The 447851-nt window shown below is 40.9% G+C and overlaps 2 protein-coding genes, 1 non-coding gene and 1 pseudogene across 5 annotated transcripts; 3 read left to right on the top strand and 1 right to left on the bottom strand.

The window, feature by feature from the left end:
* Positions 1-6149: 6149 nt before the first annotated feature.
* On the top strand, positions 6150-302721 carry SYNPR (synaptoporin). Its single transcript, XM_069561782.1, has 6 exons — positions 6150-6354; positions 6476-6541; positions 172948-173072; positions 245965-246163; positions 296310-296501; positions 301052-302721. Exons 1-6 carry the CDS (start codon positions 6337-6339, stop codon positions 301307-301309), a joined length of 858 nt encoding a protein of 285 aa, XP_069417883.1. The 5' UTR covers positions 6150-6336; the 3' UTR covers positions 301310-302721.
* TRNAC-GCA (transfer RNA cysteine (anticodon GCA)) lies at positions 221451-221523 on the bottom strand. Its single transcript has one exon. It is a non-coding gene; the product is annotated as a tRNA-Cys (tRNA).
* LOC138424775 (high mobility group protein B3 pseudogene) lies at positions 224744-225359 on the top strand (annotated as a pseudogene).
* A 16492-nt stretch (positions 302722-319213) lies between the features above and the next one.
* On the top strand, positions 319214-367701 carry SNTN (sentan, cilia apical structure protein). Of its 3 annotated transcripts, XR_011250881.1 has the most exons (7): positions 319214-319337; positions 320801-320835; positions 328609-328748; positions 345494-345573; positions 348633-348782; positions 350604-350710; positions 367532-367701. XR_011250881.1 is itself a non-coding variant. In XM_069561781.1 (4 exons), exons 1-4 carry the CDS (start codon positions 319228-319230, stop codon positions 332983-332985), a joined length of 444 nt encoding a protein of 147 aa, XP_069417882.1. In that variant the 5' UTR covers positions 319225-319227; the 3' UTR covers positions 332986-333035. The 3 variants fall into 3 exon arrangements, 1 of the variants encoding a protein (XP_069417882.1); XR_011250882.1 differs by lacking the exons at positions 348633-348782; positions 350604-350710; positions 367532-367701 and adding an exon at positions 357985-359209; XM_069561781.1 differs by lacking the exons at positions 345494-345573; positions 348633-348782; positions 350604-350710; positions 367532-367701 and adding an exon at positions 332827-333035 and having other exon boundaries at positions 319225-319337.
* Positions 367702-447851: the final 80150 nt, after the last annotated feature.

Here is a 447851-nt window from a genome sequence, read left to right as displayed (position 1 = left end):
TCTTGCCTGGAAAATCTCATGGATGGAGGAGCCTGGTGGGCTGCAGTCCAAGGGGTTGCGAAGAGTCGGGTACGACTGAGCGACTTCACTCTCACTTTTCACTTTCATGCATTGGAGAGGGAAATGGCAACCCACTCCAGTGTTCTTGCCTGGAGAATCCCAGGGACGGGGGAACCTGGTGGGCTGCCGTCTATGGGGTCGCACAGAGTCGGACACGACTGAAGCGACTTAGCAGCAGCAGCCGCCGCAGCAGCAGGTATATCAGGAAGACTTCCCCTAAAAATGTTTTGAATGGCCTGATATTCTTAACCAAAAAGATAAGAATTGGAGTGAAAAAGAAATAAGAATTCTGAAAAGAAGAAAGAAAAGAGAAGAAAATGAATGATTTTTCTAAAATGTTTACAGTAAAGTAGTGGTTGTATAATTACTTGAGGTACAAATATCATAGACCATCTCCTTACCACGGGGGTAGGTCATATTTCTTGGCCATTCGGCAGCTTTCTGTATTAGATTCTTCTGCATGCTTACCTTGTGTTAACTCATTTATTCTTTCTGGCAGTGTGATGTGGGTGGTATAGATATTAACCCCATTTCATAGATAAGCAAACTGAGTGACAAGAGTTGAAGGAACTTACGAGGTCAAGGTCATACAACTGGGAAGTGACTGAGCCAGGATATAATGAATTCAGTCGATTTGTTTCCAGAACTTGTGTCATCATCTCTTACACTCATTGGGCTCCACTTCCCTCACTGAAAAGCTGCAGTGAATGTATGAGTTTGTGAAAACAGGGGAGTTGTCCAAGGAGAACATCAAAAATGATGAGCACTTTGAGCAACACAGCTAATGATGAAAGATGACAATAATTAGAATGACTGAGCCTTTTAGAGGCAAGGAATGTTTCTACTTGTGTTCATGGAATACCACTAGTAGTAGTCATAGTAGCAGTAGGCAATGGTGCCCATCTTTACTTTCTTTCTGCAGAGAAATTTTGTTTATGTTTCAGCAAGAAAAATGTTTTTGCCTAAAGCCTGTGACTTTTTCAAATTTGCAACAGAAAACTGCATATCATCTTTTTCTTGAAAAGTTATGATGGTGCGAGAAAAAATCATGACTCTGCTGTTTACCACCCATAAAAGCTTAGCTGAGATTTTTAATTTCTTGGCGCCTGCATTCTCTTATCTGCATAAGAAACAGTAGTACATACTTACACGGTTGATGAGGATATTAAATGAGTTATGCTTACAGGGGTGCTTAGCATTCTGTCCAGGAACTACTTGCTATTTAACACACAATCATTATTATGATTACCATTATCATTACTATTAATTCCTGTGGTCAGTGATAAATCCTTTGACATGAGTTTCAGTCCTCTAATGTGCATGTGTTAAAGCCTGGTCATACTGACACAGATACCTGTTTTTTAAAAACAAAGGTGGAAGTAGAAACAGCAAAAGCATTTTGTGATGTGAATCCACCTTGGCCATCTACCCTTGAAATTTTATATCAGTTCTTATTGTTAATTAAGAATGACTCCATTTGAAAGCTAAAAATTCCATAGGAAGCCTATGGACTCTTATATTGTCATGAAGTTTTAAGCCAAATAGAAACACGCACATCGTTAGATGTTACTGCAGCCATTTAAGACTGAGACATCAGTAAAGATGGTTTCACCTGATCATTGTGTGGAGATATCATCCTACATTTATTGTAAAATGAGAGATCTTGAAAATGTTTCCACACTGTCTCCTGTCCTATGTACCAGTGACTCTATGCAAACCAAACACACCAACAAATGTTACACAGACATGCTATTGGCTTTTGCTTTCACTCTCACTAGTTAAGAAGAGGTTTGGAAAGATCAGGTTAGCAGCACGAGCAGAGGGTGAAATATATACCAAATTGAATGACTTCCATTCATTACTTATTTCCAGTATTTTAAATATCATAAAACATGGTATTTTCTCCTGCATTAAGTTGCTATGGATAAAATATTAATTTTTCTTTTTTGCCAGAGACATAGAATGATGAAACCCAGGTATGTTATTCCCTGAGGATGAGATTTAATTTGCCCGAATAACTCAAGTCCATCTACAGAAGTTTGGTACTTTGTAGGGTTTTGTTTTTATTTTTGTAGTTTTTGATTCAAAATTCACCCTCTTTGAGTTTCAAAAAAAATTTTTTTTAATGTTATTTGCTTGTCTTATCAAATACTGAGCTTGCACAAACTGGGTTTATGGTTTATCTCACTACAAGGTAAGCCCTGTGAAGGCAGGGATTTTGTCAAGCTGTTTACAGCTGACATAGAAATAATAACACATGTTGGCAGGCAGTCCTTACTTGTCCAATGAATAAGTCAAGGTTTCTCAACCCTGGCAACTATTGACATTTTGTTTGATTCTTTGTTGCAGGCAGCTGTCTTCCGCATTGAAGGATATTGAACAACATCTTTGGCCTCTACCCTCTAGATGCCAGGAGGTGCCAGTAGCAACTCCCCTCCCTAGCTGTGACAACTTCAAATATCTCCAATTATTGTTGAATGTCTCCTGGGGGAGGCAAGGGCCCACAATGCCCTTTATCGAAACTACTGCAGTAATGAATTGTTTTGACATGTCAAAGGAAATCTTCATAACTACAGGTTCCTAGATGAAAACAAAAGAAGAATTTGGAAGCTATTTGACTTGTATAATCAATGCTGACTGCTAAGTTGCTTCAGTCATGTCCAACTCTGCAACCCTATGGACTGCAGCCCTTCAGGTTCCTCTGTCCATGAGATTCTCCAGACAAGAATACTGGAGTGGCTTGCCATGCCCTCCTCCAAGGGATCTTCCTGACCCAGGGATCACACCTGGGTCTCTTATGTCTCCTGCACTGGCAGATGAGTTCTTTAATCTAGTGCCACCTGGAAAGCCCTAATATAATCAATACAAGCCACTAAAATGGATCATTTATTCTCCACCAAGTTAACAGGATTGTTGAATCATTTCAAGAGATTTGTTACAGTAAGAGGGAAATTATTTTTCATCATCACGGGGCAGAGGAGAAGGGGTCACTCTCAGTTACTGACAGTAATACTGTGGCAGTCTTTTATCATCTCTCCTATTGCTCCCAATCCAGTTCTTAAAGGAACCTAATGTTATTTCCATATCTGAATATAGAGGTTCTAGCCCAAAATTTACAAAGTATTTAACATTGTAAATAGGATATGGAACTCAGGGTTATTTTGGTGATGCAGCTGTTGGCAGCTCATACATTTCTGGAACGTGAGAAGCATCCTCTGACAATGTGCAATTGTTGTCTAAGCGACTACATTGCCATTTGCCATGATTCTGGTTTCCTTCACATGGTGTTTGGAGGACTTAGAAAATGTGCCACCGTATTAGCAAGGAGGAATGTTGGGTGTGAAGAGAGGCCTGCGGGAATAGGCTCAGTGATCACACTTCATCTTTGCCAAGTTCTCAGCTCAAATGAAATGCAAGTGGGTGGTCTTTTAAATAAATCAATCTCTCTGTCTAAAGAGATACACATGTGTATATGATTTTCTAACCTGGATATACTATCCATAAAAGGGGATGGCAGTGGTGTTAGATGAGGTATTTAGAGCACTTAGCATAGTGGCTGGCAGGTAGTGAGAACTGAGTTGGTGTAAGCTATTATAATTACCTTCATTATTAAACATATGCAGGAGGCGTTATACCTCATAAGCTACTTGACTATGACGGAAAGAGCAATGATGCAAGGACAATGAAGTCATACAGGATGGAATCTTGGTTCAGCTACTTCCTAGCTGTGCACACTCTAGGGTGCACTCAATCAGCATAATTACACTGTATTGTATTAGTAGCAACAACAGACTTCAATATCTAAGTTGCTTGCAACTCTTAATGCCTTTCTTGTTCAAATCCATGTCCATCAACGTCCAACTGCAGCTCTGCTTTACATCAATCTTATGCCAAGACCTAGATTGTGAGAATAGCCTCTGTGCAATGAATACATCAGATTCATCACGGTAGAAGGAAATTAAAAACATGGCAAATCACGAAGGGGTTCTTACAATTTCTGCTTAGAAAGGTAATCATAACATCTGCCCACAATCATTGGCCAAAACAAACAACATGGTAACTTCCCAGTTCAAACGGCAAGGATATATAGTGGAGGAATACTGCAGGAAGTACCAAGATGGTACCACCATCGACTACCCACTTAAGTGGGCCTCGGAGGCCTCATCTTTGCTTTTGCAACAGTGTTAGCAGTTGGAAATGAAACTAATACACTTGGAGATGTTATGATGTGCCAGACTCTGCTCAAGATATACCTACAAAATCTCATAGAGTCCTCAAAACAAGCAGTTAAATTGACATCGCCGGCTCCATTTGACAGATTTTTTAAAACCAGAGATCTTGAGGAGGTTAAGTAACCTCACACACAAAATCATATACAAAAACTGTAGGACCCAAGCTGAATATCTGCAGTTGCATAATCATTTATTTTTGAAATAACTTGTTTCTAATTGTTTTAGACTCTATCTGCATGTAGGAAGAGCAGTAGGAACAAAACTGGCTGGCTGCAGATGGTGCAACTAGCCCTTTGGAGTTCTGACTCACTAACTTTCAGTTTTTCTCCAACAAAATCCATGGGCAGGGGTCATCTACCCTGGCCACTTTTTTTTTTACCCAGTTTTGGTCTGCTGCCTCCCCTTCTCAGACTCCAAGCTATTCATTTCCATCTTTCTCCTCAACTCCTGAAAATTAATTACTCTCCCTCCTTCTTTCCCCCACCCCAACTCCAAACCTTTTTGGCAAATCTTTGTAGTAAACAGATGGGCTATCTGTGTTGCTGGGAGACCACTTGATACATGGAACCCAGTCCAAATGGAGTGAGAAGAAGGTGACGTATCACCTACAGGGTGGAATGCCTCAGAGTGCTAAAGACTCCTCCTCCTCTTTTTTTTTTAACTGAAAAAAAATTTTGGCCCCCTAGGGGTCTAACCTGTGGCCCATGGTGGTGGAAGGGCCGAGTCTTAACCCCTGGGCCATCAGGCAAGTCTCCTTTTCTATTTTGAATTAAACTCTGGCTTCATTCTCCATACTCCCCTCATGGGTCTCAGTTTCATCTCTAAAATGAGAACAATAGTAGTTACTACTGCTAACTACTACTAATAGTAACTATTACTACTAACCCATGGGCGTTTTGTGAATATTTAATGAAATAATGTTTATCAAGCCCATAACACAACTTCTGAAAGAACTCAACTGTTTTGTTGTTGTTACTATTGGTGGCAGGCTCAGGACACTAAGGGAGGAAGAGTGTATGAGGTGAGATGGGGAGCACTCAGTCCTATTTATGATGGATTTGGGGGGCTTAATTTGAGGACTGTATTTTAGGCAGAGGATCTCAGTTGAAACAGCATGAGTTTCACAGAAACTTGAATTCCAATCCCTGTTTAGCATCTCATGAGCTATGTTACCTTGTATAATTCAGCCTGACGAAATCTATTTTCTACTTTTTTTTGTTTTTTTCTACTTCAAAATTACAGGCGTAGTAATTTGCTCCAGACCTGACACAGTGGCTACGGGATTACCTGCCCGGCATACTGCCCCATATTTTTATAATTCGTGCATTTCCAGTCTCCCCGCCAGCCCCCTTCGCCTTGACCTGGCCCCCCGGTTATCCCTGAGGGAATGGGCAGTATTCACCCTGTTCTTAACATCTCTCCCACCACCTGGCACTGCTGGGCCACGCGAAGAACATTCCATGAAGGCTCCAGCGCATGACCAGGGCAGCGGTCTGTCCCCGGTGTCCAGAAGTTTCCAGAACGCACACACCTCTTCACTTACGGTGTGGGTTGCCTGTTTCTTACCTGGAACCCAGGTCTTCAGGCTGGGGGGACCATCCTGCTGAGGGTGCCAGCCGGCTTCTTCCAAACCTACAGCCCCAAAGTTGCCCTGGAGCCTAAGGGTACAGGGCGCGCCCGCGGCGACGCGACTCCAAGGTCGCGGCTTGGCCTCGCCCACCTTCGGGCCCCCGCAGCCGGCCAATCGCAGCCTCGCCCGGGCGCGGGGCGCGCTCCCCTCCCCACCTCCCCGCTGCCCCGCGCCCGCCCGCCCCGCCGGCCCCTCCCACCCTCGCACACCGTGCACGCCGCGCCCGCACGCGCAGGCTTCCAGAACCCGGCCGCTGCGAGCCCGCGCGGGGCGCTCAGCTGTCCACCGCCTCGCTCCCCGCGCCCTTTCCGAAAAGGGGCTCCTGGCCCTGGGCCCTGCGGCCGAGGACGGCGGTGGCCCTCGAACTTCATTTTCAAAGGCGCCGCTGGGTGAGAAGCCCGAGCGAGGCGAGCTATGGATCCCGTGAGCCAGGTAGGACTGACTGGGCAGCGCGGGTGATGCCGCGCGACCCCCGGGGTTGGATGCCGCGTCCCCCAGCCCCTTCCTCACGCTCTCTCTCGCTCTTTCTCTGTCTCGCCTTCTTGGTCCACAGCTGGCCTCAGCAGGTACCTTCCGGGCGCTGAAGGAGCCCCTTGCCTTCCTGCGAGCCCTAGAATTGGTGAGTAGCGGGCTAATGTGCGGGGAGGAACCAGCAGGTGAGGAGAGGTCGGGTGGGGTGCTCTCGTCTCGGCTCTTCTCCAAGCCTGGGAGGCCAGCCGCTGCCTTCGATCCTCCCCTCTCCTCAGGTGCCATTCCAGGATGGCGGGGACAGGATGGAGGGATCCGGCTTGGAGGCGGGAGCGTGGACGAATTTTTGCAGGCGCTTAGACGAGGTGTCATCTCACAGGCGCGCAGGGGCTGAGGAGAGAAGCCTCCTGGGGAGACCGGGAGGAGAGCAGATGGAGGCGCTGCCGCTGGGCTCTGGCTGCTCACCTGCATTTTGCGGGGCTGAGGGCGTGAGAGGAGGGACCGGGGGGTGAGCGAAGTAGGAGAGAGGGCTCGGCCAAGCTGGGAAAGTTGGTGGGAGCGGCAGCAGCTCTCCGCCCCGCCTGGGATACAGGAAGCGCTGTGATCCACGCTCCAGCGAGAGGGAAGCTGAGAAGCTGTGAAAAACAGCAGCGTTGAAGGCAGGACTTCTTCCTCCTGTCCCAGAGTTTCTCTACTCTATTCGCTCTCGAGGACTTTTCTGATTTCTCCTAGAACCTCCCAGCCTTCTTTGGAGCTTTCTTCAGCGCCTGGGTTTTAGGAAGTTGTATTACTCTCATGTTCTGTCCCCTTAAAAAAGAACTTGATAGTCCTAGGACAGCTTATCAGAGGAGTAAGGCTCAGAAAAGCTACCAACGGGGCCACAGAGCTTTGTTAGTATTGCGGGCTTGGATGATCGTTATTCAGAGTGAAATCTGCGGGTCACACATTGTCTCTTGCTAGGAGCTCTGAAAGGCAAGCGAGTCTATCTGAACAGAAAGTTCAAAGCCCGTCATGTAGCATTAATCACAGGCCCTATCACTGAGGAGCTAGGAAGTTATGTAAGAGCGTGTTCGTCCTCCCAGATCTTAGCTCCAAGGGCCAGTATCCGGGTTTGGCAACACAACAGTGTTACATGCTTACATGGTTGATCAGGGTAATCACATCTGCCTTGTTTGTAAACCTGCATTAAAATGCATGAATCTGTCAACTGGACATGGCATCAGGACAGCGTTTGGAAGGCTTGAACCAGTGGTTCAAGGCTGGCTTTTCTTAACTGTTTTCCTCACAGCCAGGTTAAATCATGCAGGACTCAGTCCAGGCAGCTTTCAGTTGACTTTCTCAGACTTCTGTCCACGCTCATTCATTTAGCGATTCAACAAACATTCTCTGTGGAAGAGTGGGTTTTTTTTTTTTTTCCTCTCTCTGTGGAAAGGCTGCATTGTCAAGCCATTGTCTCTCAAAACAAAATTCAAAGACCTGCCATCATTTCTGACACAGTCTCTCCTGGTCTTACACTGTTGCTGTCACCCGCCTGAAACCTTCGTTTGTATTCCCTCCAGTCCTGTGACAATGTTATTTCATGTCACTCCCCCCACACACCCTCAGTGAGTATATTTCAAAGTGTGAATGGTTTTGTTTTCAATGCAGATTTCTGGAAATCAAATAAAAATATTGGAAAGGTGGGTGCCCAGAAATCTGCATTTTTAAGCAACTTCCTAGGTTCTTCTTAGGCTCATTAAAGTTAGAGGACCACCACACTAAGCTATACAAGGTCCCCCAAAACTCAAAAGCACCTGTTAGCTTAATGTTCTTGTTATTTTTGTTCATACTGGATGGAGTCCTGTCACAGCCCAAGCCAAGTACAAATGTTTGTCTTTCAACCTCAGCTTAAATATTACCTTCTCAGTGAAGATTTCTCTCATAATTGCTTCTTTCTCTCTCCTCTACCCCAAATTGAATGATTCACCCCATTCTTTGAGCTTCCATTACATCTTATTCATTCATTTATTCATAAGAATTTATCATCCTGTCTTATAGTTATCTTTTCTTGATGTGTGTGCGAGAGATATATTAACTTAATTTTTTAAAAATTGGAGTATAGTTGATTTTCTCTCTTCTTGGCCTCTAACTCTTTATGGAAGAAGGAATTTTGTTTATAAATCAATGATTAGCTCTCATCTGTGCTAGAGAACCTGAGTAAGGGACCAGTAAAACCTTGAAAGGACGTATACGTTAGTTGATTGCCACCTTTTGAATGAGCTAAGGTTCACAAACGAGAGCAGGGAGATAGAAGGTGTAAGAACGTGTATCAAGGTGGAGAAAGGAAAATATCTCTTCCGTGCATGCCATGGCTGAAGAATCACTCACCGGTCTTTGTTTCCTGTGGAAAATGGTGACAATGAGAGAGAGGTCTAGCTTTGGAAGAAAATTTGTTCTGTTTGTCTCAGTGTTCCCCACAGGTGCCTTTGTATGTGATAAGCAAAAATTGTAAATTGAACATGACAGAGCACTAAAAACATCCCTGTTCCTCCTGTTCTGTGCGGGAGCAGCTTCTCTGTGGGAGAAGCTGGTAGTCTTGAATGTATTTCAACATGGTGCTTTCAGTTTTCAATATTTGTGCTATAAAAGTAAAAGTGTATGTAAAGGTCTGTGTTCAAGCCTATTTAATGCAATATCCTTTGTAGGGGAAAGAACAAAACAATTAGTAAATTTGTTAATAGGAAAGTCATTAATATATGATTCATGCATGCTGTGGAATATTATACTGTCATTGTAAAGGTGAGTTCAATTAATATGTGTTGACCTGGAGGTCAGCATGTGAGATTGTGTTTGATAAAATTATTAAGTGCAGAAAAATGAGTTTCATTCTTATTATTTAATGAAATTGCTATATGGAAAAAAAAGTGGCTTTCAATTTTCCTTCTTTTAATCAACACATGGAAAATGTATTCACTCAGATTTCAGACTAGTGGATAGCATGTAATTTTTTTGTAAATATAAAAAAAACCAAAACATAACTTTGTGAATGTGTGTGTGTGTGTAATTTGTATAAGCATAACATTGATATTTTTTCCCCAAAGGGTGTAATTTGAGGTTCAGTGAGTGAACTCTGGGAGTTGGTGATGGACAAGGGGGCCTGGCGTGCTGTGATTCATGGGGTCACAAAGAGTTGGACATGACTGAGCGACTGAACTGAACTGAACTGAGGAGAGGAGAGTGGGAAGAAAAGCTGTGTTCTGCAGAAAGAATCATGGACATATCCCTTGTTCACAGTTGTGTACATGAGTAATTTAAAAAATAATTCATATTTGAAATGACTTCCTATGGATTGACCATGTGAAGCAATATTACTTCTAAAGACATCTTCCACTTTGAGATTTATTGCCTTGGAGGGAAGCATGCAGTTTATTGATGTGTCCTTTGCTTAGGAAGGGCTCATAGATATAGTAGATTTGAAATTTAAAAACATAAAAGTCAAACCTTCAAGGAAGAAGCTTTAGCCAATTTCAAAGACCTTGAGGCAAAACTTCCAAATGCTTAATCTCTACTTCTGTGTGGTCAAAGGCATTTTCAGTATCTTTTGAGTCAAAACCAAAACTCAGGACACAGCACTGATTCTGATGGTCTGTTTCATGTATTCTCTGATGATTAAAAAAAAATAAAAAATTTAAGGTCCAGAAGAATCTCTTAAAACGTAATTTGAACATAGTAAAAAAAATTTAATTTAATTTACCTTATTTCTCAAACTTACTAAGTTGGTGTGAAATCCTGCCTTCCACTAATCACTCTCATTTTGCTACTTCAATTCTTTGCCAGGAGAACTTTGGCCTGCCTTTTTTCCTTTTAAAACATTTTTGTTAGCGCATTCTTTCTTCTTTTTACCATTTTCAGGGTTCTGCATTTGCACCTGTAGATTTCTGTGTAATGGCGGGTGAGGGACCCCAGCAGTTCCAGGACTAGAATTGGTGCAGATGTAAGAGCATTACTTCAACTCCCCCAGATAATACTTGATGGCTGGCAGGTCCAGACTGCGCCCCTTTAGAGTTAACTGCTAGGTCAGCTTGTTTCATTCCTCTAATTCTTAATCTTTTGCGTCCATCTCCCATTTTTCCATATCATTTCTTCTACAAACCCTGAACTCCATATCTCCATTCTGCCTTCCCAAAGCAGGCCAGCTAATCCAGAGATGCAACATGTCTGATGTAAAAGGTATGCAGTGCCTTGATTTAAATGGAAGGACCTGCTTTCTGAATCATCATTCCTGAATCTAAATTCTGATCTGTTTTCCTAACATCGTACTGCTTGCTTGATATGAATAGCATTTTTGATCATGTTATTGATAATAGCACATTAAGCATGTTTATAACATAACATAATGTAATATAGTTATCATTTTAAACTCTTGAGGAGGAACAGTAGCTACCTCTGTCATGCAGGCTTCATATGAGGCACTGTATTCCACTGCTTTCCATGCATCATCGTATTGAATCTGCATGGCTTATGTTCTCATTTCCATGAAGTTATTAACCATGAAGTTAATAACTCATCAAGGATAAAATAGTAGGAAATGGCAAAGCCAAAATCTGAGCATTCTCATTCTAAACTGTATTCTCTTAAATGCTACAGTGTTCTGCTTCCTTTCATGTGGCAGGCACCTGCCATAGCTTATCCCTAATCCTCAAAGAAACCTAAAAGGCAGATGCTATCCTATTTTGCAGTGTTTATCTCACCCACTCTGATATGTATTTAAAGCCTTTTCTGAAAATGCCACAGGGAGTTTATATTTAGAGATTAGCTCAACAGATATCAATTGTCTTTGATATTGTTTTATTCTCTATTGTTTTTAATTAACCAAAGTAAAGTAGGTTCTAGTTAAGCAGTAGTATCTTTTCATTTAAAATATGTTGGAAAAGAGTTTGATTATAAAGCCAAGAATTTAAACTTATGGTCGTTTTTTTTCTTTTTTCTTAAAAAATACCTGTGCATGAGTCAGACAGCTCTTTTTTTCCCCTAAGCATAAACAGGATAGGAATTCTAACATGCAACTAATTTAAATTATGAGCAGTAATCTGCCATGAGGGTATGATGCAATTGCAAAGCTACATTAACTTGGATTTAATTATAACTTCTAGCCTCTCAGTTAGTGACAAAAGTCATGTGTGCAGTTGGAATATGAATCAATAGATACACTTTTCATAAAAGAGCAACTCCCCAGTGGACTAATGAATTTATCACTTAGTGTTTTTCTGAGTGCTATGAAGACAATTGATATTTGGCCCCACAAATACAGAAAAAAAGATTAAATTACTACTTATGGATTTGAATCCCTATTTTATCCTTTTCCTAGTTTGATAACCTGGGGCAAGTTATTTAACTTTATTAGGCATCATTTTTCTCATCTATAAAATGAAACTGATAATAGTTCCTACTTTAAAATGTTGCCATAAATGACTCAATTCACATAAACCACCTAGCATAGTGCTTGGGCTATCAGAAGTACTCATAAGTGATATTAGGGTGATGATGGTAGTGTGATGATGATAATGGTAACTATTTGAATAATTATGGGATTGATGGAAAGGAGGAAATAGAAATCCACCAGAAAGTAATTTAGAGCATTACGGCAACCTCTTGCAAGTTAGAGTCTTGGCAGAATTCTGACGTAGAAAATCTATCATACACTTGAATGTGCCTCTTTTGAGCTTCTCTTCCCTTATATCATGAGGTCCAAGATTTTTTCTTTTTTACCAAAGCATAAGTGACTCTGTAGGGCATTGATCTTTGGAATATTTGCACTCAAAGAACTTTCCAGAGAGGCTGAGTTTGAACCTAAAGGAACAGGTCTCACAGAAGAATTGTAGGAACTTAGTTCTCAGGAATGTTTTGGTGAGGTGTGGGGGGACAGTTTTCCTGATCTTTCTGAAATCATAATCCATAGACATTGTTTATTCTTGAAAGAATTACCTGTATCCAACTGACCTCTCCAAGATGTAGACATAGGTCTTTATAGTATCAACCACGGGCAGTTACTAACCAAACCATAATAGCCAGGTACACCCGGCCAGTAGGCATCACGCAGATAAAAATAGGAGAAGAACCCTGCACTCATGCTCAACTGGAAACGTGACTTCTAGTTCTCTGTTCCCCAGAGGATTCACATGTCTTCCTGATCCAGGTAAGAAAAAATAGTCTTAAGGAAATAGAAAAAAATAGTGAAAAATCTCCAAGGAATATATCTATAGAACCATGACTTTCCTTTGAATCTTCTTTTTCTGCAGGCATGTATTTGACTTTGGCTGTATGTGTGATTATTCTCATTCATTCAGTTAGCTTAGCCATCCTTTGAGAACCTCACTTCCTCACTGAATTTGGGGGAAAACACCCTTTGCTTACCTTTTCACAATTTTGGAAATTTTAAGGAAGAGCAAGCATGTGAAACACTTCGTAAACTAAAGGTCATCCAGAAGTAAACAATAATTATGATCATGATGATGGTGATGATAAAGGAGTGATCATTTCCAATCGGGTGACTCTGGATATCATGACATACATGGGTGAAGGTTGAGGGTGTGAAGTGATCTCTGCCCCCTGAGGGATTGAGCCCTTCCCTGCCACTCTGCATCCTTGAGCCTCTGCCCCAGTCTCTGTGGTCTCTCTGGAACCCACAAGAAAGAATGATACTGCCTGTTGAAACTGATGCATCATCAAAACTTGGAGAGAGGCCACCCTCACCCATTTTATCTCTTATACCTAAAGCCTGTTTCTTGCTCTGTACACATTTCACATTTATCAGATATTTGTAGGCTGGCGATGGTCTCTTGCACCTGCCACTTTTGCACATGTCACTTCCTTTGCTTGGAACACACACAGTTTTCACTGAACCCTTTTTAGCTGGCAAATTCCTCTTTTTAGGTGACAGTTTAGACATCACTTCTTTTGAGAGGGACTCTCTGAGTAGGGAAGTCCCTCTGGATGAAGTCAGCCTTCTGATGACTACCAGAGCACACTCTTCAATCACTTATATTTTTTGTTTTGTACATATTTTTGCTTCTCAACCAGACTAAAGTTTCTGTGAAAACAAGGATCTTGTTTGTCTTATTCATAGTACGTTCTAAGCATCTTTATACAGTGCTTGACACATGATAGGAATGCCTCCAAAAGCATTTGTAAATCCCACCAAACACCCAGACAGTAGATGCCTAGTAAGGCATTGGTTTGGGGTGAAGAATGTTCCTGCCAATGCAGAAAATGCAGGAGACACAGGTTCAATCCCTGGGTCAGAAAGATCCCCTGGGAAAAGAAATGGCAACCCACTCCAGTATTCTTGCCTGAAAAAAAAAAAAAATCTCATGGACAGAGGATCCCTGGTGGCCTACAGTCCATGGGGTTGCAAAGAGTCAGACATGCCTGAGTGACTAAGCAAAGCACAATAAAGGCTTGGTTGAAGGAAGGAGGGAAAGAAGGGAGGAAGGAGAATAGAAAATGAAGAAATGAATCCCTGATAACACGTTGGTGGGGTGTCAGTTACCTTCCATGATCTCCTGATCTTAATCGTTTTTCCATGTTACCTCCTATTAATAGTGATTGCTCATTACCTCTAGATCTTGAGCTTAAATGGTTTCCCCATTGAAAACAGTAGGGGTGTATATAATTTCTTCTTAAAGTCATGTCTTCTTATTTCTAGTTCAGGTTTCTTTCTACTATCTCATGTTGTCAGAACACAAAGCAAAATTTAAATGCTCACCACCATAATGACTTAGGATGCCCAGACCTTCTCAAGGACCTTCTCCTTCTCAAAAATACTCCTAATCCCTGAGAAAATTTTTACTCATTTATGTATATTTTCTAACAAAATCTTTGTTGATCGTTGCATAATGAATACAGGTTTAGCAATGTGTTGTTGAAACATACTTATAAGGAATTCTGTAGAAGTCAGAAAGGATCTGGATATTTAGCAGCAGAATGAACCCTTAAATTCTTTTGGTTGCCTGATAAATTACCTGAGTCAGATTCCATCCTGGATGCAGGAAGAGCAAATCAATTTTGTCTGCCCATTTGTGTGTATGTGTGTGAGAGAGAGAGAGAGCGCTCCCATCCTTTGAAATTGTTACTCTGAAGGATTTGTGTGCCAAATAAGAAGACATACCCCCAGTGGCTTTAACAAGAAATGATCGCATATCCATCTGGTCTGCCATGAGACTTCCTGGCTCTGCTTTGATGCCCTTAATTCACCTATGGCTTTGCCCGCACCTGATAGACAGTTTGCATTACCCATGAGATCTTTCCTGAAGCTGAGATCCAGAAGAACTGAGAAGGCAGAATGGTTAGATTGGAGCAAAGCATGATACCAGAAAATTACTAGGCACAGACCCATCTTCTGAGTGAAGACTGGAGACCTTGGGAGATGTTTAAGTTAGAAAAGAGAGTGGTTTGATGAGTAGAGATTGTGACTGTGGTTGGGAATGTGTTGACTTTGAAGCCACACTTGCTTGGGTTCAACCATAGACCTTGACTGTGTTCAAGCGCAAATCAACCTTACTGAGTCTCAAGTTCCTCAGGGATCTTAACATACCTAAAACATATGTTTACATATAAAAATAAATTCATTGCTGAAACACCTGGGACATCTACTTTCTGTCCCTGACTCTCAACTTCTTGAATTGTAAAATGAGGATAACATCTAGAATACATTGCTTGTGAAATAAGCTGAACCAACATGTATAAAAGTTCCCATAAGAGGGCTCAATAAATATTAAATGGTCCCAGATCTAGAAAACTGAAGCTCTGGGGACTCTTTACTGTAGGAGCAGTGCCTGATGTATTACCTTTAATTTTCATCTACACCTGCCATTTGAGGAAAGGGGGAAGGCATATTTTCATTTTTTGTAATCATTGACCAGACTGTGTATAAGAACTTTTGTCATCAGAATCATATCACATATTCTATTTATGAAGCAACTGAAAGCAAAACATGATTCTGTGTATTTAAAATCTATTTTAGAACACGTATGCTTTCTTGTTCAGAAAAAAAAAAAACCCTAAGAATAAGTGTGAAATTGTAGCATTAAACACTAGGTGTTGTGGGGGAAAGACTGTTTATTAGCAAGAATGATAAATTTGAAATACAAATATTCATACTTTTATTATTACTTTAAATTGCTGGCTGCTTTTTGTTTTATTTTTAATGCCTGGGCTTATTGATTACACTTCCCTCACTTAGTAACAGAAAGAATACCTAGATTTGAGTGTCAGCTATGACACTGACAGGCTATGTAATGTTGTGCATGTTACTTTAACCTCTCTGGGTCTTTCATATTTATATGAGTAGAAATAATATTAATTAGCAGAAAGAATTATTGTGTTGGTTAAATGAAATAACATTTGCAAAGAGTGATGGCACACAGCAAGCACTCAATACATTTGTATTTTCTTTCCTTCCTTCCCCCAGAATATGTTTTACTGCCAACGTAAATTTCTCAAGGATTTGTGAAAACTTCCCGAGGGAGCCCTTTTGTGTCTCTAGGTGTTCCTAGGTGTTCTTGTGTTATTCTCTGTCACTCACATGCACACACACACGTTCTTTGTACTAAAGACATGAAGAGCACATGCATGAGACAAACGTGTTCTAATGGGAGAGTATGCTTTGGCACACGTGGTTGGAAAGGGGAGAGCGATTAGACTGGATGACCAAGTCTGAGATCATTGTCCCAAACACACTGGAGCCCCAGGCTGTCTACAGGCCTTGGCCAGGTGACCATCAATTTGTGAAGCTTTTCTGAAAGGAATAACATACTCCTTTATTTTAAAGAAAGACAAAGCCTCCTTAAATAGTGGGAGTTCGTTAAATGGCTGTATGTTGTTAGGTGCCAGTCCTAAATCAGTGCTATGTAACTTATACACACAATTTCATTCAGATCTTACAATGACCTCATTAGGTTAACTTGCCCAAAAGTACAGAGCTGACCAAGACAGGATTTCAAGCCCCATCAGTCTGACCTCCTGCCTCTTCCATGCCTTCTGTGACCCAATGATACTAAGCATATTTGTATTGGGCAGTGGATTTCTTTTGATGTTCTATTTGCAACCATTTTTATGCATAAATTATTTGTTTAGTGATTTCAAATTATAAAAATATAAGCAAAAGTTAATAAATCAAAATTACTCAATATCCTTTTACTGAGAGACAACTAAGGTTAATATATCAAAAAATATCTTTCAGCCATTTTAATGTTAATGTACCTTTTTTTCCCCTGTTAGATTGCTAGGACTGCCGTTACTTAATACCATGAACTGGGTAGCTTTAACAACAGAAATTTATTGTCTCAGAGTTCTGGAGGCCAGAGGTCTGAGATCAGGGTGTGAGCAGAGTTGTTTCCTCCCGAAGGCCACGAGGGAAAATCCGCTCTGTACCTTTCTGCTAGATCCTGGTGGTCTGGCTGTCAGTCTTCGGTGTTCCTTAACCTGTTGATAGTGCATCACCTGAAATTCTCCTCTGTCTTCACAGGCTTTTCTCCCTGTGTGTGTGTCTGTGTCCAGACTTCTCTCTTTATGTGACCCAAGTCATATTGGATTAGGGCCTGCCCAACGCCAGTGTGGCTTCATCTTAACTACATTTGCAATGACATTATTCCTAAATAAGGACACATTCTTAGGTACCAAAAATAAGGATTTCATCATGTGAATCTCAGAGGCATACACTTCAACCTGTAACAAATGGGTTCCTAGAATAGAAAAGGCTTTGTTTTCTGCTTTGCCACTACATAAAATACCTTCCTCCACAACTTTGATGGCTGTGTACTATTATATGGTGTGCCTTTACTAGAAATTGTTTAGTTTCTAATCTTAATAGTTTTTAAATGGCTATTATTTTTAAAACCTGCAAAGATTCCCTTCTTAAAGATAAATGTTTACTATAACTCTATTGTTGTTTACTTTATTTCTAGATGTAGAATTTCTGGTTCAAAAGGTTAGGCATTTTAGGTATTTGGAACAATTGCCTGATTGCCCTCTGATGAGGTGGTTCCATTGTGGGCATTGGCAGTTTAAAAGTTTTCCAATTTCATAGACGAAAATGTAATCTTGATTAAATTTGTACTTTAATTTTGCACTGAGATTGCATCCTTTTTCATAAGATGGTTTATGTTCTCATTTTCACTTGGAAACATTTTAATGGACAGAATGGATTTGTAAAGCAGTAGCTGAGACTGCCAAATTCATGAGGCTGTTCACGTGGACTTTTATATAAGCTGCTGCCTTCATCTTTCTAGGTCATTGTACTACTCCACTATTTGGAAATTATTAGATGGCTGTACTCTGACTTGGGTAGAGAGGGAAATACTGAGCCTTCCTTTCTCTGAGTCATTATATAAGAATAGATTTCTAAAGCTTTTAGCATACCAAAGCTAACTTCAATCTTATGAATCCTTAGTAATATAAATAATTTTATAGTATAAAATTGTCATCCAAGTTGCATTGATTTATAATATTAACTTTATTTATCATAAGTAACTTACTGTTATTTTACCTTAAATGATGCTTATAAGCATTGGTCCATACCTGGTACCTTTTTGAAATGTGAAGCTCACGTATATGTGTGTAGTGACTCATGCATACAGATTCATACCCTACCTTCTTTGAGTTTGAGGAACTTGGAACTTTAATAATTCTTTTATGGGAAAAGCAGAGTGGATGGGTGTTATTGCATCACCTGAGGAATCCTGGGGTGTATCTGGCCTTATTTTATTGATAAAATAAAATGAATTCAGCAGTCCCAGATGCCAAGGGCATTTCTTGTATTTCCAGGATCACATTCCTGACCACACTTGCTATTAACAAAGATAACATTATGGATGTACTCTGCCTCTGCCTCACATATGGCCAGTTTGGGCCACCTTGGCCCCTTGGAATTAAAAGAACAGTCGTTATCCATCATTGGGTACTTGCTGAGTTCCAGGCCCTGTGTAAAAAGCTTTCAATAAGCATGCCATTTAATTCTAGCAACTCTGTTACAAGACATGCATCATTGTTTCCCCTTCTTTAGGCAAGAAAACGGAAGATTAGAAAAACAAGTTTAAGTGTATATGGTTTCAGTGCATATAGTAATGACAGAAGAGCTGGGATTTTGAACCCAGATCTTCAGTGGTTCAAAAAGACTCACTGTGCTTCTCCTAGCAGTTGTAGAGGGAGGAGAGGTCCCATTCTCCCCGGAGACTAGATCCCTGTGGGAAGAACTGTCCCAGCCAATAGAGCTGCTGTCTGTAGCCCTAAGTGAACCGACTGCAGGACAGGCCCAGCCATTCTGCCAGGCTGATGGTACCTACCAGGGCAAAATCCGCCAAGGTGGTGGTTTGACTGAACTATTAATACTCATTTGCCTCAGTTTGGTGGGGAATTCTGTTTGGGGGCAGCAGAGCAAAATTCTTGAGCTCTCTTTGCAGTTTAAAGGCAAGTTTTTTTTTTTTTAAGGTATTTCTTATACATTCCCTTGACAACATGATAAATAAAAGGGTGGTTTTGATTTGCTTTGATTTTTCTTATTTTATTTGTAGATATCAGAACCACAGTGGCCTAGGTAAACGATGGAGCATACTCAGAAAGAACCAGGGCCTGGCTGCTGCCTGCCTTTTCAGTTTGTCAGGAACGTTTCCACCACCTTTGAGCTGGCCGCCGTGTGGCTGTGGAAATGCAGCTCTTTGCGCTTGGAAACTTGTGTTTTCTTGCTTTGTTTCTGGGCAACACTCAGTTTCCTCTCCCATCTTGGTTAGTCTGCCTTGGAAGGACCTGGGGAACATTCCCAAGGCCATCAGGCTGGTAAACATTGGGGCCAGAATGCACTCCAGGTCTGCAGGGGGCCTGGTAGCTAATGTGTGAAGAAGCAGGAGGCAGGCTGCTGTCAGAGGCAACGCTGGTGGTGTTTCTGCCTGTGCTGACGTTTCTGCCTATGGAAGCCAGTTGTTGCTGAGCAGGAGCACAGGCCTAAAGTGTCTGGATACTTCCTGTGTTCTTAAGAAGACAGTAATAAGGATTCTGGTGCCATGCTTGGGAGGTTTGAATGCTGGAACTGGCTTGTCTTTTTCAAATACCAGGAGGCCCAGCCTTTGGAGAATACACAAAGCATGGCTGACTCCTGGATGTAGCCTGCAGTCTCCAGCTTGTTCTCACTGAACCACAGAATCCCAGCACCCTGGAGGCTCTGTCTCTGTGCCTCCGTGGACCTGGCCTAGTTCGTCTTGTGCAGAAAGTTCTCAGGAGCCATTTGATTGATGGATGAATGGGAACTTTGGTGTTCAGAAATTAACTCTTGCTTGATTTTTGAAATGATGGAATTAGTGAGTTTAAGGATTTCTTTTGCCATCTTTCAGATAGAATGAAAATTTATTTCTGGAAAGCATGGAAATATAGGGACTATGTCTTGGACCAAAATCACAGTGGGAGGCCATGGCGCCTAGTAGCAGCGTAGGGTAAGTTAGTAATACAGCTCTGGGTCCCAGACAAGCATTGAGAACTGGATTTCTCAGTCAACCCATGTAATCTCAATTCTGTTCATAACAAGTACCATTTGATTGTTTGTAGTTTGAGAAATTATTGAATAAAGAATCCTAATGGGGGAGGATTCTGAAGACTTACGTAGAGTAGGACTGCTCAACAGAGCATTCTGCAACAATGGAAATGTTCTATTCTTCACTGTCCAAAGCAGCAGTCACTCGCCACAAGTGGCTATGGATCACTTGAAACTGAGCAACTGAATTTTTAATTTATCTATAATTAATTTAAATTTAAAGAGCTAGTGGTTACCATATTGGACAGCCCACATGCATAGAATTGGTCCATCTATCTGTTTTGCAAGGGCAATGTGCTAAACTTCAGTAGAATACTTAATAGGAACTGGCTACTATGTTGTGGAATATATTCACTGTGGCTCTGTTCTTTAAAACATTCTCTTTTTTGGTCACACCACATGGGAGGCAGAGAGCTTTAACCATTGGGCTGCTAGGGAAGTCCTAAAAGATTCATTTTTACATTTATTTTTTCAATAGTTTTTCCATATTATACAGTTGACGACAATGAGTTTATAAGCCACCTTCTAAACATTTATTGGACCCTGAAATTTTAGAACTTTATCAGTTCTTTAGTTTGTGCTTTTTATGCATTTGCATATGTTTGTGAACTTTATACATCAATGTTATAGATTGAAATAAAAAGATAAGCTAATCATCTTTTCTGTTTGCCTCCTGGTAATGAAGCAAGATGACAGTTGTGAAAGTTTTTACTAAGTTATTAGCACAAGAATATCTCATAATAATAGTTACTGTTTTTTTAATGAAGATATACATTTTGTTTGGAAGCAGGCTAAAAGTGACATAGATTGCTCAGCGTTTTGTGATGCAGATAAATTTATTTCTTCAGGGTTTCATTATTAAGACATGGTGTTGAGACATTTATTTATCCCAAGATGAGCAAGATAGTCTGGCAATGTTTTGACAGTGGTCTGTCGAGCCATATAATTAGCATTAGAGTATACCTTTAAGAGGAGTAAGAGCCTGGTAATGAGACGAGCAGCAGGGGTACAGGTGCATTGTGACGGTGGTGTCAGCCACACGCACAAGACCCTGAAGCGAGCAAGTCCGCGTGTCTCACACCCTTCACTCCACTGTGTCAGTCACCCATAGACAGTATGAAATTTTCTAGTCTGCCCAAGTGCCCTAGTTTTACAGTGTTTTGTCTGGGTCCCCTTGACAGCAGCATCTAAGTTACAGGCGGCTGGGAAGGGATGCCAGGGAGCAGGAACGAGGGACCAGGGAAGTGAAATGGCGATGGGAAATGAGTCATAACCAGTAACTCACAGGGCTTCCTGAGCCAGCATCACGCATGCATCTCAGAACTCCCTTGGGGACAAATGGGGGGCATGCTAATCCTTTGGCTCCCAGCCCCCCCCCCCCACTACTCAAGGGTGGCCTCATGGAAGTTAACTTCTGTCTTAATTTGAGTTCCACAAAGCAAACTCTAAAGTTAGGGTGACATAGTTTATTTGGGAGTTAATTTCCCCAAACACCAGTAGGAGAATTGAACAGTGGGACAGGGAGTAGAAGGCAGTAGAGAATACAGTGTTACCACCATTGGCGACTGCAGGTCAATCCCAGTGTCAGATGCTGGCTGCTGCTGCTAAGTCGCTTCAGTCATGTCGACTCTGTGCGACCCCATAGATGGCAGCCCACCAGGCTCCCCTGTCCCTGGGATTCTCCAGACAAGAACAGTGGAGTGGGTTGCCATTTCCTTCTCCAATGCATGAAAGTGAAAAGTGAAAGTGAAGTCGCTCAGTTGTGTCTGATTCTTGGCTACCCCATGGACTACAGCCCACCAGGCTCCTCTGTTCATGGGATTTTCCAGGCAAGAGTACTGGAGTGGGGATGCTGGAGACCAGTATAAAACACTAGTTGGCTGTAACTTACTTCTGAAGAGACTGGAACACATTGTTTGGAGATGGGCATGTGGATACCTCCAACAGAACTGTTACTAAAAAAGAGAGTGGGTCTTGGGAAGTTACCAATTTCTGACATAGATACTCAACAGATATTTTCCCAACAGTTTCTGAATCCTGTACTTTACTTTGGCTAAGTTTATATATATATGAACTTCCCAGGTGGCACAGTGGTAAAGAATCTGCCTGCCAATGGAGGAGACGCAAGAGAAGGGAGTTCAATCCCTGGATCAGGAAGATCCCCAGGAGCTGGAAGTGGCAACCCACTCCAGTATTCTTGCCTGGAAAATTCTGTAGACAGAGGAGCCTGGTGGGCTACAGTTCCTGGTGCCGCAAAGAGTTGGACACGACTGAGCGACTGAGCACACGCGCACACATGTAATCTATTCTGATCCTTATCAGATATCATTAAGCAGAAATCATTTGATTGTAAAGAATAGGAACCTATTCAAAGTGACTTAGGGAAGAAACTTGGGATATATTGGAAAGAATCAGGGTTATCAAAAGGCGAGATTCATCAGTCTTCATGAAAGAGAAGAGAAAAGGGAGAGCTGGGAGGTAGAAAATCCAAGAAGAGTTCTTCCCCACTGTCTTGGTACATCCGTGTTTCGTCTGCTTTATGTGCCTCTGTGTGCGCTGGCTCCACTTCTCTGACTTTTACCATCAGTATCTTGCTCTGCTTTTTGTATTCAAGGAAGACAGTGTCTGCCCGCAGCTTGATTCCAGCCACACAGTGCAAGCATCCAGCGCTGTTGTTCTTGCACAGACTCTCCAAAGATGGAGAACGGCTGACTCAGCTTCATTTGTGGCATGGTTCAGCTAGGGTCCCATCACCAGATCTGGGGAGAGGAGTAGGACCATGTAGCATACAGAAGTTGGTGAGTATTGGAGGGAGGGAGATTCTGCTAGAAGGGGCAATGAGTAGGCAGAAAAGGGTTGCTGTCTCTACTTCACTGAGAGTGACTTTTTTCAAGTATGAGAAAATGCAACATTTTTAAGAAAGCAGCATCCCAAGGCAGTGGGTAATCAGTGCTGAATCACAGGCTCCCAGGAGAATGGTGGTAGTGGTTTCACAATAATTGAGAAATAAGCACAAATGAGGTGTCTCTGTGGGTGGTGACTGCCACTTAGATGTTGGGGGACACTCCTCTTCAGACCATCTCCTGTGTAGCAGGAAGAGCCCCTTCCATGTATTGAACATAGCACTGTTGAATTCATTAATCATTAGAGGTGCTTGGTATTAAAATTAGCAGCAAATGATGAGTGTCCTTGATTGCAGAATTGGCATATGTTTTTCACTTGTGGCGCTTAAGAGTGATTGGGATGTATCTTTGATAAGTGTTCCAAGTTTCCCTGCCAGTTTCAGAAGAACTGTTCACAAAAGAGCTGGTTAGGATACAGAAATGGAGTGTGGAAGAAGGAGGGGATATGACTCACCTTCAAGTGATGCCTTGCAAATTGTACTTTGGCAAGCAACATTTTATAAAATTTGTTGCCTGGAATGCTGCTTTAAAATGCTACTTGTGTTCTAAGTATGAAATCCAGAAGGTACATTGTATCTCTGTCTCCCTCCCTTCTTCTCTCTTCATCCATCAATCCATCTTCATTCTAAGGTAAGGTCAGGGTGAATCTGCTGACTCAGATTTCTTGGTTAAAAAAAAAAACAAACATGTGGCATGGTGTTGGTATTCGTGAGCTTGGTACCAGCCTTCAAGTATGCTTTAAGGATTAAATAACTGCACCAGTCTCCTGCCCAAATCCCTTTACCATGCTGCGCATGGCCTTCTTCCTCCCACAGCTGTTGTGAATGTTGATTGCTAAGTCATAGCTGTCTCTTATCCAGAAAATTGCCTTTGGCTGAATGAAAGCCACCAAAACTAGGAACTTATTATCTGCACCAGGGGAAACCTACAGCTGGTAATAGTCTAATACTGAGGTACTCGAAAGACTGGGCCCCTTGCCTCAGGGTGGGACCGTGTCTGGCACAGTTTATACTTGAGAGTGCCTGGCAGGGTCAGATCGAAGCTGCCCTCTAGCTGACACCACATCCTTAAGTAGCCCCTTCATCCGCTCTCTGCTGTCTCCTCTTCCACTTTCTGCTGTTTCCTGGAGAGTACTTCCCCAGTAAATCAAGAGCACTCCTGTCTCTGTCTCAGACTCTGCCTCTACGGAACCTGTTCAAAGAAGGGGATGTTAACTTGGTTGAACACTGTTGTTGTTGTTGTTTTTTGTTTTTTGTTTTTGAAAAGCATATTGGCAAAGGAAGCTGTGGAGAATTAGAAACAGTTCTAGTAAATGAAGTGAAATATGACTTGGTGAGAAGAGAACCAGATTGGAAAAGCCAGCCTTGAATCTCTGTTTCCTCATGTGACCTTAAACAAGTCAATTTCTGAGGCTCCACTCCCTCATTGGAAAACCAGGAGTGTATACTGATTTTCCCTTCATTATGTCTGATGAATCTGGTATTTTGAAGACTTAGCCTTGTTTTTCAGTAGTGTTAGTGTAACAAGTTGGAGAAATAAATCTGGACATGTAGATAATGTTTTGAATGACCTTTACATATGAAATGTGTTTATTTTATTAGCACAGTACCTAATGTACAATGAGGCCCTCCAAGTGGTGTGAATTTTGAGCAATTATTTTAAAATATTTATACTTAAAAAGGCATACATTTGTAACTATTGGTTACCTGAAAAGAGAGCTCAAGCCATAGAACAAAATCTAGAAAAGATTTCATTACAATGATTTAGCTATTTTTTTTAATTGTACTGGTAGGAAGAAGTGGGTAGAGGGCATCGTTTAACCATCTCATATTGAGTTTGATGAATATACCAACATTGACTAATTTGATAAATTTAATTCTATTCTATATATATCAACAATTAAATTTTCCAACAGTATTTCTTCAGCAAAGTAAGTGACTTTCTGTCCTGAGGCTGTGGTATGAATCTTCTGGAAATGACATATTGTAATTTATACAACCCTTCCAAGTTTACTGCGGTAGGCTTATGCTTAAATACATATGATTTGTGGAGGAGAGTTGGACTATTTTAGAAAATTCTCCATAGAAGCTTAGCAGTAACCAGCAGATGGATGCTTTTGTCATGAATTTGTGTAACTGTTTGATGCCTCTGGATTTTGTCAAGTTCCTATCTTGTCTTCACAGCCGCAGCTCACCTAGGGTCTGTCTAATGAGTTAATTTCACTCTAATATGGACTGTTACCATAAGGTTCCCTGAAATATGTGCTCCGTGAGGATGAGCCTGTCTGTGAACTTTACCTCTACAATTCTGTTAACGAGAGCTGGGTCTGCTTCCTGGTAGACGCTCAGATAGTTCCTAAATGAATGGATGTATGAATAAGTGAACTAGCCATTTTCTCACCTGGCACACCCTTCCTCTCAGCATCCCTTGTTTCATCATTTTCTCCCCTCTTGAAATTTTACCCATCTGTATAGAACCATCTCAAATTCTCAGGTTGTTTCTTTATTTGTTTGAAGTTTCATGAAAGAAATGTCTTCCTCTGTTTTGGGAGGCTTATGGTTTCCCTGTCTGCCCTAGTGAGTTAAGTTGGTGTTTCCCATCATAAACTAGGCTTAGTATTCATAGCAGAAATCTCCTCCTGTTATTATTCAAATATAGTGAACATGATGTCGGAAGCCACAGGACTGTAAGTTATTGGGACAGAATTAAGTCTTACAGGTCTGACCCCAAGGTTATTATGCAATCCTGTGCACCACTTTATTTCAGCAGCCTTGAGCTTATCTAAACATACATTTTTCAGTAAAAGATGACTTTTTATCAAAAATTTTAATGTATTGGTTTCCATTATTGAAACAAAGCATCAGTAATATTCATCAGCCACTGTGAATAAATGTGCATAATTTATCCTATTCCTTTAAACACATTTTTATCTAAATGGGAATGTAACAGATAGTCATCTTCCTAAACTTAGAAATTAACAGTGAGTACAATAAAGAATTCACTTTCAAAAATGTATATTTTCAGAAGTGAAGATCATCAAGTATAAAAAGCTGAAAAATCTTCATATAGTAATACTGGCTTTATGGAGAAGGAAATGGCAACCCACTCCAGTGTTCTTGCCTGGAAAATTCCATGGACAGAGGAGTCTGGTGGACTACAGTCCATGGTGTCGCAAAAAGCCAGACATGACTGAGCAACTAAGTAACAGTTCAGATTAAGGTGATTTCAAAAATAAATAGACTTTGTGGCTGATTCATATTGATCTATGGAAAAAATATATAAAAGAAATACGGGCTTTGGAAATATTTTACCCTGTAATTCTGAACTCAGAAAAAAAAAATCTGAGAGTAAAATGTTCTGTATGACTTTATAAACATCTGCCATTTCAGCCCAATTTCTGCATCTCCACCTGCCGTGTCTCAACCAACATTCAAGGCCCAGTTCAGATGCCATGTCTCCATCCTAGATAACTTTTCAAATTCCCCTCTTTTATCCTAAGTGCCTTTAGATTCTCAAAGCGTGTTTCCTTTTATAGCATCTTATGAAAGTAACATTTGTACCTTCTTTATCCTTTGTAAATTCCTGGAGGCAAGAACTTCTGTCTTACTGATCTCATAATTGAATGTCAGGCTTCTTGATTTGAAGTGTGGATTCAAGAACAGGTGCCAGCTTACTGTAGCCCTGAGGAGCAAACCTTTGGGGTAGAGAAGAAAGCATCTTTGGTTAGTGATGTTTCTCAATATGCTCCCTGTTAGTATGTTTGAATGTAAAGCAATCCTGTCTTCCTTACTCTGCAAACAGTAAATAGGCTGCTGTTGTGAATAGGATGCTGCACCAAAGGCTTCTTTCCTCACACCTGATGGATGATTCCTTGCTGGCAGAGTGGACTGACATTTTCCTGGGGACTCATACCCGGCCCCTGTCTATCAGATTTACCAATGATGAAAAACAATATAAAATTAATTTGCAGTTGGCCCCTTAAAATTTGGCGAGAAGTTAATTAAAATGATAAAGATCAAAGGAGCAGGGAACTCAATACGCTTAATTATGACTTCAAAATGCAAAGAAATCCATCAACGCTCTCTCCCTCATCCTTGAAAAAGATTAGATTCTCTCTGCCCAACTTCAGATGGATTCCATACAAAAGGAAGACTGCACTTAGGGGGCAGGTAATTTTAGTCACGGGCTTGACGTCAACTCTTTCGACTTGAGAAAGGCAGATTCATTCAGTTGATCTGGGGAAAGGAGGGAGGCTTTTCTTTTCAACTGTCTTCATTTTTATTGTGCTGGTTCTCCTGAAGCATAAAATGTACATTCTCCATGGTGAAGGCAGAATAACTGAAGGACATTCCAAGGCAATAATAATAATAATAATTCTCATAATATTGAATACTTAGTCTGGCTAGGACCTGTACTAAGTGAGAGTGTTTGTTCTGGGTGAGGTTTCTCATTATGATCCCTTTGTGAATTTAAAGTTGTCTTGTGCTTTATCCATTGTTGTCTGTTTTATGCAACTGAGTTTTCCTAGTAAGACAAAGGGGGAGATAATTGTTACTGTCTGCATTTTACAGGTGAGGAGATAAGAGGCTCTGAGATGAAGTGATTCACCCTGTGTCACACACAAATTCCACAAATGTGCCAGGATTCAAACCCAGGCAATGGGACTTCCAAACCCATTCATAGTCACTGCATTATGCCACCACCACCATACCTTTTTAAATAAGAAGTTTCTGTTGAAATGAGTTTTCCTCTTGATAAATCATTAAAAAAATGGTTACTAATACCTTAGTAAAGTGTCACTTTAATTTAAAGTTTACTTTAATTCACTCTAATTCCTTCATTTCTTGATATGTTTGTTTCATGAGAAGTAGAATACTAAATATTTATATTTTCTTCTTGACTAACATGTTATTTCAGAAATGTTTCATCCTCCTCTCTCACTGCCCTTTAATTAGCAACTTCCTCAGCCCTCTAGCTGGCACTTTTGCAGTCTTTCCTTTCCCTGTCATCTCCTCATTTGAGCCTTTTTGCCAACAATTTTTTTCTAAGTTGAAGGAATTCTTCATGAAAATCCTTTCTCATGCAGATAATCAGCCTTCAATTTACAAGTTCTGTAAATTTTGCTTTTAATATGTTAAACTGTTTTAAAAGAGGTCACACATTGAGATGAAGTGAGACATCCTGTGTTGATAAGATTCCTGGTGAAAGTCTATTTAGAAAGTTCACTTTCAAGGGAGGAAAAAAAAAAAACCTAGGCTCTGGTCTAATTGCAGTTGGTATTAAGGGACTAGTAGAGATCTGATAGCACACTTGGGAAGGGCATGGTTCATGGCTCACATTAGGGAAAAATAATAAGGATTTTATTTTACTTCAAAGTAAAGGACTTTCAAGGACAAAGAGAAAGGGAAGATTATCGTCAATAATATATTTAAAAATATTAAAGAATAGGAAGAATGAGTGCCTGAGTATCCATTAAATATAAGGAACAGTAGAACTAAGAGAACATTGGTACAATTTATGTCAGAGAATGTTTTGCCTGAATTCTCTTATGGGAGTTCTATGGTGTCATGTCTTATACTTACATCTTTAAGCCATTTAGAGTATATTTCTGTGTAGAATGTGAGGGTGTGTTCTAACTTCATTGATCTACATGTGGCTGTTCAGTTTTCCCAATACCACTTATTGAAGACACTATCTTTTTTTCATTGTATATTCCTGCCTCCTTTGTCAAAAATGAATTGACTGTGAATGTGGGGGTTTATTTTGGGCTCTCAGTTCTGTTCCCTTGATCCATGTGTCTGTTTTTGTGCCAGTACCACGCCGTTTTGGTTCCTGTAGCTTTATATTATTGCCTGAAGTCTGGGAGGATTATGCCTCCTGCTTTGTTCTTCATCCTTAGGATTGCTTTGTCAATTCTTTTATGAGTTTTTTATGGTTCCATATAAATTTTAGGGTTATTTGTTTTAGTTGTGTGAAAAAAAAGTCATCAGTCCTTTGATAGGGGTCACATTAAATCTATAGCTTGTTTTGAATAGTATGGCCATTTTAACAATATTAATTCATCCAATCTAAGAGTGTTCTGTTTCCTTTAATTTTTCATAATTCTCAGCATATGTCTTTCAGTTATACACATGTATCCATTCTTTTGTTTATTACTTTCCATTATGGTTTATCACAGGATATTGAATATAGTCCCCTGTGCTATACAGCAGCACCTTGTTTGTATTTGTTTCATATATAGTGGTTTGTATCTGCTAATCCCAAACTCCTTATTTATCCCCATCACCCCCTTTCTTCTTTGGTAACCATAAGTTTGTTTTCTGTGTCAGACAGATTCTTGCTCACATAGTCAAGATAGCTAGGCAGCCCCAGCATATGTCCTCTCGGGTCCAAGTCCAGTGGAAAAAAGGTCTACCCCTATTCTAACATCTTAACAAAAGGTTCCTCCTGCCCCGTGGGCTCTGATGGATTCACGTGCCCAACACTGCACCAATCCTAAGGCTGCTGTGGGAGAACCAACAGAGGAGCCCTGCGTGAACCACATGGCATGAATGTCATTCATTCCTGCTTCAGGTAAACACGTTCAGACCAGAGTGTTAGAGGGGCAGCTGCTGGGCTCATCCTTGCACTCTCTGGCCTGGCTAGCCCCAGGTCATCCAGCATGAACATACACACGTTTCATCAGGTGTCCTTCCCATGTGCTGCCGGAAATCAGGTGTGTACAGTGGAGTGTGCACGTGTGAACAGAAGCCAAGGGAAGGTGGTAGCATTTTTGTTGTTTTGTGACTTAGTTTTATTAATAAATCTTTTTGCTTTGTTTGTGTTTTTAACTAACTTCTGGCTTTCCCCTTAACATCTTACTGTAAGAAGAAATGAGATGAATTATATTCGTAAAAGAATATCAGTTGCTTGAGAAATTTCATCTGTGCCCCTGACAACCACTGACTGACAATGGGGGAAATGATAGTGAAGAAATCTGATCAACTTTTCCATGGAAGTCTCCAGTGCAGTAGCTGTAAAAACAGGTAATCTCAAAGGTAAAAGTGGATGATGTAGGTAATGCAGTCTGAATTTAAAGTTGCATATATGTATGTGTGTACATGTATATGTACAATTATATGCACATATTCATATACATGTATGTATACGGTGAAGTATTGTCATCAAGCAGGATATTTTTATCTGAAAATTACCTTCCATACCCATGTTAAAGCCAATTTTATATGCATTACTTTCAATTAAAAGATGCTTACTCCTTGGAAGGAAAGTTATGACCAACCTAGACAGCATATTCAAAAGCAGAGACATTACTTTGTCAACAAAGGTCCGTCTAGTCAAGGCTATGGTTTTTCCTGTGGTCATGTATGGATGTGAGAGTTGGACTGTGAAGAAAGCTGAGTGCTGAAGAATTGATGCTTTTGAACTGTGGTGTTGGAGAAGACTCTTGAGAGTCCCTTGGACTGCAAGGAGATCCAACCAGTCCATTCTAAAGGAGATCAGCCCTGGGATTTCTTTGGAAGGAATGATGCTAAAGCTGAAGCTCCAGTACTTTGGCCCCCTCATGTGAAGAGTTGACTCATTGGAAAAGACTCTGATGCTGGGAGGGATTGGGGGTGGGAGGAGAAGGGGACGACAGAGGATGAGATGACTGGATAGCATCACCGACTTGATGGACGTGAGTCTGAGTGAACTCTGGGAGTTGGTGATGGACAGGGAGGCCTGGCGTGCTGCAATTCATGGAGTCGCAAAGAGTTGAACACGACTGAGCGACTGAACTGAACTGAACTTTCAATTTAATACTTGTCTAAACTTAGCATATGAATGACCCTTGTGTGGGAGTTAGGAGTCCTGGGATGCAGTTCAATCCTTATAAAGCTTAAAAAAAAGTAGCCTTCCTCCTTCTGCGCCTCACTTTCCTCATTTTTACAAGGAGAAGATAGAACAACCTAGTCCCTTTCGGACATAGAATTCAATGGTTCTCTAAGTCCTTCTATTGGTAACGTCATAAATCCCAGTGCTCTGCAAATAGGAAATAAGTCTAATGGTCATAAGAAGTCATTCAAACAGCAAAGAATAAAGTGTGTATCAAAATCACTCACCTGTGAGTGTATAGTTTTTGACATGATGATGAAATTCCATCTGGATTTTCTTTGCCTGTGTACAAAGATCCATGCACATATAGATTTTACATACATCAAGACTGACTGTGGGCTTCCCTGGTGGCTCAGATGGTAAAGAATCAACCTGCAATGAGGAAGACGTGGGTTTGATACCTGAGTTGGGTAGATCCCCTAGAGAAGGGAACAGCTACCCACTCCAGTATTCTAGCCTGGAGAATTCCATGGACAGAGCAAACTGGCAAGCTGTAGTCCATGGGGTTGCAAAGAGTTGGACACAACTGAATGACTTTCTAGACTGACTATGCTTGCTGTTCTAAAACAAATATAGTCAATCTTAATATACTTCTGTCAGTCAGTAAGTAAGGAATACACTTCCTTGTAACTTAAAGTTTTTAACAGTGGTCTAGCTGGCACACAGAAATGCATTACTCATTCCTGGCAATTACTGATTTAGTTGAAGAATTACAAAAAAAGTTAAATGATTCTGTCCTGTGTATCTCTGTGAAGGAAATTTAGTTTTTACTGAGATAACTTTTATTATATTAATAGAAGGCATATTTGTATAATTTGAAAATTATTGAAATATAGTTGATGTATAATATTATATAAGTTGAAGTATACAATATAGTGATTTGCAGTGTTTAAAGATTTCAGTCTACAGTGTTAGTTGCTCAATTGTGTCTGACTCTTTGTGACCCCATGGAATGTAGCTGTCAGGTTTTTCTCATGGAATTCTCTAAGCAAGAACACTGGAGTGGGTTGCCATTCCCATCTCCAGGGGATCTTCCCAACCCAGGGATCAAACCTGGGTCTCCCACATCGTAGGCAGATTCTTTACCATCTGAGCCACCAGGGAAACATATTCATCAAAACCACAATGAGGTACCACTTCACACCAGTCAGAATATCTGCGATCCAAAAATCTGCAAGCAATAAATGCTGGAGAGGGTGTGGAGAAAAGGGAACCCTCCTACACTGTTGGTGGGAATGCAAACTAGTACAGCCACTATGGAGAACAGTGTGGAGATTCCTTAAAAAATTGCAAATAGAACTACCTTATGACCCAGCAATCCCACTGCTGGGCATACACACCAAGGAAACCAGAATTGAAAGAGACACATGTACCCCAATGTTCATCGCAGCACTGTTTATGATAGCCAGGACATGGAAACAACCTAGATGTCCATCAGCAGATGAATGGATAAGAAAGCTGTGGTACATATACACAATGGAGTATTACTCGGCCGTTAAAAAGAATTCATTTGAATCAGTTCTGATGAGATGGATGAAACTGGAGCCGATTATACAGAGTGAAGTAAGCCAGAAAGAAAAGCACCAATACAGTATACTAACACATATATATGGAATTTAGGAAGATGGCAATGACGACCCTGTATGCAAGAAAGGAAAAAAGACACAGATGTGTATAACGGACTTTTGGACTCAGAGGGAGAGGGAGAGGGTGGGATGATTTGGGAGAATGGCATTCTAACATGTATACTATCATGTAAGAATTGAATCGCCAGTCTATGTCTGACGCAGGATACAGCATGCTTGGGGCTGGTGCATGGGGATGACCCAGAGAGATGTTATGGGGAGGGAGGTGGGAGGGGGGTTCATGTTTGGGAACGCATGTAAGAATTAAAGATTTTAAAATTTAAAAAATAAAAAACTAAAAAAAAAGAAAAATAAATAAATGTTATATTCAATTTATTATTGTTATAAAATACTGACTGCTTTGTAATAGCCCATGACCCATGTTATATAACTTATTCTATACATAATAGCATTTTTAATTTAAATGACAGCTTTTTTCTCAAACTCAAGTGACGCTCTTGTTAAAATTTGGAAAATACAGGAAAAAAAAGTGGAAAACAAACATAAGTCATAATTACAACACCCAAAGATAAGATCTATTTTTAGAACATACAGTATATATATATTCTACAAAATTAGAATAATGCTATAAATATTGTTTTAGAACTTTATTTTTCCACATATTGTAAAAAAGTTTTATGACATTAGGAATATTTTTAAAAGATTACTTTATTAATGGCATAATATTATAACATATTGCTGCATCATAGTTGGTTTAATCAGTCTCCAATTATAGGAAAATTGGGTGCCAGGAGAAATATTAATAACCTCAGATATGCATATGGTACCACCCTTCTGGCAGAAAGCAAAGAAGAACTAAAGAGCCTCTTGATGAAAGTGAAAGAGGAGAGTGAAAAAGTTGGCTTAAAGCTCAACATTCAGAAAACTAGTATCATGGCATCTGGTCCCATCACTTCATGGGAAATAGATGGGGAAACAATGGAAACAGTGAGAGACTTTATTTGGGGGGGGGCTCCAAAATCACTGCAGATGGTAACTGCTGCCATGAAATTAAGACACTTGCTCCTTGAAAGAAAAGCTATGACCAACCTAGACAACATATTAAAAAGCAGAGACATTACTTTACCAACAAAGGTCCATCTAGTCAAGGCTATGGTTTTTCCAGTAGTCATGTATGCATGTGAGAGTTGGACTGTAAAGAAAGCTGAGCTCCGAAGAACTGATGCTTTTGAACTGTGGTGTTGGAAAAGACTCTTGAGAGAGTCCCTTGGACTGCAAGGAGATCCAACCAGTCCATCTTAAAGGAAATCAGTCCTTCAGGAAGGACTGATGCTGAAGCTGAAGTTCCAATACTTTGGCCACCTGATGGGAAGAACTGACTCACTGGAAAAGACCCTGATGCTGGGAAAGATTGAAGGCAGAAGGGGAAGGGGACAAAAGAGGACAAGATTGTTGGATGGCATCACCAATTCAATGGACGTGAGTTTGAGCAAGCTCCAGGAGTTGGTGATAGACAGGGAAGACTGGCATGCTGCAGTCTATGTGGTCTCAAAGAGTCGGACACGACTGAGCGACTGAACTGAGCTGAAACTGGGTTGCTTTTAGTTTTGCTATCTTATAGACAATATTATAGTGAACGTCTTCAGATATACATCTTTGTGCACATTTTTTATTTCCTGATTAAAAATACTAAAAGTGGAGTTAACAAGTCAATGGGAAGTCAAAACAGCTAGGCCTAGTTATTTTTAAAGGATGTCAAGGTCATACAGAAGGAAAAAGCATCTCATGTATGGCTACCATATTCTTTGAAAATATTCCTGTTCATTCAGAGAGAGATTTGTAGATAAAAATAAAATTATATTCAAACTTTCTATTACAAACACCATCATAAAGTCACACCCAAATAAAAAAGAAAATAATACAGAGAAATTTGAGGTCCAAGAACTTATTCTGTATTTCTGCATCTCTAGATCAGGTAGGCAGGATCCAGGTATAGGTCCTGCTTTGTATTCACAGAAGTTAGAAAATTGCCTGGCACATAGCAGTAAGTCAGGAGATGGCTAGTGAATGACAGTGAAAGTGAAGTCGCTCAGTCGTGTCCGACTCTTTGCAACCCCATGGACTGTAGCCTACCAGGCTCCTCCGTCCATGGGATTTTCCAGGCAAGAGTACTGGAGTGGCTTGTCGTTTTCCTTCTCCAGGAGATCTTCCCGATGAAGGAACCATTATTACCAGATTGGTGTAACAGAACTTATAGACCCTAATAGCTCATCTATACATTTCAGACATTGTAATTACTGATTTACTGACTTTCTGCATGAAAATAGCATCACTTTGAAAGACAGAAAAATATTTTTGAGAGACAGAAATCTGAATAGTGGTTTTGTGTTTTACTCTGTGAGCTTGTTGTTCTCATTCTCCCCGCTCTGTAAAAGGACGATGCCATAATTGGTTTTCCAGAAATTCTTGCCATTTCAAAGCAATTGTAATCCAAAAGCCAGGAGTAGTAACAGTGCTAGAAAACAGGTATTATGGAAAAGTCAGGAGAATAAAGGGCATTTCATGGATAAGCACACTAAAAATGGATTGTATTCTTAACTCAGAATAACCTAATTACTTAGATTACATTTAGAAGTTTATACCCATCAGAAATTTCTTTTAGTTATAGACAAGATTTTACATACTTTGGATTTATCTTTTAAATATCAATATTTTACATAGTCTTTTCATTTGGTTAGAATATAACTTCAATTCTGACCTATAATTATTATAACACTTTTGTTTATCATCCTAGTATATAAATAAAACATATTTTATTGCAGAAAATGAGGGTCCTGGGCAAAAGTTCAAAGAGGAAAGTGTGGTTTGCTCTCTCCCTAATCCTGCTGTATTGACAATTGTGGGAGTCACATACTTCCATTAAGGATCCATTTCTATTTCTGGAGTACATCAATGTAATTACTGTTAAAAAGATTATGAAAGTCAAGTTGTGGGCATAGAAAAAGGAGCAATTAATATTGAGCCTCTGAAGGATTGAGTAGTATGTGTGTCCAAATCTCCTGTGATTTTGCTGGTTTCTCAAAAATGCATATTCTGCTCTGCCTGTCGCCTGAGTACCCAGTTCATTACTTAGCACATATAGGTGCTTGGGCTTCCCAGATGGCTCTGCCTGCCAATGCAGGAGACATGGGTTCAATCCCTAAGGTTGGGAAGATCTTCTGGAAAAGGGAATGGTAACCCACTCCAGTATTCTTGCCTGGGAAATCCCATGGACAGAGGAGCCTGGTGGGCTACAGTTACATGGGGTCACAAAGAGTTGGACATGACTTAGCAACTACACAACAGCAGCAGGTACTTATGCTTTATCACCTGGAACAGGAAAAAATTTCCTCTGTTTCCCTTTTAGGGAGAAAAGTTTAAATTTCTAGCCTTATGTGTCTATACGAAAGTTCTCTGTGTATTTATAAACATGTCTCCATATGGGTAGCCAGTCTGAACACAAAGATAACTCCCCTTGAATAAAATCAGCTGCAGGTTTCCTGGTGCCTTACATTAGAGAGCTCCCAGAGAACCATCTGAGGTCTCCCTGGAAGGGGTCTACTGGAAAGCCATCCTGCCAGGCTGACTGCCAGAGAATTTGCAGTTCTCAGCTTGTGGAGGTTGAAGTTGTGGCTGTTCCTGTCACCCAGGGAGTCCACCCTTGTTACTAACCCAGTAAGGTCTGTGACACCAGTCAGTGGGGGGGGGTGGGGGGGGGGTGGGGCGAGGTTGCCTTGCAATGTCCCTGCTTGGCCGGAATACTAGGAAAGACTTCCTAACGGAGGAATAGTAGCAGACCTGACACTGGTTGGAGGTGCTCTTGGAAATTCTCTGTCTTCAGTGCCTAGAGGGATATAGGGTTCCCATGGCATCACCACAAACGTCTGTATAGATGCTGAAGATATGAGCACATAGAAACAGAGAGGATGGACATACTGTGGTAGGCACTTTACTTTCTTTAACTCACTGTTTTCCTATAGATTTTCTGGTAAGTGGTGGTATTTCCACTTTTCAGATGAGGAAACAAAGTCAGAGAGGAGATGCACTAGCCTGAGGTCACACAGTTTGAAGTGGATAAAAGAGAGCTTGGATCTACATCCGCCTGGTCCCCCTAAAATCTGTGCATTTGACCACTGGTCTGTACTGCCCCAACAAGTAGTAAATGTATTTAGAAATATTATGTTACTGATCATATAAAGGCTTTTCAATATATGTCTTTAGGTCTTCAGTCCTCACACTGATTCTGTAAGTTAGGTGACCCTTCCCCATTTTACAAAGGAAACACTACAGTGCTAAGAGCTAAGTCACTTGTCCTTGACATTCCACCTCTTGGGTGTTAGAGCGTAGGTCTGTGTGAGGTCAAAAGCCAAGCCCCTTTTCCACGCAATTCCAGTGTCGTCCCTGCCCTTGAGCAGCTTGTGACCAAGATGAATAGGCACAGATGTAAAGAGATTCACCAGTCCTCATTTAAGATTTACATGCTCCTTAAGAGTGATCTTTTCTGGAAGCGACTGCAAAGACACAGTAAGGGCCATCTGTCCACAGGGCATTTCTCCTGCACAGTCCTCCCCTTAAAGAACGGGGAGAGGCCACTCATTGAAGAGCTTGCTCAATTGGACACTGCAAAGCGAGGAGTGGAAAATAGGACTTTTAACCTCAAAGAGGCCTCTTTTTGAAGATCCAAGAAAGGCTTGAACAGAAGGACATCGATAGAATTTGAAGTGGCATGCCTGTAGCTGCACAGCCACTGTGCCATTTGTCAGGCCAGCGCTTTTGACATTGGTTCCTTTTGAAGCAACAGCAGAGCTTTTGCATCCTCAGCAAGCTTTCTTTTGAGGGCAAAATGCTCAAAAACTGTCTCCAGAGGAAATAAGGAAGGGCTAAATGTGTACTATAGATTGACTTAAGGATTAGCGATGCTCACCTTGCAATGGACAGCCTAACACTTTTCTCTTCACTTTGTGGTTTCAGTGTGTAAACTTCTGGGTCCTTTGGCAAAACAGCTGGGAACTGGATGAGCACAGTCAGTTCCATGAGCATTTACTGAACTCCTACTGTGGAGGTGATAGAAAAAATGAAATTAATTTTCTGTTCTCAAATATGATACACAGTTCAGTGTCAACTAAGGAAAAAAATGCACAACCTAAAAGTTAACAAGTATATTTTATTCCTGGATCTTACTAAGGACTATAACCCAGGAGACAGCCTCTCAGAGTGCTTTGAGGAACTGTTCCCAAGAGGTAAGGGAGGAGCTAGGATATATAGGCATTTTCGCTGGAAAACAAAAGCAAACCAGAAACCTTGTAGTCAGAAGATTACTGCTAATCACAAAGAAACAGACATCTCAGGTTAATGATTTTAGTGCTTTTCTATGAATGGGAAGATGCAGGAGTCTGGCCTCATTGGAATTATTTCTTTGATGTGCATCTTAACTATCTAGAGGGCTTCCCTTACGGCTCAGCTGGTAAAGAATCCCCCTCAGTGTGGGAGACCTAGATTTGATCACTGGTTTGGGAAGACCGCTGGAGAAGGGAAAGGCTACTTACTCCAGTATTTTGGCCTGGAGAATTTCAAGTTAAGTTCAAAATAGGACAGGAAATAATACTTGGCTTTTCTTCAGCACTTACTTTGTTTCAAAAATAATCTTAAGTTTTTCATATGGATTCGCTCATTTAATACTCAGAACCTCCCCATGAGACTGGTATTCAGTTCAGTTCAGTCGCTCAGTCGTGTCCGACTGTTTGCGACCCCATGAATCACAGTATGCCAGGCCTCCCTGTCCATCACCATCTCCCAGAGTTCACTCAAATTCACGTCCATCCAGTCAGTGATGCCATCCAGCCATCTCATCCTCTGTCGTCCCCTTTTCCTCCTGCCCCCAATCCCTCCCAGCATCAGAGTCTTTTCCAATGAGTCAACTCTTCGCATGAGGTGGCCAAAGTACTGGAGTTTCAGCTTTAGCATCATTCCTTCCAAAGAACACCCAGGGCTGATCTCCTTTAGAATGGATCTCCTTGCAGTCCAAGGGACTCTCAAGAGTCTTCTCCAACACCACAGTTCAAAAGCATCAATTCTTCGGTGCTCAGCTTTCTTCACAGTCCGACTCTCACATCCATACATGACTACTGGAAAAACCATAGCCTTGACTAAACAGACCTTTGTTGGCAAAGTAATGTCTCTGCTTTTCAATATGCTATCTGGGTTGGTCATAACTTTCCTTCCAAGGAGTAAGTGTCTTTTAATTTCATGGCTGCAGTCACCATCTGCAGTGATTTTGGAGCTAAAAAAAAAAAGTCAGCCATTGTTTCCACTGTTTCCCCATCTATTTCCCTTGAAGTGATGGGACCAGATGCCATGATCTTCGTTTTCTGAATGTTGAGCTTTAAGCCAACTTTTTCACTCTGCTCTTTCACTTTCATCAAGAGGCTTTTTAGTTCCTCTTCACTTTCTGCCATAAGGGTGATGTCATCTGCATATCTAAGATTATTGATATTTCTCCTGGCAATCTTGATTCCAGCTTGTGCTTCTTCCAGCCCAGAGTTTCTCATGATGTACTCTGCATAGAAGTTAAATAAGCAGGGTGACAATATACAGCCTTGACGTACTTCTTTTCCTATTTGGAACCAGTCTGTTGTTCCATGTCCAGTTCTAACTGTTGCTTACTGACCTGCATATAGGTTTCTCAAGGGGCAGGTCAGGTGGTCTGGTATTCCCTTCTCGTTCAGAATTCTTTACAGTTTATTGTGATCCACATAGTCAAAAGCTTTGGCATAGTCAATAAAGCAGAAATAGATGTTTTTCTGGAACTCTCTTGCTTTTTCCATGATCCAGTAGATGTTGGCAATTTGATCTCTGGTTCCTCTGCCTTTTCTAAAACCAGCTTGAACATCTGAAAGTTCACAGTTCACGTATTGCTGAAGCCTGGCTTGGAGAATTTTTAATATTACTTTACTAGCATGTGAGATGAATGCAATTGTTAGGTAGTTTGAGCATTCTTTGGCATTGAGTTTCTTTGGGATTGGACTGAAAACTGAACTTTTCCACTCCTGTGGCCACTGCTGAGTTTTCCACATTTGCTGGCATATTGAGTGCAGCATTTTCACAGCATCATCTTCCAGGATTTGAAATAGCTCAGCTGGATTTCCATCACCTCCACTAGCTTTGTTCGTAGTGGTTCGAGACTGGTATTAGTATTTTCATTTTACTGAGGAGGACAGTGAGATCCAGAAAGATTAAGTAACTTTCTCAAGTCACAAAGCAGATAGCACACTCATCATTTAACCCCAGTCTGACTGCAAAATCCTGATGCTTAACCACTTAGAGTATTCTGCCTCAATAGGTATTCCTTTTTGGCTGGAATATCAGCCAATAGCAAGAAGTAATACTATTGAAAAATTAATTGTAATCATCACAACTATCACCTGCCTCCATGGAGCATTTTCAGGGTAAACATATAGGCAGATTACTTTGATCTGACTTGATCTCTACAACAGTTGTATAAGTATCGCTAATCTTATTTTAAGATGAGTAAACTGATAGAGCACCTAATGAGAAAAGAATGTTAAGGAAGTAATAGATCTGAACTTTGAAACAGTATCAGTGACCTCAACCGTTACATTGTATTGCCTCCTAAGACTGGGACCAGATGATAAGATCCTTGATGCTAAGCCAGGAAGTTTGCATTTCTCCTGTAGCTAGCATGGAAATACTAAGGTTTTTGAACTAGGAGCAGATGTGGCTTGATCTGGGCTTTTGAATGATTAACGTGGAACTGGCTTTGGATATATTATAGACTGGAAAATCAGAACAGAGGGAGCAGTTATAGGACCTACTGCACAAGTCCATTTAAGAACTCCTATCCAGGTGAGATGTTTGGACAAGGCAATTGGTCCTGAAAGCTCAGTAGAGACTCCTGAAAGGAGAGACAGGAAGCATATGGTATTGGGTTTATGAATGATTAGGGTGCTGTTTGGTGCCTTGAAATCTGGATCTCTTGCTCAAGAGGGAGGCTGCCTCTAGAGAATATGCTGGGAGCTATTTAGTATGGAGAGAACCTGGAGCTGTGATTACCAAGACTCTGGGTTGCAGCTGCAGCCACCCAGAATTAGCCCGGCCAGATGGTGATGGGTAACTGGCTGTTCTCCATGGACCTCGAGAGAACACAACAGATATCACAAGTGAGAGGCACATGGCTTCCCATGGACTCAGAAAACTTGCGTTGTGCATTTCTGGGTCTTTCAAGGTATTTTTCCCCCATGTTATCTCTGTGATATGAACTCAGGTTGATAGCAGTGAAGAATGTTTCGTACAAATCAGAATTTTTTTTTTAATGAGGCCATCTGGTAGGTTGTCTGCATTTATATACCAGTAGCCACAGCAGATTAGAAGCTGAATAATTCTCTGCTTGTACAGTATTAAGAAACTATTTATAGCATGGCAGAATAGCCACTGCAGTTACGACTCAATTCTTGGGTGACATGAGACAGGATGTTAACTAGATCTCACAGATAATAGTAATGACCATTGATTAGTACCAGGCATTTCTCTTTTTTCACGTGTAGTATAAATTCTCAGCATCGCTCACTTGGGGGTATACAAGAAACAGAACTGGTCTTTTAATAAAATAATTTGAGTGCACAATCTACCAAGTGGTCAGAACATTATCCACATACTCTGAAGAAAGGTATGATTCAGAAATTATGTTAGTCAGTCCAGAATTGGAATTCAGTCATGTTGAGAATCACCCTCTCTCCAATTTATTCCTCCTGTTGACCCAGGGAGGGTGCTAAACCCAGGAGATCTTACTCAGGTGCCAGCCTGGTGACAGCAGGGAGTGGGTGTCCACCATTTCAGATGTGCAGACTGTCTGCTAGCCTCCCATGCTCAGTGTAAATTCACTTAGTCAGATCTTTATTCACCTGCAAATCGAGACCAATCTGCTGGTACTCACTGGGTCTCATTAGACCCCCCTGGCTCTGATAACCTGGTGAGGTGATGGTCCTTCCTCCTATTATCCCCCCTGGGCACTGTCCACACAGCTAGTACCTGGCACTTATCTCCTCGAGCTCATATTGGGACCTGTTACAGGTCCATTTACCTCTCCTTCTCAGCCAACTTTCACTTCCCCCTCAATACCCAGGGGAAATTTTGCAGTTCCCATCCCCACAACGAGGTCTTGGGACTATAAGAGGAGATCCATTTTGTCTCCTTACCCCTGTGTGTCTGAGATGGAACCAGAAGTTGAGAAATTGTCATTTTTATTCATTGATCCAATTCTGAGGACTCCAACCCCAGGACAAATGGTGACCCATGTCTCCCCAACTGAATGGGGATGAGGCAGGCTAGAGTAAAGGAAGACACTGGAAAGGACCTTAAATTATGATTCTGCCACACCTGCACGATCTCTGGTCTCCACAGCACCTCTAGGTAGTAGAAACAATGACTTTAATAAAAAAGATGAGGTTTAGAAAAGTTAAGGGATGTGTTAGAGGTCCCACTGAAGCCAACAGTGGTACAGGAGTTCGGGCAGAGCTGTCTGATGCAAACAGTGAGCTCTTACCCATCATTCTACAGGTGGGAGAGGAAGGGATTTCTCATTGTTTATTCCAGATCATTGAGTGGCTGGTCCTGTGATATCCTGTCATGGTGAAACTGAAGGCTGGAAGCCTAGATTCTGGTCCTTGGTCTTTCCCTTCCCACAGTGAGGCCCTGAAACCCATGTGTTCTTCATCCCCCATCGGTGTCTCACTCTGTTAAACAGCACCAAGAAAGGGAGTTGTGCTGGTTACTAACTTTGAGATCTTCAGGAGAAAGCAGAAGTTCATGGCAAGAATTGGACCCAGTAACTCACGGAAGTAATTGAAGGGTTGTGCTTGTACTCTGTTTAATTAAGTTTACATTGGGTTAGTTCTGGGAGTTGTAATATGGAAATATCTTGAATTTAAATGGCTATCAGGTCTACTTCCCTTCTAATAATAAATTAATAGTAATAAATAATATAATAAATATAATAAATTAATAGTAATATTTTCTCAACCCATTAGAAAATTAAATTCCTTCCAGAAATAAAATGAACCATTAACATTTTATTTTTAGCATTTTGTTTTCTTTTTCAATGACTGGATATATATTAATTACTAGCTATGTTAAGGTTGTGATCATTTGTGCAAATTGGGAGGAAGAAAATGGCCACTGGCTATGACGAATGGAGATAAATACACACTATAAAAGGAAATGTGCCCCACTGAAATGACTAAAATGAACTAAACAAAGCAAAGAGATAACATGGATATGGAAAAATGAGTGTTTTCTTACCCTGATGGTTGGGGGTGTCAATGGAAGTAAGTTTGGAGAACTATTTAGCAGTATCTAATAAAGTAAATACATATGTGGGCTCATGTGGAATGTATGTAGGAGTATCATATATGCAATATGGAATTGTATATATGTGTATATTATATATTATTATTTATATTATTATATATAATGTAACTGTGATTCTACAGTATATGTTCCCCGAAAGATACAAAGAAGTATATTCATAACAGACCATTTGTAAAACCACAGATGTTTATAAGTAGCATGACAGGCAAATCCTTTGTGGTGGATTTATCCACTGGACTGCTTACAGCAAGAATAACAATCAGACTGTAAGTTCTCACAACATGGATGAATTTCACCCAGAAAATACTGAACAAAGGAAACCAGATACAAAGGAATATATAGTAGATAATTCAATTTTAAAAATAATCAATGGTCTCTGAAGTCATGACAATAGCCGACTTTGCTGGGAAAAGGATGGGGTATGACTTCTGGGGTTCTGATAACATTCTTTTTGTTGATCTAGGAATTGAGTCCATAGATGTGTTCACTCTGTAAAAATTCACTGGGCTCTTTTGCACTTTTCTGCATGTATGTAATAGATCAAGAGATTTACTTTGAAAAGGGCGGTCTGAGAAAAGGACCAGGCGAGACCCAGATGGAAAAAACAGAACAAACTAAATATTGTTAACAAATTTAAAAGATATAAATTGTGAAATGTTATGCAAATGTAGAGTGTTATGTGTGCTGAATCTAAAGTAGGTTTTATTGGGCCCAACACTAGGTGTTAGCATTACTTTTATGAAAGTCCACAAGTCTCATATCTGTCATAAGACCATATCATTCAAGATGTTCTCAATACAAAGCCATAAAAAAAATACATAATCTCAGAAAAACTGAGATAGAAGTGGAAGGGGAGTTCCTTTTCACTTTCCCCATTATGCCCAGTATTTAGAAGCTCAGAGCCACCCTCTCCGTCTTTGGGTCCATCCAGAATCTCTTATTCAGGCTGTACATTTCACCACAATTAAGTGACCTGTTTAGCATTCCTAGCCTGAGTCAGCCCAATTCATATCAAATGAAACTGGTCTATATTTAAAAGGCGGAATTCATAATGTATCAGCATGATCTAAAAACTTAATCACTGGGTTGAGAGCTCCCAGCCCCAGTTCCCCTAACATGTCTGTTATCTCTAGCTTTGACTCACAATCATGTGTTTTTTAAATGGACAAGAGAATGAGCATAAAAGCAAAATTGCTGGTAACTAAGAATAGTAGCCAGCGATCCTGGGAAGAATATCATGCTCCAGGGCTGAGCAGGAAAGCTGTGGAGGCTTGTGCGCTGTGATCATGCGAGCCAGCATATGACCGCAGGACCCAGGTGACCTCTGAAGAACTGCATTCCCGAGAGCTGGAGTCTGAATCCACTATGACTAAATAAACCTGCGATGTTTGTTAGTGGCTTGTGACACACGAGGACCAGATGGCTTTACATTTTTTTCTACCTTTTGCTCACTAGAATGTCCATGAGAGGCCAGGACCTATATTTCCAAACTTACTGCCATATGTTGGACATTTATCAAATAAGATGTACTCTAGTAACTGCACATTATATTTCTTATTTGTATAATTTGAATACAAGTCAAATCCAACCTGCAGATGATCATAGCTATCCCAGATCTGGAAAGTAGGGCCAGTCCTCAGGTCCTTAGTGCAAAAGTAATGATTATTATTAGTGAGCCTGTTGAAAAACAGAAAAATACACTGCCTGTTCAAGCAAATAAATGAAAGCCTTGACCTGTGCAGCAAACTGACTCGAGAGCTCTCAACTCACAGTCGAGGGTTATTTAAATGTTAAAAATAATAGCTAATAATAATTAAAAATTTACTATGTTTTAGCCACTAGCCACTTATCCTACCTTACAATTTTATTATCACAGTAACCCAACAGTAGCTACTCTTCTTAGGCCTGTTTTACAGGGAAAACTGAGACACAGAAAGGTAACTTGCCCAAAATGGCATAGCCATTTAGTGGTCAAGCCAGAATTTGAACACAGGATCTAAAATCTATAAATATATCTAAAATAGTCTAATCCTTTAACCAACCTGCTCTGCTAACCTTTACCCTGGTCATCATGATGTAATTATTTGGAAAATGAAATTAATTTGTTCTAAATCTAAATTATTTCTTGGATCAGATCAAGTCTTCACTTGTAATGCAATACATATCTCAAGGAGAAGGCCATACTTCCCAATGACTCATAAGGTTGATCATAAGTCTTAAGGACTGTCCTGGTTTACTCCTGAGGGCTGGAGCAATTCACAGCGTTCCTTTTTCATTCCTAACAGTGTCTCTGAACAAAAAACTGTATGGTTACCCTAGAATCATATTTGTCTTTGCCCAAAATACCCAAATGTCTCAATTAAAACTCAAATGTCTATAATAGAGACTCTGTCAGGGATAAGACCACTTTTTTCATCTGTTAGGATCCAGACCAGGATACTGCTTGATTTAGAGGCAAGCTGTCCACGCACCACTGGATTTTACTCACAAAGGTGACCCTAGGTTGGCCAAGCAGCCCCCTGTCTTACCTTCCCCTTATTAGAGCAAGGAAGTAACAGCACAGCCTTCTGAAATCAGGTGCCCTGTTGGGGGAACGATGTAACAACTTGTTTCCAGGGCTGCGGGTATCTGGGCAGAGATTTTTAGCATCACTCTGTGGCTCAGCTGGTAAAGAATCTACTTGCAATGAAGGAGACCTCAGTCCGATTCTTAGGTTGGGAAGATCCACTGAAGAAGAAATAGGCTACCCACTCCAGTATTGTTGGGCTTCCCTGGTGGCTCAGACGGTGAAGAATCTGCCTGCAATATGGGGGTCATGGGTTCGATCCCTGGGTCAGGAAGATCTCCTGGAGAAGGGAATGGCTACCCACTCCGGTATTCTGGCCTGGAGAATTTCAAGGACAGAGGAGCCTGGCGGGCTACAGTCCATGGGGTTGCAAACAGTCAGACATGACTAAGTGACTTTCACTTTGGCATCATTTTGGGCTGGCTGGGCATCCTGTGGTCTGACACATGTCGTGGTCTGACACATGTCTGCTCAGCTGTGTCTGGTGTTGTCAGAAAGCTCAGTGACCCTTTCTGGGCTGTAAAGTACTTCTCAGCCCTCGGGAGCCTTTTTTGAAAAAATCTATTTATTTGGCGGTGTTGGGTCTTCATTGCATTGTATATGATCTTTCATTGCGGCGTGTGGATTCTTTAGTGGTGACACACAGGCTTAGTTGCTCTGTGTCATGTGGGATCTGAGTTCCCTGACCAGGGATCAAGCTTGCATCCTCTACATTGCAAGGTGGACTTTTAACCACTGGACCACCAGGGATGGCCCCTCAGGAGCCTTTTGTGCAACTCATGTGCCCTGTGGAAAAGCAGTCTGGGGCCCTGTCAGTCCTCACTGGTGGGACTGGTCAGTCTCCTCCAGGTCCTTTGGGTGCATTTTTCTGAAACACATGATTTCAGGAACAGCCTTCTATATAAGAGTAAAACATCCCTCATGGAGTTGTGAGGACTCTTCTAATCGAGAGAAAAGAGGAGTATATATACCTTAAGGTATTAACCTTAATATGAAAATGAGACTGACGTTTATTGAGCCATTATGATGTGGCAGGCTGCTTCTCTCATTTCCTTGGCATACAGGTTTCATCATCCCTATTTTATAAATTAGAGGTCAAAACCTAGAAAGGTTTTATAACTCCCCTGGAATCACTCTGTTAGTAGGTGATGCATAGAGGGTTTGAAACTCAGTCTGTCTGACTCCAGGGTCCTTCCTGGAGTCTGTATCATTCATGAGTAGAGTTTCTCACTGTTTGCCCTGTTGATGCTTTGGGCTCCATCATCCTTTATTGCCAAGGCTCCCTTGTGTTCTGCTGGTTGTTTAGCAGCATCCCTGGCTTCAACTCACAGCTGCCAGTTGCACCTTCCCTTACCACCATTTCCAAAAATGTTTGCAGACATGACTGGTGCCCCCTGGGAGACAAAATCATCTTTGACTGAGAATCACTGCATTACAGTAATAAGCCACGCCCTAAAAACAACGTATTGAAATGCATGTTTTCTCAAAAACAGGTTTTTTCCTCATCCTTTTGTTTATTCTTGCCTGGAGAATTTCGCGGACAGAGGGGCCTGACAGGCTACAGTCTATGGGATCACAAAGAGTCGGACACGGCTGAGCAACTAACACTTATGTTTATCTTAACCTTCCTTTGTTGAATTTTAACCAGGAAAACTTTTAAATCTGGTGAACTCTTCGCTGGTTCCACTCTCTCTCTCTGGACCTCTCAAAAACTTGACAAGTAGTAAGTTCCTACTGCCCCCACCTCAGCCTGGTGTCATCTTTGAATCAGAACAGCAACGTGAATGGCCTCAATTTCAAGGGAGGCCAAGCACAAAGTGATGGTTCAGACCGAAAGAGGGAATATCTGATTTACTATCAGATTTTCTCTGTTTCATTCCAAGCAGTTACTAGTCCACAGACAGTTATAAAATTAGATCTGCAACTAAATTTTGTCTTTTTCAGCTAACTTATTTTGCATGGTTATTCACATTGAGTGCAAAGGCGAATTTTTTTTAAAAAAAAGCTCCAATGTTTTACTAAACAAACTCTATTAAGAATGAAGTGATGAAGTTAGTAACAGAAATTGGTGACACCTGGTGGTGGATCACATGAAACTTTTTGGAGTTTTAACAGGGTTATTATTACTTTTCTTTTTTAAAAAAAGAATAATCTGTGCTATTTCAGTCAAGTACTATAAAGTATTTTTGGCTCACAGCTGTTTTAATGAGGAGGGCAGGAGTATATAATTACAAATGGTTTAGCAGTGGAATTCAGAATAGCTTATATTAATACATCTTTTTTTCCAGCCTGTAAGAACCTCATCCTGCCTCAGCAGGCAGGAACAGGGGTCAGAGGCAATCCATATGCTTGTAAGACCTCACCGGGAATTGGCTTTGATTCTTAAAATCAGAAAGTTAACCCTGGGTGACTGTAGAACATGGCCCACCTGGAAAGGGGATGGGTTGGGCATGGTTGCTGCAAGGGGGAGTCTGGTGGAATGGGAGATGAATGCCATCTGCCCAGTGTGGCGAAGGAAGTAGTCAAGAGAGGCCAGGTAGGTACACATAACAGCCATGGTTGCGGCTATTGGATTGGCCAAAAAGTTCTTTTAGGTTTTTCCACAATGTCTTATGGAAAAACCCAAACGAATATTTTGGCCAACTCAATACTTCTCATTAGCTCTTGTGTTCAAGTTTGGCCTGTAATTCCCAGGCAGTTGTCTTGTGTGTGTGTGTGTGTGTGTGTGTGTGTAGGCAGATGATGGTGTTTAGAGGTCCCTTCACTAGTCACAGGCACTCAGAATGAAAGCTAGCTGTCTCAGAGGGAAACGCCTCTCGCTTCTATATACCTGTTGTTCAGACTTTGAATCCTGGGCTGATTCAAAATTGCTATTTCCCTGCAGTTGCTCCTGACCCAGCTTCTTGTTGATGAGTGTTTCCTTTGAATTCTTATAGCTGCTGAAATTAGTTTCACTAGAAGGTGCTCAGAAATCCTGCTACTGGAGTACAGTTTAATTCTGGAACAGAGACAGCCCCCAGTATGGGCCCTGCACTAACCTCTGGGATATAAAGCCAACTGGAAAATAGCCTGCACTAATCTCTGGGATAAAAAGCCAACTGGAAAAAAAAGATGCTCAGGGACACCAAGTCCAGGGGAGAGAGTGGTCATGTCTGGGTTGAGTTTGGTGCCGTGGAGACCGAGCAGCAAGTGCCTGTGGGCATGAAGGAGGGCTGGGCCAGGAGAACCCACCACACCCAGAAGTCCGTGAACTTTCTGCCTTCCTTGAGTTTGGTTGACCTATGCCCTCGGAGTGGTCATGCCTTTGGAAAGCTATTGCTCTGAGTGCTTCTTCTGAGCTCACTAGGCTGTATTCTTCATTCAAGTGTTCTCTTGGTTCATAAAACTCCCTCACCCTTCTGACCTTGTACCTTCTGTCTGGGCCATTGCTCTCTGAAGAGCCTTCTGTTTGCCTGTTTCCTAGTCATCTTTAAAGGTCACTTTGCTGACTGCACTCAGGTTCACAATAGCTTCATTTCTTATGTCTCATTTATCGACAAATAGAAATATTGCAAACAACCTAAATGTCTGGCCATTAGAATTTGGTTAAGTATCTCATGGAATAATAGACAATGACCTAATGTGATGACATGGAGAGTTGCTTTAGAATATATCCGCAATATCTGGTTAAGCGAAAAATAGATTACAAAAGAGTGTGTGTAATATATCCCAGTGGCTACTGCTACAAATTCCTGCTTTAGAATGAAACCAGAAATTGTCCCAAGAAAGCACTGACTGAGGATAAGGGGCTGGAGGGGTAGCGATCATGCCTAATAGGGTTCCAGATACACAAAATGCATGTATATACACACGAAGTGGAGTAAAAGACTGATGAAACATTCACCAAAATGTTAACAGTGATCACCTCTAGGTATTCATAAACATTTAATATTTTATAACCTAAAAATTTTATTTTTAAATCTAGCCTCCAGGCAATCCACTGGCGAAAGGATAGTCTTTTTACAAATGGTGCTGGAACAGCTGGACATTAATGCAAAAAAAAAACACAAAGAAACTAGATACTGATACCTTTCACAGAATTCTAGTCCAAATTGATCAGAGACCTAAATATAAGATCAGAATTATATAACTTCTAGAAGAGGACATAGGAGAAAGTCTGGGTGACTCTGGGTTTAGTGACGGCTTTTTAGATACAACACCAAAAGGTATGATCTATGAAAGAAAAAATTGAAAATTGGACTTGTGATTTGTGAAACGTACTGTTAAGAAAATGAAAAAACAAGTCATAGATTGGTAGAAAATATTCATAGAACAAATATCTGATAAAGGCCTAGTAACCAAGATGTATTAAAAAAAAAAAAGACCTTAAAGCTCAATGAAAGACTGTGTGGACACCTAGCTTAGGAAGATTGTAAATGGAAAATGAGTATATGAAAAGATGCTCAACAGTAGATATCCTTAGAGAACTGAAAATTAAAACAGCAGGGAGATATCACTACATACCTGTTAGAATGGCTAAAATGCAAAACAATGACACCACCAAATGCTGATGAGGATCTGGAACAACAGGGACTCTCATTCATTGCTAGTTGTTGTTCAGTTGCTTTGCCATGTCCAGCTCTTTGTGACGCCCCTGGACTGCAGCACACCAGGCTTCCCTGTCCTTCACTATCTTCCGGAGTTTCACTGGTGGTGGGAATGGAAAATTCTACAGCCACTGTGGAAGGCAGTCTCTATTTATAGTCTGTACTCCAGAAAGCAGTGTGCTAGTCTCTTACAACGCTAAACCTAGACTGCTCGATGATGAAGCAAGTGTGCCCTAGATATTTACCACATGAGTTAAAAACTTTTGTATACGCAAAACACAGTCCACAAATGTTTATAGCAGCTTTATTCACGAATGCCAAATACCAGAAGCAACCAAGATATCCTTCAATTATTGAATGGATAAACAAACTGTGAAACCTTCAAACACTGGAATATTATTCAGCAATAAAAAGAAATGAGCCATCAAGCCACAAAAGAGATTGAGAAGCCTTAAGTATATACTGCTAATTGAAAGAAGCCAGTCTGAAGAGGCTACGTACTGTGTGGTTCCAATTATATGAGGTTTTAGGCAGGGGAAAACTATAGAGATAGTTAAATAATCAGTGGTTGCCAGTGTCTCCAGAAGGATTAAGAGAGGAAGGCATGAAGACGTGGAGGATAAGGGATATTTAGGGCAGTGAAACTATGCTGTGCAATGTTATTGTAGTGGTGTATACATGACGTCATGCATTTGACAAAATCCATAGTATATATTAACACAAAGAATGAATGCTAGGGTTAACTGTGGACTTTAATAGTCAATAATATTGTGGGGGGGGCGGTGGCGGTTCATGTTTGGGAACGCATGTACACCCATGGTGGATTCATATCAATGTATGGCAAAACCAATACAGTATTGTAAAGTAAAATAAAGTAAAAATAAAAATTAAAAAAAATAATAATAATATTGTTTTACCAGTTGTTAACAACTGTACCACATCAATTGCAAGATATTCATAATGGGGGGGAAATGTCTTTTACCATGGAGGAAAGTGGTAGAGAGAGGGTCACTTTTAATGTAAACCTAAAACTACTCCAAGAAATAAAAGTCTATTATAAAAAAAAAATCTGACCATGAATAAATGCTTTGAAAGCTCTCTTCTGACGTTTGGCCCTCAGTTCAGTTCAGTCACTCAGTCGTGTCCGACTCTTTGTGACCCCATGAATCGCAGGACGCCAGGCCTCCCTGTCCATCACCAACTCCCGGAGTTCACTCAGGCTCACGTCCATCGAGTCAGTGATGCCATCCAGCCATCTCATCCTCTGTTGTCCCCTTCTCCTGCTGCCCTCAATCCCTCCCAGCATCAGAGTCTTTTCCAATGAGTCAATTCTTCGCATGAGGTGTCCAAAGTATTGGAGTTTCAGCCTTAGCATCATTCCTTCCAAAGAAATCCCAGGGCTGATCTCCTTTAGAATGGACTGGTTGGATCTCCTTGCAGTCCAAGGGACTCTCAAGAGTCTTCTCCAACACCACAGTTCAAAAGCGTCAATTCTTTGGCCCTCAGCCTTCTTCACAGTCCAACTCTCACACCCATACAAACCAATCTAGCATCTTCTCCGCTCACTGCTGTCTGAGAATTTTCATGAGAGTGCAAGTCGTAAGTGTTGGAAAGTCTAGGACCTGAAAGTGACAGTGTCTGGCTTTCTTGATCATTTCTTCTCTTCTGTTTTGAACATCTTCAAATAACAAATCAAGCTGATGGCATTAGAGTAAATCTCCAAGTATCAAAACCGCCTGCCTCTGGACTCAGATGCATTCTGAATATGTTTCAGAGGCTCCAAATGTGAGCTTATCTCTGTCAACGTCTGATATGTGAGACCATTAGAGAACCATAGGCCAGATCCTAATCTGAGAGTTTTATACACACAAGGGTAGTGTTATTTATTCCATTGATACCTGAGAAGAGCTGTAGCGCAAGGAGTCTGAGTAGTTAGCCCCAGGGCACACAACTGGTGAATACAGTTAGAGACACTGAAGGGACCAGAGATCATCTCTGCTCTGTTCAGACAGGCTTCCCAGAGGCGGGAGCATCTCAGAATCCTACCACGTTCCAGCTCATTTTCTGGCTTCACTTGCTTCCTTCAACATTGCGGCTCCATTGCTGTCCAAAGTGGGGTGACCACACCAGTGAATGTCGGGGTACCCTCCTTTCTCCCCCAGTAGAGACACTATGGATGATTTAAGGGCAGGCAGACAGTCCCTCTTCTAGAATCCTTGCCTCATGCTTATGTTTTTAATTCTCTGGAGAGGATGACTTTTCTTGGCTTCGTCTGTGTTATCTGGTATGCTGTCAGGTGCTTGGGTAATGCTCAATAAACTCCTGTTGAATGAATGAATGAATGGAATAATACCTCTATCCTAACAGTCAGTTCATGCTAACATGTTGTATTGTCGTTGATTAAACACATTCTTATGAAGCACCTGCTGAGTTCTAGGGATCCACAATGGGGCTACATCAGTGAACACAATGGGCAGTGCCCCTGCTCGTGTGGTGCTTGCTTTCTGCTGGGAAGAGACAGACAGTAAGCAAATTAACAAATTTTGTAGAACATTTAATTTTTTAATTGAGTTTTTGTTGAGATAATTGTAGATTCACATGCAGGTGTAAGAAATATATATCCCAGATATTGTACAGTGCAGGGCTGATACTGGGGACTCAGTCCCTGTTCTAGGGTTAAACTGTCTTCCAGTATCAAGACTATAGTACAGTATCACAACCAGGAGAGTGATACTGATGCCGTCAAATACAGTCCTCCTCACTTTTTGAGACTTCCCCAGTTTTCCTTGTACCTGTTTGTGTGTGTGTGTGTCTACACTTCTGTATGATTTTCTCACATGCAGGCTCATGTATCCACCACTACAGTCAGGATAGAAAAAGATCAAGGATCTTTTGTATTGCCTTTTACAACCATATTCACTTCCTTCTCCCATCTCATTCTGAACCTCTGGCAACCACTCATTTGTTCCTTTTTTTCTATTTTTTTTTCTTTTTTAAGAATTTTATATAAATGGAACCTCAGAGTATATAACCTTTGGGATGTGGCTTTCTTCACTCAGGTTAATTCCCTTCAGATTCATCCAGGTTGTTCTGTATATCAGTATTCAGTCCTTTTAATTGCTGAGTGGTACTCCATGGTATAGCTGGAGCTCAGTTTGGCCAAGAATTCACTCCCTGAAGAATAATGAGCCTGTTTTCAGTTCATAGGTATTAGGAATGAAACTGCTGTCCATATTTGTGTATATAGATTTTGTGTGACCATAATTTTTCCTTCTCAATATTTTATTATAAAATGTTTCAAACATACAGCAATGTTGAAATAATTTTGGTGAACATCCATATACTCACCACTTAGATTCTAACGTTAATTTTAAAATTTACTTTTAAAGCAGTATTAGGTTTACAGAACAGTTGATCAGGTAGTGTGAAGAGTTCCCATATAGCCCTTCTCTGTGTACAGATAGTTTCCCCTATTATTAATATCTTGCATTTTTGTGATACATATGTTACAATTAATCAACTAGTATCGATCTTATTAACTAAAGGCCATAGCTTACATTAGGGTTCACTCTGTATTGCAATCTTATGAGTTTGGGCAAGTGCATAGTGTCATGTATACCCCTTTACAGTATCATACAAAATACTTTCAGGACTTTTCTGGTGGCTCAGATGGCAAGGAATCAGCCTGCAGTGCAGGAGACCTGAGTTCGATCCCTAGGTTGGGAAGATCCCAAGGAAGGAGGGAATGGCTATCCACTCCAATATTCTTGCCTGGAGAATCCAATGGACAGAGGAGCCTGGTGGGCTACAGAGGGTCCATCGAGTTACAAAGACTCAGACGTGACTTAACGTCTAATACATACACACAAAATAGTTTCACCACCTTAAAAATTCCCTGTGCTCCACCTGTTCATCCTTCACTTCCTCCCTGCAGGGATCCCTGACAACCACTGATCTTTTTACTGCCTCTGAAATTACACAGTATGTGCCCTTTTCAGACCGGCTTCTTTCACTTCCCAGTATACATTTAAAGTTCCCTCCATGTCTTTTGTGGCTCAGTGGTAAAAGAATCCACCTGCCAATGCAGGAGACGCAGGTTCAATCCCTGGGTTGGGAAGATCCCTTGGAGAAGGAAATGGCAACCCACTCCAGCATTCTTGTCTGGGAAATCCCATGGACAGAGGAGCCTGGTGGGCAACAGTCCACAGGCTCCCCAAAACAGTCAGACACAACTTAGCAACTAAACAACAGCAGTAACAATGTCTTTTGTGGTTTAAGAACTCCTTTCATTTTATTGCTGAATAATCTTCCGTCATTTGGCAGTGCCACATTTTGCTTATCCATTCAACTTTGAATGATATCCTGGTTGCTTTAAGTTTCTGGCAGTTATGAATAAGGCTGCTATAAACAGTTATCTGCGGGTTTTGTGTGAACACACATTCAACTCGTTGGGCTGAGTACCTGGGGACACAGTTGTTAGATTGGATGGTAGATTGGGTTCAGCTTTGTGAGAAACTGCCCAGCTGTGTTCCAGCTTGACTGTACCACTCCGTATTCCCCACCGTGTGTACCACTCCGTATTCCCACCATCAGTGAATGAGAGCTCCTGTTGCTCCTCATCTTCATCAGCATTTGGTGTTGCGAGTGTTTGAGTTTTAACCACATGTGGGTGAGCAGTGGTGTCTCACTGCTTTACTTTGTAATTCATAATGACATTTGCCGTTGAACATCTCTTCATATGCTTTTTTGCTGTCTGTGAGATGTCTGTTCAGACCTTTTCCCCATTTTTATTTGGATTATTTTGTCCATTTTTATGGTTGCATTTTTGGAGTTCTTCATATATCTTGGATACAAGTTCTTCATCAGATAGTGTTTTGCAATATATTCTCCTATTCTGTGGCACATCTTTTCATTTTATTAACAATGTCTTTTGCAGAGCAAACGTTTTTGAATTTTAACATAGTCCAACTTATCAGTTATTTTCTTTCACGAACTGGCTTTTGGTGTCCAAGGTCAATTAGATTTTCTCTGTTGTCTTCTAGAAGTACATAGTTTTGCATTTTATATTTAGAGGCATGATTCACTCAAGTTCATTTTGTGGAAGCTGTAATATCCATGTTTAGATTTTTTTTTTTTTCCATACGGGTATGTATTTGTTCTACCACCATTTGTTGAAAAAATGCTGTTCTTTCTTCATTGAATTGCCTTTGTTCCTTTGTCAAAATCAGTTGACTCTGTTGACACAGGTCCATTTCTGGGCTTTCTAAACAATTCCACTGGTCTCGTCGTCTATCCTTTCTCCTGCGCCGCAGTGCGCTGAACATTGTTGATGTTCTGTACCAACCTGAACAAGTTCTTCTTTAGTCCTAGTTTCCCTAGAGTTTCTAATCATAAATGGCTGCTGGATTTTGTCAGCTGCTTTCTTTGCACTGATTGATATAGCCATATGATTTTATTTGTTTAGTTTGTTTATGTGATGAGTCACATTGAATTTTGAGTGATGAACCAAATATATATGCCTAGAATAAATTCCAGGTACACACTTAGTCATGATCAGTGACCAAATGATGACCAGGTATATACTTGGTCATGGTGTATAATTCTTTATCTACATTGTTGGACAAGTTTCTAATGTTTTGTTGAAGATTTTATACATAAGTTCATGACAGTTATGGGTCTGCAATTTTTAGTTCTGTGATGTCTTTGTCAAGGTGATGCTGGCCTCATTAAATGAATTGAAAAGTGTTTCCTTCTCTTCTGTTTTCTGGAAGAGATGGTGTAAAACTGGCGTTAATTATTTTTTTAATGTTTGGTAGAATTTCTAGCAAAACCATCTGGATGATGATTTCTTCATTGAAAGCTCTTTAATTATAAATTCAATTTCTTTAATGGTTATAGTGCTACCCAGATTGTTTATTTCATATTGATTGAGTTTTGGTAGCTTGTTGTTTTGGAGAGTTCATTCATTTCTTCTAAGCTGAAGAATTTATAAGCATAAAGTTCTTTGTCATATTCCCTTATTATTCTCTTTCACTTGTTTTTAAATAATGATAACTGTTACGAATAAGGAAAGGCCTCTCCAAGGAGGTGATAGGTAAGTTAAGATCTGAAGGAGCCAGCTGCGGATAATAGGAGAAAGCATTCCTGGCAGAGAGAGATGTCAGTGCAGAGGCCCAGAGGACAGGACAAGCTTGGCATGTCTAAGGAAGAGAAAAACAGCTGGAGTAGGAAAAGCAACAAGGAGAGAGGCTGGTGTTGAACCTGAAGAGAAGGACAGGGTTAAAGAATATGGTGGCCTTGGTCTGTGGGAAGGACCTAGATGTTATTGTAGAAGAAGAGGGACATCATTGCATGGTTTTAAGTGAGAAAAACCATGCTTGGATTTATACTGATAAAAGATCAGTGTGGCTGCTGTATAGGGGAACAGATGCTAAGACAGCCATGAATCAGAAGACAAGTGATGAAGAGTTGGCAGCGTTCTCCCCAAAATGATGGTGGCTTTGGGGCAGCTGAGAAGATGGAGAGTTGGAGCCGGAGTGGGAACATGGCTTGAAGACACTTTCTGTTCCTCTTTGTGTAGCTGGCCTGAACGCCTTCTCTTAGGGATGCTTTTTTGTTGCTCTTCCCACAAAGTTATTTTTCAGACTATTGACGTTCACAAAGTTTAGGTAAAGTTTAAGATCATCTCAGTTATATTTTGAATTTTCTTTTTAGTCCATTCAGGCTGCTGTCACAAAACAAACAGACGGGGTGGCTCATAAACAATAGAAATGTATTTCTCATAGTTCTGAAGTCTGGGGAACCCAGGATCTAGGTACGGGCAGGTTTTGGGGTCTGCTTTCTGGTTTATAAGAGGTCCATCCTCTTCATGTGTCCTCTCATGACAGGAGGGGTGGGGAAGCCCATAAAGAGGCTGAAGTGGGTTGCTGTTTCCTTCTCCATTCATATCTTCATCACCTCCCAAAGACCCTCACCTCCAAATACCATCAACTTGGAAATTAAGATTTAATATGTGAATTTTGCAGGGGACACAGACATTCAGCCTGCAGTTTAGGCCATCTAAATCCGTCAAGTTTAAATAAAGATCAGACAATCAAAACAACAAAGCAGCGATATTTGGGGTGTATTTCTACAGTGTAAATGACCCTAAGATTTTTAGACAGGCTCGTGATTCACAGCCTCACATTAGAGGGCTTCTGGAAAAGACTTCAGCCATTTGTTTTGTCAGAGCTTTAGGCCATTGTTCAGTGTTGAGAGATAACAAGAGTACAGTTTAATGTGCTACAGATGTCTGGGGACGGTGACTCAGGCTCCTGGCGGAAATCCAAGCCAGGAAACCTGCGGTTGCAATTCGTATTCTTCGTGTCAGTGCCGGAAACGGCTTGAGCTGTAATTGCAGAGTTTATAGTGATGTAAATGCAGCCAAACCCCAAGTGAAGCCTCGCAGATGTACATCATTAGGAAAGCTCTCTGCCTCGCTCCTGTGCTGTTCAGAGGCAATTCATTTGCAATCAGTTTCAAAGACTCCGTGGACGGGAAGAATGTGCTCTCATATTGTCTAGCCCTCTTTAAGATCCGCCCTCCTGACACTTTGATAAAAGGTAATAACCAAACTTGTTGTATTCAACAGAATGTGCTTATAATAACAAGTCCAACATTAAAAAAAAAAAAGTATCATCACCAGCCCTTTAGATAATATACCATTTTCCATTTGACCCAACTGTCCAGTTGTCTGCAGCCCCTCCTTTCTCCTTACCTATCTTATGGCTAGTAAGAGATGGCCACTTAACCTCCCAAGTCAGAATGCCCTGGATCCTCATTTTAGAAGCTCTGCTTTTTTTTCCTTCTAATATTAAAGTCCCCTAAAATTTCTTTTGGTCAGGTTCATTGTATAAACTTTTTGAAATAGGGAGGAAATTGTTAATATGTAATTATAATGTTAAGTAAAAGTGAAAGTGTTGTCTGGCTCTTTTGCAACCCCACGGACCATCGCCCACTAGGCTCCTCTGTCCATGGGATTTTCCAGGCAAGAATACTGGAGTGGGATCTTCCAGGGGGCTCTTTCCAACCCAGGGATGGAACCTGGGTCTTCTGCATTGCAGGTGGATTCTTTACCGTATGAGCCACTAGGGAACCTCATAATATTAAATATTATCATATTAATATATAGCTTAATTATTTCTCTGATATCTTTGGATCCCAGTGGGAAACAGGTACAGAGTCAAAGAAGATGTTTCACTACGAAAGAGGTATTCCTAAGAGTGTAGCTGGGTGTAGCGGGACCGCACGGGGCAGGGCAGTTGCCTGCGGTTTGTAGCCCCAGAGAGGGATGCAGGAAGAAGCACCTGTGGAAGCTGGAAAAAGGGAGTTCTGGTGACCTCCAGTGAGGAGCATAGCCTGTTTGAGGGGCCCTTGCGGGGAACAAGCCTGAGGAATCAGTCGCTCTCCCCTTCTTCCCCATCCTTTGATCTCGTGCTGGGCTCCCATTGGCTGAACCCAAACCAGAGCCCAAGGGAACTCATGCTTGTGGTCTACCCAGGTTACCTCCTGGGAGAGAGTGGATCTGGAGGGACAAATTCATATGTTTTTTAAAAAAGATTTTTATCCTAACATATTAATTTTGAAATATTGCCTTTGCCAACTGTATCATTTCCTGAGACCATTTTATTTGAACTGTATCGATGCATCAATTTGTTCTCATCAGTAGAGCTGTCTTTGAATCACCTAATACGGTTTTAAGAGATCTTCACTTTTTAAATATAGAACTTCTAAATCTTTCTATGATCCTATTACTGGAATTTTTACCCAAGCCACAAATAGACTTTCAGCTATTATTATTTTTTATTCTTCTTATAGATAAATTATATTTAAATATCAGTACTTTGCTATGTAACTACTTACTGTTTTACTTCTAAAAATGACTTTCAGAGGTTATTTTTAATGGTATTTGTTCCTTATACTGAAGAAAGAAACTGAAAGTAAAAGTCACTCAGTCATGTCTGACTCTTTGTAGCCCCATGGACTATATGGTCCGTGGAATTCTCCAGGCCTGAATAATGGAGTGGGTAGCCTTTCCCTTCTCCAGGGGATCTTCCCAATCCAGGGATCAAACCCAGGTCTCCCACATGGCAGGCGGATTCTTTACCAGCTGAGCCAGAAGGTAATCCCATACTGGAGAGGTCATATTAATAGAAAGTATGATTTTAAAAATGGATTAAATTTCTTTGCTTCTCTTTTGACCAGTTCTCTCAGCTTGCCTTAATAAGTGTCCAAAAGTACAATTGATTGAGATAACTTCAGAAATGTTGGATCATAGAAAAAGCATGAGAATTTCAGAAAACATCTACTGCTCCATTGACTACACGAAAGCCTTTGACTGTGTGGATCACAACAAACTGTAGAAAATTCTTCAAGAGATAGGAATACCAGACTACCTTACCTGCCTCCTGAAAAACCTGTATGCAGGTCAAAAAGAACAGTTAGGACTGGACATGGAACAGTGGACAGGTTAGTTCCAAATTGGGAAAGCAGTGGTCAGGCTGTATATTGTCACCCTGCTTATTTAACTTATATGCAGAGTACATCATGTGAAATGCCAGACTGGATAAAGCACAAGGTGGAATCAAGATTGCTGGGAGAAATATCAATAACCTCAGATATACAGATGACACCACCCTTACGGCAGAAAGTGAAGACGAACTGAAGAGCCTCTTGATGAAAGTGAAAGAGGAGAATGAAAAAAGTGGCTTAAAACTCAACATTCAAAAAACTAAGATCATGGCATTTGGTCTTATCACTTCATGGCAAATAGATGGAAAAGCAGTGGAAACAGTGACAGACTTTATTTTCCTGGGCTCCAAAATCACTGCAGATGGTGACTGCAGCCATGAAATTAAAAGACGCTTACTCCTTGGAAGAAAAGCTATGCCCAACCTAGACAACATAGGAAAAAGGAGAGACATTACTTTGCAGACAAAGGTCTATCTAGTCAAAGCTATGGCTTTTCCAGTAGTCATGCATGGATATGAGAGTTGGACCATAAAGAAGGCTGAGCACCGAAGAATTGATGCTTTTGAACTGTGGTGTTGGAGAAGACTCTTGAGAGTCTCTTGGACTGCAAGAAGATCAAACCAGACAATCCTAAAGGAAATTAGTCCTGAATATTGATTGGAAGGACTGATGTTGAAGCTGAAACTCCAAAACTTTGGCCACCTTGATGCGAAGAGTTGACTCATTAGAAAAGACCCTGATGCTGGGAAAGACTGAAGGCAGGAGAAGAAGGGGACAACAGAGGACGAGATGGTTGGATTACATCACTGACTCGATGGACATGAGTTTCAGCAAGCTCCGAGTGATGGTGAAGGACAGAAAAGCCTGGCATGCTGCAATCCATGGGGTCACAAAGAGTCAGACAGAACTTAGCGACTGAACAACAACAACAAAATTAACAGAAAACTGAGGACATAGTAAGTGCCCACCTTCATTTGGTTTATGTTAATTATTTGCGAAGTCTCTAAATGGCCCTAAATAATCCATTTTTTAAAAGAACTATCCTGACTGATGATTACTCTTCTTCAGACTAGTAGCTAGTAGATTAAAGGTGAAATTTGGCAATAATGAAATATAAACATGTGGCTGAAAAACATTTTCATGCGGTTGCTGTAGATAAATTCCAACATTTCCAGTTTGAATTTTGGCAGGAGGCAGGCTAGTTTTTGGAAGATTACAGTTGGTTTATGAAGACCTGTTTATCTTCTGCCTGAATTCCACATCTACCCAGTGCCTTCTGTAAGTACAATAGTGTACTGAATGTGTACTGAATGTGTACTGCATGTACTTGGACCTCTTCATTGACCTGAGAACTGAAGGATCTTCTGCCTCTTTTTAAGCAATTTCTCTGCCTAGTAGGTGGCAAAGCATAGGTGAACGAGTTGTACCTATCTTAGGTACCAGATGGTGCTGTTTTGCCTTCTTTCTGATACTTGTCTTTTAGTTTCACTTTGGCTCTTTTTCTTGTCTTTCTCATAAAGATGAAATCCAAAAATTGGAATAAGCCTTTGAGTTTGTCCAATTATATTTAAGCTAATGAAAGCTTAAACTGTAAGCTGTTCTTAATACTCTGGCATAACATTTCTAAAAGGCACATCTTTTGTAGTCCCTTCATGCTGAAACTGGTGAGAAGAGCTAACATGTCCTGATTTTCGATTTCAGTAGCCCTTCTACAGCATTGTAGGAAAGGAATCTTAAATATCAGAAGGCACTTTCCACATTTACAATTATACTTAGTACATCCAAATATTAAGAGGAAGGGAAAATACATGGATTAGTCCCCCATCACACATACTAACTTCTGAATGGAGAGGGAGATTTTTCCTTACAATAAGAACCTGTTTCACTATAGTTTCTCATTAACCAAATCCACTGCAAGGTCTGGGGATGGGAGACAAGGGGAGATTCGTTTAAGGTTTTGAGGGTTTTTCTTTTTTTTGCAAATGGGGACAGCAGAGTATATCATGGTAGAGGGAGAAAGAAGGTCCATATTGCTAAAGGGGTGTGTGTGTGTGTCTGTCTGTCTGTCTCTCTGCGTGTGCACATGTGCTTTGGGGTGAAGAAGAGAGAGAAATGTTGCACCATTATAGAGAACATCCCAAAGTCATCAGGCAAACGTGTAAATGCCTCAGGCAGGTCACGTGATGCAGGAAGCAGGCTGGCTATGAGGAATCCACCAGTGTGCTAAATAGAAGTGACACGTGCACTCAGTAGTGGCATCACAGAAGTGTGCATGTGTGCACACGAGGGACGACGTGCTGGAGCAACTTGGAGAGCCCTCGCCTCTCATGGTTAATAGCTTACTCAGCAACGTGTGGGCCAAACCAGATCTGTAGCTTGGAGCTGCCCTAGAGCTTATCGGTGAGTGACTTCTTGACTTCTCGTTGAGGCACAGCTGCTCGCGGGCATCTTTTAATCCCTGCTGTTTCAGCAAGGAGGAATGTGTTCCCCACTGGGGTTCCCTGGGGTCAGCTTCTCACTTTCTTGACTGTGTACCTCTTCTGAGAAACTTTGCTTCCTTCTTGCATATTATTCCCTGTAATACTTAATCCTAATGGTTTCTTAGATTGCCCTAAAGTGACCAGTTATCCCTCATCTTTGTTGATTTTACAGGAAGACATGTTCAGTGTCTCACAGGCCAGAATTCTGAGTGGTCTCCTTACTTGGTCTTGGGAAATTTAACCCTCAAAAACAAATAGGCTCATTTATTTGTTGCAGGTCTTGGTTGTTTCATCTGCTTACTTCATCTGGTTTCAGGAGTAACAGGACACTAATGGGTTTGACAGTTTGAGTTCAAGCTGCAATAATACATACTTCCACTAGAGGGCAGGTGTGCTTTTCAAATCGAGTGTGAATGAGCAGTAGCAGGGAAATCATTTTAGCTGGGGTTCCTCTCTCTGATGCTTCAGGGAACAGGAATTCTTGGTCATTCGTTGCCTTAAGGAAATTTAGGCCACGTTTGTCTTAGCTGAGAAAATTTAAAGTAGACACTGTGGATTTTTTTTTTTTTTTTTTTTTTGCACTTTTAGGCAATAAAGATCAAATTTGGGAGCGGTACATGGTGTGCTGAAAATATTAACGGAGATGACAGATTTCTAAAGGTATACGTGACATTTGGTTTTGTTAATGCCACGCTAGTTTTAGAGTAATGTCCTGTGTAGCATAGTGTTCAAGGATTATCTAATATTCTTGATTTCCTTTATGCAGCAGTAATTGGAACTTGAACTAAGAACTTGCTATGTGATAAGTCACGTTCTAGGCACCGGACACACACTCTGCAGAGAAAAGAAAAAGCTCATCCATGTGGTCATGGGGAGGACAGCAAGTAGGAAGGTCCTATTTGGTTCTTGGAAAAGAACCGAATGCCAGTGAAGCTGGAGTGAGGTGAGCTGGGAGGAGAGAGGATGAAGTAAACTGGAAGAGGTGACGAGGAATCTTGCATCAAGACATGCAGGTGTAGGCAAGCAACTGCTGTTTGTCAGACTTCTAGTGTTGTACACTTATAGTGTTATAAATCCTGCTGTTCTGGAAGCTCACAAAATAATCTCCTGAGGAGCGTGTCAAATAGGCAAAGTCTGCAGAAATGCTGATTCAGAGGTCTAAGATGAGGCCTATGGATCTGTATCTTTAAGCTCCAAGGATTAGAGATGCAAAGGGTCTGTGGACCACATTTTAACAAAATGTTGATTTGTTGGTTAGGGTTCTTTGGTTGCAAGCAATGGATTTGAACTCCAGCTAAGTGAAGTAAACAGAGAATTTATGGAAAGCAGCTGGGGAGCTAATGGAACAAAGGGAAGTCGATTAATAAGACCCATAGAGGCTCTAGGCAGCTAGGTTTGCAGGAAAAATGGAGTGTCTTTTCAAGACACTGTAGTCTAGAGATCAACTCTAAGTCAGGTTCTGTGCCTCCCAGTGCAGATATTAATTACCACATAGTTTAAGCATCTACCAAGGGTCAGGCATTGTGGTAGACACTGGTGATACAGTGATAAACAAGAGGCCTGATTCATTATACCTGTTTAATTTTTTATTTATTTATCATTTTTGGCTGCACTCTACAGCATGTGGGATCTTAGTTCCCCAACCAGAGATTGATTGAACCTGTGCCCCCTGCAGTAGAAGCTCAGAGTTTTAAGCACTGGACTGCCAGGGAAGTCCTCATGCCCTTTTAAAACCTTAGCTCCCTTTCTGCATGTACGTTTATTTGTTAACTAAGCAAGCATTTATTAATCTCTGCTGTATATAAGGTTCTGTGGGTGAAATAGAAATCGATAAAGAAGTCTTCATCATAAGGAAACATACAATCAGGGAAGAAAGGCACAAATAGATTGTTAGGCGAATCCAGATGGGTACGAGGTTGCTATCAACACACAGGAGTTGAGTTATCTTCCCAGGAATGAGCTGAATCATCTTTATTCATCTTCCTCGACAGCGAGGGAGACTTCGTGAGGCTGCCTAGAATTAAGAATGCCTTGGGCTTCCTGCTGAAATGAAACCTCTGACTTTGGCCTTGAGCCTCTTGTGGATTACACAGCACATTCCAGGTTATTTGACATTTGCAATGGATTATCAAGTCCTTGCTCATGCAGCACTGGGTGGAGATTTGGGGATTAGCCAGGAGTTGGATCATGATGCAGACAGATCAGTTGGATGATTCAGGCCCTCAGCAGTCACACTCTTGCCTGACTCACTGATGATTCCAGTCTTCCTCATCACAGCGTCACTTGAAGCAAACCATCCCCTCCACTTATAAATGTTTAACATCACCCTAAGCTGTGAATGCATCCAGCCAGGTGACTAAGGCCGGCTTCTTAATACTGGGAGTGGTGATATGATAGGAGTGCAGTCTCGTAGCATGAAGAAATCTGATTTTTGTGTGGATTTTAATGCATAGAGTGCTGTGAGGTCCTCAGTTTTTACTTATTCACTCTTTATGCTTTGTGTTGTTTATTTAACAAAAATTATTTTATATTGGATATAGTTGATTTACAATGTTGCGTTAATCTCAGGTGTACAGCAAAGTGATTCAGTTACACATATACCTATGTCTATTCTGTTTTTAGATTCTTTCCCTGTTTAGGCTATTATAGAATATTGGTAAGAGTTCCTTGTGCTATACAGTAGGTCCTTTTTGATAATCTGTTCTATGTATTTACAAAGACAGGCTGACACTTTAAATTTGAAGGGTTTGGCTTTCTTATGAGATTATGTATGGGAAAGGTAAGAACACAGATTCTGCAGTCAGGCTGCCTGGGTTCAAATCTCAGCTCTGACACTCACCGCGAGAACTTAGGCAATTTCTGAGCTTCTCTATGCTTCGGTTTCTTCATTTGTAGAAATGAGCAGTAATAATAGCCATCACAGAGTGCATCAGTTAGCGCTTGCCATAGAAGTGCTGCACAACAGGCCACCTGACGACCCAGAGATTGAGCTGTACACATACGTAAGAGAAAAGTGAAGGTCAGCGGGTCCAGCTGGGCTAAGAACAGCTCAGCCGGTTCTGCTCCCTGCGCGGGTTACCGTCTGTTCCTCCCTGGACCAGCAGACTAGCAGCGAGTGCACGGTTCGTGGTGATGACAGTCCTTACAGAAGCGCACGAGGCCTTTTGAGACATACACTAGGCCAGGATTAGACTGTGTCCCGGCGCTGTCCCTGGTTGCACCTGGTGGGTGAGCAGCCCTCAGCTCTCCTGCTGCTCTAAGACTCTTACCCACTCCCCGTTTCCTGGTCTCCTGATGCGCTTTCCCGGCTGAGACGCAAAGATCCCTCCTGCTTTGGACTGCCGCTTGTCAGCCTGTCTACAATCTCCATTTGACTCCTGGAGTCTGACTTGGCTGGCTTCTGGCTGAGCTCGGATGGTAACCAAGCAGTTTGACATTAGAAGCACTTTACCATCTACCCCTCCTTCTTCAAGAGTCTCAGAGTTCCTGTGATACCGTTTACTGTCCTTCCATTCGTGTTTTATGATGCTAAGGATTTTTAAAGCCTTCTATTTTATATTAGGACATTCCAAGTATTTTCCATGTTTTCCTTCAACATACACACATTAAACTGCTGAGTACCCAGCACTGTGCTGGGCCCTGAGGAGGACTTGCATGAACAAGAGAAGCACCCTTCTCCTTGTTCTATATAGTGACCTAATGAAAGGCTGGCTTTCAATAAGGAATCCATAGGACCACATCCTCTATTAATGCTTCCTGGAGATGACTTTTATCAGATTCTCCTGGCAAGAGAGTAAAACCACTTCTGGCTATTTGAATGTGAATTGAATGTCTCTACCTAGCCGCAGAAAAGTAGCTTTCCCCCTTCCTAATAATTCTGTTAGGAAACTTAACCCCAAAGTTGAGTTGTTTGCACTTTGTGACAGAGGCTCAGTGTCAAATCACAGTGTGCTACCAAAGGAGGAAGAGCCGATTCCCTGTGGCTTTGAGATGCCTCCCGAAGTTTCAGGTTGGCAACTGCTGGCTCTCCCGGAGAGATGCTCTATTCTGTTTGAAGCTGTGCCTCTCTCCAGCCCCTCCTCACCACCAGGAAGTCACTTTGAACATCACTGTTGGCTCCAGGCCTTTGAAGGTGTCTTGCTAAAGAGACCATGCAGGCAGGGGCCGTGTAATAGTCTGACTTTATAGAGGGGTGGCTATCTTACAAACACACCTGGCTTCAAGTCCCAGCTCTTTGGGACTACCTTTGTGATTTTGGTCAAGTTTCCTAATGTCTGTGAGCTTCACTGTCCATATTTGCAGAATGGGGATAATGATAGTACTTATATGCATCAGGGTCTTTGGTTAAAGTGACAGAAACTTATTTTTATAATTGGAAGGGGACACAGGTGGAGAGTTTGTTTCAAGATTGTGGGGTAACTTGTAGATTTGGTGAAAATACTAAGAAGCACACTCAAAGAATGAGAATTAAGCAGTCCTGGGGATTTATGAATTAAGGATGAAGAGCTAGTCTCATCAGATTGTCAAATATATATCCCATTTCATATCTCTTCTGAAATCTGGACTTATATATCCAAATGTCATCTGAAATCTCTGCCTAGAGTTACAATAAGCATTTTAACATTAATATTTATAAAATAAAATATTTATCATATTTAAATAAAATCCCTGCTACCCCTACTTTTGTAACCATATTCCCTTTTATCCAGTTACCTTACCCAAAAATCTTACAGACATCTTTGCTTCTACTCACACCTCACATCTTGTCCGTCAGCAAATTCCTTCATGCCTTCAACCTATACATGATTCTGATGGTGTCTCACCTCCCACATGTCAGCACAGACCATGAAGCCCCCCTGTCTTAGCTCGACCATTGCAATGACCTCTTATCTCTTCTCTCAGCTTCACTTTTGCCCTGTCCCAATTATGTTCTGTGCTAAGCAGCTAGATTAATTATTTAAAAAACAAAATCAAAATATGTCACTTATACTTGAACCTCCCAGGGGCTTTCCGTTTCATTGCGAATAAAATCCAGCATGTTGTGTTCAGCCTATAGGACCCAAATTTATCCAGACCCTGGCTGCATCTCCAGACTCACTGTGTAGCTCTCTCCCCCTTGCTAGGCACATTAGACTCCTTCAAATTTATTGAATAGGCTATGGGTTATAGCTATCCGGTGCTGCAGTTTAAAAAAATGTTCCTTTGCACAGCCTCTGTGTAATAGGAAGAAAGATCCACTCCATGATGTTCAGATATTTAGCTATTTTCTCCTAAAGAAGATCAGAGAGATAGTAATAATAATAACAATAATAATAATAATAATTTTTCATGTTTAACATTTTCTACTTTTGAGTGTTAAAAAAGATAAGCAGAGCCAACAACTTTTTTTCCTTTCTTTTGCGTGTGGATATTAAGACTCTGGAAATTTCTGAGACTTTCCCAGGAACTACAGCTGTTAGGTGACTGAAGAGCAAAGTAAATTCAGTTCTTTTGAAACCATGGCTTGCAGACAAATGAGGTGTGTTCACGACCTGGCAGCTGAAATACATGGGCTTAGATTGTTGCTCGTACATCGATTTCTCTCTGTGGTCTTAGGCAAGTCACTTAACCTTTCTGAGCCTCACTTTCCTCATCTAGGACATAGGAAATGATAGCTAACTCCAGGGACTATTATAAGGATTAAATAGGGTGTGCTGCTTCATACTCATGTCATCATTTATTTACTTATTCATTTAAATATTATTTGAACCCCGCTCAGTGCCATGTAATGTCTAGAGACTCATAATACAGCCCTGAGTAAGACTGGCTTTGCTTTTATGTAGCATCGAGACTGGTAGGTAATAGTCAAGTGCTTTAAGGCTCGCATAGTAATATTTCCTTCTGCTCTCCTTTTTATAACCTACTCTATAGAATCATTGCCTGCACCAATTACGAAAATTGTGCAAGATAACGAGAAGGACTTTAAATATTAAAGGGAATTTGTCACCACTACCTTGTTACTACTGCTGGCATTATTACCCCTAGAAGCAGCAGGTTCCTGGGTTTGGAAGGATGAGAAAATGTTAACACCACAAATTTAGTAATAATATTGGAGTTACCATCTGCAAACGCTTTCCCATATTTAGCTCCTCTACTTTTTACCATTTTCTCTGTCAAGAAGAGTGACCATCTGTCTAGAAATGTAAAAACATCACTGCTAAGGATATGACATCTACATAGAAGTGAAATGGCAGAAATCTAGATGAGTCTGTGTGTGTAATCTAGAAGGGGTGAACTTTTGTGCAAGGTAGTAAGTGAGCTTCTCTGTTTGGATATTGGTGATGCTGGTTGTTTTTTTTTTTTAAGTGATGGGAGGGTTAAGTAGATAGTATAACTTGTAGATTCAGGGGCTTAATGTCAATCCACTGGCAAACTGTATAGAATCCAGTAGATAGATGGTTTATGAGCACATAGAGAAGGGAGCGTGTAAACTAGAAGCACAAACTTTACTGCCTCTTTAAAAATTTAAGGTTAGATTTGAAACTAGCACATTTAATGGATATATCTGGATATAAGTAAGGTATTTGGAAAAATCAGTCAAGAAATTCTTGTTGTCAGCTTGGGTTTCAGAGTCAGTGAATTACTTGGTTGAGCTGTCAAACATAAACTGGATTTAATGCAGTCAGAGTTCAGACGGTCTCTGTCCTTGGTCCTGACCAGGCACTGCCGCCCATGCCTTTTATTAAGACCTCAAGAAGTGGTTCCCAAACATTTGAATTACCAAGGACACATGGGGGAGAAAGAGCTGCTTGGATTTGATGTTGGAGATTATGATTCTGTGAGCATGAGATTGGAACTGGGATGCTCTGCTTTAAAGAAGGTGCTTTCATAAATCTTGTAAATGGCATTAGCTTAGAGGATAAATGAATACATTAGGTGGTTGAATTATAATCTGAAGTGACCTGAATAAGATGAAACAAGGACCAAGTTTAATGAAATGACATTTGAAAAACAGGAGTAAATTCAAGCACTTACTTTGGAGCACTTACTTTCCACTTACTTTGGAAACCCATTGGCATAAGTTCATGAAGGGGGGAGTAATAGCTTAAGATTAGTCATGACAAAAATTATGTAGAGGTTAGCTGACTGCAAAGTAAACACATGCCAGCAGAGGGCTGTGGTTTCCAACCTAGCAACTGTGAGCTGAAGCACAGGATATTTGCCAATGGGTGAGAGTTCAACTGTGCAATTTATAATTTCACCAAATGACACCCTGTGTGATCGACAACCAGAATGTCCTAGAAAAATAGAATTTAGAGTTTGGAATGCTCTACAGCCATCTAGTTTGAAGGTATTCAGAGTTCTGTGGATCTCAGGGTTCCACAGGGAGGCTTCCTGACCTGGGGGTTGTGGTGGGAGGTGGTTGGCAGAGCTCAGCACTCCTGCCCTAAAGGGAGCTTCCACCCTAGAAGCTCTGCTGATCTCTGTTTCACATGTTAGGTGTCCAAATAGAGGTTTGTATGAGAAATTTATTTTTAAATTTGTGTGATGGAAGTTTACGATAGGGGAATAAAGCTGAAGAATTCCTGGCAAGTATGTCAACCTTACAATTTGCTGTCAAAAATATCAGCAGGGTATATTTTCTCCAAAAGATGCTGAAAGAGGAAAGAAACATACACAGTGCTCTTTTCATTAATTTGAGGAAAAACTGTTACCCAGGGCAAAAATGCCTGCCACTATCTATCTACCTACCTACCTGTCTTCTGGGACAAAATTTCCTTTTATTGCATTTTCTATTTAGCTGAAAAGCAATGCAAATGTTTTGACCCTTGGTACCACTTCAGTACGATGAATCTGTAATAGGGACACAGATCATTCTCCGATTGTTTCTCATATAAACGTGGTGAGCAAATGATCTGTGAGAAGCTTTTGATATTCTATTCCCCAATATCCTTTGTTGCAGCAACAGCTCTTTGCTATTTTAAATGATACTGAATGTTGCCTGTATAATTCATAAATATTTGCATTTAGTAATTATATCAATAAAAGATTTGAAAGACAATTATGCTGAATCCATTTTATTTTCTGCAAAAGAGGCAGAATCTTAATTAGTTTTACTCCTGGCACTCATTAACCCATATATAATCTCTGATTATGTATTGAATTCAAGGAGAATTTAAATAAATCTTTTCAAGGTTTTCCTGGGACAAAATTGAGGGTTTTCTTTTTTCCCCTATAGGTTTCTTTTCCTTCTAAAATGCTAATTTTATCTGGGAGTAGGGCAAGAAGAAGAATATTTATTGTCTTGGATAAATTTAGACAATCTTTATCACTACAGTTATGCAGCTGGAGGAAAGGAATGAAGGAAGAGGGCCAAGGATGATATAAACCACAGAAGTTCATTCTCAGAAACTTCTGGATCACGTTTTCAAATTAAGAGTGTGCACCTTTATAGATAACATTGTCACCGGGTGACTCATTCATTGTCATTCACTGAGCAAGGGTCTCTTGTGCTTTCTGTGTGCTCTTTGCTACTGTTGGGAAAACACGGTGAGTAGAAGACACAGTTCCTTTTTGCTAGCAGCTCATCAGTCTAGGCTAGGAGCTAGGAGATGGACACACTTGGGACATACATGGTTTTATGATCCCTGTCCAGGATTTACAGTGAGTGATGCCGAGTAAGAGTCGTAGGACCATTGGTGAGAACTTACTGTGTGCCAGGCAATGTCACTCTCATGTATTATCACAATTGCTGCTTACAATGCTCCATTTTGAAAATTAAAATAAAACCCACCCGAGCCACAGAATGGTTAAGAAACTTGCCCAGCATCACACGGCGAGTGTGCAGAGGCAGGATTAAGTGAGATACTGAACAGTAAGCAGGAATCACAGAGCCTGGCTCACAGGCACTCATTAACCCATATATGATGGGTTACAACCCATATATAATGTGCTTCCCATGCATCAGCTTGTACAGCATGTGGTGGTGGCTTTAGTCATAGCATCTGCCGGTGTCCTTCCTATCAACCCCAGGAGCTCCTTTGCAATTTTGATCCTAATGTTTTAGATGAGAAACAGCCCCAGTGAGGGTAAATGATTTGCTTGGGGACACCAACCCTGGAACTGGCAAAGCAGGAATTCAAATCTGTCCGTTCTGTCCAGCCTTCCCAGCTCTGGAGTTTGAATTTTGTTTTTCAGAGGGCTGGTATATTCACTGAAAAACTTCTGCAGGGGATGACAGTGACGACACTGGTGGTTAAGGCTGGTGGTGCAGGGATATCCTGGAGAGACTAGGTGGTGAAGATCAAGTAGAGATTAGAGGTGTATGGAGTTTAGAGATGATCACATCCATCAAGTGGGATGAAATTGATGTAATGAGAAACAAGGTGTCAGGATGTGGATTTTGACAGCATGGAGCAGTTAAAAAAAAAAAAGAGGAGATGAATCTGAGTGATGTGTAGAAGGAGGGAAGGATCTCTGGAAGTTAACGGCAAGCTATGGGACATGAAAAGGAGGGCTGGCTAGACCGAGAGCAGGTGAAGGGCTGTGTCTCTTCAATTCACCTAATATCTGGATTGCTTGGCACAGTGTGTACCTCCCAGCAGGGATCTCCAAGCACTTGTAGGATGTGTTCAGGAAAGACCAAGATAGTGCCAGGCTTCAAGCCTGCGTGTCCTGCACAGAAACAAAGAGAGTACTGGAAAGGGTGCTGGTATGAGGGAAAAAGATATGTGATTTTGCAGATTCTTTTTTTAAAAAATATTATCGGCGTATAGTTGATTTACAGTATTGTGTTAGTTTCAGGTATACAGCGGAATGATTCATGGACACATATGTATATAGAATATTGAGTTGAGTTCCCTGCGCTGTATGGTAGGCTCTTGTCGGTTATCTTTTTTATTCACAGTAGTGTGTTACAACAATTGCAGGTGCAGAGCCCAGCACTGAATGTAAGACACTTCAGCTTGGAGGCAGTCCAGGTCTGGGGAACTCATTTCAGGGCCACCTGTGTAGAAGGTGATGGCTGAAGTGAAAAGGGCAGAGTTTTCTTAAGGAAAGTGAAAACAGAGCAGGCTGAAAGAATGAGGAGCCCTTTGGCATGGAAAGTCATGATCCCCAAAGGAAAGAATGTACTTCTAGAAGGAGGCAGTGCTAACAGCATCCACAGCTACACAGTGAACCAGAGCAAGCAGGATGGAGAAATGGTCCTCAAATGCAGCCAAAGGACTGTATCAGCAGCTTTGGAAAGAGCAGTTCTATTTCTGTGGTGTTGCTGCCAGTAGATTGCAGAGTTGCTGCAGGGACTGCAGAGAAAGGTGATGGCCAAACCTCGATAGACACTCAAAGCCCAGACCTGAGCAGGGGCACTGCCTTCTCAAGTCTAAGGAACTTCAAGGCTTTGTGAAGATGCTGATATTTTCAAGATTAGGAAAAATAATGCATCCGTGCTTCTGGTCTGTGTTGTGGGCTGAATATCATCACCCCCCCACAAATTCACATGTTGATGCCCCAACCCCCAGTAACTCAGAATTTAGTTGTGTTTGGAAATAAGGTCTTTAAAGAGTTGGTTGAATGAAAATGAGCCATTACAATGGGATCCAAACCCAACATGACTGGTGTCCTTACAAGAAGAGGAAGAGGCCAACGGTGTGTGTGCACAGGGGCTGCCCATGACCACATGACAGCAAGAGGATGGGCATCTGCATGCCAGGGGGAGATGGCCACATCCTCTGGGACTTGCAGCCTCTAGAATTGTGAGAAAGTCAGTTTCTGCTGTTTAAACCCCTCAGTCTGTGGCATTCTGGCAGCCAGAGTTGACTAATGCAGTCTGCAAGGTGGTGGTGAGGTTAAGTGTACCAAGAGGGACAGCTGTTATGGGGGGAAATCGATGGAAAAGAGCTTTGTACATGCAGCAGCAGTATAAAGTTGGTTGGGAAAATAAAACAATTAAGTGCTGATTGCCAAATAACTGACCTATGTGATATTTCTTTATTTTTACTTTTCTTAAAACATTTCAATTCTTGTCTTTTCCATTGGATATATCCATCCATTCCTTTGAAATTTGGTGTTCAAACTCCCTAAGGTTTGATCTCTTTTTCTATTCTACTCTCTATTTGCAGTTGTTGTTATTTAATAAATTACTATCTATTGGTGTGAAGGTTAGTGAGAGAGATGTTGCTCTCAAAGCATTCTATGTCATTGCTTTAAATTTGCTCATAATTGGGATATTCCTCAGTCATCTAGTACTATATTTTACTTCTTGCTTTAAAGCGTTTTTTAGACTGTCTTCTTTCTCTTGAAATATTTCTTTAGCTGCATCAGATCTTAGTTGCAGCATGTGGGATCTTCACTGTGGCATGCTGGATCTAGTTCCTTGCCCAGGGATCAAACCTTGGCCCCTGCACTGGGAGTGCAGAGTTTTAGTCACTGGACCACCAGGGAATCCCTAGATGCCCTTTGTGTTTCTTTATCATTGTGTGAAGTTCCGAGGTTGATGCATGCCAGTGAAAACTAAATTGCTTTTTCTTCCCCATCCACAGCATCCAAAGATTCAGAAACTCAGAGCTTGTCCAAGTCCTTTTCTTATCCCCTGAGATTTGTTATAGATGGAACGTTAGTGTATTTGAATTTTCCCTATGTGAGGCAGAGGATAAAACTCAAAAGTGGCTTATGTGGTTTCGTCCCTGTGGTTTAGTCACATTCTTTCTGGCTTGTTGAAGCTGACATGATAAGCAAGTGGCTAGAGGTGGAGGAGTAGTGTAGACCAGTGGTATATCTGTAGATATCATCATGAAGTGGGTGTGTTAATCCTTCTTTATCCTCTGAGTTCTCTGTGGGAGAAGCTTTCCCCGAATCAAGACCAAGATGAGAACAATGATATTTTGAAATACTGGGCAAGATTTCATTTAGAAAAAGCTGGCCCTTGAGAATGTTCTGAAGTCTGAAGGGACTGACTCTACCTATTCTGGGATTTCTCTAATCTTTTGATCATCCTTTAGTTAAGTTAAAAAAAAATTGATAAGCTATCTAGTATTTTAATAGAACTTCATAATCTTCTCTAGAAGTCTGGAAACAGAAATTTGTACCTATCCCAAACATTATCCTGGAACTTTTTTTTTTTTTTAATCCTGGAACTTAACTGTGCCCATTTCATGCTGGGATGTTTAAAGTGAACCGATGCTGCATGACGTTTTCTGTATTATTTGTAGGCATAGTTGGAAGTTTCTAGGTCAGAGGCGGGACTGCAGGATGGATCTCTTGGCACATTTGGGGTTTCAAAACAAGGGAAATTTTTCAAATTTTATGTGTTATACTATCAGGTTGAGCTCTGAATTCATGAGAGAGAACTTTGTAAAAATTTAGTGTTGAGTTGAAGAATCCGGTATAGAGTGCATTCAGAAGCTCAGAAAATACCCTGCAAGACACATTTTTGAATAAAAATTTAAATAATTTCATTTTGTTTGCATGATTAAAGCACTTTTAGACCCTGAGTCTTCAAGTCCTTCAGGGTTTCCTGCTACACTTATATGATATTTTGATTATAGTTGATATAAATGGAAGCTCCTACCATCAGTTTTGGCTGAAGCCTTAGGTTTACAGTTAAATTCTATTCTACACATCTATCCCTGAAGTAATATTTAATGTCAGTATAATAATTTCCTTAGGAACTACTTTAAAAAATATTATCTAGGTGCCAGTGTGTCCAAAACTCCTGTCTCCAGCCTTGAACTGCCCTTGCAACTCCAGCCTTAAATATGTAATGGTCCACCAGACACGTCCACTTGGATATCTTAAGGCATCAGGAAATTAACATGTCCCAAAAGAAACTCTTGGTTCCACCTTAACATCTGCTCTTCTAGAATTCTTCTCCTGTTAGGACATAGCACCATAAACCTAAGAGTCAATCTTGGTCTTTTTCCTTTTCTCCCCATTTCCTTTCAAATTAATCAGCAAGTGCTGTCAATAGCGCTTTTTGGACATATCTCAAATCCAACTGCTTCACTACGCCTACCCTAGACCAAGCCATCACCATCTTTCAAGAGGGATCCTGCAGTAGTCTTCTTTTTTTATTTTTTGTGACTCAGTATTTTTATAGATTTTACCCCATTTATTGTTACTATAGAATATTGACTCTATTCTCCACGCTGTACAATATATCCTTGTAGCTTATTTATTTCACATAAAACATTGTTACTGTTTAATGCCTAAGTTGCAACCCCATGGACTGTGGCTTGCCAGGCTCCTCTGTTCATGGGATTTTCCAGACAAGAATACTGGAGTGGGTTGCCATTTCATTCTCCAGGGAATCTTCCTGACTCAGAGATCAAACCCATGTCTCTTGCATGGGCAGGAGGGTTCTTTACAACCTAGCCACCAGTGAAGCCCATACAGAGTATTTTGTAGTTCTCAATCCCCTGCTCCTGTCTTGCCCCTCCCCTGCATGAGTCTTCCTACCTGAACCTTCTTCTAGTTTTGCCCTTTAAAATCCATTCTAGCAAACAGCTGCAGGAATGATCTTCTTACAGTGCAAATCAGTCCATGTCTCTTCATTGTCAAACCTCTTATGGTTTCTCCTTATTCTTAAGATAAAATATGAACTCTTTCTCATGGCCTGCAAGGTGCTACATGATACAACCTCTTGCCCCTCTCTCTACCTCAGTATATACCTCTCGATACCTTAATCGCTGCTCTGCCTTCACCCCGAGCCTCTTTCTGTTTCTGTGAATGGACAAAACTTCCCACTCCAGTACCTTTACGCTTGCTGAATATCAGCCCAAAACAATGCTCTGCCTGCCACTCCGCTTCTCTTTCATTTCTTCACTTGATTAGATCCTTCTCCTCATCCAGGCTTCAGCTCAGGTACCAAGTTATGGGAGTGACCTTTCTTGGCCATCTCATCTAAAGCAGCTGCATACATTCCCCTCTCTTTTTATCACTTCCCTTTTATTTGATTCATACAGCTGGTTACTATCCAGAATTCTTTTTTTCTTTGTTTATTGACTCTCTCCTCCACTACAGTGCAGGCTTTACAAAGCTTATTTTCTATTGTATTCCTAGTGCATAACACAGCCTCTGGCACATGATAAATGCTTTGATGAAGAGTGTTGTCAGTATTATATCTTCATTTTAATGTTTTTCACAAAGTCATGCCTTAGACTACTTTCCCTTCTTTTCATTCACTTTTAAATGTCCCCTTTTCCCAACTACAGCTTACTTAGCTCTGTATGAGTTGAGGTGATAGCTCATTTTTAAATTGTCAATAAAAATTTTGAGGAAAAACTGGGTCTAATAATGTTTATAGTTTTTAGATTCTGATGCTATATAATAGAGATAACATTTATGAAAAGCATCTTCTGTTCAATGACTTCAACCTTTATTTAACGAAGAGCACTTGAAAATTTTAAGCACCAGAAAAATGTTTTCTTATTGAGTTAGCTGCCCAGAATGTGGCATTTTATTTTCAACTTTTTAGCCAATGGTTCTCTGGTTGTCTGAAGCTTAAACAAAGGTAATGATTCTAGGTTTCATGGGCAACTTGCTCCCATGTTAGAAGTCACTTTCAGGTAAGAAAAGAAGTCTTATTTTATAAGTATAATTATCAGGTTTAAGTGAAACTGATGGCCTGGAAAGGTACAATAAAATAGCTTCAGGACAATAGCAAATTTCAGTAAGGTAATGTCAACCTATCATCTTTAATGAAATCACGTACTTTGAGTTAAAATCTATGTTTTAGTATACTGTAAAAATAAAAGATGAAAAAAAATTTCAAAGAATCAAACAGCAAGGATGAAGCAAACCAAGTGAAATACATTTTAGATGCTTTTAAAAACCTTGGTTCATGAAGTCATAATGTTCCAGAAAATTGGAATCTATGTTATTAAACAAAAACACTAATTCCATGGTTTTATACTTAATAATGCATTGTAGAGTTAGTACACAGAATGTTCTATGTATTCTGATTTTTTTTCCCTTACTTCCAAATGATTCTTGAATCTTTTAATAAACAAATATAATGGAAATTAGAGAAAAATAAGATAAAGGCTGTTAGAATAAGTAGGTACAATATATTCAACAGATCAGCTTCACTTCTTCTTACTAATAAGAAGTCTTATTAGTATTGGTTCAGAGAGTAAAGAGTAAAAGGTTCAAGTTATGATTCTTCAGAGTTGATTTATGAATCTATATTACATTTACTATAAAAATAAAATCAAACCTTTTATAAAAAATTATACAGTCTAGTAGAATATTTTTAATAACTAATAGCAACATATGCATTTTGTATATAAATTACAGATATTAATATTAGTATTTTAAGTGATAGCTAATATAGTATTTCACAATGTGACTTTACATTCCCAAAAAGTCATAGTGTTAAAAAACATTAAATCACAGAGTGGAAAAGGTATTCACTTTCAAATTCTTTCTCCCTTCAAAGCTAGTATAGAATTTTGCAGGCACACACAAAAGAGAGAATAGTACATTCCAGATTATGTCTCTTGCTAAATTTAAGAAATTTTCAGCCATAATTCTTTTGAATACTTTTTCACCTCTGTAGCCTCTTTCTTCTTTCCTTCTCGGACTCCAGTGATGTGAGTGTTAGATCTTTTGTTTTAGCCCCACAAATCCTTCACATCAGGAGATGTGGAAGACACTGGACCACTTTCAGAGAAGTACAGATTTATCAGAGAGCTAAGGAGTTGTTCGCCTTACTCATCCTTTAAATAATTTCCTATCAACTTTCTCTGAAGATGTTCCGATCAGTTCACCTTTGGTTCCAATAAAATAGCCCACTTTTTACCCACCAACATTCTGAACAAATTGATCATAAAATCCAAGAGTAGCAAGCACATGAAGACCGTTGAAGGACTCAGCTGGGGAGAACAGCATAAAATGAGACTCAATTGCTCCCAAGAGAAAGGAGTGGGCCTGAACCAAGATTTTTTTTTAATCCTTCCCGTGTTTACTAAGCAGATAAGTGAGGCCAGCTGTCCCGGAGCAGCAGAAGCAAAGGGCCGGAAGAGGCCATGAGTGACTCTAGTAGGACTCTCTGCTGTCTGTAGGGACAGCCCTCCTCCCTGCAAGAGCTGGATGCACGTCTCGGCTTCTCGTCTCTCTCCTCTCATGCTTATGCTCATTCTCAGTCACTCAGTTGTATCCGACTCTTTGTGACCCTATAGACTGTAGCCCACCAGGCACCTCTGTCCATGGAATTTCCCAGGCAAGAATACTGGAGTGGGTTGCCGGTTTCTCCTTCAGGGGACCTTCCTGACCCAGGGATTAAACCTGCATTTCCTATACTACAGGCAGATTCTTTGCCACTGAGCCACCAGGGAAGACCCATCTCTCTCCTCTGTGTCAGTTTAATAGAGAGCTGGCGATACAGTTTTACTAAAGTTTAAGAAAATGTTTGTTTCTCGCAAATGGCTTCCACTTAGGTTATAAGATACAAGTTTTTAATTACGATAGTAAGAGAAGGTTTCTTTTAAAAATAAATGTATTAAAATAAAAAAACATGAAGTAATATAAAAGTAAAGAGAAGTATGGTGAAATACAGCTATGACAATAATGATAACTAAGCATTATGTAAGTTCTTAATATAAATGTATTTATTTTAATTGGAAGCTAATTGCTTTACAAGGTTGTGATGGTTTTGCCATACACTGACATGAATCAGCCATGGGTGTACACGTGTCCCCACGTCACTCCTCATCCCATCCCTCCCAGTTGTCCCAGTGCACCGGCTTTGAGCGCCCTGTTGTGTGCATCAAGCTTAAACTGGTCATCTATTTCACATATGGCAATATACATGTTTCAATGTTATTCTCTCAAACCAAGTATTTTTCTCAAATCAATGTTGATTTTTTTTTTGTTTGTACCATGCTGTTTTGGGAAGTATTACTACGAACAATGCTAATGGAGGTGATGGAATTCCAACTGAGCTATTTAAAATCCTAAATGATGATGCTGTTAAAGTGCTGCATGCAGTACCTTTCATTCTAAGAATGTGCCCCACAGTTTGAAGATCATTTGTTTAAACTCTGAGAATTTTTTTAAAAAATCAAATGAAAGTATGGAAATGAAGTCACTTAGTAAACCGGAAGTTTCTTTTCAAACTCCTCTCTTCCCAATGAAGAAACATAAATGGATACTCTGACCAATAACATTGATAACACCTCTAGCTCTCCTCTCTGCTGCCACTAATTTATATTTTTCCAACAATTATCTAGAAAATGTTTTCAAATGAGACAGTGGTTGAGAACTGGGAGTATGTGGTCAGACTTTCTATGAGGCCAAGCAGAAGAAAACCCTCTATTGCGAGTTTGGGGAAATACAGGTGATAAGCTGGTTGATGCTCTTTTCAGTAGGAAGTCAGTCAATGACTCCTTTGAAGCACATGTTATATGTAAGTCAGAAAAACTCTGGAGAAAAAGCAAATATGGTCCTTAACCTCATAGAGCTGAAAGTCTTGCATAGACTATCAAAGCTGAGAGACCCAAGTCCAGAAGTTAGCCATGTCAAGATCATAGAAGATGAACGCCAGGTTACATCTTGGGACTAGCTAGATCATTCTCCTTTATTTCATCTTGTTCAACACCTCTGGGGTCCCTATAATGCCTCACATCTATGGTCTGTACTAATTATTGTGGTGGCATACAGCTAGCACATGGAGGGTACTTATTACAAATGAAGCTCCATGGAGGGTGGCTCCCCACATTTCTCAAAACCTGTTATTAATCCATATTTTATAAATAAGAAGTGAAGACACAGAGCCTGCCTCTGCTGAGGGGCTGAGTGGCATTTGAACCCTGGTTTAATTGATGCCTTGGCTCCCACCTTAGCTACTGAGCCCAATTATCGCACTCCAAAAATAAAGAAGGAAACTTCTCCTCTCCAGCAGGAGTCCACATGTTCCATTGTGGCCTGCCATCTTAGAAGGCATGGGGCAGTGCTGAGCTCTGGAGTAATGACAAGGTGTCTGCCTTCCTCGTTTACAGGCTTTGTTTGAATCTTTTTGGTGGCATCCTTAATGTCCCTGAAACTTGCTTTGTGTTTGTGTAATTATAATATAGCCTGGCACTTTGACGTTTCATTTTCTTGTTTGGTTGTAATTATCTTCTATGAGAGTAAGAGCAGAATTGGATTATATTTACTTCCTTTTTCTCTTTTTTTTCTTAACATGCAAATCCGACTGTGACTCACTGTGCTCCAGTGAGCCTTCGTTCTGGGTGACTGACCTGGGCTCAGCCTTAAGGGGTGCAGCAGACAGCTAGCCACGGTCAAGCTGCTGGGCGCTGGGGGCTGGGCCTGTGGAACACAGCATGGGTCTGCCCAAGTTCAGCACATCAGCTGTGCCATGGAGGGTAGCTTGCCGTCTGCATCCATCGCCAATGGTGAGCCTCGGGCCACAGGAGAACCTCGACAAGACAGCGGGGACCCTGCCACTGGCCTCCGCTCTTCTTTCCAGATAATTAGGATTTTCAAAACAAATGATCTTGTCCTTCAAGACTCCCACTTCTCTGGGGTCAGGTTGTATTTGGCCTGAGAGTCCTTTTAGGAAAACTGCCACATCTCTAAATGGGGATTGTCCTTTAACAGATCATGCAGTGTTTCATAGAAGTCAGCAGATGTCTGCCACTCACAGACAGCGTTATGCTCACATAATGATTTGACCCAATCCTCACAACAGCTCCCCACCCCCCGAGAAAGGATTCCTCCATTTAGTTATTTGCATACCACCTTTAGAGCTTCCCTCTGGCTCAGACAGTGAGGAATGTGCCTGCAGAGCTCGGAAAGCCAGGTTCAACCTCTCGGTCAGAAAGATTCCCTGGAGAAGGGAGCGGCAACCCACTCCAGTATTCTTGCCTGGAGAATTTGATGAACAGAGGTAGGCTACAGTGCATGGGGTTACAAGAATCGGACATGCCTGAAGCAACTTGAGCACGCAAGCATACCGCCTTTACAATATTCATTATATCCATGTCCTTCCTCATATCCAAGTAAATGACTTTTTTTCAGTCACTGTTTTTTTTTTTTTTCAAATAAACACGTTTATTTCCCCCACACAGTTGTGTTAACAAAACATTTAGAAGGAAGCGTACAAAATATGTGATTTTCTCATAGGTGGGCTTCACATCTCTTAATCTTTAGAGTTTTCTGTTGACAAGTTCAACTTCATGATCTCTAAATGCTATCCATTCACTGCAGCCCCCACCTTTTTTCCAGACTTAAGTTTACCACTATGTTAAGAGAACTTTAGCATTGCCATGATCCTGTGTGGTTAGACCAACTGTTAGTGTGTTTTCCTAAGTCTGTCTCATCCAGCTAAAGAGTCCTGTTTATCAGCCCAGCTTCAGAATTGGAGTATAAGTAGAGAAAGACGGAGTGGGAAGGAATATAGGAACACAATCATAATCAAAGAGGCCAGGTTTATCAAAGAGCTGGAGGAGGAGGAGCTGGAGAAACAGGAAGAAAGGGGCGGGGACAGGACTACCTGAGCTTGGGGTTTGAAATAAGAGGTATGGAAGCAGCTGTGGGGTGTGAATGGTCTAGGGGAGAGAGGCAGCTTGGAGATATTTTGTTGTGTGTGAAAGGTTAGGTTTCCTAGAAAGCTGACCCTGAGTCAGAGACTAGTACTCAGTACATCAGAGAGGACTTGGGTCCATGCTTCGGGGGAGGAAGTAGAATGGGGCAGAGAAAGAAGGCGAGCCACAGGGTGGAGAGAAAGACCTCAGCCGAGCCTGCAAAAGACCTGGGAACAGAATGACCCTTCAGATCTGGCCCCATCAGTAGTCAGCTATTGAGCATGGGTTGTCCTAGGGAGAGGAAAAGGACTCTGGGCAGGGCTTCCCTCTACATCTAAAGCCACCCCTGAGGGGGCTGCCAGTTGGGTGAGTGAGCTGCACGCTGGCTCACTTCAGTCAGGTGTCCATCTCTGAGCCAATCGCAGAGCTCAGAGGGTAGGGAACACTCATGGGCCAGGAAGGTGCAGTGTGCCACCCTGCAGCCAGGACATCCCATCAGCCCCTCTGTAACCATGTGGATTGAGAATTCAGGGGGGATGATTCCCAAAGGAAAGTCAACATGATGTCCACGAAACAAAAAGGAGTATATGAATGCCAGTCAGATACAAGTACCGAGCATCTACCACCCTTTCAGGCCAAAGTGGAAAAATTCCACCTTTGCCACTTTCATTTGGCAAATTGCTTCCATTCTCCCCCCCCCAATCCCCCCACCCCACTGTTCTCATATATAAAATGGGGCTGATAATTCTGATTTGGCAGGATTGGTGTTATGACAGTTGTTGATATGTATTTAGAAGCTCTTTGGAACATAGTGGGTGCTTACTAATTAAGAACTATCATTACAGCAAGCACACTCTGGGCTGTATGCTGTTTCCACAGTATTATCTCACTTTCCATTAGGAACCTATGAAAGCCTTTAAATTGGACTAAGCACTAATGACTTCCATCTTTTCACAGGATAGTTAATGCTGTCCCAGCACCATGAAGAGAGAAGGCTGTGACATCTAAGCATTTTCCACTCTGCACACAAATTGGCAACAGGGAAATAGTTCTGTCTCTAAAGATTGTGATCAACAAATATGTTTTGCAACCTAATTTTGAATCTTAGTGAAAAGATTGAACAGAACTGGATAGAATTTCAATCAGGCCTTTCTCTTGATGGTGCATTTGACAAACCAGAGTAGCAAGAATACATTCCCCAAATGGTACCCAGGTGGCTGTTAAATACCTCAAAGACAGGAAACCCAGAAAGGGATGAATGACTATGAAATTCGAGTGTGATGGGTTTTGATGTAACTGAAAGGTTAGAGACAAATGTGGCTGTGTACCTAAAAGAAAGGGATCTGGGCTGATCCCTGAAAGAGAATATAGCGATTGCTTTCTGAGGACACATGTCATTTGTCACTGTGGGAATACAATGCCAGCAGCACCATGTGTGAGGAGATAGAGCAGCGTTGTGGTCGACAATCATGGCAGACATCCCCTGTGTGAACTTGGGCAAAATGTCTTAATGCCCTAGAATCCTCATCCCTTCATATATTCCTAGGGATCCTCTGGCTCCAGCCTGATGTTTTTTCGTTAATTCTCTTAAAAAAGCACCTCTCCCCAGTGCCTTCTCTCACAGTGCTCTCTCTGCCTGGAGCAGTCACCTGTAACTCCTCCCACTTACTCACCATGCCTTTCTCCTCCTTGAAAGTTCTGTGCTCCCTGGGTTTCCTGGTGCCTCCACAGTTTACTGTGTTCGTCCAGTCCTTTGCCCTCTGTCTCATGTTTCCCCTTAGCCTCTCAGCCTGTGGAGCCAGGAATCATATCTGCTGTACTACCATGTGTATGCTTAGTGCCACGGATAGTACTGGGCCATACTAAGTCCTCAATACTTTGTGAACATTAAAAGTAAAATAGATAGACTGAATTTCATCACAACCCACCTGCTTCTAACAATAAGCTTTTGGCCCGTTTATGGGAGAAAACATCAAGGGTGGCTCTTCCTAGGCTTCTCTCCATCTCTGTTGAACTTTCCAGCCAGGCTTGAAAGTGGTCCAATGGAGCTCCAACCTCCCACCCGTCCTTTCTGGTCCCTGCCTGGGGCCCACCATAGGCCACTGCAGACTCTGCCTCACTGTGACACGTGAAGTCCATAAAACTGGCATCAGTGTACTTTTATGACTCACCATTTCATACAGGCATTTATTTTGGCCTTCTCGGGACATTTGTATCTGTTTAGGCAATGGCACCCCACTCCAGTACTCTTGCCTGGGAAATCCCACGGACGGAGGAGCCTGGTAGGCTGCAGTCCATGGGGTTGCAAAGAGTCGGATACGACTGAGCGACTTCACTCTCACGTTTCACTTTCATGCATTGGAGAAGGAAATGGCAACCCACTCCAGTGTTCTGGAGAATCCCAGGGACGGGGGAGCCTGGTGGGCTGCCGTCTATGGGGTCGCACAGAGTCGGACACGACTGAAGTGACTTAGCAGCAGCCACAGTCATTCAAGGAATGGGCCTCTGCTGAGTACCACTTTTCACCTCTCCCTGAATGCAGCAATCTGGCCTCATGTTTATCTGAATATGAAAAATTCTCTTTCTGAAGGTCATTAGCAGCAATGGCACCATTAGCACCATTTATTGAGGACTTGCTATATGCTGCATACTCTTAGGGCAGTAATCATAATTTCAAACTCCTGTGAGAAGTTATGCACCACACACACTGTGCACATATCGACGTGTGCATGCGTGCTGTCTCTTCAGCTGTGTCTGACTCTTCGTGATGCTACAGACTGCTGTCCACCAGGCTCGTCTGTCCATGGGATTCTCCAGGCAAGAATACTGGAGTGAGTTGCCACGCTGTCCTCCAGGGGATCTTCCTGACCCAGATATATATCTGTGTGTGTGTATATATGCATACTGGCTTTAATTCTCACAACAACCTTATGAGGTGGGTACAGTTATTACCTCTCATAAAGATGAGAAAAGTTAGACAAACAAGTGACTTAGTGGCAATCACAGGGAAATTAGTGGCAGAGCTGAGATGGGAATCCAGATGAATGGGATCAGAGTCGTAGAGTCTGCTTGAACTACAGATGAGGAAACTGAAACTTAGAAAAAGAAAGTTTATGTACCCAAAATCTCATGGCTGGAAAATAGCCGAGGCAAAATATTAATAATAATTCAGGACCAACTTCTGTGGTCCTTGAGGACCATGTCTATTGCCCTTTCTCAGTCTGTGCTGCCTCGTATCAGATGTGAGTGATGAGCAGAGCCTTGTAAGTGTGAGCTCATGTCATCAGTCATCTCTAGCTCCATTAGGGCTAGTGACTGTACTGCCTAACTAAAATGCACCATCAATAATTAATATATGTGCAATGATAAGTTTATCATGGAGAAGAAAAGATACAGAATCAGTCCCAGCAATGGTACCACAGGTCCCTTCTTCAAGGTCTTACATTAGTATACTCAGAGTGGAATATTAGATTACCTAATTCCAGGCAGTAAGAGTCAAATTTTCAGAAAAGATTACTGCTCTCTGGTTTCAGAGGCAAAAATCAAATAGATTCTCAGGTTACACCATTGTACACAAACTCTCCAGATTACATTTTCCATCCTGCATTTGCCCAACCAGAAGGATGTCCATATACACAGAAGGACCCCTCAAATAAGGTTCTTCATGATCCTTGAGGAAATGGCACAGTGTGTGTGTGTGTCTGTTTATGGAATCTTGGAAGTTTGTTTTTTTCTCTGTGATCTTGACCATCATCTAAGGAGTGGAGCGGCATCCTTATAAGGCTATTGTGAGCCTCCAGGGAGATAATGTATGGGGTAAGTACTTTGAAAACTGCAAAGTGCTGGACAAATGGAAAGTGGTATTATTCATCATCGTCCCAGGAATTCAGTCGCACCTCAGGTGCCTGATGGTTCAGCCATAATATCCAGCCCAAATGGAAACTCTTCCTGGAAAGTGGTGATGAGCTAGGTCTCCATTTCCTTCATGCTGTCACTCAGTAAGCAACATTTTCTTTTTATTGACTTTTCTTAACACAAATAATGTATGAATGAATTATTCTTGGAAAAAAAGCCATACTAAAATATCATAGATATTTTTCTTGATTTACATCCCACTTCCCATCTGGCCTCCTTCCTCAGAGGCAGGCACTGTAGTGAGTATATTTTGATTTTTCTAGACTTTTTTTTATGCTTTTCTATATGCATATGTCTCTGTGAAACTAAATGGTATGAGTGGGAGTCTTTAGCATAAATGATATTCTGTATGCATTGTTCTGTATCTGGACTCAACTATAAATCACTGAGAAATATGTGTTGAACATTTACTGTTTTGTTACATATGGACCGAAATGGTTCGTTGGGAAAGCTGTGTGATATTGAACAGGATCAAATATCCCACCATTTATTTTATCCTTCTCCTTACTGACAAATAGCTGGATTCTTTCTTCCTTCCTTCCTTCCCTCCTTCCCCCACTCCCCAAATTTCTTTCTTTTCTTTTTTATCACGGCAAAACCTCTTACCTTTAAAGCAAATCATGTTCAACCTTTTTGGATTAAAGGAGGCATTCAGTTTTATTCTAAAAAGAAAATGCTCCCCAGAATTCCTTGGGCAGTAAGTACGTTAAATTGCTATAGGCCACACTGCCAAGATCTAACCAAAGAAAGCTGAACACCAAGTCTCATTCTGTTCAGATTCACTGCTCCAGTATTTTAGCTCTGAGAGAATAAAAATATGTTCAAAGAAATAAAAATGTCTTAAATAACGATGTTTTAAACAGTGCACTAACCAAAAGATAATATTAACCACTAGAGAAGTTCTTCTGAGTGTTAGCATCAAATAAAATTTGCAGTTATCTCATGTTTATGGGGAAAAGTTTATTTTAAAAAGTCTTCAGTTTAAATAGGCATCTTCGTCAAGATATGGATCTAATAGTTTATACCACCTTATGAAAAGCAGTGTGCTATTATAGGTTTAAACCAGACTTGCTTCAGGGCTTGACTACTGATTATCTAACACTTCTGATGCTTGAGGAGAAAATCATACTGGATGCTGGCTTCTGACCCCAGTTTCCATGTTATTCAAATGGTTGGAGGTCTATGCTTCTTTGCCTAAACCACAAGATTATTGAAGTTGATGCCACCAAAGGCAATTTTCCTGTTGCTTCTTAACTCTGTTGAATTACTTCCTTATAATAAATTTCTAGAAGTGGAAATAACCTCTTTATGACTCTTAGTATGTGAATTTACTTAGTTGGTAAAGAATCTGCCTGCAATTCAGGAGACCCTGGTTCGATTCCAGGGTTGGGAAGGTCCACTGGAGAAGGGATAGGCTACCCATTCCAGTATTCTGGCCTGGAGAATTCCATGAACTGTATAGTCCACGGGGTTGCAAGAGTTGGACACGACTGAGCAACTTTCACTTTCATGTGACTTTATCCTAGTGTTCTTCCAGAAGCATGGAACACATTTGCAGTGCTGCTGGCAAAACATATGCAGTGATAGTAATAACAGTAACAAAATGGTAGCTTCTGCTTGTGGAGTGTTTATTGTGTATTGGGCACTGTGCTAAGTACTTTACACAACAACCCTGTGTGCTAGGTACAATAATGATGCCTATTTTTGAAATAGGGTGATGAGATTCAGAGAATCAGAGAGGCTATTCAAGCCCCCTTAAGGTCACCCAGCTCATAAGTGTTGTCTCTCCATTACATGTGAATAATAATAGTAATAACTAGCAGTAATAGATAACAAGTATTGTATGTTTAATCTATACCAAGTATTACATGCACCGACATTATATTATATATGTACATTATTTCCGTAATGCATATGCTTTATCACTGTAGCTTTATCTGCAATGGATGCTGTTGCTGCTGCTGCTAAGTTGCTTCATTTGTGTCCAACTCTTTCCGATCCCGTGGACTGTAGCCCTCCAGGGTCCTCTGTCCATGGGATTTTCCAGGCAGGAATGCTGGAGTGGGTTGCTATGCATTCCTCCAGGGGATCTTCCTGACCCAGGGATCGAACCTGTGTCTCATGTCTCTTGCATTGGCAGGTGGGTTCTTTACCACTAGTGCCACTTGGAAAGCCCATCTGCACTGGATATTGTACTTCAATTTTTCTTTCTTTTTTCTCTTTTTCTTATTTCGTAAATACAAAATCATCCCTTAGGATAAAAAAAAAATGTTTCTTAATTGTAAAGATGAACATGCCTCCTATTTTACAGCTTCAGTAATTAAAACCCTAAAATGCATTTGCATCTATCTAAGGCTCTACCCTCTGTCTTTAAATCTTGCTTTACCTCAATTTCCTTGAATTTTGTAAGGATTTAAGAAATGAAATCAGGGAAAGCTTTGAGAGCAGTGTGTGGTCCATAGTAAGTAGCCTAATAAAGTTAGCTATTACTTAAGAATAACCTAATAATAACCACTCAAGCATAACCAGCCATCTATGGTTGAACTACTGCCCCGAGACCAGCTGTTGCTGGCTGCATATTTACCCCATTGGGGTGATTATACCCCCACATTGAACAGTCCCTTGTATGATATCAGATCCCCAATTAATTAATTCTGGGGCTGGCCTGCCTTCTCCATGACAGGACTCTCTGCCCTTCAGTTCAGTGATTCATCACATCACAAGACTCCTCAACATCTTTCTTTCAAGAAAAGCTATTAGCCTAAAAATGAAACTTCGAGAGCTTCCTTTCTGACTAAACAGGTTTTTATAGAAATCCAAGGAAGAAAATGATAAAACCAACTCTGTGAGCAAGTCAACATCCCCCGTCTAGAGGGAGGGGGCGTGGGAGAAGTTTTCAATCACCTTTTCCCGAGACATCCTAAATCAGCTTCTCTTTCAAAAACAATATTAGTTCAGGTATCGCCTCTTTTCAACCAACATCTTCAGTTCTCAGGCTGACAACATCCTTTTTTCTTAACCTGCCGAGAACACTGCTGGTTAAATCTCTAGGCTGTCAGGTCTTAAGTTTGAAAAGATACGTGATGGGTGGGAATTCTCCCTCCAGCTCAGGGACCACCAACACTCAAAATCTGACAAAAAAGCAAACAGTAACATTTAAATGTTTCATACCTATTTTTTTTTTAATTTTATTTTCTGTAAGTACTCTCTGCTTATGATTCTCTAATAATAGAATAAGGGAACAGACTGAAGCCTTAAGGACTTGAACAGGAAAATATGATGGGTGGGTTAGCTCTAAGAAGGTTTAACAAAGGAAGAGAAGGGAAGGTGTTTTGTTGGATGACAAGGTATCTGGGAGTAGTCTTACCATTGCTGTTTGCTGAGGCTTGGAGCTGGGGCTTCCCAGGTGGCTCAGCAGGTAAAGAGTCTGCCTGCAATGCAGGAGACCTGAGTTCAGTCCTGGGTTGGGAAGATCTGCTGGAGGAGAGCATGGCAACCATCTGCACCATCCCTGTTGTAACATTCTTTCCTTTGAAAAGAGTTACATAGTTTAGCCTCCACTTAAGAGGAAGAGAAGTCAGCTCGATCATTCAAAAATAGGTATGTCAGGGAAATAGGGACAGATTTTAAAGCCCCACTGGCAGATACTAGATTAGGTCATTGTTGAAGAAACTGCAGAACAGGTAGCTCCTTAAAATAGAATAAGGGAATTCCCCAAAAAATATTTGAGTAATTCCCCCAAAGAAAATACTATAGAGAGGGAAGTGGAAGCAGAGCAGTCAAAAAATAAACACAAAAGGAGGAAATGTCATGAAAAGTAGGCTTAAGGATGCTCTTTATATGCCCAGAAGAGAAAGAATAGGGCTATGTGTGTAAGAGCTTCAGCAGAACAGAATGGCATGATATATTGTGATGGATGAGATGAGCTTGTGATGGATGAGGTGAGCTTGTGATGTGATGAGCTTGTTCAGAAGAAAGCAAAATTGGCAGTAGAGTGACCAATGGCAGAGGCAAGGTCAGGGTACAAGAACTAGATGTAATACGCGCAGAAGGCTTAATTCTGATGCTGGTGAAGAAGAGATTCCAACATGAGAGACAGGTTTATAGAACCAGCAATGCTTTGAAACCTGTATAAGACAGATGGATAAAGGAAGATAGAAAGATGGAATTCATGTACTCATAAAGGTATGATGAAGAAGTCTGGGAGGGAGTGCCACAAATGAAAAGCAAAGCAAGCACCAAAGAAGATGATTGGATTTGCTCGAGTGGCCTGAAGGCATGCACTCAAGGCATGCCAGGAATCAAATAAAATGCTTGATAAGAGCTGTTCCATTAAGAGCATGCCATTGCTATGGTGAATTAGAAGAAGAAAAGGACGATAATGCTCCTGGTGTTTACCACCAAGTGGAGCTTTACCAAAGTGAGGCCTAATCATGGTGTTGGGGCTCTAATCATGGGTGTTGGTGCTCAGGCCTTGCTACCTCCCACCATGTAACAACTGAGCTGGCTTAAGGACAACAGCAAGAGACTAGGGGAAACAAAGCATCGTTATCCACTCACTGACTTACTCAGGTTGTGGTGTGGAGTCTGAGTGTGTGAACTGTGAACTTTATGTAGAGAGTCTTGCATCTAGTCCAGAGCACTACAGATTGTGGGATCAAGTCAATGTTAGAGTAAAGATTTAGCTGTTCCTTCATGAAGGGATAGCACAACCCTGGTACTGTGCCTGCATTCATGGCAGACATTACTAGTTGATTACACTTTTTTTGCAAGTCTGAATGTGGTCATGGGACTCCTTATGAGAATCAAAATGGTGCTCCAAACAGACACTACCAATTGATCAGAGCTGTGGTGCATGGTGAGCCCTATTTGCCACCCCTAGATCAGTCTGTCAAAGTGGGTGAATTCTTGGTCAGTAGGAGATAAAGAAAGCAGTATCCTTGACAAAGGAGACACCAGAGAACACAATAGTCTCCAATCTGCTCATCCTCAGAGACACACGTTAGTCTCTTGAGGCCCCTGCTGTTTACCCTTAATTTCATATGTTGAAGTGTGTCAGCTGGTGAAGGAAGAGGACTATTGTAGAAGAAGAGATCAGTACTGTCCTAGTTAAAAATGCAGTTGGAAGCAGGGAAAGAGGTTTGAAGAAGACCACCATCTAGGTCAGGTAATATTGGCATTTGGGGCTGGATAATTCTTTATTGTGATGGGGTTGGCAAACTGTACATCATGAGATGGTTAGCAACTTATTGACACCAGTAGTGCTCCCCATCAAGTTGTGACAGTCAAACATGTCTTCACACACTGTCAAGTTTCCTGGGGTGTTTAAAGGGTACAGAATATACTTCAGTTGAAAATCACTGCCCTTAATGATAAAAATCACAGGATCAAAAATTCCAATATGAGTTCCAGTTCCCATCTCAAAAATTAAAAAAAAGAATTTTGTAATACTTCTGTCCAGATGATCAGAGACCTGACGGATTCTATAAACTCTGGCCTGTCCTCATTTTTTTTTTTTTTTTTTTTTTTTTAGCATTAACCCCTCTGGCAGGTTCCTCTTAACAGGAGAAAGGGCAGTCTGTCTGTAAGTGTAGCTGGGGAGGTGCCCTCCTATCTGATGACTTCAAGATATCAGAAGCAGGTGGGGTGGCTGCTTGTGCATTCACTGAAGGAAAGGGAAGGAGTAAGGTCACAAGCCTTAGGTCAGTCCCACCTTCAGTCCCACCTTTGCTAGCTGTTCCCTTTGCCTGGAGCTCTCTTCTCATAGGTATGCATATGGCTGATATGGCTGACTCTTTTTGATTAAACAGGGCCCAGTTGAAATGTCAATTTTTAAAAGACCACCCAACTAAAAATAATGCATCCTGCTCAATCATGCCTTATCTCATTATGAAACTGAACATGTTAGTCACTCAGTCGTATCCAACTCCTTGAGACCCTGTGAACTGTAGCTCCTTTGTCCATGGAATTTCCAGGCAAGAATACTGGAGTAGGTAGCCATTCCCTTCTTCAGGATATCTTCCTGACCCAGGGATTGAACCCAGGTCTCCAGCACTGCAGGCAGATTCTTTACCATCTGAGCCACCATTATAGTGTTGCATTTTTTCCTGTAATATTTAAGCTCTGAATTTGTTTTCTTGGTTTGAGCATGTACTTATTTCCTACTTCCAAACACTCATCAAAGTGTGAGCCCCATTCGAGTGAAGAGCCTAAGCTATTCCATCTTGTAAAAGAACTCCATTTTGTAAAGGTTCCGGGCAAACAGACTTAGACTTTGGATATTGCCTCCCCACTGTGCACGAGCCAATCAGCCCTTAGGTTAAACCTCCTGACTTTAAGTTCAAGAATTTGTGATTTACCTTGAAAGTAATAATTTACCTTTGTGAAGTAATGAGTTACGCTTGTGATTTACCTTGGAAGTAATGATTTACTGTGGAAATAAGAAAACCAATCAGAACCCAACACCTAACCCTTCCACAGAAGGTAACCAATTAGATGTCTCCCAACCCGGAAACTCCCATTTTTCAAATTTTTCATGTGAGAATACCCTATATAAGCAATGTAACCCAGAGCTCGGGGCTCCTCTCCTTAGCCACTGCGTCGGTAATGGTGAGAGCCCCAGCTCGAGCTTGGTAATAAAAACTCTTGCTTTTGCATCGGATACCGGCTCCCTGGTGGTCACTGGGAGATTTTGCAACTTGGGCATAACAGGAGCAAGGATCTGTTTCATTCATTGCTATATCCCTCTGTTACTGGCACTCAGTGGCAGCTCGTTTGAGCTGAGTATGTTTTGTATATGTGAGTAAAGCGTAGGGTACCTGATCTAGTCATTATAACCATGATGGTGTAACGACGTGCAGCCAAATACGTGGCCATCACCGTGCACTTTTACCCTGCACCCTGTTACTACCAGAGCAGGGGCCACTCAGCCATTGGTTAGCACAGCAGTAGGCCCCGCCCACAAGCAACCCGCTGTCAAGGCGCAACCGTTAGTGAGGGCGTTCAGCCACCTGTCAGAGTGGTGGCCTCAGGTGGAGAGCAAGGAAAGAGGCAGATTCCGGCCTTCTCCCCCGAGCCCTGCAGCCTGTTCCCTGGCCTTAGGCTGAGGGGTGAGCTGGGGAGCCTAGGGAGCAGGTTGGGGGCTGTGTCCTGCAGGGCTCCAGAGCCCAGCTCAAGGCTGCTCACTGGCTGGGCCCAGGCCTTGAGGCGATGGTGAACCTCTCCCCCATCCCCACCTCTGGGACCTAACGGCAGTGGCCATCTGCTTGGGTCAGAGCCTGCGGGACCTGGTCCCTCCTTGAGCCACTGTTTGGGTGGCCTGAGGGCAGTTGGGTTGCCCTCTGGCTCCCTCAGCTGGGCGGGGCCTGGGGACCTGGCCTTGAGGGAGGGCCAGTTGAGACCTACCTCCTCTCAGCCAGGACCAGGAGCTCAGAGGGTGAAAGCTGTACCTGAGGGATCTTTCCCTCTGTTGTCAGAACAGAGAATAACATTTGTTTGTTGGAGATTTATGGGAATATTGTTATCTGACCACGACCTGAAGAACAAAGGCTCTGACACCAGAATTCGCAACAACTCGCCACGCCCCTCCCTCACCTTTCCTAGAAAAAGGGCTTTGCTGAAAGCTTTGGGGGAGTTTGAGGCTTTTAAGGCGTGAGTCCCCCATCTCCTTGGGTGGCCCTCAATCCACCTTTCTGTGTTCCAGACCCCAGTGTTTTGGTATCACTTGGCCTCACTGTGAGTCGGGCACCTGGACTTGGGTCTTGGTAACAATGGTAATGCACATATGGAAATACAAGGAGCTATGGGAGTGAGCACGGAGCTTAGAGACCAAAGCTATATCATAATATGAAGGAAAAATGGCCTCAGATCTGAGACCAGCAGTCTCTGGCCAGGAGGAAAGGCTAAAACAGTAAACAGCTATATGTATATTCTAGACTGTACCTATTAACTCAGTCAATCCCTGCAATAACCCCATGAAGTGGGTACCTTTGTTGGATACCACTGCCTTTTAACAAATGAAAAACCCAAATGGGTACCCCGGAGGCTAAGCTAACTTGCTCAAGGTGATACTGCTCGTGGTATGGAGAGCCCGGATATAAAATTGAAAGTTCTAGTGTTAGACCTACACCTTGAGCCATCACACTAATGGAGGAAGACAGGAGTAGCATGCTTGATGTCCCAGAGGTGAGAGACAACAGGATGTTAGAACCTGGAAGGAGAGTCCAGGCGGATCATGAAGAGAGAACAAAGAGGGCGGCAAGGGGTGAAGTAAGCCAGGTAGGAAGGTGATCAAGGAAGGCCTCATCAAGAGACCACACATTAGCAAACTCTGGGAGTCATTCTTAATCAAGCACAACTCTCACATTGCAGTTTAACATCAACCATCCCTTAACCCATTGGATGGGTTTAATTTCCTATGACCAGGTCCAATTTATCAGTTGGTAATATTTAGAAAGGTGTTCATGATAGCTGTCCTCCAACCACCATTTACAGGGAGAACAAAAACACTGAGCCCAGGTGCTTAGCATCCTGGTTTGTTTTATTTTTTAAAGAAAAAGCAACCGAGAATTAGTTTTTATCCTGGAATAGATGGTTTGTCCAGCTGTAGATGCTGTAGAAAGGAAGCTGAATGTTAATTAGATGTCAACAGTAATTATGGTGATTATGGTTTTTGAATAGCTATTGGGAATAGCTGGATCCACATCTAGAATACAATGTGAATGACATTTTAATAGTTTTTAAGAGAAAAAGAGAGCAGCCTGTTACTAAGGAAATTACAGTGAATAGAATTTTAGTAAAATAGATTTCTTAACAAAGGACTGTAACAATGATAATAGTCACACATGAAGTATAGGGGATATATTGAGGAAAATCATGAAAAATAGTTTTTGAGACAGAATCTCATATTTAAAAGAAAACCAATTATCTTAAATCTCTGCCTCAGGGTTTCATTGGAATGTTTTAGACTGTATCTTTCTGATTTTTCTTAGAACTGGGTCATATCACAGATTTTATAAACCTATCATTTTAATGATATTTTAATTACATGCTTTTTATGTACTACAGGGACTGGTTCTGCAATAACTTCTATGATCATTTGCTTCATAAGACATTTTTATTTAATTAATTTATTTTTAGTGTTTTTTTAAAGTCACAATTTGGAGTATCAGTATGTAAAGCAGATATTTATATTTATTTTATTTTTTTAATATTGAAGGAGCCCTCCTTTTTATTAAAAAAAAAAGTCACTTGATTCTTTTAAATAGAGCATCTGCTTTATGTATTTAACACATTTCATATAAACCTTAGGGGTAAGGCAAGATTAATCTGTCTTCTCAAGCCAGAATTTAAAAATCTGCAGACGGGAAAGGCATTGCTCTAATTTCTTGGAGTCACAAATTACTAGTGAGCAGTGTTGACAAACATCCTAGCATTTATTTAGTTGTTTGTTCAACAAATATTTGCTGCAGACCTATCAGGTGTCACATATCAAGAGAGAGGAATAGGCAGTAATCCACACGTTATTTGGTAACTTTCCTAAGGAAAAGGACATATTGGCATTGGTATTAGTGGCTCTCTACCACAGCTACTGCAGTGTGGGTGACCCCTCACCTCTACCAGTTGAGAAATGTGGTTGACATACAGTGATGAAGAAGAGAGGCTCATGTCCATGACCATGTCCATGTCCATGTCCATCTATGGGAGGTCTTCAGAAAACAGTGGGCACAATCAGTAGTCTACCAAAAGAAATACCTGAAACTATGGATCACATGGATGATATGCAGCAAGGGTTAAGGAGACGTTCTGGAAGAAATGAACTATTGACTGATAGGAAGGTGGTACCAAATTCAAGGGGCAAGAGTGGACATCTGATGCAGAGCCCTGAAGGCAAGAATGTGGTACCACCCAAGGAAGTAGCAACAGTTCTGTAAGGCTAGATCATAAAGGATGGAGGAGGTTTTGTTTAGTGTCGATTTCAGATAAGTTCAGGACCCTGTGAAAACCAGGAGTTTTTCTCCAGAGCAATCAGAAACAGATAAAGGGTGTTCAGCAAGAGTGAAGAGATTAGATTAACCTTTGAGGAGGCTCTTTCAGGCTGAGTGGTTTGGTAAGACCAAGATTGCCAGCAGGGAGGGTGGTTAGGTTGTTCCTTCCTGTGAGATGCTGGGTAGAAGACGGGGGTGGCTGGCGCTGAGGGATAGAAAACAATAAATGGGATTTGAAGAGAGCTTTAAGTAACAGAAACTGCAAAACTTGGTTCACTATGGCTTGAATCCTGGGTTACTGGGGAATATTTTGATGTGCCGAATTCAGCAATAATAACGAAGTTAGGTGCCAGGGCTGGGGTTTAGGCACTGGCAGTTTGACTCCAGAGCTCATGTCCTTGCTGGAAATAAATGGAGACCAATAATGGGATTCATATAATATCTGAGTCTTGAGGTATATGGTTTAATAGTGTTTTGTTTTTTTTTTTTACTACCAATACTCTGTACTTGTCAAAACCAATATCCTTGGGTTTGCAGTGAGATTTATTCCTTTTGCTGTGGAGAAAACATAGGTTTAGAATGAGAAGGAGAAAAAGGAGGGACAAAATCAATTATTTTACGGCAAGAGCTAGGTATCCAGTACTTTACCTGTGCCAGGTACTTTTTCTAGGTGCTTCATTTTTATTCCTCACCCTGCCAGTTGCAAGGGATATGTTATCTTTAATCTTCCAAGCAACTCAAGGAGGCAGACGGTGTGTGATGGAGTCAGAACCTGAGACTGACCGTGATTTAGCTTTATGTGGTTTAGGTCTTTCCTCTTGGACAGGCCAGAGCCCAGCCTGGCACTTGTTCTCTTTTGAGAGGCATTCTGCTGCCTCTCAAAGAGAAAAGGAAGACAGATGTGCAAGGCTTGTAGATGGTTAGGCAAAAAGAAACAAGAATGCAAACATCAGAGAAGAAAAGAAAAGCTCTATTTAGTGTAGAATTTGGAACCTGGCAATCTCACAAGCAGGTCTCATTAAAATAAGAGAATTCTCCTTTCTCTAAGTTGGTGCCAAGTTCCTTGATAGAGGGGTAGTGTGTTCTGTTAGCTTTAGTGCTCCGCTTTGAACTCTACAACAGTTAAACGTCAGGACCAACACAGAAGTTCCAGTCTAGATATTTTTACTGCTAGTAGAAATGGTTGGTGCCTTTGAATTGTTAAAGATCAGTCCTTGTTGAATAATTGAGAGTCCAAGGAATGTTAATTTGCCTCTGAGTTTCCTTGGAGTAGGTGATATCTAGATTCAGTTCATCTGTTTCTGGTCCTAGTGTCTTAAAATTGGAGGACTGAAGCATTGGCAGTTTAAATGATTTGCTTACTTATCAAGGGTTACACATGTCCCCGGTGGTAAGCTTAGTCAAAGTTGTCTCTGTTGCATCTTGGCTTTCCATGGAGCTCACCAGAACTGTTCACAGCTGCAGCAGCAATAACCTATTACAGCACAGACTAGGCTGGTTCATGAGTAGTAATGCTATGTCTGGGTGGTTTCTTTATGCATGTGATTAATAGAAGGTATAATTTATAGTAAGCTCTCAAAAAAATGCTTGGGTGAATGAAAGGTAACAAAAGTGATGAGCAGTTTATCCCTAGATGGTAGAAAGGCGATGGTCATCTAGTGCTCAAGCCTCTGGATGCTAAGGTCAGATTGTTTAAGTTCAGATCATCCCAGCTGCCAGCTTGGCAGTTATCTCTCTTGACTTCAGTTTTCTCATCTGTAAAGTGGAGATAATACTATTGTAAGATATTCCACTGAAAGTGCTTAATAGGAACTGATGTATGGTTAGTGCTCAATGTGTTAGCTGTTACTTACTTGTCAGCTCTAATAACTTACAAACGAAATGCCTTACTTGGTAATTTTACACAATTTTGCAAAAATACCTTTGCTCAAGAGAAAAAATAAAAAGGAATACACGTGCATATATCATTCTTTTGAGAGGTGGATCCAGTGCTGCAGTTTAGTCGTGTTGGGGAGCAAAACCAATGGAATGAGTAGAAGGGGTGCCTTGCTCGTCACGTCTGACTCTTTGCCACCCCGTGGATTGTAGCCTGCTGTGCTCCTCTGACCATGGGATTCTCCAGGCAAGAACATAGGAGAGGTTATCATTTCCTCCTCCAGGAAATCTTCCTGACCCAAGAATCAAACCCACATCTCCTGCAGTTCCTGCACTGACAGCAGATTCTTTACAGCTGAGCCACCTGGGTAGAAGGGTACTCAGATGCTAAACTATAAACCACAGTGGGTGTCTCCACTTTCCCAGCCAACTACGGATATTAGGGCTCTCCTGTCAACAGCACCTGTCTCTCAGGAGGTTAGAGTCCCCAGGTCCATTCGAGGGTGTCCACTTGGGTTGGGGTCAGCAAAGACACTGGACATGCTAAGGGCACCTTTCTATCACGTGATTCACAGCACCTTTAGCAAACTGGCTCACTGGTCTTCTGGGAAAGGCGACATGATGCAGTCACGGAAGTTCATAGGCTTTGGCTTGACTTCCCCTCGGCTGCCCACAGAGAGCCTCTGCAGTCTCCCTGCTGACCCCATCCGCTTCTCCTCTTCATGGGGTCTCTCCTGTGTGACTCTGCCAACCTCCCTTAGAATTCTGAGCCCCTCTACTCTCTCATCTACCCCCTGGGGCTGAGTGACCCTTAGTTTGTCTCCCTACAGATGAATCAATCTGCAGCTTCCTTTTTTCCTGTTCAGATAAGGTCACAGCATAAACCCCATCTCCTTCCTTCATTCCTCAGAGGCTTCCATTCTGAGTCTCAAAAGCCCTTCCCTCAATAGCATTCCTTACATATCAAAAGTCATGGTTTCAGAGCTATTATTTCTGATGTTAGTGTGAAGAACATATTTTAGAATTCAGAAACACTGAACATCAATGTTTTTGTTGTTGTTGTTCTCTTTACATTTATGCTGTAACTACACAAGTTCTCCTTGAGGCAATGTGGTTCTTCAGATGGACATAATCAAGGGAGGGAATAAACACACAGTGACTGATGCTTCAAGATCATACCTTGCTGTATTATATCCACTCATTCTGAGTCCCACTTTCAGGTTTCAGCAAGTTGCTTCATACCTTTGACTCTGTGTTGACATTGCTCCCTGGGCTCTGCTGTGTTATCCCCGCCAATGAAGATATAAACCAAGGACCAGGGTGATGGGAATTCACTGAAGTTCACACTCATTCTTTTCAACATCTTTTGGTCCTTATTTTACAGATGAGGAAACTGAGATTCGGAAAAGTCAAGGCCATCATTTTTGCTGTTTATCATATATTTTTCAACTTCCCTTTTAAGTGCTGTTCTACTCCCTTGGTATTAACTATATTTACATAATTTACTTCAGTAAATAAATTATGAGAAGTGGTACATGTTACGTATGGGTGGAAGCTCTGAGAGTCAATGCGCAATTTACCATGCTCTCTTTCTTTGCACTTCGGCAGCAGTCCAAGTGATGGAAACTTGATTCAGTTAAATGCTAGAATAAGGATGACATAGAGCACAGCCCTGTCTAACCTTCAGTGGACAGGTAGCAACATGCAAGAAAGAAAACGTCCTTGTTTTAAGCCACTGGGTTTTCAGATTGTTTGTTAACCCAACTTGACCTTGATCATCCTGATTCACTTAGATGCCATTCATTCATGCACTTATTTATCCAACAAATAATTAGTGAATATCGACTCTGCCAGATATGGGCTAGATACTACAAAAGCAAATCATGGTCCTTATTGTTATAACCTCTGATACTTTGTCCACCAAAGTCATGCAGTTAATAAAATGAGTAAGTTGGGTTTCATACTTAAACCATTGGATTCCAGAGTTTGTACTCTGAAATGCTGCATTCTACTATCTCAAATAGAAATTTCTAGAGTAGTTTGCAAATGACTTTAAAAAACATCTCTCAGGGGCTAGGTCTTGTCTATCTTAGCATAGTAGGCTGAATTCTTAATGTGTTGTCAGTTGAGTTGTAATGGACAAAGTAGATACACTTAGACTTACCATCAAACAGAAACTGAACAAGATGCTGAAACTTTGGCCTTGTTTTAGGGAGATGGCATTCGTCGTGTTTTCTGGGTGTCTAGCATCTTTTAAATTTGCTATTATGTTTACAGGATTTTCCCTCTTGTGGGTTCTGTGCAACCAGAATACAGAAACGTATAACAATTCTCCACCAAGCACATTCACCCCCTCTAATTTAGGGGGGCTGTAATTCAGACTGTGATTCAGAAATGAGCAATCACAGGGAAAAGGCTTACCATGGAATCTGCTTAGCTGATGAGGGGAAACAGAGAGCTCCCTGGTGCTGAGAGCAGGGCTGGCAGGGCTGAGTGCCTGCCATGTGCGTCATATCTGTAATGAGGCTGCAGTGTGGAAAGCAGCTCATTCCTTAGTACCGGTGCTAGGGGGAGCAGCGTTCTTCTCATCAGGCTAGTTCTGGAACATGATTTGGGACATTATTCCTAGAAACTTGGCTTTAAGCCCAGTTCTCTAAACGTCCCAATAACTGTGAGCTACCCGCTATCCTTTAATGAACTTGTTTTCTGCTTAATCAGCCACAGTCAGCTTCATGCTTCTTGCAGGGAAGAACCCCAACTGATGCTGTGTGGAAGCTGAGTCAGAAAAGTTTCAAGCCAGATCCTGGGGAAGGAAAGCAGCAAATGACTAACCTAAAGATGTGTAGGTGGGTGGAGAATTAAAGTCTAGGAAATCTGAGATCAAAGGTGGGAAGGTTGAAAAGGAGGTGAGCCTCAGGTTTCCCATAAACAAACTGGGGTGAACAGCATCCTTCTCCAGGCCTATGGCTCTTAGACCTGTTCATTCAGTCATTGAACAAATATTTATGGAGCACATACTGTGTGCCTGACCTCTGCTCTGGACGGTGGGAGATGTAATGGTGGATAAACAGCATAATCCCAATAGTTCTGTGTAATGGGAAGGCTGGCCCTAATCAAATGATTGCGCTATGAGCAAATACGTTATTACAAAAGGATAATAAAATAATGTGATACTCTGCAAATAATAGGATGATATGAGCAAGTGTGGGAGAGCAGAGAAGCCTTCCCGAGGAAGTGATTTTGAAGCTGAGATCAGAAGAGTAGGAACAAGCAGTGGGTGGGACACAGCAGAAGAACATTCCAGGAGATGTAAACAGCATGTGCCAGAGACAGACTGAACATGATCTATCTGAAGCACTCTAAAGCTAATGAGATTGAAGGGAACAGAAAAGATGATAATGGAGTGAGATAAAGCTGTAGTAACACAGCAGAGTCAGGGAGGACACTATAGAGTCTGGAAGCGCAATGAAAGATTTTGATCTTTTCCCTGAAATCAATAGGAGGCTGTTGAAGAGTTTTAGGTTGTGGGCTAACACTGTCAGATTTGCATTCTGAAATGCCATGCTGGTTATAGTGGGGACAGTGTATGTGGTCCGAGAGTGGCTTGGATATGAGCAAGTGAATAGGAGCCCGTTGCAGTCATCTAGGCATGAGTGGGTTACTAGATCAGGCTGGGGCATCGGCAGGAGAGAGGGAAAAGGTAGAGTAATGAGAGAGGCAGAGAAGAGGAGAATCAGTGAGCTACACAGTGAACCAACATAATGTAATTTGTGGATCTCAGCTCTTCTGACTTGGACAATTTATGAAGAACCATTAAAATGACGTAAGTTTTGGCCACAAAAGAGCAGGGACAGTACATGCTGAGACAGGGGTGTTTTTGTAACATTCAAGGGAGGACGGGAAGTACATAGACAGTTGAATATGCAAATCTGAAACTTTGTGAAGAGTTTTGCAACGGAGCTATCTCTCTAGTCATCTTAAACGCAGAATCTTCTGTTAATCCCATATCCCTAATTTGTCTCCCCTTCCCTCTCCCGTTTGCTAACCACAAGTTTGCTTTTTTGTGTCTGTGAGTCTATTTGTGGTTTGCATATACATTCATATGTATTAATTTTTAGATTCTACAAATATGTGATACCTTATAGTGTTTGTCTTTCTCTGTCTGCCTTATTTCACTTAGCAAAATACTCTCTAGGTTCATCCAAATTGCTGTAGATGTCAGCGTTTCATTCCTTTTATAGCTGAGTAATTTTTTAAATTTTTCATCATATATATTTATAACACATTTTCATATCCTATATATATAAAATAGATAAGGAATAAGCATATACTGTATAGCACAGGGAATTATACCTGTTATCTTGTAATAACCTGTGATGGAATATAATTTGCAAAAGTACTGAATCACTATACTGTATACCTGAAACTAGCATAATATCATAAATAAATTATACTTCAATTAAAGGTAAATAAATAAAATTTTAAAAACTACACAAAACTGGGGAGAGAAAAAACAGAATCTTCTGAAGCTACTATCTGACTACTTCCATACTGAAAAACCCATTTATTTGATGCAGGGTCTTTTTTGTATTTACTTATTTGGCTGCACCAGGTTCTAGTAGTGGCATGCAGGATCTAGTTCCCGACCAGGAATCAAGCCCAGCCCCCTGCATTGGGAGCATGGAGTCCTAGCTACTGAACCACCAGGGAAGTCCCTATTCAATGCTGTCTTATCGAGCATAGACCTAGTACCAAGTGTGGGCATACAAAGAAAGAAAGGGTACACGCTGACTTAGAGGAGCGTATAGTGTAGTTGAGAATTAAAAGGGTCAAGAGGCAAGCATAATAAAATGTAAGCAATGGAGGTATGGATAGAAGTCTTTGGAAAGACACATTTGGAGGTGTATTTTAGGGTTGAGGTATAGGTATGAGTAGTATTCTGGGAATTGGGGACCGTGCTGCAAATGCTTAGAGACATCTGACAGTACATTGTTCTTAAGGAATCACCAGTATTATTAAGTAAGGCTGAAGTAAGGGGATTGGGGACTGGGCAGTAGTAGAAGGTGAGGCTAGAGATTTAGGCAGAATCCTGATATCAGCCACCCTATAAAAATTTATAACTGTAACCTAAAGATTGCCAGGTGTCACAGAATCATTTCAAGTATGGGAGAATGGAATCCGATTTGTGTCTTACATAGATTACTTAGCCAAGGTCTTGGTGGATGGCTTTAGCAAGATATGGATCTGGAATATGCAGACTTGCTCTCAGCCTCTTTTTGATAGAGGATTTTATATTTATTAGTGCCTTTAGGGTTCCAGGTGTCTATATCATTATCTTATCTCATTTGAATCAAGGCAATGAGCAAATGCTGCAAATCAGTGTACTATTATACTTCATCCTTTTCGTGGTTAAATTAGATAATGATCACAAAATGACATTGGCTTGCTCACTTGTTAGAAGCCATAAAATAACCTTCCTCATTAAACAACCATTTTCTCATCACAAAGGAAATTTGGAACAAGGTACAGCGTGTCTTTAATCTCTCTTTAATTGATGTGTATTACCTTCTATCATATTCCATGATTCACGATGTCTTGACTGCAGGTGACAACTATAAAGGCCCTTTATCTTCCTGACACAATTTGCCAAAGGCTCAGAGGGTAGCTTTTGGAGGTAAAAGTTTGGATTTGTTTGGTCTTAATTTAAATAATGAGTAAATAACTGAGAACAAATTCTAAGGAGTCCCTGAAAACTTGTGTAATGTCTTATTGGGCCCACCAATACAGTAAGATAGAAAATTAAGTTTTGTTAGTTACACTAAAGCCATTTTCTATTCCTTCACTGACAGAGGTGATGAGGACAAAAATTAAGACAAGATACTTGAAACGAATAGAGCCCAAGTGCCACTTGAACAGAAAACAGCTCTGCTAAACTAAAACTTGCAAGAGCAATACTAGGGATGTTTCTGGCTTACGCTGTTCAAATCACTATGAGCTCTTGTCTTATGTATGTTGTTACATGTTAAATTGCTGGCAGTTTCTGCTCACAGAAGTTTCTGCTTGAAAAAGAGCTAAGGATCTAAGGGACTGGGGAGGAAGATCAACACCAAGCGTGTTTTCCACTCAGCTCTGATGCTAATGGCTCCAGTGCTATGGAAGTTACGGGGGACTTGACCATTAGCAAAGGAAATGATCTTTTAAAAGCAAGGAGTTGCAGTATCATCAAGTAAAGACATTTCTTAATTTATTCTTTTTTAGTGACAATTGAAGATGAGAATAAATTCCAAGAGGAAAAAAAGACATAGTTATCTCAGAAATAAAAACAAAGACCCATCGGTAACTTGAGTATCTTGATTGACAGCCTCTGTTATGAAGCCAATATTATTCCCACATAAGAATAATGATTCTTGTGTGGGAAGAAAAGCAAAGGAGGCTTACAGTGGTTTAATAACAGCTTTCTGCCGGCTAAGTAGCTGAAAAAATATTGTTGACAGTAATTAGTTTTGTGTTTCTTTTTCTTAAAAACATTAAACATTCAACACCTTTTTAAAAAAAAAACACACACACAATAGAAACCCATCTGATGAATTCTTTAGTCTTTGGAGTTTCATTAAGCTATGAATGTTTCACCTCAGCCTGGGTTCTGAGTCTGTTGATTTGGAAGAAGTGTACAAGGAGTCTTTGCTTGGCAAATCTGCCAAGTGCCTTCATCATGGGAATAGTAATAATAAGATGTCAGCAGTGCTGGGGTTGGGGGAGGGAAACAAAAAACACAAAGCCTATTTCTGCCTCTTCATTATTGCAGTTTAGAAATATTGTGGATATTAAAGGTGATTATAGAAACTTTCAAAGCCATCTACTACTAATGAAAAACTGGAAAATTTATTCACTAAACATTTTGAAACAGTCAAGATCAAATCCACCTGTTATTGAGGGGGTTGTTTTTTGAAGTTAAAATGGTTTTTGGGGTAGAGAATATGAGAGTCTGGCTGCTGAATGTATAAACAGCAGCTTTTCAGGTTAGATATATGGTAATTCAAGCAGTATCATTTGCACATGACATTATTTAGCCAACATGTTCATGCTTAACTCTTCCCATTATGTATATGTGTATATTTTAAAATTTACCACTTTCTAACTTACAGTAACGTAGTTAAGTATTTTCTTTCTAAGCAGTAAATATTTCCTAAACTCAGTGATGTGTGCAGGAGTCTTGTCCTGGTTCCCAGGAGCCAATGGTCAAATTTTCAGGGACTTTGTGAGCTGTTGTTATTTTTAAACATGGTCATTTTTTTTTAATTAAATCATACAGACTTAGAATTGAGTAAGTTATATTGGATGGGAGCAGGGTTGAGGGGAAATTGATATATATATATATATATATATATATATATATATATATATATATATGGCTGAGTCTTTTTGCTGTTCACCTGAAACTGTCACAACATTGTTGGTTAATTGGCTATACCCCGGTAACAAAATAAAAAGTTTGTTGTTCAGTCGCTAAGTCACATCCAACTCTTTGGGACCCCATGAACTGCAGCACGCCAGGCTTTCCTGTCCTTCACTATCTCCTGGAGTTTGCTCAAACTCACGTCCATTGAGTCAGTGATTCCATCCAACCATCTCATCATCTGTTGCCCCCTTCTCTTGCCCTGTCTTCCCCAGCATCTAGGTCTTTTCCAATGAGTTGGCTCCTCACATCAGGTGGCCAAAGTATTGGAGCTTCAGCTTCAGCATCAGTCCTTCCAATGAATATTCAGGGTTGATTTCCTTTAGAATTGACTGCTTTGATCTCCTAGCTGTCCAAGGGTCACTCAAGAGTCTTCTCCAGCACCGCAGTTCAAAAACATCAATTTTTTGGCACTCAGCATTCTTTATGGCCCAACTCTCACATCCATACATGGCTACTGGAAAAACCACAGCTTTGCCTATGTAGGCCTTTTTTGGTAAAATGATATCTCTGTTTTGTAATACACTGTCTGGGTTTGTCATAACTTTTCTTCCAAGGAACAAGCATCTTTTAATTTTGTGGCTGCAGTTACCATCCATTTAAGAAATAATAATAACAATAAATAAAAATCTATTGTGTCAAAAAAAAGAATTTAATGAGTTATATTAGAAAAAGAATAAACACTTAAAAGTCACCATTTTCTAATTATTTCACTACCTCTTACCGTAATCTATACTCTTAGAGTTATTCTTGTGTGTTGTATTATTACATTTCAGTTCACATGACTATATGTAGTAAGAAGCTTGGCATTATATTATACTTCATTCCACTTTATATGAGTGTGTGTATGTCTCACTGCATAGACACACTCATCCTCAGGATATGTATCAAACATGCCTAAAGTATGAATGTTGTCACTATTCTCAGTCTTTCCACCCAATAATCTGGAAAATCTTATTTCATTTACCCAGATTTTAGGCCCATGATCCACTAAGATTTAATGGAATAGTTGGTTTAATAGCACCTTAATAGTTTATATTCATGTTTTAAGACTTCTTTTTATGTCGATCATTTTTGAAGTCTTTATTGAATTTGTTATAGTATTACTTCTGTTTTATGTTTCAGCTTTTTATATACAAAGCATTAGGGATCTTAGCTTCCCCACCAGAGATCAAACTCACACCACTTGCATTGGAAGGCGAAGTCTTAACCTCTGGACTGCCAGGGAAGTCCCTTTGTATATATTTTACATTTGGTCTTGAAGGGCAATGCTTTTGTACCTGTACATTCTTTTTACTTTGTCTAGAGTTCCTCCACATGCATCCTGAAAAGGAATTGTACCTCAGTAGTATGTCACCAGTCAAACTCTTATTTATTGGAGGCCTTATGGGAGGGGGTCCCAGCCTGCCCCTCAGAGGCTCTGTAAGTAATTAGACAGTGTAAGTGGTGGTAAGCCTACTAGATGTGGACTCAGCCCATCTAAGTTCTAGGTTTGGTCTTTTCTCTAGGTCACTGAGTCATCCTGGACTAGACGTTTCCCTGCCTTAACCTCAAAATTGCTATAACCATCAGAATGGAAGTAGGGTTAGACAAACTCTGAGATCACTTACAGCTCACACTCTGTGATGTCTGATATTTAGAGCCAGAAAGTAATTCCCAGGCACATTTTTTGCTGCCCTGCCTACTCTCATGGGCTCAAGGAGTGTGGTACAAGGGAGGAGAGTTAAACTGAGAGTCTTGTCAGGACAGAGCCACCCCAGAGGTCGAAAACTGGCAGCCCTCATATTGTATCAGGTCTCAAGCCTGACAGTTTGTCCTATATAATGTTTAGTATTTTTTAATATTATTTGCCAATGTTTAAAAGTCAAAATTTCATTTCAAAGTTTGGATTCCAAGTTTTCTTGAAAAATGGAAAGATTTAACAACTTTAGTTCCCTCATTTCCTGATTTCAGTGAGATTAGGTGTGAAGGAGTTGCTGATCCTGTTGAGCAGGTCAGGGACTTTATAGGATATCTATACTTTGAATACCAACTATAAAGGATGATTTTTCCAGGAAAGACAGATGGAATTCTCATATAAGGATCACAACAATCTACTTGCTAAACACAAGATAGAGAAAAGATCTTTGTAGACATCAGTTTATTAATATTACTAGGAGTAGCTTCATTTGCTTTGTTGAAAGCAGTCCACTTGGTGAAATTCCAGTTTCTTCACATTAAAACTTTCCTAGGGAAATAGCTATAATGGTTTGCATAAAATTTTAAGACTGTATCTACATAGGAATAAATCTAACAAAGGAAGTATAAGATCTTTATGGGAAAAAGTGCAAAATGTTATTAAGACATCTAAAAGAAGACAGGAGAAATTGGTTAGATTTTTAAAAATGCCCATGGATGAGAAGACTCAATATTGTAAAGATGCAAATTTCTCCAAATTGGTTTATAAATTCAGTGTAATTCAAATACAAAAAATGCATCAACTGTATTTAGGTAAATTTATTCTCCATTTTATCTGAAGAAGTAAAATCCAGGAAAGGCCAAGATAATTCTGAAAGAGAGGGCGAAAGAGGAGCAAATGTTATAAATGTCATATGAAGCTTATTGCAAAGATACTATAATTAAAACAGTATCTTAATGGTTCATTAATAATCAAATACACCAGTGCATCAGAATAGAAAGCTTAAAAATAGACCCATGTTTATATGGGAATTGCTTATCTGACATTGAAAATCAGTGGAATAAAGATGAACTATTTGATAAGTAGAGTTAAGGAAATTGGCTTTCTTTAGAGAAAAAAGTAATTCTATTCCTATCTTCCTTCATACAAAAATAGACTCCAGAGATATTAAAGATGTTAATGGGGAAAAAAAACTCTAAAACTATCATAAAAGATTAGGAGAACATCTTTTTAACAGGTCTGGTAGGGGTTTCTTAAAACAAGTAATAAAAACAAACTTTTTAAGATAAATTACTTGGGCTTTATTAAAATTTACATTTTATATGACAAAGGATTTCTTAAAGGAGACAGTTAAGAAGAAAGGAGAAAGTAAAAGGACAAAGTTAAAGGGGAACAGTCACCTTCGAAAAGACATTTTCAATATGTATAATAATAAGCAAAGAACCTGCATTCAGAATATATCAAGAACTCTTACAAATCAGTGAGGGAAAAAACATGAAATAACCCAACAGAAAAAAGAGAGAAGATGGTAAGCAATAAAATATGCAAAGATAATCACTCTAACCAGTAATCAAGAAAATTCACATTAAAATAAGAGAAATAAAAACATATTTCCACACAGGACTTGTGGTTTTATTTGTAATTGCCCCCCAAAATGCAAACTAACCAAATGTCTCTTAATGTATAGACAAAAGGTGGTACATCCATCCAATGAATAGAGGGGAACTAAGTATTGGAATACAACAAAATGAGTGAATCTGAAATATTTTTATGCTGAGTGAAAATTCAGACCCAAGAAGCAAATATATTTGGAATGATTCCATTAATTTTTTTAAAAATCTAGAAAATGCAAGCTAATCTATGGTGAAAGCAGATCAATCTGATACATTCCTTTTCCATTCCTGCAACACAGTTATTATGTCACAGTTCTTGTGGGATGGCAATTAGCTGGGTTATCTGCTTAGGCTGGAATTAGAGCTGCAAACTCTTCTGAGGCTCTGGGCCTTCTTTCAAGCTCTCTGGTTGATGGCAGAATTCAGTCCTTGCAGCTGTAGGATTGAGGCCCTAAACTCTGTAGGGAAGCTGTCATTATCTGTGATGTGGTCTCTACAACACTGCAATTTGGTTCTTCTTGTCTGCTTTTTCCAATCTCTATGACTTCTTTCTCGGATCTTGCAAAGGGCTCACATGATTAGATCAGACCCAACTGGGATGACCAGCTTAATCAGGTTAATCAACTTGATTGGAGACCTTAAGTCAACTGATGAGGAACCTTAATTATATTTTCAAAATCTCTTCACTTTTGCCACATAGGTAATCACTGGAGTGATGTTCCATCTTGTACACAGGTCCCATTCACATTCAAGGTAAGAGGATTACACAGCATATGTACCAGGGCTGGGGAAACGAGAGCCATCTTAGAATTTTATTACATGATGGTGGTGGGGGGTGGGGTGCAGAAATTGATACATGCAGAAAGGTACATATTACTCCAATTTTATTATAACTATTATATTCTTATTTCCTCAGATGTGTCTGTATCAGGTAAGAAAACCAAAGTATCCAGAATCCTTATATATTTATTTTTCTTAAAGCAAGTTTTTGAATTGTCTCAGTTTAATACACCAGTGGCCCAGGACAGGTTTATAATCCCCTTATTAACAAACATAAAAAAACGTACACAGTGGTAACAGTCCCTTTGACAATATGAGACTCTGGAGAGTGAAGGGATATCCTAAGGTATACTAGACATTATGCTTATGTGGGAGAATTTTCTCTCCCACTCTTCAGAAATCCAAAGCCAAATGTCACTATATAACCCTCTATCCAGTGAGAGAGATCAAAGGGAAAAAATGTATATGCTGGTATCTTCTTCCTTCAGCCGAAGTGAGGGAGGGAGCCAAGGAGAAAGCAAGAGCCCTGGGTGTAAATATTTAACACAGTGATATTTCTTACTAGGATATGTGCAGGATCCCAGTCGCATTAGCTCCATCCTCTTAGGAGGGAGGAGAGGGAAAAAGCAGAGTCTGCCTGCCTTTCTCTGTGGTTTATCTATAAAATGAAATGATGTGCCATTTGAAAGTCCTGTTTTCACAGGCTAGTACATGGAATGGGGGGATATATAGGATATATATAACCATCAGAAGAGGAAGGCAGGATTAAATCCTATTTTCAGAGTAATCTACCTTTTGGTTTAAAAACAAAACTAGTAAGTATTTATTTGCATAGAGTAAAGGCTGGAAGGAACAACTCTTCATCAGAGGAACAGTCATCTAATGGTAGAATTCAGTGAATACTTTCCTGCATGTTTCAGACTATAATAGAATTTGAAAGAGAATGAAAAGAGACAGGTGTAAGTTAATTTATTATTATAGGTATTTGCACAAGGAATCACTAAAGGCAAACATGAAGGTAGCTAGCAGCTCTAGCAGAGGCCTGCCCACATGAATAATTGATCTCAAGGTACTCCGCTGACAATTCAGTTCAGTTCAGTTCAGTCGCTTAGTTGTGTCCGACTCTTTGCGACCCCATGAATCGCAGCACGCCAGGCCTCCCTGTTCATCACCAACTCCCAGAGTTCACTCACACTCACGTCCATCGAGTCAGTGATGCCATCCAGCCATCTCATCCTCTGTTGTCCTCTTCTCCTCCTGCCCTCGATCCCTCCCAGCATCAGAGTCTTTTCCAGTGAGTCAACTCTTCGCATGAGGTGGCCAAAGTACTGGAGTTTCAGCTTCAGCATCATTCCTTCCAAAGAAATCCCAGGGCTGATCTCCTTCAGAATGGACTGGTTGGATCTCTTTGCAGTCCAAGGGACTGTCAAGAGTCTTCTCCAACACCACAGTTCAAAAGCATAAATTCTTCGGCGCTCAGCCTTCTTGACAGTCCAACTCTCACATCCATACATGACCACAGGAAAAACCATAGCCTTGACTGCTGCTGCTGCTGCTGCTGCTAAGTCGCTTCAGTCATGTCCGACTCTGTGCGACACCATAGACAGTAGCCCACCAGGCTCCCCCATCCCTGGGATTCTCCAGGCAAGAACACTGGAGTGGGTTGCCATTTCCTTCTCCAATGCATGAAAGTGAGAAGTGAAAGTCAGCAAAGTAATGTCTCTGCTTTTGAATATGCTATCTAGGTTGGTCATAACTTTCCTTCCAAGGAGTAAGCGTCTTTTAATTTCATGGCTGCAATCACCATCTGCAGTGATTTTGGAGCCCCCAACAATAAAGTCTGACACTGTTTCCACTGTTTCCCCATCTATTTCCCATGAAGTGGTGGGACCGGATGCCATGATCTTTGTTTTCTGAATGTTGAGCTTTAAGCCAACTTTTTCCCTCTCCTCTTTCCCTTTCATCAAGAGGCTTTTTAGTTCCTCTTCACTTTCTGCCATAAGGGTGGTGTCATCTGCATATCTGAGTTTATTGATATTTCTCCTGGCAATCTTGATTCCAGCTTGTGTTTCTTCCAGCCCAGCGTTTCTCATGATGTACTCTGCGTAGAAGTTAAATAAGCAGGGTGACAATATACAGCCTTGACGTACTTCTTTTCCTATCTGGAACCAGTCTGTTGTTCCATGTCCAGTTCTAACTGTTGCTTCCTGACCTGCATACAGATTTCTCAAGAGGCAGGTCAGGTGGTCTGGTAGTCCCATCTCTTTCAGAATTTTCCACAGTTTATTGTGATCCACACAGTCAAAGGCTTTGGTATAGTCAATAAAGCAGAAATAGATGTTTTTCTGGAACTGTCTTGCTTTTTCGATGATCCAGTGGATGTTGGCAATTTGATCTCTTGTTCCTCTGCCTTTTCTAAAACCAGCTTGAACATCAGGAAGTTCACGGTTCACGTATTACTGAAGCCTGGCTTGGAGAATTTTTGTTTTTTAATGTGAACTATTTTTAAAATCTTTCTTGAATTTGTTACAATATTGCTTCAGATTTATGTTTCAGTTTTTTTGGGCTTCCAGGCATGTGGGATCTTAGTTTCCTGACCAGGGATTGAACCTGCACCCTCTGCATTGGAAGGTGAAGTCTTAACCACTGGACCACCAGGGAAGTCCCTGGCTTGGAGAATTTTGAGCATCACTTTACTAGCATGTGAGATGAGTGCAATTGTGCAGTAGTATGAGCATTCTTTGGCATTGCCTTTCTTTGGGATTGGAATGAACACTGACCTTTTCCAGTCCTGTGGCCACTGCTCAGTTTTCCAAATTTGCTGGCATATTGAGTGCAGCACTTTCACAGCATCATCTTTCAGGAGTTGAAATAGCTCAACTGGAATTCCATCACCTCCACTAGCTTTGTTCGTAGTGATGCTTTCTAAGGCCCACTTGACTTCACATTCCAGGATGTCTGGCTCTAGATGGGTGATCACACCATTGTGATTATCTGGGTTGTGAAGATCTTTTTTGTACAGTTCTTCTGTGTATTCTTGCCACCTCCTCTTAATATCTTCTGCTTCTGTTAGGTCCATACCATTTCTGTCCTTTATCAAGCCCATCTTTGCATGAAATGTTCCCTTGGTATCTCTAATTTTCTTGAAGAGATCTCTAGTCTTTCCCATTCTGTTGTTTTCCTCTATTTCTTTGCATTGATCGCACCATTTTTGAACTCTTACTGTGTCTAAGAACATTTCCGAGCACTTGGTAGAGAATATGTTATTTATTCTTTGTAGTAATTTCATAAAGACCTATTCACTCTGGCCTAGTTACTATATGCTTAGGTTCCAGAATCATCCTGCCTAGTTTCAAATTCAGGCTTTATCCCTCACTGCTCATATGACCTAGATGAATTAACCCCTCTGAGCCTCAGTACCTGCATCTGTAAAATGAGAGTAATAATAGCCCTTGCAGCATAGAGTTATTATAAGTATTAGATGAAATAATGGAAACAGAGTCCATAAAATATCTTGGCATATGAAAAGTAAGTGTGCGGCAATTATTCCCATTATATAGATGAAGACATTAGGGCTCAGAGAAGCTGAGTTATTTTCCAAGGGCACTTGCCTCTAAGGAGAGAAGCCTTCAAACACTTGTCTTCTCAAGTGTTAAGCGTTTAATCATTATACTAGGATTTACTTTCTTTCCTGAGCCCATGGAGCTTAACACTCTGCAGATAATTAACTTGGGCTGGAAGTTTTCTTTTTGTCTCTGTAAATAATTTGACTTGCTTTGAGCTGGAAGTCAACTTCCAAATTAATTTAAAATAATGTTTTAAACAACTCTAAAACCCTATCGAGCTTTCTAGGTCTACCAACATAAGTATTCTTGTTGTGATATCAATCTCAACAGCTGCATTTCTTAAGGAAATCACATGACAAAATAATGTCTTCCCAAGCCTCATATTTGGAAGACCAGACAAATGTTATGTTATTTGTTTGAAAGGATAAATCATATGGAGCAATAAACTCTTTATCTTAAAAGAAAATATTACAAAGTTTCAAAGAGACAATAAAATTTAAAAGAATCTGTTATCTTGATTTTATTTAGTGCTTTAAAAAATAAAAATAAAAAAACAGCACTGTATTGATATATAAGATAAACCAGTTCTTGATATATTTCAACTTGTCTGAAAGTCAGTTACTTTGGTTGCAATTCAGAGAATATATTCTCAGTGAAGAATAAAAGATATATTCACATTAATCATTTCCCTAGTGTATAATGTTATGTATCAGCAAGGATGAGGTAGAGGCTGGCCTTGGGAAGAAAAGTAAGTGCTTAGAGCAAGAGTCTCAGCAGATTTCTGTCCTTTGATGAACTCAAGGTTACTCTCCCAGATGTAAGACATATGAAACAGTGGCTAAGAAGTCCCAAGGCCTGAGTTCCAATCCCAGCTCAGCCATTGCTTGACTCCTTCAGGAAATTTGAGCTTCTTATTTCATTTTCCCCAAACTGGCTGCGTAGCAGAATCACACCAGCAAAATCTTAAAATTTACAGATTCTTGGACCCAACTCCAGACCTGCTGCATCAGAATCTCTGGCTTTCTGGCTCTTGATAATCTGTATATTAAATAAGTTCATTGGCTCACTCTTGTACGCCCACTTAGTTTTCACCAGGCACTGGTGTTTGGAAACCACAAGGCTGCTGATTTCTGATTTACAAGGTCCAGGACAGTTTGACTGTTGTAAAACACTGATTCTTGCAGTGCTTCCTCATCTCAAAAATAGCTATATAGATGGAATGAATGGAAGCTGCGTAGAACCATAATTCCCTCTAAGCTCTGGTTTCCTCAGATCAATTGTTGTCTAACTGCTATTATATATATTTAATGTGTGATATTGTGATCTCAAAAGAAATATATGTTCTGGTCTTCATCTTCAGTTCCTTATGCAGATCCTAAAACCTTGTAAATTTCTGAGTGATGGGGTGATCAGACTATCTTACACAGAGCTCCTAAATGCCTTGCAGTTTCCTGACTGATAGGAATGAATTTTGTTCTCATGAGGCATTTTGGCAGCCTCTGAGATAGCTTCGGGTTGGGGGCTGGTCACCAGAAAAGTCAAATCTTGATGAGAAGCTTGAAACTTTTAGCTCCTCTCTCCAACCTCCAGGAATTGGAAAAGAACTAAAGATTGAGTTAATAATTCATCATGCCTGTGTGATGAAACCTCCATAAAAAACCCTAAATGATGGGGCTTAAAGAACTCCTGGGTTTGTGGCTGCATCTACATGCTAGAAGGATAGCATACTTGAACTCCACAGGAATAGAAGCGCCTGTGCTCAGCATCTTCCCAGACCTTGCCCTATGTACCTCTTCATCTGGCTATTCACTTACATCCTTGTTAATATCCTTTATAATGAACAGTAATGGCAAGTGTTTCTCTAAGTTCTGTGAGCTATTATAGCAAATTAGAAGACCAATAACATGTGTTCACTGTGCTGCATCATTGCGTCTCCTAAGTAATGGTAGACAATTTAAATATCTAGTAATAAAGGAAATATTTAAAGAAATCTTTGTATATCCACTATATAAAATATCAGAGGACCATTAAAAAGCATGAGTTATAACATGATTACTACTAGATCAACTCTGTGCATGCATATTTTGTCAGCTATTGATACATAACAAACTACATAAAACTCAGTGCTTAAAGCAGTAGATATTTATAATTTCTCATGGATCTGTGGCTAAACAGGCTTGCTGGTGATCAGCGGGGCTTGCTCTTGCGACTGTTGTCAGCTGTCAAGTCAGCCAGAGACTCACGAGTCTAGAATGGCTTCATGGCCAAATTTAGTGGTCAACTGGCTCTTGGCTGGGCAGTGGGAGTAACTAGACCATGGTCTTTTCCAGATCATTCATCAAGTGATCCCAGCATTATTCACAAGCTTGCTTGGAAAACTTCCAAGAGAGTGGAGACTGAGAACAGGCACAACTTCACTCTTCCACATTCTATTGGCTGCAGCAAGTTACTGGTGAACCCAGACTCACACAGCACAGAAATGAACTCTATTTCTTACATAAGAAGAGCTGCAAAATCTCATTGAATGAGTGTGGGCGAAAGGAATAGCATCACTTTTTCGGCATCAGTGTACCACAGATGTGAACAAGAACTGGACAACCTATTTAAAAAATGCAAAGAACTAAGGTGTTGATGAGTTAGGGATATGGGCTTTTATTCCTTTTCCTTTATATCTTTGTTATTTCATGTAGGTAGTTACAACGTTGTTGAAAAGCAAAAACACAGTAAGGAGAGCCAAAGTGAAAGTAAGATAAACCATTTGTTATTCACTATACTGAGAGAACTGGGTCCATACTTTTCATATCACAAGCCAATCAATAAAGGCTTCTGTAATGTCTACAGGTGGGTAACAATGGAAAGATCCTGAAATTGCCAAAGCAAAGTAACTCCCTAGGATATATCCAATGGCCTTGATCTCAAGTGGAATTTAGCCATGAAATTTCCAGTTATTCTCAGCACTTCTGCACACTCTGCATATTACCAGGGCTGGCACCATCTCAGGTCTGTAGCAATCTCTGGAACCGCTAGGGAAGTGTTCTTTCTTAATTGCTGTGATTTCTGATAGTTGAAGTTTTGCCTGTTTAAGAACCAAAATTGTGGTTCCTTTTTTTTAAAAAAAAAAGACCATTTTGAACAGAAGTCTTTAAAAGTATAAGTTGTTCATGTCCTTGTGTTTTAAAATAGAGTCGATGAAAACTGTTTGAACATAACATGGTTTTTGACAGTATTGTTCTCTGCCATAGTACAATGACATCTTCAGAGCTTTGTGGAGCAAAGTAGGGTTTCTTCGCCCTTATATAAAATATTCTGAGAATGTTATGCTTTCAAGTTCTTGTTTATGCCTTTTTATTGTTTCTGTGCTGTCTCTTGCTCCCATGGGCTCTAAATGTGCCTGCCTTTGACAGTTTGTTCCATTTTACTTGGCTTCTTCTAATATGCTGTCATCTTAGAAAAACCCACTTTATTAAGATTGTTTATAGAATAAGAGTAATTATGCTCTGAGCAAGGACCAGGAAACCTCTAACCTGAGTAAGGCACATGAACTTTAGTGTACAGAAGCTTGGTGATATGTCTTTGGCTGCTTTTCTTGGTCTTGCCTCTATCTAAGAGAAGACAAGAGCCAGATTCTGAGAATCCAAGGCACATTGTATCCAAAGCACATCAGGTGCCAAGGAGGTAAAGATATGAGTGACCTGAATGAATAAATAAAATACATCTAGATGGGCTCACTGTGCTTAGGATATTAGCATTCCACAACCCTGTTTCCCCAAAGGTTAGTACTTTTTCAAAGCATTGGGAAATATTAAGGCAAGTATCATAACAGATATTTCAGTCACTATAGAAGAAGAGAAAATGGAGACAAGATCCCACTAGATCAATGTGTCCCTGTAAAATGTGGTGGATAATATCTAACCGACAGGTTTATTGTGAGGGTTCATTATAACCCTGAGTTAGGACATGCAAACTCAAAGCTTGTTATGAAAAGAATTATATATAAGGCAAGACTTGGATTCAGATCTTGATTTCATCACATATTAAGTAGGTTTTTGCTTAGCCCCACTTTTCTTTTCTGGAGAATGAGGCCAAAGCCTGCCTTGCAGTTTTGTTGGAAGAATAGAAGAACCTCAGTGCTCCACACAGTGCCTGGAAATAGGAAAGTGAAAGTGAAAGTGAAATTGCTCAGTCATGTCTGACTCTTTGGGACTCCATGGATTGCCTGCCAGGCTCCTCTGTCCATGGGATTTTCCAGGCAAGAATACTGGAGTGGGTTGCCATTTCCTTCTCCAGGGGATCTTCCCAACCCAGGGATTGAACCCAGGTCTCCTGCACTGCAGGCAGACTCTTAACCATCTGAGCCATTTAGGAATCTCCTGAAATACTGTGTGCTCCACAAATAGCAGCTTCTTTCTCTTTTTCCTCTTCACCTAAGGGTTAACAAATAAGCTAGGTTTTGAAGGATGAGTAGAAGTTCGCAAACCAAACCAAACAGCAAATCCCCAACAGGGAAAGAGGCTTTTCAACAAAGAATATGGGGAGATTTGCTTCTGGAAGTAGCAGGTGATAAATGAAGATGTTGTCCTTCTTGGCAGAGCCAACAGTGCTTCTTTTATTTCTCACTCTGTCTTTGGTGATGCTCGTTCCCTCACTAGCGGGTCTGTCACCTCAGCTATACCACCTCCTGCTGAAGCGTTACCTGAGCCCTCATTGCAGTCAGACAGTATTGGGCCTTTATGAAGGACAGAGAGGAACATGCTAGAAATCCATAATACTGAATGAACTAACAGAATTTTGAAATTGTACAAAGAGGAACAATATATCCCTTCCACTATCATATGCCCAGGGTCTGAAGGTAAATCATAGGGAAGAAGCTTGAAATTGCTATATTTAGAAGTCATCTGTCCGTCCATTTAAAATACAGGCATTTAGTGAGCACTCATCACTTGTAAAATATTGGATTAAAAGGGAAAGACAAACATGAAGATGGCTAACTGTGAATTAAACCAAAGGAAATAAAGACTATCAATGAAAAAAACTAAAATGGGTAGCAGAGGCAATTGCATTGGTCCCTGAAGAGGAGGTAGGGTTGTATTTATCCAGGAGGAAAAGTGATCGCATTTTATTGGAGGTAACAGCACAAGCAAACGGCTGAGGCATTAAAGCAAAACACTTGACAAGAGAAGCTTGGTCAGGTCCATAAATCACCAAGCCCTTAAAAATCAAACACAAAGGAAAAAACCATGCAGGAAAAACAGACCCGGAACCAACATAGTCTTTCTTTGCTTCCCTCATTGAAGAGTCATGGTTTCCTTCTTCCCTTTTATTTCCTTTCCTGCTGGTGACTTAGGCCTTTCAAAGATCCCCTGCAGGCTCTGGAGCAGTCAGTGTCAAGTCCACACCCTATCCTCGAGCATTCACTGCTCCAACACAGGCCCTTGGCCTCCTCCTTCAAGGACCCAGCTTCCCAGCCTGAGGGCTTCAGCCCCTCCAGTGGGATCGGCAGGGGATTTAAAGCTTGCTGGAGCCTTAAAAGGGATTGGAAAAAGGCCAGGCCAGCCTCCTACACCTCATTAATGCACCCTTTGCTAGCTGCCTTCACCTCCCCAATTCAGTCCCTCCCTGTCTTTCCTGGAATCACCTTCTGAATAAACTACTTGCACTTAGAGCATTGTTTCAGTAGAAAGCTTGATGGAGAGGGCAACTGAAGACAGCTTGTTCTGGAGAGGGTTGGGCCTGTTTGATGGGAGTGGGCAGGATCCAGGCTAATTCTGGGAAATGGCTCAAGGGGCATTTTTGTTGACTGGAGGACTTTTCTCTTTTTTTAAGTTAGTTGTATTTTCAGTTCAGTTCAGTTCAGTCTCTCAGTTGCGTCAGACTCTTTGAGACCCCATGAACCACAGCACGCCAGGCCTCCCTGTCCATCACCAACTCCCAGAGTCCAACCAAACCCATGTCCATCGAGCCGGTGATGCCATCCAACCATCTCAGCCTCTGTCGTCCCCTTCTCCTCCTGCCCCCAATCTTTCCCAGCAGCAGGGTCTTTTCCAATAAGTCAGCTCTTCGCATCAGGTGGCCAAAGTATTGGAGCTTCAGCTTCAACATCAGTCCTTCCAATGAACACCTAGGACTGATCTCGTTTGGAATGGACTGGTTGGATCTCGTTGCAGTCCAAGGGACTCTCAAGAGTCTTCTCCAACACCACAGTTCAAAAGCATCAATTCTTCGGTGCTCAGCTTTATTTATAGTCCAACTCTCACATCCATACATGACCACAGGAAAAACCATAGCCTTGACTAGACAGAACTTTGTTGGCAAAGTAATGTCTCTGCTTTTGAATATGCTATCTAGGTTGGTCATAACTTTCCTTCCAAGGGGTAAGTGTCTTTTAATTTCATGGCTGCAATCACCATCTGCAGTGATTTTGGAGCCCAGAAAAATAAAGTCAGCCACTGTTTCCCCATCTATTTGCCATGGAGTTGTAGTTTAAGAAGGACAAAATGAGTTAATTCATATGGAGTGTTCAGACCAGGGCCTGGCACATAAGTACCTGCCACGGTCATTGTTGTCATTACATTTGTATTGTTTTCCCCTCTTGTCTTTTTGGGTGAGAGAGTACTTACTGAAAGAGGAAACCTTAAGACAGAAAAGAGGTACGAGGAATCCAGTTCCCACCTCCATGACACAGATTCCAGAGGCGGTTTTTCATTCTGGAGGCGAGACTCCTCTTCCTTCTCAGAGTCTTGGTTGAATATGGATCTTGCCTTGTGGAACAAGCACCATGGCTGATGATAATTTACTCCAAGCACTGGCTTCATCCACTGTACAGGGGTCACTAACACCCATGCCTTATCGAATTCCCCCTGGGGAGAAGGAGGTGGGGACCCTTCTGATTTGTGATTCAGGAGGTCTGAGTTTGAAACAGGTAATTCCTCTTGTTACCTGAGCTGCTTGTGTCCAAATGCATAGCCGGGTTTAAGAACCACACTTCTCAGTGGCTTTGATCTCCAGGATCCACAACCCAGAGTGCTGTGGTATCCTAAAAGAAAGAGTAGACTCTTTTTTTTCCAAGTAGAATATAAGGCTGACTTCTGCTATACTACTACAGCTAATGTCAGAACAAGTTGTGTTTCTTGTCTCTTACAGGGAGTTTCTGTGCTCACACTTCCATAGAGCTGGGAGGAAAAGGGCTGCTCTTAGACTTGTGATAAGTGACATTCTGGAAATATCAGAATGTCCTGTTCTTCAGCTCCACTCTCTTAATTTGTATCATTTAACAACTCAGGGATGTTTACGAAGAAACTAACATTTTAAGGGAGACATTGGTAAAGCAGTCTATTTTAAAAATAGATGCACAGCTGAAAAAGAAAACTGGTTTCTCTCTGTGTGAATACACATGGCATGTTGAAGTGTTCTAAGCAGGCTTGCAATAATAAATAATCAAGTAATACAGGAAGTATTGGTTGTGTATTGTGTTTCTGGAGGCAGACACTGAGCACAGACAGTAAGGGTTACTCTATATAGTGCTGTAAATTTCAGTTCTCAGAGTATTTTCACTGAAGAAGTCTTGTGTTGGCACCACAGCTGCCCTGTGGGATAGCCAAGGCTGCAACATCTTTCATGGTAGTCCTGAATCCAAGGAGTTGGGTAAAATATAAATTAAGATTGCAGGAAGCATCCCCAGAGAGGGGGATCTTTTTGATTTCTAAAATTTTAAGAGATTGACCAAATGAATTGGCCAAAAAGACCATTTGTTTTAAGTCAAATGGCCAAATTCCATATGATAGTAATCCAGAGACACTTCTAGCAGAAGATATGCCCAGGCCAAAGAGAGAAGTTTTTCAAAAATTTCAGAAGCCCTTAAATTTAAATAATGCCTCAGGTCTCTTTGATGGACCCCATTCTCTTGCCGTACCTCATGTAACCAGTCACATCCCCAAATTGGGGCGGGCTTGGGAAGGTGGGAGCAGAGTAGGGAGAATAGTTTCAGATAGAATCATAGGCAGATAGCCCATGACTAGAATTTTTGGAACTTCTTGGCTCTCATGTTACAAATTCTACATTTTGTAAAATACATGGAGTAGATGCAGACATTGTTCTCTTTCATACCAATGCCATATTTTATTAAGAGCTGGAATTTGGTGTAGATTTTGGAGGCATGTTTGTTGGGAAGGAAAGGAAAACCAGAAAGCCGTTTTGCAGGCATTTAATTCTTGAATCTCTCTGGCCTTTAGCATTTGCAGTGAGAGAGAGTACACGACACTTGTGTTGTTATAATTACCATCCAGGTTTCCTTCCCTGTTACTTAGAACATGTGGCTGCTGCTAAGTCACTTCAGTTGTGTCCGACTCTGTGCGACCCCAGAGACAAGGCTCCCCAGTCCCTGGGATTCTCCAGGCAAGAACACTGGAGTGGGTTGCCATTTCCTTCTCCAAAGCATGAAAGTGAAAAGTGAAAGTGAAGGTGCTCAGTTGTGTCTGACTCTTCGTGACCCCATAGACTGCAGCCTACCAGTCTCCTCCGTCCATGGGATTTTCCAGGCAAGAGTACTGGAGTGGGGTGCCATTGCTAGCATCATCACTATTATTCCCATTTTACAGGTGAAGAAATTGAAGTTTAGAAAGACTAAAAGGGGCCCACAAGTGTACACACTTGGCCATGATGCCTCTTGTTGTGGGGAACCCATCAGTGAAGTCATGTGTCTCATGACCTGGTTTACTATCCATTTCTCAGTGGACTGCACAAGAATATTGAAAATGGTCTCCATGTTCTTAATTCCCTCCCTCTTATGACATTACCAACAAGACTCATGTAAAAAATGGACCTCAGGGATTCTTTCTGATATAAAGTCTTAATCCTTCATCATAGCAACAGGTATCCATCCTGTGGATCCACACGAGGCTTTAAGTAATATGTGTCAGGAACAGCCAAACTTGTAAGCTGACGGAGCTCCCTCTATTATTTGAAAAAATGGTAGGAAAACATAGAGCTGAGTCTTTGCTCTGTCTGGTTAGAATTATGAATGTGGGCTTAAGGAAGTTTATTCATTTTCTCTTCTTGATTTAGCAATGATGTATTTAGTACCTACAGCAGTAAAGAATCCACTTGCAACACAGGAGACCCTGGAGATGCGTTCAGTCCCTGGGTTGGGAAGATGCCCTGGAGTGGGAAACGGCAACCCACTCGTGTGTTCTTCCCTGGAAAATTCCATGGACAGAGGAGTCTGGCGGGCTAAAGTCCATGGGGTCACAGAGAGGTGGACATGGGTGTGCATGGGTGTGCACGCATGCACACACACATGCAAAGCAGTATTGGGTACTATGCAGTATGAGCAGGAAGAATGATTCTGCTATCTAGAGGTTTCTGGTGAGACTATTTTTAAACATCTACACCAGAACAGCTTCCCTTGTGACTCACCTGGTAAAGAATCTGCCTGCAATGAGGGAGACCTGGATTCGATCCCTGGGTTGGGAAGTTCCCCTGGAGAAGGGAAAGGCTACCACTTCAGTATTCTGGTCTAGAGAATTCCATGGACAGTATATAGTCTATGGGGTCGCAAAGGCTCATGACTGAGCAACTTTCACTTTCACACCAGAACAGCAGGTATTATCATCAGAAATTATGCCATTAAACTACATCATCACTTTTGTTTTCCAGTAAATATAAGCTCAGTCAGAGAAATAATGGTCAGCTACCCACTTTGTATGTTTATGCTAAAATTGCAAACATTAGCAAGGCTGGTAGTAAGATTTACAGCTAGAACTTCTGAGTCAGACAGCCTACGTTCAAACCCTACTTCTAACAGTTTTTAGCTTTGCCTATTTGGATAAGTTCTGAACTATACTAAACATTAGCTTCCTCATTGATAAAATGAAAAAAAAAAAAAAAACCCAATAGATTCTAGGTCAGAGAGGTGAAAGCTAAGCAATCATATGAGATCAGGTATCTGTTGTGTTTATTACCATTGTGGCTGGTACCTGGTAGCTTAATAGGAAGAAAACAAATATAAAGTTGCATTGTTACAACATCTCCGCCCCTCAGTCTCATTTGTTCCAGATACAGCAAGTCTTCTATATACAAACGAGTTCTGTTCTGAGAGCAAATTTATAAGTTCATTTTGTTTGTAAGTCCAACAGAGTTAGCTTAGGTATCCAACTAATCCAATTGGCTATATACTGCTGCTTTCACGTTTGCTTCCAGACATACTGTGCTTCAAATAAAGATACTGTAATACTGTACTTGTATTGTTGGAAGAGGGTGTTTGCTATGACCAGTGCGTTCTCTTGGCAAAACTCTATTAGCCTTTGCCCTGCTTCATTCCATACTCCAAGGCCAAACTTGCCTGTTACTCCAGGTGTTTCTTGACTTCCTACTTTTGCATTCCAGTCCCCTATAATGAAAAGGACATCTTTTGGGGGTGTTAGTTCTCAAAGGTCTTGTAGGTCTTCATAGAACCATTCAACTTCAGCTTCTTCAGTGTTACAGGTTGGGGCATAGGCTTGGATTACTTGACATTGAATGGTTTGCCTTGGAAACGAACAGAGATCATTCTGTCGTTTTTGAGATTGCATCCAAGTACTGCATTTCAGACTCTTGTTGACCATGATGGCTACTCCATTTCTCCTAAGGAATTCTTGCCCGCAGTAGTAGATATAATGGTCATCTGAGTTAAATTCACCCATTCCAGTCCATTTTAGTTCTCTGATTCCTAGAATGTTGACGTTCACTCTTGCCATCTCCTGTTTGACCATTTCCAATTTCCCTTGATTCATGGACCTAACATTCCAGGTTCCTATGCAATATTGCTCTTTACAGCATCAGACCTTGCTTCTATCACCAGTCACATCCACAACTGGGTATTGTTTTTGCTTTGGCTCCATCCCTTCATTCTTTCTGGAGTTATTTCTCCACTGATCTCCAGTAGCATATTGGGCACTCACCAACCTGAGGAGTACCTCTTTCAATATCCTGTCATTTTGCCTTTTCTGTTCATGGGGTTCTAAAGCAAGGATACTGAAGTGGTTTGCCATTCCCTTCTCCAGTGGACCACATTCTGTCAGAGCTCTCCACCATGACCTGTCTGTCTTGGGTGGCCCAACACAGTATGACTTAGTTTCATTGAGTTAGAAAAGGCTGTGGTCCATGTGATCAGTCTCTATACAGTCAGCAAAAATAAGACCAGGAGCTGACTGTGGCTCAGATCATGAACTCCTTATTGCCAAATTCAGACTTAAATTGAAGAAAGTAGGGAAAACCACTAGACCATTCAGGTACCTAAATCAAATCCCTTATGATTACACAGTGGAAGTGAGAAATAGATTTAAGGGACTAGGTCTGATAGACAGAGTGTCTGATGAACTATGGATGGAGGTTTGTGACATTGTACAGGAAACAGGGATCAAGACCATCCCCAAGAAAAAGAAATGCAAAAAAGCAAAATGGCTGTCTGGGGAGGCCTTACAAATAGCTGTGAAAAGAAGAGAAGTGAAAAGCAAAAGAGAAAAGGAAAGATATAAGCATCTGAATGCAGAGTTCCAAAGAATAGCAAGGAGAGATAAGAAAGCCTTCCTCAGCAATCAATGCAAAGAAAGAGAGGAAAACAACAGAATGGGAAAAACTAGAGATCTCTTCAAGAAAATTAGAGATACCAAGGGAATATTTCATGCAAAGATGGGCTCGATAAAGGACCGAAATAGTATGGACCTAACAGAAGCAGAAGATATTAAGAGGAGGTGGCAAGAATACACAGAAGAACTGTACAAAAAAGATCTTCACGACCCAGATAATCACGATGGTATGATGACTCACCAGAGCCAGACATCTTGGAATGAGAAGTCAAGTGGGCCTTAGAAAGCATCACTACGAACAAAGCTAGTGGAGGTGATGGAATTCCAGTTGAGCTATTTCAAATCCTGAAAGATGATGCTGAGAAAGTACTGCACTTAATATGCCAGCAAATTTGGAAAACTCAGCAGTGGCCACAGGACTGGAAAAAGTCAGTTTTCAGTCCAATCCCAAAGAAAGTCAGTGCTAAAGAATGCTCAAACTACCTCACAACTGCACTCATCTCACATGCTAGTAATGTAATGCTCAAAATTCTGCAAGCCAGGCTTCAGCAATATGTGAACCATGAACTTCCTGATGTTCAAGCTGGTTTTAGGAAAGGCAGAGGAACCAGAGATCAAATTGCCAACATCCACTGGATCATTGAAAAAGCGATGCTATTTCTGCTTTATTGACTATGCCAAAGCCTTTGACTCTATGGATCACAATAAACTGTGGAAAATTCTGAAAGAGATGGGAATGCCAGACCACCTGACCTGCCTCTTGAGAAGCCTATATGCAGGTCAGGAAGCAACAGTTAGAACTGGACATGGAACAACAGACTGGTTCCAAATAGGAAAAGGAGTACGTCAAGGCTGTATATTGTCACCCTGCTTATTTAACTTCTATGCAGAGTACATCATGAGAAACGCTGGACTGGAAGAAGCACAAGCTGGAATCAAGATTGCCAGGAAAAATATCAATACCCTTAGATATACAAAATGACACCACCTTTATGGCAGGAAGTGAAGAGGAGCTAAAAAGCCTCTTGATGAAAGTAAAAGAGGAGAGGAAAAAGTTGGCTTAAAGCTCAACATTCAGAAAACGAAGATCATGGCATCTGGTCCCATCACTTCATGGCTAATAAATGGGGAAACAGTGGAAACAGTGTCAGACTTTATTTTGGGGGGCTCCAATATCACTGCATATGGTGATTGCAGCCATGAAATTAAAAGACACTCACTCCTTGGAAGGAAAGTTATGACCAACCTAGATATCATATTCAAAAGCAGAGACATCACTTTGCCAACCAAGGTCCGTCTAGTCAAGGCTATGGTTTTTCTAATAGTCTTGTATGGATGTGAGAGTTGGACTGTGAAGAAAGCTGAGCATGAAAGAATTGATGTTCTTGAACTGTGGTGTTGGAGAAGACTCTTGAGAGTCCCTTGGACTGCAAGGAGGTCCAACCAATCCATTCTTAAGGAGATCAGTCCTGGGTGTTCATTGGAAGGACTGATGTTGAAGCTGAAACTCCAATACTTTGGCCACCTGATGTGAAGAGCTGACTCATTGGAAAAGACCCTGATGCTGGGAGGGATTGGGGGCAGGAGGAGAAGGGGACGACAGAGGATGAGATGGCCGGATGGCAATCCTGACTCGATGGACATGAGTTTGGGTAAACTCTGGGAGTTGGTGATGGACAGGGTGGCCTGGCTTGCTGTGATTCATGGGGTCGCAAATAGTCAGACACGACTGAGCGACTGAACTGAACTGAACTGAATACTATGCTTTATACAGTTGTTGTTCCTGAGTCACTCAGTCATGTCTGACTGTTTATAACTCTATGGACTATCGCCCCCCAGGCTTCTCTGTCCATGGGATTTTCGAGGCAAGAATACCAGAGTGGGTTGCCCTTTCCTTCTTCAAGTTTCCTGACTTACACAGATAAATCAGAAAAATCCTCAGAACCTATTGGCAGGGACCATGTTTATCTATTTCACCACTTTATCCACAGAATTTGGACTACCCTGGTGGCTCAGTGTTAAAGAATCTGCCTGCCAGTGCAGGAAACCTGAGTTTGACCCCTGGATTGGGAAGATCCCCTGGAGAAGGAAATGGCAACCCACTGTAGAATTCTTGCCTGGAAAATCCCATGGACAGAGGAGCCTGGCAGGCTACAGTCTATGGGATCACAAAAGACTTGGACACAACTTAGCAAGTAAACAACAACAATCCACAGAATTTAGCACATGCCTTGCATTTAGCACTCACCCCATGAACAACTGTTGAACTAATTTTTTAAAATGATGAATAATTGTCCTTCCTTTGGAAAAATATCAAAGATCTCATGGATTTGAGATTATTCTTTCCTATTGAAAACATGAGCCCTGAGTGGGCTTTAGCTGTGATATATAAAACCTGAGTCTCCTTCCCTCCAGAGTTAGTTTTTCTGCGATATTGAAGAAGTTTTTCTGGGATATTGAAGAAGTTTCTAAAGGTACTCAATCCCTCTATTGGCTTGAAGTGTTTGATTAGAGTAGGAATGCAAGCAGAAGTTACCCAGCTTGTAATAACACTGGAGTTATTGCCAAAGGTCCAGGAGATCATGGTTGAATATTGGGGAATTCCTAGTCTGCCCTCCATGAAGTGTCAGTAGGAAGCAACTCTCCAATGTCCTGCTCTATAGATTGAGTAGATTGACCCATTTCCTATGAATATTCAGAAATGCAGACACTCAAAGCCAGTTCAACAAATGCTTACTTTAAACTTCATGCCTCAGTTTCACTCCTATTCCTCCCTCATATTCAAGAGAGGAAAATCTGGTAAGTCTTTCTGAACATGGCATGGGCTGTCCTTTCCTTTCTGAAACGTGACAAACTCTTCCCTCTAGAGGAAAAATGAAAGAGCCAGGCGATAATCTCTATAAAGCAAACAGAAGCTGGCAAAGAGTATCAAGATGTAAGTGTCCCCACATTGTTAGATATCATATGTTTGCTCTGTATTTACACTCTGCATGCAGTATTTTATAAGCACTTGATCTTATAGATGATGGAGAGTGAAAACACTACGTGGAGTAAGGGACAGAATGGAACTCAGATCCACCTGTTTGTATAGACAGGTTCTAGGTAGGAAAGAGCTGGCACACTCAAACTGGGTGATTAAGGGGAGTTTTGTTTTTTAAAGGAGGATGTTATATATATATATATACATAGTAAAAAAAAAAAAAAAGGAGTAGGCAGAACTTAACTAAAGCAAAAAGCAGTGGTGTCTAGAGGATAGCAACTGAAAGAAGCTGTTAGCATCCCAGGCCTGAAGGATCAAATGGGTGTAGGGGACAGGAGGGGAGAGACAGAAAGAGAGACAGAGAAAGTGTGTGGAGAAGGCAACTTCACAGCACCTGTATCATTTGCCAGAGAGGCAGAAGCAACTTAGATACACATCAGTAGGAACCAAGAGCATAAGTACCCAGACCTCACTTTCCTCTCACCCTCTGACTTCCTGGCAGTGCTTCCCATTGGCTGCCCCTCCATTGGGAAGCCTCGGAGATGAGCACTGATCCATGTGGTCCAGTTAGGTGGACACAGAATGGATGGGAAAGGGGAGCTGGAGGGACATACAGAAGCTGTCCAAAACGGTGTCTGCCCCCAGATCCTCTGTCCACCTGCATTCAACAAATCGTCTTTGCTTGGCTGCTCTGTGCCAGGCATTTTGCTTTGGAGGAAACACAGAAGAATATGGTGTGATCCTGCTTAGATGCATGGTCTTCAGAGACTGTGTCAACCATTTTTCACTTGCTATTTTTTGTTTTATTATTTTTTAAACTTATTTTTATTGAAGTACAGTTGATTTACAATGTTTAAGGTGTGCAGTAACTTTAGTTATATATATGTGTGTGTATATATACCCTTCCCTGGTGGCTTAGGGGTTAAAGCGTCTGTCTGCAATGTGGGAGGCTTGGGTTCGATCCCTGGGTGGGGAAGATCCCCTGGAGAAGGAAATGGCCACCCACTCCAGTATTCTTGCCTGGAGAATCCCATGGACGGAGGAGCCGGGCGGGCTACAGTCCACGGGGTCGCAAAGAGTTGGACATGACTCTTTACATACACATACATATAGAGAGTCACCGTTCAGTTGGAGAAGGTACTGGCAACCCACTCCAGTACTCTTGCCTGGAAACTCCCATGGATGGAGGAGCCTGGTAGGCTGCAGTTCATGGGGTTGCTAAGAGTCGGACGTGACTGAGAGACTTCACTCTCACTTTCACTTTCATGCATTGGAAAGGAAATGGCAACCCACTCCAGTGCTCTTGCCTGGAGAATCCCAGGGACGGGGGACCCTGGTGGGCTGCCGTCTATGGGGTCGCACAGAGACCTACTCAGATTCTTTTCCATTATAGGTTATTATAAGATACTGACTATAGCTCCCTATGCCATACAGTAGGTCTCTGCTGTTTATCTGTTTTATATATACTAGTGTGTATCTGTTAATCCCAAATTGGTAATTTATCCCTCCCCCTCCCTTTCTGCTTCAGTAACCAGAAGCTTGTTTTCTCTGCATTTCACTTGCAGTTTTCACTATCATTTATGGCCCTTATCTTCCCACTATCATTTGGGGCTACATTTCCACCCAAGCATCCAAACACTCCTCAGACCTTATTCTACTATATTTCTTAGCTTTTGTTGTTTCCACACACTTCTCATCTGTGTGCAACTTCTTTCTGTTTGGCAGCCTTAAACTTGGCTGAGGAAAGCTAGTAACCTAATAAATGTTCAAATGTTACTGACATTATTTTATTGCATTAGGTATTTGAAAAAGAAAAAAGATAAAGTTGGAAGAAATCATTCTTTTTCCTTCAAGAAAAAATTTTAAAAAGAGGTCTAGAAATTTCTCCCCTGATCCTCTCTACAACCACATCAGAATAAATAAATAACTGCATGTTACTCCTGCTAGGAGCTGTTTGCAGTCAGAGTAAGGAAGGCACAAATAAAGATTTCAAGGCTGTCCCATGAGTGGATTGAATGTAAGTGCTCTCATTGCTATAGTTCAAAAGATTTGAAATTGTTTTGGGAGCTAAATGGAAGAAACTTAGCTAACACCCTGGGCCATTTATTAGTGTGGCCAGAGCAGCCTTCTTGTCTTTGATCACCTTGCTCCTCCCACAGGAGCAGAGGGAGAGATTCTCATGGTGCTGGAATTTTCCTCTCAGTGTTTGCTAAATGCTTAGAAAGCTAGGCCTTCCACTGTCTAAACTTGAAGCGAACAGGCCTGGAAGGACCCCTTCTGAGAAGCCAGATGTTTGGAGATAGAAGCTATAAGGAAAAAGAACTGTTGCATTTGCCAGGAGGTATGTCCACCAAGAGGGAGACCAACATTTCAGTTCAGAAAAAAAAAGAAAAATCATTTGAAGTTGTCTGAAGGCCACACTCAGTTGAAAGATCAGAGTTGAAGACCTGACCATATTGGAAATTAGCATTGCTAATGATGTTTGCAGAGACTCACAGATTGTTTTCATCTATTTTACTTTCTTTATAAATGCCCAACTTAGAGAACACTGCACTGTTTTGAACAGTCTAATAATGATAAATGTTATTTTTAAGGCAGTGGTGACAATATTAATATCATTTTTTCAAAATAAAACCTATTAAACAATGGCATATTGCTTTCTTCTTGTCAGTTCCAGTGGCATGTTGGAGAGAGCGGTAGCCGACTGTCTCAGCTGTCTGCTAGAATGGAGGGAAGGGCAGTCTAAGTGGCTGGCCCTCAGGACTGTTTCCTGATGACAGTCAGGTATGCAAATATCCATGTGAGTCTAGAAGAATTGAACCCTGGGCACCCATGCTTCTATAGAACATCTGCTCAGAATGCTTTACAGAAGGAGCTCCCCATTATCTTTGACATGGCTTCCACTTAAATCAACGTAATGCAGAAGTCCACAACCTTTCAAGAAGATTCCCCATTTGAGGAAGTACCAACAGTCTGTGTTCATTAATATGAGTGAATCAGTCACCTCTGTTCACCTGTGTTACATTTCAAGGCTAAGCTCTTTTGAGAAGCAGGTTTCTTTGCCTCTGTGTCAACACTGAGTTGTTCTTGTGTTGATTAATCGATCCATGTATGAGACATTATTAAACATCTACTACATGCCACACATTCTCTTAAACACTGAGAAACAGACTTCCTGGTTTCTCAGAGGTTATCTCAAAGAAAAGAGGATAAGCAATAATTAAACAAGTAAATAAGAACAAATCAGGCAATAAGAAGTACAAAACCCCATATTTCACATACCCACACCCCAACACCACCATGACCACTACAACAAAAATAAAGGGCAATGTGAAAGGGAGTGACTGGGGAGACACAAAGGATGTTTTTCATGTGGTGGTTAGGGAAGAAGGACCCTCTGGAGCAGTGGTCCCCAACCTTTTTGGTACTAGGGACCAATTTTGTGAAAGAAAAATTTTCCATGGAGTGGCCTGGAGTGGAGATGGTTTCGAGATGATTGAAGTACATTTACATTTATTGTGCAGTTTATTTCCATTATTATCACATCAGCTCCACCTGAGATCATCAGGCACTAGATTCTGGAGGTTAGGGACTCCTGCTCTAAAGAGTGGACAGAAGAACCAACTATCCAGTGACAAAGGAAGAGAGCAGGCAAAGATCTGAGGAAAGGATGTTCCAGGCAGAAGAAACAGCAAGTGAGAAGGCAGTAAAGGCTTCTGTGAGCGGAGAGTAGGGAAGGAGAGGGTTGGAAATAGATAAAAACACAAAGGCAGGTGGTAGCAGGTCACATCAGGATGTGAAGGCACAATAGAGTTTGAGTTTTACTTGAAGCCTATTGGACAACAATGGAAATATTGTTTTTTCAAATGAGTGATCTAATCTGTATTCTTAGTAGCTCAATCTGGACAACATGGAGAATGATTTCGTGGGATAGGAGTAAAGACCAGGAGGTCAGTTAGGGATCTATCACAGTAGCCCAGCTGAGAGAGAAGTGGAGGGAAGAGGTGGCAGGGGAGCCAGAGAGAGTGTTGATGTTTTATCTTGAACAAAATAGGAAGCATGGACAGCTCACCCCAGCAGCAGGATAGACTCAAACCCTTAGTCTTAGAACTTTATCTAGTCAACGCTGACCCAGAAAGCCCTTTAGAGATTTCAGTAGAAACCCTTCCATTTACCTTGAGAAAACCTGAAAGATGGGTAAATGAAGGGACATACCCAGGGTCACTGGACAGGCCACTGGCAGTCCCGAAACTGGGTCTTGCGCTGCCCATCTGCCACAGGTTAAATAAGGTCAAGTCCGCACAGAATAGAGAGCCCAGGCTGGGGCTTTGGCAGCTTGGTAGACCTTCTTTCTATTCCGGGGCTTCCCAGTCTCTGTGGTTTGAATCCATGTAGCGGGAAGAGTTGTGGAGTCATTTCAGGGTCTAGAAATCCATGTGTGGATTCTGCACACCCTGGACCCTGAGTAAATGAAAGTGTAAATGCCGCAATGTGGTGTCTGTAACAGAGAGGTTAATGCCTTGGCACCTGGCATTCAACTGGCTTCGAACCGTGGCTTTATGTTATTGACTGTTGCCTTTGGACTTAATTCTTTGCATCTTGGTTTCCTCTTTTTAAACCAGAATGAAAATGGTAACTCCTCACAGTTTTGTGAGGCCCACACATGACAACCATTTACACAGAGCAACAACAGAAACTCAGACTAGTTCCTGACACAAGCAAATGCTTAGGGAATATTTGGCATTGCTATGTGGAAGACAAAACTTTTTTTCTTCTCCTGGAAGTAGGGCTCTTAGTATTCAAAACACTGATAAAAATGACTCACTGTCCACCTGAAGAAACTGGAAAGCGTGCTTGGGTCCCACAGGTGGGTGGCTGTAACTGCGTGTCTTTGACTTATTGGAACACTGCTGATCACCAGCTGCCTGGCAGGCACTGTGACCTTTAGCAAAGGGGCCTTTCTTCCTTCAGTCAGCCTTTCATTCATTTATTCCACAAATGTTTACTGAAAGCTAATGGAAATGCCAGGTGGTTCTCAGTCTTTTTTTTTTTTTTTGCTTGCGTTTTCTGTGTTCATTTGTTTAATTTACTCCACTGTGTAACTTCTCTTCTTGAAATGCAGTGGTTTTTCAGTTGGCAGGTAATGTGTGGCAGAGAGGAGAGTACAGGTGGGGGTGGAATGAGTTTCCTATCAGAATTTCAAAGGGGCCACCTACAGGCTTGAAGCTTTCTTGCAGGCTCCTGGAGGGCGACCTGTGAGGAGCAGACTTATCACAGGAAGAAGTGGAGACAGGTGGCTGGAGGATGCTGAGCCCAAGTTGTACCTGAGTTGAAATACTGTAGCCATTTTTCATTTGCTCCCCACCGCCCTCCACGAACAGCTCTGTGAGATGTGAGCGTGCCCATTTCAAGAAGGGCAAACTGAGGCTTGGAAACCTCAGATACTTCCCAAGTTACAGAACGAGACAATGGAAGACTGAGGCTGGAACCCTGACTCCTCATCAGGTTTGGTTGTTTGGTTGGTCCCCCGACCTCCTCGAGCTGTTATCATGTGTTTGGAAGAGGAAGGAGATGATGACTGTCATGATGCTTGTTGCCGTACTGGTGCTAGTGTGTGTGAGACAGAGAGAGGGACCCAAGGAAAGACTCAGGACGGATTCTGAATTAATAACCACCAATAAAAAGTCTAGCCAGGTGAAGGGAGCTTCGGTCGGGCCATCAATGACCACACAGAAGATGAAGCAGAGATGCCTGGGCCAGCCTAACACTATTCTTATCCCCAGAGGAATCCTGAAGTAGGGAACTTGCTGAGAAAGAGGTTTGTGGGTTTCTCCCTCCTTTGCTGTGGTGCAGACCCCCGAGAGAAGGGCCTCAGGAAGCTGTTGTGGAGAACATCTAACCTTTCGGAGCCTCCCCACGAATTCACTACCAATACCCCCCAAATATGCTGTCTTGGGATGATGTGCAGACTTTCTGGGCCAACCCCCTCCCGCAGAGGCCCATTTGTAGATAAAGCAGACCCAGGTCACACCGAAACCTTTCAAAACCTGCCAGGGAGACTTCTAAGTCACACTCCTGGGAGAGTTAAGCCACCAAGTCATCATTTGTCCTTTCCCCAGTAGCCAGAGCCGGAAAAGCCTGTCTTCTGATGCCATCACCTTCCTCATTATTTAGGTTTGTGGTATGAATTTCCCAAACGGGGATCAGGCATCACATCTAGACTTTTCCATAAAAACAGGGGCAATTTTTAAAACAAATACCTACCCATTTCCCTAATCTATGCAAATCTATTCATAAGGATTTTCTAAGACCACGCTTCCCCCATGCACCCCAGACACAACAAAATCCCAGCTCCTTTTGATTTCCCAGTTTGTTTTTAAGCACTGGGTGAGGGGAGGAGGGGGCTTGCAGAGTCAAGGGGGAGCCCGTGCTCCCTGGGTGATGCAGGCAGCTTACTCAAAGCAGCCAGTCCCACACTTGCAGTTGGGAGCAAAAAGCCAAGTGTGGGATGGTAACCACCTCCCACAAAGCAGGCAGCCTCTCACCAGAGGGAAGTATCAGGTTGCTGTACTTCGGCTGTGGGTTGTCACTGTCTAATAATATGACCGTTTTGCCATCTCTCTGCAAATAAGGCAGAAGCTGCTACCTGATTGGTATAACATCTCCCTTACCCTCCTCATTGATTTTCTCGTTCTCCTCCTTTGCTTCATAAAAAGAGGGACCAGTGGCTGGTGCTGTGGACAGAGAAGCTTGATTTTTAGTATGAGACAGCCTCTATTTTGTTTCAGGAGAGGGAAGTTGGATTATCAATTCTTTTGTAAATGTGTATGGTGATATTTGCTCCGGTAAGTTTCTATCTCTCTTGATTTACATCTGGCTGTGTGTGTGTTTGCATAGATTAGACTGTACAGTCACTTATCTTTCCAAATATCATTTTTTGAAATCTTTAGTGGTAACATCTTTTTTTTCTCTTACTTTGCTTGCTTGTGTTCATCTGTTTAAACCAAAGAGCTGTGCTGTGTGGTAGTCTCATGCTTATCTTAGTTGTTCAAGAATGTGTTGCTTGTCTTTGAACATAGTAAAGAAACTATTAAAGCAAACTTATATCTGGCTTCATAAAAATGTAATGTCATTCTGCCTCCCACCAGGAGTGTTTAATGTCTTAAATATATTCATTGTGCCATAACCTGCCTGCATACCATTTTAATTAAAGTTTCTTCCTTAGTGTCAGAGCAAGAATTTCTTAAACTCCATAAATAGCTGATAAATATTGTGTGCTGTGCCAAAAGGGGTATGCTGACTTCATGAGGTCTTAAACCAGAGTAGGGTGGATGCGTTTTCTCTTAAGATCAGGTACATGCACCTTGAAAAGAACTGAATTTATGGAAAGTGTGCAGATCATTACTCCAGAATTCTGTGAAAAGATCTAATCGTTAAGTGGCTATTGCTTCTCTTCTGTCTTTCTTTGCACTGTGTATTTGTGCCACCATCTGTCAAATGCCCAGCCCTGGCTCTCCTGTTTCTATATCTGATGCTGATCAAGAGAAAAGTTGCTGTTATTAAATTCATACTAGTGCAAATCCATGATCTGCTCACCACTGCTGGTTATGGTTTTTAAAAGGCATTACCTGGTTAACTTCTTTTTTTTTTTTCCAGAAAGTGTTAAAGGATCTGAATTCTTTGTTGTTAATTCAGAAGTCTGAGAGAAAGTCTATTAATATAATTATCCTAGACAGAGATGATAAGATGATTAAGTAATTGCTCTAATGGAAACAAACTAAGGCTTTCATCTTCTTTTTGTTACACAGACAACAAATCTCCACTGTCTTTTTTTCATGGTGAAATGGATTAGAGAATATATTTATAATGAAAGTTAAAGCATCATTGAATAAGAAGCAAGAGGGTTGGTTCTATTTTTCAGAGATTTTGAAAGTAAACTTGGGAACGTCATGTGTGCATAGACCTCTTAGGCATGGACTCTTTTCCATAAGAGCCATGATTCAGATCCTGAGATAGTCTAGGAGCAGCTCATGGAAATATAGTATCTAGGAATCTGGAAATGTGGTCCTCACATCTCCTTCTTTTGAGCATTCAGCCCCTCACACAGTCTTTGCAAGCTGGAATGAAACTACTCATTCTAACAAACAGATTTTTAAATTTTGGTTAATTGTGTTCAGCCTGAAAAATCCTTCAATAATTTTTTTAAGCTATTATATATTTTTTAAAAAAACCTCCAAACCCATATGAACTTACATTGCCTCTTATTGGCCAAATAGGCATGTTCCTAATGCCAACAGTATTAGATGGCATAAACCCTCACTGGAACGAAGTGTTCTTTAGCTGATAATTTGTTGAAAAAAGAAAGCTTTAATCATTGGGCTGTTGGCATTTAGTGCTAAGTAAACTCAACAGCACTGAACATCTTTCTTCATCTTCCCAACACCCACTCTCCCAATGGATCCCTTAATATTTTTGTCATCTTTCTCTTTACATGGCTGTCATAACAGGTTATGTACAAAACTGTTAGGTGTAAAAAGAGTTGATTGTCCTCTGAAGCTGTTCAGTAATAGAAATGAATGCAGATGTGAGGGGGTGACACCTTGCAGGTGAAAGCATCTTGTCCTCCAGGTTGCCAGTTGACAAAAGTGTTAGGGCTCCAAGCAGGCTTACACCCATTGACAGAGGAAGAGCAGTGGGGCGTCTGTGTCTTGAAGACATCAAGACCTTTTGTGTGACTGAGGATTAGCATGCCTGGTCTTAAAAGTATCCCTTTGGAGAAGTCCAGAATGCCATATCCCCCCAGTAATGTTGTAATCTCTTCCAAGGAATAGAAATTTGTGCCACATTGGGAATAACAAAGGGAATTTTTATTTCACGATGAGACCGTTTATTCTGTTTAGCAAGATAAAGAATGCATCTGTCATTTCCATTCGGTGAGTGCCTACTGTATGCCTGGCACTGTGCTAAACACTTTGCATGGCTTGTTTCCTTGAATCTTCACAGCCGTCCCAGGATGGAGATCACATTACCTCCCCGTTTCACAGATAAGAAAACAGAGACAGAGGGCAAATTTGAGGCACAAACACAGTGATAATGATGAAACTCAGAGCCAGGCAGACTCATTCTGGAGTCAAGCTCTTCATCGTTCCCCTCAGTCAAGAGTTTCACTTCATCAGTACTAGCTACAGCCAGTCTGCAGTGATTTGCAGGGGCTTACAATAACACACCATATTTTATTAGTGCTTTTCTCTCTTTTAAAAAACTGCATGGCCTCCTTCTCAGGCTCCGCTTTTGTGACTACAAGCAAATTATGTATTTGTAACTGGAGAATGTGTATTGTATTTCCACTCAACTGTAAAGATGTAGATGTGATGAAAGGGAGCCAGCCTAGGGAGAGCTATATGCAGTAGTGGCTAAATTAAGGTAGCTTTTTAAATTGATCATAAGAAATCCATCCCTTTGCTTTTCAATCTTTCAAACACAGAGTCAAAATAAAGATGCAGTGATAACATACATATCAATACTTCAAGGTATCTGGTTTGTCACTGAGGGAAAATATAAAAGCAGTTGCTGCTGAATTGATGTATTTGTGGAGGATTTGTAGAATTCTCAGCTTTTTTTAATTCACCCTTAGCATTATTTTCTTGCACTTTGTGGTCAGCTGGAAAGCACAGAGGTGGCCCTTCAGGTAGAATATTGCAAAGCATCTATACCACCTGAGTAATTAAAAAATGAAAACAGCTCCCAATAAGCATGATGAGAAGCGTAACAAAGTAGAAATTCAGAGGTCCCAGATGTGTTCTTTTGCACCTGAGCACTGAACCCCCTATTTGAAATTCATTTAAGCCAATAAAATTCAAATGGATCTTTTGGGAGGAAAATGCAACTGACATAGAATCAATATGTTTGAAATTTCTCTCCCACCGGCAGTTTTCAGGCTAGAGGCAGGGCACACCTTTCATAAGGTGAACCTGTGAAATGCTGCATTTTTTCCCACAATGAGAGAGAAAGGATTGTGATTGATGAAAATGTTGCTAGAAGAGAGAGAACTGAGCTTAGGACACTCTTGCTGTGTTTCACCCCAAACCAGAGGGATCTAAAAACACAAGCAAACAAATAATCAAAAACAACCCATCCCAAACTGGGAGGATTAAAAGTCCAGTTTCGAAGTGTTGACACAATATTGACTTCTTGGTGTGGCCTGCTGCATCTACTAGTGATAGCTTTTGAGTTACTTCTAGTGAATTAAGAGTTCAGAGTATAGTACCCAATAAGATGTTTCCAGAATGACTGTTATTTTTGTCAGAGGCAGGTTAGTAACTAATAATTCTCTATTACCTCTTTCCCTTGCTCTTGAAAAATAATAATGGTGTGGTTAATCAGGGTGTTGTATTATAGCCTGGAAAAAGAAATTTAAATCAATCTGCTTTTTCCAACAGCATTTATGAGTTTTAAATATATGAATAATCATCACATGAGCACTTTTAAAAACATACCATTGTTTTCATCCACAGTGTTCATCAGATACTGGCTTACCCCTTCAAACTAAACGTAGAGACAGTTTTATTAAGTGTTATCATATGTCAGTCTTCATCTACAAGATAGATGTTTCTTCCCAGAGGTGACCAAATCCAATATAAATCACACAGAGATTGTATTTCATCTTACCTAGGTTCCCTTCTGCCTTTTCTTTGGCTGTGGATGTGTGTACTTAATCATGTTGATCCTTAAGAGCTTAAATACGATCTATTAAGTATGGAGGAAGCATCTGGTGTTAAGACATAATGAGTGTTGGATGAGGCTTGAATTTGTCATCAAACATTCTAAGCTAGTATACAAACAGAGCTGGTGGTCCTGTTCCATACTTGTCTAAGAAAATGGAATCAGGGAGAATTTTGAGCCTGAAAGGAGCACATGAACTATTCTCTCTTTCAGAAGAAGCTCTTGGTCATTGGTGTGCCCTTAAATGTTTAAAGATTAAGGTTGAATAGAAAATGGAAACACCTCAGTCTCTCTACTCTGCAGACTAATGGATCTGCATAATTAATATATTTTATAGTGATCATTTTTTAACACAGATTCTAGCCAAAAGTCTTAATGGGAAATGGTTCCTGGGGAACTTCAAACACATTCTCCCATGGCTTCTGGAAAGCTTATTCCCAGCAGCACAGGGTAGTCAGTTCACTAGGGAGCTCTGGGTTGGCCAATGTAAGTGTGTAATCATGTCATTAGGGTTTTTCGGGGAGACTGGCAGGTTGGGATAAAAAGTTTCTATTGATAGTCATCATGTGACTTCCTCAGCCCTGCTTACAGAACCTTTAAATCCTCCCAAAGTACCACACATTGTCTCCATGTAGGCTTTCTGGCAAAGACATGACAAATATTTTAGGCTTGTTTTATTTCTGGTAAAACATAGCCTTAAGAACATTCATGCCCAATATAGATTATTATTGTGAGCACTGTTTAAGATGCCATGTTGACGTCCACATCTCAATGATAAACCCATATATCTTTATCTAGTTTTGGATAAGGGAAGACAATGGATATAATTTTTCAAAACCTATGACATTCAATTTGCCTTCCTATGAAACTGAATGGTTGAGACCAAAAATATTTTTTTTTAGTTGAGGGCAGATTTGAGGGAAGGCTTGGAGTGGGACTTCACCAGGCTATTCTTACATTCAGCCAATATTTAAGGATGCCTGCCACGTGCCAGGAACCCTACTAGGCATGGGAGATACAGTGATGAACAGATAGACAAAATATCTGTGCTCTTAGAACTAAATGCCTTCATTTTCCATTTTCTCATCTAAACCTAGTTTCTCTTTCATGGCCAGGATGCATCTTTCTAAAAGCATAATTGAACTGTTCTGGGAAGACATTTGCAGGAAATATGTGCTTTTGGTCCTATGTGTTTGGGCTCAGTGAAGGAACAAGGGTGAATGCGTTTCTTTACTGATGTGATGACTGTCCGGCTGAAAGGGAGTGCTCTGAAGCGGGTAGTTGGAGAAGGCCTTCGGTTGTGCCTTCTAAGCATTATTTATCAGTCCCAGGTATCCTCAGATTTGATAGGCTATTCTTACTCTTACCTGACTTTGGGAGAGAAAAGAAAAGCTCTGACAGAACAGAAAAGTAAAGAAGCTAGAGGAGTAGATAGAGAAGGTGCCTGGAGGATATAAGATTGTCATTGGCAGTATGCATTAGTTCTGTCTGGCATTATCGAGTTCTCTGTGGGTGTTCATTCATTCAGAAAACATGAATATATATATTGGGTGTCTACTTTATGCCAAGTACAGCTCTAGATGCTAGAACACAGGAATACATAAGATACACTCGTTCCTAAAACTCATGCAGGATTTCTCAACTTTGACACTATTAACATTTTTGGCCCAGATAATTCATTGATGTGAGGGCTGTTGTATGTATTACAGGGTGTTTAGCTATATCCCTTGCCTCTACCCACTAGATGTTAGTAGCCAGCTGCCCCCCAACACACCACCAAATTGTGGGAACCAAACTTATCTCTAGGCAATGCCAAGTGACCTCTTAAAAGAAACTGAGTACTCACCACCAGTTTTGATGGAACCTTCCCTGAACATATCTACTTTTCTGACTTTCAGATACTCTGCTGCATGGTTTACTCTAAGATTCTTAAGTGGTTTTCCCCAAATACTCTGTGCAACTTGTCTAGCAAAGATAAGTAAGGCATCTCTAAGTCTTTCTTTTTACTACTATATTCCTTTTTTCTGTATAGCACTTTACCACCATGCTGACTCTCCTTACATTGTCTTATTGAATTTCAGAAATCAACAAAAGCGGAAATGGAAAATATCATAACCTTTTAATAGATGAACAAATGGACATTTAAAATCATTTTATGCCCAAATGCTTGCAACTGATAATGGACAGAACCTAGATTCACACTCAGATATCCTGACTCAAAAATCTAGAGTTTTTCTACAAAATTATATTGATAAAATTTAGTGAGAAAATAAAGGTAGGTATGTCTAAAGCATACAGGTTCTCTTTGAGGTTGTTTGGGAAATAATGGCAGTGTAGCAGCAGATAGAGGTCCACAGGCTTGACTTCTTACTCACTATTTGTTAACTGGGTGGTTTTGTCCTCAGTAAATAGCAGCATCCCTTCCTCATCCTCATCCTTAGTTGCTCAAGGAGTGTGGAGTGATACATGGCAAAAGCCACAGGAAGCCTTAGAGATCAGTCTAGCAGAGTGGTTGGAGCACAGGTTTTGAAGTCAGATACACCTACTTTATGAGTCAGCGTCCCAGCAGGAAGAGATGACATCCTCAAACCGTCTGACAGTGACAGTAAAATATTAAACCTTAGTTTCCTTAAGTCAGAAAATTGAAGCCCTGTAAGGTGAGTTGAGTTTCTCCAGGCCCGATGGTGAATTCAGTGCAGAATGGTGATAACAGCAGAGCTCAGTTGTACTTCCAGCCCAGTGAGCTGAAGAATCATTTCAGATGGAGAAAGGCCAGTTTATGGGCCTGGTACATATGAGAAATATGTGTGTTCTGAGTTATTACCAAATGTCTGGGTGCCTGAGCTTGGACCCTAGTTTTTTGATTAATTGGGTATGCCCAAGAATTTGGGGGGTTAGTTAAACCATATTTCAGCCTCTTTAGAGGCTACAGGAAACATTGAGCTCCTGAATGGATCTAAAAAGCGTCATAGACATGGAGAGCACATCAAAGACAGGTAGTAGTTTGCAGTGGTGCTCTTCACATTTACTCATCAGCTCGGATCGATGTAGGGCTTTCCCAGATGAGGGAACCTGGACCCACATCCTTGATTATCTGATGACTAACTGTTAAAAGATATCTGTCACTAGTGAGACACTTGTCACTTTTGCCAAGATAAAAGGCATTCCAAGCATATTGCCCTAGTAGAATGCCCATCAAGAAAGCTGTCTTCTGCCTACATCATCTTACAGAACTGAACTTAGGAGAGGAAGTATTATAGATCCAAATCTTGGCTCTGCTACATACAAGTATGCTTGGTCTTAGACAGTTCATTAGCCTTCTCTGAGCCTCAGTTCTCTTCATCTGTGAAATGGGAATAATAGGTCCCTTCTCCAGAGTTCTGGAGAGGATTGCTTTCATATATGCTGTGAGAAAACCCTTTTGAGACTACGCAGACTAGACAATAGTATCATTGTTTCCTTCCCTCTCTAATCAAAGTCCATGGTACTGTCAGTTTTCACTCAGTGCCCTTGATGAGTGCAAGAGGTGAGGGGGAATGTTTTCCCCAGTCTACCAAGAAAATGACTGCAGTAATGGGATGGGCCTAAAGTAGCCTAGAAATGGTTTCCTGGGTAATTCCATCTCAAGGGGAGATTTATGTTCATATTATAAATTGCAGAGACAGAGTATCTTCAGTGAAGAATAACCATAATAAAACCAAATGCAATATGGATAAAGCAATTCCCTATGATCAGCTCAGCTCAAAGAATTCTTTTGTATTTCCCTTTCTACTTTCTCGAAACCCTTTCCCTGCCATCTGTTCAGGCATAACCCATTCATTGTGAGAGGTTGGGAAAAGGGGGGTTCACACAACCTCTGACCTAATAATTGTGTGGCCTTAGTCCTCTCCTCCCTCCACATGATCCCAAAAGTCCCTCGGACGAATTGCCAGATCCCAGTTTTTTCCTCTGTGAAGATCAAAGTTCAATAAAGCCTCTTGCTGCCTTCTTTGAGTTTCTCATTGGTCCCTAATGTATGAAGTTCAAAGGCTTCTCATTTATCGTATTTTATTTCATTTAAAAAAAATTTTATTAGGGTATAGTTGCTTTACAGTGTGTGTTAGTTTCTGCTGTATAGCAAAGTGATTCAGCTATACATATACGTATATCCCCTTTTTTGGATTTCCTTCCCATTTAGGTCACCACAGAGCATTGATTAGAATTCCCTAATCAATACACTATTGATTAGAGTGCTATTTACTAGGCTCTCATTCGTTATCTATTTTATACATAGTCTCATATTTTATTTACCTCAAAGCATCTCCGGACGTATTTTTATCTGAAAACTCGGTTAACTCGTATTTTTTCCAGGAACATGCTCTGACTGATATTTATAAATTCCTCATTCTCCAAGGAATTTGGAAGACACCCCCTCCAAACCTTCCCCAGACCAGTTTCCCAATATGGTTGCCTTTTCTCTCTCCCACTGCTTCTATGCTCTAGGAGAGTGTTTCTCAATCCCTTCTCCTCCCTGTGGATCTCTTCAAGAAGGAAAGAATGTTTTCTCTATCCTTCCCTCTTTCATCTGCTCATACACTCCTTCATTTATGTTTCTGTTGTATTTATTGAGCAGCAACTGTGTGCCAGGTGTGGGGTTAAGATGCAGAATACAGAGGTGACTAAAGCAGATGTCATCCCTTCTCTCCTAAGAGTCACGGTCTAATGGGGGAAGAGGTAATTTAAAAGCCCCTCAAAAGTGACTTAATTATAATTGTAGTAAGTGCTAAAAATAAAAGCTAAGCCATCTTGGGTGCTAATTACGTGACAGGCACTGCTCCAAGTGTTTCATGCATATTAATTCATTTAATCCTTATAATGACTCTTTAAGGAAGTTCAAAGAGGGGAGGATTAGAGCCCATAAAGTCCTGAAGGGTATGGACTCCTTTTGTAAGTCTAGGAATATCAGAATGAGGGTCACACAGCAGTATGCTAAGAGTTCATGTATCTGACAATTTGACAGCACTTACTGTTTCCCAGGCATTGTGCTCTGGATCTCACACAGTCTAATCCTTCCCAGCAGCATCCTGAGGGATCATTGTTAATATTTTCAGGATAGGGTAAAGGAGATGTAGATGTAGCTACTTATCACGCATTTTATAAGTGGTGATTCTGAAACTATAAGTTGGTGTTTTGGACCCCAACCTGGGCTCTTAAACACAGATAACCTGTGAAAGCCTGATTAGGACATTCCCCATTTGGTTCATATTCTAGAAAATACTCAACAATAGGGACAGAGTAAGAAATACAGTGATCCTTCTTGGAGTAAATTAGAGCTTGTGGGACCAGGAATGTTGCATCCTTAAATATGTTTAAATCCTTGGGCATGTTTCAAGAGGGACAACAAGCTGCTTCTGCAGTTTCCTATTCAAAGGATGGGATGGGGACAGCAAGCATTGGCATTGCCTGGGAGCTTGTTAGAAATGCAGAATCTCCAGTTGCACTTCATACTACTGAATATCACAGTCCACATTTTGATGATGTCCACATGGTTCACATGTACATTTACAAGGTCGGCTCTAGAACAAGTTAAAAAACTGGGCTTCCAGCTCTGGTTGTGAACTGACCAGTTGTTTGATCTCCCCGATTTTCATTGTTCTGTGTCTTCAGTGGGGATGACTTCAATCCTCCACATGGATGGAATCGAGGGTCACCCCATAGAAGAGGCTGGAGCTATTAGGAAGGAAGATTCTCTAGAAGCTCTAAGTCTCTTTTATCTCCAGAATTGTTTTTTCTAGGCATGGACCACCTACATCAGAATCACCTGGAAAATTTATTTTAAATGATGCTTAGATTAAAGGTTGACTCCTCAAAGCAGCAATAAATGCCAAACTATGTGATGTAACAATGTCTTCAAACACCAAGAGAAAACAACTGTCTAATTAACATTGAGTATCTTTCCTAAGGTTTTTATCCAGAACAAAGATGCAGTAAAGATACAGTCAGATAAACATTAAATCACATTTAATTTTTACATTTAATCAATCTTCTTTGGGGAGAAACTATCTCTGTAGAATGGTCCATCTAAACCCTGGTTTCAAATTCTGGCTCCCAATCCCCACTAGCTGTGCAACTTTTAATTAAGTGACATGTTAGTGAGGAAAGAAGTGAGGAAAGAATTCTCAGCATTGGTAGGGGGGAGGGAGGTGCTCTTTTGAGGTTCTCAATAGTATATATAAGTGTGTGACATACAGTACTACACTAAATAGAATGTAATTATTATTGTTGTTGAGTGAAGGTTTATAAGATCACCACCCTAAAATTATCTATATAATCATGACATAATTGTGAAACTAAAGGCTAGTTGTTATAAAGGAAAAGCTACTTTGAATCTTTTAGAAGTGATGTTTAGATGATTAGATAGCATCACCAACTCAATGGATATGAGTTTGAGCAAATTCTGGGAGATAGTGAGGGACAGGGGAGCCTGTTGTGCTGCAGTCCATGGGGTCACAAAGGCTTAGCAACTGAGCAACAACAACAGTAACTTCTCATAACATTCATTCATATATTTATTCATTCAACAAACATTTAAGATTCTACTAAGTGCAGGTAACTTCCACAGACACTGGAAATGCAGCAGTCTAGTGTGTTACTCAGCAAGATGGAGATGGGGAACAGAAAGCAAAGAAAAGGAATTGTTAGGTCATGGAAAGAGCTGTGAAGAAATATAGATCAGGTAGAGAGGCTGAACTGTTCTTTCAAACCATATTTTTATAAATCAAACTAAGCAATAAATGTATCAAGGGAAACTTCCAGAAATGTTTTAGAAGTGTACGTAACTATTTTTCACATTTGTGAATTTTAGGATTTTTCTCTTTAGGTTTTCTTAAAAATGAAGTCAGCCTGTTGGAAAATCTTAAATCAGTTCAAGACTTGATGACCAAAGGTACCACCTTTCCATCCTCCTAAAACTTGACAAAGTCATGCATCATTTCATGTGATACTAACAATAACCCCAGGAAATAGATGTATTAGCTGTATATTGAGTTTTCTATCAAGGGAGGGAAACTCTGGCTCAGAAAAACCATTTCAGTTGACTAGAGATTTACCTCTGGTACATGGAGATACACAGATCCTCTCTCCTCGAATTCAACGTGGACTCTACAATAAGACCTCTCCTTATTTGACGGTCTCTGCAAAATCTTATAAAATAAAGGTCAAGGCTCTAGGATATTGAATGCAGTGTAGGGACTTGTTGAGGTTATTTTAAGTTCTTACCATTGTCTAACTATGACAGTGCTGAGAATGAAAATGAAATAAATAATATAATGGCAAATGGAATTGATGAGGCATGGAACATCAGCTTCAAAACAGTTTGGAACAAAAGGCGTTTGTCAAAGCAACGTTACTTAAGTTTTAGAATGGGCTTTTAAAGCATTTTATTCCTAAACCTCTCCCTTAACATTTTCTGATTAAAATTCAGAAACAGTTTATTTTTACTGACTCAAAATTGTAATTACATCCTAGTGAATTCTACCAGCTGAACATGCAAATGTACCTTGAAGATATGACATCCCTCCTTCTCATTCTGTTGCTAATTCACAAACAATGCTACAAGAACTATAGTAATAAAATATAAGACATAATATATTAAAAGAGAAGTATATTAGAAATGGATCTAACTTTTATGTTAACTGTTTCAGCTTAGAAAACAGTTGGGCTCCACTGGAACCCTGTTCACCTCTGGACTGTAGAACAGCCTCATTAATTTTCTCATCTTATAACACTGAGGTTAAAATTCACATTACACTGTTCAAACTCTGCTTGCAGTTATTTCTCTAATGAAACAATGAAATTTTCTACAGTCATAATTGGTTATGTTTTTGTTACTTATACACACAGTGCTACATTTTCCCCCAACTACACATGGAATATGATTCAGGAAACAATAGGAAACAGCCAGCGTATTCAGTCATCCTGGATGGCAGAACGATGTAGCACACAAGGTTTGCTAATGTGTGTGGCCCCGAACTCCTGGCAGTGCAAATATTTATCCAGAAATGTGTCGACTTAAGTATAAGTTAAGATAGTCAGTTAAAAAGAAATTGGTTCATAAATAATGCAGTGTGATTGAAGGGCAATTTTCCTCATAATAATGATTTTAAAGACAGTAATGTTTTGAAAGCTCTTTAGCCTCTTTCTTCCAGCTCCTCAGAGCTAAGAGCTGTATAGTTCATCATGGTGAGCCTTGATGTCTGCCGTGTGCAGATGGATTGGTGATAGAAATTAGAACATATCGAGAGTTGGGAGACCTGGGCATAAGGTTTCTGTCAAGTTAGGTGAATAAACTCTATAGAGCTGCTGTGCAACATTGTACCATGGTCAACCGTAATATATTGTAAACTTAACATTTTATTAAGAAGGTAGAGCTCATATTAAGTGCTCTATCCACAATTTAAAAATAGAGTAGAGGGACCTGATGGTGTTAGAAAATACTAATATTTTATATTTTGCAAACACAGTAGAAACTCTTAAAAGAAACTCACTCATTGCACTTGTTGGATTTATCACTGTTCTTTTTTCCCTCTTTAAAAAAAAAAAGTGTTAATTCCTGTACATGTTGAATTCTTATGGTAAGTTGCTACAGCCATGCTCCGCTGAACCCACTAACTGATTTGTATATTTATTCTCACAGTAAGCTAGTTGTACTAAACCTCAAAAAACGTGCCCCCATTTTTTTCTTATTTTGTTTTGTATATAGTTTTGTGTGTATGTGTGTGCATGTGTCTGTATCTTCAAATAATGTCAATATTAAATGGCAATTGTTTTATCCTATTCCTATTTAATTGTTTACTCTGAAATAGACATCGAATAGCAAGGCCCTGTTCTTTTTACTGTCACTCTCTCATGTCTGAGTCATGATACTTGCCTAAGAGTAGACCCTCAGTAAATGTTTGTTGAATGAATAAGAGACAACCATGTAGAATTTGCTTTCTCAGGAGGTACATTCTGCCGTAGGAGAAGGCAATGGCACCCCACTCCAGTACTCTTGCCTGGAAAATCCCATGGATGGAGGAGACTGGTGGTCTGTGGTCCATGGGGTCGCTAGGGGTTGGATATGACTGAGCAACTTCACTTTCACTTTTCACTTTCATGCATTGGAGAAGGAAATGGCAACCCACTCCAGTGTTCTTGCCTGGAGAATCCCAGGGACGGGGGAGCCTGGTGGGCTTCCATCTATGGGGTCGCACAGAGTCGGACATGACTGAAGTGATTTAGCAGCAGCACATTCTGTCGCATCAGTACTTTCACAACTCCTCAGGTGAACCCACTCTCCAACCAGCTGATTTCTCTTTGTTGTTTTTTGTTTTTTTGTGTGTGTGTATGGATTGGTTGGCTTTTGTTCATCTGTCTCATTTAACCATGTTTATTTTTTATTGAAGTATAGTTGATTTACAATATTGTATTAGTTTAAGGTATACAGCATTGTGATTCAGTATTTTACAGGTTATTCTCCATTAAAAGTTATTATGAGATAGTGGCAGTAATTCCCTGTGCTATACACTAGTTCCTGTTACTTATCTATTTTATGCATAGTAGTTTGTATCTCTTATTTACCCCATATTTGCCCCTCCTTCTTTCCCTCTCTTGTTGGTAGCCACTTCTCTCTTTGGTTTTGTTTGTTTGTTTTCCCCTGCCTTGAGGTCCTTTTCCTCATATCCATCCTGAAACCCCTCTCAGCTCTTATAAAATTGGGGCTGTCCACCCCAGATGAAGACCAAACACAAATACCGACCAATACTGCCTTTGATTTTCTGCCAAAATTGGTAGACCCAGGTAAGCTTCCCTCTTTGCTGGGGGGCACCTCAACAGTGGCCTCCTTTGGGCTGTGTTGCACAGCCAGCCCAGCTGGGGGTTCAGCCAGTACTGTTTATTGCCCTGGGCCTTTGCTCATTTTCTTTATCTGCAGTTATCATTCTCCAAGCTAATGATGCCTTCTCTAGCTTGCCTCAGAGCACCTCTCCAGGAGTTACCTGAGGCTCTGATACACACCCAGGCTTTCTTGTTTTCCCTCTCTGAGGACAAGAATTAGCCTCCTGAGATACTCCTTGGTGTTTTCTCTTTATCTAAACTCCGACTTGCCAAGGGTAATTTGGAATTACAGTGAAGTTTTTTTTCATTCTAGTAACTTCATTCTCTTGAATTGATATTTCCACTTAAAATGGTTCTTTTTTTATTATTTCATTTTTCTTCCTTAAAGTCCTAATAGGTCATTGTTTTTCCCCTAAGAACTTAAGGACATGTGAGAACTCACCAGATCATAGCAGGAGAAACACAGAAGGCTCATTTTAATGAGTTCTGCAGTGAAGTTTCTTACATCTGCTAAAATAAATTAGGTCAAAATAAGATTGAAGAGAGCTTGAAGTGCCCCAGCATCTAACAAACTGACTTGATTAGCTAGAAAACAGGAAGAAGTAGAAAGAGCTTGTAGAATAAGAAAGTCATTAAATTCCTACACTTAATAAAGTGTCAAAAATCTCAGTGGAGCAAATTCAAATTTGCATTACCTTAGAAAGAGACAAAAGGTTCCCTGAGAAATTACACAAGCCCATAGAGCTCAAACCTGTTTATGGGCACATTGACTATTTATTTGACTAGTGTTAGTCCAGGAAGGGGAAGATCCCCTGGAGAAGGAAATGGCAACCCACTCCAGTATTCTTGCCTGGAGTCCAGGAAGGGTGAAGTCTTTACCGCTTGGATAATGTTCATGCCTGGCAAGTGGAAGGTTATATAATTAGATGCTTTAGATATTACTAAGCACAATAAATTTTGTATTCACTTGCCTGTCCTGTCTTTGTTTACTCTAAGTGGAAGAAATTTCAACAAATTTCTTATGAATCATTCTCTCCTTTCAAGGCTCTCAATATTTTTCCTACCTGGTCTACTCCTGATCCTAGTTATGCATGCCTTTTGTGAAAATCATGGTATTTGGGGCCCTAAAACTTTGTTTCTGATATAAGGTAGTTGACTTGTTACATTAATAATGTTGCATAAAATCTGCTAACAAGTTTCAATCCTCCTCAGATTTTTGTGATTAACTTCATAGCACTCCCCTCTGTTTTTTTCTTTCTTCTCTCTCTCTCCCCCTCTCTCCTCCCTCCACCATAGAGTTTATGTATCAGTTAGTTTTTGCTGCATAACAAACCACCCCAAAAGTTCATGGCTTGAATCCTCACTGTTTATGTAGTTCATGATTCTGTGGGTCAGCAGGCTGGCCTGAGCTCAGCTGAGTAGTATGTCTACTGGTCTAGACCAGCTCACTCATGCATCCATGGCTGTTGTCTAGTTAACAAGCTGGTTCTTTTTCTAGAGAACCCTTCATCTACTTTTATACCTTCTTTAGTCAACTCTATTTTGGGGGTGATTTAATTGGTGTTCATTCTTCAATCAAACTGTAAGGTCCTTGAAGACAGAAAGCCTCTACTTTTGCTCTTCAGTGCATTTACTAAACATTAGAGTGTCTGGTGCATGTTAAACACTCAATAACTAAAATATTTGAAGGAGAAAATGAGTGAACAAAAGCATGAATGAATGAATGGCCATGTATTTTCTAGACCCGTGCTCATGCATAAATATGCAATAGATGTGGTTTCTGCCTGTAAGTATTTAAATCCTTATTAGGAGGAGATATTGATATGTAAATTATAAAGTATAAAGAGTCCAATAGAAGCTTAAAGATAGAAGGGACAATTTTCCCTTGTAGTGAAGGGGAAGAAGCACAGGGAATGGGTACTAGTTTCCTGCTGCCACAATGACCACAAATTACCACAAACTTTATGACAGAATAACAGAAGTTTATCTTAGAGTTCTGGAGGTGAGACATCCTTAGAATCACGGTGTCTTTGGGCTGCATTCCTTCTGGAGTCTCTAGGGAAGAATTATCTTTCTTTGCTTTTTTTCCAACTTATAGATTCTTCTCCTGCATTTCTTGCAACCCCTTCTTCTAGCTTCAAACCTGATAGCCTGGTTCAGCCGTCTTCACGTTCTCTCTCTCCTCTGCTTCAGTCATCACATCATCTTCTCTGACCTGACCTACCTGTCTCCCTCTTATAAGGAGAGGGAGCTTATGCTTGCATTGAACCCACCCAGATAATCCAGTATAATCTGCCCATATCAGGGTCCTAATTTAATTATTGCGAACTCTTTTTTTATCATGTATGATAATTATGTGGTAGGAGATTAGTATGTGGATTTTTTTTTTGGGGGGGTGGAGGTCGTCATTCTGTCTACCACAAAATTATAAAGGAGTGCTGTAGAGACTTCTCTGTCAGTCCAGTAGTTAAGACTCAGTACTTCCAATGCCAAGGGCAGAAGTTCGATCCCTGGTTGGGGAGCTAAGATCCCGCATTCTGCATGGCATAGCCAATCAGTCAGTAAAGGAGTGATATAAGAATAGCTTCATGGAGACAGTGGCACTTGAACTGAGTCTTTAACATAAAAATAATGAAGGTACTGTAGGAAAAGACAGACATGTGTGAAGGCTTATAGGCAAAGAATGGCTAATAATTCGGTAGCGGTAGCGTGGGTTGTAAGTAATTTGTTGTTCACAGGAAATAATAAGAGATGAGGCCAGAGAGGGAGGCACAGGCCTGAAGACAGAAAGCCTTGCCTACTTTTTCCGGTATGCAAAGGAGGACCATTCAGTGGTGATAATAGGAAAAGGGAGGCAAGTCAAACTTGCATTGTGGAAAGATAGGCCTTGCAGCAGAATGGAGCCTGGATGTCCTGGGGCGAGACTGGAAGCAGGTACAGTTGATAGGTGATCACACCATTACTCTGAGCCAGTGGTGATGGTGGCCTGGACCAAAGCAGGAGCAAGTGAATAGAGAAGCTCTGGTCAATATCAGGAATGCAGAACCGACAAAGCCAGGTGACTGAATGGATGAGATGAAGGAGGGTTCTCAGGTTTTTTACTTTGATGATGGGACAGAAGGAGGTTCCATGGGCTGAGATGGAAGATATCTCAGAGGAGACCGTTCCCGTGGATTTTAGGAGTCACCTTGAAAGGAACATAGCCTTTAAATGCTCATTAAACCCAGAGTCTTAATGCCCTACCAGGTAAATGGATTTGTTGTTTCATTCCCAGTGTTTCACTGAACTTGTAGCATTAAGAAATGAGAACATTATGATAATCATGATCATTAGATATCTGCTTCCTAAGAAGCAAGCTCTCTATTATCCAGTTCTATTAACACTTCCCTCTGGCATTTGTCAGCCATTTCTTCCTGGGGAACATAAACACATCAGCTGATAAAAGCCATATGCCGCAGCTTTTTCCTTTTACTTGAGCAAATCTGACACCTTTTTACATCTTTGTTCTGACCTTTTCCTGGGCTTGTGTCAAAACATCGCTTCTCATCCTTTGGTGAGAACCCCACAGACCATTGGTTCTCTTAGGATTTTGGATTGCATCCCGACATCTGCCAGATGTGATGGAAAGGTTCAGTGAGATCAAAAGAGCCAGGGTGCCCCCAGGTTCTTGTCCAAGGGCAGTTTCTGCTTGTCTCTGATAGCTTCAAGGTAGAGATGAAGTTCAAAAGGAGAATGTCCCTGGATTTGGCTAAGAATTCAAGTCAGACAGTCTGGGGTTTGGCCTATGGCTTTACCAGGTACTCTCTGTATAACATAAAAATTCCCATTTTATGACCCTCAATTTCTCCATTGCAAAATCAGGATAGTACCTACATTGCAGGCATGATCATTTGAGATAATGCATCTAAAGCACTCTGTCCAAGTCTGGTATGCAGGAGATAAATTACTTGGAATAAATAAAAAGCAGATGTCATATGGTAAATGCAGACTCCTAATGAAGACCTGCCTGGTCCTGCCTCAAGCCTCATCTCATACTATTCCTCACACAAGACAGCTGCAACAGCTTCATTTCATTCTTCCAATATGGCAGGCTCTGGTCCTTTTGTAATCTGCCTGGGATGCTCCCTCCCATCTGTAACTGCTCCCAAGGTGAGCTTCTATCTAGTCTTTAGGGCTTGAGTGTTCCTTCCTTAAAGAAGCCGTCCCTGTTCACCTTATCACCTAAGAAAGCTTCACAGTTATTCCATCACTGTACCTGCTCGTCTTCATTTCCTTTATTACAATTTTAGATGAGTTTATTCATTTATTGCATGTTGCTTGCATCGTGGTTTAACCTCCAGGAGAACAGCATCAATATCATCAAGGTGTGCCTATCTTCTCTGCCTATAAATGTATCTCTAGCACCTACACACCTGGCACTTAGTAGGTAAACAATAAATATTAAATTTAGAAATTTTTTTTTATTTTAAGGAAAATATTCACACGCTTCTGATAAAATTATCTTCGATAAAAGATGGTTCCAAGAAAAGCCATATTTCAAATAAAACCTCCAGTTCAGTGCTGTGAATTTATACTCATTGACATCTAATTTAGGTTGCTGAGTTACCCTTTTCTTCCAGATCATAGGGAACCAGATTCCTTAGAGTCATTGGTAACAGAGGTCACTGACTTACCGTTCCAGAAGTGTGCGTTGATGGGAAATGAGCTGGGACTTGTCTCTTTCAAATGATGATATCCTCTCACATTTATTATGACCAGGAAGAGATGAAAACATGAGACTGGGAAAGGATATTTCTTGCATACTTCAGTATGTGTCCATTAAAATATGCGTTTCCAACCAATCTCTGCTAAGGGAGCCAAACACTGCAAGGCTCTCTCGGGCATGCCTTTCAGTTTCCTGCGCGGCAAAGTGTGCTGGCGGGCAGCATCCATGTCCAGCGCCATCAGGGAAGTGGGTGGAGGTCACGGTCTGCTATTCCTGCCGGGGTCCTCTGCTCTGCAGACACAAAAGCTCTGCTGCCACAGCCACTGCTAACCACATTCCTCAGAGATCAGCTTATTCCATTAGAAATCAATTCCATGCCACACAAAGTCATCGAGGTCTCCTATGTGCTAGTAGGTTTCCCAAAAGGATTCTGCCTCTTCTAGAGTTGAGGGAATAAGAGGAAGCTGCTGGTTACTGTGGAGCATCATATACTTTACCTTTACAGTGAATTGATTTTCTTTCAGGTTAAGCCCCCTTTTAAGAAGCAGCCTGTCCCCCCTCCCTGCTGCCTCAAATAAGTCTAGATCTAGCATTTTCATAGTAGTCAGATTTCTGGTGCATACGGAATTAGACGAAGACATAATTCTAAAAGAAGCGATTTATGATGAGTGTTGGAGAAATTTGGAAGAAGTGGAATCAGAAACCTCAGTTGGCAGGGGTCAGGGGAAGGGGGGTGCCTTGGGAAGAGTACTTGTCTGAAAGACAACTGTTGAAAGCATGTGAAGGCCAGGTTTCAGTAGGATATATGGATGGGCTGTCACCAGCTGTGGCACCTGCTAAGTGTGCTTCTTCAAGAACCTGAGATCCTTTGTCACTGGATGTGGTTTATTAGGGAGCCTCAAAGGGTCTCTGAATGCACAGCTTCTATATGATAATTTTTAAATACATGTGGAGATGAGAATTTCCCTGCAAAGTAAGTCCATCACCTTCAGTAGGTTCCTGAAGAGTAGACAGAGGTCCAACACTACTCCTCAGGTATTCCCCTGGTCATCCCATCAGGTGACCTTAGATGACCACTATCACCTTTTTCCCAAAACAGAATGGGAAATTATCTTATTCCAGCTTCCAAGATGATCCCATACCTCAGAATATTGTCAATTAGTTATTATAACCCTTAATCTTTTTTTTTGTCATAGTTTCTGCTTTCTTTCCCTTATCACTTCAAATTTGATGTGGATGGATTTTCTTCTAACTTTTAGGTCTATTTATTTCTCTTCAGACTTTTACTTTTGCTCTGCCCTGATTGGAGGGAGATGAGGGATGTATTTCCATTGTTCAGTAAATTACTCTGAAATGCCTACTATGACCTAAGTATTGTGTTTACCCTGATGACAGTTCTGACATGTTCTTTATCAAAGAACTTTGACTCTGCTCTTCTGTCCTCCTTTTTAGCTTCTTTCTGTGTGCATCCGCTACGTCCCAGAGGTGTGCTCTGGGTGTACTTGCATGGGTTGAGGAGATGTTTAATTTATAGACATGATGTGAGTACTGCTACATTATAAGGGATGTGAAGATAACCAAGAGATGGCCTCTGCCCTCAGAGGGCTTCCTCTTGCCAAGCAAGGCAAGTAGCATCATGGCATTGTGCCCTTTTTAAATTCTCATTTCATTTTTAGTTCATTTCTTTCTGCCTCTTCAGTAGGTAGTCAGACTTCTTTTCCTAGTTCCTCAAATTCCTAATCTCCGCCATCACTTCCCTTCATTATTTGCTTTCACTTATTTCTCCATCTGCTAAGAAAATTAACACCCTTCTACACAGGTCTGCTCAATTTTCCTCCTTTCCAACTCAGTGTAATTCCCTGGAGCCCCATCCAGTGACTACTTCCTGTCTCTTAGAGGAAGAACTATCCCTCACACTCATAAAGTGCATTTTTATTGGGCAGCTACTACTGGCAAAGCAGTTTTTACTTACATTTCTATTCCCACATCTTCCAGTTTTCTCTGCTGCTGCTAAGTCACTTCACTCGTGTCCGACTCTGCGCGACCCCATAGATAGCAGCCCACCAAGCTCCTCCATCCCTAGGATTCTCCAGGCAAGAACACTGGAGTGGGTTGCCATTTCCTTCTCCAATGCATGGAAGAGAAACGTGAAAGTGAAGTCACTCAGTCGTGTCCGACTCTTAGTGACACAGTGGACTGTAGCCCACCAGGCTTCTCTGTCCAGGGATTTTCCAGGCAAGAGCACAGGAGTGGGGTGCCATTGCCTTCTCCACAGTTTTCCCTAGCCCATGAAAATCTCTTCTTTTAGAATTGTGTCACTTTTTTTTTTTTCCTGGCATAACCATCTTTGTGTCCCATGAACAAATAAGATGACTGTCTGCTGGTATTTTAACCTTGCTAGATGTGTTAAAAAGTAATTTAAGTTTAACTTGGGAGCCAGAAGCTAAAATGTTTAGAAAAGGTCACTCTGTTTTTTAGTTCCACAGTTCCACAGTCCATGGCTACATATTTGCAGTGCTGGAGCTGGGATAATATTTCTGTTTGTACTTATGGGTGTGGTCTGTATGAACTCCACTTAACAACTTTAGTACTCAGAAACTAAAGCCAATCTATTGAATATTATTATTTAATATTTTATATATTTTATTACTTTTTGAATTTAGTCAGTAGAAAGACATTATTGAATGATGTTGGGAATTTTTGTCTTGTTGTCTAGGAAATAATGTCCTTTACATGGAATGTATAGCCTTTTAGGCTGTGGTGATCTTTTGTCTCATTAAAACATAATGAAATAAAGCTGCTCTCTCATAATGGGGCAGAACTAAATGGATTCTTGGAATAATCAATAAAAGATTATTAAGAAAGAAAAGAGAGTGTATTTTCCTCTAAGTCTTGCTGTATTATAATAATAAAATGGAATGAGAATTCCTTACTTTTAAAAATGATCCTCTCAGAAATTTTAAGATTATTCTTAAATACCCTTTAAAAAAACCCTTGAAAACTGTTCAGGTATATGTTAGATTTTAAAAACTATTGAATTTTGACTATATACATCAACATATGTATTTAGTTTATAATATGGTCTCAATTTGTAAAAATTTTTAGTAATGGAAAATTTCAAACATATAAAAAAACAAGAATAATATAATCAGCCTCCTTTTCCTCATCACTTGAACTCATAAGTAAGAGTATTCCTTTTATACCCCCAATAATTACCCTCTCCCCAAGCATCAGATCATTTAACATATAATAAATTGGTGTGTGTCTCTCAAAGGTATTGAAAATAAAAACACTAAATACCATTTCACCTATCTAAAAAATGAGCAATAGTTCAGTGTCATCAAAGATCTATAAATTTCCAAATATCTTAATCTCATAATTTTTTTAAGTTTCCTGAAATCTGGATTTTTGATATATCTATTAAGACCTTTTAACCCATAAGCTCTTCTCTCTGTGTCTCCCCTTCGCCTCTGTACATTTTTGTAATTTGTTGCTATTATTCTTGAACAAATGGATGTTTTCACCTGAAGAGTTTCTCAAGGTCTGGATTTTGCTCATTTCATCCTTGTGATGTCATCTTACGTGTGTCCTTCCCTTGCCTGTATTTTTTATAAATTGGAAGTTGGACATAGAAACTTGATCAAATCCAGGTGGTTTTTTGTTGTTGTTGCAAAGAATACTTCACACTTGGTGAGATCCTCTCCCGCGAGAGACACATAACTAGCTGCCTCTCTCTTGTGTTATCAGTTATCATTGCTTAGATTAATTTGTTAAGAGTTGTGTCTTAGCTTGGGCTCCTATAACAAAGTGCCACAGATTGGGTGACTTAAAAATTAGAAATTCATTTCTCACAGTTCTGAAGGCTGACAAGTCCAAGATCAACATGCTTGCAAGGTAGATTTCATTCTGAGGCTTCTTCTCTTAACTGTAAGTGGCTGCCACCATGCTGTGTGCGCATATGATCTTTCCTAAGTCCAAAATGTGATTTTTATTTAATTTTTTAATTAAAGAATAATTGCTTTACAGAATTTTGTGGTTTTCTGTCATACGTCAACAAGAATCAGCCATAGGTATGCCCATATCCCCTCCCTCCCAACCTACCTCCTATCTCTCTCCCCATCCCACACTTTAGCCTGTCACAGAGACCCTGTTTGAGTTCCCTGAGTCATTCAGCAAATTCCCACTGGTTATCTATTTTACATATGGTATTGTAAATTTCTATGTTCCTCTCTCCATACATCTCCTCTTCTCCCTCCTCCCTTCCCCCCGTGTCCATAGGTCTGTTCTCTCTGTCTGATTCTTCATTGCTGGTGTTTCTTCTTTTAAGTACAGCAATCCTATGGGATCAGAGTCCCACCCTTAACCTCTTTTAACTCAAATTACATTGGTTTGTTACAGACGTTAGCAAATTACTTCATCCAAGATGACTTCATGATCTTTCAGCAGCTTGCTTTGGATTTTAAGGTTTCGGGGTTGTTGATAATAGCCGAATTTAACTGGCATTTTATTATTATTTTTTTTCCCCTCTAACTGTTTCCCTGCGCTGTGAAGAGTCAACAAAATAAACATGTAAGGGCCTTAAAAAAATGTTGTCCTTAGAGACAACAACCCCAAATACAGCCATAGTCTGGGGTTAGGTATTTAACATATGAATGCTGCTGCTGTTGCTAAGTTGCTTCAGTCGTGTACAACCCTGTGCGACCCCAGAGATGACAGCCCACCAGGCTCCTCTGTCCCTGGGATTCTCCTGGCAAGAATACTGAAGTGGGTTGCCAGTTCCTTCTCCAATGCATACATGCACGCTAAGTCACTTCACTCGTGTCCGACCCTGTGCGACCCTATGGACAGCAGCCCACCAGGCTCCTCTGTCCACAGGATTCTCTAGGCAAGAGTACTGGAGTGGGTTGCCATGTCCTTCTCCTGACATATGAATAGGGTGTATGTAAATATTCAGTCCATAATAGGTTGCAAAATGGTGGTATTCTAATTGTATTACCCCTTCTTCATTACTAGGTGAATAGTTCTATGAAGGGAAACTCCCTCTTTTCTACTGTTAATAAGGTCACATATAGTAGCATTCTTTTTAAAAATTATTTATTTTTAATTAGAGGATAATTGCTTTCCAGCGTTGTGTTGGTTTCTGCTATACGACAACGTGAATCAGCTATAAATGTGTGTACATCCCCACCCTTTTGAGTCTCCTTCCCACCCTTCTCAGTCATTGCAGAGCACCGAGCTGAGGTCTCTGTGCTGTACAGCAGATTCCCACTAGCTACTATTTTATACATGATAGTGTATATATGCCAATCCTACTCTCTCAATCCGTCCCTCTCTCCTTCCCCTGCTGTGTCCACAAATCTGTTCTCTATGTGCGTGTCTCTATTCATGCCCTGTGACTAGGGCATGAATACTCCCCATTCATTCATGTGACTAGTCTTCTTTAAGTAGATTTGTTCACTAGTATCCTCTGCTGCTGCTGCTGAGTCACTTCAGTCATGCCCGACTCTGTGTGACCCACAGACGGCAGCCCACCAGGCTCCCCCGTCCCTGGGATTCTCCAGGCAAGAACACTGGAGTGGGTTGCCATTTCCTTCTCCAATGTGTGAAAGTGAGAAGTGAAAGTGAAGTCGCTCAGTTGTGTCCGATTCTTCACGATCCCACGGACTGCAGCCTACCAGGCTCCTCCGTCCATGGGATTTGCCAGGCAAGAGTACTGGAGTGGGGTGCCATCACACTAACAGTGACCAATTAGATTTTTATGATTAATTGCTCCTTTTACTATAGTTTTGAGCTCATGGATGCAAACTGTTATTCTCTATATAGCCTTGGATGAGTCATTTAACCACTCTGAGCCAAGGTTTACCTAGCTCTGAAATGGGGCTGATGATGATACCTACCTCACAGAGTTATGAGATTTTAATAAAATGATGTCTGCAAAGCATATTGTAGTCATTAAAGACAATGACTGTGTATTGCTGAACACAAATAGAAGCCTGTAGGTAGCAGCAGCAGTTGTGTTGTTATGATTAGGATTATAATGGGAAAATGTTACTTTAGAATATACTTCCAACTGTTCCTCTAGAATTTCTCCTCTAGTATTTTGGGTAGTTTTCCAATTAATATATGCTACCTTTCAACTGCCTATTTCAGGCTTGCTTCTTCATATATAATCAAAATAATACATGGTAGCAAGTTGCCTGTTATTCCAGAGGTGATCTGATGATTATGCATTATGCTTGGGAGGCCAGACATTGATTCCCAGGTCAAGGATCAGACCCATCAGAACTTCACAAATACCTTGAAATATGAACAGGAGAGAGCTGCAACTTGTAAGTGAGATGTGCAAACAAGTAAAATGTAGAAAGACCTTCAAATCTTTGTACATAGTTATTTGCATGTTTTAAAATTCTGACAATAAAAGGTTTTATGACCATTCCGGGTTTCCACCTTTTAGTTCCTGAACTTAAATATGATGCCTGTTTATATTCTGTACTTTGTAAGCCCTGGACTTTATTTAAAATCGCCACAAGCACAAAACATGCAAAACAAACAGAAAAGACCAACTCTCACTGTCGTTTTTATGGGACCCTGTGCTTGTCTGTCATTAAAGTCAAGATGCATTTAAGACAAAATTTTGTTGTTGTTGTTTTAATTTAAGGAGAGGGGATGAGAGAAACTTTTTGAGCCGTGCAGTCTAATAAAAAGAATTGAATGTGACCAATTAGTTATGGATCAAGATTCCCCCCCCTCCAAAATCCTGCATTATTCTAATTTGCTTGATGAATATAAATATAACTGTAGTTCTTGAAATGTTCAGTTTTTAAAGAAGACACATCAAATACACTGAATTCATTCAGAACAGAATCCAAACTTGACTTTTAGTTTTTATTTAGAGACCTGGTAACTAAAACTTCCTCTTAAAAAGAAAAATGCACTTAAAGGATTGCCACTTTGTTTGTATTTTTTTTAATTCTAAATATTCTACGTTATCATGAAAGCATGGCTTCTGGCAATGAATCATTCATACCAGCATGTTCTATACATGTTATTGAACTGCATAACAGTGACAGTGTTCCATGCGTTTATCTGGCTCTAATTTTCCTATCAAGCAAAAAAGTGGAATTAAGATATCTATCAGTGCTTTTCTTTAGTTATCTAAGATCAGATTTCTCCAGAAAAATGTCAAGTCCAAATACACTACAATAGGCAAGAAATTAATTCATAAGACTCTCAAATCAGCTGTCAGAGAAATGGTTTCATTCTAGGTGAGAAGCTCTAGGGACTTTTCATTTTTTCTTGTTATTCTATTATGATGGATTATGAGAGAATTGGAGTTGATTCCTTTAAACACAGTGACCATCACTGAATCTGATGAAAGATGAGTTAACACTTTTACTCAATAAAGTTTGACACATATGTAAACCGTATGTTCCCATGGCATATTTTGAAATATTCTTACCTTGATTGTAGACAGTGATTTTTTTCAAAATATTTTAATCAATGAGCAAGTCAAATATGTGATTCCACTTACATTTTCTGTAAAAGTAAATAACTTTTTAATAAAAGATTCTTTAAATTCTATGGTACTTTATAATTTTTTAATTTCATATATAGCATTTCATACAATCGCATAATCACTCTTTCCTCACCTACCTTTATATTGCCCCCCCAAATATAAATAATTTGAAGGTATTATTGAGGATAATTCTGAGAGTGAATTTTCTTTGATTTTACATTTTTTCATCAAAATGAATGTTAAAAACAGCATAGCCATCTAATGACAGGCCTGAATTTACTTTGCTCAAGTTATCCAGAGTCTGTCTAAATTTACAGTTTTAATAAAAATCTTATTTTTGATTGAAGAGTATTGATTTATAATATGTTAGTTTCAGGTGTACAGCAAAGTGATTCAGTTGCATTTTTTTTTCAGATTATTTTCCCTTATAAGTTTTTGCAAGATATTGAATATAATTCCCTGTGCTATACAGTAAATCCTTATTGCTTATCTATTTTATGATAGTAGTTTGTGTATGTTAATCCCATACTCCTAATTTGTCCTTCCCACCCCTCCTCCCCTTTGGTAATGGTAACTTTGCTTTAATAAAATGTTTTTTTAATTATGAAACTTACACATGCTTATTGGAAGAAATTGAAGCAATGTAAAAAGAATTAAAAATGCGATTCTGCTTCCATTATTCACTCCTCAGTGTTAACAACTGATGATACTACAGTACAATTTTTCAAAACCTTTTCAAATCCATTAAAAATGTGCATATGTATAAATACTTCCTTTTACAAAAATGCAATGCGCATGTGTCATACTTGGCAATTTGCCTTTTTTTTTTTTTTTTTGCTTTCCATGAGATTACATGTAACTTTCTGTATGTATACTTTTCATACTTTTTAACTATTACATAATAGTTCATTGAATACCTCAAAATTTATTTGGTTAAATTGTTAACAGGCATGAAGATTGTTTCCAATTTATTTTCACTATTTCAGTCATGTGTTTTACTTCAAAGACTTGGGTCAGGCTTTATGTGAGAGAATACAATTCTAACAGAAATTTACACTTCATTTCATGGACAAGTGTTAAATTTAGCTTATAAGACACACAGAAAAAACTCTCTGGGTACTGTCCAGGGAAAAGGAAATAACTGGATGCTGAATAGGCTTGACTATGCTATCTTGCCTTTATAAAATGCCATGAATGCGTTTTACTTCTGCATTTTTCTCCTATTAATTTCTGGAGCAGACAGTGGTGACTGACTGACTGAACAACCGTTCCCAGCCCTTATACCGTTGCCGACCACCCCTCTGCAGCCCAGGAAAGCTAAATATTCACTTCCTAGGCTCCCATGTAGCTAAGGATGTCTCTGGAAATGCCAGCAGCCAATTTTTGGTGATGAGGCAGAGACTACAGGAAATAGAGATGTTGGTTCAGACATCATCATACCAATAGCCACCTAGTTCTGGACTTCTCAATACGTATGAAAAACAAAGTCCTTTTTGTTTAAGCCACTATACATTAAAATTTCTGTTCAGTTCAGTTCAGTTCAGTCGCTCAGTTGTGTCCGACTCTTTGCGACCCCATGAATTGCAGCACGCCAGGCCTCCCTGTCCATCTCTGGGTTGCAGGTTTATGAAAATGAAAGTGGAAACTTCTTATTGATAATTTTGGATTCTCCTGAAGGGTCTTGACTGGGAAATTCCATGAACAGAGGAACCTGGCAGGGTACAGTCCATAGGATCGCAAAGAGTCAGACACAACTGAGCACGCGTGCACACACACACACACCTGCAGGGCCTGGTCAGAATTCCTCAGGTGATAGTATGAAATACCAGTTTTATGCAGCTACCTTTGTTTGGGAAGATTTTATATAAATCACAAAACAGCTAGAAGGGCATAGTATCCAATTTTTGATATGTAGCCTGAAATGGAAAGCAGCATGGAAGATATTGGAACTGGTTAAAAACACAGATAGTTATATACAATGACAAGAAAAAGCATACAGCTCTATAGGAGAGAGCTTTTTGACAACGGTTTTCAGTGCTTCCAAATAAGATAGAATTATATTGTCTTCCAGGGATGACCTGCAGTTTTTATCTTCACAGGAAGGTCTCTTCTGAGGTTTTACAGGGCTCTTCACAAAAACCTTCTGGGTCAGAGTGTTGCAATAACCATAAACTGATGATCAGAGTAGGCACTTGGTCAATTTCTTTGGAAAAATCCAATTATCAACAGAAGAAGAAACACTAAAAGAAAGAAGAATCGGGTCAAAATGAGTAGAAATGGAACATTAAGTTTTAGAGGTGTTCCATCAGTCAGCTAAGGGCCACCTGGGCAGCCCATGGGGTATGAGGGAAGCCACAGTTAATCAAACATTCTTTCTGCACAAGAAAATATCCTGACAGTATGTATTCCTTGCTTTTCCAGGGCTACTAGAGAGTAATCAGCTCCTTTAAACAATTGTGTTCTCAGAAGTGCTCCTAAGGGGTGCTAAGGACCAGTGGCTCATCAACCCAAGACAGATCATAAAAGGAGAAGGGACAAGAGGGAAGGCTTCATCAGAGGGAGTTGGAGAGGCAGGAACTGGGTGTCTTTAACTTAAAAGTGGCTGAATGATGGACAGGAGTGTGAGGGACTTCCCACCCACCGTGAGTAGCTGACAATTAGGAGGAAAGTCTTGTTAAATGTAATTGGCAGAACTCCTCCTGGCAGGCTTCTCCAGCATTCTTACCATCCAAGATTCTCAGTCCTTCCCCCATGATGACCTGTGATGCTGCAGAACAAAGTCTTGTAATGCCGAGGCAAGATCTGTGAGCTACCACTGGCATCCATTTGTATGATCAGGGCTTTGTCTTACAAATGCTTCGTTTAGTCCTCATTTGGCTTTCTGAGCATTGTTGGCCTTAACTAGCCCATGATTGATTTTAGTCTTTCTACAGTCTGCTCTAGCCAAGGGAGACACCCTTCATAGCCCGGGGAGAGTTGGGACAGATGAAGATAAACTTTAGAGAAAGGAAAATCCAAGTTCAAACCATGACTACTTCACGTGCCAATAACCCATGTAATCTTGGCATGCTGTTTGACCCAGTTTCCTCAAGTGTAAAATGAGGGATTATGTTTCTTTCCACTTCAGAGGGGGTTGTTGAGAGGATTAAATGAGTTCATATAAATAATGTATTTTCTGAAGGGCCTGGCCCAGAGCATCAAGTGTGGTTGATTTTTTATTACTGTCATCATCCTCTTCATGGCCATCATCGTCACCATCACGATGTTTATTACTCTGGGCTTCAGTGCCAGGGTACACATTTCCAAGTCCTTTACCCTCTCATCTTCTCTTGCGCCTTCACTGGGTGTTCATTCACTTGACAGCATTCATGAGCCACCTACCATGTTTTGGCACAACAAGAGTACAGAGAGAGTGGAGTGGTGGTCCTGCTGGTATAGCGTTTGCAGGTTATCTGGGGATGCAAGCCAGTTACTCGTCTTCTAGCACCTAGACTTGCTCTCTCTCCATCCACACGCTCCAGTCCAACCAGTGTGGCCTTTCTGAAATTCCTATTGGTCATATCCCTCCCTGGCCAATAACCCAGGCCCCTCCGAAAACCCCAGTTTCTCCTGGGTTTCTGTAAGGGCCAGTTGTAAATAGGTTTGCCTTTCAGACCATAGGGTCTCTTATTGTCCACACTCAGTTCTTTGGTTGAAACCTGAAAGCAACCATAGACCACATGTGTGAATGAGTATATGTGGCTTGACATGGCCCAGGGGCCAGAGTTTTGAGACCCTTGCTACATCAGACCTGGCACATCCCTGCCACCTCCTGAATGGAGCCTCAGCTTTCTTCTCATCTTACAGTGTCTGTTCCTGTCCTGTCAGCCGCACGGCTCATATATGCCTTACTCCTTCACTTGAGTGTCTTTGATTTGCTTCTCTCTCTACCAGAAACACTCATTTTCTCTACACCTGGCATGCTTGCCTGGCATCTGCTTAGCTGTCCATTCCTCGAGTGTCTACTTCTCATGTCTCTCCACTCTGCAAACACACTCCACATTTTCCTCTAGGGGCTCCAGTGACTGCCACCACCAAAAAGCACTGTCACCATACCTGTTCATCCTCTTGTCCACATTCCCAAATAGATAGCAAGTTCCCTGGAGGTGGCGGTGTGCGTCCTTCTAAGTGTAGGAAAGAAACATTTCCTTGGAGAAGGAAATGGCAATCCACTCCAGCAGTCTTGCCTGGAAAATCCCATGGACAGAGGAGCCTGGTAGGCTACAGTCCATGGGCTCGCAAAGAGTCTGACATGACTGAGCGACTTCACTTTCACTTTTTCACTTTCCCTGGAGGTCGCAGTGTGCGTCCTTCTAAGTTGCTTCAGTCATGTCCAACTCTTTGCGACCCTGTGGACTGTAGCCTGCCAGGCTCGCTGTCCATGGGATTCTCCAGGCAAGTATACTGGAGTGGGTTGCCATTTCCTTCTCCAGGGGACTTTCCCCACCCAAGGATCAAACCTGCATCTCCCGTGTCTCCTGCATTGCAGGTAGATTCTTTACCACTGAGCCACCAGGGAAGCCCAGAGGTGGTGGAGGGAAATATATTTATATATTTTAGTCAACAAGTGTTTAGGGAGCACCCACTTCGTGCCAAGAGCTGAGATTCATCAGTAAAGACAAGGGTATTACTTTTCCTCAGAGAAGGGGCCAGGCAAAACATAAACAGGTGAATGCATAATGCCAAACACAGATGTTTAAACGTCTGCTCAGGTAAATAGCAACAGAAGTGAATAATGAGAGTGAGAGCGGGGGTGGGCTGGGGTCAGGTGCCCTTCTCTAGACAGCATAGTCCAAGAAGACTTTCTGTTTGCAGAAGATCTCTGCTTATTTGGAAAGGGCTGCAGAGATGAAAGTGTGTCTAGCTTTAAGCTGAGGGGCACGAGCTAAGGGGTGCTGAGTGGTACCTGTCCTTTCCTTAATACAGTCCTAGGGCCATTGCAGTGCGTGGAGAACAATTGGTACTTGGTCAGTTTTTGGTAACTATCTCAGTTGCATTTCCCCAAAGCAGATCCTGAGATTTGCTTTTGGGAAATGGAAGAATGTAGGCTCAACAAGGTGACCTGAGAGATGATGCCAGGAAGCACAATGATGGGTGAGGAAATGAGAGAGGGAAAGGAAGGCTCCAACCACAGGTGTCGTTCACGAGCAGATTTGCTGTAGGCAATAGGGCTCAATCCCATTGGAAGAAACTGTATTAAACACACCTCAAAATTTCCCCACAGAGAAGGACACTTGGGGGATTTGTCCACCAATTTCCATCCTGCATTGTTTGGAAACTGACATGGAATTGATCCCCGGAACCTTGCACCATGCCCCAGTCACAGGCTGTGTCCCTGCTGCCTGAGATAGCCCTCAACAGACAGAACTGAATGTTTAGGGAGGAACCTTTGATGCATGTGAGGACTGTCCCCGTGACGCTGCAGGTGGCCTGTAGAGAGTGTGGAGGGGATCCTAAGCGGAGCATCAACAGCTTTTCCTACAATAACTAAATCAGTAAGTAAATAATAAGTGATTGAATGTATACAACAAATGAATGAATGAATAATTGAAGTGAAGTCAGCCAAATAAACCCAAGGTGAGTGATATGAAATAAGAGGAAATATGAGCTATGGAATAAGAGGAAATGTGAAATAAGAGACATGAACCATTGAAATCAGCCCCGGGTTCTTGCTCCAGGGGAGAGTCAAGAAAAGTCCTGTGGTTGCTGTGCTGTGCTTGAGCACAGCTGACTCTGCGGTTCTCTTCCCAGTCAAGTTTCAGAGATGTTATTTTGGTGGCTTAGAATTGGCCATGGTGGAAGTATTTACACCATGGAAATTGGCAAATGCTGTATAAGTCAACATGCATTGGAGAAGGAAATGGCAACCCACTCCAGTTTTCTTGCCTGGAGAATCTCAGGGACAGGGGAGCCTGGTGGGCTGCCGTCTGTGGGGTTGCACAGAGTCAGACACGACTGAAGCGACTTAGCAGCAGCAGCAGCAGCAGTATAAGTCAAGGCTGTATCTGTGGAGCTCTGATTGCCAGCACACACAGCTTGGTGGTAAGAGAAATACCACTACTTGGTCCCAATCACCTAATCTCTTTCTAGCCAGTCTCCTTACTCTCACTTATTTCTTCCAAGGGCTCTTTCTTGCCAGAGATTGTGCATGAGACCTTGGAAGATGTCCCCTCCCTGACTTCCTGGAGACCACAGTCCCCATGAGAGTCATTAATCAGCCTGATTTCCTGTCCTCCTCCGACCTATTGCTTTCCACTCTGCCTTGCAAATTAACCAGAAGGATTAATAGCAGCTTTCACTGATATTCCTCGTGTGGTGCAGTTAATTCAAAGGAGGGAGCTGCTTGCACTTTTTTCAGGGGAAAACCTTTGGTATTGTTAACTGTGTAAAGGTATTCCTGCTATGAGGAATTTTGGTTTGTGGATGCTTATTAAGCCAGAAAGTGCAAGGCAATGCTTCTGTTCTCTTTATCCCGGATGTATTCCTAATTAACTGCATGCAAGGGAAATCTCTGCTGGCTAATTTCATCCATTAGAGAGTAATTTTTGTTGTTAGGAACAGAGCCATAGATCATCCAAGACAGTAGTGAAATGAGAGTTCATTGTAGGAGATTTGTTTTACTCTCCTGAACTAGAGGGAAGAGAGTGATTGGGCTGGTGATTATGATATTGATTACCTGAGGTTGTGCTGGAGGCTGAGGTGTCTGCTCTGTTTGAGGAGAATTGGAAAGGTGGCAATGGAAAGATGGCAACACAGAACTATTTTTTTCTTTTTTAATTTTCATTGAAATGTAGTTAATTTATAATATTGTGTTAGTTTCAGGCATACAGCAAAATGATTCAGTTACATATGTGTTGACTATACATATATATAAAAAACATATGTTTTTAGATTCTTTTCCTTTATAGGTTATTACAGCATATTGAATAGAGTTCCCTGTGCTATACACTAGGTCCTTGTTGGTTATCTATTTTATATATAGTAGTGTGAATATTTAAATCCCAAATTCCTGATTTATCTATCCCCTCTCCCTCTTTGGTAACCATAAGTTTGTTTTCTATGTCTGTGAGTCTATTTCTGTTTTGTAAATAAGCTCATTTGTATCATTTTATGAGATGCCACGTATAAACAATACCATATAGTATTTGTCTTTCTCTTTCTGACTCACTTCACTTAGTATAAAAATCTCTAGGTCCATCCATGTTGCTGCAAATGGCATTATTTCATTCTTTTTTAATGGCTTAGTAATATACACATACATACAATGGAATATTACTCATATATAAATAATATCTTCTTTAGCTATCCTTCTGTTGATGGACATTTAGGTTGCTTCCATATTTTGGCTATTGTAAATAGTGCTTTGATGAATATTGGGTTACACATATCTTTTCCAGTTACGGTTTTCTCCAGATATCTGCCTTGGAGTACACCCACTAGATCACACGCTAACTCTGTGTTTAATTTTTTAAGGAGCCTCCTCATTGTTCTTTATAGTGGCCACACCAGTTTACATTCCCACCAACAGTGTAGAACGGTTCCCCTTTCTCCACCTCCCCAGCATTTGTTATTTGCAGACTTTTTGATGATGGCCATTCTGAGTGAACTTTTATAATTTCATCTGATGTGGGTAAATGAACTTTTGCCCCTGGACTGTGCCCTTGATGTCTAGGAAGGTGAGTAAGTACACTGCATTACCAAAAAGAAGGCACAGGTTTGGTTGAGGATGAACGCAGAGCCCGGAGCTTATAGAAACTCTTACATGTACACACGCATACACAGAATCAGTGTCATTAATCTGTCATCATGTTGCATATAGCCTAGAGAGCTGGCCTCAGATGGAGTTTTTCTCTCAGACTCTTCACCCTCCCGAGCCTTCCAGGACCCATCTTCAATTCTCCCTCCATCCTGGCTGCATAACACAAAGTTTTTCCATCTCCCAAGAGAGGATATCATGTCTTAGGAATCAGCATTAGTCTCTCAGAGTCTAACATCTACAAGACATAGGGACCATCCTCTCGCTAATATCCATGGCCTCTCTAAGCAACACTTGTCAAGCTGAGAAAGTCTATGTTCCTTTACAACATCTTCCACAATTCTTCTTCTAAAATCCTCCACCCCCACCAAGGCTGAAAAGAGGAAAGAAGGGAGGGAGATAAGAGAGAAGGAAGGGAGGGAGGAAAGGAAAGAAAGAAGGAAAGGAGAAAAAGAGAGTGTATCACCCATCCTCCTTAGCAGCAGGTTTGCAGTATGTGTTTGTGAGCCCCCAATGAGCAACATGGAAAACCTCAGGCCACCACAGCACCGTGATGCATCTCTGGCTAAAGAAGTATGGACCATTTGACAATCCTTTATCCATGTGGTCAAAAACTGTTCTTCCTGTTATTCTAGAGCTAATTAGAAGACTGCTGACTGAAGGAATTTACAGACCAGGATTCTAGTTCCAGCTCTGCTCTTGCTGAGTTTAAGGCAAATGGACTTTCTTCTCTAGTTCTCAGTTTCTTCAATAGTGTGGTGATAGGGGAGGGGAGGGGAAAGAGAAGGAAGAGGAGGGACGCACTCTAATGGTTTATTGAGAGCTCTGAGCCTGATGCTTTGCATGTGTTCTCTCAGTTGACATACCCAAATCCACGTGACGTAGATTACTGTCAACCTCAATTCACCATCCAGCTGCCACATTGACCTTCCATTGGCTCCTTAAACTTGTCAAGCCTTTCCTTCCTTAGCACTTTCGCTTAAGCTGTGCCCTCAGTCCCTGGGGCTTCTCTCCACGCCACCCTCCCTTGCCTGTGGCTTTCTCGCTTTCATCTGCAAGGTCTTAGCATAAATGTGACATCTTCAGATATAACACCCTGTTCTGGAAGATGTCCCCCAGGACACAATTTGTAATTATGTTATTTGTATGTTCTTTTAATTCTGTCCCAACCCCCTTCCAGCATTAAACTTCAGAGTAGGCAGGGACCTACTTTTTCTTTGTCTTTTCTCTGACTTTTTACCTTTCTGTTTCCCATCATCTGGCACTTGGTAAATACACCATTAAATAGCTGCGGAATGAGCCAGTGAATTAGTCCTGATTTAGTGGATATAAGAATGAGGTTGGGAGAAGTTAAATATCTTGCTCGGTGTCAGGCAGCTAGAAATTGGACTCAGGCTCAGGTCTGCCTAACTCTGGAACCACTCCTGTCTACCACCTAGGGTGGAGTTGTTGGGTGGACTTTCAACTTCCAAGATTTCCAAAGTTCCGTCTGACTCTACATTTCTCTGCAACACTAAGAGAATTTCAGATCCCTAAAGGACTTCTATTTCCCTCTCCTCACTCTGTCCTGATGTATCCTAATTATAGGACCAGGTTCCTGGCTGATATACTGTGAAAGAGTTAATTTCATTCTCCCAGATATTTCACTTTCCAGACTATCCCTGTAATGTTATTCACTCAGCAGGATCTGACTCTTCCGGTGTTGTACAGACATTATCTGTTTAATCCTCACCAGACCCACGTGAGTTTTGTATCAGTCACACAGTATGATTTCTCTTTAATCAGTGAGGACTGTGGGGAATGCAAGGTAACTAGAAAGCCCATAGGTATCATATTTAACTCAAGTTCAGAGCTCAATAGACGTTAAAAGAAAAAGTAGTGGTGTGTGTGGTTTCAGTACTCTGATGCCCTCCTCTACATATCAAATATTTTGAGCTAAATATGTAATTTTAATACATAATTATCTTTCCATCTTAAGTTCACTGCATGGTAGTATTAATAATATTTTACTGTATGTAAGGCGCTTTAATATAAGATGAAAAGCCAAAAGTGGTTTCTTTACAGCCATTAAGCACTGAATTTAAAGGATTTATCTTTGGGTCTTTTACCTCAAATCACTCCAGTTTAATGTTACAGGGGATTTTAAAGAATACTACTGTTTGAAATCCTTATGCTATCCTGCCACACTTTTAATATAGGATTATTAAGCTTCACACACAAACTGTTGTTGTCAAAAGAAAATTTGATCACATATGCTGAGTGCTGGACACGATAGCTAGCCCATTGTAGGTACTTAATAAAGCCAACAACAGATAACTCCTCCTAACCTTTTCATGTACAAGTGTTGATTACACACTTAGGACTCTTGCCTGAGAGAAGTACACGTGTAAATACCACACAAATCTGCATGGATTCAGAGAAGACTGCACATAAATACATACTCCATCTCTTTTCTTCTCTCAGTGATTTGGGAGGACACAGAGGGTATTTCTGTTGTACAGATGAGGAAAGGGCGATCTCCACATCCTACCACAGGGCTCTGGACCCTGCTACTCCATTCTTTCTTTTGGAAGAAATTGTACTAAAGACGCTGTCGTGACATGGCACAAAGGACTGTGCCATCCAGTATTGTATGATGAAACCTAGATTTAAGCATTGAACAATTAAAATCATGTCCTCCTTTTTCCCACCAAAACTAAGAGCTGACAGAAAGAGAACATTTGGTCATGAGCAAATCCATATCACAGGGATCCAGATCTGAGTCCTGTCAGCCTTGGTGTTCTGTGTGTATCGTTCTCAGATTTCACGATGGGTTGGAGTACCTTCTAAATGTCTCCACAAGTCCCATCAGTGATATAAACTAGGGGGGAAAGCTAACAAAGGAAAAAGATAAGGTTTTTCTGGAGTGCTTGTATGTTGGTTCATTGGGGCTGGTGGTCATATAGATTTAGCTAGGGAGGAAGTCTAAACTTCCTATTTCATGTCCTACAAGATCTTACCAAAATCTCTTACACATTTATTTAGAGTAATATCTCTTGTTCACATTTATTAAGTGCTTTTTCTGTGCCAGGATCTGTTCTAAGTGCTTTACACACATTAACACAGATAAACACATTTTGTTTTTACTATGTCTATAATATCATCTGGTCAAGTTGTGTCTATTTTAAATTACTGGATTTAAAAACCAATAACTTGGTGAATTCTGGATCAAGATGGCAGAGTAGGAGAATCCTGAGCTTATCTCCTCCCACAGACACACAAAATCTAGGACTGTCTACAGAACAACTGTCACTGAGGATGACCTGAAGACTAGTAGAATAGGTTTTCTAAAACTAAGAATTTGTAAGGAAAAGTCCTCATCAAGTTGGGTCAAAAGAACAGAAGCATGATCTAGTCAGAACTTACAGACAGAGGAATATCACAGCTATGGTAGTTTCCTCTGTGGAGCAAGGGCTTTGAGCCCCACATTGAGCTCCCTAGCTTGGGGGACCTGTACCAGGAAGACGAGCCTCTGTAGCATCTGACTTTGGAAGCCAGAGGGGCTTATGGCCAGGAAAGCTGGAGGGCTGTTAGAAACAGAGACTCTGTTCTTGGGGAGTACGCACACACACGCTCGCTGCTCAAAGTCTCAGCACAGAGACAGCAGCTTAAAAAGCACCTGTGTCATAGGAGAAAGAGATCCACTGACTAAATTTAGGTTGTGTGCTGGAGGGGTAGAGATCTGGTGGAACTTTCTCCAGGGACAGAAACACTGGCAGGCGCCATTAAAAAAAAAACTCTCCTACCTAGTGGGCTAACCCTGGTGTGTACCACTTCTGCACTCTCCATCAACTGAACTAATACCATGTGTACCAACCTGGTATATCCCTGAGGACCTACCCTGCCCATCCCACCTGCCCCAGCTGGCTCCTCCAAAGCAGCTGCTGCCGCATCCCACCAACAGGCATTTCCATCTGACACTGGCACCCCTCCAAGGTGGCTCCTGCTCCAGGGGCCCGTCCCACATACCAGCAAACCCACAGTAGCCTCTCTTGGGCCTCGAAGCTACTTCAGAGTTAATGGGAGAAGATATTCTATGCAAGTGGAAACAGAAAGAATGCTGGAGTATCAATACTTATATCAGATGAAATAGACTTTAAAACAAAGACTGTAAAAAGGGACAAAGAAAGGCATTATATAATAATAAAAGATCAATCCAAAGGTAAAGCAGATATTAACAGACAAAAAAGGAGAAACTGACAGCAATAAATAATTGTAGGGGACTTTAACACCCCATTTATGTCAATGGAGAGATCATCCAGACAGAAGATCAATAAGAAAACATTGCTCTTAAATGACACATTATAGCATATTGATTTAATATATAAATACAGATTATTCCATCCCCAAAGAATAGGATACACACTTTTCTCATATACACTTAATATTCTTCAGGATAGATCACATGTTAGACTACGAAACCCTTACACAGTAATTCCTCTCACTATGCAAAGTGAGCTAGTGTTGCTAATGGGAACCCAAGCTACTATAAGAAGGTGAATTCCAAAGTTAAAATAAAATAACTGGAGGTACTATAGAAATGAGCAGGATGTTCTTTTGAATTTAGCCAAGCTAAGTGGGCAAAGTTTGGTATTTGTTTTCTTCCCATCTTAGGGCATTCTCACCCTCCCAGGTATATCTTCTTTCCATGGATACTTCTTTGAGTTCCTGCTCCTAATTTTCACTGCCTGATTACCATAGATGCATGTTTTATGCTAGGATAGACTGATATTAATTGGTCATCAGTTGAACCTTTTAATAGTTGACTCTTGAAAGAGCAAGTAAAACAGAGATGAAACCACCGAGGATGCTTTAAGGTTGACATATATGATGTTGTGCTCCAGAATAGTACATTTTAGGTAATCTCCACTTCCTCCACCCATCAATCCTAAAATTCTTTGTGCATTTTTAAAAATCTGTATTAGTCCAAAAGATAAAACATGTGTTTTGCAGAAAATACAGATAACCAAAAAGAAGGAAGCAAGGAAACATCTGAAATTCTTCCCACATGGAGATATCCATCATTAATCCCTCAGTGTGTAGCTTTCCAGAGACTTTGATGTAAGATTACATCTCTACCTTCTGTAGTGTGACAGTTCTTTACACAGATGCTGTTGTTCACTCACTAAGTTGTGTCTGACTCTTTGCGACCCCATGGACTGCAGCAGACCAGGCTTTCCTGTCCTTTACTATCTCCCAAAGTTTGTTCAAGTTCGTGTCCATTGAGTCGGTGATGCTGTCTAACCATCTTTACACAGATATTGGATCTCAAATGCAGATATTTTGTCCCTGTATTTAATTTTTCTGCAAGCAAAATTACTCCAGCTTTCCAGGCAATTTTTCACACCATCCCACTCTCCATCATCATCCTGGCCTTCATTCCAGCCTAAACCATATATGATGCCATACTTGGATGGTCATACTTGCCATCCTAACCTCTCTCAATGTAGACACTAACCTCCTACTGACATATTTCATGAGATCAACACCATTCTAATAGCTGCCTTCTCTATTCTTTCTTTGTTCTCTGCAGCTTTTTGCAATCTTTGCATTTGCAACATGTGGTGGTTATTCTGGAGGCCTGCGGCTGAGTGTGGACTGTACCAACAAGACGGAAAGTGACCTCAGCATTGACGTGGCGTTTGCTTACCCATTCAGGTAGGGAATGGTGCCCTCTTACAGAGAGGCAGGAAACTTTCTTCCTTATGTGGTTTCTTTTAAAAAAGGTGCAACCTCCCAGGAATTTCTGGGTAAAAAGAAAGGATTCTCCCTGAGCCTGCAAAATGCCCAAATAAGTAAAATGCCCATCCAGGACCCTACCCTGGGAAAAGTTATTCTCTGGGAGTTGTAGCTTCAAACCAGAATGAACTCTTTTCTCCAACCCAAACTGCTACAAATGGCCCAATGTTGGAGCCTTATCAATATGGAGACCTCAGTTACACAAGTCCTTCCTCCTCATCCATATTTTCATGCGTTCTCTCAAATTCTTTCTAAAATTGTATGGTCACCTTTCATTTCATATCAACTATGCAATCCTGGCTGATAATACATTTAGTGGTATTAATAGCAAATAGTGTTTCCATGTGCTAGACATTGTGCTTAGCTTTTCACCTGTTTAATCTCATTAAGTCATCACAATGACCTTGTAAGGGGAGTACAGGTACCATAACCATTTCAGATGAGGAAACTGAGGTGCGGGTGCATTTTCCCAGGTTCCCTTGGTCGGTAAGTGGCAAAGTCAGTGTTTGAGCCTACCCAGGGTATGCCCAGAACTCACATCTCTATCCCTGTACTTAAGTTGCTTGAGATAATTCTTTCAACCTCTTTATAAGTTCATGATGAAACATAAGACCTGTCTGTAAAATAATGGCTATATACATACCAAGATTTGTCCCAAGTCAGACATCTTGTGGTTATGATCCAAAGTGGATTAATTGAAATAAAAATCTAAATGATTTGTTTCTGTAAAACTACCAAATGCTTGGTACCAAAAAACTGGTGTGATTTTTGAGAACAACTTTCAACATAATATTTTGGCTTCTTATTAATATACTCTCCTGTGTGCACTTCAAGTTAGCAAACATTTGTCAAGCAGTCATTTTGTGCCAGATACAGTGCTGGCTCTGGAAATACAGAGAAAGGTAGAAATTTGCTCCTAAGAACTTTTCTTAAACAGGTAAGTACAGTGTTTTCCAAAATCTTTCCCATGGAGCCCTAGATATTTAATTTTTCTAAAAAGAAAGGAAGAGAGAAAGAAAAGTAAGAGGAAAGGGTTGGAGAATAAGAGGGAGGGGGGAGAAAGAGCTGGAGAATCATTAAACGATCTGATAAAATAAGTTTAAGAAATACTTCTTAGCACTTTGCCCTTTTAATACACATTTTGAATCACCAAGAACACAATGTTTCTCCAAATGTATTTGACCACAGAAAGCCTTTCTCACTGGACATCTCAGAAGATTAATATATCATGGAACACATCCTTAACATATCGATCTAGTAAACTTTTCCTAGTCCAAAACAAAAATGTCTCAGTTCACAGGCAATGAATCACACAGACGTGGCATTTATACCAATGTATTAAGCGGTTTTTAAGAACTGTACAGTAATACAAGTTACAAACACCTCTGCTCAAGTAGATACTCTCCTAATAAACTAATAAGAGAGTCCAAAGCAGAGAAATACTAACCATAGAATGCCTGGTAATTTAGTAGTAAGAGTTGCCTATGCCAGTGGTAGTTGGGATAGGAATGTCTGAATGTCTGAAGGTTCTGGAGGAACTCCTTGGCTTTTGTGTCCAATGACTGAGGCAATGTGTGCATACTGCCCAACAAAGGGGATCTAGGAGAAGACAGGAGAATTGCCACTGATCATGACTGAATAGGGGGGAGGGGTTAAGGAAAGACAAAGAGAAAATAATAGGGAAAACCGTTTTAAAGTGAAGACGATAAATTTGGGTTTGATCATGCCAGGTTTGAGGTATTTTCTATCAAGAAGTTTCATGCTTAAATCCCAAATAAGGAGTGAGAGGGGAGCCTGCAAATGGGGCTCCAAGATCATAATCATGGAATGAAAAATAGGTCCTGAACAAAGAGAGGCCATCAGGAGAAATAGAAGAGTAGGCGCACAGGGCTAAGCCATGGATGATGCCCACACTGAAGAAATGAAGAAGGAGAGGAATAACTGAGGGAGAATAAGAAGAGCCAAAGGAAAAAGAGATAGGACCACTAGGCAAGTGTAGGCTTCGTGGAAAATAGGGATATGTCATGCATGAGTGATACCACTCAGCACTTCAGAGAAGTCAAGAAGTGAAAACTAAAAGGCCAGTGGATGGAACAAATGGTAGTCATTAAGGAATTTCATGAGATATTTCAATAGGAAAGAAAGCATGCCAGACTGTTGGAGAATGGAAAATAGAATTTGGTATTTTTCCCTCAAACAAGTAAAATGCAAAATGCTAAGGATCAAACCATTTTTCCTTAAGCCCTGGTGACTTAGACGATAAAGCGTCTGCCTGCAATGCGGGAGACCCGGGTTCGATCCCTGAGTTGGGAAGATCTCCTGGAGAAGGAAATGGCAACCCACTCCAGTACTCTTGCCTGGAAAATTCCATGGACAGAGGAGCCTTGTAGGCTACAGTCCATGGGGTCGCAAAGAGTCGGACACCACTGAGCAACTTCACTTCTGTATGACATGATGTTTGTGAAGAAAGAGAGCAAGGTTATTAATGACCTTTTTGTAGAGAAGGCGTTCACCTCTGCTTCTGGAAAGTAATCATCTCATTCGATGACATGGTGATAAACTTGCCACCTTGGCTAGACAGCAATAAAGGTTTCCATAATAAAGGTATAAAAATCTTCCATCACTTGAGAACAACTGAATTAGAGACTAAGAGCAGATTCATCATAAAAATAAATTAAGTTGTTATGTCACTTTTATGTCTGGAGACACCCATCAGAATAAAAAAAATTTAAGTTTTCTATCAATTTCAAGCATTCTTATAGATATGGGATTGGTAATCCTTGCTTTAGATAATTAACAAAATTGTCCTTGATTAATTCATCCTAAGGCACCAGAGATATAGAGAAAAATATGTGCATGAAAATATTTATTATTGAATTATTCTAAGTACTTCAAAATTAGAAATAACTTATGTGTCCAAAAATAAGGAATCAGTTAAATAAAATGTGATAGGCAACCACTAAAAGTCATTTTTTTCAAATAACATGTAAGGACAAGAAATGCTCCCAGCATTTTATTAGGAGAAAAGCAGAATACAAAACTATATATATATATATATATATATATATATATATGTGTGTGTGTGTGTGTATAATATATGTTTATATATACATATACACACATATATGTATATAATGTATATATGTGTGTATATAATGATTCCAATTTTGTTTTAGTTTATACTGGCTGATCATAGGACTATAGCATATATATAGAATATATATATGAATATATATACATATATATATATAATGATTCCAATTTTGTTTTAGTTTATACTGGCTAACTACAGGACTATAGCTTATATATAGACTATATATATGTGTATACATATATATTGTATGTGTATATGTATATATATACAATGACTCCAATTTTGTTGTTTATACTGGCTGACTGTAGGACTAGAGCACATACTGACATTGCCCATACCTATCAGTCACTCACAATTCACATCTCCATCTACACTTTCTATTGTAAACCCATGTGGCTGTTAAAGGGCTTTCTCTAGTCACAGGAACCTGCTTGGTTAGTATGCAGGGCAGGCCGGAAATGCTGGGGAGTTAATGACTCCTAGAGCTGCTCTGATCCAATGACAAGTGTGAGTTGGAGGATAAATATCCCAAATTCCTCAGCTCTCATGGGCTACCACACTAAGCTCTCAGAAGTACCCAGCAGGATAGCTCCACCCTGTGTTCATCAACACACCTTTTCTTACCTGTTTTCCCTTTCCTCTCTCAGTTCTCCACTGCCCTATTGGTGTTTTCAAAGATGAATCTTCCAAAAACCAGTTGCACTCAAATCTTGATCTCAGGGTCTGCTTCCTGGTACCAATCCACCTAAGACAGTACCATTATGTGAATTATGTGGATGGGTGAATGGGTGGGTGGGTGGATAGATAGAGAGGTAAAGATAGATGATAGATCCCTGTTTCCTCCCACTGCCAATCATGTTGAGCACTGCTTCAAATTGGTCAGAAATCAAAACCTCTAGTCCATAACATCTCCTTTAGTGGTTTTCAGTTCAGATTTCAAAGTTGAAGCCACCTTTGGTTTTCTTCATTCATGGTATCTTATCATGCATGATAGGTCTTTTCCAAACGACAGCCATAATACATGTACGTCAGCCTTAGCTTATGAAAATGAAATGATTGCTGAAAGTTGGGAGGTGATCCATTGAGATCCCCCAAATGAATTCTGCCTAAGATGTACTCTATAATCAGTCCACTGCAAATATATTCTCCACATTTGGTGATTAATCACATAGCTTTTCACTTGGGATAACAACAAAAGCTATGTCATATTTATAGAGATTCTGTCATGATCCCTGTATCAAAATGTTCATTTATTTCTAGGTGGTGAGATTATGAGTACAGCAAATATTCTTTGTATACTTGCCCACATTTTCTAGATATTCTGCAACAAGCTTTATGATTTTCGTTACTGTGACTCTACTGAAGCAACATAATGTAGCTTGAACTATAGAGATGGAACTTTGGAATTTACTTATTGTCTTTTTAAAGAGTATTACTCTCTCTTTCTTTATCTATAAAACAGAGACAGTGTTATCTGTTTCATAGTGGTGTTGCATTAAATGAATCATAGGAAATGGTTTAAGCAAGGCCTGGCACTCACAAAGTTCTCTTTTAGTGTATTGTTTTTACTTTCATTATCAAGAAAAGGTAATTAAAAATAGAGAGCTGAGGAAGATAATTATTCTAGTTAATTTGCAAAATTACCCTCAAGACAATATGTTGGTTATATTTTACCCAGAATGAAAGCTTCCCCATCTCTCTCTCTCCAAATATGCAGACATTAAAAGAATGAGTACATATTGAACTATTTCACATTTATTAACTTGCTTTAACTCTTTGATGCTTATTTGGGTTGCCCTCAAAGGTGTTCTCCATCCTCTTTTTTTTTCCCCTCATTAAACTAATGGGAGCATGAAAGCCTCCCCAAAGTACAGAACAATGGAAAAGGCTCACTGGCACAAGCATGATTTTCCCAGGGTTATTTGGCATGAGCAGAAGGGAGAATGAGACTGTGAACCTGATCTTTGTGATCCTTGAAACCGAAGCTGGTGTGGGTCTTCTGTGTTGATGGAAAGGCTCGTCGGGACTGTTTGCTGACCAATGGCTGCCCAGTGCTGTACAGAGAACAGAAGCACTCTTTATGACTGGCCACTTGCTCTGATTCTCACACTTCTTTGTGGAACATAGGGTCAGATGGAGGTTGATGCCAGGAAAGCTGTGGAGTTTAGGCCATTATCTGGTAATGCTGGCTCTGTCATGAGGAAAAGCATTTTCCCCCTAAGATCTTTACCCTAGAGCAGTGGTGATAAACTTTTTTTTATTTTACCATGAGGGCCAAATTGGGAAAAATAAAAATGTTAAAAACCATATTTTTTATATCTTGTGTTTAGGAAATGCTGCATTTGCAATTACATTTAAACATGTGTTTATTGTTTCTCATTACCAGACGGTTTCACTCTTTTTTGACTAAAATTTCAGAAACTTGAGCTTCCCAATGGTTCAGCTCATAAAGAATCTGCCTGAAATGCGGGAGATACAGGAGATGTGGGTTCAATCCCTGGGTGGGGAAGAGCCCCTGAAGGAGGAAATGGCAACCCACTCCAGTGTTCTGGAGAATTCCATGCACAGAAGAGCCTGGAGGGGTTTTCTTTCAGCCCATGAGGTCACAAAGAGTCAGACACAACTGAGCGACTTGCACACACACACTTCAGAAACTTTATAACTATAGTATCTCATGTTAATTTTGTGCCTTACAGTAAATTGTGGATGTGATGAGACCTGCGGGCGGGGTCTCTGGGACAGAGAGTTGGGGAGATTGAAAGACGGTGTAGCCAAAGAATTAATGGTGGATCTCTGGCCGCATCCCTGGCTTCACATCCAGACCTTGTCACCCAGCAGATGCGGCAAGTGATAGCCTCCCTGGACCCAGGGTTTCAAACTCTAAGAAAGAAATAAGAGTGCTTTCCTTGTAGTATGGTTGTGACCATTTCAGTAGGTCATACAAGTTGTATAACAGAGTCTGGTGCTCATCAGGTCTTCACTGAATTGTGTCCTGTCCTTGTTAATTTTATCAGTAGAATTTGGTTCAAGGAACTGGCCCAGAGTACAGTTATAGACCAGGACAAGGACAGTCCTATTTGGAGATTTCTACAGTAAAGAGAGGAACTGTCATTCACAGGGAATATCTGTCTGCAGAGTTCACAGAAAATGTGGCTGCTGCCATGAACCCAGTTAAATTAAAACATCAGAGAATTCATTCACACATGCACACACACATGCATGCACGCACACACACACACACACACACACACACACACACATACACAATCCCATCGCACGATTCCCCTGGCAACCTGAGCAACTGCTAGATGGGAGAGTTTTTGTTGCAACACTTCTCCAAAAGGATAGTGGTGAGGGATTCCATAGAAGGATCTGTTACTTTGGGTTCTCCCAAAAGCACATGCTGAGACAAGGATTTGTAGTTTTCTTGGCAGATGATCCCTGGAAACACCAGTAAGTCATGGGGTAGTGAGACAAAGAAGGGAAGGAGGTCAGGGAACACTGGATTAATGAGCAAGGTGCCCTGGTGGTCATCTGGCACAGCAGAGACTTGTAAGAAACCATGAATAACATGCTTCGCTTCTGGCAAATGGTAAAGCTGGGGGTAGTTGTCTAACAACTCCTGTTGGCTGTCAAAAGCTGCTCCTATAGGCATTAACTCCCCGGCACTGCAGGCAGACCAAGCACACACTTGCAGCCCATGAAAGCCTTCCAGCAGGGGTCATGATGCTTACTTTAGAAAGCCATCATCATATGCAGAAACGGTGAGTACCAGAGAGATGTGGGTGGGCAACCAATGGTCTCTTATACAGGGGGGCCATCTCATCTCTCCTAGGTCTGTGACTGATCACACATTGGATCATTTATTCATTCCCTCCATAAATAGTTATTGAGCACTTACAGTATCCAAGGCCCTGCAGTGTATAGGCACTTGATATGTATTGGGTGGTAAAATGGACATAGCCCCTTCCCTCATGAAACTGACAATCATTTGGGAATGGGAGAAAGACAGTAAAGAGGTAGACAGAGAACACACATCCTCACTCACACACACACACACTTACAGTAGTGGTGGTGTATAAGCAAAAGTGAACATTGTGCAAAAATGTGCAATGGAGAGGGCTAAAGGACACCTACCTATATAGAATGGTCCAGAAGGACCTCCTTGAGGAAAAGGCATTTAAACCAGTCAAAAAAGGAGAGGAAGAGGGGTGGCGAGGGAAGGATTTGGGTTTAGCAGATGCAAACTATTCTGTATAGAATGGATAAACAGCAAAGTTCTACACTATAGCACAAGGGACTATATTCAATATCCTGTGATAAACCATAATGGAAAAGAATATATATGTATAACTGAATCAGTTTGCTGTCCTGCAGAAATTAAACCCAACATTGTAACAATTTAAAAAAAGTCTTTTTTAAAGACGCACAGAATGGAGAGGAAGAATGTTCTAAGTCAAGGGAACAGCGTGGGCCATGCTGAAGTCATAAGACGATGAAGTGGACAGAAAGAGAAGCTGAGCTATGTTAGATTAGCTGGTTAGGGAAACTCTCTCTGATGAAGTGACAGAGGAGTGCAAACCTGCAAGAATTAAAAAGAGAGAGGAAGAGACAGCTGCACACTCCTTGGAGACCCCCGAGGGTATATTCCAGGGACAGGGAGAGCCAGTGCAGGAGCCTGATATCTGAGCTTGGGGAGAGTCTGGGAAGCAGGAGAGGAAAGGAGGCAGGAGACAGGCTTGAAGAAGTGGGCAGCAGCTGGATCACACAGGGTCTAGAGAGAGAACATGACAAATTGGGATTTTATAGTGTGTAAGATGGGAAGCCATTGGTGGTTTTGAGCAGTGGAGCCAAGCAATTTATATTTTTAAAAGACCTGGCTTGCAGCTTTGAAAATAGTCTTAAGGGAGTGTGTGGCAGAGGTGGGAGTCAGGGAGGCTGGTTGGGAGGCAGCTGCAGGCAATCAGGGAAGGGACAGTGGGGGTGTAGACACAGGTGGAAGCAGTGGGGACGGTCCTGTGTGGTATGTAACACATCAGATTTGCATGATCATCCATGCCTTAGCTATTATGGAAATTTGCATCTTTAAGCCAGCCTGGTTTGTCAGCTTTTTCGCAGCTTTTTTCATCACTTTTGTCAGTGATGTTGGACAGCATTTGGTCAGTAGGAGGATCAACTTTAACATTTTTAATTTCTTGTTCCCAGCATTAGCTTGAGCATCTCCTGGGGAGGGGTCACTTGTTTTACAACACTGCATGTCATCCAGGATAGTCAAAACATAGGTAGGCAGCCAGCAGAGTTAACTTGAATGGAAACTTACACAATGCATTTCTGAAAGCAATAAGAAATATATGAAGTAGATAACAATCCCACTCATGGAATACAGTTTGAAACAAGTTATTGCCCATATACAGTCAGGAAAAGAGACCTCATGCCAAGTGATTCCATTTTTTTAAGTTAATAGAGGGGACCAAAGAGGCAGGGCTTTTATGATCATATCAGGAGGCAATTCACAGATCAGAGACTGTAGGGATTCACTACAACCCCTAAGACTAGAACATGGGTGGCAAAGTTAGGCCCTTGAGCTAAATCCAGCCAGCCTACAGCCTGCTTTTACTTAGTTCATCAGCTAAGAATGGTTTATATATTTTTTAATGATTACATTTTAAACATTGTATGTGTACAGTACCTACAAAATATCTTTGGTTTTCCCTGTTGGCCCATAAAGCCTGAAGGATTTACTATCTGTCTCTGAAAAGTTGACTCACCCCTGGGCAAGAGGCTATAATGGGAGAAGCTGGTCTTATTAGAGCACAAGATGGGTTACCGGAGTGAGCAAAAGCTGGGACCACAGATGGAGGAGTGTTCAGAGGAGCGTGAATGAACCAAGGTGGAGATGCAGCCACTCTGGACAGGCTACCCAAAGCAGCAGGAGAAAGGGGGTTGGGCGTGGATGTTAGGTGTTAGGAATGTTAGGTTCTGCTCCAGGGTCCCATTAACCTCCATTTCTGCTTCCTTCTGTTTGGAACCGGAGGAATGTAAGAGCATTCTTTGCATCCCCCAGAGCTATCAAGCAGGCGGCCAGATATTCTGGCTTCTCCCGTGCTCCTGTCCTGTATCCTCCCACCAGATCTTCCCATAGGCCCAAACTAACCGGAAGCCAGTTGGAAAGGAAATCTGACCCCTGAGAATCAGAGCAGAGCAGGCGAGGAGCAGGTCATGGAACTGAGGATAAACAGGCAATGGCCAGCAAAGAGTTCCTCTCTGAACGTCAGTTTCATCTACAAAATGTGCAAATTGGATTGAAGCTTTCTTAAGAGAGTTAGTTAGACCTCTGACTCTGTGAGAGCAGAAATATACTTTCCTAACTTCCATTCCAGAGGAATGGTTATATTTAACCTCGACCAAGAACCTGGGTAGCGCCCCAGCCACTGCTGCTTCAGAGAGAGCAGACAGAAATGTAAAAATTCAACAAAATTACTCTTTGTGTCTTTTTCTTTCAGCCTCACAGGGTTCTGATACTTGTCCTATTCCCGTAAAATCTGAACAGGGCTTTTTAAAACCTAGATTTGGGCACGTATTGAAAATAATTGTAGGTTATGTGATGAAGGCTGTTTCTGTTGAGCTCCCATAGGAGGTGACAAGTGGCAGAGATTAAATCAGTGTATGCTGGGTGAACCTTTTATGTAGCTTTCAGTCTCCTTTTGTGTCATTTTACAGAGCAGGCATGGGGGAGTGTGGTGGGCAGAGCCTCATTACCTGGGACAAGCCCTGCTCCCTAGAAGAACGCACACATTGCTTTTTTTTCGAAGTTACAAAAAACAAGTTCCAGTTCTTCCTTTCAGCTGCTTCCATTCCTAGGATTGGAGGCAGGGGTTGGGGTTTGGGGTTGAGTTGCCTAGAAAAGGATAAAGGAATTTAGCTGCAGCAGTAGCCTAGGGATGTCAGAAGGAAACATCCCACTCATACCTCTCTTTTGTTTATCAGGAATGTTAGGTGTCTGCTCCAGGGTCCCATTAACCTCCATCTCTGCTTCCTTCTATTTGGAACCAGAGGAATGTAAGAGCATTCTTTGCATCCCCCAGAGCTATCAAGCAGGCGGCCAGAAGTCTCACAGTATACCTTAGGATGTTCAGCTGGTGTCAGTCCCTAGCCCTACCCATCCATCCCTAGAAGAATGGCCTCTTATGAGCCTTGAGAGGAACTGAATTCTCTGGAGACTATGGGGTCAAACAAAAAGGAGGGAGATGCTCAACTGCCTTGCTTGCCAGATGCTGGGCAAACAGAGCTGAAAAGTAAATGCATGGGAGCCTGGGGCTGCAAATGGTGACATCTGTGAGGCTAGCATTTGGGTTCCTGATTCCTCTTCCAGGACCCAGCTGTGGGACTTCAGAGACCTCGATGTGAGTCAGAACTGCAGGCTGTCTCTCAAAGCCAGGTTCACTTTTCTAGATTCCACATATAAGCAATATTGTATGATATTTGTTTTTCTCCTTCTGACTTACTTCACTCTATATGATAATCTCTAGGTCCATCCATGTGTCTGCAAATGGCACTATTTCAATATTGAAATAGTAATATATGCATGACTACATAGCTTCCCTGATGGCTCAGCAGTAAAGAATCCACCTGCCAATGCAGGAGAAGCAGATTTAGTCCCTACAGTGGGAAGATCCCCTGGAGAAGGAAATGGCAACTCACTCCAGTATTCTTTGCCTGGAAAATCCCACAGACAGAGCACCTTGTGGGCTATAGTCCATGGGGTCACAAAGATTTGGACACCACTGAACTGAACTGAACTGAACTAGTGACTAAGCAAAAACAGCAACAACATTACTGTATATAAAATAGATAACTAAAGAGAACCTACGTTATAGCACAGGGAACTCTACTCAGTGTTCTGTGGTGATCTAAGGGAGGAGGAAGTTTTTAAAAGAGTGAATATGTGTATACATATAACTTAGTCAATTTGCCATAGAGCAGATACTAACACAACCTTGTAAAGCAGCTATACTAAAAAAAAAAAAAAAAAAGTCAGGTTCAGAGAACTTCCCCCACCCCTTCAGTCTGCATTTATGTCATGTAGAAATCTTAAAATGGAGATTCCAAGATCCTACCCCAGGCCTACTTAATCAGCATGACTGCTGGTACTCCCCAGTTGGAGAACTGCTGATCCAAGGAGAAATAAATAGGTGGAACTTCAATATGCAATTGCCTCACATTTTGTGATAGTTAAAAATATATATATATATATATATATATATTTTGGATTTACACTTTAATTTAAGCAACACTTGCCTTATTTATTATACTTAACAAGATAAAATAGAGAAAAGGAAAGTACCATGACTATGCAAATGGGTGTTTCTGTTTTCTGTTATTCCCAAATTTTCTGTTGTGACATATATTACTCTTAGAATGAAAAACAGTGGGACAAAAAAACAAACAGTAAGTTAAATTTGGTAGTAATGGGCAAACCAGCCATTTCGTTACCTATCCCCCTATAATGTACTTTTGAGCATGTCCTCTCCAAAAAGGGCTGAAGTCCTAGTTGTTTTTCCTCCCTAGGCCAAGTAGCAATTACAAAGTAGTGGTGTATTTTATAGATGTGGGTATGTGTATATACACACACCTGCACATGTATATATATTTCCATATATATAAAATGATTGACAATTACTGGTAGGGTCATTATCCCCTTGACTGTCCCAGTGGCACTGTAATAGAGGCAGGGCTAGAGTATTATTTTTCCCCCTTTTTGCAGGTCAGCACACAGAGACTTAAAACTTTGTTCAAGGTCACACAACTAGTAAAACCAAACCTGGAAACCTGTCCAAGTCTTGTGACTTCCATGGGTGTCTCAGTGGAGACACCTACTTGTAGATGTCTGTTACCAACTGCTTGAACCTCTGTTTTAACATCAATGATGATAGAGATGACGATGGAGGTAATGATCATCATCAATGTCATTATCATCAAACAAAAGCCACTGTTTTTTGGTCATTTTACCACATGTGAGAACCTATACAGAACTCATCACACGTATTGTATGCTCTAGTGCTCACAACATCCCCATGAGGTGGCTAGCTGAACTCCACTTGACAGGTAAGAAAACTGAAGCTCATGGAGGTTGAATAACTTGCCTAAAACCGCACAGCTGGGAAGTGGCAGAACCAGACATGAGGGGTTTGGCTCCCCTCAAAGGTCAGACTCTTCACCATTCACACTGTGGGGAGCCCCAGTGATGTCCTTGAGGTGACAGACCACCACATTAGCAAAGATTCTTTCCTCACTCCTAAATTTTGAGCCTGCTCCCCACCAGCCCACAAGTTGAGCAGGCAAGAAGGATGTAAGGAATGATTGTCAGGGATACCATGTTCCTTGGAACTCAGAATTACCAGCATTTAATTCCCAGTTGATTTCCCAAGCCCGGGAATAAACTCTGAAGGCAGAACAATCCCATGCTGGGGCTATCATGATCGCCCTTTTTCCTTTTATAGCTGGGTAGAATTTGAAAGAAATGAGCTGTTGCTCGTACCATTTGTAGAATGTTTTACTTTTTAATTTGAAAAATTGGATGCCAAAGTAGCAGCTGTCACCGGGAGACTGTTAAGGAATCACATAAATGACAAGGTTTTCTAAGAATGCAGTTACACTGAGGAGTTTAATGCTACAGCAGATTCTTGTTTCCCTGGCAAAGGCTTGGAAGCAGGATCTGGGGAGGGGAGATTTCCCGATATGATCGAGGGAGTTGAATATCTTTGATCACAGTGAAGGAGCATTAGTTACAATGCTCCTTAAACCTAGGACTGAGAAACCAGAAAAAAAGGAGAAAGTGCAGAGAACCATTCTTCTTAAGGGCAGAGTTGAGATTTTCTTCAAGATGGTCTTGCTCTGGGTTTCTTTAGAAATCAGCTGAGAATTATGCTCAACAACCTCTACATAAATAAAACAGGGGGTTCTTTTTCCACTCATTCTTCCGCCATTTGATAATTCATCATCTGACACTTACATTCTGTTATTTAGAACCACATTTTAAAATATCTTTTTTTTATTAGAAAAAGGAACACATTATTTTTCCCATTCTAAAAATCCCATAGTACAGAAATTAATGAATTAGAATATCAGAATTCTTGTTAATGTAACTTCTCAGAGATAATCACTTTTAAGAGTTTCCTTTCATGTGTATCATTTGAGACATTTTCTTTGCATGTACTCATTTTCATGTAAACTGATTTTGGTGTAAATATTATTTGCAAATTTTTATTTTAAAAAAGAAACAATTGTAATATCCTCCCACATCAGCTTTTATGGATCTACCACATTATTTGGCCTCAGAGCCATACCATAATTTATTAAGCCAAGCACTTATTGTTGGATATTTAGATTGCTCTAGTTTTTCACTGATACAATGTGCAATTAACAGAGTTTTATAACTTCATTAGTAAAATAAGTTCCTGGGACATAAAGGTAGATAAGTCTTAGATTTTTAGAAAGTTTGCCAAACTCCTCTCCAGAAAGCAGTTTAGATGTTCACCAGGAGGAAATGGTTCTTTGCATTCTCACCAACAATGGAATCCTATAAAAGTACGTACCTAATTATTAGTAAAGATGAACACATTGTTATATAATTATTAGACATTTATATTCTTGGCAAAATTTTTTGAAGAGCCGTATACTCACCTTTCTTTATATCTGATATCTCCCTAGCATGTGTACCTGATTCCACCCCCAACCCCTTTTTGCCCCATGAAATCAGCGTCCCTCACTGCACATTGATGAGGTTTGCTAATCCATGCAACACTCACTATGGCCCAGGCATAGTGCTGGACAATGATGGAAATTTAAAAATGAAAAGAGAAGAGATTCTTTTTCTGTGGAGCTTAGGCTTTTAAAAGGGTACTTGACATGGATGAAATCAAGACACAGATTACATGGCTTGTCAGTACCCTAGCAAGTCCCTGATTTTACAGGAATCTGCACTAATGTCCCTGAAATCCTTCCCCAATATCACCATTGCACAGAGTCACAGTGCAGATAATTAGAATTAAGGCCCGATTAATATTTACTAGTGACAGTGGGGCCCCGGACAAATTGCCTAAATTGACAAGTTAATATTTACACAGTGTGACTGAGTTTTTTTAATAATCCATATATCAAATTAATTTATGACATGGTGCTCATCTTAACTAACCCTCATTAAATGTTGGCATTGAAAACAGTCTGCCCAAAAGTGATTGCAAAGAGAACTCGTTTGCCAAGCCCTGGTCCCTTACAGATACAAAAATACCATAAAAGATTTTGTCTTCAGGGTTAATTTTTAAGAATTTAGTCTTATTTATCTGTGTGTTTAGTTTATTGCTTGTCAAAATGAGAAGACTGGTTTCTCTGATCTTTTTACCAGTCATCATAAGCCATTATTAAGAAAAAGTGAATGCTGTCAGTTGTACCCCATTAAGTATGATTTTTTGTTACTTAAGTCATCGTTTTAGACTGACTTTGACTTTACCATTTTGAAACCTGAAATTACTACTCTGATTACAATGGTCTTTAGAAATGGAATTTGGGCTCTCTGCAGAGTATTCTCTGGAAAAAAAAAAAAAGAAGAAGTTTAAATTTTAGCATTTCCTTTATGCAGATTTAAAAAAGCAAAGCATAAATACTCCATATTGGAACAAATAGTGCCATAGAAGAAAATGAATGTAAATGCCTTATGTTGCACAAGACTAAATGAAAATGCAATGTGAATTACTTTCTAGCTCAGGCTCATCACTAGTACCCAGATGACTGTATTTCTATAGTTTTAAAAAAATCACTTCGATTTTCAACCAAATACTACTAGCCAAATAAACAGTGTGTCTCTATCACTTTTTACAATACTTTTGGAAGAGATATAGACAATATGGGGGAAAACAGTAAAGCATACTCAGCTCATCTTTCAGAATCTCACTGTACATCACCAGGAGTCCTCAGAGACTTGTTGAACTTTTGAACTTGTCCATTTACTCATCTGATCAATCAGTGTAAGCCAGACATGAATGAACATGATGAGTATAGAGTACTTGTCTTCTGCTGCAGATCCAGCCCAGATCCAGCCATGTTTGGGTCCTAGGGGCCCCACCCATCCCAGCTAAATGGATGAGGGGTAGGTACCAAATGATTAGTTGATCAACAATCTATAAATAGTTGCTGCAACAAAGAGAGACTCATTCATTCATTTAGCACATCTTAAAATTTTAACTTTTTTTTAAAAATTGGAGTATGGTTGATTTGCAATACTGTGTTAGTTTCAGATCTATAGCAAAGGAATTCAGTTATACATACATCCATTCTTTTTCAGATTCTTTTCCCTATAGGCTATTAAAGACTATTATAATAGAGTTCCCTATTACAATAGATCTTTGTTAGACGGACCTTTGTTACCCAAAGTATGTCTCTGCTTTTCAATATGCTATCTGGGTTGGTCATAACTTTTCTTCCAAGGAGTAAGCATCTTTTAATTTCATGGCTGCAGTCACCATCTGCAGTGATTTTGGAGCCCCCCAAAATAAAGTCTGACACTGTTTCCACTGTTTCCCCATCTATTTGCCATGAAGTGATGGGACCAGATGCCATGATCTTTGTTTTCTGAATGTTGAACTTTAAGCCAACTTTTTCACTCTCCACTTTCACTTTCATCAAGAGGCTTTTTAGTTCCTCTTCACTTTCTGCCATAAAGGTGGTGTCATCTGCATATCTGAGATTATTGATATTTCTCCTGGCAATCTTGATTCCAGCTTGTGCTTCTTCCACCCCAGTGTTTCTCATTATGTACTCTGCATACAAGTTAAATAAGCAGGGTGACAGTATACAAAAAGCAGAGACATTGCTTTGCCAACTAAGGTCTGTCTAGTCAAGGCTATGGTTTTTCCTGTGGTCATGTATGGATGTGAGAGTTGGACTGTGAAGAAGGCTGAGTGCCAAAGAATTGATGCTTTTGAACTGTGGTGTTGGAGAAGACTCTTGAGAGTCCCTTGGACTGCAAGGAGATCCAACTAGTCCATTCTGAAGGAGATCAACCCTGGGATTTCTTTGGAAGGAATGATGCTAAAGCTGAAACTCCAGTACTTTGACCCCCTCATGAGAAGAGTCGACTCATTGGAAAAAACTCTGATGCTGGGAGGGATTGGGGGCAGGAGGAGAAGGGGACGACAGAGGATGAGATGGCTGGATGGTATCACGGACTCGATGGACGTGAGTCTGAGTGAACTCCGGGAGATGGTGATGGACAGGGAGGCCTGGCGTGCTGCAATTCGTGGGGTCGCAAAGAGTTGGACACGACTGAGCGACTGAACTGAACTGAGCGACTGAGCTGAACTGAACTGACTGAATTATCTGTTTTACATATAGTAGTGTATATATGTTAATCCCAAACTCCTAATTTAGCCCATAAATTTGTCTTCAAAGTCTGTTTCTGTTTTATAAATAAGTTCATTTGTATCACTTTTTTTTAGATTCTACCTGTAAGTGGTATCATATGATATTTGTCAACTTTCTCTATCTGACTCACTTCACTTATAATCTCTAGGTCCATCCAGGTGTTGCAAATGGTGTTGTTTCATTATTTTTTATGGCTGAGTAATATTCCATTGTAAATGCGTATGCACCTTCTTCTTTATCCATTCCTCTGTTGATGGCCATTTAGGTTGCTTGCATGTCTTAGCTGTTGTAAAAACTGCTGCAGTGAACATTGAGTTGCCTATATGTTTTCGAATTATGGTTTTCTCTAGATGTAGCACATTTGAATGCCTACACTGTGCCAGCAACTATTCTTGGTGCTGGAGAGCAAGTTACACTGGGTCTTTCTGCTCCTGGAACTTAACGTTGTAGTAAGGGCAAGGACTAGAGAAAAGAAAGATGCAAACAAGCAAAAGACCAAGATCATGTGGGGAGAAGCACAGTGACAAAAATTAAACAGAGTGATACAGTGGATAATAACTGGGGATGGAGTTGGCAAGGTCTCTCTTGTGAGGGGACATTTAAGCTGAGATGTGAGTGACAGAAGGATAAACCCTGGGAAGATCTAGGTGAAGAAGAAACAGCAAATACAAAGGCCGGAGGGAACCTGGTGCAGCAGAGGAACAGGCAGAAGAGGAGTGCAGGCAGAACCCAGTGGATAAAGAGGAGGGTGGGGTACAGTGAGGCATGCAGGGGTCAGTAAGAAACAGGGCCTCGTGGGCCGTGTAAGACGCCTGAATTTTATTCTGGATGTAGTGGGAATGCTTTGCTTAAGACTAAAGGAGTGACATGATGTGATTTGTTTAAGAATTATTTTAGCTGCTGTGTGCAAAATATATTTTTCATTTAACATACACAAGAGATGATAGTGGCTTCAATAGGGTTTTAGTGATGAAGAGGGAGAAAACTGGAAAGATTTGGGATGTATTTTAAGAGACGGTACATAGAACTGGAAAGATTTGGGATATATTTTATTTTTAGCTTTGAGAAATAATATGTGGGAAGAAGGCAAGGCCAAGACGGAATCAAGGCTTGGGGTCCAGAAATGGGGAGGATGGTACTGGGAGATGGTGGAACATGGATCAGTTGTTCCATTTTGGACATGTAAAGTTGAGATACCTATTCAATGCAACAGTTGTTGTTTTAAAACAAATGAATGGCTTGTTATAGAAAGCTATGGTAGACCAATCAGATTCCATATTTGCGGTGTTTGCACTGAGAAACTGGAGAGAGAAAAGGAGTGACAGATGAGTCAAAGCCAGAGAGGCCATGGAGAGCTCTCTCTGAGCCAAAGCTCTAAGGAAGCAGAAAGTGAATCGAGAAAGGAAGCCAGTTGGAGGAAGGAAAGTATCCTATCAAAAGAGTTAAATACATCTTGAGGCGTCATCAGGGTGCCTCACCCCAGAGGGAGATGTGAGTTGAGCTGTTGTTCCCTAGACCTGCTTCTGTCTTTCTGACTTTCTAGTTCTGGCCATATGTTCAGTTCAGTCACTCAGTCCTGTCTGACTCTTTGTGACCCCAGGGACTGCAGCATGCCAAGCCTCTCTGTATATCACCAACTCCTGGAGTTTATTCAAACTCATGTCCCTTGAGTCGGTGATGCCATCCAACCATCTCATCCTCTGTCATCCCCTTCTCCTGCCTTCAGTCTTTCCCAGCATCAGGGTCTTTTCAAATGAGTCAGTTTTTCACATCAGGTGGCCAAAGTATTGGAGTTTCAGCTTTAACATCATCCTTCCAATGAACACCCAGGACTGATCTGCTTTAGGATGGACTGTTTGGATCTCCTTGGAGTCCAAGGGACTCTCAAGAGTCTTCTCCAACACCACAGTTCAAAAGCATCAATTCTTTGGCACTCAGCTTTCTTTATAGTCCAACTCTCACATCCATACATGACTACTGGAAAAACCATTACCTTGACTAGACGGACCTTCGTTGGCTAAGTAACGTCTCTGCTTTTGAATATGCTATCTAGGTTGGTCATAACTTTCTTTCCAAGGAGTAAACATCTTTTAATTTCATGGCTACAGTCATAATCTGCAGTGATTTTGGAGCCCAAAAAAATAACGTCAGCCACTGTTTCCACTGTTTCCCCATCTATTTGCCATGAAGTGATGGGACCAGATGCCATGATCTTAGTTTTCTGAATGTTGAACTTTAAGCCAACTTTTTCACTCTCCTCTTTCACTTTGATCAAGAGGCTCTTTAGTTCTTCACTTTCTGCCATAAGGGTGGTGTCATCTGCGTATCTGAGATTATTGATATTTCTCCTGGCAATTTTGACTCCATCTTCTGCTTCATCCAGTCTAGCATTTCTCATGATGTATTCTGCATATAAGTTAAATAAGCAGGGTGACAATATACAGCCTCGACGTACTCCTTCCCGATTTGGAACCGGTCTGTATGTACCTTCCCCAAAATACAGTTTTCTTGATATAATTCAGATGGATTGCTTTCTTTCCAATAAGCTAACCTAGTTGAAATGAATAACTCAACACACTGAGGAACGCAGAGATAAGTCAGATAAAGTCATTCTCCTCAATGAGTTCACAGCCCAGTAAAGAAGATAGTAATATAAAGAATTGTTATATAAAGTCCAAAGGGAATGCTAAGAGTGTTAAAATGTTATTCATCTGACATTTAGTATTACATGTTTCTTATAAGCAAGCAAAAAATTCAGTACAAGTTGTCTGTTGGAATCTGCATCAAGTAATAGAAACTGTAAATAGTGATTTATATTAGGAAATTTATGGCATTGTATAAAGTGGAAGTTTCTTATATTTTGATCATGGGTTTTCCCAAATGTACATCCCACCCAGGACTAATATTTACTTAATGTTTTCATGTAATTAAAATCACTTTGTAGCTGAAATACATGCTGTCGCATCATCCTAAGCTACTGTGCAGTTCTGGGTGAATCAGTCTTTCTCCTTCAGCAGTAAAATGAGTGTATACCTTCCCTGGCCATCTTGCAAAGTGATTATATGGATCATATAAGCCAGAGTATGTTGAAATGCTTTGTGAAAGACAAGTACCTAACAAATTGCAGTGCTTAATAAGAATGTGGACTATAATGATTATACCTATGAGTTCTTAATGTAAGTGTCACTTGGGCAGTGGTGGCATTTAAAAACCAAAAAGTATCTTTTCTCCTCTAAGCTATGCTCCAGAATCTTCCAACCCTTTATATATTTTCACTTATTATCAGGACCGCACAATTTGGACTGTGCTCAAAATAATTTCCAATTATTTCCAAAAAGCAGGCCTTGTCTGCCCAAGTGTATAAGGGAACCCCCAGAGAACCTTATTTTATCAAATGAGTTCATTGTAACAGACTATACATTATAGTATATAGCATGGCATAAACAAAGATTTAGTGCCACTTCTTGGCTACAGTCTTTGAAGCTCTATTTCCTAACTTGTAAAATGGAAATAATAATACCTATTTTGTAAAGGTTTTGTGAATTTTAATGACATAATGACAGTTAATTGCTTAATATAGTGCCTGAGCCATAGCAAGCTCTAAATAAATAATCAGTCACTATTATTTTTACTGCATGAAAGATGAGAATTGCTATTCACATTGGTGACACCTGTATTAGAAGTCTATGGTTCCAAGTATCATAGTACCTACCTTGTAGGATTATTGTGAGAAATAAATCAAGAGTTCTCACATATAAACAATGTGTGGCACATATAAGCTGCTTAATAAATGTGAGCCTTTGCAGTCCTCATCAGCGTCTGTTATCTCAGTGTTTATTACAGTACATCTTATTTTGGATAAAACAGAGTATGATGACAGGATTCTTAGTTGTAGAAAATTCAGTGTTAAATCAGATTGAGTGTCGATGTTATCATCTCTATTCCTTTGTTCAAAAAATACTATAGGAGTTTAACATAGCCTTAGAAAATAATAGGTTTTCAAAAGATACTATGTGATAAACAGAAAAGATGAGCATCATCTCATTGATTTGAATACCTGAAACTTTTTATTAATAAACTTTTAGACTTGTGCTATTATACAGTAACTGCTTGTGGCCACAAACCCTTGAAATGTGGCTAGTCTGAATGGAGATATGCTGTAAAGTATGAAAGCATACTAAATTTCAAAGGCTTCATATGAAAAAATGGTTAAAATTTCATTAATAATATTTTATATTGATTAGACATTGACATAGTAATATATGGGGTATATTGGTTTAAATAGATTATTTTAATTAACTTTACTTGTCTCTTTTTACTTTTATAAGAAAGCTATTAGAAAATATAAAATTAAGCCTATGGCTCCCATTGTTGTTTGCATTATATTTCTGTTGGACAGCACTAATCTAAGCCACCTCATAGTTCAAATGTTGACAAAATATCATGGCTCATCTTACAGTAGCAGTGTTTTTTCAGAATTTCAATGTAAATTATTTTTGTACTAATAGTTTTTATCTGTTGAAGTCACTTTCTAAACATTGTTTTGCAGGCCATGATTTTAAGTGGGTAGAGTTGATAATCTAGTTCTGTTACTTGCTTAGATCTTATTCTAGAGTATTTAAAATATATTATCTTGTGACATCCCCTGGAGGAGAGCCTGGCTACCCACTCATTACTCTTGCCTGGAGAATCCCATGGCCGGAGGAACCTGGCAGGCTACAATAGGGTTGCAAAGAGTCAGACACAAATGAAGCAACTTAGCACACACACATTTTGTGACATAAATTCAAAACAGTCATTTCCACTGAATGAAAGATCTGAAAAAGTGACAGTTTACCTTGAAACTAACAAAATAACAAACACAAAAGTAACTAATGTTATAATTATATAAGTAATCCTGAAGGAGTTTCCGTGGCTAAAATTATTAGGTGATGAGTCTGAAAACAGTGGTGAATTGTTCAGATATTGGTAGTATTTTGATTAATTTATAATAGGAAAATATTGCTTTCAGTAGTTCCATTATGGGCTTCCCAGGTGGCTCAGTGGTAAAGAACTCCCCAGGGAAGTGGAAGATGCAAATTCGATCCTTGGGTTGGGAAGATCCCCTGGGGAAGGAAATGGCAACCCATTCCAGTATTCTTCCCGGAAAATCCCATGAACAGAGGAGCCTGGCGGGCTACAGTCCATAGAGTCACAAAAGAGTCGACGCAACTTGGCAACTAAACAAGTCCCATTATGCCCAGCAATACTGTAGATTATAAATGATTACCATGTCCTACACAATATACCATATTAATTTGTAAATACAGTGGGTTTTTACTGAAAACAATCTTGTATAACATGCAGATCCCAAAATTCTATCAAGTATACAGTACACATATGACAGGAAGACCTTTTAATGAGTTAATTTAGTTCACTTTTAAAGTGAAAACATTTTATAAAGTAATATGTTGATGACATTTAAAATCTCATATGAATCTACCAGCTGTAGGTCTGGGTATTCAAGCTGTAGGAAGGGTTGTAAAATGAAAAGCCCTGTCAGTGAAGGACAGAGAGAAACTGTTTTGCTTTATGGAGATCTTCTTAACAACATTCTAGAAACTTTCTGAAGCATCCAAAATAATGTTCTGAAAAGAAGTGTAGCTTAGAATTCTCAATTCACAAAATAAATGGATATCTCAGTTTCTGTAATCCAGTCCACTGCACCTTCTTCCTTCATTCTACAGGATTTTAATAACCTGTGCATCTCCAAATTTACAAATGATTTATTTTCCCAAAGTTTCTCTCCAATCAGTCATCCTCTTGCAATATAGAGAGTGTTGGGTTCCAATTCTAGTTCACTAAAGCCACATGTATAGCTAACATGATACACATTTACAATGGCCTCAGCAAATGCAAAATAATTAATTAAAACTGATATAGAACTAAAGAACATCTTTAAAAGGTGTCTTGAAGATCCATCCATAAAGAGAAGCAGTTTATAATTAGCAACTGAAAAATGAATAGGAAAGACTTCCATGGACATCCTGAAAACTGCATTGGCAATATTCAGGGACCATAGACTTTACTGCAAAGGTTCTGGAGTTACTAAATAGTATTTCTACATGTTGTCTGTTCACTGATAGGAGTACCTCCCCTCCTGACTCTTCCACTCAGCCATGGTGAGCTGCTCTCATGGTGTAGGTAGAGAGAAGGTTGTGGGGGAAAGGACAGAAAAAGAGTGGATAGCATAGAGAGATTTCTATGGTTGAGAAAGAGGTGAAAGGTGAAAAGGGGGCATTATTTAAAGAGATGGAATGTGAGTGAAAAATAGTAACTGAACTGGGGAAGAGCTTGGAAGAGAGAATGTGGGCTTTACATTGTGCTCAGTGATAACAGCTCATTTTCTGAGCTCCAGCACTCCTCCAGGCCCATGCCATGTGCTTAACATACATGCAGTTGTCACAACTAAAGGCACTGTTCGTCCCATTTATAAATGAGAAAACCGAGGCTCAGAGTCTGAGATGTTACATTGAACTCTGTGAAATCGCCAGTATTTTGTTTGCTGCTGCTGCTCCTAAGTCGCTTCAGTCGTGTCCGATTCTGTGCGACCCCGTAGACGGCAGCCCACCAGGCTCCCCCAGCCCTGGGATTCTCCAGGCAAGAGTACTGGAGTGGGGTGCCATTGCCTTCTCCGTGTTTTGCTTGGCATATGGCAATTTCATATGGTTCAACCTAATACCTTTCCCAGGGACGCAGAATTCGTAAATTGGAATGAGATCACACATGCAGCTCTACCTGGCCCCCGAGCACTTCATCTTCCCCACACTTTGCACACATCTACACAACAGCATTGAAGGGAAGAGAAAACATGTTATGGGGGATTTTACTTCAGACAGGACCCTCCTCTCATTATGAGGGTGCTGACACCATGGGAGGAGGAATGACTGGAGTTTCTCACAGCAAGGTTGAGGGTTAGGTATAGAGCAGAACCAGTCATCTGAACGCACAGATTATTTGTATGTCTGCTATTTGTAGCTTGAAAGTTGTCAATGTTAAATGGTTTGTATCTGTAGAAAAAAGTTAATCCACAGAGTGAAGGCCATTTTTACAATAGCTTATATTATAACATATTTTAGATACTGGACAGACATTGTAATCTCCCCCTCAGCATACAAAAGCATGGCTTTATCAGTTCTCAATAGCTTGCATCTTATGCAAGTTCAGTTCAGTTCAGTTCAGTTCAGTCGCTCAGTCATGTCTGACTCTCTGCGACCCCATGAATTGCAGCACGCCAGGCCTCCCCGTCCATCACTAACTCCCAGAGCTCACCCAAACTCACGTCCATTGAGTCGGTGATTCCATCTAGCCATCTCATCCTCTGTCGTCCCCTTTTCCTCCTGCCCCCAATCCCTCCCAGCATTGGAGTCTCTTCCAATGAGTCAACTCTTTGCATGAAGTGGCCAAAGTACTGGAGTTTCAGCTTCAACATCATTCCTTTCAAAGAACACCCAGGGCTGATCTCCTTCAGAATGGACTGGTTGGATCTCCTTGCAACCAGTCCCTTGGAGAGTCTCCAAGGGACTCTCAAGAGTCTTCTCCAACACCACAGTTCAAAAGCATCAATTCTTCGGTGCTCAGCCTTCTTCACAGTCCAACTCTCACATCCATACCTGACCACTGGAAAAACCATAGCCTTGACTAGACGGACCTTTGTTGGCAAAGTAATGTCTCTGCTTTTAAATATGCTATCTAGGTTGCTCATAACTTTCCTTCCAAGGAATCTTTTAATTTCATGGCTGCAGTCACCATCTGCAGTGATTTTGGAGCCCCAAAAAATAGCCTGACACTGTTTCCACTGTTTCCCCATCTATTTCCCATGAAGTGATGGGAGCAGATGCCATGATCTTAGTTTTCTGAATGTTGAGCTTAAGAGGGTTTGGGTGAACTCTGGGAGTTGGTGATGGACAGGGAGGCCTGGCATACTGCAATTCATGGGATCACAAAGAGTTGGACATGACTGAGCAACTGAACTGAACTGAACTGAATGGAAGACTGGGAGGAAAATAAATGCTTTTAAGAGCACCATTTACTGGCCTGCTCACAGTGTACATTGGAATAGTGAAGGCTCTGAAAGTCCTGCAAAAGAGAAGCCTGTTAACCAGGCTTCTGTTAACTCTGCTAACCCAGCATTTCCCTAACTCATTTGATCATAGAAACTTTCTTTAAATTAAACATCTAGTAACATCACATAACTAGCGTTATACAGAACACACTTTGGAAATGTTGAGTTAGACATTAGTGAAGTTTTATTCCAAATGCAAAAGAGCTATATCTCTTGAAAAGGATCATTTAAAAATAAAAGTTAAAAGTTTCCATGTTGCCTCAGGCCCATACTCTTCCCAGTTTATGAATCTGTCTTTGATGGTGGTGGAAATGATGTTTTGTGGGTTCAGTTCAGTCGCTCAGTCATATCCAACTCTTTGCAACTCCACAGACTGCAGCACGCCAGGCCTCCCTGTCCATCGCCAACTCCCGGAGTTTACCCAAACTCATGTCCACTGAGTTGGTGATGCTATCCAACCATCTCATCCCCTGTTGTCCCCTTCTCCTCCTGCCTTCAATCTTTCCCAGCATCAGGGTCTTTTCAAATGAGTCAGTTTTTCACATCAGGTGGCCAAAGTATTGGAGTTTCAGCTTTAGCATCAGTCCTTCAGTGAATATTCAGGACTGATCTCCTTTACGATGGACTGGTTGGATCTTCTTGCAGTCGAAGGGACTCTCAGGAGTCTTGTCCAACATCACAGTTCAAAAGCATCAATTCTTCAGCACTCAGCTTTCTTTATAGTCCAATTCTCATATCCATACATGACTACTGGAAAAACCATTGCCTTGACTAGACAGACCTTTGTTGGCAAAGTAATGTCTTTGCTTTTTAATAAGCTATCTAGGTTGGTCATAACTTTTCTTCCAAGGTGCAAGCGTCTTTTAATATCATGGCTGCAGTCACCATCTACAGTGATTTTGGAGCCCAAAATATAGTCTGTCACTGTTTCCACTATCTCCCCATGAATATGCCATGAAGTGATAGGACTAGATGCCATGTTAGTTTTCTGAATGCTAAGTTTTAAGCCAATTTTTTCACTCCTCTTTCACTTTCATCAAGGGGCTTTTTAGTTTTTCTTCACTTTCTGCCAAAAGGGTGGAGTCATCTGCATATCTGAGGTTATTGATATTTCTCCCAGCAATCTTGATTCCAGCTTGTACTTCATCCAGCCCAGCATTTCTCATGATGCATAAGTTAAGTAATCAGGGTGACAATATACAGCCTTGACATACTCCTTTCCCAATTTGGAACCAGTCTGTTGTTCCATGTCCAGTTCTAACTGTTGCTTTTTGACCTGCATACAGATTTTTCAGGAAGCAGGTCAGGTGGTCTGGTATTCCTATCTCTAAGAATTTTCCACAGTTTATCATGATCCACAGAGTCAAAGGCTTTGCCATAGTCAATAAGGCAGAAATAGATATTTTTCTGGAACTCTCTTGCTTTTTCTATGATGCAGTGGTTGTTGGCAATTTGATCTCTGGTTCCTCTGTCTTTTCTAAATCCAGCTTGAACATCTGGAAGTTCACGGTTCACGTACTGTTGAAGCCTGACTTGGAGAATTTTGAGCATTACTTTACTAGTGTGTGAGATGAGTGCAATTATCTGGTAGTTTAATCATTCTTTGGCATTGCCTTTCTTTGGGATTGGAATGAAAACTGACCTTTTCCAGTCCTTTTTTGTGGGTTAACACTTTCAAATATATGGTGTCCATTTATTAGTCAGTGTGTTAAATTGAGCACTAACTCTGCTGGCCTGACGTAGTGACGATGCTGAAAGTGATTGATGAAGATCTAAAGATGAAATGTCTAATGTGACTAAAGTGCCAATCAAATGCAAATAGAGGGGGAAGACTATCAGGACATCAAGGATGTCTCCTGTGATTTTATCTTGGGTGGCCAAGTTTATAAATTAGAGGTGTGTCTTAATCATGCTGCATTTTCCTTGATTGTAGATAGACAGTTCATGAGTGTATGGTCAGACAAAATTTACTAATTAGTGGAGGTCCCAGTCTTGTACCGCAGCACTTCATCCACAAAAAAGCACTAGACTTTACCACCTGTGTCCTCCTTTCCCCTACCCTCTGAAGAGAGAAAGTGCAGAAACTGAATTGTGACCCATATAGATGAACTTGAGCTCTTCTGAGCAGCCAAATAAATGTCTCCCAAGAATAAGGACACACTGGGATTTGTATCAGGAGTTGCTGTTGTAGAACCCACTTAATATTTAAATTATTCACATCAATGATTGTCAGTCTAAGTAAGCTACACTCTGTAATATATGACAGTTCATGAACACTGGGCTAAGAGAACCTCAGCTTCATAGATAATGAGCCAGTTTCAAGGAGGCTGCAAACTCAAATACCAGCAGTGCCAGGCAAATACCATCAGTGATGAAGTGGACAGGGTGTGAAGACATCAGAGTGCAAAAGAAATGGAGAAATAGCCACTTCCACTCAAGTCTAAGAAGAACCTCAGAAATAATGGGATCCTCATTGACAGGTGCTAAAAACAGGGCAGGGAGGTTCGAGGAGAAACTGAATATATGCATAATTTTAAATATCTCTTCTAAGATATTTATAAATTACAAAGGGAAAAATAATAAAGTTTACAGTGGAGAAACCCAGTAGACACCACCTTAGCCAAGGTTAACATCACCAGAAATATGATAGCATGGACCCTGTGGTGAGATCAGAAAATTGCTTCTGTGGCCCTTCTTGATACAAATGCATAGCTTCAGTCTAATCATGAGAAAAAGGGAGGCAAACTCAAAATGAGACATCCTGTGAAATAATTGACTAGTAATTATCAGAAGTGCCACAGTCATAAGACTGGGAAGAGTGAGGAGCTGTCATCAGTTGAAGGAGACTGAAGAGGCATAATAACGAAATGCAATGTGGGATACTCTGCTCTAGAACAGAAGAAGGATATTAAGAGAAAAATGATTGAAATTTGAATAATCTCTGTAGGTGAGTTAAAAATATGAGATATTAACATTAAGGGAAAGTGAGAAAAAGATAAATGTGAACTCTCTATGCTGTTTTTTTTTTTTTTTGCAAAGTTTCTGTCAGTCTAAAATTAGTTTAAAAGAAATAAGTAGAGCAGAAAAACAAAGAAAAAGAAATGGTGAGATTCAGAAACCCCAACACAGCACTAGCCTGTAGAACTACAGTGGGAGACATGAGTATGAGTCAGACATGTCATTTTAAATTTTCCAGTAGCAAATTAAAGTAAGAAAAGATTAGTGAGATTAACTTTAGCAATTTAACCCACTATGTCAAAAATATTATCATTTCAACATGTAATCAGTATGGAAAATTACTGAGATCTCTTATATTCTTTCCTGTTCTAAGTCTTCAAGATCCAGTCTCAGTTGGGACTAGCCACTTTGCCAGTTCTCAATTGCCTCATGTGGCTAGCGGCTACCATATAGGACAGCAGATTTACCACCATCAAGACACAGTCTGTTTGCATCTTTTACTATATTTCTGCTTCTCTCTCTGAGGGTTTTGTTCTTTCCTACTATAGACTCCTCTTCCTTCCCTCACTTTATGAGCACATATCTGTTCCAGGCATTGTTCTATGCACAAAGCTGACAAAAATTTCCAGTTTTCTGGAGCTTCCATTCTTGAGGAAATGATTGACTTAAACAGTAGCTACAGTATATTAGTAAATTATACAGTAATTAGAAAACAGTAAGTGCTATGGAGTAGGAGTGTGAGGGGCATGGAGCTGGGTAAACGGACTCCGGTATGCTGGGGGTACAAAAAGCTAAGAGAGGCAGGATCTAAACCAAACCCTTATCACCTATGGCTTCATTCTGGTATTTTCCATTGTTTAGTTTCAACAGACAGTTTTGAATGGAGGGATTAATGGAAAAGTTAAAAAAAAAAGTGTTCTACTTTGACTAATTTAGGACTTAATAAGGTCAAATCCAGCTTAGTCATAAAGGGCAACACCTGACTGCTATTTTCAATGTCTGGTTTAAAGAAGTTGATAACGTCCCAAACGGCCAGCTCTGCAACTAAACAAAGCAGAAATATGCAGGAGCTACCCTGTAAGGACGAGGATATCTCAGGAAATAGAGGGTTTTGAAATTTTGGGCTTCCCTTATAGCTCAGTTGGTGAAGAATCTGCCTGCAATGCAGGAGACCCTGGTTTGATTCCTGGGTCAGGAAGATCCACTGGAGAAGGGATAGGCTACCCACTCCAGTATTCTTGAGCTTCCCTTGTGGTTCAGCTGGTGAATAATCTGGCAGCAATCCAGGAGACCTGGGTTCAGTCCCTAGGTTGGGAAGTTCCCTTGGAGAAGAGAAAGGCTACCCACTCCAGCATTCTGGCCTGGAGAATTCCATGGAGTGTATAGTCCATGTGGTCACAAAGAGTCAGACATAACTGAGCAACTTTCACTCTTTGAAATTATGCAGCCCACTGCAATTTCTTGACATGAGTCCAGAAAGGTTTGATCAATAGTTTGATTCTTTCTTGCCCTGAAATTTGAATACTTATAGCCTGGTGAAGTTAACATATTCAAAAAATTGATTTCTTATCTCTAGAGGATTGTGAATTTTATTTGCTCTCCTTGTGATATAGTAGGAGGTTCATTGTTTTTGTTTGTTTGTTTGTTTTGTTTTGTTTTTAACTTTTGGTCTGTAAGAGTTACTCATTGAAATACCTCCCAATTGCAGTTGGTTCTGTTCTGGGATATGAAAAAAGAGTGACTGCAAGAAGTATGTGTTAGGAATCCTGAAACCTCTGCTTTTCCAAGTCTGAGATACCTAAAGAAGTAAAAAGGCAGGAGTTGCAACAGAAAGAAAAAGATTGTATTGTGTGTATGTTTGTCCTGCGTCTTATTATGTGAGGAGCTTGTTGGAATATAGAATTTGGGGCCTAACCCCAAATCTCTAGATTCCAGATCTTTGGAAGATGCAGCCTGAGAATCTGGGTGGTTCATAAAGTTCTTGAGTAATTCTTATGCCCACAGGGTTTTGAGAACCATGGGTCCTGGTGTCAGAAAGGTCCAGATTTTAATGCTGGTGCCTCTGCTCGTTGGCTGGGATTTTCAGAGGGTCTGTTCTAAGGAAAGGATACTGAAATGCCTCCTGTGTGTTGGGTTCTCAGTCCATCAGGCTGTGTAACAAGAAGACCAGGGGATTTGGATCCAGCATACTAACCCCTACTGTGCTGGGTCCAGCAGGAAAATTCTTCAGAGCTCTTAATTGTGATATTTTAACAAACGATTCTCTTCCTGTTGTTTAATGCAACTGGCGTCAAGACTGCTTTTATCGCTTTGTTTTGCTAAGGGGAATGCAGGCATTTGTTTCTGCTTCTTTTCTTTTCACTTGGTGTACTATATTGCACATATTTATAGTCTGAGGAGGCAAGAAAGAAAACTAGTGCAGACTTGTGCTTTCAAGGCCTGCCATGTGGACCTGGGCAGGGACATGTCAGGCCTCCAAAAACAAGACAGCAAGTGCAAGTGGTTCCCATCTAAATAGCTCTTCTTAAAGGATAAAGCATGTTATCAGGGCCTAAGAAGTAATTATGAGCTCTCGAATGGACTCAGGTACTGTTTAAAAGCACCAAATGAAGAGAAACTTAGAAGGTTTGTGCTCTTTAACTAGACCTTGGAGCCCTGGATAAACTTACTTTTTATGTTACAGTCTCTTGTTTTTACTTCATTTTTAAAATTACAGAAGTAATAGCTGCCCATTGTACAATATTCAAATACTATGGATATACTAAGGAAAAAATGAGAGCTATCACATACCAGTCAATCCGGTTCTATCCTGTGCTGTTCTTTCAAGAGTTTGCTAGACATATGCAAATATCTGAGATCTTTAGATTGCAAATGAGACCAGCCCAATTAAAAAAAATGAAAAACAGGAGGAATCTCTTGGCTTATATAATCATACTTACCTGAGTTGTACTAGCTTCAGGAATGGCCGGATCCAGGGTCTCCAGCAGGGTAGTCTTTGTTTCTCTCATCTCTTGCTCAGCTTGTCCTCTTTCTGTGTGTCTGTCCCCTCAGTTGGCTTTCCCCATGTGTTGGGAAGGATAGCTATCTGCAGACCTGGATTTGCTCCAGATTCAAGACAAAATAATGTCCTATCTCCCTTCAAAAATGTGTAAATCCTAATCCTCCGGACCTGTCAATATGTTGTATTCTCCTGACATAGCAAAGGAGAATTAAAATTGCAGATGGTATTAAAGTTGTTCATCAGCTGACCTATTGGCTTCCCCGGTCACTCGGAGGGTGAAGAGTCTGCCTGCAATGAGGGAGACCCAGGTTTGATCCCTGGGTCAGGAAGATCCCCTGGAGAAGGAAATGGCAACCCACTCCAATATTCTTGCCTGGAGAATCCCATGGACAGAGGAGAGGAGCCTGGTAAACCACAGTCCACGGGGGTCACAGTCAGACACAACTGAGCGACTTTAATCACTCACTCATCAGCTGAACTTAAAATAGGAATATTATCCTGCATTATTAAGGTGGACCCAAAGTAATCACAAGGGTCCTTAAAAATGAAAGAGGGGTTAAGAAGAGTTAGAGTCAGAGGAGATGTGACCATGAACGTGAGATCAGACAGAGAAAACAATGTGAGAAACCTCACATTGCTGGAAACATCTATTGCTGGATTTGAAATGGAAAAATGGGACCATGAGCCAAACAAGTGTATGCCTCTGGAAGCTGGAAAAGGCAAGGAAATGGATCCCCCTCATCCACCCCAGAATCTCCGCAAGGGAACACAGCCATATTGATACGTTGAGACTTTTGTCATATTTCTGACCTACATAATGATAAGATAATAAATCTGTGTTCTTTTAAGCCACCAAGTATTTGGTGATCAGTTCTAGTAGCCATAGAAACCTAATATAGGGCCCCAAAGTCCCCTTAAAATCAAAATTGTTAAAAATCTGTGGAAGGCTTCTGACTAGCCTAGCTTGGATTTCAGGCAACCTCTATCCCTGTCACAGTGGTCAGCAGAACGGGATACTGTGATTGCCTAGATGTGATTATTCTTTATGGCAGGGAAAAGGGATTGAAACTGGCAGCCCAGAAAAGGGATTGACTCAGAACTGCATAACTGGCACGGGAACAGAGAAATTCCCCGAAAAGAAGCTTGTGTGGGTTTGTTGTTTATAGCTTGTTTTTCAGAATGGATTTGTGAGATGTATTTTGTTCTATAATTTTCTTAATTCTCTCTACAACATATTTTGGAGCTATTTCTGTTTCAATTTACTTAAATCCTACTTTGTTGTCTCTAGTAGCTGCCTGTTATTCCATTGGATGTACAAGCGAAACTGATTTAACCTAGTTTCCTGTTGATGGACATTTAAGATGTTTCTAACCTTTTCTTCCAAAGAAGACTGAATGTACTGTCCTTCCGTGTATCTCGGTGCATGTTATAGGACTTAAATTTGTTTTGTTTTTTTTTCCTCAACGTTGGTAATGTGAGAGTGTGGTGAAGAATAGAACAAGGATAGGTGTAGAGGGTAGAATAGTGCTCCCCCCGCCAAAAACATATGTGCAAGCCTGAATCCTCAGTATTTGTGAATGTGAACTTATTTGGAAGTAGAGTCTTTGCAGATGTAATTAAGCATCTTGAGATGAGATCATTCTAGGTTTAGGGTGGGCCCTAAATCCTGTGAGGAGGGTCCTTATTAAGTACAGAAAAGGAGAACGCACAGAGGCCGTGGAGAAGGCCATGTGACGACAGAGGCAGAAACTGGAATGATGCCTCTACAAGCTAAAGGATGCTAAGAATTGCCAGCAGCCACCAGAAGCTGCGAGAGAGGCAGCACTCTCTCACAGAGTTTCTAGAAGGAACCAGTCCTGCTGACACCTGACTTCTGATTTCTGACCCTCCAAATTGCGGCAGAATGAATTTCTGTGGTTTTAACCCACCCAGTTAGTGGTAATTTGTTATGGCAGCCTTAGGAAACTAAAACACAGGTTGTGAAGGCAACTGGTTCTCCTGCCCTCCTTTGTTTGGCTTGTGGGCAGCTGTCAATCACCTGGGAAGACAGAGGAATGATAGGTCAGATCCCCAAAGCCATAAAGCACACAGGGATTATTTCGATGTCTATTTCTTGTGAATATGCTTTATGATTTTTATCTTCCAATGCCATTTTGTTTAAATTATGAAATAAGTTTACACTTCAGAGTCAGCTTCCAATGAATGTATCGAAGAGAGACCCAGTGTGAAAGGAGTAACAAAGAAAAGTAAAGGCTTAGGCAGAATCCTCCCAGGTGATCGATAGCATCATAGATTTTTAGTGGTTTTGCATAGGGGAATCAGTAAATAGATAGAAGGAAGGGAAGGGAGAAAACGAGGGAGGAGAAAAAGACAGATAAAGTAGACCCCGTAATGAGGACTAGTGGACACCTTTGAATGCCCTGCTTATGCTAAAGTTAAGCCCTTTATATTTAATTCACAAACATGGTTAAAAATGCTCATAATGTGCGTGGTGTCCACTCCAGTGACACAAGCTGGCCATGCCTCCACTCTCACTACCCCCACTATTTCTCAGATATTGAAATGTAATGAGCAATATCCCAGGCAAAGAGCTAGGAATCTGATTCTTTTTGATCAGTAAAGCTCTAAAGCCAAAACCAAAAAAAAAAAAAAAGTCAGTAAGGCATACAGGTGTAATCACAGTACACAGGTGTGTTTACTGCACTGAACCGACATATGGGAATTACCTTTGGGCAAGGAAGCTCCTGCTTGGTAATTGTCAGCTGCAGTCCTAAATGTTTTAGGGGAAAAGAAAGAAAGGGCAGATGTTGATATGCCTGTCTGGGTGCTGTATAACATATCACTGCTTGTCCTCAATCCTGCTGAAGGAGACAGAGTAAGTCATGGAAAAAGGAACAGCTCTGAGAAATCTCTGCCTACGGTACCTGCCAGACTGGACATAACGCTTGTCTTTGACTTGGCTTTTCAGCACACACATGGCCTTGGCTCCTGCCGCTGCCTCTTCTGACTTTTCCTCCCTTCATCAAGGCCCATTGCAAATTCTACCTGCTGCCTCCCCTCACCTCCCTGGATATATCTTCAAAGGAACAGATCATAAATCTTATTAAATTGTAATAACTGATATTTATTGTAGGATAAGGCCACTAGGGACCAGCAATTGAATGAAGATGTAAACCAGTTAGTAAGAATCAGACCAACCAAGAATTGCAGCATCCCAAATAAGCATTTTTCTATTTTAGCATTTCCTTGAGCTTCTGATGAATAACTTTCTGCTCTTAGGATGCCTGAGACTTGCTCTTTTTATAGCCTCTGATGTGCTTGTTTTCTCAGTGCATTTAAATTGGGTCACAGGGCAGGAACTGGCAGTGGTCTAAAGCTTCCTCCAAGAACGTGCATCTGTGATTGTGTTTATAATGTTTTCCCTGCTTCAGAGATAAATGTCACCAGGGATTCTGACTGGCAGGGCCAAAATCTAATGCTTTTGGAATTATGTGAGTCCCAGGGTCGCAGGGATCATCCTGCATTCAAATATATAGAAAGCATAATTAAATAGATTAATGATGTGAGGTTCTAGAAACAATATAGTGGTATTGAATTTTCCTGCAGCTTTCTACTAGTTTCATCATTCTTTTCCTCCTCCCTTCTCTATTTTTTCAATTTATGATTTTTGCTTTCAGCCCTCAAAACCTCTGTGAGCTTCTGATATCTCAGACTCTGCATTGAACTTCTCATTTGGCCCATCTTGTTACTGCCCCCTCTGTTAATTTCTTCTCCTCAGTATCCAAAGGCCCCCTCGTGCTTCTTAGATTAAATGCTCCACTGTTGTCATTGTCCTCCATACTTTGCTTAATTAGATAATATCTGAGACAGCTTGGAAGATGTGAGGTGCTGTCCCAGTGCTAAGGGGGATGGTTCTAATTATTCTCTTGAAGCCTTACATCACCATAATCAGCTTCTTCTCTCCCATTCTTTTCTCTCTCTTAATCATCCGGATATGAATAATGAATGCAATCTTTCTTTAAATGGAAGAATGGAAATATAGCTGAGCTCTTTTTTCCAGGTTTCCTGTTTGCAGAAATTGAGGTATATCCAAGTGCTTTTAGCCTGGGAAAAGAAACAGGGAAAGTTGAGATACTAGAATGTGAACTGTGAGTGATCACAGTCTTAAAGACTTTTAAAATGACTTCAGGTTTTATTAGCAAGCCAACAAAAAATTACTGCAGAGGATTTAGATAATTCAGATATATCCATGTGCTTTTGGCCTGGGAAAGAAAACAGGGAAGGTTGAGACACTATAATGTGTATCGTGAAAGATCATGGTATTAGAGATTTTAAAAATGACTTCTCTTTTTATTACCAAACCAACACAAAAAAAATTGTTGCAGAGAATTTGGATAATTCAGAGAAATGGATAATTTGGATAATTCAGAATTTGGATAATTGTTGTACACAGATGAGAAGACATATGACATGTGTTCTCATATTCAAATTTTGTGTGAAAATATATCCATATTAATCTATTTTCACACATGAAATAAACTCAACCTGAGCATAATGTTTTCTAACTTATGCTTAAATTTAATGCACTGTGAACATTTAAATTATATTTTCTTCACATCATCATGACTGTAGGACCCCCTCTTACACACATGGACCATATAGCTTGCTTAACCAGTTCCCACAGGTGAATGATTAGTTGGTTTCCAGTCAACAACTAGTCCAGTAGTTAATTGGACTAAAGTAAACAGTGCTGCAATCAACATCCTTTACACATTGCCAGCATAGTTTTTTAAAAATAATTATTTATTCAACAGAAATTTCTAAAGTTGGGTTTGTTGCTCAAAGGATATGACAGTTTAGTTTAGCATTGAATATTTAGAAAGACACGAAGAAGATGGTACTAACTCATGCTGCCCATCTTAGATGGTTAGAAAAAGACATCCCATTTCAAAGCATCTCTTTCCTGGGCTTCCTAGGTGGCATTAATGGTAAAGAATCCACCTGCCAGTGCAGGAGACATGGGTTTGATCCCTGAGTTGGGAAAGTTCCCTGGAGCAGGAAATGGCAAACCCATTCCAGTATTCTTGCCTGAAAAGTCCCATGGACAGAGGAGTCTGGCGGGCTACAGTCCAATAGGGTCACAAAGAGTCGGACACGACTGAGTGACTGAGCATGCACACACGGTCAGGGTATTTCTGTCCTGTCTTTCCTTAGCTTGGATAGCTAACACTGGGTTGGTCTTTCTGGATGGACATGCTTGGAAATGTCAGTTGTATTCTTAGACTGGTTCTAAAGAATGATCCAGGGCTCCTTGCATCACTCATCAGCAAGGTCCTGTATCCCTGGGAAGTCAGTTGTATCAGAGGCACATTCATGTTTAAAGAACTGCTCACTGGATGCAGTGACTCTGGCTCTTTGACAAGTTAGAAGAAATTCTGAATAAAGAAGAAAGAATGTTAATGCTTAGTGACCACCTATACAGTGCTTTGTTTGCTCTTGACTATCCTGTAAGGTAGAGAAGTTTCACTTTCATTTTATAGTCGAGCTAGATTCAAATCCATCTCTGCTGCTGCCTGCTGCTGTCAAGTCACTTCAGTCGTGTCCGACTGTGCGACTCCAGAGACGGGAGCCCACCAGGCTCCCCCGTCCCTGGGCAAGGCAAGAACACTGGAGTGGGTTGCAATTTCCTTCTCCAATGCATGAAAGTGAAAAGTGAAAGTGAAGTCGCTCAGTCGTGTCCAACTCCTAGCAACCCCATGGACTGCAGCCCACCAGGCTCCTCCGTCCATGGGATTTTCCAGGCAAGAGTACTGGAGTGGGTTGCCATTGCCTTCTCCAAATCCATCTCTACCTGATGCCAAAGAACATGGTCTTTCCTCCCCTCTGTAACTCACTTTTGTAGTTTAACTGCTCAGAGCAGAGTTCCAAAAGCCATGAAGAGTCTGACTCTCACTTAGCTCTATTTATCATCTGTCAATTTTTTCTTTTTCTTTAAATATCAGTTTGGCACATATTTAGCTTTCCTGGTGTTAGAAAGCAACATTTCTCTTATTTTATATGTAGGTCATGTTTTCATTAGATTCCTTGATGTGTTAGAGTACTCTTTTTCTCTTTGCCCCAAAATGTAATATATATTCATGAAGGCTTTGAATAGTGTTATATATAGGATGTCATTTAACCTGCCTGGCAAAGTCTGTGTATAAAAGCAGGAGCTACTACTTGGAGGATATTAACATCCTGAGTCAAAGGGAACATAAACTGTGAGCCTTAGAGTCATCTTTCAATCTATGTATTGACTGAATGCTTAAGGAAAATTTTGACATCTCTAGCTGCAGATGTTTTGTAAACCAAACAGTGAATTAAACAAGTTTGTTTCCATGAGCTGAGGACCCTAGCAACGATGAGTACTATATAGCATGGGGTTATCGGCACAGATTGGCAGCTTTGGGACTGATCTTACCTCTAAGTCTCAGTTTCCTTTGCTGTATTATGGAGGATAATAAGATTTACTTGGAGAATCACCCTAAAGGTTAAATGAGTTAATGTACTTTCAAGTACTTAGTAGGGTGCTTGGTACCTGGTTTCAGTCTTCATGGATCATCATAAAGGAAAAGATATTTTAAGAAGCAGAAAAAAAACCCATACACTAATTGAATTTTTACTGGAAAAGAATTAAAGGGATGTAAAAAAGGACTCTCTTTATGTAGAGGTCAAGATATACCATCCCCTTTTTCTTTATTATAAAATGTGCTATGAAGAGCTCAGAATTACTTCATAAATGTAATTTATTTAATTATAGAAGAAATTCTTTACTTCTTTTGGAACTGTTTTCCCTCCACCCCCTCCCCAATTTGAGAATCTGATGAAACTGTGAGTTCTCCTTGGAAACATGCACATTCACATCACATTTTGCAACTTCAGGGGCACCCATCTATTCTAGGTTAAAATTGCCCCCGAAACATAGAAGTTATAGGATGCATTTTCATTTATCTGAACAGGGTGAGGAGAAAGAGGTCTCTAGTTGGGAATACTCAACCCCAAAGCCAGAGATTCTAATCATTGCTGTGTGCTGGATACATTCCGTGCCCTTGAGCACTCATAATGTCAAGAAGAAGACAACAGGGAATGAATGAGTGCGGTGCAATGTGGCAAGGGTGATGGTAAAGTCTATACTGAAAAGAATGATTTCATGATGCAAACTGGGGAGGGAAGGGCTGAAAACAGTATGAGAACAGTGTTTCCTTAGGCTGATTTCACAGATGCAGCAGTGGCCCAGGGTCTTTCAGAATCTTGGGAAATTCTATGGACCATGTGGCATACATTTCATCAAAATCAAAGTCCCAGATCACAGGTAACTCAAAGAATCCCCCATGTCCTCTCCCATTAAGAGTGATTCCGTCCTCTGGACCATAGTGCCTGCTCCCTGCTGGGCTCTCTAAGCCTCTGCCTCCACATGGTTACCCAATTTGCTCTTTTCAGTCTCTGCTTATATGTTACCTCCTCAGAGAGGCCCTCCCTGACTTCTTTATCTAAATAGTACCCTGATTCCTCTCCATCTCTTTGCCCTGCTTCATTTGCTTCATAGCTTTTCAGTTCAGATCAGTTCAGTTGCTCTGTCGTGTCTGACTCCTTGCGACCCTGTGGACTGCAGGGTGCCAGGCCTCCCTGTCCATCGCCAACTCCCAGAATTTTCTCAAACTTATGTCCATTGAGTCAGTGATACCACCCAACCATCTTATCCTCTGTCATCCCCTTCTCCTCCTGCCTTCAATCTTTCCCAGCATCAGGGTCTTTTCCAATGAGTCAGTTCTTCACATCAGGTAGCCAAAGTATTGGAGTTTCAGCTCTAGCATCAGTCCTTCCAATGAATATTCAGGACTGATTTCCTTTAGAATGGACTGGTTGGATCTCCTTGCAGTCAAAGGGACTGTCAAGAGTCTTCTCCCACACCACAGTTCAAAAGCATCAATTCTTCAGCACTTGGCTTTCTTTATAGTCCAGCTCTCACATCCATACATGACTACTGAAAAAACCATAGCTTTGACTAGATGGACCTTTGTTGGCAAAGTAACGTCTCTGCTTTTTAATATGATATCTAGGTTGGTCGTAACTTTTCCTCATAGCTTTTAGTATGGTATATTTACTGTTCAGCAGTTCATTTTCCATTTTCCCTAATAGAGTGTGAGCCCGTAGAGGTGGGACTGTGTCTCTCTTCCTGATTGTCGTGTCCCAGCTGCTAGTCCAGTGCCTGATAGAGAGTGGATACTCAATGAATATTTGTCAAATAATAAATTTAATAAGGTTTATTCTCACTGTATTCATGGGTATGTTTACCTTGTATTAAGGGCAAGTAATACCAGACTTCTTTTTTAAATTAATTTATTTTTTATTGAAGGATAATTGCTTTATAGAATTTTTCAGTTTTCTGTCAAACCTCAACATGAATCAGCCATGGGTATACATATATCCCCTCCCTTTTGAAGCTCCCTCCCATCTCCCTCCCCATCCCACCCCTTAGGTTGATACAGACCCCCTGTTTGAGTTTCCTGAGCCATACAGCAAATTGCCCTTGGCTATTTATTTTACATATGGTAATGTGAGAGTTGGACTGTGAAGAAGGCTGAGTGCTGAAGAATTGATGCTTTTGAACTGTGGTGTTGGAGAAGACTCTTGAGAGTCCCTTGGACTGCAAGGAGATCCAACCAGTCCATTCTGAAGGAGATCAGCCCTGGGATTTCTTTGGAAGGAATGATGCTAAAGCTGAAACTCCAGTACTTTGGCCACCTCATGCGAAGAGTTGACTCATTGGAAAAGACTCTGATGCTGGGAGGGATTGGAGGCAGGAGGAGAAGGGGACGACCAAGGATGAGATGGCTGGATGGCATCACTGACTCGATGGACGTGAGTCTGAGTGAACTTCGGGAGTTGGTGATGGACAGGGAGGCCTGGCGTGCTGCGATTCGTGGGGTCGCAAAGAGTTGGACACGACTGAGTGACTGAACTGAACTGAACTCAATGTAAGTTTCCATGTTACTCTTTCCATACATCTCACCCTCTTCTCCCCTCTCCCCGTGTCCATAAGTCTATTCTCTATGTCTGTTTCTCCATTGCTGCCCTGTAAGTAAATTCTTCAGTACCATTTTTCTAAATTGTGTATATATGCATCAGAATACGGTATTTATCTTTCTCTTTCTGACTCACTTCACTCTGTATAATAGGGTCTAGGTTCATCCACCTCGTTAAAACTGACTCAAATGCATTCCTTTTTATGGCTGAGTAATATTCCATTGTGAATATGCATCACAGCTTCTTTATCCATTCATCTGTCCATGGACATCTAGGCTGCTTCATTGTTCTAGCTATTGTAAATAGTGCTGCAGTGAGCAATGGGATACATGTCTCTCTTTCAATTTTGGTTCCCTCAGGGTATATGCCTAGGAGTGGGGCTGCTGAGTCATATGGTGGTTTTATTCCTAATTTTTAAGGAATCTCCATACTGTCTTCCATTCCCACCAACAGTGCAAGTGCGTTCCCTTTTCTCCACACCCTCTCCAGTATTTACTGTTTGTAGACTTTTTGATGAGAGCCATTCTGACTGATGTGAGGTGATATCTCATTGTAGTTTTGATTTGCATTTCTCTAATAATGAGCAATGTTGAGCATCTTTTCATGTGTTTGTTAGCCATCTATATGTCTTCTTTGGAGAAATGTCTCTTTAGGTCTTTTTCCCACTTTTTAATTGGGTTGTTTGTTTTTCTGGTATTGACTTGTACGAGCTGCTTGTATATTTTGGAAATGAATCCTTTGTCAATTGTTTCATTTGCTATTATTTTCTCCCATTCTGAGGGTGATAGTTTGCTTATAGTTTCCTTTGGTGTGCAAAAGCTTTTAAGTTTAATCAGGTCCCATTTGTTTACTTTTGTTTTTATTTCCATTAATCTAGGAGGTGGGTCATAGAAGATCTTGCTTTGATTTATGTCATTGAGTGTTCTGCCTATGTTTTCCTCTAAGAGTTTTATAGTTTCTGGTCTTTAATCCATTTTGAGTTTATCTTTGTGTATGGTGTTAGAAAGTGTTCTAATTTCATTCTTTTGCATGTAGCTGTCCAGTTTACCCAGCATCATTTATTGAAGAAGCTGTCTTTGCCCCATTGATTTTCTTGCCTCCTTTGTCAAAAATAAAGGTACCCATAGGTGCATGGGTTTATTTCTGGGTTTTCTATCTTGTTCCATTGGTCTATATTCCTGTTTTTGTGCCCGTACCATATTGTCTTGATGACTGTAGCTTTGTAGTCTAATCTGAACTCAGGAAGGTGGATTCCTCCAGTTCCGTTCTTCTTTCTCAAGACACTTTGTCTTTTCAGGGTCTTTTGTGTTTCCATGTGAATTGTGAAATTTTTTGTTCTAGTTCTGTGAAAAATGCCACCGGTAATTTGATAGGGATCACATTGAATCTGTAGGTTGCATTTGGTAGTATAGTCATTTTCACAATATTGATTCTTCCTACCCAGGGACATGGAATATCTCTCCATCTGTTTATGTCATCTTTGATTTCTTTCATCAATGTCTTATAATTTTCTGTGTCCGATTCTTTTGTCTCCTAAGGTAGGTTCATTCCTAGATATTTAATTCTTTTTGTTGCAATGGTGACTGGAATTGATTCCTTAATTTCTGTTTCTGATTTTTCATTGTTAGTATATAGAAATGCAAGTGATTTCTGTGTATTGATTTTGTATCCTGCAACTTTGCTAAATTCACTGATTAGCTCTAGTAATTTTCTCATACTATCTTTAGGGTTTTCTATGTACAGCATTATGTCATCTGCAGACAGTGAGAGCTTTACTTCTTCTTTTCTGATCTGGATTCCTTTTATTGCTTTTTCTTCTCTGATTGCTGTAGCTAGGAATTCTAGAACTATGTTGAATAATAGTGGTGAAAGTGGACATCCTTGGTCTTGTTCCTGATCTTAGGGGGAATGCCTTCAGTTTCTCACCATTGAAAATAATGTTTGCTGTAGGCTTATCATATATGGCCTCTACTATGTTGAGGTAGGTTCCTTCTATACCCATTTTTTGAAGAGTTTAATCATAAATGGGTGCTGGATTTTGTCAAAGGTTTTTCCTGCATCTGTTGAGATTATTATATGGTTTTTATCTTTCAATTTGTTAATATGGCATATCACATTGATTGATTTGCATATATTGAAGAATCCTTGCATTCCTAGAATAAACCCAACTTGATATTGGTATATGAGCTTTTTGATGTGTTGCCGAATTCTGTTTGCTAAAATTTTGTTGAGTATTTTTGCATCTATGTTCATCAGTGATATTGGCCTGTAGTTTTCTTTTTTTGTGTTGTCTTTGTATGGTTTGGGTATCAGGGTGATGGTGGTCTCATAGAATGAGTTTGGAAGTGTTCCTTCCTCTGCAATTATTTTAACGAGTTTTAGGATAGGCATTAGCTCTTCTCTAAATGTTTGACAGAATTCTCCTGTGAAGCCATCTGGTCCTGGGCTTTTGTTTTTTGGGAGATTTTTGATCACAGCTTCAGTTTCAATGCTTGTAATTGGGTTGTTCATAATTTCTATTTCTTCCTGGTTCAGTTGGGAAGATTGAACTTTTCTCAGAATCTGTCTATTTCTTCCAGGTTATCTATTTTATTGCCATATAGTTGTTCATAATAGTCTCTTATGATACTAGACTTTTAATTCCAGATAAATGGTCTGCTTTTTAAATGAGTTGGTATCAGGAAAAGGGGATAATTTAAAGAAGGATATTAAGTAAATGAAAGCATAAGTGGTCTACAGATCTGACTCATGAGAGTGATGCCAGTGACTCGTGTTTGGGAAATACTGGTCTAGAAACGGATCAGGAAACAAAGAAAGAAGCACCAAGCCTAGAAGTAAGAGGAATATTATCTTAAATTCACATCAGCATACTGAATGATAAACTTTGCCTGCCCACAAATGTAGTCTCTCTTGCAGTGTTGAGGTACTGTTCATCTGGCATTTACTGAATATCAGCTATGAGCTCAGTGTGGTAGGGAGTAAGTGTGATGAAAAATCCAATCCCATCTTCAAAAGTAAACCTCGGAGATAGAGACATGGACACCATGATTGTAGAAATCAAAATGTGATCAATGCTATAATAAAGGTCCAAAGAAGCCATGGAAAAGTAGCATTTGTTTCTCTGAAGGTAATCAGGAAACCCTTCTCTGAAAACAAGAAATTTGAACAGGGCCTTGAAGAATGGGTAAGATTTCAATCAGCAGAAATGGGGGCCAAGGCACTCCCACGGTGGTCCAGTGGCTAAGACTCTGCAGTTCCAGTGCAGGGGCTGCTGGTTCAATCTTTGGCTGGAGAACTAAGATCCCACATGCTGCACAGTGTGGCCAAAAGATTTTTTAAAAAAAGAAATGGGAGCCAAGGCATTCCAGACAAAGGGGACTGCTGAAATAAAGCCAGGCAGAAGAGCAGCCAATAATATGGGGACATGAGCTCACAGGGCACCATGAAAAATATATCTGTGGACTTCAGAGGAAAACTGGTGTTAGCACTTCCAATCTACCTGCTTTCATCTCTTTTTGGATAGCTGATGCCACATGCATTGTTTGAAAAGCATTTCAGGTGCTTGTGTCCATGTCTTCACAGAAAGGAGCTGCATGGCTCCCCTGCTGGCTCACGGGTAAAGAATTTTCCTGCCAATGCAGGAGACATGGGTTTGATCTCTGATCCGGGGAGATCCCATATGCCTCAGAGCAACTGAGCCTGTGGTGCACCCCAGCTATTGAACCTGTGTTCTCGAGCCCAGGAACCACAACTACTGAATCCTCTGGCAGCAGCTTCTAAAGCCCACACACCCTAGAACCTGTGCTCCACAACAAGAGAAACCGCTGCAATGAGAAGCCCACAAACCGCAACTACAGATTAGCCCCTGTTCACCACAACTAGAGAAATGCCCACGCAGCAACGAAGACCCAGTACAACCAAAAATAAATAATAAAATTATTTTTAAAAAGAAGAAAGGAGCTTCAAGAAGCCATCAAGAACCTAGCAGTGCTTCCAAATAACCAACCTCTGATCCCCTCTTTTCTGAAAAGAAAATACCTAGGAAACCCCATCCTTTGTTTCCATTGTAAGCATGCAGGTGGTGATCAATCATGGCTCTGGATTTGCACTAAAGGGATGCCTGTCCTTGACTAGAAATTCCGGAAAATGAGGGCATCACTTGCCAGAACCCTGAGAAGCTCTGTGGACCAGGAGCTGCTCTCCATTAGCACCAGGAATACAAATAAATCTACCCATGAAACTATCAAGAGTCCACATCAAGCACGAAGGCTCTTAATGAAGTCTTTTATCTCAAAGGGGAAAAGAATCCTTGAAAAGAGATTTCCCCTGGTAGCCAAATGCTTAAGCCTCCACCTCCCTCTCGTATAAACCCCCTGTTGGGTAATTAATGTCTTTTGCATGGTGCTATCCTGCTACTTTGCAATACCACACCCACCGTGTGTCAAGCTCATGACCTTAGTGATCATTTTTTAAAGTTAATATGATCTAATCTGCCACTTTATCTTCCCATTGTGCTTCAGAGCTAACATCCTACTTAATTTTATCAAAGGTCTTTGTCTCGAGTTATAGCATGGAACAGAAGATTCTAGGAAGGACGTTATGATGTTAAATAATGCATAAAGAAATGAGCCACTCTTCCCAGTGGTTCAGAAGCTCATGCTGATTCCTAGCTCTTGCCACATGCTAATATCTCATTTTGAGAAAACTTCCACTTTGAAGAATAACCACAGGAGAGAAAGCTCTCTCTCTCTCTCTCTCTTTCTTTGTCTCTCTACCTCTGTCTCTCTCTCAATTAAAAAGCAATCCATGAAGTGAATCTCTCTCTTGATCTCTTTGTCATTAACATCTCATTTTAAACCAGAATGCCCTTCACAGAATGTTAATGGCTATTACACCATGTTAATTCGGAGTCAAATAAACTTTTGGGAAAACTGAGTTAAACCAAGTTGAGTAGGTATATTTACTGAGGTCATGGGACGAAGCCTTTAATAGGTGCTCTCCACCACTAATGTTCCAGAGGGCTGTGTAATTTGCATCATTTCTCAAAATGAGCGTTTCCATGGAACCCTTTTTTAATAGAGTATCTAGAGAGACACACATTCATCCACTAAGTGTTAAAGTAGCAGAAGAAAAAGAAAGCCTATGTCGAAAACAGATGCTCAGATGTCCCTCTGAAATTCCAGCCTCCTGGGCAGATACCATTGTTGCCTGAAAAACTGCTGGGTAGGCCAAGTAGGCATTGTGTTGAACTGGGCAGAGAGGTGGAAATATGAGAATACACCCTGCATTTCCCAATCTAGCTTCCCTCCAATCTTCTCATCCATGTAATAGGTTAATACCTTCCTCACAGAACTGCTAATAGAATTGTCAAAATGACTAATCTGGAAAAATGTAAATAAAAACACTCAGCTAAGTAGCCAATGTGAAGTATACATTCAGTGAATATATGGTATGCTGGTAGGTCAAGGTCCTCTAGGGTCAGCTTCTCAAGTATTTCTATCTATGCAATCTCACAGGAGCTTGTTAAATGCACATTCTGATTTCGGTATGGGATGGGTGCTAAGATTCTCTGAATTTATTCTCCTAATTCGAGAACTGAATTTTGAGAAGCAAGCATCTCAGAGATGTAAAAGGAACCAAACAGAGTCTCAACTTTTAAAGAGTTATGATAAATAACTATATAATAAATAAAGCTACCTAAATGGCAAGCAGAGTTCTGGTACAAATGATTCACTTTGGAGTGCCCTTCGGAGTGATGGGCAACTTTTCCCTTTGAACTGACTTTGAATGATGAGTAGACTTTGAGCAGATTTGGGGGTCACAGGTTCTGGCTGTGCCTGGAAGGTGGCACACTCCCAGAGGTGAGAGAGCATATGGGAAACTTAGGAGATGCTCAGGGAGTGGTGAGGAGGAGGCAGGTATAAAGTGGACCAGAAGTTTCTTAGTCACAAGTGTCAATAATATACAATCTAGGTGAGTTCTGAGCAAATGTATGAGTTTCTCAGGGCTGCTATAACAAAGTACCACAATCTGCATGGCTTAAAACAACAGAAATGTATCATCTTACAGTACTGGAGTCTAGAAGTCTAAGATCAGACTGTTCATAGGAAATTTTTTCTTAAGTGTCTACAGGGCCATGCTCCCTCTGAAACTTGCAGGGGAATCCTTCCTGGCCTCTTCCTGACTCCTGGCAGTTTGCTGGCCATCCTTGGCATTCCCTGGCTTATGGCTGCGTAGGCCAGTCTCTGCCTTAGTCCTCATGTGGCATTCTCCCTGTGTCTTTGTCTTCATGTGGCCATCCTCTTACAAGCACACCAATCCTATTAGATCAGGGGCTCACCCTATTCCAGCATGGCCTCATTTTAATTAATTATATCTGCAGTGACCCTTTTTCCAAATGAGGTTACAGTCTAAGGTGCTTGGGGTTAAGAATTAAGCATACCTTTTGTAGAGGATTCACTTCAACTCATAATAACAAATACATTTGTACTCATTGGGCCCCAGCGATCTCCTGTGCTCTGTCAGATGAAATTCAGAAGTGACTCTTTTCCACTGAGCACTGGAAACAAAGGAATGTCCATAGGGCTGAAGACCTCTGCCTTTTCTGTCTTCACCCCTTCCCAAGTAGGAAAGATCTTCAGGACATCCTAGGGGTCATTGAACTAAGCTGAAATTTCAGGTCCCTGAGACTGGGAAAAATCAGGGCAGCATTAGAACTCCTGCTGAAGCCTTATTTCTCTTTTCCGCCAACTTCTGCAGGAATGTTATGTCATTCCCAAGGAGCTTCTGGTAGTGCGTGCCCCAGAAGTACCCTCCCTAATGTGTTCACACAGCAGGGTCCAATAAAATAATGATGTTACAAAGTCTTTCTCCCTGGACTCTGTGAGAGAGAAGCAATGGCCAACCATTTTTTTGGGGGGGGTTCCCCCTTTGCTCTTGTCCAGTGGAAGCCTAGTGAGAGCACTGTCCACAGTGTGAAGTTTATAGGTAGGCGAAAGTGGGCACAAGGCTACTTATTTTACCAAATTCATTTGTTGTCTTGAAAAAATGGGATCTTTAAAGAAAAGAAGTGACTTTATCTCTTTTAATTATATACTTTCTGACTTCATAGATGAATTCATTGTCACCAAGGTATACAACGTTTTGTAGTCCAAATAACACTGCTTCCTAATGTCTTTGAGGTTAGCAGTGTGAAAGGGGCATTTCACATGAAACCCCTGCCAGTATGGCCATGAGCAGTAATAAGTTTTTCAAGCCTGTTCTGTCAGGTCGATTGTCCATCCCAGATTTATTCAGAGCATCCATTCTCTGTTAAAATGAAGAACGCTGGCTGCATTATGTGGACAGAAGACAGCAATAAAAGGACGGGAAAGAAATATCTGTTTTCAAGGCAGCTGAGAACAAGTTGCAGGCTTGGTGTAGCCGCTGTCCCCATTTGAAGAAAATAAGCCCAAGTGGCTATGTGGAGGTGGTAGTTCATTTTAAGCCATGTTTAAAGACTGCTCAGAGACACACTGGCCTCCATCCAGACCACGGTCAGTCATCTCTTGGTCCCACCAACTAAAATGAGGCAGGCACCAGGCCCCAGACATATTAGGCACAGACCAGCAAGGTTTGACATCCTTATGTTCTCAGTCTCTGTCCTAAGCAATTTAGTACATTTCCCAAGAAGGCATAAACCTTGGAAACTGTAATATGCCATGCTAACAGAAAATAAACGATCCTCTGTGGTCTAGGCTTAATTTTGCAAACTCCATTTCCTGGAGATAATTGGCCACTGGACACTTGCAGGAGGATTAGTCGACTAGAAGTTTCATCTCCTCTCCTGAAATCTTCCCAAATCCTTCCAGCCTGAATTAATCTTCCCTCTGTTGTGCTCCTGTAGCCCTTGATCTCTACCTCAATTGTAACTCTTATCACAGCCTCCATTGGCATTAGCGCTATTTCTGTGTGTCTTATCTCTCCTACTAGACTCTAGGCTCTCTAAGGAACAAGACTCAATCCTAGTAATTCTTGTATTTATAATATCTAGAACAGGGCAGGGATGTCCTCATTAGAAATTTATTGAAAAACTGAAGGATGGATGGGAAGATTTCGTGGTTTTCTCCATCATTATCAAACATCACTTTCTCCTATCACTCGTGGTTTCAGTCAAATCCTTTGGAGGAAAGATTTGGAACACTTGAGAGATTCTGAAACTTAAAAGGAATAGGAGATCGAGAATGGACTTGTGGACACAGTGGGGAAGGGATAGAATGGGACAGATGGAGAAAGTAGCATCAACATATATACGCTATCATGTGTAAAATGGATAGCTGCTGAGAAGTTTCTGTATAACACAGGGAGCCCAGTCTGGCACTCTGTGATGTCCTAGAGGGGTGGAGTCGGGGCAGGGGAGGAAGGCTCAAGAAGTGAAGTCGCTCAGTCGTGTCCGACTCTTTGCAACCCCATGAACTGTAGCCCACTAGGCTCTCCGTCCATGGGATTCTCCAGGCAAGAATGCTGGAGTGGGACTGTAGCCCACTAGGCTCTCCATCCATGGGATTCTCCAGGCAAGAATACTAGAGTGGGACTGTAGCCCACTAGGCTCTCCGTCTATGGGATTCTCCAGGCGAGAATACTGGAGTGGGTTGCCATTTCCTTCTCCAGGGGATCTTCCCTGACCCAGGGATCGAACCCAGGTCTCCTGCATTGCAGGCAGACGCTTTAACCTCTGAGCCACCAGGGAAACCTCAAGAAGGCTCAAGAAGGAGGGGATATATGTATAATTATGGCTGATTCACGTTGTTGTACAGCAGAAACCAACACAACATTGTAAAAAAAATTTTTAAGTGGGGAAAAAGGAATAAGAGAATTTCGAGGGAGTTTATGATGAGTCTTTTTGAAGATTAAATGAGTTAACAGAAACTGGCTGTAAGTAGCTCTACTTCTTTTGGAAGGTCTGGGAGTGTGCAGGGGCTGGAAGCAGACTATGTATGTGTAGGAGTTTGGAGGTTGCAAGAATATGATTTGCCTTTGAGCAACAAGGGAAGTAATTTATTAGAAGGTCTTAGGGAAGTTCACATAATGAAAGGAAATACTGAAAAATTGGGCTCCAGAAAATACAAGAAATGGGGCAACTCAAGACATATATACAGTTGAAACTAAGGAATGACTGTAATTTATAGTCAAATCTGTGCATTGCTATGGAAATGATTCAACTCAACCCCTCATCCCATTCTTATATAATACCACTCAAGGGCCTAAATCCAGAAAAATAATCTATTATAGTTGTCTAAGTTGGACCACACACACACACCCTTGGCTTAGAAATGTTCCTTTTGAGGAAGAAATGCTGTCTCTCAAAGAGATGTGATTCTTCAAAAGAAACCAAGGTGCTACTAATAAGAGAAAGAAGAATAAATGCTTGTCAACCAAAGCACAGCTAATGCCCATTAGAGTTTACCTTGGCAAATGTGCAAATCAGAAAACCACTATAAGGGATGAAACTCCCTTAGAGCTAATGGGAAAGATGAAACACAAGAAAACTTCTATTTGTTAAGTAAATTAGACTTGAAATTCCAGTGCAAGACGTTTGGACAAGTGCTTTCAAATAGTTTATTCATCATTTGTGTTACCCACATATTTCAGGAGATTGTTTCTTTTTCTTTTTTTTACCTAGTACATTTCTTAGGAAGCCTTCTTTTTTATAGAAAGGTGAAAGGGCCAACCTGGAAAGAAGTCATCAAATAATGAATAAATCAGAAATTAGAATTGATGGGAGCATTAAGGTAACTGAAAGTCTGTCAATGTTTTTCTGTATTCTCATGTGGGTATGGGACCAAGTTACAGCTAGGAGGAAAGATGAGCAAGCTGATTTTGTTTAGTGAAATGGAACTTTAGGGATTGCATTATTCCATTTCCAATTTCCTTAATTAACATCTGAAAATTACATTTTGTCAACAGATACTCTTAGTGTATCACCTACTAATATCCTCATGGTAAATGTAAATAGAAAAAGCTAACATCTAAGCCTTTGAAGTACTTCTGTATATCAGATACTCTACTCAGACCTTTACATGCATTTCTCATTTAATGTTTATAAGAACTCAGTGAAAAGAGGTACTCTCAATGTTAGGAAAATAAGAATCAGAGAAATTATATAACTTGCCCAAGATTACACAACTAAGTGGCAGAAAATAAGGTAATAAAGTAAAATCAGAAAATACTGATGAGGAAAATGAATACAATATACCTACATTAATACATATAAACATGATTATTAACTGCAGAAATTATTTTCTGAATTGTTTAGATGAAATATACTTACAACATGCTACTTATGTGAAATATCTAGAATATGCACATTTCTAGAACAAAGTAGATTAGTAGTTTCCAGGGGAAAAAGAATGGGAGGATGGAGTGTGACAACTCATAGGTAGGAGACTTCTTTGGGGGCGATGAAGATGTTCTGAAATTAGACAGTGGCATAGGTTGCTCTGTGAATGTACTAAAGGCTATACAAATATTAAAAGCGAGGATGAATTTTGTGGTACTATATTATGGTTAATTATGTTTCAGTCAAGCTGATGCTTAAACATAAAAACCACAATCAGTCATTATCTCCCTGAGATGGTAAGTTTGTAGAGTGACTTGTAGTTCCCCAAACTTATTATTTTCATGCTTTTCTATAAGTTTACCCTTTGTCTACAGAATTCTTCCCAGTTTCCCACCCAATCCCTTTCCTGCCTTGTAAATTTCTTATTCCTCTTTCATGAACTGACTTAGATTTCATCTCTACTAGGAAATCTCCCTGAATCCCTAGTTCAACCATGAGCTGCATTTATCTGAAGGTTCACATTTTCTTTCCAGCAAAGATCATATTCCATGGTAATTATTTGTTTACGCATCTGTGTCCCCACTAGTGTATAAGCTCCTTAGGTATTTGTGTTTTGAGGCATGCTACAATGTTTGGCAGGTAATGGGTACTTAGAAATGTTTACTGAATGAATAAATGCATGAATGTTTAAAGATAGAAAATGTAATGTTTCCAGGTTGAAGGATTCTGTGATATCAAGGTATTTTCTGATATCAGAAAGTGTCTTGGATTTAAACCTGAAATACTTGGTATGAATTGAGATTACCTATGGAAATCCATGCTACAATGAATAATTATTTGCCTCCTAAATGTGAGATGCTAGCTCAGTCCTCACATGTCCCAGGATAAGCTGAGCTCCCTAAGAGAAACAAATAAGTCTTCCTACCTCAAGGAATGTGGGTGTGCGTGCTCAGTCACTCAGTCATGTCTAACTCTTTTGCAGCCCTGTGGACTGTAGCCTGCCAGCTTCCTCTGTCCATGGGATTTTCCAGGCAAGAATACTGGAATGGGTTGCCATTTCCTTCTCCAGAAGATCTTCCTGACCCAGGGATCAAACCCACATCTCTTGTATTGCAGGCAGATTCTTTGCCACTGGGCCACCTGGGAAGCACACCACATGGAAATTCTTGTACAATTAGCAAACTATGTTGCTGCAGCTGCTGCTGCTGCTGCTAAGTCACTTCAGTCGTGTCCAACTCTGTGCGACCCCATAGACGGCAGCCCACCAGGCTCCCCCGTCCCTGGGATTTTCCAGGCAAGAACACTGGAGTGAGTTGCCATTTCCTTCTCCAATGCATGAAAGTGAAAAGTGAAAGTGAAGTCACTCAGTCGTGTCCGACTCTTGTTGCAGGACCCTAAAATACTTCGTTAGAGTATTTAGCCTTGGTTGTCAGTAATCCAAGATATTTGAAACTTTGAATCCTGGGTCTCTTGTGGTGGGAAATAGACCCTTTGGTGAATAAATTTTATCCAGATTACTGTCCTTCCAAAACAATGTCTTAGTGCTCTGCTACTGAAACATACTGTGGTTTGAAACATTTGAACAAAGTTATCTCATCAACAAATGTATTAAGAGTGTACATACAGACTAGCGAACAATACAATCAAGATGGCTAAAGGTGATCCCAAGAAACCAAAGGGCAAGATGTCTGCTTATGCCTTCTTTGTGCAGATGTGCAGAGAGGAATGTAAGAAGAAAAACCCAGAGGCCACGGTCAATTTTGCTGAATTTTCCAAGAAATGCTCTGAGAGATGGAAGACCATGTCTGGGAAAGAGAAGTCTAAATTCAATGAAATGGCAAAGGCGGATAAAGTGCACTATGATCAGGAAATGAAGGATTATGGACCAGCTAAGGGAGGCAAGGACCGTAATGCCCTCAAGAGACCACCGTCTGGATTTTTCCTATTCTCTGAATTCCGCCCAAAGATCAAGTCTACAAACCCTGGCATCTCTATTGGAGATGTGGCAAAGGAGCTGGGCAAGATGTGGAATAACTTAAATGACAGTGAGAAGCAACAAGGCAGCGAAGCTGAAGGAGAAGTATGAGAAGGGTATTGCAGACTCTAAGGCTAAAGGGAAGTTTGATGGCACCAAGGGTCCAGCCAAAGTTGCCCGGAAAAACGTGGAAGAGGAAGATGAAGACAATGAGGAGGAGGAGGAAGAAAAAAAACTGTTGCTCTTTCACCTTGTGGATACCTTAGAGTAGGGAGCACCATGATTGACACACCTCTCACCCAAGATGTGTCTGTTGCCATCATTAGGTTTAATTACCCAGTTGGCTCACGATCATATCGTAGTCTCTCAAAGTGTTCTAGCAGTTGTCATTGGTTTACATGAAGTGGCCATGGGTGTCCAAAGCACCTGGAAACTGTATCAAAGTTGTACATATTTCCAAACATTTTTAAAGCGAGAAGGCTCTGGTGTCCTCCTCACTCTGTGCACTTTGCTGTGGTGTGACAAGGCATCTAAAAAGGTTTCTGGGTTTGTTTGTTTTTTTAATTTGTAAGGTGATGTGTTGATTTTATGGTCATTGGCTAGAAATCCCGAGTTTTCAACTATACATATCTGTAGTTTGTAAAAAGAGCAAAGCAACCGAGACACACTCTTGATTCTCCTTGCTTGGTATGGAGGCTGTTGGGGTGATGCCTTCCAGAAGGACCGTAGCTCAGGGCATGCACTGTGGGGCTGGACCCGTGGACACTGCAGTGGGCATGCATTTAGCTTCAGGTTGTCTTGTTTTTGTATGTAGCAATATAGCATCCCGCTGCCATTCTTAGCTGTGGAAAAGGGAGGCAGTCAGCTGGCATGAGAAGTGTTTTGGATCCTTTTTAGCTGAAGTGCGGTAGTTTTAAACTGTTTTTCTTTGAACAAATCATAGAACTCTTCATTGTCAGCAAAGCCAAGAGCCACTGTACCAATAAAGTTCAAGAACCTTCTGTACTAAACATGATCTGCAACATTCTTTTTTTTTGTATGTTTAGAATGTTGAAATGTTTCTGAAGTTAAATAAACAGTATTACATTAAAAAAAAGATTATACATAAAAATCTTATATAAGCAGCTGGCGGCATCTGAGAGATAAGAGATCACCATCAGTGAAGAAAATAGACCCTCAAAACATTGCCTTCATGGGGTTTGCATTATAGAAATGGAAGAAATGTAAGGGGAAATAATTTCAAGCAGAGAGAATAATTAGGATAAAGGTGATGCTTGATAAGTCGAAGGAGAACAGGATAACCAGGGCATAATGCACATGAGAAAGCAGTGTGATCATTAATATTATTCCCCCCGAAAGACTTACTGGTCACAGTTCTTTGTCCCCTTCCCCAAACTAGTTTTTGCAATGTCAGTCACCATGGTCACATGAGACAGAGTATATTTCCCTGCCCACTGATGTTTACCTTGTTAGGTGACTTGCTTTGGCCAATGGAATGTGAGCAGAATGGTGTGACATTGTCCACATGCATCCTTAACAGACATGGCATATTCCTGTTTGCCTTCCTGTGCCTCTGCCATCAGCAAGAAAAGGCCTCCAGGTAGACGCGCCCCCACTTCATCCTGAGTGCCAGAATTAACATGAATCATGAAGCAGAGCTACTCCAGCCAGAAACACAAGGGCAGCAGCAGGTGGTGGTTGTTATAAGCCTTTTCTTGCTGATGGATTTATTATGTAGACTTTACAGTGGCAATGGTTACCTCATGCAGTCTTCAAGACTAACTTTACACATTATTGGTATACCTTTGTTTCTATTTTTTCACTTTAAAAAGAAATCATTTATTGTGAAAAGGGGGCAACAGAGGATGAGATGGTTGGATGGCATAATCATCTCAATGGACATGAGTTTGAGCAAACTCCGGGAAATAGAGAACAGAGAAGCCTGGGGTGCTGCAGTCCATGGGGTCACAAAGAGACATGACTGAGTGACTGAACGAGAACAATTTATTGTTCATATAATCTACAGTTGCCTAAACATTTGTGAAAATGGCAGTGTTTGTAAGTCATAAATAGGACAAACATGAGCCTGGCTATTTTATTGCAAAGAATAAACCCCATCTGACTAGACCCCTAATTTCTTCTAGCCATTTGTTTAGTAGAAGGAAAACAAAGGGCTTTTCTCTTTTCCCCACTTCTGTTTATACCTCTGCACCAGGACATCTGCTTTTTCAGTTTCAGAGTTTGACAGATTTCCGTTACTTAAGAAAAAATACACAATTCTAGTTTGTACTGTATATTTTGACATCTTTGTATGTTTGTACTAGTCACTCAGTAGATCAGTGATCCCTCAACAAAGTAAAATATACCACACAAGTGTGAATTTATTTTTATAAATAAACCCAGTTTATGGCTCATTTTCACAAGTTATAGTTCCTAGGCTAAATTTTCCAAAAGAGGGTCAAGCTTTCATACCTATATATCCCAAACTTGAACCATATCAGGAATACAAAAAGAAAATCAAATCTATCAGCTCTGGTGAGAAAATCACAGGACTTCCTTGTCTTGAATCTAAATACTAAAAATTGTCTCACAATATATTGGTTATTCAGCAAGGAATTCTGTGGTGTAGGTTCATAAAGCATGTCTAGCCATAGAGATGTGAGAGTTTTGGGATAGGCAAAATGAGTGAAGGTAGTCAAAAGTTACAAACTTCCAGTTATAAGCAAGTGCTGGGGATATAATGTACAGCTTGGTGACTGTAGTTAACAGTGCTGTACAGTATTCTGTATTTACTAAAAAGCTTTCATCATAAGAAAAACATAGTGACTGTATGTGGTCATGGATGTTGACTGAACCTATTATGGTAATAATTTTGCAATATATATATAAATCAAATCAGTATATTGTACACCCTAAAACAAGGTTAAATGTCAATTACATCTCAATTAAAAGAAAAAGAATTTGATCTCTGCTTTAAGTAAATATACCCTGAGAAATGAGAGCTTCTCAGGTGGCACTAATGGTAAAGAACCCAGCTGCCAATGCAGGAGACACAAGAGAGGCAGATACGATCCCTGGATTGGGAAGATCCCCTGGAGGAGGAAATGGCAACCCACTCCAGTATACTTGCCTGGAGAATCCCATGGACAGAGGAGCCTGGTGGGCTAAAGTCCACGGGGTCACAAAGAGTCAGACACAACTGAAGTAACTTAGCACGCACACCCTGAGAAATGACTTAAACAGTTTAAACTGCTGGGAGCTGTCTTATTTTGCACTCCCTCCAAGCCAGGCCTTTTGACAGACTTGGACACAGGGAGCTCCTGTGTGAGGTGATCCCAAGAAGCACAAGCGAAAGAGTGAAGAAAGTGAGCAGGTAAGGGGGACAAGCTAAAAAAAATTTGCCTACTATATTTAAAATGGATACGCAACAAGGACCTACTGCATAGCAGCAGAGAACCCTGATCAATGTTATATGGCAGCCTAGATGGGAGGGGCGTTTAAGGGAGAATAGATACATGTGTATCCAAAAGGCTGAGTCCTTTCCCTGTCCACCTGAAACTATCACAACACTGTTAATCAGCTATACTCAATACAAAATAAGGTTTAAAAAAATTTTTTTTTAATTTGTGTGCAGGTTATCACTATGAGCAACTCGGACCCAATCCTGCTGGGATCCTCTGAGAAACTGTGTGGAACACACCCAAGAATCCTAAGACTAGGTGCCGGGGAGGCTGGGACTTCTATCCCCCAGTTATTAAAAACTGCATACAAGAGGATTAACCTCGTACCTTCTACTTCCAACTACCCTTACTTGTAGCCGAAAAGGCTTCCTCAGGCCAAGGGAGGCCCTCAGTCAGAGAAGAAAGCATAAGGTAGGAGGTTTATCAGCATCTATAGCAGCTGCCTGAACTCAGATAGGCCAAGGAGACATGGTGCAGGGCACCACCTTTGTCTGCTACAGGGCACACAGCTATTTGTTCCATTAGCTAGAGTGGTATTTAGTGTTTCCTGAGCACTTACTCTGTATCAGGCACAGTGCTAATGACCTGTGTATCATATCAATTTAGTCCTTACATCAACCTCTGAGAGGTAGATACTATGATTTACAAACTCTATAGACAAAACAATTAAGAAATTTGCCAAGATGACAAAGCAAGTAAATGGTGGAGGTTTAAACATGGGTAGCCTGACTCTAGGGGTCTTTACTCATGAAGGGCTAAGTGCAGAAATCAGAAGCATGGGTAACTCAAAGATGGGAAAATAGCGAGGCATGTAATCCTCAGAAAAGGCTTCACTGTGGAAATAGACTTGAGGAGTACTTTAAGTAGTAGTTTAAGTGGGAAAGTGCAGAAAAAGAAATGAGCTTGTATATGATAAGAATAGGGAAAGATGAAGGTAGAAGGGGCTATAATGTGACGAGCATGAGTTCAGCAAAATATCCTCCCTGGAGAGTACACAGAGTTGATCCTTATTATGGAGTGAGGTACTTGTAATATTACATGTAATTCTTTGTTCATTCCACAAACATGTATTGGGCATCTGCTTAATACTGGCCATTGGAGGTACAGAGATTTTTTTTTTTAAACCCAGACATGCTCTGCTAAGGCAGATACCCATTCAGTAGATATTTGTTATTTCTGTTTTTCAGTACTGGACTCTATCTTTCAGTGAATAACCCATTCATGAAAGTCACATGAAGTTCTACTCCATCTCCTTTTACCCCCTACACATACACACACACACGCACACACACACAAACACAGGGCACATGACTGTAGCCTGGCCAGTTATAGCACCCAGCCTCTTGGCTTCAGTGATTGTATTAGAGATAGACTGTGTTGTGCTGTGCTCAGTTGCTCAGTCATATATGACTCTTTGCAACCCCATGGACTGTAACCCACAAGCCCACCAGGCTTCTCTGTCTGTGGAATTTTCCAAGCAAGAATACTAGAGCAGGTTTCCATTTCATATTTAAGGGAATCTTCCCAACCCGGCATCAAACCCACCTCTGTTGTGTCTCCTGCATTGGCAGGTGGATTCTTTACCACTGTGCCACCTGGAAAGCCCTTTAGAGATGGACACATGACTCAATTTAGATTTCTCATCTGGAGCAAGGAGGGATGTTTGCTTCTGGTGATCAGGGTTAATGAGTTGATGAGATGTGGGTATGAAGCTGCCATTCTGCCCACCACTAGGAAAAAAGGTAAAGTCAAGCAGAGACAAGATTTGAGGAATGGTCAGTCTGTGCCCTGCCAATTTGTGTGTTTCTGTATGTGTGTATGCTGTTGGACTCAGTGATAATAGTAAACAAAAGATAAATCTCATCTCAAATTTCTCAAAAGAAGCACTGCTAATCCCATAGAAGAAGGGAGTTTGGTTGGTAAGCTTTTCTTAACATGTCTTCTTATTCAGTTCAGTTCAGTCACTCAGTCATGTCTGACTCTTTGCAACCCCATGGACTGCAGCACGCCAGGTTCCTGTCAATCACCAAATCTCGGAGTTTACCCAAACTCATGTCCATAGCGTCAGTGATGCCATCCAACCATCTCATCCTCTGTCGTCCCCTTCTCTTCCTGCCTTAAAACTTTCCCAGCATCAGGGTCTTTTCCAGTGAGTCAGTTCTTCACATCAGGTGGCCAAACTATTGGAAGTTCAGCTTCAGCATCAGTCCTTCCAGTGAATATTCAGTACTGATTTTCTTTAGGATGGATTGGTTGGATCTCCTTGCAGTCCAAGGGACTCTCAAGAGTCTTCTCCAACACCACAGTTCAAAAGCACCAATTCTTCAGCACTCAGCTTTCTTAATAGTCCAGCTCTCACATCCATACATGACTGCTGGAAAAAATATAGCATAGTCTTCTTATTAAATTCAACCAATTGAAGATGCCAAATTATAGTACACTGGCCCACTCATCACAGACCATTAGACCCACTGAATATTTATATATGTGGGATTCTGAAATAATTGTGTAGATTTTAGATGAAAATCTAAACTTTAGGTTAAGTTTTCCTTGATTGAAGGAGCCAAACTGAGTATTATATCCTAATTATAATCTCCCTTTTATTAAAAATCTTTCCTTTCTTACTCACTTTGGTTCATGTTCACTGGCTTGATATCCAGACTATTAGGGTTGTTACAGGTTGGCCACATGTGGGATTTCTTTCACAAGATTTAAGAAATTAGAGAAACTAAACAGAGAAATGCAAAACTAAAAGTACTTTCAGAAAAGAATGTTCTTGAATCATGGGACATATCCTGATTTAAAACAACTATTTTCTAAAGAGGACACTTGGAATGAAAATAAAAATCTAGAGAAGTAGTGCATGGTAGAGCAGAGAGAGAGGTTCAATAGAAGAGAGAAGAAGTGGATTTTATCCAACTTTGAGATGCTAGTAGGTATTTCTGCAGTTGATGCCTATTCAGGATAAAGGATTAAATGGTTTTATTTATTAAAAGATTTTTATCTGAGATGCTTGAGTCATTTGTAAAGAAGCTAAATTAAAGTCAATTGAATCAATATTTTTGAGCACCTGCTATGTGCCAAGGAATGCTTGGAACACAATCCCTAAATCTAGGGGACTAGAATCCTTTTCTCTTTCTCCACATGTTTTCTTCTGTATTGGCCTCATTGTTTTCAAGTAGGATCCAATATGCCTGTCTTTGGTCTTTAAGTCCAGAGGAGGATACATGACAATTGATCAGGTCTACATCTGACATTTTTCTGGGCTCCAAAATCACTGCAGATGGTGATTGCAGCCATGAAATTAAAAGACACTTACTCCTTGGAAGGAAAGTTATGACCAACCTAGACAGCATATTAAAAAGCAGAGACATTACTTTGTCAACAAAGGTCCATCTAGTCAAGGCTATGGTTTTTCCAGTGGTCATTTATGGATGTGAGAGTTGGACTGTGAAGAAAGCTGAGCACTAAAGAATTGATGCTTTTGAACTGTGGTTTTGGAGAAGACTCTTGAGAGGAGTGCAAGGAGATCCAGCCAGTCCATCCTGAAGGAGATCAGCCCTGAGTGTTCATTGGAAGGTCTGATGTTTTGAAGCTGAAACTCCAATACTTTGGCCACCTGATGTGGAGAGCTAACTCATTGGAAAAGACCCAGAAGCTGGATAAGATTGAAGGTGGGAGGAGAAGGGGACAACAGAGGATTAGATGGTTGGATGGTATTACTGACTCAGTGGATATGAGTTTGGGTAAACTCTGAGAGTTGGTGATGGACAGGGAGGCCTGGCATGCTGTGGTTCATGGGGTCGCAAAGAGTTGGACACAACTGAGCAACTGAACTGAACTGAAGCAAAAACATCAGATGTCTACTCCATGGGGATACTAAAATAAATAACTCTTGATTTCATGTTGCAAATGTCTCCATCTTGAGGCCTCAGTCTGCGACTCACTTGCAGGGAAGAGATAAAGGATGGACAGGGAGCGAGTGCACTGGATAATCATCAGAGTGGAACATCTAAGTCCGATCTCTCTTTTCCTACCTGTAGCCTAAGAGGCCATTTGAGGTAGGATGAAAATGAAATGTCAAAGACCAGGAAGGATTCATAATCTGAGATAAAGGCATATGCCCTCTAGGTGAGGCATGGACAGTCAGTGGGATAGAGGATATCTAGGTAGTATCATCTTTACTTCTCATACAAGAGCCCTTTATTGAGTATTTGCCAAGGACAGGAAGCTGATACATACTCTACACACTCATTGGCTGATGACAGTAAAAACAATTGCTTAGTGTGATGACATCCATATGATAGGTACTCAATATCAGGCCATGCATGTCCATATAACTTGAATATCAAAAATGGACATAAGAAAAATGAAAATTTGGGGGAAAGTAAAAAATCATCATTTAGAGCAGCCATTCTCAAACATTAAGTCCCAGACTCCTCTACATTCTTATAAATGAGGACTACAGAGAGCTTTTCATTTGTGTGGACTATGTCTGTGGATATTTAGAAGATTACCAAATTAGAAATCAAAGCTAAGAAATGTATAAAATGGAAAAATATACATTTTATTAGCCATCAGAACAACAGCTACATCCTATAGCAGTTTTCCTTCTGGAAAACTCTATCATATACTTGCAAGAGAATGAGATTGAAAGTGACAAATAACATGTTAATATTATTGTGAAAATAGTTTTGATCTCATGAACCCCGTGGAAGGCTTTCATATATCCTCAGGGGTCTTTGAGTCACAGTTTGAGGAATTCTGATCTAGAGTTTTCATAAACATTAAGTATTTCCAGGGAGCTAAATAGATATATTGAATATGAAATTACTTGCAAGAATTATTGGCAGCATATGTTCACATGGTTTAGACCTTGATTTCTAATTATCAGAGGAAGAAGCAGGATTTCACTTCTGTTCTCTTCCATTTAAACATTCTGTGAATCAAGGGAAGAAAAACACACACACACATAGAAGGGTATTGGGTTTGGTTTTGTTTGAAATCTTTCCAATGACTAACTACTATTTTTTTCCTTTTGAAGTCTTTTTGGACCCTTCAATAAATAGTTTAGTATCACTGGCCTCATTAAAATATGAGGTAGAATCTTTGCTAGATGTTGTATACAATGGTCTTTCATGGGAGATTGGTTCAAATTGAGGTGACGTATTTGGGAACAGATGTTCTGGAGGATGGCTTGGATAAGCAGGAAGGGATTAAGCAGGACATAGTCAAGGATTCCCTGAGACCACAAACATGAAGTGTATTAGAATGGGTGAGGAGAGGAAGCTACGTCATGCCTTTTCCTGGGCAGCATGAAAAATGGTCTCTTTTTCACTGTTAACTTCAGAGGCACCAAGTCGTCCCCAAGAATTCTTTTCCAGGGATAGACAGTGTGGGGTCACCCTGAGCGTCACTCCATTCATTCCCACTAGAACTAATATGCAAGAAAGCCATTTTCCTTGCATCTGTGTTTTGCCCCAAATTTGACCTGGTGCTCCATCATAGGTAGTGAAAATAAACAGGATCCCTGCCTTCATGCTACTTAGAGCCTAGGAGGAGAGACAGGCAAAACACAGGTTCACAAATAAGCAGTGTGACTTCAGACAGGCACTAGAGCAGTAAACAAAATAAATTAAGCGTGCAGTGGGATAATGGGATGGACAGGCCCTTTAGATTAGGTGGTCCAAGGGAGGTCTCTCAGTGGTGGTGATACTTGCCTTGAGAATCTGAATGAAGAGATAAATCTGACAGTGGACAGCCTGAAGGCCAGTTAGAGGCCCCAGTGGGCAGGGGAGTTGTGTTCCAGGAAGAGAAAGTATCAAGTGGATGTGATGATAGCAAACAAGTGGGCAAGATCCAAATGATGTCAGACCTGTAAGCCATGATAGGTGTTTGCATCTGGCCCTGAGTGGGAGGGGAAGCCTTAAAGGAGAGCATTATGCCACGGAGTGACATGCTCTGATTTATGTGAGAGATTTCTGGTTGCTGTGTGGAAAATGAATTCTTAGATGTCATGTTTCAAATGCAACTTGAAAAAAGTATGATTAATCCCCTGTTGCTGGCAAAGCATCAGGAACGTGGATGACATTATATTTGCTGACAATGAAGAGCAGTTTCCATCCTGAGCTGATAAATTTATTGAACAAACTGTGTTTAGTTAACTAAGATGAACAGTGTTTCCTTATGCCTTGGACGTTTTTTTTTTTTTCCCCAAAAAAAAGAATTTGTGTATTTGCGGTAATATTAACAACCTGAAGAACTGGAAATTTACAACTTCACGGCCAGTTGACAGGGCAATAGCTTTTTCAGTGGTTTAAAGGAGATTGCATTTTGTTCTATATATATGAACGATTCCTGCTTATTTTATTATAATCTGGCAGATATATTGAATTTCCTTCCCAGCAAGGATTCTGTTAGTTTCCCTATCCTGAACATTCAACGAGGTAGTTATTATGTGAAGAATGAAATGACAGCAGGCAGAAGAAGAAAATGACCAAATAACTGCTGATAAGTGTGACTTTTTGACAGTATAGTAATAGAATGCATTGTATTCCTAGGTCTTGGAATTCTTCCTTTTGAGAGCATTTGGATTTTTAAAAAATCAACTTTAGTAATTAGACTTCTGCCTTGAATTTTGAGCTTTGGAAACTGTTTACAATTCACCTAGTAGCAGCAACTGCAATTGCCAATTACATGCGAGCATTCCAATAAAACTTCCCTGGTGGCTCAGACAGTAAAGCGTCTGCCTACAATGTGGGAGACCTGGGTTTAGTCCCTGGGTCGGAAAGAAGGAAATGGCAACCGACTCCAGTGTTCTTGCCTAGAAAATTCCGTGGACGGAGGAACCTGGTAGGCTACAGTCCATGGGGTTGCAAAGAGTCAGACACGACTGAGCAACTCCACTTTCTTTCTTTCTATTACAATAAATGTAATATATTATCTCATAATGTGAGTGTGTCTCATCCGGTCAGTTGAAGATATGATGAGCAAAAACTGAGATTTCTTGTAAAAAAAAAAGGGGGCGGGGGTTGGGGGAGAAATTCTGCCTTCAGACTGCAACATAGAAATTCTGCTTTTCCAGGCTTTGGACTCAAGTTCGTGACATCAACTCTTATCTAGATCTCCAGGCTGCTGGCTTACCCTGTGTATTTCAGACTTGCCAGCCCCCACACTCACATGAGTTAATTCCTTAAAATAGAGTCCTTAAATTCCGTATAATATGTATCCTATTAGTACCAGTTCCCTGGAGAACCCTGACTAATAAACTCCTTTCCCCAGCAGATCTGTTTCTAGAAATTTATCCAAAGAACATACAGATATCCAAAGATACATGTTCAAGGCATTGTTTCAGTGTTTAAAGATGGGAAATAAAATTTCCACCCCTGGAGGACCATTAAGAAAATTATTATGCAATGTGCACTAATATAGAACATTCTAAACAATATGATAATTCATATATCCTCTAAGTATATTGGGCTTCCTTGGTGGCTCAGACGGTAAAGAATCCGCCTGCAATGTAGGAGACCTGGGTTCAATCTCTGGGTTGGGAAGATTCAACCCAGGGATCTTTAGATATATTATAAGACTTAAAAATCTTATTAGGTAATAAACAGCAATTTAAAGACCCTGTTTGATTTCCATCTTTTAAGTTGTTAATACTAATTGAAATTATGAGAAACCTTACATTTTCCTCTCTAATCATTTCTGTGTTGATTGAACTTTTATACATAGCATATTTTGACTGTTAATAAATCAAATCAGTTTGACCTAAACTCTAAACAAAAGGTCAGCTCAGACAGATTTCTGCAGTCCTCTCCCATGTGACCTGTATGTGTTCCAAATATAAAAATCTTTTAGTTGAAGCCTTTAAATTATTTATTTGTGAAACATTTCTGTACTAACTAGATAAAATGGACAGAGAGAGGCAGTTGCTTGGACATTCAAGTGTAAAAAAAAACAAACAAAACTCTGAGACTTGTTTGTTTCGTAATTCACTTGAGTATAACACCATAGTTCAGGGAAGGCAAACAAGAAGGGAAAAAAAATTTCCCTGAAATATACAGATAACGACCTCATTATCTATTTTAATTTGACAATGTAGAGGCAGTCTGAGTTCCCTATGACTCAAACTCTATTTGAAGAAACTAAAATTAATAAAACATAGCTTATGAGAATGGCAGTGCCTCTTTGCAAGTCATTATATGGTTTCAGAGAGTTTTTCTTCCTTCAGTCCTGCTTCAGGCCATGCCCTGGCTTCCACAGATCCATTTCTTTTTAATTACCTTGGAGTCTACCTTTTTAGTTTGAAATGTTTATCTATACAAATGCAAACTTGTGGAGGGGGGATGAAATTTGGAAAGATCCTTCTAGCATAGTGCACTTTCAGTAAATTTGATAAATATCTTTCTGGCCTATGGAACTGACATGCACATACTAGGGAGGCGAGCCAGTCATTTTCCAGCCTTATCTTCATATGAACAAGCACAGCAAATTGCATAAAAAAGAGTATTCTTTGCAATAACCTTAACTGCATTTTCCATGTCTAGCTCAGTTCTCTCTGCCCAATATTCTCCTTAAGAAAAAATGTATCTTCCCTAATGGTAAGGTAAAGAACAGAAAAAAGTAATAGAAAGTTCCTCCCATGGAAACCAATAAGCTTTAGTTCATTTAATGCAGAATCACATCAAGGAGATAAGCCCTTGTGTTTAAGAGCTGGAGTATATACAGTGTTTTTTCTTTCACTTAGTTTTGTTTTCTTCTTTTAGGAAAATATTTTTAGTGAATACCTGATGGGCTTTGGTTGCAAGTCTTGGAGATGAAGCTGATTTTGATTCAAACTTAGGGCAAAAACATCTGCAAAAGTGATTCTGGCTGCCTAAGCAATGCCTTTTACCTGAAAATAAGGAAGCTGGAAATCAGCTCTCATGTCTAGCAGACAGGAGTATAGGTACCACCTCCAGGTCCACTGACCTTCCTGGTAACAGAGAGCATCATTAAATTCCCTAAGGCACTCCTCAAAGGATATTTGTAACCTGGATTGTTTTCATTTTGCCTAGTAATGACCCCTTTTGTCCACAGAGGCATTTCAGGTAAACAGATCCTTTTCAGCTTCTGATCAGTGAGTCCTATGTCTCAAACAGAGTCTCTGCAGGTTCCTTTGCAGGATAAGGACTTCAAACTTGTGTCCAGCTTTAGCAACCAGAGAGCAGATGCTGGAGCCTTCTCTCAGCTCTCAACTGCAACTGGCATGTTTCCCAAGACTCTTCTCAGTCCTCACACTGTCCCCATCTTCTGCCTTTTCCACCCTAAATAGATCCTATACCTAAGGCTCCATGAAGTCAGACACTCCCTAGATTCTGACCACAGGATAAAAGTACACTTTAAGAGGTACTGGTGGCATAAAGGAAATCCTTGCTATAATCAATGTGTGAGTCTTGAGAAACAGTTTGAAACTACCCATGAGCCCAGGAAACGTGGAACAAAATATCACAGATCCCAGACACTCCGACATTCAGCCCATGACCACTCTCCTGCTAAGAAACAACCTAAGGTGGAGATTAATAGAGAGAGGGAAAGTGAAAAGTGAAAGTCACTCATTTGTTTCCAACTCTTTCCAACCCTATGGACTGTAACCAGCCAGGCTCCTCTGTCCATGGAATTCTCCAGGCTAGAATACTGGAGTTAGCTATTTCCTCCTTCACGGGATCTTCCTGACCCAGGGATCCAGCCCAGGTCTCCTGCATTACAAGCAGATTCTCTACCATCTGAGCCATGACTGACTGCAAGAAGTCTCTGAGAAAGGGCAGCCTTGCTGTGGGAAGTCAGTAAATAGGTGAGTGATAAAACCAATGAATAGTATTAAATACTATATTTTTTTCATGTGGGAGGTTAAGAGTAAAAACCTTGGGGTCATATACACTGTGTTTGGGGCCATATACACTGTGTTTGGGGCTTCCCCGGTGGTGCCAGTGGTAAACAACCCACCTGCCAATACAGGAGACGTAAGAGACATAGGTTTGATCCTTGGGCCGGGAAGATTCCCGGAGGATGGCAGTATGGACCCCAGTATTCTTGCTGGAGAACCCCATGAACAGAGAAACCTGGCAGGCTGAAGTCCATGGGGTCGCAGAGAGTTGAACTCTACTGAAGCAATGCAGCACACACACACTCTGTTTGAAGGCCTTTGCTTCAATAAGTTGAATTACCACTGTGCTCCTCACTTTCCTGTCCACTAAAAAGAAGGGAAATAGTACCCACTTTATCTAGTTTAAAGGTATGAGATAATACACAAAAGCCTTTGGCTTGGTGGCTAGCCTAGTATGCACTCAGAAAAGCTGTCAGTCGGTGATCAGCACCCAGCAGTAGCAGAGGTGGGCTCACCATCACTGTTCTAATTAACGTCACCAGATGCCATGCTTCAGGCTCAGTAAGAAAACCAGGGGAAATGGCAGTGAGAGGGGACTTGTCCCTTTCAACCTTCTGTATAATCTTCACTCCCATTCCTCACAACTCATTACCATCCTGTCTTAGCTTCTCTAATGACTGGTGCATGGGGCTCAATAAATCCCTCGTGAATGAATCAAGGACTTGAGCATAGCAGACATTTGCCTCTCTCTTTGCCATCTGGGTGATCTTCGGTGACTCTTTCAAGTTGTCTGACCTCCAGCTTTCTCATCTGTAAATGAAGAAGGTTGCTGGGAAGAGAAAATGAGACGTGTTTAAAAGCATATGTAAACTCACAGGATCTTGTAGTCATTTATGTTGCAAGTCATACAGGCTGAGCAAGTAGAGGTGTCTGCAAATGCACACGCAGATGCACTCATTGTACACACACATACACGCATATGACTAGTAAAGGAAAAGACAATCTAAAAACCAGACAAATGCCAGTATTTCCTGGTGGGAAGAGAGAAAGTAGAGCAAGAGGATTTGAGTCTTTATCAGCTGGTGCAAAGATTGAAACAGGGGCTACAGAAAATTATCTTACGAGGAGAAGCGTGCTCAGCACCACGATTGGCCAGTTGCCTTCTGATCTCCGCTTGGCCACTTTAATCCTGGCTGTCAGAAATTCTGTGGCAGCAACTTTCTCCCAAATACTTTAACGCTTCCTGCATTTACTCCTGGTTGGGGTCACCACCCTTGGGATGTGTCATTACTGTCTTGCACTGAACCAGCCCCAGGTATAATGTTAGGAGCTTAAGTCTTATTTTGTTCCACAGCTGGTGAAACATACTGTCCACAGTTTCAAAAGTCTTATGACCAGATGCCCTTACTGGCACAGTGCTATCTGAAGATGAATCTGTGCTGTCCTTTACTCTCCTCCTGTGAAGAACCACGGATGCTATGATGATCACAGTTTCAGTACCTGAGGCAGTCAGGTTCATTATCCTCTGCTTACTTATAAAGCAAATGTTAGGATAACCCAGGACAAGATTTGGAAACTTGGATGCTTTTAATGACTTCCTATTTGTTGGCCTAAAGGGATTCAACTCCATCATTGCTGGGTACCTTGAATGATGCCTAATTCAAGTGCTTCAAGGTGGAAGCAGAATGAATGTTGGTTTAGAATCTTATTCAGTGAAAACTATCCATCTATCATTAGATTAGATGGCATGGGAAAGCTGGCTCAGCCATTTTTATACAAATATTTGGCTGGAAATCTAAGGATGCTGTCATTTTTGAAGCAGAGAGGCAAGAAAGTGTTGTGCTTACCAGTATAGCTCCTCCTAATCTGCTTGCATCCAAGACTCACCTCTGCCGTTCACTTCCTATTTGACCTCCAGTAAGCTCACTACCTACCTCAAGCCTGTTTCCTCATCTGTGTAATGGGGGCAGATAGTACCTACTTGAGAAGGCTGTTATGATCTTTAAGTGAGACACGAGCAGTAAAGAAGCTAATACAATGCCTGGAGGTTGAAAAATGGTGGTGGTGGTTGACAAAAATATTTTTATTAATAAAGTAACACCAGCTTGCTTAATACTTTTTCAGACCCTACAAATAGAACTAAAAACTGTGGGTGCCCAGCAGTTCCTTTAGTTTAACTGAAGCAGGAGTGAAATGTTTAAAAGGCTCTGTTTAAGTGTTGGTAAATTTTTAAGAAGAAAAGGAAAAATCTATTCTCACATGAAGGTTTTTTGTGGATAGGCACAATGGAGTAAAACCCAATGAAATTCAAGTACCTCTTGATTGAGTCAGGCCAGCCGAGAAGGGCCTTATGCATTTGAAATCAACAAATTGGATTTGGCCCTTTTGCAGTCTCAGCGATGGCTTCCTGACTAGTCCCTCACAAGAATAGAAGTAGGCCCATCAGCTTCCAGATTCCATCAACTGACACTATCTGTACAGAAGAGGTTTCCCCTTGTTTAGGTTCTGAATGAATAATATTTGCTTCCAAAGTTATTATAGCTGATAAACACATGGTGACTCTAAAATCTCTCTCTGCAAAATAAAGCATGCAAATTTATGCATATGTATGTAACTATTGCCTAGAAGAACCTTTCTGGTAAAATATATATGTTTAGTAATAAATGCCATCCCATAGCATTCAAAGTGTTTAGTGACATGAATTATTATGCTCAGACCATTTTCAGCTGACATGCTCTTCCTTTATAAATGATGCCCATTCCCTTCCATGGAACAGGCACCATAATACAGCTTCACTTCTGTTTCCCCTTGGTCCTGATTTTACCCGTGTGGCTTCAAGCTAAGTACCAAGCTATAGATAATTGGTATTAATAAGCACAGGGAATTTGTTAGTGATTTTTTTTTTGTCTTGTGCTTAAGCACCATTAACATTTACTGTAAATCAATACAATAAGTTAGCAATGAGGAAAATGTTGGTATTCAGCTGATTGCGTAGAAAAAAATTGTTTTATTCTCCCCCTCCCTGCTGCTCTCTGTGTACTCAAAACTTGCAGACCCAAACCGCCCATGTGAGCTGAGGGATCTGGTGCGTTAGAAGCGTTGCAGATCCTGACACCTGGACAGGAGGTGTGCATGTTTCTAAATAGTCACCACAGGTGACATGGTCCTGCCTGTTGTTTTTGCTTTACATGTTGTTTATTATAGGGGAATCTTTCCAGTATTGGTCTTCAGATAAAGATTCACTCCTGAGTATGTATCCAAAGAAAGTAGTAATGCAAATAGAAAAGATATATGCACCCTCATATTCACTGCATCATTATTTACAATAGCCAAGATATGGAAGCAACCTAAGTACACATTAATAGATGAAAGGATCAAGAAGATGTGTGTGTGGTGGAAAGTTAGCCAAAAAAGAAATGAAGTCTTGCCATTTTTGACAACATGGACGAACCTAAAGGGTGTTATGCTTAGTGAAATAAGTTAGACAGAGAAAGACAAACACTACATGATTTCCGCTTATGTGTGGAATCTAAAAAACAAAACATGCTCAAACATAACAAAACAGAAACAGAGTTATAGATTCAGAGAACAGGAGAACAATCAGGTGATTGCCAGAGGGAAGGAGGGTGGGAGGGGGAGAGAACTAAATGAGGGAGATTAAAAGGTTGCAAAAAAAATGAGTGACAGGTATGAAATGTACAGTGTGGGGAATATAGTCAATAACTATGTAATATCTTCATATGATAATATCATGGCTAGACTTATCATGGCGATCATTTTGAAAGGTGTAGAAATATCAAATCACTTTGCTGTACAATGGGAACTAATACAGTGCTGTAGGTCACTTACACGTCAAAAATGAACAAACAGATTCATAGGAAAAAATCAGTCAGATTTGTGGTTACTGGGGGTGAGGGAGAAATTGGATGAAGACATTCAGAAGGTGCAAATTTCCAGTTATAAAATAAATAAATACTAGGGACATAATGTAAAATAGGATAAACATACTATATGTTATATGTGAAAGTTAAGGAAATAAACCCTAAAGTTGTCATCACTAGGAAAAATAAAGACGATAAAACACCCGAGTCTCTAATCTGACCCACAGGACCCAGCACTGAGGGTCTCTGGCTACTTTTCCATCTCATCCTACAACATTCATATTCTTTCCTGCCATATTCCAGTTTCAAGCCATATTTCATCATTTCACATGTGCTGTACTCCTTGCTTTTGCAGAATCTTGGTACATGCTCTTTCATCTCTATTTTTTAACAGTTTTAACTGAAATATAATTCACATAGCATAGCATTCATTCATGTAAAATGTACTGTCAAATGACTTGTAATGTTTAACAGCATAAGGCTCTATCACCACAGTCAATTCTAAAGTGTTTTTGTTACCCCCAAAAGAAATCCTGTACCACTTAGCCATCATCCCCAATTCTCACCGACCAGCCCTTGGTGAACACTAGCCTGCTTTTCATTGCCATGAATTTGCCTATTCTGAACATTCCCTTTACATGGAATCATGCAATCTATGGTCTTTTGCGATGGGCTTGTTTCACTTAGCATAATGTTTTCAAGGATCATCTATGCTGTAACATGTATCAGTACTTATTCCTGCTTATTGATAAATAATATTCCACCCTATGAGTATATACCGCATTTTATTTATCCATTCATCAGCTGAAGATGTTTGATTGTTTCCATTTTGGGGCTATTATGAATAATGCTGATATGAACATTCCAGTACAAGTTTAGTACAGACAAATGTTAACACTTCTCTTGGATATGTAATATGTAGGAGTGGAATTGCTGGACCACGCCATAGCTCTATGTTTACCACTTGAAGAACTGCAAGACTGTTTTCCAAATTATGGGATTTCCTGCTTTCTAATGAGTTTGCTATTCTAATCCTGTCTTGTTATTCCAGTCTAATCTTGCTAACTCATTCCAATTTTATAATCATTTTGATTATAACCATCCTACTGGGTCTGAAGTCATATTTCATTATGCTTTTTTCTCAACTTTTGGTCTGGACAGTTTTCTACTCACTTTTCAAGTTGCAGCTTAAATAATCACTTCTACAAGGAATCTTACCTTGACCACCTCATCCCCAAACTAGTCCTGGGCTCCTCTCAGAAAAGCCACTTTTTCCTCTGTAAACTCAAAGTTAAACATGTGCAGAGATGAACCCATATATATCTTTGTTCCCTACTTTATCCCCAGAATCTAGACACTGTGTGAACTACAGAGCTTCTTGTTAAAAATGAGTTGAATGAATGATCCATTACATAACAGTGAGAAAAAAAGGGGGGCTCATTATCTGAAAATCACCTCTATCAGAATAATTGGCATGATTACCTTTTAAATTTATTTCATTTTTCAGCATTCCCACAGACTCAACTACTGAGAAATATTTTAGTATGTCTGGCAAGGGAAAGAAAGAGTCTGTACAGTATAACCATGATGAATGCTTCTCTTTCCATGAGTTTTACTGCAGCTGTACACTTTTCTGGTTTATAAGAAACAGGAGGAGGCTCAGTATAAATATGCAAAATCAAATGGACAATGTAAACAGTTTTTTTTTTATTTTTAAGTCAAACAGTAAATGAAGAAGAATAGATTTCTGAGACATAAGGGGGACTGGCATTTCCTGTTTGGGTTGTCAACTAGGCTACTTCTAACAGTTTCAATTCAGTAGCTCTGGGACAGATCCCAGAATAAACATTTTTAGCAGGACTTATAGTTATGCTAGTTGTCCATGGGCTCCACTTTCTAAAAAATTCATCCTAGTTAATATTTTCAGTAATCAACAGAAGCAAATTAACATAACAGTTTAAAATTTTCTGGCCCTATTTACTAGCCTTGTGGTTTAGCACAAGTCATTTAATCTTTTTTAAGCCTGTATGTTCATGTATAAAGGGGGAAGGGACAATTAAGTGCCTACATCATAAGGCTTTTTATGAGCATCAAATGAAATAATACATATAAAGCATAGTATCTGGCACATAAATGCTTGGGTATGTTAGTTGTATTGGTATTACTCTTTTTAATTTTGTATTATCTGGGAGAATGTACACAACAAATCTGTTTAAAGGAATTAGCTTTTGCTTAGTAAGAGGAATACTCCTTAAGCTTAAGTTGGGAATTTATCAGATTCATCAATGGTTTTATTATCATTGTTACTTTTATAGGTAATTTTTCCAGATGGTCCTTTACTGATATTGCTAATGCTTGTTCATTTCTATTTCCAAGTTCCTTCCAATACTCAAGAAATGATTTAGGCATTTCTGAAGAAACCTAATTTTGGCTGCTATACTACTACCCTCCAAAATCTTATTTTTCTCTATTAAGTAATAGAGAAAGGGGAGGAGAAGAGAGCAACAGAGGATGAGATGGTTGAATGGCATCACCAACTCAGTGGACATGAGTTAGAGCAAACTCTGGGAGATAGTGAAGGATGGGGAAGCCTGGCATGCTGCAGTCCATGGAGTTGCAAAACGTCGGACATTTCTTAGCGAGTGAACAAGAAGAAGTCACTATGACCCTGAATGCTATCCTGATAGGTCTTATTCTCTAAAATAGAAATTCTCAAAGTTCAGTCAAACTAGGGTCCATCAGTCACCTTACAGAATCAAGAGTGTTCGTTTACCTATCCAAGTCCTGTTTACTGAATATCTAACCAGTATCAGGGATTCGTGATTTACAGAGAAGAAATCAAGATCCCAAATCCAGGGAAGACAGAAAAGACAAAAACAAACACAAACAAGAAAATACATCACCAAGGCAATGTAGCTGGTATTGAGTGCTATGAATGACATTGAACAGGTTGATGTCATAGAAATGTCTAAGGGAAAGGAGCTATTTTAGAGTAATTGTCAGGAAAAGACTCTCCCAGGAGATGACATTTTGAGTTGTCACTTGAGGGCTGCAAAGGAACCAGCCATGGGCAATGTCAGGGAACAGAGTGACTGAGGAAAAGAGAAGAGTCAGTGAAAAGACCCTAAACCAGGACCTGATGGGTCATGTTTAGGAGTTAGGGTATGAGTCCAAGTATGGTGAGAAAGCGCTGGAGAATTTCAGGGAGAGGATGTCATAATCTAATCCGTCATCGATTTCAGGTTCGCTTTCCCCTTCCCTTCTTTCTTGTCTTTCATGTAACTAGCTACTGTGAAGCCCAGTGGGATGATGTTTAACCGTAGTATCCACTGCCACAATTTCAACCGCAACCTCTGTAAGTTCTCATGTCACAGAGGCATGCCATGTGAGGTCCCAAATCAAATCTCACGTTAAGGTTTCTTGATATGAACCATTTTTAAAGCCTTTATTGAATTTGTTAAAATATTACTTCTGTTTTATGTTTTGGGTTTGTTTTTTTTTTTTTGGCCCCAAAGCATGTGGGATCTTGAACTCCCCAACCAGGGATCAACCGCCTGCATCGGAAGATGACCACCGGGAAAGTCCTCAGATCTCACTTATTGGCATTCTTGCTTTCTCTCCTTGGCATGTTAATGATTCCCCTCTCTGGTATCTCCGATACTTTAGGTTACACCAGGTGACCTTCGAGGTGCCCACCTGCGAGGGGAAGGAGCGACAGAAGGTGTCCCTGATTGGTGACTCCTCGTCCTCAGCAGAGTTCTTCGTCACCGTCGCCGTCTTCGCCTTCCTCTACTCCTTGGCTGCCACTGTCGTTTACATTTTCTTCCAGAACAAGTATCGAGAGAACAACCGGGGTCCACTCATCGTAAGTGGTTTGCTTTATGAAATAATTTTTTCTGTCGTTTCTAATTTCTTTCTTCCAATGCTTAAGGGGCTTACCCGAGTCCTCAGGGCAGGTATTTGAAAAGCAATCACATTCTTTTTCATCCAGATCCCTTAGATCTAAAACGAAAACATGATGCCTGTCATTCTTTTGTGCCCCTGTACTGGAAAAGTATCATTAGAGTTGCTAGAAACTCTTCTGAAATAGATGGTTGGAAATCTCATGAGGTCATGGAAAGAGTAATGAGGCTTGCTGCAGATTTATTGGTAATTCCAGTATTATGGAATTAATTGACCATTTTTTTCTCGCTGGTTGTTTAGACAGTGTGACTTGTACTTACTTGAAATGTGTTGTTCCTCTAGTATGTGATAGACTGGTCATAGAGTGGTTTAGGGTTAGCTCTCCATCTCTGAATTTCAACCTCTCTCTCTCTCATCTTCTCTCTTTCCACCACCAACCCTGGTGACTCAATGGTAAAGAATCTGCCTGTCATACAAGAAACACCCTGGTTTGATTCCTGGGTCAGAAAGGTCGCCTGGGGGAGAGCATGGTAATGCAGTCCAGTATTCTTGCCAGGAGAATCCCATAGACAGAGGAGCCTGGCAGACTACAGTCTGTGGGTTTGCAAAGAGTTCGACATGACTGAAACAATTTAGCATGCACATACCACCAACCCCCGCTACTTTCTGTTCCCTTACACAGTAGTTCAAGGACTCATCTGGGTGAAACCAAGCTAGCAGGTGAGAGACACATAGACACCTAGGGGGTTGCAGCAACTCCTGGAGCGGTACATGGTGTAGATAACTTTAAAGAAATGTATTTCTCAGCCTTCACATGTACATTTGCCTAAAATTTATCTTACTGAGAATGCCCTGCTTCTGAAAATATCTTTCTTAATCACCTACTCCCCTTTTATAAAAGAAAAGTATCCTCTTTTCAGTTCAGTTTAGTTCAGTTCAGTCACTCAGTAGTGTCCAACTCTTAATGACCCCATGGACTGCAGCACGCTAGGCCTCCCTGTCCATCACCAACTCCCAGAGTTTACTCAGACTCAGGCCCATTGAGTCGGTGATGCCATCCAACCATCTCATCCTCTGTCATCCCCTTCTTTCTCCTCCCACCTTCAATCTTTCCCAGCATCAGGGTCTTTTCAAATGCGTCAGCTCTTTGCATCAGGTGGCCAAAGTACTAGAGTTTCAGCTTCAGCATCAGTCCTTCCAATGAATATTCAGAATGGATCTCCTTTAGGATGGACTGGTTGGATCTCCTTGCAGTCCAAGGGACTCTCAAGAGTCTTGTCCAACACCACAGTTCAAAAGCATCAATTCTTCGGCGCTCAGCTTTCTTTATAGTCGAACTGTCACAGTCTTACACGACTGCTGGAAAAACCATAGCCTCGACTAGACAGGCCTTTGTTGGCAAAGTAATATCGCTGCTTTTTAATATGCTATCTAGGTTGGTCATAACTTTCCTTCCAAGAAGCGTCTTTTAATTTCATGGCTGCAGTCACCATCTGCAGTGATTTTGGAGCCCCCCAAAATAAAGTCTGACACTGTTTCCGCTGTTTCCTCATCTATTTGCCATGAAGTGATGGGACCAGATGCCATGATCTTCGTTTTCTGAATGTTTAGCTTTAAGCCAACTTTTTCACTCTCCACTTTCAGTTTCATCAAGAGGCTGTTTAGTTCTTCAATTTCTGCCATAAGGGTGGGGTCATCTGCATATCTGAGGTTATTGATATTTCTTCCAGCAATCTTGATTCCACCGTGTGCTTCATCCAGCCCAGCATTTCTCACAATGTACTCTGCATAGAAGTTAAATAAGCAGGGTGACAATATACAGCCTTAACATACTCCTTTTCCTATTTGGAACCAGTCTGTTGTTCCATGTCGAGTTCTAACTGTTGCTTCCTGACCTGCATACCTCTTGATTTCTCAAGAGGCAGGTCAGGTGGTCTGGCATTCCCATCTCTTTCAGAATTTTCCACAGTTTATTGTGATCCACACAGTCAAAGGTTTGGCATAGTCAATAAACCAGAAATAAATGTTTTTCTGGAACTTTCTTGCTTTTTCGATGATCCAGCAGATGTTAGCAATTTGATCTCTGGTTCCTCTCCCTTTTCTAAAACTTGAACATCTGAAGTTCATGGTTCACGTATTGTTGAAGCCGGGCTTGGAGAATTTTGAGCATTACTAGCGTGTGAGATGTGTGCAATTGTGCAGTAGTTTGAGCATTCTTTGGCATTGCCTTTCTTTGGGATTGGAATGAAAACTGACCTTTTCCAGTCCTGTGGCCACTGCTGAGTTTTCCAAATTTGCTGGCATATTGAATGGGGCACTTTCACAGTGTCATCTTTCAGGATTTGAAATAGCTCAGCTGAAATTCCATCACCTCCACTAGCTTTGTTTGTAGTGATGCTTTGTAAGGCCTTCTCAGACAGCCATTTTGCTTTTTTGTATTTCTTTTTCTTGGGGATGGTCTTGCTCCCTGTCTCCTATACAATGTCACGAACCTCCGTCCATGTTCTTCAGGCATAGTTCATAGTTCATATAGAGCTTCTCCATCTTTGGCTTCAAAGAATATAATCAATCTGATTTCAGTGTTGACCATCTGGTGATGTCCATGTATAGAGTCTTCGCTTGTGTTGTTGGAAGAGGGCATTTGCTATGACCAGTGTGTTCCTTTGCAGAACTCTATTAGCCTTTGCCCTGCTTCATTCTATACTCAAAGGCCAAATTTGCCTGTTACTCCAGGTGTTTCTTGACTTCCTACTTTTGCATTCCAGTCCCCTATAATGAAGAGGACATCTCTTTTGGGTGTTAGTTCTAGAAGGTCTTGTAGGTCTTCATAGAACCGTTCAACTTCAGCTTCTTCAGCATTACTGGTTGGGGCATAGACTTGGATTACTGTGATACTGAATGCTTTGCCTTGGAAATGAACAGAGATCATTTTGTCATTTTTGAGACTGCATCCAAGTACTGCTTTTTGGATTCTTTTTTTGACGATGATGGCTACTCCATTTCTCCTAAGGGATTCCTGCCCGCAGTAATAGATATAATGGTCATCTGAGTTAAATTCATCCATTCCAGGCCATTTTAGTTCATTGATTCCTAAAATGTTGACATTCACTGTTGCCATCTCTTGTTTGACCACTTCCAATTTGCCTTGATTCATGGACCTAACATTCCAGGTTCCTATGAAAAATTGCTGTTTACAGTATCTGACCTTGCTTCCATCACCAGTCACATCTACAACTGGATGTTGCTTTTGCTTTCACTCCATCTCTTCATTCTTTCTGGAGTTATTTCTCCACTGATCTCCAGTAGCATATTGGGCACCTACCTACCTACCTGGAGAGTTCATCTTTCTGTTCCCTTTTTGCCTTTTCATACTGTTCATGGGGTTCTCAAGGCAAGAATACTGAAGTGGTTTGCCATTCCTTTCTCCAGTGGACCACATTTTGTCACAACTCTCCACCATGACCCGTCTGTCTTAGGTGGCCCTCCATGGCATGGCTCATAGTTTCATTGAGTTAGACAAGGCTGTGGTCCATGTGATTAGACTGGTAGGTTTTTGTGGTTATGGTTTTCAGTCTGCCCTCTGATGGAGAAGGATAAGAGGCTTATAGAAGCTTCCTGATGGGAGAGACTGACTGATGGGGAAACTGGCTCTTGTTCTGATGGGCAGAGCTATACTCAGTAAATCTTTAATCCAATTTTCTGTTGATGGGTGGAACTATGTTCCCTCCCTGCTATTTACCTGGGGTGAGGCTTCCCTGGTGGCTCAGAGGATAAAGCGTCTGCCTGCAATGCAGGAGACCCGGGTTCGATCCCTGGGCCGGGAAAATCCCCTGGAGAAGGAAATGGCAGCCCACTCCAGTATTCTTGCCTGGAGAATCCCATGGACAGAGAGCCTGGCAGGCTACAGTCCATAGGGTCGCAAAGAGTTGGACACGACTGAGTGACTTCACACACTCACACACACAAACTATGGAGAGGTAATGAAGATAATGGTGACTCCCTCAAAAGATCCCATGCATGCACTGCTACACTCAGTGCCCCCAACCCGGCGGCAGGCCACCACCGACTCACGCCTCTGCCGGAGACTCCCAGACACCCGCAGGCAATCTGAGGCAGTCTCCTGTGGGGTCACTGCTCCTTTCTCCTGGGTCCTGGTGCACAAGGTTCTGTCTGTGCCCTCCAAGAGGCTATTTCCCAGTCCTGTGTAAGTTCTGGCAGCTCAATAGTGGGGTTAATGGCAACCTCCTCCAAGAGGGCTTATGCTGTACCCAAATCTGCTGCACCCAGAGCCCCTGCCCCTGTGGCAGGCCACTGCTGACCCACACCTCCACAGGAGACGCTCAAACACAGTTCTGGCTCAGTCTCTGTGGGGTCTCTGGGTCCTGGTGCACACAAGGTTTGTTTGAGACCTCTGAGCGTCTCTGGCGGGAATGGGGTTTGATTCTAAATGTGAATTTGCCCCTCCCATTGTGTTGCTGGGGCTTCTCCTTTGCCCTTGGATGTGGGGTTTCACCACATGGCCGATCCAGCAAAGCACAGCCACTGCTCCTGACCTTGGATGTGGGGTATCTCCTCACGGCCACCGCTCCTGACTTTGGACATGGGGTATCTCCTCACAGCCGCCACTCTTGACCTTGGACCTTTTACATCCCATATTTTATACCCTTCTTTTACATCCCAAATATTTCTACATGGTACATTGTTAGGTTGCAAAGCATTGGAGGCACTGAAAAAAAAAAAAGGACAATTTGAAGTATTGGTGTTGATATTGACAAAAGTGACTGATTCAAATGCCTAGGTTATGTATTCTTTTGCATGTAAGAAGGTTTCCAATTTTTTCCTTTCAATAAAATAGAAAGTCTTAATCTACTGATGAGCTGATAGATCATTAAAAAATAGTTTTGATGACAGATCACTATGTGATCTGGAACATATTACTCAGAATACATTCAGAGAAACTAATGGCATCATTATAATAAAACCCCATTCATTCTCATCTACTCATTTATGCCAGTAAGACTTCACAACACATCTATACAACAAAAATTAAAAATTAAATTTATGCTGAATCATGTCCTATTTTAGAGGTAAATATGTATCCCTCAAAAATGCATAAACCTAAAAAAATTCATAAACTAGTTGAAGAAAAAATAACTCCATATAATTCTAGTAAAAATTTTACTTTTAAAATTTGATAATTATTAACATTTATAATATGTTTATGTTGTTTGGGATTATTATGTGCATTAATAATATTTTTAGTGGTTGTGCAACTCAAAAGAAATTTTTGATACTTAAAGCATTAGGGTTATGGGTAATCAAAAAATAATTTAAAATTAGATATGTATTTTTGTTGCAAAGAAATAGAATGATTGATAAAATCATCCCAAGATAAAATAAATAAATAAATGTTATATGAGGCTGTGAATCAGTGTAGGAAGTATAATGGAAATACAAGTTCAAAGAGAACAAAATGAAATATAAAACTTCCAACTGTTAAAAAGGTGTTTGTTTATTAAATTTTAAATGGGTAATAAAGAGTATCAACTAACAATTTATATAAAACTGGATATAACAGGATATTTTAAAATATCATTATTTATGCCAGAAATTGCATTCCTGCAACTGTTTAGACTTTTAATAAAAAGGAAATTATATGTCAACTTCATACAAATAGGAGGAGTTTTTACAGATCCTTTTAAGGAGTATGTGAGTGAAATACAGATCTCTCATCTATACATTAGGGCTTCCCAGGTGGTGCAGTGTTAAAGAATTCACCTGCCAACGCAGAAGACACAGATTCAGTCCTTGAGTCGGGAAGATCCCCTGGAGTAGGAAATGGCGACCAACTCCAATATTCTTGCCTAGAAAATTCCATGTACAGAGGGGCCTATTAGGCTACAGTGCATGGGGTCACAAGAAAGGCAGACACAACTTAGCAACTAAACACCAAGAATCTGTATATTACAGAGACCAAAGCTTTAAAATAAGTATGTTTGAAGGGTCACTGGGAGAAAGCCCTATCTGTAAAACATCATGATTAAGTTTAAAGGACTGGGGGAAAGATCTATAGCACTTCGGTATGTTACTTTGGAAAAAGAAGAGTAAATCAGCAGAACTTGAGCCCTGGACAAATGTCTCCCCATACCCAAATTGGAGCTACTGCTCTTAACGATTTAAAAATACCTCTGACAGTATCACTCATCTTGGGCTTATTCCTCCCTGATGTGCAGGTAGATACACCAAAGAGGTCGAGGTATGTGTGTGTATGTGTATGCACCGTAAAACTAACACGCATGCACCCGTTCCTGGATACATGTAGACACTCTCAAAGAATTCTAAAGTCTAAGGAAATACTCTTGACTTCCAGAGAGAAGAAACTGACTCAGCTGGTTTGCCCGTAAAGTAGCGAAAGATCTGTTTTGTTATATAAAACTACATTTTCCTCATACGAAGTGATCTTGGAGAAGCCATGCTATTTTATCTCTGTGTAAATAGTCTTTCCCATCAACCAGGATATAATGAAATCCTGAATTGTGTACTACATTGAGTAGGCTTTGTTTTATTAGATCGTAGAAGAAGGGGAGGAGTGGAGAGATAATTCTAGTAATAAAAAGGAAAAAGCTCCTAGGTGAAACTTCGGTGATATTAAAAAACCAATATGCTCATTACTTAGCAGATGAAAGTTAATTTAAAAGTTAGCCCAAATCCTAAGAGTCACAGAGACAAAATGAATACAGACAGTCAGCATGACCATTTGCAGCTGCAAATGGCAAGCCTTTCCATTTCTAATCCCTCCACAACAGGGCCTCACCCTTAACTGTGAGTCAGCTGATTAAGGCCAATCCACAGTGTGAGCAGAATCTCACCAGGGTGGTTCATACCTAAGAAAACCTTCAAATACTGAGCTAACAGTAGCTGTACTTTTTAAAAAGCCAACCCTATTTATTTAGAAAGATAGTTCCTGATCAATACTTGTTCCTCTGATCTTGGTGCTATTTTTTTTGTTGTTGTTGCTTTGTTTTCTACAAAACACATTTTTTCCCCTTTATTCTGTAGTTTGTGATTCTCTATAATCCTCTAGGACATGACAGGATACAACATGCATAGATAAGATTGGTGTGGAGGAAAGTGATGGGGATGGTGATGGAGTTTATAGTAATAATACTATGAACTGGTATTGATTGATATACTGTTTAAAGTTGATTTAATACTCAAAGCAACTGGTTTGTTTTGTTATCCACCTTTATAGATGAGGAGAGGGAGGCTCAGAGAAGTTACCTAATTAACTCTCCCAGGTCACATCACTAATAGTCAGAGGGTAGTTTGAACCCAGGTCTCGCCAGATCTGGGGTCCAAATTCACAACTACCATGCAAGAGGGTCCAAAATCCTAACAGGCAATGTGCTACCAATTTAGAGGGGCATAGGTGGGTAAGACAAATTGATCGATACACCTGGACAGCTCCTGTTATTTTCTTGCTCTGGCTGTAGAGGAACCAAACCCTAGATCCCCTAGAATTTTCTGCTCATTTGACTGTCATAGAGGATTTTTACAGTTTGCCTTCAGAATCCATGTGGAGTTATAGAATGACTGCCATGATGCAAGGATCACGAGAGTGTTCTGCTGTTTATCTCTGTTGTACATGGAGGCTGTTAGTAATAGGAAACAAGCATTAAAATGCCAAGATCAATGGCTGTTATAAATCAGAGACTTATCAGGACTGATTCCTTTACATTTGCAAGCAGTTGTAAACAATTTTAGGCAGACTGGAGCCAAGTTATCAATGGCTATTTTTTAAGGTATCTTTTTCTACTGAATATGCTTGACAAGATTGTCCACCTTGAAGTGAAAATGAGAATATGAATATCTTTAGAAGAAACATAATTGTTAATGACACAATAGCAAGAAAATCAGACCAACAGAACCAGCCAGCTACTGTATGTCACTACAGTAAGTGCCTTTGCCATCTTGTACAGATGAATAAATACCATTCTCAGAAAGCAGAAGTGGCCACCTGAATGGTGCATGATTGTGGAATTGAATTGTCACCTCTGGTTATATCATTTTCTCATGTTTCCTACAGTACAGTTTTAAAGCCAATCTCCTGCCTGTATTTTTGAGTCAGGATGTTCTGAACCATTTTCAGATCTCATGTCAAATAGTGACAATGTGAGGCTTTAGGGGTTTTTATTTTTGTTTTTAATATTAATATAAAATCGGTTAAAAAAACAACTTAACCTTACAGGGCTGACAATGTGCTCTCGGAAGGAGCACCTAATAAACACCACCCCACATTTTGGTGAATCCTTGTCACGAGAGATTTGGTTTAATGTTACAGAGAATCAATATTCACCTGAAGATTTTGTGAAAAGGGAAGAAGCTGTGTTATTCAAGGTCTCCTTTTCCCATGAAGGAGACCAGGTTGACTGGAGGTGGTTTATGGGATTAGAAATGTTTGCTGACATGCAAACCGTGAGTCACCTTTGTTTTATGCCTGATGCATTTCTAATGTTTTCGTATTTCCCATCCAGCCCCCAAAGAATCCTGAGAAAGAAGTGGCACGATTACAGTCAGCCTCATTGTACAGATTCCATTTGACTCCTCTTTATGTAGCACCAGTGCATTTTCTTGGCAAAACTCTACTAGCCTTTGCCCTGCATTCCGTATTCCAAAGCCAAATTTGCCTGTTGCTCCAGGTGTTTCTTGACTTCCTACTTTTGCATTCCAGTCCCCTGTAATGAAAAGTACATCTTTTTGGGGTGTTAGTTCTAAAAGGTCTTATAGGTCTTCATAGAACCGTTCAACTTCAGCTTCTTCAGCGTTACTGGTTGGGGCATAGACTTGGATTACTGAGATATTGAATGGTTTGCTTTGGAAACGAACAGAGATCATTCTGTCATTTTTGAGATTGCATCCAAGTACTGCATTTTGGACTCTTTTGTTGACCATGATGGCTACTCCATTTCTTCTGAGGGATTCCTTCCCACAGTAGTAGATATAATGGTCATCTGAGTTAAATTCACCCATTCCAGTCCATTTTAGTTCTCTGATTCCTAGAATGTCAACGTTCACTCTTGCCATCTCTTGTTTGGCCACTTCCAATTTGCCTTGATTCATGGACCTAACATTACAGGTTCCTATGCAATATTGCTCTTTACAGCATCGGACCTTGCTTCTATCACCAGTCACATCCACACTGGGTATTGTTTTTGCTTTGGCTCCATCCCTTCATTCTTTCTGGAGTTATTTCTCCACTGATCTCCAGTAGTATATTGGGCACCTACTGACCTGGGGAGTTCCTCTTTCAGTATCCTATCATGTTGCCTTTTCATACTGTTCATGGGGTTCTCAAGGCAAGAATACTGAAGTGGTTTGCCATTCCCTTCTCCAGTGGACCACATTCTGTCAGACCTCTCCACCATGACCCACCCGTCTTGGGTGGCCCCACAGGGCATGGCTTAGTTTCATTGAGTTAGACAAGGCTGTGATCCTAGTGTGATTAGACTGACTAGTTTTCTGTGAGTATGGTTTCAGTGTGTCTGCCCTCTGATGCCCTCTTGCAACACCTACTGTCTTACTTGGATTTCTCTTACCTTGGACATGGGGTATCTCTTCACGGCTGCTCCAGCAAAGCGCAGCCACTGCTCCTTACCTTGGACGAGAGGTATCATCTCACTGCTGCCTCTCCTGACCTTGAACGTGGAATAGCTTCTCTAGGCCCTCCTGCGCCCACACAGCCACCGCTCCTTGGATGTGGCATTGCTCCTCCCGGCCACCACCCCTGGCCTCGGGCGTCAGGTAGCTCCTCCCAGCCGCCACCCCTGACCTCGGACATGGGGTAACTCCTCTTGGCCACCATCCCTCGGGCATGGGGTCCTCTCGGCTTCTGCCCAACCTTGGACGTGCGGTAGCTCCTCTCAGCCGCATTGTGTGCGCCAGTCACAGCCCTATTCCAAAAGCTTAGAATCCATAAAACTCCAAATGGTGGTTGCTCAGGGATGTGAACAGTTAGGGCTGAGGCCTGATGACAACACAAGAGAAGACTCTACACATGGACATCACCAGATGGTCAACACCGAAATCAGATTGACTATATTCTTTGCAGCCAAAGATGGAGAAGCTCTATACAGTCAGCAAAAACAAGACCAGGAGCTGATTGTGGCTCAGGTCATGAACTCCTTATTGCCAAATTCAGACTTAAATTGAAGAAAGTAGGGAAAACCACTAGAGCATTCAGGTATGACCTAAATATATCCTTTATGATTACACAGTGGAAGTGAGAAATAGATTTAAGGGCCTAGATCTGATAGATAGTGTGCCTGATGAACTATGGACTGAGGTTCATGACATTTTGCAGAAGACAGGGATCGAGACCATCCCCAAGAAAAAGAAATGCAAAAAAGCAAAATGGCTGTCTGGGGAGGCCTTACAAATAGCTGTGAAAAGAAGAGAGGCGAAAAGCAAAGGAGAAAAGGAAAGTTATAAGCATCTGAATGCAGAGTTCCAAAGAATAGCAAGGAGAGATGAGAAAGCCTTCCTCAGCGATCAGTGCAAAGAAATAGAGAAAGACAACAGAATGGGAAAGACTAGAGATCTCTTCAAGAAAATTAGAGATACCAAGGGAACATTTCATGCAAAGATGGACTCAATAAAGGACAGAAATGGTATGGACCTAACAGAAGCAGAAGATATTAAGAAGACGTGGCAAGAATACACAGAAGAACTGTACAAAAAAGATCTTCACGACCCGGATAATCACGATGGTGTGATCACTCATCTAGAGCCAGACATCTTGGAATGTGAAGTCAAATGGGCCTTAGAAAGCATCACTACGAACAAAGCTAGTGGAGGTGATGGAATTCCAGTTGAGCTATTTCAAATCCTGAAAGATGATGCTGTGAAAGTGCTGCACTCAATATGCCAGCAAATTTGGAAAACTCAGCAGTGGCTGCAGGACTGGAAAAGGTCAGTTTTCATTCCAATCCCAAAGAAAGGCAATGCCAAAGAATGTTCAAACTACCACACAATTGCACTGATCTCACACGCTAGTAAAGTAATGCTTAAAATTCTCCAAGCCAGGCTTTAGCAATACATGAACCATGAACTTCCTGATGTTCAAGCTGGTTTTAGAAAAGGCAGAGGAACCAGAGATCAAATTGCCAACATCCGCTGGATCATGGAAAAAGCAAGAGAGTTCCAGAAAAACATCTATTTCTGCTTTATTGACTATGCCAAAGCCTTTGATTGTGTGGATCACAATAAACTGGGGAAAATTCTGAAAGAGATGGGAATACCAGACCACCTGACCTACCTCTTGAGAAATTTGTATGCAGGTCAGGAAGCAACAGTTAGAACTAGACATGGAACAACAGACTGGTTCCAAATAGGAAAAGGAGTGCGTCAAGGCTGTATATTGCCACCCTGCTTATTTAACTTCTATGCAGAGTACATCATGAGAAACGCTGGGCTGGAAGAAACACAAGTTGGAACCAAGATTGCTGGGAGAAATATCAATAACCTCAGATATGCAGATGACACCACCCTTATGGCAAGAAGTGAAGAGGAGCTAAAAAGCCTCTTGATGAAAATGAAAGTGGAGAGTGAAAAAGTTGGCTTAAAGCTCAACATTCAGAAAACGAAGATCATGGCATCTGGTCCCATCACTTCATGGGAAATAGAGGGGGAAACAGTGGAAACAGTGTCAGACTTCATTTTTTTGGGCTCCAAAATACTGCAGATGGTGACTGCAGCCATGAAATTAAAAGACACTTACTCCTTGGAAGAAAAGTTAGGACCAACCTAGATAGCATATTCAAAAGCAGAGACATTACTTTGCCAACAAAGGTCCATCTAGTCAAGGCGATGGTTTTTCCTGTGGTCATGTATGGATGTGAGAGTTGGACTGTGAAGAAAGCTGAGCACCGAATAATTGATGCTTTTGAGCTGCGGTGTTGGAGAAGACTCTTGAGAGTCCCTTGGACTGCAAGGAGATCCAACCAGTCCATTCTGAAGGAGATCAACCCTGGGATTTCTTTGGAAGGAATGATGCTAAAGCTGAAACTCCAGTACTTTGGCCACCTCATGCAAAGAGTTGACTCATTGGAAAAGACTCTGATGCTGGGAGGGATTGGGGGCAGGAGGAGAAGGGGACGACCGAGGATGAAATGGCTGGATGGCATCACAGACTCGATGGACATGCGTCTGAGCGAACTCCGGGAGTTGGTGTTGGACAGCCAGGCCTGGCATGCTGCGATTCATCGGGTAGCAAAGAATCGGACACGACTGAGCAACTGAAGTGAACTGAACTATGTAGCACGAGGCATGAGAAAATGAGTCTCTGGGAGATTAGGGACCTTGCCTGTGGCCAGGCAAGTTCATGGCAGAACAAGGACTCAAATTCTTAAGCCAGTGATCTTGAGTGAAAACGTGAAGTCACTCAGTCGTGCCTGACTCTTTGAGACCCCATGAACAGTAGCCTACCATGCTCCTCCATCTGTGAGATTCTCCAGGCCAGAATACTGGAGTGGGTTGCCATTTCCTTCTCCAGGAGATCTTCCCAACCCAGGGATCAAACCCGGGTCTCCTGCATTGCAGGCAGACACTTTACCGTCTGAGCCACCAGGGAAGTGATCTTGAGGGTAGTGACTAAAGTACAGCATCCTGGGTTTTAATTCCCCTGAATGACCTACTATTGATCAGTTGAAAGCCTAGAACTGTATCTTTAGGATGACGTTAATAATAATACAAGTCACAGGGCTGCTGTAAGAAATGAAAGTGTTAATGCCTGCAAAGCTCTCTGCAAAGGGAGAGACACACCATTGCATGATGGATCCCTGGTATCTAACTGCAGCACTGTTGTTAGCCTTCATTTTAATTTTTCTCCTGCCCATTACTAAGTGGTACCTTAGCCTCATAAAGGGGAATTACAAACGCCTTCCTTTCGTGGCTTGCAGCCCTCCCAGTTCTTTCCTCCAGTCCCCCTACCCCAGGCAGTTTCTTCTCCCCCGAGTCTCATAGGATCACACTTGAATTAGGACTATGTTTAAGATGCAACTGCTAGGTTGAGCCATCCAGTTAACCTTTCTGTTTCTGGAACCCCACTCTATTGGATGACTGGAAGGTTTAGTTTTTTAAAACCTCCAAACAAAATTAAGGTTCTTCTTTGTGGGATTCCCTTGTGACTCAGCTGGTAAAGAATCCGCCTGCAGTGCGGGAAACCTGGGTTCAATACCTGAGTTGGGAAGATCCCCTGGAGAAAGGAAAAGCTACCCACTTCAGTATTCTGGCCTGGAGAATTCCAAGGGGTCGCAGTCAGACATGACTGAGTGACTTTCACTTTTTTGTCAAATACAGGCTGAGGGCATCACTGAGAAAACAGGAGGCAAGCACAGAGCTGGATGCTCAGAGTATCCAGCACAGGTTCCCACCGTCAACTTCAGCTTTCTCGGCCATCATCAGAAATGAAAGTCATAATTACAGTATCCGAGCTGCTCAGAAATTGTGGAGAAACCCCTGTCTCCTCTCCTCTTTTCTCTCCTCCCATTTCCCCTTCCTTTTTACCTCTTTTCTTCTCTTTCTCTTCTATCATCATATTATTAATTAATATGTATATTAATTATGCTTCACATCTAAGTGTGTGTCACTTAAATATTAATAGTATATCTTCAACAGGCCACGCACTATGCATATACAGGTGAACTAAAAGCATTCAGCCTGGTGAGGAAAATTACTTAATAATTATGATTCTTCTACTGATGACCTCCTAGAGGTTACGTAGATGGGCTCTGGTGACCTAGAGGAGGAAGCATACCTCCATTTAGAAGCCAGGGTACCCCCTCCCAGTTGGGCTGGGCTAATATTAGAGACAATTCCAGATCATCTGATGCTTGTTGAGAGGATAAATGGAGATTGTTTTTGAAGTTCTACTCTAAGAATAATGTATTTGCTACAAAAAAGAACAACATTTGAAGGCCCCCAAATGTGTAACTTGTTAGGGCTTCCCTGATAGCTCAGTTAGTAAAGAATCTGCCTACAAGGCAAGAGACCCTGGTTTGATTCCTGGATTGGGAAGTTCCCCTGGAGAAGGGAATGGCTACCCACTCCAGTATTCTGGCCTGGAGAATTCCATGGACTGTATAGTCCTTGAGGTCGCAAAGAGTTGGACGTGACTGAGCGACTTTCACTTTCGCTATACGCATCAGAATCTGACACTGGCCTGTAAGATGTGTGTGCGTGTCTAGTTTCCACTTCTCATTCTTTGAACCAAGAAGTGTTGGCAATACCAAAAGGCATGGACCTAACCTTCACTGAACTGCTAACCTAAACTACTGTGTATTTTGCATCACAAATACATTGTTCCAGAATTAGCACCACAGATGAAGGCAGATAAATTAAACCACTTTAAATGTTGCCAGCACACAGTCTACACGTTTGATCAGATTTTACACCCTCAGGTCTTTCCCACCTTTCTTATGATTAGTGGATTCTTAATTACAATTTAGATGAGGGTTAATTCCCACCATATTCGGAAAAACGCTTCTCCAGGTAATTAATTAAACGAAGACATGAGCTATAGTCCAATAGCCTTAAAAAAGGCAGTGAACTGCTAATGGAATTAGAATGATTATTCAAGGGTTCAGAGCTCTTCCTTATCCTGTGTTGGAGCCAGTGACTTCAGAAGGCTAGCAGAGAGTGTTTGTCCAAACCCTGTCCTTTTTTGTCAGATTTCCTTGCATTCCAGGGAGCTCATCACTCACTTAGGAAAATCAAGACCTAGTGAAAACTTGACAAAGCCCCAAATGTGTCTTTCCTGTGTGCTTCTTTTTTTATGTTTAAAACAACATGAAATGGGAACTGTGTCTGCTCCGTGGCCCAGGATGCCCAGAGGAAACTGCACAGTTGGTCTTCTGTGTCCCCTCTCTCGGCTGCCCCCAACATATACACATAGACACCAATACAGTATTGTAAAGTTAAAAAAAAAAAAAAAGATAATAAGCAACACTGAAAAAAAAATCTGAACATCACAATGTTGTAGCCTTTTTCTCCAAGCTGCCTTCTGTCTAGCTGACATACTGGAAAGGAAAATTGTGCCAATGCCCAATTCTTTAACCAATTTTAGATGTTACCTCTGAAAGAATGCTTGTATTTTCCCAGAAGACCTCAGGTGCTTTTATACTGCTCCTGAATCCATCTCTAACTGTGACATTAGAGCCAGTTTAAATGTTTCCAGGCAGCTCAGGGCACTAGTTTAAACTCAGGGCTATAAATCATTTCAGCAAGACTCCCAAAATAGTATAAAATCAGGAAGAAAGGGCACTAAGATATTTCCCTATTCATTTGAGAGCTATCTACATTTAAAAAAAAAAAGTTTTTCCTGTTCTAGTTTTCCTTCTAGTATGCTCAGATATTACTGGGTTTTAGTTTTTTGTTTTTCCAATCAGGCCAAAGTTCATGTGGTTTTTCCTTTTTTGATTACAAGACAAAGCTCTTCCTTGGATTCAAGAGTAATGATCATGGCTACCTAGGTCCTGCTGGATCCCAGGCACTAAGGACACAGTGCAGAGTAAGACATAGCTCCTGGCCTCAAGCTCCCTGCTTAATCCTATTACCCTTCTCATGGAATGACAGTAGGGGACCGGCAGTTAAAAATTGAAGCTCTAGAACTGGACATGGACCAAGAGACTGGTTCCAAATGGGAAAAGGAGTGCGTCAAGGCTGTATATTGTCACCCTGCTTATTTAACTTCTATGCAGAGTACATCATGAGAAACTCTGGGCTGGAAGAAGCACAAGCTGGAATCAAGATTGCCGGGAGAAATATCAATAACCTCAGATATGCAGATGACACCACCCTTATGGCAGAAAGTGAAGAGGAACTAAAAAGCCTCTTGATGAAAGTAAAAGAGGAGAGTGGAAAAGTTGGCTTAAAGCTCAACATTCAGAAAATGAAGATCATGGCATCTGGTCCCATCACTTCATGGGAAATAGATGGGGAAACAGTGGAAACAGTGTCAGACTTTTTTGGGGGGGGGCTCCAAAATCACTGCAGATGGTGACTGTAGCCATGAAATTAAAGGACGCTTACTCCTTGGAAGAAAAGTTAGGACCAACCTAGATAGCATATTCAAAAGTAGAGACATTACTTTGCCGACTAAGGTCTGCCTAGTCAAGGCTATGGTTTTTCCAGTGGTCATGTATGGATGTGAGAGTTGGACTGTGAAGAAAGCTGAGCACCGAAGAATTGATGCTTTTGAACTGTGGTGTTGGAGAAGACTCTTGAGAGTCCCTTGGACTGCAAGGAGATCCAACCAGTCCATTCTGAAGGAGATCAGCCCCAGGATTTCTTTGGAAGGAATGATGCTAAAGCTGAAACTCCAGTACTTTGGCCACTGGAAAAGACTCTGATGCTGGGAGGGATTGGGAGCAGGAGGAGAAGGGGACGACAGAGGATGAGATGGCTGGATGGTATCACTGACTCGATGGATGTGAGTCTGAGTGAACTCCGGGAGTTGGTGATGGACAGGGAGGCCTGGCGTGCTACGATTCATGGGGTCGCAAAGAGTCGGACATGACTGAGCAACTGAATTGAAATGAACTAAACTGAACTGAACCAAGACTGCTTGTGTCCTCATGTCAGCACCACCGTCTGTCACCTGTGTGATTTTGGATGCATTATAGAACCTCCCTGTACCTGCCTTTCTTCACCTGTGAAATGCAGATAACTTGGTTCCCAGCCTGTAAAGTTGTTGATCAGATTAAATGCATGATTACATACAAAGCAGTTAGGACAAAGGCACTCATAAATCAAGCCATTATTTTCATCATCTACCCTGGTGTCCATACTGTGTTTTCTGTGTAGCTAGAGTTCATTACATCTCAGTGGACTGATTGGCTGAAAAACAAGTGATGAGTACAAACTCCACTATCACCTTGAGAAATGCTTTGGAAGGCTTGTTGCACTGCTGACATCAAATGCGCTTCTGTATTGTTTTTTGCTCTTTAGTGCCTCTGGCTTCAGCATAAGCTGCTGTCATTAGAGACAGTTGCAGTAGCTCTGAGATGGGTCACTGTCATTGCTCAGTGCCCCTCCCTTCAGCTCTCCCCCCACACCCTGCCCCCCAGCACTCAGATCTCATACTTTAGGGAAAGAAGGGAAAGAACACAGTTCCATTAAACAAACCAGACTCCAGAGAACAGGTGCTTGAATCCCTTATCAGCTGGCAAGTCTGAAAATAGCAGAGTGTGAAGAGCACAATAGTGTAACAGGAAGAAACTTGGAAAATTTGATTGTTTGGGAGCATCCAACTGAAAAACTAGGTTCAGACTTTTACCCTCCTCCTATCAGTTTTGGAAAGTGGTAAATATCGCCGATCTCACCCCGCCCCCATGATGGCAAAAATATCCTACTCTTTGCTAAGTGCTTTTTTTTTTCCTAGAACAAGCAGACTCTCACACATGCAGCTCTGGATTCACTGGGGCTTTCAACAGTTCAAGAATGTCTTGTACTAATACTCACAGTTCATTAAACTTTCAAATAATTGGCACAAAGTCCAGAGCTTGGATTTTTTTTGCAGCCCTTTTAGCCCTTTCTCTCAGCTGGGCATCTTCATTTCCATTGCTTATTAGCAGGACTGTAATCAAAGCCACAGAACCATAGAAGTCTCTGTGCTTCAAAAGTGCTCCAGATTTGCCCTGGGAACACAAAGGATGTGATTCAAGATAAAACTGGCTTGGATCCCTTATGAGGGACACGATAAATTGAAAATACCTGAGAGCTTGGCTAAGCCGTGAGTCCCCCTTCACTCATACACCTACTTATCTGATATGTGCAACTTAGAATCTGTCTCTATTTATTCTGAAATGTCCAAGAAATAGCTAATTGATCCATATACTGTTTCAACAACAGCTCAGCCTGTACTACAGTAAGTTTTGTTTATGACCCAGTGGGTCCACTACACAATTGACCAGCCACACCTATAGGCAGAAAAGTATGTAAATAATGACAATCCAGAAATTACAAGACCAAAAATTAAAAAATTATCATGATGGAAAAAGAACTTAGAAAAATTGCAGTTTAGGCTAGGGAGATGAAGGCTAAAATGCCACTATATGAGCTGCCACTTACTCCTGAGCACTTTCCAGAGGCCAGAAATTAAATAATATAGTAGTTACCTTGTTTAACTCACCAAACACTTTTAAGGAAGGTATTACTGTGCCCATTTTACAGATGCTGGATCATATTTACAGAGATTAAGTAACTTATACCATGATGCACAGACAGTGAGGCTTCAGAGACACACTCTTGACCAGGGTACGCTGCTACCACCCTGGTTTTACCTGACAGTAAGAAAATGAAAATCCAAAAAAATCTATCAGCCTGTTCAGCATCCACTATATTCAAGATCTATAGGGACTGTAGTGAAATGTACAAGCCTTCACTGTGGTGGAACTGACGGTCAAGTCAGTAAGACAGGACAAAGATGCACCATGATAAAAGCACAAGAGAAGTGTGTTTTACTATTGCCAGTGATAGAGACATCATGTAGGAATCAATGGGAAAGAACAAGTGCCATTTATTGGCTTGAGTGATCAACAAAGGCTTATGGAGTCTGTGAGACTTGACAAAGAATAGAGACTAGCTGGATGGAAGGGAGGATTTTTTGACTAGGGGAATGGCTTGAGCAAGAATGTAAGGATAAATAATATGATAGTAGACAGTTTTGTTGGCCTTCCAGCATCCTTCGTTAACTCATACAGCCCTATTGAACTGTCAGTCATGCTGATAACATAAAATGGTCAGAGGACTCAACCCAGGCAGTCAGAGTCTCTTCTGGGATTTATCTGTTAAATTCTTCCTCTGGAATTGCTAGGCTAGAAAGATGTGAGTCTAGTTGATAGTGGTCACATTGCCCACAGTGTGGAAGAAATATGTGAAAAGAATGAAGTTGAGTAGAGATGAGCAGATCCTAGATATGGAGAGAAAGAAAGGTGGAGGGAGATAGAGTGACCAGACCAAAAAAAAAAAGAACACCTGGATTTAGCCATACCTGAAGCCATCACACTCTAGAATTTGTCTTTGTGCTTGCTAGTTTTGGATTTTTCATACTTGCCAATGAGATAATCTAGACCTATACATAATTTCTGCATCCTCTATTAAAAGAAAAAAAGTTTTAAGAACCTGTATGTCAAAGATATTGACTAAGATTAAACAACAAATGTCTAGTATGATGGTCAGGTGCTAAGCACATAGTAAATGCTTAAAAATAGTTTGTTTATTCATAGGACCAAGAAAGAATAACATAGAATAACTCTGACTGTACTTTGATAGTCATCATTATCTAACTCATTATTTCCATTTGTAATATTATACATTCCATAATATTCCATTATCTGGAGATAATATGAACTATTTAACTAACCTCTTATTGTTGGATTTTGAATTATTCATGGCTTTGAATTTTTCCTCTCTCTTAAGCAATGCTGTGATAATCAGGTGTGATTGATTGTACTTCAATCTTGACATGTATTTTAAATCATTTCTTTAAGATAAAAACCTAGAAATGGATTGTTTTCCTGACCTCTATGGCAAAAGTTTCTATATTTTAAGTCCATATAAAATATACCCCTAAGAACCTCTGATCTGAGTGAAAATTTTAAATTCCACATTTTAATTTGCCATAGACCCAGCAGTCTCATGCTGTTGGAGAAGAGCTCTCCCAAAAAGATCTACAAAGAGAATATTCTCTTCTAAAAAAAAATAAATCAAAGAACAATTTGCCCTAAGGAGGCTGCCACGGAAATATTTGCTTTGAAACCTGGGATACTAAAGGAACAGCAAAAATTCAATTCAAGCCAAGTTTAAGTATGCAGAAGCTCAGGCTTTAATTACTGGGGAGAATCCCCACGATGGACATTAACCTGCATGACAGTGTAAGCCTGGCACTGGAGCTGGGCTCTGCATACCGTTTGCTTTGTCAGTCTCCTTTCTCACTGGGCTCAGTAAGTGAAATTTAAGATCATTAACTGCTCCTCTGGCCACAGATGGAAGAAAACAAACATACAGAAGTCACATGTGATGATTTTTTAAAATAATGAAATGCTTCATAGTTTTATCCTGGCATGTCTCTTATGCCTGCAGTTCTGTGTGTGGCAAGACAGCAGATGGTCGGGGAGCAGGAGGATCAGCAGGCGTCTGTGTCCATCCCTGCCGGCTGCAGTCCCTCCCAAGAATTCCTGCATAAATCTGGTGGCTTCCTTCAAACCCCAATTAAGCTGTATCTCACAGCCTTCCTTCCCTTTTTTTCCCCCCCTACCCATTCTGTGAATTGTTGATTCAGGATTAGAAAAAAAAAGGCCAAACTATATGGGATTCATGTCCCTGGTTAGAGATCTGGCTGCTGAAAATTCTATTCTGAGCTTTACGAAACCCTCAGACCAAGAGGACTGGCAGAGTTATAGGGAACAGGTGGTGGGGGAGGGGGATAGGTGAAGGGCAGTTTGTACTAGGTGGTATTTGTGGAGACTCTCCATGAAGTGGTCCTCTACCTCGTGATCCGTTTTTCCAACCATCACTTCAAACACAGCTGTGCTGACGCCATGGGCCATCTCTGGCTCACAGAAAGACTGTCTTCTCACTCTAGCATTCAAGACCCTCCTAAACCATGACCCTTCACCTATTCTCCAAAACCATCTCCTACCATTCCATATACCCCATGATTTTGCCAAACTGGATGACTCACCATTTCCTAAACAAGCTGTTTACAGGCCTGTTTCTGAACAGTTAGTGAAAACTTGCCACCTTGAAGGTTCTCCTCTCCTCTTCCATCTCAGTGTATCAAAATCTGACTCATCCTCAAAGATCTGGCTCCAACACACTCTGTTCCCTGCAGCATTTCTTCATCGTTCTCATCCTTCCTCCAGCAGGTATCTGAGTTCTCCTTCCTCACACCTCCATACTTTTATGTGAAATCTTTCTCTGTATGGAAAGCATTACTGCTTCGTATTTGAATTAGATGTTGTTTTGTCAAATTCCACAACTAAACATCAAATATCTGAAGGGCATGGGCTATTTCTAACATAGCTGCAGTTCTCTAAAGTTGGTATGAAAGTGAGATTAATGATCTTGCAAGTTGGTCCTCAATAATAGAATCTATTGTGTGCATTACTTCAACACGTATTCGTTGAGAATCCCTACTGTGTGCCAGGAATTGTAGCTAGTAGTGGTTGCACACAGAAAATATGTATTCCAAGAGAAACGCAGGAAGAACTGCCGGAAATATAGAATAAGCACTGTTAAGATCTGGGTCTCTGGATATTGGAGGTATCCATTGGGACTGTTTTACATTTCAACAGAATTTCAGAAATCACAATAAGCGTCATTGTTATTAAGACAGCTCCTCAGCTCAGAAGAAACTGAGCTAGCTGTTTCAAAATATTGGACCCTAGCTCATCTCAGATTCTACCTACAACATGCATACTACAATGTATAGGAAGTCTGCCCAACCAAAGGACCTTAGGTATCTCTGCCATTTATTTTCCTCTGATTAGGCATTTTGTAATGGAATCAAAATATCGTACACTAGCATCTCTATCATCGTGTTCCTTTCTGAAAGTGTTAGATTTAGCCTTAATTCATACCATTCATTTAAAAGCAGTATTAATCATTGTGCTTCATCAAGGCAAATTCAAATTTATCAACGTTTGAAGCATCCTTTCTACCACTGGTTACCAATGCCTATCTGCTTTGTGCTTGTGGGGGATTATTTGGGAAACGTGTAATCAGAACACTAAAGAATTGCTCTTGAATAATAGCGATACTCTTAAAGAGTCAGATATAAAGTTTCTCCACAAGAAGTAGAGAACTGGTGATAGTCTATCTTCAGAATTCAAATTGTTTCCAAATGCTTATAAAATAAAAGAAGCATCTTGTCTGTTATGCCTAACAAAATAAAGCTAATTCACCAAGACTTTATAATCTTGCTGATATAAAGTAATTTGGTGATAGAATATATATGAACGGATTACTGGGGTCAGTGGAAATGAAGTCAATTTATTTCTCTGAAACAAATGAAATTCCCTGGAAGAGAACTTTTCCCTGGCTGGATAGGGAGACCCTGTCCACATCTCTGATCCCAGGACAATGCCACATTTTCAATTGTATGCTTCTGTGTAAGTTTCCTATGCTTCTTGAAGGTAAGACTGAGTTTGTTATCGCTGAAGAACCAGCATTAACTGGGACAGAGCAGGAATTTAGTAAATGCTTATTAAAGGAATGAACTCCAAGCTCTGATGTGTGTTTTCATGGTCCTTTAACTAGGATGCCAACCCCCATATCCACTTGTGGGTCACTTAAAGGCAACCATACATCTATCTGAAAGTTCTCTGTGTTACCATAGGTCCTGGGTTAGCAGAACAAATGACTCTTTATATCGTAATTCAAGTCTTTAAGTCTTTCCAGTTGGTGTTTTTTCTACTTACTGAACCAAAGCACTCCAACAGGCCTTTGCTTTCATCAGAATTCCGTTTCTAACGATGCTTTCTTTGTATGTGCTCTTAACTGCCTCATTGCTCTGAGATTAGTCAGCCTTCTCTCCTGTCTTGCACATTGTTCTTGCAGCAAAGATCAGTGCCTGCTGACTGTAAAGCACTGTGCTAGCACCATCACCTAAGCCTATGTCTCTCCATTCTCCTTTGGCCTCTCAGTTAATAGTTTATCTCTCCAAAACAGAAATACTTTCCTTCCCTAAAGCTCTCGAATTAGGGAAAGAGGTCAGAAATTAAATGCTACCTCATCACTCTTGTTTAGACTCACAGAATCCTATTGGTTTGTGACACTGGAAAATAAGAACACATTTTTCCTTCTAAAAATGAACAATAGCTAAGTAGAAGTGAAGGGATAGATTTAAATTAGAAAGACTATATTAAATCAGCCTAAACCAAAGCCGATTTGACTCCAGGAACTGTATGCATGAAAAGGTGTAATTATAAAAATTTGAAATTCTGCTGCCTTTATGCATATTCAGTTTATGAACTTAGACCTCCAGAAACCTCCTAGGACTGCTTCCCCATTTTTAATAAATATTGAGGATGAGGCATTTCCTGAAGGAATTAAAGGAGGGAGGAGGTTTTTTTTTTAAGCTTAGCAGCAACATTAAAACAAAAAACAGCAGCTCTTCTGCTGGGTTTCGTATAGGCTTTAAGAATGCTATGAATAAAATGACCCTTTGGGGAGTCAGCAAAGAACTGATGGTTTGCCCATTAGGTGGACAACCAATTCCTCTGGGTGGGGGAGTAGAATATTATTAACTGCAGTTTCCAAATAGCATCAGTGGGTCTCCTTGTAGTCACTGGGAATATTTACGTTGGGAGAAGGAAGAGGTTTCAGAAAATTCCTAGAGGTTTGTTAGCCAAAAGTCCATGGCTACCAGCTGGATCCTGTTCTGGTCCGTGGGCACCATAATGGTTAACTCAAAACCAACTAGGAGAGAGCTAGGAGCTTGCTCTCACTGACCAGGTCCTAATGCCCATTTATTCTCTGTGGCTGCCATCTTCAGAACTCTGTTCCCTAGGTTTCATCAGATGTCACATCACTGTTTTTTAATTTTTAAATTTTTTATGTAATATTCAATTATAGTGATTTACAATATTGTGTTAGTTTCAGCTGAATAGCAAAGTGATTCAGTCAAACATATACATATATCCAATCTTTTCCAGATCCTTTTTCCATGCAGGTTATTATAGAAAGTTGAGTAGAGTTCCCTGTGCTATACAATAGGAACTTGTTTATTGTTTAACGTATAGTACTATGTATATTTTAATCCCAAATTCCTAGTTTTCCCTCCCTATCACCTTTTTCCTTTTGGTAACTGTAAGTTTGTTTTTGAAGTCTGTGAGACTGTTTCTGTTTTGTAAATAAATTCATTGTCATATCATTTTTTTATTTCACATATAAGTGATATCATATGATAATTTATCTTTCTCCAAATCATGTATGGTAATCCCTAGGTCCATCAAGTTGCTGCAAATGGCATTATTTCATTCTTTTTATGCTGAGTAATATTCCATTGTTGGAAAAGGAAGGAAGGAAGGAGAAGGAAGTGGCAACCCACTCCAGTATTCTTGCCTGGAGAATCCCCTGGACAGAAGAGCCTGGTGGGCCCCAGTCCATAGGGTCTGAAAGAGTCAGACACTACTGAAGCAACTTTAGCACAAATGCAGTATTCCATTGTATATATGTACCACACCTTCTTTATCCATCCATGTGATGATGGATATTTAGATTGCTTTAATGTTTTGTCTGTTGTAAACAGTACTGCAGTGAACACTGAGGTGCATGTGTCTTTTCAAAGTATGGTTTTCTCCAGAGGTATGCCAAAGAGTGGGATTGCTGATTCATATGGTAGCTCTATTTTTAAATTTTAAGAAATCTCCCTACTGCTCTCCATAGTGGCTGCACCAATTTACATTCCCACCAACAGTGTAGGAGGGTTCTGTTTTCCCAACACCCTCTCCAGCATTGTAGATTTTTTGATGATGGCCATTCTGACCAGTGTGAGATGATATCTCACTGCAGTTTTGACATCACAAAACTGTTCATAAGGGTGTCAGGACAGTTGATAGGCTGACTTTTTGACATTTCTTCCCCACCCCAAAAATCAAAATTAATGCTGTGAACCTCTCAATTCCATTAATCTTTAAGGATGTAAAAGTATAAATATTGTCTTAATGAGTGCTGTGAGCAGCTTTGAAATCACTGAGTTCTGTGCCCTCTGTCTTAACAATAGAGGCTCAGGGACGTTGTCATTTGCCTGGAGTCACATAGCTTGTTCTGGAAAGTTCCATTGTTGTTCAGTATGTCCAAGTCCATGAAAACAGGTCAACACATGGATCAAGCTTGTCTTGCAGGTCAGCTGTGCTGTCCCATTATTGCATGTCAGTCTGGGTGAGGGCAGAGGCTATGTGAAAGGAATATGTGGGTTATATTGTGATTTCTTTTTGTTCTCATTTACATCAAAACAATAGCCAACTAGGGGACAAATGCCTCAACCAAAGTTGGGACAGATTTAACTGTATTTTGCAAAGAACATTTACTTCCAAGATGCACTTGGTTTCAAGCTGCCAGGTGGGTGCATCAGTTAATAAAGTCATTAGTTGAATGTCAGGGCTTTTTTTCCCCTTCTTGGAATCTGGGTTCTTTTCTTTCCCTGCTGTGGCTGATGAAATCTAAAATATTTATATGGCTTTGTAATGACTATTTAGCATTTAATGCACCTGATATTTGCTCAAGTGCTTGACAATCAACATTTACTAACAGGAAAATAACTGCTTGAAGATCTGCCCTGTGACATTTAGGGAGCCAGTCCCTTTGGGGCTACATAAGGTGCTTCTGGGGATAGTGTTGGTGCTGATGATTGAGTCAAATTCTTCAGTCAAATTCTGCCCAAGGTCTTGTACACTGTCTAGCTTACTAGACTTCATTCCAAGAATCCTGAAGGGTAGTGTGGTGTTATGCACTCTGCTCACTCATCAAGCCCTTATTATGGATTGAAGAGGTGTTGAGGATGAAAAATTATTAAGACTCTGCCCAAGACTGAGTTAGGTACCCTGCCATTTAGGACTAGGTTTAATGGAATGAGTGATTCTCAAAGGTAGGGGCTGGGGTGGGAGGTCAAGGAGGCTGGAGGGGGTATGAAATCTGGCAATGTCTGATGATATTTCTGGTTGTCACTATTGGAAGGGGTGCTACCAGCGTCTAGCAGTCGAGGGCCCAGGAGAACATCCTAGAATGCACAAGACACTGTAACACAGCTGAGAATTATCTGCTCCAAAATGTCAATAGTGCCAAGGTAGAGGAACCCTGTGGTGAGCCTCCTATCTCTGGTTTGTAATAGTTCAGTTACATATCAAATATATCAGTCTCCTTCATCATATTGTAGGAACTCTGAGAGCAGTAACCACTTCTTATTTTTCACTGTATCCCAGCACCTGACACATGTAAACAAGAACTCTGTATGTAGTGTTGAGTGAGTTAATAGAAACAGTATCCTATTCCTAAAAAGAGTTTATGATCTCAGGAGTGGAGATCAATAGACAGACAATTCAGGGATATAATGTGTCTGATCTTCAAAGTAGTCAGATAAGAGAGCTATTTGGTGTGACCTTACAAGTTATCCTCCAAGCAGGTACACTTTTGAGAATGGAAGGGAACACTTTCAAATATCTGAGGCAGGGTGACAGGTGAAACTCTTCATCAGGCCTACCCTACAACATCTGGCACCTTCACGGGAAACACTAGCTGCAGCCCACGTGTACTGAGAACCCACCAGGAAGCAGGTACTGATGCTTCACAGAATCTGCAACCACACACCTGAGCGAGGGAAGCAGCCTATGGAAGATGCTGTGAGTTACTGGAGAGGTTTACATTGCATGCCACACAAGAAAAAGTTAATACAAATAAATAAATAAAACCTTTATCAGAGGCTCGGTCTTCATTCCAGGCGCGCATATCTTGCCCACCCTCAGGTGCTCTGAGTCCAGCACCTGTCTCCTACATTTCTTAAACCTCCCCTACCAGCCACCCCAGCCTTCCATGATCCTTCTGGTCCCCTTTTTATCACAAACATGTAGCTGTCTCTCAGCTTGCATCTGCACACCCATTAGCCTTGCTCAGTCACCGAGGGGTCCTCTTTGCACAGGAACCCTTTGGAGATCATAAATAAAAGTAACCTTTCATACTGTGGAAGTGGGGAGAGAAATTAGGAGGTTGGGATTAACATACACACAATTCAGTTCAGTTCAGTTCAGTTGCTCAGTTGTGTCCAACTCTGTGACCCCATGAATCACAGCACGCCAGGCCTCCCTGTCCATCACCAACTCCCAGAGTTCACTCAGACTCACGTCCATCAAGTCCGTGATGCCATCCAGCCATCTCATCCTGTGTCGTCCCCTTCTCCTCCTGTCCCCAATCCCTCCCAGCATCAGAGTCTTTTCCAATGAGTCAACTCTTCGCATGAGGTGGCCAAAGTACAGGAGCTTCAGCTTTAGCATCATTCCCTCCAAAGAAATCCCAGGGCTGATCTCCTTCAGAATGGACTGGTTGGATCTCCTTGCAGGCCAAGGGATTCTCAAGAGTCTTCTCCAACACCACAGCTCAAAAGCATCAATTCTCCGGCACTCAGCTTTCTTCACAGTCCAACTCTCACATCCATACATGACCACAGGAAAAACCATAGCCTTGACTAGATGGACCTTTGTTGGCAAAGTAATGTCTCTGCTTTTCAACATGCTATCTAGGTTGGTCATAATCAACAAGGACCTACTGTATAGCATAGGGAACTCTGCTCAGTACTCTGAAATAGCTTATATGGAGGGCTTCCATTGTGGCTCAGGTGGTAAAGAATCTGCCTACAATGCAGGAGACATGGCTTTGATCCCTAGGTAAGGAAGATCCCGTGGAGAAGGGAATGGCAACCCACTCCAGTATTCTTGCCTGGAGAACTCCATGTACAGAGGAGCCTGGTAGGCTACAGTCCATGGGGTCACAAAGAGTTGGACATGACTGAGCAACTAATACACACATACACACAGCCTATATGGGGAAAGAATCTGAAAAGAGTAGGTATATGTTTATGTATAGCTGAATCAAGTGGCTGAACACCCGAAACAAACACGGCATTGTTAATCAACTATAATATAAAATGAATTTTTTTTTAAAGCAACCTTTCCCAGATAAGATGTGGTTCTCATGGCTCCAAGATACAGGTGGGGTTTCTGCCATACTGTGGTTATGGACAGAAGGGCAAGGTTAACACTAGCTAGGATTGAGCTGGTCGGGGGAGGGAGCTTTAGAGAAGATACAGAGTTCAAAAGACCCTCTGGAGTAGGAAATGGAAACCCACTATTCTTACCTGGGAAATCCCATGGACAGAGGAGCCTGGCAGGCTACAGTCCATGGGTTCACAAAAGAGTGGGACATGACTTAGCAGCTAAACAACAATAATGTTCAAACAGACTGTGTTGTCAGTTTATTCAAAGAAAATTTAATCATCAGACCAACCCATGGAAGCATGACAAAAGATCTGGGCCTCCTGCTTTCTGGGTGAGTAGAGTTATCTTGAGCCGTAAGCATTCTTTGTTGAGAGATCAGGAAGATCTTACATAGAAACTTGCTAAAGAGTCAAGTATTTAATGAGTTTGGTTTATGATTTCTCAAAGCTTAAGCTTTGAAAGAAATACACTGAGGCTTCCCATTAAATTTTTACTTTGGTTTTATACTAAACTCTGGTTCAATAAAAACCAATTGTTTATAATTTTGGGTGCAGTAATTATGAAAGTGGACACGTACTTTATTATGATCCAAAGTGTCATAATAAATATCAGAGCAAATATTACAGACAGTAAAGTTACTATCTTTGGGACATCCCTGGCAGTCAAGTGGCTGAGACTTTACCTTCCAACGCAAGGCGTGCATGTTTGACCCTTGGTTGGAGAACTAAGATCCCACATGCCTCACAGCCAAAAATCAAAGCGTAAAACAGAAACAATGTTATAACAAATTCAATTAAAAAAAAAACTTTAAAAATGGTCCATATCCAAAAAACAAAAAAAAATATTAAAGAAAAAGTTACTATCTTTAGGTGAAATCACTTCCTTTATTCTATAGTCCATCTGATATACGACTGTGGTAGAGAAATCCCTACCTGAGACTGTAATGCACTGCCTATTCCTACCTTAGATTAAAAAGATTCTCCTTGACACAAAATCAACAGCAGCCATCATCCTTGTACAGATTTAGAGATTTCACAACTTTGTATCAGGTGGACCTTTCAGAATAAAATGTTACTGGCAGTTGATATCCTCTATTCCAGTTGGCTTTCCTGAGTACATGAAACAAACACCAACTGGTAATTTGTATAAAGATAAGGGAATTGGTGCTAATTTTAGAAAGTTCTTGGCCATTTCTCTCACCCAAAATTAGGAAGGGAATTCTCAGTTGAAATGACTTTCCAAGTTTCAAAAAGCAGCTGTCTGATTTTCTTAAAACTGTGCTATCATTATGCCCAACAGTATGTCAGGCCAGATCGTAGTATTCCATGCATAGAAAACATGGTATGTAAATTTGTTTCCCAGTCATTAATAAACATATTGACCAAGACAGTGGTGCGCTTCAGAAACCTGTGACCAGTTTGCACATTCCCTCTGTCCCTAACCAATACCCTTCTTTTAGAGAGTCAAACTGGATGAGCCCGTTTTTAATCTCTAGTCCAAAGTGTCAGGTGGCAAATATCACCAGACAGGCTCACTGGTGGGGAACTACATGTAAGGTGTAGTGATGCAAAGACTGGGTGAATCCGGGCCTGCTGGCAACATGTAAGACAGATGGCTATGCAAATAGGATTCTCACACTCCGTTGTAAGGTAAACTGTGAACTGGGGAGCAGCAGGTGGCTGGGGAAACAGCAGTGCCTAAATGCTGTCTGGATGTTTACATTTAGCTCTTAGAAGCTGAAATCTTCCTAATTGAATTCAACAAACAGTTATTGGGAAATCGTTATGTGCAAAACGTTGTGCTAGGTTCTGAGAAAGTTAAAGTATAGAGAACCCTGGCTTTAAGGCCCTTTGGTTCACTCTGCCAAGGGCTCTGATAAGGACAAAGTAAATGAGGGAAAAGCAATGGAGAAGAAAGAACGAACAAGGGATTGACTTCAACCAGACAAACTTGGAAAGTTGTCTTTGAGAAGTGGGTCAAAGCAGGGAACAAAGGTTGGCTTCCATGAGTGAATACAATGGGAAGCTTCTTTCGAGAGGAGACAAGTGGAGTGAGGGAGCAGACACAGAAAAGAGCAGCCAGGAGTGTGTATGTGTGAGGGTGAGTATATTTAAAAGTGTGGGTTAGTAGGAAATGAGGTTATCAGAAGTGGGACGAGCCTAATTGTGGAGCCTAGATTTACAGTCTATAAAAGAACTCCTCCCTCCCTAACTCCCCCAGAGGTAGAATGAATTCTCATACACTTATCTGTGCAATTGAAAGTTTTCAGCTGGAGAAAAGGCTTAGCAAACCTGTGTTTTAAAAAGTTTATGTAGGGAATTTCCTGGTGGTCCAATCGTTGGGACTCCATGCTTTCAATGGCAAGTTCCCAGGTTCAGTCCCTGTTCAGGGAACTAAGATCCCACACGCCATGCAGAAAGGCCAAAAATAAATAAATAAATAAAAGTTTAAAACTTGTAAAGAAAAAAAATGTTTGTGTTAACAGTTGAATAGCAATAAGAGTCTAAACATAACATCCACTCTTTCCTGAGCAACTTTTCTTGAGTACCAGACCTAAAATCAAGGGCTTCACATGCATGACTCATTTAAAGCTCACAGAAATCCTGAGCTAAGTGTTTTTACTCCCATGTCGAGAGAGACCCAAGGGTAGTAACGTGGCAGGTGAATGGCTGAGCCAGGAGTGAAACCAGGTATGTCTGATCCAGGGCCTGGGCTGGCAGTCCCCAACCCCACACCATCTAAGGGAGCCAAGAGGGTTGGTTAGGGAGGAGGAGCTTAAGAAGGCTTCCCCATGTGACAGGAGATTCTATCTTCAGCCAAGCTGATACCTGCAGATGGAGAAATAGGTTTAGGGAAAGAGACTTGAAATTCATCTTTCAGCCAATTAAATTGGAGGAGTGTAAGACATCCATCCATCTGTGGAGAGTAGCAAAGAAATGGGATATGGATCCGAAATTCAGAGAAGGTCATGACAGTGGCTAAGAATGAGGAGAGTGAGAAGAGACAGTATGCCCTTACAAACTCCCTTATTTTAGGGATAAACAAGAAAAGGGTTCTCAAAGAGAATTCTTAAGAACTTAAGGTAACAGAACTGACCATCCAAAGATCTCCCATTTGAAAGATTTTGAAATGAATAAATAAGAGGTTTTTCTGAACCATCCCTATTCAAAGAGAATATTTCCAAGACACAGTGATACTTTTTCATGTACTTTTTATGGGGTAGACCAAGCCCAAACCTGTGTCTTGATTAAATGACCATCCAAGAGCCTGACTTGCTTACACCCCTGAACTTACTGAGTCCAGCAGGGTAGGTCCACCAAGCCAATGTACTGAGCTGGTAGAATTTGTGAAGTAGCCTGGAATCAGAGATTCTCAGGGTTGAATCTCCAATAAATGGACTTCTCACCTTTCCAGCCTGAAACCTGGCTGTCTTCTATGACACTTTCTCTCTACCTCCAAATCAAACCCCATTAAATCCATCTCCATTAAATCTATCTCCTGATTATATCTTGCTTGACTCCGACTGCCACTCTTAGAATGCCACTGTCCAGACTTAGGTTAGTCTCTCAGTCACGTCCAGCTCTTTTGCATCCTTTGGGCTTTAGCTGGCCAGGCTCCTGTGTCCATAGGATTTTTCAGGCAAGAATACTAGAGTGGTTTGTCATTTCCTTCTCCAGAGGATCTTCCCGACCCAGGGACTGAACCCACATCTCCTGCATCATAAGTGGATTCTTTACCCACTGAGCCATCAGAGACCGTTGTCACTGTTTTTGAAATTGTGGCCACAATCTCCTACTCCTCTTCCTCATCCTTCCTCCAGATCCAGTTTCCCTGGAACCATATATGTACATTTGTTACCACATCCTTATAAAAGGTCTCTGACCCTGAAAAGGTAAAGAAACCATGTTCAAGTCATTTCATGAGTACGAGCTTTCATTTATCTAGATTAACCCACCAAGCTCTCTCCCCTCTTTGAGCCCTTGTGCCTGCTCGTCTCTTTGCCTAGAAGATTCTATCTAGATGTCCACGTGCCTGGTTCCCTTATTCCCTTCAGGCTTTTACTTGTAGCTTCCTTTCTTAATAAGACTTTCCTGGCCATCCCTGCTAGAATTTCAGCATCTACTTTCCCATCGCATCCTTTTATTCCCTTCTTCCCTGCATTATTTCTTCTCCAATAACACCATTATCCAAATTACTACATAACTTCACTTACCTTGTTCATCGTCTGCTCCATAAGAAAGCACACTCTACAAAGATAGGTATTTTTGTCTGCTTTTGTCCACTCCTGTATTTCCAAGATCTAGAAGCCCACTTTACACATGGTGACAAGTAAATGAATAATCAATGATGTTTACTGAGGTTTTGTGTTTTATTTTTTTGGTTCTTTTATTGTCCTGGATTATTTAGCTTTAGTTAATTTTCCTAGTTCTCATTTGAAATGAATAAGTAATTTCATTTTTATTAAGATTATTTTTGCAGTTGTTTTCTCATATCTAGCTACAAAAACAAACGGAGCATTTATCTGTTGTTGTAAGGAAGAACATTCTGCTATTTCTCTTTAGTTTTGAATGCCAAACCTGGCTGGCATAGGGTGGGGTCTCTGAGGACTGTTGCATTTAAAATTATGGAAAATGAATTAGAAACTTTCATTTGCAAGGTCTTCCCATTCATTAAATTCATAAGTAACTATTATATGCCCCAATGGAGGTAGGTGATCTTGAATAACAGGTGAAATTAGTCCTCACATCCATTTTGTATTTAGAAATGAAGAAAGTGGTAAATATTAGAAAAAGAAATCTATCTCATTACTTTTTTATGAGTTCATCAAATCCTCTTTAGGACAGAACTCACAGTTGTGAGAATATTCCCCTCATGGAAAGTATGTGTATTGAGAAAATGCAGGTAGTTTAGCAAACACAACAGTATCTGTAAGAAAGATTGCATTTCTTCCCAGATTTATGGAATTAAGTGCCCTGGGGCAACTGATAATGTGACTCAGAAAAATAATAACTATTCTTTGCCCGTAGCATTACAAATCCTAATTCAGGCATGGCCTGTGGGGAATTAAAAGGCAGGGTTGTTCTCAGTATAAGGTGAAAAGAAATACCCACAAAAGCCAGGCACATGGTGTAGTACAGACGTCTCTGAGGGAGGAATTCAGCTGGGCATATGCTGCTGATCGTCCAAGAAACCGAAGTCAGTGTCAGCCTTTTCATTCAGATGGTGTCACGGACTTCCCTGGCAGTCTAGTGGTTAAGACTCTGTGCTTCTACTGCAGGGGCCACGGATTCCATCCCTGGTTGGGCAACTAAGATCCCATATGCTAAGGTACAGGCTAAAAATAAAAATAAAATGGTATCAAAACTAATTAGATTTAGTTAACACATAATCAGTCTCTAGTCTTGAAAGCCAAAGGGTGGCTCTAATTCTGGTTAAGTGGGTTGGCATCCAGCATCCACAATCTCACTTTCGAAATCCATTCTTGACAAGTGGGGCTGCTTGTCAAGCAATTCTAGCCTGTGTCTAGCTTACCTGGAAGGGATAATTCTAACAGTTAATCTTTATTCAGTAGCTACAGAAAGTCAGGCATCCTGTGATGAGTGTTTCATGTGTGACATCTCTTTTAATCGTCACTAAAGTTTTGCTAGATAGGTATTGTCCCATTTTACAGATGGGAAAACTGAGGTTGAGAAGGTTCAGGGATCTTGACTAAAGTCACACAGTGAATCAGCCATGAAGAATCCAGAACTGGCTTCAGAACTATGGCAATTAACCCCTACTCTCCCCTGCCCTTTTAAAGAATGAAAGCTAAGGAGATGGGGAAATGGTAACAAATGACCTCTAAGGTCACTTGGCTCCAAGCTGAGAAGTTCGTCCCTTCACAAACTGTTTCAAGGGAGCACTAAGTTGAGATTTTGAAACCTTTGGGTAAGGTAGGGGTAGTGGATTGTCACTATAACAAAAAAGACCTGATGCCCATTCCAAGCCCATAACATAGTGGAGAGCACTGTTTGTTCACTTGACATATGATCATTCCAGGATCAACTTTTCAAAAAGGCAGAAACTAACAAAATATGTACCCATATATAAGAAAGATATGTAAAAATGTAGAACATGTCCAACCTGTAGACACTTCGTCTGCCATTCAACCAGAAAACATCAACACAGCAATATACTGCACCTCACTCCCTCCTGGTCCTCAGTGAGAGTTTCTCCCTGAACTGAAGCAATTCTAGGGCTCACATGTTTCATACATGCCTGCCAAACACAAGCCCACAATCTTATGCATACACAGCAGCAAGGACACTGCTTGATGTGGGAGACTTGAAAGGTTTATCAAAGATTATTTCTACTCTCGGTGATTTTCTTTTTACAGAAAAAAATCTTAGACCCCATCTCCAATTATGCATGACTCAACAATCATATTTCCACCACATCTTTAAAAGTTAGTATTGCCTCTATGGATTTCTCTTTACCTTCAGCTGCACATAGTTACTTTTACAGGTACTGTAATTTTCCTTTCAGACTCTCCAAATCATCAGTCAAGTACTTGCAAAATGTTTGTTTACCAAGAGTTTTCCACTAGGTTCAATACTGTTTGCCATGGTGTATAAATGGAATGAGGGTGGTTCCTGAAATCTGGAACCAGGCCATCATATACTTACCTCCAAATCAGGGGGCAGCTTTCTTTGTGCTCAAAAAAAGGACTCTGTTTGGTTTCATTTTTTTAATAGTGAAGATGAGGTTCTCCTTTTAAAAAAGAAATGATATTATGAGTGGCACTTGGGACCGCTCTGCAAACTGATATGAGATTATTATATCTTCAGCTAATTTCTGCATAGTTGTCTGCAAAGGGTCCTCTTTGTGACTAAGAATATCTTATGTAGAACCTTCACTTTTTTAATAGTTCATTTCTTCCTCTCATCAACAGGATACAATATGGCATATAATGAGATCTCATTATAACAGATTTTAATATACCATAGGTCAAATGGTGCCCACATAGCTAACTACTCAAGACCAGATTCTAATAATATGCAGTTTTACCTAAATGCCTATTATTGGACTTTGTCTGATAATGTTAGTCCTAATCCCCTGATACTCAGCTCCACAGGTTTCATTAAGCAGTCAGTTTGGGGAGGAAAAAAAGGGGAAAAAAAAGCATATGTGTTTCTTCTTTATTTGTATAATAGATTTTGCTGTCTTTGCTTGCATCTATTAAAAAGAACACTGGACTCGGTGAGGCAGTAGTTATAAAAATATATTCAGTGGTTTCAGTAAGACATAATCTAAGCAGAGCTCTAATGATTTGAGGGTCCAGGCTCTGGAGTCAAGGTTGCTGGGTGACATTGGGGGATTTATTCATCTCACTGTGCCTCTGTAGCCTCACTTACTAATTGATAGGAATAATGTGTGCTGTGCTCAGTCACTTCAGTCATCTCTGACTCTTTGCAACCATATGGACTGTAGCCCGCCAGGCTTCTCTGTCCTTGGGATTCTCCAGACAAGAATAATGGAGGGGGTTGCCATGCCCTCCTCCGGGGGATCTTCTTCGACCCAAGTTGAACCCACGTCTCTCTTATGTCTCCTGCATTGGCAAGTGAGTTCTTTACCACTCTTGCCACCTGGGAAGCCCAATGGGAATAATAGTACCTACCTTATCACTGGAGAAGGAAATGGCAACCCACTCCGCTATTCTTGCCTGGAGAATCCCATAGACGGAGGAGCCTGGTAGGCTACAGTCCACGGGGTCACAAAGAGTCAGACACGACTGAGCGACTTCACTCACTCACTCACTTATCAGTGATAACTGAATGAAGTTAACACTCACCACAGTGCCTACCAGACAGAAATTAATACATGCTAGAAGAGAGAAAATAAGAAAGTTATCTTAAAATCGAACTGGGAAAATGAGACCTGCCTATGAAAATGTGACAGGATGGCAATGTGTGCAAAATAGTGTGGGAAAACCCTTGAGAGCAGGAGTGGAGAGCAGTGGATGCTGCAGTGGACTGGGAAGCTTTTATGGGGCAATTTCCACATAGGCTAGGGTCTTCCTTCTCAAAGTTTGTCCCTGGACCAGCAGCCCTGGTGCCACATGAACGCTTGTTACAAGAACAGACCCTCAGACCTACTCCAGACCGTCTGAACCAGAATCTGCAGTTCAGCTAGATGCCCAAGTGACACACGGCACCTCAGGCGCAGAAGCCCTGCTCCCAGACACACGTTGCTCCTCAGAGCACTCACTCTTGTGTGCTCTTTTCTCATACACATCGGCACTTAGAACAGAATAGCACCAGGGGAAAGGGAAGCTCTCCTCTCCAAAACCCCCACTGCTAAAATCTTTGAGTGTTACATTTTAACAATTCCATGTTGGGAATATGATAGAACTGACAAAAATAAGTAGAATCCGCTAAATAAAGCAAGAAACATAAGTTATGATCCATTAATATTTATGCCTCAATAGGGTACAAATCACAAATATTTATTTCCTCCAGACTGGAAATGAAAACCAAGAAAATATATGATGACTTTTTGGGGGAGGGTTTGGGCAGAAGTTCCTGGTCCCCTCAGGTTTACAAAAAGATCGGGGATTCCTGCAGAAGGCAAGGACATTTCAGTTCCATGCATCTCTGTCTTCATTCTCCTCACATACACCCTAAACAACACTGTGTTTCCACAAGTTACACTAGGCACATAGAACACGCTGCAGACAGACACACAGACATATCTACGCCTTGCCACTTTTTCGTGTTTGCCTTCCTTCTGTCCTGAGGCACCTGCTCAAATCTTGCTTGCCAGAGACACAGACTCTTCAATCTGGAATAAACTTATGGGAAACAGGAGAAGAGCAGAAGGAAGAACTGATGGTAAAAATACTACCTGCGATTTATTGGGTACCTAGTTGTGCATGATATTGTCTCACTAATTAGCCCTTCTTTTTGCAGTTCTTACAATAATTCTCTAAGACAGGCTATTAACTGTCTACTCTTTCAGCTGAGGAAATAAAGACCCACAAGGGCAAATAATCAGCCAAAGGCTATGCAACCGAGAACCAGCATGACCAAGACTCAAATGCAGGTCTGTCTTCTTTCCAACTGACACAGTGAAGCCAACATCGATGAATTCAATAACCATCTTTTGAAGAAATGGCTTCTAATTTGTAATGCAAATGTAATATTTTCCTTCACTTCCATTTTGTATGATGAGCAGGCAAGTGGCAAAGAAATTTTCTAAAGTCAGGCTGAATTTAAGCTGTGGATGGTGAAGTGCAGGATAATTTCCTCGCTGGTATTTTAGAAGTTCTTCGTTTTAACCATCTGTTGCGGGCTGACAGATGGGTTGATATGTGACAGAATAATAGGTCTTCAATTCTAGGAAGGCAGGAGGAATGCTTGAAAAATAGCAGCTCTTTTCATGAACCTAACTGTGCTAACACCGCTTGCTCACTTGCAAAAAAAAAAAAGAAAAATGTCGGTGGGAGGGAAGTGTGAAATATAATCATAATCGTTCCCCTAAACAGAAAGTTTCTCACAGTTGCCGAAGGTCAAATCCAATAAAATATGCCTATTCTAAAATGATGCTAAAGTTTTCAAATTCAGTTATTTAAAAGGGTATACGGGAGGATAGATATAAAGAAAAATAGTGAAAAAACAAACCCCCAAACCTTTCTTCCAGTCATTTAATTTTTTATAGGCAGCCAGTGTTTTGAGTTTCTTATACCTTTGAAATAATTTATGAACTGTAAGATTTTTGAAACCCAAATGATTTCCATGCTGCCAAATGTGAAGCCCCTTTCTTCTTGTCTTCAGTGGATATAGAAGAGAAACCATGCCAGACATTTGGCTAGGCACTGGGACACAGGTGGTTAAGATTGCTCCGTCCCCGAGGAACTTACATTCCAGTGAATGAGGTCAACATATGAACAGAATTTAAATAGCTCGTATTATGTGCCTTCTGAGACTGTAGCAAAGACCAACATGTCCATCAATCACAGCAGTGGCTCACTCTCCAGGCAGAACTTCTTTAGATGGCTTTACGTGTCTTAACACAATTATCCCAGTTCTTTCCAGTCATGCATTGTCACCAGATGAAATGTACCCACCCACCCACCCCCCCCACACACACACCCCCCCACACACACACACACACATATTCCTGGATGTTACAAATAGGTTTGATGCTCTCCCCACAAAGAACCACTGGCCCAAAGTTTAGACTGTATTAAAAACAAATTCAGCTATATGAATTTAACCTCAGCAGGATGAATCTGTTTTTAAAAGAACACCAGGATATAGAGTAAAAAAAAAAAAAAAAAAAATCTTATTGCTGAACTCATTGTCAGCTGTCATTGACCATGACGAAATCAGGCCATATCTCTTGAAGGTTACATCCTTTTATCCAGGGTCACTATCTCAACTGTTCATGCATCAGTGAAAATACTGCAGTCCCCATGACTAACAATTGTATTTATAACCCTCGCACCAATTGTGTAAGGCAGGCACTCCTCTTCCATGTTACAGATGTAAACACTGAAGCCCAGAGAATTTTTAAATCTGTGATTAGGTTTTCTTCACTGTTGTTATTTCCAGCCATGCATATCATGTCCTATCTGGAGATTTCAGTAGTGTAGAATAGTAAGTTAATAATAGGATTATGTTTTCAAAGGAGTATTTGACAGCCTGGATTTATCTCGTCGGCAGCTCCTTCCCACTCTAACTTACATAATTCTGGAGAAGGAAGGTATGTACATCTTTCCAGCTTCGAGAAAAGTGATAGCAAGAGAACACAGAGCAGAGTTCAAAGAGGAACCCGAAGGGTTCCAAAGGTGGCCCCTAAAAGGTCTGCTGTCATTTTCAGAATCACAGTTTCTCAGTGTGGCTTACTTGAAATGATTTTGTATAAAATGCATCCATTTTTAAATATGGGTTGGTGAGGGGGCAACTTAAATTTACTTAGACCAATTAGGAAATTTCCTTGGATTGCCTGGTATTTTAAATATTCATGTCTCTACTATTTGTCATTGTATGGAGGAAAAAATGTAGTTGTGTGTTATCTGTTTTTAAAGTGTGTGGGGTGTACGTGTATGCATACACGTAGAAAGAGAGATCTACTGATCTATGTGCGTGCATGCTCAGTCATTCAGTCTTGCCCAACTCTTTGCAACCACATGGGCTATAGCCCATCAGGCTTCTCTGTCCATAGAATTTTCCAGGCAAGAATACATGAGTAGGTAGCCGTTTCTTCATCCAGGGGATCTTCCCAACCCAGGAATCGAACCCACACCTCTTTCCTCTCCTGCATTGGCAGGCAGATTCTTTACCACTGTGCCACCTGGGAAGCATCTATGTATATACATATATATGTATAATTGTGATGGAGTGGTTTTCTTCCGTGAGTGGTAAAGTTCAAATATGGCTGCTCTTGACTTCTAGATCCCACCATATCTCCTATAATACTGTGTTTCCTCCAGATGTTTCATGTATGTGCTGCCTGACATCTGTTGTTTTCCAGAAATGTTTACAGTACCCAAATGTTTATTGCCAAGCAAACAAAGCTGGTGGTTAATTGTCTAAACCTTAGACAAATTTCATCTAGCTAGTTCAATGGCAGGTCAAAAAATATTTTAGAAATGCTAAATAATACAGAAAAATTTATTTTTAAAAAATTGGCAAGATGCTCAGTAAGCATCATTTCCAAATTTCCAGACTCATCCTTAACTACAGATGTGATTTTTCCCAATTATTTTTGAGACACATCTAAATTGATTTCAACAATTGCCTCATCTGCAGCCTAAGACTTAGGCATCTTACTTGTTTCTGTACTTATTGGTAGATGTGTCAAAACCAGTATCCAATTATTTGGAAAGAGTGTCATTTTCTGCATAAGCTAGCAACTCACCTAGAAACAGTAACAGCCCTGGTTGTTTCCCTAGGCTTATAACCCTGTAGAGTGCAAGGGTCCAGAAAGGCAGGACTACTCTTCTGCCAACATTTGGATACATAAACAGACCCATCTCAGGTCTCTTTACCCCGGGTCTCACTCTGTTTATTGCTTGGCTTTCTTAGAGGGAGAGAGTTATAAGTGCAGAGAGCTGATAGCCTCAGCAGACATGTGGACCCCCAGAGTCCCCAGTAAACAAGCATCTTCCCCTCACACTTCAACTTCCCTCTTGGTCCTGATCAGTGTCAACATGTATCCTTCTTGGGCCTGGATTAAGCAGGTAGTAGAGAGAAGCCCAAAGCTTCCTCTGCATGCCAATTCATAGGCCTTCCAGATAAGTCATTCCACAGTGTGTTTATCATTCAACATGAGTCTGCTTTGAGAAGCACCAAAGGGACAAACCTGAAAGAATTCTGGATATGACCAAGTCTGTGTAGCTTTTCTTGTCCCCGGCTAAACTGATCAATGCCCCATATGCATTTTTGTTTATTTTAAGAACACCAGGTCCCTTTCCTGAAAACCCATTATCACCATTTTCAATTACAAATTCTTCTGTGGTTATCTAAGGTTTCTCTCCTCCAAAAGAATGGATACTAGGGTGATGTCTCTTTTTGTTAACTATTGTATTCCTGAGACCTGGCATCTAGTCAGTTCTTACTAGAGATTTACTGAATAAATGAATGAACCACCTGATTTATTTGGCAATCGAAACCCACTGGATAGTACCAATGGACTTTTCTAGACTGCTACATATTCAATTATTACATGTAGAATATGTTTGTGTAAATTCATTGAGGGCTTACTGTGTGTCGAGTACTGAGCAAAGCATTTTATTGAATTAACTCATTTATTCTTGACAAAAATCCTGTGAAAATATATGTCACTATTGTCCCTGTTTACAGATGGGAAAACTGAAGCTTAACAAGGTCCCAGAGCTACTTAGAAAGAGTTGAGATTTGAACCCAGGGCTACCTGATTCCGAAGACTGTAGACTGTACTGTAGGTGATATTTTTTTCTCTAAAAGTCTATATATAAGATCTACCTCACAAATCCTTGGTAAAGATTAAGTGGAATAATGTTTGTAAAGGTCTTAGCATGGGGCCTGACTTACAGTAGGCACTAGATCAATATGCTAAGTCACTTCAGTCGTGTCCGACTCTGTGCGACCCCATAGACGGCAGCCCACCAGGCTCCCCCATCCCTGGGATTCTCCAGGCAAGAACACTGGAGTGGGTTGCCATTTCCTTCTCCAAGGCACTAGATCAATAGCATCTATTAATAGTAATGTTACTACTATTTCTAGTAATTTATTTAAAACAGTAGTTAATTTTCTTATATCACTATTAACTTGTTCGGAAATGTTTGTGCTATTTGTAATGAAAAGCTTAGGCTGAATTGATTAGAAACCAGAGCAAGTTGTAAGGAGTGTTTTTAGCATATGATTTACAACAGCATTGCAGCAAGCTACTGAAGACCTTCTTTCCATTCCAAAAATACCAAACAGCCAAGAACACCTCCTTCTTGCAACCAGATTTTGAAATCAGTTGTCTATGACTGAGCTATAGGGAGGAATGCAGGAGATCTTTTTATTTATTTATTTTCTTTTCATAAGAAACGTTTGAAACAAGAAGAAGCAGGAAGCCTCAGTTCCACATCTGAGCAACCGCAAATTGATAGATAAAGTTCTCTGGGAACAGACTGAAAAAAGTACAGTATGTCAATCATAATCAAATTTAACTTAAGAGAAAAAGAAATGAAATCCTACACTGATTCTCCAGCATAAGCCAGATTCTTCGCACGTGAAACCAGATGACTGATTGCTACCTACCTTCCATAATAGAACATCCCCACCCTCTGCAGCTTTCTTTCTGTGCAGTTCTGATTAGCTGACAGTGCGGCGATAGTGTATTGTCACAGCAGTAATGTAAAATGACCCAGATAGTGCAGAGCAGGCAAAGATGTAAACCACTGGTGGGCCAAGAACAGGTCTTTGGCTGGTGTGGAGCCTGGTGGGCTATAGTCCAAAGGGTCACAGAGTCATCCATGACTGCAACACACACACACACACACACACACACACCATTTTTAGAACAGAACCCAACCCACAGTGGGAAAATAATAAGTATTGAACAGATGATTCAAAGAAGGGACAAGTGAAATGATGGACAAATGAATGAATCCATTGAATTTGGAGTTAGAGCTGAGTTTGGGGCCCAATTCCTCTAATTACTCACCTTCTCTAAGCTTCTTCATCTGTAAAATGGAAAAGCTGATGCTACTTCATAAGGTTGTAGTAAGACTGAACCGAGGTGAAATGTGTGAAGCTCGTTTCAACAGCATGCCCGACACATGGTGAGCCCCCCATCAAAGCTGGTTTGGAATATAATGAGGTTCCGCTTCCAGTAAGAAACACAGACTTTGAAGCTCAACAAACCATAGTGTCAACTTAGTGACTGTGAGATCTCCAGCAACTTACTTGATCTCTCAGAACCTCAATTTCCTCATTTGTCAAGTGGAGTCAGTAATAGCCACCTTTAAGTGTTATTATGAGAACTAAATGTGTTATACATGGGATACACAGTGTCTGGTACATAGTAACTGTTCTCTAAATGACAGCCATAAGTATGAATACTGCAACTTAATTTTTATTATGAGTAAATAAAATTGTTGACCTTTAAAAGCAACAGAGTGCTTTTATAATAGATTAGGAACACAGATTCTGGACCCAGACTCCTTGGGTCTGAATCTTGGCTCTGCATATTTCAAGCTGGGTTTAAGTAAGGTATCCCATCTTTAAAATGGGACTCCTTGTGCCATCCCATTTCACCAGCCACCATCTTGGCACATGTCTTGAGAACAGAGGGGTCACGTCAAACTTTGCCCCTACGCTGAAGCTGAAGTGTAGCTCCCATTTGGCAGGGCTGTTCTGTGGTCCGTCTCTTCCCTTGACTGCCAGTTTCGAAAGCCTAAGGCTCCCTTTGGTCATTGGTCTGCCTTCAGACCTCCATCAGACCACTGAGGCAATATTTCAGTCCATCATATCAGTCCACGTAAGAAATCCTATAGGCCAGGACGGATGCAAAAGGCATGCTGGCCTTGTAAAAGCTAAGCTAAAAAATGGCTTCCAGTGCCATCTCAGGCTCAAGTTCCAAGAAAAATTGTGACGTCAGTGACCCAAAACAAAACCGAGGGCATCACTGTCAGTGGAGCCTGAATGTAAATGTGCTTCCACTTGTTAACTGTAGACTGGAGTTAAACTGTCCCATTGCACATTAACTGTTGAACACTTGAAACGTGGCTGACACCAAAGTAAGATGTACTGTAGGTATCCATTACACACCAGATTTCAAAGACTTAATACCAAAAAAAGTAAAATGTCTTATCTATAATTTTATAATATATGAAATGATAATATTTTTAAATACTGAGCTATATTATATTAATACATATAATGTTTTACTATAATTGCACCAATCTCTTTTTGCTTTTTTTTTTTTTTGAAAAAATGTGGTCATTATTAAACATAAAATTACATGTGTGACTCCCAACTCTGGCTCACGTTCTATTTCTATGAGACAGCACTGGGTTAGAATCTCAGTGTTTCCAGCCCAGGATGGGGCCATGAAGTTCTTTCAAAACCTCAGGCATTCTCTGCCCCACTTCTGTCATGTGGGCCACAAGTTATTGACTGTTGTTCTTTAAATTAAATTATTTTTTAACTTCAATAAAATCTATTTTTGAAGAAAACTCTGTACCACTCCTGAATATAGAAGTCTAGTGTTATTTGACATAATTAGAAGATAAACCCAGAAATGAATCAATGGAAAATAAAGAGTACTGTATTTCAGCTAAGTACCACTGTTTGCCTGAAGGCTCTGAGCCTGGGGCCAATTTTCTTTGATAGGTGGATATTAAGTTTATTAAATAGGTATTAGAGACATATTAGCAGCCATCTGAGACTTTCTCCTTTACTATCCATATAGAAAGAGAATTGTGAAGGAGAAATCATTTTTTTCTTTGTAACTTAGTGTAATTTCTTGCTATGTCTGTGATCCCACAATTAGGTAGCTGAAACTTTAGAACAGCTGGACAGAATGGAAAGCAGCCCAAATTCAAATCTCAGTTACTTATGACAATTTGGACACAATTTGGACAATTTAACCTCCTTGGATCTGTAAGTGAGTATAATTATCTTCACCATCCCTCAGAGATTATGTAGATCAAATGATCTTCTGCCATGAGTAAAAGTCGCTCAGTCATGTCCGACTCTTTGTGACCCTATAATACTGGAGTGGGTAGCCTTTCCCTTCTCCAGGGGATCTTCCCAACCCTGGGATCGAACCCAGATCTCCCGGATTGCAGGCGGGAGATGGTAAAGTTGGATTCTTTACCAACTGAGCCACAAGCATCTTCTGCCATAGCATGTTAAAAACTAGACGTTCTCCAGAAGTCAGATGTCATTTTTATTAGTGTTCAAATGAAATAATGAAATAAACCTGTGAGAGAACAGAAGGTTATCCTATTCAGCCCGCCACTCGGCAATTGTCTCTTCAAAGACAAGTCCAAAGCTCTTCCTTGAACGGAGCTTCTCTCATGCTGTTTGATTTTTGTGTTTCCTAATTCACAGCTTCATCCTGGAGCTCCTGAGAGCTGACTTAGAAAAGTGAATCCAGCTACACTGAGGATGAGGGTGACTCACTGGATTGCCCAGTTTCTAGTGTAGACTCTCGATGTAGGTGTCAGCCATGGTGAAAAGAGCAAAGCTATCAAGTAGGATAGATGATTAAGTCATTGGAGTTGACATATTGTGAATATTTGCTAACAGAAGTGTGAAATTGACTATGTTTACCAATATCCAGTGGAGCTGCAGTGTGCCATTAGCAGGGAGAAATGGAGATAGGTTTTTGTTGTTGATTGTTGTTTAGTCCCTAAGTCATGTCCAACTCTTTGCAACCCCGTAGACTTTACCCACCAGGCTCCTCAGTCCTTGGGATTCTCCAGGCAGGAATACTGGAGTGAGTTGCTGTTTCCTCCTCCAGGGGATCTTCCCAACCCAGGGTTCAAACCGGCATTTCCTGTGTTGCAAGACGATTCTTTACCACTGAGCCGCCAGACAGGTTTACCTGGTTCTAAAAGACCAAATTTTCTGTCACCAAAGATGACTCCCTCTTGTATTCCCCAGACTGATCCAGGACAAGCATCTTTAATATATTTAACTACATTCTAGTAAAAATGAGCTTGCTAACAGTAAGTTAGGAGAGCTGGGGGCAACAAAAGCACACTCAACCAACAAAATGGAAACAAACCACCCAGGCAGCATGAAGCCAGGCTGCTCCCTCTGCTGAGGAAGCTGTTTTCTTGGATCAGTGAGCAGATTCTTAACACATACTGCAGAAACACAACCACATAGCGTGTCGGTGTTCTTTTGGAACAGTGAGAACAAAATTTACAAACCACTTAATGGACCATGGGTACATCATTCAGCCTTCGTGGTCACAGTTTCTTCATCTACAGTATGGAGCTGGTAATGTCTGCTCTGGCTACTTTTTGGGGTCTTATGGGGGCCACATACATACGTTGAGCGTTTTGGGGTAACATTAAAGCACCTTTTGAATGGCAGCCTCTCCTTTCTATGAGAGGAAATAGCACAAGCAAAGCTAGCAGAAGATAGCTTTTATGTGCATCCTGGTAACTTAACGGTAAATGTTACAAATTTATGTCTTGAGTTTCTTCCATGCATATATTATCTCTGTTAGGTAAACAAGGTGTAGCATTTGTGAAAACTGGGTCCTCGCCTGCACCATCAGAAGAAAGTCATTTCTCAAGTAGGAGGCGTTTTTCTCTCCTGGCACAGAAGGTTATTTTAGGCGGACCATTAACATGGCATTAAGTAAGATGAGTGAAAAGTTGCTTCATATTTAGTTTAAGCCTTCTAATTAGGTCATGCTAGTATTTCTTTAATATCCTTTTAACACTCATGAATCTCCTTTTTAACAGAGATCCTAGATCCCAAAGCCTTGTGCAAACATCCCCAGCTAGAATTTAAAGTGTTTTCACTGTATAGCCTTTATGTTTGCAGTTTTCTTTTATCTGTAACAGGTTGGTTGGTTTAACATTTATTGGACACATATAATTTCCTTCTAAGATAACCTTATTTATGTAAAAAGGGTAATTTGCTGTAAAGGAAATGTTGAACAATAACACAAGAGGTATGCACTTAAAATCAGAATTGTTCAGGTAGTACCAAATGACTGAAACTTAGAGAGAATCAATTAAGATAGCTATCTACCTAAAATACACTAACGAAAGTTCACATTATGGCATAGTAGTCCAGTGAGGCACTAGTTATAAGGAAAGCATTTGGCCTGTCTGTTCTTCAGTTTCCTCTCAAAAGCAGGGCTAGCGTAAGGACCTCAGCTACAAGGTTAATGATGTCTGCAAGTGCTTAGCAGAGTGCCTGGCATACAGGAAACGCTCTGAATGTGGCAGCACACAGGTGACAGCAGGTTCCTAAGACAGCCACTAGTTGGGACAGCTTTTAATGCACCCTCTGCCCTCTCTACCATGTTCTGTGTCCAGGAGGTGACTTGCATAAATCACAGGGAGTTCTAGGCAGGTTTGGCCAATTGGAGTGAAACCATGGTTTAAGTCCGTTTCACCTACCTTCCTTAATCACAGTTATTTTTAAGACCTACCTGTCCTCCAAGCAGAAGGAAACTGGAATCAGCAGTGTTTAGTTCCAACTGATCTGATGAAGACGGAATAGAACCCACAGACTTCAACTGGGTATGCGCCAGTGTCTGCTAGTTGACCTTCTGACATCAGTGGGCCAGAAAAACTCCAAGTGCAGAGACCTGTTAGGCCTAGTTATGCCTGTGCAGAACGAGGATTTTTGCACCTTCTTTCAATCACCTTTGCCCACACTTGCTTTGCCTAAACCCACTCTGCTGCCTCACCCATAAATATCTCACCCCTTGCCCTCTGGCAGGCAAATGTGAGATTTGTTTTCCCATCTTCTCACTTGACTCTCTTGCAAAAAAATCTTTTCTTGCTGCACTCCTAGACTTGTCAGGATTTTGGCTTGCTGAGCATTGAGCAAAATGAACCTGGTTCAGTAGATTAAAGCAGCAGTCCCCAACCTTTTTGGCATCAGGGATTGATTTCATGGAAGACAGTTTTTCCTCAGGGAGGGGAGAAGGGATGGGGGAGGGGAGGGGAGGAGGGAAAGGGGAGGAGGGATGGGGAGGGGGAGGAGAGATGGTGGTGTGGAGTGGGGGCAGGGAAGATTTCGGGATGATTCAAGTGCATTACATTTATTGTGCAGTTTATTCTATTATTATTACATCAGCTCCACCTCAGATCATCAGCTGTCAGATTCTGGAGTTTGGAGATCCCTGGATTAAAAGATGAGAAGAAAGTGGGGGTCAGGTTTGCTCCCAAATCTCTCTATGAATGAAGCTTCAAACTTAGATTACACCCGAAGTCCAAAAAATGTTCAGGCTAATTGATACTCGAGCTAGAATTTTGAAATAGTCTCCCAATTGTCACACTTTGCTTAGTTATAGAAAACCCGACTTGAGGCTGCTGTTTTAATTTTTAATAGAAAAACTCAATTCCAATGACATTTTTTTGTTTGATCTAATTATAAACCCTGGTACAAATAGGACACTTGAAGTTTCTGTCTGGGAGAGATATTGATATAATCAATCAGTGCCTTGATCACATTGCCATGCTGTTTTTATTTTATCTAATTATAAAATACGTTTAAAAACATACAAGCTTACATACCACCTGGTAAACTCCTATATAAAAGTTTATAGAGCCAAACTGGGACCATTTTGTATGTTCATTTACTCTTTCTTTCTTTCATTTTCTCAGCAAATGTTGCTGACACCTCTTCTGCCAAGACCCAACAATAGGCAAGGTAGACAAAGTACCCGCCCTCATACAGCTGACATCTTACTGTGGAAAATAGGCAGACGTGCACGTTTTCACTTCTCACAACCATCCAATAAGACAGATACTGTCATTAGCCCAATTTACAGAGAGCAAAATTCAGGCTTCAAGTAAGTCAAAACATCAGGATTCAGTCCCAGGTCAATCTGAAGACAGACTCTGAGCTTTTAATTAGTATTGAGATACTTTATACAATATGCTGATCCCTGTTTATGAAATGGTACTGGGGGGAAAGGGTTGGATTAACTCCCCAAAATAACTCCAAGGACATAGGTCCTGACTTCAGTCAAAAAGTTTATATCGAAAGGGATTCATTACTACTTTTTTAACTGTCTTAATGCACTTGTTTTAAATTAAAAAATAAATGTTCCTGGGACTTCTCTGGTGGTCCAGTGGCTAAGACTTGTGCTCCCAGCGCAGGGGCCCAGCTTCCATCCAGGTCAGGAAAGTAGATCCCACACACTGCACCTAAAAGTTCGCATACCACAACTAAGAGCCTGCACAGTCAAATAAAACATTTTTGTAAAGAAAGAAGATTAAAAAAAAAAAAAAAAAGCCGAGTATTCCTTAAAGCAGACATGAAAAGCTATATAGAATAGTCAAGCTCTCAGGTTCTGGAAGCAGACAGCCAAGCTTAGAATCCTGGCTCCCCCACTTACTAACTCTTGACTCTGAGGATTTTATTTAGCTTTTTGGGCCTCAGTTTCCTCAACTGTAAAATGAGGACAGAATTAGCATCTATTTCATAGGTGTGTTGTCAGGATTAAATGAATTAATACATGTACACTTGGAATTAATACATCTAAACTTGGAATCACATGATAACTGCTCAGTAAATTTTAGGTAGTATTACTGTTATTTTAATATACAAGTCTAAAAACTTCATTATTTTCTATAATTTCCAACTGAGAGTTTTCACATGACTCGGTTCTTCAGCATTTCCCTATCCTGACAGCCTTTTTAAAAGTCTATTTCTTGCAGAGCACAGGGAGCTCACCTTGGTGCTCTGTGGTGACCTAGACTGGTGGGATGAGATGAGGGTAGGAGGTTCAAGAGGGACGGAATATATGTATACATATAGCTGATTCACTTCACTGTACAGCAGAAACTAACACAACATTGTAAAGCAATTATACTCCAATAAAACTCTATTTCTATTTATGATGAGCATAATGCCAGCTACTGTCTTGGAATTACAGAGTGTCTGTGACCACTAATAAATATGTAATCTCAAGAGAGCAAAGTCCATATTTTACATTTGTAAACCCTTGTAAGACCTGGTGCATGACTCAAAAATTATTGTCTGAATAAATGGAGGAGTAATTGAATAAAGGTACCAGATTGAACATGAATAGAAGTTGTATTTGATACAGTCAATCTGGCTTTTTTATTTATAACCTTTCCTCCAATTTTGAATTCCAACCCCAACCCTTGAATTTCTCTATTCCAAATGTTCTTTCTGATTTGAAGCAGCTATAGATACTGCATTTGTTTGCCTTTTTGTTTATACCCCCATCTCTTTCCAGAAACAACTTCAAATTACTTTAAAGGACATATGAAACTCAGGATGAAATTAATTAAAAATGAGAAGGAAAGAAGACAGGAAAGGCAGGATGGGTATATAAAACACAGTTCGGAATAGGGTTAAAATAGCCAGGCTTTTTTTTTTTTTCTTTAAAAAAGCACATTATAAGTGGGTAACGAATTGGCCCTAAGTTTTCTAAAGGCAACATGAAATGGTCAATTGGTGAGTTACATAATTTACAATGACCCCTGGATGGAAAGAGACCAGTTGTTCAGAAGATTCAGTCTTAGCAGTGGACCCTCTCCAAAAGTCACACGTAACAAATATCCACAATAGCATCTTTAGAGTGTAAGTGCTCCTCAGGATCTTGATGGAAAGTAATTCAGTCACAGCATGAGGGAAGGCTAACCAGAGTAAGTGATAGCACCATGGCCTCAGATAGGAAAGAAACAGGTTTGCTACTTGAGGCATTTATCATTTAAAACAATTCCTGTTGCTATATTAAATATACTATTTTCCTTCGCAGATCAGTGTTTTCTTATCTAGGTAAATAGGATGCAACATCTTTCTAGCAGTCAAACATAAATACAGTAAATCTGAGCAATTGTCTCATGTTAGAAAATGATCTGCTGAAGTCTTGGGAGTGCCTCCCAGTCCCACCCTCTTCAGAAAAGGAGGGTCACAAGGAAGGTTATAACAATCAGAACACATCATCAGAAACACAGTAATCATTCATTAATGTTGCTATTATTATTTATTTTCTAGAAATATAAATGAATATCACAAAAATATTATTCATTTTTCAACATGGTTCCAGTGCTATGGGATCTTGGAATTTTTCAAAAGGCAAACCAATTGATTTGTTTCCAGAACTCACTTTTCTCTTCCTATTTTATCTTTCTGTTTGTTCCTGTAGGACTTCATCGTCACTGTAGTCTTTTCGTTCTTGTGGTTGGTGGGTTCATCAGCTTGGGCAAAAGGACTGTCTGATGTCAAGGTCGCTACAGATCCCAAAGAAGTATTGTTACTGATGTCAGCTTGCAAACAGCCATCCAACAAATGCACGGCTGTCCACAGTCCTGTGATGTCCAGCCTAAACACTTCTGTGGTATGTTTCCCTCTCAGATCTTTGTTTGCTAATCATGGGAATCAGAAAAGTGTCCCAGGAGTCATCTGGGAAATGTTTGCCTCTGAATGGAGTCCTGTCTAAAAGGTGATAGTTCACCCTATGGGCTAGATGGTCCTTTGGCCTTCAAGTTTTCTATTGTCAGAACCCGTAGACTTTAATGTGTCCAATTACAGAGTTCTTAACAAGAGCCCTGCAGGTTCGGGCAGCTTTTGCTTGGATGACGGTCAAGTCAGAATTCTAAGGCAGAAGCGGATATAAAATCTGAACTTTAAGACTGAAGTCTGCCAGAAGTTAAAAGGAATATTTGATAGAAGCCATATACCCAGTTGATTGTCTAGAGAAAAATACTCAGACACAGTAGGGTACAGATAGAAATCGGGGAATAAAAAATACCTATAATAGTTATGGTAATTTTTTAATCTTCTCCATGCTCTTGGTGTAGTTGCTTGATAACTTCAGAAAAGCAGAGCTATATTAGTTGAACAAAGTCCAGTATTATCATCAAGTATATGACTTTTGCCAGGAGACAGGACATCTGACAGATAGCAGAGCCACTAAATTGGATTCTTATTTCATGAGTGTAAGAACTTGTGTTATTCCAAAGAAGGAAACTATATCTGAGAGACAGAAGCTATAATGACAGCAAAAAGTAGTAGTTACAAAGAATAGAAGGGCCAGCAGTGTTCAACGAAGGATCGACATTCTTTAGCAACCTTTAAAAAATAATTCTCTTTCCTTCAAGGTTAACTTAAGTTTCTATAGCTTTCTGGAATTTAAGAAGGCATATGAAAAGGGAAAAAGATTGGCTCATCAGCTGCTGATGATTTGACTGTGATCTTGCCTTAGTAATAAGATAATAACATTGAAATAAACTATTATTAGGATCTTACAGTAATGTTTACTTATTTCTAGCCACACCTGTGGATGAATACTTTGAGGTATATGTTAAAATATATTCTACTGCTTCTATAGTTTGTTTACAGGCAGTGCTTAATGAAAATGATTATAACCCTGATCTCAGAATCTAAGAGAGCAAAGATGAAGTCGTTCAGTATGTTTGTTAGTTCTTTTAGTAAATGATGACATCCTCCATAGTCCATTTAATCCCGCTTCTGATGTCTCTTCCAACAAGGCGTTGGAAGTTTTGAATGAGAAACAATGTGATATATGTCTTAAAAACCAAAAGAATAATGGATAGAAAGCAGATCATGTCACGTGTGTGGAGGGGTGGGTCTGGTGCTATTGTAAGTTATCCATAAGTCATCCATGTCAGTGTTCTCCAGTTCCTCGTGGCAGAGAACTCCACCTAAACTGGCTAAACCAAAACAATCTCCTGATCTGTAAAGTCTGTTCTTCGTAGCCCAATTCTGGCACCAGAATCTATATGAGGTGTAATGATTGGGTTGCAAGGAACAGAAAGTGACAAGTCATCCAAAATTTCTACTTCTATTTCTCCACCAATGCAATCTTGATACGTCTTGTCAGATCATCTGAGTGTCCTCTCCCATTCTTTCTCATGCTGTGTAGTCTCTTTCAGCCTCTCTTTCTGTTGTCCCACATCTAAACTAGAATAAAAATACCGACTCTGATTTCAGTTGCAACAAAATGGCAAGGAAAGATTCAAGGGCCCCATGTGCCCCTAAAATGTGCCAGCCAAGAAGTCTGTGATACCTCTGTGATGACAATAGAGTAAGACACCAATTGCAATAGTGATTGATGTCTACCTTGATGATGTAAGAAGACATCACCACTCCTTAAATAGTCCCATGGCAATGCCTTGTTTACATTCTTACTTTAAAGCTGCATTCCCCTGATTTCTAGGTTCTTTTCAGGCTTCCCTTTTTTAGAAATGAAGTAGCATCAGGGGAAAGAGAGTGATCAAGGAATAGAAAACAGATAAAATTATAGTCCTGGATAGAACCATCCCTTCATATCTGAAAAGATTCCACGATAGTTTTTTCTACTCATATCAACCTATACTTTCAGAGGTGTAATTTAATCAAGATCTCCCCCTTAAGGGAGAATACCCTAGTTATTGTACACATGGTTAAAAGGTCCTGTGTGTAAATTAGAGTTGTGTCAGTGATTACCTAATTCATTTTGATCATGCATCTATTATGCTATAGATACCTTATTTATGTTTTGTATCTCCCTTAGCAAAGAGCATGGCACACAATGTTAAATAAATCTCAGTTAACATTAAAGGAAGGAAAAAGAATGGGATGGGGAGAGGGATGGAGGGAGGGTTGGGAGGAGGGAGGGGTGGAGGGTGAGAGGGTGAGAGGAAGGTAAGGAAGCCTGGATAAACTGATTTTCAGTGAGATCTTTTAGGAGTCTAGCAGTGTCTTTTGTTTCTTAAGGTTTGACTGTCCAATCATATTTTTAAAATAGTGCTATCAGTTTATTTTATTTCATTTTTGGCCACACCACACGGCACTTGGGATCTTCATTCCCTGACCAGGAATTGAACCCACAACCCCCTGTAGTGGAAGCACTGGAAATGGGGAGTCCTAACTACTGGACTGCCAGAGAGGCCCCTAGATGCTCAGTTTTGATCTTGACACCTCAAGAACATGGCCTCACTATCAAAAAGCCTTGCTTCAGTTTATGTCTCAGGAAAAGTCAAACGAGTACAATTCATGGAAATATTTTAGAAAGTGATTCAAAGCATAATTTACAGATCAGTGTCCAGTACTGTCTAGCTACTTTACACATGCCCTGTTTGATCCTCACAACTATCCACCAAGGAAGGAATAATTGTCTTCATTTCATAGAATTTTATAAATGCTGAAGTTCAGAGGCTTACTGCCTTGTTCAAAGTCATAAAGCAAAAAGTTGCAGAGCTCAGGCCATTCAGATTCCAAAGACGGAGGAGATGGCTCCAAGGCTGAGATTCAGATAATATGCCCTGATCCACCTGCTGCTAAAATCATGAAGCTTGGAGCTGGTGTTCCAAGCTCCCAAGATCCCTTATCTTGACTCCCTAACCCACCACTTCCATCCCCAGGTCACTCTGTGGTGTCCCACCATCCAGCAATTAAGGGATACATTACTCTGACACAGCAAGGAACTTCTGGAAGCCCACTCCAGAGCTGCGGCTGCTGCCCAAGTTCATTCTGATTGGTCAGCATCCTGCTGTAGTGACTACTCAATATAGTTTAATGTCATCACAGTTTTGTGTCGCATACCCTCCTTGTCCGTTTCTAAGAGGGGGCTGTTAAAACTGGCTGTGCTTAATTTGCAGTCAACTGATCCACTTTGGAAGAGATTGCAACACAACTGTTCTCTTTGGGCCTCTTACAATAGCAAACAGCTCAGTTTCCATAAAACACTCAGGACCCAGGGGAGTGACACCCAGTCCTCTGGCTCACCAAGGACATGCTTCTGGAGAGTGAGAGGAGTTACCACAGGCAAGTCTCACATTCAGTTGTTGAGAAAACATTTCATACTTCTCTGAAACCTGGACTTCAGAGTATTGTTTGGGCATTCACTTCTGACTGTGAGAGGCCCAGAATATACAACTATTCAAAGAGGCACAACTTCTGTGTACACTGCCATGCATGTGCTTGTCTGTGTACCACCTATACCGTTGCTTCCTCCATACTTTTTAAGTTGACTCATTTTATTTCTGTCATTTCAATAAATGGGAAAGTAATATCTCTAGCATTAAAGTGTAGGTAACCTTATAAGTTAATGGTCTATCATTAAAATGAAAATAACCCCATGTCCTCTAAAGATATTTTACACCATTTTACATCATTTGGGGAGATAGTGGTGGATTAGGTAGAGGGTCCCTGGTGGCTCAGACGGTAAAGCGTCTGTCTACAATGCGGGAGACCCGTGTTCGATCCCTGAGTTGGGAAGATCCCCTGGAGAAGGAAATGGCAATCCACTCCAGTACTATTGCCTGGAAAATCCCACGGACAGAGGAGCCTGGTAGGCTACAGTCCATGGGGTCGCAAAGAGTCAGACATGACTAAGCGACTTCACTTGACTTCACTTCAGGTAGAGGCTCAGACTGTGGAGTCAGGTAGGACAGGTCTTATCCCTGGTCTGCTGCTAATCAGTCACGTGGCCATAAAAAAGCTCCTTATCTTTGCTGAACCTGTTTTCGCATCTTTAATATGAGTGTAATAGCACCTTCCATGACTAAATGAATAGATACACATAAAGCCCTTCTGTTGTTGTTGTTCACTTACTAAGTTGTGTCCAACTCTTTGTGACCCCATGGACTGCAGCATGCCAGGCTTCCCTGTCCTTCACTATCTCATAAAGTTTGCTCACACTCATGTCCACAGAGTCACTGATGCCATCCAACCATCTCATCCTTTGTCTGCCTAACACATAGTAAGCTTTCATGAAAAGTCATATATTCTAAACGAAACAGTGACTTCAACACCAGAAACTGGAAGAAGCCTCTGCATGGAGGTGAAAAGTGACCTTTTGCGTTTGAGGGATTTTTCTGCAATTGAGATTTTTCTGAGCTTTCTCTCCAGTCTATCCACTCACTTGCTTTGATCCTCCTTCAGGTCTTTGGATTCTTGAACTTTATCCTCTGGGCTGGAAACATCTGGTTTGTTTTCAAGGAGACCGGCTGGCATTCCTCGAGCCAGAGATATCTTTCAGACCCCATGGAGAAGCACTCCAGTAGCTACAGCCAAGGCGGGTACAACCAAGACAGCTATGGGTCAAGCAGTGGGTACAACCAGCAGGCGAGTTTGGGGCCATCCTCAGCTGAGTTTGGCCAACAGTCTGCTGCCCCTGCTTCTTTTACCAATCAGATGTAACAGGGTAGTTTTGGCATTCTTCTGAAGATCGTTTCTCCCCATTCTATGTCAGTACCAGGAGAATTTTTTAAGAGTTTCAGTCAATTATTAATGTGGAGAGTGTTGAATGTAAATCAGAGATCTGTCGTCCTCATTAAAGCAGAAAGGCCTGGATCGTAATAAATGGCACTTAAAGATGACATGAGGAGATATATTATTCATTACAGATGGCTAATTGGAGAGTACCTTGTTATATACACATACTTTTATGGTTGTTTTGTATGTGTGTTGAGATAGTGGAACCATTTTGTAGCTTAAAGTCTCTAGTATGTAATATGCATAAAGTAAATTAAATAGCATTGAATTTTCTTATGCTTTTTGATGTGAAAGATGTTTTAATGATTTCTCTAAGACAATTTGGCATATCACAGTGTGCATGTATTATTTTTTAGTTGCAGGCCCTGTAGGATTGTGAAGTCTCTAAGTATTGGTTTCAGACAATTACTCTGTATTTTTTTTTAATTTGATGAATCAATGCTTATATGATTTAATGCATGAAAGCATTTTCTCACAAAATGAACATTTGAACTGTATGAAAAATTTCCAGTTTGCATCACAAATTTGTTAAATGGACGTTTAAAGAAATATATTCACTACATTGTATATGTGCAGGTTCGTCTCTCTGGGTTTATCTAACCCTGAATTCATTGTGAGTAAGGTTTGGAGTTTTTTTCCTCTCTGATTAGTAGATATTCAGTGTTATAGATGGTAATTGCCTGATATTTATTCTATTTAGTTAGCTAAATATTTACATTCTTGTAACTTTCTATGGTGTTTTGTGGCTTTTATCCTATGGGCCATGAACAATGGGCCCACTAGCTGTGAGTGTTTGGTGGAGTGTTCTTTCCTTACAATGATGGAGATGTGGGTGTCAGATACCACAGTCAAGATATTGTGCTGACATATTAGTTTATGAAGGATATTCTGGAGAACCTAGACCACCAGCTAAATGTTTAAATCCTATTTATTTGTAAATTTAATTAAGTCCTAGATCCAATTACTAAAAATTCTCAAGTCTCAGCTCAACCTACAAAGCCTGATTTGTATGTTACCCATAAATTAAAAATGACTTCCATGAAGCAGTCTGTCATCTCATTAAATATTCCGCAGGATGTATGCATTATCAATCTTTGCCTCTTTGTTTTAACTCAATGGAAACACTAAGGCCCCACAGTGAAGGCAAGCTGAGCATCTGTATCTCCAGATAAAAGTCGTTATCGATGTATAAACTCATTGTGTGATCTGTGATGTTGGATACATTTTAGTCCAAAAGAGCCGTGTGTCCTAGATGATATCTGTAAACTGTTTCTGGATCCTGTTGGATAAATCTGTATGTGATATCTCTTTGACCTTAATAAAGTTATTGCGTACAATGCTGGCTGGAAAATGGAGAATTACAGCAGTAGAACCCCCTGAACTGGAACAATAAGAGAACAAAGGTAAATGCACAGTCTGTCCAGTCTCTCACCCTGTCCTTATTTTGTGAGCTCAGGGCTATTCATTCACTGATTCCGTCATTCTAGGACCTCCTGTGTACCTTCTTCTATGCAAAGCATTGGGGATAGGATAGAAATACAGATGCATGCCCCAATTCAGGAAGCTTACACTCTGTTTGGGGTATAAATAAAGTAAAATAATCACACAGAGAGTGTGTGATTACAATAATCACACAGAGAGTGTGTAATCACACATAGAGTAAAATACACACCATCTACACTGTGTGTGAGAAAGAAAGGCTCAGGATTCCACAAGAATGCTTATATCAGAGGGACTTGAGCTGCTTCGGGAAAAGTGAAACAAGCTTGAATGTGCCTCAAGACAGTAAAGTTTCATGAGGACAAGGTGCGAGGAAGAATATCCCAGGCAGAGAGTAGCCTTACAGAACTCTCAGATGGCAGGAGGCAGGATGGATTTGTACAGCGTGACGTGTGGGGGCTTGGAGAAGGGTGTAGCTGCTGATGGATAGAAGGCAGCGGGAAATTCCGCATGGGGGCCATGATCAAGAATTCTGTCTTTATCCTAAAGAAGCTAAAGGAAAGCACTGAAGTATTTAAGCAGAGGAAGGACACAATGAGATTTTTTTCTTTTTAATTCAGGTTTAGTTGCTTTACAGTTTGTTTAGTCTCTGTGCTCAGTCGTGTCCGACTCTTTGCGACCCTTTAGACTGTAGTCTGCCAAGCTCCTCTGTTCATGGGATTTCTCAGGCAAGAATACTGGAGTGGGTAGCCATTTCCTCCTTCAGGGGGTCTTCCCGACCCAGGGATCCAACCTGCATCTCCTGTGTCTCCTGCATTGCAGGGGTATTCTTGACCTGCTGTTGTGTTGGTTCCTGCTGTACCGCAAAGTGAATCAGGTATATGTATACACATATCCCCTCTTTGTTAGCACAGAGCATTGAGTAGAGTTCCCTATGCTATACAGTAGGTTCTTATTAGAAACTATTTTTTACAAAGTAGTGTATATGTGTGTATATTAGAACCTATTTTTTACCCAGTAGTATATATATGTCAATTCCAGTCTTGGTTGCTGTAGGATAGAGCAGAAGACATCCTGGAGATAGGAAATAGCCTTGACCTAGCACCCATTCAGAGAAGGCAATGGCACCCCACTCCAGTACTCTCGCCTGGAAAATCCAATGGATGGAGGAGCCTGGTGGGCTGCAGTCCATGGGATCGCTAAGAGTCCGACACGACTGAGCGACTTCACTTTCACTTTTCACTTTCATGCATTGGAGAAGGAAATGGCAACCTACTCCAGTGTTCTTGCCTGGAGAATCCTAGGGACGGGGGAGTCTGGTGGGCTGCCGTCTATGGAGTTGCACAGAGTTGGACATGACTGAAGCGACTTAGCAGCAGCAGCACCCATTAGGCAGTGGGCCAGGAGAATGGCCTGAGTTCTCCCCACATCCACCTCTGATTTCCTGAAAGAGAAGCTCAATTGGACTGCTTTCTTCAGCTCTGTCCAGAGGGACAGAGTGACCTCTGATTCTTACACTTCCATGAATTCTCTAAAGTGGAGAAATCCTCAGAACCAGCCTTTGTTGTTCATGTTGTTTTACCAACCTCAACAGTCCCAAAATACACTGGGGCACTGATCAGTGGAAAGCACTGCCTGGCCTGGTCCAGGCAGAGACATGCTTCGAGAGTCCTCTGCAGATTTACAGTAAAATGCTGCTGTAATCCAATGGGGATTTCATTAAGCTGATTTTATCCCTTCTGGCTTTAAGAAAAGAGCAGTTAGATCTGGCCTTTTAAAAGGAGAATAATCAGTGTGGTAGGAGACCTCACGTCTGTGTGTCCAATAGAGCTCATTTGGCATAGCAGTGTCTCTGCTCACTAGCTGTATTTCAAGATGTGACTGCACTTTCCTGAGCCTTCATTTCTTTGAGAGGAGGTAACGCATCCAAGTAAAAAGGCTGAGATCCCTCCACCTGCTGTCTACTCACCTGTCCTTTTCTTCTGCGCCTTCTCCAAAGCCTGAGGACTTATCTGAAGCCACAGCCTGAACGCATGTGCTTCGTTTGACTCTCCATAGAGATGCTGGGTCTCTTATAGATATAAGGGTAGCTTTTGGCAGAATCTCATTTACCAATATGAGTAAGATCAACTGAATTCGTTGAATAAGTTAATTAAGTCATGAAAAACTGTGAATAGTCCAGTTGAATGAAGAATTATTTTTTAACATGTTTGACTTGGGGTCTAAGGCTTTGCTGGCTTTCCAGGCTCAATTGAATCCTCTTCGGAGCCCATTGGCAGCAGGTACTTCTAAGAATAGCCCTGGTTCCTCCTGACCCCCTGAACCTCCATGAATCATAGACTGCTGTGCTGTTGGTTGCTCCGCTCAGTCGTGTCTGACTCTTTGTGACCCCCATGGACTCTAGCCCACCAGGCTCCTCTGTCCATGGGATTCTCCAGGCAAAAATACTGGAGTGGGTCGCCAGTTCCTTCTCCAGGGAATCTTCCCAACCCAGGGATTAAACCTGGGTGTCCCACATTGCAGGTAGATTCTTTACCATCTGAGCCACCAGAGATGCCATGGACTTTGGACATTAAAAGGCCAAGATGAAAATAAAAGACTTCCTGAAAGTCCTGTGTTGCTGTGGAAAATATTTTAAGTCAAGTGGAGTATTTTCCTTAAACGGCCAGGCCCCCTGGTTTATCAAACAAAGCTCTTGATGGAGGTTGTAATGAGTCAGATACATTTCCTGGTGGCTGGAAAAGGATTTGCCTTTGAGCCTCTGCTATTTTATTCATATTTTCATTACCTGACCTCTTGGGGCTTAAGAGTCTAATTGGCTTATGCTGTGAACTAGACTCACCGGCTCATATGAACTCAAGTCATCTCCCTGCTTACTAGGAACAATTTCATGAAACATTGCTTGTTTTGGTGAATGAGGCAAAAACAAAAATACAAACTCAGTAGTTCTCCTTATTTCGAGTATTTTCCCTTCGTGCCTGTGAACTGACGTTTCTCCTGGATGTTTTCTCCCCTGGTCTGTTCAGACTTTCGGGTCTCTTCCAATTGATTTCCACTGTCATGTTCCTTCTAGGACGTGATACATTCCTTAGCTTACATGTTGTCCTGAGTGTTGCTGCTCCTTTATTTTTTACAAGTCAGTTGTTAATTTTGCACTCTCTGAGCTCTTAAACCTTCTATGAAAATTTCACAGTGAGTAATGACATATGTTTCCATAGAACTTGGCAGCATGGAGCCACACACTCACTGGGAAAGTGTTTTCAAGCACAGCTGTCTCAAATGAGACCTGAGGTTCATATCTGTGTCTTAGGAGCTAAGACCTAGGTCGCTTCTTAGGCACTGATAGATGTTGTCATTAGTTTTATCAGTATTATTTGATTGTGTAAACTCCAGCAGCAAGTGTAAGCATCGGTTTGTAGTCAGATAGACCTGGATTCCTTTCTTGGTTCCGTCCTTGAAATCAGGCTGTGTGATCTTGGGAAAGTGCCCCAACATCTCTGAGCCTCAGACTGTGATCTCTACAACCAGATATAAGGATATCTATCTCTATTTGTTTTCTCTGAAAACAAATTACCACAACTTAGTAGCGTAACAAACAAATTTATTACCATACTGTTTTGAAGGATAGAGAAACCCAATAGAGGTCTCCTTGAGCTAAAATCAAAAGGTTGACAGGATTCTGTTCCCTGCTGGAGGCCCCAGGAGAGAACTCATTTCCTGTCTCTTCCATTTCTTAGAAGCCATTGCTGATGGTCCTCTTTCTCCATCTTCAGAGCCAGTGGCAGCAGGTCAAGTTTTTTGCATGTTGCATCACTCTGACCTCCTCTTGGCACCCCTCTCTTTCACTTTTAAGGAACTTTGTGATTACAATGGACCAACCTGGGTAATCCAGGATAATCTCCTGACTTTAAGGTCAACTGATTAGCAAAGGTATTTCCATTAGCAGCCTCAGTTCCCTTTGCCACAAAAGCTAACATATCCATAGGTTCCAGGGATTAGAATGTGGGCATCATGGGGGCAGTGAGGGGAGTAGCATTCTACCTACCACACTGCGCCACCAGTATAGAGTAAAATGATATAATGTAAGCAAATTTCATAGCAGATCTGCCTAGTCAGAGTGCTCAGAAGCTGATAATGATGATTAAAACTGATAGTTGTTCCAATCAGTAGCATTAACTGTGAGATAATGACCCAACCTGTAGCATTAATATGGGGTGAACAATGGCTTGTCAGTGCTCATGTATAGAGAGACCAACTTGGACAGCACTCCCAGTCAGGTAGTCAATGTTTATTACAGTTCCTGCTAAAGTGCTCGAGGAAATTAAAATGCATCATTTACAGTTGGACTCTTGAGGTACCAAAGGTTCTTTCAGTCCAGCGGATGACTGGAGAAACAACTGAATAAATACAGTGTGCCTCAATGAACTTACAGTCAGGTGGGAAAGATGACATAGAGACCTGAAATTGCATTACATATTAATTTGTTCGCTTGTACTTTAAATCTCTCCCACTCGAATATAAACTTCATTAAGGGCTGAAACTTTGCTCACTAGATTGTGCCCACCTGTGTCTTCAACGCCTGGAACAGTGGCTGGAATATACTAGGCACTCAATACTGGTTGAACAAATATAATGTGATACGTTATACAGACTCTTATGTTAAAGATTGTTCATAAAATATGTAAACTTACAGATGATAAAACATATCGACTTGCCAGGGATGAAAAAGAATCTTAACTTTCCTTTGAAAAATGCCCAGCATGTTTGCAGACAGCACATAGCGATCCCCAGAAATGGCTCCCTGAAACCCTTGACCTGCATTGACTCATGTTACCCTGTTTGTACCACCCCCAGATCACAAGCCAGGAAAGGCCTGAAGCCCACATGTGAAGGACTATCCATTGCATCATCCTGTCCCTCTGCAGCTCTTGCCCCCCATTAAGTAACAAGTAAGCAAATTGCAGGTATTGATAAACCATGGAGGAGATGAAAATGAGGGATGGAATAGAGGATTCCTGGAAGGGTGAGACATTTATCAATATATGAAAACTATAGGTGATCACAAAAGGCCCATTGAAGCATATTTTGTTAGGGAGATTAGAACCCTCCAAATAGATTCTTCAGTGTATTAATATCGTCAGGACTCAACATTGGCTATCTCTGTTTACAACTTGGTTATCTTTATTTGTATGCATCCAATTTCGAACATGCTACTTGGAAGCAAGAATCTCTTCTAATTCATGCAGCTATAAAGAAATGGTTCCCAAATATGTTCCTTTCGAAAAGTAACACTTGTCCTAAATTATATATTTCAAAAGAAGCAATCTCGGAGAATATGAAGAGATAGGAATTCTTGCTGATCAGTGGTATTGGTGACAGTCAGGTGGAAGTTAACTGAGGTTTCAGTTCATTTTTATTGGGTATTATTTTTAGGTCTACTCTGTGCTCTGTGAATTCCTACAAAGGGCCTAGCAACTTAAAATTGGTAGTGGGATTTTCTCAAGCAGAGGTGCCATGTAACAATTTATCATCGTGACAGGTGTTAGGAGTTCAAGGGAACTTGCTGATGCCCCACTTCCCAAAGTCAGAGCCAGGAGGAAATAGATTTTGTTACGGAAATTAGAACCCTCCAAATAGATTCTTCAGTGTATTAATATCTCTGCTGGGCTGAAGACTGGCTATTTCTGTTTACAACTTGGTTACGCTTATTTGTATCTGTACAATTTCAAACATGCCACTAGGAAGACATATTGCCAGCTGTTTCAAGTTTTTAAAAGGAAGTTTTATCAGAACCATATATTTAAACCCATATACACACTACAGTGAGAATGCAATCTAAAATAGAATAAAACAAAAGTGCTAAAAGAAAATAGATCTTGCTGGGATTCTGGGAACCCAAGTCTCTCCAGATTAAATCACATTCTCTTCAACACAGAAGCAGCAGTGGAGATTTATATCATATTCTATTTTACTTCTTCAGTGCAGATTAGTCTCAAACTCTGACACCAGGCTAGAAAAAAACTTTCACTGAATTTGAAAAGTCATGTGCTGGAGACATAAGCTAAGAAAAATAAAGGTCTGAATGAAGGCCAAGCCCTCTAGTTCCCTGGGGGAAGACAGGAGTAGATAAGTAAGCTATTATAGATAAAATGGATAAACACCAAGGTCCTACTATATAGCACAGAGAACTAATATCCTGGGATAAACTGATGAAAAAGAATACTTAGAAAGAATGTGGGTGTGTCTGTGTGTATATATATATGGATAACTAAATCACTTTGCTGTACAGCAGAAATTGACACAACATTGTAAATCAACTGTACTTCAATTTTTTTAAGTGGGGGGAAAAATAATAAAGGGAACAGGAGAGGACAGTCTAGATCCCCACCAGGACATTAGCAAAGGCTCAAAACACTCCCATTTATTGAGCTGAGCAGTTCTATGACTTCTTCCACTCTCAGAAACACAGAAAATGGCTTGTTAGAAATCAGGCAGCACACAGCCTCCAAAGATCCACAGTAGGGACAGAAAGGGGGAAACATCAGTCTATCATTGTCTCCCCTGGGTCCCTGGTTTTATAGTTCAGGATTTATGTCCTCATTTATTCTGTAGCTGGTCCTCTAAAGGATGTGAGACAGTCTCAATTCTCTATGAGAACCATGCATGCAATTTTTCTGAAACAAACAAACAAAAATTCAGACATTCTAACTAATTCAGGTGGAGGTGGCTATAAGGGAAAGGAAGAAAAAACACACGATAAATGTGGCACAGAAATAGCAAGGAAAATTTCACTATATGCCTTTGTGTGTTTAGTTTAAAGCCTGAAAATGTGATATTTATTCAAAAATAAGTTAAAAGTTTGAATGTATATTGTTAAACAATTTGAGATGACTTCAAAAGCCAGCCTTTTCCTCACATAAGCTACCATCTCAGAAAAATGCAAGCAAGCATTTCATCTTCAGGACGAACAATCCTTCAGACTTTCTGTCAAACCTCTTAAAGCGTATTTTCTGAAGCTGAGCCTTCTTGCCTGATTTCTTCCCTGTGGGCATTAAAATCCTAAATTAAGAACCCAAGGATTAACCAAAGAGATTAGAGACCCTCTTCATCAGTGAGGGATTTCCAATAATCACAGAGCTTAAAATCTTGTTTAATTAAAATCTGTGTTAATTGACAGGATAATAAGCATTGATTTTACATGTGTGTGTTAGCCACATCACAGCAATTACCTGGCATGTTTTATTCATGTGGGGGCCACAGACTGCTCCAGTGCCACCAAAACCAATCCCCCTCCCCCACCTTAAGCACACATCACAAAGATCTGCAAAATGACAGTCACCAGTGGAAAATGAAAGGCTCTCGCTTTTTCTCCCATTACATTGTAAGATAATTAAAGCCCAGACCAATAAAATGTCCAGCATTCATATTCCAAAATTCAATTTCCACTACATCAGGACAAGCAGTTAAATGCTTTAAGCCATCTGCTGGCAGCTTCACCAGCCAGGCCCATAGCAAAGCCACACTTTTTTTTTTTTTTTTTTTTATGTGGTTTTGCCAACAGTGACCAGCCAAAGAGAAGAAAGGGGGCTGACAAGGGAGCCCCTTGTACTGTCAGCAGTCTAGGGGTCCCAGTGCCTGCTGGCTTCTGGATAACAAATGCAAAAGAACCATTTGATTGAAAACAAACTGAAAGGATATCATGTAAAATATATAGCATATGAGGGTCAAATTCTGCTATGTACTAATAGTATTTTCAGGACGCCTGAATCTCTCCCCATGTATGGGAGTGTGTGCTGGCTGTCAGCATGAAGGTTTCGTGGCAAGGTCCCATTAGAAAGATAGGACCATCTCAATGTAGACCATTATGAGATTGCAACAGCACGGACATACAAAAAAAAAAGTTAACAAAATGTAGATATAAAAGGTATTAGACAGGCAAGATAAATGAAGAACACAGCATGTGGAAGCAACAGGGATACTGACCAGAATGCATGGGATTCCATCAGTGTGGGTGCCATTATAGGCTGGGAAGCATGGTGAGGGTGTGTAAACTGTAGGTTTCAAGTCCAAGAACGGGATCTTTCTGCGAGTTACTTAACCTCTCTGAGCCTGTCCATAATGAGACTGCAAGTATTAAAATCAGCTAATATTTCTAAAATTACTCAGGGACTTCCATTTCCGGAAGGATAGAGTAGACATATCTTCCCTAATCCTCCTGCTTAGCACAACTGAAAACCCTGGACATTCTACATAAAACAAACAAGTCTAATAAATGGACACAACAGAGACTGTGAGGGACTTCAGGACTCAAACCAGAAGCCACCGAATTCCCTAGGGTTTCTTTTTCCCTCATATATTCCACACTAGGTGCCACCCACCCAAAACACCAAGGGCACAGGCAATAAGAGCCCCAACAAAAGCTTATTCTCTCTATACACAAAGGGACAGGGAAAAGACAGCCTAGCAGGACAGAAAACATTTAGAAAATAACTATTATTCTGCAGCCAGGCACCATTACAACTATGCCCCACTCACACCCACACCAACAAAGATCAAGTGATGCACTTAGACTCCCTCCCTCTCCAGGCTGAAATGAGGGTCCCCAACCACCACATCAGGGGATGTCAGAGGACGGTGAAGAGCAGGCCAGGACCTTGATCCTCCACAGGCTGTAATAACTCCTCTTAGCTGCCATGGTGTTGGTTGAGACAGTGTAGGGACCCTGGGCTTGTACCCCACCTGGTAGTACTGAGGGACCCTCCCCATGCCTACTAAGAGAATTTGTTGCCAGCAGATCTGCTTTTAAAAAGAGTTAAAGGAAGCTCTCTAAACATCATGTATTCTATATTTGACATTTCTATCTTATTTGTTGTGTTTCCTTACTAGAATGTGTACTGTTAGGAGGGCAGGGCTCTTTGTTATGTTTTTTCACTCTTGTGTCTTCATTACTTTTAATAGCGTCAGACTAACAGACTGCTACTGCTACTGCTAAGTCACTTCAGTCGTGTCTGACTCTGTGCGACCCCATAGACGGCAGCCCACCAGGCTCCCCCGTCCCTGGGATTCTCCAGGCAAGAACACTGGAGTGGGTTGCCATTTCCTTCTCCAATGCATGAAAGTGAAAAGTGAAAGTGAAGTTGCTCAGTCATGTCTGACTCTTAGCGACCCCATGGACTGCAGCCTACCAGGCTCCTCCGTCCATGGGATTTTCCAGGCAAGAGTACTGGAGTGGGGTGCCATTGCCTTCTCCACAGACTAACAGAAGGGCTCAGTAAATATTTGGGGAATGAATTGCAAGTTAATTTTTCTGTGTGTATTGCACGGTGCTTAGTTATAAAGGTAAGTTAATGATACTTCTATTCCATATTATTATGAAGATTATATTGAGTATATACACAGCTTTCCTAGGATATATAAAGAACTCCTACAATACAAAAAAAAAAAAAGAGAGAGAGAGAGAGAGAGAGAGAAAGACAACCACCCAACTTAAAATTAAGCAAAGAACTAGAATAAATACTTCTAAGAAAATATGCAAATGCCCAATAGACACATGAAAAGGTGTTTAACATCACGTACTTGAGGAAATGCAAACTGAAACCACAATGAGATAAACTTCATTAAAATGACTACTATCAAAAAAAAAAAAAGTGGGGAGGGAGGAGAAATTGGCAATGATGTAGAGAATAGAAACGCTTGTGCACTGTTGGTAAAAACGTAAAATGGTGCAGCTGTCATGAAAAACAGTTTGGTATTTCCTCAGAAAGAGTTTGGTGGCTTCTCAAAGAATTGAACATGGAATTACCATATGCCCCAGCAATTTCCCTCCTGGTTATAAATCCCTAAACATTTGAAAACGAGGATTCAGGCATGTATTTGTACACCATATTCAAAGCAGCATTATTCACAAGAGCCAAAAGGGAGAAGCCCCTCAAGCAAGGTGGGTGGATGGGTAAACGAAAGGTGGTATATACTTATAGTGAGGAAAAGGGGAAGTGAGCAGTTATTGCTCAAGGGAGAGAGTTTCATGTTGCAAGACGAAAAGAGTTCTGGAGATGGATGGTGGTGATGGTTGCATAAGAATGTAAATACTCTTAATGCCACTAAACTATACGTTGTAAAAGATTAACATGGTGAATTTTATGTTAGTGCATTTTACTATCATTTTATAAAATAAAAACATGCCTCCATAGATAACTAATGAGAACCTGCTGCAGAGCACAGGGGACTCTACTCAGTGCTCTGTGGTGACTAAATGGGAAGGAAATCCAAAAAAGAGGGGATATATGTATACACAGCTAATTCACTTTGCTGTACATAAAAAACTAGCACAACATTGTAGAGCCGCTATACTGCAGTAACATTTTTTAAAGAAATAAGTGAGATAGATTAAATTTTAAAATAAATAAAAATGTACCTTGCACCATATCAACAACGTAGTAAAGACTCATTAAATGATAGAGTACAGAGATGGAATATACAATTTATAGCAGAACCACCTTGTGTTTCTTGTCTATAATTATGGCTAACAAAAGATCTGGCTATAGAAGTAGGTCTCTCAGTGTTTTTGTACCAGCTTGGCAAATTCAACCAAGGAAAAGGAGGGTGTCAAAGGCTGCAATGATTTTTCCATCTCAAAGTTAGATTGCTATTGCCTGGTTACATAACACACTGTCTCAGCAGGAAAGAAAGTAAGTTGCTGGTCTCCTTTTACTGCAGAAAAAAGAACAGAGCTAGCTATAGAATAACAGAATTGGATTAGGCCTTGAAAAAAAAATCAATATCTGTTAGCCCAGTGCCCGGGGCCTAACTCTGTAGATTATTTAACAGTGCTTGTGACAACAAAATTGAAGAAGAACTCAGTAAACTAAATTATTCCCATCAAGTTCCTATTGAAAAGGAAAGCAGCATCTTTACTAACAGAACTGATGACACATTTAGTTGAAGGAGTAAGTTCTTAAGAATGAGAGTATTCTTGCCTAGTGGGAGAAGTGACAGTGCTTGAAGATAAGAGCTGAGCACCAGCACTCAATGCCAATGTTCCCTTAGCTGGGGGGACTGCAGTGGTGTGTGAATAAAGAGCACCATCAATGCCTTTCTCGATAATGGCTGCAAACAGAGGCAATCCAAGTCTCCTGAACTTCATCTTTCTCAAATAACTCATTTACCAAGCATTTTAATGAACTTTATTAGAGTAGAATTTTAGTAGAGTAGAATGTTTATGTATACACCCAGGTGACTTCCTCCTAGATCAAGATATTAAATATTTTCATTATCCCTGAAAGTCCCCTCAAGCTATTTCACAATCACTGTCCCTTTCAGAGGATAGCCACTATTTTATGTGTTAAATGTACACCCGTGGTGGATTCATGTCAATGTATGGCAAAACCAATACAGTATTGTAAAGTAAAATAAAAATAATAATTAAAAAATAATAATAAATAAATAAATAAATCCAGCTTGAACATCAAAAAATAAACAGTTATCTATTTTTAAATTTTTATATAATTTTAACTACCATAATTAATCATTGTTATTATAGTAATTATAATTATAATTATTATAATTAAGTTTGTATAATTTTTAAAGACCACTTTACATTTATAGTTATTACAAAATCTTGGCTATATTCCCCCTGTTGTACAGTACATCCTTGAGCCTGTCTTACTGCCATTAGTTTGTGCCTCCCACTCCCCCACGCATGTATTTTAACTTCTGTCACCATAGGTTTGTTTTTCTTGTTCTGGAGCTTCATACAAATGGAATCCTACAGCATATATGTTCTTTTTGTGTCTGGCTTCTTTGTTCAGTATGTGGTTCTTATGCATATTTGTAGTTTGTTCTCTTTTTATTAGTGAGTAGTATTCCAAAGAAGAAAACCCAGTAGCCAGTAAGCACTCAGTATTATTAGTCATCAAGGAAATGCAAATTGAAAGTTGCAAAAGAAATAAAATTTTAAAAGACTGGCTATGCCAGGTGTTGTTGAGGATGTAGAAAAAACAAAACTCTTGGTGGTAGAAGTATAAAATGAAACAATTTCTTTGGAAAAGTATTGGGTAGTTTCTAAGAAAATTAAACATAATCTACCCTATAACTAGGAATTCCACTCATATACTTGGAGGCATGAGTGTGTATGTGCATAAAAATACTCATAAAAATGTTTATGGCAGCTTTATTCATAATGGTCCAAGATTGGAAACAACCCAGATACTCATCAGTTGGACAAATTGTGATATACACTGATGAGTCATTTTTAAGGGCCTAATTTGCCTAAGTGCAAAACACACTCTGTCATTTCTTCTTTCAGTGGGCTTGACACCCTCTTGGGGATTTCATTTGATTCTCAGGTTCCTGAGAATGAAGCAAGGAGGGAGCAGGGGACACCGTGGACCTCCCAGTACCAGACACCAGCTTTCCCCATCTGCCAGCTTTCCCCAGCAGACATCACATTCCAGATTCTGGGTCACACAGTCATCAAGAGATGTCCAATTTCATAAACATTTCCTGAACATGATACTAGACCCTGAGAGGTAGATACAAAGATAATTAAGACATAGTCCCTGTCCAGGGAAGAGTGGTGGGGAGCATGATTCTTGGGGAGTTAGAAGGACGTGTGCTTGAACCCAGTTCTTATTAGCTGTGTGCTCTCAGCAATCCCTGATCTCCTCATCCACGTAAGGCATAGCACAATGCAAGCCATAATCTGCGAAAGAGCGTTCTAAGAGATGCATGGGAAGTGCATAGCACAATGTCTGGCACTTACAAGGTTTTAAATCAATGTTATTTATTACTATTATTGTTCTATTGTACTGTTATTACATTTGTTCACAATTTAGTGAGGAGGAGAGACATCAACTAATTACAAAGACTGTTAGAGACATTTGAATAGAGGTAAACTGAGCTTTGGGGATGCAGAGAGAAAGAAGCAAACATGTGCTAGAAAATTCTGGTAAGATGTCTTATAGGATTTATAGAGAGTTGGGTGTCAGCTCAGGAAACAAGATCTGCAGCTCTAACGTTAATGATGAAATAATACAGTGAGAGGCAACATGATGTAATAAAAAGAACATCAAGATTGAAACCCTCCTGCCTTAAGTTTGAACCTAGACCCATCCATTTATTAACCAGAGGAATTTGGACAAGTCATTTAACCCCTCTAAGCTTCAATTCTGTCGCTTGTAAATGATGACAGTTCCTATTTCTAATGGTTATTGAGGATAAAAAATATATTTATCACACACTTAAGGCAATACCAGTTACTCACTACACAAATTTTAACAGTCACATTAACTGAGTGAGAAATTAAAGTCCCACACACTGCTCTTCTTGGAGTGAGGCTTTGGGTTCTTCTCAAAACGGCAACAGCAATGGTCACCCTGGGGCATGTGCTTATTGTCATGACTGTTACAGTGGTTATGAGAAGCAGGGACTTTAGCAGCCCGTTCAGCCAGGAAAATGCACGCCTGCATAAAAAATGTGCGTGCTCCAGGAGGTTCTGAAACTCCACAGAATGTAATCCCTGGAGCTGCTGGACTTCCAGAGCTCCCAGTGAAGAAGTGAGCCCCTGGAAAGACCATAAGCTGAACCATCCAAGGCAAATGTCTTAGAACCTGACTTCTATGACTCTCTATTTAATTGGGGCTCAATAAGGAACAGGAAAATGGAACAAAGTGTGAGCGCAAACTTGGTTTAAAAAAAAAAACAACAACAAAAAACAACACTTTCCTGTGATTACATTTTTTCTCACTCAGGCAGTTTACCAAACATCAGCACCATTTATAAAGTGCTAATCTTCTGCTGACTCAGCTGCTGAGTCCCGTGGCCACAGCCATCAGGCAGGTGGTCTGGCGCACTGCTCATTAAGTCCGCATGGAGTCAGTTGTCAAACTCCTGCTTACCAGCTGCACTTTTCCTTTCCTTGAGCTGTACCTACTTCAACACACTCAAATGCCATCCTTGTATGTCAAAGGGTCCGACTGGCCGTGGGATGTTTTGTAAATGTTTTTTTTTTTCTCCAGATGCTTTGACACTGTGTGCAAATAGCCTAAATGCTCCACGATATTGTGAAGGAATAGTCAAGGAAAGAAGATATCTTATCAGCTGAACTGTCTATAGACACTGCTATTGTTTTGTTTTGTTTTGAGACTCCTAAGTTTGATTCAGTCCTGAGAAGAAAGTTATCAATAAGCCTGATTCCCAGTATTCTGCCTCCATCAGCACCATTGTCATGGTCACTGTCATCATGCTTCTTGCCCATTCATTTGCCCTTCCCTCCTATTCCAGTCTCTGCCCTTCTCTCTGCTCCCAGGAGGCTAAGTCCTCAGACCGCATCTCCCAGGCTTCCCTTCTACTGGCTTTCTGATTGGCTTGGTCTTGGTCACTGGGAGACACAGGCTGGAGATGAGAGAGTGGAATGAGCGGGGTGGTGGGTATTTCTTCCCTGTTCTCTCCCTGGTTTGCCTGACTTGCAGCCATGGCTGCCTCCCTTCAACCAAGCATTCTGTCCAGTGGCCCCTGCTCCAGGAATCCGGCCCCTTGGCTCCATCATCCTGTGTTCCTCTCTTTGCCCCTGTGAGATAAGGGTGGTCAGCCTCCCATTGTTTCTAGTCTCTGGGTGCCTCTATACGCATGTTTATCTTCCCAAGCAAGTCATCCCTTCGTGGGTGTCTCTGGTCCTGCCAGGACCCTGCTGACTCATCATCTTCATGTCATCTTCTCTGTGACTATTATTTATGGATTGTTCCTCATGTATCAGACACTGCTCTATCCAGAAGGCAAGTATTATTTTACAAATGAGGAGATAAACTTAGCCATCTGAAAGATCTTATCCCAGGTAACACAGCTAGTAAGTGGCAGAGTCAGAATTCAAACTGTTCTAGAGTCTCTTTTTAAACCACCGCCAGCAGTTCTCCAATACCGTCCACATCAGAATCTTCCCTTGTGTTTGCTACACATCCAGATTCTCAGAAACCTTCTCAGAGCTCTCTGCTGAGGAAACCAGCTGTCTGTTTTAATGTGGGCAGTGAAGCTGGCGTGGGGTCATCACCTAGACCAAGGGAGCTAATTGTGTAGATTAACTGACAACCAGTGGCTCAGGCTGGCATTAAAACTCTGACTGGCATGGGCAACAGTAATCAGGGAGGCCAATCAAACTCTCTCTCCCTCTGCTCTTTAACTGAAAAATGCTAAGGAAATTAGTCAAGAGGTAGAAGAACAAGAGAGAAAGAAAACCGTAAAGACAAACAGGCAGTGAGTGAGTGGCATGGCCATATGGTGGAGCAGTGACTCGTGACGCAGCGTCCCTGGAGCCAAGTGGAAGCCGTAAGGATGACTATTCTTAGCCTCTTTTGAGATCTAACTCCTCTCACCCATCAACTTACCAGTGATCTCAGTAATTGCTGGTCATGTCTTCCCTGACCCAGACTCATTTGACTGAGTTGACATCCCCCAGCTTTTGCAAAAGGAGCTCTAAGCTAACACAAATGAAATAGGCTCCCTACTGAACTTCCTGAATTGACTCTGTTCGTTTCTCTAAACCATTATGCACAACGAAGCCAGGATGATGTGTCCAAAATGTAAATCTAAATTTATCAGCTTCTTTGCTTAAAGCTCACAAAGGGTTTCCTAGTCTCTTGACATAAGGTGAAAATTCCCTACCGTAACCTGGCACTTCCTGTGTAAACTAGCAACCATGCCTTCTCTTCACCCTTACCTGGAGCCTCTCTCCCCCTCAGCTTCTTTGGTACAGCCACTGTGGCATTTGTTCAGTCCTTCCTGATCACCACCATCATTCCTGCCAGTGGGTTTAGCACAGGCTCCCCCGTCTGTCTACGCGTGGATCCCCTGCCCTTTCACCTACTTCACTCCTACTTGTGCTGTGTTTAGTCACTCGATCGTGTCCAACTCTTTGCTACCCCATGGACTGTAGCCTGCCAGGCTCCTCTGTCTATGGGGATTCTCCAGGCCTAAATACCAGAGTGGGTTACCATGTCCTCCTCCTCACTCCTACTTGGCATCAACCATCAACTCCCCAGGGCCGCCTCCCTGACTTCCCTGACTGAGGCCAATCTCATAGAATCCCGGATGCACATTATTGTCATATGTGTGACTTCTTGTGTGTTACCTGGTTAATATCAGTCTTTCCCATTAAGCTCCCTGAGATCAAGATCCATGTCTGAATATCCTGATTATTGGGTCCCCAGGACCTTGCAGGGTGGCTGGCCCACTGCAAGCACTCAAATATGTGTTGACTCCATGCATGGTTTAATGTCTGCCTACAAATAAACAATAGAATACGGCTCTTCTACAGGAGCCACTGTTTAGTTGTCATGGAGTGAATGAAACTGGCAACACTGGGCAAGCAACTGTTGCTTAGGAAGAGCCAACACACAACAGGAGACCAGAGTATGTGTGGCTGCGTGCACAGTACTCAGGACCAAGCACTCCACTTGGAAGGGGAGCCCAATCCTCCTGCGGCCCCAACATCTACTTTAGCACCTAAGAACATGCCCAAAAGGTCAGTTGACTCTCCTTTATTGAGTTTCACTTAGGTTTGCAGGTATATTTCCAAAGAGTTATGTCCATGACCTGGTAGCCAAGATCGTGCAAGCGTGGTGCTTATTACCCACTTCAATACCTCTGTAAATTGAGTTGGAAAATTAAAGAGAACAAATTTGCAGCATTGATTGCAAACTGAAAACGTGATAAAATTAACACAAATGTCTTTGATTGCCTCTTGAAAAACATTCATAAATCAAAACTGGTAATGATTTTGCTGTATGACATATTGTTTCAAGTATCCATGAGAGAAGGAAATGATTTCAGATCATTCAAATGTGTAGAATTATGGCTAATAAATGAAAAAATATCTTCCTTATGTAATTCCCTTTAGGGAACCGACTTTAGTTGAAAAAAATTTTGAACACTTACTAGGTGCCAGGTATTCCGCAGGGCCAAGGGTAGAAGATATGGAGAATCTGCAGAACTCTTATTTTCAAGGGCCTCACAGACTTATGGAGGAGATCTTGACCAAAAAAAATAATCATAATAACACGAGCCATATTGTAAGTGTATGTTGTACAAAGTATACGTAGAATGAAGGTCACATATCTTACGAAGGGGATAACGATGGTGCAGAGTTTTTAGAAAACCAAAAGTAGAAAATCTTGGAGGGTCTTCTCTGGCGACCCAGTGGTTGAAACTTTGCCTTTCAATGCAGGGGGTGCCAGTTCAACCCGTGGTCAGGGGGCTAAGATCCCACATGTCTTGTGGCCCAAAAAACCAAAACATAAAATAGAAATGATATTATAACCAATTCAATAAAGACTTTAAGAATTCTCCACAGTAAAATAAATTATAATAAAAAGAAGAGTATCTCTAGAGAAGACCATAAAAATTCCAAGATATTAAAGTCCAGCTTCCGAACTTTATAAGTCAGAAAATTGAGGCCCCAAGGGTCACAGTCTCTTGACTACTTAGTGCCAAATTCCTTTCAAACCCTGAAGTTTTACAGAAAAGAAGTTATATTTTTTTCTTTTTCATGTGACAGTTCAGAGTAGGGATTCCAAGTCTGTGGCAGTTTTACTCCATGCCACCATGTAGGGCCCCAGGCTGATGTGGCTTCAAAATGAGGCTTCCAAGGTGCTCCTGATAATTTCTGTGTTAATTGGCTAGAAACAGGAAAGGGCACAGAAGAGCCTGAATAGAAGGTGGTCAGTTCTCTTTTTCCATTAGAGGGCATTTGCCCACATACCTACAAGACTACACGAAATACTAGGCTACATAGGCCAGCCATTGCTAAGTACTTCTTAACCGTGTGACCGGGAGAAAGGATTTTGAAAGACAGGCAGGTGCTCCGTCAGAACACTCAGTGCAAATTTACTGAAAATAATCTTTAAATCATTGTATTACCTTACTTTTGATGCTGATATCAATACCCAAACTCCCTGAAACATTATGTTTCTTTTGTTTTGTTGGCAGCATTTCAATATCCAAACAGCTGGCTTCAATAAAAGGTAAGGCCTGGGGTGATGGAGATGTATGTGTTGCTTCTCTACCAGGAGAGCATACCAAGAGTTAAAAATAATAGGGCAGTGATATAAGCAAAGTTACATATAAAGCATCAAACATTTATAATGTCCTTTTTAAACATTTGGCAACTGAGGTCCAATGACAGGAATTAACTCACCCAAATTTAAAGGCTGAGCTATAATAGGTGCATGGATCCCTGACTGCTAATTTAGTGTTCATCCCACGTGGCCAGATGGCCCTCCATAGGTGGCATCTGCAGCGTGTCCAGAGCAAGACCATCAGCATCTGATGCATGAATGTTCAGTGGTACTCAGGACAAAGTCAGTCCCCAACTGCCTCTGTTGATTGAGCAAAATAGAGTGTGCCAAACTCCCGAGGTCTAAACTTGCCTTTAGACTTTCACTTTATGCGTAAACTATCTTTAGAGAGAACAGTGGAAATAACAATGAAAGAAAAGATGCACTCATATACTTGGGTCATTATCTTATCCCAAAACATGTGGCTTGTTTACAGAGTAACAAGTACATCTGGCTCCCACTATATTGTAGTTATTTTCCCTCTTAGATGGTTGGTCTATTTTTCCAAAGGAGACACTTAATATTTTTATTTAAATAAATCTTCCTCTTGACAAAAATATTGTTTTTACACCATTGTAGCACAAGTTATCCATGATTTCTGTTTCAGAACTTCAGGCACTTTTTGATAATTGTCGGTGAGAAAATATCATGTCTATGACATGATGAATATACATGACATTTCTCACATAACAACCCCCTCTGGGAGGTTGAGGGGGGATCATAGTTCTATCATCCACACTGCCCTCCAACACACACTCACACACACACACATATACGCACATATCATTCCTAGTATCAGACTCCTTATATTAGACCTTTGGGTCACATTTATTCTCATGCCTTAAACAGGGTTCGTCTTGCCAGAATTTGTTTTATTCATTGGTAATTTTGAGTTTTATTCGGTGAAATAAGACAGGGCTAAGTCATGGAATAGAAGTCAGGACCAAGCCACATTTTCTCTTCTGCTACTTATGCCCTTGACCTTTTGGGGGAGGTAGATGGAATGATGGTTGAATACATATTTGCCTCTAGCATCCAAAGTAGATTTAGAGTTGAAAATTTGAGAAGTGCTGGAGTATTAGGAAAACTATTGATCTAGCAAGAAGAGAGCAGAGATCAGTTTTTAGTTCTGCCATATACAACTGATGCAAACTTGAACAAGCCACTTTTCTCCTGTAGATCTTTTGCAAAATAATAATAGGAGTTCTAAACTAAGGTCATTCTGATCCCTTATAGAAATGAGAGTTGTGTTTCTACTACACTAAAATATTAGGAACTCACTAAATGAAATATTTCATGGTTAGGGTTCCCCATTCTAGAGCAGCTGAGGCAAAAGAGGCAGGGATGGTTCTCAGGTTCAAGTTAGTTCAGTCCAGCACACATATGTTAAGGCCTACAACATGCTAGGGCCTGGGAATGAATGCAAAGATAAATAAGATGCAATGATTGCCCTCAGGGAACATATATTCTAAAGCTGCACTGTCCAATATGATACGCACTAGCCACCTGGATATGGAACACTTGAAATGCAATTAGTTTGAATAGAGATGTGCTATAAGTGTAAAATACATATCAGATGTAAGAGACTTAGTAGGGAAAAAAAGTAACATCTGAATACTTTGTTCATGTTGATCACAGGCTGAAGTTGTATTTTGACATATTGGGTTAAATAATATATTTTAAAACTAATTTTATCTGTTTTATTGTAATGTTTCTAATGCAGCTACTTAGAAAATTTTTAATTATAATTGGGGCTTGTATTTTATTTCTTTTGGACAACACTGATGTAGAAGGAAATTGAGACTGATAAACAGAGTGTTTCAATGTGAGGATTCAGACAAGTTAATGTTTAGGGAAGTAGAGCACAAAGGAGGGGCATGTAGCCCAATTCCAGGGTTTGAGAATACACTGCCTGAAAAACAATGTCTAAAGACTGTATGCATCATGGTGAGGGGCCAGACTGCTGTGTGACCTGGAGCAAGCTGCTTAACCTCTCTGTGCTTCAGTTTCCTCATGTATAAAGCAGAGATGATACTGGGACCACCTGAGAGGATGGACAGATGTAAATGAGTTGAATCATATATGTCCCATAAAGGAGTGGCTGGCATATAGAGCATGGAATTCATAGTCATTCATTACTATTGTCCTTCAGAACTCAAACTCCAGGATTGTTCTCTTAATATTACTTACTCCTCTCTCCCCAGAACTAGGACAGAGCCTGGCAATAAGAACTTGTTGGGAAGATAGGGTTATAAGAAACTACAGACAGATTAGTATCATTAAAGGGTAAAAAGTGAGATAGAAACTAACAGGAGAGATGGACATGAGTGCCTGGTTTAACACCCCCTCCACCACCTCCACTCCAAAGGCAAGAGCTGATAAAAGACACCAAAAAACAAACATTGAGCCTTTGCATTTTTAATAGCACTTCACCCTTCACAATATGCTTTCACATATTCACTCACAACTCCATGAGGCAGACAGGACAGGAATCAGGAAGCAACATGCTGAGTATTACTAAGGAAAGAACTCAACCATAAAAACAGGAAACCAGAACGCCTTGCAAAGTATCACCAGTATCGGTAGGATAACCGGAGCTCCTTGTTATCTTTTATTTTTAATGTTTTTCTTGTTCTGTTTTTACCACGAGCATATGTTATTTTGCAGTTAGGGTGAAAGCCATGCTGTGTTTACGAGGATGGAGGAGAAGGGAAAGAAGTGGGCTAGTCCAGATGGAGTCTCCCTCTCAAATGCGGGAGAACTGGACTTCATCAGAGGATTGGGGGGCGTCTGGTTTCCACAGCCTCTGTGGCGACGCTCTTGGAAGGACTGATTCCAAACTGGCAGATCTCTCTGTGGCCTTTGAAGGCAGACAGACTTTGAAATCTTGCCCCTGCCACTCCTGAGCAGTGTGACCTTAGATTCTTAACCTCTGCATGTGTCAGTGTCCAATATGCAAAATTGAGACACAAATAGCACCTACCTTTCTGGCTTTACAAAGCATTAAATAAGATTATGTTAAAAAGGCATCTGGCACATAGTAAACAAGAAAAGTGCCTGTCATGATTTTCAAGCTCACTCACAGCTTGGAAATTCACCCACTCCCTGCCAGAAGGGCACATTCAGGAGAGGAAGAGGTTATTGTGTCCCCTGAGAAGTCTCAGACCCGGTAGAACAGCTCAAATTAATGCCCTCTCTAGTTATTACGAGTTATTAATAAAAACCTCAACTGGCAAAAATTACAGAAGGGATATTTACCTCTTAAGGAATTCAGATGTTTCCTCTAAACAATTTGTTTGTTTAAAACAAAACTATTTATATACAAAGTTCATTTTTTAGCCATTCAAATTCAAGGTTACCATCATAGAGCTCCCCACCCACTCAAACATGTATACCTCTGCTGAGGAAAGACAGACATGAGCTACAAGAAATATGCCATCTCCTTTGTATTTTGATGAGTAGGAAAATCTTGGGTAACTGAGGACAATCTGAGTTTTAAATACAGGTTTCAAGATGTGGCAGAAGTGAAGGGAAGAGGTGAATAAGGAGGGGAGGAGAACGAGCTCAACGTAGAGCCCAAAGACAGAGAACTTTCTGAGGCTGGAATAGTAGGCTAGATGAGGGGCCAGCCACTGGATGAGCAGACAGAAGCCACAGGTCAAAATGAGACTGAGGATCAGAAGCGAAAGAGGAAATCAAGGCCGAAGAGGCTGAGGATACAGATTCCACAGACATTTATTGAATAGATATTTGTGAAGCAATTCCTGCATGCTAGGTACTTCTCTAAGTGCTGAAGATTCCACAGGCAAAAACATCCCTGTCTCCATGAGGCTTATGTTTTCAACATGAAATCAGATCTAAGCCCTGTCACTTAGTGGTGTGTCCTCAGCAAGATCAGATCCTGTCTTCATCTATAAAATGGTATAATGAATGGAAGGACATACTGTGTTCATGGGTTGGAAGCGTCAACCTCAGGAAGACATCAGTTCTCCCCAAGTTGCTCTCTTAAGTTCAATGAAATACCACAATATTCAGGGTTTTTTTTTGAAAACAGATAAGCTTATTCTAAACTTCATGTGGAAAAGAGAAAGCCCTAAAATAGCCAAAATAATTTTGGAAAAGAAGACAGTGGGAGGAATCTTCAGTGTCAAGGCTTACAAGATAGCTACAGGAATCAAAATAGTATGAGGCTGCCAGAGGAATAAATACACAGTTAAGTGAAACAGAATAAGGGACCTAGAAATTGACTCATGCTAATATGCTCAACTGATTGTTGATCAAAATGCAAAAATAATTCAACAAAGTAAGGACAGAGTTTTTAAGAGTTGGTACTGAAACAATTGGTCACCCACAGGTTACAAAAAATATACCGCTACCCAAGTCTCATATCTTACACACAAATTAACTGAACATGGATCATGGATTTAAATGTAGAACACAAAATTATACCATGTTTAATTATACCTAGGGTAAAATCTTTCATAAGAGGAAAAATTGATAAATTTGTCTTGATAAAAATTAAAAAAAAAAAACTTCTCCTTCACAAAAGACTCCATTGGAGAATAAAAACACAATATAAAGACAGGGAGAAAATATTTGCCTATCACATATCCTAAAAAAGATTTATATCCTGAAAAATTTAAAACTCTCAAACCTCAAAAAAAGTTTTTAATTCAGTTAGAAAGTGAGCAAAATCCATGAACAGATCTGAACCGATAAATGTTTCACTGAGGAAGACATACAGATGGCAAATAAGCACGTGAAAAGACGTTCGGCATCATTAGCCGTTAGGAAATACAATTTAAAACCACAGTGAGATGTCACTATGCACATATCAGCATGGCTAAAATAGTAAATAGTGACAACCCTGAATGCTGGCAAACATAAAGGAAAGCTGGATCTCTCATACATTGCTGTGTGTGTGCTTAGTCGCTCAGTTTTGTCTGACTCTTTGTGACCACATGGACTATATATAGACCACCAGACTCCTCTGTCCATGGGGATTCTCCAGGGGATCTTCCCAACCCAGGGATCAAGCCCAGGTCTCCCACATTGCAGGTGGATTCTTTACCATCTGAGCCACCAGGGAAGCCCATGGGCCTGTAAAATGGTATAGCCACTATGGAAAACAGTTTATCGTTTCTTAAAAACAAGAAAGGGACCTATCGTATAACCCAGCAACTGTATTCTTGGACATTTTTTCCAAGGAAATAGAAATCATGTCTATATAGTAACTTGCATACAAATGTTCTTACAGGCTTTATTTATAATAGCCAAAAACTGTAAACATCCAAGATATTCTGCAGTGGAGGCCAATACCTTGATTAAAATGTTTTGGCAGATGTTTATGGACAGAAATTATAGCCTCACCATTTGGTCTAAGTTCTGTTCAGAGATATAGTAAAAACTGAGAAAGTCCACACACGCTTTCCCTTCACCCATTCCTCTTAACTGTTGTCCTTCCATTTAACTTTAATTGAAAGAAAAAAAGAAAAAAAAAACCTAAACTTTTCAATGCCTTCTCTTTAACCATTGAAGAACATCCTGATTCCTTTCCATCACTTAGGAGTTCAGCATGGTCTAGCCCCTACCCACCTTTCTAAACAAACACTTTCAGCTTCTAGACTCCAGTCACAGCTGTCCTTTCAGCTCCTCCAGTGTGCCATACTCCTGACCTGAGCCTTCACATGTGGCACTCCTGAGCCTGAACTCTGAACACCACCCTTATCTCAGGCTGATCCATTCCACCCTTTACTGACAGGTCCTTCCTCTCATATTGGTCTTAGCTTAAATAATAATCTGCCTAGAGATGCCTCCAAGACCACCTATAAATATCAGTACTTTTTCTCCCAGACCCACTCTGTAATTTTCTGGGGTTTTTTTTTTTCCATCTTTATACCTTCTTTGCCTCATACATCATGTGTTATAAATGTGCACCATATGTGTGTATATAGAGAAACAATTATCTATCTATATATATATAAAACAAACCTGTATGTATGCATCTATATCCTCTTGATTACTGTTTCTTATCCCACTAGATTATGAGATCAATGAGGGCAGAGGCCACTTCTGATTGTGTCTGAGCAGCTCAGGAATTACCAGGAACACAGTGAGTGCTCCATACAGAAGTCAGTGCTCAGACTGATCATCTTTCTTTGAATCCACGATTGTTGCACATTACCTGGGCAGAAAGCTATTGGATTTTGTTTTTCTCTTCTTTTCTTCCTGTTCATTCATTCAACAGCATTTAATGGCACCTGCAGAGAAGACTCTTGAGAGTCCCTTGGACTGTAATGAGATCAAACCAGTCAATCCTAAAGAATATCAGTCTTGAATATTAATTGGAAGAACTGATGCTGAAGCTGAAACTCCAATACTTTGGCCACCTGATTCGAAGAACTGACTTATTTGAAAAGACCCCGATGCTGGGAAAGATTGAGAGCAGGAGGAGAAGGGAATGACAGAGGATGAGATGGTTGGTTGGATGGCATCACCGACTCTGTGGACACGAGTTTGAGTAAACTCCAGGAGTTGGTGATGAATAGGGAGGCCTGGTGTGCTCCAGTTCATAGGGTTGCAAATAGTCGGACATGACTGAACAACTGAACTGATGCCAAAGCTGAAGCTCCAATACTTTGGCCACCTGATGCAAAGAGCCGACCCATTGGAAAAGACAGTGATGCTAGGAAAGATTGAAGTCAGGAGGAGGAGGGAGCAACAGAGGATGAGATTGTTGGATGGCATCACCAATGCAATGGAGTTTGAGCAAACTCTGAGCGATAAGCCTGGCGTGCTGCAGTCCATGGGATTACAAAGAGTCGAACATGACTTAGCAACTGAACAACAACTTCATAGCTAGGCATTTTTGCTGGTCACTGGGAGTATAGTGATTTAAAAAAAAATATGATCTGTGGCCTCATGGAGCTTGCATTTCAGTTTGAGAGAAAGATGATCAAACATGTAATAATATAAAGTGGCAGAAGTTCTGTAATAGAGGATGTACTGAGGGCTGAGGGAACAGAGAGGCTAAGGGTTTTCTTCACTGAACCTGTAGTTCTCGGGTGTCATTGTGTGTTCCCCACTGGAAAGGACTGAATTAGCACCACACTTTAAACCAGAGAAACCAGCTGGGAAGATCACTGTGACTGAGGCTGTGATTCAAAGAGATCCCTTATCTATCGTGATATCAGAGGACTTGTCCGGGATGTCATTCTCCTTTACCACACTGTCCTGTGTGATGCTCTGACACAGAATATAAACTCCACGAGAGAAGGACTTTGTCTTACTCAGTGAAGTGTCTTAACGCCAGGGACTGAGCCAGGCACAGAGTATATGCTCTGTAAATATCTGTTGACTAACTAAATGAAATTACACATCAGAAAAGCAAGGCTTAGAGAGGTCAGGTGTTTTCCCAAGTGCATATGGCAAGCAGGGGCTAAATCTCATCCTGATTCTACTAATTTTATTTTCTACTAAAGGGACTTTGGTTTTCCATTGTTTAAAAGTCCAGGATCAAACACTGGATGCATTCCACCCTCAGATAGGTGGCAAAAAGCCAAAGGTCAGGATTACATTGACACACACCTTCCAGCCCTGTTCCCCTGGAAGGAGGAGCCTGATGGTTGGGAGGGTCATTTCTAACCTAGGCTACACGGTTGTACATTTCTTCTCTCACAGCTCTACGCAAGGGCTCAGATCTGGAAAAAGCCATTGCCACCGCTGCTCTGGTTTTCAGAAACTCTTCTGACCCTGATGGTAAACTCAGAAAAGCTACTGCCAAAAATCTGCTGCAAACCCAATTTAAGACTTTCACAGAGGTAAGACAATTAACAGGCTCCAAGAAATGTGAGCCATACCATAACAGCTGGCATGAAAGAGTAAAACAGAGGGACCATTTTGGGCTTGGTGGTCAAAAAAGAGCTCCTGGAAAATTATAGTTGTGAAAAATGAGATTAAGAGTGATCTAGGGGTAAGGGCCAGTGGGGAGTGGTGGCATTCCAAGTAGGGAATCTGATGTAAAGTATGTCAAAGAAATCTGAGGTCCAGTAAGTGTTAGTGAAAAGCGGGAGGGAAGTAAGAGCAATGAGGGAGGAAGCCGAGCAGGGGGTGAGAAGTCGTGTCTTACAGAGGCATAGCCTGTGGGCAGGAGGAAGCCAGGGATGGCTTCTTAATTCCCGAGGAAGAAATTACACCAGCTGCAGTAAGAGATGAGACTCCAAGAGGGTGGGGAGTGGGGCAAAGAAGAGAGGAACAGAGGTGAAGGAATGCAAACACAAGAAGACGTTGGTTTGGGCTAAGGTGGCAAGTATAAGGGGCCTTTGGAAGGTGGAATGAACAGGATCTGCTGTGAGGGCTGAAGAACAGGAGGGAGCGAATAATGATATGTCAGTTCTGGCTGTGGGAAGAAATAGATGGTGGATCCATTTTCAGAGAAGAGAAAGACTGGAGAAGAATCAGATTGGAGGTGGGGTGGGAGGTGGGGGCAGGTGATGAGTTCTGCCAGCTTGTGTCCAGCTTAAGGCGTCCTTGAAACTTTAAAGTTGATAAACTCAGACAGCAATAGGATATGTGAGCAGAATGGTCAGAGTAGAGATCTGTATTAAGCGAGTGACCAGAGGGAGGGACCTAAATGATCTAGAGGCATCTTTCTCAAACCTCAGTCACCTGATACTATCTTCAGTACTTTTTTTTAAAAAAAGTATTTCTTCATTTATTTGGCTGCACCAGGTCTTAGTAGCAGCACGTGGGATCTAGTTTCCTGACCAGAGATTGAATCCAGGCCCCCTGCATTGTGAGTGTGAAGTCTTAGACCCTGGACCACCAGGAAAGTCCCCTATCTTCAGTGTTTTTCCTGTATCTAGCCTGTATTAAAATTTACTTAGAACTTTTAAAGTTAACACTCTACTTAAAGTTATTTTATATAGAAACTTGATCACTATTCTAAATGTAAATTCAGTGAGTGGAAATGGAAGATAGTAAAAAACATAGTTGACTGTACATTCCTATCTAATATTTATTCTCACATCACCTAAAATCAAGTTACATTCTACTAGCAGTACATGTCCAAACTTCAGAAAATAGTAGCCTTGGGACAATAGGTAAGGAGAAAAGAGGGCTTCATGCTGAACCTAAACCACCAACATTTAATGGTAGGCAGAGAGAGAAAAAACTTAAAAGGAAACAATCTCTCAGGTTCTATGTGTATTCTGAAATACATAAAGGAGAAATATTATAGATCCTTTAAAATATAAATATGTGTATGGTTTTAGTGTACTACAGTTACATACGGTGCCATCCACTGGGGAGTCGGGGTCAAAGGCACAGCTTCCTAGGATTATTTCCAAAGAGCATGGGTGAGGTGTTTTTTGTTTTTTTATTCCACAAATAAGTGAATTTTTTAAAAGCCTGTTTCATAGAAACAGTGAATATAATGGTGGTTGCCAGGAGCTGGGGAAAAGGGGTGATTTAGGTCAAAGGGTACACATTTCCAGCTATAAGAAGAATAAGTTCTGAAGCTCTAATCCACAGCATGATGACTGGTTAGTAATAAGGTACTGCATACTTGAGAGTCTCTGAGGGTAAGTCATAAGCATTGTCACCACACACATTAATTCTGTGCGAGGTGATGGATGTGTTAATTATCTTGATCTTGGTAATCATTCTGCAATGCATATGTATCAAATCATCACATTGTACACTTTAAATATATACGGTTATATTTGTCATTGTTCCACAATAAAGTAAAAAAAAAGCTTGTGCACGTGTGTGTGTGTAAAGAGAGAGACCGAGACTACTGTATGAGACAAAGAAAAATGACTGAAAAGAAATGTTAATAATAGTTAGCTATCTTTAGGTAATAGGGTAAAGGGTTATTTTTACATTCTTCTGGGGTTTTTTTCTGTATGTCCAATATTAAACACATATTGTTTTTGCAATAATTTTTTTAAGCTATTTTTTTTTCAGCCAGAAACATCAGATAAGATTTGACAAGAGATCCAAAATTCTGGGGAATCTTTACAGAGAGGGTGGGAGAGCAAATCCTATATCATCAGTTTGCATCAGAGGCCAAAAAAAAGAGATCTCAGCGAGAAAAAGAACACTGCATGTACTTGGCAAGTCCTCAGTGAGCTTTTGACAAGTGTGAGAATGAGGACCTAGTGGATGAGTCTCATCCTGATGTGATCCAGGACACATCTGAGAACATCAGAGGAAACGAATTAAAACCAAAGTTGCCAGGAAAGATCTCAGCCTCGTGCCGCTGGGTGTAGACTAAACCCAGGAAAGGCAGCCGATTCCGGGCTCTCCAGCAGCAGACTAAGCCAGATCACAGAGCAATCCCGCCCTCTCCTCTGAAAGAGAGTAGAGACGTATTTCAGGGACCTGGGGGGATTGCTCAGCCCTACCGCACTTAGTCTCAGTGGTCCCACTGCGTGGTCCCGCTACCAGACACGTAGTGTCATGGCAGAATGCTGTCTTGGACCACCTTCCCTGCTCTGCCCTGTGAGAGTGCCGAAGGCAGGTACAGTGAGTGTAAGAGTCTCCGTAACCAACTGGGCTTCCTTCTAAATCCTCACGCAGGGTTCTCTGGGAAAATGAGCTGGACCTTGGCTGAGTCTGGGGTCTGAAAGGAACATGTCCTTCCTCGTAAGCCTAAACGTAATTTGGGGGATCTTATTTATCCCCCTGAGTCAGTCACAGATAATAAAATTGAGCACCTAGATGCACTGCTAAGAAGATACAAAAGCAAGATGGCAGGGCAGGCCCAAAAGACTGGACCTCCATCAGCTCCGTGCTCTTAAAATGCACAGCAAAAAGAGAGGAGTTAGACCTCCAGCCATCTCTGACCTGAGGGCGGCAGACATAGGTCCTTCCACCTTCACTGGTAAGTGTCGCCTCTTGAGGAGCAGCCTAGAAAAGATGAAGGTCTTAAGCCTGTGCAAGGAATGTATCATCACTTCTAAGTGCCTTAGTCGTTGCTGCAATGAGCTTTTTTACAGCCAGCACGAGTGAGGGTTTGGGGTTAAACTAAATGCAGTGAATCAAATGACCTTAATGTTTTTTTATGCCACTTGGGAAGATATTTCACAAGCTGTGCTTGGAACTGAACAGTTTCTCCATTTATGTGCTTTTCACAGGTTTTCCTTCAATCTGTTTCTGAGGTTTGATGAACTTTGGTTTGATTTATGATCAAGCTAAGTGCTGAACAATCTTTCAAAGCACATACTTTCTTTTAGCATATTTTACTTCATTTTTCTGGATAATCAAACTCAGTAGCTCACATAGTGGATACCTCCAATGACAAAGGGATTGTAATTTGAAAATCAGAAAGCATAACAGTAACTGTATTTGTAGAGAGGTAGTATAGCTTAGCGGTTGAGTGAGGACTCCAGAATCAGGTAGCCAATACAGTGAATCCTGTTTCCATGCTCATAGCTGTCTGTGATGATGCAGTGGTAGTTGCTTAGTCATGCCTGACTCTTCATGACCCCATGGACTGTAGCCTGCCAGGCTGTTCATCCATGAGTTTCTCTGGGCAAGAATACTGTAGTGGATAGCCATTCACTTCTCCAGGGGATCTTCCTGACACAGGGATTGAACCTAGGTCTCCTGTGTTGCAGGCACATTCTATTACCATCTGAGCCACCAGGGATGTTTGGGGCAAATTACTTTATTCTCACTGAGTCTCTGGCCTTCCATTGTAGGGTAGGAAAATAATATGTATTCAATAAGGTCACTGTGAGCACTCAGATAACCCATGAAAAGATTTAACACATTGCTTGACTAGTAGTGCTGGTAGCAACTTGACATGTTGTTAATAACATGTTTACTATTGCTTATTATCTATAAAACCAGGGCAGCACAATGAATTAGGCTTTTTACTTTTCATTCTTACAGGGGCAAGAAACCAAAGCAAGGTACAAAGACCTCCTTTCTGAACTTGACGAACACACAGAAAATAAGCTGGATTTTGAGGATTTCATGGTCTTACTGTTAAGCATCACTGTAACGTCAGATTTGCTCCAAAATATATGGAGTGTAAAAATTACACAATAATCAGCTTTAAATAAATAGGCAAATTAATGACAAAATACAATGTTAAATGATTTAAACTTTTTTCATTTTATTTTTGATCAATTGAAGGTACTGATCATGTACCTGGGGTTGCCTAGGGTGGGTCTGATTGCTAATATTCAGACCCATTGTCACTACAGAAATCTATGCACACTCTTCAGGAATGTTTAAATAACATGATATAATCTCTGATGCTTTAGAATATAATAGGTTTGATACCACCAAATATTGCATTGCTTTTGCTGTGTCAGTGTCTTAGAGCACTTCCCTTATAGTCACTGAGCCCCTCACTCATTCATTCATCAAACAATGTGTATTGAGCTTCTACTTGATGGTATTCCTAAGGACAAAGTAATGAATCAGCCAGTCTCTGCCCTCAGACATGCCTGCCAGAGTCTCAGAAGAGGAGACAGACTGTGAACCTTTTATCAATCAATTTCTTATACAGTATAATTATGATTGTGATAAGGGCTACAGGCTGCTGAAAGAGTTGTTATCACGTGACTTGGGATCAAAGGTCAGAAAAGATCTACTGGCCTTCTGAAAAAGGCTAAACTGAAAGAGGAAGAAAACAGATCAGTGGCTGCCAGGACTGTGGGTAGGACATGGAATTGTCCACAGATGGGCATGAGGGCACTTTTAGGGGGATGGAGATGTTCCATACCTTGATTGTGGTGATAGGTACATGACTGCACACATTTGTCAAACTCTTAGAACTACACACACAAAAGGGAGGTGAATTTTACTTTCTGTGAATTCTGCCTGTATATGATTTGTGTTAGTCGCTCAGTCGTGTCTACCTCTCTGTGACCCCGTGGACTGTAGCCCACCAGGCTCCTCTGTCCATGGGATTCTCCAGGCAAGAATACTGGAGTGGATTGCCATTTCCTTCTCCAGGGGATCTTCCCAACCCAGGGATTGAACCCAGGTCTCCCGCATTGCAGGCAGATTCTTTACCAGCTGAGCCGCCGGAGAAGCCCTATATATGACTTGCTGCTGCTGCTGCTGCTGCTGAGTCGCTTCAGTCGTGTCGGACTCTGTGCAACCCCATAGACGGCAGCCCACCAGGCTCCCCCACCCCTGGGATTCCCCAGCCAAGAACACTGGAGGGGGTTGCCATTTCCTTCTCCAGGGGATCTTCCCAACCCAGGGATGGAACCCAGGTCTCCCGCATTACAGGCAGATTCTTTACCAGCTGAGCCACTGGGGAAGCCCTATCTATGAATTAAAACCCCATAAATCCCAATATCTTTGTAACTTCTGGCCATGATTTAACCAACAACTCCTTGAGAATATGATCTAAAAATGGTCATGTCCTCAGGACACACATTCCCTGTGGCTATACCTGAATTCCTGAGTTTAAATTATACACACACATCAGTCAATGCCTAAGTCTTTGAGATAGACTTTCACCAAGACTTTAATTCATTCCAGATTTATTGTAGCTTCCTAAGTTACCTCCCTCACCTTCCCTTTTCCTTCCGACCCAACACTGTAAGCCTCAGAGGCACATGTTAAGGGATCCTTTCCAAAGGAGAACCTCCACCCCTGGTCTGGAGAAGTGTTATCTCATCCTCTGTGTGTGTGTGTGTGTGCACACACATGTGCCTGTGTGTGCTCAGTCATGCCTGACTCTTTGCAACCCAGTAGTCCACTGGGTTCCTCTCTCCATGAAATTCTACAGGCAAGAATACTGGAGTGTGTTGCCGTTTTCTCCTCCAGGGGATCAAACCCATGTCTCTTGTGTCTCCTGCACTGGCAAGCAGATTCCTTCCCAGTGTACCATTAGGAAGCCTGTTATCCCATCCTGTAGTGTTCCAAATCCACCAAGACCAGATCCCTTAGCCCTCCTTACTTTCCAAACCTTAGTCTAAGTTCAAAAGTCTACACGTTTTCCTTGTCAGGGAAAGCCTCAGACTTTACCCTCTGTCACCATTTTCATAGAAGGAATGTGCATTCAACAGGACTCGACTCATGTGCCAGGTGCTTCATAAATATTAACTCAATTCCCATCATAACCCTCTGAGGTTGGTATTAGTATTATCATCTCACAGATGAGGAAACCGAAGCACCGAGGTTTTGATTTTTCCAAAGTGACACAGCAGGCAGATTGCTGAGTTCTCTGCCCTCCTTGTGGACAGTGTCAATTTTGTTTTAATATTAGACTTCATCGTGAGCAATAGTATTACAATTCAACAAAAATAACTGTGCACATTTCAGGCACTGTGTGAGAGAGAGTGTGGTACCAGCTGGGGCCTGGAGAGCCATTTGGCATTCCTCAAATAGAATCTGTGGGATGCACTCCATCCAAGCCCTTTGTATCTTAGTTGAATGTAGCCGAATATGGCAACCTTGGTGACCAATCAAAAGGTCTAATTCACACCTTTCAGGGAAGGAGAAAAGAGACCCTGGCCAATGCTGTGAGGAAGAATCTTGGAGCCATTCCAACCCCAGGGCTCCCCATAAGGATTTTTGAAACTCCATTCCAGATGGGAAGTTACTATCCTCTGAGGGGAAAATCATTTATAGAATCTATTTTAGCCCAGTGCAAAGAATGAAAGCAGAGCAAAAGCTTGAGAAGCATCAGTGACAGACAAATTGATGAGCTTTACCCTAAGACTTTAGGAGGACTGAAGCTGAAGCTGAGGCTTCAATACTTTGGCCACCTAATGGGAACAGCCAACTCTTTGGAAAAGACCTTGAGGCTGGGAAAGAGTGAGCGCATGAGGAGAAGGGGAGGACAGAGGATGAGATGGCTGGATGGCATCACTGACTCAATGGATGTGAGTGTGAGCAAACTCCAGGGCATAGTAAAGGACAGGAAAGCCTGACATGCTGCAGTCCATGGGGTCACAAAGAGTTGACACGACTTAGCAACTGAACAACTGTGCTAAGACACTGGATCCACAGAAACCTCCCCTCTTGGTTGTAGTACCAGGACCACGATCTCTACTCTTCGAACAAAGGTTCCATCTTGAAAATATTACTGGTCATCACAGGTGAGATTATGGATGGAAATCTGTCATGAGATCCCTTGGTTGCAAACAACAAAGCCCACAGAAATTACATACACACATACATGTACACACACACAAAGGAAAATGGCACAGGTTGTATTTATCTACAAAGTCCAGTGGCAAATAAAGAAAGGGCAGAGAATGCAATGAATGTCTGCAAAATATTGGAAACAGCAATGGAAAGCAAAGTCAAGGTTTTGCTTTCAGTGTATCTTAAATGAATTGGTTTATCTCTACTTCTGCCTCCCTCATCTCTACCTCTCCCTCTGTTTGTATCTCTATTTCTCAAGTAGCCTTTTTTTTCCTGATTCTTGGCCCAAAAGCCAAACACAAAGTTCCCGTCACTGACTTGATATCTCTCTTGAAATGTTCAGGCAACACTCAGGAGCATCTCAGAAAGCCAATTCCAGTTCCCAGGAACAAGAACTTAATTGGCTGAATTCAAGTAGGGGCCACTCCAGATCAAGCTGTTTGTGGCCAGGGATGAAAGTCATGTGCCTACTTAGCAGGGTCTGTGGGAACTCTCCCTGCAAAGTATATGGACAGGTTCTCAAAGAAGGGAGGGAGGAGCTAGGGATGAAATGGCTGACAGAGGAAATTATAAGAATCTCTGATACAAAATATAAGAATCTCTGATACAAAATCCGTAACTTGGATGACCACAGCAGTGTTATTTGCTTCTCAGGCACAGGCTCAGCAAACACGAGAACTGGATGGAATTATCTCCTTTGTTACTCCAAGTGAAACCTTTCTTGAATTGTCTCTCTGTAAAAGGAGGTAACCTGAGCTTCCCTGGGAAGTTTCCTGTGATTAAATATAGTTAAGATCTTCCTGTACAAGAGCTGTGAGCACGCTTGCAATTTGGTGAGCATGACAGAAACATACCCAGTCCTAGAACCCCTAATTTTCTTTATTACTGCATCTAAAAAAGGGTCCCAGTATGAGATCAGGAATCGTGCTTTAAACAGTCCTTAGTGAGAAACGGGGAAAGGGCTGGAAGGAAACGAACAGGAGTCCTGCACATCAGCTGACCTTCGGCACTGGTAGAGCTGAAGAGAGTTCTTAGCTGAATTCTGAGCTCTGAGAAGGGCCGGGAAGGCCAGTTTCCAGAACCTGGCAAAGGTCCATCCAGCCCATGGACAAGAGACAACCATAACCCAGTGAATTCAGGCCTGAAAGACATTGTGCCAGTTTCTCTAATTTCAGTCTAGGACACATGGCTTCAGATCTCTTTTATCTTTTGGTGGGGGAGAGGGGTTGCAGTTTGGAAATAAGCGAAGCCTAGTGTAAAGTGGGCTCTCAGCGCGGTTTCCATCCCTGTGCCATTCCTGCCCCATGTGTTCAATACTTCATCCAAAATCGCGAATCTAAGAACCATGAACGCTAAAGTTTTTCATACTCATTTGGTGACAAAACATGAGCTATAACTAACTAGAGGCTGTTCGTGGTTTTGATTTTTTCCACTTCACATGAGCGTTCAGATGGTCTGGGTGGGAGCTCTGTGCCACTGGAGGAAGCGCTAGCCTGGAGAAGAGCACCAGGCAGAGGGCTGGACTCTGGTCCCAGCTTCGCCATCACCAGCCCTGGGGCCCTGAGAAAGCCCTCCACCTTTTCTGAGTGAGCCTCAAGTTTTTTCAGATCTAAAGTTGGGATCCAAATGGGGCCTGTTTTCTTAGACAAGTCACTGTGAGAGTTAAGGAAGTACATAAACCAGGAATATAAAGTGGGCCTGTGTACATGTCTAATATCCATTCTGATTTGCCTCATTCTAGACAGATGGTCATTATCCTTATTCTTGACCATGGCTGCCCCTAATAGAACATCTACTATATCCAAATATTTATAGATGGCCTTTTACTTAATTCCCTAAATAACTTTAAGAGACTGGTATTGTTATCTCCATTTCACCAAAGAGGATGAACTTTAGAGAGGTCGAGTGATTCACCAGGGCCACAGAGCAGTAAGTGGTAGAAAAAACCAAGGTGTCCAACCCACATCCCTCTTGTGCAGCAGTCTGGCTCCCTTCTGTAATGGCGAGTGGATAGAAAACTACCCAAAGGAGAGCATCGCCATGACTTAAGGCTTATACGTGGTCACAGCACGTTATTCTCCAAAATGAGGAGGAAAAGGAGGCAGAGGAAGAGAAGCTGCAGCAGCTCACATTTCTGGAATCCACAGGGAATCAAGAAGCATTAGGGGGGAAGCAGCAACAATATAACTTGCTTTTCCTTGCCTTTCTATGTCATTCAAGAGGGAATTTTTCTTTGGGGGGAAGGCAGTGGGATTGTAAAATCTGTGTGATTTTAGCTTCAAGCTAGCCCATGGTTTTGCTTGAAGAGAGTATAAACGACAGGAGGGAGGCCATGGAAGGGAAAGGGGCTGTTCCCAACATGCACATGTAGGTGGAGGAATGCAGATGCTGATGTGAAGGATAGAACCCTGAGTTTCCCTCCCAGGTCTGCTCCTGCTCACCTCCTTCCATGTCTCAGATTCTTCCTTACTTAGTGAAAGGGCTCTGTGACTAGATGTTCCTCAAATCCCTTTCCATTCTGAAATAATCTTTTGTATTAACCAAGACTTAAAGAAAATCATAACAAGTGCCAGTGAGTATATGGACAAAGTTTAATGACTTAAAATCCTATCTCTTCTACTTCTCTTTTATAACTTTAACCTTGGCAGGCTGTGGTATAAGCCCAATACACAGAGGGCTAAATGTCAGAAAGCAGGAGATATCCTAGAGAGTAAGAAAAGAAGAAAAAAGAAACACTGATGGTTTCTCAGTGCTTTGTAGATTTAAAAATCTGTAGCTATGATTTATATCAGTTTTGAAAGTGCTACGTAAGTCACACAATTCATGTGGCCATTTACTGGCTTGTCAGTAACATCTTTAAAAGCAAGAGCCCTGCCTGTCTTGTATCATATCCTCAACACCTAGAATAGTACCGAAGAGGTGCTCGATGAATATGAAATAAACAAATTAATGAGTGAATGAGTCCTTCTCAAACAGAAGAGGTAGAAAGGGGGAACATTAAGATGCTTGCTTGGATACAGGCTAATGTCTTGCTGAAGAAAAGAAAGCATGATGTGCTTTCCTGGCAGATGAGCAACCTTGGTCTTATTACAAAGACTGCTACTTTTACTAATAAAAATCGGTAAGAATGAAGATCTACACTCAGCTTAAGACTGCTTTTGCTTTAATTTAGCTCAGAACCAAAAAATCAGCCATGCAGAGAATACTCTCAAGATCAAAGACAGAGTGAAGCATTCCCACTATCTTGGGGCCAGTGGACCCCACATGGAGTGGACAGTCCGACAAAACAGAGGAGCTCAGACCTCAGAGCCACCTCCAGCTGTGATTATCTGGGGGCAGAGCCACAAAGTGCACTCCAGACCCTTCTATGTCTTACTGACTTGGGGACCTCAGCCATTTATGTGCATGCTCAGTTACTTCAGTCATGTCAAACTTTTTTGCAACCCTATGGACTGTAGCCCACCAGACTCCTCTGTCCATAGGATTCTTGAGGCAAGAATACTGGAGTGGGTTGCCATTCTTTTCTCCAAGGGATCTTCCTGACCCAGGGATCAAACCCAGGTCTCCTGTGTCTCTTGCATTGCAGGTGGATTCTTTACTGCTGAGCCACCAGGAAGCCTTTTTGTGTGTTTGTGTGTATGTAATAAGATAAAGCATTTTCAAAATTCAATAATTTATGTTTATATTCTCAGCAACCTGCCTCATCTGCTTTGCATTGTAGTTTTCTGTTCTTTTTTTTAACTGAAAGGCTATGCTTTGACCTGAATCAGATTTGCAGTCCACAGTGGGACCACGTAAAGGCTTCCCTGGTGACTCAGATAGTAAAGAGTCTGCCTGCAATGCAGAAGACCCAGATTTGATCCCTGGGTCAGGAAGATCCCTTGGAAAAGGGAATGGCAACCCACTCCAGTATTCCTGCCTGGAGAATCCCATAGACAGGAGTCTGGCAGGCTATAGTCCACCGGGTCACAAAGAGTTGGACACGACTGAGCAACTAAACAACAGGTTAATCCCAAGTAACCTTTGCCCCCTTCACTGGGTAAAGAACAGAGGACCTCAGGAGCAGGACAGTCGTGAGGCAGCAGCGTCTCTAGCAGTCTCTGAAAGCTGGAAACTGGCTGCTTTCTCTAAATCTCTCTCTTTGAAGGGAAGAAGGCTGGAGGTACCGGGGGCCTCTGAAGGGCTTAATGAAAATCAATGATGAAATTAAAAGTGAGAAAAGCAGAACTTCGATTTTCCTGAAACTCGGGTCTTCAATGGAGGAGCTCTGACTGCCCCCTGAAAAGCATATGTGGAACAGTGAAAACATTAAATGCCAGAGCAGTGTGGCTCATCGCTCATGAACTGTCCATGCCGGACTTCCTCCACCCATGCCCTCCCTGAAGTCAGAAAGGGAGGAGAGGTGAAGAATGGAAATCACTTCTAATCTCTGGGAGAGCATGTAAGAATGAACTGAGAACTTGACTCTGGAAACCCCTCTGGAATTAAGCTAGAGGCAGGTGATTGGGCTCAGAAGAAAGGGAGGCTTTTGTCAGCACCTTGAGCCTACACACAAAGCCAGCTTGCTCACGATGTCAGTTCTGATCTTCATTTCAACAGGCCTGAGCTGCCCCCAGGCTGATGCCAAAACTTGGAAGAAGATGTCATCACAGAAATCCTATTAGCTGTACCTGGAGTACCTCAGCCTGAGAAGTGAGGCTCTTACTCTTGTCTGTATCCTAGGAAGATGGGTTGATTGCACTCATTGGCATGTACACAACCCATGTTCACAACCAGCATTTGTGCCCATTGATCTAGGCAGATGTCATATGAGTTAGAGACTTTGAGTGTCACTCTGTAACAGATGATGTTTATGCTAGGCATGTATCTTCTCAGTACACATGAGTTCTTCTGTCACCTTAGGGGATAGTAACATCATTAAGAATATAGTGGGATCAGAAATTGAAAAAAAAAAACTTGAGCTAAGTAGGGGAGACTTGAGAAACATTAGGCTGGGAAGTTGGGTAGAAGCCAGACTTTAAAAAAAAAAAAAAAAGCCTTTAAGACCAAATTAAGAAGGTGTGTATACATTTACTACAGGACTTCTCAGAGCCTTTAATTGGTAGATATCTTAGTTTGAGCTCCCTCAGAAGCACAACCTAAAGATAAGAATAGAATGAGTTCATCTGGGAGGTGATTTCAAAGAACTGCACTTGGGGAAGAGAAGCCCATCAGTAAAGTGTACATTCATGAGCAGCTTGACCCCTGTGGGCAGTGGGGACTTGGCCCCACAGATGAGCTCTGGGATTCAGTGTAGATCATGTCTCCAGAGTTTGCACAACAATAGGCAAGGAAGCTAAGAAATTCTCTCCCTTATATTGTCCATCATTGGCTGAAGTCTGCTTTCAAGGTCATTAATTCTCCAGTACTCCCAGTTTGTCCTGCTCCCTGAGTCAGGAGGCAAAGACAACTAATAACAAGAGCCACAGGTGTGTACAAAAGTCAGAGTGTGCAGTGCTTGGATGCAGTGTGCACAGGGGCTGTTGCAGTAGGGTGTTGGAGTTTGTGAAGTTCTAAGAGGGGAGATAAGGTTCATGCATTTTCCCAATGTATTTGACCACAACATCCTTTTGAATAGAGAGTCCTGGAAGACTAGTAGCACCCACATTATATGCTATGAGCGTTCCTTGTCTAGATCAGTGGTCGATATATTTTGCCTATAAAGGATCAGACAATAAATATGTTTGGACTTGCAGGCCATATGGTCTGTGACAGCATCTTCACTCTTGTACCTTGAAAGCAGCCATAGACAATATGCAAATGAATGGCCATGGCTAGGGTCCAGTGAAACTTCATTTACAAAACTAGGCAGCTGGCCAGATTTGGTCCTTGGCTATGGTTTAGTGACCCCCAGTCTGGATCATTCCTACAGCTCCATCCAGCTCTAAGATTCTAAGACAGGACTGTGGCTGTCCTGCTGAGCCGAAAGGTCTGATTCAGTGATAGCAAAGCCTTCGCTCCCTCCTCCTGATGTGGATTCACAGTAAATGTGACTCAGATCATTGTGTCTAGTCCCTCTGGAACCCATTCCAACAAGCCCTCTGTAGCAGCCTCTTCATCCTGTTTTGCCCACAGCCTCTCTGCTGGGGAAAATCAACTGAGCCTGAATTTAATTATTCTGCTGGTGAAATAAAAATAGTGCTGCCCTGAGGCTGCCTGATGCCAAGAATTTTTCATGGCACAGGAAGAGAAAAAATTAAATAGCAGCTTGAAATAAATAGATCCTACCCACTCTTGATCAAGGGCCTAGAGAGGTGTGAAGACTGGGGGAAGAAGGGAAGTGGTCCTGGTGGCAAGACCCCACTCCCCCTTCTTTACTTTTGAAGTTGAAGGCAGTAGGACAATAGTCCCTCCTGATATGCCCACTTAACCTGAATTTATTGACCTCCTAATGAATGCCAGGCATGCATTCTTTCATTCCGTGAGCACATTTTAAATGCCTACTTTGTACATCAATTATTAAGAATTCTCAGTAATTAATAAGAATTTCAAAATGGTGACAGCAGAGCATTAAACTAAATAAGGAAGCCTTCTACGTATTATGTGCTGAGTATGTCACACCCATGAAGCCAGCCTTGGTGCTTGATGCTGATGTTATAAAGATACATGTTTTCAGCATAAGCTCTGGGAGGGCAGAAACCAGGTCTGTCTTGCTCACTATTGCTCCTTTAGACTCGCAATCTAATACCCAAGCAACTGATACATATACAGTGGATGGATGGACAAAAGGAAGGATGGATGGGTGGGATTGGTGGCCTCTGGATGTTGCTGTTAGGAAAGTATCTTAACTTTGACTTTCTAGCATCTGTTTGGGTAAAATCTTTCATTCATCCTCCTATGATGTTTCTCAGGTTCTTATTTTGTCCTACAGCTGAGTTTCAGAAGTCTCATTTCACGGAGTAATTAATAGAGTCATATTTCTTCTGAAGAAGTTGGAATTTTTGAGGCTGTGTGTGCTCTTGGCACAAAAGAGAATACTGACAAGAGGATGCAGTTGCCAAAAAAATATAAAAAAAAGGAAATTATGAGAGGCATTTTGCAGAGTAAACACTGTTAGGAGGAAGGAATGATGAAGCTAAAATAAATGTTTCCTGTGGAAGCCTACTTTGTATTACAAATCATGAAGGGGCTTGATTGCATCGCCTACTGGTGATAAATAGCTTGCAATTCATTTCTTTCTCCTGCTGACTTTTGGCCAACACACTGCAAGATTCATGCAACTGTTATTTGACAACCCCTTTCTACATGCTGAGAGGAGATGAGACAGGGCTGTGCCCAGAGAAACACCTGGTTTGGGGAACCAACTCTACTGCACACTCCCCACCACTGGACATTCTGTTGTACCGATCAAGGCCCCCACGTGGTACAGCTAACACACACAAGCAGGCTAGCCAAGGAGGCATTATCAAAGGAACCATTTACAGAAGTGTGGACAGGGTAAGAGAAAACAACAAGGGGTAATGTAGCACCCCGGACCGAGTGATAGTAGGAGCTGCTGGTACTGCTTCTAGAGCAGACAGACGGTCCACAATATACAGGTGAGAAAATTGGAGTTGACTCTCCCAACCAGGTGGTCCAAAAGCTCAAAGGAGAAAACATAAGTGACAGCTCTTGGAAAACTGGAATTATCTAAATTAAATGTACTCCTGCACCATTCCCATGATCTGATTTTTTGTTTGTGTTTCACTCCCTTTTTTAATTTTGGTTTTTGCTCTTATGATTACAGACAGATCTCGTTTCCCTGTGCTTTGCTGTATTGCACTTTGTAGTGCAGGGGATTTAGTCACAGTGAATTCTGTTACTCAGGCACAGGGAATGAGTGGATTCTGGGAGACAGCTCACAAAGTCTGCTGCAGATACATGCACTAGATATTTGCTTTAGGATGCTATGTTTGTGATGTGTTTGTCTTTGTGCTCACCCCACTGTTTTTTTAATAGTCTTCCATTGCGCTTGGTGTTTGTACCTGTTGAAGCAACAAGTGTCATTTTATAATTCTGCAAAGCACATGATTAAGGGATACACTTCTTGAGGGAAAGGTGATGGGAGGACTTGCATTGTTCCCAAGTAGGAAATTTTTAACCTCAGTAAGAATGTGAAGGAGATCATACAGAAATCTAAGCCCAGGAGAAATAAGACCACAAAATGCCTAAAGGACCCACACAAGTCCCCAGATGAGCTAGTCAACCAAGGATGCCAATGTAAACCAAAAAACTAAAACGTGAGGATAGGAGGATATATTATTATGTATTTATAATTATTTGTATATTTATATATTACATATGTGTGTATGTGTGGTATATGTATATGATGTATGTATTTCTATTCCATGCTTTCTCTTGCTATATATATGTATTCTAAACCAAATAAGTGTTTGAACTAAAAACAGCTTTCAACAAAACCTGTCCCAGTGTGCTTGTCGTTGCTCCTTATATATCTTGTCACACTAATAATATTCAACAAGTTTAAGATTGTTCTCACATGACTCTGTTCTTAACAGTGATTTTCCTGCCTCTTCAAGTACTCTGTCAGGCAGTCAACAGATTGGTGATGAGTCTGTTGTTCCAACTGTGTTTCTCTAGGTAATTATGAACCCTAGGACACGGTGCTGAAACAGTCGCTCTAGAATGTTTTGGAAGTGCCAACTGCTTCATTAATCTCCCACCTGTTGTTTCACACTTTATGATGAAATGCCACTGTCCAGCTTTATCATCCAGACCTAAACACGCAGAGCATAACACTGGGTTTACATGCAGATTTACCATCCAGGATGTCAAACAAATTAAACATGGTTAAGTGTCAATGACCTGATATTCAATTGCAAACAGCTCTGGCTTTATTTGGGTGAGTGGGTTGGGCTAAATGGAACCTGAAGCTCTGAAATATAATTCACCCACCGTTTCTGCTTAACAATTATGCCAGCTTTTTTTTCCCTTGAAGACTGGAGGTTAGTTATAGAAATTGCATTTGTGTCTCTTCTAAATATGCAGACTCATACTCCAACCTCTCACTTGTGATTCTATGATTAAAAAAAGAAGAAGCTGAGAGAAGGGAAGACAACATTCGCATTTCTGAACTTAATTTGAAGCTGGCTTAACACACTCTGAGCCACAGATAAGACTAAAAGCAGTTCCTCCCTACATACCAATTAGAACAAACCTCTCTTACCATGATGGTGTGGAGGCTGGGGGATCTGGTTATTTCGATGGATTAGTAGAGTCAGTGTTTAGGGCAAAGGTGAGAGCTGTTTACCCCCTGAACTTTTGGACAAATTTTTTCTAGCTCTACATATAACAATATCTAGCATTTACTGGAGACATGTTAAATGCCAGGTACACTGTTACACTCTTCATTTATTCCTTTAAAAGCATTCCTCTAAATTAGATGTCATTTCCATTTTTACAGATTAAGAAGTAGAGGCTCAGAGAGGTTAAGTAATTTTCCCAAGTCACAGAGCTTCCAACTGGACTTCAATTTGAACTCTGGTGAGCCTGATTTATTTATCTTTTCTTAATTTTCCTTTTAGAACTTTGAAACGTCTTTAATCCATCTGGGATTTATTTTGGAACATGACATGAAATGAGACATCAATATTTTGTTTTCTACAAATGTACAAATATGCATTTTCTGCAAATGTAGCCAAGTAAGCCTGCTACAGCTTAAAAAAATTTTTTTTTAGCAATTTAATGACAAGGGGAAATACTTATGATGAAAGTTAAGTAGAAGAAGCTGTAGATACAGTGTGTGCGTGGGTTAAATCTCTTCAGGCATGTCTGACTCTCTGCGACCCTTTGGACTGTAGCCTGCCAGGCTCCTCTGTCCATGGGATTCTCCAGGCAAGAATACTGAAGTCAGCTGCCATTTCCTCCTCCAAGGGATCTTCCCAGCCCAGGGACTGAAGCCACATCTCTTATGTCTCCTGCACTGGCAGGAGGATTCTTTAACACTAGCTCCACCTGGGAAGCCCATATACAGTGTAAGTAACAAGGTAAACATATATATGGCCACTAATATATCTGTTGAACAATGACATGGAAATACTACCCTGAATGGTGTTGAAGATTTTGAGATATGGCTTCAGACTACCTGGGTAGATCTAAATCCCTCATCTACCTCTTACTCCCTCTGAGCAGCCTCCTGTAAATTACTTAACTTCTCTGTCCCCATTCTCTCACCTATAAGCTGTGGATAGTAAGAATAATATTATCATTACTGCTGCTGCTGCTGCTAAGTCGCTTCAGTCGTGTCTGATTCTGTGCGACCCCATAGACGCCAGCCCACCAGGCAAGAACACTGGAGTGGGTTGCCATTTCCTTCTTCAATGCATGAAAGTGAAAAGTGAAAGTGAAGTCGCTCAGTCGTGTCCGACTCTTAGCGACCCCATGGACTGCAGCCCACGAGGCTTCTCTGTCCATGGGGTTTTCCAGGCGAGAGTACTGGAGTGGGGTGCCGTAGATAATAATATTACTCATCTCCTGAGGTAACTAAAAGGATTGACTATGCCAACCATGTGTCCATGGGTAGTGCTTAGCACCAAAAAAATACTACACATATAAATATGCCAAATCCTATATTGATAGTGCTGTCATCATATACATTTTAATTTTTTTCAAGTTGTCTATGTTTTGTAGGCTACATTTTTTTTAAAGTTTAATTTTTTAGGAATCCTGTGTCTTCAGAATTCCACAAATGCCAAAATACTCTGAAATCAGAAAAAGTGGGCCCCTTACAAATTATTTTTTGAGATGCACCCTCACTGGACGAACCCTATGTCCCCCTAGCAGAAAAAAAGCTCCTTATTTCCATAAGCTGATAACACAGGGAGCTTTGGCACAAGGATTCAGTTTTTTTTTTTTTAATCCTGAAGTATTCGGCATTACAAAAACAAGAAGCAATAAATATAAATAACTCCCGGCAAATCATCTCTTCAAGTCCTTGAGATGCTATGAGACATGAGAATAGGTTACATTGCATTATGATTTATAGTTGGATCTGGAAGTCTGTTCTGTAACAGGTCTAGTAACAGGGGTAGGAATTAATCCTCCATTCATGCTGCATTGCATTGCTGGGGACATCGCTGAACTGGACTCCACATGAGCCAGACTTCCCTGTATATAAATCAGTGGCAGACACAGGAATCTAATCCAGGTACTTGCTTGCACACAGGGAAATGCTAAGGCAGAAAGCTGATTACTCAAAATCACGCAGTTCTCCGGCTAAACTTCCCCAGGCTTCAGATGAAGCCAATGAAGTAGAGATTGATCTATGTTTCTTTCGAGATGATTGATGGAAAAATCAGCTGCAAATAACTGGGAAAACAATCGGGAGAAAAGCTTAATATGTTTCCTCCAGCATCGAGCCTGTCACAGCTATGTAAGTGCTACTGTTCAGAAATTCAATGTATAGAAGAAAAGGCTAGCCAACTAGTCCTAGAAACCTGTTATTCTTCTGGGAAATGGGGGCTAAACATTTCCTTCCAGGTGGTTAACCCCCCACCCCAGCCTTTGCCTTTCCACAGAGTCCTTAGAAGGCTGAGAATGCTAAACAGTAGTTGTGTGACTTTGAACTCATTTCTTGACCTCTCTGTACTTCATTTTCACCATCTGTCCATAAGAATACTTACCTTGCAGTTCTGTGAGGACTCCAGACAATTCATTTATGTTTCCCTGGAGGCTCAGATGGTAAAGAATCTGCCTGCTCTATAAGAGACCCAGGTTCAATCCCTGAGTTGGGAAGATCCCCTTGAGAAGGCAATGGCTACCCACTCCAGTATTCCTGTATGGAGAATTCAATGGCCAGAGGAGCCTGGTGGGCTACAGTCCATGGGGTCGCAAAGAGTTGGACATGACTGAGCAACTAACACTAGAACCTGACACCTAGTGGGCACACAGTAAGTGTCTGTATAACACCTGGGGTTCCGATTTCAAGGGAATTGGAAGGGTCTCTGGCTCACCTGCTCCCCCAACCAATATGTTCATATTTGAATCGCTTTAAGGGGAGAATTGGCTTTTATTCCACAAATATACATCAGGCTTAACTGTAAATATCTAGGAGGAATAACATGTATTTAAATTTATAGTAAGCTAGAAACAATCCCAGAGAAGGCAATGGCACCTCACTCCAATACTCTTGCCTGGAAAATCCCATGGATGAAGGAGCCTGGTAGGCTGCAGTCCATGGGGTCGCTGAGGGTTGGACATGACTGAGCGACTTCACTTTCACTTTCCTGCATTGGAGAAGGAAATGGCAACCCACTCCAGTGTTCTTGCCTGGAGAATCCCAGGGACAGGGGAGCTGGTGGGCTGCCATCTATGGGGTAGCACAGAGTCGAACACGACTGAAGTGACTTAGCAGCAGCAGCAGCAGAAACAATCCATATCAGATTCTGTCAGTTTCTAAAGGGCGAGAAGAAAGACAGAAAACACCTTGCTTACTCATTAAGCATTTACTTAGCACCAACTACATGCTAGGTTTGCACTGATCACTGGAAGACAGAGGCCAGACAAGCCTATGGACACTGAAAGTGCTTCTCTCTCTCTCCTAGCTCCCGTTTCTCATTCTTCCTGTCTGCTCAGCTTAGGTGCACTTTGCAGGTAATACAGACACTCAGACCCTGCAGTACGGAATCCAACATTTCACCTTCTCTAACGGGATCCTTCATAGAATGTGATGGTCTTAGCCCCCATGCTCAAAGGTAGGACATTGATGTTTCTTTGTTTTAATCAAACTCCTGACCCCCTCCAGGCTGGGTAGAAATTCCATCTCAGTCACCACTGAGTATTTACCTCTCTGGGAGTCACTTTAGAATCCAGGAGATCTTCATGGTATCCAGAAGAAAGAAAAAGGACCCCAAACTTCCCATCCCCCTTGGCCATCACCAGTGTCCTCAGGGTCCATGCTGGCAGTGGTCTCTTTCACTCTCAGAAGTGCTCAGCTTCTTTGAAAGCCAAAAACTGGGGTGTTTTCAGTCCTGCCACCCCATCAATGTCCGGTTGCCCTGGGAGGTACAGCCACTCTGCTGTGTAAGCATCCTGCTGTTTCCCATCCTCCAGCACTGGACTCTGATCTCTTCATGAATCCAGGCAGCTCCTTCTGTTGGGGGCTCTGCAAACGATTTCTGTAGATGGCCAGAGAGGAAGCACTATCAGCATTGCAGGCTGTGCCATGTCGGTCACAACACTTAGCTCTATCTTAGCACTAAGTTCAATTCAGTTCAGTTCAGTCGCTCAGTCGTGTCCAACTCTTCACGACCCCATGAATCGCAGCATGCCAGGCCTCCCTGTTCATCACCATCTCCCGAAGTTCACTCAGACTCACGTCCATCAAGTCTGTGATGCCATCCAGCCATCTCATCCTCTGTCGTCCCCTTCTCCTGCCCCCAATCCCTCCCAGCATCAGAGTTTTTTCCAATGAGTCAACTCTTCGCATGAGCTGGCCAAAGTACTGGAGTTTCAGCTTTAACATCATTCCTTCCAAAGAAATCCCAGGGTTGATCTCCTTCAGAATGGACTGGTTGGATCTCCTTGCAGGCCAAGGGACTCTCAAGAGTCTTCTCTAACACCACAGTTCAAAAGCATCCATTCTTCGGCGCTCAGCCTTCTTGACAGTCCAACTCTCACATCCATACATGACCACAGGAAAAACCATAGCCTTGACTAGACGGACCTTAATCGGCGAAGTAATGTCTCTGCTTTTGAATATGCTATCTAGGTTGGTCATAACTTTTCTTCCAAGGAGTAAGCATCTTTTAATTTCATGGCTGCAGTCACCATCTGCAGTGATTCTGGAGCCCCCAAAAATAAAGTCTGACACTGTTTACGCTGTTTCCCCATCTATTTCCCATGAAGTGATGGGACCGGATGCCATGATCTTCAAATTGCCAACATCCACTGGATCATGGAAAAAGCAAGAGAGTTCCAGAAAAACATCTATTTCTGCTTTATTGACTATGCCAAAGCCTTTGATTGTGTGGATCACAATAAACTGTGGAAAATTCTGAAAGAGATGGGAATACCAGACCACCTGACCTGCCTCTTGAGAAATCTGTATGCAGGTCAGGAAGCAACAGTTAGAACTGGACATGGAACAACAGACTGGTTCCAAATAGGAAAAGGAGTACGTCAAGGCTGTATATTGTCACCCTGCTTATTTAACTTCTATGCAGAGTACATCATGAGAAACGCTGGGCTGGAAGAAACACAAGCTGGAATCAAGATTGCCAGGAGAAATATCAATCACCTCAGATATGCAGATGACACCACCCTTATGGCAGAAAGTGAAGAGGAGCTAAAAAGCCTCTTGATGAAAGTGAAAGACAAGAGTGAAAAAGTTGGCCTAAAGCTCAACATTCAGAAAACGAAGATCATGGCATCCGGTCCCATCTTAGCACTAAAGCAGTCCTGAAAAGTGAAAGTGAAACTGAAAGTTCTTTGTGATCCTACTGGGGTGGGTAGCCATTCCCTTTTCCAGGGGATCTTCCCAATGCGTGGATTGAACGGGGTCTCCTGCATTGCAGGTGGATTCTTTACCAGCTGAGCTATCAGGGAAGCAGCCCTGGACAAGGCATAAATGGATCAAAGGGGCTTCGTCTCCATGGACTCTCAAACTTCATTTTCACAAAATGTTCGTATGTCACATGATTTTATTCTTTATTTGATTTTTTTTTTATGAATTTTGAAAAACCATTTTTAGTGTCAGGACATTAAGAAAAAGCAAAAACAAATACATAGACAGCAGGCCAGCTTTGGTGCAGGGCCATTAGCTAGCCAACTCCTGTTCTAACTTCTTATCCTCAAAGAAACTTAACACAATATTTTCAGTGAGGCTAGACTTTTGGAAAACAGAAGCCCTTTATGCATTTGTTTGTTTGTTTGGCAAAGCTTTGTAGGGTGACCAGCCATTCCAGATTCCTTGGAATTGAGATTTCCAAGATGTGGGATTTTTAGTACTACAACTTGGAAAATTCCAGGCAACCTAAGACAGTTGATCTCCCAACCAAATAGGTACCAGGCAATGAAGGTTCCAAAGTGAAGAAAACAAAGTCTTTATGTTTATGAGGCTGGAATGCTCTTCAGGAAGATGGGTGCCTTTACCCATAACTCTTGTTCTTGACTCAGGGTCCACACTATCAGCCACCCACCTTTACCCCCACCCCTGGGCAGAGGTTACAAAAAGGCCTGCAAAAGGGCAACCAGAGAAAATGCTTGGGGGTGGGGGGGACCCATACTATCAATTCAAAAGATTTGCCTAAAAACAGTGAAGTAGATAGTGTTAGAAAACAAAATTCAACTGAGTAAATTTTCAGGATATCATTGACTTTATTCAGTAATTGATGAATCAAGCAACATGAAATCTAACAGAAAGTCAAAAGATTTTATAGGCAGAAGGGAACAGGAACAGGGAAGCTATATTAGGCAAAAAGCAGAAGGATTATGGCAGGGTTTCTTTCCTATAGGGGAGGGTAGGAGTCTACAGGCAGATGACCTAACTGAAACTGATCTGGCAATTTCTAATTGACTGGTTTAAGATTCCATTTCTAAGACAGACAAACTGAATTAAATTAAGTCTTGGTTTGGTGAGTGGTGGCTTAGCATAAGTGACTCCATTTTGGGCCTGTTGTCTTTAACAGTAGTGTTGGTTCCAGGGTCAAAGAAAGAGCACAAACAGTCAATTTCACTCTAATGCAATGTGCGTACACCCAACACCTAACCACACCCCTACCCGTTTCGCAGGATGGAACTCGGACTGGCCATCCAAGCCTGGGGAGCCTTCCAGAGAGGCTCAAACCTCTTTCGCACCTAGAGGCGTCTATTGTACTAGAAAACAGGAACTTCCCCAAACCACATTATAAAGATTGTGAGCTATCTTATTGTCTAATTCTGTGCTATATTTAGATACTCAACTGGATTTCATGAAAAAAGTCTAAATTTGAGGCCCTTTGGAAATGTGAGGTCCAGGCAAAAAAATTCTCCTCTTCTCCCTCACCTCCACCCCCAAATCGATTTTCCTCCATGATAAAGTTTGACAAAGTAATACAGCCTCACCAGAGCTCCTGTGAGCCTGTTCAGAGCCTTTATTTAGTATAGCAAGTTTCCCACTCTGGGACTACCAGCGAGGGATGCACAGACTGGGGCCCCTATTGGCCCCTCCACCAGGCAACTTTGTGTAGTATACAACCTGTGCCACCATATAAAGCCACCCTAAGACAACTGTCTGACCCTTCGGGGAAAAAAATCAGACCCTTTGTCTGGAGCTGAAGGATAAAAGAGAAAGTGAATCTAATTGCATGAGATATCTTAGGCCCCACTGTGCCATGTGTCCAGGGTAACTGGGATCCAAATCATCTCGGACTTGAGAGCAGGAACTTGCTTCTTAAAGGAAGTGATTTCTGTCTTCCAGTCACTTGTGTTTTTAACAACTGGCTGTTTCTTGCCTTTTGTGTCCTCCTATAACTCTGCTTACAGAATGAGCCCGCAAAGGATGGGCTGAAGCTGGGTTGGGAAAGCTTTTGAAAGCAAGCTAGGCGGAAACTTGAAGACAAAAGGTCTTCAGGCAGATATTTGCCGTCTTCGGTTAAGCAGCTGCTGGGGGTGGGGGAAGACAGTAAGAAGTGCGCCCTAAATGAAGCTTCGAAGGGGGACTTGTTTAGCTTGGTAGGGTGGGGAGGTTGAAAGAGGCCATAGGACAAGGTCTTTTTTTTAATCCGCCACTCCCTTCCCCGAGCTGAGACTTGTTAATCAGGTATGGGTGGTAAAGTTCCCTAAATGTGCAGCCTGACAGCACTGCCTGACAGCTGGTAGTCAGGTTGCCATGTCAACAGGAAGAGACCCTACTGGGGTTTATATTTACTCATCACCAAGTTCTCTGAGTGGTTCTTTTTTTAAAGATTGATTTATTTATTCATTTGACTGTAGGGTTTGTTGCTGCACCTGGGCTTTCTCTAGATGTGGTGGGCAGGAGCTACTCCTCGTTGCAGTGCGTGGCTTTTCATTGCAGTGGCTTCTCTTGCGGAGCTCGAGCCCTAGAGCTCAGGCTCAGTAGTTGTGGCCCACGGGCTTAGTTGCTACACAGCATGAGGGATCTTCCCAGACCAGGGATCAAACCGGTGTCCCTTGCATTGCAAGGCAGATTCTTAACCACTGGACCACAAGGGAAGCCCCTGTATGAGTAGCTCTTACCTATGGATAAAGCTAAAAAAGCTGATCTCTGACCCCCAGATTACTTCCCTAGGCAATGGAATTATTTTGACTGCAGTGGGGAAGACTGGGATCCTACAGAGGTACCCCGCAAAGGTGGGTGGGAGTGAAAGAGGGATGGAGTTCCCATGAGCATTCTGTTTCCCTGACAGGGAAATTCACATTTATGGTGCGTCTCCTATGTGTCTGATATTCTGCTATAAGCTGCGCAGATTAGGTTTTATTTCATTCTCACAACTAACCTATAGGATTGCTATTAGTATTCCCATTTTACAGATAAGCAAAGAGAGGCTAAATAGCCAAACAGCAGAGCAGTAGTTAACCAAAGATAGGTCCACAAGGTGGATTATTATGCAGCTATTTAAAAGTCTTCTTTCTGAATATGTTTCTTGACACATTCTCAAAACTGCACAGTACAGCCTGCCTATATGATAAAATACACGTGATGAATAAATATCCATAGGAAAAGGTATGGATAATAATATTGTTGTTGTTGTTCAGTCACTCAGTCGTGTCCAACTCTGTGACCCCATGGAATGCAGCACGCCAGGCTTCCCTGTCCACCATCCCTCAGAGCTTGCTCAAACTCATGTCCATCAAATCGGTGATGCCGTCCAACCATTTCATCCTCTGTTGTCCCCTTCTCCTGCTGCCTTCAATCTTTCCCAGCATCAAGGTCTTTTCTAATGAATCAGCTTTTTGCATCAGGTGGCCAAAGTATTGGAACTTCATCTTCAGCATCAGTCCTTCCAATGAATATTCAGGATTGACTCGTTTGATCTTGTTACAGTCCAAGGGACTCTCAAGAGTCTTCTCCAATGCCAAAGTTCAAAAGCATCAGTTCTTCAGTGCTCAGCCTTCTTTATGGTCCAACACTCACATCCATACATGACTACTGGAAAAACCATAGCTTGGACTATATGGACCTTTGTTGGCAAAGTAATGTCTCTACTTTTTAATATACCATCTAGGTTTGTCATAGCTTTTCTTCCAAGGAGGAAGCATCTTTTAATTTCATGGCTCTGGTCACCATCTGCCATGATTTTGGAGCCCAAGAAGATAAAGTCTGTCACCGTCTCATTGTATCCCCATCTATTTGCCATGAAGTGATGGGACCAGATGCCATGATCTTCGTTTTTTGAATGTTGAGTTTTATGCCAGCTTTTTCACTCTCCTCTTTAACCTTCAACAAGAGGCTCTTTAGTTCTTCTTCACTTTCTGCCATAAGGGTGGTATCATCTGCATATCTGAGGTTATTGATATTTCTCCTGCCAATCTTGATTCTGGTTTGTACTTCATCCAGCCCAGCATTTCACATTATATACTCTGCTATTAAGTTAAATAAGCAGGGTGACAATATACAGCCTTGACGTACTTCTTTCCTAATTTTGAACCAATCCGTTGTTCCATGTCCAGTTCTAACTGTTGCTTCTTGACCTGGAAGCAACAGGTGTATAAATCACCAAAAGCCACCCAGCCGTGAACAAGCTAAGACCACATATTCAGAGCTTGCTGTGCAAGGGAGTTGGCCACCATCATTTGCATGTGGTAGAGACTGAAAGGCAGGCAAAAGGAATGAAAACTTTGTAGTTGAAAAAAAGGAACACTATAGGCATGCCTGTTTGGAGGCCATTGGCACAAGGAAGATAGAACTAAGGCTGTCTAGAAGCAGGACATCCTGTGTGATTAATTACCTTGTTTGGCTTCCTCTGATTGATCCTAAGATCCAATTACATGCTACCTACAAGAGACACACTTTAAATATAAAGATCCAAATAGATTAAAAGTGTGTGTTTAGTCAGTCATGTCCAACTGTGGAAAAATATGTGCAGTGCCAATAACAGCAAATAAAGGGTTGCTGCTGCTCTTTAGTTGCTTAGCCGTGTCCAGCTATTTGTGACCCCATGAACTGTTGTTCCCAGGCTCCTCTTCCCATGGGATTTCCCAAGCAAGAATACTGAAGTGAGTTTCCAACTCCTTCTCCAGGGAGTCTTCCTGACCCAGGGACTGAACCCATGTTTCCTACTTGGCAGGTGGATTCTTTACCACTGGGCCACCAGGGAAGCCCCCATAAAAAGGTAGCGTAGGCATATTAACAATAGATTAGAAACAGTTCAATAGAAACAATATTATGAAAGATAAAGAGGGATGCTTCACAGTGATTAAAGGACTTTGATTCATTATCAAGTAGACACAATAATCGTGAATATGCTAACAGAACTTCATAATAAACTAAGTCTAAAGTATGGCAGAGTCCCTGCATATACAGTTTTTCTGTGGCCTTGGTGTGAGCTGAGGATATTTTCCTATACTTTGAATTTTGCCATCTGACTTGCTTTGGCCAATGGCATGAAGGTGGAAGAGGCAGTGTGCCAATTCCAACCTCAGACCTTAAGAGGCATAGCAACTTTCTGTTTGTTTTCTTGTGCTTCTGCCTAACCCAAGAGAGGAAAATGCCCCAGCTGGCCTACTGGTCCTAAAATGATGACAGACACACAGTGAATTACCTGACCAATCAGCAGACTTGCAGCTTGGACCCTCTCGGCCTAACCCAGAATTAGAGAGTATGATGAACAATTCTGTGGCTTCCCCAATAGCTCAGTGGTAAAGAACCCTCCTGCCAATGCAGGTGACGTGGGTTGATCCCTGGGTTGGGAAGATCCCCTGGAGAAGAAATGGCAATCCACTCCAATACTCTTGCCTGGGAAATCCAGTGGACAGAGGAGCCTGTGGGCTACAGTCCATAGGGTCACAGAGCTGGACATGACTGGGCACGCATGTACTACTACTACATGAACAACTTTATGTCAACAAACATAAATACTAGGTTTAGGAACACTGCACTCCAAAACATAATAAATCCCCATTGTCCAGGACATTGAAACTGGCTACTGCAAAGGGGAATGTTTATGGAGAACTCTGAGAGGTACCACCAAGGTTTCTCCAGACAGTGTTTTTATGCATGAATCCCAATTTCAGGAGACCCTCTAAATTGGCCACACTGCTAGCTCAGAAAAAGTGAGACGAAGTATGTAATATAGACATTTCCAACTGAGTTAGTTGCTTCTTTTCCTTCTGAAAATTAAATACAGCCTCAGGAGTCCCTTCACCGTAAGTGGGGTGACCAGTGATGTGGGTAGAGAAGTGGGGGAGTGAGACAGGGAATGGAGGATAGCAGATGAGGGGTGTGTTACCACGCAGATATCGCTATGAGAGTGGAACTCAGTGCTGCTAGGGGGTCATGGGAGACCGTGTCACAGGTGCTTCAGTCATCCCAGCTGCAGGGTGAGGAAGCTGGAGTGTCCACCCACAGGCTCCCTGTCCAGCACTGATTGAGAGTCCCTCCTGAGACATTAGCTTGATGGTGCTGTCGGCTTGTTCAGGGCCAAGTGAGCTCCCACAGCCAGGAAAAAACCCTCAGGCAGAGGCTGCAGACACACACAACAGACAGGATTGTTCTGCGTTTAGAGATGACTGCTGAGAAATAATGGGGGGGCAGGAGAAGGAGGTCAGGTACCAAGAGCATCTGCTCCTATATTGGATGAAGAATTGGATTCCAATACACATAAAGAAGCAAACAATAGAAATTTCAAATTTGTTGTATTTTTTATTTCATTAGAAGTTCAGAATATCTAGATAAACCCCAAGTCTATTTCATTTTTGAACTAATATAGTTCCTTGTTGGGAGGCCTTTTTCAAGATCCCAGAGCAGAATGACTTGGTAAAGAAAAGCTGGTGATGCCTCCTGGTCACCCTTACAGTCTTCACTGGAGGTAAAGTGAGGCAACCTATGTTCAGATCCCCAGTGCACCCCACATTAACCCTGGCATAGTCACTCATCCCACCAAACCTCAGTTTCTTTATTTGTGAAATGGGTATGTTGTCTACATGCCTTCTAACTCTGAACGATGGTTATTCAAATCCGTTTTATCTGCCTTCACTAATCAAGGTCATTGTTAGACCTGCATGCCCTCTAATAGCACATAGCCTAAACAGTGTTTGCCTGAGTTATTTTCAGAAACTTGGAGTCAGCTATGTCTAATTTCAGTTGAACTGGTTAAGACTGGATAGGACCACTGACCCTCCAACTGGGCATGTGGCAGTGCCCACTCCATGTGTGACCTTTTGGCATCAGAGGGCTGAAAACTCCACCATCCTGTCATTCTAAGTGCCTCTGATTGCTTGTGCAGAGGCTTGTGGCAGAATGAGAATTCCTGCACTGTTTCCCAATCGCTTTTCCCCACGCTGCACCTCAGATACCACCCTGCTGCTTCTTTCCTCATCCCATAAATGCCGTCCTCCTCCCAGCTCCTTGCCTTCCAGTGGGATGGGGTGGAGATTTGTTCTCTGGTCTCAACCCATGGTCACTTTACAAAAAGTATCTCTGCCGCAAACATCAGCATATCACCATTTTGGCTTGCTGAGTATCAGGCAAAATGAACCTGGCTCAGCAACATCTCTCTCTGACTGTAAAGCTTTGTTCACAAGCCCTGACTTCCTGTAGTACAGCTAGGAATCTAAAGATAACTGAGATAAAGTCCTTGTTTGAAAAGTTCTTCCTGTCTAGTAGAGAGGACAATTAAGTAGGGATTACAGTACAGTGGGAATGGTGCTATAGCAAAGGCTATTGCCTAAGGCTAATAGGAGAAGGAGTGAGTCAAGGCTGTATATTGTCACCCTGCTTATTTAACTTATATGCAGAATACATCATGAGAAACGCTGGCCTGGAAGAAACACAAGCTGGAATCAAGATTGCTGGGAGAAATATCAATAACCTCAGATATGCAGATGACACCACCCTTATGGCAGAAAGCAAAGAGGAACTAAAAAGCCTCTTGATGAGAGTGAAAGAGGAGAGTGAAAAACTTGGCTTAAAGCTCAACTTTCAGAAAACTAAGATCATGGCATCCGGTCCCATCACTTCATGGGAAATAGATGGGGAAACAGTGGAAACAGTGTCAGACTTTATTTTGGGGGGCTCCCAAATCACTGCAGATGGTGACTGCAGCCATGAAATTAAAAGACGCTTACTCCTTAGAAGGAAAGTTATGACCAACCTAGATAGCATATTCAAAAGCAGAGACATTACTTTGCCGACTAAGGTCCGTCTAGTTAAGGCTATGGATTTTCCTGTGGTCATGTATGGATGTGAGAGTTGGACTGTGAAGAAGGCTGAGCACCGAAGAATTGATGCTTTTGAGCTGTGGTGTTGGAGAAGACTCTTGAGAGTCCCTTGGCCTGCAAGGAGATCCAACCAGTCCATTCTAAAGGAGATCAGCCCTGGGATTTCTTTGGAAGGAATGATGCTAAAGCTGCAACTCCAGTACTTTGGCCACCTGATGCAAAGAGTTGACTCATTGGAAAAGACTCTGATGCTGGGAGGGATTGGGGTCAGGAGGAGAAGGGGACAACAGAGGATGAGATGGCTGGATGGCATCACAGACTCGATGGACATGAGTCTGAGTGAACTCCCGGAGCTGGTGATGGACAGGGAGGCCTGGCGTGCTGCGATTCATGGGGTCGCAATGAGTCGGACACAACTGAGCAACTGAACTGAACTGAATTGAACTGAAGAGAGCAACAGAAAGAAATAGGCTGGGAAAGAAAGATTACACAAGCTTGATCTCAGTGGTGGGCATGCAAACATCCCTTGCAGAGAGACCTCCACTAGAGGGAGGGTAGCTGACCAAGGGATGCAGCTGCTGATGCTCTGAAACCCATCCCAGCACAGAAACCAAGGCCACGCTCCCCGGCCTTTGACTCTCCACCACCACTGAGTCTTTCTTAGACAAGGTGGCTGTTCAGTTGCTTGCATTCAGCCTTCTCTCCCTGTCTCTTTGCTTTGTGGTCAAACATCTCTCCCAATTTTTTCCAACTTCTCCCAATTTCTTTTCATTTGGACATTTCTCCTTACAAAAAAAAAAAATTATTGAATATTTAACTCTATATTCACATCAGCTTCTTGGAGGACCCAAACTCATTGTCTTGAAGGATAAACAGGAGTAGAAAGGAAGTCAGAGGCAAGGGCATGAATATAGGCAAGGAGGCAAGAAGCTTACAAGTTCAGGAAATGGAGACACATTCAGAACCTGGTAGGGCAGGAAGGAAGGAAGTAGAAGGGGAAGTTCCTTCCCCAGTGTGTTCCCAAGAGCGGACTGACTGGGAGGTCAGAGAGAAGACCACTGCTCAGAGGTCAGTGAGCAATTATTAGGGCCCCTCCTGGAGAGAGTGAAGTGATGGAGAAGAGAGAAGAAATAGTTGCAAGGGATATGCACAAGGTAGAATTGTTATTAATAGAACCTGGACACTGAATATGGAGGGTGGCTGAAAGTAAGGAGTTGAGGAAAATACCCAGATTTCTAGTGGGAGCAGCATAGTATACGGAAGCCACCAGTTCGCTGAAAACAAACCCGTCAAGAGGCACACACACATGCATTCATGAAGCTCTATGCCATTCACAGCTTGGAATTCACATGAAATTTAAAAACGCAAATAAGCTGTCCTTCCGCAAAACAAGCCCCCTAAATCCTCAAAAGCCACTGAAAGTGTCTCATGCAACACACATTGCTAGAAATGTGGTTGCATCAAATCAATCTGGCCAACCAGTCATGTCATAAAGACCACCGGGGACACTGGGGGTCCCTGGAGTCTGGGTAGGGCTATGCCCCAACCATAAAAGGACGTGAAGGTTTGAGAGTTCTTGGTATTCAGGTAGAAACAGAAGTCAGGAGGCTTTCAGTGGGTGAGCATGCTCTAAAAGGAAGAGCAGGAGCCAGTTTATGAGTTTTTTATTGCTGCTATAACAAAGTACCACAGTCATGGTGGTTTAAAGCAACATGAGTGTATCGTAACCGTTGGTTTTTGAGGTCAGAAGTCCAAAACGGGCCTGACAAGGTTAAAATCAAAGTGTGGGCAGAGATGCATTGTTTCTAGAAATTTTAGGGCAGCATTCCCCAACCTTTTTGGCACCAGAGACCAGTTTCAGGAAAGACAATTATTCCATGGAATGGGTTGCGGGGTAGGGATATGGTTTCAGGATGATACAAGCACACTGCATTTATTGTGCGCTTATTAGTATTATCATTACATCAGCTCCACTCTCATCATCAGGCATTAGATCCCAAGGTTAGAGACCCCTGCTCTAGGTGAAAATCTGTCTGCCCCGTGCCTTTTCTTGCTTCTACAACTGCCTGATCCCTTAGCTCATGGCTGCTCCCCAGCACTGGCCTGACTTCCCTCTTTTTTTCACTCATCATAGTTCCCTGATTCTGACCTTCTTGCCTCCCTCTTTCGCTCATAAGGACCCTTGTGATTTCATCTGTCCTGCTCAAAAGAATCCAGGAAAATCCCCCCATCTCCAGAACAGTAACATAATCACATCTGCAAAAACCCTTTTGCCATTAAGGTAATATATTCCAGGCTCTGAGGATTAGGCCATGGATATTTTTGGAGAGCATTGTTCTGCCTCTCACAGCCAGGGACTGAATCCTGGAAAACATGACTATTTATGGAACAGGCAAGACCTTGGAACAAGTTGGATAAAGAACTAAAAGCAGGGATAACTTCCAGGCAGCCAGTTACCAGTGATACTTTCAATTCCAATTTATCTCCTAGTTAAAGTTGCTGTGTTGAGAAGTAAGATTTAGTGTTTCTTGTTTGTTTGTTTTTCCTCTATCTCTCTATTCCTGCCTGTGACCTCCTTCAACAACTCCAAAGTAAAAAGCTCTTTAGGGTAGAATATAAGCCCTTCAGACAGCAGTCAGGTATGCACCGTAAGCATTACAGGCCCAGAGTACAATCATCATTATTATTGTCGGTATTATTATTACTATTTACTTATTTATTTACTTGGCTGTGCTGGGTCTTAGTTGCCACATGCTAGATCTTTTCGTTGTGGCACGTGGGATCTAATTCCCTCACCAGAGATCAAACCCAGGCCCTCCACATTAGGAGCACAGAGCCTTAATCAGTGGACCACCAGGGAAGTCCCTCTCATTATTTTGAAGCTACTCCTCACCAAAGGGAAATAGGCCTCTTCTGAGAAGGGCTGGTTCCATTCATTGGAAGGACTGTGGCCTTATGGGATTATTCCTGATTGTGGGGTAAATCTGAGCTCTCTGTAGACCCCCAGAAGCCCTCTCTGCCTTTGAGAGGTCGCTTCTCCATCTCTGATTATGCAATGGCCCTATGCCAAAGGCAAGATGTCACACCCTCCTTCTGACTCAAGGTTGAAATAAGCAGCCTCTCACTAACTGTTTGTTTGGAAGATGCAATGTTAAAGGGTCACCCTGAATTTTCTCCTCTCCCAGCCTCAAGTAGGATATCTGGCCCTCAGGATTCCCTTGCCTTAAGAATTTTCTGTCACATACAACAGCATAATTCAACAATGTGATGATGCCAGAGATCATGGGTTGTCGTAGGTCAAATTCCCCAGAAGCAAACTCTGAGACAAGGATTCATCTGCAAGTGATGTACTAAGGAAGTGCTCCCAGGAGCGCTGGGGGAGGGAACAGGGAAAGCGAGAGAGGAAAGAGAAAAGGATAATTAGGCTGCAGTATCGAGCAAAGGTGATCAGCCTGATCCCTCAGGAAGCCCCAGAGTGCAGAATACACCTTGGAGTCTATCCTGCTAAAAGCAGGGGAGCTGGGCATCCCTAAAGTGGCATTGTTGGGGCACTGACTATGGGCGACCTCTACTTCCAGCTCTCCGCACATCACCTGAGCAGGAACAGTACCCAGCACAGAGGAGGTGTGATTCTATCATGTGACACCAAGCTACTAACTAGCCTCTCAGCCTGAAAGTTCAGGAACACTCAGCACCCTACAAACCTGGAGAATCTGGAGGGCTTTCAGGGGATAACAAATTCTTCTCCTACTAAACTTGTGACAAATCTAATTGAATGCAGGGAGCTGCCTGATAGTTTGTGATTTGCCCAGGATGAACGGCTCTGCTTGTCTTCATTTCAGAAAGCATCACTTCTTGCCTGTGACACATGGCCCTAAAGAATGTGTATTCTTTCCCCAGAAAATCAGCAAAATCTAATTTCCAAAATATTTCCTACAATCCTCCAACACACAAGCTCAGCCAAATGAAATTAAATTCTGCCTTTTCTTGAAGGTGAGTCTTTTTTTCAGCGTGAGCAATAGAGTCATGTTTCATTTCAAATCCCCAAACACTGAGGCTATTGATCTTGTTAAATGTGAAGATTAATATTTCTGAAGTGTCTACATGGAGGGAAATATCTAGACAATTACAAGTAACATCCAATAAAGAAACATAATAAATATTGAACAAGTTGAAGGAACTAGCAATACAGGAGAAGAGTTAGATCAGAATATGTGTATGTTTGTGTGGAGAGAGATGGAAACAGAGCAATTACTACTTATTACTCTCTCTCAACTTATATTTTTATCAGGACAAGGTCAAGTCCAGTCCTAGCCCCAGAGTTTATACCTCTCTTCCTAGTCTCTTCTATTAAAACTTAAAATTCAAACATATGATGAGAAATAAGGATGGAACACCTGAATTTTCAGTGAAAACCATGGCCCCTAGGAGCCAGCAATGCATTATCAAGAAGGAAGATCTTCATTCTAGCATATATACAGAATAAGAAATAGGGAGGCAAAATCAGATTAGAGCTGCTGATGTTCATACCCTCTGAAATGCAGCAGTTACCCAGGAAGGGAAGGAGGATGAGGTGTGGGAGATGATGGAGCAGAAGACGGCCAGGCACCTGGCAGACGGAGAACCTTATGGAGCCAGAGTTGGTACCCAAGCCATGGATGCCCTGCCTCCTGTGACTGGCAGCCAAACATGACTATTAACTTGGATAGATCTTGATTCTGCTTTAGAGAAATTTGGAAATGTTGCACATGGTTAGGAAAGAAGTTCATGTAACTTAAAAGGTTAAAAATAAGCATACAAAAAAGTATTGATAGATTGGTTGTTCAGTCACTGAGTCCTGTCTGGCTGTTGAAACAGGCTCCTCTGTCCATGAGATTATCCAGGCAAGAATACTGGAGTGGGTAGCCATTCCCTTCTCCAGGGGTTCTTCCCAACCCAGGGATCAAATCCATGTCTCCTGCATTGGCAGGCAGATTCCTTTACCACTGAGCCACCAGGGAAACCCAAGGTTAGAAACAGGCATACGAAAAACATCAATAGAGTAACAAATTTATTCAATCTGCCAAAGAGAAAAGTCATGGAAGCTTATGCCAAATTGCTCTGTTTTTCAAAGAGGTGAGACAAAACTCCAATCCTACAAAAAATGAAACGTCCTCACATATCTGGATACAAAATACTTCCATTCTTACTGAAAATAGCCCATACATTATTTTATATTGAGATGGCTGGATGGCATCACCGACTCGATGGACGTGAGTCTGAGTGAACTCCGGGAGTTGGTGATGGACAGGGAGGCCTGGCGTGCTGCAGTTCATGCGGTTGCAGAGTCGGACATGACTGAGCGACTGAACTGACTGAACTGAATTAACATGCATTAACAAATAGCAGCCCTATGAGTTACGTTCTGCTATTACCTCCTCTTTATAAGTGAAAATCAAGGCTCTGAAATGATGCTGCTAACTAGACTATTTGAATTTAAATCTAAATTTAAAATAAAAACTCACTTCCTCAGTCGCACGGCCCAACAGACAACATGGGACTAGTGGCCACCACACTGAACAGCACAGATCAAGAATATTTTCATCATTACAGAAAGTTCCAGTCACTGAAAGTGCCCTGATGGGTGAAGTAATTCTATAACTATTAAGAACTTGAGGAGGATCCCGGGTTCCACCTTACAGAGTGGGCATCCTCTCCTGAGACAGTACTTTAGGTTCCTGCTGCTGTTGTAACAGATTTCTGCAAATTTAGTGGCTTCTACCACACAAATTTATTCCCTTGCAGTTCTGGAGGTCACACATCTGAAATGGGTCTCACTAGGCTGTATCTCTTCTTGAAGCTCCCAGGAAGAATGCATTTTATTGCCTTTCCTGCTTCTACAGGCTATTCTGTCCCTCAGCCAGCATCTCCTTTCTCGATCTTCAAAGACAGAAATGTCAGTCTGAGCCCACCCCTGGCTGCCTCCCACTGCCCTCTCTCTGGCTCTCCCTCTTCTGCCTCTCTCTCTCCTCCACTCATAAGAACATGTGATTGCATTGGGCCAACCCAGACAATCCAGGATAATATCTCCTCGTTGTGGTGGTTTAGTCGCTCAGTTGTGTCCGACTCTTTACAATCCCATGGACTGCAGCATGGCAGGCTTCCCTGTCCTTCACTATCTCCCAGCGTTTGCTCAAACTCATGCCCATTACGTTTAGCCCATGTCCTTTTCAGGATCTTTTTTTGGGAGTAGGTAAAGCATCCAGCCAGGGTCTTTCAGAGTACAGAATCACAATGCCAAGGACACTATGACAGAGATAAATGGACTTAAACTCAAAAGAAATCTGGGACCCTCCAAGGAGGACAGATGAAAAATAAAACCACATTTTCCCTGTGTGATTTATCTGAAGTCATCTATGATAAGATATTTCAGGGCAAACAGGCCACATCAGAGGTGCAAATCTCTCAGGGAAACTCAACCACTAAAGAGGACGAAATTGTTTCTGTCCAGCAAAGCCTTTAAATGCCAGCCAACTGGCTTCATCTGTGGCTAGACATGAGAGGGGGGAGATTGCTTTGTAGCTTTTTAGACTAAAATACTACTGAATACAAATAGAGTCATGGTTTTTTGACTCTTTGTTGATGATTTAAAGGATTTTCAAGGGGTGATTTTGACCTACACAGTTTCTGCGTTATTTGCCAACTTTAAACCCTAACTCCCACATAAGATACAACTCTCCTCTTAAGTCTTTTAGCACCTGCGGGCTCAAGAATCATTCATATTACATGAGTTTCTTGAAAGGCTCTCTGATTCTAATCGAAACTGGTCCCACTAAATCCTAGTGCTCATGTTTGCTTTTAAACAACTCACACCTTGCTGTAAAGTGTAGGTGCTTTCCCCCATCTCATTTGGGGCACTGGGAGCACGGGCCCCAAGGAGCTTAGGGTCAGATGGGCTTTGCAGTTAATTATTAAAGCAGCAATTATACAAGTAAGAAGAGTGAAATTGGGAATGAATCCAGCAGGTGATGGTGGGTTGAGTTTAAGAGGACTGAGAGTCACAGATACAACAAAGCAATCAACCCAGGGTTTTCATAACCAAATGACAAGTAGCATCATGTGCTTTAGGAAATAACTAAATGGACTTTTCTCTGGATTATTTCCATCTTTGTATCAAAAGAGTGAATGTACTTCTAAAACACTGCCTGGCCTCTGGGAGAGAGAGGATGACCCTAGAAGGAGGAAGATCTCGGCTTCAGACGAATTTTTCAGTCCAGAACCTGGGAGACCTTGGCAAACGACTTCATTGTCTTATATAGAAAGAGAAGAGAGTCTTCTCACAGTGTGTTCCATGAAACACCACTTGTGAACAGTGTTCCATTTGATAAAAAGATTCTGCAGTGAAGTAAGTCCAGCTGGGCAAGTTTCCCTTGCCCTATACCCCCTCTTGGAAATTTACAGTGTACATGAGCAAATTAAAGTCTCTCGAGAAGTCCTATAGTAAAGAAACTCTGCTTGAATTCAATCTGTCCCAAACATTCTTGAGCATAGAATAATATTTTTGGTAAAATATGAAAGTGTGTTCCAAGGAACCCACATTGAGAGAACTCAGAAATGTCATGTAAACTCTGACAGAGTAAATGCAGGCGCACGTGTGCACATGGCTCCTGGTACAGAGTAAACCTAGGGCTGCCACGCTGAGGCCAGTTTGCCAAATCCAGTCCATGAGCTGTGTATGTTTTCACATTTTAAGTGACTGAAAAAATTTAAAAGAAGTGAAAATTGTATGAAAAAAATTATATGAAAAAATGGTATGAAAATTATATGAAATTCAAATTCAGCATTTAGAGTATAGCCATACCCACTTGTTTATGTATCTTCTGTAACTGCTTTTGAACTACAGTGGCAGAGTTGAAGAGTTGTGCCAAAGACTGCAATGGCCCGCAAAGCTTAAGATACCTCCCTCTCTGGCCCTTATGGTACTGATTCCCAACCTTCTAGGCACCAGGGAACAGTTTTATGGAAGAGAGTTTTTTCCACAGACCAGGGTGGCGGGGGGATGGTTTCAGGATTATTCAAGCACAAAACATTTATCGTGCACACTTATTTCTATTATTATTAAATCACCTACACCTCAGATCATCAGACATTAGATCCCGGAGGTTGGAGATCCCTGCTTTACAAGAAACGTGTGCAAAGCTCTGCAGTAGGCAATTAAATTGTGCAAATGAACTGAAGTCTATTCTTGCCGTTCTCCATACAAGCGGCCTCATTTTCTGGGGAGAGGATTCAAGTTATAACAAGTTTTAAAATGAGATCTTCATTTTTTTTTAACAGTCTTCAGTTCAGTTCAGTTCAGTCGCTCAGTCTTGTCCGACTCTTTGCGACCCCATGAATCGCAGCGCACCAGGCCTCCCTGTTCATCACCATCTCCCGGAGTTCACTCAGACTCACGTCCATCAAGTCCGTGATGCCATCCAGCTATCTCATCCTCGGTCGTCCCCTTCTCATAGTCTTAATTATCTTTTTTTCTCGTCTCTGCTATAGCTTAGCAGTGACTTGAGCTGAGCCACCACCATTCAGATTCCAGGTCTTTCCGTCACTCAAATTGTCTGTAGTTTGCTTCACATGAGTCTTTCCCACATAATAGTTATATTCAGGTGGTGATTCAGGAAAAAGATGAGGAAAGAAGGAACATAGAATTTAAAGGGTGACTTTGACTGGGATATTACTATTTGCAAAAGCATCATCTACCATTTTTGTGCAGAGGATAAAGGGCTGAACGTGGGCAAAAGAAGGGAGGATAAGAAGGGGCACTTTGCACTTATTTGTAAACATTCTGATGAAGGATAGTGGAAGTCAGCCTCTGAGAAGACAGGAAACATGAATTCAACCCAAGAAGCACCTCAGGCACTGGAGTCATTAAGACCATGATTTGAATTCTGGCCCTGACACTTAGTTACCATGTTGCCATGCTCCACCCTAGGCAACAAGCTTAACTCATGGAGAAAATGGACAGAATAGAGTCATGGTGAGAATTAAATAAGACATGTTTTATTTAACAACCACCATTGCAAGAATAAGGTCCCTTAATCCTCACCACAACCCTGAGGAAGGAACTATTGTTGTCATTCCTATTTTGCAGATGGGAAGACTGAGACACAGGTCACGTGGCAGAGCTTGGATTTCAACCCAGGAAGTCTGGTTATAGCTTCTTTGCTCATGCTCAGTGGACGCCACTGACTGGCACATGGTAAACATTTGATGAATGTCAGTTTTAAAATGCCTCTTAAAATGGAAGAAGAAAAAAAAAAACAACTTATCAGCCTGCTGTTTCTCAATATGTGTATGGACTTCCCAGGTGACACTAGTGCTACAAACCTGCCTGCCAGTGCCTGAGAAGTAAGAGATGCCAGTTCGACCCCTGGGTCAGGAAGATCCCCTAGAGGAGGAAACAGCAATCCACTCCAGTATTCTTACCTGGAGAATCCCGTGGGCAAAGGAGCTTGGTGGACTACAGTCCAGTCCATAGGGTCACAAAGAGTTGGACATGACTAAAGCAACTGATGACACACACATATGAAGAGCAGGGGCCTCTGGAGTTAGACCAACCTATGTTCTGATTCTTGGCCCACCAGTAACTAACAGCATTCAGTGAATATTTTTGGGAAGATTAAGCATGTTACTTAACAGAGATCATTAAAATTTGGGGGTGCAGTAACATGCTGAAATCTGAAGGAAATCTCCACAATGATGGGAGTCACAGATATCATTTTAAAAGTTCTTATAGCATATTTTTAAAAAGTGAAAAGCAGATAAAAATTAATTGTACTAATGTATTTTATTTAACCCTACATCCAAAATGTTACCATTTCAACATGTTATCAATATTAAAAAAATTATTGAAGATACACTTTAGATTTTTTTCATGATAAGTCTTCAAAATCTTGGGTTTTATTACAGCTACAGCACAACTCAGTTTGAAGCCGCCACATCTCAACTTCAGTAGCAATGTGTGTCTCGTGGCAGTCATCATAGACAGCTCAGCTGTAAGCAGTAAACTCCCTGAGGGCTCAGAACCACAACAGCCTTACTGCTCTACCCACAGCACCAGACTGTGCTTAACTCAAAGTAAGCCAAGTATTTGATATTTTTTAAAAAAATACAATTTTAAGGAATAATTGTACAGAAGAAGAAAGGGAAGCCCAGAGAGAGGAAGGGATTGACTCCAAGGTCATAGCACTAATTAATGGGAAACCACTACCAGCCCTCATCTGGAGCTATACACCCCAGCACCTCCTGGAAACTGGAGGCATCACTCAGGCCAGTCTTCCCCACTGGGTACGTATATGCTCCACAAGGTGAGCCCAGCACATTTTTCTCTAAAACTTGACCTTAAAAGACAGGAAGTTTGATTTTGTGAGAGAAGTTTACTTTCTATTCCCTTGTAAATCCTGTAGATGGATAGGTATTATGTAAGCGGCATTAACGTGCGAGGCACTGACTGCTGGAGATGGTATTTTGAAGTCCTCTGAACAGCTCTTATATTATCAGTGGAGATTTCCTTCAAGATTCAGCCTTCAATTTCTTCAGGCAAAGCTGTGAAGTGAGTCAGAGTTAACACTCCATCCCCAGGTTCAACTGGAGGGGCAGGGGAGGCAGAGGTGGGGAACCTGTGGGCAGGAATGAGATGACAGAGAACACGGTCAGAATAGCTCATAATCCTAACCCCTATTTATCCCTCCAAAAATCAGAATTAATGTCCTCCTAAGAAAAATCTCTGGAGAAGGCAATGGCACCCCACTCCAGTACTCTTGCCTGGAACATCCCATGGATGGAGGAGCCTGGTAGGCTGCAGTCCATGGGGTCGCGAAGAGTCGGACATGACTGAGCGACTTCATTTTCACTTTTCACTTTCATGCATTGGAGAAGGAAATGGCAACCCACTCCAATGTTCTTGCCTGGAGAATCTCAGGGGCAGGGGAACCTGGTGGGCTGCCGTCTCTGGGCTCGCACAGAGTCGGACACGACTGAAACAGTTTAGCAGCAGCAGCAGCAGTGGGTGAAGCTAAGGATGCTGTTAAACATCTTACAAGCACGAGAAAGGCCCCTACAACAAAGAATGACCCAGCCCCTAACGTTAATAGTGCCACAGTTGAGAAACCCTGTCTCAGAAAATGAAGGATGTTATTTGAATGCTTTGAAGGAAGGCATGAGTTTTTGCTGAAATGAATCAGATCAGCAATAACTAGCTGTATCCTCCATGTCCTGCAGGCCAAAGAAGGATTTGGACTTGTCTGTTTTTAAGGAATTATTGGAATGTTGAGAGTATCTTGATTGTATCACCAGTGGACACTGACCTTAGGAAGGACAGGCACAGAAAACGGACTTAATTCCACAGGCCAGCTCTAATCTAGTGATGGCGACTGCCAGGTTGGGGTTTCTGGAAACAGACCCTGAAACCTTGAGAGTCTGGAGTATGAGATGTTTATTAGGGATTGACATTTATGAGGAGAAGGGAAAGAAGCAGGATTAGGCAGAGGGAGAAAATAAAGCACAAAGCAAGCCTGAGAAAGCCTCGGCCAACTTCCAGTTGGAGATGAGCAGTGCTCCGGAGCTGGCATTTTCCATCAGAGTTGACCAACAGAGCCCTGGAATGCTGGGCCTTTATGACCACACTGCCTTCCCTCCCCTAGCCACGTATATGGCTAAATCACTAGGTGAAAGCTGTTCTGGGAAGAACTAGACTTCCAAGCAGGGGATACTCTGGAGCTGAGCTAACCTCAAAGATGCCAACAGCTGGAGTGTCTGCTGACCAGACTCCCTGCAGCTGGATGGCAGATCCATCCAGAAAGGGAATCTGGATGGCACATCTCCACGTGTGCCATGGAGTGCATCCATGCTCAACAAAAATGCAGTGCTGCAATCCATTAGCGATGTCTGCCATGGTCCATGTGCAGAACGTATTTGCCAAATATGTGAGACATATTAGTAATAGGGGTGATGGGCAAGGCCTATAATTGCAAATCATGGTGATACCCCAAAATACACTGGATGTGGAAGAAAACCTCAAAATGGAACCTGCCTGCTGTGTAGTTAACTATCAATTGGCCCGGATTGAGAAATTCTTTTGGTTTCTGATAAGAAATCTCACCTCCCTCTGTTTATTCCACATACACTTATTAAATACCCACTGTGCCAAGCATATTGCTTAATGCTAGAACACAACAGAGAAGAGCTAGCCATAAGTAATGGATGATTTTAACCCCTAAGTTGTCAGGCTTACACTTCTTGCCTGCTGACTTTGGCTTTTATCCAATTAAATGGTTTCTTTAGTCTCTACAGCCTGAGCTAGGAGAGCCCAGCACTACTATAACAGGGGCTTTGGGATTTTTTCTGGCCCTCTTCACCAAGTCTCCACAAGCTTTTGACCTCTGAAGTCAGCTAAAAAGGTTTATTGTCATAGTGAAATTATTTCTTGGACTAGATTAAAACAGCCCAGTTCTGTTTGGAAATAAGAGAATGCATTGCTGCTAGGGAAGAATCTGAAGATCCAGTATATTGTGTGATGATCTAGAAAGTTCACAAGCTAAGAAAAATCACAGTACTACTGGTTAGTAATAGTTATTATAATAAACATTCAATATAATTGAGGTCTTTTCTCAAACACTGTACCTTAGATAGTGTGTGTGTGTGTGTGTGTGTGTGTGTGTGTGGTCATTCGCTCAGTCATGTCCAATTCTTTGCACCCCCATGGACTGTAGCCTGCCAGGCATCTCTGCCCATGGAATTTTCCAGGGAAGAACACTGAAGTGGGTTGCCATGCCCTCCTGCAGGGGATCTTCCCAACCCAGGAATCAAACCCATGTCTCTTTTATCTCCTGCACTGGCAAGTGACTTCTTTATCACTAGCATCATTTTACTGATCATTTGATATAAATTGAATAGAGACTTTCATATTAACTTCTTCCGAAAGGATGAGTGAGAGAGAGAACTTAGCTGATAGTCTCTGCCTTTGAGCCTTACTTACATTCAGGCAGGTTGGTGAATATTAAGATACTATGCAACATGAAATAGGAACTATTTAAATCTAATGCTATTTCTCACTACAGTAAACACAAATTAAATTTGTTTTCAATCCAACAGAGTGTCTGGACTGGCCCCATAACTGTGTGTGCTAGTAAGCAATACATCAAGAACACAATAAAAATGTCAATTTTTCCTATGTAAAGACATCTATAGAGAGTTAAGATGATGAGCTAACAAAATGAGATGCTGTTAATTACATTTGTAGGTAATTTTAATCCAAAAGGGATCATTTTGCTTTTTCCAACTGAAAGAAAAATCATTTATTATAGATGAAGCAGTGTAATTTTGGAGCTGGATGGAATTTAAGGTAACAAAGCTAAATGGAAGCTATTATGCAGCTGTTCTGATCCATAGCAGCTCCTTTATCAGCTGGTGAAAATATGCCCATTTATCTGAGGGGGCTCCTTAAAGAGGGAAAAACTCCTGTTTTTTAATTATTGAGATTTCACACTGTCAACTAGATTTCTTTTTTGCTTCAACACAATAAGTCTAATAACTATTGTTGTGCCACAAAGGAAAGAGCTCTTAGGTAGTGAGTTCCCTGTCAGGAAGATAGTTAAACAGACCCAGGACCAACAGTGGAAATACAATGGGGGAAATTCTTCTTAATTAGTCTCTCAGATAAGGAGTTCACTGGGACTATTTCAAGGGTGATTTATTTAATAAAGGTTTGTTGGCCCCTTTAGCCATTCCCTTCTCCAGGGGATCTTCCCAACCCAGGGAGTGAACCTGGGTCTCCTACATTGCAGGCAGATTCTTTACCATCTGAGACCCCAGGGAAACCTTCTCTTGGGTCAGGGGCTATAAAACAGAACTTTGGTCGTAGGCCCCTATAGTCAAACAAAATAAGTTCAGTATTTTTTTTTAAGTCCAGTATTTTTAACCCTGAGGTTCTACAGCTTCATCTTAGTGCACTTATATCAGATCTCTCTTTTCCACCTGTTAAATATTTTCCTTGGTTTTTTTTTTTTTTTTAACAACACACATTTGTTGACTTTTTTAAAAAATAAAAATGTGAAAGCATCCCACCTCTTTCTGGAATCAGCAAGCTGTAGCTGTATAACAAACCAATGGCTTTGATCAACTCTCATTCACTGTTGCAGTTCTCATGTCTGAGGATGGATTAAAGGTTAGGCAATCTAGGCTTGCCTTAAATGGGTCGGTCTGCTCCTTTAACATAGGCTCATGCCTCTGTAGAAGTGCTGGGGGTCTTGCTTGAGGCTTGGCTTGGGCTGGGTAGGGCAGCTATGGGTGGTGTGTGGGTAAAGCATGGAGGCAATAATTGAAAGTCAGCCAAGATGTTCTCCCCTTCAAACCAGAAGAGAGCCACAGGACACACAGAGGTTCTGAAAGGGAAGATTTCACTTTTGGAGCTAAAGCTCATTGGACACCCCCACCCCCCACCACAAGAGAGAATGAGACATTAACCAATAAAGACATGCCATGTCTCCCTGACCCCCAAAGACCTATGGAAGCATTGACAAGGTCTAAAGGAAGGTCCTCTGTCTCTGAACAAAGGAAGCCCTGTTGTCATGAGAGGTCTGAATACCTGCTTCAGCTGTACCATCAGCCTAGCCAGGAGAGAGCAGTGGCTCCACCACAGTCTCAGAAAATTCCATAGCAACTCAAACTCAGCCCCAAAGCAAATAGAGAAAAATGACAAGCCCAAGAGCCCCAGGAAACCAGGAACCTTAAGGAAGAAGATATATTCAGAGCATACCACTACTGAAATAGACAACTGCAGCATAAACAGATAATAAGGCGACTTGGGTTCCATGAATAATGTGCATGTGTGCACAGCTGCCCTACACACACACACACCTTTCTGGAACTAAAAATATGATTTTGAAACTTTTACAGTTCAGTAGTTTAGCTGAAACTGAGTGGTCACTGGTGAGACCCAAGGACCCAGAAGATCAAGTGAAAAAAAAAAATCTCTGAAACAGCAGAGTAATAATTCAATGTGTTAGAAATCATGAGCAGAAAAGAAGAGATTAGGTGCTAAATCCTGGAGACCTAACAGAAGAATAATCAATTTCACAAGTAGAAAAAGGCAGACAGAAGAGCAACAATAATTATACAAATCAAGGAAGAAAATATCCCAGGCAATAAGAAAGACCCAAGCCTAGTTTCAAGTTGATTGGAAAGAAAAGGCTCAGACTTCTTATAAAACTCCAGAATAATGGATTAAAAAATGAAATGAACGTCCTAAATTCTCACCACCAGATAATACCTACTTACATTATTTAAAAAATAAAAATAACATGTAGAAGGTTAGAAAATTCAGTGGTTCATAAAACTATAAAACTAAGATATTTCCCTCATCCTCTGCATTTCCTTCCCCTAGACTTTCTCTAAAAAACCAAACAAACAAGCACTAGAGTTCCCTGTGATTTGTCATTGCCCCCTAAAGTTTTGGGGCTCCCGGGTGGTGCTAGTGGTAAAGAATCTGCCTGCCAGTGCAGGAGATGCAAGAAGCACAGGTTCGATCCTTGAAGCAGGAAGATCCCCTGGAGTAGGAAGTGGCAGCCCACCAACATATGTATCTATACAGATGCTTATTTTTTCTTTATGTATGTTAATAAGAATTCTGTAATTTGCCCAACTTTATCACTTTATGTATCTTCCATATCAGTATAGGCCTGTTTCTTTTTAACAGCCACAACATGCATTCTGTAATATGAATTTGAATACAACATGGTTTTCCCAACCAATGCCTTTTGAATGGACACTTTGATATTATTTGCATTTCTCTTACGCACAATGCTACCACCAGCTGCCATCTCAAAATAATTTTTTTATAGATCTTTTTCAAGTATATCTATAAGAAAATTCCAATAAGTAAAAACTACCAGGTCAAAGGCATCTGCATTTTTATTGATTAAAGGCTTTGAAACAATCCTGGCACACAGTAGGTACTCAAATATTTTTTAAAGTACAATAGGCATACTGTTCACCAGAAAGAGTGTATCAATTTGTATACACTGTATTAAAGACTTTTAAAATTATTGTCTTTTGTAGAATGATAACCCTCAAAGACATTTGTCCATGTTCTAATCTTCAGAACCTTTGAAGAGGACCTTATTTGAAAAAAGTCTTTCCAGATGTGAGTAAGTTAGGGATCTAGAGACAAGGAGATCAGCCTGGATTATCTGGCCAGGCCCTATATCCAATAACAAAGGTGCTCCGAACAGTGAGTCTGGACAGAGTAGCACTAACATATGTTACTACCCTGTGTAAAATAGATAGCTAGTAGGAAGCTGCTATATAGCCAGGGAGTTCAGCTCGGTGCTCTGTGATGACTTAGAAGGGTGGGATGTGGGCAGTATGGGAGGGAGGCTAACAAGGGAGGGCATATATGTATGCGTAGAGCTGGGTTCACATTGCTGTACAGCAGAAACAACACAACAGCATAAAGCGATTATCCTCCAATTAAAAAAAAAAAGTGAGGCAGAAGGAGATTTGATAGATAACTAGAAGAAAAAGCAATATGAAGGCAGGCTTAGAGAGGAGAGAGCTGCAGCCACAAACCCAGGAAGGCCAGGGCAGCCCTCAGAAGCTGGAACAAGCAAGAAAAGAATGTTCCTCTGGAGCCTCCAGAGGGAAGAGGGCACCGCCAGCACTTCAATTTTAGAATTTTAGCTTCCAGAACTGTGAGAGAATCCAGTTCTGTTGTTTCAGGCCACCGTTTATTGGCGATTTGCTATGGCAGCCTTCAGCAAACTAATACAATCATTATTAAACCTCAGGAGAAAAGAACATCTCCAAGTTTGGAGGCAAGTTGATCTTGACCCAATAGGGAGATCAGGTTCCGGAGTTGTGCCCCCTGAAAGCAGCCCTCTTTAGCTTCTTCCCAAACAACCCTCGTCTTCTGGTCACCAACTCGGACATTCTTTCTTGGCCATGTCTGAGTGTAAACAATTTGCCTACAGTGCAGGAGACCTGGGTTCGATCCCTGGGTCAGGAAGATCCCCAGGAGAAGGAAATGGCAACCCACTCCAGTATTCTTGCCTGGAGAATCCCATGGACAAAAGAGCCTGGCAGGCTACAGTCCATGGGGTTGTCGAAGAGTCGGACACAACTTAGTGACCAAACAACAGCTGCCAGTCTGAAACTGAAACCCAAAGCAGCTCATCAGAAGAAAGTAAAGACTCAGCTTGCCATGTTCCAGTTTTTCTTGGTTTGGGCAGAGACAGATTAGGTACCAATTGATCCATTCCAGACTTTGAAAAGGAGGTTTATAAATGCTTCTTCTTTTTCTCTTCAAAAATGCAGGTGATGGCAGATAGGGACTCACATATCTACTTCCATCTGAGCACAATTGATCCAGTGAGAGCCTTGCTGCAGAGGGAATGGCATTTTCCCAGGCAATCTTTGGTCTCTCCCCTGGTGAAGAATTATCATGCCATCTGGAACAAGGCAATATATTCCTTTCACAGAAGTTGTGGAGCTAATTATCAACCAATTCCAACATGAACTGGCTTAGAAACATGCAATGACCATCTCTGTATTCCAAGTCACTGCTCTCTGAGCAGGAAATTTTGACTTAATGAAACGATTGCTATTTTGTACTGAAGTAGTGCTTACAGTTCAAAAAGAGCTGCCAAATGTAGAATCTCAACTGTTTTATGTTGTTTCTCACAACAAAACTATGAGATTGAAATGGGCCAGGAATGACAGTTTACATTTTCTAAAAGAAGAAAAGCAAATTTGTAAGAGGAGATGTGACTTGTCCAAGTTCCAGACTTCACATCCGCTGGAGTCTTCCACGCCAGCACCTCCTGAGGATCAACCCATTTGAGCTACGTAAGTAATTTATGTGCCTGTTTATCTTCAGGTGCTCTCTCTTGTTGGCAAGTGAGGTATTCTTGTACTGAAAAGAAATCTTATGTGTGCGCACATGCAAAGGGGCATAAATACATATGAAGGCTGATATTTCTGATCATTCAAGCATCCGTTATCCTCTGACTCAAATGTGTATTAATTCTTTGCTCATGGTGGCTGCCCTAGTGGCTCAGATGGTAAAGAACCCGTCTACAATGCAGGAGATCCAGGTTTGATCCCTAGGTGAGGAACATCCCCTAGAGAAGGGACTGGCTACCCAATCCAGTATTCTTGCCTGGAGAATTCCATGGACAGAGGAGCCTGGCAAGCTACAGTCCACGGGGTCTCAAAGAACTGGACATGACTGAGTGACTAACACTTTCACTTTCTTTTGCTCTTGGTGTGCAGTAAGATTTGTTTTAAAACAGTTATCCCAACTTGAACTTTATTTCGGGTTAAGTGTGGATTTCTTTTCTCCTGTCATTGTGTCTGCTACAACTGAGGAGGATCATCAGAGAGTTCCTAGTATTTAAGAACTACCGGTCTAAGTGCATAGCTCTCAAATGCTTGGATGCCAACAGTTCTTTGGCAAGTTATTAATAAGAAAAGTTTTCAGATGGTCCTTCTCCAGAGTGCTATAAAAAGAAAATTAAAAGCAAGATACAATTGTGCTTTTTGAAAATGCTGAGAAAAATCCTGCATTTTTTATGACTTCAGAAACCAAGACAGTTCTTTTCTAAAGATAATTCCCATTTCTTTTCCATAGTCAAAGGAGAAACAAGTAATGTGAATTAAACACAAGAGATCTGAATTTATATATTCAAATACATTTATTCACCATGTATTCATAGAGGCCCCACTGTGTGCCAAGCATATGCTGGAGCTAAGCAGTGAGCAAAACAAAGTCTCTAGTCATAACAAGCATATCTTCAACTGGGCAAAGTCAGACAACGAACATGTGTCCATTTAGTCTCTAATTGCAGCAAAACATACTCAGAGACTCAAGGTTGACACCACCCCACCCCACCCCCACTGCTGCCCTCAGTCAGCACTGAACTGGAAGAGTACAGAGGGTTATAAACACAGACACCAAAAAAGCAGTCATTCAGACACAGGAGAATGCTGTCCTTGTACAGGAATATTTAAGAATGAAGACTCCTCAGAAGGATGGCCCTCTGGGAGGCAGTATGTGTTTGCCAAGGCCCCCTCCTGGTGCCTGGGGAGGCTTCTTCCGCTTTCTCACACCTGTTCTGCTGTTATTCTCATACACATTCCCAGAAACTGTGGGGAGAAGGACTGCAGATAAAGTGAATGATAATGAACTCGCAAAGCATTTATTCATCCCACAAAGTCTTTACTGAGCTTTTGCTATATAGCCAACCTAGTGATGAGTTGCTCATCTTCTCAAGTTTTGCTTTGTTACCAAAAGGAGAATTAGAAGGAAAATGTGAAGCAGCATGTGATTCCATATGCATTAAACATTGCCTCTTTTGTGCAAGAGAGCACTTTTATGGTGAAGAACAATTCTTTATCTTGACTGTGGTCATAGTTAGTTAAATCTATATTGGTGATTAAATATCATAGAACTATACTCAGAGACATAAAAAAGAGCTACTGTTTCATGAATTTCAGTTGGGAAAAATGAAAAAAAATTCTGGATATGGATGGTGGTGCTGATTGCACAACAGTGTGAATGTGCTTAATACCACAGAAATGTACACTTAAAATAGAAAATTGTATGTATATTTAACAGAATAAAAAATAGGTATCTTAATAATTACAAAGTTCTTAAGAACAAGCCTGATACACTGAAAGTGCTAAAATAAGTGTTTGTTAAATAATATTAATACCATTTTAAAAGATTTTAGATGGAAAGAAGAAATGGCATATAGTAATTTTTATTATTTTTAGTGATAATAATAAAAGAAACAGAAGAAGAGTCCAGAGGTCTGCTGCAGACCGCTCTGGCATTCTTGCACCTAGAGGTCTGGTACACAATCCTCCACCCACTGTGGGCATATGACAGTCTTTCCACTGTTCTTGTAGCCAAGTACTCACCTGACTCCATCCATCTGCCTCTATTTTACCAAAGTTAAGATTCAGTCTCTGTTCCAAAAGCTTCACCAACTTTTCTCCTTCCTTTCTCTGAAAGGAAAGAAAGCCGAGTGAACCTTAACATATTCCCTAACCTCTCTGAGCCCCTGTTTCAATGTGCACAAAATAGATACACTACTTTGTTGGAGTCAGGTAATAACCATGTCCCCCAAGAATCAGTTGCTATTGATGATTGAACTTACTGTCTTAGGAGGCCCCTTTAAGTCATTTATTTTACCTGCCTGGCCGTTGAATGATTTGCTTTAGGATAGGGTCCCATTACGCAAAGCCTAATGAATAAGTAATCTGTTCACACAGTTTTGCATCCAAATAGAAAAAAATGAGCTACACTCAAAAGATAACTCAAGCACCATACCTGGATCAACAGCTTCTCCATCAAATACAGTCTCATACACAATGGTTTCCTTTTAAAAAGCACAAAAGGTTAGCAATAAAGTCAACTTGATGCAATTAGTTTTGACATATATTGAGAACTTCGAGCAGATGATTAAATTACCTCATCTTTCTAGGGTATAGAAGGCTAGCAGCCTAGGAGCCCCAAACTCCTTGCTCTTCTTGTCTTCTCCCCACCCCAAATCCCACTCAGTCTGCCCACCACACTCTCCCTGAACTCAGGTCTTTGTATTGATGTGAAGTCTCTTACTTGGATAGCAGGTGTTATAGGCCAAATTGGATTCTCCTGAATTTCACATGTTCAAGCCCTAGCCCCCAGTACATCAGAATGTGGAGGCAGGACCTTAAACAGGTGATTAAAGAAAAATGAGGCAACATGGATGAGGCTTAATCCAGTATGATTGGTGTTGTTATAATAGTAGGATATTAGGACACAGGCCACACAGATTAGGAAGAATAAAATGAGGACACAGGAAGAAAGCACCACCTGAAAGCCAAGCAGAGAGACCTTGAAAGGCGCTAAACCTGCCAACACCTTCATCTTGGACCTCTAACCTCCAGAACTGAGAGAAGATAAGTATCTGCTGTGGCAGCCACCCAGTGTGGTACTTGATCAGGGCAGCCTGAGTGAACTCATACAGGAGATCAGCTGTAGTTTTCACCATCTGCTAAGGAACGCTAGGGCTGAAGAACACACACAGCTCTATGACATAAATAACATAACCTATTTTCAAATCTAGATCTTATTTTTAAGAAATGGTGGATAAGGCTGGATTTCCATTTGTCTAGAGTGGTTTTCATTGAGTTAGACAAGGCTGTGGTCCTAGTGTGATTAGAATGACTAGTTTTCTGTGATTATGGTTTCAGTGTGTCTGCCTTCTGATGCCCTCTTGCAACACCTACCATCTTACTTGGGTTTCTCTTACCTTGGACATGGGGTATCTCTCCAAGACGGGTGGGTCATGGTGGAGAGGTCTGACAGAATGTGGTCCACTGGAGAAGGGAATGGCAAACCACTTCAGTATTCTTGCCTTGAGAACCCCATGAAAAGTATGAAAAGGCAAAATGATAGGATACCAAAAGAGGAACTCCCCAGGTCAGTAGGTACGCAATATGCTACTGGAGATCAGTGGAGAAATAACTCCAGAAAGAATGAAGGGATGGAACCAAAGCAAAAACAATACCCAGCTGTGGATGTGACTGGTGATAGAAGCAAGGTTCGATGCTGTAAAGAGCAATATTGCATAGGAACCTGAAATGTCAGGTCCATGAATCAAGGCAAATTGAAAGTGATCAAACAGGAAATGGAAAGAGTGAATGTCAACATTCTAGAAATCAGCGAACTAAAATGGACTAGAATGGGTGAATTTAACTCAGATGACCATTATATCTACTACTGTAGGCAGGAATCCCTTAGAAGAAATGGAGTAGCCATCATGGTCAACAAAAGAGTCTAAAATGCAGTACTTGGATGCAATCTCAAAAACAACAGAATGATCTCTGTTTGTTTCCAAGGCAAACCATTCAATATCACATTAATCCAAGTGTATGCCCCAACCAGTAATGCTGAAGAAGCTGAAGTTGAACTGTTCTATGAAGACCTACAAGACCTTTTAGAACTAACATCCAAAAAAGATATCCTTTTCATTATAGGGGACTGGAATGCAAAAGTAGAAACTCAAGAAACACCTGGAGTAACAGGCAAATTTGGCCTTGGAATATGGAATGAAGCAGGGCAAAGGCTGATAGAGTTTTTCCAAGAGAACGCACTGGTCGTAGCAAACACCCTCTTCCAACAACACAAGAGAAAACTCTACACATGGACATCACCAGATGGTCAACACCAAAATCAGATTGATTATATTCTTTGCAGCCAAAGGTGGAGAAGCTCTACACAGTCAGCAAAAACAAGACCGTGACCTGACTATGGCTCAGATCATGAACTCCTTATTGTCAAATTCAGACTTAAACTGAAGAAAGTAGGGAAAACCACTAGACCATTCACGTATGATCTAAATCAAATCAAATCCCTTATGATTATACAGTGGAAGTGAGAAATAGATCTAAGGGCCTAGATCTGATAGATAGAGTGCCTGATGAACTATGGACTGAGGTTTATGACATTGACAGGAGACAAGGATCAAGACCATCCCCATGGAAAAGAAATGCAAAAAAGCAAAATGGCTGTCTGGGGAGGCCTTACAAATAGCTGTGAAAAGAAGAGAGGCGAAAAGCAAAGGAGAAAAGGAAAGATATAAGCATCTGAATGCAGAGTTCCAAAGAATAGCATGGAGAGATAAGAAAGCCTTCCTCAGCAATCAATGCAAAGAAATAGAGGGAAACAACAGAATGGGAAAGACTAGGGATCTCTTCAAGAAAATTAGAGATAACAAGGGAACATTTCATGCAAAGATGGGCTTTGGATAGAAATGGTATGGGCCTAACAGAAGCAGAAGATATTAAGAAGAAGTGGCAAGAATACACGGAAGAACTGTACAAAAAAGATCTTCATGACCAAGATAATCACGATGGTGAGATCACTCAACTAGAGCCAGACATCCTGGAATGTGAAGTCAAGTGGGCCTTAGAAAGCATCACTACGAACAAAGCTAGTGGAGGTGATGGAATTCCAGTTGAGCTCTTTCAAATCCTGAAAGATGATGCTGTGAAAGTGCTGCACTCAAATTTGCTGCAGCAAATTTGGAAAACTCAGCAGTGGCCACAGGACTGGAAAAGGTCAGTTTTCATTCCAATCCCAAAGAAAGGCAATGCCAAAGAATGCTCAAACTACCGCACAATTGCACTCATCTCACATGCTAGTAAAGTAATGCTCAAAATTCTCCACGCCAGGCTTCAGCAATACATGAACTATGAACTTCCTGATGTTCAAGCTGGTTTTAGAAAAGGTAGAGGAACCAGAGATCAAATTGCCAATATCCGCTGGATCATGGAAAGAGCAAGAGAGTTCCAGAAAAAACATCTATTTCTGCTTTATTGACTATGCCAAAGCCTTTGACTGTGTGGATCACAATAAACTGGGGAAAATTCTGAAAGAGATGGGAATACGAGACCATCTGACCTGCCTCTTGAGAAACCTATACGCAGGTCAGGAAGCAACAGTTAGAACTGGACATGGAACAACAGACTGCTTCCAAATAGGAAAAGGAGTACATCAAGGCTGTATATTGTCACCCTGCTTATTTAACTTCTATGCAGAGTACATCATGAGAAACGCTGGACTGGAAGAAACACAAGCTGGAATCAAGATTGCCGGGAGAAATATCAATAACCTCAGATATGCAGATGACACCACCCTTATGGCAGAAAGTGAAGAGGAATTAAAAGGCCTCTTGATGAAAGTGAAAGAGGAGAGTGAAAAACTTGGCTTAAAGCTCAACATTCAGAAAATGAAGATCATGGCATCTGGTCCCATCACTTCATGGGAAATAGAGGGGGAAACAGTGGAAACAGTGTCAGACTTTATTTTGGGGGGCTCCAAAATCACTGCAGATGGTGATTGCAGTCATGAAGTTAAAAGACGCTTGCTCCTTGGAAGGAAACTTATGACCAACCTAGATAGCATATTCAAAAGCAGAGACATTACTTTGCCAACAAAGGTCCATCTAGTCAAGGCTATGGTTTTTCCAGTGGTCATGTATGGATGTGAGAGTTGGACTGTGAAGAAGGCGGAGCGCCAAAGAATTGATGCTTTTGATCTTTGGTATTGGAGACTCTTGAGAGTCCCTTGGACTGCAAGGTGATCCAACCAGTCCATTCTAAAGGAGATCAGCCCTGGGATTTCTTTGGAAGGAATGATGCTAAAGCTGAAACTCTAGTACTTTGGCCACCTCATGCAAAGAGTTGACTCATTTAAAAGACTCTGATGCTGGGAGGGATTGGGGTCAGGAGGAAAAGGGGACAACAGAGGATGAGATGGCATCACTAACTCGATGGCCATGAGTCTGAGTGAACTCCAGGAGTTGGTGATGGACAGGGAGGCCTGGCGTGCTGCGATTCATGGGGTCTCAATGAGTCAGACACGACTGAGTGACTGAACTGAACTGAGAGTTGTTTTTGCTGAATACACATAAAATGTGTATAGCAAATTTTGACCAAAGCCAAATTCTATGACTGCATGTGAAATCCCAGGTTTTTAATACGCAGAAATCCAGCAGAAGCAGATGAATTGAAAGGATTGTATCTCGTTTCTATGATGCCTGCGTAGGTTGACCATGTGTTAATACGGAAGAACTTTCCATGGAGCCATGATTAGAGACAATGTAGTGCTCTTTCTGCTTCTGGGTAGGTATCACAAAAATGTACTTACTGTTAACACTTCTAGTGTTTTATTTCAGTTTCCAGTAACAACCATTTCCTTTTGATTTCTGTCTCCTATCAAAAAGTGAGTAAATAAAGGGCAGTTATCAGACAAATGGCTTTTTTTAGAATCACGCAATTCAAAATAATCTTGTGACAACTAGCAAGCTGGATCTTACCTGCCATATGCTTTATTTCTCTGTAAAAAAAAAGAAAATTTGACAAAACATCAGCTTCATTATGCTAATATGTGGCAAAAAAAAAAAAAAAGAATTTCAGCTTTGTGCAGCACATGACTGTTATTCAGTCTTCCCCCACTCCCATTTTTTTTTAAATGCTCTATGGGGAATAATAAACGGATCTCATTAACCATCACTACCCTTGATACGCACTCTGAATCATAAATTGTCTCTACTTATCTAATAAAAATTCATATCCAACTCTATTTTTGAAGCCATGGCATTCTGCACCCTGAAGAACTATTTTCAGATGATGATGAAAGCAGCTGCATTTGTTATCCATTTCTTTGGCCTCTCTTCCCAGCTTCACATAGATTCAAAACAAGTATAGAGAGGGTACCTGGCTTTATCACCTGCCTCTGGGCTAGTTCCCAGTGGTTGTCAACCACTGCCCATGTATCAGAATAACCTGGGGAGTCATTGGGTTTGTCTGCTCACAATTCATTTGTTTAAAATCTATTCTCATGGAGAATCTATTTCAGATGCTCTGAGATAGAACCCAAGACTATATTGTTTGCGCTTTTTACAGAAAGCTCTCCAGCTTTTTCTGAGTATAGGTTTGAGCAGTGGTGAAAGGGACCATCGAGTTTTGTACCCCCAAATACTCCCTCTGTGCCCTTCAAAATTGGCAAAATTAGGCAGAAGTTTTTAGAGTAAGATTGCCAAACCCCAGATGATTCAACTCTTGACCACAGAAGCTTAGAAAGAAAAATCATCTACATGGGTTTGTCATAGAGACTTCCTTGCCCATTTTCTGACTGCATCGTTAGCATTTCCATATCTCCAAAGCAGGAAACATATCCAGGAAACTAACCCAGCAAAGAAAATAGCCGTCAGACTGAAGACAAAAGGAATGTACCAGTCACTGGATTTGTATGTGTTGATAGCTGTGTACACAATGGTGAGACCTTTTCTCTGCTGGAAAAAATTATTTCAGAGAAAATGGAGCATTAGTCTCAGTTTTTAGAGAGCATCTGTTTACACATAATAGCATCAGTATAGAGTGATGGTCCTACAGACAGTAGGGTATTGACTCAGACACAAGGAATTTTTAAATACCACAGGCAATAATATGAAAGACACATACCTGGAGACAGCACCAATTTAAGCATCTAAAGACTTGGACTCAATGCAATGACTGCTCTGCAAACTTGAATGAAACCATCCCTCCTCTTTGACCTCAGTTTTCTCATCCATAAAGTCAAGGAGTTGAACTAAATGACACCTGAGATTCTTTACACCTCTGTTACCCTCTGGATGCAGAATAAACCCTTTTGTACAGCGTGAGAGAACATGTTTTCTTGAAAATCAAATATCCTGGTGGAAAGATTTATCATCCATGTTGTTTTTAAAAATGCCTCTATTTCAAAGGCTTAGAAGACAGTAAAATATACTAACCATAAAGTCTTCTGAACAGACATTATCCTTGGCTGACTCAGAAATCATTCTGGAGTTCTGCAGAGGCTTTATGTATCTATTTTTTGAAACAACAAACTACTGAAGGGTCTGCTCAACTTCATGGGGTTAGATTGAAGATTAGATGAAACAAAGAATATAAGCCCTGGAGCACAGTGCCAGGCACAGGATTGGTGTCCATTACTGTAAAAGACTTGGCCCTAGAGAATAATGTTTGAAAGTGCCCAGTTAGAGAGGTGTTTAACTGAGAGAATTCATTGACAAGTGGGTCTTTTTGGTGGGCAGGACTCTCGGCTCATTTAGATGCAATCAGTTGCATCCTTATGCTTCCCCAGTAATGAAACAAATTCTCTCTCCCCTACACAGTGGATTCTCAGACATGCATGCTCTAAACTGTGGCCTCGTGGCTGAATAGTGTGGTGCCCAGGTGAAAAGGCCTAAGGATGAAGGTACTGCCTGAGTAGCCTTTTTAGATAAAAGCTGAATTTGCAGTAGGACATTTCCCGCACACAAAGCCAAGTTAAATTCCGTAACTCCTTACTTCAGAGCTGGTGGTTAGAGGAGGCGGCATATTGGCCCTTGTCACATAAATATCTGTAACAGCGGTCCCTGTCTTGGGCTTGGTGGCTTTGCCATTATTTCAGGTTGTCATCAATTATGTGCCCTACAAGATGGTACTGCTGCTGCAGTTTAGCTCCAGATTCAAAGTTAAAAGGATTCTTCACAATTAATTTCAGAATATTTGAACTCCCAATTGGGTCAAATCCAAAATGATTGTTCACATTTCCTTTAAAAGGGAGAAATCAAAAATTAGAAGTATTTTAAGGTACATTGAAAGGTTTTTCTCAGCCTACCTTACACAGCTTTTTAAACACAGTAAATACAAGTAAGTATAAATTTTATTACTTTCTGATTCCTTGTACATATATAAGGGTTACAGTAAAATGGAAATCAAGTAAGCAGGAAATTCAGTTGGCTGGAAAAAAATGTGTTCTAAAGGTTATTTAAGATCCTGAGTGTGATCCCCATATGTGGTCAGCAAGCTTCACACTATTATCAAATTATTCTGCCTAAATGTGTTCCCTTCCTTCATCTCCTACTCAGAGGATTTTATTCCCACTTTCAGGGTAGTATGGATCAATATTAAATAGGCCAGTCAGACCACAAATATCTATTGAGTGCCTACTAAATTTTAAGTCAGGTTTCAGTGGCCCTGGAGACCCTGTTGTTAAAAAGATGCCCAGTAGTAAGAGGAGCGACACGGAACCAGCCTGTACAGTTATTTGGGAACATGAACCCATGTCCATGGGCCCATTCTTTCAGTTGCATAAAACAGCAGGTCTGACCTCCATACTTTAAGTACTTCTTCTTATTCCCTCTCATGATACCCAGAAGTTTTCCTTAATAAAACTTGCCATGCTTTACAGTTCTATAACTGTTGATGTTACTACTAGTTTAATGAATCATGAATTCCATGAATACAAGGTCCACATCTGTCTTGTACAATACTGTGTACCCTCCTCCTGGCACATATTTGATCTTCAATAAATTTCTTCCATATGTCCCAAGGTATGACTGAAGTTGACATGAATCTGTGAAAATCCAATAATAATGCAGGAGAAAACATCTATCCTAGTGGATAGTATTAGCATCACATGGGAAATGGCTGCTATTTTCAGCCAGTACCATGAACAGTAGACCTAGTTACTTGTAACTTCATCTTGCTGATCCAAAGTCCCTTCATTATCAAGTATCTTTGAAGTCACAGATTGTTCCACCATCGGAGGAATTAGACAGGACATACGGAAGTGAAAAAGATTCCTTGAGGACACCTAGCAGCATAGATAGGAAATAGTTCAGTCTTTGTAAACAGTTATTTCTAAGATTATGTTATTTATGTCAAAGAGGTTTTATCAACTTGACACACGCTCACGATCAAAAGAAAGAATAAAATGATTCACCAGAAACCACCTCAAAGCTCATTTCAAAATCCTGTGAATCTCTGTCATGACAGTTTAGTTGGAAACCGTTGACGTTTGTCCCAGCAACAACATTGTCAAAAATGACTGCCTGGTATACAGAAGGTGTCCAGACAGGAGCTTCATCATTCTTGTCTAAGATGTCAACCACGACCTGTCAGCAATGAGGGAGGAAGAAATATCACATCCACATCATGTGACTATTTATACACAGAATCAGCAAGAAGCATCTGGCTAGAGACAGATCATTTAGAATTATTAAATAAAGAGTCTAGGATTTGGAATTTGAAGAAATGTTCCTGCAGATGTGGGTTCTGGCTGCCAGTCAACTAGTCAGTCACCTTATTATTCCTGGGTCAACTGTGACATTCAGTGTGGCCGTTAGGGAGAGTTTTGGGCTTGTTGGAAGAACCAGTGGAAAGCTCATGAGTTACATAAACGGTAGGAAAAGGAAAGCTGGAGAATGATGCCTCTAAAAATTGTATCCCTTGAATCTTTTAACTGAAGTCTCCTAGTGGCAAACATAGCCTAAAAGGAGGAGAAGCTTCCTCCTTCTCAACTTAGGGGCCTCCTCTGCACCATTCTCTCAGGCACAATATATTTTTTAGTAACAATATGATTACTTCAAAGTATGCTCTGACCTTAATTAGGGGCTGTCGTCAACCTTTTTCTTAATTAAAATGCCATGAACTGGGAAACTGTGATTTACATGGGAAAAGATCAAAATATCAAGGATTTTAAAATGTCAGTGATCAAATGCCAGTCAGCCTAGAAAGGTTATCTGCCCACCTCTTAGATGAGCAATAACTTTCTCAGCAACATTCACAGAAGATTCTCTAGGGTGCTCCTATTTGCAAGCACTACCTTTTAAAAATGTTTTATGAAATGTTTTAACAACACAGCTAAATTCCTGGGGAACAATTCATTTTTAATGCTACTTCTATAGGTTGAATAAAGCTGCGTGTTCTATTTAATATGATTTTAGGAAGATTGCTGTGTTATAATGCAAACAGCACAGAAGTTGGAATCAGAGCTCTTTATAAAAACCTTGGGCCTTCCAATTGGCATATCTTTTGTTTGATACAAGGGAGTAAATGTCATTTTGCTCATCTGCAAAAGGGAGAGCTCCATTCCTCCACATCTAGGACTGTTGGGAGGATAAATTCATCCATTCATTGGATATTTATTTAACACTCTGTGCTAAGCACTGGTCTAAACACAGAAGATACAGAGGTAAATCAAAGTCCCTCTCTATTCCAATCGATATTCTAAAGGAGGAGGTAAAACAGTAAACAAGTAAACAAAACTGTATAGCAGGCACTGTCATATGGAAATTGGTGCTCTGCAGTTAAGGAGATAAGGAATAAGCCCAGTCCACTGCTTTATTACAACATTCTCATTAATGTCCTGTTTATTTGAGATGTTTCAAAGAAATTCCTTTCAGCACCCATCACAATAGTTTTATTTATACTCTTTATATCTTTTCAAAATATTTCAAAATTGTCTTACATGCATTGATGTACATGATTCCCTAAGACAACAGACTACCAACCCAGATTATACCACCGCAAACCAAAATGGTGTTGATTTTACATCTATAACAATTTCCTTCACTTGTTTATGTCTATTTAGTGATTATAGCATCTGCAGGGAAAAAAAAAAATGTTTTCAGTTCTAGAGAAAAGTATACTCCTAAACATTAAATTGATTTATTTAATTGACTTCTTAAAAAAAAGGAGATAGTGAATAGTTAATGGAACTATTTTAATAGAAGAAAGTCATGAAAGAAAGGCTTTCTTTGAACCCTCTATTTTCTTCCTCCTGCCCTATATTGGATACATGTCCTTCAGCGAGAATGGATCCTTGCAGCATGTTAGTGTTTGGTTACATGATTTTGATCTGCACAAATGATATTGTGCTAAAGATCTTTCCTGTTTCCGACGTTTCTCATTCAGTGCCATATTTTCTTGCTTTTTCTGTGTTGCTGCTTGTAGAATTAATTTACTATTTCTTTTTCTAGGGGGAAAGAGATCTGGTCTTTTTTTTACTTATTTATTTGTTTTTGGTTGTACCAGGTCTTTGTTGCTGCATACCAACTATTCTCTAGTTGTGGCAGGCAGGGGCTGCTCTTCATTGCAGTGCATGGGCTTCTCACCGAGGTGGCTTCTGTTGTGGCAGAGCACAGTCTCTAGGCACAAAGGCTTCAGTACTTGCAGATAGAGGGTTTAGCTGCTCTAAGGCATGTGGGCCAGAGATTGAAACCCTGAGCCCTGCATTGTGAGCAAGCTACTTTGAAATAGGATTAAGGTAAGAATGTGAGTCATGTGGTTGGAAGACAAGCATTCCAGCCTGAGGCAAAGTCTGTGAGGTATAAACATTTCAGGTGTGTTGAAGACACTGCAAGAAATTCACATGAGTGGATTGAAGAGGGAAAGAGCTAGAGGAGCTGAACACAAAGATCTGGGGTCCAGATCACACAGGGCACAGCAGACTTTGGAAGCAATCTTGGAGCTTTCGCCAAGTGTGATGGGAAGCCATTGGAGAGCTTTGAGGACTTTTGAAAGACTCATTCTGGCTACTTTGTGAAGAGTAGATTGTGAAGAGCACAAGTGGAAGTGGAGATTCCAGTTATGAGGCTACTGCCCTAGACCAGGAAAGGGACAATGGTGGTACAACCAGACAGCACTCAGGATATGTTTTGAAAGTAGAGGCAACAGGATTTGCTGATAGATCAGAGAGATAATTTAGGGTACGCAATAGTGGTTAAGGGAGAAGGCAGTGGCACCCCACTCCAGTACTCTTGCCTGGAAAATCCCATGGACGGAGGAGCCCGGTGGCCTGCAGACCATGGGGCTGCTAAGAGTCAGACACGACTGAGCGACTTCACTTTCACTTTTCACTTTCATGCATTGGAGAAGGAAATGGCAACCCACTCCAGTGTTCTTGCCTGGAGAATCCCAGGGATGGGGGAGCCTGGTGGGCTGCCGTCTCTGGAGTCACACAGAGTCGGACACGACTGAAGTGACTTAGCAGCAGCAGCCCAGAATTAATCCTTCTACCTCTTTCTAGCTGAATGAATTTGGGTAAGTTGCTTAACATCTAATCCTTAGAAATAAAATTCTTCTGCCTATAAAAAGTAGTATCAGTAGCTACCTCAACCTCGAGATTGAGGCTAAACAAGATCTCATAGTCTTGGCTTTCATTACGCATGCATGTTCAGTTGTGTCTCACTCTTTGTGACCCCGTGGACTGTAGCCTGCCTGGCTCCTCTGCCTTTGGAATTTTCCAGGCACATATATTAGAGCAGATTGCCATTTCCTCCTCCAAGGGATCTTCCTGACCCAGGTATCCAACCCACAATTTTTGTATCTCCTGCATTGGAAGGCAGATTCTTTACCACTGCACCTCCTGGGTAGGTTCTCAGTAAAGGGTGGGTGATGATGATGGTGAAGACAACGATGATGACAGATTCCTATAATTTGGGATCTAAAGAACCATCTTCCTTTTCTGAACTCAGAAGTCACATTTATCTGTATCATCAATGTACCAGTTCAGTTCAGTTGCTCAGTCGTGTCCGACTCTGCGACCCCATGAACTGCAGCATGCCAGGCCTCCCTGTCCATCACCAACTCCCAGAGTCCACCCAAACTCATGTCCATTGACTCAGTGATGCCAGCCAACCATCTCATCCTCTGTTGTCCCCTTTTCCTCCTGCCCTCAATCTTTCCCAGCATCAGGGACTTTTCCAATGAGTCAGCTCTTTGCATCAGGTAGCCAAAATATTAGAGTTTCAGCTGCAGCATCAATTCTTCCAATGAACACCCAGGACTGATCTCCTTTAGGATGGACTGGTTGGATCTCCTTGCAGTCCAAGGGACTCTCAAGAGTCTTCTCCAACACCACAGTTCAAAAGAATCAATTCTTCAGCACTCAGCTTTCTTTATAGTCCAATTCTCACATCCATACATGACCACTGGAAAAACCATAGCCTTGACTAGACGGACCTTTGTTGACAAAGTAATGTCTCTGCTTTTTAATATGCTGTCTAGGTTCGTCAGTCTACCTCAGTATACATCAATCTCAATCTACATCAATATACCTGCTATATAAAATTTAACTTTATCTGTGTTAAAAATTTAAGCCATATATTGTCTCACATGTCTTTGCAACCCAGGAAATTGTGCACAGAGAAAACATTCAATAGATATTAGTTAAAAGAGGAAATGAAGAAGTTCCTGCTTTACCTTTAGTTAAATTAGAAACCCTGTTTGTAAGATCAGAGTCACTTGAAGTTGTTTTTTAATTATCTGCTTTCCCCTCTTATCATTTGTAATAAGTGGATGATAATTGCAAGTGAATGGCATCCCATACGACTTGAGGAGCTCATAAATTTCTACAGCAAAAACTACCACAGGTACCTAGGTCTAAAGATCATTCTCATAGGTACGTACCTGAGACAATCTGTTGGTTCCTACGAGTGAAATGACACAGAACATACGAGACATACGAGACGCACACAAGAGACATACACTCTGGCCAGAGGGATAAGAACTGCGTGCGCCAGCGAGCTCACGGTTTATTTATATACATCCCCTCTGGGCAGAATTCCAGACTGTATGACCAAACTTGTTCAGTACAGCACATGTGCACAAATGTTATCGTACAGCAAAAGGGAGTGAAATTCCGGCCTACTGCAGAATCTGTCCAGAGCCCTTATCACAAGAAGGGAATGTTCCCTTATTTGCAAGGGACCATTAATCTCAAGGCTGTGTCCATCTCCTTGGCAGAACATCCTGTTTGCAAGCAGCACATCTCCACTTTCCCTATTGTGGCTGCATTAACCCTTCATCTCCCCCTTTTTTATTTTATTTAAGCCCTCGAGACATTTGTATTGATGTTCTGTAGAGCAAGGTGTAAAGCTGTAGGCGGCCAACCTCCAGCCTCGCCAGCCCCTCTCGTGGCTGTGCCTGTCTTAGGTTGCCCTCCTCTGAGGGTCTTACCCGTCATTGGCTATCCAGCCACCTCTTAGGGGCTAGGCGGAATCTCTCTAGATGATGGGCATCTAGAACTCTTTTTATTTATATGTCTCAGTTAATCTCTTGAAGGGCTCATGTTAAATGGCACAGGTGTTATACAAAACAGAAGAATTCCAATCACATTTTAACACACTTCGTGTAGATAAAACAGCTAATTGATCTCCAAGCCAGGAAACGGTGTGTTGAAGATTGAGCACATCGGTAGCAAGTTGTGCATCCAAATCTCACTGTTGTTGCCATAACAAATGAGAGTCTTTATGCCAGTCCTGAACAAAATCAGCTGTTTGAATCCCTTGGTGTAACGCAAGGCCTGCTACAGCTGCTGTTGCAGTTACTGATGCGACTGCGAGAATCGAAGCAATGACCACAGCAAGCATACGTCGAGATCGATGTAGCAAAGTCTGTACAGCGGTTACTAGATGAGAAGCAGCAAAAGGATCTGACCACGGCTGAGTCAGATTTATAGACAACCATACTTCTGTCCGAGCTTTAACAATTACTAGCGAGAAATTGGAGTTAAAGGCTTGTCTTTCAAATTCTTCCCACCAAGACATTTATACATTGAGTTAAATTACAATAGTTACTTGACACAGACCCCACAGTATCATTTCAGGTCCAATTCCCATACAACAATGCAAAAGGATATTTTACACATGCCATTGCAGAATAAGATTTATTAACATGTAAATTAACATGGAATGAACCCGAAGAGTCACCACTGTCCAAAGTATAATTTCCTGACCAGATAGTGGGATTACCAGAAACTGCCCATAGTTTCCAAATATCTCCTTGAATGTGAGGATATCCTTGCAATTGTAATTGAGGAGGGACAAGTGCAAATTGCTGCCATTTAACTGTTTCATTACCATTGCCCATCAAAGTAACATTTGCACGATGCCATCTAAGAGATTTATTCGACCAATTTTCTAAGAATTGCCCATGATCTGGACTCTACAATGATAGACCCAGAATAATTCATGACTTTAAAGGGTTGATGACCTCGGCAATGTTCCCATTTCAAAGATTCTAGAGAAGGAGCAAAAAAGTTAATAGGACATAGTGACATATGTATTCCATTATGAATGTCTATTGGTTCTGTCGAGGTGTTAAAGCCCCTGGTGGAAACAAGCACAGTAAAAGTAGCAAAATGATAATTATTGTACTTTATCCCCCATGTATTATAGGAATGATGAGAACATTCCTTGGTGGACAGACAAAAGGGGTGCCCTCCTATGCACAAAGGAACACCTTCCATTGCAATGGTCAAATTACTAATATTATATTGTTGTTTATGATGAGGTAGTTGTTCTATTCCCCTGCAAGCTGGCCAGGGAAAGAAGTCAGTCTCATTAGTACATACCTGCACTTCTGGTTCCCCCAAGGAAACTGCTCTTACTAATGGGGGATTAGGTATATATGCCCAATATGTATGATTACCTGCTGATACACCGATTACCTGACATGTTACCACCGCCATCATGGCAAGCAAAAGATTGGTAGGATTCAGAGGTTGTCCTGCTTTCATTAACGTGTTTTTTTTTTTTTGCTTCCTGGATTAACTTTTTCATTTGACCCCATATAGGAGGTGTTGCTTCCCTTGTACGAAAAGTAAAGTTCCTCTGCATAGTAAGCTCTTTGAATTTTTAAACAAAGGAATCAGCCATTGTTGATTTTGATTAATCTCGCTGGGGTCCAAAACCTGTAATTATTAACAGAAATGAAAGCATACCTTCATCCTAGATATATTAATGATGTTGGGATCTAGCCTTTCTCTTTCTCTTTATATCAAATGGGCATATTCAAGATCTTCTTGTCTTCTTTTTTCCCTTGAAAATGCAACTCTGCTGCTGATAGATTTTCCTTGCTCCAAATATTCAAAAAATTTAAGGTAAGTAAGGTTTTATTCAAAATGTCTTTAGGTTTCATAAATCTCTCCTGTTCCCCCTTTTTTATTTTTCAAGATATTCATGCAAGGTACGATTAGCTCTTTTAATGATAGTTTGCCTTTGACTATTATAATGAATACCAAAAGTATGAGTTATATGGTATTGGGATAAAAAGTGAGCTAATTTCGCGGATTGGTAGGCAGGTTGCATTATCAGTTTTCAATTCAATTGGTAATCCCATAATTGCAAAACAAGATAACAAGTGAGTAATAACAGCGTCAGTTTTTTTAGAATGTAATGCAGTGGCCCATTGAAAATGTGTATATGTATCTATGATATGATGCATTTATTTTTGTTGTCCGAAAGAAGAAATGTAAATTACATCTATTTGCTGTATTTGATTTGCTTGTTGTCCTCTCATGTTGACACCTGGTGAGGTAAATGGTAAAGCAAAGGGTGCACATATGGAACAAGAACGAACAATATTTTGAGCTTGTTTTCGAGTAATAGCATGAGATTTTTGTAACCCTTTGGAATTGGTATGCTCTAAGAGATGTTCTTGTTTTGCTGCTTCTATAGGATAAAGTAAGGCATCAATTGTAGTATTTTTATTTGCATCTGTAAAAATAGTGGGTCTGTTAATTGGAACATCTGAAATTGGGGAATGAGATATCGTAGTGTTAGTCCAGAGAAAATCAATCAATTTAGATGATGGATAATGATTAGAAAAGGAACCAGGAAATGAAGCAAGAGAAATTTGCCAGTTTTCATTAAATTGTAAACATCGAGATATTTGAGCAGTTGTTGACTGAGTAACAATCTGGTGTGGTTCACATCCTGATAATTGTAAAATATGATGGTGACTTTTCTGTATAAGGAAGGCTAATTTATCCATATATATAGTCAATTTTTTGGAAAAACTGTTACGTAAGAAAACCCATTCTATTAATCCTTCTTCTTGAGCAATTACTCCAGATGGGGAATAAGGGGTATGAAATATGATCAAAGAAATAGGTTGAGATGCATGTAAGTAAGTCAAAAAGCCATCATTTAGTCGTTGCTCAACAAATTGAAGTTCCTGTAAAGCCAATGGGATTAAGGTCCGGGGGCTATCCAAAGCTGTATCTCCTTCTAAAGTAGAAAACAAATGTCATAACTGATAAGTAGGAATCCCAAGTACCGGGCGTAGCCAATTAATATCTCCCAATAATTTTTGAAAATCATTTAAGGTTCTGAGATGGTCTCTTCTGATTTGTGACTTTTGCGGCTTAATTCTATGTTGTTCCAATATTGTCCCTAAATATGAAATAGGAAAGTCCTTTTGAATTTTTTCTGGGGCTATTTGCAAATTGTGTAGTCTTAAAGCCTCTTGTATTTTTAAAAAGAATTCGTCACGTTCAGCAATACTAGGAGCTGCCAATAGGAGATCACCTATATAATGATATAGAATATAATTAGGGTATTCTTGACGGAGAGATTGCAACGAGTGAGCTACAAATTCTTGACATAAAGTAGGACTATTTATCATTCCTTGCGGTAGGACTGTCCATTGATAACGTTTAACAGGTTGAGCATGATTAAGAACAGGAACTGTAAAAGCAAATTTATTTCTATCTTGAAATTGTAGGGGAATGGTAAAAAAACAGTCCTTAAGATCTAGTACCATTAAGGACCAATCTGAGGAACAAGAGCTGGAGAGGGGAGTCCCAATTGTAATGCTCCCATAGGTTCAATACATTTATTAACTTCTCGTAAATCAGTTAATATTCTCCACTTTCTAGATTTCTATTTTATAACAAACACGGGAGAATTCCAGGGAGAGGTAGAGGGCTCTATATGACCAAGTTGGAGTTGTTCTTGTGCTAATTGTTTTAACGCCTCGAGCTTCATTTGTGGTAATGGCCACTGTTCAACTCATTTTGGAGTATTAGTTAACCATTTTAATGGGAGTGCTCGAGGAATTTGAGCAGTGGCCACTAGTTTTCTGATGGAATGGTTACAGAAGCCCCCAAAGGAGAGAGGAGATCTCTCCCCCATATATTAATAGGTATATTTACAATATAAAAGGTAACAAACACTGATCTTCCATTATGGAATTGACATTGCAAGGGATGGGTACTCTTCCAAATATCTGCAATAGAGCCCAATCCCGTTGGCATTAAAGGGCTTTTTTCTTTTTCCCAATCTTGGGGCCATTGTTGAGAAGAAATAATTGAAACATCTGCCCCAGTGTCTAATAGTCCTTTAAAGTTTTTTCCTTGTATAATCAAGGAGAGAACAGGGCGAGAATCTTTGATAAGCATTTCCCAAAATATATGTCATCCAGTATTTCTAAATCCTCCTGTTCGTTCATTAGGAAGAGCCAAAAAGAGATGAAGCTCTTCTGACATTAGCAAGGGGCTGTCTCTGACCAAAAGAGTTAACTTAGGGCTCTAGTTGATAAATCTCCTGGGCATGAAAGGAGAATTTCAAACCCTCTGTTAGCATTTTAGCTTACATGGCAGCTTTATCCAGACTCTTGCAACATTGTTGAGCCTATGCAATGCTTGCTGCCAAGTTCTTACATCCCTTATCCATTGTGTTCCTGGGAGTGCATATAGTCAGGATGTAGAAGAAGCAAGTAATAGCCTTAGCAATGGCAACATTAGACTTTGAGTTAATAAGTTCTTTCTTTGCTGTAACCTGCTGAATCTTTGCTCCATAAGAATGTAACTCTGTATTTTTTACCTTGCTGTATGTATAACTCAGGGTAAAAAAGCCCCGAGAAGAATAAAGTAAATGGACCTTGCTGGAAGAATTTGAGCAATATGTTCCCCAGCTAGTAATGAAAGCATGGTAGAAGTAGAAACAATAATCAAAATTTCCCTAACATAGTCAGTCTATTACCCCAGGAATTATGGTTAGACCTCTCAAAGCTGCATTGTTACAGCCTAATATTAAGCCAAAGGTGCCTTTAGGCAGTGGTCCGAATACATTTGTTTTTAATTTGTAAATGCCTCCTCCTGGTGACAAAAGAACATTCTCAGCTAGTGGCAAGTCAGCAGTAGCACTCCCTGAAGTAGCAGACCGCAAGTCTGAAACCATCATTTGAGGTCCTTTAAATGAGGCATTGTATGTGGGACGGCAGGGAGGGGAAGTCCCTGATATACGTTTGCATTCAGTATTTGCATTCTCAAATGCTAAAGCTTGTAATAATATCTCTGAAATTTTATCTTTCCCCTAAGTTGTCTTTTCCCCAATGAATCTAGCATAGCCAAAATAAAGGGAGATTGAGGACCATATTGTGCTACTGCAGCTTTAAGATCTTTAAAAAATTTATATTTCAAAGGAGCATATTGAACATTTATCACATTGCCATCTTGCTGTCTCTCGATGGGAAACAATTGTGGAGGATCAATAAACCCACCAGGGGGAGCAGGCAAGTCATCATAGACAGAGGAAAGGAGAACCGACAATGTTCCCTGCCCGCATCGGGCCGATCAACTGCAGTGGGGAAAAGAGAAGCATAAGGAGGAGCAGAAGGCACAGATTTCCTCTCCTCCCCATGGGATCTCTACCATTCCTGAAATAGATGGGTCATTTTTTTAATCTCTTTACCCTCCTGACGAAACCAAAGAAGCCTCTGAATCTGATTCTGAACTATCAGATGTTTCACCATTTCCAGAAGGAGGCTTACTTTTATCTTTACCCTCAGGCAATGCAGAAATTCCACCAACATTTGGCGCATCTTCATAAATTGCCTCTTCCTTCATTGAAGCATTAGATTTACTCTCATTATCAGTAGATAGCAAAGTCAAAGCCTGTGTTATAGCATTACATAAATTCCATAACTTCAAAGGGATCACATTACCCTTCTGATGTTGCTTTCTCAATTCCTTTTGAATTATTTTCCATTCCTTCAAGTTTAACTGTAACTTAGTTTGATATTGAAACAATGACAATATTGCTCCACTAAGCGAAAGAGCTCACTCAATCGACAAGTCGAGGCCTTAACGCCTATGGAGTGGAGAAGTCCTTTGACTAACTCCATGCATTTTGCCCATAATGAACATTTATTTCTTCCTAGCAGGATTTCCCCATGGTTTTTTGAACCATGAACTTTTGAAAGTTCCCATCTGCTAGGGTGAAGAATTCCCCATGATTATGTACAAGAATTCACCTAGCAATTTTTTCCGCTAGGGTGAGGAATTCCCCATGTTTCCGAAAGCTCCCCTGCCATGGATCTAAAATTCTTCATTCCTCCCTCTGTCTCTTCTCTGATGATAAAACCTCAGTCATTAAAAACACATTCCACACCATCAATACAGCAGTATTTACTCTGAAGGTCTTTCAAGAGTCTTTTGATGTTGTGACAGTGATTTAGAGCCCCACACTTCCTCCTGTTGTGATGTCGAAAACACACATTGTGGTTAATTACCTACATTGTCAACATCACTTCTTAATGAGAGGCAGCCTGAGTGTAAGTCCAGTTCTACAAGCCCTGTGTCACTTTACATAAGTTTCCCAAACTTTGCGCCCAAGTTTCCTCATCTACAGAGTAGAAATGGTGATAGTATTGTCTACTTTGAAGACTAAAGGTGAATATTAACTACATCAAGATATAAAATTACCTACAACAGGATCTGGCACAAGTGTTAGAGACTTTCTGGCTATTACTATAATTCTTTAATCTCATGAGAATTATTGTTATTATTTGACAGTTTCAATTGTAATAAATTAAAAGCTAACACATTATCTGTATTATATCAAAACATGGGACTTTCTAGAGACTGCCCTCGTACTCCAGTGGCTAAGATTCTTTACTTCCACTCCAGGGGCCCAGATTTAATCCCTGGTCAGGGAACTAAGATATCACATGCCTTGCATATGGCACAGCCAAAAATAATTTTTTTAAAACTGTTAAAAAAAAAGAAAAGAGAAAAACCTGGGACTTTCTACTTACCAGGGCCATTTCTGTGCAAGGATGAAATTTGCCACAGTCCACACCTTCCACAGTGAAGTATCAGTGAGGTTATCTTGCTTCACAGCCTTTTAGCCTGGCTGTGTGGTGAGTTCAACCATTCCAGAGTGGGTAAATCCAGAATCTTTGTATAACCTGGATGTCAGCACTGGTTATCTTGCACATCACACAGTTTGGTGGGTGGTCTTCATCAATGACAGTCACTCTTACAACTTTGTAGAAAGCTGCCAATAATATTTATATTAAGATTCATTTTTGTCATACAGCTGCACCATTTTAAAAGCTTAATGTGTCTTTGTCTACCAGATAGTATCATAGGTTTCTCAAAGGGTCCACCTGACTCTTTTTGGACAATGCAATGTGTTTGAAAAGCAGAACTCTACATGTCAGAAAGTGGATTTATAGATGGTCCACTTAAGCCACATGGTATGAGTGAGTTAACAATAACTCAATATCTTTATACAGATATCAATATCTTTATAAAGATAATAGTTTGAAACATTGCAAGTTTATTTTCTAACAAGCATTATGCCAAGATTAGCATCAGATAATGGTTCCCAGTATAGACTCTGAAACCAGACTGCCTAGGTTCTGAATCTCAGCTCTGACTCTCATCAGCTATAACTCATTAGAAAGCTCTAGAACCTCTTTGGGCCTCACAATCTTTATCTGCAAACTAGCAATAATAATAATAGTATCTACCACATGGAATTATTGTAAGGATTAAATCAGTTAAAATACATAAGACACATAGAACAGAGCCTGATATGTAGTAAATGTTACATAAGAATTAGGTATTATTTATACACATTATCTCATTACATCTCAACAGCCTTATAATGTATGTACTATCACTTCCAAATGTTATAGATAAGGAAACCACAGCCCAGTGGTACTAACTTGCCCAAGGTCACAGAGCTACTAAAGATAGAGTCAGGATTCAAATCTGTAGTTGCCAAATCTATACATTTAAAAAATTACTTGCTATAAGTCCAGTGTGTAGTTCTCCCAAATAATCTTTTAGAAGAAACCAGGATGTGATAGATGGATTGCATTAATATGTTCAAATTATTTACCATTCTCAAGTTCATAGGGGCCTCCCATGCGGCTTGTTTTGGCTGATGGTTCAGAAGCAAACTGGCCACCACCAAGTTTGAAAACCACTTGTGTACCCAGCCTTGCCTTACGCCTGCATCTCTTTCTCTGCCCTGAGAAGTGCTCAGATGAGCCTGTCCAAGGAGGAGAGAGGAGCCAGATCATCCAGTCACTCCTACTGAACCAAGGTAGATCAGCAAAAAGCCAACAAATTCCCGCAATTTTGAGCAAGCTCAGCCACAGCCATAGGGACAGCCCAGCTAATTCTCAGACTCGTGGGCTAAATAAATGTTCAGTTCAGTTCAGTTGCTCAGTTGTGTCCAACTCTTTGCAACCCCATAGACTGCAGCATGCCAGCCCACCCTCCCATTGCCAACTCCTGGAGTTTACTCAAACTCATGTCCATTGAGTTGGTGATGCCATCCAACCATCTCCTTCTCTGTTGTCCCCTTCTCCTCCCACCTTCAATCTTTCCCACCATCAGGGTCTTTTCAAATGGGTCAGCTCTTCGCATCAGGTGGCCAAAGTATTGGAGTTTCAGCTTTAGCATCAGCCCTTCCAATGAATATTCAGGATTGATTTCCTTTAAGATGGACTAGTTGGATCTTCTTGCAGTCTGAGGGACTCTCAAGAGTCTTCTCCAACACCACAGTTCAAAAGCATCAATTCTTCGGCACTCAGCTTTCTTCACAGTCCAACTCTCACATCCATACATGACCACAGGAAAAACCACAGCCTTGACTAGACAGACCTTAGTCGGCAAAGTAATATCTCTGCTTTTGAATATACTGTCTAGGTTGGTCATAAATTTTCTCCCAAGGAGCAAGCGTCTTTTAATTTCATGGCTGCAGTCACCATCTGCTGTGATTTTAGAGCCCCTCAAAATAAAGTCTGACACTATTTCCACTGTTTCCCCATCTATTTCCCATGAAGTGATGGGACCAGATGCCATGATCTTCATTTTCTGAATGTTGAGCTTTAAGCCAACTTTTTCACTCTCACTTTCATCAAGAGGCTTTTTAGTTCCTCTTCACTTTCTGCCATAAAGGTGGTGTCATCTGCGTATCTGAGGTTATTGATATTGTTCCCAGCAATCTTAATTCCAGCTTGTGCTTCTTCCAGCCCAAGAAAGAGGCGTGGACATCTTTCTCATGATGTAGTCATGATGTACCACCATAGTTTGGCCCCAGGTAAATAGCTGGGAGGGAACACAGCTCCACCCATCAAAAGAAAATTGGATTAAAGATTTACTGAGCATGGCCCCGCCCATCAGAACAAGACCCAGTTTCCCTCTCAGGCAGTCTCTCCCAACAGGAAGCTTCCATAAGCCTCTTATCCTTCTCCATCACAGGGTAGACAGACTGAAAACCACAATCACAGAAAATAAATGTTCACTGTTGCTTTATTCTCATTTTCTGTAGTTTTCATTATCCAGCACACTTTTAGTAATAAATAACTGATACAATACCCACTCCAGTGTTCTTGCCTGGAGAATCCCAGTGACGGGGGAACCTGGTGGGCTGCCATCTATGGGGTTGCACAGTGCCGGGAGCCAGCACGAGGAGTCCTGCCCGTGGCAAAAGTCATGAGGTTAAGGGGTCCAACAGGCAAAGGCGAGTCCGGCCTTAAGGGAGCCTCGCTGGATTTTCTCGAGCATCTACCCCCAAAACCAGAGTCTGCCTACCATACTGCATTATGCTTTTCACTTACGCTTCTGACATTAACAGGGGCTGTCCCCCACCACCTTTATAGGAATTAACTTAGAGCTCCAGTCAATAAGTCTCCTGGGCATAAAAAGAATGTCTCGGCTTAAACCCCTCTGATAGCTTTCTAACTTACCTGACAGGTCTGTCCGGATTTTTACAACTGTGCATGTGAATTGTTTACAGCCTCCCAACCGCAAGAGGCACTGAAAGCTTAAGAAATTCTAGGAAAAATCATTAGAATAAAACTGATTAAGGGTTGCATTGTTGAGCCAATACTTGCTGCCACGTTTTCATATCTTTTAATGTAACTTTATTTAGTACTTTGAAGGTGATGCAAATTAAAGAAAAACACTATAGGGAAAATTAGATTAACATTCATTAAGGAAGAAAGCCATAAAATGTTAACAGTCCTTTTGGCCAGAAGATAATGTAAATCACCTGAGACCCTTTGTATATGGAAAGATTTGCAGAAAGAAAGCCTGGTCTTGATAAGGGTCAGGGCTGCTGACCCTGCATAACTTTGTATTATCCATTGATCTCTATGTATAAACAAAAGTATAAAAAACTTTCCTGGAAAATAAAGGATGGACCAGTTCCTGGAAAGACTGGTTTCTCCTGTGTGGTCTTTTCTCGTTCTCTCCTTTTCAGGCTGATCCCTTGGAACATGGAGGCTCTCCGTGTCTACTTATTTGCCTGGGCTTCTAAGGCCCACCAGAGAGGGAGCCCAAGGCGGGGCACCCTCCGCTATTCAAGCGGATGCCTATGGCCTAACATAGACGGTGCAAGTTTCTTGTCTTGAGACTTTATTAGCTTTCCATGTAAACCAAGGAATATCAGCCTCTTTTCTCCACTTGTTTTCCTACTATACTATTTCTTTCTAATCTCCCTCCATATCTTTAATTAAACAATTAATTCCTAGGACCCCGACTCCATCCCCGCTTCAAATTCCCTGGATCCACCAGGGCTGGACCCTGGCAGCACAGAGTCGGACACGACTGAAGCGACTTAGCAGCAGCAGCAGCAGCAACTGATCCAATGGGGTCTCCCCTGGTGGCTCAGTGGTAAAGAATCCCCCATAGTGCTGGAGATGTGGGTTTGATACCTGGCCTGGGTGATCTCCTGGTGAAGAAAATGGCAACCCACTCCAGTATTCTTGTCTGGAGAACCCCATGGACAAAGGAGCCTGAAGGGGTACAGTCCATGGGGTTTTAAAGGAGTCAAATACAATGACTAGGCTTGCCACACAATGACTGGGCTTAACAACATGTATTATCTAGGACATTTGGGTTGCTGATAACCAAGACTGAAAATTAGGATGAAGAAATCATTTCATGTACTGTCCCCACCCCCTTCACCCTCATGGGTTCTTTCTCTGTTTGCAACTTTGTTTACCAAGATTCATCAGTCTCTGAAAATGTGTCATTAAGCAGGCAATGAACATGACTCAGAATACCAAGAACAGACAAAACACATTTGTGAAAAGGGACTTAATATTTCATTATGACAAGTCCAGAATATGAAAAGTCCAACCTACCGTTTGTGTGAAAGCATCACTATTAGAGAAGGGTGTTGTAACTGATACAGGAAACCATGTAAAATAGGTTATGGATGATCTTGCCATCTCCAGCCTACATTGCTGGGTAAAGAGGGTACCATTTTCACATTTAACACCTGCAAAGTATAATGGGAAGCTTATTCATCTGTAGGTGAAAAATTAACCTTTCAGTAAAACTGAAAGCTATCTTGAGGATCTTTAGCCAAGTTTAAAATAGAGAAATTATGAAACTGTAACTCTGCCAAACTTCCTCGTCAAAAAACTACTAGAAATCAAACTTGTTTTTCTTCCTGACTTGCAACCCAGAGTAATTTAATTTTCATGTCTTTTCTCCTCAGTCATTTCTGATAGTTCTGATAATGATTTTTATTTATTTATTTATTTTTTTGCCTATGCCTCCCTCTCTTCAGAATCTTTTTGTCAATAAGAGTTTCAGGTATTCATTAACTATCAGAATTTTATTTTTTACTTTAAAGATGGTAGACTCTCATAATATTTTTAAGCTGGAAAAAAATGTAGTCCTCAAGGCACACTCAAATCCTCTGTGCTAATCAATGCAGCATGAAAAAAGACCTCTACAGTAAAATATTTTTTATATCCTCAAGGTCTACAGGCTAAATGTTTGATATTCTGAGATGAGTTGGTTTTCAGAGTAATATTAACTTTCCAATTTCCTCCTTTAAAGCAAATTGCCACTGAGTTTAAAGATTTTGTCTCCTCTAATGGGTATTGCCTCAAAACACTAACCTTCTCCTAATTTTATTTACCGTGGTAGGGAAGATCAAGGGACAATTTTAAAAAGCAAGGAAAAGTTTCTAGCACACTATAGGCACTCAATGAATTTTAGTGGTTGTTTTTATTATTATTATTATTATTGGCAATGGTGTCATGGCTACTGTTAAGTGTGTATCATGTAGTTTACATACCTACAATGATCAATTTATCATCATCTTGACTCCATGATGTAATTATTACAGTCTCCATTCTACCAATGAGAACTCTAATGCACTTGAAAGTTATGGGACTAACCTAAAGTCATTTAACTGACAGTGGCTGATGCAGAGTTTGAATCCAGTTCTGTTTGGTATTTCTGTTACATCATGTTACTTTCTTATGAAGACCTAGAAGTCTTCTCTCTGGTGGAGCAGGTCAGAAGCCAGCTATCTGGAGAATAGTACATATAGGAACAACTCATTTATCTTTTTGTAGGAACTCTCAGCACTTGTTTTCAGACTTCTGGAGACCTCAGTCATCAAAATCCATCCCCCAAAGCAGTGTGGAATACTAAATGGAGAACTGGACCAGGAACTTGGAAGTCTGCATTCAGCTATCACCTCTGCCACTCACTAGCTGTGTGACCCAATTCTCTCTCCAGCCACAGTTTTTCTCATAGTAAAACAAAGAGTTTGAATTTTTCCAGCCCTCCCAAATTAGTGATGCTGTAATTGAAAAACCTACATCCTTCTCCTCAGCCATTACTAAGGTATTAAATTTTCCTTAAGAAAACGTAGAAGTGTTCAATATGTTTAGAAAGTTTTACCTTCAAAATATACAATTACATTTCAGAAAAACTTTGGATAGTTGAAGAGAAATTGACATAATCCAGTTGATTCCCATAAAGCAACTGTATTTTTTTTCTTTTGAATTTTTTATTTTGTATTGGGGTATAGCCCATTAACAATGTTGTGATAGTTTCAGACTAACAGAGAAGGGACTCAGCCATACATATACATGTATCCATTCTCCCCCAAACTCTGCTCCCATCCAGGCTGCCGCTAACACTGAGCAGAGAAGCAACTGTATTTTTAAATGCCAGTCTTAAAAGGCAAAACTACAGAGAATGATAAAAAAGAGCAGAGGTTTTCAGGGTGTAGGGGAAAGGGAAGAATGTCTCGTGCATAAGACCGTTGGCGCAGAGAAACTATTCTGTGTGATACCATAACGGTGGATACATGTCATGATATGTTTCTTCAAACCCATGGAATGTACAATGCCAACAGTGATCTTTCGTGTACACTCTGGACTTTGGGTGATAATGATGTGTCAATGCAGGTTCAACTGTAGTACCTGTACCACTCTGGTGGGGGATACTGATGGTGAAGGAATCTATGCCTCTATGGGGGCAGAGGGTATATGGGAAATTTCTTTACCTTCTGCTTAATTTTGCTGTCAACCTAAACTGCACTAAACTACAGTCTATCTTTTTTTTTTTAATGCAAGTCTCTATTTTAAAATCTAGATTGATTGTCATTAACTTTGGAGGATTATAGAATCCATTTGATGGTCTCATGAAGGCTATGGATCTTTTCCCTCAGGGACCCTCAAAGCCAATGTTCAGACCCTCTGGTCCAGATTCACAATTTATAAGCTCAGGGATAATTAGAGAATTATCAACTATTTAGCTTCTGCATAAAGACCCATCATAATGTTCCATTAACTCTAGGCCTCCCTAGAGCTAGAAGGCCACCACAGAATGGGGAGAATGCAAAGGGACGAAAGGAATCATGGTAATGAGCCTCCCTTATTGCTCAGAAATCAATATTTTAGTACTTTTGAAAAAAGAGGAAAAGTCCATGGTGGAGAAACCAGGATCAGTCCTGTGATAGTTTTATATGCATTTTTTTCTGAAATTGTCTGGTCATATATTGTAAGATGCAACTGTGTTATATTTCCAGAACTAGAATATAAATAAGTGTGCGTTTATTTTACAGAGAAGTTAAGGGCTTGTCCAAAACTCCATGATGACACAAAGAACTGAAATCCAAATTTGGGGGTTTTTTATTTCCTAGTCTCGCCTCAAAACAACTGTCTAATGAATGTATTTGCCTGCCAAGGACATAAACTGGTTTGAAGTAGTGTGGGTTCCACCCAATGATATGCTGGCAAATGTTTTACAACCAGCTCTCTGCAGGAAAAAATAATAGAATGTTAAGTGTAATGTTAAGTGTTGTTAAGTGTTGTTAAGTGTATCTGTGAATATATATTCACATAAATACAAGGACCTCTTACCTCCTGAAGTTTCTGGAATGGAGAATGAATAGTGCACATCTTTGAATACAGGGCTGAAATCATTGGCAGGAGCAGTTTCTACAATGATCGTCACTGTTACTGAAAAATTAAACGGTAAATAAATGCTTTGCAGTGGTGGTGGCTTTATTCTAGACAGTAGTCAAATGTGCCCCCAGGAACAGGCTTAGGGGAAGATTTGAAATTATGGGGGAATGCTCCTTGATCCCAGCTGATTCCTGTTTCCAGACTGCATTCTCAAGGAACATAAATGAGTTCTATGCTACCCATAGCAATTAGTTACAGATATATAATGTGCAGCATGCCGTATTTTATTTTATATGATCATGATAGATATATACATATTATATACAATATATGAATGTTTAATTATACATTTTATTCAAGAGAGTTTGTTATAGCTATCATGTGTATGATTTCTTCCATTAGTGTTTGTTTGGATGTTACTTTCAACCCAGCATATGACTTTCTACACTCTACATTTAATATATCCTAGTAGGTGAAATGGAAAAAGACTCAGAAAACCCATGTTCAAGGATTGGTTGTGACATGCTGAGTGGCCTTGAACGAGCTTAACTTCTCAGAGGCCCAGATTCTTTATCAGTTTCAATCTTCTGTTTTGTAGTGTATAAAAACGAGACCATGCCCAAGATTTTTTTCCTTAAGAGGTTAGTGAAATGTAGTTATTTAATTTTATTCCTCTCAGGCAGAGGTTTGTATATTGCAGGTTATAGAAAAGAAATTCTATTTTTCAGACCAAGCTCAAACTAACCTATCAGAAAGTTGTCAAAAAAGAAGAAAAATATTCAAATACAAAAGCGAGCAAATTTCAAACCAGGAGATTTGTAGCATTAAAAATAAAGTAATAATTAACCTGTCCTGTGCAAGGTGCTGACTCAGCAATAGTGTTAATGTCTCCATTTTACAGAAGAGAAAACTGAGGTTCACAGAGTCATGTTATCTGCCAAAGGTCACAGACCCTAGTAAGTCACTGAGCAGGTATTGGATTGACTTGAGTCTGCTAACATCTCCCAAAATGTCTCTCCTGATATGCTAATATATCAAATGTAAAATGCCGAGTTAAACAAATACTAAAAGGTTTCCTTATGGCAAAACTTCTTAGGATTTCTGATATGTCATTCTGTATTTTGAATCTCCATCTATGCATTGCTTCTGTATACTTAAAAAAAGTGTACAACATGAAAGTTGTGAGGTAAGTTTTATTGGGGGCAGAATGAGGACTACAGCCTAGGAAACAGCACCTCAGATAGCTCTGAGAGCCTGCTCCAAAGAGGCAGGGGCAAGGTCAATATAAATGTGATTTTGGTGGAGGGGGAGTACATGCAATCAAGCACATTTTTTTTTCCCCAGAAGGTTTCTGCTAGTCTTGTGAAGCTTTTGCTAGTCCCAAGGAGTGGTTGTCACCATGAAGGATTTTAATGCTTTTCTAGATATGAGGAAATATAAGAATTGGGTTTGTAAAATCAGCTCCTGAAAATATCTATCTGAAGACTGTCCTGCCAGTTTTTTCCTGAGCACAGTGTGCCTCATTTCTGCTGTCCACCCTGAACTCCTTTCAGGGTGTGTTGAAAATCAGCTTTAATCCTTATCCAGGTAGATGGCAGCTGCCAATGGCAAGTGCCAATTTGTAGTACTTCCCAAATGTGCTTGACCATGGAGTTTTTTTCTAGTTGATCATCTTGTAGAAACTATGCTCTGAAGAATGCTTGTATCTTGTCTATCTTGAAAGTCTATGCCATGCATTTTCAAACAAGAAAATGTAATCTGAGACCCATAGAATCTTGATTTCAGAGAATCTGTTTCCTGCCTTATATTTTGGTATATTATGTGTGTTTTCCAAGGTATAGGGTCTATAGCTTTCTCAGCATCTCAAAGGTATGTAAGAAGCAAGAAAGAGTAAGAAGCACTTTGCGTGGAGACAGGTGATTTATGTGAAAGCGTCTATATCTCCCTCAATAAACTCCATTTATGTGCCTTAAGAACAGATGCCACTTATAGCTTTGCCATATTATGATTTTTATTGCACCCATAAAGACTCAAAATTGTGCTAATTGATTGGCCTATAAAAATAGACTGAACCACATGTGGGGTGTTACAAGCATTCTTTATGAGCAGCTGCTGGGAATATACTGGAGTGTGGGGACCAGACAAGATGTGGATTTATTACCATGAGAGACTTTTTTTTCTCCTCTTCTTGGAAAAAGGCTCAACTCTGGTGAAAAGGGCAGATTCAATTTTGATTTGTGAGGCCATCAGGATGAGTAACTACACGAAAAAGCATTTTTCCTAAAAGGTTTGTTGGGCTATGTTACAGGCTTTTGCATGAACCAATGAAACTCCACCAGTGGGGAGCAGAAAAGACCTAAGAAAACTTCTGAGCATACTGTCATACTGTCTCTGTCCTGTACAGATCATTTATCTGCATAGTTGGGTCACGTAAGTCTACAAATGACATTTGTAAACTGAATCCTATTAAAATTCTTACATCAGGGAGTCAAGAGGGATTTAAAGAGCTCTAGACCTGTTGCTGAAAGTTCAGCAATAAATTTCTTTTGGTTGCAAAACATATGGATGCTGCCATGATGCCATCTGCTTAATTCCATAACACAGTACTCTTTGCACTGCTTTCAGAGGCAACCTCAGAATCCTTCTCAATTCAATGATCCGGGCGACTACCGCCAATTGCTTAGAGATGGCACAAGAGATAAAACATGAAACACAAGCTCTGTCCATATTCCAGGCTCTCCTGTAGCAAGCATTGACATTCCATTAGTAACCCTGTGTTCTCCACCCAAACACTCACTTCTTTATGGACATCTTTGATGCCAACCCACCTCCTAGATCACTTATTACCATACTTTCCGTATGAAATAGACGGTGGTCCATTAATAATAGACGTATCTGGAAACTTGTGCAACCTTATTTTCACAACTACCTCTACAGCTACTAATTCACTCTTGACTGTGATAATATGTTGTTGAACACATAAATGACCCATTGAGCCACTTAATGCATGTTCTCATTTGTACAACAATTAGCAGAGAAGCAGGTGTCTGGTGATTGGCTAAGCTCATTTCACCAGCTAGGCACTCTGCTCTGGCTCCACAGCACACAATTTAAATCTGTGCCTGAGGGTGTTTTACAATTAGCAAAACCAGGACTCTTAAATACACAAATGTCAAGGGACTCACAAAGGGAATGAGCTGTGGAATCTGGCACTGTCCCACCGTTTGCATTAAAAATGGCTCTACCTATATCATGTAAAATAATGCAAGGAGATCCAACCAGTCCATTCTGAAGGAGATCAGCTCTGGGATTTCTTTGGAAGGAATGATGCTAAAGCTGAAACTCCAGTACTTTGGCCACCTTATGAGAAGAACTGACTTATTGGAAAAGACTCTGATGATGGGAGGGATTGGGGGCAGGAGGAGAAGGGGACGACAGAGAATGAGATGGCTGGATGGCATCACTGACTCGATGGACGTGAGTCTGAGTGCACTCTGGGAGTTGGTGATGGACAGGGAGGCCTGGAGTGCTGCGATTCATGGGGTCGCAAAGAGTCGGACATGACTGAGCGACTGAACTGAGCTAAACCCCCTGCAAAAAAAATCCTGTTACTCTTATGTGTGGACTACATGTGACCAATAAGAGGTATTTGGCATTACTAAATGCTATGAACTGAATGTTTATGTTCCTCCAAAATGTATATACTAAAACCTATTCTCCTACTGTGATGGTATTAGGATAGAGAGGGTCTTTGGTATGATGACATGTCATAAGGGTGGAACCCTCCTGATGGGATTAATGCTCTTAAAAAGACACCCCAGAGAGTCCCTCTTGCCTATTCTGCCATGTGAAGTTACAGTGAGAAGACAAACATGTAAGAGCAGAATGCAGACCTCTATAGACACCGAGTCTGACAGTTCCTTGATATGGACTTGCCAGGCTCCAAAACAGTGAGAAAAAATTTTCTGTTATGTGTAAGTCATCCAGTCTGAAGTGGACTGAGACACTACTGACAGAAAATCGTTTCAGTAATAAGCATTAGGATTTGGCTCTGGGTGTCCCTAACACATCGCACTTCCAGCTCCAAGGATCTCTAGCCAGAGTTGCATTTAAGAATTGCATTTTGCATAAGGTGTGCTAAGAGATGAACAACACTTGCAGACCTAATGATAACTTTCAACATGATTTAAGTCTCCCCTTTCTCCTTTGTCTAGTTTAACGAAACTGTCCCAAATATAATGACTTTTTACATTTTAAAATCTGAAGTGCACAGTCTAAAGAAAAGGCACTTAATGTTCCATGAAATTTATCAAGCTTACCTGTATGGGAGGGATGTAAGTCATCAAATACTGAAATTGTCATTTCATAGATATGGCCAGCTGGAACTATGTCTGGGTCCTCATAATCCAATTCTTTTACAACCTTGTAGAACAACATTATTTCAGAGAAAATGATTGACATTTTGTTTAATGTACATATTTTAAGTAATAGATTATTCTGGAAAATGAAAGGGCACATTCATTCATTCATTAAGTTATACTGAGTACCCACTATGCACCAAGCACTATGGAAGGTATTGAAACACAGAAATAAATGACTCAAAAACATATGTAAGAGAACTTACCCAGTTAAGATAGCAAAAGAAAGCTTTCAGGAATAAATGACATTTAAGACCCAAAGAATAATAATGAAAATATAGAAATTAATTAGAGGTGGGCAACAGGTGGAAGTTGTTCAAAAGCAGAGCAAGCATATGGAAAGGCTCAAATGTTAGTTAGCATTGTGTTTACAAAACTGCCATCTTTCTCCAAAACTCCCTTTTTAAAATGACAGTTTTGCATTGCATTTCAAAATGAACATCAGCTCAGGAAACCTCTTGGCTCAGTGGCTAATCTTACAAATTCACAACATATGCAAACGCTCAGCTTGTAACTTGTGGAGTTTTCCAGAAATTTTAGGGTGGGTTTGGACCAAAAAATGAGAAAGATCATCAGTGGCTTTCTCAGCCATGTCTTTTGGCTGAGAAGGAGTGTTTGGTGATGCTTTGGTTAAGGACAATTATGCCAACCCAACCGAGATCAGTATTTTTTTTTTAGGGGTTGGAACTTTGGGAGAAAAAAAATAGACCTGTGGAAATTAGAAGTTAGAAGGAGGATTCTCCCAAAGCACAATTCGATCTTGCAAAGGTGAAAACAAAAAATTTACTATGTCCTCCCTCTGCCAGTGGAAAGTTTACGACCTCTTAAGGGTGGAGAAAGGAGCTGATCTCTCACTCCCAGTGCCAGAAGGATGAGCCATCATCACACATGTAGTCAAACAGACTTATCTTTGAGAAAATCAGCATCTATTTTAGCCTCTGATTCATTTTCGTAGCTAAACAGGAAGTCAATTATTTTGTGCTAATGATAAGGAGATGATGGTGTCCAGTAGCAAAATACTGAAGGACTTGCCTGAATGCCTTCCAGACCCTTCTCTGGTGTGTCCCAGCTCCCACTGCTGAATGCACCCACACCAACCACACTGTGGCCATGAAATGACTCCATCTCCTTGGGAAAATCCCTGGAGAAGCAGCACCTGGTGCTCACCTGGATGAAATTTCCAGCAGTTGGCGCTTGCTCAAAGAGTTGTCCAGAACCAATTGGCCCCAAGCTCGGAGCATAATGGATTGCATCAGGAGGTTCATCAAGGTCATGACACTGGCGTTTTGCAACTACTGTGTCTTTTGCAATCATCTCTTGGCCTGCGTATCTGTTTTATCTTTTAAGGAGGGGGAAGAAAATGCTTTAGATGGATAGTCTTAAAAGGTAATACTTTCCTCATAGACATCCACTAGTTCAGATAATGACACACTAGTTCAGTGTGACAGCTCTACTTATCCTGGGACAGACTGTTCTGCTTTGGAGCATCATCTGGGAGTCATTTCCCAAAAGGTGCTATGAATGTGGTCTGATTGCTCATTTTCTGGGAGTATTTCTTTTCTCCTCCCAGCTTGGTACTTGTTTGGAAGGCTATCAAGGACATCACCTCAGTGGAGAAGGCGTGAGTTGGAATCAGATAATTCTTGAAGATTGTCTGAGTCTAGAGCATCTTTATGGTGTGGTCAAGAGAGGCAACCTTTACCCAGTAGTTACACTGGACTTATTTCCATCTCTGTAAAGTCCCCCATGTCTTCACTGGGATCCCTCTGCCCGAAATGCTCACTGTTAAGCCTTCACCCTCTAAAATCCTAGTCATTCTTCAAAGACTCAGGTAGCTCTCACCCCTTCAGGAAGCTCCCCTGAATGCTCTAGTCCCACATATTCTTCTTTTAACAAGGAAATGACTATACATATAACTTAATATTAAATTATCTTTTTTTTTTTTGCCTTATATGTATTCATCATGTCATCATACCATCATATCATCACAACAAGAAACAACCTTCTTACAGCTAAAGGCCATAGCGAATACTCCATATCTCCAGGGACTATAGGACTGGATTCATCATAGGGTAGGTATTTGATTAATTAACTGTGATCCTGGAGAAACAGGGTGGAGAAGAAGGAGAAAGAAAAGGAAAAGGAAGGTATCATTTAGTGACTGCCAACCTCTGTTCAGAACAAATTCTAAGCATTGCTACAAGGTAGGTGCAATTATCGTTTTCATTCGAAAGGTAGAGTAATTGGGGCACAAAACCACATGAGTAGTAATTAGCAGCAATTATTACTAGGATTTATTTATCATTAGATAATCAGAGATAAAGTTTAGGAAATGGGAGGTGGGCTGGAGGGCAACTGTCTTACATGTAGTTGAGAGTTTGATTGGGATAAGGGAGGGGAGACAAAGAAAGTCACAGAATTGTAGATTTGGAAACTGAGCTTCAAATAATAAAAATAGCCATACTGACAGAAACCTAACCCCATAATCCCACATCCAAATTCCAAAAGCCCAAAACAAGAGTTTCTCATAATTTACTGAGATCATCAAAGCCTGACCTAACCTGACAGGCCAGATCTTTCTTTGTTCCACTTAGTTTGAGTATTTCTGTTTCACAGCAGAGATATTCATGAATTTGAATAGTGGGTAATTGCATAATATATGCTAGACACGCCATATTACCTTTCTAAAATTCAAAAAGTCTTTGTCTTGAAATACAGCCAGAGCAAAAGGTTTTCAAATAAGGGATTACAAAACTGTGATAAACAGCATTTATGAAATTCTCACCACGTGCTCAGCACTATGCCGAGAATGTTATATAAATTATCCCATTTATTCTAAAGAGTACCCACCCTCAAGAGTAAGTACTATTGTCATCCCATTTTATAAAGAAAGAAATTGAAGATCAGAAGGTTTCAGTAAATTACCCAAGATCACAGAGCTCTTGTGTGATAGAACCAGGAATCCAATCCAGGTCTGTGACTCCAAAACTTAAGCTTTTAACAGCTTACTGTCAGATCCAGAAAACCTGGATTTCAACAAGTCCTTTCTGAGAACCAGAATATGAGACTCAATAAGCATCAACGTGATGATCAACCATGGGTCTGGTTGAGCCAATAAACATAGCAATACAATGCCTCTGCTCTCCACTCACTTGAAATTCTTACCTCAGCCACCCATCTCAGCTCACCTAATAAGATACTGATCAAAAAAAGGTGCATTGTCATTCATGCCACAGATACAGACAGTCACCAGAATGGCCGCACACTGCCAGTCACCTTCACAAGCTTTAATTGGAGAAGGACTGACCACGTGCAGTCTCGGCTCTCTCCACATCAAGGCGAGAAGCAGTAACCACTGTTCCACGCTCTGCAACAAAACAGCACATCTTGCTGCAAACTGGCCCATGTGTCATTTTCAAAATTACTTTATTATATAATGATGGAAAAAATAAAGTATGAATTATGCCCCGTTTGTTAGAATTAAGAAGCTGATTCAAAATGTAGACACAGTGTGTAATTGTTTATCACCAAAATACCCTCATTATTCTACTAGTAAGTAGCAAAACAAAGTTGTCTTTGGCTTAGGGGAACAGGGGAAATTTTCTAGAAGGGTGGTCCTTATTTTCAGCCTTGAAGGATATGTCAGATAAGGAAAGGATGGCAAATGGAGATCATTCCCAGCAGAGAGAGCATCATACATGAAAACACAGTAAGGAGATCATAACTCATCAGACTTCCTTCCACCCAGTCCATCCATCCATTCATTCAGTTTGAAGCATATATGGAATGCCAACTATGGGTTGGAAAGTGTCTTGAATACTGGATGAGCCACAATTAAGTCCCTTCCTTTATAGAATTTACAATCTGGGCTGAGAGGCCAACACTAAGCAAGTATAAACAAGAAAAGAATTTCAGATAGACTTTCTTAAGGAAATGAAAAAGAGTAGGACACAACTTAGCGATGGAACAACAACAACAAGGAAATGAACACTGTGATGTGATTAAAAATAATGTCTAAGGGTGAGGTCCTGAAAAGTGCAAGGACAGAGATCCTAAGGCAGTCAGTCATTTGGTGGTAGTATAATAGACAAAGGAAGACAAGGAACAGGATGAGGTTGGAGGGAGAGGCAGGGGCCAGAGAAAGCAGGGTCTTGGGGATGGGGATGAGATCAGAAGTCTGGATTGCATTCCAAGGGCAAAGGAAAATTACAGGATAATTTTATATAGATTTAATTTGACTTTTTCTTTTTCCTTCTTTTTTTTTCCTTTTTGGCTGTGCTGCATAGCATGTGGAATCTTTTTGTCCAGGGACTGAACCTGCACCCCCTGTAGGGGATGTCCAGCATCTTAACTACTGGACCCCAGCTTGACTTTTAAACAAATTCACTGTAGCAGCTCTGCTCAGCAGAAGCCCAGTTAAGATATCTATGCAGAAATTCAGGTTGGAGGGGATGGGGCCTGCCCTGATTGGGGTGCCCTCAGGAATAGAACCCAAGATGAGAATTTGAGTGCAAGTAGTTTATGTGGGAGCAGATCCAGAGCTCTGGGGGATGGGAAAAGTGAGACAGGAAAGAAAAGACTGCCAATAAAAAAAGTGCAGTCATTACCAAGCAGGTTACCGCTGTGGGCAACTTACAGTTTAATACCACTGGGGAACTCTGGAAGCCAGTGAGAAGCATGCACTCAAAATTTTCCCTCCAGGGACTTCCCTAGTGGTCCAGTGGTTAAGACTTCACCTTCCAATGCAAGAGGTGTGGGTTTAATCCCTGGTGGGGAAGCTGAGATCCCACATGGCTCGTGACCAATAAACCAAAACATAAAATAACAGTAATATTGTAACAAATTCAATAAAAACTTAAAAAATGGTCCACATCAGGAAAAAAGAGAAAGAAAGAATTGTTTCTCCAAGGGCAAAAAGCGGGAGTATTTGTACACCAGTTCTCTTTAGTCATTGGTTGAAAGCTTGTGGGGATAGGTAGTGTTTTTCGAACATGTCCAACCCGCTCTTTGCAGAGGAGGAGAAGGGCAGACCCCAAATAATCCCTCCAGCAAAGAAATGCAGATCCTGACAGCTGGAAGTCAGGCTACAAAAATGTTAAGGCCTGAAGAGACACAGACAGCATCTGCTACAACGGCTTAAGCTTGCAGATGTGCTAGAGACCGCCTTTGTTGTGTATTCAGCCCCCAAAGAAGTCTTACATTTCACATAACCTGATCTACGCCCAACATGATTGGGCAAGAAGGGAGTGATGGATTCTAGAAAGTCCAAAGAGATTCTCTCCCACAAAAATGTGAACATGGAGCAGAGAGAAGTGATTTAAGCCTAAAAAGATGCGCTAGAAGATCGAAAGAGTGGAGAGCTGTCCTTCTGTAGCAGCCATGAGGACCCACAATTTAGCTCACAAGTGGACAAAAGACAAGGTTTTGCTGAAAGTTATGCAAGAGATGCATATTAAGATCTACCATGTGCTTCTTTAGAGGTTCTGAAAATGCAGACAGTCTGATATCTACCCTCAAGGAATTCAGTCTTGCAAAGGAGACATAATACAAATGATAATAGCAGAAAATAAGGCAGAGAATTTACGAACACTCTCAACCTACCTTTGTCAATTGCAAAGTACGCATTCCTTGGATCTAGTTCAAAGGTTAAGTCACCCAAGTAATCTTGGGCTGCCTGGCAACCGTTTTCCCAGTTGGAATTTCCTCATCCAATGTGATGTTTACATCATTGTGCAGAGTTGAATTTGCAGAGGTAACACTCAAAATAGCATTTTCCATATTGAATGATCTTGATTTAAAAGAGAAGACTATCAGAGTGACAATGGTTTGGTGTGTGCTGTTTTCCACTTGTTCTGGTGGTAGAGGAGTCAGGGCTAGAGGTAGTATGATGAGAGTGGAAAGTATGGACCTTGGAGTTAGCCCATTTATTGAATACTTGCCTAGAGTTTAGACTCAGTGCTAAGCACTATCCTTGTGTTTCTTCATTTATTCCTAACAGCAGTCCCAGGAAGTAGGTACCATTTTATAGATGTGGAAACAAATTTTAAGAAAGTAAGTAACTTTCAAAAGTAAATACCAAGGTGTCTAAGAGAGGATTTGACCCCAAGGCTATCTGGCTGTAGAGACTATGCTAAACCACTGAGCTCTTAGCTTCCTAGTGTAAACACTAGTTTTTTAGAAATGCTGTCCCTTCAGTATGGTTTTATAAACTTATTGGTGATAACTATCACCAGAATTTTCCTTGAGAGCAATAAGAGAGAATTCAGCCCATCAGATATTAAGAATATTTTGCATTAATACCTAATTCTATTGCAATTTCAATATGTTTTATGCTTTTAAAAAACTACTTTGCTTTCAGTTGTTAAGAAAGCCTTTTCTTTGCAAGCTTAAGAGATTGCTTACATCTGACTTTTTTTTTCCTTTTTTCTTTTCCTTCTCAGGGGAGAAAGAAAAGAAAAGCTATTTCATTCTAATGGAAATTTCACTAATGAATTTCAGAGACTACATTTTCATATTCGATTTTCAAGACCAATTTAAAAGAATACATTTTATTTCCTTACCTGCAGGTAAGAATGGGGTCCTTATTGTTGACATTGATGAGGAAAACCTTTAGATTCCCAGCAGTCAGTCCTCCAGGATCAACCACTTTAGTAACTAGTGAGAAACTGAAAGGGTAGCAACAAGAAAAACAGCTAAGATTTTATAGTAATTGACAGGCTTTCCCAGAAATAGAATTTGTTTCACTTTAACTGACCAGTGAAAACAATTGATTCATTTAGTTAAAATGCCAGTCAGACCAGTTATTTTAACAGTTGGCAGTGGTTAAGAATGAAATTAGTCAAATCCGTTGAAAGGACAGGCAGGAATTTAGAGAAGTCTCTCAATCCCCATCAGTAATAAAAAACTGAAGGGAATTCCTTAGTGTGGCAGAGCAAAGCAGAGCTATGGGTATGGGCTCTTACCTTTAAACACTGACTTTTCAATACGGAAAACTGACTGACAAATACAAAGAAGATGTAAAAACACTTCAAAGCAACATAATGATTATGAGAAAAAAGTAGGCCAGTTAGATGATTAAAAAGTTTCTATCTCAGCAGAAATATTTATGGATTTGAAGAATGAAAGTATGAAATGTATCCTAATGGAAAGATGAATGTTCACATTCATAGTCTGTGTTCGTCAGTCACCAGTGGTCTCAGCTTGCCCAGGACTGCCCCCTGAAGGAGGAAATGGCAACCCACTCCAGTGTTCTTGCAGGGAAAATCCCATGCACAGAAGAGCCTGGAAGGCTACAGTCCGTGGGTTCAGATATAACTGAGTGACTAAGCATACAAGATCCAGTGTAGCATGGAAAGTCCTACACACACACACCCCAGAAACTGCCCAGGCAGTTGGGACTGTTGGTCACCTTTCCAGGGGGAAAAAAAAAAAAAACTATTCTAAATAGAAGTATACTGATAATTGAAACCAAAATTACTATTTTCCATTTATTTAATCCTAAAAATCAAAACAGTTCTTATTTCAAAACCTCTCCTACAATAAAATGATTATTTATGAGATAACTCGACAAAAATCATAAAGCCAATCCACTTATAAGAATAAAGACATTTCTTTAATAATTCTAGAAAGAATCACTAGAGGAATAGAAGGAATACGATGCGGGCAGGATTCATTTGGTCTAGCCATATGCGGAAGAGCTGACTGCAAAAGAGTAAGGAAGAAATGAGCCTTGTTAACTCTTTCATATGGATTTTAATAACTGATGTCACAGCCCCTATATCTCCTTAAAGAGAGAGAATTGTTTAGATTCCTTTGCCAATGAGGCATTCCAAAATTTCCTTTATTCTCATTTAAAGGTCTGTTCAGTGACTGGAAACTGGAGGTTGGAAAACTAAGGAGTAGTCTGCTTTCCATAGAGTTGCAGTGAAAATCCATTGCAAAACTTTAGCAAAAGAATTATTTATTTAGATTCTTCAAGCAGAGCCGAATTCTTTCAGTGCCATATCCTCTGATATCAAAGATTCTGAGAAAAGGGAAAGCTTTAGTTGTCACTTTTTGTGAAAGAATTAATTTCTTAAACTCTCGTTAATAATTTTACTCCCATTTTTAACAAGTCTTAAGATTTTTAAGTATCTGGGATATACATAATTATTTTTCCATGAAGGTACCAGGCCAACAAAAGAAAACATGAAATCTGGTACAGACATGATCCATTATTCCAAAACTATTTATGTGATCAGTTAAACATGGGGGCAGAGGATTTTGAGAGTAAGGGGAAATGGATAAAGATTCTGGCAATTTCCACCTCCCAAATAATGATAAATACAAATTTAGAAGCATGCTTCTCCTGCTGACTTCAGTTACATCCCATTTTTAAACTATTTTTTTTTAATATATTGGAGTATAGCCAATTAACAATGCTGTGATAGTTTCAGGTGGACGGCAGAGGGACTCAGCCATACATACACATGTATCCATTCTCCTCCAAACCCCTCTCCCATCCAGGCTGACACATAACATTGAGCAGAGTTCCCAGTGCTATACAGCAGGTCCTTGTTGGTTATCCATTTTAAATACAGCAGTATGTACTTGTTGATCCCCAGCTCCCTAACTATCTCTCCCCCCACCTCACCCCCTGGTAACCAAGTCTGTGAATCTCTTTCTGTTTTATAAGTTCATTTGTGTACATATAGATGGGACAGGGACATCCCATTTTTGAATCCTCAGTCTGTTTTACTGAAGACACTAACCCAGGATATATTGCATCTTCAGCTTTCATAATCATGAAGAATGTCCTTATGAGATTCAGGAGCAAGCTGACTAGAATGGTTTAAAGGTCTATTTCTTTTCCCTGTAAAGCACTTTGATGCAGAACATAAGACTGAAAAGGGTGGTCATAAAAACCATTATAAAAATAGAAATAAGAGCTGTGAACCGACCCCCTACAGCAGATGTGGAGGAAATCAGGAGAAAATGTCAGTCCATTAACTTTTCAGAGTTGCTGGATTACACTGGGAATGAATTCTGTGCCCCCAGCCATCCAGGGAGAAGTCCCCACTGCCTGCTACAGCAGGTCACAAACGCCATCACCGAAATCACCTTGATGCCTGGCTTTGAAGAAAGTGGATGATGAAGAGAAGAGCCCTAATAGCCACAGCTAGTACCTAAACCAATAACTGTGCAATTACAGTTTAGATGATGATTTAATATCTAAGGCAATGCCAAAAGCATGTTCATTCGGGAGCACATTGAAGCCAGATGGGGTGAAATCCTCTCAAAAAGGGAACTATGGACCGAAGGGTAGACATTTTGAGTAAATGAAAAGCCACTAGCAGTATTTACCTTCTAGCTTCACTCTCAAAATCAGAAACTGCTGATGTAGAAATTATTCCGATGCTGTCGATTGTGAAGCTAGAACCCTCCAGGGAAAGGAAGTACTGTTTATTGGACAGGATGAGAAAGCAAAATATTGCAGAGACACTGAAATAACCAGATGACATGCACCTCCAAGAACCAGTCTCGAAACCTCTCTGTACTCTGGGCCACCCCCCTCCCACCCACTACATGTGAACATGCTCATGTTTGCCTATGATGATGCTGATGAAGTTGTACTCCATTCAACCAACTTCAAGCCACTTCATTTGCCCTTAAATATTCAAAATGGATTTTCCTAATCTGTTATATTCAGTATGTTATCTGAGTATGTATGTCTCACAACACTCCAACGAAAGCTGAAGTTGAATGAAAAAGAGTTACATTTGGAAAAGAATACTGATTGTTTAATGAGAACTTGACAGATTGTTTTCTGTTGACTTGGTGATGCCGAAGGCACACTTTTTTCAGGGAGGGCTGAGAGGACAGAGAGCTGTGGAGGGGGAAAACAGAAATATTGAGATGTCTATTCATCTAATTTTATGTGCGTAGGTACCACCAGGGGCTCTCCTGATGGCTCAGACAGTAAAGAATCTGCCTGCAATGCAGGAGACCCAGGTTCAATCCCTGGGTCAGAAAGATCCCCTGGAGAGGGAATGGCCTCCCACTCCAGTATTCTTGCCTGGAGGATTCCATGGACAGAGGAGCCTGGTGGGCTACAGTCCTTGAGGTCACAAAGAGTCAAACATGACTGAGTGACTAAGCACACGCAACTCAGAGGTACAAGCAATACTTTAAGTTGTCTGTTTTCCTTGACTTTCATTTATATTATCTTCTAGTTTTCTGTTAAATGCTTCAAATACATTGTGTTTTAATGATCATAACAACTCTGCCATAGGTACTGATATTATTCCCCATTTCACAGATAGGTACAGTAAAGCTTAGAAAATCCAAGTGGCGTGCCTCTAGTCTACGAGCTGGGCTTTTCATAATGCTTCTTTACTTACCACACTGCATCACTAAGTCAGCTTGCTTGGGTTTGGGGGGGCTTTGGTTGTTGTTGTTTTGCCAAAGAGGGTAGGTGAGGTTCAAGTTTCTGGAATAGGTGACAAATTATTAGAAAAAGCTCAGGCAAATAATCCATGGAAGGATTAATACCAGGAGTTAATTAAACTGAGCACTGCTGGCTTAATAATTGTGTAGACCCAGAGATAATTTAATAGAGAAGATTAAACCCAGAAGGATTACAAAGCAGCCTAAAAATCATTTGGAGAAATTTGTGACCTTTTAATTTATTGATTTGCTGATGCATCACGGTGTTCTGATTAATTTAAATTCATACCATCCATTTCTACACACATAAATAAGATAGAATTGAGTTCTGCTTTTGCTGTAGAACAATGTGGTAGAAATTAGCATTCAGGAACTGCAGAAGAATCCATCACCTATCTACTTTTAGGGCAAACACAGGAATAATGATGCCCATTTCATGGTGGGAGGACGAAGGACGGCTGGTGGTTACATTACTTGAGAGTGCTCAAAAGCACTGGTTATATATTAAAAAAATATATGATTTTTTAAAAGACACCTACATTTATGTGCCTAACCACTCAAGAATTTGCAGTTCTCAATTCAGTTTCTGTATTAGAGTTGTCAACCACTGTTTGGGAACAACATATATTGGGAAGCTGCATTTTTATGAGGTTTAATTTTTCATAAAATGAGATAGTCTTTAAAAAAATTGATGGCATTGATATGAACAACTCCTGCCGCTATTCAGAGAAGGTTGGAGCTGATGGTTGCTAGGCAGCCAGGGCCATCACTGGGAAAACCACCTAAATGAATGATCCCCAGAACAGGAAGGCAGTCCAAGGGATGAGAAATTAACTCTCTGTGGGACCAGGCAACTTAGATTCATTTCTCCCCATTTTATCTGTAATAACACCATCAACTAGTAAAGAAGTATCTCAGCTATAAGAATAACAATGGTAGCCTCACTCCTTAGTTGAGAATTATTTCAACAGCTCACAGGGGCAAGTATGGCAAGGGGAGTTTTATGTCTTTCTGAGTGGACTTAGCTTCCAAATCCACTTTATTCTCTTCTCTGAAAGGTTTGTTCATGACTATTTGCTTTCAGAGATGCTTGGGAATCAGAAATGTCAGAGCCCAGACTGCAGGCCAAACCCAGCAAGGAGAATTAGGGCTTCCATGCTTCAAGAGCAGTAACAGGATTCTTCTGGATTTCTCTGTGTTCATGGAAACAATAGTGATGGCTACCCTCTACTCTGACTCAGATTCTGTGCTTAGCCCTTTTCCCTGGACTGTCTCATTTAATCCTTAAAATGATGCTAAGATATTGGTACTATTCTCAGCCCCATCTTACAGATGAGGAAGCTGAGGCGTACAAATGTCGAGGAAATGATCCCCGAACAATTAACTAGGCCATGGTTAACCTAAACCTCAAGCCCACATCTTTCTGACTTCAGACCGTCTTGTTATACTGCCTGTCTCCCATTGAGACTTCCCTGGTGGTCCAGTGCTTGAGACTTTGCCTTCCAATGAAGGGGTTGCACTTTCTGTCCCTGGTCAGGGAGCTTAGATCCCACATGCATTGTGGCCAAAAAATCAAAACATGAAATGGTAGGTAAACAGTATGGTAAAAAATTCAATGAATACTTTTAAAATGGTCCACAACAACAAAATCTTTAAAAAAAAAAACACATTATATTTAAACTTGTTTTTAAATATTTAAGGTGGGGATTTAGAGTGTTTACACAGATGAAGATACAGTGGCAGTAGAGTTGGACCATGAAGAAAGCTGAACCCCGAAGAATTGATGCTTTCAAACTGTGGTGCTGGAGAAGACTCTTGAAAGTCCCTTGGACAGCAAAGAGATCAAACCAGTCAATCCTAAAGGATATCAACCCTGAATATTCATTGGAAGGACTGATGCTGAAGCTGAAACTCCAATACTTTGGCCACCTGGTATGAAGAGCCACCTCTTTGGAAAAGACCCTGAGGTTGGATAGATTTCAGGCAGGAGGAGAAGTGGGCAACAGAGGATGAGATGGTTGGATGGCATCATCGACTCAGTAGACCTGAGTTTGAGCAAGCTCTGAGAGATAGTGAAGGAAAGGGAAGCCCAGCGTGCTACAGTCCATGGGGTCACAAAGAGTTGGACATGACTTAGCAACTGAATGGCAACAACTCAGTGTTACTGTTTAAAGGGAAATAAGGGAGGGAAAGGAACAGAGGGCAAGGGAAGACTAAGATGAAGCCCAGAAAAACACTGGAAGATCTAACAGAAGGAGGATGAGCAGGGATAGAAAATCAGAGTAGGCAGAAAGATAAGAGAAAAGCTCAGAGTTTATTATCAAAGAAGAATTCTAACATTATCTATTATTGAATACTATCATCTGTCAAGCACTGTTCTAAGGCCTTTGCATGTATGACCTTATCGAGATGGGAATACCAGACCACCTGACCTGCCTCTTGAAAAACCTGTATGCAGCTCAGGAGGCAACAGTTAGAATGGACATGGAACAACAGACTGCTTCCAAATGGGAAAAGGAGTACATCAAGGCTGTATATTGTCACCCTGCTTATTTAACTTCTATGCAGAGTACATCATGAGAAACACTGGGCTGGAAGAAGCACAAACTGGAATCAAGATTGCCAGGAGAAATATCAATAACCTCAGATATGCAGATGATACCACCCTTATGGCAGAAAGTGAAGAGGAGCTAAAAAGCCTCTTGATGAAAGTGAAAGAGGAGAGTGAAAAAGTTGGCTTAAAGCTCAACATTCAGAAAATGAAGATCATGGCATCTGGTCCCATCACTTCATGGGAAATAGATGGGGAAACAGTGGAAACAGTGTCAGACTTTATTTTTTTGGGCTCCAAAATCACTGCAGATGGTGACTGCAGCCATGAAATTAAAAGATGCTTACTCCTTGGAAGAAAAGTTATGACCAACCTAGATAGCATATCGAAAAGCAGAGACATTACTTTGCCAACAAAGGTCCGTCTAATCAAGGCTATGATTTTTCCAGTAGTCATGGATGAATGTGAAAGTTGGACTGTGAAAAAAGCTGAGTGCCAAAGAATTGATGCTTTTGAACTGTGGTGTTGGAGAAGACTCTTGAGAGTCCCTTGGACTGCAAGGAGATCCAACCAGTCCATTCTGAAGGAGATCAGCCCCGGGATTTCTTTGGAAGGAATGATGCTGAAGCTGAAACTCCAGTACTTTGGCCACCTCATGCAAAGAGTTGACTCATTGGAAAAGACTCTGATGCTGGGAGGGACTGGGGGCAGGAGGAGAAGGGGACAACAGAGGATGAGATGGCTGGATGGCATCACTGACTCGATGGCTGTGAATCTGAGTGAACTCCGGGAGTTGGTGATGGACAGGGAGGCCTGGCGTGCTGCGATTCATGGGATCACAAAGCGTCGGACACGACTGAGCAACTGAACTGAACTGAATCTTCAGAATCATCCTCAGGTGAAAGTGAAAGTGAAGTCGCTCAGTCGTGTCCGACGCTTTGCGACCCTGTGGACTATAGCCCACCAGGCTCCTCGGTCCATGGGATTCTCCAGGCAAGAATACTGGAGTAGGTTGCCATTTCCTTCTCCAGGAGATCTTTCCGACCCAGGGATCAAACCCAGGTCTCCTATACTGCAGGCAGACACTTTAACCTCTGAGCCACCACATTAGATAATGTATGACCTTATCTAATCTTCAGAATCACCCTGAGGTAGGTGCTATTATTAACCTCATTACAAATCAGCTGAGGCACAGAGAGGTGAGATTTGCCAAAATCACAAAGCCAGAACATAGTAAAACCTAAACATCGGAGAAGGCAATGGCACCCCACTCTAATACTCTTGCCTGGAAAATCCCATGGACGGAGGAGCCTGGTGGGCTGCAGTCCATGGGGTCGCTCAGAGTCGGACACGACTGAGCAACTTCACTTTCACTTTTCACTTTCATGCGTTGGAGAAGGAAATGGCAACCCACTCCAGTGTTCTTGCCTAGAGAATCCCAGGGACTGAGGAGCCTGGTGGGCTGGTGTCTATGGGGCTGCACAGAGGCGGACACGACTGAAGCGACTTAGAAGCAGCAGCAGCAGCATGAATAGATTTACTTCTGGGCTGTCTGTTCTATTTTATCGGTCTACACATCGATGTTTATGCAGTACCATTTTATTTTAATTTTCTTTGTAATGAATTTTGAAATGAGGAAGTGAGATACTTCTAGCTTAATTCTTCCTTCTCGAAATTGTTTCGGCAATTCCTGGTCTTTTGTGGTTCCCTATGAAATTTTAGAATTATTTTTTTTCATTTTTATAAAAAACATCACTGAGACTTTGATAGTGATTCCACTGAATCTGTAAAACTGAAATCAGGATATCAAAGAGATATCATCACTCTCAAACTGCAGAATTATTCACAATAGCTGAGATATAGAAATAAGCTAAATGTCCACTGACAGATAAAGAAAATGTGCTATATACATATAAAGAAAATCATTTAATCTTTTAAAAGAAGAAAATCTGGCAGTATACAACAACATAGATATAACCTAAAAGCATGATGCTAAGTAAAATCAGCCAGTCACAGAAGGAAAAATACTGCATGATTCCTGTTGGGTATCTAATCAAACTCATAAAAGCAGAGAGAGGGGTGGTGATTACCAGGGATGGGCAGGAGGGGAAAATGAAGAGTTGTTATTCCACGGTTTTAATACTGCAGTCATACAAGATAAGTTCTAGAAAGGGGCTAGACCCTTGTGTCTATAGTTAATGATATTGTATTGTACACTTAAAAGTCCATTAAGAGAGTAGATCTCACATTAAGTGTTCCCGCACAATGAAATGAAAATTTTAAAGCAATAAAATGAATTTGTCAAGTTATCCTGCAAAATTGTTGAGAGTCCTTATGAATCAAGAACAGCCACTGCCTGTTTATGTAAAAGAAAGACACAAATGCAGATAATATGAGTATTGATACATCTATACTATCACAAACCAGTTATGCAAAAGTCAGTTATTCCCTTGCTATCTTAATAATTGACCTCGAGCAGCCAGAAAAAGTTAGTTTTTCTACTAGGTGCAAAAGAATTTCCATTTTAATGAATTTGGGCAGAGATCTGTATAGGATAGCCACTATCCAGATAAAGTGATGTTAATTTCTGGTTAACTTTTCAAATATGAACAGCAAGAAGGCTTTGGTTTTTTGTTTTACCTTGTTTTGTTGGATTTCAGTATGGCAGCTTTTTGTTCTGTAAATAGCCGTAAGTTAGAGATTCTCAGGTGCTGGCTCCTGGCATGGTGTCCCCTCCCCAACCTTTTGACAAGAGCCATGGCAGGTTTTAGAGTTCCTCCTGCTTCCAAAATGACAGCCACCCTTTTCCTCCACTTAGGAGCTACCCTACCTATTTGAGGTGTGCCCTCCTTCCACACACATAAAACTTAAAAAGTTGAAAGTGATGCCATTCAAAGGAAACATGGGCCTTTTCCCTAAAATAATTATACTTAAAAACAGGCCATTAAAAGCAGAATTGCCACCCCAAATTATAAAGCACAATTTATATATTCTGGTTTCTCACTCAATAGGCTCATCTTTTTCTCCTCTTGAATGTTTGTTTTTACAGCTGTTATAAAACAGGAGTATATAATTAAAATCCTTAGATCCATAATTATAAACTCGACTGCAGTATAATTGTTGAATCTTTTGATAATTCCATCACTAATTATGCCTCTTAGAATATCCAAACATCTATCATAAAAATCTGATCATCATCAGCTTTCAGTCAATATACTTGACTGAATGGAAAATATTGCTTATTTCCAGATAAAATCTGTGGCTTACAATGGTTCATTGCACGTGTTTTATCAAAGAGGGAAAAATAACAAAACCACAGAAACAACTTCTATTTATCATTAAGTGGTATGTATTTTATCTTTCAAGCGTTACCATGAAACATCCAGAAATTATTCTTTATTGGAATTTTTTAAAAATCTTCCCAGAAAGTTATCAGAATGCTGGTTTATGTTAGCTGATCCTTTGCTTATTCTATTACATAATGCCCAAAAGAAAATAAAAGTTTACTAATGAAATGACAATATATATTTAAGATCTGTTTTCTAAGAGCTGTTATTAACTTTGGCATGCCTTTTACATGTAGCTGTCCAGTTTTCCCAGCATCATTTATTGAAGAGGCTGCCTTTGCCCTATTGTATATTCTTGCCTCCTTTGTCAAAAATAAGGTACCCATAGGTGCATGGGTTTATTTCTGGACTTTCTATCTTGTTCCATTGCTCTATATTTCTGCTTTTGTGCCAGTACCATACTACCCTGATGACTGTAGCTTTGTAATATAATCTGAAGTCAGGAAGATTGATTCCTCCAGCTCCATTCTTCTTTTTCAAGAGTGCTTTGGCTATTTGGGGTCTTTTGTGTTTCCATATGAATTGTGAAAATTTTTGTTCTAGTCCTGTGAAAAATGCCACTGGTAATGTGATAGAGATCACATTGAATGTGTTGACTGTGTTTGGTAATATAGTCATCTTCACAATATTGATTCTTCCTACCCAGAAACATGGAATATCTCTCCATCTGTTTATGTCATCTTTGATTTCTTTCATCAGTGTCTTATAATTTTCTGTGTACAGTTCTTTTGTCTCCTTAGGTAAGTTTATTCCTGTATATTTAATTCTTTTTGTTGCAATGGTGAATGGGCTCAACAAAATTTTAGCAAACAGAATTCAGCAACACATCAAAAAGCTCATAGACCATGATCAAGTTGGGTTTATTCCAGGAATGCAAGGCTTCTTCTGTATACACAAATCAATCAATGTGATACACCATATTAACAAACTGAAAGATAAAAACCATATAATAATCTCAATAGATGCAGAAAAGGCCTTTGACAAAATTCAGCACCCATTTATGATTAAAACTCTTCAAAAAATGGGCATAGAAGGAACCTGCCTGAACATAGTAGAGGCCATTTATGATAAGCCTACAGCAAACATTATTTTCAATGGTGAGAAACTGAAAGCATTCCCCCTAAGATCAGGAACAAGACAAGGGTGTCCACTTTCACCACTATTAGTCAACATAGTTCTGGAAGTCCTAGCTACAGCAATCAGAGAAGAAAAAGAAATAAAAGGAATCCAGTTCAGAAAAGAAGAAGTAAAGCTCTCACTGTTTGCAGGTGACATGATACTATAGATAGAAAACCCTAAAGATAGTGTCAGAAAATTACTAGAGCTAATCAGTGAATTTAACAATATTGTAGGGTACAAACTCAATACCCAGAAATCACTTGCATTTATATATACTAACAATGAAAAGTCAGAAAGAGAAATTAAGAGATCAATTCCATTCACCATTGGCATATCTTGAATGATATATTTTGCCTTCACATAGAGTGATTAAATCTTATGTCATAAAAATAGTCCCATTTTATCTTTCATCCTTCTCACCCTTAACCCTTCACTCATCTCTCCCACAGTCCTGTGGTTGCTTTTCCTCAAAGCCAGGACATATTTTTACAAGGGGCTAATTAACTGTTTTGATAGACAAGGCATAACGTGCTACTTTGAAAAGCAACTATGAGGGAGTAAGTTCTTGAAGAAAGGAAAAGATGGAATACATATTGAGCAAGATAACTCTTCCTCCCCAACACACTTCTTATTCATGACAGTCAGAGGCATCTGCACTGTCCCAGAAAGTAGGATTCTCAAGGCAGAATTAAACTGATATACTCTACACAGATGTCCAAAACTGCCTTTCAGTGTATTGACAATAGAGAAAGCCACATGCACCCCTCTTATCACCACTAGTCCCATCACTATGGAACCAGGAAGGTTAAGGTAGATGGAGAAGTGGTGATTTGTGTGGGATGACATGGAGAGTTGGGGTAGACCTGAAACCCAGGAAAGCATTGGAAAGACCTCTGAGGTGAAGAGTAGGTCAGCTTCAAGTCACCAGGGATCTCATTACTGTGGGGTGGGGAAGAAGGGGGATCTTCTATCTGCAGTCATTTCTTTAATCATCCCTAGACAGACCCTAAATATGGCTGAGTTGCCCTTTATGGACATTCCATAGATGCCTACTCCCCATTTTCTGTTTGAAATTAATATAGCTGCTCCAGCTTTCCTGGTGGATCAGGTGGTAAGGAATCTGCCTGCATTGCAGGAGACCTGAATTCAAACCCTGAATCAGGAAGATTCCCTGGAGGAAGGAATGGCAACCCACTCCAGTATTCTTGCCTGGATAACTCCGTGGACAGAGGAGCCTGTGGGCTACAGTCCATGGGGTTGCAAAGAGTCGGACACAACTGGGCAACTAACACTTTCACTTTTTTTTCCCTCCAGCTTTACAGGGATTGATGTCAACATGGTATCTTTTTTCCATTCCTTTTACTTTTAACCTATTTTTGAGTGTTTATATTTAAAGTATGTTTCTTGCAGACATCATATATTAACAGCTGGGCCTTTTGTTTTTAATCTACTCTGACAATCTGTATCTTTGAGTTGATGCATTCAGACTTTGTTTTAGTTGAATTAATATCTCCCACATTTGTAACTATTTTCTGTTCATTTCAACTGTCATTTTTTCCCCTCTTGAATTGAATTGAATATTTTATATAATTCTATTTTGTCTCCTCTAGTAGCATATCAGTTTTATTTCTTCTTAATTTTTTTGTTGTTGCCTCAGAGTTTTCAGTGCACATTTTTGACTAATCTAAAGGTAGCTTCAAATAACACTATGTTGCTTTTTAGAGAGTATAGCAGTAACAGTATAGATAGCATATAACAGAATAGTCCCAATTCTTCTCTTTTCCTACTTGTGGTATTACTGATATTCATTTCACTTAACAATATACTGTAATCTTTACTACATTGTTACTATTAAATAAAATTATCTTTTATGTCAATTGAAAGTAAAAATTACTTTACATTTAAGCATTTCTTCTCTTGTGCTCTTCCTTTCTAGATGCAGATCTGAGTTTTTACCCACCTTATTTACCCTCTTGCTGATGAACTTTAACATTTCTTGCAGGTCAGGTATGCTGGTGATTCATTTCCTCAGTTTGTGCTAGGCTGAAAAAGTCTTTATTCCTCTCTAGTCTTGGAAGGGTAATTTCAAAGAATGCAGACTTCTTGATATTTTTCTTTCAACTTTTAAAATTATTCTCCTCTCTCTTTTGTTTGCGTGGTTCCTAACGAGAAGCCTGCTTTATTTCTTATCCTTGTTCCGCTATAGGTATGACAGTTTATTTCCCTAGACATCTCTCGAGATTTTGTCTTTAGGTTTCTGAACCTTGAATATGATTTACATAAGGGCATGTGTGTAGGTGTCTGTATTCCAGATGAGGTAAGGTTCAGAAAAAGTCTTTTCCCCAAGAGTGTAGGCTTTGTTAAGAGAAAGTTCTGGGTTTGTTTCACAAAGATTCTCTTCTTTCTCTCATTCTCCCCAAGATACAGGGCAATCTTTTTGGAATCTTCACTGTGAAAACCTGTGAGTTCCTGGTGGTAAAAGCTATGAAAATATGGGATCCCCCTAAGACTGTGGCACCCAGCACTTTGTCTCAAAGTACTTCACATTCAACCTCCAGCAGTTCATCAAAATTACCATGGTATGTCTTTATACCTGCTCACACTTCTAGCAGTTTCTGCTCCAAGTAAGCAGAACTTGGCTGTGACTCTCTGGATTCACCAGTCTGTCCGGATTTTGGAGGACTGGTTTGTCCTCATGGTAAGTAAAGTCTTTGATTTTCAGCTTGTTCAGGACAAGAAGTTTAACTTTTTCTTTCTCTAAGAATAACACATGAACCAGAGTTTCCAGGATCTTTGAACATGTACAGTAACGTTCGTGGTCAAGCATGAAAAATCTTAGTCCTGGAAATTAGTGGGCTAGATAAGGATAAAATCAATTTTTGGTATATTATTTATTATGGGCCAGGACTTCATCTGGAATTTCATCTTTCATCATTGTAACAACCCCAGAGATATATGTCCAGTTTTATCAATCTAATAGCAGGAGCTAGTATAATCTTTCTACCCTGTGGCATACTAGTTATGCATTACATGAAATGTAAACAGGTGTTACATTTCATATAAAAAGTGCTATGAACAAACAATTATAACAAATCTGATTAAGCAAGCATCTCTCTATTAGAGAACTCCTAAGGGAATTTAATATGCTGGGTATTGTGAATTCAGAGGAGATAAGCAAACATCATTTCCCCAAATCATTTAATCATAGAATTTTTTATGCTTCTCTTAGAGCATCTGATGGGACTTGTGTTTTATGGAATACACTTTCGTCAGGTTTTGCTTGTGTGAGAAGAAACACCCTGGCTTTAGAGCAAAAGGAACATGAGTTTGAATTTCAAGTACACTAACTGTTCTTCAGGCAAATTGCTTAATCCTATTAGCCTAATGGGCTTCATCTGTAAATTAAAGGCATAATATATTAGTTTGTTGATCCATGGATCAATAAGTATTGATCCATGGATCAATATTTAATATATTGATCCATTACTTAATATCATTGTAGGCAATAGCTTCTACTTCCGTGATTACCATAGGGATTCAATGATAGGTGTGTGCCTATCATCCAATAAAAACAGTTGTTTTTCCAAGCGTAATTTTTATTTTTTTATTTTTTTTGACTTTTTAAACTTTTTATTTTATATTGGTTTATAGATGATTAACAATGTTGTAATAGTTTCAGGTGCACAGCAGAGCAATTCAGCCATGCATATACATGTATCCATTCTCCCTCAAACTCCCCTCCCATCCAGGCTGCCACACGACATTGAGCAGAGTTCCCTGTGCTATACAGTAGGTCCTTGTTGGTTATCTATTTTAAATACAGTAGTGTGTACATGTCCATCCCAAACTCCCAATCTGTCCCTTCCCCCCATTCGTCTCCACTGGTAACCATAAAATTCTGTAAATCTGTGAGCCTGTTTCTGTTTTTTTTTTTTTTTTTAGTTTTTTATTTTTTAAATTTTAAAATCTTTAATTCTTACATGCGTTCCCAAACATGAACCCCCCCTCCCACCTCCCTCCCCATAACATCTCTCTGGGTCATCCCCATGCACCAGCCCCAAGCATGCTGTATCCTGCGTCAGACATAGACTGGCGATTCAATTCTTACATGATAGTATACATGTTAGAATGCCATTCTCCCAAATGATCCCACCCTCTCCCTCTCCCTCTGAGTCCAAAAGTCCGTTATACACATCTGTGTCTTTTTTCCTGTCTTGCATACAGGGTCGTCATTGCCATCTTCCTAAATTCCATAAATATGTGTTAGTATACTGTATTGGTGTTTTTCTTTCTGGCTTACTTCACTCTGTATAATTGGCTCCATACACACCAAGGAAACCAGAATGGAAAGAGACACATGTACCCCAATGTTCATCGCAGCACTGTTTATAATAGCCGGGACATGGAAACAACCTAGATGTCCATCAGCAGATGAATGGATAAGAAAGCTGTGGTACATATACACAATGGAGTATTACTCAGCCATTAAAAAGAATTCATTTGAATCAGTTCTGATGAGATGGATGAAACTGGAGCCGATTATACAGAGTGAACTAAGCGTAATTTTTAAAATGTGTTTACTTCTTTTATTTTTGGCTGTGTTGGGTTTTCACTGCTGTCCACAGGCTTTCCCTAGTTGTGGTGAGCTGGGGCTACTCTCTAGTTGCTCAGCAGTTGTGGCACATGTTTAGTTGCCCCATGGCCTGTGGGGTTTTCCTGGACTAGAAACTGAACCCATATACCCTGCATTGGCAGGCGGATTCTTAGCCACTGGACCACCAGGGAAGTCCCTTAACAGTTACTCGTGTCCTTATTATCATCATCCTACATCAGACTCCAAAACAGTGGTGAGCTCTCTCCCAGATTGCAACCAGTTTTTCTCTGAATCAACGTGAAGTCAAATACAAAAGAAAGTTCTTGCCCAATCATGAATACTTGAATAACACATCTGGTCTGGTCTCCTGTGTTAGAAGGATGTGTGTAGGAGTGGATCTAAATGTAAGTTTCCACAACCAGTATCAATACTGAAATGTCATTCCATGTTTGGTAAAATTCACAAAGAACATTTCATGAGACTTTCAAATATGGCCCAGGAACCAGTTCTCTTCTGAGAAAAGTATAGGGCCAGGACCAGAAACATTTAATCTCTATGAGCAAGCCTTTGGGAGTCTTTCCTTTGACATGAATTACTAGCATTAATTGGCTAGTAAGTCATTGTGGTTGCACATTAAAGTCACAGCTAAACCCTCTTGGAACTGTGATGTGTTTTCCACCCTAAAAATGTCAACATGGTGGGTGAGCTGTCATAGAGAACAGCAAGGAAGCAATTGTGATATGATATCTGATACCCGTGTGGTTGGAGTTGCTCAGTGCTGGATTCAACACTATAATCTTGAACATGTTGATTTGGAGCAGTATGCATGATTAGGTGGCTTAATTGCATGTTGCACAGGAAGCTGTGACCTTTCCAGTCCCATCCTGGATGTGGTATTGTGCTCTGGGGAGGAAGAGAAGACAATGTGTGTAGGGATGCTTGACAATAGCAGTGTTCATTCATGTAATTACTTGTGTGTGTTCAGTACCTTAAAAAGCCACATGGACGAGGCCTCAGATACTGGTGGCCATCCACTGTTTAAAGACAGTTTTATAAAAGTCAAGTCACCTTGGATAAAGACCCAGCAGTATCACTAGTACATTGTAAATGTTGGAATTACAGCATTGGTATGGACAATTCTCTAATTTTTCACCAGTTTGGAAAAATAATACAACATTAAAAATTAAAGGCCATGATATTGGTTTTTCCCCCCCTTGGTACTCCAAGGCATGCAGGATTTTAGTCCCCCAACGAGGAATCACATGCCTCCTGCAGTAGAAGCGCAGAGACTGAACCACTGGACCACTAGGAAAGTGCAATGCCGTGATATTCTTGTCTGTCAATCCATTAGCTAAAAACAGTAAAGCCAAATAATGTCATAACCAGTGTGGCGGTGGTGGTGGTTTAGTCACTTCAGCCATGTCTGACTCTTTGTGACCCCATGGATTATAGCCCACCAGGCTCCTCTGTCCGTGGGATTTTCCAGGCAAGAATACTGTAGTGGATTGCCATAACCAGTCTATATGGCATCAAAAATTGATGCTGAAATACAAATCCTGTCATTTGCAAGATATTTCACAGTAAATATCTTTCACAGTAAAAACTGCTTTTTAAGTTCATTAAGTGAAAGAGGAGAGTGAAAAAGTTGACTTAAAGCTCAACATTCAGAAAATGAAGATCATGGCATCCGGTCCCATCACTTCATGGGAAATAGATGGAGAAACAGTGGAAATAGTGTCAGACTTTATTTTTTTGGGCTCCAGAATCACTGCAGATGGTGACTGCAGCCATGAAATTAAAAGATGCTTACTCCTTGGAAGAAAAGTTATGACCAACCTAGATAGCATATTCAAAAGCAGAGACATTACTTTGCTGACTAAGGTCCATCTAGTCAAGGCTATGGTTTTTCCAGTGGTCATGTATGGATGTGAGAGTTGGACTGTGAAGAAGGCTGAGCGCCGAAGAATTGATGCTTTTGAACTGTGGTGTTGGAGAAGACTCTTGAGAGTCCTTTGGACTGCAAGGAGATCCAACCAGTCCATTCTGAAGGAGGTCAGCCCTGGGATTTCTTTGGAAGGAATGATGCCAAAGCCAAAACTCCAGTACTTTGGCCACCTCATGCGAAGAGTTGACTCATTGGAAAAGACTCTGATGCTGGGAGGGGTTGGGGGCAGGAGGAGAAGGGGACGACAGAGGATGAGATGGCTGGATGGCATCACTGACTCGATGGCTGTGAGTCTGAGTGAACTCCAGGAGTTGGTGATGGACGGGGAGGCCTGGCATGCTGCAATTCATGGGGTCGCAAAGAGTCAGACACGACTGAGCGACTGAAATGAACTGAACTGAACTGAACTGAAGTCCATTACAATATGAGAGAAAGCAGTATGAGAGAAAACAAAGCAATATTCTTTTCCCAGCTTTACAGCTGAAACATAGAAGCAAGAATGGTAAAGGACTTAAACAAATAAAGTTGGGACTTAAATCCAAGCCTCTAGGGTCTAAATCCATAGTTTCCTCCTGCTCCCACATTCTTTAGAGGTATTCTAGAGAATACCTATTCTACATAAATGCATTCTTGGGACTGTTATCAACCCTGAGGACCAGATTCAGCATTTTCAAATAGCATTTGAAATCAATTCTGCCAGGAAGTTGTAGTGTTTGTCAACAGTATGTGTAGCCAAAATTCCCAAGAATGAACTAAAATGCTTGGCATCTTTTGTCAAAAGTTATGTAAGGCTGGACCTGCATGCACAGAGTGGAATGCCCCAGAAAGGAAGCAATTGCCCAGACAACCCAGTTTTGAATCATCTTCACCTGCAGTGTCCTTATAATTGAGGCAATAGTATATCCAGAACCTGAATTGTGGATATAATTGACCTGATCATCTCCATGGCTTTATTTGTGAATGTAGTTGCACATAAAACTACCAGGCACTGACGGTCTCTGCCCTAAACCGTGAATTACCTCCAAAACAGCATCCTCTGGATCCTTAGCCACCACTCTGTAAATTACTGTGTTGGGGGCCGTGTCTTCTAGGATATAAATCTCAGTAACTGCCAAAAAATGTAAAATAGATGTGCTTGAATGAGTGTCACCATTATAAGCCCAGAAACTCCTCATTCAATCCTAGATCTTAGACAACACTAAATGCATTATGCTTACTCTGTACAGATGTTGGTATAGGATGATTCCCATTCATCATTATCATCATGATGGTAGACACCATTTATCTGCCTGTCATGTATCAGGTATAGAGTTGATACATTTAGACAATAGTGACATTGAACATTTCCTGAGTGCTTTTAATAATTGCTAAGCACTCCAAATCATTGGTAACTAGTATTTCTATTTTACTGAGGATTAGAAAGAGAAACTAACTCAAGATTACATAGTTAATTACGTTACTAGTGTCTGATTATTAACGCCTGTCCTTTTCTGCAGCCATGTATCATTACTTTTGTTATCATAATTCTCACTATCACTCTTAGACCCATGATGCTATGAGAGGGCATGGCATCAAGATACATATGTCCACAGGGTCCTTCCTTCCCCAAGAGAAGAGCTCTGTACCTTGGTCTCCCTGAGCAAGGGATCCCATGAAGATGGGTAGTTCATTCACATCTTGAGTCTGCATTAAAATGGTTTGTGATGCCATTGCCTGTCTGTCATCTTTGGCATAGATTACCAGGGAGTACAGAGCCACCATCTCAAAGTCCAGCTTGGGTACTCCAGTGGTGAATAATATTTTTTAGAATGCAGTATCATGGAGTGAATGACTGGCATCCTAAGGATGTAGATAGAATGTTTTATATTGATAATCCTCAATATGAATCAGCATTTTTTTTAAAGACAGAAAAAAAATCACGTATTTAAAAAGTGGAAGCAAGGTGATCTGATTTCTTAAAAAACCTGCATGAACAGAGAATTCACATATGTAGTATTAAATGGTTTACCCTTCATCCAGCCTGCTTTCCCATGTTATCCTTTCAAATAACAAAGTTGATCATATCCCTTCTCTAATTTGTCATGGTTTATCCTACAGTTCAGTTAAGTTGCTCAGTTGTGTCCAACTCTATACGAACCCATGGACTGCAGCACACCTGGCTTCCCTCTCCATCACCAACTCCTGGAGCTTGCTCAAACTAATGTCCATTAAGTCGGTGATGCCATCCAACCATCTCATCCTCTGTCATCTCCTTCTCCTTCCACCTTCGATCTTTGCCAGCATCAGGGTGTTTTCCAATGAGTCAGTTCTTCACATCAGGTTGCCAAAGTATTGGAGTTTCAGCTTCAACATCATTCCTTCCAATGAACACCCAGGACTGATCTCCTTTAGGATGGACTGGTTGGATCTCCTTGCAGTCCAAGGGACTCTCAAGAGTCGTCTCCAACACCACAGTTTAAAAACATCAGTTCTTCAGCACTCAGCCTTCTTTACAGTCCAACTCTCACAACCATACATGACTACTGGAAAAACCAATGCTTTGACTAGACAGACCTTTGTCAGCAAAGTAATGTCTCTGCTTTTTAATATGCTATGCACTTTACAAATAGCTTATTCTGCCCTTGCTATGAGTGCTATTATTGGGTGCATCCTACACATGCAGAAACTGAGGCTTGTAGAGGTTAAACAGATTGGCCACATTTTCACAGAGAGAAATACAGACCCCATCTGATCTCACACTCATCTTCCTATTCTTAACCATTAGCCCAAACTGCCTAGCACCTCAAAATGGATGAAAAATGAGCATGAGTCTTTTTTCATCCCCCATTCAGTCACCCTGAGCCTCCTATTGTATTTTCCATGGTTGTTTCATGCTGGTTTTTGAACCGCTCTCTTTAGGGATTCCCTAAAGTTGAAAAACAAGAAAATTGAATTCAAATCCATGTTCACGAAGAAATGGCCCCAAGACTTCAGCCACGACCCTTCAGGTCTCTAACTTGTATTTCTTCACCCTCATATAAAAGCCTTGTATGTTCTGTTGTTCATGTCCTTTCCATTTCTGGCAAGGTGTGAGTTGGTTGGGTAATTCTTGTTTCTAAAGCTTTTCTTGTTGGTAAAGTTACAGGGGGAAAAGGGTTTTATTGGGTAGCAAAACTCACTGGAAAGGCTGGCCACGTGTCTTTGGACATTCTGTGTTAAGCCATGAACCCCTTGCCCATAATGGTGATGGGTTCTAAGGCAATACTAATAGCTTAGTGTACTGAGCACTTTCTCTGTACCAACTGCAAATACTTAATTTGAATCATTTAACCCTGAAGAAAAAGTGTTATTGGTACTATTAGTATGACCAATGAAATAACTGAGGCTTAGAGAGGTCGCCAAGCAAAGAACAGAGGCAAGATGTGAACTCGGGTTTTTTACACCAAAGTCCGTACTCTTTAACCATGCTGCTATGTTTCCAGTGGGTCTGCCTTCCCAGTAAGCAAATAATCAACCCTCAGAAGAAAGGATCATCATACTATCCTGGCAGCCTCATGCTGACAAGTTCAGTTCAGTTCAGTCGCTCAGTCGTGTCCGACTCTTTGCGACCCCATGAATCACAGCACGCCAGGCCTCCCTGTCCATCACCAACTCCCGGAGTGCACTCAGACTCGCGTCCATCGAGTCAGTGATGCCATCCAGCCATCTCATCCTCTGTCGTCCCCTTCTCCTCTTGCCCCCAATCCCTCCCAGCATCAGAGTCTTTTCCAATGAGTCAACTCTTCGCATGAGGTGGCCAAAGTACTGGAGTTTCAGCTTTAGCATCATTCCTTCCAAAGAAATCCCAGGGTTGATCTCCTTCAGAATGGACTGGTTGGATCTCCTTGCAGGCCAAGGGACTCTCAAGAGTCGTCTCCAACACCACAGTTCTAAAGCATCAATTCTTCGGCGCTCAGCTTTCTTCATAGTCCAACTCTCACATCCATACATGACCACAGGAAAAACCATAGCCTTGACTAGATGGACCTTAGTCAGCAAAGTAATGTCTCTGCTTTTGAATATGCTATCTAGGTTGGTCATAACTTTTCTTCCAAGGAGTAAGCGTCTTTTAATTTCATGGCTGCAATCACCATCTGCAGTGATTTTGGAGTCTCCAAAATAAAGTCTGACACTGTTTCCACTGTTTCCCCATCTATTTCCCATGAAGTGATGGGACCGGATGCCATGATCTTCGTTTTCTGAATGTTGAGCTTTAGGCCAACTTTTTCACTCTCCTTACTTTCATCAAGAGGCTTTTTAGCTCCTCTTCACTTTCTGCCATAAGGGTGGTGTCATCTGCATATCTGAGGTTAATATTTCTCCCAGCAATCTTGATTCCAGCTTGTGTTTCTTCCAGTCCAGCGTTTCTCATGATGTACTCTGCACAGAAGTTAAATAAGCAGGGTGACAATATACAGCCTTGACATACTACTTTTCCTATTTGGAACCAGTCTGTTGTTCCATGTCCAGTTCTAACTGTTACTTCCTGACCTGCATACAGATTTCTCAAGAGGCAGGTCAGGTGGTCTGGTATTCCCATCTCTCAGAATTTTCCACAGTTTATTGTGATCCACAAAGTCAAAGGCTTTGCCATAGTCAATAAAGCAGAAATAGATGTTTTTCTGGAACTCTCTTACTTTTTCCATGACCCAGCAGATGTTGGCAATTTGATCTCTGGTTCCTCTGCCTTTTCTAAAACCAGCTTGAACAAGGGCTAACATTTATTGAGCACTTTTAATGCTCTTAGCTTCTTACAGAATTTAAACATCAAAACAAACTCACGAAGAAGATAATATCATTATCCCCATTTCACAGAAGAGGCAACTGAAGTTTGGACTATGTAATACAACTAGGAAAGTCATGCTTCTGAAAGAGGCATGACTTGGACCTGACCCTTGCCAGTGTACCCCAGAGCTCTTGTACTGACCAACTCCACCTGTGGCAGTAACACCTGAATGTTTTCCTCCCACTTCCATGAGATGTCACTCCTCTCCTGAACACTTATCACAGGCTGGACACTTCATCTTGTCAGTTCTCACAGTTATTCCATGGAGCAAATGCTATTAATATCCTTATTCTACCAAAGAGGAAACTGAGGCTCTGAAGTTAGATGACCAAGGTAAAATGGCTAGGAAGAGCTAAGATATAAAGATATAAAGCCAGATGTAAAGTCTTTCTGACTCTAAAACCTGTTTTCTTTTCCTCACACCGAGATGCTTCCTGATAAGTTAGTACTTATATCCTGATTTGAAGATGCATAGGATTTTCAAGCTGCAATTAAGCACAGCCTTGTTCTCAAGGACTCTCTTAACCAAGAAACATAGCCTTCAGCTCAGGCTGGCCCTCATGGGATGATGCCCTTTGCCTTGGAAGCCCCATGGAGGCATCAGCTGTGTCCTTACTCCTTAGCTCCTTCCACAGTGTTAGGCTCTTTAACAAATACTTGTTGAATTTTTTAAAATGCAAATGGTATTCTTTACACGTCACAATGGAAGAAGACAGGAAGATGGTTTAAGTGTTCCTCTGGTTGATTACTCCTGTCCAGAGAACAGAAAGTGCACGCACAAAGGCTAACTTGAATTCCTTTTGCCATCCTGCCTGTGTGACCCCACTTAGATTACTCAATGACAGGTAGCAATTTGAAGATTACATAACTGGAGAACACCTTGTCTCACTTCATTGATGTATCTATATAGTCAGATCACTTCAAGCTTTGCTATTGTTTCTTCAGGAGACGAGTTTGGCACTGGATTTTTTTTTCCCTCTCTCTTTTGGTTTGACTGCCTGCCCGGTTACCCGTCCCAAGCTCAGTCTTTTGCAAACCAAACAAGTATATATTCTGTAAGAAAGGAAGTTCAACAAAGGATAATGATTTGCTTAACCTGTAAAAGAACAGTATATGCCTTCTTATACAGTGATACTGTCAAGACAGATATTAACTCATTTAGCTGTGTCTTTCTCTGTAGATTTACTTCCATGCTATGAAACTGTTTCATGATTGAAATGTTTTTAAAGCTATCTAGAGCTGGTCTATGACATAATTATGATAATATGACCACCTTTCTTATAGCTTTTTATTCTCTGTAATTTAATTACACTACTGTTGAATGTTGAATTATATTTATTTTAGTAACATCTCCAGTGTGTAAATTGCTCCTTATGGTCAAGCACTAAACAACATTTTGCATTTATTATCTCATACAATCTTCTTACCAACTCCTGAGTGAGGTGGTATTATTATTATTAATCTCTTTGTACAGAATAGAAAAACTGCTGAAAAGTCAAGTAACTTCCCCAAGGTCATATTGCTATTAACTGGAGGTACTGCAACGCAAACCTAGCATTCTCCGATCACAAAACCTATGCCAAGAACAGCTATGGTTCCTCTGATGTCGTGCCCTTTTCCTCGAGTTCTTTGGGAGGAATGTTAACGTCTTAACAGAGCTTCCTCCTTGCTTTCTCAGTTTGGATTTCTATGTCAGCAGCTCTTTGTGTCAACCTCTGTCTAGCCTGGATCACCATTATAAAAGCATAACTAATACTGATACAGAACTGACTGACTACCAAGCACTGTTCAAGCACTTAATGGATTTAATACTGCCCATGAGGCAGCTGTGTTCTTATCCATATTTTATAGATGACAAAAATCAGAACAGACAAGTTAAAACATTTGCTCAGAGTGATACAAACCCAGGATTTGAACACGTGCAGTTTGGCTCCACAGTCTGCAGTCTTACCCTATCTCATCCTGCCTTTCCTGATTTACCACAGCTGCCCATTTAGCCATGTCTTCCCCCTAGTGGCTTTCTGGCTGTGGTGGTAGAGAACCTGCTTGCCAATGCAGAAAACATGAAGAGATGCAGGTTCAGTCCCTGTGTCTGGAAGAGCCCTTGAAGATGGGCATGACAACCCACTCCAGTGTTCTTGCCTAGAGAATCCCATGGACTGAGAAGCCTGGTAGGCTATAGTCCATAGGGTCACACAGAGTTGGACACGACTGAAGTGACTTAGCCCAGCACTTTCTCTATTGGTTTCAGAATCTCTTAAAGCCTGGAGCCAATACAGATTCCCCTACATAAGGCTGTTTGGAAAGGAAACACACCTTGCTGTTTAGGGCTTTATTATCCCCAGCCCAGCAAACAGCATGTGCTACATGCTTTCCTATCGGCTCTCAAGTCCTATGGGAGCAATGCAGGGAGAGGGCCGGGCAGGTGAATGTTGTGTGTGCAATGCGTTTGCATCATATTTGAGGAATCTTGAGCTTATTTTATAGTCCTGTAAGTCTGCATGAACTTTGCCCCAGAGGGGGATATTGGCTTTATTATGCTGGGTGGTAAGTAAGACTTGATAAGACAACTCATACACCCTGCAGGATCTAGCCCCCTACCCCCACCTCCTTTAAAATCTACTCTCTCTCTCCACTGCCCCTTCAGCTCCTGCCACTTGAGCCACCTCCCAGGCCCTTCTCTTCACTGTATTCTTTCTTGCCACAGAGCCTTTGCACATGCTATTCTCTCTACCTGGAGTCCTCTCTCTCTCTCTCTCTCTGTCTCTCTCTCTCTGTCTCTCTCTCTCTCTCTCTCTCTCTCTTTTTCTCTCTCTCTCTCTCCATCTATTTAGAAGATTGCTTCTCATGCTTCCTCAGGGAAGCCTGACTCAGTCAAATGTCCCATTTAAGTGCTCTCACAGACCTGTGGGCCTGCCCTCCATGACTCCTATTATACTCGCCATGTTACACGTGTGTGAGTATTGACTTAAATAGTATCTCTCTACAAACCAGTAAACACCATGAAGGCAAGGACCATATTCCATAAGAGCCCCACTGCCTTGCCCTGTGTCTGAGGAGGTCCTCAACAGGTAACCGTGAGATAAATGCATCTTGATGCCCACAAGGATTTTTAGAGCATCTGACACATACTGGGATCCCAAGGAATAGGTGCTAGGTTAATAAGATACAGTGGAAGGTAAGAACGGAAATGGTGATGGTTTCCTTTTAGAACTCTTGTGGTACCAAGTGACAATAGTTTGCCTATGTACTTACTTCCCACTGATATGTAAGTCTGCAAGACAGCGCAAATGCGTGGATAGTGACTGGATCGCCAGTCAGAGAAGTGTGGGGTGAGACAGACGGTGATTATGACAACCCACGTGTGTTCAGAAGCATTTTCGGGAAGAGGGCTGGCATTTTTGATGGCAAAATTTGGAAAGGCTAGAACACCTTAGAGAAGAAACAAAATTGGACTTTTTCTTATAGGGATTTCTGCAGTGCTCCCCAACTTCTTTCATATTTTAAAACCACAAAGGAAAAAAAATGTGTACAGCTCCCTTTTTTATGAAAAGTCCTAAAATCAGCTTTTCATTCCAATCTCTTATGTTGAAAAGGATATCTCTTTTTATTTTGGTGTTAGTTCTAGAAGGTCTTGTAGGTCTTCATAGAACCAGTTAACTTCAGCTTCTTTGGCATTAGTGGTTGGGGCATAGACTTGGATTACTGTGATGTTGAATGGTTTGCCTTGGAAATGAACAGAGATCATTGTGTCATTTTTGAGACTGCACCCAAGTAATGCATTTTGGACTCTTGCTGACTATGAGGACTACTCCATTTCTTCTAAGGGATTCTTGCCCATGTAGTAGATCTAATGGTCATCTGAATTAAATTTACCCATTCCCATTCATTTTAGTTCACTGATTCCTACAATGTCAATGTTCACTCTTGCCATCTCCTGCTTGATTCATGGACCTAATGTTCCAGGTTCCTATGCGATATTGCTCTTTACAGCATCCATCAGACTTTACTTTCATCACCAGACACATCTGCAACTGAGCATCATTTCCACTTTGGCCCAGCCACTTCATTCTTTATGGAGCTTTTTAGTAATTGCCCTCTGCTCTTCCCCAGTAGCATATTGGTTAGGTAGCATATCAGTTAGATAGACATGGTAGGATCATTAAGAGCCATGAAGTATCTGAGAACTTAACCCTAGGTTCCCATATGACAACTTAAATCTGCCATAGTTTCACAAATGCTGGCAGAGGACTCAAGATTCCTATGTCAGGGACTGTGATGGTTAATGTAATGTGTCAACTTGACTGGGCCATAAGGTGCCCAACATTTGACCAAACATTAATCCGGATGTGTCTGAGTGAGATGAACATTTGAATTAAGGCTCTTGAATTAGGGCATAATCCAATGGACTGTATTGTGTGCTCCCCAAATTCATATGGTGTAACTCCAATGTGACTATGTCTGGATACAGGATCTTTAGGATGTAATTAAGGTTAGTGAGGTCATGAGGGTGGGGGCCCATATCCAATAGGACCATGGCCTTATCAGAAGAGGAAGAGATCTCTCTCTCTCTTTCTGATGCATGAGGCCAGGAAGACAGCCTTCCCTAGGACCTGACCATGCTGATACCCTGATCTCAGATTTGCAGTCTCCAGAACTGTAAGAAAATCAATGACTGTCATTGAAGCCACCCACTCTTTGGTACTTTGAGGTGGCAGCCTGAGCTGACTAATACAGAGACGTAGGCCTTTGCTATTGATGGTACAACAAGCATTAGGCACTTAATGTTCGCATCAATTTCCTTTGCTCCTGAAGTCCCAGGGGACAGCAAAGAGGGATCCAGGTGGACATGAGTGTGCACGAGGCTTATGACACAGTTGGGAAACCCTGTGCTCAGTTCAGTTCAGTTCAGTCGCTCAGTCGTGTCTGACTCTTTGCGACCCCATGAATCGCAGCACGCCAGGCCTCCCTGTCCATCACCAACTCCCAGAGTTCACTCAGACTCGCGTCCATCGAGTCAGTGATGCCATCCAGCCATCTCATCCTCTGTCGTCCCCTTCTCCTCCTGCCCCCAATCCCTCCCAGCATCAGAGTCTTTTCCAATGAGTCAACTCTTCGCATGAGCTGGCCAAAGTACTGGAGTTTCAGCTTTAGCATCATTCCTTCAAAGAAATCCCAGGGCTGATCTCCTTCAGAATGGACTAGTTGGATCTCCTTACAGTCCAAGGGACTCTCAAGAGTAGTCTCCAACATCGCAGTTCAAAAGCATCAATTCTTCGGCGCTCAGCCTTCTTCACAGTCCAACTCTCACATCCATACATGACTACTGGAAAAACCATAGCCTTGACTAGATGGACCTCAGTCAGCAAAGTAATGTCTCTGCTTTTGAATATGCTATCTAGGTTGGTCATAACTTTTCTTCCAAGGAGTAAGCGTCTTTTAATTTCATGGCTGCAGTCACCATCTGCAGTGATTTTGGAGCCCCCCAAAAATAAAGTCCGAGACTGTTTCCACTGTTTCCCCATCTATTTCCCAGGGAACCCTAATCTTTAGAATGAGGCATAAGCGTGCCAATCATTGCCCTAGAGGGAGAAAATAGCTTTATTTTAGTTCATGATAAACAAACATTCTCTGCTCCACAGAGAGACACTGTCTGTACCACTGTTTAAACATCCTTGAGGAATGGTGAAACAGTCCATTCCTGGGATCAGAGAGAAATGCAGAAATGATGTCACCTGGATTTTTTGTGCCTGGAACGTTGCCATCAGTGCCTGTGCTTTATTTTTGGTTATGAATGTTGGGGTTACCCCTTGCATTTAGGAGAAAATTGTGTTCTGTGCTTTCCTGGTGTCTTGTTCCAAGGCACTCTAGTTCTGTCTTTCAACCAAGAAAACAGATTTGTGGTGTTTCTTTTATTGAACTTTTAACAGTCTCTTTAGTAAATACAGGTAGTTGAATGACTGTTCCAAAGAGCAATAGATGACAAGCTTCTTTTCTAGAAACAAGGCCTTTCTTGACAACTTTGCCATGTATAACATCTTTTGGTTGTTGTTGTTGTTGTTGTTGTTGTTGTTGTTACCCCTTGTGTTCTTCCAAACTTCTTCTTAGAGAAAAAGAAGAAGAAAAGGGGGGGAATATATCTGAAGTCCATTAGTGTTAACTCCCTGTGACAGGGATGAAGGAAAATACTTTAATATTTAAAAAAACAATAATGCTGAAAGCTGTCCATGAGAGACTGAATGTAAAAGTAAAAAGTATACATCATTGTTTTAAAAAAATGAATTTTTCAACTTGTTTATTTTCTATGCACTTTTTAAATTTAAGTGATAGTTCAATGAATACAGAGGGCCAGACAGTTCATGCTCCTGGAAGCAGCCCTCCACTGATGGCCAGCAGGGACCTGGTGGTTAAACAGCTCGACCTCCCCATCCTCAGTAACTCAAACAGTGCCTCTCCATTGGAGACCCAAGTCCCAGTGGGGTTGAGCCCCAGTCGCCCTCGCTGCTCACATGCTTGATCGCATGCCTTTTACTGGCTGGCTCCACTCCTCATTTCCTCATCTCCTTACTGGTGTTTTTCCGGGATCATCTCCCAAATAAATCCGCTTGCACTTGAACCCTTCTGTTGGGTACTGCTTCAGGAAAATCTAAACTAAAACCATATGATATAACCATTTTTTATAACATACCTCAAAATGTAAAGATTATTGCAATGGTCATTTTCTGTAAGAAGAGCATGAGGGCACAACATAGAGGGCTCTGCGAGGATGCTGTGCTTGCACAGGTCTTGTATTGAAAAGTGAAAAGTGGAAGTGTTAAGTTGGGCGCTTGGTTGTGCCTGACTCTTTGCAACCCCAGGGACTGTGGCCTGCCAGGCTCCTCTGTCCATGGGATTTCCCAGGCAAGAGTCCTGGAGTGGGTAGCCATTCCCTTCTCCAGGGGATCTTGCCAGCTGAGGGATCAAACCCAGGTCTCCTGCATTCCTCACAGATTCTTTACCATCTGAACCACGAGATCTCACATTATATTTGAACAACTCTCCTTACATTCTCTGTTCCAGTTATCCTGACCTGCTTTCCATTTCTCTTGACCATCTCTGGACAATTACATAAATTGTTTCTGAAATATTTTTTGATTCCCTCAAATTCTACCCATCCTTTGGTTGGCCCTTAAATATTACTTCCTTCAGAAAGCCTGCCCTGACTTACCCAGGCTGGATTAGATGCTTATCCTCAGTGTTTCCATGCCACCCCATCACAACACTAGACACATTATGTTCCAATTTCTTTTCACTCGTGTGACTCCCCTTGCACTTAAAGTTTGCAGAAAAGTGCAAGGAATGTATCTATTCAGGACACTAAATAAGAATACCTGACAGTATTTGCTGAATGAATAATAAATAATATTAATGACTATTTATAGGACACTCCTCCATAGAAATTTTTTAAGTCTTTCTTGAGTTTGTTACAGTATTGCTTCTGTTGTGTGTGTTCTGCATTTTTGGCTGCCAGGCATGCAGAATCTCAGCTCTCCGACCGGGGATCGAAACTGCACCCTCAGCACTGGAAGGCAACGTCTCATGCACTGGACCACAGGGAAGTCCCCATATGATTTTTTTTTTGTTTGTTTAATCGTCTAAACAGCGCTAGAGCAAGGGGTAGGATTATCGTCATTTCCATGTGCACATAAGAAAACTAAGGCACAGAGAGACCAACTGGCCTAAAAGGACACAGCTAATAAACAGGAGTATAAAGACTGGAACCTGAAATTTTGATGGAACCAAATCACATATTTTTAAATGATAGAGATGAGTTCATGATTCAGAGTAAAGTTCTTTGGGGGTAGAAATTGGAAAAGACAAATGTCCTCAAATTTCAAATTTGGAGAAAGCCCTCACCAAAAAGCTCTAGTTCTAGGGAGAAAGGAGAAGGGACCACATTAGGAGCGGACTCTTAAACCAAGCAGACAGACCTTGACTCACATCCCAGGCCTGCCTCTTCACTGGCCATGTGACCACTGGGCAAGCAACTCATCTTCTCTGAAGCTGGAAACCAACTGCTGTTTGATAAGAAGCTTCTTTGGCTACACTAAGTCAGGGAACAGATCACTGTATTTAAGAGGTAAGTGATTTATTCTGTAAAGCAAGTATCCTTCAATGAAAAATAAATAAATTTTAAACAATAAAGAACAAGGACGAGATAAAAAAAGAAGATAAATAATTAGATTATTGACAAAGGTTTGCCATTCACTCATGAGAGATGTAGGATTTCTTTCTACATTGATTCATTATAAGTTTTATTAGACATGATGCATGAAATGTGAACAAAAATAGTTTCCTAAATGACATCGTTTCACATGACTTCTATCTAACCCCTCAGTGCCAGGAAATTACTCAGTGCTTGAAATCATAATACATTCAGAGATAAATGCCATTATATGCCCTACAGGGCTGACCTACCTCAGCTCTGTTTTTCTATCTTTCCTTCTTGCCCTCTGTCCTATGTGTTTTCTGCTGCCCTTGAATTTCAGCTGGGTCTCTTCTTTATGGTGAAGATTTTAGCTAAGGTACACTAAGGATAGCCCTGGAGGAGGGCATGGC

Source organism: Ovis canadensis, chromosome 19 (assembly GCF_042477335.2).
Source record: "Ovis canadensis isolate MfBH-ARS-UI-01 breed Bighorn chromosome 19, ARS-UI_OviCan_v2, whole genome shotgun sequence".
NCBI lineage: Eukaryota > Metazoa > Chordata > Mammalia > Artiodactyla > Bovidae > Ovis > Ovis canadensis.
The sequence above is the reverse complement of the archived record's forward strand: the minus strand, read 5'-3'. Positions and strand labels throughout refer to the sequence as shown.

Coding starts and splice junctions, on each gene's coding strand:
- SNTN (XM_069561781.1), top strand. CDS start 319,228: ATGTGTGGCTGCGTGCACAGTACTCAGGACCAAGCACTCCACTTGGAA. Junction 320,836..328,608: donor ACAGCTGGCTTCAATAAAAG/GTAAGGCCTGGG, acceptor CTTCTCTCACAG/CTCTACGCAAGGGCTCAGAT. Junction 328,749..332,826: donor AATTTAAGACTTTCACAGAG/GTAAGACAATTA, acceptor TCATTCTTACAG/GGGCAAGAAACCAAAGCAAG.
- SYNPR (XM_069561782.1), top strand. Junction 6,542..172,947: donor TCCTGCGAGCCCTAGAATTG/GTGAGTAGCGGG, acceptor TGTTCTCTGCAG/CTTTTTGCAATCTTTGCATT. Junction 296,502..301,051: donor CCAGCCTAAACACTTCTGTG/GTATGTTTCCCT, acceptor ATCCTCCTTCAG/GTCTTTGGATTCTTGAACTT.